The sequence below is a fragment of the Drosophila suzukii genome, chromosome 2R, assembly GCF_043229965.1.
Source record: "Drosophila suzukii chromosome 2R, CBGP_Dsuzu_IsoJpt1.0, whole genome shotgun sequence".
NCBI classification, from domain to species: domain Eukaryota; kingdom Metazoa; phylum Arthropoda; class Insecta; order Diptera; family Drosophilidae; genus Drosophila; species Drosophila suzukii.
The window spans coordinates 4570809-5058395 of NC_092081.1; the positions used below are offsets into that span (position 1 = coordinate 4570809).

At 43.9% G+C, this 487587-nt stretch overlaps 71 protein-coding genes, 1 long non-coding RNA gene and 1 other non-coding gene across 126 annotated transcripts in view; 39 read left to right on the plus strand and 34 right to left on the minus strand.

Moving 5' to 3' along the window:
- LOC108019932 (uncharacterized) overlaps positions 1-11773 on the minus strand; it is a 16238-nt gene extending 4465 nt beyond the window's left edge. Inside the window, exons 1-6 of one of the 3 annotated variants that reach the window (XM_070994953.1) lie at positions 11627-11773; positions 10512-11124; positions 8953-9088; positions 7759-8864; positions 7145-7219; positions 415-1617 (exon numbers count right to left, since the gene is read on the minus strand). In XM_070994953.1, coding sequence (XP_070851054.1) covers positions 415-1617; positions 7145-7219; positions 7759-8864; positions 8953-9088; positions 10512-10641 — 2650 coding nt within the window. In that variant the 5' untranslated portion in view covers positions 10642-11124; positions 11627-11773. Of the gene's footprint in view, positions 1-414; positions 1618-2506; positions 2851-7144; positions 7220-7758; positions 8865-8952; positions 9089-10511; positions 11138-11626 lie in introns of those variants that run through there. The other 2 variants (XM_017088043.4, XM_017088044.4) reach the window with 2 other exon arrangements.
- Positions 11774-19029: 7256 nt separating this feature from the next.
- LOC108019719 (polyadenylate-binding protein 1-B) lies at positions 19030-20848 on the plus strand. Its single transcript, XM_017087630.4, has 3 exons — positions 19030-19170; positions 19952-20013; positions 20465-20848. The coding sequence occupies exons 1-3, from the start codon at positions 19150-19152 to the stop codon at positions 20718-20720; spliced, it is 339 nt and encodes a 112-aa protein (XP_016943119.1). The 5' UTR covers positions 19030-19149; the 3' UTR covers positions 20721-20848.
- Positions 20849-21119: 271 nt separating this feature from the next.
- Positions 21120-21876, plus strand: LOC108019704 (uncharacterized). Its single transcript, XM_017087599.3, has 4 exons — positions 21120-21342; positions 21397-21485; positions 21542-21674; positions 21735-21876. The coding sequence occupies exons 1-4, from the start codon at positions 21219-21221 to the stop codon at positions 21803-21805; spliced, it is 417 nt and encodes a 138-aa protein (XP_016943088.2). The 5' UTR covers positions 21120-21218; the 3' UTR covers positions 21806-21876.
- Positions 21877-23297: 1421 nt separating this feature from the next.
- Positions 23298-24509, minus strand: LOC108019657 (cuticle protein 1). The gene is made up of 2 exons (XM_017087544.4): positions 24335-24509; positions 23298-23905 (listed from the first exon to the last, which is right to left on the minus strand). The coding sequence occupies exons 1-2, from the start codon at positions 24347-24349 to the stop codon at positions 23426-23428; spliced, it is 495 nt and encodes a 164-aa protein (XP_016943033.1). The 5' UTR covers positions 24350-24509; the 3' UTR covers positions 23298-23425.
- Positions 24510-27176: 2667 nt separating this feature from the next.
- Lnpk (zinc-ribbon metal-binding protein lunapark) lies at positions 27177-29738 on the minus strand. 2 transcript variants are annotated; one of them, XM_017087496.4, is made up of 7 exons: positions 29705-29720; positions 29597-29644; positions 29261-29490; positions 29060-29192; positions 28401-28830; positions 27817-27993; positions 27177-27511 (listed from the first exon to the last, which is right to left on the minus strand). In XM_017087496.4, the coding sequence occupies exons 2-7, from the start codon at positions 29621-29623 to the stop codon at positions 27345-27347; spliced, it is 1164 nt and encodes a 387-aa protein (XP_016942985.3). In that variant the 5' UTR covers positions 29624-29644; positions 29705-29720; the 3' UTR covers positions 27177-27344. The 2 variants fall into 2 exon arrangements, with proteins under 2 accessions (XP_016942985.3, XP_065719420.2); XM_065863348.2 differs by having other exon boundaries at positions 29597-29738.
- Positions 29739-30477: 739 nt separating this feature from the next.
- On the plus strand, positions 30478-42847 carry rgr (regular). Of its 2 annotated transcripts, XR_001767928.4 has the most exons (6): positions 30478-31244; positions 39951-40184; positions 40685-41029; positions 41082-41474; positions 41534-42613; positions 42676-42847. XR_001767928.4 is itself a non-coding variant. In XM_017087980.4 (5 exons), exons 1-5 carry the CDS (start codon positions 30612-30614, stop codon positions 42506-42508), a joined length of 2580 nt encoding a protein of 859 aa, XP_016943469.3. In that variant the 5' UTR covers positions 30478-30611; the 3' UTR covers positions 42509-42847. The 2 variants fall into 2 exon arrangements, 1 of the variants encoding a protein (XP_016943469.3); XM_017087980.4 differs by having other exon boundaries at positions 41534-42847.
- Positions 42848-43409: 562 nt separating this feature from the next.
- On the minus strand, positions 43410-45437 carry LOC108019898 (uncharacterized). Its single transcript, XM_017087982.4, has 2 exons — positions 44274-45437; positions 43410-43663 (listed from the first exon to the last, which is right to left on the minus strand). The coding sequence occupies exons 1-2, from the start codon at positions 45386-45388 to the stop codon at positions 43489-43491; spliced, it is 1290 nt and encodes a 429-aa protein (XP_016943471.3). The 5' UTR covers positions 45389-45437; the 3' UTR covers positions 43410-43488.
- Positions 45438-45944: 507 nt separating this feature from the next.
- On the plus strand, positions 45945-57531 carry Cirl (Calcium-independent receptor for alpha-latrotoxin). Of its 4 annotated transcripts, none has more exons than XM_017087740.4 (13): positions 45945-46472; positions 46597-46659; positions 47155-47425; positions 47587-47776; positions 48027-49498; positions 49558-49785; positions 49841-50051; positions 50112-50352; positions 51906-52071; positions 52127-52356; positions 52431-52528; positions 52593-54371; positions 55875-57531. In XM_017087740.4, the coding sequence occupies exons 3-13, from the start codon at positions 47371-47373 to the stop codon at positions 56353-56355; spliced, it is 5151 nt and encodes a 1716-aa protein (XP_016943229.2). In that variant the 5' UTR covers positions 45945-46472; positions 46597-46659; positions 47155-47370; the 3' UTR covers positions 56356-57531. The 4 variants fall into 4 exon arrangements, with proteins under 4 accessions (XP_016943229.2, XP_016943227.2, XP_070851055.1 ...); XM_017087738.4 differs by having other exon boundaries at positions 47155-47255; XM_070994954.1 differs by having other exon boundaries at positions 47155-47776.
- Positions 57532-58296: 765 nt separating this feature from the next.
- Vps25 (vacuolar protein sorting 25) lies at positions 58297-59061 on the plus strand. Its single transcript, XM_017087557.4, has 2 exons — positions 58297-58450; positions 58503-59061. The coding sequence occupies exons 1-2, from the start codon at positions 58401-58403 to the stop codon at positions 58975-58977; spliced, it is 525 nt and encodes a 174-aa protein (XP_016943046.3). The 5' UTR covers positions 58297-58400; the 3' UTR covers positions 58978-59061.
- A 550-nt stretch (positions 59062-59611) lies between these two features.
- On the plus strand, positions 59612-61921 carry Gle1 (nucleoporin GLE1). Its single transcript, XM_017087967.4, has 2 exons — positions 59612-59807; positions 59860-61921. The coding sequence occupies exons 1-2, from the start codon at positions 59805-59807 to the stop codon at positions 61837-61839; spliced, it is 1983 nt and encodes a 660-aa protein (XP_016943456.3). The 5' UTR covers positions 59612-59804; the 3' UTR covers positions 61840-61921.
- Positions 61922-62027: 106 nt separating this feature from the next.
- On the minus strand, positions 62028-63641 carry LOC108019890 (zinc finger CCCH domain-containing protein 15 homolog). The gene is made up of 3 exons (XM_017087968.4): positions 63458-63641; positions 62883-63317; positions 62028-62823 (listed from the first exon to the last, which is right to left on the minus strand). The coding sequence occupies exons 1-3, from the start codon at positions 63527-63529 to the stop codon at positions 62113-62115; spliced, it is 1218 nt and encodes a 405-aa protein (XP_016943457.1). The 5' UTR covers positions 63530-63641; the 3' UTR covers positions 62028-62112.
- Positions 63642-78602: 14961 nt separating this feature from the next.
- On the plus strand, positions 78603-83825 carry LOC108019573 (uncharacterized). The gene is made up of 3 exons (XR_011603751.1): positions 78603-78713; positions 78770-79287; positions 83227-83825. It is a non-coding gene; the product is annotated as an uncharacterized lncRNA (long non-coding RNA).
- A 3483-nt stretch (positions 83826-87308) lies between these two features.
- Positions 87309-103943, plus strand: ptc (protein patched). Its single transcript, XM_017087896.4, has 6 exons — positions 87309-88205; positions 98027-98580; positions 99440-101369; positions 101497-101704; positions 101769-102040; positions 102239-103943. Exons 1-6 carry the CDS (start codon positions 88077-88079, stop codon positions 103007-103009), a joined length of 3864 nt encoding a protein of 1287 aa, XP_016943385.3. The 5' UTR covers positions 87309-88076; the 3' UTR covers positions 103010-103943.
- Positions 103944-106225: 2282 nt separating this feature from the next.
- Positions 106226-125524, plus strand: Acsl (Acyl-CoA synthetase long-chain). Of its 6 annotated transcripts, XM_036813830.3 has the most exons (12): positions 106226-106400; positions 106817-106849; positions 117002-117224; positions 118906-119041; positions 120472-120534; positions 120917-121355; positions 121415-121621; positions 122503-122977; positions 123036-123208; positions 123270-123533; positions 123590-123865; positions 123931-125524. In XM_036813830.3, exons 3-12 carry the CDS (start codon positions 117202-117204, stop codon positions 124083-124085), a joined length of 2211 nt encoding a protein of 736 aa, XP_036669725.2. In that variant the 5' UTR covers positions 106226-106400; positions 106817-106849; positions 117002-117201; the 3' UTR covers positions 124086-125524. The 6 variants fall into 6 exon arrangements, with proteins under 6 accessions (XP_036669725.2, XP_036669729.2, XP_036669726.2 ...); XM_036813834.3 differs by lacking the exon at positions 117002-117224; XM_036813831.3 differs by lacking the exon at positions 106817-106849.
- UQCR-11L (Ubiquinol-cytochrome c reductase 11 kDa subunit-like) lies at positions 119613-120343 on the plus strand. The gene has a single exon (XM_017087806.4). It carries the CDS (start codon positions 119744-119746, stop codon positions 120002-120004), a length of 261 nt encoding a protein of 86 aa, XP_016943295.1. The 5' UTR covers positions 119613-119743; the 3' UTR covers positions 120005-120343.
- LOC108019801 (uncharacterized) lies at positions 121622-122326 on the minus strand. Its single transcript, XM_017087805.4, has 2 exons — positions 121977-122326; positions 121622-121923 (listed from the first exon to the last, which is right to left on the minus strand). Exons 1-2 carry the CDS (start codon positions 122309-122311, stop codon positions 121686-121688), a joined length of 573 nt encoding a protein of 190 aa, XP_016943294.2. The 5' UTR covers positions 122312-122326; the 3' UTR covers positions 121622-121685.
- A 997-nt stretch (positions 125525-126521) lies between the features above and the next one.
- On the plus strand, positions 126522-126604 carry TRNAL-CAG (transfer RNA leucine (anticodon CAG)). The gene has a single exon. It is a non-coding gene; the product is annotated as a tRNA-Leu (tRNA).
- A 9463-nt stretch (positions 126605-136067) lies between these two features.
- Positions 136068-136954, plus strand: Jon44E (Jonah 44E). The gene has a single exon (XM_017087853.4). The coding sequence runs from the start codon at positions 136100-136102 to the stop codon at positions 136913-136915; it is 816 nt and encodes a 271-aa protein (XP_016943342.3). The 5' UTR covers positions 136068-136099; the 3' UTR covers positions 136916-136954.
- A 1419-nt stretch (positions 136955-138373) lies between these two features.
- Positions 138374-140651, minus strand: LOC108019830 (phenoloxidase-activating factor 2). Its single transcript, XM_017087848.4, has 3 exons — positions 140537-140651; positions 139394-139865; positions 138374-139313 (listed from the first exon to the last, which is right to left on the minus strand). Exons 2-3 carry the CDS (start codon positions 139850-139852, stop codon positions 138438-138440), a joined length of 1335 nt encoding a protein of 444 aa, XP_016943337.3. The 5' UTR covers positions 139853-139865; positions 140537-140651; the 3' UTR covers positions 138374-138437.
- Positions 140652-141974: 1323 nt separating this feature from the next.
- LOC108019831 (phenoloxidase-activating factor 2) lies at positions 141975-144190 on the plus strand. Its single transcript, XM_017087850.4, has 2 exons — positions 141975-142501; positions 143249-144190. The coding sequence occupies exons 1-2, from the start codon at positions 142001-142003 to the stop codon at positions 144122-144124; spliced, it is 1377 nt and encodes a 458-aa protein (XP_016943339.3). The 5' UTR covers positions 141975-142000; the 3' UTR covers positions 144125-144190.
- A 449-nt stretch (positions 144191-144639) lies between these two features.
- LOC108019832 (hydroxysteroid dehydrogenase-like protein 2) lies at positions 144640-146138 on the plus strand. 2 transcript variants are annotated; one of them, XM_065863069.2, is made up of 5 exons: positions 144640-144795; positions 144850-145013; positions 145071-145284; positions 145363-145846; positions 145907-146138. In XM_065863069.2, exons 1-4 carry the CDS (start codon positions 144782-144784, stop codon positions 145829-145831), a joined length of 861 nt encoding a protein of 286 aa, XP_065719141.1. In that variant the 5' UTR covers positions 144640-144781; the 3' UTR covers positions 145832-145846; positions 145907-146138. The 2 variants fall into 2 exon arrangements, with proteins under 2 accessions (XP_065719141.1, XP_016943340.2); XM_017087851.4 differs by lacking the exon at positions 145907-146138 and having other exon boundaries at positions 145363-145878.
- Positions 146139-148743: 2605 nt separating this feature from the next.
- Positions 148744-149717, minus strand: LOC108019574 (CTD nuclear envelope phosphatase 1). Its single transcript, XM_017087410.3, has one exon. It carries the CDS (start codon positions 149715-149717, stop codon positions 148833-148835), a length of 885 nt encoding a protein of 294 aa, XP_016942899.3. The 3' UTR covers positions 148744-148832.
- A 121-nt stretch (positions 149718-149838) lies between these two features.
- On the plus strand, positions 149839-152708 carry LOC108019931 (mitochondrial sodium/calcium exchanger protein). 3 transcript variants are annotated; one of them, XM_065863643.2, is made up of 7 exons: positions 149839-150266; positions 150796-151121; positions 151181-151255; positions 151309-151794; positions 151859-152007; positions 152067-152301; positions 152355-152708. In XM_065863643.2, exons 1-7 carry the CDS (start codon positions 149839-149841, stop codon positions 152594-152596), a joined length of 1941 nt encoding a protein of 646 aa, XP_065719715.2. In that variant the 3' UTR covers positions 152597-152708. The 3 variants fall into 3 exon arrangements, with proteins under 3 accessions (XP_065719715.2, XP_016943529.2, XP_016943531.2); XM_017088040.4 differs by having other exon boundaries at positions 152362-152708; XM_017088042.4 differs by lacking the exon at positions 152355-152708 and having other exon boundaries at positions 152054-152263.
- Positions 152709-155531: 2823 nt separating this feature from the next.
- Positions 155532-158065, minus strand: LOC108019575 (mitochondrial sodium/calcium exchanger protein). Of its 6 annotated transcripts, XR_010653592.2 has the most exons (9): positions 157755-158065; positions 157484-157704; positions 157097-157422; positions 156965-157039; positions 156566-156907; positions 156401-156479; positions 156202-156341; positions 155898-156132; positions 155705-155843 (listed from the first exon to the last, which is right to left on the minus strand). XR_010653592.2 is itself a non-coding variant. In XM_017087411.4 (8 exons), exons 1-8 carry the CDS (start codon positions 157827-157829, stop codon positions 155560-155562), a joined length of 1863 nt encoding a protein of 620 aa, XP_016942900.4. In that variant the 5' UTR covers positions 157830-158064; the 3' UTR covers positions 155532-155559. The 6 variants fall into 6 exon arrangements, 3 of the variants coding, with proteins under 3 accessions (XP_016942900.4, XP_065719594.2, XP_070851056.1); XM_017087411.4 differs by having other exon boundaries at positions 155532-155843; positions 156401-156907; positions 157755-158064; XR_010653591.2 differs by having other exon boundaries at positions 155898-156106; positions 156401-156907; positions 157755-158064.
- Positions 158066-158165: 100 nt separating this feature from the next.
- On the plus strand, positions 158166-158814 carry LOC108019672 (peptidoglycan-recognition protein SC1a). The gene has a single exon (XM_017087563.4). The coding sequence runs from the start codon at positions 158214-158216 to the stop codon at positions 158769-158771; it is 558 nt and encodes a 185-aa protein (XP_016943052.3). The 5' UTR covers positions 158166-158213; the 3' UTR covers positions 158772-158814.
- A 43-nt stretch (positions 158815-158857) lies between these two features.
- On the minus strand, positions 158858-162298 carry LOC108019576 (mitochondrial sodium/calcium exchanger protein). The gene is made up of 9 exons (XM_017087412.4): positions 162175-162298; positions 162087-162118; positions 161811-162031; positions 161429-161754; positions 161283-161357; positions 160732-161217; positions 159775-159914; positions 159489-159723; positions 158858-159144 (listed from the first exon to the last, which is right to left on the minus strand). The coding sequence occupies exons 1-9, from the start codon at positions 162197-162199 to the stop codon at positions 158858-158860; spliced, it is 1827 nt and encodes a 608-aa protein (XP_016942901.1). The 5' UTR covers positions 162200-162298.
- Positions 162299-162669: 371 nt separating this feature from the next.
- PGRP-SC1b (Peptidoglycan recognition protein SC1b) lies at positions 162670-163311 on the plus strand. Its single transcript, XM_070994956.1, has one exon. The coding sequence runs from the start codon at positions 162712-162714 to the stop codon at positions 163267-163269; it is 558 nt and encodes a 185-aa protein (XP_070851057.1). The 5' UTR covers positions 162670-162711; the 3' UTR covers positions 163270-163311.
- Positions 163312-166110: 2799 nt separating this feature from the next.
- On the plus strand, positions 166111-166778 carry PGRP-SC2 (Peptidoglycan recognition protein SC2). The gene has a single exon (XM_017087556.4). It carries the CDS (start codon positions 166141-166143, stop codon positions 166696-166698), a length of 558 nt encoding a protein of 185 aa, XP_016943045.3. The 5' UTR covers positions 166111-166140; the 3' UTR covers positions 166699-166778.
- Positions 166779-167667: 889 nt separating this feature from the next.
- LOC108019882 (tetraspanning orphan receptor) lies at positions 167668-173625 on the minus strand. 2 transcript variants are annotated; one of them, XM_017087955.4, is made up of 5 exons: positions 173466-173625; positions 173050-173245; positions 169503-169680; positions 169294-169432; positions 167668-169144 (listed from the first exon to the last, which is right to left on the minus strand). In XM_017087955.4, exons 2-5 carry the CDS (start codon positions 173221-173223, stop codon positions 168349-168351), a joined length of 1287 nt encoding a protein of 428 aa, XP_016943444.2. In that variant the 5' UTR covers positions 173224-173245; positions 173466-173625; the 3' UTR covers positions 167668-168348. The 2 variants fall into 2 exon arrangements, with proteins under 2 accessions (XP_016943444.2, XP_016943442.2); XM_017087953.4 differs by having other exon boundaries at positions 169491-169680.
- Positions 169856-172428, minus strand: LOC108019881 (kelch-like protein 26). The gene has a single exon (XM_017087952.4). The coding sequence runs from the start codon at positions 171263-171265 to the stop codon at positions 169910-169912; it is 1356 nt and encodes a 451-aa protein (XP_016943441.3). The 5' UTR covers positions 171266-172428; the 3' UTR covers positions 169856-169909.
- A 1302-nt stretch (positions 173626-174927) lies between the features above and the next one.
- Positions 174928-180105, plus strand: gcl (germ cell-less). The gene is made up of 4 exons (XM_017087822.4): positions 174928-175139; positions 177723-177879; positions 177934-178881; positions 178958-180105. Exons 2-4 carry the CDS (start codon positions 177746-177748, stop codon positions 179583-179585), a joined length of 1710 nt encoding a protein of 569 aa, XP_016943311.1. The 5' UTR covers positions 174928-175139; positions 177723-177745; the 3' UTR covers positions 179586-180105.
- A 17-nt stretch (positions 180106-180122) lies between these two features.
- LOC108019812 (uncharacterized) lies at positions 180123-180563 on the minus strand. Its single transcript, XM_017087823.4, has one exon. The coding sequence runs from the start codon at positions 180558-180560 to the stop codon at positions 180123-180125; it is 438 nt and encodes a 145-aa protein (XP_016943312.3). The 5' UTR covers positions 180561-180563.
- A 42-nt stretch (positions 180564-180605) lies between these two features.
- stmA (Protein EFR3 homolog stmA) lies at positions 180606-186539 on the minus strand. 3 transcript variants are annotated; one of them, XM_017087819.4, is made up of 9 exons: positions 186073-186539; positions 184276-184480; positions 184064-184217; positions 183757-184002; positions 183519-183560; positions 183278-183408; positions 182347-183210; positions 181662-182286; positions 180606-180973 (listed from the first exon to the last, which is right to left on the minus strand). In XM_017087819.4, the coding sequence occupies exons 1-9, from the start codon at positions 186155-186157 to the stop codon at positions 180821-180823; spliced, it is 2505 nt and encodes an 834-aa protein (XP_016943308.2). In that variant the 5' UTR covers positions 186158-186539; the 3' UTR covers positions 180606-180820. The 3 variants fall into 3 exon arrangements, with proteins under 3 accessions (XP_016943308.2, XP_016943310.2, XP_016943309.2); XM_017087821.4 differs by lacking the exon at positions 186073-186539 and adding an exon at positions 184905-185062; XM_017087820.4 differs by lacking the exon at positions 183519-183560 and having other exon boundaries at positions 186073-186537.
- Positions 186540-188113: 1574 nt separating this feature from the next.
- Positions 188114-213932, plus strand: blo (bloated). Its single transcript, XM_017087905.4, has 9 exons — positions 188114-188707; positions 198095-198365; positions 205218-207075; positions 207516-208098; positions 211412-211597; positions 211662-211819; positions 212095-212544; positions 212611-212917; positions 213460-213932. The coding sequence occupies exons 2-9, from the start codon at positions 198296-198298 to the stop codon at positions 213646-213648; spliced, it is 3801 nt and encodes a 1266-aa protein (XP_016943394.3). The 5' UTR covers positions 188114-188707; positions 198095-198295; the 3' UTR covers positions 213649-213932.
- On the plus strand, positions 188719-190086 carry LOC108019862 (uncharacterized). Its single transcript, XM_065863060.2, has one exon. The coding sequence runs from the start codon at positions 189726-189728 to the stop codon at positions 189912-189914; it is 189 nt and encodes a 62-aa protein (XP_065719132.2). The 5' UTR covers positions 188719-189725; the 3' UTR covers positions 189915-190086.
- A 29473-nt stretch (positions 213933-243405) lies between the features above and the next one.
- On the plus strand, positions 243406-244623 carry LOC108019673 (uncharacterized). Its single transcript, XM_017087564.4, has one exon. It carries the CDS (start codon positions 243520-243522, stop codon positions 244585-244587), a length of 1068 nt encoding a protein of 355 aa, XP_016943053.3. The 5' UTR covers positions 243406-243519; the 3' UTR covers positions 244588-244623.
- A 6421-nt stretch (positions 244624-251044) lies between these two features.
- On the plus strand, positions 251045-313640 carry sns (sticks and stones). Of its 3 annotated transcripts, XM_036813914.3 has the most exons (22): positions 251045-251723; positions 265279-265629; positions 273336-273488; positions 276060-276233; positions 277995-278148; positions 278679-278815; positions 280754-280921; positions 280990-281121; positions 284294-284430; positions 285100-285253; positions 285834-285971; positions 286289-286453; positions 287087-287365; positions 287432-287713; positions 287785-288208; positions 288721-288887; positions 289793-289981; positions 291041-291190; positions 297562-297716; positions 299445-299556; positions 304047-304228; positions 309618-313640. In XM_036813914.3, the coding sequence occupies exons 1-22, from the start codon at positions 251579-251581 to the stop codon at positions 310242-310244; spliced, it is 4575 nt and encodes a 1524-aa protein (XP_036669809.2). In that variant the 5' UTR covers positions 251045-251578; the 3' UTR covers positions 310245-313640. The 3 variants fall into 3 exon arrangements, with proteins under 3 accessions (XP_036669809.2, XP_036669807.2, XP_036669808.2); XM_036813912.3 differs by lacking the exon at positions 291041-291190; XM_036813913.3 differs by lacking the exon at positions 289793-289981.
- LOC108019809 (uncharacterized) lies at positions 281568-283003 on the plus strand. The gene has a single exon (XM_017087818.4). It carries the CDS (start codon positions 281705-281707, stop codon positions 282812-282814), a length of 1110 nt encoding a protein of 369 aa, XP_016943307.3. The 5' UTR covers positions 281568-281704; the 3' UTR covers positions 282815-283003.
- A 4692-nt stretch (positions 313641-318332) lies between the features above and the next one.
- Positions 318333-347027, plus strand: RyR (Ryanodine receptor). Of its 14 annotated transcripts, none has more exons than XM_017087623.4 (28): positions 318334-318440; positions 320922-321088; positions 324303-324506; positions 325526-325603; positions 325668-326056; positions 326123-326647; positions 326703-326827; positions 326885-328307; positions 328364-328967; positions 329108-329207; positions 330820-331024; positions 331092-331848; positions 331919-333078; positions 333353-333505; positions 333580-333695; positions 334023-336295; positions 337255-337734; positions 338250-338387; positions 338554-338828; positions 338888-340985; positions 341694-341803; positions 342009-342354; positions 342428-342448; positions 342597-342897; positions 343170-343280; positions 343336-343755; positions 343816-344017; positions 344075-347027. In XM_017087623.4, the coding sequence occupies exons 2-28, from the start codon at positions 321035-321037 to the stop codon at positions 346752-346754; spliced, it is 15348 nt and encodes a 5115-aa protein (XP_016943112.1). In that variant the 5' UTR covers positions 318334-318440; positions 320922-321034; the 3' UTR covers positions 346755-347027. The 14 variants fall into 14 exon arrangements, with proteins under 14 accessions (XP_070851059.1, XP_016943106.1, XP_016943112.1 ...); XM_070994959.1 differs by lacking the exon at positions 329108-329207 and adding an exon at positions 329481-329580 and having other exon boundaries at positions 333311-333505; XM_070994958.1 differs by lacking the exon at positions 342428-342448 and having other exon boundaries at positions 318333-318440; positions 333311-333505; positions 338542-338828.
- LOC108019718 (F-box/LRR-repeat protein fbxl-1) lies at positions 347013-350351 on the minus strand. Its single transcript, XM_017087629.4, has 3 exons — positions 350193-350351; positions 348802-350061; positions 347013-348742 (listed from the first exon to the last, which is right to left on the minus strand). Exons 1-3 carry the CDS (start codon positions 350241-350243, stop codon positions 347984-347986), a joined length of 2070 nt encoding a protein of 689 aa, XP_016943118.3. The 5' UTR covers positions 350244-350351; the 3' UTR covers positions 347013-347983.
- A 283-nt stretch (positions 350352-350634) lies between these two features.
- On the plus strand, positions 350635-352132 carry DCTN2-p50 (dynactin subunit 2). The gene is made up of 3 exons (XM_017087512.4): positions 350635-350799; positions 350877-351798; positions 351862-352132. The coding sequence occupies exons 1-3, from the start codon at positions 350764-350766 to the stop codon at positions 352044-352046; spliced, it is 1143 nt and encodes a 380-aa protein (XP_016943001.1). The 5' UTR covers positions 350635-350763; the 3' UTR covers positions 352047-352132.
- An 825-nt stretch (positions 352133-352957) lies between these two features.
- Sec31 (secretory 31) lies at positions 352958-358125 on the plus strand. 4 transcript variants are annotated; one of them, XM_017087890.4, is made up of 12 exons: positions 352958-353104; positions 353297-353512; positions 353574-354537; positions 354597-354840; positions 354898-355010; positions 355144-355200; positions 355307-355409; positions 355545-356974; positions 357033-357140; positions 357198-357530; positions 357594-357665; positions 357725-358125. In XM_017087890.4, exons 2-12 carry the CDS (start codon positions 353316-353318, stop codon positions 357911-357913), a joined length of 3810 nt encoding a protein of 1269 aa, XP_016943379.3. In that variant the 5' UTR covers positions 352958-353104; positions 353297-353315; the 3' UTR covers positions 357914-358125. The 4 variants fall into 4 exon arrangements, with proteins under 4 accessions (XP_016943379.3, XP_016943380.3, XP_016943381.3 ...); XM_017087891.4 differs by having other exon boundaries at positions 355310-355409; XM_017087892.4 differs by lacking the exon at positions 355144-355200.
- Positions 357671-359548, minus strand: ana2 (anastral spindle 2). Its single transcript, XM_017087894.4, has 2 exons — positions 358698-359548; positions 357671-358643 (listed from the first exon to the last, which is right to left on the minus strand). The coding sequence occupies exons 1-2, from the start codon at positions 359452-359454 to the stop codon at positions 358138-358140; spliced, it is 1263 nt and encodes a 420-aa protein (XP_016943383.2). The 5' UTR covers positions 359455-359548; the 3' UTR covers positions 357671-358137.
- Positions 359549-360527: 979 nt separating this feature from the next.
- LOC118877069 (zinc finger protein 510-like) lies at positions 360528-362400 on the minus strand. Its single transcript, XM_065863218.2, has 3 exons — positions 361257-362400; positions 360713-361203; positions 360528-360654 (listed from the first exon to the last, which is right to left on the minus strand). Exons 1-3 carry the CDS (start codon positions 361612-361614, stop codon positions 360550-360552), a joined length of 954 nt encoding a protein of 317 aa, XP_065719290.2. The 5' UTR covers positions 361615-362400; the 3' UTR covers positions 360528-360549.
- Positions 362401-363743: 1343 nt separating this feature from the next.
- Positions 363744-364996, minus strand: LOC118877125 (zinc finger protein weckle-like). Its single transcript, XM_070994614.1, has 4 exons — positions 364950-364996; positions 364475-364611; positions 363931-364421; positions 363744-363872 (listed from the first exon to the last, which is right to left on the minus strand). Exons 1-4 carry the CDS (start codon positions 364994-364996, stop codon positions 363768-363770), a joined length of 780 nt encoding a protein of 259 aa, XP_070850715.1. The 3' UTR covers positions 363744-363767.
- A 3196-nt stretch (positions 364997-368192) lies between these two features.
- LOC139352504 (uncharacterized) lies at positions 368193-370107 on the minus strand. The gene is made up of 2 exons (XM_070994829.1): positions 368918-370107; positions 368193-368864 (listed from the first exon to the last, which is right to left on the minus strand). The coding sequence occupies exons 1-2, from the start codon at positions 369186-369188 to the stop codon at positions 368293-368295; spliced, it is 843 nt and encodes a 280-aa protein (XP_070850930.1). The 5' UTR covers positions 369189-370107; the 3' UTR covers positions 368193-368292.
- A 2625-nt stretch (positions 370108-372732) lies between these two features.
- LOC139352554 (uncharacterized) lies at positions 372733-375816 on the minus strand. The gene is made up of 2 exons (XM_070995118.1): positions 373459-375816; positions 372733-373405 (listed from the first exon to the last, which is right to left on the minus strand). The coding sequence occupies exons 1-2, from the start codon at positions 373727-373729 to the stop codon at positions 372834-372836; spliced, it is 843 nt and encodes a 280-aa protein (XP_070851219.1). The 5' UTR covers positions 373730-375816; the 3' UTR covers positions 372733-372833.
- A 1465-nt stretch (positions 375817-377281) lies between these two features.
- LOC118877590 (uncharacterized) lies at positions 377282-378851 on the minus strand. The gene is made up of 3 exons (XM_070994618.1): positions 378681-378851; positions 378002-378344; positions 377282-377948 (listed from the first exon to the last, which is right to left on the minus strand). The coding sequence occupies exons 1-3, from the start codon at positions 378849-378851 to the stop codon at positions 377377-377379; spliced, it is 1086 nt and encodes a 361-aa protein (XP_070850719.1). The 3' UTR covers positions 377282-377376.
- Positions 378852-382393: 3542 nt separating this feature from the next.
- On the plus strand, positions 382394-382736 carry LOC108006533 (uncharacterized). Its single transcript, XM_017070058.4, has one exon. It carries the CDS (start codon positions 382465-382467, stop codon positions 382711-382713), a length of 249 nt encoding a protein of 82 aa, XP_016925547.3. The 5' UTR covers positions 382394-382464; the 3' UTR covers positions 382714-382736.
- On the minus strand, positions 382702-383446 carry MrgBP (MRG/MORF4L binding protein). The gene is made up of 2 exons (XM_017085518.4): positions 383032-383446; positions 382702-382978 (listed from the first exon to the last, which is right to left on the minus strand). The coding sequence occupies exons 1-2, from the start codon at positions 383444-383446 to the stop codon at positions 382791-382793; spliced, it is 603 nt and encodes a 200-aa protein (XP_016941007.3). The 3' UTR covers positions 382702-382790.
- Positions 383447-383522: 76 nt separating this feature from the next.
- Ggamma1 (guanine nucleotide-binding protein subunit gamma-1) lies at positions 383523-385210 on the plus strand. 2 transcript variants are annotated; one of them, XM_017085520.4, is made up of 2 exons: positions 383523-383665; positions 384434-385210. In XM_017085520.4, the coding sequence occupies exon 2, from the start codon at positions 384454-384456 to the stop codon at positions 384664-384666; it is 213 nt and encodes a 70-aa protein (XP_016941009.1). In that variant the 5' UTR covers positions 383523-383665; positions 384434-384453; the 3' UTR covers positions 384667-385210. The 2 variants fall into 2 exon arrangements, with proteins under 2 accessions (XP_016941009.1, XP_016941010.1); XM_017085521.4 differs by having other exon boundaries at positions 383527-383665; positions 384274-385210.
- A 1729-nt stretch (positions 385211-386939) lies between these two features.
- CCT8 (chaperonin containing TCP1 subunit 8) lies at positions 386940-389110 on the minus strand. Its single transcript, XM_017084898.4, has 3 exons — positions 388950-389110; positions 387739-388769; positions 386940-387676 (listed from the first exon to the last, which is right to left on the minus strand). Exons 1-3 carry the CDS (start codon positions 389007-389009, stop codon positions 387127-387129), a joined length of 1641 nt encoding a protein of 546 aa, XP_016940387.2. The 5' UTR covers positions 389010-389110; the 3' UTR covers positions 386940-387126.
- A 382-nt stretch (positions 389111-389492) lies between these two features.
- On the plus strand, positions 389493-392863 carry LOC108017954 (WD repeat-containing protein 43). The gene is made up of 7 exons (XM_017085222.4): positions 389493-389816; positions 389879-390408; positions 390464-390949; positions 391007-391135; positions 391208-391357; positions 392440-392537; positions 392595-392863. The coding sequence occupies exons 1-7, from the start codon at positions 389511-389513 to the stop codon at positions 392765-392767; spliced, it is 1872 nt and encodes a 623-aa protein (XP_016940711.3). The 5' UTR covers positions 389493-389510; the 3' UTR covers positions 392768-392863.
- Positions 390959-392420, minus strand: LOC108017956 (uncharacterized). Its single transcript, XM_065863604.2, has one exon. It carries the CDS (start codon positions 392330-392332, stop codon positions 391421-391423), a length of 912 nt encoding a protein of 303 aa, XP_065719676.2. The 5' UTR covers positions 392333-392420; the 3' UTR covers positions 390959-391420.
- On the minus strand, positions 392850-396277 carry Pgi (glucose-6-phosphate isomerase). Its single transcript, XM_017085223.4, has 5 exons — positions 395797-396277; positions 394972-395554; positions 393973-394212; positions 393382-393910; positions 392850-393326 (listed from the first exon to the last, which is right to left on the minus strand). The coding sequence occupies exons 1-5, from the start codon at positions 395928-395930 to the stop codon at positions 393136-393138; spliced, it is 1677 nt and encodes a 558-aa protein (XP_016940712.3). The 5' UTR covers positions 395931-396277; the 3' UTR covers positions 392850-393135.
- A 5084-nt stretch (positions 396278-401361) lies between these two features.
- On the plus strand, positions 401362-404277 carry LOC108017867 (protein germ cell-less-like). 4 transcript variants are annotated; one of them, XM_065863602.2, is made up of 6 exons: positions 401362-401547; positions 401610-401743; positions 401797-402254; positions 402310-402466; positions 402514-403458; positions 403537-404276. In XM_065863602.2, exons 4-6 carry the CDS (start codon positions 402333-402335, stop codon positions 404000-404002), a joined length of 1545 nt encoding a protein of 514 aa, XP_065719674.2. In that variant the 5' UTR covers positions 401362-401547; positions 401610-401743; positions 401797-402254; positions 402310-402332; the 3' UTR covers positions 404003-404276. The 4 variants fall into 4 exon arrangements, with proteins under 4 accessions (XP_065719674.2, XP_036669932.3, XP_070851062.1 ...); XM_036814037.3 differs by lacking the exons at positions 401362-401547; positions 401610-401743; positions 401797-402254 and having other exon boundaries at positions 402332-402466; positions 402566-403458; positions 403537-404277; XM_070994961.1 differs by lacking the exons at positions 401362-401547; positions 401610-401743; positions 401797-402254 and having other exon boundaries at positions 402335-402466; positions 402524-403458; positions 403537-404277.
- Positions 404278-409191: 4914 nt separating this feature from the next.
- lin (protein lines homolog) lies at positions 409192-412877 on the plus strand. Of its 2 annotated transcripts, none has more exons than XM_017085349.4 (2): positions 409192-409649; positions 409708-412877. In XM_017085349.4, the coding sequence occupies exon 2, from the start codon at positions 409765-409767 to the stop codon at positions 412336-412338; it is 2574 nt and encodes an 857-aa protein (XP_016940838.2). In that variant the 5' UTR covers positions 409192-409649; positions 409708-409764; the 3' UTR covers positions 412339-412877. The 2 variants fall into 2 exon arrangements, with proteins under 2 accessions (XP_016940838.2, XP_016940839.2); XM_017085350.4 differs by having other exon boundaries at positions 409192-409637.
- On the minus strand, positions 412373-414708 carry LOC108018003 (uncharacterized). 2 transcript variants are annotated; one of them, XM_017085355.4, is made up of 4 exons: positions 414122-414708; positions 413985-414066; positions 413211-413423; positions 412373-413155 (listed from the first exon to the last, which is right to left on the minus strand). In XM_017085355.4, the coding sequence occupies exons 1-4, from the start codon at positions 414680-414682 to the stop codon at positions 412959-412961; spliced, it is 1053 nt and encodes a 350-aa protein (XP_016940844.3). In that variant the 5' UTR covers positions 414683-414708; the 3' UTR covers positions 412373-412958. The 2 variants fall into 2 exon arrangements, with proteins under 2 accessions (XP_016940844.3, XP_016940843.3); XM_017085354.4 differs by having other exon boundaries at positions 413985-414069.
- Positions 414709-414850: 142 nt separating this feature from the next.
- Spt (Spitting Image) lies at positions 414851-417311 on the minus strand. Its single transcript, XM_017085351.4, has 7 exons — positions 417152-417311; positions 416922-417089; positions 416536-416868; positions 416157-416478; positions 415366-416097; positions 415207-415308; positions 414851-415146 (listed from the first exon to the last, which is right to left on the minus strand). Exons 1-7 carry the CDS (start codon positions 417230-417232, stop codon positions 415097-415099), a joined length of 1788 nt encoding a protein of 595 aa, XP_016940840.3. The 5' UTR covers positions 417233-417311; the 3' UTR covers positions 414851-415096.
- An 85-nt stretch (positions 417312-417396) lies between these two features.
- Positions 417397-419905, plus strand: LOC108018002 (stromal membrane-associated protein 2). Its single transcript, XM_017085352.4, has 2 exons — positions 417397-417699; positions 417857-419905. The coding sequence occupies exons 1-2, from the start codon at positions 417582-417584 to the stop codon at positions 419275-419277; spliced, it is 1539 nt and encodes a 512-aa protein (XP_016940841.3). The 5' UTR covers positions 417397-417581; the 3' UTR covers positions 419278-419905.
- Positions 419906-420312: 407 nt separating this feature from the next.
- LOC108017820 (protein FAM8A1) lies at positions 420313-421531 on the plus strand. Its single transcript, XM_017084970.4, has one exon. The coding sequence runs from the start codon at positions 420368-420370 to the stop codon at positions 421361-421363; it is 996 nt and encodes a 331-aa protein (XP_016940459.1). The 5' UTR covers positions 420313-420367; the 3' UTR covers positions 421364-421531.
- A 304-nt stretch (positions 421532-421835) lies between these two features.
- AIMP1 (aaRS-interacting multifunctional protein 1) lies at positions 421836-423077 on the minus strand. The gene is made up of 2 exons (XM_017085515.4): positions 422904-423077; positions 421836-422846 (listed from the first exon to the last, which is right to left on the minus strand). The coding sequence occupies exons 1-2, from the start codon at positions 423060-423062 to the stop codon at positions 422040-422042; spliced, it is 966 nt and encodes a 321-aa protein (XP_016941004.3). The 5' UTR covers positions 423063-423077; the 3' UTR covers positions 421836-422039.
- Positions 423078-423151: 74 nt separating this feature from the next.
- Positions 423152-428111, plus strand: PAN2 (PAN2-PAN3 deadenylation complex catalytic subunit PAN2). The gene is made up of 16 exons (XM_017085514.4): positions 423152-423317; positions 423418-423608; positions 423662-423831; positions 423882-425028; positions 425090-425204; positions 425266-425387; positions 425441-425540; positions 425597-425656; positions 425714-426009; positions 426075-426271; positions 426335-426697; positions 426759-426957; positions 427015-427226; positions 427288-427509; positions 427568-427677; positions 427737-428111. Exons 1-16 carry the CDS (start codon positions 423263-423265, stop codon positions 427901-427903), a joined length of 3726 nt encoding a protein of 1241 aa, XP_016941003.3. The 5' UTR covers positions 423152-423262; the 3' UTR covers positions 427904-428111.
- Positions 428112-428327: 216 nt separating this feature from the next.
- On the plus strand, positions 428328-429590 carry BaraB (Baramicin B). The gene is made up of 4 exons (XM_017084964.4): positions 428328-428487; positions 428554-428766; positions 428823-429418; positions 429474-429590. Exons 1-4 carry the CDS (start codon positions 428436-428438, stop codon positions 429477-429479), a joined length of 867 nt encoding a protein of 288 aa, XP_016940453.3. The 5' UTR covers positions 428328-428435; the 3' UTR covers positions 429480-429590.
- A 487-nt stretch (positions 429591-430077) lies between these two features.
- FANCI (Fanconi anemia complementation group I) lies at positions 430078-435758 on the minus strand. Its single transcript, XM_017085770.4, has 13 exons — positions 435581-435758; positions 435057-435511; positions 434763-434998; positions 434590-434699; positions 434085-434535; positions 433943-434031; positions 433769-433881; positions 433452-433717; positions 433041-433384; positions 432643-432983; positions 432247-432578; positions 431417-432188; positions 430078-431354 (listed from the first exon to the last, which is right to left on the minus strand). Exons 1-13 carry the CDS (start codon positions 435677-435679, stop codon positions 430436-430438), a joined length of 4527 nt encoding a protein of 1508 aa, XP_016941259.3. The 5' UTR covers positions 435680-435758; the 3' UTR covers positions 430078-430435.
- A 627-nt stretch (positions 435759-436385) lies between these two features.
- Positions 436386-437117, plus strand: LOC108017897 (kunitz-type serine protease inhibitor bitisilin-1). Its single transcript, XM_017085067.4, has one exon. The coding sequence runs from the start codon at positions 436469-436471 to the stop codon at positions 436814-436816; it is 348 nt and encodes a 115-aa protein (XP_016940556.3). The 5' UTR covers positions 436386-436468; the 3' UTR covers positions 436817-437117.
- Positions 437118-442152: 5035 nt separating this feature from the next.
- Positions 442153-445184, minus strand: LOC108017770 (dymeclin). Its single transcript, XM_017084890.4, has 5 exons — positions 444956-445184; positions 443709-444888; positions 443154-443651; positions 442968-443090; positions 442153-442906 (listed from the first exon to the last, which is right to left on the minus strand). Exons 1-5 carry the CDS (start codon positions 445096-445098, stop codon positions 442757-442759), a joined length of 2094 nt encoding a protein of 697 aa, XP_016940379.1. The 5' UTR covers positions 445099-445184; the 3' UTR covers positions 442153-442756.
- Positions 445185-445719: 535 nt separating this feature from the next.
- LOC108018191 (uncharacterized) lies at positions 445720-448707 on the minus strand. Its single transcript, XM_017085701.4, has 3 exons — positions 448520-448707; positions 448321-448401; positions 445720-446567 (listed from the first exon to the last, which is right to left on the minus strand). Exons 2-3 carry the CDS (start codon positions 448369-448371, stop codon positions 446379-446381), a joined length of 240 nt encoding a protein of 79 aa, XP_016941190.1. The 5' UTR covers positions 448372-448401; positions 448520-448707; the 3' UTR covers positions 445720-446378.
- Positions 447108-448314, minus strand: LOC108018190 (zyxin). 2 transcript variants are annotated; one of them, XM_070994962.1, is made up of 2 exons: positions 448031-448314; positions 447108-448000 (listed from the first exon to the last, which is right to left on the minus strand). In XM_070994962.1, exons 1-2 carry the CDS (start codon positions 448278-448280, stop codon positions 447186-447188), a joined length of 1065 nt encoding a protein of 354 aa, XP_070851063.1. In that variant the 5' UTR covers positions 448281-448314; the 3' UTR covers positions 447108-447185. The 2 variants fall into 2 exon arrangements, with proteins under 2 accessions (XP_070851063.1, XP_016941189.1); XM_017085700.2 differs by having other exon boundaries at positions 447108-448314.
- Positions 448708-449765: 1058 nt separating the features above from the next.
- Tom7 (Translocase of outer membrane 7) lies at positions 449766-450355 on the plus strand. The gene is made up of 2 exons (XM_017085440.4): positions 449766-449991; positions 450100-450355. The coding sequence occupies exons 1-2, from the start codon at positions 449892-449894 to the stop codon at positions 450162-450164; spliced, it is 165 nt and encodes a 54-aa protein (XP_016940929.1). The 5' UTR covers positions 449766-449891; the 3' UTR covers positions 450165-450355.
- A 106-nt stretch (positions 450356-450461) lies between these two features.
- Positions 450462-459474, plus strand: babo (TGF-beta receptor type-1 babo). Of its 3 annotated transcripts, none has more exons than XM_017085437.4 (8): positions 450462-451132; positions 451202-451522; positions 453249-453366; positions 453473-453678; positions 457935-458162; positions 458225-458458; positions 458529-459052; positions 459117-459474. In XM_017085437.4, the coding sequence occupies exons 1-8, from the start codon at positions 451060-451062 to the stop codon at positions 459297-459299; spliced, it is 1887 nt and encodes a 628-aa protein (XP_016940926.3). In that variant the 5' UTR covers positions 450462-451059; the 3' UTR covers positions 459300-459474. The 3 variants fall into 3 exon arrangements, with proteins under 3 accessions (XP_016940926.3, XP_016940928.3, XP_016940927.3); XM_017085439.4 differs by lacking the exon at positions 453473-453678 and adding an exon at positions 455560-455687 and having other exon boundaries at positions 450463-451132; XM_017085438.4 differs by lacking the exon at positions 453473-453678 and adding an exon at positions 454160-454305 and having other exon boundaries at positions 450465-451132.
- A 2536-nt stretch (positions 459475-462010) lies between these two features.
- On the minus strand, positions 462011-468049 carry spab (space blanket). Of its 2 annotated transcripts, XM_017084972.4 has the most exons (6): positions 467986-468045; positions 465131-465465; positions 464153-464279; positions 462655-462883; positions 462489-462594; positions 462011-462427 (listed from the first exon to the last, which is right to left on the minus strand). In XM_017084972.4, exons 2-6 carry the CDS (start codon positions 465389-465391, stop codon positions 462413-462415), a joined length of 738 nt encoding a protein of 245 aa, XP_016940461.3. In that variant the 5' UTR covers positions 465392-465465; positions 467986-468045; the 3' UTR covers positions 462011-462412. The 2 variants fall into 2 exon arrangements, with proteins under 2 accessions (XP_016940461.3, XP_036670060.3); XM_036814165.3 differs by lacking the exons at positions 462011-462427; positions 462489-462594; positions 462655-462883 and adding an exon at positions 463574-463641 and having other exon boundaries at positions 467986-468049.
- Positions 468050-469468: 1419 nt separating this feature from the next.
- flz (transmembrane serine protease filzig) lies at positions 469469-487124 on the minus strand. Of its 3 annotated transcripts, none has more exons than XM_036814157.3 (7): positions 486224-487123; positions 472501-476619; positions 471940-472126; positions 471690-471874; positions 471134-471249; positions 470950-471069; positions 469469-470314 (listed from the first exon to the last, which is right to left on the minus strand). In XM_036814157.3, the coding sequence occupies exons 1-7, from the start codon at positions 486417-486419 to the stop codon at positions 470150-470152; spliced, it is 5088 nt and encodes a 1695-aa protein (XP_036670052.3). In that variant the 5' UTR covers positions 486420-487123; the 3' UTR covers positions 469469-470149. The 3 variants fall into 3 exon arrangements, with proteins under 3 accessions (XP_036670052.3, XP_016940714.3, XP_016940715.3); XM_017085225.4 differs by having other exon boundaries at positions 472501-476622; positions 486224-487122; XM_017085226.4 differs by lacking the exons at positions 469469-470314; positions 470950-471069; positions 471134-471249; positions 471690-471874 and having other exon boundaries at positions 472120-472321; positions 472501-476622; positions 486224-487124.
- Positions 487125-487587: the final 463 nt, after the last annotated feature.

Sequence of the window (487587 nt, forward strand, 5' to 3'; positions counted from 1 at the left end):
GATATACCCATAAGAACCCTGAAGACATGAACATAAAATCTCATTCGGCTCTTCAGGTATAGCCGACTTTTACTCGAAATTATTACATCGCTGTAGTATAAAAACGCAGCTAAGCTAGAGGCTGCCTAAACGGTGGTTTAAATATTAAATCCAAAATACGTTTACACTGCAAAAGCCCTAAAATATTGCAAATGTTCAGTGAGTTATTATTCTTCAGTTTTACTATTTCTGCCCCAGTTTTATTATTTATTAGTATATTTGAGAGAATTATGTGTGCTTCTAATGAGATTTGAATGAATACCTATATTATATAGTTTTAAAATTTTTTTATAAAAATAATCTATGGTAGTACTTATCTTTCCCAAAAAAAAAATCATATTTGAAAAACGTCTCCGAGTTTCTAGAACCACTCACCATCTTGTCCCGGTCTTCGTGTCCATTGCTGACGGTAATCGTTGCGCCGCCTAGGGTAATCCTCCTCGTAACCAGATCCCGGATAACTGAGCACCGAGTTGGACTCGCGGTGCGGCGCCCCCAGCTGGAAGTAGTTGAAGTCCTGCTGATCCTTGCGCCTCTGCGATTCAGTAAGACCCCAGTACAAAGAGGATGATGAGGAGGAGTGCTTGCTGTTTCCGCCGTAGCTGCCTCCGTAGTGTCCCCAGTTGTCCTCGCCACCAATCAGATAGGGCACGAATTTATTGGGCTTCTTGTAGGAGCTTGGAGGTCCCGGAGGGCCTGCGCCATCTCGATCGAGGTAGTTGTGAGACGGTCGGCTGGGCGGTCGGTAGGGAGAGAAGTCTGAGCCAGGTCGATAGGGTGGACGGTATTTGTCGATGCGGTCCGTTTCCGGACGTGGCGGTCTGTACGCAGAGCTGTCGTAACCGGAGCTACTCGGCAGAGTTTCCCAGCGATCTGGTCTGCCCGGGCGGTAACTTGGGGGATCGTGACGATCCACGTAGGGATGATCCCCGCCATAACTGCTGGGCGGGGTGTGACCGAAGTATCCAGAACTTGAGCCAGAACTGGAACCCGATCCATGCGAGGAGAACTCATACGAGGAAGCGGAGGAGGACGAGCTATGCGAGCTGTGCGAGCCATGGAACTCCGAGGAGAAGGGCGGTCGGTGCTCGTAGGAGCTACCCGGAGGACCCGATGGACCGCGATAGTGATCCACGGCCGTGCTGCTCGGCGGGCGATAGTGATCCCTGTCCCTGTCCCGATCCCTATCTCCAAATCCTCCTCCGCCGCCACTGGGCTTGAAGTAGACGGGCTGGCTGCTCACCGGACCCTTGGAGCAATCCTGGCAAGCACTGCGACGACAGCTGCTTGGTGCATTGCGGTCCCTCTCGTAGTAGTCGTAGTCGGGATGCCTCAGCAGGTTGGCATCCCTCCTGTCCGGACTGGAGTACAGGTCCATCTGGGCCAGCGGCATCTCAACCAGCTCGCAGTCGCCCTGGCCGTGACCCGAGGGATCCAGCCGGTAGTTGAAGCCCTCGCACATGAATCGCCGCTCCCGGCCGCATTCCCGCATGCACTCCTCCACGCGCTCGCAGGATATGGAGCGGCGCACGAAGTGGGGGGCTATCCTCTTTCCGGCCAGGACTCGCCGGAAGCAGGCTGAAAAGGAGATCAAGTGGGTGTTGCAGTGCCAGTTGCAGAAGCTGCGTCTTACGCAATTGGGGGCAGCAAAAAAAGGCGGAAAAGTATCGACCATTCAACGTTTAGAGGCAGTGAAGCGAGGACAGAACCCAAGATCGGGGCTGTGTTACTTCATGGGTGTCTGCACTTTGAAAAAATTAAGTACTTGCCTCAAAGGGCGAGAAGATTGCAGCTACCTAATAAGTCAATATAATAAAGTAATAATGAATGTATAGCTTAAAGAAATAACCATCCATTTAAGTTGCAATTCAAATACAAGTGACACCAATTACTAAAAACAATAGCAAGGCAATTATAATGAACTTAAGCGAAAAAGTTAATTTAAGCATCTCTTTTGTGTTAAAATAATCATTATGACATTTTCCAAACAAATCAACCTAACATTAGGGATAATTGAAATGAAAGCAAGAACCATTCTTTTACAGAAGAAGTTCATAAAGAATTGAATAATAATTTCTTGAGAGTTAAAACACAAAAGACATTTTACTTTTCCAACTTTCCACCAAGAACTTTAATTGTAAAATTGATTACGAAGAGCAACATGTTTTTGTCCAAGTGCATTTATGTCCAAGTCGGCTTCTGTTTTTCTTACGGGTCGAAATGTTTTTCGCTGTTGTTTTCGTTTTTGCGGCACATCCGCTGCCGTTTTGAGTAAATTATGTTCGAGTCATGTTGGGTGCCGTGTACTCCACCGAAGATTATCTCCGGGAAAATTGCCAGCCAAGACAGAGTGTTTTTCACGCAGAACGTTGGAAATTATGCAAATTACTTTAATACGCACTCCGAAATTCGGTCGAGCGCTGGGCCTGGGTCCCAAGTGGAATGACCTACAACCATGGTCCCCTACCTTTGGCATCCTCCACGACGATGATGGTGCTGCTGAGATCGGTGTGTCGCGTAGGACTAACGAACTTCGATCCGCCGTCGTAGACGCGACACAAAAGCAGAAGCAGCGGCAAAAGCCCACAGATACTCCTCATATTTTTCGGGGGATTATTATACTAAGCGGTGATTTTTATGTGATTACGTAATGGCTAAATTTGCGTTCTGGGCTAATTAATTTCTGTGCAATGTCAAGCGCTCGAAACAATGGGCCAAATGGCCATCCCGCTCGAACCCAGGACACGGAGACGCGAACACGATTTCCGGACGATTTTTTCGACGCGCGGCGCTGGCGATTCTAATCGCGAATGAACAGCGGCTGTGGTCAAGCTTGCGGTTTTATACGGCGTTAGAAAATCGCTAGCGATTTTCGAGCTTTTCGCTTCTACGCTTCTGAGCCGGGAGCTTTTCGCTCCGACGCTCAGAAAATCAGAAAATTACCAGTACTCCCACATTCAGTGGATTCTTTTTTCCGACGCCACGCGGAGAGCACTTCGTTTTGCCCAGAAGCCTTGGATCTCCGGTATAATGAGCATTTTCAGTGGGTGTTTTTTTCGGTGGAAGATGGCTATCTTCGCCGATGATTCAGATGAAAATACGAGGGTACAGATCGCTGCGAGATGCGATGCTGATGGGAGCAGCCAACCGTTAACAGACCTCGCTCAAGGATGCCGCAACTTGATACGGCGCTTATTATTTCGTTTCAATAAGAGCGGTCTTAATGAGGTACTAGGAAAGTTCAACTTAAACAGTTACCCGCCTGATCATGGGCTAATAAAGTAGAATAATGGCTGACTACCTTAGTTGTTAAATTGTTTTTAGCTCAAGGATGGAGTGTTTATGTGCCTCTGAGATTTTTAGGAATATATTAACTCTAACTATCATTATACCCGTTACTCGTAGAGTAAAAGGGTATACTAGATTCGTCTGAAAGTATGTAACAGGCAGAAGAAAGCGTTTCCGACCCCATAAAGTATATATATTCTTGATCAGGATCACTAGCCGAGTCGATCTAGCCATGTCCGTCTGTCCGTCTGTCCGCCTGTCCGTCTGTCTGTCCGGAAGAACGCTGAGATCTCGGAAACTATGGGAGCTAGGCTATTGAGATTTGGCGTGCAGATTCCTGAGCTTCTTACGCAGCGCAAGTTTGTTTCAGTACAGTGCCACGCCCACTCTAACGCCCACAATCCGCCCAAAACTGTGGCTCCTACAGTTTTGATGCTAGACTAAAAATTTTAACTGAAATGTAATGTTCTTATCAATACCTATCGATTGACCCAAAAAAAAGTTTGCCACGCCCACCCTAACGCCCATAAACCGCCCACAAACTTCAAAAAATCGTAATTATGAACGTGGATATCTCGGAAACTATCAAAGATAGATAATTGGGATTTCAGATTTAGATTCCGTAGCCTTATACGCAGCGCAAGTTTGTCACGCGAATATGCCACGCCCACTCTAACGCCCACAAACCGCGAAAACCTGTGATGCCCACAATTTTTATGCTGAATAAAAAATTTTAACTGAAATGTATTGGTCTCGTCAATACCTATCGATTGGTCCAAAAAAAATTTGCCACGCCCACTCTAACGCCCAAAACGCTTAAATCTGTATACCGCCGGTAGGTGGCGCATTTTAATCTCGCTTTGCTACTTGCATATCTCTATTTAGCTGAGTAACGGGTATCTGATAGTCGAGGTACTCGACTATAGCGTTCTTCCTTGTTTTAACTTGTTAATATCACTCTTAAACTTAGAAGAACTGCCACCATCTAACTAGATACATATAAAACCGTCTCCCCTGACTCTTATTTTTGTTTTGTTTAAAATATAGGGATTTTAAAGATGTATCTAAAAGGATACGCTCTGAAAAAAAGTATTTTTCTTTAATAAGCTTTTTTCTAACATAAACAACGCTTTTTTTTTCTCAATGTAGTAAATCAATTTTTTACAAAAAACAAATGGTTATAGTTAATCCTTTTTAAAGAGAGTTTTCTTAAACAAGAAAATAAAGTAAAAAATTAAAACACTTAACATTAAACATTTAAAATAAAAAAATATTTAAAAGAAAAATTGCTGCATTACTAAATTCCAAAGGACATTTTTCCTGTACCTTCAAGTTCCTTGCCTAAGTCTTTTGTTATTGAAAAGATGTTTCTCAACAGTGCTCAAATTCTCATGGTTCTATTGCATTTCCCAATCAAGCCTGACCACAGATATGAGTCCATCGATCATATCACCCCTTCTCAACCACCCAAAGCAGCCGACTTGAGTGCATTTCCGTTTCTGAATCAATGTCACTGCTGTCAGGCGGTGAACCACCGTGGTGGTGCTACAAACTCGAACCGCATTTGTGGGTGGTTTTTGTGCACTGACTTGGTGTTTGCATTTGCATACAATGACTGCCAGAGGAGAGTGCATGCTGAGTGCAATTCCACTCCGTTCTGTTCTATTCCGATCTTGCACAACCCCATAGAACCGCCAAAAACTGGAGATACATATAGCGAAGTTCGCTTCCGCCTCCCAGCGAACTGTGTAGCCCAATCTCCAAGTGTAAATTACGATCTGTCCCACGCCAAATATAAGCAAGCTAACTAACTAGCGAACACGCCACCTCAGAAACACAATTAATTGCGGCAACGTCATCAAGTTTGGCATTTGAACTTGGATTCTTTTGGCATTTGGTAGCATATGGTGCTCAGTAGGCTTATGTCACCGCCACCCGCTGGGTTCATGTACTCCACTCCGTCACACTTGGGAACCCCGAAAGGAAGTCGCGTCGAAATCAAAACCCAAATCGTTCTTTGATGATCTGACTCGCCAGTTTTAGAAATGACATAAATCTTCTGCACTTGACAACTCAATTTCTTCTTTAAAGCAATGAGATCATATTAACCGAAGAGACCGGAAAATTTGGAGGAATTATATTTGCATAAATAATGTAATTAACCTGATACCGGCTTCAATGCGAAGGTCATTTCAGTTGTTGAGTAAATAAATAGTTTTATAGCTTTTACTATGCATTACAAAGAATTTCTGCGCAAAAAATTAGATATGAAGTGCTTAGTCAAAAGGTTTTTTAAGTAAATAACTTCTTATTTAGTTAGTTTTAAATTATAATGTTTAATAAATAATATAATTTATTCTCATACGAAAAAGATTTCCAACATAAAAACGAGACTTCCGAATTGCACAGAATGTAGTTCTTAGCACTAGGTGGAAAATTTCTTAACCACTCACAAAAATAGGTTGGTAAAATTGACCAATATAATAGTCCCCAAACATCGAATTGTCAATTTTACCCATTGAATAGTTACTCTTACGTAATACGTAAGCGAAAGGGTTACTATAAAAAAGAGTTTGATTGAAGTTAATTAACTGTTTTGGTAGCTATCCCACCCATAAATTATAGTTATAAAATTGTTTTGTAGTAAATTTACACCTCTTAAATTGATACAGTTGTTAACTGTATACATAGATACGTCAAGTTGAGTAGGTAATTTTTAAGCTAAATAAAAAAAAAAAAAATTTCAAATTGCACTTTTTAAAAGTGGCATCCAGCTAGTGAAGAAATATGTTAAAGACTTTATAGAACATATGTTTTAAGTAAAGTATAACTTTCAGAGTTCAGCTTGGGACTGTAAGTCTACGAGTCGTAAGACCCAGTTGGGAATTATAAACATAAAAGCGTTACGATAACTATTTTTTATAGTTAATGAACTATTTACTATTGCAATAACAAAATACACACGTCACGTAAACGTAACTATGTTAATAGTGGCTTACAAAATACAAAATATATTTTTTCGATCTCAAGGTAATACTGTGGAGCCTTAAAAATGAAATAAAAACGGGAGGGGCCGGGTTGATGTAAAACATCCCATATACATCCATTTTTATTAGTAAAGTACAATTTTTATAGTTACTAAACTGTCAGTATTGTTCAATTTTACTAACTTTTTATTGTGTGTATATTCGGTTTTTGGTGTTGCGTTGGTTCTTAATATCCACCTAAGAACTTAAAAACAAAATGATCAAAGTGAACCGAATAAGCTAAATATCCCATGGGTGACCCCAATTGTACCATTTTCAATTTACTGCGCTTGCCATTTATCAAAACTTTGGCCACAGCTTTGTTTACTATACCGTTTTGTGGGTGGGTGGGTTAGTTAGTGGAGCTTTCGGCTCCGTTGTATATATTATGCGATTGTGAATAATACCGATGCTTACTGCAACCGCCCACTCACCCTCGAGACCCCCGAATCCGATGAGCATTATGCCAGGCTAATGGGTTTAGTTTTGTTACGCAAATAAAAGCCAGGGAATGTGGGTCAATCGGGGGTCTGTCATCTGTCACTTGACCAGTCTGTCGGCGTGGACCCCGAAAGCTAATGAGTTTTAGTTGTGCGCCAAGTTAATTCTAAATTTTAGTTGTTTTATTGTTGTTGCAACTCTCAAGTGACCCGTGTCATTGCCTCTTTATAAGGGTTAAAGGCACATGTGCCTGTCTATAGGGTTAGAGGGTTAGCTTCGGGAGCAGAGCGAATCCATTAATTAGTTGAAGGTAGGGGAGCGAGGAAAAGGAACACCACACATTTACTTACCCTTAAGTTCATCCATAGGATATCCCATATGGTCGCGGTCCCTATCCCGATCTCTATCACCTGGCATGGGTCGTTCTGAAATTATATAATGTTTAAATTTTCCATTTTAATTTTTGTTTAAAATAATCAGAAGATATAAATATTCTTAGCCAAACCCAAAACCCAATAAAATCCTTTAATGATAGACCGACATAAATTAATATAACATCGTCAATATGTACAACAAAATCAAAAGCAATATACATACTTATTAAGAATTTAAAAGGAAAGATAAAAATTCGAAAACAGCATGCACTGGTCTCTAAATTTGTAAAACCGATTAATATCGTTTCAAAATAATCCAAGCTATCGTCTAATTTATTAATGGCATTGTTTTGTAAGGACTCTTAACTTGTCTTGCGTTATCTACTTGGTAGGTAATGATTTCTAACTAACTTCAAAATAAAAATGTTGTAAAATTTAAAAGTTCAGGTGCTACATCAAATTCAATACAAATATAGACAAAATATTGAAAATCATTATAACATTTATATGGTGTGTTAATGGAATTTCTGTAGTATAAGATACTAACATCCAAATTCTAATTCTTTGCTAATCATCCCTTCAGTACTTACTGTTATTTCCTTGCATGAAGTCATCGGGATTAAAGTACGTGGCAATGGTCTTGTCATCGTCGTAGCTTCCATATCCGTCTCCTGGTCTCATGGCACTGCCGTTTCGCCGGATGTACTCATCTCGTGGTGGAGGAGGACCCTCGTATGGAGGCGGAGGACGTGCCGAAGGTCCGTTCATTCCGTAACCGTCGTGTGGCGACATTGCCGGTGGATCTGGTCGATTGGTGTAGTCCGGCCGAGGCTCGCGATGGGGATCATAGCTGGGGCTTGGGCGTGGTCCATAGGAGGGCGGTGTGGAGCTGTCGTAGGGACGAGGAAGATACTCCGGTCGATCATCTGTGGGGCGTGGTGGACGAGGAGGATACTCCGGGCGATCATCCGTGGGACGTGGTGGACCGGGCGGATATTCCGGACGGTCGGCAGTGGGTCGAGGTGGCCTGGCCGCATAACTGGGTCGCTCCTCCGAAGAACCACTCGATGGCCTCACCGTTGGCGGTGTATATCTCTCCGGGGACCCATAGCTGTAACCGTTTCCGTAGCCCAATCCAAAGATGGGTCTCGGCGGGCTGTGGGGCGTGGGCCTGATGCCTTCGTCCTCCGCCGGCTCTATGGGTCCATAGTGCGGTCGATAGCGCTCATCAACCTCGGGGGCATTAGCCGCATAGCCCCCGGGAATGTAGGCCTCCTCGTTGGGCGAGGGATAGTTGTTCTCGTAGAGCGTGGGGTACTTGTAGAGGGGATACAGATCGTGCGAGAAGTACAGGCGGTCGCCCACACCCGGAGGCGGGGGCAGGGAGGGTCCCAGCGGAGGTGGTGGACCCCCAGAAGTGTGGGGCGTTGGGTTCACCACCAGCACGGGCGTGTTGCCCACATCCAAAGGCCTGTTCGGCAGATCCAGTGGCGTCGGTCCAGGCGATATGGCACTGGGACCTGGCACAGGCAGTGGACCGGGGGCAATCGAGTTGTCGCTCAAGTCGAAGCAGTTAGTTTTGCGCGTGTACAGATCAAAGTCGGGATCGAAAATCACGCCCCCCGGACGCCCGCCGCCCCCGGAGCCGTACTGCTCCGATGACAACTGACAAGTGCCGTTTCCGCGTCGATGAACACTGAAAAAATTCAGCAGAAAAGTAAGAAACTTATATACATAAGATGGAAATTGGGCAATCAAGGGGTGACAGGTGGAGGAAGACTCACCCGAACGAGATGGCCTGACACTTCTCGCCCGCCTGCAGGCACTTCTCCTTGCACATCTTCAGCGAGTTGGTGTCTTCGGTGCGGAAGGTCTTCTCAAATGGCAGCATCGCCTCCAGTGCAATCCGCTCGAAGCAGTCTGTCGATGCCAGATGGTAAATGTAAGATCGAAATTGCAAAAGGTTCGACTGGTAGTTAAGTAATCCCCCCCCCCCCCCCCCCCCCCCCCCCTCACTCCTTTTAAACAATTGCGTCACCCCACTTGCACTTTCAAGGCCAACGCTGGTGCTCCACTTCGTCCACTCTACGGTAGGTTAGTTTTATTGACTCTGCAATTGTCTCTTTTCGATTGTTCGCCGGCTTTGTTCTCCATTTGGATTTGAATTTGAATTTTATTAACTTTGCGTGCTGGCGGGGCGCACTTGGGTGACCCATAGAATTTTTGTCAGTGCATGAATAATTCAAAAAGGTCAAGCCATAAACAAAACACATTGCTCTGCGGTGTCTGTGGTCTGACATGCTTGATGGATTGTCCCCCAGCCTATGGTAGTTAGATTGGCATGCTCTTTCCAAGAAATTATCTCATTTAGAATATATTAAAATATTTCCTAGGTAATGACAATTAGATTTATTTTGGGGAAGGGTTTGTTGTAGGTAGTGTAAAGCAAACTAACCCACCCCCGAATCTTTCCAGAATTGTGAGTTATTATTTTGTATCACCTAACTGATGTAATTAAGTACACTTCAGTACCAATTAATTTTTTAATATTTATTTTTCTTACTTTATAACTAAAGCCAGAATGGGTCAATAACACAGGCTAGTATCTAAAACCATTCTTTAAAAAACCATAATGTACAAATTTTCCCACTCGCACAATGCTTGTAAAAAGCTAGTTCCAAAAAGGCATTAAGCCGGTTTTTACGACCAATTGTACGAGTATGTAAGCTTAAATGGTGTTTATTATCATCTGAACTTCTAATAAATGCTTTACAAATGTTAAATTATTAACAGAAGTCTAAGGAATTAAAAACGCAAATTAACAATAATAATTTATGAATTTTACAAGTAGGTATTTAAAAACTGCTAAAAATATTTGGGGCCGTTTTCTTGTTCGCAAGGCAAATTGCCAAACTGTTGAAATTGTTTCGCTTATGTAAAAAAAACGAGGTAAAAACCCGTGGCGACTACACGTTCAATATGCAAAAATTATGATAGTCAATTTGCTATCGAAAAATAAATAAGCATTTAGGAAAATCGGATAAAAATGTTGTAATATGTCTTCATTCGACCAACTACAGACACCTAAGAATTTAAACTTCTTACCTAAAGGAAATTAAACTTTTAAAAGAATTTATCCTGAACCAAGTTTTATATAAATCTTTAAATAAGGATTTTAGGGGAATAGCAAGAATAGCAATACCATTTGCTTGATGTATGACTTCTTGTAAACGAACTATGTTTAATTTTGCGGCTATCCATAAATACGTAACGTGCAATTCGTCACTACGTAGACGACCGTCCACAGTCATAGATCACCCGTGCTTCCCAATATTTCACTTACCATTTCGTGCGGATACCAACTGGTTGTCGACGGTCAGAGCACTCGCAGAATCCCAAAGACCGATGAGGAGAAATGCTACCTGCAAGCGCATTAATCGCTTCCCGAGCGTATTATCGCTAATCGCGATCATTGGGACCGATTAATTAGAGTCCCCAGCGGCACAATCCGATATGATGATGCTTTCTTTTAGATTTGCTCTCACTTAACTCGCTTTTTTTGGCACTTCCCTTTTTGCATTATCGGCGGTTTCACTGGGGCTTCTTCTGGCCAAAAGATTTGCTCGAGGCACCGACGGGATGGACGCGAGATTTCGAACTGAGAGATAGAGATTCGCTGGAGGCGCGTAGAAACCTTCTGCTTCTTTCTTCCGCCTTTCTTTGCAGTCGCGTGTATCTTTCTTTTTCGTTTTTATTCGTTTTGTTTCTGGCTTTCGCGTTACGATTCGCTACTTTTCACATTCTTTTCACCGTTAATTATGTTGCCAAAATATGCAGATCGTTAAAAATGAGCCAAGATCGGCTTTATTTATGGGTTCGCGGGCAAGGGACGGCTTAAGATTCTGCGTTTGCGGAAGAAGCCGAATCCACATAATTATGATGGGTCTAAGCTGTAACTTCAAGTGGGAGAGGGAGGGCGAGAGTCAATAACCTGACCAACCAAGCGCTACGGAGCCTTCTTACAGGCGATGACGTCAGAGTTCACTGCGCAGGTGCCTGTGACCTTTCGACCAAAAGTTTTTGAAGTCGGCCGATAATTAAAAACTCGAATGACAAAGTGCTCATCAATGCGTAAATCCAGCATTTGTCATACCAATGCCGAAATTACCTAAAACAATAATAACTTATTTTTGCATAGTTGCCAAAAAAACAATTAAGCTAAGAATCTTGATGATTAATTAAAAGCTGACGGCAGAGAATTCTCAAAGTAGTATGAATAAAATAATTTTTGATGGTGAAAATTGTTAGATTGTATCGCCGACTTTCTTCTTTTCTTTTTGGGGCGAGGTAAATTATGCTGGGAAATGTAGCGAATATAACGGCATTTCCGTTGCGCTTTGACACTTTGCAAATTTTCACAATTTTGGCTAATGACAAGAAAGCATCCCAAACACACACCTAGTTTTAATTTACTTTTTAGTTTCTTGTTTTATATTTGATTCTGCTTTTGGGCCTGAATGTTTTTATTTATTTATTTATTTTTTGTTTTGGCCCGTCTCGTTTGGTTTGGCTTGTTTTCGCTGCCCGCGACTCGACTCCGATCCGCACTCGCTAAACAATTGAAACTGAATAAAATTCTGATTTAGTTGTGTTCGAAACTCATCGGAAGAGCAGAAAGCGGCGCAGACGCGACAGTGCTGCGACAGAGCCGCGGGCAGAGGCAGAGGCAGCGGCAGAGGCAGGTAAGCATCTCGCTCGGCAATTTGTTGTTGCCACACTCAGATAAATTGGGAGCGACTATATAATATATGTATTTTTTGAAGCTATATTAAGTTTATAACCTTCATAATCTGACATATCTCTAAAACTTTTTTAACAGATTAGGATCTAGCTTCTTCGGTTTAGGAAAATAAGTGTTAACAAAACTACTCAGCCCGACGCAAGAACAAATTTCCACCTACTTTGTTTGGAGGACCTTTTTTTCTCTGCCAAATTAAACAGATTTCGATTAATCTTTAGTTTATAAAATGATCAGATTCTTATAAAAATTATAACTTAGTTATATATGTATATATTTAAAATGGGTGTGCAAGCATTCTACATTTTATTATAATCTAATATTATTCTTAGCTATCTACATTGACACAATTTTCAAATATGTACGAAAATATTCAATATTTATTTATTTTTTATTTATTAAATATTTAATATTGCCTCCTTTAGTTTTTAAAACGTGTTCGACGTGTTCTTAGTTCAAACTCTCTAAACAGAAGGATTTTCTTTCAGTTGGTTTAGAACATAAGTCTAAGCTCAACATTCAATTTCAAGAAGTTTTGGCTAATTACTTTTAATAGCTTGAACCCTTTTTCACGAGTGTAATTTAGTTGTTGTTTATTTAGATGGTAGCTCCATGGCGTAAGGTGTTTAGGGGGAGTGGATGAGGAGCAATAGGCGCTGGAGCTTGGCTCTGCAGATCGTCATCATCATTATCATCATTAGCATTGCCCACCTGCGCCCCCTTGAGACGTGGGTGGCGAGGAGGGGAATGACGAAGAGCTACTTGGGAGTTCGTCCATTACCCCCCCATTTCCCCACAATCGCTGGCAGTGACTCTCGAAAATTGTTTAAAATGAAATTGTAACAGCAAAAGTTACTTACCTTCGGAGGAAAATTCGGATACTCTTTCGTTTTAAAATGTTAGAGATTAAAAGACTGAAATTAGCACATATAATTCTATAAAACATGATATTTATGAACTTAATTTACATTTTAAGTTGCGATATAAACAGAGTTATTTTTATATGTCATTAAAGAAACGAAATAAAAAGTAATGCCAAAAAGTTGCACATTTTGGAGCACCTACCTAAAAATATATCCACCAGCGATAAGCGTAGATAAAAACAAGGAAGAACGCTATAGTCGAGTACCTCGACTATCAGATACCCGTTACTCAGCTATATGGAGATATGCAAGCAGCAAAGCGAGATTAAAATGCGCCACCTACCGGCGGTATACAGATTTAAGCGTTATGGGCGTTAGAGTGGGCGTGGAAAATTTTTTTTTGGATCAATCGATAGGTATCGACGAGACCAATACATTTCAGTTAAAATTTTTTATCTAGCATGAAAATTGTGGGCGTCACAGGTTTTCGCGGTTTGTGGGCGTTAAAGTGGGCGTGGCAAACTTTTTTTTGGGTCAATCGATAGGTATTGATGAGAACAATACATTTCAGTTAAAATTTTTATTCTAGCATCAAAACTGTAGGAGCCACAGTTTTGGGCGGTTTGTGGGCGTTAGAGTGGGCGTGGCACTGTGCCGAAACAAACTTGCGCTGCGTAAGGAGCTCAGGAATCTGCACGCCAAATCTCAATAGCCTAGCTCCCATAGTTTCCGAGATCTCAGCGTTCATCCGGACGGACAGACAGACGGACAGACGGACAGACGGACAGACGGACAGACGGACATGGCTAGATCGACTCGGCTAGTGATCCTGATCAAGAATATATATACTTTGTGGGGTCGGAAACGCTTCCTTCTGCCTGTTACATACTTTCCGACGAATCTAGTATACCCTTTTACTCTACGAGTAACGGGTATAACTATAAAAAGGGTATACATAGGTTATAGTTGTTTTAACAATATTGCAACTGTTTCCAAAACGCTTAGACCAGTTAATATACTCTGCTTAGTACAAACATCAAAATAAAGGCACACTTGCGTGATTATTGTTTATGTGTTCTGTGTTTCTTTTGTTGCAATTAGAGACAGAACTCTTGGAAAAGAAGACGGGAATCAGTGGAGCAGTCGAATCAGAACCGCACCTGAAGCAAAGAATCCGAGAATTTTAGTTTGGCGCTTGGAGAGTTTTCTTTCCGCATTGCTGGGCGCTCTAAGCGGTGTGAAATTCAAATTTAACGGACACATACCGGCTTTGCCGCTGCCCACAAGTGCATTTGGGGCTTTAACTCAAGCGTTAATTCGAGCGAGTTTTCACAAAACGCTCGAAAAAGAGATTTTCGAAAGATGGGGAAACCGAAAGATGATGATGACCGGGCAGTGGGCGGTGGGGGGAGGTGAGACTCATAATTGGCGACACCTTTAAGTGCCGACCTTGTCATGCTCGCTGGCGTCGTCTAATTCAGGCCGGGGTTGTTCTTCATCAGCGCCTCGCCATCGACTTCACAAATCTGCGGCGCAGTCTGCGCAGGCGCATGCGCAGCAGTCGCAGTCGACGTCGACGTCAGCAGAGGCAGGAGATTCGTATTCGGAATCGGAGTGGGATTCGCCGAGGGCAAGATGAGCTCATTAGGCAGCTCATTTGCATACCAGGAACTCTCAGGAATTCTGAGTCTCAGCAAATGTTACGCCCCTAAGCAAGTCATCAGAATGGGGATTGCCCAATAGCCGAATTATACGTAAAATGAAATATTAGACACGATTTTCGGCATAAAAAGATCATTAAGTAAATCACAAATCTCTTAAGTAGTGTTCAAGATTACGCGTTTTATCTTGACAGTAAATACATTACCTTTTTTTATTTAGACTATGTGTTTAATTTTACATATTGTTTAATTTTGGTTGTCTTTTAAAGTTCATAACATTTGAGTGTCTTTTGTTTTCATGAAAATATAAACTGCTTAGATACTTTACTTTTATAATATATTTTTATTATTTATAGATAACACATGAAAAGTCTAGCTGAAAATATATTTGATTATCCTAAAATTACTTACCGCGCCCTGTAGCTCTATTTTAAGTCATAACATGTCGTATTATATATTTTCTGATACCTACTTTAAATTTCCGCTTTTTTTATTTTCAAAATTCAACTATATGTGTTATCAAATATCAAGAAAACATTTAAATAAAACATTTACTTATAAATGTCAGGTAATAGATAATTGTACGAGTACACAATAAGATCACTCACTCAACACCTGTAACTCAATACCTGATGAATGGAACAAATATAATTTAATTCTCTATTATTCAGGAAACAACAATTTCGTCCAGTTTTGCGATTACATTTTCCAAAATGTAATGAAAAATAATTCACTTAAGACTGTTATGAACAGCACACAACTTTATAAGTTGTAATTCACTCTCGTAAGATCTTTACTTTCCTAGAAATGAAAATAGAAGTAAGAATGTTTTTCGGCTTACCGTAAAGGCCATTATCGGTCGTTCTTCATTATTAATGACCGGTGGTCTCCGCCTCAAGCAGGTCAAGTCTGCTTCGCCAAACAGTTAACACCCAAATGGCCAAAATAGAAGCCCGGCACTGGCACTTCCAGGCATTGCCCAATATTTTGTGCCTCTGAATACTTGGCTTTGGGGGCTGCTCCACATATCGCTAATATCGCTTGAATGTGCAGCGTTTGGCTTGGCACTTGTCCCTCGACCCTATCGAAGTCCAAAATCGCATCGCATCAAAATTCACCCGACTTGCGGTGGCGATCGGCGCTTTTGGCGGACGCACTCCGCCTGCCAAGTGGGTGAGGCTCCGATCGATGATATGGGGCCGCGAAGTGACCACGTTTCTAGCATATCTGCGTGAAAATTTCAATTTCAGTTTCAGGTCGTGTCTAACTGGAAGATATTGGCGGCAGATACGATTCGATGTCGAACCGACCGCCGATCACAGCGGAGTGTGGTCCGCAGGAAACCCATGCCTCCGTGTCATGTAATCCGCATCGATTGGGTAAACGATTTCTGTGAGGCCGCATAAATTGTGTCCAAGCTGATTGGCAGTTGTGGGCCAGCAGGAAGACGCGCTAATAACACGTACCAAAATCATTCATCCATCTTGGTTAGTCGCACGGATATGCAAATCCAAGGGAACATGATTTAATAAAAATGTGCAGTATTTCGTTAAAGAAGAAAGTGATGGGAAGCTGAGGTCTCTTTGAGATAGTGCTTTATATTTTCAAAAGACTAAAACTTCTCTTGATATAACACCACGGAGTCAATATTAAAATTCCATTGCCTATTAAAATATTTTATTTATTTATTTAACTTTAGCTTTTATTATTTCATTGCTCCGTACATCTTGTTCAAATCTTTTCAAAGAAAACTACCACGTTATGAGCACGCAATCATTTATTTAACAACTAACTGTACCTATCCATTTACCGAGCATTCACTTAGCATCTAACTAACGTTAACGTCTTTAAGTGTTAGTTAAAACTTATTATACACTTAACAGCTTCGCAGATTAGCAGCCTTACAAAAGAATTACCAATTCAACAGAAACGAATTAAGACTTCATAAGATTCATGCACAGGCAGTAATACCAGCCTGTATGCTGGCAGATTCATATTTTTGTCTTCCAGCATTAAGATTTTCCAGCTTCTTGCTTTCTGCTTCTGATACTCCATTACTCAGATGCAAATCAGACTCTGGTGTATATCAGTCTGCATTGGAACGCGCTAGGTTGATTTATGAGGCAGATATCTCGTATCAATCTTGCTGGCTTTTATCAAAAACGATTTGTCCACTCATGTTTGACCAATAGACTGGACAGCCGGTCATGTTCCGCCGTCCTATTAGACAGCTATTTCGTTTGGTTATATGTATCTGCATAACGAGGAGCACTTGGCGTGTTTTGCATCATGTTGGTGCTGAGTGGCCATTGAGTCCCGGTGTGCGTCAGAGTCTCAATTGGAGTCTGAGTCTAACGGCCAGCTGTTCGACTCTGCCTGCCCGGAGATCCTACTACACTGAAAATAATTTATTTTATTTTATTTAGGAAATGGTTTTGAAGTCTTTTGAAGTATGATAAGAATAATATAACCATTGCAAAAATAGTATCTCATAGAACGCTACCAAATAGTTTACAATACCAAAACTTTAAACAACTATAGATTTTATATGGTACAACAAATATTCCTGTTTGGTTATAATATATGTATATTATTATAAAAACATCGTCATCAGTACGTCGTAGTTTCATACTTTTTGTGGATAAGGTCATATTTTAAATCAATTTAAAATTTTCTTTCAAACGAAGATAATGCCATCTAATTTACCTTAGTTAAAAATTAACTTAGGTTGGCAGTTCCTCCATAAACAAAGATAATCACCATCAAGATCATCTAATCCTAGATCCTATTTCTTCCTGTGTAGTTTCTGGACCCGGTCAGAGTTTTTAGTGTGGTCCACATTCACAGAAATCAAAACTCACCCAACAGGAAGTATTTGCATGTGCAGATCTCGGGACCCCGATCCCAAGCGATTCGCGAGCGCGTTCGCAGAAAGCGAAAGTAATCATCCACCGCTGCGGCCGGGTGGATTATTGTTTGGTTTTGCCCACGGGCACGCATGGCTAAAAGGGGCGCGGGGAGTTCGGGGGGGCGTGGCATGGAAGCCATGGCATATTTATCGCACAGACAAATATCCATTATGCAATTTGGCATGTCTAAAACGAGCAATTTGCCGCAAATGCAATAATATCCCGCCAAAGGGGGTGGGGTAAGCCGGTGGCTTGGTGGTTCGGCGCATCGGTGGTTCGGTGGGGCAGGATGGCAGTGGTGCGCCCTCAAACGCAGCCAAAACACACTGGCCTACATATACACATAAAACCCCAGAGAGTGGAAAAGAAAATAAAATGGTAATAGTTTAACCCACTTTGGCCACCTAACTAGTTGGTTGCTTAAGCATTTTAGGAAACAAATTAAATTGAAATAAAAATTCAATACTTTAAAATGAGTCAGGCGGCCTAATCAAAATATGGTAAAAATATATGTAAGTTCTTATAAGACCTTATTTTCAAAAAATAAAATTAATTAGAAAATCCTTTTAAGACAACAACAAAATTAAAACCAGTTAGATAAGATTATTATTATTTTATAGTGTTGGTATTTATTACATTTAAATCACTTAAGGATACCTCCCCGTTCAGCCTCAAATGGGTTAAAGAAACCCGCACATTAAAGCTCTTGACAGTTGATTTAACACACAACATGCAACAACACACATGCAACAACTAGTTGCAACAGCAGCTGGCGTGGCTAGCGTTATGTCAGGGGCATTAAAGAATGGGCAAAAAAGATACAATATCAAAATCGAATTTCTGTAAAATCGTGTGATGCATTGCCTGATTAGCGCCACCACTGTTACTGTTAAGTAATTGCCCGAAATGCGTTTTATTGCAAATTGACGGCGTACGTGTTTCTTGTTTCGTGTTTTATGTGTCGTGATGTGTTTGGGTACATCCAAAAGTTGACTCCTGTAATTCCAACGCTGGCCCATATTAATTGACACCACCGGCGACGGTTACCACAAAAATGGGGAAAAAATCCTCAAGGTCGTTCGCGGCAGATGGCTTCAAGCCGATATGGAAGGGCCAAAAATTTGGATTAGCGTGACAACTTTGTTTTTTGTCTCCGCACTCACGTTCACTTTTTGTGGCGGTCTGCAGAAGGCCGCTAAGTGATCCATTCAGTGACGATATATGTGCTACTTGGTCATTCACTTGGAATGATTTTACCCCCACTCCCCGCTGTTTTGCGATTATGATTATGAAATGAATGTAATTTGCCTCGTATTACACAAAGCCCCAGCAAGTCAAAGTTCGATCGTCTGCCTTTGTGGACAACTGAAGCATGGACCGCTCTTAACCCGCCCCTCCCCACCGTCCGATGGGTCTTAACCCCTCGTAAACAGAAGTCGACAACAGGTAATACTTACATGCTAACATGTGGCCAACAGTCGCTAGTCCAATGTTATGCTTATTGTCGCTTTGCTGTTGATGTTGCTGTTGGCGTTGCCGCCGATGTTGCTGCTGTTGTTGCTGCTGTTGCTGCCGCTGCTGCACCAGCGTCACGTCTTTCTTGTGCAGCGCAGTCGGCTCTTGGCAACAACAAAAGCGCTGTTGGCGCCGGGTATAAAACGGATGAGCCGCAGCCTGTGGTTATCAGTCACCACCTGACAGTGCTCCGGTTTTCGTATCGCCTTTCGCAGAAAAGTTCAGCCAACCAACAATGTCCGCCCTGAAAGCATTCGTAAGTGCGCCAAGGATTTCGGTTCAACAGTGTTCAGCAACAGCCAAAAAAATCATAACACCCTCTGCAAGGGTATAAAAAGGATTAACCTCAAGTGGACTATAGTGAAAAAATAAGACAGCTATTGAAAACTAAAATATTGGAAATATAAAATCACAAATTCAGCAGTAACAAAATCTACAACTTAAAATTTACGAACCGATATTTTTTCCATTTTTAATGGATTAGAAAGTTTTGGTTTCTCACAATATTTTCTAAAGAAGTCCCATCTTTTTACTAAAGTTCTTATAAGGGGGTGACATCCCAATCGCGTAAATTTTGTGTTGATGCTTACGTACATTTTTCCAGAAGAGATTTCTGGAACACCCCTGATAGTAAATCTAATACAATAATTTCAAAATATTTTGTTTATAAGTGGTTTTTACTATTTAATCTGCCAATTTCCTTTTGAACTAAATGCATAACGTCCACAATTGTTTTCAGTTTAATTTGTCCAGTATTGCCAATTTAATTTTTTCATCGGATAGATGCCGAGAAAAAGGATTTTCTTTCCGAATGGCTATAAATGGTAGTTATGTTAACCACAAATATGTTTGCAATTGTGTGGTCTCAATGTTTATATTTGATGAACACCGGGAAAATAGATCATGCAGCTTTTAAATAAATATCAGGAGCAGCTATCTAGCTTGCGCCAAATTAAGATTAATCATACTGATTATTTTCAATTTAAGCTATTTTTCACTCCTAACTCGGGCCTAAACACTTCCTTATCCCCTTTCAGATCTTCGTCGCCCTCTTCGCCGTGGCCTACTGCGCCCCCAGTCCCGGCTTCTTTGGCAAACAGTAAGTATCTCCGGCCGATCTGCATCTGCACCTGAACTGATCCATAAATAACCCGAGCGAATCGATAAAAATACCCATTTCCCGCTTTATGCCGGGCTAACGAGCGGTCGCATGGGTTTTTAAACGCTGCGACTGGGCTGTGGGTATATAAAATATGTGTCCGATTGCGATCGAATTGAGCAATCAAAACGCTTGTAGCACTTAGAGCCCCGCTCCAATCGCAGTCTTTGTATCATGCACACGGCTACCATTGAACTTAGCCGATCTTGGCTCGGTGCTTAGGAATTTCACAGGCTGCGGCTGGCATTTAATTCACTGTAATGCGCGCATAATTGTGCGAACTAATTGCCAATTCCAATTGGCTGCCAAGACGCCGAGTTCAAGCAACTTATTAGCTAATAAGCGATGGGTATATGCTGCCAATCTGACCGATTTCACTTTCGATCCACAGCGAGCACCACACCATCCACGTGCCGTACAAGGTGCACACGGTGCATCACCACCACGTCCAGAAGGTCCATGTGCCGGTGGTGAAGCACGTGCCAGTGCCCATCTACAAGGAGGTTCCCGTGCACCACGTCCACCACGAGGAGGTCCCGGTGCCAGTGCACCACGTCCACCACGAGGAGGTGCCCGTCCACCACGTCTTCGATGACCACCACGACCACCACGGCTGGAGCTCCCACCACGGACACGGCTGGCTGTAAGCCCCCAGCCGGTCTGCTTGTCTGTCATCCCACCCACTCAGCCAGTCCAATAAAAGCAGCCTGTAAATACTGTACAATGCCTAAGTTAATGACTGTAAATAAAATCACATTTCGACTGTACACAGAAATATATTTGTGTGTTTATTGTTGGGTTCGTAAGCATTCCACAAAGAGGGGATAAAAATCGTTTATGATATAAAACATTTTTATTATTATTATTATTATTTTTATTTTGCCAAATAAATATCATTTATTACGACCACTAGGAAAATGTTGGTTTGATATTGATCCAAAAATATTCATGTTCCTCAACATTTTAGATTTTTAAATTTCTTAAATGGATATTATAACTTATAAGAACTTCAAGTATTGTGTAGTTTTGTATTTAACGTCAGAACTAACACATCTGCCTCTCCAACAATATAAAACCCACACATTCGGATCGATAATATTATCCCATTAAAAAAGCAGACTTAAAACTCTATAGACAACGGCAATATGATCTACCTACAGAGCTGCTGCTGCTGCGTGGATCTGCGCATCGGTACCATTGTGATTGGAGTTCTGCATATCATAGCGGATATTCTTGGAGGTACTTTCATTGCGCTATTTGGGGAGTCTGGTAAGTGACATTTTAAGGATTTTGGATGATAGATTTAACCTGGTTATCCCCAAGGCATTCCCGATTTGGGCCATACTCTGTTCATTATATTCATGATGCTGCACATACTGAGCTGCGTATTCCTGATCATCGGCTGCTTTCGGGTGAGATTCTATCCTTTCTACTTAATTTCCCTCGATACTTATATTATTTCTTGTAGTTAAAAAGCAGCTGGATGCTCTTTTATATAATAATGACTATGATCAAAATTCTTGCCATGATTATACTGATAATATCCGACGTTATACTCGTCATTTGGTACTGGGTGTTGGTCACATATGCCCTAATGTTCTGTGAGTAGCTCTGATCCTCTGAGATTTCCAGATAACTTCAATATTCATTAAAACTTTCAGTTTTATGCCTATATTTCTGGCTGGTGTCCTACTCCTTTTACGCCGCCCTCGGGGGAGCGCTGTTTATCTAATCTCTCAGATACCAAGTATTGTATTAAATTGTACGGTGCGAGTAACAATAAAATCTTCGGCTTTTTAACAATCTATCGTCTTTTGTAATCAGATGTTCGGGACTGAAACCACAGATCTAGAGTTTACCAAGTGTTAGCAAATATTGCCAATAAAATATTTATTTGTATTATTTTTACCATAGTTTTGTGGTATCACATCCCTATTACAAAGTTCAAAGAGCAATAAAAACCATACCATTTATTATTATTAACAGAGACATTTAATATGAATTAGTTTTCTAAAAGTCAACTTGGCAATGGCTCATTTATTTTCTTACAATCGATTACCTGTCGAACACAACTTTGTTTTTTATTGATTCCAAGACTACAAATTTCAAACAAAAACAATTATTTCAAATTTACACATGCACATAAAAGTACTTTCATGAATGGCATATTTTTCCCAGGTAGTCAAGGAAAATAATTATTACCCGCCAAAAAATGGGGTAATGTATTATTATTGATTATAAACATAACGAAATTTCGATTGCACGCACATTTAAAGTGAATTGTTTTGGACTGTGATATTTCGATTGGATCATTGCTCCATTAGTTAATTCCATTGCAAGACTGTAATTTGCAGTTGCACTTGACCTTGGGTTTGCCTCCCGAAGGCGGCAATTAAGCCGAAGTTTTGCAAGAACGACTTTCACAAAGCACTCACTCGACCAGCTCCGACTGAGGTCGACTGCCAGTCCGCTCCGCTCCCTTCTGATCTGGACCGATCCGATCCGGTCCGGTCACTCCGCTCCTGGCCCACGTAATGCTGTAATTCAGGGGCGTGGCAGGGCACATTCTCGGGGCATGAGAGCGACAGTTCCTAGTTCAACACGATTAAAACTGGTCCTAGGAAATTTTTAATTAAATAATAAATAATATTATTCTCTTTAAGGATTTTCTTAAATATTTCAAAATGTAAATAAGGATTGGAATAGGTTTGTGATATTTATTTAATTAATGAGCATAGAAAATAATGTAAATAGGAATTGGAAAATGTTTGTGATATTTATTTATGCTGTATAAAATGTTACAACAAAATAGTTTTTTTATTTAAATTTACATTACATTTTTATTAAAATTATCTTGAGAAAACCTCTTTTATTTCCCTTTTACAATGCTGCAAAGCCCATTCCTTTACAGATTTATTTTTCACCATTAGGAAATGAACCTTTCTGCTAATTTTGAAATTAAAGGAATTTCTGAATTTTAAAGACAGAATTTATTTTGTCTCTTATACTGTAGCATAGCATTTTAAAATATTTTTTGAAAATTTTCCCTAATCAAATAAAATTAGATAGATCCATATCTGTAAAATAGAACATTTACTTTCCTTAACCCAGATGGAAAAGTAAAATGTTGTTTTAGATCCTTTTAAAAAACATAATTTCTATTCCCTAGCTTTCTAGCAGTTAGACTCCCTTTTAATACATTACAACCCATATAAAGTCGAATATCTTTTACCAACATTTTGCATTTATTTCGGCGCCAACAACAAAGAATTTCAGATTAATGTCCACTAATTGAGAACTGGGGAAAGGCGAAGCGTTAGAGGAAGTTGCGGGTAGCCGCAAGAGAACCGCTTTAGTTGCAGTAGGGGAAGTTGGGGCACTGGTGTGGCGAGACTCCGGCGGGGTAGAGACGCTCCGTCCAGCCGGGCAGCGGAGGAGCAGCCACAGGGGCGCCGCCGTGTCCGGCATTCACGTCGCAGTACGGGTAGTTGGGGCAGGTCTGCGGGTTGATGCCAGCCGGATACTTATCGCCACCGGCGGATGGAGCAGGAGCTGCGTTCCACGAGGGCTGTGGCTGCCACTGGGGCTGCGGCTGGGGGTTCCACTGTTGCTGCGGCTGCTGCCACTGTTGCTGCGGCTGCGCGTTCCACTGTGGCTGCGGCTGCTGCCACTGCGGCTGCGGGGCACCCCACTGTGGCTGGGGATTGTGCAGACGCGCGTTATCACAGATGGGGAAGTTGGGGCAGTCCTGGGGATTGACGCCAGCCGGATACTGGGCAGCAGGTTGGTGCTGGGGCTTGGCCACCGCCAGAGCCACAAAGGTTGCGAAAAGCTGGAAGGAAAAGGTAAACAAGTTTTTAGAATACTTATATAAACAAGGCTAATTTTCTAATTATCTATTGTGTGGGTAGTCTTAATATTATTTTATTCATTTATCCGATTGAAATGATTTATTCAAAATGTGAGCATTAATAAATGAGTAATAAACTAAAAATATATGATCAGTAAAGACTCATCTGGAGTTTATTATAATATTTCCAAAAATCAAATAGTGAATTTATATTAATTATGTAGATAGGATATTGTTTTCCTATTATATGGAAAGGAATTTAAATTTAAAGTTAAATTTGAAAATGCACAGGATAAGAAATTTCCAGAAGTTCAAAGATGTATAGACATGGCTGTTATGTACACTTTTCGATAGAAGAATCTATTTTTAGACGCTAGTCCCAATCAAAGCCTGGTTTTAAAGGGCACTTACCAGCTTGAAGAACATGTTGGCTGTGCTGAGTGGGAGGGTGGTGATAGAGTTGGTTCTGGAGTCGGGGTAAAGGTAATCCTTGGCCAAATTGGACTATGAAGTCGTAGCTCAAACTTCCAATTGGGTTCCTGGTCAGTGCTGCACTGCTGCTGCCGAGCCCGGCCATCAAGCTTATATAGCTGGTGCTGGCTAGAACCGACTCTTGGCCGGGTCTCAATCTCAGCCAGAGTCTCTCGGCCAGACTCGGTTTCACTTTCATTGCTATTGCCGCTGTGATTGTTGCTTTTGCTTTTGTTGCTGCTGCTGCTGCCGCTGCAGTGCTTTACTTTGCTTTACTTTTGCTTTTGTTTTTGTAGTTGACTGATCTCGCGCATATTTTACTTGATTGGCCCAACAGATTATTATGAGTCTTTGTTGTGGAGCGCGGACAAATAAATCGAACGGGGCCGACGGACAGGCACATAGGTGTACACTGTACACTGCACATATATACGGGTGGGTAATATGCTTAAACACCCAACTATGCAAACACACACGAGTGTGCACTTATATCGAGTTACCGACATGCCGTCATTAGCAATGAACTAAGCCCCCAACTTGCATTTCGGCCAAAAAAGAAATCTCCGGGCTGGTTTGTATATTGTGTGTTCGCGTATTTTTGACAAAGCCGCGTTGGCGTTTGGCCAATTTTCGATCCGCATTCGCCAGCCCAGCTAGCTGGGGGATCAGCAGTTCGTGAATCACTTTACTCCGATTCGGATTTGGATTTGGATTCGGATCGTGTAAGAGGCACAGGTCGCCATCGGTTCTGCCATTGGTTCCACCATCGCCTTGGCATGCCACTGCCACATGTCGCCCGGTCTGCCCGGAAGGCAGCGGTGGTCCGAGTCATTGCAAACGGGTTTCGGTGCAGCGAACTTGCACTAGATCTCAATGCACAGCATTCGAGAGGCGGCGGCGGCCCGAGGTTCACTTCTAGGTGTTAGGGCTGGGCGATATGTATCTACAGTTCTATAGTTTTTTAGCATTCGTTAACAGCACGTACTAAGGTGGTCAGTATCAACATTACAAGCAACCCAAATATATAAATACTTATCATAAGAACAATTATCAGTTACAATTTTAGTATAACGAATCTTTGGGTCCTTTCTAATATTTACAATATAAATATATACAATTTTAATGTTTGAACAATTTAAAAAGTCTTTAATATACATACTAATATTACAATTAAACTTTCGTAACTAAACAATTAAAATATAAAAGTTTGACTATAATTTAAGTACATGATTTTTAAGATTTGTCAAGGTTAAGCTTCAAATAACAATGTGGCAAACATAATATCTAACATTGTTTAATATCCTATAAGTACTATACTATACTATTTTACGCAATCCATCCCTAGTTTTAGATTTTTCCGCTGCAGTTCTATTTCCGATAACCCGTTATAGGTTGACGGCCGTTCACTCATTCGCACCACGCAGTGTCAGTGAAACTGAACTCGGGACCGCCTTACGCACCAACGACCGACGACTTCCTGGGCCGCCAGGCTGAGTTGGGAAATTCAATTACGTGGAAAAGAGCGAAAATCGCACTGCCACACAAATTATGAGCTAATCAGGCAGCGCCCAGTGCCCGCGGGTCGGCACACGACGATCGGACTCACATGGCTACATATATGAACATGTTATATTGGGGGACAGACGTGCCCAATTGTTGGCAACGGTGTAACAGATTTAGTTTAATTCTTATAATTTGTGTTTGCCGCCAGCCATTGGCAGGAATTTGCGCGGGCGCGGCACCGTCCAATCCATACAGTCTAATCCCTGCCCACCGCTCCACCGCGATCACTGCTTTACAGAGCAAAACAAGACCACGTCAGTTTTACAAACATTCAATATTCAATAGGATTATACAATGTTTACAATCAAATAATTTAAATACTATCATTACAATTCAAACAGATTCAAACACTAAACAGTTTGGGAATTTACAGTTCTGATAAGGGTTATAACTGATTTTCTTTTTATGAAAAAATTGAATAAATCTCAAAAAAGGGAAATAACATTTTGAAATTCATTTTACAAACAAGGTATAGTATACTTTATACTATTTATCCAGGGCTAAAATTTGAAATTTGTGAATGATGACCAACTATTTTACAAATTTTCAGGATTGTCTGATACAAATTTCAATATAAATCTATCAGGACTAATACATAATCTTTTAGAGATGAGTACTTAATTCTATGCTTCATATCAGAAAATCGTTTAACAGAAATTGGCTGTTCATCATGTATAAGAAATTAAGAACTTTCTGTATATAAATTATTGCCTGCCGAATTAACAGTGATTTAATGCCCAAATTTGGTGATTTTTTCGTGTGTAGGTGGGCGCTGGTGGTGCTGGTGTTGGCCGGCTAATGCGTTATGTTACGTTGCTGCACCGCCAGATTGCCAGGCAGCCAGCCAGCCGATCGATCTCGTTAGCCTTGATCAATGGCCCGGAAAAACAGAATAAAGCTAAATAAAAGCCAGCGAAATTGAAATTGTTGACCGTTCGCATAATGCAGTGCTAGTCTGGAGTCCATAGTCGCATGTGTGTGTTCTCGCGCTTGTAAGTAAGTATCGCTGCTGGCCAAGTGATATCGCCAGCGTTGTCGGGTTTGCCTTTTTTGTCACACGCCGCGGCGTGCTTTAAATTATTATGCCATTAGTTGTCGCCTTATTTTGTCTAGATTTTAATTATCAATTTCCTCCTATGCTGACAGTTGTGGGAGTGCTGCCGCCCACACCTCGGGCGACTAGGTGGCTGACCCAAAGAAAGTGCGGGCTACTCGAAGCTTAATGTTTTTCATTCAATGTATTCATTCTTCGACAATAAATTCATGATAACAAATATCGTTGAAATTTGCTTACCAATAAAAAATTAAATAAGTAAGCTAATAAGCAAATAATCCAAGAATTTTGCTTGACTGGCGCCTATAAGGTGTATATCGATGTGGTTTGTCCTCAGGAACTCGCAGTCACCTCAGTACTGTTGGCTTCCGCGGTAGTAGATCCAGTCTCGGGTGTTTCAGTCTCCATTGCCAAGTCTTCCGTTACGGTGGTGGCATCCATATCAGTTTCACTCGATGGCACATTCTGAAGCAGGGCTCTTCGTACAGATGGCTCCTTATCTGAAAATGTAATAAGTATAACATGAAGTAATGTTTTTAGTGAAAATAGTGGAAATCATTTTACAAGTACACAAGTAAGTCATTGCGCCCCATTGCAATTACATTTGTAATGCTAATGTGAAGTACGATTGGATGTGAATTTGCTACACTACTCATAAATGCAAAACCACTTATAAATTGATAGAATTCAGAAATCCTGAAATCGTACTAAACTGATATTTTTGTATAGTAATTAAGATTCTGCATATAACAAAGAATTAAATGAAATGACTTCATACTGGGGTTTCCTTAGATTATATGCATACCAGAGTCATCATCGGATGATTCACTATCTGAGCTGTCGTTCCGCTTTGCTGCTGTTTCCGATGGTGTCTCCAAGGATAGACGGGGGGCCACGGGTCGCTTCTTCCTTGCCTGGTTAAGTACATTGCAGAATGCACACCTGAAGGTAGTGTACTCGTACTCCTCCTTGGGCAGCATTCCTGTGAGATAAGACAAACACGTTAAAGAACTTTATTTCTTCATTCTGTCGAATTCCAAAGCTGGCAAGTTAGTATTGAGAACAGAATTTAGAGTAAGATTTATGTTCATATAAATGGCGAGATTTTACATGTTTTTTTTAGAGACTAATAATCTGCATCTTGGGTTTTCAAAAAAATTTTTTAAAGTTTCAGTAAAATCAATAAATAAATGTATGTATTACACATAAATGGTAAGAACAGGTTTTGATTGACTTTAAATGAGCTCTTCGTGAATTCTATAGAAGTATTTCGGTTAAAACTAGCCAAAATAGGAATGAAAACGAAAGCCTAACCGGTTTCTCAACTTCTTAATGCAATGCGATTCTCATTCGAGCTATATAACTTCTACTAGAATGATTTTAACCCACCGTTGTGGGCGTGGCACTCTTTGCAGATCATGCCAAATCGATCCTTTGGACTGTCACCCACGATGAAGTCCACAATGCGATCTAGGGCGCTCCGTGATCGATCGTCCACGATGGGAAAAGGCGATCGCCGACGCAATTCTTGAACGGCGCGCAACTGTGGTGATGCTGACGTCACCGGAGCCAGTGACTGGGTGCTGATGACGCTGCTATTTAGCGATGTATTGTTGTTGTTATTGTTGCGGTAGACACTGGTGTACGGTGCAAGCGACCGCTGCTGTTGTTGCTGTCCGCCCGTTATTGCAGTTCGGGCGGCGGCAGCTGGCTGAGGAGACCGCTCAACCAGCGAGCGGTTGGGCGTCGATCCGGTCGGAAGTCCGGTGATGCGGAGCTGCTTCTTATCGCCAAAGCGCTCCAGGAGATTCACTGCCACCTGGGGAATGCAGTATTGGATAAGCACTGATATAAGGGTTATTTACAAGATCTGAGCTATTATATGAGAATTCTTTTTTCGGAAAGTGAATAGGCCACATGTCTAGATATAAGAGTATATATACAGACTTATTAAGCCCTTAAAGATCAAAACTTATCACTCAGATTATAACTCAGATCGTGAGATTGTAAAAGACTCAAATAAATAATCTCGGTTTTTGGAACCCCACCTTATAGGTCTCTTTGTCCATGACCTGCTCCAATATCTTGCGCTTGTCCTCCTTCAGACGGGACAGCTTATCGCCATTTTTGTTGAGCTTGCGCTGGAAGTACCACGTAAACAGCCGCCGCAGAAAGATAATGCTAGAGAAGCCGGGGAAGATCAAGGTCAGCCAACAACCGGATTCAATGGGATCTGTGGCAGTACTTACACAATGGGAAAGAGGAGGAGGGGCACCAGGTACATGAAGCACTCCTGCACCGTCGGCGGGAAGTAGAAGAAGTACCAGAGTCCGAAGCCCACGATATACGCGCCTATGGTGAAGCCCACAAAGTTGGTCACGAACCGCCGCTTCCGCTCCTCGGTGTTGATCATGTACTTCTCCAACGCCTGGATCTGCGTCTGCAGCCCCTCCAAAACCGCCTCCGTAGACTTTTCCTTCTATAATTAGATTCGTGGTTTCACGACACATATTTTTGGGTCTTAGTATATTGGCACTTTTGCACTCGGCGATGGCTGCGTGGAGGCGACCATCGGATATACGCACCCGGAACTTGGACAGCACGAATCCCATAGTGTTTAGGTAGGAATTTAACTAGAAACGAACAAACTTAAACATTTACTTGGCTATTTTGCTATTAAACCGCCCGCTTGCCTAGGGAATTATTTGTCGCTCAGCGTGACCGTGGCTGTACCTTTCGAATTCACCGAGGAACCTGGAAAAAATACTTAAATACCAAAGGAAAATTTCGGGAGGTAGCGCAGACTCGAACCGCCAGGGAGAATTCTTGTTGGAAATGAACCGTATTCCCAAACCAGGGAGAGGATTGGTTTTTGAAATTTGGTTTTGAACTTAAAAACAGCTGTCAATTATAAATTCTTTCTAACAAATAAATTTAATATTTTAAAGCTTAAAAAAATATATTTCCAGTTCCTTAAGACTTTTTTAAATTCTTGTTGGAAATGAACCGTATTCCCCAACCAGGGGGAGGATTGGTTTTTGAAATTAAAGAATTTAAAAAGCCGCTGTCAACTATAAATTCTTTCTAACAAATATTTTTTTTTATTGTATAACATGGTTTCCACCAATACCTTTTTTTCCCAATGTTCATCAAAACCATTGTTTGTCATTTTAAGTGAGTTATTCTTCCATCACATTGTAACTTTTAAAGCTTTAAAATGTTTGAAAACATATTTTTAACTGTGCTTAAACTTTAAGTTCTCTGAAACTCTGAACTTAGATTTTATTAATTCAACAAACAATATTTCCGTTCGAAAGTAGCGCACAATGGTTAACTTTCTGGTTAGGGTTACCATAAATGCCATTTGGCAGACTCAGCAATCGCTCGTCTCGGTCACACTGCATTTTTGATTTGCCGGCTGTTATCGATAAGTATATTTCCCATCACTAATGCCGGCTGTTTCGATTTGGATCGCAGTTTGAATCTGAAAGCTCCCCGAATCGGTTCGGTTTGCGGCAGTTCGTCGTCGCGAGTGCGCCAACAAATAGCGAAAATTCAAAGACTTGCGTGAGAGGTAGTCCCCAGTGAGGAGTCCCAGCCATGTTGCCGCTGCAGGAGCCGCAGTCCTCGAACTGGCAGCTGGAGGACTACGCGTTCTTCCGGAAGTGCGGGGAAATCACCGCCTCGCCGGACGTCCAAAGCTTCGGCTTCAACTGCGCCTTCTGCCCGGCGATCTGCCTGCAGTTCTCCGTGTTCATGGACCACATCCGGGTGCAGCACACCCAGGACATGCGGCGGCGCTACGAGGCAGGGGAGGGGCGGAGCCAGCAGCAGACGCAAACCGATCTGGTGATAATGGAGCTCGACTGCCCGGAGATGTATCAACCGGAGGGCCAGGGGAAAGACAGCTGGGAGGCGAACATAGATATCCAGCTAATGACCCTTGTTCCGCCCACTCCCGCCCTGCACGTAGCACCACTGCCACCGCCTCCACCACCACCTGAAACACCCGAAATAGACTTGGTCTATGTGGTGGAAAACCCATTGCCACCCTCGCCGCCGCCCTCCGCGGACATTTCGGGCGACGAGTTGCCGGGGAGCTGCCTGCAGTCCTTCGACTTGGATCCCTTCGCCATTCTGCACGAGGTGGCGGCGATGACTCCGCCCACTCCCATTGCTCCACCGCCGGCTCCGGTTGCGACTCCACTGCCGCGGTACGAGACACGACGCGTGGTAAGTTAATCACCGCTGCCCATTCCTATTCCCAGCCACAGTGAACGCCCGCTACCGGAAATCGCAGCCAGTAACACAACTTACCCTTACGCTGTGTTACAGATTCGGCAGTCTTATAGCCATAGAAACTCACTTAATTTGACTAAAATTATCAGGGGTGTCATTAAAATCTCTTCCCCCGAAAAGCAAATCTCGCTGTCACAGAAACCGGTTCAAAGTTAAGTAAACGATATCAAAACCAACCAAATAGTAGGCTTTAAAAATAAAGTTCCTAAAATCAGACCAAATTTACTCCAACAACTTACTCCAACAACTTGGATCCCAAAGCCATTGATGGTTTCTATGACAAACCTGTATATATTTAATACATCTTAATCTTACCAATTATCCTGATTGAATTCAGTTGATAATTGTTCCATTTCGCTTAATCTTAAATTGAAGAATTCCCATTTCCTTTTGTATATTACTCGAATACTTACTTAGTTTTGGATTCATGATTACATGTTATCTAATAAATTAACAATAATTCACATTTCACCCAAGGCTGTTTATGCATTCTTGGTAATACTTTTCGAACTGCTTGCGCATAAGGTATAACTTTTAATGTTACCCATACCGGTCTTTCACTATATCTCTTGCCTTCCCTTTTTCATGCGATTTTGTAATGCAAAACGGCTTTCCGCCGCTGTCAGAAGGGCAGGGGCGGGTTCGCAGAGGGGCGGTGGGCGCAGCCAGTTCCGGAGGAGGTTCCCCTGGTCACTTGACCTTCAAAATAACGGCGCAATGGCACACAACACAAAATATTGAGCAAAAGTGTGTCGCGCATTTTGCGCGCTCATGCTTCTCTTTTGTTCTCGTCTTCCCCTTTTTAAGTCCCGTTTGCTGTCCGTTTTGTTTTTTTAACGTATTCTTTATTTATTTTGGAGGGGCTGGTTTGTCAGTTTGTCAGTTCGCCAGTCCGTCAGTTTGTCAGTGTGTCACTCTCCCCGATATTTTCAATGTTTTTTGTTTTTGTTTTCCAAACCGACGCAATTTTTCAGCTTTTTCTTCAGGTTTCCACTTTTGTTTTGTTCCATTTTTTGTGGACATGGAAATGTCTGGGTCGGAAAAAAAACAACCATATCTTTTGTTGTACATTCAAAGCGATTTATGTGCTAAAAAAAACATACATATAGCAATGAGGCTGAAAAACACTCGATATGTGGGACACAAACATTCGGTGTTTTGGAAAATAGCTCGTCATATTTTCTTTGTTTGCGGAGGCCTTTGCTCCGTGGACGATTTTTAAAAATAAATGGCTATTAAACGGTAATTATAATGATTATTTATGTCAGCGCGGCAGATACCGAACTTTTGGATGGTGTCGCATATCACAGGGAATACATACATTTTTCATAGGATTTTCATAGGATCAACAATTAACTCTTAAAAAAAAGAAATACATTTCACATAGAACCCACTTTTCATTTGCAATACCCATTTATTTAATTTTGTTGTGCTAAAACTATGAAAAAGTACTTTAAGTGTCAATAAGTTAAATTGTTTCCTGTGTCTTGACAGGCACTTCAGACCATTTCTACGTACTACGACGATCGCCAAAATCATTTGGGAGGTAATCAGACGTTAAAGCTTCTGAATAAAGATGGAAATCTCGCTGGTTCTCCATTATTTTGACGTGACGCGGTTTCATTGGATTTCATTTGGCCAAAAATAGGCCAGACCCGTTGACGTAATGTAAACGCCAATAAATAATATTTTCTCACACGAGCTAATTCAATGATAATTAAGGGAAAATAGTCTGAATAAATATATGTGAGTAATCTAAATGCATTTGTTGTCCGATAAAAGACGACAAATAATGGATTTTACGCAGGGCAGACGGTTAGAATGTTGGTTACTATTATCTATCAGTCGATATCCGGGGCATTGAGCTGTACTTTCGGAAATAGAAATTCAAGTGTTGATAAAAATCATTTTCTATTTGCCCGTAGGCTGCTAACACGACACTTGCAATAGAAATTATTGGTGAATTCCTGGTTTTTTTCGGTTCTGCTATTATCAGCATTGGGCAAGCTTGTCGGCCGACATGGTCTTTATCTAGACCCCAAAGAGGTAAACAAATAGGGGAATATTATCTAAGCTTCGATTTGGTAAGCATTCGTACACGACGCTAGCCACAGTGGGGCAAATGTTATGAGTTGTACGTTGAAAATAAATTATTTCGTAATTTAGCGATTTCCGATATTAAGTAATTTACGATTTTCGCAGCTACACATAAATAGGAATCTTTGCAATTGCTTCGGTTTCCTGCTCAAACCACTTGTAAACGCTGTGCCTATTATGATTTATTTCCATGCACAATGTCGATGACGCGCTGCTCTCGCCACTTTAGGTTATTTAAGATATGTCCGATCAATCGATCGATCGTGGAAGTCGTCGCCCGACCCAGACAACCCAATCAGTCCTCCTCCCGCTCGAACACTATCATTCCAACTTACCGCTCGTATCGCTATTGGGGGTAATAAAATAATTTTAGATTTTTGTCGATATTTGCCGGCTATTGAAAATGGCTTAGAGATAAGAAGGCACGCGGAACTTAACTAAGGAGGTTTTAATGTTCATTTAAACACTTGTAAATTGGAATTTTTAGAGCACCTGCCATAAAAACCTGCACAGCCCATAAATCATTGTCCAAGTAGAGCGACGAATCGAAATATACTTGTTGGACGATGATTTGGCTGGAAAGGCTACTGAATAATGGCTAGTTACTTACCATTTAACTGGCTGGAAAGGGTACTAAGTACTGGCAAGTTATTTACCATTCAAATGGTGCAATATTTTACCCTGAAAACGTTCCATACCAGTTTTGAAAACCACCTTCGCAATAAATCTAACAAATCTCTGAAAATATTACCAACGATTAATTGTTTGCTTTGGATTGTATCACTGTTAAACAGCTTGGACCCTTCTAAATCATCCCTAATCCATTAAAATCAAAGTTATGAGTGCACCGAGCAACCCTCCCATATATCATCACCCATAATCTAATCTTAAGTCGTATCAATGCATTCCGTGTATTATCTTCCCAGGCGATAATTCGCTTTCGGCACTCTGAAAATCTTCGGAAAGGTTCGATTTATGTGGACGCTAATCATGCTCAAACAACAAACGAGGACATGTTAACACCCACTGCTTCAGTTTTTATCGGCCACATCCATGCCTATTAAATAATTAACAAGTTTAACCAAACATTTCGGCAGGCGGTCGTCTGGAGAGGGGCTTTGGGGGCTTTCCACCCGAAAGTCGGCCCTGATCGATCAACTGAGGAGGTTTTATAATCAGTCTAATTAAATTAATGCAGCCTTGTGACTTGACTGACTCGGACTAAAAAGTTATTTGTTTAGAGTTGTACAGAGCCAGGCGCACTTTGTGTTTTGTCAGAAATTGATTGCACCTAATGCCCCCTTATTATCGTGGAATCTGGCTTTCGCTTTGTTTGCTTCCCGGTTCCTGTGTGTTCTCTATAGGGTTTCCTATCGGTTTATTTTTTGTGGTTTTCGGTGGGCTTCCATTAGGGCGTGGACGAGTTTTATGCTCGGCCATAAAAGCAAACGAAACCCTGCCACGGGTTGCGTGAAAAAAATACAAAGCGAAATATTCTTCATAATTTATTAGCTCACGTTCGCTTTATTACATTTGAGTCTCGTGTTCTCCCGGATTTCGCATGTCGCCGTTGGCCTGAAACCGATTTACCTTTGTTCGTTGTCATATGGCTCGCGGGGTATAATTTTATATAGCATACAAAAATGGGAACTTGGCGCAGGCCTAAGCCCGCGTGGAAAACAAGACGCTTTCCGAAAGCCGCTGTTCGATCAATTAAAGCCCTCCCTTGGGCCCCAAATCAAACAGAGCGGCATAAAAAACGGAACCGTAAACTTGCAATCAACCATGGTCGATTGTTATATGTACGTTTCTACAGGCACTGACACCATTTGAGGCCAAAGCCTTACAATGGTATTAAATGGTGTATTAATGGGCTTTTCCATGAATCTTTTATTTGCACATCAACCAGGTCCCCTTTGCCCTGAAAATTCCGAGGATTAGCCCTTGCACTATATGCACATCCGTCCCACATTCCACGTCCAATTAAGACTTTCAAAGGGGCAGGCCAGATGCGATAATTACCCTTTCGGAATGAAAATGTATCAAAATAAGAGTTCCCATTAATTCATTCGAGGCATCTCAACATCGAATCGCATCGCATCATCTTCAAAGGCATTTTTGATTGGCGCTGCCCGCATATTTTTTTTGCCTGGTGACAAATGCAATAAACAATAGCTTTTAATTGAAGAGCCCGATGACGCAGCTGCTCGCACCCAGAATTGGTCTAGACTGACATTGGTTGACCCATGGATTCCCGACTTTGATATGGACCGCACTGCAAGTGTGGCTAATCGAAGAAGTCAGTTAGTTATACATTGAGTTCTTACACATTGTATTTAAACTTGTTTATGCATAACTACAATAGCAAATCAAATAAGAACTCAGAACTATTAAAATGTAAAATTATATTAACAACAGTTAAGAAGTTTTAGGGCGTATTTCATATATCATGATGAGGTTCAGTTAGTTATTTTTCAGAGAAAGTTAGCAGAAAGATAAAGTGTTAGGGAAGACAAATTCGTTCTCTCATTATATTGTAAATTTAACGAACGATTAATCGTTACAGGCTATTGTCCGTTTTGTTTTGTTAAGTTAAGAGATTTCAGGCAATATCATGACATTTAGGAACTAGTTAAAGTTAACATGACATTGAGAAATTGGTCCTCAATCTGAAAATTTTGTATGTATTATCTATTAAAGTCAATGAAACCTTTTACTTATCCGTTTAATAACGTATAATAAATACGTACCAACTTGTTTGTTGACTTCATGAATTGTTTGTATAAGAATCTATTAAGGAGCCCTAGAAAGTTCTGTGGTCTCTCCTCAGTACATACAAATCATATTGAACTCCTACAAATCCATTATACGGTTATATATCGGTATATGGCTTCAACGCATGATCCCTTCGCTCTTTTACTTCCCCTTCCTTGGCTCGACTTTCAAGACTCTGACAGTTCTAACGAGTATCGACCCCCTTCGATTGAAGAATTTATAAATAAACATAAAGGGGGAACTGAACTAACTCAATAAGATTGCTCTGCGATCGGGTTTCAATATACATCAAGGGAAGTACACCCAGGAAAACTGTGCGCTGCTGTTGTTGTTTATTGAATTTTTATGCAATTTTGTTAACTGGATCAATTATTTCAATTGCGTGTTCGGTAAACACAAGTAGTGACGCAGTCCAGGGAGAATTCCGGTCGGAGTGCGGGGAAATGGGCGGGCAAGGCAACCACACCCCACCATTCGTGGGTGTCTAGGGCCGACTCAACTACCCAGAGGAGACTAAACCAACTTTCTATGGTCAGCAGTTCGAAGCTAGCCGAGCCTTTGTTTGCCCCACTCCGCTCGACAAATGGTTGGGTCTCTTGTTGCACCAATATTTAAAAAAGAATAAAAGGGAAAAGGAAACGGGAGAACTAGCAGGGGGATACCTTGGACCGATACGCAGTTTTGGAATAAGGTAGTATCATTTTAATAGATTATTAAAACAGTGCTTATCTTTTGGAGGTCCTACACGTTTTAAACTTTTATTTGCATAATAATATCTTTATGGATAAAAATGTATTATTACAGCGAAGTAAAAATGGGAATGCCCTCTGCATACCCTCGCCATTTAAATACCAGGGGAATAGATGAAAAATATGATATAAAACAGCTGTTTAACCATTTGCACTATTCTATATGGAGAACGCACGTGGGTGTGCAATGCAATGCAATGGAGCTCCGATATGGAACTATTTCCCGTTGCCAGGCGGACACCATCGCCAGGGATTGGCAGGGTCAGCAGGGAGCGGTGATGGTTTTAATGGGTTTACTCAGCTCACCTTTCCGCAGGGCGTCGAGTGGTTTGAGGTCCTTGCCTCGAGTGGGTGTGACCCCAGTGGGGCTCCAGTTCCAGTCGCTTGAAATGAAAATGTTTTCGCTCGCTTTGCCAGAGAGGGCGCAACTTTCATTTCGACGTTTGAAATTGCATTTTTAATTGGGGCCAAGGCTTGTCGGGCTTTTTTCCTGTATTTTCCCTTTTGCAATTTTCAGTTATTCAATTAGCCCGGTAAAGTAGTGTAAGCTTTCATGGGATTCGCAAAAGGTCAGGGCCCAGTTCATTGGATGAATGATTGGTGGTTGGTGCCCGCTGTAATGCCATCCGATATATCAGAAGCCGTTTGGCCATTAACCCTTTTTCCATTCAATAAAAGGGAACACTGAGGACACAGCTGTAGTTTTTTAAAAGAAAACGAGTTCCATTACTATGAGCCACAAGGGCTATCAAATTAAATGTGATATCACAACATAAATTACGTCAGTTTCATAATTTTCCCAATTCAAATACACCCTGATCCTTTGGACAAGTGGATCAATAAGTGCAAGCTCATTTAATAAAACATTAACTACATACAGCAAATAACTCCTAATGCGTTAGGTCCCGGTTTCACTTTATCTAGGCCCATTAGCGTTATCGACGTTTTGTGGGTGGTCCGGGGGCTAATATAAACTGGAATATATTGACGGGCTGGAATATCGACTATTGCTGTGGTCACTGACGAGTCGCCTCAATTTCAAGACAATCAGGCGACAACTTCAATTACCAAGTATAGTCAAGCAAAATACTTGACAAATTTAATCAAATTAAAAACCGAAACTTAGAATACCCTTTTAAAATGTGCTTTTCTAGCAGCCTTGTATAATTTATGTTAATGTGTTTATTTAACAAAAAAGGTAATGAACCGCTAAGATTTACATTTATACATACCCATATCAACGACTAATTACACAAAGAGACATTTCTTATTTGTTTTCGTTTAAATAATACCCTGTGGGGTATATTAAGCTTCGTTTGCCTCAACGCATTTATTTTGGGAACCGGTTAGAACTGCTAATCGTATACGGGTACTGTATGTAATGTTTGCTAAAGCTAAATATTTGCATGCGAAAACGAATTTTGTTTCGGTTTTAATTTGGGTCTCTCGAATACTTAATTAGGGCACTGGCATTCCGGGACCTTATCGACAGCATTGCTCAAGTATATGGGGGTAGGTCGAATTCCATTCTGCGAACAGCAATACACGTTAAGCACCAGCTGCAAAAAGTTTTGTTAAATCGGGCATTATAGAATTTCAGTAAATAGTCTTTCATTCATTGTTTATAAAAAATAGCTTCAATTTATATGCTCACTTTATTCTAAGAATTTTTATACTCTGGCAGAGGGTATTATGATTTCAGTCAAAAGATTGCAACGCAGTGAAGGCGACGTTTCTGACCCTATAAATTATATATATTCTTGATCAGCATCACTAGACGAGTCGATCTAGCCATGTCCGTCTGTCCGTCCGTATCTACGCAAACTGGTCTCTCAGTTTTCAAGCTATCGGGCTGAAACTCTACCAAAAGTCTTATTTGTTTAGCAGGTAGTATAAGTCAGAACCAGCCGGATCGGCAACTATATCTTATAGCTCCCATAGGAATAATCGGAAAAAAAAATTCAAAAAATTATTTCTTTGGTGTTTCTTAACATATAAACTCCAACGCTTGGAAATAAGATTTTTTAATTAGTTCTGAATTTTATAATTATTTTTATCAAAATCGGACGACTACATCATATAGCTGCCATATGAACGATCGGAAAATTGGTGGGAAAATAATATGAAACAAATTATAGCTTCGGTGTTTTTTGACATATTATCTTATGCTATTGGCAATATCATTTTTTGTATTTTTAAATTTAATAGTTATAACTGCAAGGGTATACAAACTTGGCCTTGCCGAAATTAACTTCCTTTCTTGTTTAACTTATCAGGGCAATTGAAACTATATTTTTTACGCTTCGAGAGGGTACTACGACTTCAGACAGAAGTTTGCAACGCAGTGATGCTTCATCAATATCACTCGACGAGTCGATCTATCCATGTCCGTCCGTCCGTCTGTACGCGAACTTAAAACATAGTGATTTAAAGATATATGGTATACGATTTCTGTAATACATGTATGATTTTAATTGCCTGATATGGTTTAAGCGGCAAGGGTATATAAACTTCGGCTTGCCGAAGTATATTAACTTACACCCACTAATCCGAAATACACCTGGCATAATTTTACATACTTTACTGACACCCTTGAGTTATTCAAAAACTACATTCTTGGATGATATAATATAATTTATTCTAAAATACGATATATGAGTACTATAAGGGAAGTGCTATGGAATTTGCGTGCTCCCCTTCGTAGGGGGGAAAAAACAAAATAATACAACATTTATGGGAATATGGAAGTCGGACCATATGCAAGTGCGATAAGAACAATGACGACGACACAAGGGCCAATAGCCGCTGATATTGGAGAATATAGTATCGAGAGCGGGGGAGTCGAGGAGCAGACTTTCCCTTTTTGTTTACGAGTTCTGTTTGTGTACGATTTCCAGCGCTACGATAAACCCGGGACAAGATCATGTGGCCGGGCACCGCTTATCTCGGAGATACACCGCCAATAGCAAATGTTACAAATTTATTTATTTATGCGAAATATTTATACTTCTCTTCGTAGGCTCTGCAGCGCAAGCTTCGCCAGGCGGAAAACGAGAATGCTAAAGTTGTTGGGAAGAAAGAGAGGGAGGAGAAGGTGGATATGGATTCGGAAGAGGTAGAGGTGGAGAAAGAGGAAAAGAGTGGGCAGTCGGAGAAGAACATGCTGGAACTGACGCCTCCAGCCACGCCCCCTACCCCATTGCCGGCCACCTCGCCTTCGAGCAGCACTACGAGCTGCGTGGATTTCCAAACAGTAAGTAAACAACTAACGATCCTCACACGATCAGAAACTATCAACGGGTTCTACTTCAACCCGTATTAAAGTCTGTATTCTGTAAACTCTTATTTGATTGAATTACAATTTTAAATTCGGCAGAACTCAAATGAAACACTTTCTTTAAAGCTAAGGTTTATGAAGTCAAAATTTTGAAACTCAGACCCCTGAGTGACACAAAGTGATGTCAAGTTTAATCTTCCAGTTACAGAAATATTGTTAGTACCTGACTTATCCCAGTTTATGGTTGCTTTTAAGATACAAGTTAAGAATTTATTACCTCAGCATTATGTGAAAAATTATGTAGATGCCATTATTGATGACCATACACTAAACGAATTACATTTTACATTTAAATTATCGCTGAAAAAACTTCTCACTCCCCTTTGCACTCCACGTAATGTAATGAATTGTAATTAAATTACTTATGAGCGACGACCATGATGTTCCTGTAACGCACCATATTCATTCCATTCCAGAAAACTCGACGGGAGCTGGAGCGGAATCGTGAGTTCGTTGGCTGTCTGTTGGCGGAGTACGAGCGCACGGAGAAGTTGTGGAATCCGCGCCACCCGGACTACAAGTACAATACCAAGCGGAGTGTCTACGGGGAACTGGCTGACCCGCTGGAGGCCATCTGCCACAAGCGGCTGACCGGAGCCGAGATCTTTGCTGTGCTGAAGGAGCTAAGGGGCAGATACCGCCGCGAACTGAACAAACTGAACGCCCTTGGCGGAAAGTTCAAGTCGCGGTTGTGGTACTTTGAAAAGATGCACTTTCTCAGAAGCGTCATAGAGAACAGAAAAGCCGAGAGGGAGGCCAAGGTGAGGAATAAAAAGTGATCTATTCGGAAAAATTATACCTTAATCCTTTCAGCTCTCCAATGAGAGCGCCGAGAGTGAGAAGTCCTGCGAAACGGACGCGGAGTCCTCCAGCAAGTCAACATTGTACCACGAAGTACTCAGCTTCATCCTGAATTGCTTTAAGCGGCAGGAGTGTCTGTGGAACCCGATGCACCTCGACTACACCCGCTGTTGCAAGAAGGAACTGTTTGGGGACATCTCAGCCCAGTTGCAGGAGGAACTGAACTACGAGCTGAGCGGCGAGGAGTGCTTCAACGAGATCCAGAAGCTGAGAACGCGCTACCGCAAAGAGCTGCGCATGGTGATCAAGCACAAAGGCCTGTACCTGCCCAAGCTGTGGTGTTACGATGAAATGGAGTTCCTGCAGCCCATTCTACAGGAGCAAATCTTCAATAAGATCAGCAAGGTAGTGGGTTATGAATTACGCTTGCTAGGGATATCGCATTTATTTGTTTTGCATTCCAGAAAGTCGGAGTGGTGGAGACCACTCAGAAGACCAAGTTCATAGATGCCAGCTCCATACAGTTTGACAACTCCGAGGATCAATTGCAGTTCGTGGAGATCTACCGCAACTACTCGGCTCTGTGGGATGTGGACCATCCTGACTTTCGGTCGAATGCGTATCGTGGCCAGGCCTTGGGTCAAATGTTGGATGAGATAAACACCACTTTTCACACATCCTACACCGCGGAGCAGTTGGAGAAGACCTTGTTCGAACTGCGTAAAGACTTCTCAGCCCAAAAACGAAAGATACTCACCGATTCCGGGGACTCCAGCAGTGTCTCCCTGCTGCACGCCAAGCTGTCGGAGTTCCTGGACCAAAACCTCGGACCTTTCCGATGCGATATATGCTCGGAGCTCATCAAGACCTGCGATCAGTACAAGGTGCACCGGTCCGCACACGATGGCACCCAGCCCTTCATCTGCACGCTGTGCGGGAAGGGCTTCCAGATGCCCTGCAACCTCACGGTGCACATCAGACGGCATCGGAGGGATTTCCCATACGCCTGCGAGCAGTGCGACAAGCGCTTCGCCACATCCACGGAGGTGGCCATCCACCTGCGCACTCACACCGGCGAGCGGCCCTACATCTGCGATCTGTGCGGCAAATCCTTCAAGACGTGGTCCTTCTTCGACATCCACCGGCGCAGGCACCTCAACCAGTCGACATTCCACTGCCCGATCTGTGCGAAGGGCTTCTACGAGAAGAACCGATTCACCGATCACATGAACTCCCACTGGGCGATACGCAAGCACCTGTGCACGGTGTGCGGCAAGACCTTCACCACCTACGGCAACCTCAAGAAGCACACGGAGCTGCATCTGGCGGTGAAGAAGTACAAGTGCAGCACGTGCCACAAGCGATTTGCACAATTTGCCAGTCTGCGATGGCACAAGAAGAGGGAGCACAGCTCCGAGGGGCAGACGGACGTCAAGTAGAACCTCCAACCACTCTAAGCCCTCCTCTGCACTCGACCGTGTTTACAAGGCAATCGTAAAGAGTTAGATGTGTGCCCGTGTACTTAAAGATATTGCCGTCTGAAGGTAGTACCTACCTATCATTTCGTTAATCTACCACTAAGTAATGTATTTATTTACTATTTAAGAATGTCTGATAAATGGCTACAAGTGTTGCTTCTCAAGTTCTGTAAGCAAGTTCTGTTATCGCCGTAATCAGACGATTAGCCAGCCATTTGTTCAATGCTTGCAACTGGTTTAAGAGCCGGATCCCAAAGTCGTTGAAAGTGAAACCAAAAATATACAAATGTATTTAGAGAACCTCTAGCGATTTATGTATTTATTTGTAAATTTTATTTCGAGCTTATCAACTAGAATAGAAATTTAGAATGTCGAAAGAGCTGTAACTGGTTTCAACCAGTTGGAATAAGTATTTTCCGTAATAAACTGGAATGAACGTATGAATAACTCTTTGCCGAAGTCGTAAATCTTCCATCGAATCGATATTAATTTAGATACCGCCTCTTTGGCTTATTTGCGGAACGTTTATTGACTCCAATTGAGCGGCTCCAGTCGCCGCGATGAAAGTGCAAGTGACAAATGAGACGGAGGAATCTCCCAGTGTCCAGAGTTATTTCATTTTTATCGGCCCAGTGCACACACTCAATTAGATTTCATTAAATTGTTGCAACAGAGTAAATTACGAGAACGGCGGAAAATGAAAATTAATTGCACCCAATGACTTGTGTGCGAAACAAACAAAAAGTCTCGAGCGATATGCGGTGAACTGTAACGGAGTAATTACCCGAAGACCGGGGCCGCAAACAAAATCGAAACCCAATCAACTGTCGAAGGGGGCGTCGGAGAGACAAACAGAGATTAATAGGTTTTGGCACCGAAGTGCGATTTATATAGTTCAAATTTGCCGCCCTGGGCACTCGGTTGTAGCAAATAATTAGCAATTATCTTGGATCCCGTGGCGTTCGCTTTGCCTTGGGCAGGTCCTTTAGCTCCATTTGGCTCTTGGGGCGGATGAGCATCTGCACGGACTTCAGGGATCGAAAACTGTACCAGGGCTCCCAGTAAACGCTCTGCGGGTTATCAACCTCGCCCTTGAAGTATTTTCCATTCAAATTGCTGTAAAGTTAAGTATGGAAACAAAATTATAATTATAAATCAGAAAGCTACCTATGGCCGACATATATACATTTAAAACTCAATAATTATAACTACTTAAATTTGTAAAATTCGATTCAATAAAAAAAACATTCATTTAAAACATTGACAATTCAATAACTATATATACTTAAATTTGTCAAATACGATTCAATAAAAAATACATTCTTCATCAATACAAAACACTTAAATTGTATCCAAAAACATTCAAAACTTGTTTACTATTTGTTTCCAATTCGCTGTTAATGTGGGTGGAACATTTTGGCTGTGTTTGAAGATAAAGGTAAAGGCTATCACAATTTAAATAATCATTTAAGTTAGTGACTGAACAATCTACATAGTCGATATGAAATGTTTAGGAACTAGTCATATCAATAGTCTTATCATTGTTTGTAGATCTCAGAGAATACTTAAATTTGATATGATAAATATTAGAAAGACCTACTGATGAATTTGGATGAGCTGTTGGATTATATCTTCTCGTCAAAAATATAACAATGTAGCACTTAGACATATATTTAAAAAATATTTAAATCGGTCGGTTTTATATATCAACTTGAATACGCCTTACCTTCGGGAACAGAAGTCGTACCACCAGGCTCCTTGATGGTACTCCGCACAGTTCATGTGCGTGAATGCATCGTTGTCCCGGTCGAAGGTCGAGAACTTCATCTTGTCGTGGGTGCGCAACGCATCGCTCGCGTTTCCCTGATAGTGACCCAGTAGCTTCAGCTCGTAGCCTTCCTCCGCACTGCCGATAAGGAAGTCATCGTAGTGGGCATAGCTCGTCTCGCCGCCGAATCTCCTGATGCTGATGTAAAGCTCGTGCGGCTGGGAAATGGTCAGGCGGTGCAGTTTCTCCAATCCGATAAAGAACTCGCCATTAAGTTTACCAAAACCCTTGCTATAGGCATCCCAGTTTCGGTAGAAGTTTACGGATCCGTCCAGCCGTCTCTGAATGGACATCCAGCCAGGTCCGGCGGCTGTTTGACCCTCACAGGCTACCAAAAAGGGCAGGAATCCTGGCAGGTGGATCAAGTGGATTCCGGGGTAATTACCGTAGGGAACGCAGGTCGTGGTGGCCGCCTCCCAGTCCGCCAGCAGATCGTCCTTCTTCTCCCGGAATTTTCCCTCGAAATAGACAACCTTTCTTTTGAGATGATCAATCAGTAGGGCGCTAGAAGTATTCTGCTTTCTCAGCTCCGTCAGAACATGCTGCTTCCGCTTCATTCGCGTTTCGTAGATCTTGACTTTCTGCTCCAGTTCCTTGATCTTTTCGTCTTTATCTTTGATAGTAGCAGCAAATGAGGAATTCTGAGCATTGCACACCTGAGTGAGGTTTTCAAATTTCTTCAGCAGTTCATCGTCTGTTTGGTCCTTGGTTTGCAGTTTGTTAATCTCATTTTCCTTATCCTTTATAGTGGCGGCACTTTCAGCTATTCTCCCCATATAGACGTCCAGTAGATCATCCAAATCGCCCTTACTAATCCGGATTGTTTTGTGCTGATCGATGTGCACTTCCGCCAGTTTCTCCAGAGCTGGGGCAATTGTCACATTGGCAATTTGAGTTGCATTAGTGGGTAAAACCTCTTTTAAAGGTGCTTTGGTGGTCTTTGTTTTTGAACCGACTTGAAGGGAACACGCCGAGGACAGCACTATGATCAAAATTATTAAAATATAGTCCATTCCGATTGGATCTTTCGAACCGTGCTCACTGAAATCAAAATTCAACTGAAACCGCAAGCGAAATGCATTTTCCTAAGCTGAGTGCAAATCAGGAAACAAAAGCTAATGCTAAGCCGGCTGTAGATAAGAAATTCTGAACTTGAGGCGGCTCTTGAACTTGAAGAAGCATACTTTTCGAGCTGACTCAGATTGTATTACTTTAATAAATAGTGTAGCTTACAGTAAAAAATCAATTTTCATTTTTTATTAATTAGATTAAATCCTATCTTTGGATTTATTTAATACTTAAACTTTAAATGATTATTGTATGGTTCAAAACAGGCGTATGTCACCTGAAAAATTTAAACATATATACATACGAATTTTATTTTAAGATATACACAATGATTTATAATTAAATTCCTATTTTAACTTTTTAAGAACATGATAAATATTGTTTCCAATTTGAACTGCGCGCTCTTTGTGGCAACAAGTTGGCAGTCCCACAGTGCAGTTTTTGAGCTGGCAACGCTGTTCGATTTCAACCAGACATTCAAGTATACAGAATTTTTCTAAAAGAAAGTTGATTGTGAATCGAGCTCTCAAACGAATAGGATCGGTCTGAAAATCAGAGGAATTCAATCAGTGAAAAAGTTAAATTATTACCCATTAGTAATTAGTTAAACTAATATTAATTACCGGGTAATCATCTGTGAACAGCTATAAAAGAAAAGTGCGACTTAAACCCAGATTCTTTGGGACTTTTCCATTAAGAAGAACTACGTCAGCAAATCACATTGAAAATCCTTAATTAACTAGTAAAATCAAGTGGGAAACCTACCATCTAGTGCGAAAATGTGTAGTTTCCGAGTAACACACGAAAAATCAACCATTTTCTACATGAAAAAAGCGTCTGGAGTCAGAACAAAGAAAGCCATCCAAAGTGGGGCTCCACGGGGCAAGAAAAAACTTGAAGCGCAGCTGCAGCAACTTTTCTCTACACGTACATCCACATATATAAAGTGTGCATCGGGTGTACAAAGAAAACGAGTCTTTGTTCTGCCCACAAATCGATGGCGATGCAGCAACTACTGCCACATGAAGGGTGTGTATTTTTAGGCTCCCTCCTCCCCTTTTTCTTATCTTCTGTTTGCCGTTTGCCTGCTTGTTCGTGTTTGCTCGTGTGTTCAATATGTAAACAATTATCTCATGGTTTTTTTTCCTTTCAGATAAGTTGAAGTGTTTTTAAGCCCGACTTGCCTGGGAAAACTCAATATGGAAATACGCAAGAGGTAAGTACTGCTTGACCTGAAAATGGGTCATCATTCTTAGTTCACTCAAGCAAGCCACAATACTTTTAAAACATATAGTTTAGACTTTCTTCATTATTTCATTTACTTAATAATATACCCTATTTGAACCGAAATCAAACCATAATGGATAAGTACCTCTTATAGACTTAACGAAAATAAATAAAGAAAGTCCCTTAAAAATATAAAAAATGTTATGTAAATACTGTTCAACATAATTCAATTATTAAAGCATGACCTGTAAACAGGTCATAGTATTTCACCATAAGATCGTGCATTTTATTCCTTAATTAGTGGATAGAAAATTGACCAAATTCTATTGGTAAATAAAACTTAATCATTAAAAAGATAGTTCAAATTTAAATTTTAAAAAAAATCTTGTATTTTATAAAGATTATTATTATTATGATATTTTGTTTAAGAATCTTTTTAATGTCCTTTTAGTAACCAGAGTTATATTTCTTGTCTACCCTTCAGCTTGAATACTTCGAAACAAGCCAGACACTTCCGAATGATCTTGGCCGATTAGAACCGATGAAGACCGTGCGAAGATTAGTGATCTGGGCCGGCAGGATTTGGTATTTATGACTACTATTCTACTTGCTACCAAGCATCCATCGCTAACGACCCACCAAATCCACAAATCAACCACAACATATACTAAGTATATCCCAGGCAGTGTAAAAGCGTATCATGCTACCAACCATATTGTCTATATCCTATGTGCATATATCACTAGATCCTAAGTGTCTTTGCAGGTCCACCAACAAACCAAACCAAACCAAACTACAACAATCAGCGCATCGCCACTAATTATTTCGTTCTCTTTATATGCCATATATATCCTATGTCCAAATAAACCCCAACCCTGTCCATTAGCCCATGACTTATGAACCGTTTGCCTTGCAGTTTCCAAGTACCAAACCGCCTACGCCTGCGAAGGTAAGAAACTGACCATTGAGTGCGATCCTGGAGATGTGATCAACCTGATACGGGCCAACTACGGCCGCTTCTCCATCACCATCTGCAATGACCATGGGAATGTCGAGTGGAGTGTCAACTGCATGTTTCCAAAGTCACTAAGCGTACTCAACTCAAGGTAGGATTTCAGAAATAAAATGTTTACCTTTTAAGAAAATGTCCCGGTAAATAAATTTGGCTGAAAACTGTATTCCAGTTATAACGATACATATGTACATATATAGTGTTATGTGCGTAATATAATTCCTAATTACCATACATTTCAGTATTTAACAGCTGTTATTTGACTTACTTTTATGATTGTATGACTTATATGATCCTTTTTATTTATTACATACATGCTACAATAAACATCTTTCATCTTGCAGATGTGCCCACAAGCAGAGCTGCGGCGTGCTGGCAGCCACGAGCATGTTTGGCGATCCCTGTCCCGGAACCCACAAATATCTGGAGGCGCATTACCAATGCATTAGTGCTGCCCAAACCTCGACGACGACTAACAGGCCGAGCCCGCCGCCGTGGGTCCTCAGCAATGGTCCGCCGATCTTTGGCAACGGCAGTGGCCTGATCCATCCGCCTGGAGTCGGAGGAGGTCCGCCGCCACCGCCGCGACTTCCCACGCTGCCCGGAGTGGTGGGAATCAGCGGGAATCCTGGACTGTTCAACGTGCCGCCGCAACACACGGCCGTTACCCACTCCACGCCTTCGAGCAGCACTGCAGCTGTGGGCGGCGGGCGTCTTAAGGGCGTGGCCACCTCCACGACGACCACCAAGCACCCAGCTGGTCGCCACGATGGACTGCCTCCGCCTCCGCAACTACACCACCATCACAACCACCACGGCGAAGAGGCCGCCGCACCCACCAAGCCGAGCAGTAAGCTTCCAGCTGCCGGCAATGCCACTGCTCCCTCCAACACCCGCATCCTTACGGGAGTTGGAGGATCCGGAACTGATGATGGAACCCTCTTGACCACAAAGAGCTCCCCCAATCGACCGCTTGGCACTGCGGCCAGTGGATCCGCCGTCTCTGGGAATAACAGCGTGGTTCGAACCATCAACAACATCAATTTGAATGCAGCTGGGATGTCCGGAGGCGATGATGAGTCCAAGCTGTTCTGCGGACCCACTCATGCCCGGAATCTTTTCTGGAACATGACCCGTGTGGGCGATGTTAATGTCCAACCCTGTCCTGGCGGGGCAGCCGGTATAGCCAAGTGGCGTTGTGTGCTGATGAAGCGGATGCCGGACTCTGGTTACGATGAGTACGATGATGATCCGAGCTCTACAACTCCAGCCCCTAGCGGAGGAGACTGCCTGCACAACAGCAGCAGCTGCGAGCCGCCAGTGAGCATGGCACACAAGGTAAACCAGCGCCTGCGCAACTTCGAGCCCACCTGGCATCCCATGACTCCGGATCTGACGCAGTGCCGCAGCCTCTGGCTGAACAATTTGGAAATGCGGGTCAACCAGCGGGACTCCTCCCTGATCTCCATTGCCAACGACATGTCCGAGGTCACCAGTAGCAAAACGCTTTACGGTGGTGATATGCTGGTCACCACGAAGATTATCCAAACGGTGTCCGAAAAGATGCTGCACGACAAGGAGACCTTCCCGGATCAGCGGCAGCGCGAGGCCATGATCATGGAGCTGTTGCATTGCGTGGTCAAAACTGGCTCCAACCTGTTGGACGAGTCCCAGCTGTCCTCGTGGTTGGACCTTAATCCAGAAGACCAAATGCGCGTGGCCACGTCTTTGCTAACTGGTCTAGAGTACAATGCCTTCCTGCTGGCGGATACGATTATCAGGGAGCGCAGTGTGGTGCAGAAGGTCAAGAATATATGTGAGTGTTTATACTTAAAGGTTTTACCTGTAAGTACTCATAATAATTTATTTCCTTAGTACTTTCCGTGCGAGTGCTGGAAACCAAGACCATCCAGTCCAGCGTTGTCTTCCCGGACTCGGATCAGTGGCCTTTGAGTTCCGATCGCATTGAATTGCCCCGAGCAGCGCTGATCGATAACAGTGAAGGCGGCCTGGTGCGCATCGTATTCGCAGCCTTCGATCGTCTGGAGTCTATCCTCAAACCCAGCTACGACCATTTCGACCTGAAGAGCTCTCGCAGCTACGGTAAGTCTATAAGAAACCCATTTTGTAGACTAGAATAATCTAAATCTAATCTTAGTTCGCAATACAGCTATCCTGAGCAACGACAGCGATGCCAATGCGGGGGAGATCCAGCAACGGCTTCGCATTCTGAACAGTAAGGTGATCTCGGCCAGCCTGGGCAAGGGCCGCCACATACAACTCTCCCAGCCCATAACCCTGACCCTAAAGCATCTAAAGACCGAAAATGTGACGAATCCCACCTGCGTGTTCTGGAACTATATTGACCAGTAAGATATTATACAACAAACTTATGGGAGGATTTGTACCAATTTAAGTTTCCTTTTTAGTGCCTGGTCTGCCAACGGTTGCAGCTTGGAGTCGACGAATCGCACCCACAGCGTCTGCAAATGCAACCACCTGACCAACTTTGCCATACTCATGGACGTGGTGGACGAGCACCAGCACTCGCTGTTCACCATGTTCGACGGCAACATGCGAATCTTCATCTACATCAGCATCGCCATCTGCGTGGTGTTCATTGTGATTGCCCTGCTGACGCTGAAGCTGTTCAACGGGGTCTTTGTGAAGGTAAGAAACGGCGGCTCCAACCCGCTGCCGCATCAGCGGGCGGGCAGCAGGCGCCAGCAGAACAATATTCGCGACCAGACCCATGAGTCCTTGACCCTGACCACGCCCACCAGCCAGACCAATGTGTCGACGCCCAGTCATGGGAACACAAACTTTATCCAGCACAATTCCATCCGCAACTCGCATCGCAACAATCTGAACTACAATGTTCAGCAGCAGCAGCAACAACAGCAGCAACAGGTTGTTGCAGCTGCTGCTGCTGCTGTGGTGCTGTCCAATCAGCCGCAGCGCAACATGCAACATGCCATGAACAACCTGAATCTGAATCTGAATCAGCATGGTCAGCAGACGGCGGCTGCTGCAGCTGCTGCTGCCTCGATTGCCGCTGCACTTCAGCAACATGCCGTTCAGGCCAGCAACGCCAGCAACAACCTCAATATTAGCCACAATTATCTGCAGCAGCAACACGCCCAGCAGCAGCAACATGGCCAGCAGCAGCAGCAACATCCGCACCGCAATCACAACCTGAATGTGGATGGCAATGGACTGGACAACACAAACAATATCATCATGCAGGCCAACATGGATGACTTACAATATAAGTGGTGGTGGTGGTGAAAAAATTATAAACAAACACAAATTTTAGGGTAGGCTAGGATTTCTAGACTTATGTATTTATGATCGAGAGACACATGTGATATAATGCTTAAGTAACTCAAATTGTTAATGGAACTCTCTCTGATAGGACTCAAAGATAAGACTCAAAAGCTCTGCTGGGAAGCAATGATCACTCTGGAAGTGGGGAAGGATTAGCCCATTCATCTTAGATCGTTCGTCGCATCCCAGTGGCAGCTTACACGTGAAGACTCTCCACTTATTTTAATGTATTTTAGTAATTTGTCATAGCTTAAGTTTAGAGCACTTTTTCCAAACCAATACTTGTTTTCTCCATGTGAAAGACGAGATTCTCCCTTCCGTTTTATTTGAAATCATCACTCTGGCATGTTACTTAATTATTTAATCATTTTTGAGATATCCTAACCCCTTTATGTGCATTCATTGTTTAACAAATTTAACTTAGACATCGTACAATTTAATATCTTAAAACATTTCTAATTTTCTTTTGTATTTAATTAATTAATAAAATATACAAATGTTGCTAATTTTGTCCTGTAAATATTGCATTTTGTGTTTGTTCATTTAATTCGTAGACCTATATATTTTCTATATGTTATGCTTGTTTCGTGTCTTGTTCATTGTTTTATTTTAATGCGTATAATATTATTATTTATCGTATTACTCTTAGTCTTTTGATTTTCACCACCACCCACCAAAATTATTGTAAATCAAACCCTATATTAAGTTTGACTTTCGAAATTGAAACCCATTTCTCCAAATGAGGCGTTACCTTATAACTATTTTCTTCGACTTTCTTCTTAAATCTTACGATTGAATCTTTAGGGTCCTTCTGCTGGTTCTGCTATAAAAAAACTCACCTCTAAAATTGATTTAAACTTTCATCTCTGTCTTCTCTATTTAACTTTCCAATCCAGTCCGCCCGCACCTCGATCTATACCAGCATTTACCTTTGTCTGCTGGCCATCGAGCTGCTCTTTCTTCTGGGCATTGAACAGACCGAAACAAGCATTTTCTGCGGCTTCATAACCATTTTCCTCCACTGTGCCATTTTATCTGGCACCGCCTGGTTCTGCTACGAAGGTAAGATGGCCCCATTCCGCCTTCACTTTGCAGCGCTAACCTATCGCCTCTGCAGCCTTCCACTCGTACTCCACCCTCACTTCGGATGAGCTCCTACTGGAGGTGGATCAGACGCCCAAAGTGAACTGCTATTACCTGTTGTCATACGGATTGTCGTTAAGCGTGGTGGCCATCTCGTTGGTTATCGACCCCAGCACCTATACCCAGAACGATTATTGCGTGCTGATGGAAGCAAATGCCCTGTTTTATGCCACCTTTGTGATACCAGTGCTTATCTTCTTCGTGGTAAGTTAAATTAAGGAATTTGAAAGTGAATTCGGAACTGGTATTTATCAATCCTAAACATGTACTTCTTTCAGGCTGCCATTGGCTATACATTCCTGTCTTGGATCATCATGTGCCGCAAGAGTCGCACTGGTCTGAAGACCAAGGAGCATACTCGACTGGCTAGCGTGCGGTAAGTCACCTTGAAAGTCCATACGGAACCCAAAGACTCATCTGAAACCCAACTTATCCCCCAGCTTCGACATACGGTGCTCCTTTGTATTCCTCTTGCTGCTCAGCGCCGTTTGGTGCTCTGCCTACTTCTATTTGCGAGGCGCCAAAATGGACGAGGACACGGCTGATGTTTATGGCTATAGTTTCATCTGCTTTAACACACTACTGGGACTCTATATCTTCGTGTTCCACTGCATCCAGAACGAGAAGATTCGAAGGGAGTATCGCAAGTATGTGAGACAGCACGCCTGGTTGCCAAAATGCCTGCGCTGCTCCAAGACCTCCATTTCCTCGGGCATTGTGGCGGGCAATGGACCTACGGCCGGAACCCTCTGCAGCGTGTCTACCTCAAAGAAGCCCAAGCTGCCACTGGGAGTGAGCGAAGAGGCGCATGATGATCCCCAGCAGCCACAGCAGGCGGGAGTCCCCGTCACCGAAGATGCCATAATGGGAGCCAGTTCTGATTGTGAGCTTAATGAAGCCCAGCAAAGAAGGACTCTGAAGAGTGGACTGATGACAGGCACCCTCCAGGCGCCACCGCAGACACTTGGCGGACACGTGGTCCTCGAAAGAGGAAGTACCTTGCGGTCCACCGGTCATGCTTCACCGACCAGCTCTGCCGGACCCACGCACCTCATCTTCGCCCACAAGCAGCAACAGCAGCAGCAACAACAAGGACCTCTGGGCGAGTCGTACTACCATCAGCCGGACTACTACAGCTGGAAGCAACCCCCAACTGGAGCCGGAGGATTGAAGGCCCAGCGGGAGTACTACAACAATACAGGAGCAGCTGCCTCATCGCCGCAGCAGGCACACGAGGTATTTTACTGGACTCAGAAGCCGAACAGCGGCCAGCATGGCAAAAAGAAGAGGGGTGCCGGTGGGGTTCCCGCCTCGCCGAGTGGATCACTGCACAGTCGCACAGCCGCCGCCTCCCAGGTGCTCTTCTATCCCTCGTACAAGAAGACCAAGCCGGGCCAGGCAACCGGTTATCCGCAATACGCGGAGGCGTTGGACCCACCACAAGCCACTGGCAACGCGGCTGCCTACTACCAGCAGCAGCAACAGTTGCGTCGCCAGCAGCAACATCACCAGCAACAACAGCAGCAGCAACTCTCCTCGGACGAGGAACAGGCCGAGCAACACGCTCACTTGTTGCACCTGCAACGACGAGCTGGTGGCCAGCAGCAGCTCCCCGCTCCACCGCCACACATGGCGCAGTACCAGCAGGAGTTCATGCAGCGCCAATATAGAAATAAGCATTCCAACTGTGATCTTGGCGTGGGCGATGCCTACTACAACCAGGGCAGCGTCGGCGGCGCGGATGGGCCGGTGTACGAGGAGATCCTCAGCAACCGCAACTCGGATGCGCAGCACTACGAGGTGGGTGACTTTGATGTGGACGAGGTGTACAACAATAGCGTTGGCACCGGCGTTTTCAACAGCATGCGAGCCGCAGTGGCCGCCGGCGGGAGTCGCTATGGCGGCGGAAGCCTCAGTGGCGGCAGTGTCTCGTCCAGGAGCCAACAGCAGCAGCTCCAGAAGCAGCAGCAGCAGCAACAGTCGCTGGCCCAACAAAGATCGGCTCGGCGCTGCACGGCAGACGATGATGACGACGACGAGGACGAGGAGGAAGATGAGGAGGCAACGGCCGCGGAGCAATTGCACGACAGCGTCTGTGATGAGGATGAGGAGGACGAGAGCGACTTGGAGGACGATGCTCATGGACTGCCACCCCAGAGCGATGAGCGCATGCGGCGCCTGATGGCGATGCAGGACGAGGACTTTAAGCGGCGGTTTCAGTAAGTACTCATTCGGCTCAAAAATAACATAAGACACATACTACTATGTGGGTTTCCACAATAAACACTGCATTTACTTGACTCGTCCAACGTGGCAAACAAAACGTCTACAAAATTCCGATGCGATCGTAAGGAAGAATTAAACATTTTTATTTTTATTGGTCCTCTTTAAATGATTTGATGTTCTGTTGAAATAATACCCGAGTTCTAAAAAAATAGTCACTAATTTTATAGGTTTTAAAATGACTGCTTTACTTCAGAACTGTTAACATTTTTTTAATGTATACAAATGGCTATATTGCTATAAACTTAAGCATTTTTCACTTTGAGATTAGTATAAAAGGTATTTTAGTTGAATCAAATTTTTTCTTGTGGAAAGGGATTGCAAATACTAGTGGCGCACGGAAGTTTATTATTAGCAGCTTCAGATCGAACTAAAACTGCGATCACCAGGAGAATCAGGATAATCTAAGGCGACAAGTCATTTATGTTTGGGATACATTTTTTGTACCGATTGGCTTACTCACCAGTATTTTCATCTTGATTTAGGTTTTGGAACTGAACTCGGATCCGCTTACCATACCTTCTTATACTACAATCATTTGTTATACCCTCGCAAAGGGTACTATGATTTCAGTCAGAAATTTGCGTGGCTTAGTACGGAATTTTCTTTAAATATCAGTGAAGCTAGCTGCGTTTCCATTTCTTTTACCTGCAAGGGTATATAAACTTCGGATTGCCGAAGTCAACTTTCTTTCTCATTTTTTTATTGTTCCCAAGAACAAGTGATAAGATACACAGTAAGCATTTTTACCAAGCAAAAGTTGTTTTTAGTTTAACTTTTTAAAAATAAATCAAAAAACTCTGGCTTAGGTTTTTCATAAACAGCTAATTTTTGGTAGTTACTTATAACTATGAGACAAACAACCAAAAGCTATTTGAGAATCCAATAATAAAGTTAAACTTAACGATTCACGATTTTTATTTCGTCAAAACACTTTTACGCCTAGTGTAGGCTATATGCACTTAAATCAGTGGTCAGCACACAAATAACAATGAGCTGCACATGGTATTATCTGCCGGCATTTGTCTTAAATCGAGTACATAGGTAATCGAAATAATTTTATCAATTATTTTTAATTCAAGGATTTATATAGGCGGCATCCGGGTCAAAAGTACTCAATTTTAAGAACGCATAAATTGTGTCTCACTCTGTTTACCATGGAATGTTCCAGGCTTTAAAATCGATCTAATTTAAAGCAAATTTGTTGTTTTTAAAATGAACTTGTAAATATGTGCATAGCAATATATGTTTTTTCTCTGTAATGCGAAGATGGGGGAGTGTTTATTAAGCGTTGTAAACATAATGGCTTACAACTTTTTGAAGATTGCAGATGACATGACAACCTTAAAAACGATTAGAATATTCCCTTTTACGGGTATAATAATTGTTCATGTATGCTTAACGTATGCTTTAATGCTTTTATCCAATCTTTTTTTCAGACGTCAGCTACGCAAGCATGGAGCGCCCCTTGACTACGGGGCCTTGCCGCCAGGAACGGCGCCAGGAGCAGGTCCGCACCCCGAGCACAACGGTGCGGTTTTTGGGGTTAGCGGCGGCGTTGGTGAGGGCTCCATGCGTGGCGCATTCCGGCAGCAGCAGCAGCAAATACTGACTGCCAAGTCGCCAGCCGGTCGACTGGCAGTGAATGAGTTGTTCGGCAACCATGGCATCGCCGGACCACCGCTGCCGCCGGCCAATCAGACGCCCGCGCAGAAGCGTCAGCAGCTACAGAAACTGTCACCACAGTCCACCACATCATCGTCGTCGCATACATCACACAGCAACCCCAATCCGCATCCCCACCAGCTTACCCAACCCCATCCGCATCAGCATCCCCCGCACCATCAGCAGCGCCACCTGTCGGCCATGCTCGATGAGAACAACACGGTGCGATGTTATCTGGAACCACTGGCTAAGTGAGCCGATAACGCAACTCCCCCGGAACAGTCTTAGGCAAAAATTGTAGCTTAGGATCTCTAGCTATACATAGTATTAGTCGTTAGTCGAAATATGGAGCATTGTGTGAAACAACATGCTGTCATGCTATACGTGCAGTGATTCGAGAATCCCAAAACTTTATGAATGTATATGAAATAACTGAAACCTAGACCATAGGCACATCCATCCCACACACGCGGGAAGACCCGATAAGGAGCCGTGCAAGCTAAACCAAAATACAAGGGATGTGGGATAGGGATTGGGTCCTTCGACTTGCATGCATTTTATACCAACTTGGAAATCGATATTAAATATAAATGTATGTACCATATATGTATAATGTATTGTAATACATGTCACCACATGCCATTTTTAAATACTTAAAAATAATTTAAACAACCAGAAAATCAAGTATATATATATGGATGTATATGTATAAGATTTGAGAACTGTATGTACATGATATATAGAATGCAGGCGAATTATGTTTTATGTATTTTGTAAGGGATCAATTGTTTTTGATTTTCGCTGATTATGCTCGTAAGATATATATAAACACAGACTTAAGATTTGTTTCGTGTTTCATAAACCAAAAAGAAAGCCTACGTTTCGAAATTTTGTAATTTTTTGCTATCCAACTGCCGTTTTACACCTCTGAACCAAATATTCCTTCCAACTATAAAGCAAGTGTAAAGACATCATTTCGAGGGAATTATGCCATTTTGTTGTTGCATTTTTTTACGTTGTAAGCGAACCAGAGCGAGGCATTTGAAGTGTACATTTTCATCAATATAGATGCTTTAAGCACACGTATAGGGGCATTTATTTATATTTTTTGAAGAAAGCTCGTAAAATGCTTTATTATTTATACGATATAAAGAAGAGAGATTAAATAAATCGAATGCTATGTAAATGTCTTGGAAATTGCATTGCATGCACCAAACCGAAACCGATAGAGCAGCATACGGAAATACCTATATAGCAAAGAAAGATTTCAACCAAACCTCACTTGTTAACTAGGAACTAACTGAAAACTCTTTAAACACTAGCCAGCTAAAATCCACACACTACACTGTACTATCCCTACTCCCTGAATGGCATTCTTTCTAGAATTTCACGCATGTGTACAAAAACCAAATAAAGTAAAGTGCAAAACAAGATGATTACCATATTACTATATGTCGTACATAACAAGCCAAGGAAGCTCCAGAGGCAGCCGCCCGCTCGATCCCATTTGATCCGATCAGCAAGTTAAACTTGAAGGAAAACCATAAGCACACAATCGATAAAGTTAGAAATAAGCACCCGCAGCATAACACACAGTTAGTGTATAAAACGGAATGGAAAAACCAATATGTGGAAAAGGAAAACAGAATAGAAGATATTGAATGTATAGTGTTGCGCCTCCTAGTACTTTACTTATATTAAACCAGATATATCAGATACGAGTATATATGTGAATGTATATTGATGATGCAAGCCACTGCAATCCCCTTTTCGTCGCCAACTCCTCACCAAATCGATACGAGAGATTGATAAATCTGAGATCTGAAAATTAAACCGAAACCCAGACACCCAAATCAAACTTTAAGGAAAAGCCCGATGAAAATGTTAATGTACACAATTTTTTCTATTTAAGACAAAATACAAGAAATGGATTGCATTTTACTGTAAATGGAATATGAGTGTTTTAATGGGATGTTGTGTTTGAAAACGTAGCTTCATGTTATAGTTAAACGCTTGATGATCAAGTTGGGTGTTTGACTTAATAAATTATTTGCCCGTATTGACAGAGTCAATTAAATAGATAATTATCAATATGCTCAGATTATATACGGTAAGAGGCTACCAACAGGCTAAGAACAAAACTAAAAAGTAACGAATCTTGTTTTTGAAATCCTTTTAAATACTTTTTATAAAGTGTGTTTATTTATTTACTAGGTATTTTTCAGTGGTCCCCATACGGTCACTCTGAATCATTAGTAATTTTCATTGGCAAAACAAATGTTTATTTCGTAGTAACCAAGATGACGGATTTCCAATGGCCCTGGGAATACACATTCCCCCCCTTCTTTACGTGAGTGTCAACTATAAGGTGAACCAGCATGGGATAATCCCAGGATTTATAGATTGCAGCCCCACGAAGAAACCAGACAGCAGCAGCTGAAGGTCTGGACAGATCTCTTCCTCAAATACCTCAGACACACGAATAGGTTTACGCTCAGCATTGGGGACCAGAACTCTCCGCTGTTCCACAACGAATCCCTGAAACGTCGCCTGTCGCCTGAGCTCGTCCTGGCCATTCTGTCCGAACTGGAGCGAACTGGCCATGCGAATCCGCTGGACAAGCGTCGTCAGGAGTGGCAGGTCTACTGGCACACGCTCGAAGAGTACGGCAACATGGTCTACGACTGGGTACAGGAAACCGGCCAGTCGAACTCCATCTGCACGCTCTACGAGATCGCCTCCGGGGAGAACACCGCCCAGCTGGACTTCCACGGCGTGGACGAGGCGGTGCTGCTCAGTGCCCTGCGGTTGCTCGAGGAGAAGGGCAGGTGTGAGCTCATCGAGATGGACGGCAGCCACGGCGTCAAATTCTTCTAAGTGTCCATCCTATTTGTTAACCTTGTCTTGTCCAAGCACTGCGAATTGCGTTTCCCCATATTAAAAACAATGAATTTTAATGTATTTAATACACTTTTTTTAATCAGGTCTGAGGAAAAAGGAACGGGAATTAAGGGAATTTTGTTAGTTTTAACATACGATACATTTCTTAAATACACAGAACTTACGAACGTGTTTATAATAAAGTTCTGAATTTTTTAGTGAGTAAATATTTGGCTTTTTTTGGGGTTGCCCTTAAACCTTTGACAACGAAAAAGAATCCCAAAAGAATTTGTTGGGTCCCTTCGAAAATGTTCTTGCCAAATAAATATGTTCCTTGCAATTAATTTTTGTATAACAAATTTTTATAATCATGGATAGTATCCTTGAATAAAAAAATTAATTATTTATGTTTTGGCTCTTAAATGCTTTATTATTAAATTATCTAGGACATGTTAAGCGTTAGCTTAATCACTTTAATATTTAAATTTAAAAAAACTGATTTAATCTTTTGAGTTTTAGATATTTTAAAAACAAAGTAAGACCATATTTTGTGACCCATTCACAATAACATTATGGTATTTTAAATATTTTCTGGTATTTTATAAAGCCGATGTGCAGTAAAAAGTGTTTTAGTGATGGTATTTTTTAATAGCGTCAAAAATATTATTGTTGACCCGACGCAGATACTTTGATTTTGAAGACAAAATCAAAGGAACCGAATGCTATTTTTAAACACTTCATAGAGCTTGTCAATTTCCACATAAGTGAGTCAAAAATTTCCACTGTTGCAGCGATAACCAAAACAACAACAAAAAAAAAGGAAAATGGTGAGCGTAACTTAACAAAATTTTAAGATTGTGGTTAATCGTGAACTTGCAGAGCATGGACGATATGATGCGGGCTCTGGACTGGCTGAAAGTGAAGTCGACGCTGCATAACGCGGCTTTGGCGTCCAAGTCCTGCACGGGAAGGACTTTGGGCGAGGATCGGGAACCTGTATGGGTGGAGGGCAGTAAGAGCACACCGAAGGCACCACCAATACCAGAGGAACTGCCTGCTACCAAGGAGGAGGTGCCCCTGCCGGGAAGAAACGATTCGGAACCCAGTATATCCTGCTTTCCCGATGCACAAGCCATCAACGCCAGCATTGTGAAGCGGGAGATGGCGGAGGAGGGCAAAAAATGTGTCCGTCGGCAACTGATGGCCCTCAAGGACAAACAGGATGCAATGCGTCTCTCACGCGCCGCCCAGCACAAGGAGGATGACCGTCAGCGTGACCAGTTGCAGCAGAAGGCGCTGCGGGAGCGCGAGCTAATCCAGAAGGCAGACCAGATGACCGCGGCCCAACTGGAGGCCCAGCAACGCGAGCAGTTGGTTCTGCGCCAGCAGACTGACCAGAAGCTGCACAAACTGGCCCTGGAGGGTGTGTCCCGCTGCCAAAACAGATTCAGTCAGAAGTACGAGGGCATCGCCAGAATATTGCTCTCCCTGGACAAGGAAACAGTCCAGGTGTGCGCCACACAAAACACACAGCTCAAGGAGCTGGGCCAGAAGTTTAATCAGCTCGTTAGTAACGTCAAAGTGGGCAAGTGCGAAATGCAGAGCCAGTTTCTCTGCTATATCATCAAGGCGGAGGAGTACTGCAAGAGCCTAGACGTCTTGGAGCTGGACATCATCAAACAGCTGGCCGAGTTCTCCGAGCAGATCGAGCAGCAGGTCAAAATGGAGGACGCTAAGAAACGTGAGGAGGAACGGCAGAAGCAGCTGGAGGAGGAGAAGCACCGGCTGGAAAAGGAGGAGGCGGAGGCTAGGGAAAAGCAGCAGCTGGCCGAGACTGCTAAGGCAGAAGCCGCCAAAGATACGGCTCCCCAGGAGCCGAAAGCCCAAGAAGCGCCACCAGCCGCCACAGCAATATCTACTTGCGTTCACCCAGACAGACTGAAGTTATACAACGAGATAATTTCGCTGTATCAGTCCAAGGTGGACGCAGTGAAGCCCCTGCAAACAGACGAGTCGCTGAAGCAGTACCGCACCGGCTGCCAGAGAGCCATTAACTTACCCCTCAACGCCATCTCAGCTGTCAGTCCGCAGCACCTGACCCAGAACTTTGATAAGCTTTACAGCTTCTTTGCCGGGCAGCCGATTAAAGTGATGAATGGTTCAACCATTACCATCAACGATCATCCCCTCGCCCGAGATTATTGTATGCTTCTAATGGCCAAGAAGTTTGTCAGCCAAACGGAGACCGCAATATCCAGCAATCCGCAGGCCGCTTTTCCCTTTGCCTCTGTGATAGTGACATTCTGGAAGCTGTTGCCCGATTTTGGCCAGGTCTTCCTAGCATACATGTACAAAGAGTCTCCCTTTCTGGTGCCCTATGTGATACCCCAGCAGCAAGGTCAGACTCCGGAGCAGTACCTGAAGACCATAGGCTATCGGCTATCAGACAAAAACGAGCTGGAGAAACCGGACATCTACCTTAAGCGTCAATCGGGAATTGCTCGACTCTACGCAGCGGTGATTATTACTCAAGGACGAAAGGCAGCCGGTCCGGATCAATGCTTTGAGCTGGAGGAGGGCTGGATCTGGCTAGCTCACATGGTAAATGTTAAGCCGTTGCCCGACATCAGTGCCACGTTGATAATGGAGATCCTGCAGACCCTCGGCTTCGAGCTGTGGCGCACCTACGGCAAGCAGTTCGTAAAACTGCTGATGTATATTCAAAATATTTACATGCCTCAACTGGCGGCGTATGATGAAGGCGGTCCGAAGACGCGGCTGGAGATGCTCCTGGCTAAGTTCCTGCGCGAGCGGCAGATTCCGCAGGCTATCGGAGTTTTACCGCCAGGCTTTTGGTAGTCTGACAATTTAATTAGTTCTGATTTTTTAATTTCAACGTGTGTATTTATAGGAAACAATATAATTTCTCAATCACTCAAAAGTGTTTTCAATCAAATAAGGATGATAAAGATGACTTTGCCTGTTGTTTTAGGCATGTTCACTTAGCTGCAGACAAAGACATCAGGTCATTTCCAGAAATGCAACAATTGAGAGCCACAACTTTATTGATTGAAGGTAGCTAAAAGGCAGAAATCATTTTATGAACGCGTTTCAAACAAACTACACGGAGGACTAGTCATCGTCCTCGTCCTCCAGATCCAAGTCATCCAGTTCGCCGGCCAGATCAACAAAGAGATCCTTGTTGATGGGGGCAGCATCGTTGGCGGGTGCAGACGACGAAGGGCCGTCCTCGTCGGCCGCTGCATCCTCGGCAGCGGCGGTTTTGGCTGCTTCCGTTGCCTGATCTAGAAGTCGATTGGTGGAGGCAATGGTGCCCGAGCCGTCCACCTCCTGGGCAGCCAGCGACAGAGCGGCCAGATCCAGCTCCTTGAACTCGACGGTATTGTCGTCGTCGTCGTCCTCGCGCTTGTAAATATCGAAAGCAGCGTCACCCTCCTCCATTGGTCCATCGTCGACCAGGTCGGGATTGAAGCTGAACATTTCACGACCCGAGATGCCGAACTGTTTGCCCTTGCTAAAGTCGTTCTTCTTGCGCTCCTCCTCGGCGACCAGCTTGGCCTTCTTCTCCGACAGCTTGCGTTTCTTCCAAGCCAGGAAGGACTCCAATGTGACGCGCGTCTGGTTGGGACCCAGGGCAGCGCGCTCCTTCTCGATCAGATCGACCAGCGAGATTTCCGTGGGCTTCTCTTCCTTCTTCTTGTCGCGCTTCAGCACATAACCGGCAGGCAGGGCATGCCGGTAGATGCACTTGCCACCATTGGGGCACTCCCAGAACCAGCCGTACTTGGACTTCTCCACTGCCTCCAGGAAGAACTTGCAGATCTGAAGAAGAGGGAGTGGTTAGTTTGGAATTTCGAGGAGTTATTCGGGCTTAAACGCACAATGTCCGTAGTGGGGCGCTGCTTTTCGCCGGAGCTCTTCTTCTCCACCACCTCCTTGAGCTTGGCATCGTCCCAGTTAGTCATCGGATCGTCCTCGTCGCGCATATCCACGTAGATGGAGCGCTTCTCGACCTTGTTCTCCTGAGACAGATCGTGGGAGAACTTGCATTTGTCGCCCTTGGTGCAGAGGCCCTGTTTGAAGAAGGCGCAGACCACCGACTTGGGATCGGTGCCCTTCTCCACCTTCTGGGTCTGCACCGGCTTGAAGATCGAAGCCATCTCGCGCTGCTCAGCCAGTTTCTTCTCCTTCTCCTCCTTGCGCTTGTCGCCATCCTGGCGGGGATGCTGGCCACCAGATTGCACCTGCTTCTGCACCTGCTGGATGAACTTCTGCTGCTTGTTGCCCTTCTTGTTCTTCAGTCCGAAGGTCTTGTCCTGCCGATGGAATTACACATGTTCAGGTCAGTGGATCATATTAAATTGCTCGCCGCCGGGTTTCCACATCACGAAGTCTGGGAGGGCGGGAGGTGGACGGCGGGGGCTGACCCAGCGGCTTTCCCCGATTCGCAGCCTACCTCAATGACTTTCTCCTTCTTCTTCTGCTCCGTCTTCTTGCTGGGACCTGGCGGCGCCTTTTTCGGGGGCATCTTCGGGCGGGATACGGGAATTTAACAACTCAAATCTAGGAATAAAGTCGAACCAAAGGTTTTTGCAACCACGCTGGCCCAAGAGTAGAGATGTAAGCAATGTCTAAAAATATCAATGTATCGATATTTTTCGAAGAAAATATTCTTATCGCGATACTTTCTGTCCAATTTTGTGAGCTTAGATGTTTTCAATAAAAATTAGTTTAACAATTTCATTTTTTTTTTCGAAATGTCTACTTTCATTTCCCAAAATTAAAGAAAATTTAAAATATAATAAAATATAACTAATTGTAAAACTGACAAAAACTCGACACTTAATGAGATTAATATTATAAAGATATTTAGTTACAAAACTCAAAAATATTCTAAATTGACCATTTTTTAATAAACTAATATAGGTCCCTGTTAAAAATTGGTTCACAACCCTATGTAAAAAAATTCGATGGTGGATATCTTCACTTAGCGAGAGGTGGGAAACTTCGGAATGATTTTTACCGCCAGTTTAAAATTGAACGAACTGATTTTTGAAATGTTGTCAAGGTTATATTTTTTAAACTTAATTATAGTTTTAATAATGTAATTTTAATGAGCCCCGCCTTTTAATGAATTTTTTTCTGTTTATTTATAATTTTACCCTTTCTTATTAAAAGTATGTGGGAAAATAATTTTTTATTTGCCCCTTTTCATTTGGTTTCTTTATCAAGCCTTATATCTTTTGTTTTATTATTATTTGTTTGAGACCACTTCAGCGCACATGTTCAAGTTGTCGTACATATTTCAATTATCTGCCCTAGTTCCCCTTTGCCGCCAATGCTGAAATTGTGTTCAAAGGTCTTTTACTCAAATATATACTTTTTAGCACTGAGAAAAACTTTAAATATAAAAAAATGAATTATAATTTGAACCGAAAAAATGTTTAAGCATAAGAAAAGCTGGCAAAACATTTATTATACATTATTATTATTTATAATCTTCGATTTTTTTAAATTGATTTTAAAATGATTCAAAAATTTTTTAACAAAGAAAGAAAGAAATTACTAGACAGTCATGTTTGAAAGCGTTAGTAGTAAAAAACCAGTTCGATAAAGTGGTTATGATCATTAAAAATGGTATAAATTTGATGGTACTTCTCGCAGCCACTTTATTTTTTACACTAATTTTAAATCCTGAATCTAAAAAAATTTATATTTTGTTTAACCTTAAAAAAGTTAAAATTTTGTTTCATTAAATTTCTTTTTAAAGTCTTCCCCATACTTAACATTTTCAAACTTTTTGAACTGTTGCACCAAAAACTGAAAAATAACAAAAATATAATATAATATAATATAAATAATAAAATAGTCTATATTATCTTTAGTTGCACTGTTTTGATTACCACAAATTCTCTTTCATTTATACGTTATAATGAGTGTCATACTGATTTTTTTAAAGTTGTGTATTATATCCATAAAATAAAAACTAAGAAAATAAAAAGAAGTAAAAATGGAACTATTTTTTATTGGCCTAAAATTCATATTTTTCATGATTTTTAAGATCTATCTTTCGAAAAATGAAAACCTGTCGGTTAAATCTTCGATCCTATCTCGTTTCTCTCCGTGCACCCTCATGCTCACCGTACACATACACATGCAGGAACGAGCGAGAGAGCAGCGGCGTGTATCTTCGTGGGTGGCCCTTAATTCGTCGTCATCCTCTTGGGTGGTCCATATTAGCCGGCCAGCTCTCTCCCTCCCTTCCGCTCCCGAGTGCGAGCGAGTGCGCGGATGTGCCCCCATTGATCATTTTCTCGTTTGATAGTGCGTGACGTCTCTGGTCGGCCGTCCCGCTCGCACTAATTTATGCCGCCCGAATGGTGGGGCGCCCATTTTTTGATCCTTCGTCTGCTGCTCACTCGCGCTCATTTATTCGAGCATAAAATTAGCAATTATTTGTTTTTCTTGCCGCTCCGGCGTTCCTCTGTTCTTTATTCTCTGCGCTCCTGGGCGGTCGTTGTGTGTGTGGTCCCGCTCGTGGGGCATTATTTTTATTTGCCCCTGCTTCATGCCGCGGTTCGACATTTTCGGTTTTCTAGGAATCCGGCGATCCTAGTGCGCAAAAAAGTTCGTAAACCCTGACTTTATTATTGTCGTTCCGAGGAAAGCGAAATTATATTTTTATGTCGGGTTGGGCTTTTGGGAATGCGAATGGGTTTTAGGGTTTTGAGACTATGCTTACACTCATCAGCAAATTATCATGTTTTGAAGTGCATTTAAAATGTAACCTTTAAAAAATTGTTTTTTAAATATTTTTTATTTTTATTATGTTTTGTATGTTGTCCATGCCTGACAGCATTTTATTTCGATAAATTAGTTCTTGTTAGAGTTGGACCCCTAGATTACAAAAAAGAAGTAAAATTAATTTTTTTTAAATAAATTTTTTAAAAAATATATATTTTGGATTTTAATTATGTTTTGTAAGTGTAAGTGTAAGAAAAATTAGTTCTTGGTAGAGTGGGACCCCTAGATCACAAAAAAGAAGTCAACCAATTTTTGTATGGACTCTTTAGATCTATGAGTTTGTTTAATATTTTGAGTTGCACCTAACCAATTTAGGTGATATATGTTTAAACTTACAACTAAAAGTCACCCTTTAATTAAGCCGAATAAATAAATGGGATACATTGGGTATATTGTGAGCTATAGCTCGGTTAACTTTAACATAAAAGGAAGTTAACTTCGGCAAGCCGAGGTTTGTATACACTTGCAGTTATAATTATTAAATTTAAGAATACAAAAAATTATTTTCCCAATATTTTATTATTTTCCCACCAATTTTCCGATTGTTCATATGGCAGCTATATGACATTGTCGTCCGATTTTGATAAAAATAATTTCGAAATTCAGAACTAATTAAAAAATGTTATTTCCGAGCGTAGGAGGTTATATGTTAAAAAACACTTAAGCTGTAATTTGTTTCATATTATTTTCCCACCAATTTGTCGATCGTTCCTATGGCAGCTATATGATATAGTCGTCCGATTTTGATACAATTTAATTCGAAATTCAAAACTAGTTAAAAAATGTTATTTCCGAGCTTAGGAGGTTATAATTTCCTTTCTTGTTTATGTAACAGCTGTGCGCCTGAAAATTAAAATTCAGTATTGATAAACGTAAGGGGATTGTTGTAATTTCCTTGCTAACCTTTTTTTTACGTGTTATTTTATGACCAATTTTGAAACTGAATTTTTGTAGGTCATTGTGGAAATGAAATGGTCGCATTAAATTGGTCGTCCTCCAAAGTGTCCTCCGAAGTGTGTAATTTTTTGATCAAAAATAATAAAACACCGTTTATTTTAGGTCGCCTATAGTTGTCCGATGTCTAATGTCTAATGTTGTCAACCTTTTTGCTAGGCATTTTGCCAGGTTTCTTTCAAGCCTTATTGCAGGGCTTTTGGCTTGGCTTATTACCAGGCTTTTTGTCAGGCATTTTGTTACGCTTTTTGATTCGTCTTCTTTCAGGAAGAACCGTTCTTGATTAGATTAAAGAACACCTCTTTCATTCTCAATACAAAAATTTTGATTTTATATGTTATTATATGTGTATTTATAAATTTATTGGTTTCTTCCGTGGTTATTCAAGCTGTGCTTCACTGTAATTGGCCTAAACAACTTAGAACTTGCCCGGCGGCAGCAATAAAATTATGACAAGCAACGGCAGCAGCATCGAATGTTTGCAACAATTATTGTGTTGTTGACAGCAAGATAGATAGCAATAATTTGCATCACCATCACTGGGCATGCCGAACAACCAACCGCAATTGTTTGCGGCTGTTGGGCGTGTAATTTACAGCGCCAAGATCAAAAACAAGATGCAAGTTGCAAGTTGCAGGCGTAACAAAAGGGGAGCAGCAGCAGGAACAGCAGCAACATGTTACTTTTGACAATATAACGCAACGGCGTGGCGACAAGCAACTGGGAGCATCTCAGATCGGGGATACAGACATGTATGTATGTGTGCTTATATCCCCCAGACATCGGAGGCATTCGGACTTCACGGTGGTCTCGGCATCTCCATCCCAAGCTTAGTTTCTGCTGTCAATCTTTGTCAAAAGGCAAATGCTGCTACTGTTTGCCGCAGACACAGAAACAGTCAGAGTCGTATAATTGCATATAGCGCCAGTTGAAGTTCCGGTCGGTTGGGTTTTTTTTGCCCGTTGCACGCGCTTTCTTTTTTGTGCGGCGCCGCCGACAGACTGGGCTGCACTGAAAAATATATTTCCTAGACGTTGTATTGTATGTAAAATATCTTTGTGACCCTACAATTTTGTACTAGTTTTTAGATAAAGGTCCGAATTAATTAGGTACATTTATTTTATGAACAATATGTGTAACTAATCGATTAGAAATCGGATCTTTAAAATGGATTTAACATATAGCCTAAGTCCTATCACGCATTGTAAGATTAATTATTAAAAGATTCCATTTTAATCCATAATATTTAAAAATTGTGTAGATAAATCCGAATATCTTATTGTTGTTTTTACCAACATATCATTTTAGATGTTTTTTGGCTAAATATTTACTGAGTTTTAGATCAACTTGGAGCATTGAAAACAAATATATTAAAATATGTATATTTTTGTTAGTCTTATTTCTATCTGTCGAAATATTCGTTGTAAATTAAATATTCAGCGTGAAATAAAGCTCGTTCTTGTACATATATCTAGAATTTTTTATAAGTCAGTCGTTAGTTCTATCAGTATTAAGGATTGCAATCGTATCGCATTATAACTATAAGATAGAATTTAACTAAAATGTTAATACTTTCTTGTACATAATAGGAGTTATAGTTCAAATTGAAAATTTTGAATTATGAATTAAGTATTATTATTGTTATGAATTATAGATTTTTTTTTATAAGAAAGATTATTAATTTTTTTTCGTGTTCCTGTGTACGTGTGATTGGTGAATGGCATGTTGCCACCCAAGTTGGCCAAAAGCCTGATAAAAGACCACACGCGAAGCTCTTCTTCGGAGCCATGTCCGTCGTGGTTGTGTGGTGGTTGCCGGTTTGGTTGTCGGTGGTTTCATTGGTGGATTCAGCTTGCTGCTGCTGCAACATGTTTTGCCAAAGCATCAAACGGTAGCTCTTCTTAATTACAACAACCAAAACAACAACAGTCAGCCGGCCATTAAGATAAATCGGAAACGGAAATCGCTAATGAAAAATCTCCATATTTATGGTGGCGATAAAGAGCCCCGGCAAAGCCAGAGCCCCAGAAACAGCAACAACTAAACAACTAAATTTTCGTTGTCGACTGATTGGGGATGGGGATGTGGGGATGTGGCCACCAACGAAGAAAAAACCACTTGGGCGGTCCAAGCTCGCGTGATTTGTTCGCTTTTTGTTTTTTGTGACTCGTCGTTTCGCTTTGGGCCCCGTTTCGTGTCTTTATTCGTACGGGCTGCAATTAATTCCAACGAAATTTAATTAGAATTAAAATGTTTATTTCATTGACTGGGCGCGATAAGGCAAGCGCAAAATGTCAATCAAATAAATGGGTCTGGGGAATATTAAGCAATTCGAATTCTGTCGCGGACGATTAATCATAACTCAGTTTTCTGTGTCCGTCATCAAAATTAATGATAACGAGGGAAGCTTCAAATAGTAGAGGGTATAATTCATTCTGATACTTACTATAGCTTTTATTTAAGTCTTGATTTATGTTGTTTGAAAACAAGTAACTTAGTCAGTTAAATAATTACATTTTATATTTAAGAATAAATTGGCAATATTTAATTATTTGATTAATACTATCAATTCTAATTCTATAAAAAGTTTCAATTCGAAATTCGTAAGGATACTGTATTATTATATGTGCATTGTAAATTTATTTTCATTATAATACATGATTATAATCAACAGAACAACACATTTAATATATATATTATTTTTAAGTTGTTAATAAATAATACAAATTTAACTTATTAGTTAAAATTAAAATTAAAATTATTGTAATTTTCACCTCAAATATATTCAGTTTGTTGTTCAATTGTTAATAAAATTCACTATAAATCATTCAGTTTATATAATATAGGTCACCAAAACATTTTAAATATTAAACGATGAAGTCTTATATGCAGTATACTATTACGTTAATTTATGAGGTTGCTATAAAAATAGTAAATTCGTATAATATATCCCACAGCCATTATAGAATGCCATATGCCCCATTATGCGTCTCCAGCCCATCAAATACGATCATATAAGTGGATCTGACAGGCGTGCGATACAATTGCTTTTCGTGCCCAAAATTAACTGTCCGCCCCCCTCGAAAACAGAAACTAAAAACGAATTTATATGGCCCATAGAAAATTAGCTATATTTTCCAAGTATTTTCTGTGTTTTTCTGTGTGTGCCTATGGGTGTTTTGTATTTTTTTCGGGTGGGGGCCACCAACGTTGGGGCCGCCATCAGCGATGCCATAATAAATGATTGATCGAACGCGAGCGTGTGGGTATGGCCATAGCTATCCGTATGTATATGGGGTTCGGGTGTGGGGATCGGTTGGCGGTACGTTTGATTGATGCGCTTTTCGTGGCTCCGAGTGCCCCAGACGCTTCAGATACGCACTTGGCGGCTTTATGTTGTTGCTTTTGGCATCTTTATGCTTCAACACAACTGTCAAAAGATTTGCCCAACAACAGCATTAACGGCCGGCCGAAGAGGACGTCAATGGGCTGTTTGCAACATGCTGTGATTTTTATCGCCGTCACACACGATGCGTGTGGTCCCGTCGCAGATCCCCGATCCCAGATCCAGAGACCGTATCCCGGATCCCAGATCCCATGTCCATTTCCAGTTTCTGTCTCTGATGCCTGGTCCTCGCTCGTGTTTCATGGCTGTCACACATATTGCCCGTGCCCAATGGCCATAATTAATTGCTCTCTTAACTTGAGGCGAGCACTTGGATGGGATGCAAATTTCAGACAATGATCGTAAAGCGGTTGCTCGGCACTTCAACTTAGTTTTCGGAGTCAAGAAATAATATACCACCTTTTCAATTTCGTGAAGCAAAGCAAATTCAATTTTAGTGAGAAAAAATCATTGAAAAGGACTGTCAACTTGAGTAATGCTTATATCAAAAGAAAGAGCTGCATACTTTTGGGTAAAATATTCCTGTAACATTTGGAATTTTTAAAAGAAGATATTTTGAGTATCTACTGTGGTTTAAAGAGTGACCAAAAATATAAAATTTACCATTCACCATTTAAAAAGAAGTTTACAAAAATTACTAACTTGGAGCTATCCCAATAGACTGTAGTATTGTATTGCACCATCTCTAAATACCTCGCAACTTTTCCCGAATGTCTCCAAATATCCACGTTCAGAACGCTTACCTTGCTAATTGCCAGCGTCAACAGCTATAAAATACTCGAAAGCAAAAGAACCAAAACATTTAAGTGGGGAAAAACAAGGTCACAGCAGTTAGTCGAGTCCATAAAACCAGATCCTATGCTATTTCCAAAGAAATCATTGCACTTGGAAATCGTGCTAAGGTCAAACACACATCCAACACGTGCTATTTATAGGGAAAACGGTCGGTCAACTGCCTTCACAATGATATATGAGCCGCTGCTCACTTCGCTGGTCAGTTTACATGGCTCGTTGCCATTTGCATGTCAACAATTTTCCGAATTGTTAGCCGTGACAGACTTGTGGGTAAACAGACTTCATGTGGGGTAGCGGATCGGTACGGGAATGGGGTAAAGGATCTTAAGTAGGGTCAATGAAAACGATTTATATGAGGGATTTAGCAAAGTACGGTGAAAAGGGGCTTTGCAGAATAGGCTATATAATATTAATTTCGATATTATAAGTGTGTGCAAATATATTTGCATTTCTATAGAATTTTAATCCTTGGAACCTATATTAAAATCATTTTTCATTTTGATTATGTAGCTCATACTTGAACGATTGGGATGAAAGACAAATATTAATATATATAAAGATAACGCTTTTTAGACAGTTATCATCTCCAAGGAATACAAAAATTAGAGGAATTGAAAAGAAGTACAAATATATGTTTAACAACTATCATAAATTTCCTAAGAAAAACTAACTTATATAATCTAATCTAAAACCAATATTTAACATATTCATACAACCCCCCTATGTTAGTTTTAGTTTTGTAAACTTTACCAACATCTTTAATAAATAAATAAAATAAATAAATTTTTAGAATTTGTACCTTTAATACATCATTGTGTTCTAGTCGTGTTTTCCCACATTTACTTTGAATCCATCAATAGATTTTCGGATTGAGGTTAAAACATCTACTAAAAGCCCCATGATAATGTTCAATGGCAAGACACAGATCTCTGGCCAGCTTAAGAAGATTTGCATGGGCGATTCCAATCCTAAATATCGATTACGCCTCTATAAGACTGTTCCATTCCTATCACTCACCGCAAATCGTTTGCTTCATGCACAATTGATGATTGCTCAATCAAATTGCACAGTCTACCGATGGGAAAAAATGCAAAAAAGCGGGGAGAAAATCAACAAAAGATGAAAAAACAAACTTGGCGCCCGGATTCGGTTTCGGCTGACTTCATAATTTCAGAAAATTTTAACGCAGCTCGACGAACGCCGCACGGTGGCAGTTTTGGTCCAAAGATTATGGCCAAGTGGCGGGGATGAGGTGGAGCCAAAGGGCCGGAGGCCTCACACACGGAAAGCGGCTGAAGATCAAAGCAAGCGCCAAAATGAAAATTATTACAAAGTGATGTAGCATGACTAAATACAATTTTATGTAGTCGGGGGCTGGGGCTCTCGTCTGCCTTTGAGGTCCGTTCCATCAGGAATGTGGCTATATCGTCGGAGTGGACGGAGTGGGAGGTGGATGTGGTCGCAGCTGCTGCTGCTGATGATGATGACGGTGGTGCACAGGAGCCATAAAACGGAATTATACGCATTCACACAACCGCAAAGCAGTTGAACAAACAATGATCCGAATGTCTCTCGGATCCCCGGATAATGTCTAAATTTGGTGGAACGGTGTTGGCCGTAAAAGCCATTCGGCCCTTGGCTAAGTGCCTTCTCCATTTCCATTATGACTTGAGTGTCATACGTGAGTCATCCACCGCGGCGTTGATAATTGCCAAGACAGACTAATGGCTTAGGGATTGGGCACTGGATTTTGTCGTCGGGGTGGTAAGGTGCTGCATAAATCCACTTTGATGACGTCTTATGCGGGTGGCCGTGACGAAGGCGATAACCGATGGCGAATGCTGCATTTCCTACTCACCTCTGATTGGATTAGGTGTGCAGGATTATATGACACTGTCGTGAGAAATTTCACCGGCTCATACATTTTCCATAGGTACGAGGAGATTATCAGAAAGTACATTCGATGTTTTCGAAAAACAATGAGGCGGGTGTACACTAAAATTTTAAGAAATGATCATGCGATTGTATCGGTAAGTAATAGTTTCTTGAGATCGATCTGGAATGATGGTTTAATCAACCATTATTTTATTTTTTTGCTATAGGAACAGAGATAACTTTCAATGACTGGACTATTAAAATTATACCATTTTTGTTGTAGATATTTTACAGTTTAAAACGAATCCCAGACTTCCTGCTTTTTAATCGTGCAAAACAGTACAGTGTACAAATATTGTTTCTTTAAACGAAGGCTTAGAAATGTCAGTAAATATCGAATAAACCAGCTTTCAAAAAGAGATCACAGTTTGGTTTTCCGATTAAGTTGGGCTCCCTGACCAAGAAAAAGATCTTACAATTTGTTGTATGTACCATTTTTTTTAAAGGGAATGCCGTTTAACTTTTAGTTTTTTATTAATGTATTTTTTTTACCAACTATTTTCAATTTTCACAGGCACTAGCACCTATGTATATTAAAAAGCGACATCATTCAATGTGTATGGGAAAGCTGAAGCTTATATTACCCGTAAAGTGAGTCTTAGTAACCGCGTTTCGGTTATCTTGGTCCGCGCGCTAGCTTAATCCGGCCCAGATTTGACCTGTTGCATTTTAAGCTTTACTTAGAAAGCAAATATTGGTTCTATTTCCATTTCTTGTGTAGTGGTTTAAAAGAAGTGGACCTCAGCAGTAGTGCAAGTGGCACTTTTTTCCCCCTTATGATCCGATTCCAACGAAAGCGAAACCGACATCTCCAAATGCCCGAAAAGAAGTTGAGAAACTTTACGTCTTCCCTGAACGATATGTCAGCCCGATCGCATCAAGCCAACCAGGCATGGCCATGGCTAAAGTGATCCTGTAAAATGTAAAGCGAAGTTCCCCTAAGCCGCTCAGCAGTCTCCCCGCGATGGCATCGTAAAGTGGCTGGTCTTGGCCCGAATTGAACCGTAGCCAAAGTTCATGTAACGTCAACGACTCAATACGGAGCTACTGATTTACACACATACATATGTATGCACGCTGGATGCGGATCGGGGTATGGGGATCGGAGCTATCCCAGGAGCCAGGTCCAGAAGCCAGGTCCAGGTCCAGAGTCACAGAGTCACAGAGCCGCGGAGTCGGACTCTGGCAACATGATTGCACGTATAGTGGAACAAATTCATGGCATACGCGGCAATCGCAGGCAGCACCTTGGCAATCAGCAATGCAAACATCAAGGTTGAAGGACTTCGGCCAGGAAGACTAGACCAATGATCTGCTTTTAGAATACAATTCTCATATTTGAAAATAATGATTTCTAAAAATTCAAAACCAAATTTTTATTTTTGTATCATGATTTTTATAAAAGTGATAACATATTTCTAATATCATAAGAAAGTAGGGTCTTTCGGTGATGCCAGGATCAATAAAAATGTTAACCCTGTTAAGCGATTTCCGTTGCAAATCGGCACATCTTAAGTTTTATGCTGCTGAAGTTTCTCATTTTTGGTAGGAAAGGACATAACCATATGTTACCATCAATGTCTTTAAATGAAAGCCATTTTAAAGCTTCTTCCTTATGAATACTTAAGACATTTTCAAAAAAGTTAAATCCAAAATACTAAATAAAAATTTTTTTGATATTTTGTTATTGGTCATGGGTTTCTTCAAAGTTTTAGCAAAAGGTACATATAGTTAAATTATTTTAAAATAATTCCTACAAATTCTGTAGATTTTTCCGAATTCGACTTATTGGAGTGAGTGGTTCCAATCATGGGCAATGGAGCTCTCCCAAACAGTCGCCTATGCCAACTGTGGGGCATCTTCATCTTCGGGCCTGACAGAAAGCGACTCAAAAAAGGAATTAAGTTGAAATGTTGATGGGTGTGGGGTAAATCCCTCTGGGCTGTGCGGCTGCCACTGTTCTACGCTTAATGCGATGCGCAGCAGAGCCAGAAGACCCGTTTGCCCCGGCTTCCCTGGCCAGTCTTCGTCCGTCTCCGTCCCGAATCTTCCCGAGTCTTCTCCTCACTTTTCTGCGCCGGCGATGTTGTTGCGATGAAATCAATAAATGTAAGGCGACCGCAGAGTTTTTTCCTGTGTTTTCGTTCGGGTTATTCAATGCTGGCAGCACATGTTGCGGGTATGTCTGTATATACATACGAGTATATCTGAACGATCTACACCAATCCGGATGTCTGTATGTCTGTCAATTTCGGACCCTGATCTGGGAATCTCTCCTAGCCATACCAACATAATTTGTAGGTAGGTTAATTCGTGGTGGTCCCTCAAAAAGTTTCCCTCATCGCAGCGGACGTTTCCTTTCCCCCGCCAACTATTTTAATGGGTTAAGAGAAGCGAAAGATTTGACTTGTCCTCGTTAAATTGGGCGCATAATCATATTTACTTGGGGGGCCCGTGAATCAGCTATATCTCTCGAATTGCTTTGTGTATCTTTTTTAAGCAAATATTTGCCTTGGTAATTTGCTACCCAAATTGTTTGTTTTTTCAGCAGAAATTCAGAAGCATATTTACTCTTTGAAAGCTGCTAGAATTAGCTGTGGTTTCTTTGAAGAATTTATTTATAAGTCGAAGAATTTATATAGGTTGTGAGTGAGGGATGAGCACTCAATTCACTTGGAATAAGTTGGTTTTAAAACTCGTAAAAGTAAGGACATTTACAGTTTAAAACCTGTTACCTTTATAATGAGATACAATTCAGTTTTAGGATAAATTGAAACTATTAGTTGGTAAATAAATTGGTATTAAAAGATCGTAACCATTCATGGGTAAAACATTCATGTAAAGACCATAAGCACCTGTTCATTTCAAATGTAAGAAAGACTTTTATTGTTTTTCCAGCGAAATCTTTAATCAAACATCTTACGATTATCTGCAATCAGGGAGCCCACCTTGATTACCCGAAATCACCATTGGAGTCCCCAACAAAACAAATTAATTCGTAGAAAAAGGTGTGAGAAAATTAACTTGTCTTCCGTTGCCGGCAGCAAAAAAGCAAAATAATCAATTAGTTTCGCAGAATCGCTCCAGCCAAAAGAAGAATACAAATCGCTTTTACGGAATTACGGAAACTGTTGTAAGCAGAGGGTCCGAGGTTCGACGACAGAGGACGGACCGCAGATCCGACAGCAGATCAGCCGGCGGATGAGATGAGATGAGTTTAGACAACGACAACAGGTAACAGAAGCCGTATACGCCAGATTAACGCCCGAGGCGAGATGGCTTCGACATCGACTTTGACTTTGATCTCCAGCGACTTTTGCACTTGCGCAAAAAAAGCAAATCCAGCGAGAAGAATTCCCAGCAAATCAGATTATATGTAGAAGGTACGGCTGGACCGTACGGGGCCCGAAATTGTTTTAATTATGACATTGCCCCGGGTGTAGGAAGTGTGAGCCGGGACAACAATAATAATAATAACAATAATAACAACGGACTGCCCGTTCCCAGTGGCCTTTGATGTCTTATTCCTTTGGTCCAGTGCCGACAACTTGTAACACCTGAGAAGGAGATATATCTGGACACTCGCATCGATAATCTACGGGCTGAGTCCGCTCTGATCTCTTTCTCTTCCCGACTCTCTCAGCGGGAATTCAATTTGGTTTACAACAATAAAACGTCTTATTTAGGTTCGGTTATTAATGATGAGTTATGGGTTCAGACCTCCTTCGGAGACGGGCCCATCATCATCATCATGGCTGGCAACTGAAACAACCAGTGTTCCGGGAAGGTAGAACGAATTGTGTTCTCCTCACTGATCTCGTAAATCTCGACTTTTTCTGTTGTACAACCTATTCGTAACCCAGCATTGACTGAACGAATTGAACTGATTTTTCACCAAAAACCATAGGCAAGATCCCAAAATTACATTTGGCTTTGTGATGACAGAGCTGATACTTTCTTTGTGGAAAATACATATGTAAAAGCAAGTAACTTCTGGTATACAATATTTTTTATAGCATTTCAATTGATTTTCGAAATAGATAAAAGCTATTCTTTTGCTTTTCGAAGTACAAATTATTTATCTCATTTTCATGTTAGAACCCAAAAACACTGCTTAGATACGCTCTGAAAAATAAGTACAAGGAAATACTGAAGTTAAACTGCTATAATGACTTATACATGCAAGTACCTACTCTTTTCCCAACTGTTTGACATTCCTAATGAATTTCATAAAAAGTGAAAGATTCCCGGGTAAACGTTAAAAGCAGTTTGTCACTTCTGCTGAAACATCTGTTCGCTGGAACTCCCTCCTCCGCGTCCCCGCCCCCTTTCCAGCATCTACTCCCACGCAATGCTTGGGAGTCCGTGTTTAGTTAACCTTTCGGAATGACAAACGCAGATCATTACACCGAGTGCGACAACAAACAAATAGATTCTCAAGACGAATTCCCCGGTGGGTTCCCAAACAAAGGCGTCTCGAGTCGTCGTATCTGTTGTCTCTGTGCGTTTTCGGTCTTCTGAATAGAGGAAGCGCAGCCCCGGCCACAATACATTAGGAAAACTGTCAAAGCTGAATGGGAAGTTAAGAGGTTTAACGCGCGCTCTTAACGTTTCTTCTTTTCTTTCAGCATTTCCAGTTTCTACCTACCGCAGCAGTGAAATTGTATATAGAACCCCAGAAAGTTCAGCCCGCATTTCAGAGTCGATCAAGTTATTAACTGGAGATTCCGACTCTTCTGCAGTGCGCTCTCTCTATTTTATTTGATAAATGAGCACACGCCTAGAGCGGGCTAATCGGAAACTTCCGGCACATTGAAGCTCATAAATAAAGTCCTCCATACACCCAGAAAAATGGTTTAATCAAGGGTGTCACATTTCGCTTTTCGGTATTAATTCATCGGACTTCCTTTCTATTCTACAAATATTAATACTTTATCTCGTACGCTATTGATTTTCATAGCACTTCTGAAAAATTTGTAATAATATTGGCAATGCTCACAATAGCTTTAACTTTGCCAGCAATTAATTTCAATTAATATCGTTTAATTCTTATTAGGATCTTTCCATATATTATGGAGTTTACGTATAGTTTGACCGATATTTGATTTTTTTATTTGACAGAATGGCGCTTGGACTATCTTCGTAAGGTATTTTATCAAAAGATCATTAAAAAACAGTTTTTTACGACAGAATTATTGAACTTTATTGAACAACTTTAAATACAATAAAACTACATATCCTGTACATATTTATTAAAATAATTTCATATTTTTCACTGTCATTCTATTGGTTTTATACTGTCTGATGGATTTGAAATTTGTTAGTCAACTACATATAGATATGTATGTAATATAATATGTCTGCCGTCCATTTTACGATATTTTAAACATAAAAAAGTTGACATTTTTTGACATTTTTGAATCTACAAAACTTTAATATTCTAGCGCAAAACCAGATTTTTGAGGACTTTTCAAATAAAAATGTTATTTGTTTTTCAGTTTGTCCAAAAACGTCTAAAAAGAGCTTAACATAAGAAACTGTAGTTCTACTATCTACTATCTACTATGAAAAGCCTGCTTGAATGGCAGGAAACAGCTAAAAATAGCTACATCAAAAAGTGTGGACGCATTGTCTAAATGCAATTGATTGTCAAAAACTGTAGTATCTACTAATTTTTTTTTTTAAATTTTAATCAATGTAGCCTTGAGATTTCTCAATTTTTGACATTGTCCAAAATAGTCACGTTACTTCATTGTAAAATTTTTTTTCGTCCGAATTTGTTAGTTCTTGAGTACAACAAAAATTTGCGAGTGAAAATGTAATTTTTTTGTCGTGTTCAACGTTAAAAAAGATAATATTGCCCTTACTTAATAGACCGTCAGCAAGTCGACCGGAGGAAAGGCTCCCCGTAAGCAGTTGGCCACCAAGGCTGCCCGCAAATCGGCGCCCATCCACTGGTGGAGTGAAGAAGCCCCATCGTTTTCGCCTCGGAACTGTAGCCCTTCGTGAGATCCGTCGTTACCAGAGTCGACGGAGTCGCTCGTCCGTAAGCTCCCCTTCCTGTGAGTGGTTCGTGAAATCGCCCAGGATTTCAAGACTGATTTGCGTTTTCAGTCGGCGTCCTTTGGAGCCCTTGAGGAAGCTTTTGACGCGTATCTAGTGGGTCTATTCGAAGATACTAGGGACATCCGGTTAGCGGACAAGTTTATATCTTCAAATAGAGCCACTAGAAACGCCTCAGAAGCTTCCTGAAAGTCTCCAATGGCTGGCGATTGGAAACGCAAATCAAACGTAAGTCTGTAGCTTGTGTAGTTCACAAGTTACGGGCGTACGATAGTTTTTGAACGGAGCCTCGGATTTCAAAAAGTAGTCTCATTCGACGCGTATTTTCAGTAAGTATACAACTAGTCTAATACACATTTATCCCCAACGGCTCCAACGTATCAAACTTTCTTCATTTTTGATTTACACATTAACTGCTCTTTTTTCCAAGCCAATTACAATTTTTAAAGTCTTTGCACTGGAGTATCACTTGTAACGATCGGACCATCACAGTAGATATTCATTTCTTCGTAGTAGTCTTAGTCGCCATCGCACATCCTCCTGGTGCGCTTCGTCACTGCATGGACTGCCGTTCACACTGATTTGTTAATTAAGTTGTGTTAGAACTCGAAGATGTGCTTAAAATGTTAAATGTATTATAGACAATTAAGATTGGGTATTTTCCTTGGTGCAGGGCTGGCAAAAACAAGTGGATGGAGGCAGGGGTGACGGCCCACGCCTGACCCCGACTGCGACGACCGAGAGACGTTGTTGGGCTTATCAAGGGCCGATAGAGGGCGACGTGTGCGGGCCCCGCCCCCGCCCCCAGGTCAATTAAAACGCTGGCTAAGGGCAGCGGGCAGCGGGTGGCGGTCTAACAACTCAATGCAATGTAAACAAATGATATACGGTCGCAGGGCAGCGTCATGTCAGGTCGTCCTCTATGCTCGGGGTCCATCTCCATTTCCATTTCCAGTTTCAGCTCGGTTTTCGTTTTCCGGGCCGGAGCGATTGAAACGTTTCTACCTTTTCCACAAAAGCGACAGCCGCACAGCTGGACTCGGCCGACTGGCTCTGCAGTCGCTGCAAATCAATTCGAAAGAGATTTTCATTTGATCCGAGCTCGAGTTTGAGTCGTAAAAAGCGGGCCTGTGGTTAGGCTTACATTTGACTGCCTGGTGGTCCCGGCCGATCCGATCCGCAGCGATCGTATCTGGCCAGATATGTCGGCCCAAACAAGTTGAGTTGTCAACGCAGCTCCGCAGGCCACGTGAAGTGTCGTTGAGTTATGACGGTCCTGGGTTTACTCTCAATCTGAATCTCGAACCCAATCTTGGCCCGAAGCTGGCTTAATGTTTGGTTTTTACGACTCTGCCGGGCATTTGCCTAATTGATCGTATTAAGCAGTGGGAAAAGTAGTTTGGGTAGTTGGGATTTTCGATTGCACCTGGGTGATCCGCGTCTAGGTGCACTAGCCAGATGTGTTTTTTGGAAAGACTTTCGAAAGTACACTATCGAGTTTTGGGGCTTGTGAACAGCACATTTTATAAGAAAGTGGCATTACATATAAATAAAAAGAATCAAGAAATGATGGTTTTAATTATGGTTTCCTGCCAGCCAATTGTGCCACCCACTCACGGTTGGTACAATCCAAACATGAACCCATGTCTCCCATACTCATTCCCCACAAGTTCAGCATTCAATTAGTTGGGTTCACACACACAGTACCTACTCTTATTACTTCACTTCACGGCAGTGTAAATAAAGACGGGCCGTAGGATGGGGCACCGCAGTGGGGTTAAGGGGGTTAAATGGCCAAGGGGCTTTGGGGAGTAACGAGGCATACCTTCGGGCCGTAAATAAGCAACTCAATGAGCAGCGAACGCCAGCGCACGTGCCTCATAAACCACCGGGCGAGTCACCGGTCTCCAAGCCGATCTTGTACACTGAGAAAAAGGGGTGCCAATAATTTAAATGAAATATTCACATTGCAAATGTCTTGAACTTAAAGTAAAGTAAACATTACCAGTACTTAGTGAGTTGTTTAGGCAAATTAAATGTATATTCGGTGTTTAATTGATTCTGATATGTACAAAAAATAGGATAGCTTAAAGATAATATATTATAGTTGCCGCCTTTGGGTATGTAATTAAATTAAATGTATTTCAAAAACTTTAAAACTACCATTGTTTTCTGTGTAGTTAAGTCGAACCCGAGCCGAGTGGAGTCAAGTCGAATCGAATCGAGTTGGAGACCACCCAGGTAACGATTTGTGCAGTCATTCCACGAATTCCCAGCTGAGGGGGCGTCGCGTCTGTTCTTCGTGGACTTTTGTGGCGAATTCTGCAGACGGGGAGTGCTGGGGGCATTTCACATTTCTCCAGTCCCAAGTATGCTAAGGATGGCCCACGGTACCCGCCTGTGACCATTGTCAAAGTCCAAATTATGCATGCGTCTCGGTGATACGTATGTTTAATATAACCGGACAGTTGCGGGCAAAGTCAGAAAGCTTGTAGAATTGGTTTTTGGAACAAAAAAATATAACAAATTACTTATTGAAATCTTATTGTCAGGAATAACATATCATGTTTGATTGGCTAAGTAAAAATATATTTTAATTTTACGCTTTAATCCGACGCTAACTTTAATTTTTTAATAGAAACACAATATGATTGCAAAGCTTTTGTTGATAGACTTGAGCTTTAAATGTAATATGCATCGTTGAACGGTATGGTTTAAATATTTACCATATGTTATGCATTTTTCATAACATTATTTTTACCATCCTTAAAACATTTGTAACTATTTTTAAAATTTCTTTACTTTTCAATATTTACGAAAACAACAATTTTAAATAATTCGTATTAAAATGTATTTATTAGTTATTATTTACCTAGTTAAATACTCATCTTTTGGTCTATCAAATTACTATTACCTTGGCCACCGCTGTATTTATGCAAATTCCCGCAGTGGTTGTGGCGGTGCAGGGCGATAAGGCTCAGCGCATAACGCCCACGCAGTCGCAGTGTCGTCATGGTCGCCGTAATCGCAGTTGGAGCAGCGAACGAAATTAATTTGACAGCCAACGCAAAACGCATGCTTCGTCAACATTCCTCGCCTCCACCTCGTCCACCCCTCACCCGCTCCGCCCCCTTGCTCCCCGGATATATCTCCAATCTCCGGGGATTCGACAACGACGACAGGCAGACCCACTGACGTTCCGGGCTTATCGCCTTACTCTTATATCTATCTTAAGCTTGTTGTTGGCCGGCCTCTTTTGCCCTCCGCTGTACCTCCCTCATTGTCGTTATCGTCGTTGCAGTCACATTAACACATCCGACTTCAAAAAGGGTTATGCGATGAGCTTAACTGATGTCGCTGGAGTGGGATTACGAGGGAATTAATGGGTTGGGGATTTGCAGCCGGCATTGCGAAGAAATCGGAATCGAAAAGAACATAACAATGTCAGTTTGTTCGTCTTAATTTGTGGTATCCAAACCATCTCGGTAATATAAAGCGGAACGCGGAACTAAATTATTATGAAAGGTGGCTAAGAAAATTGCATTTCCTATATCCTAAGAAAAAGGAATAGTATTTTTATATAACTAAACAGAAGATATTAATTTATCATCATAAACGGCTTGTGTTTAACTGAATGGGTTTGCCAATCAATTCGACAGCCCACATAATTAACTTCCAAAAACTCAGGGGCCACCCGTAAGGCACTTTCCCTTCCAGCTGAAATAAACTTCTGGTGGAAATGTCGCCACGCGTGGGCTCGCCAAATGATAACCAAAAACCCATCGATCCGTAACCTTACCGCAAAAAAAAGAACCAATCCCATCGAAAACAAAATCCAAAGCCGAAACAGTCGTAGATGGAGAATAAGGTTGAATGGGACGAAGTGGTTGGGACATGAACACTTCGAAAAAATGTGTTACTATCGTACTCTGCTGTTTTTCGAATTTTAGTTAATCTACCAAAAGTTATACGGAACAGTCGGTTTCAGGATTCACTGGACTGAGGGTGCTGCCGAAATGTATGCAATAATTTTTGATTGGATTTCATATTCAACCCAATAGCTAAAAATTAACTTATGATTAAAGCAGTAGAGGCATTGCTTATTGAGGTTTTAGCACTCAAAGTCCCTCAATTGCATAAGAAACATAATCTGTTACTTAGTACTATTTTATTACATTTAAAATGGCTTGACCTAAGATAATATTTATTTTTGTGACAAGAGATCATTTTATTATTATTTTAACATAACTTCTTAATTTTTTGCATAGATTTTCGCCAAGTGCACTGCGAGAAGCAGGGCTGAAAGCCTGACAGGACCACACACGAAGCTGGAAAAGCCACACACCGTCGAGGGGGCGGGGGCAGACTGCTCAGTTCCCCAGTTCCTCAGTTGATGATGTCGGTTGCCGGTCGCCAGTTGCCGTTGGTCGGGGCGGTTGATTACATGAACAAACGAACCGAACGATCCGAGCCAAGCTCCAGACCCGGTCCGGTCCCCCAGATCGCAGACCCAACCGCAAAAGCCGACGCCAAGATAACGAGTTAACCCAAACCCAAGCCCAAACCGCAGGCACCGGGACGTCGGGGCAAAAGGGGCCCAGGGAACCACACACGCCATGTCGCTGGGGATTCGGAATCGCGGGCCTACGTATTACCGGTGGCAAATAGTAATTATTACATTAAATGCACCGCAATAATGCAGCAGCGACGTCAACATTTAGCCATAAAAATTGCTTGCACTCCGCGACTGCAAATGCAGTTAAACTTTAAGTGGCGGAGCGAGAAGTGCACCTAAAACAATTTCGTGTTCTTCTGGAAGACTAATTAGCAAGTTAAATTATTGTATTATTAAATATTTACTTTACGATATCTTTATTGTTCTTATAATATCTGAACCATTATAATGATTAGGTATAGATGTATGCTTTTTACATAGAGTGCAAGATGATCGCTCTTTTCTTCAAGTCGACTGTGTGAATGGGTTATGTTGTGGCAGGGAAAAAGGGGGAACCACAGGAATACAACCAGCCGGGTAATGTTAATGGCGCTATAGGCCAATGACAAATGCAATTGCATTGCCATGGAGATCGGTCGGAGGGACGTGGGGATGGTGTATCAAGTTGAGGTCTAGGCAACGCTGCACTATAAATTAAGACATTATACGATTAAAAACAAACAGCCTGTCGTTAAAGTCGCCGGGGAGCGAAAGAGAAGGGAGAGTGGAGCGAGGAGATCAGGGTTAGAAGCCAGCCTGAGCAACGGGTTACTGAGCAAGATCAGCCGAATGAAATCATTTACATTTTAGTAAAAGTATTTAAAGAGTTAGAAAATCCAATGAATCATGAAAATTGGTAGTCAAATAAATTGATAGTAATTTAGGGCTTAAAAGGGTTGTTAAAAAAAATAAAAAATAAATTAAAATAAAAGATTATCCTAAATTCTTGTGCAACACTGCGTACTTTTTATCCCTGTTACTCATTAGGTACAAGATACATTTAATTTTTGGTCGCGAAAATATAGTGACACTTACGCCATCTGCTGGTCAATATGTAAAGCAAGCCTGAAATTGAACTGGATAAACAAACAAGAGTTGAAACTTGCGCCAATTGTTTCAATTTTAACTGTCGAAATTATAGTTTATATGTAATTTTCAATTGCCTGTTAGTCTGAGAATAAATAAAAAAAATTAAATAATTGTTGAAAGGCAGTGCTTTCAACACACAAGAAGCCCTTTAGCCCTTTTTTAGGAATTTTAAAATTTTGTAACATGGTCATGATCGATTGTAGTTTTTTTGGATTTTGCATAAAAGTTAATGATATCGAGTATGGGTCCAGCCCAGTAAAAAGCTGCTTTTGCTTCCAGGCGGGCAAAGAAGAGATCCAAACTTCAACTCCAGCCATAAAAGCAACAACAACAACAACATTGTTTTCGTCTCTCCCCCTTTTCAACCTTATCTCTCTGCCCGCGTCTCCAACTCTCCGGCTCTCCCCATCGCCATCCGCCAACTCCAAACGAAACGGCAAATGAAGCTCTCAAAGCGAACTCAGCTTCGTTGGTGGTCCATTGGCAGCTGGCCACACAGGCGCAGCTTGTGCACGAGTGTGTGTGCGCGTCGCTCTCTCCCTCTTTATCTCTCTTGGGGAATTGGAGCTGCAGGCGAATTGAGCGAAAGCAAAACAAACTGCAAGTCATTGAGAGCAAAAACTCGAGAGCCAGCCAAAGATGGCGCAATCTTGGGAGATCGGGAGAGGAATAAAGCTAAAATATGCATGTTGGAGAAAAAATGCCGCCCATGTCGCCAAAATGCGCCACACGCAGAGTGAAAGAGACAGCCTGTGAGAGAGGGGGCAGGAAGAGCGGGTGAGCTTGAAAAGAGAGCACAACACATGGATGTGGATGCAACGCTAGTTCAGGTGAGTGAGTTAGAGAGAGAGTTGTTGTTTTTGATTATAATAGCCCGCTCGGTGGTGGGTCCACATTCACATCCACGTCTCCCTCTCCGTATCTTTCTCCCCCAAGGAGTGCGAGTGAGAGGGGGCACCACCATGACGCTGCAGATGCATTCGAATTTGAATTTGAGTTTCGATGGAGTTGAAGATTCGAGCGCCAATTTTTGCGGTCGTTCTGAAGAGTTTTTTATTTGTTTATCTTGTTGTTGTTGCCTCAGTTGGAAAGGGAAAATCGTGGATGAGGGGGAAACACAAGCACCAAATGAATTTTCATTCATAAATTCAGAAGAAATAAGTTCTGATAAATAAATTTAAGAGGTCCACTGGTTTTCTTGAACCTTTTTTTTCTTTATTTAAATGCATTTTCCAATGTTCTTATTATCCATAATAGATGTAATATTTCTTAAAATTAAAATCTTTATTACCATAATAATACAAAATGTGTGGTAAATGTGCTTTCTAATATATGTTTTTGGTTTTTATGTATAAGTAAGTAATTTAAGATTGTATTTTAAAAACTGTGTTTATAAAGGGTTGATTGCAGGACACATGTATAATTTTTTCTTAGAACTAATTTGCCGGCAAAAACATCGCTTCTTGGGTGGTCCTCGCACACACACACAACGCAGTCCCTTGAGTATTTGAGATTCACGGGGCGAAGATGCTGCAAAAACAAAGGCTATGGAGAAGCAAAAACATCCTGCCGCTCATAATTTAGCATCGGCAACATGCAAAAACAGACATCATCGCATGGGGCAGCAACAACAACCATAAAGCCAACAGCACAGGCAATGTAAAGCTAACAAATTTGCCAACAGTTCGCGGCACGAACACACACACAAGCACACAGGAGCCTGCCACGCACGCGCTCCCCACAAACAAACTCACACACACTCACAGAAATGAAAGCTCCAGTGGACGCGCTGCTGACGCTGAAGGCCGACGTCGGCAGCGGAAAGGGGCGGGGCGGGGTGGGGCGACCACCCACAACGCTCGGCGGTTTCAGTTTAATGAAGGCAGCAACAAATTTATTTTTGGGTGGTCCACACTGCAATGAAAATAAACCACCGTGGCAACTACAAAAACAAAAAAAATAAACAGCAGCCAAAAGCACTTTGGGTGGTCTTTGCGAAAAATAAAAATAATGGCACGCGAATAACAACAATAGAAATTAGCGAGCAGTGAATGTTAGAGGGGAGTTAGCTCGATGGAGAAAAAAAGAAACATAAGCAAGATACTGAGGCAATGCGTTATTTTTAGCTTTAATTATTTCTTAAATAAGCTGTAAAAGACAGTGTTTTTATCCTTAAAAATTTTATAAAATATTATAAATCCCAGTTGTGGGCATTTATTTAAGTTTAAAAGTAGTCCATAAGATCCTTTAAAACTTAATGGTTTCTCTATAATAAAGATTATTATTGTTTTAAGTTTATTTTAAAAACACATGTTAGATTTGATATCTCACCTAATATTTGAATAAATATTGGTTATACATACTTAAATTTGCAATTACATAGGTATTAGTGTTAATTAAGCCAATGCAGAAAAAAATTATGAAAAATCGAATCGATACATTCGTGGAACAGTTTTTGACAAAGAATATTAAATGTTTCCAAATTAAAATAGCTATTTTTTAAGAGAACTCTTTAAACACCCCTCGGTATTTTCTGCGTGGACCTACCGTTTGATCAGCCCTCGCAAAGAGCGTACTCAAACCAAAATGGCCGCAGACGGTTCAAGAGAGGGAAAGATATTGGGAGAGGAGAACGCCGTCTGTGAATGGGTCGCCCACGCACACATGCGCAAAACGAGAGAGCGAGAGAGAGAGTGGCGTGCGCTCGGCTCGCCTAATGAAGTTGTTGGCCTGGCCTGGCTGGCGTGCCGCATCCACGAGATACAGATACATCTCTCAGACTGCGTGCGATCCTCGAACGAAACGGTTGTGAGTGCGGAGTGCGGCGACTTGTAATTTTTGTATTTTCGACTACTGGCACTCTCTGTGTGTGGTATACCAACTAGATAAATAGCACAGAACTCGTGGAAAAGCCAAGATATTGTATCTCACGGATGCGAGGCGAAGTTCATGGATTAAATGCCAGGCAACAACAAAAGCCAGCCATCCAGTGTTTAAGTGTGTGTGCGTCGCAGAGTGTAAAGTAAAGTAAAGGTAAAAGAGCGGAGGGCGAGAGAGAAAACCGAAAACGTGAGGCGTCCGTCAGTCGCTTTTCCATGTGTAATTGATGTGTGAAAATTCTGTCAAATTCCCCCAACAAAAAGTGTCCAAGATAAAACCCAAAAACCGCGTTTGAATCGTCGGAAAAAAACCCAGCAGAAGCGAAGCCAGCAATCACAACAAAACCAAACAACACAAAGAGAGCTCAGATACACAGCGTGCGAGAGCGAGAGAGAGCGAGCGGAGAGAGCGTCTCTTCTTCACAAAAAATAAAGTAAAAAATTCAGACTGCAGTGCAAAATGCAGCCAAACAAAATACGAGATCCCAATAACAATTAACCGAACCGAAAGTCCACGAACAATCCGCACACTGCCTCCCAAGTCTCAGTTCCCGGACGCAGACAAACGGCAGGTACTGCAGAAAGAACCGATTCCCGATCCCCAGCACACTCCCCACTCGAGTCCGTCCGGAATCCGGCTATAAACATAACCATAATGGACCGCGACAGCCTCCCACGCGTTCCGGACACACACGGCGATGTGGTCGATGAGAAATTATTCTCGGATCTTTACATACGCACCAGCTGGGTGGACGCCCAAGTGGCGCTCGATCAGATAGATAAGGTGAGTGCCACACTACAGTGGAAGCCCCACAAAACGAACCGAGTCTGAGTAAAGCGGAACTTCATTTCTATAGTATTCTAATGTCATATTCAGGAATTACTGTTGTAGGCGTATTTAAAAACATTAAAGATCCTTATTTTTCCCAATATTCTGAGTAGATATTTTAAAAAATGTTCATATACCAACAGAAATATTATCTGAATGCATAGGTTTTAAAGAGTATTTAAGATTTGGTAACCGTCTTTAACTTTCAGTCTGCAGAAACTATGTTAAAAGATATTTTTTACGATACAGAGTATTTGGTATGTTGACTTGAGTAGTTCCTCAATTCAAGTTCTATAAACTGAAGCTGTTGAAGTTCGACTGTAAGGCCGAAGCGCAGCGGTTTTTGTTTAATGCGGCCATTAAGTCGCCGGGACAGATTTCAATAAATTTTATTGCCAATATCTCTCGCAATAATTTTCGCATTTTTTCGTCGTCGACGTCTTCTTTGGCAGTCGTTTCGATTTCATTTCATGTCGTTTCGTTTTCTTTTGCCCGATTCTCCGGTTAATAGAGTTGTCCGATGGTGTTTGCCAGGCGCAGGCAGCCTATTAATTACAGTGATTAGCTAAAGTCTATGCCCAGTATGTGGCCAATCGGCTTATATGCTAATTTTGTCATTTCATTCTTTAAATCGAAAAAGCGTGGAGGATTTACCTCCAAATATAGGCATTTGTTTATTGAAAATATGTCTTTTAAGATATTTCACTTAATCATACCAATTTTGGTAGATATTGTAGTTTCACCCTTCATAAAAGATACATTTTAATGTGATACCCGTATTGCTAGATATTTTCCTCTGTGCACTGCCATCAATCCACAGCTATTTTCGCTGGGCCCAGATGGGTAGACACACAGCAGGACTCTCGTACTCGTACAAATACTCGATACCGCGATCGAGACCCGCCGATCCGATTCGGTCCCAGACGGACATATCCACAGACAACTTCATTACTTTGGCGCTACTGTGCGGAGTTGGCCCGACCGCAAACAGAAACAATAACAACTGCAACTGCAACTGCAGCGAGCGCCAAAAACAGCAAGGCAGAAATCGCCAGAAAGACTGGGCAAAAAGGCGGCAGCAGCAGGAGATCCAGTAGTGGAAAGCAGCCGAAAAGGCAAAAGGCAAAAGCTTTAGCAGCCGCAGCAGAAAATAATAAACAACGCCAGCAACAACTCGCCCAGAGTGCTGTTGGTGTTGGTTCGTATCTGTGTGTGGGTCCGTCCAACATGGGTGGGCGCCGAGGTCTCCGCGAGAGTCAATTCGTACGTGCTGCCGGTCTGGACTGCCACTGCCTCCTCTGCCATCCCCAAGACCCCCTTTGAAAGCCCCAACATTTCTCAGATGCTCTTTGATACGAGCTGTAGGGCGGCCTTTTCTTCACAGATTGATTAGAAGCATGCGTGACGTAATGCGCAATCTACATAATTTCAAAACAATTTGTTCATTGACTGAACAGTTTGGCTTTGGCATGGAGATACTTCAACTATTCAATATTTTAAAAACTAAGTTCATTCACAAGACTTGATATTTTAGTTAATAATAGTTTATAGCAAAACTGCCTGCCTCAATATTATGAAAGAAACAATGAAAGATACTTTGACTATTCATTTAATAGCTGAACATAATGTCTGCAAAATCAATAGAAATTAGTTCTACCATATATACCCAAAATATTGCCGGCAGAGTATCCGAATGTCGTATCTCTACGGTTTTCTAACTCAAAAAGAACAGTAAGCAATCATTATACCCCTTGTCGTTGCCGAAAGCATTTCTGTTTGCTGTTGTTATTGCCACCGATGCAAATGAAGCAGGCAGAGATCGTTTTTCGGGTTTGGTTCGGGCCATCGAATGCGGGTGGCCCAAAAAGCGGAAAAAAATCGAAGCAGGGGAAAAATTTCACTGACGCACGCGTTTTGTTTTTGTTGCCTGTGCATAGCAGTGACTTCCAAACTGTTTGCCACGGCACTGAAAGGCAAACAAAAATCTAAGAATATTATTAAAATTAAGTGTTAGATCGGTTTTAAAACATAATGTCATACATTAGCGGACTATTAAAGAAATTGTAACATCTAAAGCTTTCTATCTTGCTGCTACACCAAGTATTCTTGCCATAAAAGTATTATAAATATGCCCCTAAGTGATTACCGGGTATAGCATATCTTCAAAAAACTCTATTTTTCTGTGTGGACCACCGCCTCAAGTTTTCTCGTTGGTTCTCTGATGCTTTTTACAGCTTGATGTCTTCATCATTGTTGCAGCTTCAGATGCAGTTTCTTGGCGACCGCGTGGCGTGTCTTGCTCTGTTGTTGTTCCCCTTTTCCCCACTTTTTTCCCTCCGAGTTGGTTTTCCTCTTGTTTTTGCCCTCCCCGTGTGTGTGTGTGCATCTCAATTATTTCTCGTAAAGTCTCTCGGGGCTCTGTTGTAACGTGCTTTCGACTGTGCCCCATCCTGAACTCCTCTGGAAAGTTGTGGCAAACGATCGATCGTGATGGCGCCGACATCGTCAGCGTCTTTTGTGGTCGTCGTCGTCGTCATCATCATCGTCGATGGCGATTTATTTTAATGACTCAATGTAACGAAATATATTAAGACATTAAAATCGTCTAACGAAGCTGGCGAGGGATCGCAGTGCGTTAACTTCTCTTTTTTTGGCGACTATGCTAATTACCCAGTGCGATTATTATTATTACCTTTGTTTATTTACTTCTCTGGAAAAAAATTCATTTTTTCTGTTGCTGGGAGGTCTCCGTTGTCTTCGAGAGGATGACGTTTTCATTCATGATATGAATGCCAAATGAAGCTGAGAATTATTTACTCAACGAAGATGATCTTCTAAAGGGTACAGCGAATATATGATGAGGTTTCATTCGAACTTCAGTCGAACTTCATAATGTTATCTATTATCAGTCTAAAAAATAAGTGGCGACCAACGTGTGTTAGAAGGTGAACTTCGATTCCGTACTCTTCGGATTTAATTTGAAAATATTTACTATAATCACTTTGTTTATTTATTTAAAATATAAATATTTGGACCTAAACATATGTTAACCCAATAGTGCCAGATAGATTATAATAACGTATCTCTGGGAATTTATGGACTTTGTTTACGGAATTCCTCCATAAATCAAATGCATTTACAAAGAAAACACTTTCTTCTATTTTTACTGGCAGAGATGTGTTTGCATGTGTGCACCACAAATCATCCAATGTTTGTATCTTATAGTTTTGACTTAGAGTATCTGATAGCTGCATTTAGCTTTCCGCCCGACCTGTCCATCGATATTTATTTATTATTTACCCTAAGTCCGGCGACTGAAAATCACTCAAGCTGAAATCTCATTTATGGCAATGCCGCACTATCGATGCAGGGCATGTACTCGCGCCGACGCTCGTTGTATCTATAAGATACATATGAATTCATGAATGAAATCGCTTGTCCCTCCTCCCCCCCCCCCCCCCCCCCCCTCTGCCTACCATCCCCCACTATCTTTTCCCCGTTTGTCGTGCCAATTGTAAGGCAAACACACTGAAACGCACACACTTTGCACAGGAAGTTGAGCAACATTGGCGGCATTTTGAAGAAGTCTTCGGTGCCAGTGGGCAATAAATTTGTTTAGTCATGCCGGGAGATGTCCGGCGATCCCATGTCCGTTTCGCTTTTTTCACAACTGCTCACGAAAAGCAAACACAAACACATATATTTGTGGCATCCACACAGACAAGGGGCAAACATTTATCAAATTGACATGGCAAAAACCAAGAGGAAAACATCTTCAAAAAACAAAGACCAGTAGCACATTGGCACAAACTTTGAAATTGACAATAAGCGGGAGCATCTTAATTATTGGAGTAAAAAAGAAAAATGCAGCAAGGGATTAAGATATTGGATAAACAATTAATTAATTGTGAAACATTTTGTTCTTCAAAAACATTCCATATTTTTCGGTCACAATAAAAAGTTATCTTACTGCTATGAAAATAGAAATATACTTGCTCTATAACTAAGGTAAACAATATATTTGTAATATAGGATAGGCATTCCTTATCTCTTAGGTTGTGAGGCAATTTAACAAATATGTCGTCTCTGAAAATCAAGTTTTTTAGGACACCAGCGCTCTTCTTCCCTTTGTAAGTCAACACAGTTGGGAACCTAAATATTTAATCAAGACCCCAACCTGCGCCAGATAACATTGCCTATTGACTTTCAGACCGTAAGTCAAATATTATAATTTTCAGATCGTTATCTGTTTGATAAGATCTCGAGCGCGGTAGGTGTAAGGCAAATAAATCATTGTCACACTCGCGACCAATATTTGTTATTCGATATTTTCGAGTGGCGGGGGGAGTTCAGATAGCAATAGCCCCTCGCAAAATACTGTTCTGGGATATACAATTAAATACTTATGAAATATTTACGAACACGAAATACCAAAAAAACAAAAATGAGGACGGAAAGGAAAGATCAAAGGCATTGGACCGAAAGCAAGGGCGGGGGTGAGTCTGGATCTCAAGTGGAGAGTGGAGAGTAATCCTTGAGCAAACTCCCCCGAGGAGTGACAAAGATAGGGAGCGGAGAGATACCTGCATAAATTGCTATTCCCTTTCAGAAGGGTAGCATAGATCCATCGATGGGTTTCGCTTCCCAGAAGGCCGCATAACAATGTCGATGAAGATATCTCACGCCTACAGGCGTTTCCGGCTTAGGGTTACGTGGAGGGAATGAGACCTCGTCGGAGATAGAGAGGAAGTGCCTAACAAGTTAACTGTAATTTGACATGCTGGGCGTGTTGAAAGCAAAACAAGATAAGGTGTGTACGCCTAGAAATGGTCCACTTCTGGGAAATGCCATTTCTTGTACAAGGATGTTTCAAATACGCCTTGAGGAATTTAAAAAGCACTTAAGATCATATTAAGAAACAACAGTCTGCACTTTTTCCTTCAAAAAAGAAAATAACTTTAAAGAACTAACTTGTGTGTCGTAAGATATATATGATATTATATGATATGATACCATATATTTGAACATTTAATCGGATTCCAAGGGTCGCTCTACCCCATTCATAAACAACGCTGCAGCCTCGCTTTACATAATCCTTTGACCCATTATCCGGGGCCTGAACTCGTTCCCCCCGACCGAACCCAATGGCCCACATAACTCCCACACGGTGATCCCACAATTGACAGCTTCATCTGCCGGGGCCTCACACACTCGACGCACCAACGTGGCCGACTTGACTTGATCTGCCATCTGCAGCTGGCGCGGGGAACTGGAACTCACAAATAAGAAAAACAAAAAACTCACAAAAAGTGAGGGAAAAAATGAAAATAAACCGAGAAAAAACACGAAATGCTGTTGTACAGACGGCCACAGCTTGGGCTTCATTAGGGACGGGACGGCAACGACTTTGGCCGAGAGACGAGCCGCACATAAAACTGTTATTGTCTTCATCAGTCTGAGGTCTCGGCGAAGCAAGACATAACAACGGCCGACAGAGAGAGAGAAGAAAATCAGGAGAATTATGAAGACATTAACTCGACCACACAGCACGCGGCCCGTACCTATACCTACATATACCCGTACCCGAACCCAGGCCCAAGCCCATGCCCATGCACAGGCCCGAAAACCCGAAACCCCAGAGAGGGGCTTACTTACGATCAAGACCTAGAGCCAGACCAGAAACAAAAAAGGTATTCTGCGGAGACACAGTGACAGAGAGCGAATACCGGAAAGAAACATTCAAGCAATAATCACGGAATTCACTGAAAAAGCAGTTAACGGACAGACGGACAAGACTCCGCTGAACGGACGCGGCTCGAACTCAAACTCGAGCTCGAAACGATCCGATACGATACGATACCAAACGAAAACGATCGGGAGTGGAATGGAATGGAGTGCGTGTGTACCTGTGAATGCCGGCGGTCAGGTAGGCTGCGTTTTCGATTTTCAGACGAAATAATAAAGAAATTAAAATTGTTACGGCCTCTGCAGATCGCAGGGCAGGTGAACTTTGCTTTACTTCAGTTCAAATCGAAGTGATTACAAAACTTTCCTGACAGACTGCCGAAGGAGAGGGGGTACATAATCAGGGAGCTATGCCGGTGGTCCTCTGCTTTTTGCACCTGGCGCTTCTGGAGTTAACTGTAAACCGTCTGCCTGGCCGCTCACCTGAGCCGCTCTGTGACCTTCAAACCTTTTTTAACGATCTTTTTACGGGCATGCAAATATATCTTTTTTTTCGGGCTCGGTGCAAAAAGTAAAGAGCATAAAATGGTAATATAAAAGCGGCAGACGGTTTGCTAGTCACGTTTTGGGGGCGCCATAAATTGGCGGCACCGAGAATTTGCATTCAACGGTTTCACATTCGGTTGGGCCCCATTTTTAATTGCCTCGAAATCAATTTACTTTCTGCAGCCAACCACCTCAGCCAAGCAAATGTGTGTGGTCCTCAGTGGCGGCAAATGGTCGGGTAAATTTGTTCAGAGCGATATAACGAAGAACTCCGTATCCCTGCTAAAAATAAACATAAATCGCCCAGTGGTAACGCAGTATATCCATTTCCTTAGCTATTTGACAGCCTCCGCAGCTGTGTGAATGGCATGTGAAAATAAAAACACAGTTCCATTTAAATGCCAGGCGCGCGAGATGGGAAAAATAAAAAAACATGGGTAAAAACCATAAGATATACGCCAGATCGGATGTGGCAATCCGCGAGATTTCGTATTCAAAAACGTTATCAAGTGGCATATAACTTTTATGGTAGCTACAAGTTTTATGGCACACGCTTACGTGAGAAACATGGGAAAGCTGTGGCACTCACACACAAAGCCCACCGGATCAGAGATCCCATATCCCAATCCCATATATAGAGCAGTAATCCCTTGATCTGCCATCGAAAGATCTCAAAAGATTCCCCGCAATGATTCACGCGCTCGCTCACGTCGATCCATAAATTTGGCTCCCAATGGAATCGCCTGTCCATATGCATAATTCTATAGATGCCCTATTCATATACGATGTATCTGGGTGGTCTGCCATATTGAATTTCATTTTATGCTAAAAATGTTTTTTTTGTGGTTTTGCATTCGATTTTTATTGCGGCATAACTGGGTGCGCTCATACTTTATGGCCCAACGCACCATATACGAGCTGGGGCTCAAGTGGTTTTCAGATTTCCAAATGGCATGGAAAAGTTTTTTTTTTCATATTTAGAGTGGTTCCCGAAGCGGGCCGTGTAATTAAGTAGTCAAGCGCTGTGGGGGGCCCCCAGGAAATTCGATTTTTGTTTTTTGCCCCGCCAGTTGATGTGTCGGATCTTTTGATTGATTGATGCGTGATGCGAAGATTTCGAGACTGTTTACAGAAGAGAACAGAGAACTCTAAACAAACGATTTTTTGTCTTATTTTGAAGAAAGCTTTGACGTTAAAGATGGTTTTTAGCAGGAAATGTGGGTATTTCTTTTTTAAAACTTAGGGTTTTTAATATTTGTTTTATATAAAAGTGCCTATTTATTATTTTTGTCCAAAAAAAAAAAAAAAATAACAAAAAAAAAATTTTTTTTTTCAAATTTGAGAAATATAATTTTTAAACTTATCTGTTAGAATATTTCTCTGTGTATCTCTGATACATTTTTACCGAAATCTCCGATCTACCTGCACCTGCTGTTCCCAACTGTTGTCGTCTTTTTCGGCCACCGTCTTGCATCTCACTCGATCCCATTCGTCAGGGGACCGGGGTTCGGAGCTTGTCTTCATTTATCCGTTTCTGGGCAGCGGATTAAGGAGGCTGGAGGTTCCTCCAGTTGGCTGTGTGTGCGCATTTCTAATGAAGCTGTCGCAACAGCAGCAACAAAAGCAAGTACAAAGAACCAAAGTAACATTTTCATTTGAAAATGCAGCATAGGAAACCCCGGGCAGGATCATAAATCAATGCGTGACATTTCCTCACAGCGAACCAGAGCAGCGGGGGTGGGCAAAAACGGAGGAAAAACATGAGGAGGAAAAATGCAGGGAAAAAGAGGCACGCAAGGCAAAAACAGCATAAGATTGATGATATGTCACACAGCTCGAGCAGCTCGAGGTTTGGGAGGCTCCGAAAGAGACGGCCTGAGCGGAGCGAGAGAGACGGCTGCTGCTGACAAGCGTTGATGGCTCAATTTTGAGCCGCACAGTTTGCGAGCCACTGGAATGCCGGCCCAATCTAGATTAAGCTTATTTTTAGGCCCTGCCGCCCCAAGGGGCCAATGCAAAGGCAGAGGCAGAGGCAACAATGTTTGTGGCAAGAGATTCCTAGAATTTTGTGCATCTTTTGTTTGCGCACCTTGGACGGGGATGGGGCAAAGTGATGGAAGAATTCCACGAACAGGTCGCCGCGGGCAGTCTCAAAGTGGATGTGCCGCCAACGACTTAATTAATGGCGACAAAGTTGAGCGCGCCGCGTTTGATGTTCCATTTTCCCCGCATTTCCATTGCGGAAATGCAGCGAACTGGGCTGCATAAACAAGCAGCAGGAAGTGCAGGGATCGGAAGGGATCCTATCCTCTAGATATATGTGTGTACCCCCGATCCTAAGCAAACAAAGACATTAAGCGGCGGATTATTTACGAGTGACTCCCGCTCTATCTTAACGGTAGTCGTAAAACGCTCTGAAGACCAAACAATAAAGCCATTTCGGGGTGCTTAGCTTTTTTCTCCACTTTTTCGTTGGCCACATCCACAACCTGACTTGGCCCGGGAAAAATCTGTGAAAAGCGATAAAAGGCGGGCGCAGCGCAGAGACGCCAGAACGGGGAGCCCGACTTCGAGAAGATTCGAGTTTGGGTCTGTGTGGAATGCGTTATTTGGATGCCTTGGTTCCCGACTTTGCTGGGTGCGCCACAGTTGCTGCACAGTGGGACCGAAGGGTTTTTTGAAACCACCAGTTAAGTGTAATAAATTCTATACAAATGTAAGAAACTAAGAAACTTTTTTCTAATTTTTTAAGTTCTTAAAGTTTTGAGTCGAATCCAAATATTATAAATCCAGTTTCAGTTTATTTAGTATACTATATTTTTAACCTCGTTCCTTAGAAGTTGGTCCCACTGTTTCTCTGATTGTTGGACTAAAACTTCGATTGAGACGTTAGCGTTAGCGCGAGCCTCATTATTATTTTTTTCATGGTTCTTTTTTTGTTTTGGGAAAGGGGCTCAATTTCCGTGCAGCGCTGCAGCAGCTGGGGAATGGAGAAAAAGCACGAAACTCGAGGTTGTTGGTCAGGAAGGAGCGGAGTGGAGTCGAGTTCGAGCCAGGCCCAAAGCCTGAGCAGCGATCGATCCAATTGCCCAAGCAGGCGATTATAGGTTCGCCTTTTTTCGGCCCGCCAATGACGACAGCGGTGCCTTGTGTTGTTTTTGTGGTTCCATGGTTCTGGATCTGGGATCGGGGCTTTGGGTGGGGTCCCGAAGCAGGGACGTAGCAATGGGGGGGGGGGTATTAAATTCCTAAGAAACCGAGCATTTTGTTGATTTATAAAAAACATCTTTGAACAAATTCAAATGAGCATATTATATGTTTGATATAGTAATATCTAAATATCCGCCCTTTAAAAACTCCACACCAAGCCCATGTGCGGATGGGTTGGCGGTCTGGCTTCATTGGGAGCCGCACATATAAATTATATGGCCACACGCTGCTTCGTTATAATTTTAATGCGTTATTTATGGCAGCGGAGACAGTGGGGCAATCTAAAAAAAGCCAAATACTAAATGTCAAATTGCGTGTTCCGTTGCATTTTGCAGGGCAAGGCGCGTGGCAGCCGCACGGCGATCTATCTGCGATCAGTATTCCAGTCCCACCTCGAAACACTCGGCAGCTCCGTGCAGAAGCATGCGGGCAAGGTGCTGTTCGTGGCGATCCTGGTGCTGAGCACCTTCTGCGTCGGCCTGAAGAGCGCCCAGATCCACTCCAAGGTGCACCAGCTGTGGATCCAGGAGGGCGGCCGGCTGGAGGCGGAGATGGCCTACACGCAGAAGACGATCGGCGAGGACGAGGCGGCCACGCACCAGCTGCTCATCCAGACGACCCACGACCCGAACGCCTCGGTCCTGCACCCGCAGGCGCTGCTCGCCCACCTGGAGGTCCTGGTCAAGGCCACCGCCGTCAAGGTGCACCTCTACGACACCGAGTGGGGGCTGCGCGACATGTGCAACATGCCGAGCACGCCCTCCTTCGAGGGCATCTACTACATCGAGCAGATCCTGCGCCACCTCATCCCGTGCTCGATCATCACGCCGCTGGACTGCTTCTGGGAGGGGAGCCAGCTCTTGGGACCGGAGTCGGCAGTCGTCATACCGTAAGTGCCCAACCATCATACCTACCTAACTGCCATAACCACTTCGTCGTTAACCTTCGGGTTTTGAACTCACGTTTTCTCGATTAACTTTTTCCTATTCTAGTTTTTAGTGCTGAATGTCTTAGTTTATGTACATCTTACCTCTTTTTTGAAAATTGATTGGCTGCACTTAACCAAAGGCTAGCCTTAATATATCCCGTAGATGTTAACTACACTTAGAGTACCTTAGTTAAAAAATCATTCTGTTTTAAAATGTACCTTTTTCCAAATTGCTTGATGTTGAACTTAACCTAAGGTTAGCCTTATCATATCTCGTAGATATTAACTACACTTAGAGTACCTTAGTTTGTCATATTCTATTTAAAAATGTATCTTCTAATTTATATCATACTTTGTTTAACAATCCCATCTTAAATTGTGCTCTTCAAAAGTTAATTTAATATTACCTCATACCCGTTTCCATTTAGCAACTTAACCTTAGGTTAGTTTAACCATATCTCATTTATATAAAAACCTATTCTGTGAACCTAAATTGTACTCTAAAAAGTAGCTTAGTTTGTTAGTATCTGCTTGGAAACTTATCTTCTGAATTATATCTTATTTTCTTTGAAAATCTTATCTGGAAATTTTAATCTGCAGAAGGCCATTTAATATGAGGTTTTAATCTTCTGTTTATTTTTGCTTTCTTTGAATTTTAGTTTGAATATTCTAACCCTCCTTATATTCTATCTTTTTCACATTACCTTTATTATTATTATAATTATGTAGATTTTTTCTTTTAAATGTGATCATTGTCAATCTGATGATCTTACTTTAATCCACATCACTGATCCATAATGCTTCCCTTTCCCCCTTGCAGAGGCCTCAACCAGCGCCTCCTGTGGACCACCCTGAACCCCGCCTCGGTGATGCAGTACATGAAGCAGAAGATGTCCGAGGAGAAGATCAGCTTCGACTTCGAGACCGTGGAGCAGTACATGAAGCGGGCGGCCATTGGCAGTGGCTACATGGAGAAGCCCTGCCTGAACCCGCTGAACCCCAGCTGCCCGGACACGGCGCCAAACAAGAACAGCAGCCAGCCGCCGGACGTGGGAGCCATCCTGTCCGGCGGATGCTACGGCTACGCCGCGAAGCACATGCACTGGCCGGAGGAGCTGATCGTGGGCGGGGCGAAGAGGAACCGCAGCGGGCACCTGAGGAAGGCCCGGGCCCTGCAGTCGGTGGTGCAGCTGATGACCGAGAAGGAGATGTTCGACCAGTGGCAGGACAACTACAAGGTGCACCACCTCGGCTGGACGCAGGAAAAGGCCGCCGAGGTGCTCAACGCCTGGCAGCGCAACTTCTCCAGGGAGGTGGAGCAACTGCTCCGCAAGCAGTCGAGGATCGCCACCAACTACGACATCTATGTGTTTAGCTCGGCGGCTCTGGACGACATCCTGGCCAAGTTCTCGCATCCCAGTGCCCTTTCGATTGTGATTGGAGTGGCTGTCACCGTTCTGTACGCCTTCTGCACCCTCCTCCGCTGGCGGGATCCCGTCCGCGGGCAGAGCAGTGTGGGCGTGGCTGGAGTACTGCTCATGTGCTTCAGCACCGCCGCTGGCCTGGGTTTGTCCGCCCTTCTGGGCATCGTTTTCAACGCCGCCAGCACCCAGGTGGTTCCGTTTTTGGCCCTGGGACTGGGTGTGGACCACATCTTCATGCTGACGGCTGCCTACGCGGAGAGCAACCGGCGGGAGCAGACCAAGCTGATCCTGAAGAAGGTGGGCCCGAGCATCCTGTTCAGTGCCTGCAGCACGGCGGGATCCTTCTTTGCGGCTGCCTTTATCCCTGTTCCAGCTCTGAAGGTGTTCTGCCTGCAGGCCGCCATCGTAATGTGCTCCAATTTGGCAGCTGCTCTGCTGGTCTTCCCGGCCATGATTTCGCTGGATCTGCGCAGGCGCACCGCCGGCAGGGCGGACATCTTCTGCTGCTGCTTTCCGGTGTGGAAGGAACACTCCAAGGTTGCTCATCCGGTGCTGCCGCTGAACAACAACAATAGCGGGCGAGGGGCCAGGCATCCAAAGGGCTGCAACAACAACAGGGTGCCGCTGCCTGCCCAGAATCCTCTGCTGGAACAGAGGGCGGTCAGTCCCGGCAGCGGCCACTCCCTGGCATCTTTTTCGCTGGCCAGCTTCGCCTTCGAGCATTACACACCCTTCCTCATGCGCAGCTGGGTGAAGTTCCTGACCGTGGTGGGCTTTCTGGCGGCCCTCATCTGCAGCCTGTACGCCTCGACGCGCCTGCAGGATGGCCTGGACATCATCGACCTGGTGCCCAAGGACAGCAACGAGCACAAGTTCCTGGATGCCCAGACGCGGCTCTTCGGATTCTACAGCATGTACGCGGTCACCCAGGGGAACTTCGAGTACCCCACCCAGCAGCAGCTGCTGAGGGACTACCACGACTCCTTTGTCCGGGTGCCACATGTGATCAAGAACGACAACGGCGGACTGCCCGACTTCTGGCTGCTGCTCTTCAGCGAGTGGTTGAGCAACCTGCAGAAGATCTTCGACGAGGAGATCCGCGACGGACGGCTCACCAAGGAGTGCTGGTTCCCCAACGCCAGCAGCGACGCCATCCTGGCCTACAAACTGATCGTGCAGACTGGCCATGTGGACAATCCGGTGGACAAGGACCTGGTGCTGACCAACCGGCTGGTCAACAGCGATGGCATCATCAACCAGAAGGCCTTCTACAACTACCTGTCGGCATGGGCCACCAACGACGTCTTCGCCTTCGGAGCCTCTCAGGTGGGTCCCCTTAAAGATCTATGTAAACTTTAAGTAATTCTAAATGTTGTGTAACACTTAGGCTTTAAATTTCTTACGTAAAATCGATTCTTAACTAACGATATTTCTGGCTATTTGATTTTTACAGGGCAAACTGTATCCGGAACCGCGCCAGTATTTTCACCAACCCCACGAGTACGAGCTTAAGATCCCCAAGAGTCTGCCGCTGGTCTACGCTCAGATGCCCTTTTACCTGCACGGGTTGACGGACACCTCGCAGATCAAGACCCTGATAGGTCATATTCGCGACCTGAGCGTTAAGTTCGAGGGCTTTGGCCTCCCCAACTATCCATCGGGTGAGTCTTTAAATGGTTTCAACTAATGGCCCCAATTAACCCGTATTTCCTTACTTATCACCAGGCATTCCATTCATCTTCTGGGAGCAGTACATGACCCTGCGCTCTTCTCTGGCCATGATCATGGCCTGCGTCCTGCTGGCCGCCCTGGTGTTGGTCTCCCTGCTCCTGCTCTCCGTTTGGGCAGCTGTCCTGGTGATCCTCAGTGTCCTGGCCTCGCTGGCCCAGATCTTTGGGGCCATGACCCTGCTGGGCATCAAACTGTCGGCCATTCCAGCAGTCATACTCATCCTCAGCGTGGGCATGATGCTCTGCTCCAATGTGCTGATATCACTGGTGAGTGCGGTTCTTGAACTAACCCGAAATCTTAAAAAACCTAGTTCCATTCAAGGTGTCTAAAAGTATTCAAAAATATATTTTAAACTCAGAACTGCAATGTTCACTGCATACTTTTAGACACCTAAACATCATGTAAAAGTGATTGTGTGGCACTCCCATTCCAACATCATACTAACCCATCATTTCTATTTCCAGGGCTTCATGACATCCGTGGGCAATCGACAGCGCCGCGTGCAGCTGGGCATGCAGATGGCCCTGGGACCTCTTGTCCACGGAATGCTGACCTCCGGAGTGGCTGTGTTCATGCTCTCCACCTCGCCCTTCGAGTTCGTGATCAGGCACTTCTGCTGGCTCCTGCTGGTGGTGCTCTGCGTGGGCGCCTGCAACAGCCTGGTGGTCTTCCCCATCCTCCTGAGCATGCTGGGACCGGAGGCGGAGCTGGTGCCGCTGGAGCACCCTGACAGGATATCCACGCCCTCGCCGCAGCCCGTGCGCAGCAGCAAGAGATCGGGCAAATCGTACGTGGTGCAGGGATCACGATCCTCGCGCGGCAGCTGCCAGAAGTCACACCACCATCACCACAAGGACGTGAATGACCCGTCCCTGACCACGATCACCGAGGAGCCGCAGTCCTGGAAGTCCAGTAACTCGTCCATCCAGATGCCCAACGACTGGAGCTACCAGCCGCGGGAATCACGACCCGCCTCCTACGCGGCCCCGCCCCCCGCGTACCACAAGGCCGCCGCCCAGCAGCAGCACCAGCACCAGGGGCCTCCCACCACGCCACCGCCCCCTTTTCCGGCGACGTATCCGCCGGAGCTGCAGAGCATCGTGGTGCAGCCGGAGGTGACGGTGGAGACGACGCACTCGGACAGCAACACCACCAAGGTGACGGCCACGGCCAACATCAAGGTGGAGCTGGTGACGCCCGGCCGGGCGGTGCGCAGCTATAACTTTACGAGTTAGCACTAGCACTAGTTCCTGTAGCCATAAGTCCGTATCTGTAGGATGTAGCCTAAGCCGTAACCCTACTTGTATCTGTATAATCCATTTGTCCAGCGGGTCTGTTGAGGACCTCACTTTCTTGGGTGGTAACTTAATGTTCTGACAGTAGAAATCACTTTGGAAGCCTAAATTCACATAATACTAATTTCTTAAGATATTATAATATTTCTATTTAACATTTTGAATCTTATTCTAAAGAAGAAACTAGATTAGAGGAACATATTTGCAAAACACCAAGTTAAAGAAAGAATTTTAAAAAACCCACTTTATTAAATTGAAGACCATCCAAGAAAAGTGAAAAGCCCAGCAGACCTGGGTGTATGTATATGTGTATGCATGTTAGTTAATCTCCCGGAGTCCGGTATTTGTAGAGCTGCCTTCCCCGCCCCGCCCCTTCCCTTCAAGAACGTCCAACTCCTCCGAACCACGCCCCACCGCCCCCTCTGCCTAGCAGCTTGTATGTATGTATCCTAGCACCTAAGGAATACTTAAACTTAGAGATATTTATTGTAACACACGCCACACTCAAAACACACACTCTGTACTTACATATATGATTCAAAGCGAGATTCACCCACACAAACACACAAACTAGTAATTTGTAGCTCGTAATTTAGTTTAAATATGTACATAAAACACAAGGACTTGAACCAAAATAGTATCGCTTAAACGGAAACGAAAGAAACGAAAAAATAAATTACTATTACTTAATCAAACACAAGAGAAATCCCCTAAAAAAGGTACTTACAACCAAAATAAAACGAGAGTATAAAAAATGGAAATCGAAGCGAGGAACGATTGTAAACGCGGCATTTATCCATGTACATTTGTTGCACAAAGACTGACTGTCTTTTTTAAATAAAAATATATATTATACAGTTTTTTAAAAGCGAAATTCTTGCGTTTTTCTTTCCAAAATGTATAGGCTACGGAAATTGGTTTCATTTATGTAAACGAAATACTTACCATTTGTGTCTGGACACAAATGTTCTTTTTGCATAAACAGCTTAAGAAATTACAAGTCGAGTTTTGATGATCCAATTTTGATCACCGTATTTAAAAAATTAAATATTTTACGGTGGCGCATATCCCATTAACAATGTTGATAGGAAAATTGTAAACTTATTGATAGTGCTCGAGAACTATAATCGGAGCCGAAGCCGACGTTTAATACCCTGGCAAATTGTGTGAATAAAAAGGTAAAAAAGGTAAAATATCTAAAAATAACATCAAATTGGTGCATATTTCACCTTCACTGCGTTATAAACTTTTGACCCAAATTGTAACAACAACCTGGGGTACACGCCATTTTTTTCAAAAATGTTGCACGGTATGAATTAAATGCGTTAAACCGCACCGTACGAGAGAGCAAAGGAGTGGAGGCGCCTAGGTGAACCAGTTCATAAGCAGCACAATGCTTGCACTTTCACAAGAACAGGACCCAAAAAGGTATTTTTGTCATAATTAGTCGTTAGATAGACCCTGCAGGAGATGAAGTAGTTTACATACAAAATTTGCACTTGACCTGCTGGTCTCCTAAATCCTCAAAATGGCTCAAAATTTCGGTTTACCTTCTAAATAACATCATAAAGGGAATTTGAAATCAAATTTAAGGAAAAACAGTGAAAAGGCTGATTGGATGTAGGACCGTATGCAAAAACTCATGCAACAATTCCATAAAAACCATATTTGAGCCAAAATGAACAACTGAACAAAGAAAACAAAGCTGAGCAGGTGAACAAAAAAGACCAAGAGAGAAAAACTGAGCCAGTGGCCACACACGTTAAGGCAACTATCTCATTTGAAGTGTGATTTAATTATTGAATTTATAATAGCGGAGCCCAACAAGCAATCGGTCCTGTATCTTCCAAATCGATCGGAATCTACTAAAAGAATTCGCTAGGAATGTTTTTGACTAACGTCGGTATCCAAACTATTCAAATAGAAGGTATTATTTGCGCTTATTTGTTTAAAAATTGTTGCGACCTTCTCTTCCCTTCCTTCTTCTAATTTGTATATTATCCATGCTCGTTCTTCTCTCTTTCTACACTTTTATAAAGCTTAAAAATTCAATATTTTTGAATCAAAGCGCCGTCTGTTCTTCCTCTTCATGAAATGTTAAGATGCATCTTAACATTTCTGAAAAATTTTAAAATATGGCTTGTGTCCAGACTAAGTTCGAATGGTCTGGCAGCACGGAGACTTTTAATTTGCTAGTGGCAACGCTGTAGAATTTAATTCAAGAAATTTAAATTCCGAGAATTTTAAAATTTGGTTTCAGTCTTTACTTATTTTAGTAGTATCTACTTATAACCGTTTCTATGTAGGTAGAAAGTAATGTAATTTCGTTAAGTCCTGATGCATTTTCGACAATCTTTTCTACACGACATTTTTATAAATGCGAAAATATTTTGTACGTCAAATTGAATATTTGTTGTAAATGGATGCATTTTTTTTATTCATGTGACATTTTTTCAAGTACACTAACATTTAAAAAGTAATAATAGTAATAAAGTAATAATTATCGCTTTATTTAAACATTTTCGGAAAATGTATGAAATATTTCCCTAAAAACTGAAATACTATTAAGCTGTTAAGTTAATTGTATGAATCAGCTGATAAATAGCTGATCAAAATTCAGCAATTAAGCGCCTTAGGGAATAACCTAGTTGAAAAAGACATGTAAATGAACAAGGTTCGAATGAAATTCGGCTACCAATTAACTGATTTTTAAATCACTTGATAACTAGTTCATTTGGTTCAGTTCCAAAATCGGTTTCTTAGAAATATCGGTACTAACTGAACTATAGAAGTATCGATAGCATCGCATAACATCGAATTGGTTCCATCTCTAGCAAAAATGCAAATAGATTTCGAAAAGTAAGTCTGCAGAACCGCTAAAAAGAGGAAAAAGGGCCTAAGAACCAACAGCAAATGTTGGTGGCATGATGTGAGTTAATATGCAGCCGATGCAGTGAGAACACAAATCAATTGCAATAAAGATTGATTGAAAACGCCAGAACAACACACACAGAACGCAGTCATCATCGGCATTTGACGGCTGCGAGTGTGTGCGTGGGCAGAGAGAGGCGCAGAGAAAGAGAGCGGCGAGAGCGCTGCGGCGAAGGAGAAAGAAATTAATCTCGTGGCAAAAGCGAACGGCGAAAAGTTCAGAAACAAATTCCAATTGGGACTCAGCGAGTGAGTTTCGTTCGCGGATGGAAAAGTAAAAAGCGGCGGCAACATTATTGTTCTTTGTGCGTCTTCCGTCACTTGTGCGGGCGCCAAGCTAGCTGAAGCTAAAATCACAAAAGCACCTAAAACGCAATTTAAAGTACAACCCAGAGTGTGTGTAAGTAGAAAAGTGATTTTCGAGTGGCGTGATAAACACACCGACACACACACGTGCGCGCTGCCCTGGCCGTGTGTCTGTGTGAGTGCCAGTGAGCATTTGTGCAGTTTTGTGAAAGTTTTGCGAAAGTTTTATCAATTAAAGCGCAGACTATCTAAAGGAAAAGTCCGAAGGTTCCGAGAACAAGTATCTGTAGAGACGAGTGGGAAAACGGCGTTGACGCCAACGCAACATCTTATTTTATGCTGGTATTACGTGTGCGTTTGGGTGCGTGTGTGTGCGTGCGTTCTCATTGGCAAAACGTCATTTTACATAATCGGTGTTTTATTTCGATCCGTGATCCACTGGCTGATTCTGTATTTTGTTCTGAAAATCGTTGCATGTGCGCCCACCAAAATCCCGCCTCCGCCGTCTAGAACTGAGAATACAGCTCTCTGAGGCACACGTAGGTAAGTCTGGATTCGGTCTCTCTCGCCGGCTTCCTTTTTCCTCTTTTTTTTGGATGTCACGCCACCTTATCTATTTACCCAATAAATTCAGTTGGCCAGCAATCAACAGCCCCCTCCCTTGACCCAATTTGAAAGTCAAAGTGCTGGTGCAAGCACTGCACTTTCCTTATGCAATTGGTTGCCATTGGCAGCCCAGACTTATTTTGTTTGCCGTTTGTTTATTGATTTGTTTGGCTTTCGCCACACGATTACAGTCGGCCCTCCCAAAGTAGTCCTCATATCAAGTTCTTTATGTGGCCCGGAAAATAACACGAAATTTTAAGGGTATTCAGACTGTATTTTGTCTTTTTCTGTTCATTGAGATATTTTTAAATACGTATTTTCTTATCGAGCGTGCACTGTGGCACATAAAAGCATAATACACAATTTTAAGTTGCGCATTAAAAATCATTAAAATCAGTTCCGAAATACAAACGATAAATTTGGTTTTGATTATACTTAGTCTAGACACCAAAAGGCTTTCCAAAAGTATTTGAAAAAAATGTTTACATTTTATTCATACCTTGACCTTAATAATAAACAAATACATTTTAGTTTACAAGGGGCTTTATTTTAACGTCTGTTTAAAGTCCAGTCAAGCGGAAGAATTTAATGTAATTAAAAATTCCTCTAAAACTATAATTACTCTGAAAAGTTTAGGTTTATTTCGTTTTTTAATAGCTCTGAACTTGCAGTTCAAATAATTTGACTTGTTGAAGTTTGACTGTATTTTTCCCCCGCCTTACGGTTATTTTTAACCTGTTAATTGCATTCCTTCCCAAGTTCCCAAGGCAGTTTAAATTGTAATTAGATGCGAACAGAAGGGTCCCGTTCCATTTTAAACCTACGCACATAAACAAAATATCTCTCTTATGCTCTCTCGCTCTCTTGACGGATTTCCCCTACTTGGCTTGCACGTGTAAATTTCTTGTAACGCGTTCTGCGCAAGCTCGCTCTTACCTCTCCCCTCTCTCTCTCGCACCCTGCACATATCGCTCTCTTTGTCTCGGCTTGTTATACCAACTGAAAATCATGCGAGTTTTATCTTCGTGGGTGCCGTGTGTCATCTGTTTTCAATACCTCGAGACCAGCTGAGCGGTGGGCGGTGGGCGGCGGGATGTGGGCGGTGGGTGGTGGGTGAGCCAGTGGCTGGGTAGGTTGCACTTTTCATGCCACGCTTTTGTTTCTAGGGCGCGGCTTCCACTGTGGCCGGAAACGCGCCTCAGACAGCCGAGGTGGAAGCACTTAATAATCGGAATATCGCTCACATCGCCGCTGCCGGTAGTAGTTGTTTTCTACTAGGCAGTACATCAAACTGGGAGGAATTTAGAGGTTCAGCCGGTGCAGATAGACCTGCGATAAGCAAGCTAAGTGCCCACGTCCGAAATTAGGTACATTCCGGGTCACAAAGGTAGGAACTAAAGAAATGTATCTGTAGCTTTAGAATATTACCCCCACTGAAGCATTAAGTGTTACTTTTAATACAGTAAAATAATGAAATACTTGCTTAACTTGACCCTACTTCAAGTCAAATGTAGTTAAAATATAGTCGTCAGTGAATATTGAGACCTACAACTCTTCTGATGTTATTGGATTAAAAATCATGCTTTACATTACAAATGTAAGTAATGTCCACCCGTATGAAGATCTTAAAAATAACTTAAAGGGCTCTTATTTTTTTCCTGGTATTACAATTCTACTTTATTTATTAAAGTGTTACTTGGATCTAAATAAGTAAACTAAAGTAAAAATAGCACTTTACAAAAAAGGTCCTTGAGATATTGAGTTTATAATACAAAAGTTTTAATCTAAATTGAGACCGCAAGACGTAGACCGTAAAGGGTTTTTGAACTGAGGAAATGAACTTTTGAGATGGTATGATTAATTAATGTATTTTTAGGTACATTCAAAGGTAAAAAAAAAATATGTTCCAAAATTGAAACCATATCGTCCCTCTAAACCTACATAAGTTTATTGATTTAAAGGAGTACTACTGTATTTATTAAGGTACTTAATTAAACCCAGCTTATGGGAATTTAATAGCAGAAGAAACACCATCCGGAAGAATGTCGAGAGGGGGTGAAACGCCCATTGTTCCACCACCTGCAACGACCCCCTCCCACTCGAAAAGTGTTCACCTCGTGGGCGGGCCACGCTTGCCGGTCTCAGCTTTCATTCATGGCCAGACCGCCCAGTTTTCCGCCCGACTCTCATTTGCGGTTGCCTCATGTAAACAATTTGCTCTTTGACCTTTCACACTCTGCCCCTGGTCGCTGCCTCTGCTTTCTCTCTCGCTCGCTCGCTCTTCGCCCTGAAGTCACAGCGCAGTACAGTACACTCACACTCACAGGCGACCGGCTCTCAACAATTCTCTCTTCGCCGCATTATTTTTGTACTTTGTTTTAAGCTCACGGCGGCAAGGTTTCCCCTGAAACTCATACGATTTTCAGCTGGTATATCGAAGGAAAAACGTGCCACAGTGCTTGCCGCTTGCCACCCAACCACCCCAGAATGCCACCCTCCTTGCGCCCAGTGCCTCGTGACTTTTCCGTTGCCACACTGAACCAAAATTTTCATAACATTTTACAAAGAAAATGAATCAGTTTATAGAAAAATGGTGATTGTTTTTGGTCTTTGAATCAAAATCGCTACATATTTGGCATTATTATTTTTATTGGACAAAATCTAATGGGCAGAAAGAAATTGGATTTATAGAAGTTGGACTGTTTACCTTTTTAATATGCAATTTTAGCTAATCTCTGAAAATATTTATTAATCAATTTGGTTACTATTTAATAGTAAAATTACCGTACAATAGTAAGTTGGGTGCATTTTGTTGTTGTGAGAGATACTATTTCATTGTTGAAATTGGCAATACGAAGATTTGCAGTTTCCATTTAACCACTATATTGGACATTTTGACCCAAAAGTTTTTTATTGTGTGGTCAGTAGAGACCATAACATTAATAAATTATGAAAACATCCATTTTGTATCCAAAATGCGATATTAAATCAATCCCACTATTTACATTATATAGTAAAATTCAAAGTTTCTGTATTTTGTAATTCGATAACTTAGAAATTTGTACTGTGCAGCCGCAGTTTCTGATTCTCGTATTCCTTTTCCCAATACTCGGGCGCAGAGTCAAAAATAGTCACGCGATGTCTGGCGACTGGTGTCTGACCCACACCCCGCCCACCGTTTGCCCTCGGTCGTTAGCCACCCCTGGAATTTGGGTTGTAATGACAATCTGTAATCGGCCTGTTGCCCAACCCCTGGATTTGGCAGCTTGCCCGGCTCTTCAACAGCTTAACTTCACCGTTACATTTCGGATTGCCCGATGCAACAGCTGCAGATTGCGCTACATCTCTGCCTTTCTTAAATGTCGATCCTTTATTTTACGTAACTGCAGATTCGGTAGATAGGGGTGACTTCTAATTACCGACCTATGATGGAAGATGTAATATGATAGCATTGACCAAAAACTATTGTTAGCTATTGATGTTCTTTTATTTTATGGAAATTAAATAAGAATATTTATTTCTAGGGATCTTTTTTAGAAATGAGTGCATTTTGCTTATTTTATTGGAATAACATAAACATACTTTTTTACTTAACTTCTTTCGTTAGCTTTATTTTTGTGAAACGTTGCTTTGGTTCCCGTTTCTATTTCTGGTTCGAAAACGTTCTATGTTTGGCAAGCGGCAGGTTTGAAAACAAGTCGATACTATCTCACTTTCAGTGGCAGTGGCTTGGAAAACAGGGGGAAATGAGTGCTGGTAAATCCTATAGCCATTGTCAGCACAAGAGTAGTAAAAACCCCTCCGATCTAAGCCCCTGGATCGTATGAGCATTATTTGTGTTTGTTTTAGTCATGACTTTGGTAGATTTTCTAACCGGTTTCGCGCAGTACCGCTTCGATTAAACCGGGTTTTTGACTTTGCCTACTGCCCCCACCTCTCACGATCATGGCCAAAGTTTGTTTTCCTCTGGAAAATTTCACTCGAGCACGTGCTCTGCGCTCGATGGTCACTCTAAAGATAAGTACTCGCTTGTCTAGGTCATTTATTTTAGCGCTACGGCTGCCTTACTTTCACACACACACCAATTTACATACGTATCTCGAGCATTCATGCGAAGTGAGCGAGTGCAAAAGAGAGTTCTCCGATCTTTCTTTCTCCCTGCGGGTGAGTGGGTGTAGTTCTCTCTCCTTTCTCTCTTTCTCCGAGGCGTAATCAAATTTATTTTTATTTGTTTTCGCCTCCAAAACACACCCACACACACGGTCAGTCGGTTGTTTGTTTGGCATGTTTGTTACTCTTTCTCTGTGGCTCATTTTCATTCAATGAAATATTCAACGCCCCGTGCAAAAGTTGTTCTCACTTGCTGATGCTGCTGAGGCCACACAGGAAACTATTCTAGACTAGTTTCTTCTTAAATTTCAAGTATAAACTAAAATTATTTTGATAGGAAGAAAAATACATAAACACTTGATTTACAAAACATGGGATTTGGAATATGGATTCCAAAGCATGTGAATCCGATGCTTCAACTTCAGATTTAAACTGAAATGATTTTTTTCTTTATCAGGTATTATATGGGATTAAATCAGAGTTGAATATCGGGACCAAAATATTTTTTTTAGGCCATTTTTCACATCATTTCAGAACACGATTTTTATAATCTTGATCTTTTCCCGAATATATGTTCTTAAAAATAAAACTGAAATGATTATACTACCATTATTTTCTTTCTGTGTGGTATTGTTGTTGTCTTTATTTCAATCTCGTTTGAGCAATTTTTCTCGTTTTTATGTGTGTACTGCGACTGCAAAAAAAGTATTTTTATTTTGGACTTTGACACAGTCATACGATGATTTTGTTACCCCATTATTCGCCGGAGAACGACCGCTCGAGGGAGCGAGACAGAGAGACAGACGGAGATATAGCAGACACTCACGTAATGCCGCCTGTATGAAAATAAATGAATCAAATGTTGCACTTTAATTTAAATTTTGCATTATGCGCATTCGCGGCGGGCAGAATAATGTCGCGTTCTCACATTTTCACTTCATGCCACCGCCTGCCCCCCGCCAATGTCAAGGCAATCAGTGCCCCTACTATTTCCCATAATAACCGGCACCTTGACCAAAGTTCAAGTAACATTTATGCAAGCACTATAGTAGCGTATTCAATTGTAAACACTGTAAGCGCTGATCGAGGAGAATCTGGCAATACAGGTGTCGAAAACTAGGGCTGAGAAAGTATTTCACAAACAAAAAGGTAAGAGTTGAGTCACTCGTTCACTTTCTGCTGCGCAACTTCGCACAACAAAGTGAAATATACCAAATATTTGTATGATAAACGCAAATGAAGTCCACGTAAGTGGACACGTTTATGTCGGAGGCATTTGTGGTGACGTGTTCTTTATAAGTTTAGGATTTCTCTTTGTTGCTGTTCTATACAACTAATGTAGAACGCTTTAATTTTGGCATTGCTACGCGATTTCGTAATGTCTGAGCTTGGAGCTCGAAGCGATCTTGGACTTTGGCAGCTCATTTACTTATAGTTTTCCGTTTTGTGAAGTTGCAATGCCATCAAAAACCACAATTTGTAGGCACCAGCAAAAAAGTTGTTTCAAGTTCGAGGTTTGCTCTACTTTGTTCTCTTTATTTTCGTGGCGATTCCAGGTGTATTTTCAGATTTAATCAAGCACAACGTGCTGTTCGTTTGCACAATGCCTTTCAGCCGGTTGCAGTCTGTCGTGCAATGTACGCAAATAATAATAGCAATCAATACGAATACGGAATGAGCTTGTGTATCTTAGCACCACTGCAGTTGGGAAAAACAGTTACGAGCACCTACCGTTGTCAGTTGTAATTAATACAAGGTTTGTGCCTTTGTTTTAATAGAAGCAATTAAGTGAGTTTCCCCCTTAAATTAGAAACAGTTTTGCCTTGCGCAATCAGCTTAGGTCTGCCTGTAGAAAAATGATTTCGATTTTTTAACCATATTTCGTATTTGTATTTGCTTCGGGTTATAAGCTAATCTGTGTATAAAAAGTCAACAATTTTACTTCCGAAAGTGCTTTTTAAACGAACCATAAAGCTTATCAGTATACGAACCCATTGAACCGTAGTATCCATAATTATACTTTTCTAAACATTATTGGGTTGGCAAGAAAGTCATGTCGTTTTTTTTCAATATTTTCAAAGATGATTTATTTATATCAGGACTTATAATTAATCAATTATGTATTGGCCGTTTTGTTCGACCACTAATGACCATCTCTCGGGCAGCTGCATAATTCCGCGCTCGAAGAACTTTTGGTCTTTTCCAGCAAAGAATCGAGACAAGTGGTTTTCGACAGCCTCATCTGAATCAAAGTTTTTACCATTCAAAGAGTTTTGAAGAGAGCGAAACAAATGGTAATCTGAAGGTGCTAAGTCCGGACTATAAGGTGGATGTGGTAGCACTTCCCAATTCAGCTCCGTTAATTTTTGCCGAGTGACCAAAGATGTGTGGGGCCTAGCGTTGTCATGGTGAAAGACTATACTCTTGCGATTAGCTAGTGCCGGCTCCTTTTCTTTAATTTTTTCCGCCAAATTGGATAGCTGGCGACAGTACACATCTGAATTGATGGTTTCATTCCGTCCCAGCAGCTCAAAGTGCACTACACCCTTCCAATTCCACCAAACAGACAGCATAACTTTCCTCTGATGGATATCGGCCTTTGATGTGGCTTGGGCTGGCTCATCTTTCTTGCTCCATGATCTTTTTCGTTGGACATTATTGTAAACAACCCACTTTTCGTCGCCAGTAATGATCCGCTTCAAAAAAGGATCGTTTTTAATCCGTTGCAGCAGAGAATAGCAGATGTTGATACGCTTAGTTAGGTGAATTTCCTTTAAGTTATGCGGAACCCAAACATCGAGCTTGCTTACGTAGCCAAGTTTCTTCAAATGGTTTTCAACCGTTGTATGCGACACACTGAGCTTCTCTGACATCTCCCGCGTTGAATAGCGCCGGTTTTCATCCAGCAAAGCCTGAATTTGTTCGTCAAAAACGGCCGATGGTCGACCAGAACGTGGGGCGTCTTTAACTCCAAAATCTCCAAGCCTGAATTTGGCAAACCAGCGCTGACATTGGCGATCACTCATGGCATCTTTACCATACACTTCGCACAATTTTTCGCGAGCTTCGACCGCTTTTTTTCCTTTTCGGAAGTAAAAAAGCAAAATATGCCGAAAATGCTCACTTTGGTCCTCCATGTTTAATTTGCTATAGCTTCCACAAATGTTATCGAATAATTACCAAATTTTCGTCGATAGTACCTAAGACAATAAGCTTTAAAACGATACTAAAAAGTGTGACCCTGGTGCTCGATTAGTCGTAAATAAATTAGATTAAAAACGATTACTAAAAAAAACGACATGACTTTCTTGCCCACCCAATATAATGCGATTATAGCCAGCAAAACTGCCTTTTCGGAAATGTCATTTTAAGTTTATTAATTAATCTTTACTGAATCGTAAAATTGTTTAAAACCATTCAAATAATTTTGAGTGTGAAGTAAGCTTTATTCGATATTTTTAACAACGTTGTTAGCCTTCTGTACCTTTTAAACTTTAAAGTAACCATTGTAAGACATTACGCATACGCCGTGTGTGTGCCATCTACCCCAAAGGCTTGCAAATCAGATTCAATCAGTTTTTAGAGTAGTGCTTATTTAGGCGCAACCACCATAATTTGTTCACATGTGCGACATCGCTCTGTACTGAGCAGAGGGGCGGTGTGGGGGGCGTGTCGCGTCCAAAGTACAGATTACAGTAATCACAGGCTTAATGCGCACAATTTCCTTATTGTTTTCAACCGGACAATGATTGCTTAGTTAGAGAGAACTTTTGACATAACCTTTGTTTCCAACACGCCATTCTCTGCGTTCCTATTTCATATTCATAATACGACTCTTTTTGTACTTAGAGTTGATACTTTGACCGCGGTGTTCAAGTTCCGAATATCACATAGTGAACTGTGAAAATTATTGTACCCGACCTATAATGTAACTCTAAACGATTCGATATTATTATACCCGGTACTCATAGAGTTACCCGACCTTATAAAGTATCACTATGAACAGCAGAATAGCCCTAAAATTGAACATCTGCTAGGATAATCCGATCAAAACAATTTATTCACCGGAAGGTATTGTGATTTTCTTCAGTACTCGGTACTAAGGCCTTTAATAAGTCGATTGGTTCAGGTGAAAAATATCAATTAAGAAGATTTAACCTAAGACCATTTGTTCGTATTCTTTACCGAAATACGCGTCGATTGGTAACCATTGCAAAGTTATGCAACTTGCTCATAACGCTAATGTTTGCCCACATTTTTGAAGATTTTGTATCAGTGTAAAATTTACACTGTGAGTTAAAATTGATTTTATGGATCACCTATATTATTGCTGAATATCACAAGTTAAACAGTTTTCGCATGTTCAGTAGTACCGCTTACGTCCGCTAGGTGCCGTGCCTTATCATCGGCGATGAAAGCCGCGCTAGTCAAAATGCCCTGGAATTTTATTATATTTAAAACAGAGTAACGGGTATCTTATAGTCGGGGCAGTCGATCTAAGCGTTCCTCTTGTTTTTCATTTAATTTTCATTTCCTAACCTGCAACGGCAGCTAATCAACTTTCGCCTGTGTTTTGCGCCACTTGAACGCTTTGAACTTTGCACAGTGGGAGCGGGAACCAAATTTTGAAAGCTAAATTGAATACCATATATTTTTTTAAAATCTTTTCGGATTTCGTTTAGAGGACAATTTGCAGTTAAGAAAAGTTAAAGTCTAACTAGTTTTATTAGCAAAAAAAAGGAGAATCGAAAGTGTGGTTCGATTTACAGAAGCTTTTTACTGTATATTGGAGGTTTTGCCAAAGTAATACATATCTGACTGTATAAATTACTTTTAACCCACTGTGCTGATTGTTTCGCAAACTTTTTTATTTCGCATATATTTAAATACCGAATTGTGTTGTTTGCGCAGCCTTCGTTATGTTTTCATATTCTCTTTCTTCGCAAACAAAACACGTATTCACACCGTTTACGTCTCTTCTGCGCCGAGTTTAAACCATATGACGGCGGTACGAGGGATAACCGACCAGAAGATCTGTATTTTGGGGCCAGTTCAATGCACTCCACCGAAGCGGACTGAAATAAAGTTTCACATTTATATACCCTTTTATATCACTCGCATATCACATGAGTTGAGAGTTTTGAGAGATTGCATAAGTTGTGAACTTTGGGCGCTCTAGAGTGTTATGGTATGCTCTTCGTTGTTTATCAGTGACGGCAGATTCTAAGGAACCCATTTGATATTGGCTTTCGAAGCGGATAAACCTTGGTATAGCGGACTTTGGCCTTGCCTTCGGCATTTGTTCAAAAATACAATAAAAAACGAGAACGTATTCTTTCGTAAGTTGTGTAAATTAATGCCAACGAATTTGTATAGTTTCTATTGATGTCCCCGACCTATTCCAATGTTTATCTACCTTTACTAATGGGTGGTATAGGAAAGAGAGAGAGAGAAAGTGAATGTGTGAACTAGAGAGTCCGATTACGCAACCACTCTCTTGCTTTTTATTTCAAACTGCCAGTCTAATTTTAATTTTTCTCTATATATACTCTTTTATTTGTTGATACTATCTTTAATCAATTTTCATGTTTTTATTATCAGCATTTTGGTTTTTGGCAGATATCCAGAAAACCCAATGCATAACATAAACTTTTTTGGGCTTCAATTTCTGATTTGATTATAACATTTATGAAGGTCAGAATGTTACCTAATTTTCGCTTGCTTTGATAATTATTATCTATTTAAAGAGTGGAAATGGGAAATTACTTTGTGTACCACGATATTATATCATATCCTAAAAGTTTTGGCTTTTCTTTGTTCGGTTAAGAATTTTTGTTATTATGTCATTAAACACTTTTGGTTACGGTTTATGCAATTAAGCAAACTTCCATGCTTTCCTTGTTTTTGTATTTCCACCATTTTGTTGTCTTCTCATTTTCACTACATAAATGCATATATTCGTTTTCTTTCCGGTTGCAGGTGAAAACAACAAACAGAACAACATCTGGAGAGGGACACCTGACATCATCGTTTTATTGTAGCATCCATTGTTTGTTCGTTCTTGCCATCTATCAGAGCTTAGCTCTTTTGGAGGATATACCCTACCTCACTTGTTCCCACCACCCATCAAGATAATCCATTGAATTCAAAGATCGGACAAATAAAAATCAAGCGGCAAGATGTTCATCGAAGATGATGCGCAGTAAGTAGATATATTTGATCAAATCTGTATAATTTTATGCTTGCTTTTATTGTATTCCATGTGTTATTGCTAGCTTTTGGTTATGGTTTTTTTGGATATGGGGAAAAATATTATAGTGCAATGTATTTCATCTAGAAACACTGTCTTTCATTCAAATTTTTCCTTACAAAGAAAAAAAGTAATCTTTTAGAGTTTTTGGAATTGGGATTCTCCAAGAATAACGAGTCACATTTGCAGCTACAAATGCAGATTTCATTGCTTGAGATGTTAATTAAAACCAAGTAATTGAGCCATAAATAAATAAAATTACTAATAGGAAGTGACCAATAATATTTCCTGTAAAATACTGAAATTTTTAATCCTATCGTTCATGGAAATGGTCATACCGACTTGCGCAATCGAAGTTCAAGGCTGATGTTCGATTTGCTGATCAGGCCACCACTTATACATAATGTCTTTATCAAGTGTGTAGTCTTCAACTACATTTTGCACTATGAATTGTAAAAACTGCCACACATAAGCTGTATATATTATTCGATTTTATATATGAATAAATGTGAATCTCAGCATGACTCGTTTTCGAAGATAACTAGCTTCTAGCTTAGTTAGTTAGTAACTGGTTTTCAAATTAACCCAACCACGGGCGATAATCAATTACGGATAAGCCAAATTCCTAGTACAGTACCCTTCCGTTTTTCAAATGAAACTTGTACTATTTTAATTAATTTAGCATTGCGATAATAAGTTTATCTAGTGTTCTGGTGACAAGCGGTCAAATTTTTAATGAGAAAACAAAATTTAAAAATATTTGGCATGAGTGTTTTGTCTAAATGCAATTAAATAAAGTGATAAAAAACCGAAATAATGGCGGCACTCTTAATGGAATTGCAAAGAAAGTGAGATTTGCTGACAAAATATTGGGAGTTTTTCGGGTGTTGATAAGTACAAAAATAAACTATAGATAGCCGTGTGGAAGAAATAGCTTAGTGAGCTACTTGGTTCCAAAACAAAAAGTCAAGAATTTTAACGTAAAAGTGTAAAGCAGTACGACCCATAAATTAGGTCAACCTTTTGTGAAGTATTTCACATCATAAAGATAGCTCGATGATTAATGAAATATAGCAAATGTCCTTCATTTTTGATACGTTTTATAGGGTAATTGCCAACCAATATAGTTGGCTGTAGATTGCTCTTCGATGGTCGATAAGAAGTCAGACGTCTGGAAAGGTCCAGACGAGTTCCAGACATATGTACACTTAAGATTTAGATCATTACAATGGCGTACCACTCGGGCCCCATGAGGGTGAGGTATTACTGGCGATTCTGGCCTCGGCTCGTTACGGCTAATCAATCTCTAGCTGATAAACAGCCGAACACCCCGGAGCGCTCCACTTGCTATCGCCCGTTTGAAAAGCGTTTTCTGAGCACCGAGAATCGAACTGAGCGTGAGAGTCTACCCCTTTCCGCTTTCGGACTTTCAAGACCTGCTAACTAACAGTGGCAGCAGCAGCAGGTGGTGATATCAGTTGGTTTTCGGCTTGCGACGGCGCTACAACGAGTGGGTGGGTGCAGTGGGAGAAACCGGGGCGTATACGTGATGAGCCGTGGAAACCGATAGTTCTTCCCTACTCAAATTTGCATACCAATTGGCCACTAATTGTATTTTTTATTGCCATTTCAGAATGGACAGCTTTTGGGTGCAGAGCGCCATTGGCGCGATCAAGGCGATCGCCTTCATGTACGACATCATCACGCTGCCGGTCTACCTGGTGCTGCAAAAACCCTGGAAACGCCGACAGGACTCGCGTCGGGTGAAGGTGAGTAGTTTGGCAGGCATCCGAACTAACTTTGCTAGTGGAAAATAGTGAAAAAAGCCACTCACTTACGCGGCCAATCAGTGCGACGGCTGTAACTATCTCTAGAATCGAGTAGTTGAAATACTTTCGACTTTGCCCTGACCGTTCCAAAGTACAGATACTTGGCTACCTAGCTACAATCGCTTGCTTTAGTTTCGTATATATATTTTTGAAAACTGCACCCTTGCTTATCAGTTTGATTACGTTTTTTCACGTTAATTTCCTTACCTCGGAGCTTGTTCCAGGCAGGTGCCTCTTTTATTTCATTTCTATTTTCTATCTACGTGCATGACTTTTGATTTATTGACCAGGTCCACTTTTTCCCCTATCTATTTGTCTTTATCAGAGATTCACTTTTTATACGGCCATTAGCCCAAGCGATTTTCTTCATTTCGTTTTGCTTTATTATTTCGCGAATGTTAGGACACTCATAAAGACAACGCAGGTGGTCCTGATAAGAGAATCGTGTAGCGTAAGACAATGGGGGATTTTGTTACCTGCAGAAAAACTAGGAAGTTATCTTACGTTCTTATGCATAGTTAGCCATGATAGTATAAAAGACCTCAGCTGTCAGCCGAGGTATAACACAAATATTTCTAAACAAGAGCTAACTGTAACTGTTCTCCGGAAAATAAATTCGTCATATTCTTAAAAACTTCAAATATGCCATTCAAAAGCTGGATTTGGCTGCCTGGCGTTAAGGCCGAGAATGACGAAGAGGAGTTAGTTGATCCGCAAGCAGCCCTTAGGGAGAAATGCCAAGCTAAGGGTCATATTGATTCCCTTTACAAAAAGTATCAAGAGTGCAATGATCGTGTAAACGGGAAATCAAAAACAACAGAGACGTGCATGGAGGAATTATTCGACTTCGTTGCTGAATTGGACCATTGCGTTGCTCACAGTCTTTTCAAAAAACTGAAATAACTGAATAGTCACGGATCAAAACATTCGCTGCACAAGAATTAAATTAGCAATTGAATAAACGACCCTATAAAACTGAAGAAAATGTAGACCTCTTAGAACAAAAATATAATTATTTCCAGTTAAAACTCGTTCAGGAAATGCCCATCTGAGGGTCTCTTTATCTGATTTTCACTATCTAAATGGAGCGCCAAAAAGCTGGCCTTTTCAGTCGCCTGATAAGGTTTATGGGTTTCGGTTATGTTAACGTCAAAAGCTAAAACCGCTTGCATCATAAATTTAGTGTGTAACTTGCTATAAACTTCTTAAATAGTAAATTGCTATACATTGCTTTTAGTGAAATCCGGCTGATGGATCATAAATAACAAGGGTGATATGGTACATGTATATTAGGGACTAGCAAATCTTTATCCGATACTATGGCTAAACCAGCTTCTCATCGCATATCTCAACTCCTCCTTCCTCTACAGGCAAAGCCCATTAACCAGAAAATGTTGGTCGATGAGTCCAAGTACGCGCCGGATGACATTGAGGTTTAACTTTTGCAAATGTGTTTTTAATAATTTTATAATACTATCTGTTATGGAACATACACACATTACACAAACACACACACACACAAACACATTGGGGCACCCCCACATATACACACTACACACGCACAATAAATGTTCCAAGGACTGGTGTTCGTACCCAGAGTCTAATCCCCTGTTTGGAGACTCTTTTTGGTGTTGGTCAACGAAACATGATCTCCTGAGTTATGGCCCTCACCTCAACAAACCCTCAAAATCTCACATGTCTGTTATCTCTCTGTCGATTTTTCTATGGTGTCCCTCCCCTAATCTGGCGTTTTTTTCAAATCGCAACCTCTGGCACGACGTTAAACTAATCGCCCCGATTTTGCACATTTTCCAGGCTAAGATCGTGCGGAACGATGACAATGAGCTGACCTACCGGACTACGGATCCGCCGCGTGATGTCCACGTGAAGATGTTGCAGGAGAACATCGACACGCTGGAGAAGGTCTTCAACTATGTGGCAAAGACGTACACGTCGAAGCGCTGCCTGGGCACCCGCCAGATCCTCAGCGAGGAGGACGAGGTGCAGCCGAACGGCCGTGTCTTCAAGAAGTACAACCTGGGCGACTACAAGTGGAAGACGTTCACCGAGGCGGAGCGTACGGCGGCCAATTTCGGACGCGGTCTGCGGGAACTGGGCCAGAAGCCACGCGAGAACATTGTCATCTTTGCCGAAACGCGGGCCGAGTGGATGATCGCTGCCCACGGATGCTTCAAGCAGGCTATGCCCATTGTCACCGTCTATGCCACACTGGGCGATGATGGAGTGGCCCACTGTGAGTACACTGCCTAATCATGTTTGCGCTCCCGAAATAACATGCGAATCTGTTGCCAGGCATCACCGAAACGGAGGTCACCACGGTTATCACCTCCCACGATCTGCTGCCCAAGTTCAAGACTCTGCTGGACAAGTGCCCGCTGGTGAAGACCATTATTTACATCGAGGATCAGCTGCAAAAGACAGAGACCACTGGCTTCAAGGATGGCGTCAAGATCTTGCCCTTCAGCCAGGTGGTTAAGACCGGACAGGAAAGCAAATTCGGTAAGTGTGATTTGTTTTATTATCGATCAAACGATAAATTTGTTAGCCAATGAGCATTGGGCCATCACACCGAAAAGGTTTTAGCCTCGGCATGATCTCCATCGACAATATCCTCATGCGCCCGAGACATTGCCCTCGATGTGGAAGTGGCCTCTGATACTGTGGGGGCTTCGGGGTCATCGTTGTCCCCCACATTAGTATTTTTATCGAATTCATCATGGCCATTCTTCTCGGGTAATTCGTCATCACTATCTGGGTCTTGTTTTAGATCAGCTTGAGGCATGTGGTTGCAATAGCGCCATCTGTTTGAGAGGCCGAATATTTAAATGGATCTTAAGCACCTTACTTGTCTTACCGCATGTCAGTGCTGGAAAACTCTATGGGCTGCAACAGGATCGGCTTCGCTTGATCCACAAATTCTTTCACTGGGCTCGGACCTGGTTCTAAGTTCAGATCATCCGCTTTTGCCTCAAGTGTGACTCCCTCTGATATCTTCTCCCCATCTCCTCCTTGTTTCGAGGAATATGTTCGATATGCACGAAGGACGAGGACCCCGCAGTATACGCCAAAAAGAGTGAAAAACACAAAGCAGCTTCTCGGTTTTCCTGATGTGGCGCCTAGCAGGGCATTGCACTGTTGCACACAAGTCAATGGCGTCAGAGTGATGAACTCCTCTAGGACCTCGGCCATTCTGATTCGAGTCTTTAATTTAAAAGATAACCTACACAATTTTGAAACAATTTTTCTTCGATACCGAAATGGTTCGGTACTTATTAAAAATTTAGGTAGAGGTGACAGGACGGGGATAGCATGCTCGGCTTGATAATTATGCCTGGATAAGAATGATATGAGCAAAGCTAATTTTGTTTGCAATCCCACAGAGAACGTGCCACCCAAGGGCGACGACATTGCCATCATCATGTACACTTCCGGCTCCACTGGAACACCCAAGGGAGTACTGCTGTCTCACAAGAACTGCATTGCTACGATGAAGGGCTTCGTTGACATGGTTCCTATCTATCCGGATGATGTTCTGATCGGATTCCTACCTTTGGCCCACGTTTTTGAATTGGTTGCGGAGAGTGTGTGTCTCATGACCGGCGTTCCCATCGGCTACTCGACCCCTCTGACCCTGATCGACACTAGCAGCAAGATCCGACGCGGCTGCAAGGGCGACGCCACCGTGCTGAAGCCCACCTGCATGACTTCGGTGCCGCTGATTCTGGATCGCATCTCCAAGGGCATTAACGACAAGGTCAACTCGGGCTCGGCGTTCAGGAAATCGCTCTTCAAATTCCTTTACCAGTACAAAGTCAAGTGGGTGCAGAGGGGCTACAATACGCCGCTTATTGACAAGTAAGAAGAGTGCACTTAGCATGGTCATGAGTTGGTTACTAAATCTAATTCATTGCAGATTGGTATTCAAGAAGGTGGCAAAGTTGATGGGCGGCAAAGTGCGCATTATCATGTCCGGTGGAGCGCCTCTGTCAGCAGACACCCATGAGCAAATCAAGACCTGCCTGTGCTTGGACCTTATTCAGGGCTATGGTCTCACGGAAACCACGTCCGGAGCCACAGTTATGGATTGTAAGTGATTGCAGATAACGCTTATTTTTAAAATTGACTAACCGACTCAACCCAATTTAAGACCGTGATATGACCTATGGGCGCACTGGAGGACCGTTGACTGTTTGCGACATCCGTCTGGTCAACTGGGAAGAAGGCAACTACCGCGTCACAAACAAGCCATATCCTCAGGGCGAGGTTCTCATTGGCGGCGATTGTGTCTCCCAGGGCTATTACAAGCTACCCGGCAAGACCAACGAGGATTTCTTCGAGGAGGACGGGCAAAGGTGGTTCAAAACCGGCGACATTGGCGAAATACAAGCTGATGGCGTACTTAAGATTATAGGTAGGTTTACTAATAGAATGTACACGGATCCGTATCTGATGTTCCGCTTTCTGCAGATCGTAAGAAGGACCTGGTCAAGCTGCAGGCCGGCGAATATGTCTCCCTGGGCAAGGTTGAATCTGAATTGAAAACGTGCGGAATTATCGAGAACATTTGCGTATACGGAGATCCCACAAAGCAGTTTACAGTGGCGCTGGTCGTCCCCAACCAAAATCATCTTGAGGAACTGGCCCAGAAACATGGACTGGGAGACAAGACATTCGAGGAGCTGTGCTCATCGCCCATTATAGAGAAGGCTATACTCAAGGAAATTGCAGAACACGCGCGGAAATGTAAGCTACTGTGGAGACATTAATATATTTCCTATGTGCTGATATCGAATAAATTTATCTTGCAGGCAAGTTGCAAAAGTTCGAGGTTCCCGCCGCCATCACATTGTGCAAGGAGGTTTGGTCTCCGGACATGGGACTGGTAACGGCCGCCTTTAAACTGAAGCGCAAAGATATCCAGGACAGATATCAGCATGATATTAACCGCATGTACGCCTCATGAAAGTCAATGTACTAAACGAGGGCTATCAGATGCAGCAACGACAACAACACGGAGACAACTACATTAGTGGAGCAGCAGCAATGAAGCTAGTGTGTACTAATGGCGATTTAGTAGCACCCCACACGGCATAGGCCTGCATACCAAATCCAAAACCAACCTAGCTTAAGTCCTAAAAGATCCGAAAGCCGAGCAAAACATATGAGAAAACGATTAGTCATATTGTGCATGTAAAGACAGAAAGTTCTCAGTTACCTATTGGTTTTGTTCCCTTTCGTTTGCTAGAATTTTGAAAATTACTCGTTTCTCATCCTAATAAAGTACAGTTCGTTGAATTTTTGTTGGTACATAGCTGCAGCTGGGTTTGGTTTGGAAATGCGCTGTGCATGTGCTTAGAATGCTGTTGAACAGATTGACAATGATAAAGATAATGATAACTGATTGCCGATGATGAGAATGAATATTGTAAACTGTACAGTTTTCGGTTTTTAGAACATTTTGTGGCAAATGAATATTGCATAAAAAATACTTATTTTTATATTAAGCTTAAGTGGTTGCCTATTAATTATGTACATACGATATATACACACATCTATATAAATGCATATATGTGTATAATAAATCTAATATTTAGTGTACTCCTTTATGCTAAGTTTATTGTATGGAAATTTTGAAGTGATGAAATGTTGAAAGAAGAAAAGAAAGCGACTTGATTATGAATTAAAAGCAACAACTGCAAAGTAAAGACCGTAAGAATTTCCCTGGCATATGCTTCTTTTTGGCGCAGAAAAAAGCATCTAAACACAAATGGAACCATCCAAAAATTATTTTTAATTACACAAAGGCAAAAAGGTTACAAAGGCAAGTGTAAAATATATTTTAGCTCAATTTAGTTAAAGAAAAACCATCAAATGAATTTTATTAAATATATTATGTCAAACACGTAACGAGAAAAGTCAAAATTAAAATGCAACAAATGAAAGACTTAGTACCAAAATATATAAAAATGGAAAACGCTAGTAGGCCAACAAAAAGGCCTAAATTAACGAACTAAAAAATAAAAACATTTGTTTTAGATGTGCAAGATCTTTTTGAATAAATTGTAGTCATATTTTTAGTTAAACTATATATATTTAGAAAACGTTTAGCAATTTTTGTGGAAACGTTGCGTTTCTTTAAAATATAATTCAACTGATAAAAACATACATTTTCGATTTCTATAAAAATTACGAGGGCAGGAGTTCGTACCCGTATCTCGGATTTCGAAATTGAACACTTATCACGCTGATCAAATACATAATTTTAATAATAACGAAATGAGTTATAAATAAATAAAGATGTAAGGCAATTATTACAAATAAGTATCAATGCATTATTATATTTTGGATCGTATGAAATACTGGATAAATCAATAAATGAAACTATTTTCTAGTTTTACTTGAGCGGTAAGCGAATATATTGATTTGGAAAGGGGTTTTCGATTTAAAGTTGTCGAATAATCTACCACGTTGTCGCGCTCCTCCTTTAAGTGGGAGTACCCCCTCAAGCTGTTGAAGCTGTTGCAGGGCATCGTCTGGCCGGATCTTGCCACCCGTGGGCTTGGACTTCTACCAATTCGCAGTGCGTGCCTCCACAGGCTTGTCCTCGACAACGATCTTGGTCTGCAGACTGGAGATCTGCGTCTGGATGGCCATGTTCTTTCGCTTGATAATCTCGTTGAAGGCGGACCACTTACCCTCGATGTTGTCCTCACACAGCCAGTTGTTGGGGAACTGGAACCGCTGGCGCTCGAGGAGCTCCCTGAACACCTCCACCTGCAACTCCAGATGGGAAAAATGTTTCCTGCTGTGGAAGCTGCCACTTGGCGAGTACCTCCTTGTGCCAGGAATCGCATTTCAAAGTAACATTAGCGTGCTCCTTAGCATAATCAAAAAATATTATCTAATGTCAGAATCTGATTTCAATCAAATGCACAGACTTTCACAGAAGTTGCTCGTAGTGGCCGAATAGTTACTATCGGACAACTTATAATGCTTTTATTATGTATTTATTAAAATAAACGATTTTATTTAAATTAAGAATAATTTATAAAAACAATTATAATAATAACAACATGCCACACCATCTTTATTTTTTTAACTGTATATATAATGCTTTATTAATAAATTAATAATTTGAATTTAAATGTTCAATTTATTTATCATTATTTAAAATAATTATTTATTAATTATATTATTTAAAATAACTTTCATCGTTTCTTTTTATAATAGATTGATTTATTTTCGTCGTGACGTCATGTCATTAAACTTGAACTGCTGTTTCTGATCATTTGATTTACCCAAAACAAGAAAACTTGCCTTTTATTCTGAAAGTTCTCAACAGATGGCGTTAGAATGTAGTGTTAGAAACGTGATGGTGTTTGGAACACATCACGATCAAGTCAGGATGGCCGAGTGGTCTAAGGCGCTGCGTTCAGGTCGCAGTCTACTCTGTAGGCGTGGGTTCGAATCCCACTTCTGACAAGATTTTTTTTTCATGTATTTGCTTTTACCCCTTGACCGCAGTCCTCTTAAATTAATTATTTGCATATCTTGCCTCCTCGGTCGCCGTTAATTGCACTGTGCAAAGAGCTCGGCAGATGCGCTCAGCCGCATTAATTTGTTTGAGCCTTTGACTTGTTCGCTCGCACTTGTTTGCCAATGTAAATGACACAATTAGCACGCCTGGCTGCGTTCCACTTGCTGCAGTGTTTACTGTAGTGCCATTGCCCCACTGTGCCATGTTTATTTGCGCCCGTGTCTCTGTTTGTTTACTCCAATGACTTTGAGCATTTTTAAAGCAGTAAAACAACAAGGAATTGATAATGTCCTGTTGGGCAATGTTGGGCACTTGGGTCCTGTAAGTCAAAAATAGCTTAAAACAGCATTTTTCCCACTTTGCGGTCATTTCCTCGGAGTTCTTGTGCAGGGAAATTTTTTCTTGGGTATTCACTGAGGTAATTAAGTAAAGGTTCCATTAAATTGTTTAACATTTGGAAAAGTGCAGGATATTATAATTACAAGAGAAGTTAAAAATATATATTATATTGATATGAAACTTTGACTCGAAAAATCTAAGAACCCCCTTAGATAAATAATTGTTGGTTTTTTAATAAAACAGGCAAGAGTCAAATACTTTTAGGCACTCAGGACAGGCCCAGACACTCTGAAGTGGCCGCCAGGACCTAGTTCCTACAACATTCACTAATGCAACAAATAAATCAGAAAATTTAAGCGTTACTTATGCTGCTGGGAGAAAAAGATTATTATGAAGTATTTTGGGTCAAAGCTAAAACCTGTGCGAAAAAAGTTACTTACAGAAAACTCTTCTGAGTATATACACATCTTGGTTTGGACAATTTTTGCGGTCTCATGAAATTTACTGCACTTTTTTGCGCAAGCCACTCAAGAATAGCAGGAAACTAAATGAGAATTCCCACCACAAAAAAGCAACTCCTCAGCAAAGCGGATTCTGAATTCCGAGACTTGCTGTATGCAATGACACTAATAAAATTAATAGACCATGTCTGACTGACAGTGAGGATAGAGAATATGGAGCAGAATATTCCACACGAACCCCAAAGAATTTCATACTCATACGTCACGCTCAATGGATTTCGGATGACAGAGTATCTCTGAGGAGGGCGAGAAGATGCAGATAAAAACGTCAACAGCGAGGTCGTCTTCCAAAGAGCGAGTCGGTTTGAGTGGCTCCTAATGGGTCAACAAACACATTACTAAGCCAATGGGAGCAACAGATAAGGATAAATATATAAATGCAAACAGAACCTATATAATGTAATACCAAGTTCAAGATTTTTGATACGGATTTTTTGTTATGATTTGTTATGAAAAAAATCATATGAGACATATACAATATTAATTTTATAATGCGGATGATTGTTATTAAAATGATAATTAAAGTAAAATATTTGTAAATAATCAAATTATAAGCTTCTCGAACTCATATGTGGAGAGATCGAAAACGCTTTTAAAACCGATCCTAAGCTAAACACAGAACGAAACTGTTTCAGTTACAGCTCTCAATACATACGTATCTGTATCTGCAGCTGAAATTGCAACTGCAAATGTATCTACAAGTGGAATTGCAGCTGTGTCATTTGCGTATGCTGCGTGATTCCATGTTTTCCTCCGTTTGATGCATTTGACAAAACGAAACTTAGTCAACTGGGATTTGCATCTGGGAGGGGCTCTGACCTCTCATGCCCCAATCCCCATATCTGGAATTTGCATTTTTACTGCAAATTCGAAATCGATTGTGCTGTTCCCTCAAATGACTTGGGTTACATCTCTGTTTGGAACGAAAGCCAAACAAAGGGCCGGGCACTGACTGCGTTTTATTGGCCTGCAGCAACTGGAGAGTATATTTGTTTGGATATTTATCTAGTCAATTTTGTAATCTCAATACTTGGCCCAGCTTTCCATTTCCGCACGGGGCTTGTCGAACATGTCCGTCCGATATGGCGTCTGATTTCCGCTTTGCGCATCAGCGAACAGTCGATGATGGACTGGGACTGACAACCCGTCTATGTCAGTGGGTTGTTCCTGTGTCCTTCGAAGTGAAAGTGGGCTTTGTACAGCGTTCGCAATTGCTTTCGATGGCATTGAAAGCACCGGTTTTCTTGATTTCTTTAAATTTAAATTTAATGTGGGCGGGCTCTAGCACACATAACAAACGAATCCTTACAATGGGCATAGAAAAGATGAAGGGCGTGTTATTGGCACCAAAATAAAAATCCTAATGGTCGAAGTCGGTTTATCAGAACTCGAGATGAAGATAAAATAGGAGTAAAAACCAGTCCATATCGATGTAAAACAATATCTCGAATAAAAAATAAAGATCTACATTAATTAAATATTTTAAATACACATCTTATAAAATCAATAAAGTAAAAACCATGTCTTAAAATATATTTCTGAATTTTTTTGATTTTTTAAATATTTGTAACCATATCTGAAGTGAAAATAAAATGAATATGGCTTTCACACTTTGCAGAAAATATAAATAATAATATAAACCTAAACTGGCTAATAAGCTTTAAATAGGAAGTGCAAGTGACCTTGTACTGAGTCAAAACAGTCAATTTGTGCAAGTGGCCTTACGCTTATTTCATGACCCACACTCGAAAGTTAGGAAAAAGCCTACACAAACAACAACAAATGCTGTCATGACTTGAAATTTAAAATTACTTAAAGCTTTAAAGCTGAACCAAAAATATTTTAAAACACTTTAAGTTTTAAATTAAATTTACAAAAGGTTTTTAAATGGAGTGTTAATTGATAAAAAAATATATACGCAAGGAGTTGGAATTTAATATTTTCATTTATTTGTTTTCATATGCATCTGCGTTGATGCAAAGTAAAGTTTTTCGGGCGGGACTGATGCTTCCTCGAAAGCTAACTGCTGCGCTTAACAAGAATTCTTTACGCCATGTTGCACATTTTGCGAATGTTGGCAAGTTCAAACGGCTGTGAAAATGCACACGCTTTGCACTAGAGGAGTGGTTCATGGGGTACTCCCCTTTTTCAGCAACAACAGTCATTTGATAAGCATCACTGGCAGTATATAGCTATTTGAACGACAACAAAATCCCCCACGTGTTGCAAGCTAAAAAATTTAAAAAAATGAACAACTTTCTTTGTAAGATGGGGTATTAATAAGCCGTTATGCAGTGAATGTCGATTTAGATACAGCAGTGTATGGTCACGGATTCTAACGTATATGTGAGTTTCAGGGAACGCATGGTATTTAACGTCTAGAGTTCAGGATAGGCCATTGGTTAACAGGAAAATAAGTTTATAATAGCGCTGGAACTCGAAAAAAATGTTTTTAAAAAAATTGAAATTTCTTGAAGATATATTTATCTTTCTCTATAGATAAAAGTAGCTAGCTACGAGGATTTAGACAGGTTAGTTTTAATAGTCGTTTAAAGGAAAGTTACCTTCTTGAGAAAAAGAAATCCTAGAATATTTGTTATTTAATAATTTAGTTATTGTATTCTCGGCCTTAATTGTGTTTGTGTAGAACAAGAAAAAGGACAAGTGCATTTTGATGGGGAGGTGTTAAGACATGAACATATATATATACTAGCATGCTTAGGTAGGATAGATTTGCTTTTCTGACTAAAACAATAATACCATCTGCACGGATGCAGAAGGCCAGTATAACCATTTGGTTTTCCAGGGAAGAAATAGATTATTTTTGATTTTTATTATAAAACTAAAACGAAAAGGATTATTTTTAGAAACTCATATTTTTATTTATCAAAAATAATGGATTTTTTATCAATTTTAAAAAAAACTTATAATAATTACGGTTCCTGGTATTTATAATTCTCCCGAATTTGTTTATTTTTATCATCTTTGAAAACATCGCACGCTTCTCTCCTCCAGTTTATCTTTCACTGATTCCACTCCCCAGTTCTCTCAGGAAGTTACCGGTTAAGTTAGGACACGATGCACTGCGCAATCTCACTGAGAAGAAGGAAAGCTCTCGCTTCTGTTGAAAATTCAACTAATTTTAATCAAAACATTTCCCCCCCTCCACCATCCTTTTAAGCCAGCTTCTCCTCACCTCACAGGTGTATTGTTGTTTGCTTCCATTCGAAGATTTCCATAGACGAACAGGGCGAACATTTGATTGAATTGTTATTGTTACGAGAGTTTGGGCGTATGCCGTTTGCTGTTTGTTTAGATTTGTACCTGTCCTCTGGCCGCACTTTTCCTCTTTGGCCAGCATTGTCTTCTTTTCGGGCTTTTCCATTGCCATTTGGAAAAGTGCACATTTGGGGCTGCGGTCTGAGTCTGTGTTTGTTTGTTTTGTTCGAATAACTAGTGCAACGATTGTACGTGAGTTGATTTTTGTAGCCACGAATTTCGCCGGCGTATTTGTGTGCATCTGGAATTTTTGGTCCAGCGAATTGGTCTACTTAATGCTTGAGTAGCCATTGTTATTCCACATAAATCCAATGCGACCCTGACCTATTTTCCCCTCATTCCGTCTGTGTCTTTTTGCCTCCTTCCATTGCGAAGCTGTCGACTGATTTGAACTGACTGTTGTTTAAAACTTATTTGCATATTTTGTCCTTCACACGCAGTTACACACTCCCACGTGCTCACGTCATTCCCATGTCCTTTTTGTGTGTCATCATTTGAAAAGCAAAAGCACAGCAAAAATTATGAGCCGTTTTATAAATATCATGAATTTTATTTTAATATGTTTTTCACTTATTTAGTTATGCTAAAGATATTATTACATCATTGAAATCACAAGTTGAATGAAGAACTCCTTGGTTTTGCCGATGATATGGGTGTGCCTTATTTTAAGGTCATCAAGGAATATAACTTATTAGGTATTAAGTATCAAATGTATTTATAAAATACTAGTTTACCTGACTAAATTATTATTTGGCTCTTTAACATTAAACAACATTTTGATAGGTGTATTGATGTGACGGTTGATTTTCCAGTTCTTGCACCCTTTTGACATGCAGAAATCCCAGCTGTCATAGTGAGTTGGTTGGGTGTCACGACCGGCAAACGTCGAGCACAAACGTTTAATTGACATAATTAGCTGGCTGTCTTCTGGCACACAAATGTATGTCTGTCACAAGCTGAGCCTGTCTGTTTTGATTACTCAAGCGGCGAAAGTGGATTGTCTGGCTTTAAAACGTACTTTAAAAATATGAAAACAAATTTGAAAATGTAAAGTGTTCTCAGTTAGTATATTATTTTACATATATATATTAAAAATATAAAATATACACAGAGAAAATTCTGACATTCTCATCTGAGTTGAAAATGTTCTTAAATATAGAACGACATTTTTAAGTTGAAAATGTTATTATTTGGCTCGAATTAAGTTGAATTTGCGGTGTTTAAGTACATTGTATGTACAAATAAACTATTAGTTCAGTCCTTAATGTATACTTATCAAAAAGTTGTTAAATTAACTTAATTTAACTTTTTTCTTCTCACCACTTCGTTCTTATATTGAAACCAAAATGTACTTACACGGTTTTTAAGAACGAATGTTCTCAATTCAAGAACAATGGTCTTATATAGTTTTCTCTGTGTATTTACAATTTTCTAAATTAGTATATTTAAATAATTTTATAAGCAAGCATTTTTTATACAAATACTTTGAATTAATACTAATCTGTAGTGGTGCCAAATTGGATATTATTTTACATATTTTATATAAATATATATATAATTTTGAATAATAAGGCTGTTTGTAGTTTTCCGTTTTGCCTTTAAGCTTTAATTTTTGCTTTTCAGAGCACCTGCAGCGAAATTGGTGGAATGAAACATTCTCCAGGCATGTTGTCGACATTTTTATGGCTGCCACGTTTGCTTACTGTCCCGTTCTGCATCCTTCCCTGCCTTCCCGCCTGCCAGCCACTTGGCTGCCCAATTAAAAGTTTTAGCACATTTTCACTTGAAATTAATTGTCGGTAAACGTAATTCATGTCCGAGACACGATTGCGCTGGAGGAGCGCAGCACAGGACCCAGGACACACAACGGCAACAATGCCAGGGAACAGGACCTGCAAATGTGGCCAAATGCACCGCTACCGATAAAGAGAAGGGGGGCAGGAGATAGCCAAAAGTATTTAGAGCTTGTGCTACTTTGTAGTTGCTAGCTGTTGCATACTTATGTGCGCTAATGCCAGGACATTTCAACTAACTGCCCAATTGTGCTGCTTTCAGGCAAGGAAACTACAACTCAAGTTGCCGCGTATTGTCATCCAAGAAATTAAACCGGAAACTGGAGAAAAAGTTTATGTTTGAAAAGGAAAACTCAACCAATTTTAAAAAACAGTCTTTCCGAAAAGCGGAACACCAATAAATGAACACACACCACCCAGATAACTTGAATTTATAAGTATTTTGCGTGACCAAAAAAGTTGCTTGGGATTTTTATTTGAACTATTTAAATAAATAAGTTGGTTTTTAGATAGGTTCACGAATTTGTGGTCTGAGTCTTAGATCCTTAAATACAAATTGTAAATTGAAATAACATAAATTATTAAATTGTTTCGTAACCACTACCTCCCATTATTCAAGTAAAGTTTTAGTTCTGAGTGAAAAATCAATATGGCCATTAGGTTTTAAACAATTTTTTCTTTAATCAAACAAACTTTTTAAATACCTGTTGAAAGCATCGAAAAAAAACCAACGATATTATGTAAATTAAATAAAAAATGCTTTGACCTTTAAAGCAAGATTTAATTTGCCGAGAACAATGGAAAATATCATTAAAGTGAAACTACACAAATCATGCCCAGCCAGCGAGGTTGGGCTAAAGGGTCGATGGTTATTTGGCCAGTTTCCCGGCGAAAGCCATAAATAACAGCTCACCGCCATTTAGCAGGAACAAAATGAAATTTTTCAATTAAGTTAAAGGCCACTGTCGATAGCGAGCCAATGTCATTAGCAGGTAAAGGAGCAGCACTTTTAGCAGGAGGAGATACAGGAGGAGCAACTGCAGCAGCATTGGGAGCAGGACATAAATTAAAATCGAAGCCGGGCGATTTTATGTCCTTTTAATGGCAGTCCGTGGCAGGCAGGTGGCCATAAAATGACATAAAACTGGACGGGTAAATGTTTAAATAATGCCTGAAATTGTATTTAGGAGCTCTCTCGCTCTGGCTTCTGCAGGTGGGAATCGGGATGGTTGTGGCTCGGGTTTCTGGCCGCCGCAACTAATTGACAATTCAAAATGTTTGGGGCGGCCAATGGGAGCTGGTGTGCCGGTCATAAAGTTAATAAGCAATTTGCATAACAAATTGTCTAAAACGCTGACAACATGACGCATGGAACTGCCGAACGAGAGTCCGAGTGCCACCGAGAGTGCAGCTCTGCGATGAAGTGCATGGTGCATGCTGCATGGTGCACGGTGCATGGTGCCCGGCTAATTTTCCACGCTCCGTGTTGCGTATACGCAGCGTGGACCTCCCAGTGGGCTGCGCGGGCATGCATTTAATTGTTTCAAACCGGACATCATCCCATTTTTGGTCCGCCCAGTCCCTCCGGTCATGACACTCGTACGTTGCGGATTTTTGCAAATGTGCATGCCCGTAATTTATTCTCGGCCTGTTAATTAGCGCGACTACATTCGACGGGGTGGGAGTTGGATGGTTAATTAATCGACTTAGGGAGTACCTTTTAGGGGCAGGATTAGGCTGATCTTCAGATGATTGAATGTGCCATTATCCTCGATTTATGTCTGTAAGCCTTTGAGGGTGATTCGATAGTGATTATTTACGTTACTATATAAATAGATGAATGTAATGATCTCCAAGGACATAGACGACAAGTTATATTATATAAATTTACATACATCCTAAGAACTATTTCTTATCCCCGGTTAGGGACACACTAGTAATTCTGTTAAAAAACCTTTCCTAATTCCTTAAGTTTAATTTCATTAAGTTTAATTTCATAAGTATCATGGAAAATAGCAGGATAAAGTCAAATTCTTAATATCGTTTAAAAGTTTATTTATGTTTAATAAAGAGCGTGTTTGGCTGGGAGGCAAATACTACGAACTCCGGCGAATCTGTATTTCCCATCCTATTTCCTGGCTCCACCTTCCGGTCTCTGAACATTAGTTTGAGCTTCCCGGCTCCACATACGGCCCTTCCTGAACAGGGTATCTGAATTACATGGTTATGGGGCTTTTGGTGGACCTTCCACGGCAATTAGCCAGTGTCAATTGTTCATGCTGCGAGTGCGAGCGCGTGCGTGGGACATTAGTGGAATGCTTTTTTGTTCCACGTCGAAACAAACCTATGTGCATAACGAGCAGATATGCATATGTATATGCGGCAGGGAACTGAGCTAACTGCCATTTGCAGCTGTTTCTATTTCCGTTTACTGGCCGCAAAGCTGCAGCCTCCCCAGTCCATCCCGGCCATGCCATTTTCCCCTGGGCACTACATCATTTGTAATTTGATGGCTTGCTCGGCGGAAGAGGAGCAGGGGCAGTAAAGCAGGAGGAGGGGGATGGAAGGACAGATGGCAAGGAACTGTGCCTCAAAGTATGCAACACAATTGCGGCCAGGGCCATTATAATTGCAAACACACAGTGCAACACAATCCCTATCCCTCAAACATGCTCAGTAGCCAGCCCATCTGCCATCCGAGATACATTTGCTGTTAGCAGTTGCATTTTGCATTATGCTTTGTTATAATTAAATGATTATCAATTTGGCAAATATTTGATTGGGCCCGGCTTGCGAAAGGAGAGCTAATCAAGCGTAAATTGATCTCAGTTTGCACAGATGAATGACCAGAACGACACATCGAAGGTCTCAGGGCTCACTTCATGGCGAAGGAAATTTATTACTATGGTCAAATAATATATAATTTATACATATGTAGTATTAGATAAAGCTAATAAGTAGTTGTCGGATTCAATTCTGGGCAAAATTTGCTCACAAATAAATTTGTCTCCCAATTATAATTGTCTAATAATTAATTAGACTATTCCAATTTTGATTTTTTATTTTTTAAATTTGTATCTGACCGAAGTTTGTTTAGATTCAAATGTTAAGAATATTGATTTTCATATGTGTGTGTCTAGTTAATAATGTTTAAATTATGCCGTAGAATTCGTTGTATTTATCTATATTTTTAAACAGAGCAGTTAAAAAACATATCAAGTATAAAACTAGTTTTGACGATCCTTTGATTGTTCCCACATTTAAATAACACTGCAATTATTTGCTGCACTTACATTTAAAGACATAGAAACCCCTAAAAGCTTATATCTGTGACCAATTGGCGAATGTAAGATCGAAGCTGATAGCTTATCTAATCCTTCTAAAAATTCAAAATAACCAAAATTTATGGGTGCGAATAAAAGTCAGGTAGACTTCCGCTGAGCCCCGATAAGGCAGTCTTATAAAGGGGGTGTTTGGGTCATTGCTCGCCAGTTGTTGATTGACCAACATGAAGCTGATTGTGATCCTAGCCTGCCTGGCAGTGGCCTCCGCCAGTGTCATCCCCGCCGAGCCCTCGAAGGCGGTGGCCGTGAAGGACCTGCCCCGCGCCGGAAAGATCGAGGGTCGCATCACCAACGGCTACCCAGCCTACGAGGGCAAGGTGCCCTACATTGTGGGCCTGAGCTTCAACGACGGAGGATACTGGTGCAGTGGCTCCATCATCGGCAACACCTGGGTCCTGACCGCCGCCCACTGCACGAACAGCGCCAGCCATGTGCTCATCTACTTCGGAGCCAGCTTCCGCCACGAGGCCCAGTACACCCACTGGGTGAGCCGCAGCGACATGATCCAGCACCCCGACTGGAACGACTACCTGAACAACGACATCGCCCTGATCCGCATCCCCCACGTGGACTTCTGGAGCCTGGTCAACAAGGTGGAGCTGCCCAGCTACAACGACCGCTACAACAGCTTCTCCGGCTGGTGGGCAGTTGCCTCCGGCTGGGGTCGGACCGACAACGACAGCGGCTTGTCCAACTACCTGAACTGCGTGGACGTCCAGATCCTGGACAACAACGACTGCCGCAACTACTACGGAGGCAACTACGTCACGGACAACACCATCTGCATCAACACCGACGGCGGCAAGTCCTCCTGCAGCGGCGACTCCGGCGGTCCTCTGGTCCTGCACGAGGGCAACCGCATCGTGGGCATCGTGTCCTTCGGCAGCGGTGAGGGATGCACCGCCGGCAGGCCCGCTGGTTTCACCCGCGTCACCGGATACCTGGACTGGATCCGCGACCACACAGGCATTTCCTACTAAAAACTCCAGTTAAATAAAGCAATCAAGAGAAATTGAAAACTCCTGTTGAATTTATTGCATAAAATCTGAAAGAACTACAAAGGTTTAGTTTTTGCTGATCTCAGATATAATCTATGTGTTCTTTTATTTTTTACTACGGTAAAGGATAATGTTATGTAGTTGTATTTAAAGAAAGTACTGCCGGAAGTAATTTTGTAACATCAAGAGGGAATACTAAAGTATTGCAAGTTCTTGGAGTTAAGATCACAGATTAGAAGGCCGCAATATGAAATCAGTTCTTTCTTAATGGTACCCGATAAGAAAGCCCCTTAAGTTCAAAGCGATAGGTTGGTCTTAAGTACCGAAAGTGAAACTAAATATATGACCATGCTTAAAACGGATTGTTTACGAGCCGTGATCTTACACTTTTCATAGCAAGCCACCACCTATTCAAAATGAACATAATTTAAAGCAAAAATGTTTTTCGCTCTTAATATTTGATATTTTAAAACAATTAAGTACAAATTTGTCATTAGCTTGGTTACACAATTTTTTAAAGGTAGAAATCTTAAAGGGGATTCCCGTTAGTCGCAATTTTTGAGTCTTTAATGTTGTAATTAATTGTATTCTGAGAAAAGAAGCAATCTCTTAATGGCTATTTATCTAATGTAACCTTCTTAAACTGCAGTGGCTTAATCGCAAATTGCAATTCCTAGTTGCTAAATTGGACCAACAAAATCAATACCAATCGCGAGGGCCGTAAAAATGGCCAATAAATTACGGGGACGTAAAACAAAACAAAAACTGTTTAAACAATTTACTTGAGAAATGAGTTTTCAGCCCGGCTCTTGGCCAAGGAACCGAAGAGCTGGATGGGGAGGAGCAAAAAAGCAGGAGGAGGAACAGCAGGCAGCCCGAAAATCAATTCGCTCAGCCATTTGCCCGGCCCAGCGTGTAATTTCTCAATTTTTGGCCATGCGATGTGATGCTTCTGTTGTCTTCCCATCCCGGTGGCCTCCTGGTTAATTTGGTTCCACAGCCGCGATGCCAAAGTGGGGCACTGATGGGGGTGTAAAGTGGCGGATAGTCCACATAGCCATCTGCCATGGCCTGACTATTTATAAGCTGCCGGCATGAAGACGCTGTGCTCCTTGGCTCGCATTTCCCACCACCGCGCTCCTTTTGTTCGAGGATTGCAATAAATCGAGTGACTTGGAGGTACGTTCGAGTTAAGTGCCTGGATGGAAAACTATCCCGGCGTTTTAGTTCGAGATGGCACGGATAAATAGCGGATATATAAGATGTACGATAGCGGATAGCGTTTGTAAATGATAAGAGTTCCAAAGAATTTATAAGGGGCTACTGCTCTAAGGAGCGAAAATCTATTATTTTTCCTAAGGAGGGGAAATGCTACTTAAGACCAATCTCTGCGAAAGTGCGGTTGTTGTTCCTTCATAGTAAGGGGTACTTCCATAAAGATTACAAAATTATAAGACGTTCTTTATTTCATTTAAGTTTTAGATTTGCACAGTGGTGTTTCGGCTCATTGCGCCTGCATCGTGATGCCCAGTCCCCTGATCTTCTCATCGAGCCAGTGGCGCAGGTGGGGCACATTGGCGTACACGGCGGGAACATCCTCGACGCCGCACTCGACGCCCCAGGACACGATGCCCACCAGCTGGTAGCGATCCCTCTCGCCGGGCATGGTGCAGAAAAGAGGTGATCCGCCGTCGCCCTTGCAGGTGTCCTTGCCATCTCCGCCGGCGCAGATGAAGCTGGGCCGCAGCCGGAAGCGAGCCTCCAGGCGCGTGTTCCTCAGCCTCGCCTGGCACTCCTCGTGCTCCACCAGCGGCAGGTTGAGCCGCTTGAGCACGTTCTCCAGCTTGTCGCTGCCCGCCTCCTTGGCCCCCCAGCCCGTGGAGAAACAGTTGGACGAGAGCATCTGGTTGATCACCTCCGGCGATTCCGGCGGCGGCAGGCACAGCGGCTGGATGTGCGGAGCCAACTTGATGGGCTCGTCCAGGAGCAGCAAGGCAATGTCGTTGTACAGGGATTGCGGGTGGAATTCCGAGTGCATGATGATCTCCTTGATGCGGCTGCCCTGGTGCGGGTACGGCTCGTTGAGGCTGTTCAGATCCCAGTCCCCGGCCCTGGCCACCAGGGTGTCCACCGTATCGTTGACCAGGTTGTGTGACGAGGTCACGACCAGCCGCGGATGGATCAGGGTGCCGCCGCAGAGGAACGACTGCCGCCCGGTGAAGATGCCCACCATCCAAGGGAACTCGCCGAATATGGAGACGTCCTCCGTGTAGTTGAACTTGTCGTTGTCGGGGATCAGGCCCTGGGGATTGCTGTAGCCGCAGTTCTTGTACTTGAAGTTAGCCTGCTTCTCCACATACGGACTGTTAGATTCGTCCACCTGGAATGTTGCAAGAGGTTAATAGGGATTTGAATGCGAAACTACGCGTCTTTATCAGTGTACTTATACTGATAGCCCACCTGTTGGTCCACAGCGCAACAGCGGTATAGGGACTTGCTGCACTGAATCGTGCTGATCCTGGGATTGATCAGGCTCACCCCGGAGTCGTTGATAACATTGTCGCGACACAGCCTCCTGGGTACGCACTCCATATTCAGGCCGCAACTCTCGTTCGGCGGCGGCTCCAAGATGTGGGAGGCCTTATCTCGGATCGAGGAGGAGACGGCCCGGGACTTTGAGCTCTGCGATCTGTCCCAGCTCTCCAACTGGGCCTTTTCGCAGCAGACCCTTTGGGTGCCGCAGTAGCGGGAGCTGCGCGGACCAATACCCATGCGACCGGAGTCGTCCGAGTCCTCGCACCGCTTCACCGTGGTGCACAGCTCGTCCGTGCGGCACATCGCCGAAATCGTGTCCTGGGCCTCGGATCCCGGGCTAAGGGCCAGCAGGAGGAGCACCGCCGAGATCAGCCAGATCGTCATCGCTGTTGGGGAACTGCCAGAGCAAAGATCAGATGAAACCGAGAACAACAAAGATAAGAATAAGTTTAATCACAAACAATGCACAATGGAGGTTATCATGCCCCATTGAAATGCATTCATGTGCAAAACAAAACAGGAAAATCGCGGTCCCTTAGAATCCTCCTAAACAGACTTTAATTTTAATTAATAAAAACTTATCTTTCAAATTAATGAATTACGTTGAAATTTTATACATTATTTTCTTGGAAGGTGTCACAAACACGTTTTAGAAACCAGCTCTAAACTTATTACCTAAGTAAAGCTATTATGCACATTTATAAATTAAGGTAAACAAATATTTCAAAAGACAATAATTCTGATCGTTTCTGATCTGCAAAGTCAATAAAATGCTCGCTTAATGCTTTTACTATATACCCATTTAAAAAACCACTAGGTAAACACTTTGCTTTTATAACAATAATAATTAACTGTCACTCAATGCCTTGTATTCACAAACACTTTTTCATTAACGTCTTGAAACGGAACTGAAATTAACATTTTTTTATATGTACTTTGAAAACCAATTCCATCGTTTTTCATTGAAACTGTGTTATTATCAGCTACTGCCTTCGGGCTATATTTATAGATTACAACTAATGCACTTATGTATGCGGATATGTCGACGTATATATTTGCATTATATACCTATGTATATGGAGATTAATAAGTGTAGATGTCCCGATCTAAAGGCAATCTTACAGCTTGTGATTCACAAAGTCGACTGAACGGCTAGAGTTAGATTTAAAACATTTATAGAACTTGCTTGGGAGATTCTGAGAAGCGCAGATTAGAAGAGAATTGAACGGAGAGAAAGAGAGAGGCTTACAAAGAAAGCGAATAAGTACGGCTTTTCCCAACCCCACATGTCTTTCCTCTTATCGACTGATTTATTCACCAAACCTGTGTTAATGGGATATTTTCTGAAATGACCCTGAAGGCAAAATAAAACTCCACCTTTTATTTTTTTTTTTAATGCAAAAATGTATGTATTTTAATTATTTATTGTTATTCAATATTGATACTCATTTTCCATATACCTAAGACTCGCCTTGATATGATATAGACTCCACCTGCGAGGACTCAAAAAGTTATTAAAGTGTCTATAAGTAATATGTTATTCGGTGTACACACTTGATCCACTGAACAACAGCGCTGAAGGCCTGCGCATCCGCTATCCGTGTTGCTGATCCTTGGCACGAGCAACTCGAATCCGGGATCCTTGAGTAAGCCTTCGTTGCACAGCATTCTAGGCACGCACATCTTTCCAGCACCGCAGCTCTTCAATCCTTTTCCTGGTTCTGCGGCCTCTAATTGCGGAGGAAGGATCAGCAGAAGAAAGCAGGCTGTGATCAGCCAGCTCCATCTGATCAGTAAACGACTCATCGCGGCTTTTCGGAAAGGATGAATTCGTTTAATAATACATAGTGGGTTTTTTTTACAAAGCTATATTTGTCAATATATATGTAACCGTGATTTTGATTGAAACCGTATGTAGTACTTATACATATATTGGGAGTCGGAAAATTTAAAAGCGCCATTTTTTCCAATTTAGTCGAAAGCAAAACTACAAACAATTTTAAAATCGAAAATTTGATATGTTTAAACCGTCGTCTTTATTGAGATTCTTATTGTAATAATAATAGCCTTGCTTATATACCAGATAGTTTAGTGTTATACATATCACCGATCCAAAGACAATCTGATAGCTTGGGGTTTACAAAGTCGACTGAACGTCTAGAGTTGAATTCAAAGTATTTATGTATAGAACCGGCTTGCCAGTTTCTGAGAACTGCACATCGAAAGAGAATCCAAAAATCTAATTTAGTGAGAGCTAAATTATTGGGAGCAATTATACGACTTTTTATTAATCTCCGTAGAGCAGAGTTTCTCGATCCGAAAATACAGTCGATTGTTCCGAGGGCGCAGTCAGTCGAAAACGTGTCGCGGCTCTTGAACGTAATTCAGAAAGTGTATTGCGCATTGATCTGCTTGAAATTGTTAGGGGTGATTCGGATTTATTCTGATTTCTCGGCGATTGTGTGTTTATTTTTGTTTGGCGCAGTTGAACTGTGTGAATGCGTGCGGTTTTTTCCCATTCCAGCCGTTGCTATGAATGCGGATTTTGTGCTACTGATCAGTCTGGCACTGATTTCCCACATACCGGTGGGTCTTTCGGCCACCTGCGAGAGCAACGAGATCTGCATTAGCAAAAAACGGTGCGATGAGACGGATGACTCCGGCAGGGGAATACTGGTCAAGCGTGTACTCGAAAAAAGCTGCGGTCGCGGACTAGTTTGCTGCGATAAGGTGCAGGTGGAGAACTACGACGCGTATGAGGCCGAAATCGAGTACCGGAACCAGCGCCGGGGAAATCCCTGGGGCTCTTCGGAAAGTCCTTTGGAAGCCGCAGCGAAAGAGGAACCAACGGTGGCCAAGAAGGAGGAAGAGGGTTACAAAAGTTGTGGCGTGAAGCGGGAGTGTGTGCCCCGCCACCTCTGCACCACCGGAGTGGTCAACGAGGACGGTCGGTACATCATCAAGCCCCGGATAAATGACGACAGCAACTTCGGCTGCCGATCCGTGGAGCAGTGCTGTCCGCTAGACGATCGGGTGAGAGGTTATATTGGATACCGAAAAACCCAAAACCCCTACTTAGGCATTGCCGAATTAAATAGCTATAACTAGTGCTAACTATCTGTAATGCAAGATAGTATTGAAACATAAAGGGAGTTTACATATATATCTCTATACTATTTGTGATCTGCCTGTAGTAGAAACTAAGGTCATTTGGAGAATCAAGTCCAATTCACTAACGCTGATAATTATAGTTTTTGATTAGGTTTGAAGAAATGTGGAATTAGTGTGCACCGTTGTGTTTCATTGCTTATAAATAAAGTTAAGCCTATCTTAAAAACCGTAAAAGCAATTAATTTATTAAAACTTTTTTCGCATTTACTCCAATTGCATTTCGTAAACTTGAATCCATAAAATAATCAAGGTGGAATTTTTAAAGATTGTCTTCTTTTTGGGAACTTTATGTTCGCCGTTTATAGCGAATAAAATAATCAAGGCGGAATTTCCAAAACTTGTATGACCATATATGTAGGTTTAAAATTAAAAGACTCGATGTGATTGTGATAACTTATAAAATAAACAGTAAGGAATTTCTAAAACTTGTATGTTATGTGAAATAGTTCGAGTATATATTTGTGTAGTCTTGTTTTTTATACTTTTTCGCTGATTTCGTGGCTGTTTAACCTTATTCAACCTCATTTAAAATCTTTTATGTTGATTGTCTAAAATGTTTTTTAAATCTACTCAACATTTTAACATATCTCTTTTATTTACCCGTTTCAGATCGAGGAGGGTCACAATCCCATGCAGCGCAACGTGAAGGACTTCCAGCCCAAGGGCTGCGGCTACAGCAATACCAACGGGCTGTTCTACCAGCTGGATGGGTATAGCGGTGGGGAGTCCGTCTTCGCCGAGTTCCCCTGGATGGTGGTCCTTATGGACTTGGCCGGCAAGTACATCTGCGGCGGCGCCCTGATCCACCCGCAGCTGGTGCTGACCAGTGCCCACAACGTGGCCAATTACAGTGAAGACACGATGGTGGTTCGGGCTGGCGAGTGGGATCTCAACAGCCAGACGGAGGTGCTTCCCCACCAGATGCGCCCGATCAGCGAGCTGCATCGCCACGAAGATTTCAACAAACTGACCATTTACAACGACATTGCGTTGGTGGTGCTGGACCAACCGTTACAGCTGGCGCCGCACATCCAGCCTATCTGCCTGCCGCCGTCGGAGACGCCTCAGCTGGAGGAGGACCTGCAGAATGCCCACTGCCTGGCCACTGGATGGGGGCACAAGACCTTCACGTCCCTCAAAATGGAAAACCTTCTAAAGCGCATCGAGCTTCCGATGGTGGACCACAAATCCTGCCAGCGGCTGTTGCGCAGAACGATCCTCGGGCGTCATTATAATCTCCATGCGAGCTTCATTTGTGCCGGCGGGGAGGAGGGCAAGGACACCTGCAACTACGACGGAGGCTCTCCATTGTTTTGCACAATGCCCGGACAAAAGGATCGCTACCAGCTGGTGGGCATCGTATCCTGGGGCATCGAGTGTGGCGAGAAGGATGTGCCCGCGGCCTACACGAATGTGGCCTACCTGAGGAACTGGATCGATCGACAGGTGGTGAAGAGTGGGTTCCCATTGATTGAGATCCCTTAGGTTAGGTAGCACTAGGCTTTAAAATAAATCTCAAATAAAATTAATGTAGACAACTTCGCAGTGCTACTTAACGGCTTTTGAAATGAAAATGCATTGGGTTTCTTAAAAAATAATTTTAAGGTTACTTCATAGGAACTGTAAGATGTATTTTAAAGTTGCCAAAGCCAAAAAACATCTGTTTCAAACTATCCAAACTATGTTTTGAAGAGTGGTCAAAAGTTTGTAACAAAATCACATTACTTTCCCGCAATTATTTGAAGTTTAACCCACCGTTGGAACTCGCTAGCACAATTGTTTGTATATCGATAAGTCTTTTATATATATATCGATGTGCAATGTTAATATAGAGATGGTACCTTGACTTCAATAACAGTCACGAGGAATATTATAAAACATACAAAATAAATAAAAAATTATAAAAGTATAAACCTCAGCATTACATCAATAAATATAACTCATTTTTAAATAACAATAGCTTTCGATTAAATTAAATCCGGCTGTAACTACCGGACTTCAAACCCAGAAATTAAGAAATGAAAATGTTCCATCTCTATAATCTAGCATTGGATTGCACACAGGTAGTTGTGAGATTAGCCCAATCATAGGAATGAGCATTTGATTGAGAACCTGCAGTTGAGATCGGCAGCCACAGTCAGCATGAAGAACACCGGGTGAGTCTTGGCCATTGCGAGAGTGAGTCCCTTAACAGTGGTTTTTGCCCTTAGAAAACTAAAGGGAAAGACCCTGTTCATCACCGGCGCGTCCCGGGGAATCGGAAAGGCCATCGCCCTCAAGGCGGCCCGTGATGGAGCTAATATAGTCATAGCAGCCAAGACCGCCGAGCCCCATGCCAAGCTGCCCGGAACCATATACACGGCTGCGGAGGAGAGTAAGTGACCGTCGAATCATATCCTTGTACCCTCTTTGACCTTTGTTCTGTATTCAGTCGAGCGGGCCGGTGGTAGAGCGCTCCCCTGCATTGTTGACGTGCGCGACGAGCGGCAGGTGCAGCAGGCCGTGGAGGCGGCGGTGGCCAAGTTCGGAGGCATCGACATCGTGGTGAACAACGCCAGCGCCATCTCCATTACGGGCACCCTCGAGACGGAGATGAAGCGCTACGATCTTATGCAGAACATCAACACCCGGGGAACCTTCCTAGTGTAAGGGCTGCCTTAGCCGCAGCGACTTCTAATCTACCCAAACAAATATGTATAACCGCGACCGATCAAACTCCACAGATCAAAGACTTGCCTGCCTTATCTGCTGAAAAGCGAAAACCCTCACATTCTGAACCTTGCGCCCCCGCTGAACATGAGTGCCAAGTGGTTCGCCAACCACACCGCCTACACCATCGCCAAGTACGGGATGTCCATGTGCGTGCTGGGCATGGCGGAGGAGTTCCGCACCCAGGGAGTGGCCGTGAATGCCCTCTGGCCCCGCACCACGATCCACACGGCGGCCGTTGAGATGCTCCACGGATCGGAGGGGGCTCTGTACTCCCGGACGCCCGAGATAATGGCCGATGCGGCCTACATTATATTTTGCCGTGACTCCAGGGAGTACACTGGCAACTTCTTTGTGGACGACGAGGTGCTGATGGACGTGGGCGTCAGGGATCTCGCAAAGTACGCATGCTATCCGGAGAATATTCACCTGTTGTCTACCGATATTTTCCTAGATGAAGCTGGCCCCTCGGCCAAGCTGTAAGGCTTTTCCAAAAACGTAATTATACTTACTTGCGTCTTGATAAGATGAATATATGCATGCTTATATTTTGTTTAGTAAATAAAGGTACTTAACCTTTACCAACCCGAAGTCATGTCGACTCTGACTTTAAGAAGTCGAAGTCTCTTTTGTCCGTTTTAGCGAATAAAACTTTCTAATAGTCTTCTTTCTACTACAGGAAGTATATTAGTCGAAGCGGTCCGGATCGGACATCTTTGTCCTAGCTCTCATCGAATGATCGATAAAAATAAAAGAAACAAATTCTAGCGTTGTTTTTGATCATATAGTCTTCTATTTTCGAGTAAAGCTCTTTTTTATGATTTCAGAATTTCGAATATAATTGCACTTTAATTGGCCGACTATACTATAACAGTCTGAAAAAAATGAAATCCAAATTCTGGCCTTGTTACTTTTGATCTATCCTTTTCTTCTCTGGGGTAATATTTTTTTCTACTACAGAATTTTAAGAAAATTCTTATTTTTGTATCAGACGACTATGTCATAAAGCTGCCATAAAGACGATTGGAAAATATTGAGTAACAAATATGAACAAAATTCTTGCTTCTCTTCTACTCTGTGGTATTGCATTATTTTTAAGATATTAGAATTTCGAATATTTTACGTATATTCATATATACGTATTCTGTAATATACGAATGATTTTAACCGCATGACATGGTTTTCTGTAAAGGAATATCAACTTTAAGTGAAGAGCCAATATTACGAATTTATAGTTTTGAAGGCTTTTGATTTTGGTATTTTGCTAGGAGGGATTTAAACAAACTACTACATTTAGCATATGAACTAAAATGGAAGAAGAAAAGGGACACATTCCGTTGTATATTCACATAGAAGTCCCTGTAAGTTTGAAAAAAGTTAATTTCCTTGTTTGAAATTTAATAAAATATATGTTTGTTATCCCGATGTTAAAGTTATTTGCGTGACTAAATTTATAGCCTTATTTTGATCGACATTGAGACAATCAAACCCAAAGCCATCGAAATGCAAACCACTTACTTTTTTTGTTTTCACAAAATCTTTGCCACTGAATAGTCGGGCGTTTAAGCCACAATGAGTGGTGGAATTGGGAAAGAAAATTTATGGCGGAGCAGGTGAAAGTTCTTCTGCCATTCAGTGCAAGATTTATGTGCAGCTTAAGCCGCCGATTCTGATTGCAAAGGGGTCTACCGAGCGACTTGGGTTTTGGTTTAAGGGCTAAATGAATTCACTTACTCCCCCGCTGCCTCGCCGTATCAATTTGCATTGTTAATTGTTCTGGGGCCAAGCTGAAAAAACCTCAACGAACAATCAACTATTTCCAGTGACTCACAGTCAATTAGAATGGAGTACATATAGTTTACGACCGGGTTCTGTGGTTTGTTTATTTTGACAGAAGCTTAGTTTCATTTGCAATGCAAAAAGTTAATTACTGAGTAACTTTTTCTCGATTTGCAAGTTACCACATTTTCCGGCTAATAAGCAAATTAGGCAAGGCAAACAAGAAGACCTAAGGGACGGCAAGAATAATTAAAACCGCAGGACAACAGAGACCGGAGGCTAGGAAAAGCCGTAGCCGTTAGGTAAAATATACATAATTATTAGATGCAGTGCCACTGAAAGATAGCTGGAGCTTTGCTTTAAATCTGTATTCTTTTGACCACTTAAAGACCTGCCTGGAAAAACACTTTAAAGGCTGTGTTGGACCTACGGCAAATTCACACTAGGCGAAGCATAAAAAATGCAGATATCGGTAGCTAACTGACTCACTGACTGGCTGACTGATTGCTCATACGCACCGTTGACTGCCACTGAAACTGTGCCGTGCCTGCTCCTGCGCCCAGCTATCTGCTGGATTTCAATAACCAACGCTGCCGTAGCTACTGTTTCATGGAATTCGGCTCGTTTTGCTCGTCTGCCAGCTGAAACATTTTATGGAGCTACAAATCAAAATTTGCCGGGCACACGTTCCCATAAATCAGCCAGAGCCAGCATGAATCTCTTTGATCCCCCAAAAATGCGAAAAATAAAGTTATCATGTGACTCGCTGTGCGCACTTGACAATTTGCAGGAAAGCTGAATTATTATCTAAACATTTGGTCTGTCCTGGCTCCGAAAATGTGTGCATTAAAAGTGCAGCCTCGTGTGGCGCAATAATTAAGAATTCAATTTAAACTTTTGCAACTTTCCGCCACGACAGGCGGCAGGATGGCAGGATGGCAGAATGGCATCAGGTGGCTCAGAGTTGTGGCTTTCACTGTGGCCGTGTAAAGTCAAAAAGCCGCAACATCATTACGCTCCTGCATTTGCATGCAGCCGGTGTGCCCCGAACTTCTGCTAGCACACACGGAAATCGCAAAAAACACACCAGGGCCACCTGGCGTATGAGCAATAAAATGCATCTGCGCCGAGGTGGGCCCATATGTTGCTGCCTTGGTTGGGTCTCAAATGGCCTGGCTTGATTAAAGGATAAACAGCTTGCAATTAGCCTAGCCCACAAAGGACTAGGGACTTTAATATTAAAATATGACCATGTTTAAAACAACAATATTAGTTGGTTGCTTTTTGAACGCCAACAAAAGCAAGGATAAAAGCATATTTAATCAGCGAGTTTTTAACTAGGTAGGTATAATTAAATTAAGATTTTTTATTAATAATTTAAATTAATATTGGCGCTCTTTCCCTGAACTTATTTTACAGTTTGTATTTATAACAAAAACTTATTATTTTGTAATACTTTCTTGCGCTTTTTACCTAAACGCCAATAACTTTTCTGCAACTAAAGAAGTGGTCCTCCCAAAAAATACAGATTTTATAATAATATATAATATATATAATAATTATACGTTTTGATTATTTAGACAAAATGCCATACTTTACAGTTCCAAACATATAAATACAACGAGTCGGTTTCATTTATTAAAGCTTCATCTTTACAGACATTACTGGCCAGTTTAGATGTTTTTTAAAAAGGAGGGGTTCCGCTTCATCGGTAGGTAGATGAAACCGTGGAGCGGACCATCGTGGAGCGGACAACACGCCGGCCCAGAATCGATCGAACGTCCTTGGTGAAACGCAGGGCATCGAGGAAGGGCAGCAGTTTCAGCAGCTCCGTGTCTCCGGGGTCGTAGATGAACGTCTTGATGGGGAGAGCATTTTCCGGGAAATCGCGGTACGCATACGGCGAGTTGTCGATGATCAAGGTGCCGCTCATGTCCGGGTTGACCAGGGTCAGATCCTTGGCGATCAATGGCGCGGAGTTGCGGCAGTGCTGCCGGTAGAAGCGACGCGGCATCATGCCCCGTCCCGCGTCCAGAAGGTCCACCACCTGGGCGGCATAGACCTCCAGGCTGGCCGTGTAGATCACCACGTCGTACCACTTGGACACAAATTCCAGAAACTCGTCGACATGAGGCCGTTTAAAGACCCGGAAGGAGATCGGTTCGACACCCTCGATCGTCACGCTGAGCACATAATCGGGCTGTGCGTCTTCGGGCAACAGGTTGCATCCCACGTTGTCGTGGGTATCCGGATCGCTGTAGCAGGAGTGCACCAGAGTCTCGTCCAGGTCGAGGATTAGGGTTTTTCGGCCTACCTCGGCCAGTTTCTGGGCCATGGCCGGGGAGATGGCCACATCCTTGTAGGTGAGTGCCAGGTCCGGCCGAAAGAGCGCCCCGATCTTCCTCGCCACATGGGCCAACAGTCGTCTAATGTAGTTGCCCAGGTCGCCGGCGAACAGTATCGAGATGAGCCTCCGGCGGGCGGAGCTCGATCGCGATCTCTGGAGATTGCTGACCACGGCAGCGGCCACCTGGCCGGAGGGAGCGAGCTTGACTAGATGTGCTGACTGCGCGGGCAGCTGGCTGACCATTTTGCACAGGAGTCCTTTCTAATTTAATGCCACGGAGCAAACGCTGGTTGGGATCAGCTCTCTCTTTTACATTATATATTTGGGCTTACGTAGGATTCAATTTTCGAGATTTGCTGGTGTAATGAGCCGAATGGGAAGTGTCAATGATGGCGAGGATTGTTTTCGTGAATGTCTTGGTTGTTTCTCCAAAATCATTCGGCGAGAATCATGTCAGTTGCTTTCAAGATTTCGATTTGTCGACACACACAACACAACAATGGCCACCACAGAAACAAAGGAATATGTGCGCAATGAATTGGATGCGGAGTTTGAAAACTTTTGGGACACGGTCAGCTGCTTTGCAGCCAACACCTTTCCCTTCGAGGAACGGTGTGCCTTTGTGATGAAGGCCAAGGACTGCAACCGGAGCACCAATGTGGTGCCCTACATGAGGATCCTGGCCTGCGATCTGAATTGCGTCAATGAATTCGAGATGTTGATCTTCCTCACATTGTTTTTGGCGCTCTGTTTTGTGATACTGCTTCTACTGATCCACGTCTGCAACCACTAGTGAGTACTTCGATAGTAATAAATCTCAATAGGTTTGTATTTCATTTTAACTCATTGAAAGAACTGAGAAAATATGATTATAATCAGAAGTAGATAGAAGAATAATTGTCAGAAAGATGGGACTTTAAATTATAAAGAAAATATATATATAGACCATATAAGGTGTATTAACAATAATAATTTCAGTCTTCGTCAATATTGCGATATAATCCCATTTTTTATATCTATATACAGGAGCATTTAGATTTATATTTATTTATTTTGCTATCTTATACTTTTACATTATTACGTCAGTCACGCATCCCTTTGATATGTGCGGCATCTTCATTTTTTCTTTGTTATTTTCTTTGTAATTTTAGGCGATATATCGCTTTTTACTATCTATTTCGATTTGAAAAAATGTATAAAGATAAAAATAATATTTACCGTGGGAACTTTAAATTGAACCTTAGTGTTTTTTCTGTGTAAAAGAAGGTAGAACGAACGTCCCTCTAAGAAATTATGTATTAATATTATTTGGTGCTTTCAGCTACAGTCCGGCTTTAAAGGCCGTATCGAAGTTTATGCATATGAACGAGCACTTGGCGGGCGTGACCCTATTGGCCTTTGGAAACAGTTCCGCCGACCTGTTCTCGAACTTGGCCAGCGTTGATGAGGATGTGCCCGTGTTTGCCAATAGTATGGCCGCCGCCCTGTTTGTGTCCATGGTTTCGGGTGGGTTGATCTGCTACATGTTTCCCTTCAAGATGAATGCCTACGAGAGCGTTCGGGACATTATGTTCCTCATCCTCGGAACGACAACGCTGCAATACTTTCTGGAAACCGATATGGAGGTTTCCGAGTCGGAATTTATATGCAAGTATTTGATTTTATTCATTTAGACTAAATTAAATTATATTTACCCTTAAATATAGGTATGTTTTTTGTGTACATATTTTACATATTAGTGAATGTAGTAGACGTGTACCTAATTCGAAGGGCTTTAATAAGTAATAAGTTCCTTTATATTTTTTAAAGCCACCTCTTTAACATAGTTTTCCAGCAACAAATGCTCAAATCGATGCCCTATTGGATGGCGAACTGACCCCGTCGAAAAGAAAGCGGCTGAGCGAACTGGAGAAGCAACAGGAGATTTATACCCGTGACATGGAAGTGGAGATTTTTGAGAAGAAAAATTCGGGTCCCAACATAAACAAAATGCGGTACACCACCTTGCGAATGACCCGAAATACTCGCGTTAGCGTGGACAAGAAACAAACTCGAAATGTGCGACACAACAGGGCGCTGGGCAAGAATAGGGGAATATGTAAGGACTTCTTCTTGGCCATGAGACCCATCACATGCGAAGAGTGGCGAAAAGCCTATGTGGTCGAGCGGGCCATCATGTTAATCCAGATTCCGGGCGTGATGCTGTGCAGCATCTACATTCCTCTGGTGGACTACGAAATGGAGAAACATGGCTGGAACAAACTTTTGAATTGCATTCAAGTAATGCTTAATCCGGCGATGTCCATTATAGTCATCAAAGGTGAGACAGTTAGGCTGGATTTTCCTAGAACTATTGCTCCAACCATTTTCCCGCACTCCAACAGCCTTGATAAGCTCCAGGGGCAACTCTTTGTGGTACGTCGCTATAAGCCAGGAATACATTTACGGAGTCTACTCCCTTCCCATAACCATGCCCATAGCCGTTTTTATGTTCTTCCAATCCCGAACCGATGTGCCACCATTTTACCATTCGGTGAGACATGGGTGCGAGATATTATCGGGGTAATCGAAAGTCCTAGTTCACACTCACAGGTGTTTACTGTAATGAATCTGACTGGCTCCATGCTCATGATCTTCTTTTGCGCCACTGAAATAGACAAGGTCCTGGAGGTGATTGGTCATATATTGGAGGTTGAGGAGGACTTTATGGGCGCCACGGTGAAGGCTTGCACGGGGAGCCTCGGTCCTCTGATCGCCAACATCGCAATGGCCATGCACGGCTACCCAAAGATGGCCTACGCCTCTGCCATTGGAGGACCCTTCTTCAGTGAGTATCCCTGAGATATTGTACCAATGAGGACATCCCTTATAATTTTTAAGCTTACAGCCGTCTGCTTGTCCGCCACCACTGTGCTGCACGTGAGAAACCTAGTTGGCTTGAAGGTCACGAATGTGAGCCAACAAGGGAACTACGGCGCAAATGCTTTTATTTTTCTAAATTTGGGACTATTTCTAACGCTCCTCTGGTCCACAACGTTGGGTTTTTTCGCCCGACGGTCCGTCGGTATCTTTTGCATCGTCTTCTACTGTATCTATTTGGTATTTGCTATCTTGATTCATAGGAATGTCATACATTCGTTTTCAGCCGACATGCCACTTAAAGCAGCATTCGGAGATATTTAGGCAGTACAAAGTTATCAGTGTGAATAAAAGTACAAATTCTGGGTGTTAACTTTTATGTGTGTTCCACAATTTTTAGAAAGAAAGCTGTACTTTCGGTTCCTTTCTATTTTGCATGCTTATGGTATGGTGATTTCCCAAAGTTTTTGGTGATCACGGCAACCAACCAGTTCCCAACCGATCCAAGAGTTTGGGGAATGGTAGCCCCTTAGATCGCTGAGCACCTGATTGATATTTTGTTTAAATTACTTGTATCAGATAAATTGCTTAATGATAACTTTAAAAATGAACCAACAATTTCTAAACCGTTTCCTTCAACGGATTTCGTTGCAAAAGCTCGACTTGTACGCAATGGAGCCACAGGATTGCGTATACGCCGTGTTGCCTTCAAGCTGCTCTTCACACCTCTGCGATGACAAGGAGGCTAAGTCAAATGTGAGTCGGCGCTAATTGCAGCAAAGCCGCAGACACGAAGGCAAGACTCCTGGCAGCCGATTCATTAGCCCACAACAAGTGCACACGGCCACGCCCAACGGATTTGCAGACATGGGCGGGAAGTGACCTACAATGGCTGCAACAACTGCAGCAAGCGGAAACTGGGGCTCTCCTGGCGCTTGACATTAATTAGGCCTTGCATAATTCACTAGTACAGATGTAACTGTAACTGTTTCGGCCGGACAACCTGGCGTATACGCATTCGCAGCCCATCCACTGGCTAATTGAGTTATAATGCTAAGCGGCAATTTATGGCTAGCTGTATTAGCGGCGTCCAGAGCTGCAGACCGTCTCCAGGCATAAATCTTCCTTTTCAAGCTATTTAATATGGTGTGTACTTGGTCCATAAATAAATGTTGCCCTCGCCGGTCTGAAATATTTTCCATTTAGCCAACTGACAACTGCAGCACAAAGTTTTACTGCGGAAATAACTGGTTGCGAACTGCAACGTGAAATATGTTTGCAATCTTCTTGGCATTTTTGTTGTTTATTAAGAAATGATGAGGTTTTCTCGTTTCTTTAAGATTTTATAAATAGTTTGCGAGAAACTTTTGGTCTTCTTGGTAGAGAGAAAGAATAATTTGACCCCTGACAGAGTGGTACCATAATTTATGTTGCCAAAAACAATATGACAACTTTAAAAAATGTCTATAATTTTGTATCCATCAAGGAAAAAAGCGTGTACAGAATGATTTTCCTAAGTATAAATCATATTTTACTTGCACAGTCATATCAACTCAACATTTTATGACTGACAATAAAAGTCAGAACCGATAAGAAATCACAGCACTATAAATAAATTCATTCATGAGCGATAGTGAATGAACTTTTAAACAGAGGCCTGTCGGTCGAAATTAATCTGGAAAACAATAACAAGAACTACTGATACCAGAGAGCTTTAAGGAATCAAGAGCTCGGAAATCAAATACCTATTAAATACTAGTATATGCCATGAAAACTATTCCAATGACACATCATTCGAAATCAATTTTCCTTCTTGCATAAACCATCACTGGCAATCTGGATGCGATTCCGCACTTGTGCCTTAAATATTTGATGACTTTCACACCGAATCATGGCAAGACCAAGCCAATTGCATAGAAAAAAGGATCTCTTCTCGTTTTTGCATTCAATTCGGCACTGCAAGGCTATGTAAAAACGTGGAGGAAAATGCAAAACAATTTGGTAACAAGCAAAATGCATCAAATCTCATGGCCATGGAGCTTTCCTCCGGCCCGGGGAATCGGATTCTCGAGTGGCGAAAGGCGAAACCAAAGCGGTTGCAAAAACATGTCACATTAAGTGCACAGATAGAGGGTCTGGCGGATGCACAGATGGACAGATAGACGGGAAGTCTAAGGGAAGTTGAGTGCTTTTATTGCTGCCGGAATTCTGCGTGCCATTTGCCTCAGAAGTTGGAGCTGCAAGTTGGCTTTCGCCCACTTCTTTTTCCCTATGCTTGAGCCAGCACTTCTTGTTTATGCAATTGTACTTAAACCTAATGGTTATGTTTCAGCTGAAGTTGCCATAATAGCCGGAATCAAGTGAAATTTACATCTGCAGTCAATATTAATGTTGACTTGGGCTATTCATCGGTTCTGAATAAATTTAAAACATTTTCAAAACGCTTGAAAATAAAAAACGAGTGAAAATCCCCTGTCTAATCAGATTGCATAGTTCAATTTATAAATACTTCATGACATATGTTACAAAATAAAGAACTAATCTATTCTTATCCCAAAATCGTATCCCAAACTTAAATAAGATTAAAACCCACTCTGAAAATTCCATTTGGTTAAAGAATATGTTAAAACAACTTAAATTGTGCTCGTTTTACAACCAATGAATTCTTAAGCTGAATTGTATCCGTTAATCAGTGTCTTATATTTGCTGATCGATTACCATACTCCGTCCACAAAGTCACTCGTCTGAGCTGAAATCCTCCAGTATCGTTGTCGCACAAATCACTGGCCCTTGAACGTTGACAGGACACCAACCCCAGCCACTTTAACCCTAATTAACGAGAAGCTTTTCCCATCGTTTCCATCAGTTTTCCTTCATTATGCAATACGCTTTTTATGCAATGAAACTGGAGCGTCGGGACAGGGCAGTTTGCTAGGAGGGTACTTTGCTGCATTTCAATGGACCGCTGACAGTTATTTAACTACCCCCGACGCCTTTCGAAAGCATTTCCCTTGCGAATGTTTTAATCATGATACTTCATTAACTTAATTAGTCACTACGACGGCTGACGCAAAACGCCAAAGCACAGTTATGTGGGTGAATTCGCAATGAAATTATATTTGATTAAAGGCCCTTGGAAAGGATCAGGTTAAGGAGTTCAAACTTTATAAAGTCGTGTGGTATATATTTAAAATCATTTTTAAATCTAAGCAAAACAGTCATCAAATCATATTGGGTCAATATATTCATCTCTAGAAAATGGGTGCACCAGTTCCCACTCCATGCAAACTGCATATATAAGGAACAGCAAATAGATGAGCCACAGGAAAACTCCTGCGGATCGTCGTGCGTAAAAGTTGAAGGTTACACACCACCACAATGTGGTCACGATGGTTATTACCAGGAAAATGTAGCAGTTATCACCCAGATCACCGTACACCCACAAATGAGCACCCACCTCGCGGACTCTGTGATTGAAGATGAAGGCCAAACTCATGCTGATTAAAATCGCTGAAATGGACATGACATGGTTATCAATACAGTGGTAATAGAGATCCCCCTTACCAAAAACTGGTCCTCCAATAATGGCCGCGAAGGCCATTCGCCCGTAACCCTGCATGGCCAGTTGGGAATTGGCTATAATATCGGGGGTGGCATTCGAAATGGCCTCAAAAGTGACTGCCATGAAGGTCTCGGAAAAATTGAACACGATGCCCACAATCTCGGAGAGGACTTCCAACTCGGTGACAGCGATCCAGAGGGTCACCATGGAACTGAGAAAGGTAAGGATAATAAACAGCTAGGAAAGAAGGATAAGACCAATTCGAGTTTTATCGAACAGGCGTGGTAGAGATTTGGGACTTCTTACTTGGTGATAGAACGGCGGCACGTCCGTCCGTGAATGCAGGAAGACCGCTACGGCCAGCGGGATCGTTATGCACGGCGACCACATCGAGATGCTGATGTTGAGGGTTATGTACCAGGTGTGATAGACACTGGCCACGGCAGCTGAAGGTCACCAGGGTTTAGAGATCAGATGCATGGGCAAAAAGGTCTCGCATACCTACAGTGCACCAGGGTAATGATCACAAATGGGTTCGTCACAATCTGCGTACAGTTGAGCAGCTTGCTCCAACCATGCTTGTCCTTCTCGAAGTCCACCACGGGAATAAAGAGCAGCATTACGAATACCAGGGGGCACCTGACAATCAGGTATAGTCGATTGCACTTACCGCCCAGCTGCCAGGCCTCCCCATCAATGGGGTTGAGGGAGTGGAGGAACTCCGTGAACAGCAGGAGATTTTTGGGGTTTTCCGAATTGTGCAGATTGGTACGATTGGCTTCGTGGTCAACTTCTTCGGGTCGTTCCTTCGGTCTGGGGGTAACAAAATAGCCGGCTTTCGTCGTATCGGAGAAGTGGTTACCAGAATTCCTGGACCGTCGATACTTGGTTGTATCACTGATTTGTATGTCATTCTCAACTTCCAACGAAGTCAATGTTCGCAGCTTAGCCTGTAGTTCTTTAGTCGGCGGGGGAGTTAAGTTTCCCAAGTGGTCCACTTCTTTTCGAAGTTCTGGGGGGTAGACAAGATCAGTTACTCTTCCAAAAAAACAGAAGAAGTAATCCTTACTTTTGATGTAGAATCGCATTATAATAACATCGGCAATGTTAATAACCACATATACGACGTAAATAAAGAACAGCACTAAGGGATTGCTTATAAATCAGTGAAGCCTTTATGCGATTTGAACTATATTCTTACCGATTGCTTCACACATGGTCACTGCTCCCTCCTTGATCATAACAAATCGGAGGACCTCAACACCCAGCAGCAGAAACAAAAGATCTCGCATTGTGCAGTGTCCGTTCATTTTGAAAGGCCTTAGAAAACAAACTGTACCGCCACTCAGCAAAATGATGGCCAGGGTATTACCCACAGCTATGGTAAAGATCGGCGCATCCGCTCTCACGGGCATTAGATTAGCAATTATTTCAGGACTACAGTTGCCGAATGCTAAAAGGGTAACGCCCGCCAGGTACTCATTCATGTGCAGCTTCAGAGAGATTATCTTGAGGACTGGCGAAAAGCTGCGGATTCTCAAATAGGCGATGAAAGGCATTTCATATATGTGTATATCAAGGAACTTACTAGGCACCAATGTTGAAAGACATCAGCCATAGGAAAGCCACACAAATAAACGAAAATAGAAACATGAAAAGGACCTCTGTTGTTTTGTTATCAATGTGGATCGAGCAATACATCATCCTGAAGTAGTTGAATAAGTTTATAATGCGTTTGCAGTCACCGACTTGCTTGGCCATCTGGCAACGATACGAGTAGGGAAGTCTCATCACGGCTCTGCAGCTCATCTGTAACACCCGAAAAATAAGTGGATACAATTTAAACAAAAGCCTCTTACATTTTTGATAAAGTAGTGAAATTCGTAGTCTATTTCTGTAAAGTTATATTTAAGATTTTTTTCGTGCACACCCATTATAATGTTTTCCTTTATCCAAGTCAAAACAATTTGGGAAAAATTATTTTTACTACTGACGGATGTCGAACAACACACCTTTTGATTAAATTTGTTCTAGAAAATCAGGCTTGCCAGCCAATGTGTCGGCTGCAGCCCATTGATAAAGAAAAAAGCCAACTTTATAGAATATTAAATAAATCAAAATCAGGAGATTGTGACGGGGTTTACGCCGAGGGTCTTCCCCTAATATGAGACTAAGCATGTGCCTTTGAGGAGCGCTGTAAATCAGCCATCAACCAACCGATAAGATGGTACGGCATTTGGACCGCGGATTGCTATATAAGCTCCCCCACCAAACCACCTTCTCCATCAAGCGATCGTCAACTATTACAGCTGGTAAGCATGGTTTCCAAAGTGGCTCTCCTCCTCGCCGTCCTGGTCTGCGGCCAATACCTGGCCCAGGGCGTCTACGTCGTCTCCAAGGCGGAGTGGGGTGGTCGCGGCGCCAAGTGGACCGTGGGCCTGGGCAACTACCTGAGCTACGCCATCATCCACCACACTGCTGGCTCCTACTGCGAGACCCGTGCCCAGTGCAACGCCGTGCTGCAGGGCGTCCAGAACTACCACATGGACTCCCTGGGCTGGCCCGACATCGGCTACAACTTCCTGATCGGCGGAGACGGCAACGTCTACGAGGGTCGTGGCTGGAACAACATGGGCGCTCACGCCGCCGAGTGGAACCCCTACAGCATTGGCATCAGCTTCCTGGGAAACTACAACTGGGACACCCTGGAGCCGAACATGATCTCCGCCGCCCAGCAGCTGCTCAACGACGCGGTCAACCGTGGGCAGCTCAGCTCCGGCTACATCCTGTACGGCCATCGCCAGGTCAGCGCCACCGAGTGCCCCGGCACCCACATCTGGAACGAGATCCGGGGCTGGTCCCACTGGTCTGCCTAGGCCTTGACATGAACCCTACCAAATAAATTTTGTACAAAAAGAAGATTTGTATTTTATCTGCGTTATACACCACAGTATTTCGTATTTTAATAGGGCTGTACTTCAATGTACTGGTTGTCCTGGAAACCATGGATCCACCGAAATTCAATGGCAGTCGAGTAAATGATAAACAGTATGAATAGGCACCACAGAAACACGCCAGCGGATCGCCGGGCAACGAAGTTAAAGGTCAAGGACCACCACATGGTGGTTACGATGGTTATTACCAGGAACAAATAGATAGTTTCACCCTCATCTCCGAACAAGTGCACTTGACCATCGGAGTTAAGTTTATTCTCCACCACCAATTCGATGCCAACGTTGACAACCATGTCTGCGGGAGAAATGATCGGATACGAATCCGTACAATTAAAAAAATTATTAGCCCCGAACCTTAGAAGTGTGAAGTCTGTATTTGTGTACTGTATTTAAGAAATATTTTCTTTGTGTGCAGATTCTTTTCTTAACTTATAAAAAGAATCGCCATCGACTGAAATTTAAAAAATTCAGTACCCTTTAATTTTTGAGTGTTACAATTACCCTAAAATCATTAATGTCGACTTAAAAAAAGACTTAAGATTTCTTAAAGGTTTAAAATGTAAATAAAATATTCTCGACACAGATACACCTTTGACATCAAAGTTAGAAAATATGATCGCAGTTTTGTTGCCAACTTACTGAAAACTGAACCGCCAACAATGGCGCCAAAGGCCATCTTTCCAAAGCCGTGTTCGGCGAGATGAGCGTAGGAAATAAAGTCTGCCGTTGCAGCGGACACCGCGTTGAAGGTGAAGGCCATAAAGGATGGAGACAATTGAAAAACAATGCCGATTATCGATATAAGCACATCCATTTCCCAGGCACAAGTCCAAGTGAATATAATTACAGTGCCAATTGTAAGCACGCAATACAGCTAAAGGAATATTGGTTGCTCAAAAGGGTCTTGATAAGAAGGTATTCTTACGGGATGATAGAAAGGAGGAATGTCAGTGCGCGAGTGCAAAAATACAATTATGGCCAAGGGCGTCGTTGCCAATATAGACCACGTTGCCATTGTGAACTTGGGAATGTTATACCAATTATAGTAGTTGTCGGCTACGCTAGCTAAAATATAGAAACAAATTAGTTTTTCAGAAAAGAGTTATATTTTTAATAAACGATTAAAAAAGATTTGTGTCATGAGGTATATACAATTAATTCATCAAGAAACAAGAAGGAACGCTTTAGTCGAGCACCTACCAGATAGATCTGCTAACCGATTTCAAAATAAATATGCCTCCAGATGACGCCACCCAGCTCTACTAACCACTTAAGGGCTGATTCTATCTTTTAATACGTAACAACTTTTTGAAAATGTAAGCTAAATCAATAAATCAAACCTAAAATTGTGGGTGCCACTGTTGGCGTGGCAATTTTTCATTTATTTTTTATTTTAAGTTTAAGTTTCAAGTTGAGCTCTTAAAATACAAGGAAGACCGCTATAGTTGAGTGTTTCGATTATGAGATACCCGTTACTAAACTAAGGGGAGCGCAAAAGAGATGCAGATGTGCAAGCAGCAAAGCGACATTTTCCGAAATAGCATGGCGCCACCCAGGGGCGATTACAATATTTGGTTATAACTTCTTTATGAATGGTCTGATTTTTGCTATCTGCTACAGCTTTGGGCGTTACATACTTTTCTCCGCATACATATACCGTCTTTTCTCTACGATAAACGGATATAAAAATATAAAAAGGCTACTGATTTTAGAAGGTTATTTAAATTATGTAAAGGGACCCCTTTAGACCCTTGCATTCTTTCTTGTTTCATTGTTCCAAATATAATAAGACGTACTTTACCCTTAAAACATAATTCAATTAATTAGATGTTACAACTTTAATATTTTCTTAAGTGTTGCCTAGTTTTCTGCGTATACGTACTTTCGATCAGTGTAATGATGACGAAAGGAGTGATCACGACTTGTAAGCTGTTCAGCAACTTGCTCCACCCATGCTTGGCCTTCTGGATGTCCACAAATGGAATTACCAACTTCATCAAAAATCGAATTGGGGCCATTAAGACCATTGATATGCGTACACATGTACCACTTATGCCCCACGCATCTGAGTCGATGGGATTGAGCGATTGAAAAAACTCCCTAAATAGGAAAAGATTTTTTGGATTGGACTTGCTGTGGAGAATTGTTCGGTTGCTTTCCACATCAACTTTCTTATGTCGAATAAGTGGCTTAGGTGTTACAAAAAAACCTGCGTCAAAAGATCTTTTGCGATATACTTTTGATTCAAGGATTTGGACTTCATCGTCTTCTTCAAGACTATTCAAAAAAATAATTTTCTCAGCCAATTTACGATCGTGTTGATTGGATGATGGCGAGTGCCTCATATGTTCAACATCTTTCCGAAGTTCTTTAAAATTTAAATAAATTAATACGCGTTTGAAAAATAAAAAGGGTATTTAGTTTCATACTCACTTTTTATTGTGTACCGTTGAAGAACAACATCGACAATATTAACAATCAGGTATATTGGATAAATACATAGTAGAACTAAAGCAGTTTAAACATAAAATTCTTTATATACGTAAAATTTTTAAATATATTGACTAAATTTAACTTACTGGTACCCTTCACCCATGGCTTTTGATGAGTATCCTCAACGAAAAATCGCACCAGCTCTATGATGAGGACGAGAAAGAGAAGGTCCCGGAAAACGCTGTGACCATTCATCCTGAAAGGACGGATAAAGCACACCGCACCACCGCTCAGACATATGATAGTTAGGGCATTGGCCATGGCTATGTTGAAGGTAAGGGACTCCCGCCTGACAGGGGATAAGTTGACCAGCAGATCTGGAGTTGAATTGGCCACGCCCACGAGCATTACGCCAGCCATGTACTCGTTTATTCGCATCTTATGAGCAGCGATCTTCAGCGTCGGTGAAAAGCTGCACTGGCTGGGATTAGAAAGAACTCAGATGGTCTCATATATTTCTGAACTCACTAGTGGTTGATGCTCAGGTAGAGGATGCACAGGAAAATGCAGTAGATTACGCCAAACAGCAACATCACCGTTATTTCAGTCATTTTATTATCGATCTCGAAGGTACAATACATCATCACATAATAGTTAAAAAAGTTGGTGATATATCTGCAGTCGGTGATATGTCTGGCCATGTGGCAACGATGGGCGAAATGCAAATTCATCACGGCCAAGCAACTCACCTGAAACGCCTTCTAGTATGAAGAAACTATCACATACTTCGTTAGCCATACTCACGTTTTCCAAAAAATTAGTATAATTATGAAAACCTGATGGAAGTGTATTAGTTCAACACGAAAAGTTACTAGCTGGACATCCTACTTACTAAAGGCTTCCATATTCGCCTCCATTCTTAAAGAAATCGTGGCTAAAAAGCCGTTTGTCCTTATGAATATATTTTTTTTTAATTCAAAAGATAGCCTGACATAGATTGAACAACTAACTCGAAATATTTTTGTTAATTTCGGTTCTACATTCAATTAAACAGGATAATTCTTCAGCTATCTTAAATTCCATTAAAAAGGGTCCAAAAGTAAGCAATAATTTAAATTGTATTCAATTCATATCTAAAACTTTTATATTTAAAATGAGAATGCACTTTTTGAGTGCCTGATGTTTTTTGACGGAGCCAACCATCAGACTTGATTAGGACCTTCCGCATGGCCGATTGAATAATTCAAAATCACCAGATTGGTAAGGTGCTTCCCCCAATACGAATCTGAGCAAGTGCCATCGATTAGTGTTGTAAATCAGTTATAAGCGACCCGATAAGGCGGGATTCTCGACCGCAGTTTGCTATATAATCGCCCCCACCAGCCCACGTTCTCCATCAAGCGATCGTCAACTATTACAGCTGGTAATCATGGTTTCCAAAGTGGCTCTTCTCCTCGCCGTCCTGGTCTGCAACCAGTACCTGGTCCAGGGCGTCTACGTCGTCTCCAAGGCGGAGTGGGGTGGTCGCGGCGCCAAGTGGACCGTGGGCCTGGGCAACTACCTGAGCTACGCCATCATCCACCACACCGCCGGCTCCTACTGCGAGACCCGTGCCCAGTGCAACGCCGTGCTGCAGGGCGTCCAGAACTACCACATGGACTCCCTGGGCTGGCCCGACATCGGCTACAACTTCCTGATCGGCGGAGACGGCAACGTCTACGAGGGCCGTGGGTGGAACAACATGGGCGCCCACGCCGCCGAGTGGAACCCCTACAGCATTGGCATCAGCTTCCTGGGCAACTACAACTGGGACACCCTGGAGCCGAACATGATCTCCGCCGCCCAGCAGCTGCTCAACGACGCGGTCAACCGTGGCCAGCTCAGCTCCGGCTACATCCTGTACGGCCATCGCCAGGTCAGCGCCACCGAGTGCCCCGGCACCCACATCTGGAACGAGATCCGGGGCTGGTCCCACTGGTCTGGCTAGATTACATCCTTATAAGATAAATAAAATTGTTAGTAAAAATCATTCCAAATTCGATTCTTTGGGTGATCCGCGGAGATTGATTCGAGTACAGCCTTCTAAGTGACAGACAAGGGGAAATACAATTGGAAACTCCTGCTCCCATTATCCCTCTTCGTTTTGCAGTCGAGTCTCACGTTCAAGCTGTCAAAGAATTTATTCCCCCCATTTCACGAAAAGTTTTGAAATTTATAGAAGCTGGAGGATGTGTGACTGGCAAACTTGCAGAATATCATTAGGTCGGGTCGTTCAGACTGTTGTGCTGCACTTGGAAACTTTAGTTATTTCTTTGAGGAATACACGAATGCAACAGAAATGCTGTACCAAAATGTAAAATTAACTTTCAACACTGGACTGCGACATTAACTGCAGCCAAAGCAGCGGGAAACTTCACAATCACAATCGGTCGCTGACCAAAGCAAACTATCCGACACTTGAACCGCAGCCTCATTAACGACATCCTCGTTAACAAAGTAGTTCTGAATGAGTTTCAGTTGTTTTTGTGCTTAATAACTAGCTTAAGCTTTCAGTTTCGCGATTCACCTCCTTCCTGCCAGGAGGAAAAGAACTTGGTGGCACTCGGATGGCTGGACAAAGTGGATTGGGTGAGTGGTTCCACCCCACTCACCTTCCTGTCCAGGATCTGCTCCTGCGACTTTCAGTTTATTACAGTATTTTTACTTCCCTGATTACCAGTTAATTATCAAGATTTACGAATTCATCTGTTCTTTGAGTAGGGAAATGTACTATACAAGTGAGCTACATCCATTCATGACTGATAAGGTGGCCTTGAGATTTAAAAGTCCCCTTTATATTAATTGTTTAATGACTAATGAGTTTTACACATAAACCGAAGAAAGTTTTTTTTATTGCAGGTCTATTGGCATTCAATAATTGTTAATATAGACTGTTCCTAACACTTCTGTATACTTGGTTTTGTTATATCATTTAATGTTAGGTATAAAAACTCTTTTTTTCAGGCTCGTACTATAAAATTTCTTATTTCTTTCTTTCTTTTATTTGATTCTACGTCATCGCACACATAAATGTAGACCACTTATCTTGTGGATCGTATTTGAAATAGGGGCGATGCCACTGATCAGTAATCTAATCAACAATTTCCTTTTTTGCGCCTCTGCTTGATTATAATAATATTTTCATCGGTATCTATCATCGATCCATATCAGCCACTTAAAGTACTTAAGTCTTTTAAAACAGTTATAAATAAAAATCTAACACCATCATATCAGTTGCGATATGAGAATTCAAAAGTTTATGATTACTATTTATAAAAAATTCTGGTTTAATCTTAAATGTCTTAAATTAGGCTATACCGTTTTTATACCCGTTACTCGTAGAGTAAAAGGGTATACTAGATTCGTCGGAAAGTATGTAACAGGCGAAGGAAGCGTTTCCGAACCCATAAAGCATATATATTCTTCATCAGGATCACTATCCGAATCGATCTAGCCATGTGCGTCTGTCCGTCTGTCCGTCCGTCTGTCCGGATGAACGCTGAGATCTCGGAAACTATAAGAGCTAGGCTATTGACATTAGGCGTGCAGATTCCTGAGCTTCTTACGCAGCGCATGTTTGTTTCAGCAATGTGCCACGCCCACTTTAACGCCCACTAGCCGCCCAAGCCTGTGAAGCCCACAATTTTCATGCTAGATTAAAAATTTTAACTGAAATGTATTGGTCTCGTCAATACCTATCAATTGATCCAAAAAAAAATTTACCACGCTTACTCTAACCCACCCATTACGCTTAAATCTGTCTACCGCCGGTAGGTGGTGCATTTTAATCTCGCTTTGCTGCTTGTATATCTCCATTTCTCTTTGGTTCCTTTAGCTGAGTAACGGAGGTGGAAATATGCATCAGCAAAACGAGATTGTAAAGCGCCACCTCTTGGGGTGAAATGTATCTATGCATATGTATGTTTTTTATACACAGCCTGTATTTTATGTAGTGTTAACTAGGTATAATCATCATTATAGCAAACGAATTTTTCCTTTTGAAATTTCTATTTTGAATTTATCGAAAATGTGTGTCAGGCCAGGACTTCTTATCCCTTTCTATAAAAGCTTGAAAGCTTAGACATTTTTATAGATATCGCCTTTTCTTTTATGAAATTTCCATTTCGAATTTATTGACAATTTATCCAGGAATGTGTTATTTTATCCACAAATGTTTTATCTACCAAAATGTCCTTGTACTTCATGTTCAGTTTCCATAATTATTTCTACCATCATAAAAGCTCTAATAGAAAATCCTTAAGCTTTAAGTTATATTAGCTTATTGTCCTGATGACCGCAGAAGGGCATACTGTATTCGTTAAATGGTATGCCTTTCGAGTTTAATAACTGTATCTCCACTATATATATTCTTGATCAGTATTCCTATTACTCTTTACATTACTAGTCTTCTACTAGTCTTTGTTAGGGCTGGCTGCTTTCCACCGATAGATAATTCAAAATTTTATAAAAGGCCGATCTTGAAAAGCTTTCTAATAATAATAATGCATAATGATAACAGAATAAATTCGAATCTGGAAATTCTAGTATTGACAGATATTCGCATTGTTATGACAGGGGTTAGGCTTCACAATATATGTACATTCGCCTCTTAGACAATTTAATTTATGCCACTTGGCCTGATTAGAAACCCGATTGGTCCGCCGTCATCGCCGTATCAGGATCTGGCCACCAGATAGCCCCGTATCAGATGGAAGCACACGACCCGGCTCGCAGCCCGAGCCCGGGATCGGCTTGCAGGCGATAAGAGTCGGTATATAAGGTCCGATCGGACGTCAGGCCGCACAATCGATCCGCAACCATGGCAAACCAAGCTCTCGTCCTTCTGGCCGTGCTCTTCTGCGCCCAGGCCGTCTTCGGGGTGACCATCATCTCCAAGTCGGGGTGGGGCGGCCGTTCCGCCACGAGCAAGACCACGCTGGCCAGCTCCCTGGGCTACGCTGTGATCCACCACACCGCTGGAAACTACTGCTCCACCAAGGCCGCCTGCATCACCCAGCTGAAGAACATCCAGGCCTACCACATGGACTCCCTTGGCTGGGCCGATATCGGCTATAACTTCCTGATCGGCGGCGATGGGAACGTGTACGAGGGTCGCGGATGGAACGTGATGGGTGCTCACGCCACCAACTGGAACTCCAAGTCCATCGGCATCTCCTTCCTGGGCAACTACAACACCGACACCCTCACCTCTGCCCAGATCACCGCTGCCAAGGGTCTGCTCTCCGACGCCGTCTCCCGCGGCCAAATCGTTTCCGGATACATCCTTTACGGACATCGTCAGGTGGGCTCCACCGAGTGCCCCGGCACCAACATCTGGAACGAGATCCGCACCTGGTCCAACTGGAAGAGCGTTTAGCTCTAGAAAAAAGGCATTTATAAAAACAACAAAAAAATGATTCAAATTAAAGCTTAATACAATCGCACACAATAATATAATCTCGGGTACTTTTTCTGAGGGGGAATATTTCTCGTGATCGACTTCAATTCTTATAGGTGGCTTAGTCATCGCTCAGTGATCGGAAACTTTCAGACAGTGACTTCCCTCGAACTGAAAAATAAGAATGAAAAGAGGTGTCTTGCAGGTAGGTGTAGTTGGGATCCTTCTTTGTTCAAACTGAGGAAACGAATTACGATCCTCTAGTAGGGTTGAACTTTCGAGAGGAAATGCAAGCATGTACATACATATATTGCAAAAAGCAAACTTGTCAAAAAAATGAAAATTTTTACGTTTCATTGCTTAATATTATAATGAAACCTTATAATGAAATACATATGTACATATATGTACCCGTTGCTCTGTTAACCAACTTTGCAACGTAGATGGCGCCAGCGCATTTCCATATTATTAAGGGGAATTCCCGTCCAGCGACATTACAAAATCGGAATTTGCATTGTCTAATTTTGTTCCTTTACTTTCAAGAATGCGTACAAGGAAATCATTTTATTATCTTATGTAGTTATCAAAGGAGGAAATGACGACCAGTCTCCGAGAGACTTTTCTTGAAACTATTGTTTGCAAAAAGTCTTGTTAGTTTGAAAACTGATCCGATTAAAAGCTTAATATTGGTAAAAAACATTTATAAGGCTGCTAGATGGGGATCATAACTTTTTAAATAATGACATGTCGATACGAATTGGAAAATAAATAACCAAGTCCATAATACACCTAAAAAAAATCAGCCAGCTTGTGGGCGCCAAACAGACATGTGTTTTTAAACAAACTTGCGGTTCACTAGAATCTGCTGTTCATATGGACGAGCATGATGATCCTGATAATACACATACTTTATATATTCAGTCTGTAAAAATAAAAACAACAGCAAACTAAATATAAACTAATTTTTATTCGAATATCTCTGCATATTTAGTACACAGTATACATTTAGATATTGTACACACATAAAACTTTACTGTTGCTGATAATATCATCATAATTAATAGATTATGTCTGCCTGCGATGTTACTTCAGTACTCGGTATTCAATATGCATAGTCTTACAAGATAGCTTAAAACAAAGAACATCGTAAAGGTGTCTACAATGCCAGCGACACTCTCTGGTAACAACTACTTGGGCCTACACTATCCGAAATGCTCAGGCTAATTCGGGCCAAATAAAAACGTTCTAACAAATTGTTGCAGCTACGTTCGGGTCAGATGCGGCCGAAAAGGAATTGAAGCTTTCCTTGCCAGCATCGCAAAATGTTTTTGGTTTTAATGCTTGTTCAGTTTACTAAATGAGCAGCAACTAGAGCATCTTAATTGTACGTTAAACAACAATAATGAGCGACGGCTAAAAGCGAATACTTGTTTGCGTTTCGTTTCTCTAAAAACACTGATCAATACATTGAAGCAACCATTAAGACCGTGTATGTGTGCCTGGGAATGATAGCTGTGAGATGAAAGACCAGAAACCAGAACATCTGGGCAAGAGGAGGATGTGGGGAGGGGTGTTCACCGATGATCACAACCCACTCGCCATGAGAAGCAAACTAATCCAAACTACAACTTAGGCCTGGCTCTCGTCGCGCCCACCAAATACTTGTCCCGGGATGTTGGGTTGGCGGTGCAGCGGCGACTGCGAGGGCACCTGCACCTGGGCGTCGGCCACGTCATTGTAGGGCGGCGGAGGTGGTATTCCCCCGATTACATCAACGCCAGCGTCGATCACCTCCAGGTCGTCATCATCCTCGTCGACATTGACATTCACAGCAGCATCGCTACGTCGCATTGGTGGCGTATTGGCGTTGACATGCATAGTGTTGTTATTGTTCGGCTGATCGTTGTTGTTATCCATGTTGTCATCCGTGTTAGAGGCTGCGTTCGCGGTGGTGGCTGCTCCAAGGGCGACAAAAAGGGGAGCCACCGAGGGATTAACCTCTGCCCCTTCAGCCGTTGCGTCCTCGGCCTCCTCGTAATTGGACATGGCCACCTGGTAAGACGGCGGTGGTGCCTGCTTCAAGTACTGGGCAATAGCTTCATCGTAGTTGGGCAACAAGGTGGAATAGGAGCGCTCCTCGGCACCGAAGGTTCCACCTACACTGTGCACTCCAGTTGGCGGCTCCAAGAAGGGGAAAAGGGTGCGAACGTGTTGCTGACGGAGAGTCAAATACTTGTAGCAGCGCCAAACGATACCAATGCAATAGGCCTTGAGAAAAACGATGCAAATGAAGACGACAAGGACCACCACAACCAGCTCCTCAGGCGGCAGTTCCAGCAGCTTCTCGCGCCATGGCAAGCGATGCGACTCGGCAATGATGCTGTGGATGGCCTGCAGGTAGCACAGATATCCAGCGGCGGTGAGACTGTCATGCACAATAAAATACATTCATTAGTATATTAATCTTTAAAAGTAAATCCTTTTCAGGGATTTATAAAAGCCTCTAATGATTTAAAAAGGATATTTTAGCCAATCAAAGGTTTAGATCTGTAGAGCTGTGTCTGTAACACTCACGTGGTAATGGCGAAGTCAAACAACTGCAGGCAAAAGAATGGCAACAGGTGCGAGGGCTTTCCCTTGATGGTGCCGTAAATCATCATCAGCGTGATGGCTATCATGCAGGTGCATACCAAGCCGCCCATGTCAAAGTTCTCTGCTGGAGGACACATAAATGAAAATGCATTGCGAAAACTGCTCTCTCCACTGCTTACGGTAACGCTTACGATAGTTGAAGGAGTGGTCACGGTAGGCGTAGGGCGGTTCGACCTTGCTCAGAGGCGTGGGTAGGGCCGGTGCACTCAGATCCACGGTGTAGTCGTGGTTGCTGCCTTCCAGTTCGTCCATCATCTCGGGATTGCGCCATATGACTGCCAGAACACTCAACGCCAAGATGTTCAAAAACTGAAAGTAAAATTAAAGTTATTGAAGGTGACAAATGAAAATACAGATAGTAATTAGTTTAAAATGTATTTGTGGAAGACCAGCATATGGACATTTTTGTATGTTTCACTAGAAAAATCCTTTGAAATACCTAGCTAGCACAACTGCCAACTATTTATCGAAATAAATAGATTAATTTCCGAGTAAGTATCAAGATATATTTCACAATTTGTACAACCAACATCTAAACTCAACTAATGGGCTTAGTTCGATCCAACTTTTTGGCCTGGCAATTGAAACACACGTTGCTGGTCTCTGCCTGCTCCATAGAATGCCAGTAGTCCCGGTGCTGCATCTGCACATAGTTCAGGTATTCCACGAACGTCTCGTATGTTAAGTCCAGCGTGATCTTGCATTGCATGCGATGATGATGGCGGCACTTTCGGTCGTATATCCAGTTACGTTGCATGGGTGGCTTGACACTCGTCTTACGCAAATGCTGCATAAAGGCCTCGCGATCTGCTCCATAAAAGAGCCGCGTGGTGGTATATGCGATGCCATCATGAATGGCTTGACGCACCTCTGTCTCCGATACGATTCTTCTCACTTCCACAGCGGTGACATCAGGCTTTTGCAACTGGATGAGCAACCACGGAGGGATGAGTCCGAAACGAATTCTGGATGTAACAGCAGTTATGTTCTTTTGTCTTTGGGGCCAGTGGTGGTTTAGCCAGCGAGCAGCCGCCATGAAGACCTCCAGCTCCATATTCACGCCAATACTACTCGAACTGATTAGCATGAGCAATGATTTCAGCGGGAGGCGCAGGAACTCTTGGGAGGCTACCAGCGTAAGAAAAAACTTAGAGACGCGCATTAGAAATTCCCGGTAAGTCTCCTCCAGTTTGAGGATCTTAGCCTCAAAGTACAGCATCGCCGCGGAGTCCTCCTTAAAGCCGTTCTCCATACAATACTGGCACTGACGGACAAGTTGCGGAATGTCCAAGAAACTGGCGGCTTGTAGGACTTCCAGAAGACCGAGGCGCGGTAGGATCGGCGTGTCCTCGACCATCCAGTCGTAGATAAGGCAGAAGGAGCGAGGCGTGATCTTCTCCTCAGGGAGGTCTACGCTCAAGTCGTTGCTCATATCGCGAAACATTCGCGAAAAGCTCTGCAAGGCCATCAGGTGCACGGGATGACGACTTTTTCCGATGGTGACCTCTGAATTGGTCTGAACGCGCCGCTTTACGAGGCTTACAATCTCCTGGTACAGATTGGTCTTTTGGGCTACTGATTTACTAGTTTCCTGTTTCTTCAAAGAATCGGCTATCGAGTAGCCCAAGGAGGACATAGTACGCTCGCTGAGAGTATTGAAGACGCCAGCCTGGATGCTCAGCACGGAGGATGAAGAGCGATTGATGCCAGTTGAATTGATGTACAGGGGCTTCAGGTCATTGTCCTTTCCCGCGTCCTCTGCTTCCTCCTCTGCCGTTTCGCTTTCCTCTGCCAACTCCACTGCATAGGGACGTAGGATGGATGTTTCTTGGGAACTAGCACTAAAGCCACAACTCGAATGGTGTTCAGGATTTGTGTTGTCCGCTTTGGGCATTGCATTCGAATCTTGCAAACGCCTTCACCACTCGGACAACTTCCTCGGGAAGCGCTTTCATTGGAAATGAGCAATGTGGCGAAATGTGTGCTGCCAGAAAATATTTCAACAAGTTTTGAATAAGATTCCAAGGATCACGAGTGGGAAATTAAGAGATATCTTAACATCTAAAAGTATTTCAAGTGCGTTAAGCAGGTGTGTGAGTCCGCTCATCAAGATAAGCTGGCAAAATAGATAAGGAAGCTTCGCTTCATTTGATTTGCAACCTGTGTGCTGATAGATGACAGCTGAATTAACAATTCTCAGATTTATGGCAGCCCACTTCAGAAGGTTGTTCCAGAAGAAAGATATACACCGAAAAGCAAGAGTAAACCCCCTGAAGAGTAAATATTTTCGCATCATCTGTCCAGTACGTGTAGTTATTAAAAATAACTGAATCGCTCATGGAAATATGTATCTGGTTGCTGTTTGCACATATGGCCGCTGTTGGATATCCGATTCGGTATCTAAGTATCTCAGGTTGAAGTCTGTACTATGATGACGTCTCGACCTTAGATGCGGCAGTTCGCCAGCATTTGCCTTATTAATCATCGCTATGAAATTTAATCTGCGGTGAGCCAGTGCTTATCTGCAATAATTGGTGCACCAACAATCAATTGTCACTCTGATGAGTCAACTAAACCATTGATTTGAGGAATTGTTTTGTTTTTTTCAGGCCTCTAACGCTTTGCTTATCTGTCAAATGTAAACAAAGGAACCCTTGAGATCGACCAGATTACGGCAGATAGCTTCAGTGCTGTCCAAACCGTAATTACTGAGGCAACGCATGTGACGGAGTTTGCAGCTGCAATACGTGACCTGAGCCGTAATAAACACCAGGTATCAGAGGGAAAATGCATGATGAAAGTAGTTGCGGGCGGATTGCCGATACACACGAACATTAAGTGCACTGAGAGAAATACTGCAAGTTAATAATTTTTTAATGCACAGAATGTGTCATACACATGAAGCCGATATTGGGGTCACCTAATCTCTTCCGGGCACTGAAATATCTCGAACTTTTAGAAAAGAAAACAGCAGTTCAAGAAATAACAAAAAAAACATTATGCTAAATATATAATAATATATTAATTATTTGAAATTTATAAAGTTAGCTGGCTTTCTGGAAGACCTTTTAAAGCGATTTTGCGATTTGGTTTAAAATAAAAGTTAAGCTGAATTTTATTATATATAGTGAAGGGGCCTGATTAATTTGGGTACTATAACAAAGATTGCCTTTACCCACAATCTCTAGAAACGTAGACATTGAAGTTATTGAACATATTATTAAAGGTTATATGGTTAATGTATAGCATAGTTATTAAGTACTCAAGCATATGTACATTTACCATCAAAAATTGTTACTATAGAAATGTTTTTCCCCAGTGTGGCAATTGCTTATGCGAAGTCAGGGGCTTGTGAAAGGTTAGTTTCGGACAATGGGCGCGGGATTTGGAAACTTCCGCAGTGGCGATGGCCGATGGCCAAAACCCCCTACGATTGTGGTTCAATTTGATCAGCTGACGCAGCAGCGGCCAATCAGCCCCATTGACGTCACAGGCGGGGAAAGTGCAGAGTTGGCTCGCCTCGAATCGTAAAGTTTTGCAGTCATTGGCTGATTGATTTTTCCCCTGAGTGACACTGAGCGGGGTCAAAAGTGTTTCGCACAATTCGCCGGATTGCATGCGTGGGTGTAACTGGGTGTATACACCCACGAAAGGTCAAAGGGTCTTCGATGCACTTACCAAATGCCACAATCCGATCATCAAGGTGGCCGTGTGGACATGCAGGCCGAAGCAGCAGGTAAACTCCTTCAGGTGCCGATTTCCGGTGCTGCTGCTTCCGGTGGCCCCATTGTTGTTGTTGTTGCTGTGGAGCTGGTTGCGTTGCGGACCCATTTTGAGATGGATCCTGAACATTGCACGCCCCACGAAACAGCGACTGCGGAAAATAGGTGCGAAAGGAAAGCGATAACGATAACGAGTGCAGAAACCATCAGTAATTGTGGGTGTTTTTATTCCTCCCACGGGTGTGTGGGTGTGTGCGTGTGTGTGTGCATCTGAGTGTGTATTTGTTTTTGTGTGCCACTTTTCACGGCTGCCACTTTGACCTTTTGCACAGCCAATTCGGCAGTTGTTTTGGCCCCACTCGGTGGACGTACCTTCGGTTTGCGGGCCTATGCAACCTTTCAATTCTGATTTGTACCCGCAGTTTGGCTTTTTTTGCCTCCGAATGTATTCAATTTAATTTAACTGCTGCGCAGCAAAGAAAACTCAGGAACACTAATATCTTGCTAGTAGCAAAATACCGCGGGACGAGGTCACACTATGTATGATCGTTTTGCAACACTGATTGCGTTTATACGAGCCATGTTCGTGAAGATGGGTTACCACTAGTTCGTAAAATACATATCTCTTATGTTCTACACGTAAGAAAATTACATTTACAAAATGCTGTTTTTGGTGATGCCTTAATTCTATGTTCCCACTAATTAACTGATTTTTAAGTCCTTAAAATACAAATATGATGCAAAAGTAAAAGTCTTGATAGAATTTTTGAACAGTAATTGAGTAATGTTACTTCTGAAAGGGAACCCCACGTACAAACAACACGAAATGAAGAAGCGTCGAAGTAAACCAAAATTAACCGATTCTTCAGGAAAACCCATTCCAATGTATATTTATTACTTATATTACTCACACACAAAATCACAAAAAATTACGCAATTCCGCTGTAATCTAAATTTGTCTAGTTCCTTCGTTCAGAGTCAAGATAATTGATTACATTTTCTAAAAGTTTTGACATTTTCGATTTCAGATATACCGTTCTCCCGGAATCGTGTCCACCGAAAGGCATGTGAAATTGATAGGGGTCCGACAGTTTGGTTGTTTGCTGCGTTAGTACTTAAAGACCTAAGAGGTAATGTACTTAAATACCTAAAAAATAAAATTGTCCTTCTTTTAAAAACATTTCAGAAATATGCCTCGACAAAAAGCCTTGCGGTTGTTGAATTACTGAAATTTAAGATAATGGAGTTAGTATGGAACAGTTGATAAACAGCTGATTAAAATTCGACAATAGACTTGTAATCTTTTAAGGGTATATTTTTTATATTAAATCCATATTTTATTGATGTCTCGATTAAAGAATCGACATTTACCGTTGCTTGCATCTATAACTTTTGTAAAACTATGTTCATGTTGCTCAAAAGTTACGGCATATCCGGTTACAAGCTTTTTGTATTCAGCAAAACATAAGTGCAAAGCTGGCTTTTTTACAAATATGTCTTATTTAACAATATTTTGAAGAGATTTAGTTTATGAAAAAATAGAATTTACCGAGATTAAAATTCATTTCTTCTGTTGGATTTTTAATTCCTACATGCTTGTGCATTACTTAAAAAAAATTACAACAAAGTTTTTAAAATTTTTCGACATTTATTTTGAACCATACATGTTTGGTAACAAATTTAAAATGGCTTTTAAAAAAAAAATTTTTTTAACACCACATGATCCACATAATTATGTTACCCAAATGCATGCAAGTTGAAAAGTGGCGCCCCATTTCTACAGCATGACCGTTTTCAAAGTGTTTGGTATATTTGATTAATAACAAACAAGTACCGCGGTCACACTGTCGGAGAGCCTGAACTGAACTGCAGCAAAACAGAGATTAATTTGTCAGCGAACGGAATTGGAATGGTTTAAATCGCACGGTTATCCATACTCGCGTAGAATTTTAGAAGGTGTTTGTTTTATTTTTTGGTAACCAAGCTAGTGGACGCGGAGTGCAATTGCAGTTACATAAAATTGCAAACTGTAACTGCATATTTACAGTAAGTTTCGATTATCAGCTCCCCTTTGTGTACCTTGTTTCCTTCAGATTTGCGTCGTTCATTAGCGCTCTCTCTCGGTTCCTCCTCCCTCTCTCTTCTTCGATTTCCATTCCTCCCCCTCTCTGTTTTCCCAAATACTTCACCCCCCGAATTCACTTTTGTTTGCTATTTATAGCTTTAGATTAACTGCACTCCGCAGCCAGGAAAATGGGGAGAAAAGTGTGAAATAATTGGTAGTCCGTTTTCATATCTGTGGACTCGCTGTTATCAGGGCCAAACAGCCAATCGTAAATAGTGCGAATAAACATGCTTTTTGCACTGCCAATCAGCTGATTTGCCATCATAAACCAGTGAGTGAGCGGTCTTGGCTTATCTGATTGTTTACCAAACGAGTTACCCACTATCACACATCTACACCGAATTCTGCCGTTCCCAATTTTCTAGCTGCGGTGGCTCTGTCGTCTAAGGCGACTGGAATTCCCTACCAAATTTCGTACGCGAGTTCGAGTCTCCGCCCATGCTTGTTGGCTTCTTTCGACGATCACCCACGTTATTTAGCCGTTAACTCCTTGGGCAACATTAACTTTTTTTTCAATCTTAATATATATTTAAAAAAAAGAAATTACAAAGGGCCTACTTTAAAAATAAACTCTATAGTTTGGCGTGATATCATTCTTTCCTATATATGTACACATGTTTACAGTAGATCTTCCATGTGAATGAATAGTACTTCTGAAACTACCATCTAGCAACGGCATAATCAAACTCTCCACAACCACTAAACGGTTGTTTTAATTCGGATATTGCCTTGAGTGATCCCCCACAACATAAATATGTTTTAAAACCAATAAATTAAAAGCAAAACTTTCTATATACTAATGACTAAAGAAAAGAAACTAAAATAATATCTTTTAACAATAGTTTGGTTTATGGTATTACAGGGAAGTAAGATATTAAACTTAGTAGTTAGAAGTAGTTAGTTCTTATTGTGTGGATACACTTCGGTTATTTTTCTTTCAAAATTGTGTTCTCCACGCCATTATCTTTCATTTCTTCATAGCGACTAGTGGAAAATCGAGTTATGTATACTTTGAAGTCCGCCTGTAGTTGGTGGTCTTTTGTCCCACCCCCTTTTGTTTGTTCCTCTCTCACCTCTTATTCTCTTTGCTCTCTGGCTTCAACTGGTGACGTAATTTAAAGCGCTGCAATCGTCTTGTTTTGGTCTTATAAGAAATACACGATGAGGAACCGGTTTCGAATAGTTTACTTTTGTTTTCGGAACTGCGCCACACCAAAACAAACCCGCCATCTGCTGGTGGACCCCCAAACAACCTTTCCCCAACTGGACTCAATAATCTTTATTTCAAGATGGATCCGAGTCTGAATAGATAATTATAATGATCGGCCGAGTATTATCGAGCCTGTCTGTCTGGTCGTCCATATCAATGAGGTGACGAAAGCGTTTATTCGTTGTTAATGGGCAGCAGCAACAACATATGTATATGTATTGTAGCTTCCGTCGCGGCCTTGACACGGTTACAACAGCCCGCCCAGCTCCAGCAATTGGCGGCAAAGCATAAACAAAGCATAAAACGCGCATGGAATCGATCTCGTTTGATCTCATTCTAATTATAGAGTCCCTCCGCTTTGATACTACCAAAAAATGTTCGTGACTACACTGCGGGTCAGGTATTTAAGGCCGCGTCGAAATAGTATAGTTTATGGGCAGCACCTTTTTATTATATCGTAATTTCTATATTCACTTTTTGTATTGACCATTTCTTTCTTCTATTTCAATATTTCGAATTAATACTAATCAAATTAGCTGGGTATTATCTATATTCACTGCAATATTAGCATTCGAAAATCAGTTACGACAATTTATTCTATTGAATTTAATTTTAAACAAATCTTTTAATTGTATGTCTTATAAAATATTACACCACGTATCTAAGTACTATACATTACAACACTGTACAAACACGCATAGAATTTCTTTATTACTGAGTCATACAAATTAAAACTCATGGGTCGTTACGTTAACAATTATATGACTGCTTTGAAATCTAAAAAATGATTATCTATTGCCATCTACAAATATGCGTATCTTAAGTGTTATAGTCGAAGAGCCATCCGTTAAATTTAAAGCACAGAAATTATTTAGGCAATTAAGTCTTGTAATTACATAGTTAAACGTCAACTATTTATCTGTTGCAATCTAGCAATGCTTTTCAAGTTTTCCGAACCTCCTCGAACGGGAACTTGATTACAGCTGACTTATCACGCCTTAGATGTGTGATGTCAACACCATCATTGATGAATAGAAGCGCTTTCCCTTGGATTTAGGGCCCTAAAAGTCACCCACACGAATGTTCGCCCACCCGGGAAATGTTTCCCCACCGTTACAGCGGGTGGCGTTACAGTTTGGCGGAACGAAAGTGGGTCAACCGGTTCCATTTGGGACACTATCAACACGCAACCTGTCAGATCGATATAAAGCCCCCTATCTTTGTTGTTGACCCAAATCTGTTATGATAAACTAAATATAAACTAAATTTTGTGTACAAATTGTTTTCCTTTCAGATTGAGGAATCCTGCGCTGAGCCATGGGTCAGATCGTGGGCTCCATGCACATAAACGTAGCGGAGGTGTTCAGCAACCGGCGGAAACGGAAGCGAAGCACGGACTCCTCGCTGGGCAAGGATGAGCAGACCCAGCTAGACACCACGCAACCCAAGAAGTAAGTGGTTAAGTTTTTAGGACCAACCATTACAAAACATCTCCTCCCCCTCAGGAAAAAACTTCTTACCACCACCCAGTACATATACAAGGCGCTCTTTAAGGAGGAAAAGAACTCTGATGTGGCTGTCATGGCTCTGGATAAAGTGTGGCACCTGCACAAGGTCTACCTGAGCCAGAGCCCCTACTTCTACACAATGTTCAACGGGAGTTGGCGGGAGGCGCAACAGAACTTTATTCAGATCGCTATCCTCGACGAACGGATAACCGTGGCCAGCCTGGACGCTGTCTTTGGATCTATGTATTCCGATGAGATCGAGATTGAGTCAGCGGACGTGATCTCGGTCCTGGCCACGGCCACGCTCTTCCACTTGGACGGGATCATCGACAAGTGTGCCGAGGTGATGGTGGACAGCATCAGTCCGGAGACAGCCATCCAGTACTACGAGGCCGCCTGCCAATACGGTGTGGTTGCTGTAAAGAAGTCAACCTTCCAGTGGTTCCAGATTAACCTGCTTAGTATCTACAGTAAACAGCCGAATCTGCTGAGGCACATCTCTATCGAACTGATGAGTGCGCTGACCGCCAGCCCCGATTTGTATGTGATGCAGACAGAGTTCTCGCTTTACACATTACTGCGCACATGGATGTTTCTGTGCCTGCATCCCGACTACGACCCAGAGGACCCTGTGCAGAGGGCGGAAGCGGTGAAGGCGCAGGAGCGGTTGGTCAATGCCGGCGTGGAAACGCACACCCCCAGCGGAGATGTCGTCCAGTGGACGTACTTCACCAGCCGCATGGAGGAGCGTTCGTTCCTGGCAACACCCGAGGGGCAGCCATATATTAGGGTCTTCCAAAAGCTACGAACCCAGTACCTGACCAACCACTACATGGATCTGAAAATCATCTACAATGACAATATCATACCCAAGGAGTGGCTTTATCGGCACATCCACAACCACTGGGACGCCCTACTGCGGATCGATCACGGGCAAGAGGATTGGTGAGTGTTTTGAAAAGTTTGCCGGTACACGGAAAAGACTAATAACTAAAATCTGTATTGTGTTTCGATCTTACAGCAGTCCCCAGCAGCTGGACGACGAGCAGTTCTTTGAGAGTTGCATGCGATGTGGTCGTATGTTGCTAGAGCCTGGCTACCAGAAGTGGCGCTGGACGGGCTTCAACTACGGCATGGATCTCATACTTATAATGGACTCCCGAAGACTGAACATTCGTCGCCATCATCGGCACGAGCACGAGCGGGTGCTCAGCCTGCAGACGAAGCGCAAGTTCATGGTCCGCACCACAGTGACCTCGATAAACGCCCAGCGGCAGCCAATCTTCACTCAGACATCTGAAATCTGTTCCCTAAGCCTCGAGAAAAACGAGGAGGTACCGCTGATGGTGCTCGATCCGAAACTGGTTCACCCACTGCTAATCTCTATTAATATGCTGGTAGTGATGCCGCCAAACCAGAGCTTTAAGGAGATTGTTCCGCTCAGCGAGGAGGCGACAACGTCGCTGTCCATACCCATTTCAGAGATCGGAGCGAACAGCGAGCGACCGCTAACACCGTCCAGTGCCGATGATTCGGCAGTCTTCATTGGCGACTCGGAGCCGACAACGCCATCCTCACCGGCTCCACGGCCGAGGATAGTTTGGCCGGTCGGCGAGACGGAGGGCATATGCGGCCAATTGGCGTGCTGAGCACGATCATCGAAGCAGTCCACCATTACTAGTACCACCACTACCACCATTTTTTGTTCATTTACCCGCTACGGCCGGTACTCGTTGTAGTTCTAATTGTAAATTCGTTTTTCGCCATCGCGATTAGCTGCGGCTAATCAATCTTATCTAGAAGTTTGTACATTGAGCATGAGCATATCCGCGATCGTGTTGGTATGCGCAAATCTATATTTTTGTATATCGTTTACATCATTAGTATCTTGTAATAACGCTTAACGTCATCTACTTGTTTAGGGTAGACGCACGCTCCAGTGCCCTCGCACAATGTAGATGTTGCATGTAGTTTGTAAATTCGGAGTTTTAAGATTGATTGTTATGTTTAAGTAACAAGAACGCGGTAAAGAAACTTTGGTTTAAGCGTCTTCGAATCCTGCAAGTTCAATGCATATGCTTACTGTCCCTAACACAGTTTTACTCGCTACATGTACGCACAGTAACTTATCTTGAGAGATCATTTATTAAAAATTACAATTAATTTAAAGCGTCCTGGTGTAGGTTTTAATTGTAGTGCACGTCTAGAAGACCGTTCAAAACGCATTGCTGCCAGGACTTGATGCCATTCATCAAAATCCAAAGTGCCTGGGCTTGGTACTCTGCACCAGCAGCGGATTCCCGAAGTTTGTCCAGCACCCAGTTGACCTTTTTGCTTCGCGATCGAAACGTGTAGCTAAACCTCCGGGCAGCAGCGATGAAGGGTTTCTTCTCCTCAAGGCTCATACAATTCCATACCCGGCTGGCCATTAGAGTTACCTGTCCCAAGGGCAAGTGGCAGAGCCAAGTTCTGAAACATTTTCGGAAGTGGGCCAAAAACCGGAAGAACGGATTGCGTCCAATGCCATTGTGTTTCCCTATCGAATGCCCACTGATTGACGTCGTCTTCGAGATATTACCACAAGAAGCCGACCTTGCCCCACACTTTCTCTCTGAACGTACCATTTTGGGCAATAATTTTGAAACAAAATTTCATACGACAATCTGAAATATACTTGTATACATATATATTTGTATAACAATTAATTCAAAGTATATATCCAAGGTGGCTTAACAATTGAATTGCTTGCATTTAACAACAGAAAATTTGATTAAATTTAACTAGTTTCATACAGACACCAAACAAATTCGCATTGAGGGCTATTTATACGTGAATTGAGTACGGAATATTCGCCGGATGGGAATTCCGGTTCGAGGAATACGGTTTAGTAGTAAAAGAGTTCCGGGAAGTTCGTCTCGTAGATGGGCTTCTCGTTGCTAGCTTGCAACTGAGCGGCCTTGGTGTCGCTCTGCGTAATCTGACGTTCCACGGCCAGCGAGTTGAAGAGCTCGTTCAGGCGATTCTGGATGAGATCGTGCTGTAAATGGAAGAAAACCGTGATATTAACTTTTGTGTACGGATCAATAGTCATAGCTTTGTATTGTTAGGCCGATAACAGAATCGCGCCTAAAATTTAAGTTTTATATATCGAGCAACGTAAGGAGGTACCGGCCAAATGACATTTACCAGATAAAACTACCTGGAAAAGCCCCACTCGAAGGGCGACTGGACAGTTATTTAAAGGCGCAAGGACTACATGAAAGGGTTTGGCGTTGCTTGCCAAGAATTCTATATTGGTCTCTAGAGACTACATTAAATGGCCTACATCCGACCCTTCGAACTTTACTTTCAGCTTTGCGATGCTAATGGAAATTCTAGGTACGCTCCTTGGCGATAACCTGCGTGAAGCTGTTCATTCTGGCAGATGGTGGAAAGATACAAGCTGTGTGTAAAGGTATATATGTATTTCACATACTAAGAAATAAACAGATTATAATAAGTTGCCACTTTAGGTCACAGCATGCTCAATGGAAATACTACAAAGATGGCCGAATGGAAAAGGTCAGGAAACTGCATTTATTGTTCATTGTTTATTATTCAAGTGATGATAAAACCAAAATGACGATGATAATGTGTGTTAAAATTGAATTTTAAATTGAAAGATTAGCCTTGAAATATATCTTATGTCTTATTTATCAAACTACCTTACAGGGCACTTTACTCACCTTGGGTTCTGTGCGTCTCATCAGATCATCAAACTCGCCCTCGCGGAACGTGCGAACGATCTGCATCTGGCGCTCGCGCTGCTCCCGCTTGGCAGCCTCAGTTGGCTCAGCCAGAGCCCTCTTCATGGCATCGAAGTTGAACTCCGGTGCCAGGAGCTTCTTGCAAACGCCCGGCGAGCTGCTAACGCTGTCCACATCGCCGTTGTAGACGGTCAAATCCGCAGAGCTGTTGCGCTGAGTCAGCTGGTTGCTCACGGACTCTACCCAGGAGTGGCGGTGGCCTGGGTGATCCGTCTGGTTAAGCGCGTACGGAGCTCCAGAGTTGAGCCTCTGGGCATCCATGCCCGCATTCTGCAGGCACTCTCCCAGCGCCAACTTGTCTATGGCGAGATGGGGCAGCGCCAGATTCAAGGTCTTCCCGGACATTTTCTTGGGCTCAAGCAAAGGTGGTAGGAAGTGGGTGGCCTCCTCGCGCCGTGCATCCACAATCTTTTGAGCATACTCCAGTAGGTTGTTGATGCCACTTACCCGCGAGATGAGCACCAGCAGGCCGATGGAGATGGCGTGCAAGCTGCACTTGTGCACATTTCCCAGGGTGTCCACAGTGTTGGCCACCTGCTGGATTCTACAAGAGGAACCAATATATTTAAAACACTTTATTAGTGTCTAGCCTATGAAACCTTACCCCAGAATAAACAGAAGAAATTCCTGCACGGTCTCGTTGCAAGACATCTCGACGATGAGCAGGGCGGCGGTATTATAACTGGAGGACAAGGCGTCAACCCGATCCGATAGCGCCATTGAATCGATCAGCGCCTGCATGATGTTGGCGCCGTATTTGTGCGTGAAAATAATGTCAGAACGCGATGGCGGCTCCTGGGAGAGCGCCGGGTATGGCTTCACACTGACGTTGCTGAGAACCTGCTCATTCTGGTGCCGATCGAGCAGAGCCTGCAAAATCTGCATCACAACCATGCGAGTGGGATTATGTGGCGCCCGGGCCATCTTAAGCAGCGGCTGCAGGAAGGAGGCGGGGAAGGCCTTCTCGAAGGAGACGGTGCTGTACTGGGTTCCCACCTTAAGAAGCGACTTGAGCAGGATGTTCTGCAGCATCTGGTCGCCCTTGCTCTTCTTTGATAAGTCCGGCACCGTGTTCATGATGAAGAGCATGATCTCGATCTTTTGGTAGTCGGGATGATGGTTTGCGAACTCGCCCAGCGCGTTAATCAGCGCCTCCTGATACTGCGATTCCTCGGGTGTGATCTCGCTGGTAGTGCTCACACTTGTCCGCAGGTGGGTCAGCAGGTTGTTGATAATGTCCAGAGCGGAGGGCCCGACACTCTCGCCCGCTGCTATGGCGATAATCTTTGACAGAACGACTGCCAACGAGGTGCGTGTCTTGGGAGACGACTTGAAGTTGTTGTCCAGATGCTGCATCAGGGTCTCCACCACGGTATACGAGTACTGCGGCTGTATGGAAATCATCACGATGCGGAATGTATGAATCGCAAACGTGTTGGGCACCCACAGCTCATGGCGGTCCAGGTGGCTGTAAATCAGGAAAAGTAAACCTCTGATTAGCAACGGGTGGCCATATTTCCGGGGGTGTTACTTACGTCAGCAACGGCTTCAGTACGCTGCGAATATGCCCGAAGGAGGCACGGCCCACCAGCTCCCGGAGTACTTCCTCGGCCAAGGCCGGCGGCGTCACATTGGTGGCATCCTCAACGGGCGTTAGGTCCCCGGACTGCAGTAATAAAAAATATATTAATATCAAGATCTAATTAGGTGGTCTTGGTGACTAATCAGCGTTCACTAATATGCTTATGTAATGGAACAATTCGATTCGATCATTACCGCCAGTAAATTTTTCTTCACGAACATAACGTTTACACAAAACTGTTTGGTTATTGTTGTGTGTTGGTTGTGTTGTGGTTGGTTTGGGTTTGGTTTGCATTAACAAAATACACGAAAACGAAATGCAAAATACATCGAAATTAGTACAATAATTGGCCAATGGGACAGAGAACTGGGATGGATGGCTGCATCCATCTCCGAACGGCTGGGCAGGGCGCAAAACCGAGTAACTACCCACCTGCATGTTGAAAAGGAGCGAGGGCACAATCTTCTCCATGTGCTCTGCCGCCCAGATGTTCTCCACCAGATCGTCGGACACTGTTTTCCTGATAACGCCCTGCAAGCCCTTGATTCCCGCCAGGCGCAGACTGTCCCGCATGGTGGCCGCATCGCTGTGGCACATCGAAGAGAACTTCGAAATGAAGAAGTCGTAGCGTCGATGGTAGGACGGAGTGTCCTCGTTGATGTTGGCGAACTTCACAAACTGCAAGTATAGAGGTGTGAGTAAAGACTAGAATACTAGTAGCGTTTAAGTAGCGTCTTACCGAATTGGTGGCCATTATCTTCAGGTTGGGGTTCGAGTCCTCAAGCAGCTTCTGCACCATGCGCAGGAAGGATTCCACAAACAGATTGAGAGTGGTTTGGGCGTGACAAGCCTGAAGCAGCAGGTCCATGGCTTCCATGGCGATTTCGGCCAGCCTGGGGATCAACAAAGTGAGTTAGTCAAGAATAACTCCCTGGTCTCTGACCCACTTACTTGTAGCGCTTCCTGTTGATATCCTTGGTGGCCTTCTGGTAGAGGTACTCGCCAATCCGGTCGAGCTTGTCAGGCGAACTCAGTGAGTAGAAGGTCAGCTTCTCCATGTTGGACTTGACCAGCCCGTCCTCCGGATTTACCGGGAATATGTTGTCCACCAGGCGCTTGTAGCGCGGTCGGAGCGCCGAGCAGCATCCGCAGCAGCCTAGAAGAGCGCAGGTAAAGGCACAGCGGTTAGAGGGATTAGGCACGCAGACGTGGATGCAGCGGTAGGTGAACATGGCGCCACCGGTCCGCTGGTGAGAGTGATGGTGGTGGTAGTGTGAAAACCGACTCGGGTCGAATGGGTGCGACCACCATTTTCCGCTTAATCTTATCGCGATAATTGCCCTAGTGGACTATAGTTTTGCTGTTTGAGTGATTGGACGGCTCATCGCTCGCTGGTTGATGGTTTCCGCCACCCGGGTCGCATCACCCTTTCTGCCCCTCCTAAACGCCACCCAACTCCAAGCCACTCCATCGATTTGTCGGTGTCGTCATTCCTGGCCAATTGGCTGGTGGCGAGGTCATCTGGCTCAATGGCCCGTGGCACGCTAAGCGAATGACACCTGTGCCCGCCGACAGCTTACCAGGCATTTTGGCGTCGCGATTCTCTTCTTGCGGTCTTTATCGCGGCATTAGATAATAAAACGCTGCGATAAAAGAGCGCAGCTAGACTTTTCTTTTGTTTTCCTTTTGCGGGTGAGACACTCTCGGCTGACTTATCGATAGGCACGCGGTGTGACCATGCGAGGGATGCATGCAAATACCGTGTAGAGGGGGGTGTAAGAGCACTGTCATACTGTAAAATATTAAATTCTAATTGTGAACTTGCAATTTATGCCCACTGTGCAGTATGCACTTGGAATCTTAGTGTTAAAGATGCAGTCAACTCAAAGAAAACTGTCAAGCAGTAGCGTTTAGTGTTTATGCGTAAGTCCCAATACCCATAACTTTAATTTCTTTATATCTTTAACTAACTGTTTCTCCCGCATCCGGTTTGAATTCTTTAAGTCGATTTTTTAAAGAGAAATGTGCACTTGCGCGTTAAGGTAGAAAGTTTATTTATGTTTTTATAAATGACATACCCCGTTTTTCTTTTGCAAAGTGTTTGGCTTGATTGTTAAAATTCTGAAGACTTGAGAAATGTAAATGTATTTTGGTGGCATTTTAAAAGTTCGTCTTAATTAAGCAAAAGGCCGTTGTTTTTAGGTGCATATATATAAAACATTTAAAAATAAGATCTATTTTGACCCTATATCGGAAGTCTTTGCAACTCAAAATTTTACTCGGTTTGATCTATGAAACTTTAAAACTTACATAAAAACATAGTCCTTATTTTAAAATCTAAAATCCATTAATGCCCTGTTTTTAAATTTGTGTTTCCATACATTCAAAGATTAGACTCAAAGAAATGATTAGTTCCATAAAATTAAAACGATGCAACGGGTAATTTAGTAGTTCTGCATAATGGCGGATAAATCTGTAGCCTACCTGGGTTTTTAATTGAATGAATATGAGAATATAGTATGTTTAATTTCAGATATTGAATTTTTATGTATTTCCATCTATAGGTACTACATACATATACATGTATGTATGTACTACAACTTCTGTGCCGGAATTCGTTGAAAATATAAAAAATTAAAACTTAAAAAATATAAAATTTATGTTTTTCCTTACAGAAAAAGTTTTTACTTCTGGTGAATAACACTTATTATAGATTTCTAACCATATCTTCCGTTTAGGGATACTTACAACTAGGATCCGTGCACTTCTGCACGAAACTGTCGAAGAACTCGGGGAGTTCAGGCGGCTCAAAGCAGCAGCGAATCAGGGCCATTTTGGGATGCGAGTATCACGGATTGATCTGCCCACTCCGCTCCAGGACGTTGACCATGAACTTTGACTATTTTTAGCGCGAAACTTTGTTCCTCCGTACAGGTTGTTGTTGCTCCAGGTCAGCTGATGGCGCCACTAACGGGACGAAAGCTCGGATTCACTGGCCAGGGAGCTTTTTTATGGCCATTGCGACCAGCTTATATCACAGGGGTCTTTACTTTTTGGCCTGGCCAAATGATGCCATTCGTACATCTTTGGAATGACACTCGGTTTTGAATATTAATTCAGCAACTAATACTTATAATCCTATGTCCGCTACTACAACTTTCGAAAGTCAACAGTCTTTACAAAAAATAATTGAATAATAAAGCCTACGAACTCGAGACAAATCAAACACAAACCGCACGCAGCGAGAACAACAAACAGAATGGAAAATGTGCTTGGTGAAAATGTGTTTTTCGCACTAAAGCTCCGCGCATTTTTGGGGTTTCCTCCACAAAGCTCCCCAGAGGCCATAAAGCAAAGCTCAGGGAATAAGTCGAGCTTTTCACATCCCGCTTTTCATTCATAAAATGCGTGTTTTTGGGGGAATAAAGGAGGGGTGTCCGAAAATTCTCTGGCCTTCGCTAAGTTTACCGTTATGGGGCGCACAATTAAACACTCGAAGCAAAATGCAAAACGAACACTTGACAATTCAGGAGAATTACACTGAAACAAACGGTACATTTGATTTGATAAATAAAAATTTCGGAGTTACAAGGAGTTTGCACTCTTATCACGCACTATACGTCAAATTTTGTATGTACTGTAATTTAGTTAAATTAAATCAGGAATATTTATCAAAAAGTGATCAGTTATCTTTTTGTGTGTACTCAAAGAGCGCTTCACACGCCAGTATCGTGGGTTGACAACTTTATTAAACCGAAATGGGTTCCTTCGATTCGAAAGAGGGGTACGGGTTGGAAGGGCGGGGTGGACGTGCTTTATAGTTTCTTGACCGACGATGACGATCGATGATTTATTTGTATGTGCTGCTTATTTCTCTGACTTTTTGATTAATTACTGTGATATTCAAATATTCAAGTGTGTGGCTATAAACGCGCAAATGTATGAACTTGTGAATACAGGGGGGATTCAAAAAGCAGAACCCGCTGTCAAAAAATATCATAGGCACCTTACAAGCTTTATAATTATTTAAATTAATTTTTATGAATATTTTAAAGTAACACCTAAAGGAAACTGTCAGAATCCATTTAAGGCATCTAAGAATGCACACATAAAGGTGTTATAAGGTTATTATTTCTGTGAGACATTGGCAACACCTATGTTATGTGTTTATGAATACCTCCAGAGCTGGGAAGATTATACTCAAAGAGATTTGAATATAAGCGTTTGGCTTTGGAAAATATTAGAAACAGAAGAGGCACTATATCTAAAAGATATTTCAGTGCTTAGTTCTGGGCATATTTTACGCTTTGTTTACTTTTGTGGCCAGGGATTAGCGCCTGCTCGGTCGTATCTATAAGATGAATTAATTAGTGCTCGGCTTTAATGACCAGTGATTGATGAGTGGGAGTGGCCCGGGGGGCGGGGGTCGGGGGAAGTGCGCGGATGAGCAGCTGGCAGAGGGTCACCGAACAGAAGCCAGAAGCCAGTGGAAACTGGTTGACAGTCGGAACAGGCAGGAACATCATTTTCATATTGGCCAGCGCGTAGGAAAACATCCCAAGAATGTTTGGGCGATCTGGTTTCACTTGTTTTCGAGTGAGTACTCGAACCTTGATTTGATTCATATTCGCCAAACGAAAGACTCCAGAACACGAACTCGCTGCCGAGCGCTCTCCGCAAACACCGGCTACTAGTTGCTGCGCCACTTGTTAGCCCGCTTAAAGCTCGCTCTCTTGGGGCTCTCTGCTCGGAGCTTTGGCTGCGATCTTGGCCAAAACGCTGGACCTGGACTTCAGTCGGCTCTCAGACTTACTCGCGATCACTTGGTCCGGAGAAAAGCCCGCGATTCAGCTCAGAAAGAAACGAAACTGCGTCGCGTTCGCCTCCACCAGCAGTAATTAATTACAAATATAAAAAACAAACGAACTGGCCAGCGCCCATCTGCCACTGAGGATATATCGCTCGATCCTCCCTGCCAATACCATAAAAGTTAACAACCAACGACCATCGGCACGTCCATTCAACCGTTCAGCGAAACCCACGCAAAACGACACAAAATCTCAAACACAAATCGTGATAAATTTTCGCTAAATTGTGCAAACGTTTTCGACTAATTAAAATTTGACGTGCATACCAAAACTCCAACTTCGACAGTCTGAAAAGCGAAAAATATAAATTGCAAATAAGCAACATTTTCGCGACGACACTTGGCAAGTGAAATAATAAAAAATGAAAATATAAATAAATAAAAAGGGGAACGAAAGCCGCAAAAACGAACCCACATCAAATACAAAATATACGTAATTAGAACTGCGCAAATTACTTAGAACTGCAAAAACATTTGTTCTCCCCCACACTAACGCACGAGGAATGCTGTTTTGAGGTGAGTCGACGATCGCTTTGTACAGTAGAACCACCCTAAAACCGCAGCTAACGCCGTAGATGCTTTTGCCCTGATAACCAACTGAAACCGAATCGGATCTCCGGACCATCCATACTAAAACCCAAGCTTCTGAGAGATTCTTCCAGCGATACAGTACTCTTGAATAATTCAGCCTCGAATGGTAATCGCAGTAACGATCTGTAGTGGGCTTTACGACCCCCGAAATGTGTCCCAGTTACACACTTATGTGGGTGGGTGTGTGACTGTTCCATATCCGTATATAGAATAGATTCGGCCAACGCATTAGCGCCGATTGTGAGTCAGAGCCACAGTTGGAGTTGCTGATTGATCCGCTCAACCTTTCGCCCGATCTGGTTAATTGGAAGTCGTTTTCGGGTTCAGCAAAGAAGATCTCTCGCCGTCTACTTTCTTTCGTTAATTCTTTGCCCCCTTTTTCCGAACTACATTAACATTTACTTTAACAAATACACTTAACAACCTTCGGCGGGGCTTTTGAATGGGGATGCAAATTAATAACCAATGGCCAATTCTAATGTTAATAAAAACTAAACCGAGTCCGCAAATGCGAGCGCCTTTATTGTTTTGGGCGGAAATAGAATTGCGAAGGCCTCTCCCAACAGAAAGCAAACATTTTTCAATGATGACTGCCCCGAGTTGAGTGAAAGTTTTCGCGTTTTCGAAACGAGAATCTTTGAGATCTGCCTACTCTCAGCAATCTATATATTGGTTCTTTCGAATTAGCATTGCAAATGCAGAGTCTACATTAGCTTTGCTTTTTAATACGATTAGGAATTTTATATTTATGGGTGTTGTGTGGTTTTTCTGCAAAATATACATAAGTAATTGGCCAGCATCGGCACGTTTGTATTCAGGTTCAAAGCTATTCGTTATTCATTAGCAAATCAGAATCGAAATCCCTATCGCCAGGGAGTTAGTGCTCATTTCGAAGTAGTTTCGAGGCAGATATATTCTAACGTCTGGAGATAAACCGAAAAAAATGGATCCGAAGAAAACGTTAACCTGGTTTTTTGGACTGCCATCCGTGCGCTATTCCCAGATCGCTATCGTTATGGCGGGCGATCTGCTAGCCCTATCCAATCTGTATCCCAAGCACTCGAGGTACATTTCGAGTCCTTTTTTGCTGTGGCAGGATCTGCAAGAGGAGGAGAAAAACCCCCCGGACTAAGGCCATCTCACCAGTTCTAATACATTTATATTTTTTTATCTGCGTGGGAGACGTTTTATGGCCCCAAAGATTTGACCCAACCAACCTTGAGTTTCAATGCCAATGCCAGGCCCATGACGTCACTTGTATCTGGATGCTCGTTGCTGGTTAAATATACTTTATATTGTATGTATGCGTCGGTGTGTCTCTGTAGGTGCCTTGGTAAACACCTCGTTCTCGTTTTGTTAGCTGCAGCTCAGGACCCGAAAGCCTCGTGAGCCTCTTCAAATGCCCGGCCAAATTAACTCGACTCCTCATTAAAGTCCAAAAATTCGAAAGTTTCGACCGCCGTCGTCTGGAAATAAACGTCAATTTAAACGAAGCCTCCGATCGGGAGGGACGCACTCAGGGTGGGGGGTTGGTTGGCGGTTGAAAAAATTGAAAATTCTCAAAAAGCCGCTTTTGTTGATGTGGCCAAAAAAGGTCTACAGCCTTGCCTTGTATGCAGTCCTACGGCTTGTTTCATTTTCGTTTTTGGGAGTTGCCTTGCCTCCGTATTATCTTGTTTTCAGTTTCCAGCTCCGATATTTTCGCTCGGTTTTATTTTTTTGTTTTTTAACTGCCGTTTTTGGTGTGCATGCGTCAAGGATGATTTGTATTTGTGCATAAGGCGATGCCAGCATTTCGATTTTCTGTATTCAATTTGTATTCGATTTCGTTTGTGACCCGGCCCGGGGAGCTTCCTGCTTTGAGTCAGTGTCCGTGTCCGGCTTTTAACACGTACACCTACATAGTAATTAGTCACCCAGATCAAAGACCGCCGCCGACAGAGTTCATTCTCGGAACTAATGCAACTGTTTGCTTAACACCAACAAGAATAGCTTGGTTTTTAGATAAGTCGGGGAAACGGGCTTACTACGTTTGTTTCAATACCGACCCAGTCACCATTTGCTTAAACATTAAAGTCCCATCTGAGATAAAAATCTAATAAAGTGTGTTCTTGTAATGGTGTTAAGTATCATGTTTTCTTTTTCTGGTCAGTTTCCTTAATTCTATTAACGCGAACTTAATTCTGTCAATACCCTTTCTTGGTATTTGTATTTCAGTATTGGAAATCCATATTTACATATGTACTCTTAAGAGGGATTTATACCACTCGAAATGGTCAATGTCATCGTTTGCATCTCTTCTGCTGAAGAATTTGAGCTCGTTTTTTATGAAGAAAAGTTAAAAAGAGGAGTCATTGTGTGGATATGCAGTTACAATTTATTAGTAATCAAAACCCACAAATATAAAATGAATCGCCAACCGACTTAATGCATTCAATGACCGCATATCAAATTCCAACAGAGCTTTTGTAAGGCCTAATTTAAGGATTGTATTAAACCACACATTTGATTGCCGACTCGACGTATTCGGCTTGGTTTCTATAACCCACTCCCTGGTGACCTTACGCGATCGATTGGAAGTGCGAAGCGCTCTTCGCAGCTCGCCGCACATTCACTTTGGCATCGTGCAGCTTTAATTGCCCATGGGGGTTCAACAGCCAAACAAAAGCGGGCAAAACTCACAAAATGGCTTTAAAAATCAATGTCTGTCAATGTCTGTGGCGCAATCGGCCTGAAAGCGCCGTCGATCGCTGATTGTTTAACTGTTGACTTAAGCGGCAGTGTTAACAAATTATTTGATTTGGTCGCATTTGATTTAAGAGCCCAAACATCGCCGGCTGGCATTGGGGCTCTTCGCCGGAAGTTGGATCGCGGGAATTGAATCAAATGAAGTCGGATCGGATCGGATCGGTCGAAACGGTATATGGCATACGACACTTCATAGAGCACTGCGGAAGTACTCGGGTCTCAATTGGGTTTATTTCTGCCTCTTTCCCCGCCAATCCGCGGCATTTGACACGCTCGTTTGGCTTAATTTGGTTTTTTCGGGGCCCAGGGTTCAGAGCCTGACCTTTCTGGGGGATATCAGGTGTCGCCGGGGCAAAAAGCAGGTGCAACTCGACGCCCTGGGAAACAGGTAAACGACAAAGGCAACGGCAACTCTGGGAAGCTGGAAGACCCCTGATCCGAAATGTATTTGGGGCTCTTCTTTTTTGGGGTTCGAGAAGGCTTTCAATGAAGTCATTAAATTGATGTATTGGCCGATAGTTTCGCCCGTTTCGGTCTGTTTGGGGCGCTTTCATCTCCGAGCCAATTACGAATTTCTAAGAATCGGATCGCCCCCAAGACGTGGGCCGTTCATCATGATATCATTTGGCCAAGCGACACTGCTACATGCACATAAATTAGATGTAAAACGGGCCAGCTCAGTTTTTACTGAATCGATTATGGCCGAAATGTTAATGAGACGCGATTTGGTCTATGACGGGTCGTCATCATCATCATTGCCTTATCACGTACAGAGCGGCCCCATCTGAAGTGGACTGTGTTCGAGTGTCGTATTCAAAGCCAAGATTTGTAACGCTTTCATAACGCCATAAGTCCCGTACCCCCATCCACCCCCGAATTACCCAATGAGGGGCACAAAACATTGCCCACGAGCGTACGGAAAGGCCGTGTTGAAAGCGTACTTTGTATGCCAGTCCGACAAGTAAGCGACTTTGATTCGCGGTCAACAACATTGGGATCCAGGCAATGGAACCGAATCGAACTGCATATCAATGAACTCTGCTGGCCAGCAATCGAAGCCCCTGCGAAATCGAATCTAACGCGGATCAATTAAACGATCTGCGAACTGAAATTAGCATAAATTACGATTTCAGCTACCGCTAGCCGGGCGATCGGCATTAATTACCCCGGGAAAGTGAAACCATCCGGGGCTCTTATGCAAGGCGGAAGATGGCGCATGCACCGTTGGTTATGACATGCACTACAGACCCAAAGAAGGCAGCATTGGATTTGGCTAAAAACAGCCATCCAATCCAGCTCCCATCCCAGCCGGCATCGCGTGCAAGTTCGCCCTTTTCCCACTCAACGAGACACTCGATTTCCTTGGCTCCAGGCCGTTTTATTTTTTGGTTTTCTGCCTCTGAGATGAGCTGGCTGACCTTTGCCACCGCGCTTGATTCGTTGCCGGAAACTTTTGACGCTGCCTCCTTTATTGATTTCCCAGGGAAAGCTTCGTGTTTCGTGGATTCTCTGGCCAATAATTGCGCACAATTGTTGGCGAGTTCAGCGATAACGAGCGAAGAATTCGACAGTCGGATTTGGGAATTCGGAGTGATGAGGAGTGAGGAGTGGCGCCAGGAGTTGCCCCAAAAGTGAGAACGTTCCAAACAGGCGTGAGAGTTAAAACAATACTTTAAAATCATCGGAGCTTAATTTAAACACTTAAAAAGAAACACCCATCATTATAAAATCAGAATCAGGTCATTGTCTTTTGGATGACACCAATATTTTACAAAATCAAAAGTAAAACCTTTTTGATCAAATCTCTTTGAATACATCTACATATTTTGGTGTCTCGACACCATCTCTCCATCTGATCGCGTTTTAAGCGATTGTTGACTTATGATCGATCGATCGATCTGAACTCTCTACTGTCCAATCGCCGCGGCGCCTAATTGATTTCCGTGCAGGTTAGGAGTCGCACAGCCACCAGCTATGACATGGATAGAATCCACGGCTCCATCACCTTCGATATACTTACACTCCCAGGGCTAATTATGAGTTCGAAAAGTGAAATCTTTTGTCTTCTTTCCAGCCCTCCGGCAGTCTCAGGCCATTATTAATCATGCAAAAAATACCCAGACATGTAAGCGAAGAAATTGATTTACATTTTTGCTGGCTGGGAACAGCTTGCAATTATGCTATCGACACTTGCCACACGGCACGAAAAAGTTGCCACGTAATGCCGCACAGATTAACCTTCTAACATACATAGTGGTCCCAGTCCGAGTGTGAGATACTAGCACAAAGGGAAGCTTCCTCGGATTCGGATACAGATACAGTTTAGCTGGCTAACAAAGCGTGAAAACGACAGCGGAGCGGCAACAAAAACGATGACGGACAATGTGACCAAGTTCGGCATTGGTGGGCAGAACCAGAGACGTGGGCCAAAGGGGTTAAAGAACATTCACCCAAAAATATTTATACTTTTGGAATTCCAAAAGGTTGAGGTCACATTTCAGTATATTAAATACCGGTATCAATTTGTGATTCAATCTATAATATGTGGGCCAAAGACTTCGAATCAAATAAGAGTTGTAACATTGTGCTTACTATGAATTTTTAAATTATTTGCTTATGTAGTGGATATACTTTAAAATTTGTCAGGGCTTAATGTTAAACCCCTATATTTCTAAACTCTAACCAAAGCTCTATTATATTTCCGACCCCCTCTTCGCCGCCCATTTGCGCGATTGTGAGTGGGCGCTGGACAATCGCCAGACAATCTCCGAGCGGGGAACTTGTCATCGTCATCATCTGGCGAATGCCACACGTACATAGATGCCCGCATAGATGTCTCTAAATGGGAGTAGCAATTACTAATTTCCTTAGTAAAGCGCTCGGCTCAAGGGGAATTTAGTTGTAAGACCTGACAATACCCACAACGCCAGTCGCCAGGGTCTCAGGCCAGCCAGTCGAGATCCAGACCATGCCAAACGCACTGGTATTGGCCTGGCCCAAACTCTCGATTCGCGATTCCCCATTCTCGATTTGCGACTCCTGGCCCAAACAAAGACAGCGCCGGCGCGTTCTTTGGCTGTCCACCCGTCTCGGACGTCTGGAGCACTGGGTATTGGGCATTGGGTATTGGGTATTGGGCATGGGTATTGGGTATTGGCCAGTCGGCCCGCTGAGGCAGCAGCGGCATTCACTCACAGATGCCTCGGCATAGATATCGAAATGCAATTAAGTATTTGCCAAAGTCGAAGACGCGAACGAGCGCCACCAACAAAGCGGCGGAGCGGCGAGGCACGCATGGAAAAATGTTTCCATCGCTAGACAACGTCCAGTTGGGCCGGCTCCTCCGCTCCAGAGGGAGTAGGATCCAGAATTCAGCATTCCGGGGGCGGTGGGCAGAGGGGCGGACGGGGTGCTCTGATCTTTGCATAACATGGACTTTGAATGGCCACAGGGCTTGGCCATACTTACAAATTGGACTACACCTTCATTTTCACTTCTATGCGAAAGGCCGCGCTGGCTGGCACACTGCGGAAAAAGGGTATAGAATCGGATTAAATTTGAAAAGAATAAAAAATTAAAGTAACTTTAGTTAGAATCAAACGTTGACTTTTCTTGGAACGAAATTTTCGAAATTAAGTACTTTTGATATTCTGCTTTCTTGATTTATCTAAAGTTATAGAAGGTATTCGTACTTACTTGACAAAGATGAAATATGTTTTTGTTTCTAATTTTATCATTAGAAAAAGCGTCTTAAAAAAAATATCATTAAAATAAAGTACAATTAAATATTAACTACATCAAATAAATTGTATTTTAAACGCCTCATTACAATGGAATAAGATAGCGGAGAATTCTCAAGGAAATAAAACTTCTATTTTTTTAATAGTTTGCAATGAAAGGTTTTTACAGGAAGTATAATTATTTATGGGAACAAGAAGAATGTTTATATATGGAAACAAGAAGATACCATTAATTTTATTAAATATTACGTATGACCGTTTGGTGACGCAAAGTTGCAAACTATACTGTGCTCCTTAGTCGATGTCCAGTGTTCGAACGAAGACGTGGGGCTTGTTTTAGGCCTGCTCTGTTCTCCCAGTGGACCTGGCCGATCTTCCTTGGCTGGCTGAACCCCAGAGGTCAGACCGACTCCGCGGCGCTGAGAACACACGCAAAGTGGGCAAAAGTCGAGGCGTTTTGTTTGCTTTGCTGCGCACTTTTGGTTTCACTTGACAGGGGCGGCGGTGCTGAGGGAACCGCCAGACTTGGGTGGAGTTCGGTTTCGGATTCGGATTCTGAGTCTGGTTCTGGGGTTCTATGGTTTCCTATCATTACCGCCGTGTTAAAGTTCAAGTTCAGAACGATTATTGTTCGGGGGGGCGGAGTGCCGCGCGGGGGGCTTAAGTTGTTTACTCTGCGCGCTAATCTAATCCCATTCCCACATGTACGGGCGTAATTCGTATAATTTCGCATAATTCCGCCTGAAATTAGCTACTCCCCAGACGCATGCAAATGCGAGCTGTGAATGGAGTGGCTGGACACCCCGGCTTTTTAGTTTAATTGAAAGATGTGCGGCCAGGATGGCGAGGTGAGGTGCCCAATTGCAATTGCCGGGCTGCAGCGCCGAGGCGACTCCAAGGTCCGCCAAGCGATACAAATTTTATGTTTATTACACCTTAATAATGCGTGTTTACAAACAAATCACGTTCATGGCGCAATCAACGCTCGGCAATCGGCATCGGGAATCAGACATCGGCATCTGGCATAGCATTGCGCATAAGCGCCTGCGTTCCAGCCCATTCCCATTCTATCCCATCCGATCCCAGCCTGGACTCGAACTCGGCTCCCATCAACGTCAGGGCGCACGCATGCGCACTCAAATTATATGGTAAAGGATTTTTATTGGCAGCTCGCAGCGTTTTTCCCCTGCGAACGGACTGCATCGGTGCCCGCGATCAGACAGACGACGTGGCCATTGATGTCTAGCCGGGCGATTGTGCTCGTTAGAGCGTAAAGCCAGCTCCAGAGTCTGCTTGGGGATCGGGGAGTGGGAATGGGACTAGGACTGCGACTGCGACTGGGACTGTATCTGGGTCTGGGTCTGAGCCTGTAGGACCGCGGCCTGTAAGTAAGCCAGTAAGTGAATGAGCAGCGGCCTCGTCCTTGTCCAGGTGCCATAATAGACAGGCATTTTCCACACATTACAGGGCTCCTTGTTATACTCTGCAAGCATGATGTGGTGAAATATCTGAGGATTCAGCTTACTGACATATTAAATTAAGAAGCTTTTTTGGATGAAATTCATTTTTAAAATGATTTAGATATGATTTAAATGAATTCAGATTTGATAATGCTCTTTTTTATTAATAACTTTTTAAAATGAACTACAATTATTATTATTATTTGCTTAAAATGGCCCATTCTTCTTCAAAAATTTAAGTCATGAAAGAAGATTATGAAGAAATATAACTAGCATTTAGAAAAACAGTAATGATTTACCTATAAAATATAATCTAAATGAAAATAATGAAAGATCACAAAACAAGCAAACCACCTAAAGAGGGTATCCCATATTTCTAAAGTCCAAAGATCCCTCGAAAGTCTCTCGTTTCGCAGTCTTTGCATGTGTTCGCCTGGGTGGGTGCGTGTCCATGGAGCGGTTGTCTAAACTGGAGGTTCTTCTGGGGGACCTGGCAGTACATTTGGGTCGGGGAACGGAGCAGACTGGAGCGGCGTGGTCCGAGTGTCCTCGGGCATAATGCATTGTTTAAATAGAGTTTGCACTCTCGTATTCAAATATGAATATTATCGCGTTTGCTTAATCACAATCAATATTTCTACAGTTTTCTCCTCCCAGGCACTCTAGACTCGCCTCCACCCCGTCCCCTCAGAATTTGAATCTCGTATGCAGCCCAAGCACCCTCGTCGTGTGTCTATTTTTGTAATTGTCAGAGAAAATGAAAACACAGAAAAAACTCAATTCGATTGTGCCCACTCCCGAAACTGGGGAATCAGTCAGAGTGAGCGTGGAAGTTGGATTCAGAATCGGAATAAGAATAAGAATTAATTGGCAATTATTCTTTTGACTGCTGTCATGCTTATACTCTTTGGAGAGGCATGAACAATTTGACAAAATCAAAGGGTTCTTTATAAGAGGTGACCCCCGCATATTGAAACAAACAAATGGATCTTAGAAATATGATTATTCTAGTTTGATAACAACAATAGTGTAGGCTTAAATTCCATGGCTTAAATCAAAAGTGTTCAGCGCTTACACAAAATATCTTTCCTGTACAATTAATATTTCTTTAATTCTCTTAACTCTAGTTTAACTAATTTCTTTTTAATAATACTTTCCCTCACCAAGTCTACACTCGCATGAGTACAGTACATAAAGATTAATAATGAGCTAAAAAACCTAAACAAGGCCAACATAAGACTGAAAACTAGGCTAACTGAAGAGCTGCAAACTAAACCCATGCTGGCTAATGGCAGGAAAATAATCAAATAACACAAATAATCCAAGAAAACGAGGTTAACTCAGAGAATTATTTCTTCTTGCAGCTGAAATCCATTTAAACTGCCTAGCTTAAATGGAAAATGCGCAGAGTTCAAACAGTTCGATGAGACTGTCACACAAAGAATTTACTTAGGGTTGCGATTCTTCCGAGAGAAGACCCGCCAGGAGAGAGAAAACCAAAGACAGAGACGCAGAAAGCAGCCCCAAGACCAGCCCAAGGATACCTACCCAATCCCTGAGATAAGATGCACACTGCGGCCGCGAACGGAGGACCCCGGGTCAGCTTTAATCGGGACGTGCACGTGAAGCGGATAGGTCAGTGCGTTGTTAAGGAAAACCTCCCCCGACAATCGTAACCCCAATTCACAACCAAAGCCAAAACCAGAAATTAAAAACAAATAACCAACACGCGCAGCCGCCAAATGAGAGCGGCGAACACGAACTCACAAAGATCTCTAATGACAAACTAAGAAAAACCAGCTATAAGAAACCTCATCAATAACCAGCTAACAAAAAATTACTAACCAAGTGGCATCTGAGAAACGTACCCGTATATTTGTGTGAGTAGGCCAATTTTGGTCAATCAATGACGGACGCTAACAACCCACGCGAATGCAACTCATTAACTTGGCCAGCCAGTTCTGGCCAAAGGCTTTCCACCATCGATTGCATAACTGCCGTGTGGAGACGCTCTTCAGTTTTCTAGCTTTTCAAATTTGGCCAAGAATATGAAAAACAAACAACTGAGCTATTCACATGTGGCAAAAGAAAGAAAAACAAAAAGAAACCTCGCGCTGGTGGGCGAATAAAGCCAGAACGAATGCCAAAAGCAATAAAAATAATAATAACAAAGCCGCCCCAACAATAAAATGTAGTTTACCTTGAGAATAATCGCACACAGACTCGGGCGTAAAGTAGAGAGCTCCCATATAACTATTTTAAATAAGTTGATATTTTATAAGGCATTGCAACTCGCGGCCGAGAGATGCTCGCTCTCGCCGCTCGGGTATCATTTTGCACATCATCTCTATGAGGACGGGAGATGGGGGCTTCGAGGCAGGGGACTGTGGTCGGACCCACTGCATCTGGACGCTTTGTCTCCGCAGCTTCGACTATATTATTATTGTTATGATTATGTCTGGCAGCCGCGACAGCAACGACATGGGATTTATTTCATAGCCGGATTGTATTTATGGCCACTGTCGGGAATGAAGAAATTAAAAATTGATTATGACTAAACCGGCGCAAATGTTAATTTTTTAGACGGTCCCCCCAATTTAGAACTGCCAGTGAGTGGCATTTCCTTATGGTATGGCCGACGGCCGTTGGCCATTGGCCATTGCCCATCCATGGCTAATTAACGGCAAGTCCTTTTGGCCAGCTGCCGAGTGCGTGGATCTAAAATGGTTATGAACCAGATTTGCTCGTCGCGTAATTGCATCAAATGGCTGCCATTTCGGTTAACTCGTTTAATGGACGTAAACGAACTTAATTGCAATTTCTGAATTGGTTTAGGCAAATGCAACAAGTCGAGGTCGCGAAATGTAACGTGATTAGGTAATCTGCCGGCCAGGCACGATTCATTAGCTTTGTGATTTCTGCATGGTTACGAGGTCGCCGAAAACATAAGCTAAGAGGATTGTGATTTAAGCCAGAGGTAAAGAGGCCTGATTAAGTTTGAACAAGTCAATTAAAGTCAAGTTCCTAGCAATGACAGCTATGGTACATGGGTAGACATTGAAACAAACCTTTTTCAAACATTTCTTAAATTGCAATCTACGTATGTTGTGGAAAGTCATGACTTAATTTCTTCAAAGAACGAACCCCAATTAGCCAAGTAATACCCCAAGTAACTTATTATCTCCGCAGTCACAAACGCTTAGAGTAATTTAACCCGGAGTCGAAAATGAATTCCAGTCTCTGCCTCCGCGCTATCTTTGCATGCAAATTAAAGCAATTATGTGTAAAGCACAGATTTAATGATGATTTAATTTTGACGCAACAAAGTAGGGAGAGATAAAGCGCAGAAGACCGCAATCTGTTGGCTCGTGGAAAATTATTCGCCCGCTGGGCACAAGGCAACATTTTTTATCCGCAAGTTAACATGTGAATTTTCTGCTAAATTACAGTGCAGTCAAAAGTCAAAGTTGTTGACTGTAAAAAATCAACTAAAAGACGACTAATTTCAGCCAATTTGAGGCACCGCGCTGCTACAGGTGAGCCTCGCTGGCGCGGCTGCGAGCGTGATCAACCTTGCGGAGCGACAAATTTGGCCAAGACGAGTCGGGTCGGCAGCTGTTCTGCATTGGGCCTGGTGGATGCACTTAGCCGGCTTTTCCAAGGCGGACAGGTGACGAAAGGCAAGGGAGCAGTGCCAAATCGGGGCTCCTTTGTTCGAAATCTGGCGATCGGGCCAAGTCGACGTCCTTCTGATCTGTCTGTCTGTCTGTCTGTCGTTCGATTTCCCATATGCAGCTCGTATGTGTGTGCTGATGACATAATTTCAGATGGCTGATTAAAAAGGCGTTACGAGAACAAGTCCACCTTTAACTACCCGAAAGCGTAGGCCCCTCCCGATTGCGCAACGCAGACCTCACCCCATCCGTCCAGACATTTCCCCATTATCCGTGCTCTCTAATGAGCTCGTACACCTTTAATTAATTAATTTAATTAGGCAAAGAGCAAGTCATTATTATGGCATTTGCTACGTTTCCTACTCTCCATAATTTGTGTTCGCCACCGAGCCAGCTCCACATTTGATTTGCCTTCGAGTGCGAACTTTGTCAAAGCCCCAACTGGTTTTCTGTTTGCTCTCGTGCCATCTTTGGGTCTTCTGGGCTGGGAAGAGCACTATTAAAATGCCATTTATGCTTTTTATTAATTCATCATTTGCATATGTTTTTCTTTATTTCATTTGCCTTTTGCGTTGCCAAAGAAACTTAATTAATAGGTCTCATTTTTGGCTTGACTGCCCACAAATTTCGCACTATTTTCTCGCTGTTATGTCTTTTTTTTGTACTATTACTATTTTAGCCAAGTGACATTGGCGTAGGCAGTCGCAGTTGTCGACTGGTTGCCCGTTCGCCGGAGATTGCTTTCAGTCGCTTTTGATATTGGACTCAGTCAGGTTCTCGGCCCGCCTGTCAGTATCGTTCTGAAACTGAAGTGTTTGTGCTTTGTGACAAGTTGTACAGTGAGAGAGAGGGACGCCTCGGGCAGTCCACATCGAGAACCTGGGTAAATTCGGCTAAATGGAGTTGTCGATCATCCACTTGCCTTCGCCTACAAATCCTCGTGTGCCCAACTTCAATTGTCGCAACAGAAAATCACCTGGGATTGCAGACGATTGCGTCATTTGTTTATCGAAATGTGTATTGAAATGAGTCGCAGATTATTTTTAGAGCTCTTTAACTCTTTTTCGCCGAATGGCTCGGTTGCCTTTATTTTATTTTCGGTGATTTGTTATTTGTTTATCCGCTCTCGCCCGACCCATGGCTTTGGCTATAGCTGTTGCTGTTGACAGCCGCTTAGGGGGAGAAACAAGTTTGTCGCCTCAGTCTTTCGAGTCGCCTCCATTCTTTAGCGAAAGTTCCCATTCGTATTTGTTTTGAAAGCCGTGCGGGAATGGCCAGCGAGCAATTTTAATTGGCCACGGCCGCAGTTGCACTGGCTGAGTCCGCGCAACACGCTGATTTGCATACCTGGGCTGCCCCAAGGACGCGGCGCCGCTTTTGAAGTGATTAGGTCCTGGGCCCTGGACGCCGGCTCCGCAGCTCCACAGCCCCGATTAGCCGGGGAGCATTAAATTATTTTCATACGCAAAATAAATGCGACCTGTCCCCGGACCTGCCCAGATAAAGCCGAACGTCAGCTCGGCGATCTAGGCCCTTTAACGAAATCGAAAGTGCGCCCGGTTAATTGAAATACCCCATGGCAACCTACGCAGATCCTTAGCATGCCAGGCCTAGACATGCACTGGCGAAAATATTGCACAGCCATCTATAAGGAATTCTTCGATCTCTCAAATTTAATAGATCTTTCGTCTCTAGAAATATGCTTCTCCTCTTTTTATAAAAACATCTTAAAAGTCATGATGAGCCGCAGGATATTGTAAGTTACAATATTAAAGACATCGTGAACATAGATATTTAGAAATATTAAAAATCAAATAGTACCATAGCTATATCGTAAGCAAGTACAATAAAGCAAGTATAGAATGTTTTATAAGGGGAAGTAAGCACATTAAACTACGCATAAGTACAGTTTACCCAGCGTTTTGTGATTGAATTTTAAGTATAATAGGACTAAAATTACTTAAAAGTGCCGTATCGGCTTCAAGACGCACATCGCAGAATTGATTAGTTTAGTTTTTGAACTGCTAAAAGATTAATGGATTTTTTTGAGTGTAGACCTAGACCAGTAGCGAGAGGAGGCAGGAATGCGGGTGAGCTCCCATTTAGCCAACTTGGCTCGACCTTATCTTGTCACTGACATGGCCAGCGGGGGATAAAGCATTTTTGCCAACTAAAACGTTTTGCCGTCGACGGGGAAGGGGACGAAAGGAGGAGATGGCTCTCCGACTTTGTGGTTGTGGTTGCCTTAATGAAGCGGACTGGAGGTCGCGACTACGGCATCACCATCTTCGCCAGACAATTACCGACTGGTATCATTAAACCAAAGTAAAACCATAACTATAACCATCGACCTGCTCCTGGAAGCAATTGCGGCAAGTGAAAGTCTTGCCACAAAAGTCAAGACTTCATTATTTATATGAGCCGAATTTCGACGTATGTATATCTGTGGTGCGTGGCTCCGAAGTTGGTCAGTGTGTTCGAGGCAAAGTCACCAAGCTATCACGACAGTCAAATTATGTGCAGCTACCCAAAAACTGAAAAAAACCGGAACCGAAACCGAAACCTGCAACTGGAAGGCGCCCAGAGGCAGACCAGTTGGAAAAGTGGATCAGATGCTTTATCGCCAGCTTTTCCAAGAGCAGAAAAAGGTTATTAAAATTCGCAGCTCCTTCTGGCCCCTCGGACCAGATCGCATTACATGGAACTGCCCGGGATGGTCTTGCAAATCACAGAGCCCGCTGGAGCTGGCGTGGCCACATTAAGTGGATCAATGATTAGATTAATGAATGGCTCTCAGCGCCTGGTAATCAATCAAATGCTGCACTCGCCCCGAGATCATTGTCTTAGGGTCTTGGGAACCTGGTACTGTTTACGGTTAGCCGACATTGATGCTGTCGCTTAGTGCGAATTTATGTTTTCCTGTTGCCTCCAAAAAAGCAACGAGAAAGATACAAAACGCCGCCGGCTGGCAAATGAAACCTTGTAAGTTGGCCAAGACTAGTGAGCCATCATGATGGTGCAGCGAGCCAACTTTTCACCTTGACACATATCGCATGACAGCTGATTGCAGCTCTAGATGGAGTTGGAGATGTTGATGGCGATGAAGTCAGAGAAATACAGTCTCGCAGAGGCCCCAAGAATGTTCCCTTATCCCAATCCCCGATCCCCAGTTCAATTCTCAATTCCATTTCCAATCCCATTCCGCTAAACCAATTTGGCACACGACACGCCCAGCTCTGTCATTATTCATTGTTGTTTGAATTTCGATTAGACATCGGTGTCACTTTGCCATTTTGCAGCACGAATCAAGCGAATGTGGGAGCGGTTCTTGCCTCGTGGGTCCGCGAATGTGACAGGTTGTGCAGGTGAATGGACAACGCTCCATCGGAGGAGGGCCAGGGAGGGGGAGATGCCAGGTGGGGCAACAGAAGTCCAGTTGATCTCGGGGCAAGGTCAGCGCAGAAGAGAGATGCCTCCGATGATCTGAGATCTCGACACTGAGCGTTAAGTTTAGAAATGTGTGAGCTACACGGGAAAAAGAGAACATAGGAGTTTTTAAAAGAATTGTTAACAATTGAATGTTTTAAATTTAAATGTAAACTATGATTTTCACAGATATTTATATTTAACATAAATTTCAAAAATTTTTTTGTTACTTTTTGCTTTAAAAGTGTTTTTTACTAGCCATCCAAATTGTATAGGAGTTTACTAAGAGAGTGTCATATCTCTAAAATATAATTTTGAGATAGACGCATTTAAAGTTTTAAGGTCTCATATGTTTTTCAGCGATCAAAGATCAAACAAAAATTATAGTCATATTTTACTACTTATGTATGTCTCTTTTTTAATGATTGTGGATATAGACTCTTTTAAAAGAAGTAAATTATATTTATGTTAGCAATTAAATCGCCATTTAAATTTAATAGGAGTTAACTAAAAGATTGATATACCTCTAAAATTATTATTTTGTGATAGACGCATTTAAAGTTTTAAGGCCTCATATGTCCTTCACCAATCAAACAAAAATTATAGTTGTATTTACTACTTATGTTTCTTTTTTAGTGATTAGGGATGGGTGTTTGTAATAAATTCTTTAAGTACTGACAATTGTATGAACAAATTTAAAGTCACAGAAGACTCACCTTTCTTCCTGTGTAACTTGAACAGAGCTGGCCGGAAAAGGGGCTGACTGGCTGACTGGAGAGATCACGCATCTCGGCTAGCACATCTCGTTCTGGCCACGATGATGATGCTCGTTTCGGCACGTTTTCCTTGGCGTTTCTGTTTTGTTCTCGTGGCCCCTTTGCTGTTGTTTTCGGCGTATTAAATAATAATGATTATGAAAAAGTGAGGAAGTGGAGGAATCTTTATGAGAGATAGATCAACTGGGACCGCAGCAGCCCCGTCCTCTTCAATGGCCATTAGCGCTTACAGCGTCCGATTACAGAGCAGGCGTTCCACCAGATATCTCTGGGACTCGGGGTAGTGGGGTATCGGGGCATCGGGTCCAGGTCCATCGAGGCAAAAGCATCTCGGATCGAGCGACAGACGTGGGCCAGATCCATTGTCAGACGGCCAGTCTCGCAACTCTTGAGCCGAATTGGTCTGGACGGGACGGGCTGCCTTATTTAGCGAGCAGCAGCTAGCAGCTAGCAGCTGGCAAGTGTGAATTGGCCACAGCTGGCTGCCAGATATTACATCATCGGTCGGCTAATGTGCTAATTTGTCTTTACATGAATGCCAACTAGTTCGCGGAACAGCCTCTGCAATTGTATGTTAATCCCGGGTCTTCACTTCTCTATGTATTCCACAGGCAAGCATCCCAGTGAGTACGAGTCGTCGGGTAACCAGCCGAGTTACCACCAGCTGCCCAAGGACATCGATCCCGCGGACATCCGCAAGGAGGCTGCCCTGGTGATCGCCCAGGCGGGCAGGCACCACAGCAAAGCCGAGAACGGCGACCACATCCCCAACTTCCGGGCCAGGCAGCGGCGCCAGAGCCAGCCCAGTGACTTCAACTCCCTGCCCACGCGGCGCAAGAAGGGCAAGCCCGTGACCCGGAGCGCCAGTGACGCCTCCACCAAGAAGCCAACCAGCAAGCGGCCCTCGATCTTTGGTCTCTTCGGTCGCAAGAGCGACTCGAATGTCAGCCAGTTGGACAGGGACCCGCGATTCGAGGACGGCGGCGCCAGGCGTCTAGTGCGCAGCAAGAGTGATGTGGGCAGCAGCAAGCTAGCCAGGAAAGCCAACCAGGAAGACAGGGACAAGGACAAGAGCAGTCAGTCCAAGCAGCAGCTGAGTCCCATCATCGAGCAGGCCCAGCGGGAGGACTTCTTCGAAAGGGACTACTTCCGGGAGCGGGAGCGCCGCAAATCAGACGCCGTCACGCCGCGCGAAAAGGATGAAAGTGGTCGCGGTCTAAGCGAATTGCTAGCCCGCAGCCGCTCCCAGGCGGAGCTAGACGGACCTCGCCTCACGTCGGCAGGAGGCGGAGGAGGTCCTTCCATTTCGGCGGGCATCCGCGACAGAATCGAGACGCTGCAGGCAAAGTCCGGCGAGAATATGCACAGCTCCCAGCAGCCGGCGGAGCGTCTGCCGCTGACCAAGGGTCGAACCGTGGACGGCCTGGTCAAGCGGCTGTCCATGGAGCGCTTCTCCCCACAGCCGGTGATCAGCCAGCCGGCCTTCTCTTACATACGGCCCAACGAGGGCATCACCTATGCCCAGCTGGATCTGGGCGAGGATCAGGTGCGTCGGTCGTCGCCCCTCGATCGGGATGTGCGCACTCCCCAGAGGGAGTTCGCTCCGGCCAGACCGCCGAGGGCCAGCGATGTGCGGCCCAGTTACTCGCCCACCTCCAATGGGGCTCCTCTGGCCAACAGGCCCAGTCACTCGCACTCACCCTCGCCCTGGCAGCAGCTGAGTCCCCGCAACCTCAGCGACGAGGACGAGGGCCTGGGCTATGAGCCCAGGAAGGTCTACTACGAGGAGGAGTTCCCCCGCAGGGCAGAACCCCCGATAGTGCCAGTCCTCAGAAGCGTCAGTCCATCGCCCTACCTGGACGAGTTGGGCTACAGGCGAGCTCAGCTGGAGACGCGCATCCTCACAAGGCGCTTCGGGGAGGGAGCCACCCTGGAGCGTCAGGCGGACAGGAATAGGGAGGTGGGCAGACCCACTCCCGAACGGGAGCCAGAGCGCTTCCATTGCCCTGTGCGCCAGGAGCTGTCCAACGAGTATCCGGTGGAGAGAACCCAGGTGGACAGCGGCTCCACGCTGCCCAAAATGGAGAAGACCTCCCGCTACCGGCACACCAAGTACTACGACGACGGGCACGGGGGCGTGAAGGAGACCTATGTGCGGGAGACCCAGCGGGATGGTCAGGTGCGTGAGTCGCGGCATCGCGAGCGCATCGGGGAACGCGAGCGGGACTACAACTCGGCGGATCGGTTGGAGCAGGAGCCCAAGAGCCTGGACTCGCAGCTGACGGACCAGTACCGATCCTCGCCAGAACTGCGAGCCCAGCAGACGCAGCAGCAGCGAGAACAACGGGAGGACTACTGGCAGAGCAGCCTGAAGCGGGACAAGCTGCAGCAGCGCAGCTTTGACAAGGGGGACTCCGGAATCGAGAACGATTTCCGCAAGGAGTCCTTCAATGGAGACTTGACCACCAGGTAAGGGGAACTTTGTAATCAACACTTTAAAATCTTTTTCCTACCGGAAATCGGGTCTTAGATAAAATTCCATCTGGTCAAACTTTTGTAAAATTTATAGTTTCCTAGAATCCACACGTATGGACTACGTTTTCTTAAAGTATTTTCCTAAAGACATCATATTTTTTGTCAAAAGTTCCATTTTTTTTCTGAATGTATCCGAATATCTGATGTACCCACGCTCTTACTCATTGAATGAAATAACATTGTTATAAATAACAACAAAGATTGATTATTGTATTCCAATGTATTCCTTAAGGTATCAATCTTTCTTGTATTTAAACTAATTAATAATAATTCAGTTCGGATTGTATGTAATTTCTTAACCAATTATAAAATTAAGATATTGTAAACAATCCCTGGATATTTATTTAATAAACCATATTTCTGCTCCGGTTTAGATGGCGCAAACGCACGATCCTCGACGACATAAGGGCCTGCGAGTCCTTCCTGCGCAAGGAGCGGCGGGATAGCGCGCAGCAGCGCCAATTGCAACGGCAGGCGGTACCGTCGCGCCTGCGCCGCGAGCACAGCTACGTTTACAGGGAAAGATCCATCGACGATGGCTCGCACTTCGATCCGCATCTGGACAAGTACCCGGTGACCACCAGCACTCTGCGCCGTCGGGAGCAGCACTCTCAGTCACAGACCCAATCGCAGACCCAGAAGAGCGAGGATTCCAGCACCCTGAAGCGGAACAAGAAGCTTGGGGGCTTCGAGAAGGTCAAGCAGCTGTTCACGGGCGCCGGAGGAAGCGCCAGCAATGGGGGCAGTGGGCGCAGCAGTGGCAGCAATGTGTCCAGTGGCAAGAAGGAGCGGATGAGCAACGGGAACAGTAGCACCCTGAGTCGCCGCGACAAGGACAGGGAGCGGGAGAAGGAGAAGGAACGGGAGAGGGAGCGCTACATGGTCAGAGAGGAGGAGATGCGGTCGCGGTACCGCGAGCATCACACCTCAGCCCAGGAGACCTCACGCGAACCAAAGGTAAGAGTGCCCTAGCCAATAAAAATTATAAAAATGTAGATATACGAGTATTTTAATGGATTTATTTATCATCAAGATGAACTCAATCAGTTGACCAGTTTGGATTTCGAAATCTGAAAGTATTACCTATCGGGTCGAAGCCCATTAGGCGTTCCTTCGGCTTATCTCGCTACTTAAAGATTTTGTGTAAAACTTGATTAATAAGTACAATATAAGCCCATTTAAGTTGACCTTAGCATTATTGTAGGTCAAGACGTAGAGAGCACACACTTTTAACACTTTTTATATTGAAGATCCAAAAATGTTGTAAACAAGTCTCTTTTGGTATTAACATAAAAAAAATACGATGTTTTTTTTTGACTATTTGAACCCTTTTTTACGATACCAGATAGTAGTACTAATCATGTAGGGGTTTAGATGGTTCGATCAGTACTTTCGGATTTTAAGCTCCAAACTCGGGTTACACTCAAAAACCCTTAAAACGCACAGTAACTAAGAAGTACTGAATTGAAATATCATTATATGAAATGATGATAGGAATGCCATTTTTTGTGTATTTTATTTATTTTTCACAAAGCCAAACATATATAAATAACTAAGCTTCTAAGATTCACAATCAAGATCGAATACCTAATACTATTGTTTACCAAATTGGAATGTTAAACAATTCAAAAAACTTTTGTGATTGTGACGATTGGTTTTAAGAGTGACGCAAGCGAAGCAAACCCCCAGATATTTTTCATTCCAAATCGGAATTTCCAATAAATTACAAGTATTTGGTTGGCAACAGAATGATAGGTAAAAATCGAGGTATGCTATAAAACACATATGGGTTTTTGCTGTGCAACTGCGAGCACCTTTGGCCTAATGCCCAATTGATGGCGCCAGCCGGCGGTCATTAACCCGGGTCATAGATGGCCAAGATCACAGAGCTTTTGGGAATCCAGACCCTCGCCGGCTCATTTGGTCATGGTCGGCTATTATTAATTTCGAATTAATCAAGACTTGCGTCGATGGGTCTTACATTTTTGGGGGAGTAGCAGTAGGAGTAGGGTCCGAGTACCCGTCGATGTTTGCCCAATTGTTCTGCCCCTATTCGAACAGATCCACTTCCTGCTCTCTTGGCGAGCCGGGTGGGCGTCGGAGGCCAGCCGAAAATGGTGCCAGACCTAGAAGACAAGACGTCACGTCCACTTTGGGGCACATCTCTTCTGGGGATGCTGGGGGCCTCTAGGGGTCTTGGGGGGATCAAGCTGCCAAGACCATAAAGAAACACTCGCGACTACTCTTAAGTAATAAACGACAACTGGCCAAATAGAGTTGCAAACGGAACGAAAAGCGCTAACACGAAAAAAGCTAAACAATTCAGCGACGAGGCGTCGTATAAATTTCGAGCAAGAACAAAAGCGTCGAGGGTCGCGCATCGGGGATATATATAAATATGTGTGTAAGATATAGAAGTGGAAGACCCACGCAGCTGCTGTCATTCTGTCATTCAGGCAGCCAGTCAGTTTGTCACTCTGTCAGTCCGTTTGTCAGTGCGCTCGCAAATTAAGAAAGCTGACAGCGAAACGACAAACATCGGGGCGGGGAAATTGAATAAACTGGGCTTAGATTCGGATTCAAATTCGGTCTGTGCCCAGATTCCGATGCAAAACGGTTGGCAGCTACTGTTGCCGAGGTGTTGCTGTCCACGTTGCGCAACTTGCAACTGCAACAGTTGCTGCTGCTGCTGCTGCGTGCCGCAAGCCAATTTGCAATGCTTCAGCGGATTTCTTGGCCAAGTCTAAGAGGGCTAGAGGATGTTGCCACTTTTCGTTCTGCCGGATGTTCCAAGTGGGCGGCCAAAAACGCTTATAATCAGCCAGCTTTAAGGGAGCGTTATGGGGAGGTGGGGGATGGTGGGATGAGGGGGAATGGGCCCATCCTGCAGGAGTTTCGGGCCAAGGTGTGGCCGCTGCCTCGGACCGTTGTCAAAAATTATGCTTGCGTGATAGAGGTATTTATAAAGCCTGAGCACCGGGACTCGGCCTCTTCCCGGGACAATGCGCTGCCATTATTCATGGGGGCATGGGCACCCAATAAAAACATGCCGCCCGAAGTGTTCCGCCGAAATCTTTAAGTGCTTGCCATTCATTCCAGAGGTTCTACATGCCCAAAAACACACACGCGAAAGAGAAACCGCAGAGATTTGTGTCAATAATTCTGTTAGCTTATTTATGGGGCCCCAACTTGGTCATAAACTATATTGGGAGTCGCAGTCGCGTTCTGGGCACATATTTGAATACGTAATTATTTAGTGGGTGCGTAATACCTGGCTTATTGTTAGGTGCCACAATAAAGATCTAGTTCGGGGGTTGGGCACCTGCAGCCTCTACCCGATTTGAAATCCAATATTCGGCCCGTGAGGAGGGCGGCCTTAGCCAATCCCCCCATTCGGATGCCCAAAACCCAATACCTATTACAGTTTCAACCGCAAGTGGGCCAAAGTTGCATTGGGCCGGCCAAAACGAGCCGACTCACAGTCGCATTCACAAACGGCAAAACAAGTTTATTGGCCGGCCCCCACTCCCCCACTCGGCTACGCGCATAAAGGCCACCTGCCCCACATTCGCAACCTGTTGCGAGGCTGTGGGAGAAGCCGACCTTTGACCCGAAAGCGAAAGCAAACCGCCCACCAAGTCAAACCTGGGTTGAATGGGGAAAAATATCAATCAAATTGGTCGTGCAAATGCGGTGTCTGTGGGAGTTCTACTTTGCAATGGGAGCCTAAGGTTCTGAAGCAATTATAAGAAAATAACAAAGTTAATTTTGGTAATATAAAACCAGAAAAGATATTTGGTTGTCACCTTAGCGGGACATAAAAGTCTTTATTTTTTTATTTTTTCAAAAGTAAATCGAGGGAATTCCATTAACTGTCAAATTGCTGAAGTGTTGTCTCTTGGTAAACTTCTATCAATTGATTAATTCAAACTCCATTTACAGACATATCAGCAATTCAACAACCTCGATGCTGTTGTATGGTTGAGATCCAAAATTGTCACCTTATTATATAAAAAGTCATGGCAACGCTGTAACATTTTAATATATTAGAAAGTATATTTGTAGTATCAGCCAGAATCTATAATGGAATTATAAAGTTGTACATGTTACAAATATTAAAAACTAGTCACATCTTTTTATTACTAAAATTTTAAGCTTAATTTTTAAGCAATTTAGCAATTTAATATTCTAAGGAATACCTAAAATGGTATTGACATACACTTAAAGTGCTTACTTACTTACTTTACTATCTTTTGTTCTTTTTGTCCAGACTATCGATATCTCGATGCGACGCCGACTGTCCACGCCCAAAGCTAGTCCCCTGCTGGTGAAGCGCAGTCCAGCGGACAAGCCGCCCAAAAAGCAGCCAAAGGCGAAGGAGTCGCCGCTCGCGAAGGTCGAGAAGACGAGCTGGTTCAGATCGCTGGACCGCCGGGCCAAGAGCAGTCCCAAGGAGGTAAGAATCTAAAGATACCTATCTAAAGAAGTCCTCGTAATCTGTTCCAATATGTTCCTTTTAGCTCAATGTATCCGTCAATGGACACAGTGAGACCACTTCGAGCCTGAAGCGGACCAAACGCAACCCGACAGCTGCTCCGGCCAAGAATCTGCGCTTCTTCGGCGACACCGATCTGGATTCCAATCCGCCGACCATTTCCAAGGCCACCAGCATGCCCAGGTGGGGAATCGTTAGATAAATAGACCATTAATTTCACAGTAAATTTACGTAATTTCGCTTTATTAAATGTATTAAAATATATAAATATTATAGTAATAGATAGTTCATTTTCATTAAGTCGCATACACTACATGTGTACATAATGTTTTCTACCTTGGATCAACATTATTTTAACATTACTTACCACATTTTGAATTCTACCAATTCAATTTTTTTTATCATTATACATTTGAAGACCTTTAACTGATAAATGTATTTTTGCTTACGCTCTGCAGGAGTCGTCCGTCGCTGGGTCAGTCGAAGCACTCGCAGAGTGCTTACCACCTCGACCGCAGTCCTCCTCCGCCAGCCCGCGACTACCGCCACACGCTGGCTGGCCAGGCCCAGGTCCAGAGTCAGAGCGGCGGCAGTCGTCAGCGGGCCAGCTCCATGCAGCACCTGGACAACGGCAGCGACGAGGTGGACTTCCGGAAGAGGCGCCACTACTCGCGCTCCCGCGAGCTGCACGACATCTCGGAGAGCGGCTCTGAGCCGGAGCCAGCGGAGCGGCACAAGCGGAGCAGCACGGCGGGTCAGCGGGCCATGTCACTGGAGAGGTCGGTGGATGGACCGCGCAGCCAGCGGATCGAGGATCGTCCGCTGCTGGGACCACCAAAGCCGGCCAGGAGTGCCGAACGCCGTGGGCTGCTCAACAGTTTGGGCCAGGAAAATGTGGGCTACGGCAGGTGGGTTGCACATATATTTGTAATCTCTGACAACTAGAAGTAATTGAATCATCCATATCCTGGCAGGGATCGCTATCCGGCGGAAAGTTCCGGCACCGAGGGCGAGTCCAGTCTGCACAGCCAGCGCAGCGTGGTCTATCTGCACGCCACCACGGTGGGCGACATCCCACAGCCATACAACCTGCGCCGGCGGTCGATGTCACGCGATGACCTTCGCAAGGGCAAGCAGCAGGCCCAGGCTCCCCAGCAACCGCCGCCCCTTCAGCCCATGACCCGCACCGTCTCCAGGTCCGTCTCCATGCTGGCCCCCTGGAAGCCCAAGCACATCAGCGAGGGCTACGAGATCAACTACTCCCAGGAGCAGAACAAGCGGGTGAGTTGAGAAAATCATCATAAAGTTGAAGTTCGGCTAAGACCCAATTAAGTTGCCTTTATTCGAAACATTTTCCAAATTGCCCTAAGCTTTAAATTTGGTAAAATGATATTATATTTTCCCTTGGGGTATTAGTATTCACGACCAGAACTATATAGGAAACTAAGATTCAAAATCTCCGAAGATGTGTGAAAGCGAAAATCAAGTTTGATTATTCATTAAATGATAATTTTAGTTTTCTGCTCGATAAGACCCCATGATTTCAAACTGGTTTTTGCTGGAGAATCACTGAACAAAGGTGATCAACACAAATTAGATTTGAACAAATTTGTTGAAATAGCTAATGGGTTTTGGCCATAGCATTGAATATATCTGCCTTTTATGTAAAGCCCTGAGCTTTCGCATTAGTTAAGTCATATAAATATTGAATCAATAAAATTATTTTAAAAGTAATGAGGTGATTTAATGGGGTAATTTTTTTTGTTTACCTAATATAATTAGATATTTTCCAAAGTTACTTATGTGTTTTTAATGACCTGCAGATGTCCACACTGCCGCGGAAGCCACCACCACATAATGGAGCCACCAGTGCCAGCACCTTGAGCCGGCTGGGCCGCAAGAACGAGTCTTCCCCGTCGACGCGACGCTATCACATGGACAACCTGGAGCGCCCGCCACCCCCGCGGTCGGTGCTCTCAGCATCGAATTTACGCAGCACCAGGACGAAGTGAGAAGATGACCCTCGACGCCTCCACCCGGTGCTCCACTGTGGAGGTCCCGAACCCAACCACAACTAGTTGCTAGTTGTAATCATTAATGCGAACTCGAAACGTAATTCTAATCAATTCAAACGATGGAGGAGGAGGATTGGCATCCGATGCGATGCGATGTCCTCGCTTAGTTGCGTAGGACTCTTTAACCTTTGTTGCAATTCTCGTCATATTTTAAATGTGAAATGTATTCGTACTCCAGTAATAATTATAAATTAATAAAATATCAGACTTTAACTTAAAAATTCGTTTAACTATTTTTGATACGTTTTTGGAGGGCTTATAAGAACTGCTGTCACTTTAAGTTTTAAGAAGGTTTTTAAATATGACCAGCGTCAAATACATTTTTCGATTAAATTCTAAAAACCAATTTTCTACCAATATAAAAAACTTCATTAAAAATGGTTTTACATAGAACCCTTAATATACCTATTTTTCAATATTCAAAAAATTAAAAACTAAGCCAAATATTTCGTTTTTCAACTGTGGTATTTTCTTTTACTTACTGGTATTTTTGACCATGTAATGCCCTTTATATAAATAAAATTGTTTAATTTAAAAAATGGATTTCCTTTTTACTAATCTAAAAGCTAAATCGCTTTTGTATTTTTTTGAGAAGATTATACGGGCACTTGGACGTAGGTTTCACGCTATGTGGCGTGTTACTAAAATCTCGTAAACAACCGATTTGTTGCATGAACATATCTCCTTTTTTCTCGCACTGTATTGAATTTGCCAATTATACGAGTATAAATACTGAAAGCCTTATAATTAATGCATATCGACTTACGTTATGAACCCCACTGTATTCTACATGCTTTTTACATATTTTATACAAATTTCCAATTCAGTACATCTAAAACTGAACTTAGTCGAGTTAACCACCCAGTGACCCTGTAACTTCGAGCAGTGCTGCCCAAACTGGCAGGCAGATTGTTTAATTTAGAAGAACTGCATCTGTTGACCGATTGCCCATCCAAAACTAAACCCCAACCTTCGTCCACCTCCCACCGTTCACGCCCACCGACTGCATGCTGTGTGCAGCAGAAAAATAAATAAAAAAACATAAAAGCAGAGGGGAAAACTCGACATAAATTATTTTTCACGCAGCTAATAAATTATTCGCAGTCACTCAACACCCAGCAAAAACACATTTCCGCCGGCAAGCTCCTGCAACTTTCGGGCTGTAGTCCCTCAGCTTGACTCGCCTCGTCTCGATGCTGCGTTTTCAAGGATAATTGCGAAAAATACAGGCTTCCAGTCAACTTTCGCCGGCGGCGAAGTGTTAAGGGGCAAGTGGCTGCGGCTTGGTATTTTAAAGTTAAGCAATAAATTTATAGCTTCGCCGAGGGCGTTTGTTTTTATATGGAAATCCGCCGGCGTGCCCCCACCTAAAACTATGCAAAAATAAGCAGGAGTCGGTAATGAAAAAATTGCTTGAGAATATTTTCTTCACGGAGTAAACAAGATTTATTTGAAAAATTTCGCTTCACTTTCCGCTAAGCGAGTAATATCGTAAGCCTGGCCATTGTTATTAATCCCCGAGGCAGCCATTTAATCAGCACCTGTTCCACCTGTCGCATGCATATATCCCTATCCCCATAATGCATATGCGCTGACGCAAAGTGGACACAATGCGAGTGGATGTTTATTGTCCCCGCGAAGACAATCATCATCTGTCATCCAATGGGTGCAGTTTTGCCATAATTAATTTCCGCCCACTCACGTGCACACTCGTTAAATGGGGAAAATTGTAGGGTTTTTAATTTTACTAAGTAATCGCAATGCGTAGCCCAGTTGACAGTGCAAAGTGGAGCAGCAAATGGTGCAAGAAAAGTGATGGGGGATCACACTCCAGTAAATTACACACTGCAATGTCCCATAGAATGGGATAAAAATCGAGATAAAACGGGCAAGTCCAAGGGACTCGGTAAATTGATTAATTGAACGTTTTTTGGCACAACTATCTGGCAAAGGGAATACATCAAATCGATGGCTTGTCAAGTGCATTTCAATTAGCGGGTTTTTCTAACTCACGGCACTTAATTAAAGCCCTCGAAATTTCCAATTAATTAAATCGTTTTGAGGCAAGCAGTAACTGTCACTTAATGAGGCACGCAAATATCACATTTTAATTGGCTTCATATCGCTAGCAAATGAGATACCTAATTTATTTGCCATCCACCAGGCGGCAGATTTAGTGCAGAACTTAAATTAATTGATTTTGACGCTGATGGGTGCAGCGCAGAATTTATCAATATAATTCGGATATATTGAAAAGAAATAAATACCAAATTAGCTCCTAGCAGGATGTTTTTACATCGACCATCCATCAGATAAATATGCAAATTATGGATTATTAAACATTAAGTATTTGACTTTGCCGCCATGATTAAATACAAGCCTAACAAAAAACGCAAATTGTGGCAGCAATTATTATTTCGCATTTTTTCGAAAGAGAGAGTGAAATTACATTTAAAAATATTTATTATATTTATTATGCCCGCAGACAGAAGCAGAGGGAGGCGGTGGTTTTATGACCCTTTATATTTCAATTTATGGCTTTAAATTAATCCAGGCAAATAATGCTGACAATTATGGATTAAATGTGTCAATAATGCAAGTGTTAACAAATTGCTTTTGGCCCAGGAGTGTCCAGTGACCAGGCGTCTCCTAGGGATCCGACTGCGGAAGCTGAAAACTGGAAGCTGGAAACTGGAGCCGGGACTCAGGACCTTCACCTGCAGCCGCCTGAACGACCCTTAATTAATGCCCAAACATTTTTAGAATTAATGCCCACTTGTCAGCGTGCCATCCGAGATAAATGGTCGCCCAGAGGTCAGCGGTCGAGCAGACCGCACCGAAGCCACTGACTTGGGTTTGGCCTGGGATTTGGTTGGGACTCGGTTTGGGACCCGGCATCCGATGGATGCGGATGCATGTGTGCATACCGTGCGGTTAAGCTGCAACTGCAGTTGCAAGTCGCCTGCCTATAACAATAATTGCAGTTCGGTTGTGTTCGCATTTCAATGCAAATATTTACGTATGCATGAGCGTAAATTGGTTTTGCACAAATCGCAGACGCAAAATGCTATATTGTGTGAATAATTAATTTTTGAAAATGTAATTACTCCAATCGATATCGAGTGCGGCAGCTAGGAAGTAAGAAAGTGGGGAGCCTAAGCCATACACCCATGGGAAGTATATTTATGATGCCTTATCTGCCGATCCGCACAAACAACGGACTGGTGGCTGGAAAAACCTTTGAGAAATTTGCATATGTCGGGAGCAGGCAGTGGCCCCCCCTTAAAAAACAACCATTTATCAATTAACCAAGAGCGGGAATCGTCTGCATCGGGGCGCCAATTAATTTTCGCTTTTGGGAATCAACAAACACAGCAGCGGGGGAAAAAACCAAAAAGTTGATTAAGGACACGCCAAAGGGGGCTGGAGGGGCATCATTTAAATGCGGAAGCGATAAAAGTGGTAGCGAACGCTTATGTAATTTCCCCCTCCAGACGCAGTAGTTGCTCCAAGTTCTCCGCCTCCACGGCTAATTAATCATCGACGTTTATCCGACTTGATGCAGAACTAAACAAATCGTTTCAAATTATTAAAATCATTTATAATGCGAACGATGACGATGAGCCACGCAATCCGGCGGACTGGGCGGCAAAGGACGAAGGACGAAGGATGAAGGATGTGCCGCGTGCGTCTGGCGCCGGCCACTGAAGATGGCCACGTCCGTGGCGTGTAGCAACTGCTCCTGCCCCGGCCCCTGATCCTGCCCTTGGTCCTACTCCCGATTCTGGTTCTGTTTCTGTTTCTGCTGTTGCCGAACATAAATCAGTTGCCCATATTAACCTCCTCGCCGGCAGACAGAGATAGGGGCGCAGGAAGAGGAAGCCAGGACACTCCACTTCATGGGGATGTGCTCGTGCTCACTGCCCACCAGTCATTTTCCATAATTGGTGGTGATAAAACGCGAAGGGCCTTGGGAAAGAAAACGTTACTAGGCTACATTAATAATTTTACTCCGTTTTACAGTTCGACAACTACAATTACCATGAAAATGCAGCAGAATAAATGAGTTTGTTAGATTAACGTAATTAAAATATCTATTAAATTGGGGAACCTTAGAAATGATATTACACAAGTATAAGAAAGTATTATAAAATATTGCTTTTTACCCAATTAATTGGATTTGCTACCAAGTTTTGGTTTCTTCCTCACCGTATAATTTTTTTATGACTCTTGATAAACTATTTTCCGCTTTACATATACTGTTAGTCTCTAAAATTATAATAATAATGCAGTAATTTAATAATTTATAGAATATTTTAATACTTTAATATTTAATGATGTGCTTTTATACTTATGCCCATTCAAAGTGAAAACATTTACATAACTTTATTATATATATATTCCAAAGTTTTAATTGTATTATCTATTTATACTTTTATTAAAGTCCTTAACTTTTCTCGAGATTTTCGAAAGTCTTCAAAGTCAGTTAAGATCAGGTATGAACTTTCGACCTTTCAGGTACCATCTCTAGAGCTGGACCCACTAACTATTCACAGTTTTAGCCGCGTTCGCGTTTGCTTTCCCATTCGCATTCTCTTATGGACCGGCGTGACCAATTAAAGTCGATGTTGTGCGTTTTATTTATGTGTTCTTGTGGCGAGCGGGACGTGATGGGAGGGGGGGGGGAGAGGTCCTGCAGGAGCGCCGCACTCGGAACGCCTTCCACTTCCTCATTATTCGCACATTCGTTAGGGAGCGGGCACATATTTCTCGCAGTCAGCTTATCTCGCAGGCGCTGACAGGCGGGAATGCGGGGCAGAAGGACCTCCATCCCCCCCCCCCACACACACACACACAGACAAAGCACGGAAGGACATCGCAGCCGAAATAAATTATGTGTCCGTCGCGTCCAGCTGAAAACGTAAACAAAATTCCAAGGAAGTGGAGACGCCGGGGGGTCAGAAGTTTGCGAGCCTGGAAGGAGCTCTGTTGACCATGGTCAGGATTTTCGGGCAGGTTAACCTTGAGCCGCTGGCCAACGCGTGGTACACCCGATTTGATTATCCCGATTTGTGTTTGCCCCGGGCAGCTGCAATTGCCGCCATTAAATCCAAAAACCAAACACTCGAACAGAAGGCTAAGCAAATACGTGCCGAACATATAAATTTCAATAAATCCATTTATGCCCGCCCCGCAAACTGCGGCTGCAAAGTGTCCAGACACTCGAAACTAATTTGCGGTCGACTGGGCGAGACTGTGAGCGCTGAGCACACATAAATCCACTATATATGTGCATAGATATCGTGTCAATGGGTCACCGAGCTCACCGGGTCTGACATTCGGCGGGAAGGAAGGGCAGAGCGAGCAGCTCCTGTGAACTTTTGCAGCTCAAGTTTTTTGGCATAATCAGGGGCGGTGGTATTGGCCATGGGTGGCACGTCTGCCGGCACATGCATGCCCCGATCCGTGCCCCAATCCGAGTGCTCCAATCCGAATGCGAACCTGTTACGCCTGCGATGTGTTTCTGCTCCGCTGGGTTTTTCAATCAAATTGCTGCCCAGCCAGAGATCACAGACGCTGGGATGCCATGCGGAAGCGGGAAGTCGCTATTCGCTTAGATGATGGCTTGGCCAGGCACTTAAAAAAATATTTGAGCACCCTTATGGAAGATTTATAATCACAAAATGAACCATTCGATAGAATTTTGTGTCCAGCACAGCGGTAATAATAAAAATCCTATTCCAGCGAATCTTAATAATTAAACAATTTCCAATTTATTTTAAATGATAACCCCCTGTATTGAACTTTCAGAATTTATACATGACAGAAGTCATTGAGAATCTAATGCCCTTAAACCATAATTTGCAATTATTTTTCAATCACTCAAAAATGAAAAGTGAGTAAGTGAAACCAAGATATTAGTAATACATAAGAACCTACATCTTCCCTTCTTTTTCAACGCCTGTGCCCCTTGTTTCTCGCAGTGCAGCCTCTCCTCGAGCTCTTTGGCCAAGCAGTGCCAATGGCAGCATATTTGAAAAGTTTCTAAATCACGCCTGAAAAGCCAGATTCTGAAAGGCAGAAGGCGACTGCAAATATTTCTCCAATGAAAATGTGTGGCAGCCAGAGACAAGCACAAACATGGCTTAATAACTCATCCGTGAGGCAGTGTGTGCGTGTCCCCAATTCCCCAATAAAGCAGTCAATGGCAGCGGCAACCCCAGCCAACTATTTACCATCGTTGACCCTCCGCCCCGTATCCCCCCTGCATCTCGAGTCCCCGCACCCGCCCCGCCCCGATGGATCCCAGAGATTGCGGTGCAAAGTGTCAGTTTGAAGTTGAGCTGTTGACTCGTACTCATTAAATAAAAGATTGCATGTTTCCAGCCCTTTGTTCAGCAGCTCAGCAGCTGGGCAGAAGGACACTAGCTAATCCTGCCCCCATTCCGGAACCCTTCTCCGTCCGTGATTTTAGGCAAATATATCACATGTCACTGGGCCAGGCTCTCAGTCCGTCCTTCTCTGCAGTTCGGGAGTTTGACTCGAGTTAAGTGCTGGGCCAATGTCGTTTTCAAATAACTTTTGGTATCGAATATTCAAGCAAAAACTTTTTGACATCGTCTGCGGTGCAGGCGAAGTGGGCTAGATCCTGGTGCTGCTCCTTTTTTCGGCCTTCACTTCTGCTTCAATTAACACCGACTGGAAGTCGGAAGTGAAACTCTCGGCAGTGGCATCAAAATTAACAGAAAATAATTCATTGTTTGTGGCTTACGTATTTTCACCTTTCTCCAAACCATAATGGCCAACTACATAAACCTGTGTGTGAGCAATTTTACGAGTCCTGGTTATTGCGGTGGCTTTTGGCTGCTTTGCCATAAAAACCATTTAAGAAATGAGGGGCATACACGGTTGGTAGGGGTTTCAAAACAATAATTCTTCAGACATTAAAATGTAATTGTAATTTTATTTAATTGTTATTTTCACGGCATTAAATCGTTGGTCAAAACAATAAATATGTTTTAAAGACTTAAGCAATTTTTATTTTAGAGATTAGATACATTTTTTTAAAAGTAAATGTTGTAATGTATATTTTCCTCTTACTATTTTGTTATACAACTATTTTAAAAAAGGTTATATCTAGCTAAAACCAAAAATATACATATTACATTTAAAATTATCTGTTTCTGCAGTAAAATCCCTAGTTCAAAAATATTATTTACATTTAGGCGGTCTTGCCCAGTAGAATATCCCTGATACCCTTTCTGACAAAGGAATCTTTAGCAGATGTGGCTTCTCTTATTGACCGTGGTTGTCTAGTTAAGTATGTTTGCCCGAGTGTGGGCAAAAATATTTGTTGCAGCTTGCCGGCAGTTGTTTAAGACCCGCAAAAACTTTGTAATGTGCCACAAGATGCATGCAGCCAGATAGGAAAACACACCTTAATATTCATTTCATTTCGCCAGCACATTAGGTTCGGCTTCCGTTCTTTTGGGTCCATCCTGTTAATCATGCATGCCAGCTGCTGCAGATGCAAATGCCGTTGCCTACTTTCGGGGCATCGTTAATTTCGAGTGCTTAAATTTGTACAACGCCGGAGAAATGCCCCCGGCTGGTGTCAGTGGCTGTGGCTCCCGACACGAGTTGTGTATATTTTCACTGTGTATATTTTCACTGCCCCAACACCTCTGCCAGGATGCCGGGATGCCGGGATGCCGGATGATGGCTGTCGGCAGTGGGCCGCCTTTGCAGGTGGTGATTTTGATTTTTGGTAATCACATTGAGATACATATGTACTCCGCTTAACCCAGCCGGCGATTGTTTGGCTAGGCAGCCGCACACTCTCCCTAATTTCCATGTGTTGTCTCATTAATATTCATGGAAATCGCTCACGCCAGACTGGGCCGGAGAAAAAGCAGCCTCAGAAATTTGCATAAATTCGGTTCAGTTCCCATTCAGCCTGCTACTTTACGGGCGCAGACAGCGGAATGTCGGCTCTTGAAAAACTCCCCTTAAATGTCGCCGTAAAAAGTTGATAGTCGCTTTCAAATACATTGGCAAAAAGTGTACAGCTGCAAATTGACAACCGCAGAGATGCGGCCCACGTAATGCCAAGCGGGCCAGACGGATGGACGGCGGAAACAATAATCAATTATTGGTTGAAATCAACTCAACGGGATTATTGAGTTATAAATGATTCATAAAATATTCTGCGGCACCTGTCCCAGCGCCCCTTTCAGTACGCTTGCCACTTTGGCTTTTGCGGTTTCAACTGACAAATGCCGTAAATAAAACAAGTCCATCTGCGTGCGTTTTAAGCCCCGAAACCCCCGCCCACAAAGGGATTCAAGTCGAGCTATCGGCGCTGGGCTCGCACTAATTAAATTTTGTCACATCGCCGCAAAACTGACCATAAACAGCCGGAAATACGGTCGGGTTTTGTTGCAAAACAAGTGCTGGAATGTCAGCTGTACACCTAAAATAAATCTAAAGTGTTTCTAAAAAGTACACATATTTTTAGAAGGATTTTGTAGGTTGTTACCGAAAATGCAAGCTATAAGTTTATAAAATAATGTAAATAAAATAAATAAAAGTTTCCTTTAAATTACTTAAAATACAGAACAAAATTTAAGTTCTAGAACCCTTTTTAGCCCTTTGGCTATACCATGCAATCCTTCAATGAAATTAATATCCTTTTCAGTCTTTAATTATAATTGCAATATTTCCCAAGGTGAGGGCGCCTTAAATTTGTTGTGTACGTTTCAGAAATGTAATATTGTTTGTTCAAGTGCCGAGAATGGAATAAATGAAGGCCCTGCCATGGCAAAGATCAAATCGGAGGCAGCAATTAAAACGTCATGAGGCTGCTACTTTAAAATTTCAGATATCACTCATTACGCATACGCCCTGTGTGCGGCCGTCAGGCAAACGGCAGGAAATAATTGTCAGCTGTCGCTCGTTCGCCGCTCGCCGTCCGTCGACTCTTTCCCATTCGGGTTTCGGGTCACTGAACAGCCGGAAAATAAATAAAAGACGCAATTAAAAGGAAAGTAGGAACGGCAACCGCCACCGCCGTCGCCTCCGCCTCCGCCTCCGCCCCCCGGACTCAACTCAATTTGTTCATTTAACTGCTTTTATTTTTATTATATTTACATTTGCTTCACGCTCGCTACACGCTCAAGAGATAATTACGACAATAATAAGGACACATTGTCCCTGTTGCCTGTCAGCGCAGTTGCCCGGGCATTTCTGCACACGAGCGTACAGAAGGACCCGCGACATACAGACGGGCCAAAGAGTCAGGAGACGGCAGACATCAGACGGCAGACGGCGGAGAGAAGACAGGACACAGGACCCAGGACACATGCTGCTGCATCCTTGCATCCTTTCGCCCCTGCGCTCCTTTCCTTCTGCTGTCGGCCAGCGTGCGATGCCAAATTCGCAGCAAATTGCACAACAAATTGCTGCTGGTCAATGCTGGCGAAAGCCGCCAATTGGTGGGTGGTGCTGGGAGGTGGCCAGGAGCCGAGGTCACGCCTTAAAGCCGGTGGCAAAGGGCAGCCGGGGCAGGGAATAAAGTTATTCAAAAGGTTGCCGCTGCCTGGAGCAAGAGTGAGCGAGTAAAAAACGCGCCAAAGTTTGCCAACTATGTGAGGGGGTGGAAAAAAGCGATATAAGACGGGCAGGGGATGTCCTGAAATCTCCTGCAAGCACATTACACACTTTGTTCGTGCCACTCGGGAACCGGTGCTCGACCTTGACATTACCCAGCTAAGGGCTGACAGATAGCTGAATCAGTAAATTCAATTCCCCACCTCGGGGCCACCCTCCCAGAGCCACCCTCCCATTTGTTAACTTTTACCCCGCACACCTACTCTTTCAAGTTGCCGGCACTCCGAAATTTGACTGAAACGCATACGCCCCGTGTGCTCGAAAGACGAGGGCCAGGGAATAGTGTGAGCAAAAACTTTACAACTTTTTCGCATGTGAAATAAAGCAAATTTGTAGCATATTCTTCTTATTATTATTCCTCGCCTGCAACTGTTGCAAGCGCTCTGCATTCCGTTCCATAAATTTCATTGTCTGCCGACGAAAGTTCTTTCTGCATTGTGCATAAGTAATGGGCTCCAATATACGATATGGTATAAGGTAATATACAAATTGAAATTTGCGCAAACAAGACGTGCGACTCCGTCGGGGGACGTACATATGAGTAGATATATCACAGGACTTCCCTTTTATGACTTTACGCGGGGAGAGCGTGTGCGAGGGGAAAGTTAAGCGATTTATTGATCATCAGATTGGTTGCGCAGGATGTACGCATACAAGTTAGGGTTATTAGCTGCTTGAATTGATTTATAGTGATTTTGGAAATTGGATATTTTACATGAATAAGCATTGACTAAAGTATTTAAATAAGCCTTTTAAGCTAGAAATGTTAGAATATGCAGGGGTAGTATGATGTTTAAATTCATCGACCTGATTTACGAAAGTATCGATAGTTGTTAGTTTTGTCTATCGATAGTGGCCACCATCGTTATTGTATAATGTCGAAAAATATTTTATATCGGAAATAATAAATGACAAAAGCCAAAATCCTATTTTTTATATATTATTTTATGGAAACCTAATGCTTATATAAATTTTACTGTAATTAAAATGACACAAAGTTCAAAAAATATTGCCTGGTTTTAAGAAATACACCTAATATTTTTTCCCACAAAATATCTAAAATTGCCTGTGAAAATAAACAATTTTGCTAAGGGATACTACGATAGTTGGTTTAAACAATCGATTCTTCCAACGTTTTTAAACCATCGATACTATCGACATTCATATCGATTGTTTTATCCACCTTGTTACGAATTAATGTGAAAGGTTGTAATAGTTCAAATGGGTCACCCCAGCCACTTAAACTCCCCACTTCGGATCTATCGTTGTAGTCTCTCGTATTCCCTTTGTAGTTCTCGTATCTTTTTCATCTTTGCACGCCCCACATGACACAATTAATATGTTCAACCTCGAGTTGGGATACCTAGTGACCCGACCCCTCTTCCCGACCCCCTTCCGCACCTCCCCCACACCCATGCCGGTGTCATTACACCGTTTGCTATTTGTCGTCGCCGAGCGCTTTGTTGTTTTGTCAAAACGCGCTGTCAAAACAAATGCTCAACAATTTTTCAGCGCCCGGCGGACACAATTGTTTGCCTTCCGTCTCATAGTTGTTCTCCTCGGCTGTCCCAGTCCCCAGTTGTTGGTGCCGCTGACAGTTGACAGTTGTCAGGTTTGTATCTTTAAGGCTGAAGCTTCTTTGCCAGGGAGACGCTGTTCATCTGGGCGCGGGCTGTTCATCACCATCGATGCACTCGGGAGTCGCGGCGGCAGAAGGGCTCGATCCGCCTTGATAAATGGATAACGACAGGCGAATTGCTTTGTTCAAACAAATTACTTGATTGCCGCGTTATGAGTTATAAATGTGACTGATTTATGACAGCCCTTTCAGATGATTTTCAAGCTGCTGAGTTTATCTGGAAGTTTACTCTGTTTTCGCGTGCTTTGGCCATGGCCAAAGTGAAGTGTGCAGCGCATAATGGGTAAAGCATGCACTAACAAACTGCACAGGGAAAAAATCTTAGTAAATTTGGAATTTCCCTTTACCCGGAAAACACTTGAATTTAATAAACTAATTTATAAAAAGAAAACTTGTTTTTTAAACAAAACATCATTTACAAGGAAAACCCCTAGAAAAAATTAAATTAGTACACGTTGTATTTTACATATCCGAAATAGTCCTCTTAAAAAATATGAGCTTTTCTTTGAGTTGTATATACAATAAATCGATTTGTTGTTCTGTGGCTTATAAAAAATATAATATACTTAATAAACTAACATATACCAGGGAACGAAGAAAACTTATTTTTTTAAACACATTGTATTTTACATATTCTTTGAATTTTAGGTACCAAAAATGGATTTGTTGCTCTGTGGCTAATAAAAATATAATGACAATGTAGGTCTTCTCATAAAAACATATCACTTTATAAGATTTACATAAATATCAGGTCATAATTATGGAGATGGTTTTTAACTTAAAAGTTTTAACAGTTACGTAACCTACTTTAAGCCGCATTGAGAAGTTTTAAAGTACTATCCAGTACTTGCTTTTAGTGCTAACATTTCCAGATAAGAAATTCTTCGGAATATAAGGCAAATAATATAAATGTTTTTAGAAATAATAATAATTTTTGAGAATTTATAAAATTTGTTGGTCATATTGGTGGAACCCATGGGTAGGAATAATGTTTTTTCTTCTGTGTGCCCCCCTTTGTGCCACCCCTTGAGGGCACTCCTTTTAACAAATGCCGAGGCATGCGCGGCTTATCCCCCACCGAAACCCACGAGGCAATTAGCAGAATCATGAAGCTGTCTTGGATATCAACACAGGACTCACACACACTCACACGGCCGCTAGAAGCGCTTTTCAGCAACTGCCACCCCTTGGCCCCGAGCACCCCTTCCACGTTCCCACTTTCCACTTTCTCCTTTCTCCAGGCCACTCACACGCACAGCTTAATCGTCTGGCAGCTGGTTAGCCCATCTCGCTTTCGCCCTCGTCACCACCCCGCATATTTATGAACTTATTTGCTTTAAAATAAATATTGTCGCTGGCCTCGTTGGCCGCTTTTCCCCGCTTTTCCCCGCTTTCTCGCGTTTTCCCTTTCTGCAGCGAAGGGTCGAGGTCGGACTTAAGGGATTTGGTCTTAAAAAGGGGTTTTTCCGCTTATAAATTGATATGGAAGCGAAAAGATGCCACTGCTTTCGCAGCTATCTTGTTTTTGCGCCCGTGCATTTCCTAAGCAGCTTACTGTTTATGAGCCGATTTGCCAACACCACCGACATCCAGGGCCAGGAGCACTCCATGGTCATGTCGAATGGGGCGCTGCTCTCGAAAACAAAGGCGATGGCAGGTGAAACTGGGAATGGGAATGGGAATGGGGCGCTGGTAAATGCCTGAAATGTGTCGTCACTTGTTGTTGGCCCAAACAACTTGCGCCATGTGCAACCTGCAGCGCAAGAGCATAGAAAAGTTTCCCTCACAATGTGTGGCAGGCGGCACCTAGGAAATAGGAGCCTGGCCACCCGAAAGCCCACCCACAATTGCAGATACAAAATGCTCTTTTGTGGCAACTCCAGCAACAGCAAAATGGAAAAGTAAGCAAGTTAGCAACGAAAGTAAGTTGGAGCAAGAAACAAACTCCTCGGCGCACGTTTCATGCATTTTCACTTTGTAAAACATTTTTGATGCGTACGTGCTGCACCCGAAATTCTATTTAAAGTTTGATTAGCCGCACAAACACTACACCGCCCACATGTATACACAAATAATTAAGCAGACACACAAGTTTGTGCTGCTCATGTCGGAAGATAATTTTCCCAAGCGGCACACCTGGCGTATGAGCAATGGGGCGGTGGCAGGGGGAGTGGCAGGTGCCCGGGGCGGAGCAGGTGTAATTAATTTTAGGTTGTTTGCAATTAATTGCCACAATGCAATTATGAGCAATGCTTTCAGCCACAAACGCTTGGCTCCGTTGACCTTGTTAGCCAAATTATTCTCAGTGCACTTTCATTCACCCGAAAGTTCGGCAGACCAATTTTCCAGCACACACAAAAAAAGGATACGTTCCTTTTGAAATGTATCCAAACGAAGGAAAGTTAACTATTTTGATTTTAAAACTTTTTAATAAAACGAAATCAAAGATTACCTGAATAATATAAAATAAAAATAATATAAAATAAAGAAAACCCTTACAATGCAAATAAAAAGGAGGTTGTTAGTCCGATGATACAAATAAATCGTAGTTTAATAATGCTATTAGGTTCGAATGGGATTTTGTCGTTCTCTATCAGGAGTTAAATTTTTGCCAATATATATCACAATCAATGTTTTTAATTTTGTAAATAAGTCACGACTCTCAAATTATTGTTATTTTATAGAGTCTTGTGTAAGTTTTCCGATAAAAAAGGGCATTATAACAAACGATACTGGGACTTTAGAAAAATTTGATCTAATTTTGTTCATTTTTATAATCAAACGAATTTTAAATGAAATAGGTGCATTTTGGTTCATTCTTTTTGAAGAATCGATTATTTAATTTGGGTGAACCAACACTGCAATTAAAGTTGTTTAATATTTCGAAACACAAATCCCTATATGGGATTTTAATTAAAAGGGCGAACACCCGCAAATCGACACATTAACCATTGACCTCTGTAATATCCCCTCGAAAGGACCTCAATTTCTTTTACTGCACTGTTTACATCTCCATAGCCAAACATGTGTGTCAGTGCCCAACTGTGCCAAGAAATGTCGGCAAAATGTCAGGCTGCCCGCCCGTGGCGAGGCGACATGGAGCAAACCGAAGATGTAAGCCACAAAAATACTTGACAATTTGTTTGCAATACATTTTCCGCTTCAAACCTCTCTCAAGGCCCCGTCCTGCGCCCCCCGCCCTCTGCCCTTCGTCCTGCAGCATCAGCATTTTCTCAGCTCGATAATTTTTTATTCTGTCGAGTGAAACTATTATGGCTGCAAGACCCCATCGACAATCTGGCCAAGATAAAAGCGAGAGCGGCGAAGAGAGCAATAAGTTCATAAAACAATTGGCTCCATTGGCTCCGATTTTCATTGCCTGCCATTTTGTGTGACCTGCGATGACCGGCCAGAGGTCGAGGATGAGGTCGGGCGAGGTTGAGGTCCCCGAGTGACACATGGGGATCCGGCTGGCAGTGCCGTTGCCGGTCTGTGATTGAAACTCGCCTGCTGGTCGGCACTTGAGCCCTAATTGGTTTGTTTATATTGGCGCCCCCGGATAGATGCAATCAATTGCACACAATGACGCCAATTACACCCACTGCCTGTGGAAACCAGCCACGCCCATCGCCCATCGCCCTCCGCCCGCCGGCCCTTGTCCGTGCCCCTTTCACCCCCCAAAACACTCACATATAATTAATAATTTTTGCCTTTTATGCTGGGTAATTGCTTTGGCATTCGTAGGCAATTTACTATTTACCAAATGATAACGAGACACAGCAACAACATCAAGAACTACACTCTGGAGTGCACTCAAACAATCACCACACCACTCCGCTCCACCCACAGCCCACCGCCCACCGCCCAGCAGGACCCACAACCACCCACCTCGCATCCACACCGCATCAGAATGTACCAACATTTTCTGGCTTCAGCCTCATTGCATATTCAGTTGCCTGTGTATGTGCACTGGAAAATCTGAATACCCATTTCAAAAGTCAAGGGAAACCTGTATTTTAGAAAATAGTTATGGGGTACATTCTAGTAGACAATATTAACTTGGGTTGTGTTTTAATCTTTCATAACATATAAGAAAGTTAGGATATGAAATATTACATATTAGAGATGTTGTTTTAACTTACATACGTTTTCTAAACGACAATTATACACAACCCCTACTTTGTACGTTTACTACATAATATAGGGGTTCCGAAAATCGTTTTTATCCTATGTAGGAGGTCTATTAGATAACAAGTTGAACTTAAAGAACGGAATGTAGCTCTCATTTTTTGAATTACGTCTAAAATTTCAAAAATTCAAAAATTGTTTAATTTATGGAAGGGGCTTATAGAATTTAAGCTTTGTATCTATGCCACTTTAGGGATTAACCTTAAGGATTATTATAACACTTTAAGGAATTTCGCTACCAAGATCTTAATAAATTCTTCAATAATAATACATAATAATCTGCCAATATATTTACAATTGTGTAGTGTAAAAAGGGGTGAAAACACAGATCACTATAGATATTTTCTCGCAGTGTGCACTGAAGCTAAGCGAGATGCTGCAGCTACTTGATTTCTCAATACCTTCGTGTGTGCGAATGTGTCTGGCTGAGCGAGTGTGTGGATGTGCCGATTGCAATCCGGCATTACAACTGCAGATGCGGCAGAGACAGGTGGTAATGACTGCAGGCGGGGAAGGGGCTGATCGCGGGGGAGACGGCTTAGATGCTCGCCGTAATTAGCAGGGAATTCTGCTGGCAAAGCCAAGCTCCAATCCGGGCTGAAAGCGATGCATTAGCTCAAGTGGCGAGGCAATCACGGCAATGGGGCAGAAAGCGAGAGCACTAAATGCGAGTAATTAATAATTGCCAGCTGAACGGTGGCGAAAGCTTGATGTTTGAGCGCTCCCCAAGACGATTGCCGGCGGAGATTTGTCCACGCGCTTAAATCGGCCAAATGAGCTGTTTATGCAAATGTGTATATCAAATTAAAAGCCATAAAGCCGGGGACAGGACACCGCAGACCATTCGCTTTTTATGGCATGACTTCATTGCCCCCAAACCGACTGGCGACATAAAAAAGTACGGAACTGAATTTGATGGTCCTGCATAAATCTCTTCTAATTGGGAGGACACGGAGCTCCTCGGCCAGCCACTTCATATTTCGAGAGTTTCCCGAAGCCACTAATTGAGCCAGAGACTGAGTTTGATGAGCGCTTGGATGAATCAATGCCGAATGAATCACTGATTCCCCAGATTTCCCGGCTATACGTGGACTGGACTTCGATTGAACATGGACATGGACTGCCGCGGGCGGTGGCTGAAACGTAACAGGTTTTTATGCACTACGTGACCATACAAAGTTTTCGAAACTGTTTCTGGGTCGGGGAGTCGCATATAAAATAACAACCCACCCCGTCCAGCGATCCTGGCTGTCGGCCTATATCAAATAATTACCGGAACTTGAACGTATAACCAACAGTTTCCGTCGCCGAGGGAGGCAGGTTGGGAGGAGGTGCAGGTGAGCCTGGCCTGAAATGTCGACCGACCCACATTCGCGGAAAAGCCTGGACATGCACATGTCCGCTTATAATAATTCACATGCAATGAAAATGTCAATAATTGTTGCTCCGGCCGCCCCGCGATGAAATTTATTGAATTACATTTAAAGCCCCGTTTCCGAACCATTGCGAAAGTTTCGGTTTTTTGCCACATATGAAATATACATGTGTGGGAATACTCGGGGCGAATTATGCAAATGTCTTGGCCATTAGCATAAAGTGATTTTGATGAGGCACCAAAAGTGGACTTTATGCTTGGCTAGCTCTGGACACTGATTAGGGTTATGGTCTGCGATGGATTCGCATTCCCCCGCCCCCGGCAGCCAGTTTGTTTTCCACTTTTGGCCAAACAATTTTCACGGTCAGCCAGCTTTCCTCTTTGTCCTCGGCTCTTTCCTGGCCAACAAGCATGGTATTCAGCAACTGGCGTATAAGAGAGTGCCTCTGCAGGACAGCCGCCTCTCTTTGGGGACTCAGTTTTTCAGTTTTTCAGCGGTGTTGTGGTCTGGTCGGGCCACTGTCAACCGGGTAATCCTTCTGGAGTCCTCCTGACGTCACTGTTCCTTGGTCGAAAGGGGCTAACATGACAAACTAGTTACGTGCATAAATTATTTGCGGGTTCTCCACCTGCCCCGTAGCCGGGCTACGTGTGTGCGTGACCCACTCCCTGTGATGGATGAATATTTTCTGTTGGAAGTGGCAGTCATCGGATGATGATGATGTTATGCATAAATATTACCAGGGGGTTGGGCGGTGTACTAAAAATGCAATAAGTTAATGATATCAACACGGACCAGGACCAGGACCAGGACCAGGACCAGGACCCCCTCTTCACCACCATCACCCCGGAAAACCTAATCCCGGCTAAGTGTTCGAGGGCGGGGACGCAGACTAATGAACGTTGCTGAAGAAATTATGCAGCACTAAGAGCTCGCAGGACACGATGGCTACACACAAGGACCCCAACTCGACACGAGTGTCCTGCACATCCTTGTAACAACTCGGTCTGTTTTTGACAATAATTGTTTGCACTTGTTCAATGCTTTTTTATATACCACACACATTTCTCCGGACATTTTTTGCGTTTGCCGCTCTGGCCAAACAAGATTTATATGCATCACAGGCAGCCGGACAAAAACAATTTCAATTTTCAATATGCGGCAAAAAATAGCCTCGGTTTTGTTGAAATTAAATGAGATGACCTCACAGCTGGGCGATAAAAAAGGGAATCGATCATTTCCCCCCTGTACAATTAGGCCCTGACTAATTTGCGCTTTGCTGATGTTGTGCAAATTGTACTATTGCCGCCGAATGCAGCACGTGACATCCATACATCACGGCTGACATGCAAGTCCGTGGCAATAGGCGGACGACACACGCTAATTGCATTTCGATGGACTCCGCCGTCTGCCGGCGGTTCGATCCGAAGTCCAGATAATGGACTAAAATGGGCGAATAATTAACTACGGCGAATGCGGAAACGACCCCGGCAGAGGGAATGCGAATGGATCTGGGACAGGAACAGGGACAGGGTCTGCGACACGGCAAATGGCAAATGTCACATCTGTTTTCGGAACTGGGACGGGACACAGGTGGAACCTGTCAAGGCCGCACGCAAAATTCTATTCCACTACACTACGCACAAATGAATGGGCCTCTGATACTTATATCTGCTTAAACGATTTACTGACAGAAAAAATATAATAAAATGTGTTAGAGCTAGCATTTTAGCCATTGTAAGTGCTGTAGAGTATACTCTTTGCCATTACACTTGTGGCATTTACATAAAAAATCATGTAGATTACACTTCTAAGCGTAAAACCATTATAATAAAATATTTTTAATTAAATACCAAACATCTAAATGCCTATAGATGGCTGTTTTAGCTCTTCTAAATTAATTTTATTGATTTGGTTTCTATTAGATGTATATATTATAATTCCAATTTGGTTTTTTTATCTCCCCTACTGTATTCAAGTTTTCGTACTCCTATATCTCTGTGTACGCGTCGTGTACGAGTTAGGAAAACGCAACTTGACAGGTGACATATGACGCAGATAGGAAGTGCGGCACGCCACCCAATCACCCATCCAGCCGCAAGGTGAGACAGGATCCAGGATCCAGGACACGGGACCCAAGACCCAGTTCCCAGGAGCCCCGGAGGAAGGCGCGTTCGGGGACATCAATTTGTATGCATCCCAACTCCGTCAATACGGCGAAAGCAACAAAGAAAGGCTAAGACAAGCCGAAGGGGAACGATAAATGTGCAAGACACGCTGAAAAAATAAAGAAAGGGCCCAGAACTTGAATGCAAATTGCCGGCAGTTTCGCCTGCAATTTGTAGCACTCTAGCCGAACGCCAAACTGGAGACTTTTTGGGCCACTTTGGGCCATGTAGACACAGACTACGAGAGTTGGGCTGAAAGCAACATAGCTTCTAAGCCAAACTGCAAAAGGCAAGCCATGATATGAACAAAAACGTATTTAATCATCGCCAGTACTTCTCTGTGCGGGTGCGACAAGGCTTTGAGCAGGACCCCAGAATAATCCAGGGGCAGAAGCAGAAAGCCCGGACAATGCGGCGTATGTGCAATATTTATGGCTGAACAATGCCGGGCCAAGTGGCAGGTGGCAACGAGCTACCTGTGTGGGTTCTTCTAATTACCACACTGAATTCAAGCGAGCGAGCTGGTGAGCTGCAGAAAATAAATTACAGTTTATGGCAGCTGGGAGACCACAAAGAAAAAGCAGCAAGAGTCAACAAATTAAGTCCGCAGAACGGAATCGGAATCGGAATAGGAATCGGAATTGTCTGGGATACGCTCTGCCATATAGGATAGAAATAAATTTCACCGCAGAATAAACAAATAAATATTTACAGGATTGGCAGGGCGAGCAAATAAGCTGGAAAATCCCTGCAGAAACTTGAATTTAATAATAAACCGACTGATTGGCTTTCCCTCACTATCGCATTGAATGTCCTTCACTGAAAATAGTGTGTGGCGTGTGCGTGTGAGTGTTCTGGAAAATGCTCGCAAATTATTCGTGTAGAAAAGTGGCAACATATTTGGAAAGTTTTCCAATCAATGCCAGGGCTATTAATAATTTATTGGCTTCTTTAAACTCTCGCACATTTGCTTGGTGAGGTGTGGGGTGTGCCTGTTTTAGTGTTTGGCCATAACGTCGATCAGAACTTTGGTAATTTCAATATAAATTAGGTTTATGTATTTGGCTAAAGTGCGGGGAGCGGAGAGAGGTACGAATAAAAAGTGAATGAGTAAAATCAATGAATTTTAGATACTCCCCAGGATGCAGAGGCAGGGAGATAAATGGTTGTCTTGATAATGTATATTCTCAAGCGAAGTAAGCTGAGCAGATACATGTTTATAAAGCTTCGCGAATCTCATTATATTCGTAGCTTTCAATTGATGTGCCTGAAATAATCTAAATAAAAACTAAACAATTGTTAGGCTGAGCAATTGAATGATTTTTAAAATTTGTTAAGTAAGGTTATTTGGTTCTGACGACGAATAACAAAAGCCAATAAATCTGCTGACGGATGAAACAGGACCGGGAATATTCGATATATTATGTATGCCTGCTATAGAGCTGAAAATATCAGCAAAGTCAGTGGGAGTGCCACAGGCAGCTGTATTGCAGTTATTCAATTAAAAAAACCCGCCAACAACTTCGACGGGAAAAAGAGACGTAAACAAAAAATGCAAATTCTATTAGGACACAAGCCCCCAAGGCCGAAAAGGGGGTTTTTGCTGGCCGGGCTTTACGTTGAGTGAAGCAGCCGGACGTTGTGTGTTTTAGATCAACGGACATGCCAGCATAGTTTGTACGCTTCCTCCCCGTTTTTTGTCAAATTTGTAGGCTTAACTTTGTTGGTAAATTAAAGTTTGGTTCATAAAAAACTAGTCCGATGGCAGGGTAGCAGTGAATTGTATAAAGCTGCCTTTCACAGCACATAGATTTACTACATACAGCACTTGGTATAATCTTGCGAAATATTGAAATCATCTTAAATTTAGTAATATTCGTATAGCACTAACATGACTTAACATAATTTCCAAATTAATGGCAATTTAATTCTCTGAGTTCTACACTGCAGTATAATTCATATCTTACCTGCGATTCGGTACTGGCTATATGATTAACCTCCTGTAATGTATTCAGTTTGCTAGGTGCAGTTTATTATTCTGCAATCTGTTCTGCAAATATGCTCGATCTTGCGTAATAACTCCAAATTATTGCACCCTGTGTTTCAGACTTTGCGTTCGCTCCAGTTCGTTTGGAGTGGAGAGTGTAACAAGCAGATATGTCTATGAGATTCTATATATATTTAGGAGACTGTCTTAAATTGGGAAAGGGAACGGAACTCGGTTGTCAACGTGGTGCGGCTCTATCTGCTGGACTCCCATCTTTGCTTGTTGCCGGTTCTAGTCCAGCGATTATGCTGCTTAAGATTTTAATGCAGCGTCTTTGCTGAGGAGGAAAAGAGGCGGGACCACGCCCCCGCCCTGCATATGTGCATCCACTTGGAGTCGGAGGATACTTCGCCCCGATATCATGGCTCCTGCCCCATCAGCCCTCTGCACTGTTGCCAATTGTTGCCATTTCCCGTATCCAATACATTGAAGCGTCCGTTTCCAACGTTTGCCGGAAGTTTGCTCCGCTTGGCTGGGATTACATTTTCCTGCTACTTGCGCCGTCTTCTGCCTTCTGTTTTGTCCAGATACTGTACACAGATATATACACAGAAACACAGAAAAAGGGGCTTCAGTCCTCCTCCGGCCAGTGTTATGTAAATGCATTTTCATGTTCTTGCCTTGGCTTATCCTTAAAGTCTATAAATACATCGTATTGGGCGGCAGAATGAGGAATATCTTTTATTTCGTTTTGTTGCGAGGAATCAATTCCGAAAATTTCTGTTCTAGCTGTGTGAGTTTGCATACTGAGCAAGTGCTAATAAAAATATACAAATTTGTACATAAAATTTGTTCAATTTTATGGCCCAAAAATAAGACGGGCAATTTCGCAGACAACATGGGGATGAATTGCCTTTCAATGCCTGCAAATCGGCCATTAAAGCCGGTTCATTAAAATGCTGCACCCCACCCCGCGGCGGCAGATGAAATTATTTTTAATGCGTTTGCAAATGCACTCAAACGCAGGCCAGCCAGCCAGCCAGCCATCCGCACACATCGCCCACCCACGGACACAATCATAAATTGTTAATTAATGCGTGAACAGTTTTCCCAGCTAAGCGGCCACGCCCCCGCCCCCTTCACCGGCATCCATATTCATGCCCGGCCGCCCCCGTTTCAGCCATAAGCTGCTGCAAAGTAAGCGTCAACTGCGGATTGAACCGCTCGTCGGGGGAGCGGGAAAGTGCCAGGAGTGGCAGGAGTGGAAATGGAAGTGGAAATGGACATGGACGTGGAAGGTCAAATTGACGTCATTCAGGACTCTGGGGGGGGGACCACCGTTTGCGGGCGGCATTAGGGGATTGAGCGCCTGAGACGCAAATGGAAGGCAAACACTTAAAGCCGCAAAAGGACAGGCGGGCTGGGTTCCGGACGGGTTGGGCGGGAAGGGGGTTCGGTTGGATGGGTGCTCGTGCTCTGATGTATGCCAAAGTTTTCCACGTTGAAAATCCTCATTTAGCAGTGCTGCAGGAAGGAAAGTGGAAAAAAGAACTCCGTTTTGCAAACACATTTTAACCTAATTTACAGTTAAACATTAAATATGTAAAGCACGTCAGTTTCTGTGTGAACGCGTTTTTCTCCCCCCCCCCCCCCCTGGTTTTCCTTTGCCCCCCTCCCAGGAAACCCAGTCCCTGTGTGTCTCTGTCGTTCTGGTAAAAGGGTTTGCCGCTGGCTCCTGGCCATTTCTCTCCTTTCTCCTTGCTGTGTGTGAAAAAGTTACCTTATTAAATTGCCAATCGAACCATGTAACTGTAAATTTGCATTGTGATGGTAACAGAGAGCACATATGAGCCTCATATGTAAAAGAGTGGGGCAAATGTTGCTTAGGCAGCACAGCCACATATTCCGAAACCCATTACCCATACGCACTGTTGCACACACAGGCAGGCGAAGGGGCGTGGCAGGCGGCAGGGAGTGGGTCGTAATCGAAATTACATATGCAAAAAGTTAACAATCACGTTCGAGCCTAATCAATTATTTCCCTCGCAACTCGGGCTGAAGTTTTCCACCCCACAGGCTGCTCAGCCACGCCCAGATGCATATGTGCGGGATACGTACGTACTATATACAATATTTATGATCTGTTTTGTCTCCCAGCTGGTCGTATGGGCCCACTTAGGCCCCACTCTGCCGGCAATTAGCAGGAATCATCTGCCAGGGCCCCGAAATCGTGCAGAATTGAATTAACCCAAAGTCCGGTCAAAGGAGCAGGCCTGGGTGGAGTGTAACTGAAGGTGCTTTCACTTTACTTCCCTCTTAAGTCCTAGCTGAACTTGAAGGAAACTGAGAACAGAACAGGAATAAAGTTCCTCAACATAACAACTTTTAAAGTAATATTATTAGTCTCTAGTTTAAGTCCACATAGTATTTTGAAATGTTTATTTTAGGATTTAGGGCAATGCTATTAGTTGTTATCCTCGTTATCCCAAATCCTCGTGTGAACTTTATTATAATATGAACATATTTTATAAATAAATACTTCCTGTTTCTTATCAGGGTTTAACAGAAACCGAGTTCTTCAACTTCCTTCAACATTTTTATTACTTCTAAGCATTTAAAAATAATAACACCTGAAAAACCTTTAATAAAGAAATATTTCCTAACACTAAGTTTTATTTTTTTGGCCCTTAGGCCCATTTATCCTGGTCAGCTTCCAGCCAGATGTGTAAGTGTGCCCGATATCGACCTTAAATAATAAAAGTGCCAATGTGGAAGGCCAATGATGTGAAGTAAGTGAGGCAGCTTTATTGAATTTCATGGTTTTGCTTGCCTCGCTTGCCTGCCCCAAAGATGCACATAAATATGAAACACGACCGAGGTGGGGGCTTCGAGGTGGTCACCTCTGCGTCCTGAACAAGATTTACGCGTATTTGCGTAGTGGGAGTTCGATTTACGCCCGAATGATGAAGTGGTGCCCCATCCACCTGGCCGAGAACCACCCAGTGCCTACGGAGAAACCACCACCCACATCCCCACCTGCCAACTGTCGTAAGTACCCCTAACTTGCAGACGACTTACCCCCTTCCGCCGTCAACTTAGCCACTCAAGTGCAACTTTAAAAGTTTCCAAAAAATAACACAAAGGAAATGTATCGCTTCTGAGTTTGGCATGCCATCTAACCACCCCAGCCCATTCCAAAACCCCCCCTCCCACCTGGTGGGCGGGGTGGGCGTGTTCAAGGCTGAGGCGTCACCGTCGTGCGTAGCACATTTTCCGCATCAATGCGCGTTTATTTTACTGCTAAAGCCTTTACGAATGAATGAATGAGTGCTTCGAAAAAAGGCAGTAACTGCCGGCTCCTCGCCCGCCTTTCCCCGAACACTCTAAACTTTCAAGTAGCTTACGCCTCCGGCTGCCTTTTTCCTTTTTTCGTTATTTTGAGATGTTTTTGTTTTAGTTGAAAAGGAAATGGGGGACAGAGGAATAAAAAGGCAAGATGCACATTTCCTCGATGGGAAAATCCCTTTCGGAAAAAAGGACGGGGAAGCGAAGATAATATTGAGAAGCAAATGTTTTCTGCCGAGTCTGGCCTGAACATATTTATTGATTTCCGGTTCCAGTTCCCGCTTTTGTCATTTTTCATCCATCGGTTTGAACGGGTAATTAAAAATAGGGCTCAAGGCTGGAGTCATTTACTTTGCAAAGTTAAAGTGCGAAACTGTCAGTCTGCATTGTTACAATTAAATTATTTAGGCGGCACTTAAGCCGTTTTCCAAGAAGCAACTTGACTCAGAAGTACCAGGGAAGAAAAAGTTGGGAATTAAGCAAAGGATTATGGTGCTATAGAGCTGGTTCCGGCTGATATCCAATAGCCTTTAAGTAATCTTAGATGATTTGAAAGACTCTTATATGGCTAATCAGAGCCCTTTATATTGAGCTTTACACGTGCTGTCTTATATTACAGAGTAACAAAGGAAAGCTTTGGTCTCTGAAATAATGGTGTTTCAGCTTTATTTATGATTTCATTATCGAAAACATTTATGTTTGGCTTCTGAAATTTAAGGACCTTAAACCAGTCATTGAATCCGGATGCTTCGCTCACTCATTACAAAATCTTGGGAATTAAACAAAGGATTATGGTCCTATAGAGCTGGTTCCGGCTGATATCCAATAGTCTTTAAGTAATCTTAGATGATTTCAAAGAGGTTTATATGGTTAATCGGAGCCCATTAAATTTAGCTCAACACGTGCTGTCTTATATTACAGAGTAACAAAGAAAAGCTGAAGTCTCTAAAATAATGGTGTTTCAGCTGTATTTATGATTTCATTATCGAACACATTTATGTTTGGCTTCTGAAATTTAAGGACCTTAAACCAGGCATTGAATCCGGATGCTTCGCTCACTCATTACAAAATCTTGGCTACATCTTGAACATTTCCAGATAATATTTCAGGAATTAGCTTACAAATCGAATTAAATAAGCGACTGAGCAGCGGCAAAAACACAAGCAACCAACAACACGACCTACTTGTGCGTTTTTCAACTTGACTGCACTGCAGCAACAAAAACACGAACAACATTCACAGCAGCAGCAACAACAACAACAACAGCAACAACAACAACAACAACACCAACAAGAGCACTTGCAAGAACAATAAATTTATGGCTTTTAAAAATGTTTAACTCAAACTTCCCACCCCGACGACCGAAATGTTAGCCATGTTTGCGGTGGTTGCTTTTGCTTCTGTGTCACAGATTTATGGCCGCCAAAAGCGGGGGAAATGGCCAGGGAAAACTTCACAGTGGCAGCGGCAAATAAACTTTACGATTTCTAGGTAGTCAAATTGAATAAATGTTAAGACAATTGCCGACTGTACCTGCGTGCCCGCGGCAAGAGTTGACTGCGGTCCATTCCGCAGATCCGTATCCAAAGGATTGCCTTCTCACCTGACGCCTGGCCACGCCCACGCCCTTCGCCTCCGGTTTGCGGCACCAACAATCAAACATGAGACCCAACTCCAAACTTCCGGCTGAAACAATCCCCCCCCCCCCCTTCCTTGGCTTTTGTGCGCCATCAAATGTCGGTGCGAATTTCATTAAAATAAACTTTTTCTACAAAACTCTCGCGCACTCAGCGAGTACATTTTCATTTTATTTGCCAGGGCAAACGACACCGAGAAAAAAATCGAAATCACGGCCCGCCACTTTTGGCCCTACCCAAACCCTGAAACCCTGAACCCCAACCCCAACCCCTACCCAAACCCCATCTCCAAAACCCCTCCTCCATCCAATTGGCTTGGTTTTTATGGTCGTCGGCGCTTTTTACGGCTACCAGGACCAGTGGCATTTGGCTCATTTCACTCCTGAGCGAGATCTCTCTAATTTGAATACCTGGCTGAGGAGCAGAATCTGTTCGGTAATTTCTGGCGGAGCTACGCCGCCAGTTTGGCCGATAACATTTGCATCGCTCTTTATTGCTTTTAAATGTCTGCCGGCCGCCCCGCGAAGCCTTTCGCCATAAAAACTAGACACGGGGCAGCAGGGGCATTGAAATTTTGATATACGAATTGTTTTTACTGCCGCAGGCATCGGCAAACTTTTGGCCCAGATTCCGCCCACTCAAGGCCCGCGGCAAAAACCCCCCAATTACTTATCAGCGAGTGTAGTTATCCTCTGGAGGGTCGGGGAGGGGAGGGGAGGGGAGTGGAGTGCACCTGACCCGCCGGCGGATGATGAACTGGCGGCGGACAGGAGGTCGGGCGGGAACGGGTGCTGAGTGCGAGTGCCAAGAGCTAAGTGCCGCTTCCGGTGGTCGCTGGTCCACAAAAAAGCTGCAGGTCCGAGCCATAAATTTGCAGGCAAAAAGCTGAAAGACTTACGGTGCAGCCCCCATTACCGAACCTCCGGCTGAAAGTTACTCCGAGTGCAGTGAGAGAAAAGCAGTGTTTTGGGATTAGGAGTTCCCGAAAATAAATCTGTATATCGACAAATATAAATAAATAAATGCTATTGATCTGTATTTGCTTTGTTTCCATTTCGAAACATACGTAAAACCTAGAGAATTCCTCCAAAATGTGTAATGAAAGTAATTATTATTTTTTTTCCTTTTGATTATATTCACTTCTTTGGATTATGGCATTAATTCAAGTTTTCTGAATTTCAAATGTTATTATATTAATCATATAGTTATCCTAGGAACTATCGGTTTCTTAAATAAACCTATTAGCTGTCTTTCTGCTTCTGATTTTATTTTCAATTTATTTGCCTTTAATCCTGATGACTCTTTAAGGCCATGATTTTTCTCCGAGTGCAGCCTAGTCCCCGCCTCCTACAAAGCGCCACACCATCGTCGCCTGGGCCCAGTTATTGTTGCAATTAATAAGGACGTCGCCAGCAGCAAAAAGCGACCGGCGTCTGCCGTGCGTTGCCACTTGGATGGCGAATGGCGGGGTGGAATGGTGGATGGGTGGTGGCCACTCATCAGCGGATGCAGGAGGCTGACCCCTGGACACCCAGAGCACCCAAAGCCCCTTCCTCCATGCCAGCGCAGAGGAATATTTACTGCCGAAGGAGAGGCGCGTGGAGCAGGATGAGCAACTGCAGCAGCCGAGTAAAATGTCCTTTGCACATTACATTTGCATTGCAGTTACAAGCATTTCGCATTTATCGCAGCAGCGGCGGCAGCAACAACCAGCCGGAGATGTGGAGACGGAGACGAAGATGCAGGATCCCCGGATCCGGGGAGATGGAGGCGGAGTCTAACAATGGACGGGCAGAAATCTCGTCGCCAGCGTCGCTAACAACTCGTAGCATTGCAGCTGCCAGATGTGGTAAGAATAGAGATGTGACGTGGAGTGGGTGGTTGCAGGTTGGGTGGTTGCTGGCTGGGTGGTTCTTGGCTGGGTGGTGCTGAGGCAGGGGCAGGTCGAGAGCAACATTTATTGTTTGCAAAGCTTTGTTTATTATTTTACGTGCATTTCTCTTGCCAGCTTCAGATCCAGCTTCAGCCCCGGCAAGGACTCTTTATGATTCACTCGGTCGCTCCTTTTGGTCGAGGACATTTTGTAAATAGCAATGCAGTGGCCTGGCCGCCTGACTTGGCCCGGCCCAGGATTCGCCCCCCTCCATGCTCCGTTCATCCTCCTCCTCCTCGAGTCGCGGCAGCGATTTTATTCACTCGCCGCTGTTTATGTGACCCGGATCATCCAGGCTCCCGGGCTGGTGCACCTCGTCTTGGTCTTGGTCGTGGTCTTGGTCTTGGTTTCGGTCCTGCTCCTCGATGCGGTTGCTTTATGTTTTTAATGCCGTGCGCCAAAAGTCCTTTTGTTTGTACACTTGTACTTTATGTACCGAGCGAAATTTATGCGCCGCTAAGTGGATTCGTGGATTCTTGGATCCGCGGATCCGTGTACCACTTCATCCCGCTCCCTGGCATCTTGGCTCTCCCGTTTCCGGTTCCTGCATTGTTGCCTGCCAAACAGGAAATGCAATCCGCGCCGTCCATAAAACTTGTCCAAAATCTGGCGAGCTCGCCCCACTGCCCCCCAAACCCTCGGCCCCAGTAAGAGAGGGCATTACAATTATCCTGCGCGTGGCCGAGTCCTTGACTGCCTCCTTATCCGTCCATTTATTGCGCCATCGAAGTAGAAAAGAAATTTGCGTTTGCACGAAATGAAAGTTGGCCCTCGCCAATGAACATAAAGTCGCGGCAAGTGCAAATCCTCAATTAACACAGGAACAAGTCGAAACAACACGAGTCCCGGCCAAAGGACGAAAAGGTGATTTCTGCTGCTAATTGGAAATTGAGGGGAGCGGCCGACCGGATGAGACAGACACTGACCCGCCCGAGAAGACCCAAGAAACGTCACAAATGTTTGTTCTTTTGCAGGAAATTAAGGCGAAATGTAACAATCGAATTAGGCCGGGTTGGGGGCAAAAGGATAGGCCGGGACCACGACCCGATACAAACCGATTCGCCACGTTTCGTTGGCTCTGGCATGTTGGCATTTTGGCATTTAAAGGCCCGAAACAAGCGTTTGACCTTCAGTGTCGGGGCCCGAGCTTCAAATTGATTTTTCATATTCATTGGCATCGGCTCAGGACGACGGGGAGATGGGGATGTGGAGATTGGGCCCAGGAAGAGGACCAGCAATTCTCATAAATTAAACATGCTCCACATAAACTAAAGTGAAAAATGCGAGGGTAGCGCAAAAAAAGGAGGGGAAACCGAGCATTTAACTGTATATTTGAAATATTTTAAATATAAATTTCAATATTTAACTGCGCCCGCCGACAGGAAACGGTTGCCGGACAGCACGGCAGCGAGTGCGGATACGGAATATGGGAGCGGAAAAGGGACCCGGACTCCGGGCAGGGACGCGAGCCAGGAGAGCGGAAATGATCCATCGACCCTCGTGCTGTCGTCCCAAAACGGCTCTGGCCCAAAAAAAAGGTTTCCTCTGCCGCAGTTCGGTCCAGACCACAAAAACGTTGAAAATATTTGTGTTTCCACTTATTTGCATTAATGCCACGAACCGATTTACTGTCTGTCCATCTGTGGGAGGCCGGTTTGTGGGCTCGACCCCCCGTCCCCCAAAAAAACACACAGAATACAACCACCGCATGCCGAACATGGGGTCGGGCCAATAAATAAGTGTGACTTTCGTTGGCATCCCGTCTCCTTTCATCTAAACTTCTATCTACCATTTGGATCGTGTTTTTAGATTTTATAAAAAAAAGTGGAGCCACACCCTTTTCGAAAATCAAAACGTTGGCTATGCATGTGGCCCCCTCAAACTGAACCAAAATTAAGTGTGAACAAACGCAGAATGGCGAATTCGAGACCGTTGAAGACCAGTAATTGGCCCGGCATCCTGGACTCCAAGCACGCGCTGAGAAAGTACTTAGCTCCGCCGCCCAAAATGGCACCTTTGAAGGCCGAGATGCAGGACAGACATCCCACCTTGGCGCCTCCAAGCTTCCTGGGAGCCGAGGCCCTGCAGCGACCCTGGATGAACGCAGCCTGGCAGCTGGCCAGTGATCCCTCCGATCTCTCGGACGTCCACTTCCCCAAGAAGATTAAAGGGTTGAAGGAAAGGGAACGGAAGAGGTTGGAGCGCAAGGTGTGGGCCAGGCCGGCGAGGATTGATGTCGCTCAGCGGGCTGAGAGATTGGGCGCGAGAAACCTGGAGAGGCCTGAACGACAGGAGAAGATTGAGCTTCCCCCGAAGTCCGTCAACCGGGCTAAAACCAAGCGGATGAAGGTGAAGGCGCCGACTCAGCCCCTCCGGAAGCGACCAACCAAAAGGATCACCCACCTTCACTCCCCGCGACTCAAGGACATCCTGATCGTGGACGCCAAGAGGTCGCCTGGAATGGAGCGTCCTGCCCACCTGTCCGGCGGAGCGGAGCAGCCCCACATAAGCTCCGCACCTGGCAGGGAAAGAGATGGACAGCGTCCGCGGCTCAGGATGAGCGGTAGGTCGAAGAAGACCTACCACGTGCCCTTGTGCAGTCGCCCCACCGAGATCATGGGCGTGGGCCTTCCCTACTCCCGCCAGGTGCGGATGCGGCAGCAGAAGCTCTGCCAGCAGCCGGAGTACCACGACCAGTACATGCGGATGCTGTGCCAGCAGCAGCGCCACCAGCAGATGTGCCAGCAGGAGCAGCTGCAGCAGGACTACGCCCGGCAGCAGTCCGACATGGCCCAGCACCCCTACTCCTCCATCCTTCAGGAGGCCTTGTCCGAGGAGCAGCGACAGGCTCACGTATACTCCGTGCCCTCCAAGTCGCCTTTGAGGCGTCTGAGGGACGGGAAGCGGCTGTGCGGCAACTTTTACTACGATTAGAACAGTCTGACCAATAAACAAGTTCCAGAAGCCCAACTACAATGGGACATTTTAGGGGGCTTTAAATTAATTAAATTCAGACTACCTTGGGGCATCGATTTCCATGAAATATTTGTATGCTAATTACAATTTGACACCATACTACTGTCGTCGAATCCAAACCCACTTATCAATTCCCCGTCACATCTATGTCTTCATTTAAGACCCCAGCCTGAGGCAATGCCATCTATTTACAACATCTCGACACATTCTATTAGAACTATATTTTATTAATAATGATTACAGTTTAGGCAGCAGAATACTTAAAATTCTCCCAAACTAGTTTAGTGATTCCCAAATTTTCTTGTAATTAAAGCTTGAATATCGAATGCGTTGGTTAGTTTTGCTGGCTCATAACTTGCCTGAGTTAAGAAAGACCTCATAAGTTTAGTTTTAGTATTCTTGCAAGCATTGAAATCGTTGGTATAGAAGGGCAGTAGTTTGTTTCAATTTAAAACATCCCAATTAAATTTGCCGAACAGTATTAAATAACTCATTGCTTGCAGTAAAAGTTAAAATTCTGGAACTCTTACTTATTGATTTTAACAAATCACTTTTAGGTTTATATTTCCATCTCATAACTCTATATCAAGTTCAAGTTGCATATCTCAAGGCGAAATACTTGATTTTGTATCCTGCACGCACTTCCAAACTCACCTGTTTAGTTATCACCCCCTGCCGCTTTCCATGACCGCTTGCCCTTCATTGACCCGAGAACTTTCCGGTATTTAATATACTCGCAAGTACTTGGGATGGGGTGATGGAGGCTGATGGGTGGGGGGATGGTTGGGTGGATGGAGGTGGTGGCCTCTGCACGCAGATACAATTAAAATCGAAACGAGGCAACAATGCAAACTGGCGAACAAACAGGCAAACACAAGCCAAACAGCGAAACACAGCAATGGAAACGAGCAAATAATGAAGTGGATAAAGTTTGCTGAAACACTGAGTTTTCGAACCGAGTCCCAAATACGAAATTGAACCAGACCGAACGGGAGCAGTGTGAACAGGGGAGGATGTGGACGTGGATGTGGACGTGGATGTGGATGTGGATGCGGATGCGGAGGGAACCTATTTTGTGTATAATTCAAGGTATCAGGGCATCGAAAGAGGGTCGCAGAGGGGTGAAGGCGTGGCAAAACAACATGGGAAAACTTTTGTAATTACAATAAAATTTTCACAAATAACTTGCAATTGTTTGCGTTGGCCCAAGTCGGGAGGAGTTAGGTGAAGTTGGGGAGTGGGTCCTTGAGTCGCAGCGAATGTGTTAATTTTGTTGTGTATACCAGTTAGAAGCCCGCCCACAATCTACGATATGCAAAAGTGCCAAAAGAAAATGAAAAGAAAACACCGCAAAAATGTCTCCTTCTCAAGGATGTTTTTTCCCCGCCCGCCTCGAAATAAATTAAAATATAATTAAAAAGAGAGCAAACAAAAAGTGAACTGTGAAACGTGGACCGGAATCGAAATCCATCCGCCTGAGAGCTCCTCAGAACCGGAGATTGCGTGCCCGGCCAATCCAGAATTGTATATGAACATTGTTTGCAAATTAATCTTCGAAAATGTCTGAGCTATGCGGACGGGAATGGGACTCCGGAGTTGGCTAAGTATTTGGCTCGGCTCTTCCTTGTTCTATCTTATTTATGGCCAACGAGTGGATAGCTCATTTTTCAAACAAATATTTATGCTTCACTTGTACGGTATGCGTGCGAAAATATTTGCTTTTCATTTTTATAAAAGTGCCCAGTGAGAGGGCGAGTGCGTTTAGTCGGTATGTGTAGGGCATTAAATTAAAGAATAAATACGGAATGCATTCTGCAGTTAATCCAGTTACTGACAGGGAAATTGAGTTGTGGAAATGCAAAGCTTACGAGCCGGCAGACAGGTACGGCAAAGAGAATCCACAGCAGTGGGCAAATATTGGCAGCAACAATGAGGAAAATCTAGTTAAACCAACCGGTCTCACAAGGAATCCCCCGCCCCAAACCGATGGCAAACAACGTAGGCTGAGGGCTCTCAAAGAAAATGGAGGGGCCCATCGAGGCGGGGGAGGCAAATGAAACTGAAGATTACGAATGTCTGTGTTCGGGGCCCCATCTCCGAAAATAAGAATAACGCAATACACAAGCAGGAAAAACAACTGAAGTGCGGTGGGTAGGGGCACACACAGAGAAAATCCCATAAAAATCTGTTTATCATTTCCTAGTTCATTAAAATGTCATGCTATTAATGGAATTTTTATTATTCCTTAACACATTAAAATACCTCGTTTTCAGCTGAAAACTAAATATGAAACTGCCTAAGAGATTTAAGAATCAATCGAACGCTCAATTTGGTTTGTGTGGTTCTTAAACGGGTCTCTGATAATACCAAAACTAATACTGGTATTTATGTTTAGTATTTAGTATCTTTGCCCAAGTAAAGCCAGCTTTTCTCAGTGTGGAAAAGGGAAATGCTTCCGGAACAGGGGAAAGTGAGGTGTACATGCAGACCTCGATTCACGATTGATGTGGCGGATCCTGCCAGCAAACGGGAAAGCGAGGAGCCGAGGGTATTCGAGCCTTGATGGATGGATGGAGGCTTAGCTTAGAAGCGATGTAGCTTAAGCCCGACGCTCCCAATTGAGGCTTTCGAGGGAGGGGGCGGGGCAGGACAGGGCGGGAGCTGGGGCATATTCAATGCCTTGGGTACATAACTCTCGTTGTCGTTTATTGATTTGTTTTGCCCCCAGCCAGCAGCCCCAAGCGGGTGATACATAGCCCAAAAGGAGAACCGCCGAAGGTGCCGACTAGCTGGGACTCCCCCCCCCCCCCCCCCCATCCGTTGCATCTGGCGAATGCGGAAGAACAAGAAGATTCGAGGACACAGAATGACGTGCGGAAAGATGAGGCGAACGAATTCATCGACGTTTTGCTTGGGTCATTCCTTTTCCTCTGTCTCTACTCTCTTTTTCCTTGTTTCAAGGACATCTACTAAACACTTTCTTTGCTTTCGGTTTTGCTTCAGTAAAGCTGAGTAAAGTCCAATGATGGAACTATCAGACCAGTTTTCAGAAAAATTTAACAAAACTTCTTCGGTACTCGAATTTTATTAACTTTATTAAATTAAATATACTTTTTTCTTTATAATCATAATTTAAAGGGGAGAGGTTTTACAAACATGGTTTTGCCCAGTGGCGTATCCAGGATTTGCATGACAAGCGGTTTTCCAAACAAAATTCTTGAATCATATACATAGGGGGTGAGGAATTGTCATTGGGGGTCAGAGCTGGCCGGGGTAACCCCAAAACCCCCATGAAGAGCATTGAAATTTTTCGTACTTCCTAACGGTTTATTCGCCTCTTTTGCTTCAAATCTGCTCTGTGTGAACACACTGCACCACTTACTTCAAAATCACTATTTTAGGATGTTCAAACTCTGCACTGGGCACACTACTGAAATAGCATAGAAACACCAGAAAACCACTTTGTGAATGTATTGTATGGTTTTTTTTGTCTTGAGAATTTTGGTTCTTTTTTCTGAAAGCTTCTCCTGCGGTTCTTTTGATAATAAAGACTGGTACTTAGATGGAAAAACATGTTCGAAAGGAAATGCAAGTACCACGGTCTTATTGATAAGAATCAAGAAGTAAGCAAAGCAATTGAGGTGCATTTCGAGTCGTGCTGGAGCATATCGGAGATCCTTTCTAGGTAAGGATTTCCTAGAAGCATATTGATTATAAATATTTCTTTCTCTGGAATTGGCCTCCGGTTTCTGAATAATTTTTGCATACGAACAGTAAAGTTAATATTAATTGCATGTGTTTTGTACTATTAGTTGAAATGACATCGCTACCATTTATCAGAACATTTTCAATTTCATTTTTGTTGTCTTTTTTTATTCTTTGCGCGATGTCTTGACAAACCTTCAGTACAGGAGGTTGGCAGGGAGATTTAATTTTCTGGTATGAGATCTCGGAAACTATAAAAGCTAGAAAGTTGCGATTTGGCATGTAGATTCTTGAACTAACTGACTAACGCCCATACGCCCACGCTAAAAGCTGAATAGCGCCCACAGATTTTGTAAAAGTGTAAATGCAATTTTGTTTTGATTATCAAACTTATTTTATCTTCATGCCAAAAATTGTCCAAATCGAACCACCCATTAAAAAGTTATAAGCTCATAAAGAAATCGTTTCTAGGTGGCGCTGTTGCTGAGTGTGTAATATTTTAAACAGTCACTTTGCTGCTTGCATATCTCCACTTATTTCACACTCCCCGTAGCTGAGTAACGAGTATCTGATAGTTAAGGCCGACGACTATACCGAGTTCTCTTGTTTTTTATTTTTAATTATATGATGTTTAAAAGGACTTAAGTCGTCACAATTTGAGGCCACCTTCAGGAGCAGCGATTCTTAAAGCTGGAGTCTGATTGGAATCAAAAGGTAGAGTAAGTATTGAGGAAGGCAATTACCATCTGGGCTTTTCATGTTCAATTGACAGAGTTTCTCCTCCGAATCCTGGATGTTGTTTCCTCTTATAACAAGCAAACACCCATCTCCCTTACTTGTTTTGACCAGAAATCCCCCTTCAATTTTATTTCTGGGATGTTTTTAACACGTTTATGCTTTTTAGATTGCCCTGCTGTGATTTAAGAAACTCCATTGCGTTTCCTTAACAGTAAAAATATTGTTATCAAGATTGTTTCCCTTAAGACATCTATCTCGACTGCTTAAGGGATTAGCGCGCACTTTGGGAATTAAAGAGGCAGGGAAAGTGGGCAGGATTATTGAATTGCTCAATGGGACTCCGCGAATTCTCACAAATATTTCGCCGGAATAGATTTAATTTGGGTTTTATTGTGGGCCCCTATTCGTGCATAATGAGCTGTTACCCCACTTTTCAGACCTAGACCCGTCATACATATAATTCTGCAATTTTGAACAAGAAATTCCTTGAAATTCGCATCTTATGTCTTGCCAAATAGCATTAACCGGGAAAATTGCAAGGGAAGCGATCCCAGGGGACTTTCAGCATTGCGTGTAACAAGTGTTTGGAGGCTCGCATTCCACTCATATGGGTAACTGCGGGTATATAAGGTGATTCCCGTGCAAATGATATGAAAATTGCTGTCGTAAAGGGCAGGGGCGTGGCAGGGGCGTGTGCACGCGAAGGAAACGCAGATTAAAACTGCGAGTGGGTATGACGAAACACATTTGCCCAGACATATTTCGCAATTAAGGAATAACCCCCGAAGACCAAACTCAGAAACCACTCAAATGGCAAACAAAACAAAACAAACAGCCGTGAAAACACTCGAACTTCGAACATTTTTAGAGGAGTGCATCGAACTTCTACGGAAAACCAGCTTATACGCTCTGTGTATAACAGTTTCGCTGTCATCTTATAACGAAGCCTGGTTCTTTGACTTATACAAATTGGCGTTGTGCCAGCCCTTTACCATTTCAGCTGAAAGCATACATTAACTTATACTTATACAAGAACTGATAGCTACTGTAGAGAAACGACTTATATTCTATGGAATTTGGTCTTAACTTATATTTGTACCAAAAACATCATTGAAGTGAAGCCCGCTCGATGACTTATACAGCTGGCTTATAAACTGTCGCATACGGTCTATGGAATTAACCAATATTTAGTTACTTAAATAAGACTTAAGTTATTAAGTTCGAAAAGTAATGAGGTTTTCAAATTATATTTTGTTAAAAAGATATATTTTTGCTTTATTATTTTGGTGCTAATATAAGTTCACACTTATACTATCTTTTCATAGTCATATACAAAATACAATATAAAACCTTTATCGTCTCCCTTAAAAATACTTTGTATCAATAGTTAAATTTAAAAAACCAACTAAACATTATTAGCTTTATTGTTATCTATGATACCCTCATCAAAATAAAATTGCTTTGAGCTTGTTAGAACTTATATTATATTTGCTTATACGAATACGCATACGCATACTTCTACTCTTTGGTGGTGTTAGAAGAGGTCTCGCAGCGCACTGAAAACGCGATTAGAAGACCGAATGTATCTCGTGGGCACACGAACCAGTTGAATGGTAACCCTCCTCGACTTCTACGTTGTAAATCCGTCTTCTGCGCTCTTCGGATACTGGTGCTTATACATCCACCCCCGGAACAGATGGAGTGCCCCAGTATAAGCGAATGGGCATAACCGGCTTGGATTCGCACGGCAGCAACAACACCACGCACCGTTCGGAGGCAGCAACAAACAACGTGCTCGAGCGGAGTGTTTACAGACCGCTCTGGCGGATGCTCTCTTATATGAGCACCTATATCTGGACATGTGTATCTCTCTCTCTGCACGACGCTCGCTCGCCTCCTGCTGCACGCTGCCGATGTGGATGAGATGTACTTCACAGATACTCGTTCTGTGGCGCTCGGCGCGAAGCGAGCTTCGAGGTTTTAGTTCGGTTTTAGCTCTGATTCCGTGAGGACGCTCGCCAGGCGCACCGCTCCGCGTTCCGTTCCGTTATTCGACCGCCTCGCACGGAGCCTACCGCTCACCCACACCCCTGCACAGGCAAGGGAAACACTCACACACACACAGCACTCCTCGTGGCGCGATAACAACGCCAAATTATCGAGTCTGCGCCAACATCCAGCGGATGGCAAGTGCGAATCTTAAAGTGGCCAAGCGGCAGTCCTAGAAGTAGAACCCCCGCCCCCGCCCTCGGTTTATTTGCCCCCTGCTCCGGCGGTCATGTGAACAGCCGCCACAATGCGGCGCTAACCCAATCCCGTTTCCGATTTCGATCCCGGTTCAAAAACAAAAAGTGCTCCGAGTGGTGACCCCAAGCAAATGTGTCGCAGTGACAGCTGGTGTGGCAGCAACGGCAACTGCTGCACTTCATAGTGCAACATCGGGTTTTTCCCCAGCTCCCAGAACAGTCCGCTAATAGCCAACAAAGCGAGCATAACGGCCAGAAAGATGGCTTTGCAGCAGAATCATCACACTCATCAGAGGCATCAGAATCATCAGCAGCACCAACAACACATCAAGTGGCAGCAACATGCAACAAAGCGACGACGCTGCCGTCAACTGTGGATTAAACATCTTCAGCTCCTGGGCCTGGGTGAGTTGACAACTTGACCGGGACCGAGGATAATGGACAATGGACAATGGCTATTGGCAGTGCAACAGCTGTGGTTCATTAGCAGGCTTTGCATGTTGCAGGCCGTATTTGTATCCTTTTAATGGATCTTGCGGTCTGGTCGAGGGGGAAACCGGGGCGATGCCATCTTGGGGCGTGGCAGAGCTCCTGTGGCTGGCTGATGGCTTGGGTGGGGGGGGTCCAGAATAGTAAACTAATTAATAATTACACATTATGCAAGCCAAGAAGCACCGGACACACGTACCACAACAGCGCTCCACTTCCGCTGCAATCAGACGCATTATCGACGAACAGGTTGAGGAGCTGGGAATAAATGGGTGTGGAGTTGGAAAATGGGAGTTGCAAACTGGGAGCTCTGGGCTCTGAGCTGGCAACCGGTACTTGTGTGTCATGCACTTGCGGTCTTATCTGGCTTCCGCCCCTCAATCCCCGAGCAGCTTTGGGCCCCCGCCCCCCCATGCCAAACAAAAAACAGACAACCAAACAATCGAATATAATTTACAAAATATTGTGTCGACGCCCACAGTTTGGCTTTGGGTTTTTGGTTCGCTTGGGGAGCAGGTTTGCTGCCTTTTCTCATGACATTTGTGGGCGTGTGTGGAGCTTGAAGTCGGAATGGAAGCGGATTTACAGAGAACGCCCATCATTAAAAGCCTAATAAACTGGGGATAGCAAAGGGAAGACCCAGACCAATTAGTTGCAGAGCACCTGGCCAGGCCGAGCCACGCCCCCTGGGAAACGAGGGAAAAATCAGTCACGAACGGGAGTCGGAATCGAAATCAAAATCAGAATCAGAATCAGAATCAGATTCAGAGTCGGAAGTCGGAAGTCTATCTAGATGTAGGCTTCTGGGCAGATATGACTACGTACAGCGCTGTGTGGCAAAAGGAAAAGCATGTATTTGTCAGCACAAAATAATCAAGGATCATAATATGTCAACAAACAGACAGGCCAGGCTGAGGCGACCAAAAAAACAAGCACAAGGACACACGAACGCAGGAAAGTTGCGTCTGTCTGTCAGCTGTGCATGTGTGAGTGGCGGATGGGGGTGTGTGGGTGAGTCCGTGTCCGTGTGGGGACACAGAACAGCACAGAAATGTATGCCACCAGAGCAGAGCAACTGAAGCAGAAGCAGCAGGAGCTGGAAAAGTGTAGGACAAACACGCCGTAATAGATATACGGCGAGCATGTGTTGGTGCAGCTAGAAAAGCGGGAAAACCGGGGAAAAGCTGGGGTGGAAAAAGGGTCTGGGAGTGCGGAAAAGTCGTCGCGACTTGTCGTTTTTGTCTCTGACAGTTGGCAAATGTAGTGAAGTGCATTGACAATAGCACGACCCAAGTACAGCTTGACCAGAGCGCCATCAATGGTGGCTGTGGGTGGAGCAGGCGCAGGAGCAGGCGGAGGAGGCGGTGGCCGCCACTTGAGGGGCTGCGCTTCCTTCTGCTTGTGCTCCTGCTCAAAGGCCAGAGTGTTAAGCACACTGGGCACGGGTTCGAGCACATAGATTATCTCGGCTGCTATCTCCAGGAAGCATCGCCACTGCAGCTGACTTGTGTGCGGCTGTCATTTTCGAGCTGGTTCAAAGTTAATTGCGCTGCCCTCTCCAAAAAAAAGGCGAATCTCTGCCGAGATTGCGGACGCAAGTGTGGGCAGCTGGGCGAAAGAAACTGGAAAACGCCCATGTTTGGCCCAGACTCGGCTACTCGGCTACTTGGCTTAACGAGCCACGGGCCACCACAGTCCGAAGTCCGCAGATTTTTCGCCCCAGCAGCACCTTGAGTCCGCTAACCAGTTCAATATTGACTCAGGTCGCCCACACGCCCCTAAAAAACCACCGACTGAAGCCAGGGTCCCAGCGTGGGCTAAGATAACTTACGTAATTGTAAATCAAAAGCGGTCTCCCCCTCCCTCGTTTCCAGATAATCCCAGCGCAGCAAAAAATATCATCGAAATTGGTCTACAATCTTAAACGAAATTGAAAGTGTTGGGGGACAAAAATATCAGAGCTTATATCTGGTCATTAATTTAGAGCTAGAAGTAGACTTGAGGTTTGCGGACATGTCAACAATGACTGAGATTGCGTTTACTTTGATTTCCCCATGTTACCCGTTTACTTAGAATTGTTTATTTCATGTATGTGCTATTACCAATATGGCTGAAATATGTCAATGGTCTGGATATTTGAAACTGTTTTGTTTTTGAGATTGCATTTACTTTGATTTCTCTATGTTAACCATTTACTAAGAACTATTTATTTCATATACCTATCAGTACTAATATAGCTTAACATATGTTTATGATATTGACATTTGAAATTGTTTTATTTTTTTAGAAACTATTAAACCGAATTTAGAGATATTATTGTTATAGGATATTTAAAAACATATTTTAATAACAGTTTATAATTTAAAGGAAAGCACTAAATATTGCAATAGTATTATAAAGTATCACTATTATTTCTGTGAGCATAAGCTTTATTTCATGCATTTCAAATGAAAAACAGTATTTTTATTTTTATCTTTGCCAGGCTTATCCCAGATATAAGCGGGATTAGTGAAATGGCAAAACAGTAGTTTTTAAAAAGCGAGAAATTCGATACTATTTTCCTTCTGCTCGGTGTGTGTTTGTCCTCGGCCGGATAAATTTATCCCAGACCGAAATAGACATTGCATTGGCCATGTTCAGACCGCTTGTTGACAGAAAGATGAGACTAAATTAAAGCGCACACACATGTGAGGGAGTGCAGGCATAAATCGACAGCATGTGGCAAGGTAAAAGGTTGGAGTGCGGGAGCTGTGGATGTCAAATGAAAACAATCGCAGAAGGCCTGCCTCTTGAAGTCGCCACCGAGAGCGAACTCCCGCTGCGCCGCAAATCGTGGCATGTGGTAATTGCCCCGGGTCTCGGATACATGTGTAGGGATATCTATCTGTAATGGCTCTACCTAGCCGCGATTTATGGGCCTTCAACGCATGTGAAGATGCGAAGATGCGACCCCTTGCCATGGTTCACCGAATTTCGATGGAGTTTCGGCTAAGCGAAAATTGGATTTTGTACATAGGTTTAAAGAACAGGGACGAGCGCCAGCGCGCTTTTCTGGTTTTGGCAGATTGAGAATGAATTTCAATTAGTAGGATACCCATATATGTGCGCACAAAGGGGGGTTGGGAAGCTGCGGCAGGATATTAGCAATGTGCAGCCTGGCGTGCTTCCTACGCAGAATATTCCCACCGAAGGATGCGGCGGATGGATGGCATAGATGATTGCTCCACCCGGCGAACCACTCCGCTCCCATCGCCTCTACAGTCGATGACTGACTTTGATGGGTTTGCTCGATATTGATGCGAATTGATTTGGTTAGTCAGCTGTCGGACAGCCGGATGGCCACCGCCTCCACTCCTCCACTCACCCTCTCCTCTGCCCCACAAACAGACAGTTGAATGAATAAATAAAAACGGCAAATCAAGCAAGATGCCAAATGAGGCTCGTCATAGACAGGAAAATGAGGTTGCAGACTGGGTCCTCCAAATGGAATACATTTAATGGCCCTCAGCTAGCTCGACTCTGGGCTCTAGGCACTCGGCTCTCGGCTCGGTGGAGTAATTGAAAAACCATCTGAAGGTGAGCCCAGGGCGCCAGACACTAGATGGCTTCATCATCCAGCCGAACCGCTCGCTGCTAATTTAAATTTATGAATTTTTGGAAAACATCTCAATGCGGGCGCTTTTCAGGCGGCGCAGGCGGCTTCCTTCCACGCACTTTCACTTTTCTTGAGTATTTAATCAAGTGTGAATAATTGCATCATTCTGCTCAAAGGGAGTCGATATCCTTTGTGTTTGTGCGCCGGCAGATACGAGCCCCCAGCCAAGTTGGGTGTGTGAGTGTGGGTGGAAGGACCTGATATCGATATGTGGGCCAAGAAACCACACACCCGCACATACAACACACACTGCCAAGGAACCACTTTCCCTCAGACGGCAGTGAAATCAAATTCAAAAAAGGCCGGCAGAGTTTTCACTTTATTGTGGTGGCAACTCGCATATTTCAACCTGCTGCTGAAATTGCGAATTGAAAAATGAATATTTTATCAGCTGGGGCGATTGTTTATGGATACACCTCTGTGGCCTTCAGTCTTTCGCCTAATTGAGGTGGCAGCTGCTGCGCAACTGGAAGTGCAACATCCACGGCCTCCAAGTTCAGCATCTGCCTAATTTCGCTCATTTTCGAGACGCGTGTCTAACCGGTTGCCATTAGCTCGTGACGTCTTTAAGTCCAGATCCAGCAGCTCGAATCGACAGCTGCAAGTGCCACAAGCTGCAGTCCCATCAGAAGTTATGGCTTTCGGGCAACATTCCCACCGCCGCAGGCTGCAAGCCTCTGAATGTACTGCTATGAATGTTTTAGATTCATATAATACCTTTAACCAATAGTTTCGCCCTATAATATACGTTTAAACAGCTTAAAAAGATAGAACAAGATGTTATTTTTATTAGTAAAGGGCAGACCAATATTGAAAACACTAGTTTCTGTTCGGTGTCAAATAGATAGCTCAATATATAGCTATCTATTTGACATCGAACAGAAACTAGTGTTTTTAATATTGGCAGAATTAATACCGAAACATATAGCACATCAAATCAAAGAACTTTTCAATAATATATGTTTTATATTAAATTTGATTACCCATTTTATTCTCCTGAAAATACTAGACCAAAGGATCTTCAATCTTAAATTTAAATAAAGCTGGATACTCATTTTAAGAATGTTATGATATCTCACGAATCAAAAGATAAAGGCCGTATGGGCCTGATCTGATTTTCCTCGGAAGGCTCCACGGTATCGTGCAATCCAAATAATTAGTTTCTGTTTTGTTATAAATACATAGCTATTATAATGTGGTTTAATTAATACCGAAAACATACAATGTAACAAATCAAAACAAAGATGAGTACTTTGTAATATATTCATTTTGACAACCTATCTCATTCTTTTGAAAATTCTAGAACAGCCTTAAATTTAAATCAGGCTGGATTCTCATTTCATGAATGCTATGATATCTCACGAATCAAGTGATTAAGGCCATGTGGGCCTGATCTGATTTTCCACGGCCGGCTCCCCGACTTCATCTGCAGCGTGTGAACTTCTGGTGGTCGTCCATGTCCAATGCACGCTTCAGTAATCCTCCCAGAGTCACCTTTGCACACACCTCTGGTTCGGTTCGGTTTGGCCTGGTGTGGATGCGAGATGGGCGTCCAGTTGGCCGGTTGACGTGTGGTTCCGCTCCGGCGACTTTTCCTTCTCTGTCTCTCTTTGGCGCGCCGGGAAATCTGTGACGCGGCATTTGGCCGCTGCTGGGAAAACTTTAACTTTAACTTTAACTTTAACGACTTCACTTGGTTTAATTGCGACAGGGGAAAATTCGTTTTCCTTTGCAACAATTTCGCTGGGAAGCGCAGGGTTCTCCTGCGCTCCTCCGCCTCCTTGGAAATATCGGGTTTCATGCGCAGACATGCTTCATTGGACCCCGAAGCCCCTGATCACCGGGGCTTTGTCATTCGATTGCGCAAACATTATTCCACGAGCAAGAAAGCATTTGCATTCCTCATCCCCTCGGCCGGTAATTCGAGTGTTTTGCCTAACCCCAGCATACCAGCAGCCCCAGAAGGCAGAGGCATTGTTGTGCCAACAGGGCGGCTGTGTTGCTGTCTTGGCCAAACAATGCCCAACGCCAGTGCGAATGCAAATGGAGGTGCATGTGCCGATGCGATTGCGAATAGCAGTGAGAGCAGGAGCAGGAGCAGGAGTGCGAGTGCGACACACGCGTCCGCAGTTCAAACGGCAATTAAGCCAAACAATAAGCCGGCAAACACTCGGCTGCCAATGTGGATGAAGATCCCGATCCAGGCAGCCACTGGCAGTCCGTGTCTCAGCTTCTAATTTGCCCGCTCATGTCTGCCCAGCCGAAGTCCTCCGCCGCTTCACCCTGCACCACTTAGCCACTCATCGCATCCCACCATTCAATACCATCCCATACAATACCATCCCAACCCCGTGCACCGCAGAACAAAGGAGGAGTATTCCACCCGAAATCGGGAAGTGCAAATTCCCTTCGACTGCCTCTATATACCCAAAGTATGTCTGCAAAGGTGGAGACTGCATACCCAGATATTCTGACCCTAAGATAACTGAACTGATATAAATTTAATACAACAAAAAACATATGTGAGTAAATAGATTAGTCATATTGTTTTTAACTAAAATAACAAACCACGTTTATTTTAGTCTTTTTTGTTAGCTTAAACAAACTGCAACATTTCGTATTGTATTGATTATTTTGTTATTGGTATTTTAAAGGTTGACATGCTTTCACTAAAAAGTTAATTAGCTGTTTTTCTGCGTGTTTAAGTTGTTGACGTTTTCTAGTTATTTGGTAAAAACTGGGAAAATAATTGGTATTTTATTTTGCTTTGTGTCCAAAATTTATCCATAAAATGCTTACTCAAATTTAAAGGAAAGACTTTTTGCTGGTAAATCAAAACCTTTTTTTCAGGCAATGGCAATCCTTACATGCTCTGCTTGAACTAAAGTCGAAATATCCGAGTCGAACTGCATTTTAAAGTTGAATTGCGCCGACTTTGCATTTATTTCTGCCCATAACTTCTGGGACTTGTCTGCAGAGGGGCTGCGATGGCTCTCCAGGAATAGTTTTGCCCTCGGTAATGAAGCAACTGTCGCATACTCGATTCTCAGGCTCCGACTTCAAAAATATCAAAGGGGGAAAAAATGTGCAGAGGGGGGAGAGGGGCTTACCATAGTTGAAGAAAATATATGAATATTCGAGAATGAAATTTGCTTCCGAGAATGCTGCCGAGTTCGGAGCAGGTTGGGGGTACGGGGACATTCTTCTTGAGTGGCCATTGGCTCCCGGAGATAACATTCGAGGGGCGTGGTGGCGGGGTGGTGGCACCACTGTCGCACCACGCACCACTTTCACTCGGTCCGGAAATTTGCTGCATCAGCGTATAGGAATTTTTGGTTTATGTCCGCACAGGCACACACACGGACAGCACTCTCCAGGAGCAGGATATTCCGTAGGTTTGACCCACCTCAAGGCTGGAAAGAGCCACACCACACCACACACACCGCCTTGTATTAGCCATGTGAGTTTATTTGGGCAACGGATATTTCGGTCTGGCCGAAATGTGTTGCTGTGTCTGTTCGGGGCTTTCAAATATGAAATTTATTCAAGTCACTCTGGTTTAATGTTTGGAAATGGACAGCAAATAACTTTGCAAGCGTTTACAATGGCAACTGGGGAATTGTCTCGGCCAGGTCCCTAATTCGCCTCAGTTTCATAACGATGCTGGCCATGATGATGATGGTCATTTCCCTGGCAAAATGTTCCCAATTACCACCCCCCAACACGCACGCATTATTGGAAAAGGAATCCTTTTTCGGTTCGCCTTCTATTTTCACTTCAATTTCGATTCTTACCGAAATGATTTTTTAAAGATAATATTACGAAAAACCCATCAAAGTAAAGGAAAATCCCGAAAGCCTCCGCCCCCAGCCAGCACTTCCAATTATCCGTTTTCCAATATCTAACCCACTTGGGTCCGCCGCCCAGGAGACATTGGCGCATAAATTGATTGGATGATGTCGCTTTTTATGTCGTTTGTGCCCCCGCAACCCCCCGAAAAGGAGAAAAACCTACCCACCGACAGCGTGGTTGCTATTGGCTTCTTGTGATTTTGCGAATTCCATAAGTTGATGCGATGCGTAGCATGTGTTATAAATAAATCAAGCGTACTGGGTGGCAATCTCTTAGAGTCTGCCATTTTTCCTCTGGTGTGTGTTTTTTATGCTGGCTCTCGAGTTGTCGTTTAATTCAAATGGTGCTTGGAACTGATTGGGAAACTCCACGTTCCCTGGATACCAGCCACTTAGGGGCAAGGATGTGCTGCGCAGCCAGTGAAGTGCAGCGGTATGTGCTTTGCATCCATGTCGCAATTGCTGGGAGGTCAACCCGAAAACAATGGGTTAAAAGTTCCCACCGGCGGCGAACCGCAAGTCAAGAGGGCGAAAGACTTGGAGCCGAGATCCCCCCGCTCCGTCGCTTAATTGGGGCTACTCACCTACGCAACAGCAATTGCGTGTGTTTGGGCCTGGGAATCGGCCAACAATTAGGGCCCAGAGCAACGACCAACAACTGAGCCGGCAACAGGTTACCCCTGCCCCTCCTCCGATCCGATCCTAATGCTGACCAACCACTTGACGCTGCAACAGAACCACCACCAACACTCACCACACTTCACTCGTCAACAACTTTTGCAGCTTCGCAGTTCTCACAGCATTTCAATTGCAGCAGTGGCCAAAAATCCAAGCAAAAGTTCGCACTTGTCATGGCGCAATTTCCCCACCAACAACCACCCACCACCCACCGCCCACCACCAAAAAAGTAATCAACCAATTCGCTGGGAAAACCCCAGTGTTGAATACTTTCTGGCTGTCGGTCAGATGTCAGGAGTGGCAGGGAAACAGAATGAATGGGTTACAAATATGGGTTAGTTGCTATATATTTCATCATTTGTCCCGTTTGGGTTTAGTATATTCAGGGTTTTTTACCGCTGGCCGCTGTTGGTTTTACGGCTCTGGGAAATATATTTATTGCATCTGCCTAATGTACAGAACATTAGATTGGTGCTTACGCAATATATTCAAAGTTTTTATCAGCAAACATGTATTTTTGAACGATAATTTCATGACGTTCGTATGGTTTTATTTAGAAGTATTTCGATTTATAGTTGTAATGTATTTTTACTGCTCTTAAATTTGATTTCAATCATTTTCATTGGGCGCTTACGAAACCCTTAACACTCTGCAGACCAATTTGAGCATCTTAATTTCCAACTTTTGGTTACTTTTATGTTTGGATCCTTTTGTTATAAAGTTTTCCCTTTCCCAATTAAAATAATATTGATAACCAGTGCTGGTTACCGAAATCTAGAAGACATTTTCTACGCTTCGCCAATCCCAGTTGCCACAAAATCCATGCCGCAAGGACCGGTTAAATTATTTTCCAACTTAATTACAGTTTTACAGTCACTCTGCAATTTAATGCGCTTCTATAAATGCGAATTTGTTGCACTATTAACAAGAATTTACTCTCTACGCAAGCTGCAAATTATCTAGTACTTGTTTTTTTCTGCGCTGCGGGTCCGCGAACTTGGTCCTGCGGCAGGCCTGGAGGTCCTGGAGGTCCTGGGAGTCCTTGGGTCGGCAGGTGGCGCGAGTGGAGTAGAGTTGCCATGCCGACCAGCAGGTGGCGCCAGGGCCTCTTACTCGGTTTTAATAACGCTCGCCTTGATGAAGTTAATAATGTTGCTGGGTGATTACCATTTACGGCGCTTGTTGTTGCCCCTGCCGCCGTTGCCGTGGCTGCCACTCCTGCCACTCCTGCTCCTCCAGGACCTGCCGCATTGTTAATGGAGATGTAGTTGGAGCTGGAGTTTGGGGCCGGGGAGCGGCCTCCCGCGGTGCGGCAAAGTGTTGCCAGTAATTGCAATTTGTTGCCCCTGCCGCAGCAATCTAAGTTGGATTCTCATTAGAATCGCCGGACAGATCTGCGCTCCGCTGCCCAAAGTGTCTGCCCAGACCTTCAGCGCTCCCTAATCGAAGTCCTGTCAATCGAAGACAGGAACACACAGAACCGCAATAAAGCGGAGCGCTTGCGACTTGCAAATTCAATTAGTTAATCCCCAAATGGTGGATGTCGGCGATAAGGAGGCTAAGGAGGAGCACGTAGCCACTGCAGGATGACTTGGCATGTGGCATGCGTCATGCTCTGTGCACCATGCCCCATGCAGCATTCACCACCCGACTATTGTTATATCGTATTTGAGCAAACGCTGCCAACTGCAGCACCCCGAAAATCGTTATAAAACATTCGCCTCCGACTTTGACAGCTTGTATTCCCTGCCATGCAAATGCCAGGCACGTTGCTGACAAGGGGGCGTGGCAGCCAGCCAGGCCCGGAGCCCAAGCCAAAAAGGATGCGCCGGCGAAAGGTGCCACGGATGTTCGATTGATGGTGGCAGCTCCCAGCTCCCAGCTACCGTTTTCTAGTTTCCAGCTCCGAGCTGGAGTCGCCGGAGCGGATGTGCTACGACAATATGCTGAAGCAGCGCTAATTTTTTCTTATTTTTCTGGCAGCTTACGTGCGGCCACGCCCACCGAAAAAGTAGGAGGCTCCCTGAGTACACCAAGAAAAAGCCATGACGCAATATACCTTTATTATTGTTATTTTAGCACATCAAGTCAAAAGTTAAATGGCCTTACACAAGAGTAGGGAAGTAGGCATTGTTAAGAAAATGTTTAAATAGGTAATGTTTGATTTGATACAACATATGTCCTTTATTTAGTTACATAATATTGTACATAATATTTATGGAAAGTCCTCAAACATGTACATAGTAATAAGAAATATTCTGTATGTCTAGTATTTGTTCTTTTAGTTGCTTTGGAATTGTTGGTATTCTAGAATGCCCTTAAACATTTTAAAAGAACTAGTATAGAGTTATACTGGGCGGGACTATGACATAGACTACTGGGCTATCAGTTCTGAAGAAACAATGAACCATACTAAATAGTCGAAAACATAAAATATCTAATGCCAAATTTAACTGTACAGTTCTAAGCTATCGGGTTTTTATATATGATGCCAAAAAAAGGAATGTTATTGCTATGCTATCCAAGCAGAGTAAATGATCTGCAGGACTACTCTTGTGAAATGTAAAATATAGATTTAAATGGAACATAAAGAATTCCTAGATTTTCCTCCGTGCACCATAACCATAAAGCAAAGTTAAAGCTGCGTGTGTGTGAGCGGAAATAATAATCGTCAAATTAATACGCGTCGGGAATTTCGCAAGGCCCCAAAACGCTGCTTGGCAACCCTGGAGGCCTTCGACCGACCCGACAAATCCCGAATACGTGCGAGCATTTAAAGCAAAAACAAATAAAACTTAAGTGCTGCATGTGTGAAAGTGTTCCTTCGGAGGTTGGGGGTTCTGGGAATCGGAGGCGGCCCACTCAGGTGTCCCGCCAGCCCATGGTTAATCCGATCCCCGGCTGCTTAATCAGCTCCGGCTGCTTGGCCAAGATAACAGAGTGAAACGAATCTGGAAATCTGGGGCAGCAGGAGGACGGAAGACTTGGGCCACGGACACACATACATCACTCTGCCCGAAAAGCGGTCGGGGCCATCAAATTTCAGTCATAACAATAACACTGATAGTCCCCCGCTCGTAAAATAAGACCCGGCCAACCCTTTTTTGGGGATCTGGCCGGGATTTGTTGCTGTCCTCATGTGTCTCTCTGGCCGGGGATGTGGATGTGGATGCGTTGTTGTTTCAGCCCCAGCTTGGAAAACAATCAAGAGAACGCGACACTAAAAACCACGCACGTTTTGGCCCTCATCCCCGGGCGGAGACACAGAAATTCGACAATGGCACTTGACGTTCCTGGGAGTCGAAGGGTGGACGAGGAGGGGTCATATTCGGTGGAGGGCAGGTCAAAAGGCGACGCCTAAAGCATTTAAATCCTTTTCGCACTTTCGGCTGTCAGTCTTCCTCTTGCTCCAGCAACGCCAGCTTGTTGCATGTGAATTTCCATTTCGACTATTTCCGGGGACCACACTGCGTATGACGTATGGAATGAAGAGGATTTCGGCGAGAATGGCACTGGGGATGGGGCGTCACGCTTAATTTTTGGCCTCGTCGTTTTTAGTGGGGCATAAGGCCGTAAAATAGGAATTTGCTTTATTAAAATTTTTCGCTTGAAAAATATGAGACAACGCCGAGCGATGAAAACAGCGAGAATTCGCACACAGCCAGGCGGGGGAGCCAAGGACTTTCGCCTCCAGAACGAGGTAAAAATGTACTCAACTATGAACTTTCCAAGCCCCACATGTGTGTGTGTGTATGTGGTGTGTGCGTGCGGGGAAATAGGCAAAAATTTGCGACAGGCCGAAGGTTACGTTGATCCTTGTCTGCTGGGGCTGCTCCTGGCACACTGGCATCCTGGCAAGGGTTCGGTTTTTGGGAGCTAGCTCTCGTCTGGGTCTGACAGATGCCCCCTCCTGTAACAACGAAATTTATATAAATTGCCCGTAATGCTGCTGGCTGTTCGACAACGACAACAACAACAACATCGACCCAGGGGCGGGGGATGGGTAAATTGTTGTTGATTCCCGGCTTGTTCCTTCCACATTCCTTGCCAAACAAATTATGTACGAAAAGGGAAAATAATGAAATCGTAAAGAGTTTGGCAACGAATGAGTTCCTAACCCGGCTGCTCTGTGATATTTTTCTTATTTAAAATTCATTTCTGTCCTACAGTGCCATCCCACCCCCACCCCATCGCATCCCATTTTAACCAGCCCCATCCCCCTGCAGACATGATGCGTATGCAAATTGCTGGCCATATTAATCATTGCCAGTTGGTAGCGCCAGAGCTAAGTTTTATTTTATTTCCACTTTTTCCCTCAGCGAGAAAGTGCCGGCGGGGAAAGGGAGAGTGGCGTGCCCAGATTTAAAACTGCATTTCGTTGCTTATAAATAAACAGAGCCCGGGCGGGCACAAGAAATAGTCTCTGCTGGAAAATTTATGAAAGCGCGAATAAAATGCTCGTTTCACGGGACGCCAGTGGGCGGGGTGGAAAAGCTTTTTTGGGGGGTTTTAGGACACTAAAAACAAGTGCAGCTGCAACTGCCTCGACTGACGACCGTCGCGTTAAATGCTTTTGTTGATTTTAGATGCGCGACTGCCTCGGGAAAAGCCATGCCACCGCCCCCGCTCCCCTTTTTCCACCGCCAACTCGCACAATTTAATAGTTTCGGCGGCAAGAAATGAACTCCACAACTGCAGCAGTCTGCAATGTGTCTTGGCAAACAGACACGGACAGGGGACCACGGACAGCGGACAACGGACAGAGGACGACGGACTGAGGACCACGGACTGCGGACTACGGACTACGGATACGGACCACACCCACAATTGGCTTTTGTGGCACGGCAAACGCGCTTTTTCGTTTTGGGTCCGGGAAATGTGTTTGTTTTTCATTAAAAAAGAACCGAACGCAGGGGCTCTGGCCAAGTTTTTGCCCAGTTCTTTTTTAAGGCAGCTGGAAACGGTCAAAGTTCGGCGCGGAGCCCGGGGCTCCGGCGGGAAGAGCTTTGCGGAATGTCCTGTTTTATTGCGGTCGGGATTCGCTTTGACTGGGCTTTGGACTTGGGGCTCCGGACTCAGGACTCCGGGCCATGGGCCATGAGCTCTGGGATCGCGGACTTTGAGTAAACACATATTTCATAATTCATCATACGGCGCTGTCATTGAAAGTCACGTTTTTAATAGGGGACCCAGCGGACGCACAGACCGGAGACAACAAATGGCCGCGAGGACAATTAATTAAGTGCATTGCTAATGAATCACCCTCCCTCTTTTTGCTCCCTTTCAGCTGTCATCGTCATCCTGGCCAGCGCCCCCGCCCCCAGCCACGCCCAGCAGCAGAAGTTCCGGACCACGCCGCACGACCTGCAGGTCCTGGAAGGAGCCGAGGCCATGATGCGCTGCGAGGTGGCCAACGTGGCCGGCGCCGTCCAGTGGACCAAGGACGGGTTCGCGCTGGGCTTCTCGGCGGTGATCCCCGGCTACCCGCGCTACTCCGTGCTGGGCGACCGCAAGCAGGGCATCTACAACCTGCGCATCTCGAACGCCTCGATCAACGACGACGCCGACTACCAGTGCCAGGTGGGTCCGGCGCGGCTCAACAGTGCGATCCGGGCCAACGCCAAGCTGACCGTCATATGTGAGTAGCCAGTCCATATAATATAACTAATAGCGAACTTCCAAAACTCGAACTATCAGCTGGGATCAGAAAGATACGGGTTCTGGTGACTTAGAGTTACTTAAACTAGTTCGACTTACAGTCTTGGAGTTAGGAAAGCTTAGCTGAGTGATTAAAGTCCTAAGAAAAGTTTTTTGCCTATTGTATGTAGGGATATCTATTCATATTTTAAGCAGTTGCTTTTTTTTTTGGATCAAGTTATCTACTTTTCTATTATGTTTTCCAATTGATGAGCACCTAATCAACTAATTTTTCCAAGTATCTTAAATCCGTAATTGATAAAAAAAACTGCTTCTTACTTATACGGAGTATAATAACTATCTGTAACTGACCAATTTTTAATGTATTGTAAAATATTTACAATAGCGAAGACAGTCAACAAATCAATAAGCAATAAGCAGAAATTCAGATGGATGTTTATCATCGTACCAATTGTAATTTGACTTGAACTTACTTTGACATCTTCTAACAATACAGCTCAAACAATATCCAACTGTTTTGCTATTCAGAGTCACAGAGTTTCGGATTCCATAGATCCTTACCAAGACCTACACCCTGAAACCCCTTCGAAAACCCTCTGTATGCTTTATCTTCGGCCCACCCACTCAATTGAATTCCCCCCTCGTCGGGTTCGCCTTTTTCTGGGGGCTGCAATTAATTTAAGTAATAAATACAAATGAATTTGTCACCGGGGGCGCCACACAAGTACGTACACACATTTGCACACACAGTGGCACACATTCCTGCTGTTTCCTGCTCATTGCACCTACGGAATTCTACTAGTGAAATTTAAATGCGGGCCCCCTCCCCCTCGCCCAGCACCTGTCCCACTCCCACATCTGCCGTCCCTGTCGCTGCCAACATTTATTGTCAGCAATTTGCAAAACAATAGCAGCAACAGCATCGCCGGGCTGAGCTGAATTTAGCGCAGTTTATTGCTCCAAGGAGCCAGAGTGGGCGGAAAAGGAAAACCTGGGGGTGGAGTTGGAAAACGGGGCTGTATCTCCACTGCAGGCAAAGCGATGTGAAATGAATTCCTTTTTGTTTCAGCCTCGTTTTCGGCTGCTGCATTGTCGTCTAGCAATCACTTTGAATGCTCTGCCGCTGCTTTTGCTGTAATTGTAATCACTCAAGGAATTGCGCTACATTTGATGACAGCGATTTTCATTTGGCCCGCTTCGCTTGGTCCTTCTCAGGAATTTTTCCCAGACATCAAGAGGCTCCATGGCTACCACTCACTATATGTGTAGCATACATTCCGGGGCCCAAGGCCCAAGGCCCACGCACACACGCGCACACGCCTAATGACGTTTGTTTAGTTAATTACGCGCCATGAGCTGTGACAATGGCAAGTGTGTGTGTGAGGCCATGGGGGGTGCAGAAGGAGAAAAAAAAGGGCCTTCTAGACTTGAGGATACCCAGAACATGTCTTAAGTCCCTCGCTTGGGTGCACTCATAAGAACATCATGTTATAACCTTCTCAGGACTAGTCCCAATGATCCTATGAATTAGGTATATATTTTTCAAGTTATTGAAGCTTTATCTTTTTGTGGTATTTAAATGCGAAAGAAATCCCCTTATTATAACTTTATCTTATCAGTTTTTCAAGACTTAGTGAATATAATAATATTTTATCATAATATTTGCAATGTTTTATTTTGAGCCCAATTAAGTTTTACCCACTTTAGCCACTTAAGGTCCCAATATACCCTTGGTTTGTTTGAGTACCCTGCATAAAAAATAAAATAAAATAAGGAAAAAACCAAGCCAAGCTCGGGATGCTGGGGCAGTAGAAGTTGGGTTGAGCTTGTTAGTGCCTGCGAGTTGTTGTTGGAGTGGCGAAAGGTCGGTCGTCACATGACATGTTTGTCATAATTGTGGATACTTGTGTGAGTGCTGCCCGAAACCCCCTTTTACCCCCTCCCTCCCCCCTAACCCCACCCATGGTTTTGTAATGGAATCTTCGTCTTGGCTTTCACAAATGACATGTGTCTGTGCCCCAGTCCAAGGTATTTGGGCATACCAGGCGTGGGTGGGTGTTGGTGGGAGGCACGTGCGACATTATTGCTGCAATTAGCCGAAGGGAAATGTGGACAAATGCCTAATAATTCAATTAAGTTCGAATTACATTTATTTGATTTATTCCAAAGAGCGACTGTCTGCTATTTATCTGCTGTTTGTCTACCTAGTATTTTATGCAGGGTATACTCATGGGAGTAAGCAGTCGATCAAGAATAATGTCCAAAATGTTTAACCAATTTACTTAGTTAATAATTTGTATAATTTTATTTAAATTACACATTTGACTGGGCCAGTGGCGGATCCAGAATTTGGTTGTGATAGGGTATAGACAAAAAATTGGTTGAATTAAAATATGTTACATATACTTTTTTACCCAAATGAGGGAGGTCTAACCTCCATATACCCCCACGTATCCGCGGTTTGGTCCAGGGTCATGGTTTACCAGAAAATACTTCATAAAAATATTCTCTAGCCTAACCAAATTTAAAATGTTGGGCAGCAAAAAGTTGGCCACGTTTGCTGCAGAATTTATAAACAGTCGTTAAACCATAGCAGGTATATAATATTTCAATTCATGAATATTTTGTTTGAAATTTAAAGTTTTCCTAGCGAAAACCGCTTTGTGCCACACTTAAATTTACCAACTATATTTAGAGAACAAAAAGAAAAAAACTCTTAAAATATAAATATATGTACTTGTTTAAGCGTTATCGTGAATGACAAATACTAGGGAAAACTATAGTTGCATATCGGTCTATGTAATCTCCACTTGGAAGATATGATTTAATTAAAACTTTGTGCAGATAGTCTATTAAAAATTAATAGCACTCACCTTTTGTCCTGCTCAAATTAAATTTGCAGACTCCGTTACAAAGTTTCTGCAGCAATTTGGGTGTAACACTGGCCGTGCTTATGTTAAAGTTCCAAAAATTATTCCGCACTCCCACCGGCACATACCTGTACCTCCATATATATAGGTATGCATATATAGTACGGGTAAAAATAAACGTGAGGGCGCAATTAGATTATAAGTTTGGCAAAAGCAAAGAACTTTTGCACACAAAAGTCCACGTGCAAATTTATGGAAATTCCCAGAAAATTTTCGCATGCCATTAATTTGGAATACAAAAAAGTAGGACCAAAAAATAATAATGGAGCCAAAAACACATATGCCGCAAGGCAACTGCACCGTGTCCATGTCGGGGTCCGAATCCAAGAGCCAAAACTTTTTGCCGGGCGGCGGACAATGGCAAACGGCAATGGGAATGGCCGGGCAGGCGGAGAGCACTTGCAGCAGCCACCTTGGAGCGTTTATAAATTTTTGACTACAATGCAGCCAGAATTTAAGTTGGACTTCCTTCCTGGCCAATAGACGCACTTCATTGATTTTCAAATGTCCGCACATTTCTCACCAGCACATCCACTCCGCCCTACCGCCCACCGCCTTTGTAATTGAAGTGCAAATGAGGAAAGTTTTCATCTGCCGGCATTCCGGGGAAATATCGCCCGACATTTGTTATGTGAGGCTGACCTTAAAGTCAGCCCCGAGCGCCTTGGGTCGCACTCCGGGTGTGACTGGGCTGATGGCTCAACTTACATCACTTCCACTCAGCCAGCTCCCCTGGCCCAAAACGAAAAAATGGCCAATTCTTGCCTTCGCCTTGGATTGAGTTTGGGCTGCAGTGGGTGGGCGTATGGCTGGCCTCGGCTTTGGCTGGTGGAAAAGGGCTGGGAAAGTATTCCGGCGCATAAAACTTTTATGAGGCGTACTATTAGTGGGTTAGCCGGGGTGTCGCTGCCCGAGGGGCGACTGCGGAGGGGGCAAGGGGCAAGCCGAGTGGTCCAGTGTTCATGGCAAATTGCACTTTGTGTACTCGCTTGCCAGGAATCCGGCAACTGGAGCCGGTTGGAGCTCAAGCTCTGCCGCTGCCAGAGCCGTTATTGCAGCCATTGTTGCATAAATTATTTGATGCCAGCCAACAGTGCACTCAAAGAAGCTGCACCACCCACCCACCGGGATTCCCCCACATCCCACCACTGTCATGTGGGGGCGCGGCTTATGCATAAAATTTAATCAACATTTAACCTTAACCAAGGGAGCTCAGCTGGCCGAATTTTCACCTGATGGGGCACGAGTACAAACTGAACCCACTCGCTAAGCTGCAACTTAATAATAGCTGATTGCTATCTATGTTTTCCCATACGAAACACTTTGTAATATATTCATATTACTATGATAGTTGTTTACAAATTTACAAGGTCTTTCTAGGTTTTTCAAAAGCACATAAATATAATTTTATTTATGTAAGTACCTATTTTACCCATTACTTTTGAATTCCAAATAATTGTATTATACAACTACATCTTTATATACGAAACAAAATATTATCGATTCTCTTCGGTTTTCTTATATAAATATTTTATTAATTGACAAGTTATGCTCTCCTTGTGAACTTCTTATCCAGGATACCATGTCTTGGTATTTTATTTGCACAGTTTCATTAGCAAACCTTAAATACAATAGTGTTCTTTATATTTAAATGGGAATGAACTATAGATATAATTTAATCTAAATATCAACGACTTCACTGCTTGTGTAAACAACATTTCATGGCAAGTCTGTCTTGTTGAGAGAATCTATGCTATTGGAATCAAATGACTATTAAATAAGATCGAGTGAAAGGGAAATCAAACCCGAAGTCTACGATTTCCGTTGTTCTGCATTTACACCGACATTTTTGTTGCCTAGCAGCTTTTGTCAGACTGCCCTTCGACCACTGAGCCCTCTTATTGTTCCCCTTGAAAGGGCTCCACCTGCTCGTTCGTCAATAATCAAATACAATATGCATTCCAATCAACAATGCACATAGCCCACGTTCCAATCCGCACGCACCTACATACAAGAGGTATAGATATAGATATAGAAATGTCTGCGCAGGATGGCAGGCCACGCTTCGGCATAAATCGAGTTGCATTTGCCAGGACTTGGCGCTAGAAAAATCATAAAATGTGCATATATTTCGCATTTTAACCATGCAGCACGCGCAGTACCACGCCCCCTCCCAGTGCGCCCCCGAAAAGCCCTGCCACGGTGTGCCAAATATTATGAATTTTCAATGCACGTACCGCCCCCTCAAAGCCCCGAAAGTCCACGGACAATCTGTACAGCCAGCGGTGCCACGGCGACACCAATTTCGGCTCACAAAGCCTTTAGTCAAGGTTGATGCTGGATGCTGGATGCTGGATCCTGGCTGCAGGATGATCTAGGGATGCCATTGGCGTTTCCTCAGGCAAAAGGGTTGCGCGCTGAATAACAAGCAAAGCATCGGTGGCCTTGTAAAAATAAAGGGAGATTTTCTAGTCAGTTTTTGGTATAACATGTTACAGGCAAATAGTAAGTTAATTTAAGAATAAAGTGGAACCATTTCAAAACAATTCTAGTTGATATGAGGGAGTTCCTTCCCCAACTGAACTTCATATCCATACCAAATCATAGAATTAATTGAAGAATTCGAATAGTTTTCCACCCAAAACAGATAAGTATTCTCCCATTTCAAATTGTACCTTTCCAATAGTAGTGACCTTATTATATCTTTTGTTTCTTCATACATAAATTAATGGCGAAAGAAAAGGCCATCCTAAAATTCAATACTTATAGAACCGTTCTGTTTTGCCTGAAGATGAATTCAGTAATTCAATCAATTACCGAATATTCATTGGAAAACAAATCTTAAATTTTTCTTCGACGACCTAAATAACCACAAGGGCACTTCTTTAGACGAGAAACAAGTATATATTAAAGTCATCGCACCTCTGGGTGTGTCTGTTAATAAACCGGAAAATCATCGGCTTTCACGGTACAGTGCCGCCATTGAAAAGAGGAATATTGTGGGGTGAAAGGGAATACCTAAGCTCCTGAATTGGAAATTACATTCATGTATTTGATTTGTTGCATAATAATGTGCGCAGCTGGCGGCGATGCTAAACTAAATCTAATCAAAGGGAAAGGGACACCGTCCTTGCGGTGTTGATTTCATTTGTGCCGCAACAAAAGCAATTACCTTTACGCAGAATGATGTCGCAGACAAGGAACCTCTTCTGCACCTCCCACCTAAGCCCCCTTCTGAGCCCCAACCCCTCCCTGCAGCCGAGGGAGTCCTTGTGCGACATTAAGCATTCATTTTCCATGCAACAACTTCTGGAGCAGTTCGCGGAGCAGACGGCAACATATGTTGCATGTCAAATGCAGGACTCCCTAAGCCAACTCCTTTGCGGGGATGGTCGGGAGTGTAGGCTCCACTCCAGCTCCTGCTCCAGATCCTGCTCCTTTTCCCGCTTAGTGCGATGGCAATGGCAGCCAAACTCCTTCAGGTGGCATTAAAATAATGCACACGTGCACTTAACTTTATCCACGTTCCTCGTTGTTTGTTTCGCTGCACGCTCGTACTTTCGTCGGTTCGCTTGTTTGTTTCTGCGTCTCCAACTGCTGCACTCATGCACCACCCAGTTGCACAACCCACCCACTCGGCACCACCCGGCGTCACTCAGCTATTGTTTCGCCGGTGGCTCGTGTATATTTCAACAGTTTGCCAAGGCATGCCGGCTCAGTTATGCCATGTTCCCCAGGCCCGCCCCAATCCCGTCGCATCCTCGTCCTCTTGAGCGCAAATATTGAAACTCATATTTGAGCACATTAACGAGGGAACTGCCTGCACGGAGAAAAACAAAGTGGGACTTGTTAAGGTTTTTAAAAGACAAGTCGAGGCATAGATTCATGGCTTTCAAGTAGGGAAGTTTGAGTTGTATTTGGTTGAAAAAGGTTTCAGTCGCACATCGGATTAAATAAAATCACACTCATTTTATACATTATTTACTTATTACTACTATTTACATTACCTGATTTTAAATAATGATTTAAAAGTTTTTTAAAAAAATGTTAGTCATATCATCCGCACAAAAAAAGTCAAGGGTAAATTTCACCAATACGGATAGTTACGTAGCTGTAAAAAATGGTTAACAACTATTAAAAATAGTGACGCTATGGTTACAATTTAATAGTCAAACTACCATACAATGGTAAATTGTGTGTTCTGTTCTTGGGAGAGTAACTATTTCGTTGGTAAATTGACGATCGGTTGGGACCATTTAACTATTACCTTGGTAAATTTTACATAAAAGTGATTTGGATAACCAAAGCATGAAAACATGAAGAATCCGAAATTTTAATTTTGAAAATGTTTTAAGAGGAACAGCAAGGCTTATAATTTTCTTAGAGTGCATCAGGGGATGGAGCTGGTGAAGTGGGTGGTTAACAAGGACGGAATGCTGCGTTCTTGGCGCATTCTTCCTGGCCTCCGCTTCCCAATTCCAGCTGCTGTTTCTGTTTCTGTTTCTGCATCGGCGGCCATTCAACCTGGGCCTTCAACAACAATGTCGTCTGTCGTCGCATACACACAATGCATTAGGCAGTGCCACGCCCTCGCCCTCGCCCTGGCCGCCCACAGAACACCCTGTAATGCCATTGTGGCCCATAATGAGCAAAGCTTCCCTGGCAGCCATTAGCTTTTGTTTCGACCCGCGGCCACCGCCCCGCGAACCTCCTTTGTGGCCCACCCCTAATCGCTGCATCTGCTCCTCTCTTCCAGCTCCGCCGGCCTCGATCGAGATCAAAGGTTACAGCCACAACTCCAAGGTGGAGGTGCGCGAGAACCAGGACCTGCAGCTCAAGTGCATCGTGGCCAATGCTAAGCCCGCGGCTCAAATCGTCTGGTATCGTGGCAATGTGGAATACAAACCAGGTTAGTAGCAGTAGTCATTATCTTTTATGTCCATCCATGCCCCATCAACCGCGTAAGTTGGCTTTTATCACGCACCTGTCACTAAGAGTAAAAAACATATATTTAAAATCATATGGGAAACGGTTTATCTATATTGAAAATATGTTTTATGGTTAGCTCAGGAATAAATATAAATATAAATTAATGTTGACGTTAAAGTTAAGTAAAGAATACTAAATAAACAACAATAAGATATATGAAAGAAATGCAGAAAGTAATAAAAGGGGCTAATAATATTTTATAACAAAACCTTTTTTCACATTCCAAGAGAAGAACTGACTCGAGATATCCCAGCGATATTAAACTGCCTAAAACAACATAGGTTGTACGAACATAACAATATACATTTCCTCTTCGAAGGCATTATGCAGAATACAAAAAGTGTAAATGGGTTTTGGCCAGGCCCTTTTTAGCCGGGATAAGTGCGGATGCGGATGAGCCGGGACCGTGAAGGTGGCAAATGGGATGGGGATGGGGATTGGGGATGCGGATGGGGATGAGAACGATGGCCCTGCAGATGGAGATGGGCAAAGTGACGCCTGTCAACCGTTTGGCCATCGCACATGTGATGTGATGGAACGGGGGCGGCAGGATCAGGATGCGAGGGTCTGACAGGATGCGGGGGCGACAGGGAAATGGACGTCGACTTTCGGCCTGATGACGGTGCTTAAATAATAATTTTATACTCCAACAAAGCGCCGACTGTCGATGTTCAGCCCTTATCTGCTGTGTGGTTCGCTGTCCTGTCCAGAGTCCAGAGTGCCGGTCCCCGGTCCCTGGTCCCCGGTCCCTCTGTTTGTGCCTTGTCATTTAGCCGCTGCTGGGCAGTCAGCAAATTGGAAAACAGAGCTGCTGGAAAATATGGAAAAATGCAAATGTCAATGGGTAAACGGGCTAAGCGGATAGGGGGCCGATCCCATCACACGGCGCTTAGCCGCCTTCACGACTTTTAATTTTCATAATGATTATGGCCCCGACAACCGTACATGTGGGTGGGCAAGGGCGTTGGGCCGTCGCCCCTTTGCCCCCTTAAGGGTGGCGGACTTTACGGCCCCTTCCCGCCATTTGGCCAGTAACGAACGAAATCATTTTAGCACAACTGGCGCGTTAAAAATGCTTAAAATGTGAAACGCACGGCGACAGCCACGATGATGATGGAAATTTTTCGGGTAAACATATAAAAAACAAGAAACAAAAAGAGCAAAGCAACACAAGCCCGGAAGAGGGAAGAAAATTCGCAAAGCGGCGTTAAAATGTAGGAAAATCCGCAAGGAAATGTGGACAGCGGAAGGAAGCTGCATGATGAATTATGTTTATGACGCAATATGTTGCGGCAGGGACTCCGGCCGGACCCCATGCCCATAACCATTCCCGTGGAACACTTCCCTCGGTCCAGGGTTTACGAGAATGGCCAGTTCTGGTCTGGGTCTGGGTTTTGTATCATTTGCAAGCTGTCAGGGGCGTGTGTGTGTTTGTGTGGTGGGGACGCGTAAATGGCGGTTAATGTGGGCAGGCGGCCATCTTGGTGATTACCCCCGAGTAAAATGGTGGTTGGGTGGTGCTGGTGGTGCTCCACCACGATAGTTGCCTGGCTGGGGCACATTTTTTAGGCCACACTTTCGGCGCAGATGAGGCTCGTTCAAAATTTATAACTGAAAATGATGTCACAAAACGCTCTTGCTGGTGTGCGATTGATGGCAGTTGAGAAATACTTATTTCCCAAGGCAATAAACTTTAGCACTTTCTTGCCAAATGCAGTAAACTCAGATCGATTGGGGCAGTATTCCGAATGGAAATGTTTGTTATTAGGTCAAAGACATCACTATAGACGAGTACTCCTTAGATGTGCATTTTAAAATGTTGCTAAGCTTACCTTAAAGTCTAAGGTATTACTCAAAATGCATTCAACGATTATGTTCATATTAGATTTTATCGAATCTAAAACAATTGTCAGTAAAATCAAACCTATTACGCATCATTGAAATTCATTTTTAAGACAAGAAACAAAGCTATAGTATAGTCGAATTTCTCAATTGTAAGATACCTGTTACTCTCCTAACCAAGTTTGAAACAAATTTACCTTCGATTGAAGGAGAAGAACCATAAATGTTTACATTTTCATCTGCTTTTAATTTTTTCATTTTACACTTTACATTTCGATCTACTGGCCGTGATGTATCTGACCATGTTTATGCTTTATATAGGTAGTCCCCTTGGTTAATCATAACTTCTTAGCTAATGTTCCGATTTCAACATTTTTGGCGTGCCGATAGGTATTGAAAAAGAATATACTCGTAACATGAAAAATACTCCGAAACTGCATTGAAAATGTGGGCTCCACAAACTTGTGCGGATAGACTGGACCTGGCACTGTGATAAAATAAACTTGCGCTGCGCAGGAAGCTCTAGAATTTGCATGCTTAATTCCAACTTTGTAGCTTTTATAGACAGACACACCGACCTTTACTCTACGATTAATGTCCTGCCAATCCAAACACCTGTTAAATAATGGATATCCCCGTTTCCTTGCAGAAAAACGCGAGGACAACGTGGAGGAGTCAACGGCCAAGCGGTTCACGACCACCTCGAGCCTCAAACTGAAGCCGGGCCCCGACGACGACTACACGGAGTACACGTGCCAGGCGAAGCACAAGGCCCTCTCGCCGGACATGCCCATGCGGGCCACCGTTCAACTGTCCGTGTTGTGTGAGTAGCTTCTCAGCCTTTCCAGTCGCCTTCAGTTGGAGTGGGAGTGGTCCGAAAAGGACCCCGGAATCCAAGAATCGGGAGGTCGTGTGGGTGACCTCATTAGCCGGCTCAATTTGCTATACAATTGAACGTGCGTGCTGGGGCGGATTTGTGTGTAGGTGGGGGAGTCCCCGAAGGGGAACATCCTGCTACATTTGAAGCACTGGGAAAATTATCTTTTATAGTACAAAGTCCGATCTTTTAGCTTTATTTTTCAATTAGCTAAAATCAACTAGCATATAACTATAACGACTTTAGTAATTGAAAAAAATTCCAAACATACCTAAAACAAAAAAGCATATATCTAAAACTGATTGCTACTTTTATTGTATCTCAAAATCTTTATTTGAATACAATGCTTAGAATGGACGGCGCAGCATCCACCGCATATTTCTCCCAGTGCAGGCAATGAATTTTTTGCAGCATTCTCCATCGGCCTGGCCCGATGCGGATGCCATTTGCCATCACGGCCGCTAATTGCGCGATTCGGGCGCGTATTAATTAGTTTTTAAATTCTAATGTGCCGCGCAGCTGCCACTGCCGATGTGGATGTGAATCGGAACGCGACTGCGAATTGCGCTGCTGCACGGAGGCGAGAGCCATTACGAATGCCAAAAGTCCTCTTATTGATTGTTGCCATCGGCAGTGGTGGCTCTGGTGGCTCCGGTGGTGCCAGTGGTTGCCTCCGGGCACCTGTCCCAGCCCCGGGCCACTGGCTATGGCAGCTCCACCTGCACACGCACATTCAAATTAATTATGTTTGTTATTTATGCATAGGCAGCTGGCAAATGGTGGCCCCAACTGCCACAGTTCGTTGGCCATTTCCAGAGCTCGTCGCGATGTAATTGGCAAAAAACGAAAAAAACGGCGAAAAATCGAGTTGCGCTATCTGCGAACTCAGGCCGGCAAAGGGTGCATATCCCCTTTCATTTGGCCTTCCTGTGGGGGCTTAATTATGGCGCTATTATTGCTTCCTCACTGCCTCAACTCGGACCGGTCGTACCATATTTCAAGTGATTTTAATTTAATTTTCCGTTGCACGCCTGCCGGGGATGTGCGTGTGTGCGTGGGGGCGCCACATGTGTGTATATGGCTGTATTTATATTTAAAGTGTGTGTGCTTGGCAGCTTTTATGCCTCACCTGATTGCTGCTGTTGATTCAATACGGTTGACCGCTTGTCAAATTGTGATAAAGAAAATATATTACAGACCCAAAGCAGGCGGATAAAAGTTAATGTTTTTCCGAAGTTTTCCCCGTGGAATATGGAATACGATAGGCGGCGGCCGGTTTCGCCCATTTTCTAGTTGTTACCAATTATTTTCCGGCCGCTGATAATTTCCAAATGTATTTAACACGTACTGTCACAGCTTTTTCCACCGCTCTGCGGTATTTTACACTATTATTAATCGCCCAGTGCGACGCCCACAACAAGCGAAATTACCGACGCCCCGGGTCGGGGGTCAAAAAAAGGAGAAATCGGAAAATAATGCATATGACCGCATAAACGATTTGCATGCAAACACTTCAATTAAAAACTGTACGAATTTCAGCTGCAGTCGCGCACATATGCGCTCCCCGCACTTTACTATAGTGTATATTGAATTTATTTGCGGACAGCAGTCGCAATTAAATATGCGAACTGTAAACACAGCAAACTACCGGCATTCAGTGGAGTTTTTCAAACCGGGCTTTTCCCGCGCTCTGTTCTAATCCCGCAGATCCCCCAGGACCGCCCTATATCGAGGGCTATTCGCCGGGCGAAACCTTGCGCCGCGGCCAAACCGTGGAGCTCATGTGCCGGAGTCGCGGCGGCAATCCACCTGCCCAGCTCATCTGGTACAAGAACGGCTCCCAGATACGCATGGCCTACAGGTGAGCCACATTTGCTTAATTTCTAAATATTAAATAACCGTAAACTAATATGATTAACTCTGTCTGTGAATGCTTAAAGCCTATTATAATTAATTCTTTAAATTAGAAGCGATTGCACCGATTTAAGCACTGAATCCATGTCCAAAAAATACATTTTTCATTGACTAAAAATACTAATCTCGAAAACTTATCAGAATTTTAATGCGAAATATTGAAAGTATTCATTGTAAATTACATTAAAAATTTTTCACTTAAGATTAATACATATATTTGTATATAATTCTTTAAGGTAAATAGACAATTTTTCATTTTTAAAATTAGATTCAAAGATAGGAGAAGAGTATAAAGTAGCATGATATGTTAGGAGCTCTTTTATTTTCTTTATCAAAGAAAGAATAATCTTGAAAACGTTTTTATATATTTAAGGTTATAAAAGATTTACAAGCTACGCAATATGTTAAAAACATTGCTATTTTGTTTTTAAAAAAGACATATATTGTAAATTTTAAATATATGCGATATATTTACAGGACCTCTGGGCGATTGTCCGAGAACATCTACACCTTCACCGCGGAGGCGGGCGACAACAAGGCGCGATTCCGCTGCGAGGCGAGCAACGTGATGTCGCAGAATCCGCTGAAGGCGGAAGTGGAGCTGGCTGTGCTGTGTAAGTCGAGGTCCAATGGATCCTTGGTGGCTCCGCCTCCAATTTGCGCCGTCTAATTGCGCGTTCTTCATATTTATATATGCCGAGTATATCCCCGGACGAGTAGCATATCAGATTAAATGGGTGTCTAGATTACAAGCCAGGATGCGGGATAGGGAATCGGAGAGCTGGCACTCTGCGATGTGGGGTCTGGATTGTGTCAACAGCCTGGCTTGGCTGCGACATCTTCCAAATTCCACAGAGCCAGCAGCACTTGGCAGGCGGCTCATACGGCTCACACACAGATTGGAGTCGAGTCCCCTGAAATAAGCCTGGCAACTCGCTCGGCTGGCTGTTGCTTTCTTTTGCAATTAAGCTTAAGTTTGCACTTTGAAAGCCTCTCCAGTCTCCGTCCCACTTGGCTTTGTCAAATCAAGCAATGCAAATTCTTTTCAAGTGCCAAATAGCGCAGAGCCCCGTCCCCCAGTGCCCCGACCTCTGAACCCAGCCGTTGCAGCTTGTTAGAGTTACAACAATTGCAATCAGGCACACAAAGCCGACGGGCGGAACGACGCGGTGCCAAAGTCGTTAGCGACACTTGGACGGACGGAGGAGACCAGCAAACATTTGCATGCCACATCCTCCAGCCCGCCACCCCGCTACTTACTTGCTCATGTGTCTCACATGCAAATGGATGAGGCGGCCGCTCAACGCGGCGTATGCGCGATATTTAAATTTCAAGTGCGCGGCAGTCCGCTGAAATTGGCATCTTTTACCTGAAGCGGGCTTTAAGTGCGCGGAGGGTTACTCCCGCCCTCAGCGGGGCAAAACTCGTTTAGCTGGCAGCTTCCAGTTTATGCGCATACCAATCAAAGCGCCATACAGGTCAGGCCTGCCCACTCGGCCCCATCTTGCCCCAATAAGTATGCCACATTGAGTGGCCAGCACAAACGAATATGCCAACAGTCACACACTAACACGGCACTTGGAGAAATTGTGTTGTGGATTAGAAAGTTGCAGGCTTTTATTTTCTGTATATCAAGGTATCTAGTTCTGATTGATTATTACTTACATTCAATTGGTTGTAAAATCAGATGTCTTTAGTTTACAAAGAATTATAGATTTCAATTCCTAGAGATCTGTAAAATATTTTTGAATTTCTAATAACATGTTCAGTTAGTTTTCAAAGAAATTCCTAGAATTTTTGGATTACCTTTGTGCTAGTTTTGTCATGTGTACCAAATAGATAGCAGATGTGGCCTCAGCTGGCGGGCCGGGCTCTTAGCACACGCATTATTTATGTATAACGAATGTGGAACAACAAAACTGAAGACGTAGCAGGAATACATTCAGCATCAGCATTCTTTTGCCCCTCACGAGTGTGCCAGGGAGTGTGCCAGGGTGTGTGCCCGGAATGAAGATGTATGGCTAAGACGGACCGACGAAAGATGCGAGAAGTTAAGAATTCATAATGTTTATTTATATGCGAAACATATCGAGTCGAAAGTTTCGTATTCCCCGCGCGGCATTCCCATTCCCAATCCCACGCCCACGCCCTTGTCCTTGCCCCTTCCAAAGTGGAAGCCCAAGACAACGCCGCGTATGCGTAATGTATGCACTTATCCATCAAGGCAGCGGCAGCTGCAGCTGCTCCTGCTACTCCGCTTCGATGGCATTAGGTAATAGCTCCGCAGACGGACGTACTGTCAGTCACTCAGTCATCATTTGCATGGAGGCGGCATCAGGAGCCGACACTCCTCCCCGAGGCTATTAGGGAAACGGGAAACGGGAGACGGGAAGCCAGGGGCGTTGGGTTTCAAACTGGCGGATAGGAGATTCTCGTGTGTGCCTGCCTCGAGCATGCCGCAAGTGAGCTCGCCGCAAACCTATTACATATTAATGCCTCCTTCATTATGCGTCCCCCGGTAACTGGAATCAACCTGCTCGTCTCCTCCCCAGTTGCACCCACCCACGTCACCGTGATGGGACCCACCGAGGCGCGCGTCGGCGATATTGTGCCGCTGACATGCACCACGGCGCCATCGAATCCGCCCGCCGAGATCAAGTGGATGGTGGGCGGGCGGCAGGTGCGCAACGCCACCTCAAAGACGATTGTCAGTCCCGAGGGTAAGTGCCGGGGCCGGTGTGACATAGTCCCCCGACTAATCCATTTCCATCTCTGTCCGTCATCGCAGGCGGTTGGACGACCACCTCGAACATCACCGCCACCGTGGAGCCCAACAAGCGCTCGCTGGTCGTCATCTGTCACGGACTCAACATGCAGCTGACCGAGAACGTCGTCTCCACCCACACGATCAATGTCCTGTGTAAGTATTCCCAGACTATCCTTTTGGCAGAAACAATATGACAAATGCGCCAAGCAGGGGAGATATTTATGAATTTAGGAAAGAAATTCACAAAAGGTTTATGCTGATTTGATTAACCCACTCTAGTATGCATCCTATGCTTAACACGTTTTATTACACAGAGAGGAAAAATTGATAAGATATGATGATAATTTGATGAAATTCAGTATCAACTCTATCTAGGTATGATGCTTTTCACACTGATATAGTGCCATCTTCGTATTTTCTCTCTTTTTCTCATTTCGGAGAGCTTTGAACAATGCTGTAACGCTCTTACCCAGAGTACTTTTAGGTGCTAGCTCTCCCTTTACGCTCCTTTCTCTCTATCTTTTCGATTTGAAAGAGTTTTTAGGAACATAAAAATTATGATATCAAATTTGTAATCTAGGATCAAAACATTCCTGTTTGGAGAAATACCTTTCAAAAGTTGACTGGCTCTTATTTCATTTTTACTTTCCTAACATTTCGGTTGATAGTTTCAAGTGAAAAATTCTCGATTGAACTGCTAGTTTTATTTCTTGATATTCGATTTTCCGCATTTGCAATGGCGGAGTTTCCGATCTGCATAACCCCGTCGCAGCGCGAGTTGGCCCGTATGACGGAGGAGGAGCGCCTGACCGCTCTGCTGCAGGTAAAGGAGCGCAAGAAGGCGGTCAAGGCCAAGCCGAAGAAGATCCTGGGCGGTCCTCTGATGGTGAACCGCATGAAGATGTGGCGCCAGCACCGAGAGCGGGTCAAGGAGGCGATCAGCACGGTGGACGCGGAGGCACCCAACTTCCAGGCAGCCCGCATCACCGGAGTGAACAACCTGCGGGACGAGGCGCAGGTGTTCATGAAGCGCACCAAGGCCAACATCCAGTTGCTTGTGGAGATCTCCCGCACCATGCGCACCCACGGAGCCATCAACCCCTTCCGCTACGAGGTGGTGCACGCCGTCTCCAGCGTTCCGCTGGCCCTGCTCAGCCTGGAGCAACTGGAGCGGGACAACCGCGACTTCGGCCGACGCATCATGGAGGTGCACAGCGAGGTGGACTCCGGTCTGTCGGACAAGCGGCTGCTAGAGGGCAGGAACGCGGCTCAGGTGGCTCCGCTGGAGCTGCCTCCCCAGGCAATGGCCAAGTACGAGGCCTTCAACATCCCGCTGCCCGAGTCGGATGCCGAGTTGCGCCGCCTCTTCCGACCGCGCATCTACTTTGACATATACCTGAAGGACGCCCGACCCCTGGGCAGGATTGTGATCCAGCTGTACACGGAGGCAGCCCCCCTCGTGGTGCTGCAGCTGATCAAGTCCTGCATGTGCAACCAGCACTCCAAGTTCCTCGTCAAGCGACTGTTCCCCAACCTCTGGCTGGAAACGGACTTGCTGCTGGCGGCGGACTCGCTGCTGCACCAGCCTTTGGAATACGACGCCAAAGTCATTGACCACGGAGCCTCCAGCTACGTATTATCCTTCAGCAAGGCTTACGTCAAAGGATTCACCCAGCACCTCTCGTTTGCCATCTCGTTCAAGCCGCTTACCGTGGTCAATGGATCCCGAGTGGGATTCGGCCGGATTGTGAAGGGCAGCAAGATATGCGAGTGCATCCAGAGTTACGGCACCAAGAACGGAAAGCTCAGCCGGGGTCTGCTGTTCACCAGCTGCGGATTACTTTAAATTCTTTTCATGTGCATCGAATCCTTCCTGTGTGTGTAAATCGTAGTCGGTTTTTCGGAAAGGCTGGGGATCATATTTTTCGTGGAAAACGCAATATACTGTAAATCTGGAAATAGTTATGTGAAGTTAGATGATACAAATCTTAAATGACTGATTACAAATTTATTAAACTCCAATTACTCAACGTCATTTTAAGTTTTGTGGTTGAGTTAAATTGCTGTTCTAGCCAAACTAGCAAACTTATAGGTGACCGTAGTATACTCTTCTTCAAACCCAATTTCCCACTGATTCGTGAGGTAACAGACGGTTAAGACTTGGTTTATAAAATTATTATCACATTGACAAAACTAATATGTCTATGAACAATTTTACTTCATGCTAACTTTTTCTGACAGATAACAAACAATAACCTTCAACTGACATTCAGAATTAGGCCCAAGAAATACCCTTGAATGAACGTTTTTAGATTGCAAATCAATGAAATCAATGTGTATTCTAGATCAAACCACATGAAATTGATTTTGTTTTTCATGGCTGGCTGGAAAAGTTGGAGATGTTTGTGTCATCTTTCCTATGCCCATACTGTTTGAGTGACCCCGGTGAAGGTCCAATTGGATGTACGCATCCGGGATCTTGACAGCACCCCCTTTTGCCGCCGCAGAGTGACACTTCTCCGCCGAGCGACAACTGCAAGTGCCGTAAACTCCATTATCCGATGTTCGGTGTCACTCTTCATTTGACTCAATTATAAGCGAAGGCAGTGACAAAAAACACGCAGGAAAAAAAAGCTCGTGCAGGGATGAGGGATTCCTGGCGAGGATAAAGGACTGACAGCCAAAGTCAGTCGATAACAGGTGGATTGGGGTTGGTTCGGGTTGGCTTATTAATAATTGCGATTCCTAGTTTCGGATCATCCAGCCAGAGCACACTCATGGTGGAGCAGCCCACCCCTCCGGCCCTCTTCTGGGCTGGATGTCCTTTGTGAGCGCTCTCCTGCAGCGCTAATTAATTTTTCTGACCAACATCACAGGAAAGGGCGGCGGGAGGGGGCGGCGAGGGATTTACATTTATTACCCATACCATGAGCACTGGAAATGACTAACGGACCCCCAAGGTAATGAGCCACCCACCCGGCATCAGCCCACCAATCAAGGACGAGGCGATGGTATGTGCATGGTCATGCCTTGAGGATGCGGACGCCCTGCGGATATTTTTACTTTATGCGCGGCAAATTAAATAATTTTAATTTTTATTGTTCGGCCGCTCTTGGCAGCTCTCACGGAGGACACAGCGGTTGGTCCTGCCCGTGGTCCTAGTCCCTTGCTGTTTTTGTTGTAGGCCATAATTTGCTGGCTCGTGGCTAAGTTTTTGGGGCCACAATTCGCTGGCCCATTTCCCCTGCTTGGCTCCTTTGTTTGTCTTTTTTCGAAACGTTTTTCTTATCCTCCGAATGCCTCTGCCGCTGCCTCTTCCCCACAGATCCGCCCGCGCCGCCATTAATTTCTGGCTATATGGAGGGACAAATTATCCCAGCTGGCTCGGTGCAAAAACTGCTTTGCGTTTCATCAGGCGGCAATCCGTTGGCGACGCTAACATGGTACAAAAACGACAAAAGGGTGAGTGCTGAAATTTCCCTTCTTTTTTTGCCGTCCTTTGTTTGCATTTTCCGCAGAAAACTCACACACACAGAGACACACACACACACACTGAACAAAGAGCGAGCGAGAGGGAGCACACTATCAACGGCAGGCAGCAAACATCCGCAAAACAATAATGGCGCTTTTGTTGACCATTTCCGTTTCCGCTTTATGGGCTTAAAGTGCTAATGAGCCACTGCAGCCGTGCGCTTCTGATGCCAGAACGATTTCGGTTTTCACACCTTCCACCTACCAATAATCGAGAGCAAAACTATCGTTAGAACTTTGAACAAAAGGTGGTAAATACGGTGGAAAAATAAAACAAGACACCCACAACCGCAGCTCATCAGCCCACACACTTATCCGTCGGGCTGATGCTGATGGTTGCGATGGGGCGGTGGGTTGTAGTAGGGCAGGTGCACCTGCAGTTTCAGGTGCGGCTTCCTGTTTTACCGTTTCCCATTTGTTGCGGTGTCAGAGTTTTCATCTCCGCCCCTCGGGGGACTCATCTGGGCGCCGTGTTTGCTCGCCAGCTCGCTCGCTCAGATTAGACGACGTTTTATCAGCGAAATTAAAATGCATCCGCCAGCTGTGCTCTTTGGAGATGTATTCCGACCAAAAAAAAATAAGCGCTTTCTCCCCCTGCAGATAAACTCGGTCATACGGGCGGCGGACAAATCGGTGTCGGCCGAGATCACCATTCTGGCCAACGTGTCCGACAACCAGGCCCAGTACCGGTGCGAGGCCTCCAACAGCGCCACTGAAATCCCGCTCTTCCAGTCCACCACGCTCAGCGTCCACTGTAAGTACACTCAAGATATATCATTCTAAGTTGGGTTTATCACCACATCATTAATTTTTTTAAAGGGGATGCTTTTTTACTTTTAGAATATAGATTCAAATAGCAACTATTTTTTAAAATTGTTTACCACCTACCATTTTTTAAACGATGTCCCATTACTTAACTAAACGTTTTCAATAATTCGAAGTTATTTAGGAAAACAAACTTTTGCAGATTTTCTTTAATGATTTTTTTGTTTAAGATCTCAGGAAAATTTAATTAATTTAGTGGGGGGGTTCAATTTAATTGTGGTTTATCTGCTGTTTAAAGCAAACAGATAAAGGGTCCGAAAAATTTACAATATTTTTTCATAGCTCTATTAGCAGAGGCGATCCAACATTTATGACCAGTATCAAATTTGCCATCAAATTGCTAGGGGAAAAAATAAAAAGGGACTCCCAAATTAAATATATATTCGAAATGATTTGAAATACTCAATATTATGTTGCCAGTGCAGTGCTGTGCTTAAAATACTTGGGCAGGGGGACTTACCGGCTCCTGCGTCCTTTCTTAATATCCACTGGTGTGTGTGCTCTTTCAGTTGCCCCGGAGACGGTCAAAATACGCATTGAACCGGAAGAACTGCGACCTGGCATGGAGGCAGCCATCATCTGCGACTCCAGCTCCAGCAATCCGCCGGCAAAGCTGTCCTGGTGGAAGGACGGCATCCCCATCGAAGGTACGTACGGAATGGCTTGGCCTGCTTGGCTCTTTGGGCCTGGCCAAGCGATTTGGCAATTGGAAGTTTGCCCATCGCAATTCGCCATTCGCCATGGACTTGCCGGCGCCGCCATTGCACTTTGTTGGTGCGAGGCGTTTCCACGACAACATCCGGTTCGCTTGCCAGTCACTAAAATTACGCCCATTTCTTCTCTGCCCCCATTCCCACTCCCCTTGCCATCCCTTGCCATTGCCCCGCCCGATCCTGATCCGAATCCTGTGTCCCTGTCCGCCCACCGGAACCGCCGGCATTCCATTCCCTTTCCCGACCCACAGGCATTAATAACACGTCCAAGCCGGGTCTCTGGGGCGGCACGGTCTCCACGCTGGAGTTCAGGGTGAACGTCACACAGGAAATGAACGGCCAGGTCTACACCTGCCAGAGCGCCAACCAAGCTCTCCAGCGGAGCGTCCACGAGGCGGTCAGCCTGGATGTCCTGTGTAAGTACGTCCCGCCTAATTGCTCAATTAGACGGGCTCTGCAATCGCCAGTCGAATCTATAAGTTACGTTGTGGGGCTATCCACTCTGCGCTTGCTTTAAGCACAAACTAAAAATTCTGATTTCAAGAACGTTTTATTCTTAAACCAAATTTCTTAACTTGAGAGCGTTATCAAAACAAACAATAATTTTAATAAATTTATGTATGAAATGTATATGAATGTGGGCTGTATTGTGTGGCTGTATGTCAGAATATATTATACTTTTAATGGAAATCAAACTTTTATTATTTCTACAATTCAAGTCTGATTTATTCGTAAGTCAATTGTGAGTTATACGCAAACGAAGTACGAAATTTTTCTTAAAACGAGCAATAATTGTTGATTTATTAAATTCATTGTGTTGTCGAATTTCATAAACTAACAATACAGGAACAATAGAATTTATTAAGACAAAATACTTTAAACATTAGTTACTTCCCAAACCCACTACTCTTAAAGTTCATTGAATCAGTTTCGAAGAGTTTGTTAACCCTAAAACATTAAGAAGTATTGAAAAGTGAGATTAAAGTAACCCAAAGAGATTGCTCCGTCAGCTATAATAGATTTGTATGGCCTTTACCTTTAACCCCCAGATCGACCTAAGTTCGTGCCGCCGCCCTCGTCCACGGCGGTGGGCGTGGAGGGCGAATCGCTGCAGGTGTCGCTCCAAACGCAGGCCAATCCCACGCCGGTGGCCTACAAGTGGACCAAGGATGGGGCCACCATTCCGCAGGACGGCGAGCATCGCATCTTTGCGGACGGTGGAAGCCTGAACTTCACCCGCCTGCACCGGGACGATGCGGGGATCTACTCCTGCAGCGCCTCCAACTCGCAGGGAAAGGCCACCCTCAACATCACCGTGGTGGTGGAATGTGAGTACCACTCCTGCCACTCTGTGAGATTTCCCTAATCGGACTAATTCGGATTCCGCCCCACAGACGGAACCACCATCAAGTCGGTGTCGGAGAACATCATTGTCAATCCCGGCGAGGACGCAATGCTGTCCTGCAGCGTGGAGGGCAAACCGCTGAGCGACGAGCATGTGAAGTGGGAGCGGGTGGGCTACGACATGACCGTGAAGACATCGACGACCTTTGCGAACGGCACCTCCTACCTGCACATCAAGGATGCGCAGCGCGCGGATGTGGGCAACTTCCGGTGCGTGGCCGACAATCGTGTGGCCAATCCGACTAACCGCGACATCCTGCTGATTGTCAAGTGTAAGTGGTCTTACATATTTCATTTTCTTATTATTTCTACCTTCACGTAACCCGACCTGCGCCTCCTCCAGTTGCTCCTGAGATTGCCAAAGCACCCACGCTCCTGCGAGCTGCCAGCGGGACAGGAGAGCGGGGTCGGCTGCCCTGCCGGGCACAAGGGTCGCCCAAGCCGCAGTTCATCTGGCGCCAGGAAAAGAAGGACCTTCCCATCAACCGAACGTACAAGTACGAAGTGGAGGAGCGCAAGATTGACTCGCTGACCTACGAGTCCACGCTAATCGTGGACAAAGTGGCGCCGGCGGACTACGGGGCCTACGAGTGCGTGGCCAGGAACGACCTGGGCGAGGCGGTGGAGACGGTGCGCCTGGAAATCACCTCGCCGCCCGACCCACCCCTCAGCCTCAATATCCTGAACGTCACCCACGACACGGTCACCGTGGCCTGGATACCGGGCTTCGATGGTGGCCTCAAGGCCTCATATCGCGTGCGCTATAGGTGAGTGATATTGGATGTTTTGGCATATGGAAATCATGCACGGAGAACAATTTTATAGGGGCCTTAGAATCTCTTCCGAAAAGTATTATTTTAATACTACCCAGGGAAATTAGTTGATGAAGTTCAGAATCAATACTATCTAGAAAGGCGAGTATTACTTTGATATGTCCGAAACCTTTATTTTTGAACTCTTTATCGATTTCGGAGAGTTTTTAATCATTGCTATCTTGCTCTTTTAGCAGTATAGTATTCATATAGAATATTTTCTCAATTTCGATTGTAGAGAATTTTCTTATGGAGGAGATCCAAGAACTGCCATTTCTCAATATTAAATTTAAATTTTTTTAATGCTAAGAAGATAGTTGAAACATTTAGGTTAATTAGGTATATCAGTATTTTTAAAATAACAGAGTAAATAAACCTTAGTCATTACACATCATACACATTTTCCTGTGTGCAACTGTCACGGCTCCTGGCACTAATGGAATTGCACTCTGCCTCCTCACTTGCAGGATGGTCGACCGCGAGCAGTACAAATACATCGATGGGCTGCCCAACAGCCACAAGCTGACCATCGGCGGGCTGCGCATGAATACGCTCTATCTGTTCTCGGTGATGTCCTACAACGAGCTGGGCCAGAGCTCCTACCTGCCGGATTTGGCACGGGCCGAGACCAAAGGTAAGTCCTCAGCACAGCATTCAAATTGGCCGCGAGTGGAGCACTCGGTCAGCGATGCTGACATTGATTTATGCGAGTCCGCCATTTGGCTTTTATGGCCACTGGAGCACGGGTTCGATTCGGCGGAATCGGAAGAACCGTACCATCGCATGGGTAACTAAAAGGGAGCAGGAGGAGGTGGTGGTGCCGGGCCAGTTGTCCGGCAACGAGTCGGCAGATTTGTGGAATTAATTAGCTAGCCAGTATGATAAGCAGCTATCAGCCTAATTAGAAGCACGCATGGAATGAGTCAACCGAAATAATTGATGAAGTGAAATTAGTCCAGACGAGGATTTTATTACTGCCGCCGGACTGGTTGAGTTGCATACAAAGTTACAAATAAATCAGAGATTTTAAATCAGTTTTGGTTTACGACATTAGTATTTGACTAACTAACATGCCTTTATACTCCAAATTAAAACATATAATTTAAAAGGGGAATACAAACCATCACGATAGATTTTCAAAGGTCAAGGTACAAGTTATACCACACATAATACAAATTCTAAGTAGTATCAAGAATCAGAATTTCCTGAAATCAGTATTGAACCAGGAACACATCCCATTAAAATGTTAGAACACCTTTATGTAGCCATTCACCCTTTCAACTGCGACCTGTACCACCACCGACTTAGCAATTCAAATGGGCGCTACTATAGATTATGAAGCGTAAGAAATGGCCGTGGGGGCATACGAAGCCGCCAGGATCCGATTTGTTGTCTCACCCAATGATCTCGTCCCGACCCTGCTGCTCTTAATTGGAATTGCATTACGACCATCAACAACGTCAACGACACCGACGACGCGACCACCGCAAACGGCCGCAATCCCCACAATGTCCATCTATCCATCCATTCCACCGGCAGAAGCCCCGCCCCCCTCGCATCCGGCCTCGTCGCTGGGAGGCGGACCGCCGACCACCAGCCAGACGCCGCTGGGCGGCACATCGGGCATGCTCCTGGTGGGCGTGGGCGCCGGCATCGTCGTCGTCCTGCTCAACGTGTTTGTCATCGGCTGCTGTCTGCACAAACGGAACGAGAAGCGCCTCAAGCGAGGTGAGGGGATCCGTTTCCACCGCGAATCCTGCGGCTGCTGCTGCTGCTGCTGCCACACGGGGAGAAATGATATAGGGTCAATCCTGAACTTCATTTTTTATCAAAGATGGATTGTTAGATAGCTGCAGCTAAAGAGATCTTTACATATTTACACCATACTTATATATCTAGCCCAGCTTAAAGTTATAGCTTACGGATAAGTACATAATAACTGATCTTAGATCCACAGTAGCTTACAATTATTAGGGATTCTGAAAGACACATTGGAGTGACTAGCATGTTACATATTTTCAGTTAACATTACATTTTGATTAATTTGGTTTTTCAAACCTTAAAATGTTACCAGTAAGATTATACTTTTTCCCAGGGTCATGATCTCAGTGTGCTGGCATTGTTGCAATCGACCAAGATGGGGCCTAATGGCGAGGCATAGTTGGGTCTGAAAGGCATGGGAGCTGGAGTCCATGTCCGTGGGCATTTGAATTTCTAATTCCCACGGCTCGGCCCGCAGTCGCCTCCGTTATTTTCTTTTAATTTGTGGGCGTTGTCAGCGCACGTGCCCGGTGGTCAGCAATTGTGGATAGAACCGGAAAGGAAACGGCTATGGGAATGGGAGTGGGAATGGGAATGGACATCGCGATGGGAATCGCTGTGGAATGGCGATGGCGTCGCTAATTTCATTTGCCATCACATGTTCCGGCTTCGCTTCGCAGCCTCTACGTGATTTGCGTCACTCGCTGGTCGCTAGTCGGTCTCTTTATTTGATTTCGCTGCGTGTGCTCGCCATGCCAACCGAATTTGACCCTCGACCCCGTCTCCGGGTCGGAATCCATAGCCGAATCCACGAGTCCGAAGCTGGGAGCTCGGAGCTGGTAAATTGGGTGCTGGGAACTGGGAACTGGGGCAGCGCGTTCATTGCTATGCTCTGCGCCATTTTATATTTTTATTCCTCACGATATTATTCCTTTTTATTACAATTTCTCATTTCATTTCGCATTTATTTATTGTTTTATTTCTGCAACCATATTTTTTACTTTTTCCATGGCTCGTTTTGTCAAGGACTTGAACTGATGCCAGCCGAGTTAACCGAGGACTCCAGCAACACACCGAATCTGGTCATAATTGGCATCTCCCTGGCGGCATTTGGCTTTCTCCTGGTCAACGCGTCGCTGGTTGCCTGGTTCTTTGTGCATCAGCGCCGCAAGAAAGGTTATTATTATTTATTATTATTTATTTTTATTATGACTATTATGTGGGCGGTTTATACTCGGTTCTGATGTACTGGCTTATTTGCTCTGCCTGTTGTCTTGGGACTAGCCTTTTGATTGGGGTTATTCCTGTGCGGGGCTGACAGTCCAAGTTTCGAACACCGAATTCCGGATTCCGAATCCCGAATGCCACTAGACAATTGCATCGCCATGTTGCACTGGCAGCTGGCACCACTTCCGTGACACCGCCGGATGCGGAAGCGAGCGCGTTGTGCAGCTTCCGGTGCCCACTAAGGACGCAAGAAGGCAGGCCGGCCCCCTTTATGAAGCTCACTAAACAATTTCCTGCATACGCAGGCTCCCAGGACGGGGATCCACTCCACCCGGATCACTTTCCCGCCTTGGCTTCTTGTAATTTCCGCCAGCAACCAATGCCAAGCGTGGCCGGGATGGAGCAGGCAGGGCCAGAAGTCTCCGGCTCGGAGTATAATGATGACAGAAAATAATGAGGCATCCTGGGCACCCGGCAGCCAAGTGCTGCTGTTTATCGAACAAGAGACCCGGACAGCCAGCAAGACAAATGTGCATCGTTTTCTTAGCTGAATGCACAATCTTCCGGAAATCAGATTGCTTTCTCGGCTCCACGGGCGACGGGACTCAGGTTCAGAGGTCGGGGAGCACGTGTCGACAAGTGTCGGACATGTTTGCCGAGGGTTGTTTATTAAAACGAAATTATTTTTCACCCCTAGAGTGGAGCCAACTTTAAAATGGAAACTCTGACGGCGCCATCAGCAATTGTTACCATTCGCCGGGACAGCTTTTCCTTGCCATTCTATCCAACTGGCAAATTTGAGACGTGGCGTATACGCAATGTGCCAGCACCGAATCTCTTTTACGTGCCGCCAGTCGACATGCAACACGCAGCGTCGTTGCTGGCTAACCAAATTATTTCCATTGAGCAGGAGTGAATGAGTAGGGCAGCAACTGATGCTGCATCGCGATGCAATAAGCCTGAACAAAATTCTCGAAATTTATGCAAGTGCAGAAGTCCGTTTGTGTAACTAGATACTCGAAATTCCGAAAAACTCAGCATTTTTTGATTTATTAAAAACAAAAAAAGAGTGTTTAGGCTATTTTAAAACCAATTTCTCATAGCTAGCTGGATAATTTTGCTATTATTTAAGTTCCAAAAATGCATAACTTATCTATGCTCATAACTCCACATTTTATTTCGTTTTGGAAACCAGACTTTCAGAGTTTTGTTTAAGCAGGGTGTTTGGCACCATATAAGAACAACACAGTGTCATATTTGCAGCTCTCTTATATGTGCTCAGTCGTTCAGTTTGCGTAAACATTTGAGTTATGAGTTGATTAACATCTCGGGCTCTTTCACTGAAAACTTTTGATTCATTAGGCGAGCAAAAAGGGGGGCGACTCGCCCCGAAACTAAACTAAACTGACTTAATCGGGGGAACAAAATGTGGGCCAGTTATTTTTTGACATTTTCAAACGGGAAGCACGAGTAGCATGAACTACAGCCGCAGGACATAAATAAGAAATTTCCCTAAGAATCCCAGGCCGGGCCAGACTCCATTATTTCTGTCTTTCGTTGCCAGTGCGGCACAGTTGAACAAATGGCGAGTGCCGGGATATGAATGCAATCCCGCTCCACACAAAAGAAAATTCATATTTCAGTCTTGTTGCAAACAAACACAGCAACGAAAACGAAAAGCGGAGGAAAACCCTCCTGGAAGGAACAACATTTTTATGACAATGTCGGGGGAGTGGGGAGTTCCCGTTCCCCGTTCCCCGTCCCACTCCCGATCCCGATTCCGTACCGCCAGCCCCTTATCCCTGTCAAAAGCCGATAACTGACAATGCCCAAAAGGATTTTTACTTTTCCCGTTTTCAGTGTTCACAATTTTTCCATCCATTTCGCCTTTTTTCCCCATTTTTTGTGAAGTTGTCAGAGAAACTGGTGCGTTGGCCAGCCGGCGGAGGCGGAGATGGAGGTGGAGATGGAGGTGGGGGCTTGGGAGTGGGAGTTGGAGGACCCTGTCGGGGGATATCTCTCTGCATATTTCAATGTTTTCGCTGGCGAAACTTGACTTGTGTTTTTGTTGCAGCCCTCGGATATGCATTTTTAATGTGCATTTGTGCCTTTGTGTCAAAATGCCGCATGGCGCACAGAAAGGAAATCCATCCCGCCGCCCAGCTATCTCATCCCATCTCATCCTGAACCCAAACCCAAGTCCGAGTCCGAACGAAAAACCTACTCTTCGGCAAACCAAAAGCCCAACCGCACTAGAGGCCGCCTAAGAAGCCTTTCGCTGTAGTTGTCGCTGTCCGATAAACTATGCCAAAAGTCTGCGGTTGGCAGCTGGTTCAGTGGTTCAGCTCCGTCGCCGACTGCTGGTCGTCCCCAGTCCGGAGTCCGGAGTCCGGAGTCCTCCATCCGAGGACCTCCGTCCATTCCATTGCCGGTCATCGACCACAGCAGCCATGAACAAGGGAGCGGCAGTGACCATCGCATCGCCGCAGCCACAGTCAATGCCCAGTGCCACATATTTCATTCTCGTATGAGCTGGGCCTGAGCCGGAATATCCCGAATAGCGCCATCTCTAATGTTTATTGCCTTTCGCCTGGCCCCTTACACTGAGGGCAAAAGTTTGGCCTAGAATGGGGGATCTGATTTTAAAATGAGTAAATAATAACTAAATCAGAACTCCCGGATTTTCATTATATTTTAGATATTATTAGTTTTTAATGATCTTACCTATCCTTTAAGATCTCTGATCAACACTCCCTATACCTTTTCCCTTATAATTTACCCTCCTGTTTGCCTTAAACAACCGAAAGGTCTTTCCAAGTGCACTTTCCATGGCCCACTTAAAAGCCAAAGAGGAGTTGCATCAAACAATTGGTCCGGGGCATTCGTGAGTGGTTAACAAAGTTAGGGGCATGGGCCCAGGCCCACATGGCAATAGATTTCGCGGCACAAAAAAGAGCCAACTTTTCCAACAGCCCAAATAGGAAATAGAGAGCACCCATCAACACGAAGGGTGTATTATCTCTGGGCCAGGAGTGAAACTTTAGAGCGAGTGCAGGGCCCAAAAGTGAAATGGCCCGCAACCCGTTCTTGGGGATATAGTTGAGTGCGACACTTTTACGACTTGGCGGGGCGAAACTTTTATGCCAACGTTGCCACCAGCGATAAGACCACCCAGCCGGGCAGTCCATAGGCCCCTCGACCACTACCAACATGGCCCAATCCCGCTGGCCGCCCCACTGGCGAGCACTTGACTTTGACACTCTTTAAACAATTGACGGGGACCAGGGGATTGGGACTGGGAACGGGAGTGGGAATGGGGCTTCTGGCGTGCGTGAGAGAGCTGCGACATCGAATCTGAGCAGATAAGCGCACAGGCTGTCGTGGTCAGGGAAATCGGGAAAATCTGGCCAAATCGAGGAGGTCCGGGCGCCACAGGGCTGGCTCAGCAATGTCGAAAAGTTTGCTGCTTAGGCAACTGGCCGTGACAGGCCGGGGAAGAGGGGATCCATTGGCGGCGGGGAACGGGAGTTCATAAATTCGCCGGACCCAGAAACAAAGCGCTTATGGGAATGCCTCGGCAGCCGGTACATTCAAATGGCACAAAGCGGGAAATCCACAGCGGCATACCGCAAGTCCGGCCAGCGAATAATTGAGAGCTGTCGCCAGGACAGGCTTACCAGAAAAGACCTTCAAAGCAGACGTCGCCGTCATTAACGTGCCCAGATGACCACAGAATCTGTCTAAGCCGCGCCCCACATACGTATATATATGTAGATACGCATATAGAAAGAGATCCGGCCGGGCTTTTCGTGGCATAAGTGCAAAATTTGTAATCTCCGTGCGGCGTGGCGGAGCCGCAAAGTGCAGTGGCAAAAAGAAAAACAACGGGCGGAATGCGAGAGCGGATTATTTCCCGTCTGTTTGGGTCAGCAGAACGTCGGAGGGCGATAAGCCCGCCCGCCGACCATTAATACCCTGCCAAGGGGTCGCACATTCTGCCAGCTGTCTGTCTGGACCACGAGTTTTCCGGTAAATCGCGCTTAGGCTGTGTGGTGTTTTGGGGCTCGGGGGCATAAACCAAAAAGCAGTACATCAAAAACCAACTAAGGCTTTTAAATATCATGAAATATTCATGCTGAGCACTGACTAATCTATGCATTTCCAAGAAGCATATGCATACACTGAGGTTAAAAAGGGAAATCTCCTTGTGTTTACATGCATTTTAAAAATATTAAATGTTTCACCGTGGAATATTATAGTTCCTAATAACATAAAACATATTTATTTTAATCTTACCCCTATAAAAGCTAGAAATCCTTCGATCGAAAATTACGAAAAATTAGTCACATAATAACGCAGGGTAATCCCCCTTCAAACACTCTTTTTACAACCCAATCTAAACTTTTGTTTGGTAAATACATTTATGAGGGCCCTGCTCTCTATCCGAATAAACACACTCGTGTAGGCAGCGGTCATGTTTTTAATTGCCTTAATTGATTAAAGCCAGGTCTATTATTTTAAATGTCCCTGCCCCGGAACGCCCTTCTGCCTGCCACTCGTTTGTCGTCATAAATAAAACAACTGACAAATGCCGAAAAATGTTTTTAACTCACTAAGCCATAAAATCAGTGAGCTTTCGCAGGATACACACACGTATTGCTATATGTACAGAGAGATATATAGGGCCCTGTCATCGGCAGGCCGGGAACAGATATCTGAGCCGTTCAGGACTGCGGCCCAGCATTTAAATGCATTTTCAATTTTTAATTTTTTCCCTATGAGTGCCCACACAAAAGTGCATAGATTCCGAATTGCGTGTGCATATGTTTAATGAATTAAAACACAACGAATGTTGGTCAATCATAAAAAATGCAAATTGAAGCATCGGCAGCACAAACAAACAACAGGAGTACACACGAAATGGAGACAGAACAAAGCAATTTGCTCTCGAATATTCGGCTGCAATTTGTTAAATATTCATTATACTCGTACACCGACATCGACAACAGGGCAACTGGACACAAACGTGTATAAAGTAATTTTGATAACTCCCCAACATTCAATGTTCTTTGTGCAAATTAACAGAAAACGGCAATTTTATCGACTAATAGTCCCCGCATGTCACGTAACCGGAGGACGTGCCGCCCAGGCCCCCATATATCCTCTTACACAGCCTGGGAAATGTATTATTAAGAAAGCGTAGGACCATTATATCTTTGCATAGCTTGAGGTCGACGATGATGGCAATGATGGCGATAGCAGCTGAGTGGCAGGGTAATGTCCATTTACCATTACCATTTACCTATCGCCATCGCATCGTATCAGGGGGTACCTGGGAGAAAGGGGGTCACATGGAACCACACGTGTCTATGGCTTTTTGCCTTTCTGCTGACTCCGCTCAGCCCGTAATCGTTATAAATTCTGTGGCAGCCTGGAAAAAACGCCGAGGAACAACAGAAGCCTAAAGTGTACACGATAGAATGGCAATACGATCTAAAAAATGCCATGTAGACTAATTTAAAACATAACTTTTTATTTTTTATGGTTTGATTGTGTTGTTTTATTTGGAAAGGGAGAGCAAACTTCGAGTTCAATCACTCGGTCATATGTGTCAATATTTTATTCAGTTTGCACAGGATTAAAGGTAGAAAAAGACCCAATTTCCCCGTACAGCAGCAGCAACAGCCAGGAACATTGCATATCTTTAAAATATAACCTATAATGTTTACCATTATTATATACTTTCCATATACCATCGCCTCGCAACTGGAACGTGCTACAATAATGGACTCCACTTTGCGGCAAACACGTGTTAACTTTTGCGGAAAATGTGTCATAAATCATTTAATTGCATTTCACCTTTGCCCGGCTGTCAACTCATTTGTATTTCCCGATGTGCCTTACTTTTGCGACCCGGCATCGAAATGCACATCAACGAATGCTGCGACAAATGTGAATAATTAACGCAATGCCTGCGACCCGTGTAAACACCCCGCCCATTATCCACCCACGCCCCCAAATATCCACTCCTGTTTCTGGCACTTTGACAATCTTGGCTATTTGCATTTGATTTGCATTGCCCGAACCTGCAACTACAACACAATTGGCCACCTCATATCCACCTTCTGGCGCACTGCATCAACGCCCGCAAAAAACCCATGCCCCATATCCCGTGCCCCAATCCCCGCCTGGCACCGCTGCGAATCATCAATTTTCGGGATGTCACTGCCAATTACACCTTTTCAATATTTGTGCGCATACCTGGCCGTTCCTCGTGGCGTCGGAATTCCTTTTTTCCGTCCCGATCCGTTGGAATACAGTGGCGGAAACTACAAATCAACCGGCAAAAACGGCAACCATCGAGATGTACGCGCCCAGTTCGTATAATGACACCGTAACCGGCGAGACGCTGTCCAGCGTTTCGGAGAAGAGCGAGTCCTACTCCAATGAGGGCAGCAGCCAGCCGGAATATATTGTGAGTACACACGGACCTACCTGAAGCGACTATTTTTTGCCTTTCCTATTTTTGCTCCAACTTTTTGCCATTTTTGTCCATTTTTTTGGATGAGCATGAATATGCAATTTGTGAATGGGCACAAAAACGAACAGAACTGGGGAAAGGGTGGAAAGGAAAGAGCCAGCAGTGGAAAATCGTCTGGCATTTTAGGCATTTTCCATTGCTAAATAGATGTCCTGAAGCGCAGGGGCGTCACTTGGCATTTCCACCGACGGAGAATGGTGCGATTTCCCCGAAGTCATTCAATTTAAATATTGCTTTCTACTCGGTGGGCTTTTATCAATCACACCTATTTTGAATGCACTTCTATACTTCTGATGATATAGGTAGGGTCTAAAAAAAAGGATAGTTTACTTAGATATAGGGGAATGATAGATAGAATTCAAGAAGAGCCATAAAATTGTTATATATTGTTTTTTAAATTTATTTATTTATTTATTTATATAATGCTAACAAGTAATTATAAACTAAATGCTAACAATGGGCATGAGCTATAGCAAGTTGGTTTTTACATGTTATTCATTTTTATAAGTAGAATCAAATTAAAATAAATTTCAGTTTTGTTACTACTCTAGTGAACCTATAATACCATATTTACTATCGTAAATATTCAACATTTTAAACAATTTATAATAGAAACCCAAAGTTAAAGGTCTTAAACCTCAAAACCAAACACTTTTTAAAGAATATTTGATGGTTGTAGTTCCCCTTTAAAAAAAGCCACCTAATCTAATTGTTTAAAGATTCTAAGCCTTTAAAAGAATGCTAGAAAATGACTCGGAAGCCGGAAAATAGCTTCAGGTGGATTCCAAAGATGAAACAAATATTCCGGAGATGGCTTAAATATAACTACAAAGCAGTTAATAAGCCACAAAACAAATTTAAGGCATGATAGGGCTTGGTTCGGTTCAAGGAAGTCTGACTAACTCTTATTATTGAGGGGGGTCTTCCCTTGGCCTGGGGCCCTGGGTTTTCAATTATTGCAAATGCTCGAAACGAGAGCTTCCCGAGTGAAAGGCAGGAAGTGCCAGACCAGGCCCAGACCAGACCAGACCAACTCAGACCAGACCCGACCAAGATTAAGCCCAAGAACAGGTCCAGACCAGCGGAGCGGAAACGGAAGCGGCATGCCGACGTCGTCGCTAAGACGTCGTGATTAATTACGCGACGCTGATGATGATAATGATGAGCCGGCGAGTGGGCCAAAGCGGAGAATAAAACAGGCTGCGAGTCTGGCTCTTGAGTCCGCGGGTCTGAGACCGGGAAGCGCTTCAAACAAATCGTTTCAAATTATTAAAATCATTTATTATCGCCGTAATCTTGCAGCGGCGGAAAACCGCAGCAACTGCCTAACCCGCAGAAGCTGGAGTAAAAGTATGTAAAGTGCGTAAACTGCGACCGCGCGTGTTATAAATCAGTCCCCGATCCGATCCGGGTGTCCTTGGGCCTCGTCCTTGTCGTCCCAGTTGTCCTGGATGTCCTCGCTGTCCGTGTGTCGCCGCTGTCATTGTGGCTGTCAATTACGCGCCAACGACTTTCAACGCCTTTGCCAAAGTATGCCAAAAAGCAAAGTGTGGAGTAATTACGGGGCATTACTCAAATGGGAATGGGAATATAAATTGATATATACCCGGCCGTGTCGCATCTGCCGCTCTTAACTCGGCTCCTATCCCTCTTTATTCGCAGGACGAGGCGCGCAAAAAGGCGGCGTCCACGTATCTCGTTGAGGGCTCGGATATGCCGCCGCCCAGATATCAAAAGGATGGCACCCTGCCAGTCATATATCCAAATAATATTGGTAAGTTGATGCAACAAAAACCTCTTGACACTTGAGTGAAGTAAAAACTATCAGGAACCCATTTTCCTGTGAGCCTACGTGCATATTTTAATGGCTTTCCCAAAGTCTCTTGTATAGGGAACTCTATTTTATACTTTAACAAACAAAGTAAACACGAACTATTGGCATAAACAACCTCAGGAGCAACTAAGAATTTAAAAGTTCAATCTGTTGTCTTGAAAAGTTCTGAACTCTTTTGCACATGAAATGAACATTTAAAAAAATATACATATATTTATTTAAAGATCTATTCAAAATCAAATACTTTTACTTTTGATCCACTTCAACCTTTTGTTTATAGAATAATACCATTTTATAACGATTTATTTTTCTCGGTACCAAACGAAAAAGCCAGAAATACGTTTTAGATAATTAACTTTCGGGCAAAACAAAGTTGGGACTTCGCACGCGCTGTCAGGACGTCAGCAAACCGACCAGATACCCCTTAACCCTCTATCGCCCGACTGCCCTGCGTTGCACTCGTTTTGGTTTGATTTTTATGCCATGATTGCAGTGCAATCAAAGCAAATGTTGAAAAAGGGAAAAGAAATCGCAAAGGGGAGTGGACTGGAGGAGGAAATAAATTTACAGAGGGCGAAATCGAAGCTTTTGGGGCAAACGGAGGGAAGTGTGCGAACTGAAAATTCAATTCGAGCACAACATCTCCATCTTAATTGTAATTGAGGAGCAAAGTTTTTGTCAGTCTTGATTTTCAATTGACGTACGTAGGGATGTGTGAGGGCAGACCGTATACTCTATGTGCACATAGCTTAAGGCGGAATCGAAATCACGTGCGGCCTGCGCTAATTTAGGAAAAAACCCAAGCCTCGAATTGTGGAATTTAAGGAAAGCAGAAATGGAAATGGAAGAATAATAGCCGGGGAAAGGACCCAGTCTGGTTTTGAGACCCAGACAAAGGACACCGTGGCAGTCTATCAAAGCATCGAAGCTGTAAGAACAACAGCAGTTCTACAAAAACAATCCGTCCAGTCGGAACAAAAGCAGAAAATGCATTTTAAATGCAAAAGCGTAGGAATAATAAAAATACATTAGCTGCAGAACTTATCCCCAGAGGGAAAAGTGCCCGAGACTCTGGCATAAAAAATACAATTACCTTGTGTCAACGGCATGAAAATTTGGAAAGCTCTATTCCCCTCTCCGTGCAATAAATAAGGTTGTGGTGGAGAATTTTCCCGATGAAATAGATAAACTAGAGATGGGCTCGTGATTATAATTATTATTCAATACTATTTCACGATATGAATATTCTCTTACTCATGACTACTTTTCAATATAGCTTGTCTATTATTATAGCATGATTCACCTTATATATTTAATTTAACGTCAGATTTACTTTATGTAAATATCTTCCATGTGTTAGATAGTACTAAAAACTATATTAGAAAGTGGTTAGCGGTATAAAGCGGTATAATTAAAATTCCCAATGTCTGAGCTCAAGGATACCTTATCCCTTATCAGATTCTTTTTGACTCACACACATCACGTGCTCATCTCGAAGATAATTCGAAGACAAGGTCTTTCCACCCACTTTGCCACCCAGAGGACCTCCTGCCTCCCACTTTTCCACCTCGAGGTTTCTGCGGCGACACGCATAATTACGTATGTATGTACATCTGGGGTGTTCGTGAGTACCGCCATTTTCTTTATGCCCGAAACAACAACAAGAGCGCAGTGGAACGAGCTGAAAAGAAAACACGCCGAGGGAGAAGAACAACAAAGACAAAAGCAGCGAAGAAAGGCAGAAAAGAAAGCAAGAAGGGAAGAAAGAACGGGCGCGAGAAGGAAGAGTCGCAGAGGGAAGTGCAAAAGAATCCCCCACGTGGCACAAAAAATTAAAATGCTTGCCGGAAGCTGAATCTCAAACAAGCGAGCCCAAGGCTGTTGTTCCAAGCGGGCGGAAAAGCGGGTGGTGCACCCATCTGCCACCACCCACCACCCACCGGGAAAAGCTGGGTGGCGGCATGCACATGAGCTTAACGGGCGGGGCAAGCGGAAATTGTTTTTGTTAGTTGGCGTCACATTTTTTATCAGAGTTTTTTGTTGAATTTAAATTGGTAGCGAGTGATGGGTGGAAGTCAGAGAAATTGCTAAAAAAAAAGACGGAAAAGTAAATGCATGACAACCTGAGGGGTTTCCATTTTACAACCCCACCAACAGTTGCAATTTCATTTACCATTTATGCATTTACACGGGGAAAGCGGCAAAGCCGCGCTTTTAATGAGACTCTTTCCACACGCTGCCATGTTAATGAGCAGACCAAAAGCAACAAGTCCGGGGCTGTGACCCAGTTTCTGACCTTGAACGAGTGCAGAGGGCCTTAGGCACCCCGAAACCTCTTTAAACCCCTTTGGTTTAAGTATATTCCCCGAATAAAGCTCTCGGCTGGGCCCCTATATTTCAGCTTTCACGTGAAGCATTTCTTATCTCGACTCCGGTGGGGCCCAACATTATTAATATCAAATGAACTGGGAACTGGGAAACTGAGGCAGCCAGAGCTCCTGACCCGGTCAACAATTATCAAGCTGCCACAGACCGAAATTGGAACAAACACACTGTTCATTGTTCGGCTTTTCTTTTCGACACAACAATACGGCGCTGATCGAAAAATCAATAATTCATGAGTGACTGTCTTTTTGGGGACGCAGCCCACATATGCGGAAGTAAACAAGCCGCAAGATGAACAAGGCCCAAACTCAGGTCTGCCACAAGGTTTCCTTCGATTTGTCGTTGTCAGGCAGCCGCAGGCTCGCAGCTCTGCCTGGAAAATTATCCTTGCGAGGGCTGAGGAACCCATCCCACCCACAGCGATTCTGCGATGTCACAGTCTATTTTACAAAATTACAAATTTGTTACGTTTGCGGCTTTCACGCCTCTGCAGCTGACAGTCGCTCGCTTTTCACGTAACGTGGCAGTATGTCGGCCAATTTGTCACGCCCCAAGCAGGTGGCCTTATGGCCAACTGAAGACTCCATTGACATTTGCATATTTATTGGACGGCTTATCAGCAATGTCGCAAGCATTGCAATTAATGGCCATCGTTTTCTTTTCCTTTCCGAACGTTTGCACATGAAATCGGCCAGAACCAAGCAGCAAATTGTTGCATGTGTTGGTTATATACCTGTGTAAGGGTGTGTTCCCGTTTTCAAAAATCGTTCAAAAGGGGAAATCCTTAAGATTTTTGTTGTAATATTATGTTGCTTTTTTATAAATTGCTAAACTTTAAGTAATTTTCATAATTAATGAGGAGATTTAGAAGATTTAAAACCCACTTAATGTCCGTCCAATAGGGGGCCCCAAAATTATTGTACTCTAATTTTCTAAGTAAGTCAGTAAGAACTTTGATTGTAAATTAGATAGTTTATAATGAAAAATGAATAATTAAGTTACTTTATTGAGTCCTAAAACATTCAGAAACCATTTAATGTCCGTCCACCCGGGGGCGCCACAACTTACGTACTTACTTACTTACTTCCTTGACAACTTACTTACTTACTTACTTGCTTACTTACTTACTAACCTACTTACGCACTTACTTTATTTCTTACTTACTAATTTACTTACCTACTTACTTACTTACTCGCTTATTTAGCTACTTTCTTATTTTCATAACTTACTAGTCATAAGACGTTCAGAAACCATTTAAAGTTCGTTCACCCGGGGCGCCAAAAAAATGTACTTTAAATTCTTATGATAAATGCTTGGAAAAAGACTTTTGGGGGAAATCAGTAAAAAATTTGTTTGTAAAATTGAATTGTTCTTAATGAATAATTTACATTTAAGTTACTTTTATAACTATTTAGCCATAAGACATTCATAACCCTTTAAGTGTCCATCCACCCGAGGGCGCCAAAAATAACTGAACTCTAATTTCCTATGATTTCCAATATGCTTGGAAAAAGGAATATAATATTTTTTTAGTTCTCTCCGGGGTTTCTAGCTCTTTCTAGAACTTTTTCCATTTTTCTGAAAGGGCAAGCAAGCACACTTTAAAAAAGCTACAGACTCCAATACCGAAATAAGAACAGGGCTGACAGTGTGCACACAAATGTGCATGTTTTTCGAATATTAAACCCGTCGTTGGCAGTTCAGAAATGAAAATTGAATGCGTTTTGCATTTCTCCACTGCGGCTGGCCGGCCAAACGGCGTGCTCCGCTTATGGTCGCAATCAAGGCTTAAGCCATAGCAACAGCCATATATGTATGTATGTGAGGGAAAAAATATAGGAAAATAATCAGTAGAGCGCAGCACGTACCCCACAAAAAAGAGAAGCAATCGGGGCATTGGTAAGCCATTAAAATCAACCCAGAGCTGGCTAAAGTGGGCTTATTGGCCACAAAAAAACAGCCTCAATGCATATAAACCGGGCTCACTTTGACTTAAGCACATATTAACTGGATACTGTTTTTCCCTCTCCCCGTTTTTTTTGCAGTGAACGCCTGTACACTGCCGCACCCGAGGCACAACAATGGCAGCGCCGCCATCCACATGACCCGGGATGATCAGATGCTAATCAGCAAGGGCGTCTATATTCCGTCCCCGTCGCCGGCGCCGCCGCCAGATGGCTCCTACTACAACATGAACAGCGACAGATACTTGTCCTATCCGCCAATGGTAAGTCAGATCGATGAACCCGGGGAATCGCAGGCGGGGATTTGGCCGAGACCCAAGCTTAACGAACGGCAGATGCAGGCTTAATTGCCCGCATCTGCAGTTACCTTCTTTGATCCGCTGCCATCTGGCACCGCCCCCTCCGGCGCCTGGATTATTGCGCTCAATTAACCAAAGTTTTACGAAGGACCCTTGGCACTTTGCATCCCGCCGTGCGAGGGTCCATAAATCCATGTATCGATCTGGGCAAGGAGCATAGAGTGCATCTTCCCCCTGCCGGCATTTAACGCGCTTCGACTTTTATAATCCGCAACACTGTAGAGACAAATGACAAACTTAAAAGCATTATAAGTAAGCCCCTCGAAGCAGACTGCACTGCGTCGCTGCACTGCGCGCAGGGTAAACAATTTTTTCCCCGGGCAACAATTTAATATCACGCATACGCCGCGTACGGCAGCTGGCTGCGTGGCTTTTACGACGGAGGAACGCCCACAGATGCGACAAAGTTTTTGGTCCGCGTCACTCATAAAGCGGTGGGAATGCCAGTGCCGGGGTAAAGTTGTCCCTGCCCCTGTCTCCCGCCACCCTGCCCCCCATTTTGGAGCGGATTCCACCTCCGAAAAGCACCGCAGCCAGTCAAGGACAGGCGATGTCCGCTCCATTCCAAGGCGGATGCCACACATTCGGCGCTTGTCGCATTGCCTGCCAATATAAATTCCGCAAATTTAACAATAAACATGGGGAAATCAATTTTGGGAATTTATGTTTCCGACGCTCCTTTCAGGGAATCAACGTCCCCTCGGACTTGATGACTCCTGGCACTAAAGGGGTGCCAGGACGACACCCTAAGACGACATCCGACGTGGGATGACAGTCAGCCCGTTTATGTGTCGTCTCAACTTGGCTGACGCCCGATAATTGTATAAATTAGATGGGGAAAAGCGAACGGAAAAGTGCAGCAGCAGCAGCAGCAGGATGGCAGTAATATCCAGGGGATATTACGCAGCACCAGCTGGCTGCACAGCTAATATAATAATATTTATGCTTAGCAGTTGACCATGTTTATGGGCTTTATACGATTTGTTAAGTTATTCAATTGTGTCCCTCTCCCAGGGAGTACACAGTTAAATGATGTGGTGGATGTGGGCAGAGTGGCCGTATCAAGTGTCCAGTATCCACTGCCCAGTAGTCCAGCATCCCCACATCCCAGCAGCCAGTGCTCCGTCATCGTTCTTTGCCATCGCCCGACATGGGACTAAACCTTTTGTTTGCGGTTTTTAGTCAACGAGGGAGAAAAATTCAATTTCGGTTTAGTTGGTCAACAATGACATCCCATATGTATGTCCACATATATGTGTATAAACCACTTCACTTCACTCCATGGCCCATGGAGCAGCCACTCCTTCCGCTTTGTGTGCGGGGGCCTTTTGCCGTTTCACATAAGAAATGCTTTGTGTGGAAGCCAAATTGAATTATTTGATAAACATCATTAGAAAAATTACAAAATATACAGAGCAGGGCGGCGGCCAGTGGCAGTTCGGTCCCTTCGCCGGGCTGTGCGGCTTCCCGAAAACATTTGGCCAGCTCTAAATTACTTTTCGAAGAGCATCTGTCTCCGTTTCGACTTCAGTCAGCTCCAGCGCCACGTATCCGAGCAGACAGTAAATGAATAAGGACAATTTATAACAGTAAATCAAATTAAATTTCAATTGGAAAACTTGACAAAAAGAGAGCTCGCAGGGCGGAATAAAACAAAACAAAATGGCCATCTAACAAAGTTAGGGCATCGCATCGTTTTGCACATTAGTCCCCGAGGAGGGGCGCGCATGAGGCCCAGCTGCCCATCGAATTCCTCCGTCCGGGCCACCATAATTGCCCATCACAACTGAATCGGACCAGTCCGAACTATATGTGGACTCGATTCAGCTTGACCAGTTTATCACAAAGCGCTGAAAAGTGATTGAGCAGCTCCTTAATCAATTTATGTTATGCTGTGCAGTTGCCATTTATGGGATTTGATTTAATTCAGCAGCTGCAGCACTATTAAGTTCGCCTGAGCATTTTATTTATTTAAGCGAGATTAAAATATTTCAATACATTTAGCTGGCAAAAAGACTATTTCAATTACAAGTATAGAGTTCCATTTCATTTAATTTTGATCATTACCTATATACATATTTTCCTTTAAAAGGGAAATGTTTTATATACATGTAGTAACCTTAAAGTATTTTACTTGCACTTAGACACATATTTACACCTTTTAAATCATTTTAAGCTATTAATTTGCCTTGGGTGTAATAGAGCAAACTTCTGATGCGTTTATCATTTTAATGAATAGGAAAAGTTTACTTTTTTGATTGATTTATTTGTCAAAATCTTTTAAGGTCATCTTTTGAAAGTTATTCCGATTGAATTTTATTCGTGAAGAGGTGGTCAGATGCTAATAGTTGAGCTTTATTTTTATAACAATGAATATATATTGGATTTCAAATATTTTTAAAACAGAACATCAGTATTGTTAACTTGAATCTAGGTAAACAAAACATAATATAATGTGCAAATGGACTTATCGAGTCGATTCGGTTTAAAGATTTAAGTAGGCTCAATTTTCCTATTTTATTTATTTTCTAAACAAAGACTTCAACTGCGTGTACTTTCATTAACATTTTTATAATAGCATATCCCATGTTTTGATATGGCTGTTTGGCTAGACATTGTTTTTTCCGTTTTCCGACTGCTACAGCTAGCTGATTGATTTGCCCTTTCGGAGCAACAGGATGTCCCTGGGTCGGCGCCTCAAGGTCTTCAGCCGTATCCACATCCGTTCATTGGCACGCAAAGTGGCCCGAAGTAAATGCAATTTAAAACAAGTTGTGGCCACACCCAGGCAAAGCCGGATCGAGAATGGCAGCCCACCCACTCATCCATCCGTTGCGGTGTTTTTGTCCAACCAGCTTGTAACTATTTAAGCGGCAATTTGTATTTTATTGCCAACTTTGGTTGGCTTCCAAGGCCAGAGAACGGCAAGTCCACACCCCCCATGCCCACCCACGTCAGCCCCAAAATGCTCGAGTTTCATTTGGCTGGCGTTGATAAGTTAAATGCTGACTGCCGGACGCAGTTGGAATCCCTATGTGGACTACGTGCATATGTGGCTCCGGAGCAGCCGGAGGGCAGGGACTTGACTCCAGCCGGACAACTTAACTACGGTTCACTTTGTTAACTTGAGTTCTGCACAGTTTTAAATTCAATTAGTTTTCGTGCGGGCGAACCCGGGATCTGGATCTGGATCTGGCCCATTGTCTGGCTGCCACTGAGCTGTCAGCTGCAAAAGGAGCGGGAAAGCAGGAATGGGGGAAAGCTGGAAAGCCGGGGAAGGGAGGAGTATCCGTCAGATACTTTACGCACTGTGGCTGTCATCAAAGCGGGATACGCGAGTGTTTTGTTTTAAAATTCAGGGGGCGGGCGCAAAGTGCGCAGCTGAAGCCGATTAAATAAATAAGGGGATCCACTCCTAGTGGGCCATAATTTAATTTTCGCTCCCTCTGCCGCTCGAGAGGCTCCTTGGACTCATAGACTTGGCGCCGCTCCGTTGGCCTTAATGTGGAAAGTTTCTTTTTTATGGCCAGTGTGGAGATGCCAATTGGTTATTCTATTTACCCGGAATGAAGTTCCAACTCCGGCAGTAACAACAATAATGAGCTGCGGCCGAGAATTAGCGAGCGCGGCACACAAAAGCCTTTAAGTGTCCCAAAGTTTTCGCACAGGGCAACCTAAAACCCTTTACCCCCGTCCCGTACTGAGCCCCCAAATCGCGTTGGCTTAGCTCTGGAGCTCTACGGACCCCAAGTTTTCGTTGAAGACAATTTAACTTTGTAAACTGATACAAAATGTCCGCCCTGGTCTACTTGAGACCTCTTCCCGATCCCGATCCCGCTCCCGATCCAAGTCCCCGCCACTGCCTTGTTAATCAGTGTTGAGTGTTGTGTCCCTAATGTGTTGCTGGATGTCCTTGCGCCATGTTAATCCCCGAGAGTTTTCAATTCCGCAATCGTACGTACTCGATGCCCCTTAATATTCCAATTAGGTGCACGGGCCAAGTTTGCAGCACGTACAACTTTCAAGTCGCAAACTTGGCCCGCACAGCTGGACTTCTGGCATGCGGAACAGGAGCGGCTTCCTCAACTGGCACAAAGTGTCATGTCAATTGAACTGGAGGAATCCGAATCCACTCGCAGACAGTTGGCTTTCTGCTTTTTTCCGTTGCCCAGTCGCCCAGTTGAGAAGTTGTCAGGAAGTTGTATTGTACACGAGCGCTGGCAGAAAGCGCTGTCATAATTACGGCATCGTTAGTGCCAATCTTCGCTTTAATGCCGTCTTTTCAGGGAAAAGTAGCCAAAGGATTCGCGGCGTGGATGGAGACCAGGAGTCCAGGAGTCCACGAGTGCAGGAGTCCAGGTCCAGGGTATTTGAGCCTCGGCTTAGAGCGGACTTTTGTTTGCGCCCCTCATTGTTTCATATCTCGGGCGACAGTTTAATGGGAAAACTTTTGCCGCTGAGCCAACAGAGCAGTTCTATCCCGCCGAAGAGCTGCGATGAAGCCGCTTAGCTAAGCCTACGCACACTTAATCCACACTGGCAAAAAAGTCCTTGGGAAATGCCGAAAATGCCTTGAAAATAATATCATATTGGCTGATGAGATAAGGGTTATCCCATATCGAATTTCCAATCCCTAAAAAGTCTGAGCTTTACTTATAAGTGCAGATGTGTTGAAAAGCTAAAAGTGTCGATTTAGGGGTGATACAGTCAAACAGCCTCGTGCGTAAAACTGCAACAAAAAACTTTGATTTATGTTTAACATACAGGTCACCAAAAATAAATAGAAAAACATAATTAAAATCAGTTGAAAAGTTTACAACAGGGACTTAAAAAATATATTGTGAGAAAATCACAAATTAATCAAAGGGTTTCATTAAAAAGTTCTCATTCGATTTTATTCCGGTGTGCTTCTGAAATCTTTAACAACAAATTTGTTTTCTTTGTACTTTGGTAAAAGTTTGTTTGTTTCTGCAACAATCTGACACCAGAACTCAAATCTCATATCAGACTTCAGAAATAGATATTCCTAGCTATTCATATTTATTCTCGCTATTAATGTTGATGATTCCATAATTGTGCATGTACAATATATAAAGCTTTACTGTACCTAAGTCATCAAATTAATATGGTAGGATAAACATGTCCTTCTCTACGAAAATTACATCTACATATATTATCCTTTTTCCTTTTACTTATTGGAGAGAGTAATAGCCGTTTAAAATTAATATTTATTGGGAGCCTTTCCATGTATGTATCCTGTTCTTACAAATGTGTACCCTTAATTTACTTTCAGGAATACCCAGCAGCCCTGGACTTCACCGCCCAGCCGATGTCCATGGCGCACCTGCAGCCCATGACGGTGACCTCGCTGGCCACCAACGGAGGCGCCACGCTCATGGGCAACGGATCGGTGGCAGCTGTGGCCGGTGGATCGGGCACCTTGCGGCGGGGGATCCTGCGCGGGGTGGTGGGCGTGCCGCAGCCCGACGTCACCCACCACACGTCGACGGTGGGCGGAAGCCCCATGCAGATGATGCACGACCTGCACCCGGTGAACCTGAGCGCCTCGACGCTCACCACCAGCACCACCCTGAACGGCAGTCTGCCGACGGCCACCGCCACGCTGCCCCGCCAGCCGCATGGCATCCTGAAGGATCCCAACCGGAACAAGCAGCACCAGCAGCAGCAGCAGCTGCTCAACGCCAGCCTGGTGGGCGTGGGTGTTCCGGTGTCGTCCGCCATGGGCAGCCTGCAGATCCTCAACCTGCCGCCGGCGGGCGGCGGACTGGGCAACAACCTGCTGATGACCACCAGCGGCGCCTTCGACCCCACGACGATGGGCATGAGCAGCTTCGGCGGAGTCGGCCAGCCCGGCGGCATCCCGGTGGCCTACACCGATGCGGACGGGCACCTCGTATAGCTGTAGGCGGGGACTGGGGCCATCAGCAGCGGCAGCAGCACCACCAGCTGCAGCACCACCGTGCGGATCCTCTCCGGCAGTGAGCCCCGGTTCTGAGCGACCTCGTCGCCCAACACCTATCCCTATTCCTATCCGGCGCACTCGTATCTGTAGCCAACCTACTCGCAAGGATGTAGCTAGTTTAGGAGCTTTCTCTTCGGCATCTGGGTTCCTCCGGTGTCCCCTGTCCGGCAGCCACATCCACTCGCCATTACCTTATTCAAATCAGCCAGCGAATTAGTTTATGTAAATTTCCACCCAGTTCTTACGGCTTCCCCGTCAATGTGGGTGTTTATTTAGATAAGGATTCTGGGGAGGCCAACTCACTGGGGGAGTGAGCATAATTTCGCAGAGAGTTTTACTAATTAGCCGGCAGCAGGAGGAGCAGAAGGAGCAAAAGGCGCAGAAGGAGCAGGAAGCGGGCGAAAATAATTTGAAAATCTCCTTGGGTGGAGAACGCGAAACGGTCCAGAGCCGTTTGACAGCTCCCAGGGGCGTGCTTCGGCTCAAGTCGACTGGGCACGTGATTGCCCTGGACGGCGCCGGCGGCCATGGTCGTCGAAAGTTGAAGGTTGACAGCCGCTAGCTGCTCGGCGACCCCCTCCCAGATCCGAGTGCTAGATTCGCCACCTCCCCTTTAATGGGCAGCTGGAAAATCTGGGAATGGGACTACATCCGGCCGAAACCACAGTGGAGCCTACTTAGCTCAAACCACTCGACACACAAACATTTTACGCAAGGAAACGTTTAATGAGGAAAAGTGTGTTTTTAAAAACTTGTTATTTCTTGAAAATTGAGAAAGGTTAACATTTTGATAATGAATTACATTTTCTCCGAGTTAAGAAACAGAAGTTTGAGTTAGGAAGGCTCCTTTAAAGAGGGGCGTTCAGAAATCCACCTTAAAGACTTTAAAGGAGAAGCGATAGATGGAGTGTTTTTATAGAACCTTTCATACAATTTTTAAAGAATGCCAACTACTAGAAATCAAGGCTACGCCAATCTTTCGCCTTGGAATTTAAGTTTACCAGCGCCCTGAGCTGCTTAACTCAATCTCCTCCTTGCAAATGCGCATATCACAGATATGGAGGGGAGGCGGCCACGCCCCCCTATCCCATTATATGCAGACGCAGCCTGTATCTCCATCTATCTATCCAACAGACATTCGAGTGGCGCTGCCGCCCATAAACAGTTTTCATTTGCCACTCGTCGCAGCTCAGCGAGCGTGACATGCCAATCCTGGCCTGCGTTGCCATTAGCTCTTCCAGTTCGAGGCCAGAAGAATCCCGGAATCCCAAGGACCTCTCAGCTCCGTAAGCGCCCACCCACTCCTCCATAGCCATATCCACATCCGTATCTTTGACTTTGTAGCCAAGTTCTTGAGATCCTCGAGCGCCGTGCATAATTGCCAGCAGCATTGTGTGGATTTTAATATTCATTTGGCTGTAATTGTTGGATCCGGGTCTGGATCGGGGGAGTGCACTATTGCAGCAGCTAGTCCCCAGTGGATTATCGCAAATGAATAAATGCCCTGATTTCGGGCACAGATGGCTGAGGATTGGGGGATTGGAGGATTCGGGCACTCAAGGACTCCTCGACTCCACGACTCCAGGACTCCAGGAGGTGGGGCGCTGAGCAAACACAGAGTGTGTAATTAAAAGTGAAATTATCTTTGAAATTAACGCACGCGTAGACAAAGACAAAGGCGTTGGCAAGGAGGAGGGCGAGGGAAATGAAGAAAAATGCGCGGAAAACTGAGGATGAAATTAAGAATGAAAGAAGATGAGGCAGCTCTGTGTGCCGGCACACATGGGTGTATTTTTCCGCTGTGGGATTTTCCGCTATTGAATAATGGCGATGGCAGTGGCCAGATAAAAGTTAAATGAGCGGGAAAATAGGGAATTATAGTGGATAGCCGGGCGAAACCTGTTGTGTTTCCCCGGGAAAGATGGCCAAAGGACAGGGGCTGCAGTGGAACCCCCTACACCAGACATGTGAACGTATAGCTTGTACTCAACTCTACGAGTAGTGCTGCCAAATTGCATTAATAATTAGCGTTTAACTGGATCCGTAGCCCTAAGTAGCTAAGCCAAAACAATTTCGAACCACTACTCAATCAGCAAGCCAAATCCTATCAAATTGTACAATACCACAGAGCGGAAGCCGAAAAGCAAGGATTAACAATTACCGATTAGCGATAAATAATTAACGATTAAAAGGACAAATGCAGGTATATCGATACACACACGGAGAGTCATTGCAATTCATAGATGTAAACGTAGCGTACAATTTCGCATCTCGTAACTCTTAGGTCCTGTCCCCACATACCCCTCTAAAGGTTCGGAGCTCGGCAGGGAGTTCCCCACATAAGCATAGGAATAACCAACTCGCTGTTTTCTTAGGGATAACTATTTGATTGCACTCGAACCCAGTACTCCACGAGGGAAAGGTGTCCCCAACCGCATCTGCATCTGCATCCGCATCACAAATCTTGTATGTCTTCCCCAGCTTGTCCTGACGATTGTTGATTGCCCCTTGTTTGATACACAAATACGTATTTATAATTACACGTACACATTAGTTTAAAGTTTAACCTAACTTGTCGGGGGAAATAAATAAGACTTATTGTAGATAATTATGTTTAAAACAATTAACAAACACGAAATCAAGTTGTTCGATTTGTATTTTTGCCAAAGAGATATTTGTTAAACAAAGATAACTTGCAGCTAGACCATGTGTGTGCTTGTTTCACTCTCGCTGTGTTTGATTGTTGTTCGATTGAATTATAGTCTCTGTGTATATGATTTCGGAAATCCCCTCATTCGACGTTAACGTAGCATAATTGAGCAGCAGCTGAAGGCGATGACACACAAGACTTGAATACCGAACCTAGGTTAATGTTAAATGTTAATGGAACTCGAATCGAAAGCGAAACTTAATGCAGCTAAGTGTGCGTGTGTACAAAGCGAATTATTTACCAGTGGATGTGAATGTTTTTATGACACTTATTGAGTTATGTATTTTATGTAGTCTGTATGCGTATATCGATAACTATAATTACCGAAAGCATTGTACAGTAGTCGAGGGGAAAAACAATAATTAACACGGCGTAAGTTCATTCGAAGAAAACCGAAAATAAATTAAACGCATAGTTCATAACTCAAAGCATAAGCCGCCACTCAGAAAACTGTATAAAACGAAAACGAAAAGAAACAAATTCTTTGAAAAAAACAAAAAAAAACAATTTATTGACAAACTATGAAAATTAATGCATATGAAACCTACTGCATTTTTAAAAAAAGATCTGTTAACAAATGAATAATAAACCATAAAAGGATGAATACCAAAAACGAAATGCATTTCCATGGCGGAACAAAGGGCGAACCGATTACGGCACAAAGGACAATTTAATGGCAAAACTTTCGAATCAATTTTCAGCGGCAGGACTCAAACAAAGGACGACGGCTTTCCGGCCCCACAGAAGAGACACTTTTCCCGGCGAGCCAAAGTTTTCCGAGGGCAGGACGACTATCCGTCTTGCCGGGTGTGGTGCAAAAAATTGAATTCCTTGTAAAACTTACGAGCTGGCATTAATTTTAACAGCATCTCAGGGGGCGGCGGGCGGTGTTTGGTGGGTGGTGGCCCTGGATGCCTCAAATTACGTATACGGCCCATTGAACGCTCTGCCGGGCACGGACATGTGTGCGTACACTCCGGGGCGGGCCATTATTCTCCCCTGACTGACTTTATGACGCTCATTCGATGGGCACAAATCGCAGCTCGTTTTTCATTTAAATGGAAGTTAATTAGTTCCGCCAAAAAACAAAGCGAAAGAATATATATATGGATGTACGTACACCGAGGAACAACAATGGGAGCGGCGCAAATAGAGGGCAAATAAAGTTTCGCCCCGCACTGGGCGTGGCCAAAAGCATTCCTTGCTGCAATTGATTGATTTATTCCCGTTCCCATTTCCTTTCCCGTTCCCCATCCCGCCCACCTTTTCATCCTGCGCCACTTCTTGCTTTGGCTTCGACATCCACTTCGGCTTCATCAGTTGTTGCCGCAAATTGATTCAACAAACGGCAAACAAGTGAAGCCTGGCCATGATGGGCCTTCAATTAATGGCCGGATGGGGCAAGTAAGTACGGGCGGAGCTGCCAGGACGAAACTTTCTCGCACCGTAACTCGGCGACTGTCAGCCGGCGGAGCACTCGATTTTCCCTAACGAGCTGAGGGAAAGGATGGATCTAAAATAATAAAAGAATCCCGAATATAGCTGGACAACATACACACACCGCCACAGGGGAGAACTGAAGGTTAAACTTTTATTTGATTTCGAATTTGAAACTGACAGCGCCCCACCAAAAAAACATATCTATTCGCTGGGTTCTCGGTGGGTCTTACTTCAACATCGTCGATAAAGCGGTTCTAAAATATTTCGAACACTTTTTAGAGAACAAAAATGTATAAATACGTGTAAAGCAGCGTAATAAGTGAGGAATTGGTGAATTCTAAAGGTAGCTTGCTCTTACAGTTTCATAGGAAGTATTAATTACAGATCAAAACAAGAAATCCTATATCTCTTACTAAGGAACTCATTTTCAGGAATACTAAGGAAGCCTTTTTCATGTTTATTTATGATTTTAAGTATTTTTTGAGCCCTGTTAGATTAAATATTTATTTTAAAAAAATAAACTAAATCATTTCGCAGAGCTTATAAGCCTAATATATTTTAATTGGCAAAGAAATCACTATATCGAAGTACATAGGATCAATCTGGAAGTAGGGTATCGCTGTTTCGATTTTGAATTGTAACTCTGCCGCTGGTAGACTTCATTGTAATGCAGGTGACAACGCCGCCCCCTCCCGCCACTCATTCCACATCCTGGCCTTTTTGTCTACCGCTTTTTTGGCGGCCACCGGAGCCGTCAAAAGGAACAAACCTCAGTGGCGACAGCGTGGAAATGCACGTCACAAGTACTCGCACAGTTCATCTGGCCGAGTAAATGGAAAAGTTTTGTTTGGTAAACTTTTTGGGCAGAAAAGAAAGCGCTAAGGCGGGCTGAGTGCTGCAAGTGCGGAGTCGGGCCCGAGGTACAAAGTCACTAAGGAAACAATGACGACCGAAAAGTTTCTCGTTGGCATAATCATTGTCATGGCCATTGACGCAAGGATTTGCAAATTATCAGGGACGAAACTTGACCGGGCCGTGTGCAACATGAGCCTCTCGAGGAATTCCATCATTAAATTTAGCATCTTAGCATTTTCCAGGAGGCGGGATGGGATGGGAACCAGCGGGGACATCTGTGGGGACCACAATAATGGGCATAGATAGCAATTATGCCTTTGGCGAAATTGCCGGCTGACAATCAAAGAGGCCGCACGCATAGGCAAACCGTTCTCAGAGCCACCGCAATGCCTTCTCCCTGGGAACCGCAGACCCTCCTCGGTAATGAATTGTGGCCAACCGACCCAAAACACAAACAGATAGAGAAAGAGCCGATTATAAGTTTGGGTTCTCCTTCTTTTCCGCCTGCCTGCACAATAATGTGGATCCTTAGCTCTCGGCTCCCAGGAGGAGGAGGAGGTCCTGGCACGCATATGCAGCCCGGAATCAACAACATCCCCTCGGCTGCAACGACAGTGAGTTCAGGCGACCAGAAGGACCCGATTTCTTTGCGGGCTCATTGTTTTGCGCAGAATTAATTTCGAAGCAATGGAGTTTATCGCTGCCCTGCAGCCCCACAGTGCAGCCTCACACTTGGCTAATTTGTGTGGGAAAATAATGCCCACATGAACAGCCCTCCACATGCACAGTAAAGTATAATCGACATTTATGGCCCATTTTGAATTATAAGATTCCTCAGTATTTCCGTTTTGATTAAAAAAAGGTTATTTTATCTCAGTTTAAATCGCTACAAATAGTTTTAACAAAAAAAGTTGTTTGAGTAAATGCATAAAAACAAAAAAAAAATATTTTGTAAAATTATACAAATTTATGTGTATTTTTTTTCAATTATCATGTTTCTTTTCACTTGAATGCTCATTATTTCAGTGTAAATGAAAATGCATGTTTATTAAATAGAATATTTTTCATAACTTTCATAAATTATTTTCCCATTCAATTTGCACAAATGATGTATGACCTTAGGCCCGAAAATTCCATTTGCTAATAAAATGTGTGTAGGTATAAAGTATGTGCTGCTTTTCCAAACTTAATTCAAACTTAATAAGCTTTAATTCATGAGAAAAACGGAAAAATGCCTGTGCATGAGAGGATAAATTATCAGAAAGGTCTGCTTTGCTAACCAACTCTGACAAATTTATTTTCGATTAAATTTTTGTGCACATATTTTTAAAGTGGGTGTCAATGTGTCACCGGCGACTATAAAAAGTTTCTGATTTTATTTTCCTGTGTAGTGCATGTTGGCCTTGTTGGCAAAACGCTCGTAGGGAATCGCAATGAAAAGCGCAATAATTCAAATTACGCATACGCCGCATTGTTCGTATGGGAAAACCCTCGACGGGCCCATCCCCCGATGCAGTGCTTCCTTTGGCCCATTCACAGCCCGTCTAAATAGAAAATATCTCAAGTTGTTCCGCCTGAACGCATCGCATCCAAGCCAATGGCGCTGACTCAGTTGGCAAGAAGAAGCCCATGAAAAGCGCCAACGAATGCGACTGCAAAATATGATTTCATTCATTAACAGCCTGACAAGTTCAAGTTGAATGAGTAGATATATTTGGCCGCCTGTCGGTGGCCACATATGATTTATTTTTACCACGTCTATTACAGCATCATAATGAGCAAACGTCGCGGCGTCTTGGCAGGCACTCAAAAAATAAAAAAACAAGTGAAACATACCTACATACAAAGAGGCGTTGGCAATTATACAAGAAATATCGAAAACCTTTTAAGATTCGCGCACGGAATGTTTTTATTTGTTTTCCCCGTGTGCCCCAGACTCATGTTCGCGGCATTTCCCCGAGCCAAATTGCCAAACAGCTGATTTAAATAGCCAGGCCCAAAGAGCAGCAATCAGAGCGAGAAAGGAAAGGATGTCGGCCAAACAAGCAACAAGCGGCGAGGCGAGGCGAAATATGTAGGCGAGCACGGCCAGCCGGCGAGAGTCGCCTCGGGCTAGAATCGCCGCACAGTGTCCTCAAAGAGGAATAGCCATCTAATCTGCATCCCCAACTACTTAACTATTAAGCACTTTTGTTGTGAAGGTGTATTTTTTAACTACCCTAATGAGATTGAAAAGGTCTAGTACTAATAACAAAGTACATTTTAAAAATAAAAAACCCATTTTAAAAATAATGGTTAGGTTAAAAAATTATAAAATTTGTTCGTAAATTTATTGTGGGCACAATATTAATTAGATATTTTCTATAACTATCAGCTAATCAATTATGAACAATTAGAACACAGGACATTACACACCAATTTAATAAGTGTATTAATTAAAATTTATACGGTGTGTCTTTTAATTTCGAAACCATAATAACAATATTTTTAGTGAATGGATATTACATTATAAGGCCAATAAATGAACGCTACACAAATGTTTAAAAAATCTGTTGATTAAATTATTCAAAAAGTTAGGTGGAAAATAATATAAGAAAATATCTTAATTTCGCTTTAAATCTTCGGAACCTGGCAATTTGACCAAATGAAATTATATGTTATTATAATATTTAAAATATGATATATGTCGAATATGCAAAATCAACGAATTTCTGACCAATCGAAAATTGATTTCGACCAGCCGCTTAAAATATGATTTGACATATAATCCGATGTCTAGTTATTATTATTATATTATCTCAAAATAACATGTTTGTAACCATTGCTAGCGTTATATAAACAAAAATAAATAGTTTATGATGTTATTTCTTAAATGTATTTACTAACTTATTTACTTATAACAAAGATACTATGCGTTTTCTGCCTTACAAAATAGGTCTCCCAAAGGAAAACCCGTTTCCTCGATATCTAACCACTGTGCCGGCTGCTGCGTATTGCGTGCCGCAGTGCTTTTGGTGCTCGCCGAGCGGCAATTCTCGCTGCTCGCCGCCCATCGCTCATCATTCTGCACTCGTAGTCGCCGCCGACGGGGCTCGTCGTCAGTCTAGAGAGTAATATCGACACGAAAAGTAAGTTCGCCGTGCTTCTGCTGGCCCACCAGCATCGAGTATAGAATCTATATGTGCGGCGGACCCGTGAAATGGGTGGAAAACGTGGAAAATCCATGGCGGACTCGCCATTTCCACGCGCCTCCGTCGAGCACGTGGCGGAGTTGGGCTCCAGGGCGAAAATCGCAGTGGTGTGCGCGTTGCATAAGATTTGCAATTATAATTCCAACGATTCGAATAAGTAAAATATGAAAATTTGATGAAAAATTCGGAAAGTGCTCTAGTTTTGTGCGCTGCCCAGGCCTTTGCGTGTGATATTTTTGGACATGTGTGCGCCTTCGGCAACGGCTCCGCGTCTTCGGGTCTTCTTCGGGTGGCGGTGGAGACCAAAAATAAACACACGACACCGCTGAAAGCCAACGAATTGCCAGAGGTTTTCAAAAACTAAGATCTTCCGTTCGGTTCAGTTCAGTTCGACAAAAAGAAAAACACCTTTCTAATGAAGAATCCCCTGTGGTGTGCCGGGTGTACTACATACTACATATACCCACAGCAGTACCAAAGATATGTGCGTTTTTGTGCGGGTGCTGCCGGTTCAACAAAATGGCGGGGGCGGATGCGATGGCGGAGGTCGGCATTGCGTGCCATCGGACCCTTGGATTACCGATGGCCGCCTATCCATATCCCGAATCTCTCGCCTCGCAGACAGTCCGCCGCCAGTGAAATCAGTGAAAAATGGGAAAAGTCCTTGCCCAAGGATAAACGCATCCCACGCACCAGCGAGCAATTAATTAGGAGTCGTCGTCGGGACTCTCGGGAAATCGCTGTATTCGAATGGCAACATGTTGCACATAAATCCACGAATACACCGACTAAATATAAGTGCGACCACTAAATATATAGCGTGTGTTTGCCAGTTTGTCGAGCACGCCATGTCGACAAAGTAACGTTGGCACTTGCCCAGAAACATACTAGACACCCAATGAAAATCCCACGCCAAGAGGCGGAAATTAGGAATAGATTTGATTAGCCCAATCCGAAACACTTAATTATTTTGATTGCCGGTGAAAACGATAGATATATGTTTCACACGGCACAGTTTTTGATACACAATGTAGTCGATCTTAATTTGTTCGCATGAGTATTGAGCCGTAAGGTTTCCTTCATTGAGATCATCTGTCTTCTACTTAACATCTTCTAAACATAAGTTTACAAAGCTTGAAGAATTTTGTTCGGATTTCTGAGCAAACTTTTTGAAAATATTCTGTTAAGATGTATACATACTTATACATGTTAGTTTGTATACAGGTAAAATATTAGTATTTCAAGCCAAAAATTCAAATTCTTTTTAAGGGAGTCGAAAAAACTTTTTAAAAGAATATAATTTCTCCTTTAACGTTTTAGTTTGAATATTTTTGAGAACTTTACAAGATGTTAGACAACTTTAGTTTATTTTTGTTATGTTTAAAACAAAATTACCTTCTTAGAAATCTTAATATCCATACTTTTGTTAAACATCTTTTAAAAAGGCTTCCCAGTTGATCGTTTTCTAGCGAATGTTTTTTAGCGAAAACATTATAAATTCAACTGTGAAGCTTTTACAGAACAAGAAATCTTAATAATTGTAGAAGATTTTCTTAGTTATGGTAGTCTAGACCTGATTTATGATTTATTAGACTTCTTAGTTACCTTATTATTTTAGAAAATGAAATTACTAATTGTAAATGTGATTTACAAACATCGAAATATTGAGAGATCTAATAATGCCAATTAGTAAGGGTGTGCCCTCAAATGATCATGTAACCTGGGCTGCCATTTCTAGTTTTTTTTCAGGACAGATCTTAAATTGTTTTTAAAGATATAGCCAAAAAAGTTCAGTTGAAGTTTAATTTTTGAAAGTCGTGTCCCTGTATAAGCTTTCTGTGCTTTTTTAAAAAATTAGTTTTTCCTTGATTCGATTTTATTTCACGTCTGTCCTTTTTTTAAAGGCAGCACTGCATGTAACATTACTTTGAACCCTTTGATGAGGATTCTTATTTAGTTCGACAATTCGTTTCATTTATTTGGCCTCTTGCCCGGTAGTAATATATATATATATGCCACATATCTACACAAATTCCTGAATAATTACAAGTGTAAAAAACAAGCGAAAAGTCGCGGCGAATTTGGCAAGTGACACACGAAATGCAGAGAGCAAAGCAAGGGCGAAAATAACCGCAGAGCCGAGTGAATCAGCTGTTCGCACAGCGAGAGCAAAACAAAAAGCCGAACGAGAGAGGAGAGAGAAAGTGCTTTCTCCACTCTCCGTTGGTCCGTGTGTGGGTGCCTGTGTTCGTGTCGGCTAAGAGCGAGCGGAAGGGGGATTCCCAAAATATAAACAAAAAATTCGTGCCACTCGATTTCTGTCCGCCCATTAAGAAACCCTCGCCGAGAATCATTCCCACCCGCGACAAGTGTAAACAAGCCCATGCTAACCGTAAACACATTCCCAATCTTTCGAAGGAAATAAACCGATTCGGGTGACCGAGGAAATCCCAGAACAATTGAAATCCAAGCGCTGCTGCGATATAAATTCCGATTTGGAGGCGCTGCGGTCGTTGCGTTAACCAAACGAAATGGCTGAGGCGGAGGGAGGCTCCGAGCAGGATGATGTTTCATTCCTGAGAACGGTAAGTACTAGAAGCATCATAACTGTCATATTCGAAACAATGCCCTGATGGTAGCATAGTCAGAAAAATCGAGTAGTATGCAAAAAAAAAACAGTGAAACTATACCCTAGTTTTTCCATTTTTTATATCCCTAATAGGAAAAATAAAACTGTATTTAAAATAAATTTAAATACAGTTAGGCAGGTTTTTGAAAAATAATACTGTATACTCTACGTGTAAAGCAAACATAAGAACTTACCACACAGAAAGAATGTTTTTAGAACATTGTTCTTGAATTGAAAACATTCGTTCTTGAAAACATTACATTTACATTTTGGGGTCTATGTTCTCTATATCAGAACAAAATGGAGAGAATAGAAAAGTTAAATTGAGTTTACTTAACACCTTTTTGGTAGGTATATATCACTGACTGGACTAGTAGTTTAGTTGTAGAGATAAGGAAAATAAATACCGCCAATTCAGCTTGATACAAGCACACAAAAGATTTTTAACTTAAATTTTCTACTTTTAAGAACATTTTCAAATCAGATGCGTACGCCAAGAAATATTTACTAGGATTAATATAGATTCAATACAAAATTTCGTATTTAAATGCCGTTGTTCTATTCGATTTTGAACTACTTTACGAGTTTAATAAGAAACATTTTGAGATTGAACTAAAAAAGTATAGGTACAAATGAATTCCAGAGCGAATTAAACAGTTTGGCAATTTTAAAAGTACAGAGCGATTTAAAATATGAGTGTGCCCTGCATCCACTGACAACGCCAGATCATCTAAAATCAATTACGTCCACTCAATAAAATCCATGGGGATTTTTCACAATTGGTGTCATAAAATATCCGGCAATCCATAAAAGATGTCCTGCTCCGTTTCCCCTGTATATGTAATGCATATTTATAGGCGCCCCTAACTTTTGTTTATGGCATACAATAAATACAAAGCTCGAGTCACAAATTCAATCACGGCCACCAGGGGCTTTAGCTTTTCGTCTGATTCCACTTTACATAGCCGGCTGGTTTGGGAGGAGGAGGGGGGATTCCTCGATGAACACATCGTCAGCTGACAAATGCCGCCATATATCAATGCCCACAGCTGGTGCGCCAAATGACAGCCATTATGGGGTATAAGTAAATAGTGTTGCTTCCTTTTCCTCACGCCCACATGCCACACCTCCTGGCCCAAGGGCCCCACCCGTACTGGGGGTCAGCGAGGTCAGCGGCAACGACACCTTGCCGCAATAAATAAATACGTTTGAGGGCAAAAGTTGAGTTTACCCATCGCACCCACACGGGCATCCGTGGCCGCCTGTATCACTTTGTGAGCCCGCAGGCCCTTTTTCCCACTCACCACAGCAGAAATTCAATAAATATAGAAGACCCGGCAGAGACACAGGACCCCAGGTCCCCGGGGAAGTCCCTTTGCCGCCCTTGAACTGATGTCAAATTACGCTTATTTGCCCCCACTCCTGGAAAAACCCTGGAAACTTTACAGTTGACAGGCGGGTGAACCGAAAAGTGCAAGTTTGCAAAACATTTATCGAAATGAAGTCAAATGCAAATCGAGTCATTGAGCAGTGCAGTTTTCGGATGCCAAAAACCGGAATGCGGTCGGGCTTAAATTTTAAATAGATGGGTCCAGAGACAATGATGCTGCTGCGTCAGGACTCGGCACTTCATTCGCATTTAAATTATGCAAATTGCTCGATTCGAAATCCATTACCGTTCATTTAACTTGGACTACACACAACATCACCGGCCCAAAATCACATCGCACTGGCCGGGGGGACAGGGGAAGATGCAGGGGAAGGGGGTGTGGACACCCAACCGCCACACACCACCCACCACCCACCGGCCGTTCATTTGCACATTTAGTGCCTTGTAACAATTCCCTCAATTTGCGTGTGCATCGCCCTGCTTGATGCTCCCGGGCCACAAGGATGCAGATGGGTCTGGGGAGTCGAATGTGTCGGCAAATGCCAATTGGTATTGCGGTGGCTTGCCGGTCGGAATTGTTGCCAAAGTCTCATTAAAATTGCAGCACAACTTTGGGCCTCTTAACGACTTAATTGTTGCCCAAACTCTTCTCCAATTCCTTAACTCACTGCTAAGCTCGTTGCACATGAAGAAATTAGATAAACGATCAATGAACTATTCATTTTTCCTGGATATCGATCTCGAGTTTTTGCCAAACGATCTGATTAACTTTAGAGCTGTAAATTCAACTTGTATTTCACAACTAACGTTGGTAAAGTTTTTCAAGTTTATCATTTAAGCATAGGGAAAAAAAAAATTCGTATCTTCTGGATCTCGATCTCGAGATATTCCCAAACAATTTGCTTACCCCGAGTCAAATATCGTATTTGTTAATTTGTCAAGTGCCTCGACTATAAATATACTTCTTACATTTTATCTTCTTTAAATTTTTACATTTTAACGTCAATAACGATGTTCTTGATAGATAAGGACGGATTACTTATTTATTTAAATTTTAAATCTGTGAAAATGTGGCGCCATAGTTTTGGGCGGATTTTGGGCACATGCGCAAGAATCTCTAGAATCTACATGCTTAGTCCCAACTTTCTAGTTGTATAGTTATCTAGATTTATATACGGACTTTTTTAAGTTGGTGGGCGTAGAGTAAGCAATATTTTTTTGGGTCAACTGATAGGTATTGACGAGAGAAATTCTAGCCTTATTATACCGCTAAAACTGCCACAAGGCACTCTACTCTACAAGTTCAGAATTTATCGCAATAAAAGAGATACATTAACACCATAAATATCTAAATCGAAAAGGATTTATCTGGTTTTTGAATCTGATGGTAGTTTTTAAAATCTAAAATATTCAAAAACTCTTACTGCTGAAATAATATTATATCGCCAATTAAATGCTTGCAAGGAACAAACGGAAGAGAACACATATTATTTTCAAATATAAATTGTATATCCCATACTTTACTTTTTTCTTATAAACCGGGATTAGTAAGTAGGGCTTTAAATACCTTCGTTGTCTAAATAAAAAATACCAAATACCAAAGCGTACTTGTTTTTCTAACTAAAATACAAACTTTTAGAGATATTTACCATACCCACAGGATCATTAAATTTATTTCTTTTTTAATTAATAACATTTTTACCATATAAATTATAAAAATATTAAATCAAAATACTTATTGACCCCATCTAATGCCATACTATTCCGGGTGCCATTGTAGGAGGACATGGTCACGCTCTCCTGCACGGCGACGGGGGAGCGTGTCTGCTTGGCCGCCGAAGGATTTGGTAACCGGCACTGTTTCCTCGAGAACATTGCCGACAAGAACGTACCGCCGGATCTGTCGCAGTGTGTGTTCGTCATTGAGCAGGCGCTGTCGGTGCGAGCTTTGCAGGAGTTGGTGACGGCGGCCGGATCCGAGACTGTAAGTATAGCCATTCGAATCCGGCCCACACGGATATATGTCTCTCTCATTTCGAACCAAGGGCATCCCGAGCATTCATACCGTTCAGTAATCTGTCCGCCCCTTTTATGTTGTGATCCATGTCGCTTCGATGTCCCATGAGCATTACGATGATATTATATTATTCCCCCAGTTACTTAGGTCTCTGCATGCTCTCTGTTCTCTGCTCTTCCCGTTTCTCTTCTCTTCTACACATTTGTAACCTTTCAATTTTTCGTTATCTTTCAAAATTGTTCTAAATACCCACAAAACAGGATAGTCGACTTGTAAGTATAACGTTCAATTCTTCTTCTTTACTCGTATCGCGCTTCTCTTCTTTCTCTTGTACTCTCTATTTGTCTCACTCTGTCTGTGTAAAGTAGCGCTTGTTCTTTCTCGCTCTGCTATCGCTTTCTTTATCACATGTCCGCGGGAGTAACTCCCTAAAACAGAGCTTTTAGCTCAGTAACTTCCCCAAACAGGGATTCGAATGGCGTAAAGCCAGGCCTAAAGCGTGGTTATTAAAGCTCTTAACTCAGCAGTGATTAAAATCGAATGCACGGGGTCTAGGGTCAAGGGTATTCCTTTCCTGTACAGAGAAGAAATCATAACTGGATAAAATTATTTGAAAATTTGTAAAAATATCATACCAACAACAAAATATTCTAAACTGTTTTATATAAATATATATGTATAGTGCTCAATTTCCATATTTCATCTTTGAAAAGATAGGGGCTTACATTTGGTTTTCCAAATTATAATGATATTAATTCAGAAATTTTACTATTTCCACATACATTTTCCCAAGTTTCTTCTCTGTTTGGCTGTACTCTGTAGATCTAACCACCAGCAACCACAAACATTTTGCATCCTAATTTCGTAAATACGTAACTTTTCCCACTGTTATGCAGTAGTTAGTAGATTGTAGTCTCACCAACCCCTTTAGCTAGCTGTCGGCAGACAGAGCTAACAGTTTCTAATGGTTTCCCGACAATTCCTAGGGCAAAGGCACCGGATCGGGACATAGGACATTGCTCTACGGCAATGCCATTTTGCTCCGACATCACAACAGTGATATGGTGAGTGTTTGATCGCTTCAACTTGCTCGTTAAGACAAAACCTAATGAATCTTAATTATTTCAGTACTTGGCATGTCTGTCGACATCCTCGTCGAACGACAAGCTGTCCTTCGACGTGGGTCTGCAGGAGCACAGCCAGGGAGAGGCTTGTTGGTGGACGGTTCATCCGGCGAGTAAGCAACGTTCAGAGGGCGAGAAGGTGCGCGTCGGAGACGACCTGATCCTGGTCTCGGTGGCCACCGAGAGGTATCTGCACACCACCAAGGAGAACGAACAGTCGATTGTGAACGCCAGCTTCCATGTGACCCACTGGTCCGTGCAGCCCTACGGCACGGGCATTTCCAGGATGAAGTACGTGGGCTACGTCTTTGGCGGCGATGTGCTGCGCTTCTTCCACGGCGGCGACGAGTGCCTGACCATACCCAGCACCTGGGGTCGTGAGGCGGGTCAAAAGTGAGTACATTACCTTGAAATTCCCACCTTACGTTGCCTTAATCCCATGTCAATCCTTCCTTGCAGTATTGTTATTTACGAGGGCGGCGTGGTCATGGCCCAGGCGAGATCCCTGTGGCGCCTGGAACTCGCACGCACCAAGTGGACCGGTGGCTTCATCAACTGGTACCATCCAATGCGCATCCGGCACATTACCACCGGACGCTACTTGGGCGTCAACGACAGCAACGAACTGATTCTGGTGAAGAAGGAGGAGGCTTCGATTGCCACGACGACTTTCTGCCTGCGGCAGGAAAAGGACGACGAGAAGAAGGTGCTGGAGGACAAGGACCTGGAAGTGATCGGCTCGCCGATCATCAAGTACGGCGACACCACCGTCATCGTCCAGCACTGCGAGACGAGTTTGTGGCTCAGCTACAAGAGCTACGAGACGAAGAAGAAGGGCGTGGGCAAGGTGGAGGAGAAGCAGGCCATCCTGCACGAGGAGGGCAAGATGGACGATTGCCTCGACTTCTCGCGCTCCCAGGAGGAGGAGTCCAAGACGGCGCGTGTCATCCGCAAGTGCAGCAGCCTCTTCACGCAATTTATCACGTACGTTCCTCTAAGCTCTTCTCTAGTATCTTATCTAATCCCATTTGTGTTTTAGGGCCTTGGAAACCCTACAGTCCAATCGCCGACACTCCATTTTCTTCCAGAAGGTCAACCTCAACGAGATGGTCATGTGCCTGGAGGATTTGATCAATTACTTCTCGCAACCCGAAGACGATATGGGTAAGGCTAAATTATTATTCATTATCAGAACCACTAAAGTCCTAATGTAACCCCCAGAACACGAGGAAAAACAGAACCGCTTCCGTGCACTGCGCAACCGACAGGATCTATTCCAGGAGGAGGGCGTGCTTAACCTGATTCTGGAGGCCATCGACAAGATCAACATAATCACCTCGCAGGGCTTCCTCGCCAGCTTCCTGGCCGGCGACGAGACCGGTCAGAGCTGGGACCTCATCTCCACCTATTTGTACCAACTGCTGGCTGCCATCATTAAGGGCAACCACACGAATTGCGCCCAGTTCGCGAACAGCAACCGCTTAAACTGGCTTTTTTCGCGTCTGGGTTCCCAGGCCTCCAGCGAGGGTTCCGGCATGTTGGACGTACTCCACTGCGTGCTCATCGATTCGCCCGAGGCCCTGAACATGATGCGGGATGAGCACATCAAGGTGATCATCTCGCTGCTGGAGAAGCACGGCCGCGACCCAAAAGTCCTGGACGTTCTCTGTTCCCTGTGCGTGGGTAACGGAGTGGCGGTGCGTTCCTCGCAGAACAACATCTGCGACTTCCTGCTGCCGGGCAAGAATCTGCTGCTGCAGACGCTCCTGGTGGACCATGTGGCCAGCATCCGACCGAACATCTTCGTAGGCCGCGTGGACGGCTCCTCCATGTACCAGAAGTGGTACTTTGAGGTGACCATGGACCACATCGAACAGACGACGCATATGATGCCCCACCTGCGCATCGGCTGGGCCAACACCTCCGGCTATGTCCCTTATCCGGGTGGCGGAAAGAAGTGGGGTGGCAACGGAGTTGGCGATGACCTGTACTCCTTCGGATTTGATGGCGCCTATTTATGGACCGGAGGTCGCAGGACCGCAGTCTTGGATGCGCTGCCCGAGGAGCCCTTCATCCGCAAGGGCGATGTCATTGGAGTGGCGATCGATCTCTCAGTGCCCATCATCACGTTCACCTTTAACGGAGTGAAGGTGCGGGGTAGCTTCCGGGACTTTAACCTGGACGGAATGTTTTTCCCCGTAATGAGCTGCTCCTCGAAACTAAGCTGTCGCTTCCTTTTCGGAGGAGATCATGGTCGTTTGAAGTTTGCCCCGCCCATGGGCTTTTCTGCCTTGGTGCAGTGCCTCATGCCGCAGCAGATCCTCAGTCTGGATCCCTGTTTCTATTTCGGTAATCTCAGCAAGAACGTGTTGGCCGGACCATGGCTTATCGAGGACGACAATGCCTTTGTTCCAAAGCCCGTTGATACGACGGGTGTCTCACTGCCCAGTTCTGTGGACCAAATCAAGGAGAAGCTGGCAGAGAATATCCACGAGATGTGGGCTCTAAACAAGATCGAGGCGGGCTGGTCATGGGGCGAGCACCGCGATGACTATCACCGCATCCATCCCTGCCTCACCCATTTCGAGAAGCTGCCGGCGGCGGAAAAGCGATACGACAATCAACTGGCTGTACAAACGCTCAAGTAAGTGGATCGTCTATTAAGTAATGGATCTTTTACTCACCTTATCCATTCTGTAGGACAATCATTTCGCTGGGCTACTACATAACCATGGACAAACCACCAGCCCGCATCCGCCCGGTGCGCCTGCCCAACGAGATCTTCATGCAGGGCAACGGGTATAAGCCGGCGCCTCTAGATCTGAGCGCTGTGACGCTCACGCCCAAGTTGGAGGAGCTGGTTGACCAGTTGGCCGAGAACACGCACAACCTGTGGGCTCGGGAGCGCATTCAGCAGGGATGGACCTATGGCCTGAACGAGGACAGCGAAAACCATCGAAGCCCGCACTTGGTGCCCTACGCCAAGGTAGACGAGGCCATCAAGAAGGCCAACAGGGACACGGCCTCGGAGACGGTGCGAACCCTCCTGGTCTACGGATACGTGCTGGATCCACCCACGGGCGAGGGAACCGAGGCACTCCTGGCCGAGGCGCAGCGTCTCAAGTTCGCCGGATTCCGGACTTACAGGGTGGAGCGCAACTACGCCGTGACTTCGGGCAAGTGGTATTTCGAGTTCGAGGTCCTCACCTCCGGACCCATGCGAGTGGGCTGGGCCCGGGCCGATTGCTATCCGGGAGCGATGCTGGGCAGCGAGGACACCAGCTGGGCCTTCGACGGACACAATGTGAGTATATGGAGGGCAGGGGGTCCATGCCGAGGGCCATCCATTCGGTGTAGTGGCTAGGGAGGGACGAGGGAAGAGGGACTGTGGTAACGCCTTAATGCAAGATCGACTCAAACAAACCCACAACCCCGTGATTATAGGTGACCAAAATGCACGCCGGATCCATCGAGCACTTCGGAGTGCGGTATGAGGCTGGCGATGTCATTGGTTGTTTCATCGATGTCAAGGAGCTAACGATCAGTAAGGACCTAGACGCCCTAGCAGCGTGCATCAACGTTGATTTATTTATTTTGATCGAACGCATTTTGTTTAACTCAACTTTTCAACTTAATCAAAGATTTCGTTCTCTTTTGATTTGTTAATTTAGCGACACTCTCTCATATACGATCATTAACAAGCAACCAACAGAGTAAAGAGTCACTGAACATTCGTATAGGGCGATTCTGATTCTGATACTGATACTGATCGATCTAAACGCGACTAAATCTTGTCACTTGCAATTCAACTTTTTAGGAAGAGAAAGTCTACGGTGGCGTCAGTGAATCCTTCGGTAAACAGTGCGGACCAGGGGACATAGTCGGCGTCTTTCTAGACCTGGCCGACCACACAATTAGTAAGAATTGCTCGCCTCCTTGTTGTAATGTGAATTCCTATAAGCACCCCCTCAAGGAATGTCAACACCTCCGTGCTTTTGATATCTACTAAATGTGAACCAGAGCCACCGGAGAACCGAGTGCCGCAGGTCCGGCGATGCGAAGGCCATGTGGTACCCACGCATTCACCTATTTATAGATACCCTGCAAAGCGAACCCCAGTAATAAATGCAGACCCGTTCATAATTCACTTTCTTACGGTTTTGGAATTGATAAATCGTTTTGTTACTGATGATATTTAAAGAACCTTTTTTCGTGATCCAAAATTGAAACTAAAGTTAGGAAAATGTACAGACTATAACAATTTTATTATTTTTCAGTCAATTTAAATGTATTTTCACTCAGTTATCTTTTGAACCACTTGGAATTTATTAATAATTTTAATAAATATATTGAATACTATAAAGTAAGTTTTTGTCAGATCCAACTGTAATAACCGTTCTTGAATTTAAACTGTGAAATTCGGTCTGATAATTCAGCAATCGAAACCAGAAGTTCAGCCATTCCAGACCCCAGACTCGACGGACTTCGGACCGAGCCCACTCATAGAATCGTCCGACCAAAGCATAAGTCCATCAATGCCAGCTTCTAGTAGACTCTCACTTTCGAATCACATTATCCAACTCCCAAGCTCTAATGTCCAACTATTGTTACTTTGAACACGAACACCCCAAACGCCTAACAAGGAGCGTGGCGCCTGATTAGCGACCTGGGTGCCTGAGGAGCAGGTGACACATCAGCTCATCCCCAAGCTTTTTACTCTCTCGTAACTGCCTGTAATTACTAACGACACGTACTTATCCAATATCAATTAAACCCAATTGTACAATACTTAGCATGAGAGCTAACACAAAGTACTTAATAGCTTGCTTGACTTTATAATCCTAGCTTTGCCAACTAAAACGAAACCCAATCAGTTAAACACTACTATAGTCCAGACATAATAACAATATAATGCAAGTATGCTGCAAGGCGAACTCAAATGCCAATTAATACGCACGCATTTCCTAGAGGAATTTCAATTGCCTAATGGATTCCGGACGAACGAAACAAATCGGATACGGATACGGTTCTAAGGCCCAGGCCCGTTCGGAATTCATTGAGAGCTGCTTGGTTCTTGGTTTCAATATACTCATCATTAGCAACCGCCCGGATACCCCAAGCCCCGACCCCATTAACTGTAATCAATCGTTGTGCAGGCTTCTCGCTGAACGGAGAACTCCTGATGGACGCCCTGGGCGGGGAGACGACCTTTGCCGACGTCACCGCCGAGGGGGTGGGCTTCGTGCCTGCCTGCACCCTGGGAGTGGGCCAGAAGGCGCGCCTAATCTACGGCCAGGACGTGGACTCGCTCAAGTTCTTCACCACCTGTGGCCTGCAAGAGGGCTACGAGCCCTTCTGCGTGTGAGTACAATATATATGGAGATAATTTTATTAAATTCCCTCACTTAATTACCTTGCTGCCCTGCAGGAACATGCGTCGTCCGGTGACCCACTGGTACACCAAGGACCAGCCCATTTTCGAGAACACCGAGGAGATGCCCGACTGCCGCATCGACGTCACCCGAATCCCCGGCGGCGCCGACACCCCGCCGCACCTGAAGATCTCGCATAACACCTTCGAAACGATGGAGAAGGCCAACTGGGAGTTCCTGCGGCTATCCCTGCCCGTCACCTGCATGGGCGAGTTCATCGGAGAGCAGGAGAAGGCGCGCCGCTGGGACGAGATCAAGAACCGGCAGTACCGGCTGATGCGCGAGGCGGAGGCCGCTGCCCAGATGCAGGTGCAGACCCAGGCCGCCCACATGGACCACATGCTCAAGGGCGGCTTCAACATGAACGACATCAAGGGTCTGACCCGGAATTTCGATGAGCACGCGGATGCCGAGGCGGATCACATGATGCGAGGGCCACATCGCCCGCCGCGGAAGGGATCCCTCACCCGCAACATCACTTTCGAGTCGGACATGTCTGCCGCCCTGGACGAAATGCAGCGATCCAGTTCCGTGCTGGACATGAACGGACTGGGCGAGGAGCTGGACGACAAGAAGAAGCGTGGCCGCAGTCCCTTCAAGTTCTTCTCGAAGAAGTCGCGTGATCAGAGTCGCGAGAAGATGGGCGCCCGCACGCAGGACACTTCCCTGGAGCGCCGTAATACGGTGGCCCATGGCCGAAACGTGGTCAACCAGCAGATGACCACGCGAGCTCCCACGCTGCGGCTGAATAATGTAGGTCTAGTTCTTAGTCGTGAGAAACCCCTTGATCGCTTTATTTTTATCCCATCCTCATCCTTTCCAGGCCGAAATACCGCCCAGCCCGGTGGCCCAGGGACCCAAGCAGTTGAGTTCCTCCAATCTGGGTCAACAGCCGGTGGAGACTTCCGGCGACGAGATGTTCGACGCCGAGTGCCTCAAGCTAATCAACGAGTACTTCTACGGAGTGCGAATCTTCCCTGGCCAGGACCCCACCCACGTGTACGTCGGATGGGTGACCACACAGTACCACCTGCACAGCCGTGAGTTCAACAAGAACAAGGTGCGCCGTGGATCGGTCTACATCGAGGACGACTACGAGATGGCCATCGAGCGGATCGACCGCCAGAGTTGCTACGTGGTGCGGGCGGACGAGCTCTTCAACGAGGTGACCCAGGACGCCTCCGGCAAGGGAGCCTCGCAGGGCATGTTCGTCGGCTGCTTCGTGGACACAGCCACCGGCATCATTCGCTTCACTTGCGAGGGCAAGGACACCTCGCACCGCTGGATGATGGAGCCGGACACCAAGCTTTTCCCGGCCATTTTCGTGGAGGCCACCAGCAAGGAGATCCTGCAGATCGAGCTGGGTCGCACCCCCACCACTTTGCCCCTCTCGGCGGCGGTTCTGCCCACCAGTGACAAGCACATCAATCCGCAGTCGCCACCACGCCTGAAGGTTCAGTGCCTGCGTCCGCATCAGTGGGCCAGGGTTCCGAACACCTCGCTTCAGGTGCACGCCCTGAAACTGTCGGATGTGAGGGGATGGTCCATGCTGTGCGAGGATCCCGTGTCCATGCTCGCCCTGCACATCCCGGAGGAAGATCGCTGCATCGATATCCTGGAGCTCATCGAGATGGACAAGTTGTTGTCCTTCCATGCCCACAGTCTAACCCTTTACGCGGCTCTCTGTTACCAGTCCAATTACAGGGCTGCCCACGCTCTCTGCCAGCATGTGGACCAGAAGCAGCTGCTCTACGCCATCCGGTCGGAGTACATGAGTGGACCACTGCGCCAGGGCTTCTACGACCTTCTGATCGCGCTGCATCTGGAGTCACACGCCACCACAATGGAGGTGTGCAAGAACGAGTACATCACTCCTCTGGGAGCCGAGCTGAAGGAGCTGTACGCCGACGAGGAGATGCAGCACTCGCTGCGGTCCCTGGTCACGGAGTCAGTGCGTCCGCAGCTGCGGATGACGGAGATCACGTGAGTTGACCCCTTTGGCTGGCTTTTCGCTCTACCCACAATGCACAGGTTTCCCCAATCACTGCGCGGGCTGGGGACATTGGCATTCTGACTATCCGTTCGAATATTCGTTTGTTCACACCTCATTCTATTTCGAATCTCCCGGTCCTGCATCTGATCCAACACTACACCTGATCCATCGATCCATCGAACCTCCTGCACCGACACAACAACAACAACTACACCCGTCCAGACCCCCTGTGATTGCAACATCTAGTATGCCAAGTGTTTCCAGCGAACCGATCCCCGACATCGACCAATTGTACTCCCCGAAGTTCCCCCTAGAAGTAGTCAGGCAGTTTGTAATGGAGGCGCTGAAGGATGCCGTCGAGATCAATCAGGTCCACAACCGCGATCCCATCGGTTGGACAAACGAGAACCTCTTCCTGTGAGTATCCATCGCCCTCTGCCAGGCCCTTAGATAGTCCTATAGTGATAGCCCCATTCCCGTTTGCCTTGTAGCCCTCTAATCAAACTCACAGACCGCCTGCTCTTGGTCGGCGTCCTGACCGACGAGGATGTGCAGCGGTTGTTGGTCATGATCGACCCGGAGACCTGGGATCCAGCTTTTGAGAGGGGTAAGTAATGGATATCCTTATGTTTGGATCGACCGACAAAGTATAGTCAACCAGATTGATTTTAATCAACTACTTCATTAAGATATTAGTAAGTTTTGCTTGTTTTTTTTAAATGTTTATCTTGGTGATCATTTGATTTCAAGATCAATTTTTATTTCTAAGTTATAATCTTTTAATTCAATGTGCAGATATATATTATACCAGTTAGATTTTAAATTTAAAGTACCTTGGAAATATATTGATGTAGATTACTTTGTTGACCATATTTTACGGCCCAACCCCTGAAACCGAACCCATTCTAATCCAAAAATTCTAATTCGCCCACAGAGGGCAAGGACGAGCACCGCAAGGGCTTGCTGACCATGAAGATGGCCGAGGGCGCCAAGCTGCAGATGTGCTACCTGCTGCACCACCTGTACGACACCCAGCTGCGCCACCGAGTGGAGAGCATCATCGCGTTCTCGCACGACTTCGTGGGCGATTTGCAGACCGATCAGTTGCGACGTTATATCGAGATCAAGCAGTCCGATTTGCCCAGTGCTGTTGCGGCCAAAAAGACTAAAGAGTTCCGCTGTCCGCCGCGGGAGCAGATGAACCAGATTCTCTGCTTCAAGAACCTCGAGGCCGATGACCAGGACAACTGCACCTGTGGCCTTGAGTTGCGCGGACGCCTGGGCGACTTCCACGACTGCCTCATGCAGAAGGTGTCGCTCAACGCTCTCCAAGAGCCGGATGGCGTCGAGGGCGCAGCGATCGAGGAGATCAAAACGGGACCCATCACGAAGATCTACAACTTCATCAACACCGTCAAGGAGCTGGAGGAGGGGCCCAAGGAGGTGGAGGAGCCGGAGAAGAAGACGCCCGAGGAGGTGTTCCGAAAGGTCCTGATCAAGACGATTGTCAGCTGGGCCGAGGAATCACAGATCGAGAATCCCAAGCTGGTGCGTGAGATGTTCAGCCTGCTGTTACGTCAGTACGATACAGTGGGCGAACTGGTCCGCGCCTTGGAAAAGACCTACGTGATCAACACCCGGGCCCGCGATGACGTCGCCGAAATGTGGGTGGGCCTCAGCCAGATACGCGCCCTGCTGCCCGTCCAGATGAGTCAGGAGGAGGAGGAGCTGATGCGCAAGCGCCTGTGGAAGCTGGTTAACAACGCCACCTTCTTCCAGCACCCAGACCTTATACGCATCCTGCGCGTCCACGAGAACGTGATGGCCGTGATGATGAACACCCTGGGACGGCGGGCGCAGGCCCAGAGCGATGCGCCCACGCAAACGGAGGTCGCCGAAGGAGCTCCGTCCAAGGAGAAGGACACCTCGCACGAGATGGTGGTGGCCTGCTGCCGATTCCTTTGTTACTTCTGCCGCACTGGCCGGCAAAACCAGAAGGCCATGTTTGATCACTTCGACTTCCTGCTGGACAACGCCAACATCCTGCTGGCACGGCCCAGCCTGCGAGGATCCACGCCCCTGGATGTGGCATACTCGAGTCTGATGGAGAACACAGAATTGGCTCTGGCCCTGAGGGAACACTACTTGGAGAAGATCGCCGTCTACCTGTCTAGGTGCGGCCTGCAGAGCAACTCGGAGCTCGTGGAAAAGGGCTATCCGGATCTGGGTTGGGATCCCGTGGAGGGAGAACGCTACCTGGACTTCCTGCGCTATTGCGTTTGGGTCAACGGCGAGAGCGTCGAGGAGAATGCGAACCTTGTCATTCGACTTCTTATCCGTCGTCCGGAATGCTTAGGACCGGCTCTAAGAGGAGAAGGAGAAGGTCTGTTCCGCGCCATCGTCGAGGCCAATCGCATGTCGGAGCGCATCTCGGACCGCTGCAAGATGCAGGACGAGGCCGAGGGCACCATTGCCGGACTGAACTTCACGCACCCGTTGCCGGAAGGCGAGGAAGACGAGGACTATATCGACACCGGAGCCGCCATCCTAAACTTCTATTGCACCCTGGTGGACCTGCTGGGCCGCTGTGCCCCGGACGCCTCGGTCATCGAGCAGGGCAAAAATGAGTCCCTGAGGGCTAGAGCTATTCTGAGATCTCTGGTGCCACTGGAGGATTTGCAGGGGGTGCTCAGCCTGAAGTTCACCCTCTCGCAGACGGCGCCCGGCGAGGAGAAGCCCAAGTCGGACATGCCGTCTGGCCTGCTGCCCAACAACAAGCAGAGCATCGTGCTTTTCCTGGAGCGCGTCTACGGCATCGAGGCCCAGGACCTCTTCTACCGCCTGCTGGAGGACGCCTTCCTGCCCGATCTGCGCACCGCCACCATTCTGGACAAGAGCGACGGATCCGAGAGCGACATGGCTCTGGCCATGAACCGCTACATCGGCAACTCCATCCTGCCGCTGCTCATCAAGCACTCCAAGTTCTACAACGAGGCCGAGAACTACGCGAGCCTCTTGGACGCCACTCTGCACACGGTCTATCGGCTGTCCAAGAACCGTATGCTGACCAAGGGGCAGCGCGAGGCCGTCTCCGACTTCCTGGTGGCCCTCACATCCCAAATGCAACCTGCCATGCTGCTCAAGCTGCTGCGCAAGTTGACTGTGGATGTGTCCAAGCTGTCCGAGTACACCACCGTGGCCCTCCGGGTGAGCATTTTTTATTAGTTTCATAATTTTCATTTTTTACACGCGTTTAAAGGTTATATTCAATATAATTGTATTCTTCGAACAGTATGCATCAGGTTTAAAGTAGAAACAGTCTTAAATCCGATCACAAATAGAGTCGATCTGTCCGTCTGACCGTAGGAGATATTGGAAACTATAAGAGCTAGAGAGTTAAGACTTAACATACAGACTCTAATGATTTTTTAAATGCGTTTAAATGCGCAACGAAATGATAATATTACAAAACATAATATCTCAAATAAAAGCTAATTAAATTAAATTATTTTGCTTACGGTAACGTTAAAAGCCGACTTTTTCAAAAGGGTGCCATTTTGGCTTAAGGAACGTTTTTGAAAATATCCGTAATCATTTTTCAAAATATATTTAAATTTTTTGGGCTAGGTTCATTTATGTGATTTTTTTGTTTCGTTATTTGTATATTTGCAAAGTCACACTAACTTATCATATCAGTTATTAAGCTAGATATTTACATTTATTTGAGTTTTAATTATGACAAATCATTAATTTTACTGATCGCTTTAGTCAAAGAGTTAGGGGTTTCATCATGTAATTTCGTTTTTGTTACGCAAGTATTAATTAAATCGTGTAATTCACAATTAATAAAGTGCTTCATTTACTGGAATAATAAATTAATGTATTAAAAATTACACTGCTCTTTGTTTATATTTTTTTAGTTTAACTTAATCTTGCTTAAATATTTTTTAACCTAATTTTTAAAATGTTAAAAACAATTTCTAACAAGTTGTTTACTTATTTATTAATATGCTTTGGTAATGTATAACATTATTACACATTTACTCTTAACTGAGAAGTCAATAACAATTTAATTATGAATCTGTTATCTTAATAGCACATACCTCAACACAAGCGAATACAACCTATAATACCAAACTAATCCAGTTTTCCTTAACCTCCCTTAGCTTCTCACCCTGCACTTCGATCGCTGCGCCAAATATTACGGCTCAACTCAAGGCCAGGGCTCCTATGGAGCCTCATCGGATGAGGAGAAGCGCCTGACGATGCTGCTGTTCTCGAACATTTTTGACTCGCTCAGCAATATGGACTATGACCCGGAACTGTTCGGTAAAGCACTGCCCTGTCTGATCGCCATCGGATGCGCCCTGCCCCCGGACTACAGTCTGTCCAAGAACACGGACGAGGATTACTATGGCCGCCAGATGGGCGCGCCCGACCAGCCGCAGTATATGCCCAATCCCATCGACACCAACAACGTGCACCTGGATAATGACCTGAACTCGCTGGTGCAGAAGTTCAGCGAGCACTACCACGATGCGTGGGCCAGTCGGCGTCTGGAAGGAAGCTGGACCTACGGGGAAATCCGATCCGATAACGATCGCAAGCACCCACGTTTGAAGCCCTACAACATGCTCAGTGAATACGTACGTAGGAGAGATTGTCATCCGTAAATGCATCTTAATCAAATCCATTTGTCATTAACTATTTATTCTATTTTTGATTTCTAGCTTTAACTAATCAGTATAACGATTTAAAGAACATTTTTATTGGTTTTGTTTTATCATACCTTATCTAACAATTGCTAATTGATAACAACTTTTCAGGTTAATTTAGTGTCACAGAGATCTATGTATTGAATTCGGCTTAGAAAATTTGGGTAATACAATTATGTTCAATATTAAAGATATTGGATATTTTTTATAATCCTTACGATTTTGCTCATTTTAAATATGAGTATAAATTTCTGTGACACTAAAGTAAAAATGATTTCTACATTTACTTCTATTCATTTACATTATGTGTGCTAATATCTTTATTTAGTATTAATAAATTAATTCATCAGCTAACACGAACTTGTTCGATCGACATCGAAAGTACTACTGGACAACTGAAACTTCTCTGATCAGAAACCATCTTACCAATTAAATCTCATTGACAGGAACGCGAGCGCTACCGGGATCCAGTGCGGGAGTGCCTGAAGGGTCTGCTGGCCATCGGATGGACCGTGGAGCACTCCGAGGTGGAGGTGCCACTCAACCATCGCGGATCGACGCGTCGTCAGTCGAAGCCCCAGATTGTATGTAGCACCCAAAAGCCTCTGACTAATCCTCGATATGAGAGCCCTCTAACCCATTTTCCAAATTATATATCTGTTTTCGAATTGGCCTTTCTGTCTTTATGCCACGCCCTCGCCCACGCCCACGCCCTCTGCCGCCCCTTAATACCGATAGCACGAATTCCAGAACGAGGGCAGCCCCTTCAACTACAATCCGCACCCGGTGGACATGAGCAACCTGACCCTGAGCAGGGAGATGCAGAACATGGCCGAGCGCCTGGCGGAGAACTCCCACGACATCTGGGCCAAGAAGAAGAACGAGGAGCTAAACGGCTGCGGCGGGGTTATCCACCCACAACTGGTGCCCTACGACCTTCTGACCGACAAGGAGAAAAAGAAGGACCGCGAGCGGTCGCAGGAGTTCCTCAAGTACATGCAGTACCAGGGCTACAAGCTGCACAAGTGAGTAATGGAGTAAGACTAAAGTGGTCCTGATTGCATCATGATCCTTCTGATTGTAGGCCTTCCAAGGGAGGAGCCGTGGAGGAAGGAGGTGCCACCCAGGCAGCCGTTGAGCTGCGCTTCTCCTACTCCCTGTTGGAGAAGCTCATTCAGTATCTGGACCGAGCAACCATCAACATGAAGCTGCTGAAGCCATCGACCACGTTCAGCCGCCGCTCATCATTCAAGACGGCCACGCGGGACATCAAGTTCTTCTCGAAGGTGGTGCTGCCACTAATGGAGAAGTACTTCTCAACGCATCGCAACTACTTCATTGCCATTGCCACGGCCACGAACAACATTGGAGCGGCTTCGCTGAAGGAGAAGGAAATGGTGGCATCGATCTTCTGCAAGCTGGCCGCCCTGCTGCGCAACCGGCTGAGTGCCTTTGGACCGGATGTCCGCATCACGGTGCGGTGCCTCCAGGTGCTGGTCAAGGGCATCGATGCCCGCACCCTGACCAAGAACTGTCCCGAGTTCATTCGCACCTCCATGCTGACCTTCTTCAACCAGACATCCGATGACTTGGGAAACACGATCCTCAACCTGCAGGACGGCAAGTACAGTCACCTCAGGGGAACTCACCTGAAGACCTCCACATCGTTGGGCTATGTCAACCAGGTGGTTCTGCCCGTGCTAACGGCCATGTTTGATCACCTGGCGGCCTGCGACTATGGCAGCGATTTGCTGCTCGACGAAATTCAGGTGGCCTCCTACAAGATCCTGGCCGCCCTGTATCACCTGGGTACCGATGGCACCCTCACGCACGATAGGAAGTATCTGAAGACCGAGATTGAGAGGCACAGACCTGCCTTGGGATCCTGCCTGGGCGCCTACAGTTCCTGTTTCCCGGTGGCCTACTTGGAGCCCCACCTCAACAAGCACAACCAGTACTCGCTGCTCAACCGCATTGCGGATCACTCATTGGAGGCGCAGGACATCATGGTCAAGATGGAGAGCTGTATGCCGAATCTGGAAACCATTCTCGCCGAAGTGGACCAGTTCGTGGAGTCGGACAAGACGTACAACGATGCGCCGCACATTATCGATGTGATCCTGCCGCTGCTGTGCGCCTATCTGCCATTTTGGTGGTCCCAGGGTCCCGATAACGTGAGTCCCACCAGCGGCAACCACGTGACCATGGTCACCGCCGATCACATGAATCCCCTGCTTCGCAACGTGCTCAAGATGATCAAGAAGAATATTGGCAACGACAACGCGCCGTGGATGACCCGCATTGCTGCCTACACGCAGCAGATCATCATCAACACGTCGGAGGAGTTGCTCAAGGATCCCTTCCTGCCACTGGCGGAGCGGGTGAAGAAGCGCACGGAGAACATGCTGCACAAGGAGGACAGCATGCGGGGATTCATTAAGTCGGCCACGGACGACACCTCGCAGGTTGAAACGCAGCTGCAGGAGGACTGGAACCTTTTGGTTCGGGACATATACTCGTTCTATCCGCTGCTCATCAAGTATGTGGATCTGCAGCGCAACCACTGGCTGAAGGACAACATCCCGGAAGCCGAGGAGCTGTACAACCATGTGGCGGAGATCTTCAACATCTGGTCCAAGAGCCAGTACTTCCTCAAGGAGGAGCAGAACTTCATCTCAGCCAATGAGATCGATAACATGGCCCTGATCATGCCAACGGCCACTAGGAGGTCGGCCATCTCGGAAGGTGCTCCCGCTGTAGGTGGCAAGGTCAAGAAGAAGAAGAAGAACAGGGACAAGAAGCGCGACAAGGACAAGGAGGTGCAGGCCAGTTTGATGGTGGCCTGCCTCAAGCGTCTCCTGCCCGTAGGATTGAACCTGTTCGCGGGCAGGGAGCAGGAGCTGGTGCAGCACTGCAAGGATCGGTATCTGAAGAAGATGCCCGAGTACGATGTGATTGAGTTTGCCCGCAACCAGTTGACCCTGCCCGACAAACTAGACCCCTCAGACGAGATGTCCTGGCAGCACTACCTCTACTCGAAGCTGGGCAAGAGCGAGGAGCCGGTGGACGAGCAGGCGCTGGAGAAGGCCAATGTGAATTCCAACGAGAAGGGCAAGGACAAGACCCAGGAAACGGTGGACCGCATCGTGGCTATGGCCAAGGTTCTGTTTGGCCTGCATATGGTAAGTGTCGGCTCGACTCCACCCTGGCGGAGGCTTCCCAATCTCTATCTAGATCTGTCAAATTATAAAATTTTTAAATGCACAACTCCGATGCCATCAGTTCGAGTAACTCATCTCTATTGAAACTGTTCGAGCCTCTCTATGCTACCAGTGCAACTCTAATCTTTCAACTTTAATCTGTTAATCACTCGATCTTTCTTTTCCTCTCGAACCATCAACAACATGATCAACACCAACATCGACATGCACCCACATCGCCAACTCTCCATCCACCCCGACAACTGTTGACCGAAATGCTGACCGTTCCGTGAACGAAACATTTACAGATCGACCATCCACAACAGCAGAGCAAGAATGTCTACAGGAGCGTTGTGTCGATCCAAAGGAAGCGTGCCGTAATCGCATGCTTCCGGCAGACATCGCTACATTCTCTACCCAGGTTATTACCGATTGCAGATTGCAGAATGCCGATTGATTAGCTCTGTGGGATCTAACTAACCGTACTAGCGTTCTATGAGTTCTTTATCTGTCCTAATACCCATCTTCTCATCTTCAATGGCATCAGTCTAACCCGATCCTGAATCCCCACTAATAGCTAATGCACTAATGTGAGCGCCGTGTTCTAAACGCCATTTGTATTATTGTATATTTTTATGGACTTGCCGCACGCTTGCTTGCCACTTGCAAATCCGATTCCGAATCCCCTAGGCAGCCAGCTCCAAGAACAGATCCAAACGCTGGAGTTCAAAGATCTCGGTGGCGCGTCGCCAGGCAGTCATTTCAAGCCTACGCGCCAAGCATCTTTATCGCATGAGCAGGTGGTACTCGTACTCGTAGTCGCATCGATTGGTTCATCGCCTCCTAAGTTTTTTAATTACCCCACCGAGGATCAGCATCAAATCTTATATCCCTCTTGAGTTCCTTTCTAATTTGATTAACCAAAGGCATGCCTATCTGTTCGTTTCGAATGTTAAGGACTGTCTCTGTTTTGCATAACTAACTTATAAACCACATCCCATCCAGACATCGGGCCTGCAACATCTTTGCCCGCTCCTACTACGAGCAATGGCTGCAGGAGGAGAACGTGGGCCAGGAGGTGATGGTCGAGGATCTGACCCAGTCGTTCGAGGACTCTGAGAAGTCCAAGAAGGAGGGTGAGGAGACTGACAACAAGCCGGATCCGCTCACCCAACTGGTGACCACTTTCTGTCGCGGCGCCATGACGGAACGCAGCGGTGCCCTCCAGGAGGATCTGCTCTACATGTCCTACGCCCAGATCGCGGCCAAGTCCACGGGCAAGGAGGAGGAGGAGGGCGGCGACGAGGAGGGCGGGGAGGGAGGCGAAGAGGGCGAAGGCACCAGCATCCATGTAAGTCGATCCCAACTAGCTTAGACCCACTAACAACAGCTAATACCCCAAAAACCCAACATGTCTGACTCAGTGTCGGATGAGGCAACTAATGGTAACTATTCACTCAGCTGAGACCAATAATAAATTGCTTTGTTTTGAACCCTTGCAGGGATCTCTATAATTTAATCCCTGAACCCAGCTTTAAAACCCTTACCCCATCTAGCATTGTCCTGGCTAACCATTTTCTAATACATCCACAGGAACAAGAGATGGAGAAGCAGAAACTACTCTTCCATCAGGCACGTCTCTCCAATCGTGGCGTTGCCGAAATGGTGCTGTTGCACATTTCCGCCTCCAAAGGTATACCTTCGGAGATGGTAATGACGACACTCAATCTCGGCATCGCCATTCTGCGCGGAGGCAACATCGACATCCAAATGGGCATGCTGAACCACTTGAAGGAGAAGAAGGACGTCGGGTTCTTCACCTCGATTGCTGGACTGATGAACTCCTGCAGTGTACTGGACCTAGACGCCTTCGAGCGCAACACCAAAGCAGAGGGTAAGTCCATTCGCCCCGTGATCCCGCCAGCCGATCTCCTCCAGCTTTCAGTTAACTTTGGTTCGCACTCTTCTAAGTTCGATTACTCTATTGATTTGTGTCTACTTCCTTCCGACTGATTTCCCCACCACCCAACACCACCATGCCTCGCATGCCTTTACCGCCAACCAACCACAACCCAACAATCCCGTGTACGTGATTCCCGCTATCGTTGTACCAATCCACCCAAATTTGCCACACGAACAAAGAGTATATTCCGAGTGCGGGTGCAGGTCTTGGTGTAGGTTCCGAGGGCGCCGCGGGCGAGAAGAACATGCACGACGCGGAGTTCACCTGTGCTCTGTTCCGGTTCATCCAGCTGACTTGTGAGGGCCACAATTTGGGTGAGTTCACAGTTGGATGTTGAGTCAACACAATCCTCAACCCGATCCCTTACAGAATGGCAAAACTATTTGAGGACCCAGGCCGGTAACACCACCACCGTAAACGTGGTTATCTGCACAGTGGACTACTTGCTGCGTCTACAGGAGTCCATCATGGACTTTTACTGGCACTATTCGAGCAAGGAGATCATCGATCCCGCCGGCAAGGCCAACTTCTTCAAGGCCATCGAAGTGGCTAGCCAAGTGTTCAACACCCTCACCGAGGTCATCCAGGGTCCCTGTACCCTCAATCAGCAGGCCTTGGCCCACTCGAGGTTGTGGGATGCAGTTGGTGGCTTCCTCTTCCTGTTCTCCCACATGCAGGACAAGCTATCCAAGCACTCCAGCCAGGTGGACCTGCTCAAGGAACTGCTGAATCTGCAGAAGGACATGATCACCATGATGCTGTCCATGCTGGAAGGAAACGTTGTTAACGGTAAGAGAAGCTGACCAACAACTCTGGTTGTCTAACCCATATCGATATACCGTTTACCAGGCACCATTGGCAAACAGATGGTGGACACGCTGGTGGAGTCCGCCGGCAATGTGGAGCTGATCCTCAAGTACTTCGACATGTTCCTGAAACTGGCAGATCTCATCGAGTCGCCCAGTTTCCACGAGGTGGATATGAAGAACGAGGGTTGGGTGACGCCCAAAGACTTTAGGGAGAAGATGGAACAGTCCAAGAACTACACACCGTAAGTATCGCTAGGGGATTACCTCTCACAGGGAGATTATAAAGCTGACTTTTACAGGGAAGAAATGGATTTCCTTTTGGCGTGCTGCGAGCGCAACCACGAGGGCAAGATCGACTACCGGGCCTTCGTGGAGCACTTCCACGAACCATCAAAGGAGATCGGTTTCAACCTGGCTGTGCTGCTGACCAACCTCAGCGAACACATGCCAAACGAACCGCGCCTGGCGCGCTTCCTGGAGACCGCCGGCTCGGTGCTCAACTACTTCGAGCCCTTCCTGGGCCGCATCGAGATCCTAGGCAGCTCCAAGCGCATCGAGCGAGTGTACTTCGAGATCAAGGACTCAAACATCGAGCAGTGGGAAAAGCCGCAGATCCGCGAGTCCAAGCGTGCCTTCTTCTATTCCATCGTCACCGAGGGTGGTGACAAGGAGAAACTGGAGGCCTTCGTCAACTTCTGCGAGGATGCCATCTTTGAGATGACCCACGCCTCGGGTCTAATGGCCACCGATGACGGTGGTGGCAATGTGAAACGGGATACAGCCTATAGTTCCTACATGAGCGAGGAGGAGGAGGAGCGAGCTGCTCGAGACCCCATCCGGCGCACCATCACCGCTGTCAAGGAAGGACTCAAGTTTGGAGTCCACATGCTCAGCCCGGCGAACATTAAGCACCAGATCGGCGTGATGCAGACCAAATCCATCCCTGAACTCATTGTCGGCTTTTTCAAGATCATCTTTTATATTTTCTATTACACCGGATACGCGCACTTCTGCGTGGTGCGTTACATATTCGGCATCCTGCTGAACCTGATGCGAGGACCTGCCCCGGAGCAGGAGGAGGAACCGGTGGTGGAGGAGGAGACGTTTGGCAGAGCACTGCCACCACTGCCCCTGGAAGAGCCTCCGGGCACGGTGCAAGCCTTTGGCCTGGATATCAACAAGGAGGAAAACGGCATGTACAAGGTGGTGGTGCACGAGTCTCCGGCCAATTCCTCGATGGAGGAGGGTGGAGAATCGAGCCCCGAGGATGGCGCTGCCGCCAGCGGAGAACTGGTCGAGGGTGAACCCCACCAGGAGCCCATCTCCATTGTGGATCTTCTGGGCGGAGAGGCGGCAAAGAAGGCGGCTCAGGAGCGACAGGAGGCGCAAAAGGCACAGGAGGCGGCCATGGCCTCCATCGAGGCGGAGGCCAAGAAGTCATCGTCCGCGCCCCAGGAGACGCCCGCCGTCCACCAAATTGACTTCTCGCAGTACACCCATCGCGCCGTCAGCTTCCTGGCCAGGAATTTCTACAACCTCAAGTACGTGGCCCTGGTGCTGGCCTTCAGCATCAACTTTATGCTGCTCTTCTACAAAGTCACCTCTTTCACCGAGGAATCGGACAGCTCCGCCGAGGAGGAGCTCATTCTGGGCTCCGGCTCGGGAGGAGGTGCGGACATCACGGGCTCTGGCTTTGGCGGATCAGGGGACGGGGGATCGGGCGATGGCGAAATGGAGGACGAAATACCGGAACTGGTGCACGTGGACGAGGACTTCTTCTACATGGAGCATGTGCTGCGCATTGCGGCATGTCTGCACTCACTCGTCTCCCTTGCCATGCTGATTGCCTACTACCATCTCAAGGTGCCACTGGCCATCTTCAAGCGGGAGAAGGAGATCGCCCGCCGGCTGGAGTTCGAGGGATTGTTCATTGCGGAGCAGCCGGAGGATGACGACTTCAAGTCGCACTGGGACAAGCTGGTGATCTCGGCCAAGAGTTTCCCGGTCAACTACTGGGACAAGTTCGTAAAGAAGAAGGTGCGCCAGAAGTACAGCGAGACCTACGACTTCGACTCCATATCCAATCTGCTGGGCATGGAAAAGAGCACCTTCGCGGCGCAGGAGAGCGAGGAAACGGGCATCTTCAAGTACATCATGAACATCGACTGGCGCTACCAGGTGTGGAAGGCGGGCGTCACCTTCACGGACAACGCCTTCCTCTACTCCCTGTGGTACTTCAGCTTCTCGGTGATGGGCAACTTCAATAACTTCTTCTTTGCCGCCCATCTGCTCGATGTAGCCGTGGGATTCAAGACCCTGCGCACCATCCTGCAGTCCGTAACCCACAACGGCAAGCAACTGGTGCTCACCGTGATGCTGCTGACCATCATCGTGTACATCTATACGGTGATTGCGTTCAACTTCTTCAGGAAGTTCTACATTCAGGAAGAGGACGAGGAGGTGGACAAGAAGTGCCACGATATGCTCACCTGCTTCGTGTTCCACCTGTACAAGGGTGTGAGAGCAGGCGGTGGCATTGGCGACGAGATCGGAGATCCGGACGGAGACGACTACGAGGTCTACCGCATCATTTTCGACATAACTTTCTTCTTCTTCGTGATCATTATCCTGCTGGCCATCATCCAGGGTTTGATCATCGACGCCTTCGGCGAGCTGCGTGACCAGCTGGAGTCGGTGAAGGACAACATGGAGTCCAACTGCTTCATCTGCGGAATGGGCAAGGACTTCTTTGACATAGTTCCACACGGCTTCGACACGCACGTTCAGAAGGAGCACAACCTCGCCAACTACATGTTCTTCCTGATGCATTTGATTAACAAGCCGGACACCGAGTACACCGGCCAGGAGACGTACGTGTGGAACATGTACCAGCAGCGCAGTTGGGACTTCTTCCCCGTGGGAGACTGCTTCCGCAAGCAGTACGAGGATGAGCTATCCGGCGGAGGCGGCGGCGGTTAAGAACCAGTCCGCACACCTTTGCTTTCTGGGCACAATCACACTGGCACTGGACGGTCCAATACTCTCGGGATCCACTTTTGTATCGGTACTTTGACAACATCTGGAATTTTTACCTAGTCAACTTTAGCAATGTATTTTAAGCAATATCCTACACAATCGTTTTTATGTACGTAGGAGGACGACCTGTTTCCAAAATATTGATGACGATTCTAGCACGTATAACAACAAATGTTCTTAACTCATTTTAAAATAAATCTATTCATTTTGAACGAACGTTGTATGTGGCGTCGACATTTTATTAGTTCCCGTTTAGATGGACAAAAAGAAGTAAAACTCTATTGCACTAACATCAATTTGTATTTAGTAAATGTTGAATTATATGCTTAACTTGCAACATGTCACAAGGACCATAGCTGGTTAGTCGAAGTATTTACAAAAAGAGAGCAAAAGGTTGTCAATCAGTTGAGTTTTATCCAAAAATGGAAAAACAGTCAATTGCTTAGTTTCTATTTTATGTAAAGATCGTATGCAACGACACATATTTTTCAAATGTAAATTTGACTAAGTTCCGATTTGTCTAGACATTCATTCAATTATTTAATTGCTTTAATGTATTGTTGTACAAAACATTTTCATTTGTGTTTTTATATACAAAATTAACGATTCAAATTCTTTTATGCTACCAACGATTTTATCGTTTAAAGCTACCAAGGAGTGACAATTATGTGAAACGTGTTAACTTACAATAACAATAATTTATTTCCTCTTTTCTTAGCCTAAACCAAATTAACGAATTTTTTAACAATTATAAAATTAACTCAGATTTAACAGTCAACAATAACAAAAACAATTTAAATTAAGGCAACTGATCACAAAATTTACAATCGTGTGTTCTTTTTATACAAGTCGTACCTTACTAAAAATCACAGTTGAATGTGGACAAACATTACGTATGAAATTTAATATAATTACAATCGAGACTTGTAATTTTGCTAATCTAAATGTGTGCAGTTAGTGTAAATTTGAGTGTATATGCAAATACATCTATCTTTGCTGTATATATGTATGTATATTTGTCTAAAGCTTTCACAACTATATCCCAGCTGCTGGGGGCCGTTCGATAAAAATAAATTTGTGTGCGCTGCTCTGACGGCTGGGGCGACTGACTAGCGGAAGTTGTACAGTTGAAAGTAGTACAACATCAGGACAATGAAAATTGCGGCGAAATATCAGTAATCGAGTCGCTTCTTCAGTCGGAAAAAGTCAGCGTTGTCGATACTTGTCAGGTTGTCCATGTTGAGGTTGCGCAACGTCTTCACGCCGGACAGCCGCTCCTCTAAGTCCGTGTACATGCTGCGGCAGCGGTAAATCGACAGCGTCTGCAAACAGTTGCAATTGTTGATGATGGCGTCCAGCGTGTGCTCCGTCAGCTGACTGCAGCCACTTATGTGCAAAGCTTTCAGGCGTGGCAACTTGGCAGTAACCACCTGGATTGTCTTGTCCGTAATATTGTAGCAGTCGGATAGGTCGAGCTCCTCAATAGATGGACAACTACTGGCCATTGCCTCCATGCCAAGCAGCGAGATTTGCTGACAGTTGGACAGCATCAGCCTCCTTAGCTCAATATGCTTCAGGCCGTACTTCAGGGATACATCGCTGATCTTGTTGCAGCCTCGCAGGTTTAATGACCTCAATCCTCGCAACTGTTGTATGTTGTGACCCTCGAAGTCATCCTCGCGTATCAGGTTCATTTCATAGGCGGCTAGCATGGCCTGCTTCCGCCTGGCGTCCCGCACAATTTCATCTTCGGCCTTGCTCCTGAGCGATATCTTGATGGACTGCAGGGATCCCGCCAGGCTATCGCGTTCCGCCAGTGTGTTGCTATACGGCGGATAGAAGTTGTCCATTGACGACACCTGAGAGCCCGACTGCTTGCGACTGAGCTCCAACTTGGATATGTTTATGCCCGTGAGAGCTGCATCTGTTAGCTAAACAAAAATATTAAGTTTGAGTAAAGATTTCAATTTATCGTAATTTTCCGCCTTACCCCACTGCAATGCTCCAGGGAGAGTTCGCGCAGCCAACGCAGCTGGCCAATAACTGACTGTATAGCATCATCGGTGGCTCCATTAACACAGTGATTCAGGTGCAGGGATCGCAGGCAGCGTAGATTACTAGCAATGGCCTTAATGCACTCCTCGCAGATTTGCAAATAGGATACGTTTAGCTCCTGCATCACTGTGTTCTCCTCGCTGGCCACACCCTCAATAATGCCGCTGCTTGTGAGGCTGTCGCAGTTGGATATGTCCAGGCTTTTCAGACGCTTAAGTTTGGCCAGGTGAACAGCGCCAGCGTTTGTGATGCTCAGGCAGCCGTTTACTTTTAAGTGTTCCAGTTGCGGATTACTTTGGACCAAGGCTGCCAAATTCTCATCGTTCACACACATCGTGGCCGACAAATCTAGAACTGTCAACTGAGGCTGGGTGGCCAGAAAGTTCCGGATTGTGGTACAGTTAAGCTGCCTGCATCCGGCCAAATAGAGGCGCTGCAGCTGGAGATTAAGGTCGCAGAGGGCCAACAAAGCCTGGCCAATCAGCGTGTGGCTAAAGTTCAAAACGCGCAGGGTGCGACGCTGCAGGTTGAGGATGGTCAGGATGAACTTGAAGGTCAGTACCGATTCGCTGGGCAGAACGTGATCCGAGGAGCTGTTGGCCGGGTAAAATCTGCGATGGATAGCGTTGTGAAAGGCAATGTGGCACCCGGACATGTTGATCGTCTCCAGACTGGGCATGAACGATGTGAGACGCATGAGAATAGCGTCGGTAAGGTACTGGTTCTCGCACAAGGTCAGCTCCTTGATTCCGGCCAAATTGCTGGCCAGGTCGTTTAGGTCGGGGCAGGAATTGTTGTACGAGTCCAAAAAGGAGCCGGACATGAAAAGCGGCAGGCAGCGCTTCAGCGACAGCGAGTGGAGATGGGGGAGCACGCCCAGCATTCCATAGAACTGCTTATCATTCAGGTCCACATTGTCTAGAGCCAGGGAGTGGGCGGTCCTGCCCATGAAGCGCATGAGCTCCTTAACCTGGCCAAGCGTCACGTCCTCAAACATGAAGTGCTGGAAACGGCGCTCGCAGCGCATGAGGTCAGCCCCTGGACTGAATAGATCCGACAGCACCACCTTGGAGAAGCATACGCGCGTGCGCACGTTGAACTCTGCCTGATCCAGGGCGGCGTGCCATCTCTGGCAGGTGGATCCTGCCGCCTGCAGATCCGAGTAGCCCAAATAGCTGAAAATCTTCAAAACAATCTGAGGGCGGAAGAGGAAAAAACAAAATCAGCTGACTGACCTAACAGGTATATGGATGTGTAGATATAGATACGCTCGCAATGATGGATTGGTCACGGGACCGCGACGGTCCGTTAACATTTTATACTCACCTCCAGCGGTAGGTCGTCGTACCTGTGCGATCCATAGTCAGAGCAAGACATTATTCTAGTGTTCTCGATGCGAAATTAGCGATTTTAGTCCAACCAACTAGCAGCTCCCACCGCCCACTACCCCAAAACTATAGTGTTGACTAACTAAGTACCTGCGTTAGGTACAGTATGACCGTCCGCGCTCGTTGTCTTGGACAGTATATAAAATACTAGGTGAAATGTGCGTACCTTTACATAGCATTTAAAATCTGTAACGGTGTAAGTAACAACAAAAAATGTCTTATTCATTACCCCGTACTGAGGAAAACATAAGCAAACTGACATATTTATCTTGACCTATGATACTCAAACCGTTGCAATGTAGAACCAACCTGTTTTAATTATAAAATACCCCAACTTAAAATACCACCCTCCACAATAAATCAACTACGGTATTTGTCTGTGGCCACCATAAGGTCCTATTTTTAATGACATCAGATTGCTGGTTGCAAAAAGGTTTTTTGCAAACTAAAAACAATAGCTATTTCGTCGCTCAAGGATCCCAGACACCACCGTCGACGTGCCCACAATAATGGCCGATCCCAAGTTCCAGAACCTGCCGGGAATAGTGAGTCAGAACTCCAAGCCTTAGGAGTGACGTCCGAGCTTTCGTGTTTGCCAACTTGCTTACTTTCCTTCTTTTAGGCTTATGACCAGCCGGATGTGTTCGAAACTCCCGACGACCCGGAGCCCGATACATCCGACTACTACGAGGAGGAGCCGGAGAACGAGGCCATCGAGCGGCTGCACATCTCGCCCAGCATCGCCCACAAGCGCTTTAGCGGAGCAACTCTCGAGGGGAGTGTGGATTTCACTGATCGCATCGGGCGCAGGGTATGTCGTGGGTACGATGCGCGTGGTTCCGGCGACTATGAGCTGGTGGGCCAGGGCGAGAAGGAGACGCCCGTGCAGAAGTGCCAGCGGCTGCAGATTGAGATGAATGAACTGCTGAACGAGGTGGCCGCCCTGCAGGTGGACCGCAAGGTCGCCGACGAGGAGAAGCAGTCGTACGACGCGGTGGCCACTGTCATTAGCACGGCCCGAAAAGTACTGGAGTCGCTGAAGCTGGAACAAGTGCTGGGCAAGGAGCAGGCGCCAGGCAGCAAGCAAGTGAAGGCACTCATCAGTCAGGTGGAGGAGTTCAAGCAGTCAGGCGTTCTCACGGCCATACCAACGCCCGGCACCGATCTGGCGGCCACAGCCCGCGTGGCCAGCTTGGAGCAGCGCCTGTCGCAGCTGGAAAAGGTGGTGGGCGCCCAGCCGGATAAGCTAAGTCGCCTAACTGCCGCAACCAACACCACCAATGTGCTGGAGGCCGTTCGTCATCTCAGCACCAAGGCGGCGCTGCTGCAGCCGGATAAACTGGACACCATAGAGCAGCGCTTGACATCGCTGGCCGGCAAGATGGACGCCATCGCCGAAAAGTCCAGTGGCAGTGCCCAGGACGCGAAGCGGGATCAGAAGATCACGGAACTGTACGACATTGCCAAGCGCACGGAACCCGTGGTGGAAATACTGCCACACGTCATTGAACGTATGCAAGCTCTCGAGGCACTTCATAAATATGGTAAACAATTTGTACTTGCTCCACTTATCTTTTGTTTAACTTGTAACCCTCCATCCTCTTTAGCGAACAATTTCGCCAAAATCATCGCTGAGATCGAACAAAAGCAGGGAACCATCACCACCAGCCTGGTGAACAATAAGGAACTACTGCATTCCGTGCAGGAGACGTTCGCCCAGAATCTAGAGACCATCAACAGCAAGGTAGCCAAGGTGGAGCAGCGGGTCGCAGCTATTTCATCCGCTAAATAAATAAAAATAATAATAATAATTGCACTGCAAGCGTATTACACATAGCTAATATTTATGAAAACTATAATAAAGCGATCTACATTCGATACTTTTTTAAAATGTGACAACGGATTGAACAGAAAATTTCGATAGTGGTCGAATTTAAAATGTAAGTATTTTCAAAAAAGAGTATAAGGATACAAATTTCCCAAAAGACGTTATTGCTTTGTGAAGTAGAAGAGATTATGATCAAAAACAACGAAGCTAGACTTTCGTTCATAATTTTACCCGACCCTTCCTATGTGTTCTGTGTAAATTTGTGTTATTCATAACTTTTAAAATAATATTGCGATTGGTATTGTCACGTACATATATACATACATACATACATAGGAATTTGTTAACCCACTTGGTGGACTGCTGTCAACAGCACACACTGGGTCAGAAAGGCAATTTTTGGACAAAAATCTATAATTTCTTCCCCAGTATAGTTATATACATAAATGCATTGTTTGCGAAACTTTCTTAAAAAATTTAACTCAGATACCCGTTACCCAGTTAAGAGATATAGCTTTTCAAACAGAGAAACTTATTGAAAATTGGCGTTTTATTTGCAGAATTAAAAAAATTCTAGCAAAAAAAATTATTTTTTTGGCCAAATCCTGATACACATGTTTTTTTAATTACCGAACAATATACCTAATTAAAGTTTGTAAAAGCACGGCCCATACGTGGAATTTTTCACGCTGTTTTTCGACTAATTTTTTTATACTAAATTCGTTGGACAGTTTTAATAACTTTCTTCAAGAAAGTTCCTGTAACACTTCTATCCAATTCCACATAAAAATTGAACAATTGAACAGTTTAGGGAAACACTCAGAATTCAAATTTGTTTCCGTTATATTGATGGTATATTGGGACTAGCCGTTTTTAGTATTTTTCCGTGCCGAGTGGTTTATTGCGTGGCCCAGAACGCGGTCACACCACTGTTCTTAAAAATATTAAAGTTTCCAGTTAAATTTAAGCACCTAAAGTCTCGTTGCAGCGCAAACGAGTATAAATTCCACTCACAATTGTGTGTAAGTTGCGTAAATGGCATAATTAAACGAAATTATAGGCCGACGGGGTGAACTGGGGCCCATTCGCAATGGGGAAGCCAATGAGAAAAAGTGATGACGGGGCTTACTCCAATTGGACGTGACACAATTTCGTTCTGATGTTGCAGCAGTGATAATACTTACATACGTTAATTGTTTTAATTACATCTGCAGCACGAAGGGACTGTGCAAGATGAAAATCAAGGAACTGCAGAAGACGGTGAACATCGCCTGGTCGCCGGCGCAGCAGCAGCAGATTCTCCTGGCTGCCGGCACCGCCGCCCAGCAGTTCGACTCCAATGCAAATTCCACCTTGGAGTTGTATTCCCCGAACTTCAGCGACGCCACCTACGATCTGGAGCTAAAGGCTAGCGTGGCCAGCCAGTACAAGTGGGTTTGCAGGGGAACCGCTCTCAAGAGTTCCTTACTAAAACGGCTTTTCCTCCGGCAGGTTCCAAAAACTCATCTGGAGCCCTGTGGGATCACATCCCAGTGGCCTGATTGTGGGCGGCTGCGAGGCGGGGCAGATCAACATATACTCAGCTGACAAGCTGCTCGCCGGCAAAGAGGAGCCGCTCCTCAAGCGTCAGGATAAGCACACGGGCGCCGTCAGTGGACTGGACTTCAATCCGTTTCAGAACAACCTGCTGGCCTCGTGCGCCTCCGAGTCGGAAATCCTAATATGGGACCTCAACAACCCGGAAACGAGCATGAGCCCCGGCGCCAAGACACAACCGCTGGAGGACGTGAAGAACGTGGCCTGGAACCGGCAGGTGCAGCACATCCTGGCCTCCGTGTTCAGCACGCGCTGCGTGATCTGGGATCTGCGCAAGAGCCAACAGATCATCAAGCTCTCCGACTCACAGTCTCGTGTTCGGTGGCACGCCATCGAGTGGCATCCGGAGGCGGCCACGCAAGTCTGGCTGGCCTCCGAGGACGACCAGGCGCCGGTTGTGCAGCTGTGGGATCTTCGATATGCCACGGCTCCAGCGAAAACGTACCAGATTCACGAGCGTGGAGTACTGGGAATGTCGTGGTGCCTGCAAGACAACGATCTGATGGTTTCGTGTGGCAAGGACAACCGAATCTATTGCTGGAACCCCAACACAAAGATTCCAGAGGGAGAAATTCTCTCTGAGGTAGCGACCACGGCCTCCTGGTATTCTGACGTGCAGTTCTGCCCACGGAATCCTGCTCTGATTGCCAGCGCCAGTTTGGAGGGAGCTGTTTCCATTTACTCCCTGCATGGAGGCACTCACCACCTTGTGCAGACCGCCAACAAGATTGCCGACTCGTTTCCGGGAATGGATCAGTTCGCCCAGGAACCAATTCCGCAGCAGGCAACACAAGTGGTCTACCATGACCTGACCCATGCACCCAAGTGGATGAAGCGACCCTGTGGCGTTGCCTTTGGGGTGAGTTCATATTATATTTTCTTTTAAACTTACTAATGAACCATCTTTGCACTCTTTAGTTTGGTGGCAAGCTGGTCAGCTTTGATGGCACCTCGAAGACGGTTAAGGTTCAACAGCTGACCACCGAATCTGCTTTGGTGGAGCGAGCCAATGCTTTGGAGCGCTCTCTTGTCGATGCCAACTACTCGGAATACTGCCGGCAGAGGGCCGACGAGACCGCTGATCAGCACGGACGCTACGTCTGGTACTTCATCAAGGCGAACTTTGAGCTTAACCCTAAGGAGGAAATGCTCAATCTTTTAGGTACTTTATCTCAAAGCCAGATCACTAAAAACACTAAAGTTTCCTCCTTTTTTAAAGGCTACAACAAAGACGACACCGACAGCAAGTTCAGCAAGTTTATCAAGGAAACTGAGGGAAACTCGCAATCGGATGTGGATACGCTCACAACCCGCATCTCGACTCTTACCCATGTAAGTGCTACTTCGAGCATGTCTTATCAGTTCCTAAAAGCAGCATTGCGTACACTATCAATCCCCACGTATGTTCATCTTGCCCTGTATATTTCTATCCGATAACATACTTTATGCTATGCCATTGCTGCAGAGCGACTCTTCGGAGGTTGAGTGCGATCAGAGTACAAATTATAGCACCGATAATTCGGTAAGAGCTAAGATTAAAAACTCGCGATCGAAGCAAACATTAAAGCAGCTTTGTAAAGTTATTTAAAGGATGTAGTCTAACGTATGTATTTATTTTTTACACTCAGCAGACGCAAGACAACAAGTTTGATGGAAATTCAATCGAACCACAAAATCACAACGACTTTGTCACACCTCCGAGGCCGCAGTTCAAGGTTCCCAGCGGAGATCGTGAGTAAAACTAGTTGCTTTACATTTTCACTTACGTTGATTACTTTTTATCTATACCAGATATAAAGGTTTTCCTGTCTGATAACAACAATGTTATCTTTTGCATTTAATTAATCGGTTTTCTGTACTTTGCAGACTCGGATAGCTTGATTGCAGAGGCCATACTAACAGGCAATGTGGAAGCTGCCGTGGAACTCTGCCTGGAGGCGCAACGCATTCCGGAAGCTTTGATCATCGCCTCGACGGCTGGCATTGAGACGCTGACCCGCACTCAATCGCGCTACCTGCTGCAGCAGAAGAACGAGCTGTCGCACGTCATCTCCGCCTTGGTATCCCGTGACTGGCTGGACTTTGTCAACCGATGCACTGTGGACTCGTGGAGGGAGGCCCTGGTGGCCGCCTTGAAACACAGCGAGCGCAAGGTAGTGGACATCTGCGAGCGCCTTGGTGACCGCCTTTTGAGTGAGTGCGCCTCTAGCGTCGAGTTTACGCGCAATGCCATGCTCTGCTACATTTGCGCCGGCAGCATCGACAAGCTGGTGACCGCCTGGTACCAGTTGAAACGTCTGGAGCAACAGAACCCCGGTTACAAGCCCAACACCACGGAGCTACAAGACCTGGCCGAGGTGGTGATGCTAATGTGCAAGTCCCTGGAGCAGCAGGGAATATCCGTGGATCTAGCAGGCCGCTTTGCTGGCTTTTTGACTGAGTACGGCGGTCTTCTGGCCTCCCAGGGGGCTCTGACTGCAGCCTTGCAGTACATAACCACCTTAGGTGGTGGAGCTGCCAATGAGAACGATATTCTGCAGAACCTGCGAGATCGCATCAACAACGCTGTCAATCTGGACTATTCCCAGCCACAGGCACCGGTTGCTGCTGCTCCAGTTGGCTACCAGCAACAGCGAGGTCGGGGATCGTTCTCACAGCCGCAGCCTGCGGTTCCGTTGCCCTACGGCCAGCCGTCTAATCAGTTTGGGCAGCCAGGCTGGAATGCGCATGCGCCTGTGCCTCCATTACAGACCGCCTATCCAGGAGCTCAGCAGGCTCAACCGCCGCCGCAGATCTTTAATCCGCAGCCAATTAAGCCTGAGCCTTTGTCCCAACCACCGCGCCCACTCAGCAACGCCAGTTCCACAGGTGGTCCTCCCCCGGCAGGAGGAGCAGCTTCCTCTAGCGGATCGGGACTTTCTGGGCGCTCAAAATACGTACTGGATCCATCTGTGGCAGCTCCTACCAGTTCCTATGGCATGCCCTACAACCCAGTACCTGCCCCCGTTCCATCGGCCGTTCCCTTCAGCGGCGGTGGAGTACCTGGGCCTGCACCCCAACCCGCGAGTGTGCCAACCTATAATAGCAACGCATTCAACACGAATCCAATTGCGTCTGCCCAATCCTATAATCCATCGCCATTTATGGGGACCCAACAGAATCAATTCCTGCCCGGTGTTAATCCAATTGAAACCTTGCCACCACAAGCTGCGCCACCGGTCATCCAGAATGTGCAACGCAATCCCACGCCTCCCCCGGGCTGGAACGATCCTCCTGCACTGAAATCATCGCGTGTGGTAAGTGATTGCTTCGAGAATCTTAAAAAGTGGTATCTTAACTGTGTCTATTGTTCAGCCCAAGCCAAAGCCAGTGGTTGAACCAAGTGCTGCCATCTTCCATCCCCTATTTCCAGTCGATCCCAATCAAAATCAAAACGGCTATGTGGACCCCGCTCAATATCAGGTGAAATACAATCTATGTTTCTTTCAAATGTCTTTACTGAACGGGTATTTCTTTCAGAATGCGCCACCGACTGGAAGTGTGCCTAATTCATACTACAATCCGGCTGCCTTTAACAACAATCCCCAGCAGCAGCAGCAATCGTATCTCCAGCCTCAGCAGCAGCAACTCAACTTGCAGCCTTCGGGCATTCCGAACCAAGGAGGTCCGCAGCAGCAGAACTGGCAGGGACAGCAGCAGACCCTTGGCTACACCGAGCAGCCAGCTCCCATCCAGCAGCAGCGCCAACCGGAACCTCCCAAGGAGAAGCCGCCACTTCCCGAGGAGTATATCTACTTGCAGACGGTGCTGGAGGAGCTGAAGAACCGATGCCTAGGCGCAACGAATGATCCGGTAAGTAAAGGAACAAATGCTTTTTTAAGATCTTTACTCACTAAAATTTGTATCGGTTATTAGCGCACAAAACGCAAGTTTGTTGATGTTGTAAAGAGACTGGAAAATCTCTACGACTGCCTACGCGATGGCAAGGTAAGTACGATTGTTAGATCTAATTTTATTATCGCTAATGGTACATTCTTTTTCTCCAGCTTACTCCCACAACGGTGCAATATCTGAATCAAATAATACAGTACATTCAAATATCAGACTACGCCAATGCTCTGGAAATCCACACCCGGATTGCCTTCGGAACGGACTTTGCGCAGTGTGCGGGCTTTATGCAGGGACTGAAGGTCCTTCTGCAATCCGCGTCCGAGCTGCATTTGGTTCTGCGCTAGAGCGTCGATTACCGCTACGAGACAAGCTCACTAACGTATATACTTTTGTGTCTTCAAATATGGATGTCTATTGTGTTTTGTAAACGAAGTGTGGTTTCCTTTGTTAGTGTAGGCTGGGATTTTTGCAGATGAGTGTCAGCGTTATTCCGTGTATTGAAATATATTTCCACTTAAATCGCAAATAGACATATGCATAAATAACAAAACGAAAATGGCCTTTGCTTTCACAGCAGCTTCGGCTGGTTCCTGATGTTCTCCAGGTCCAGCTGCATGCGCGGCGAAGAGGCAGACGCCACCATCGGAGATTGGGGGCGCACGTGTTCCATTTGCTCCTCTGGCAGCAGGCGATATTTCTTGAGGTACTTGTACGAAGCATTTGAAATGTCGTTGGGACTCTGTGAGTGAGCGAGATTGTCGATCTGGCGCAGCGGTTCGGGATTAGGTGACTTCGGCGATGCGCCCAGGCGCATATCCTTCATCAGTTCGTCGACGGGTTGGCGCAAGTACTTCAAGGCCAGCTCGTTCATCACCAAGCTTTTCTCGGTGTTTGGCTTGGCCAGTTGGGGAATCCGTTTGCCCTGCGGCGTATTGATCCGGTAGGCCGTAGATTGAGCCATTGGCGAATTGGGTCGAGGAGATTGGAATTGGGGGATCACGCGAGCTTGGTGCGAAGGCAGTGGTTCCTCCTCCTCGGCTATGTAATCCTGTATGATCGGAGATATTCGTCTGCCTGATAAGGATGATGAGTTTATTGGGGTTTAAGGTAAATTTAAGATTTACCCACCATTGTTGGCAGTCAAGATATCACACTGGCTGGCAGTTGTCCTGCTGGCTACGGAAATGGCTTCGGGTTTCGCCCGCTGCTGTTGCTCCAGGAGCAGCTCGCAGAGATTCCTCAGCTGCTGTTGTTCCTGCCGCATGGACTCCAAAAGGGACACCAGTGCCGCCAGATCACTCTTTTTGGCCAGGTTGCTGACATCTATGTCGGAATAAACCACCGGGGGCAGCGAGTTCCGCGGGGGCGATGGATTAAAGGACTCGGTCTGTGTGCCAGCACAAATCGTCAGGACATCAGAGTTGGCTGAGCCTGACAAGCGGCGGGATTGATAGACCTGCTGCTTGGGCTCGGCACTATACGCCGCCGAATTACTGGACATGTGATTGGCACTCAGTGGTGCATCGTTTGTGTAGTTGCGATCTCTGGGCATTATGATGTACTCCTTTGGGGAGCACGGGCTATTGTTATTGCTTGGCGCAGTTCTGGGTCCCAGTTCTGTGGCCAGGATGGGCGAGAAGTTGACCCGGGGCAGCATCTGCTTCTTCCAGGACGCGAAAGTGGGTGGAGCTCGAGGAGATGGCTCCAGTTGCGGCTGCTGCTGCTGCTGCATCTGAGTCTGTTGATCCTGTGGCGGCTGGCCAAACAATATGGACACCTCCGGCACAGTGGGCCGAACGATTTCGTTGTTGTGGCCCATGGGCATCGCTGCACATGGTCTCGGCGCTGACCTGGGCAGCATATCCTCCGTTTCGGGCACAAACATTTGAAAAAGGTACTTGTCTAGTTGCTGACTAAATTAAATTCGGGCGGGATAATCTGTCCAATTGGAGCTGGGCGTACTAGAGGTGGGACTAGAGCTGACGTAAAACGCAGAAACATCGATAGCATGGCCAGTACACGCTGTGAGAACTGGCCGTAGTCACCCTGTGTGGTTAACAGTCGCTTAACAGTTGCTTAACAGCAGCCATTTTTTTACATGCGCATTTCGGGGATTTACACACCTTGAAAATTTTACGTGCGCTTTTTGGGGATTTACGTTGAAATGTAAAATGAAATGCAAAAAGTAGAAAACGCCCTCGGTGGCCAGATTTGTCCCTACTACTTCTTCTACTACTCTTATACTACTCAACTTTCGTCATTCAATATTTCAATTCAAAAAGGTATCCCACATAAACATAGTGCCCCTACTCGATGTTTTCGATAGTGATAATCCAAACCATCGATATTTTCGATAGTATCAATCGAATTATTATTTAATTTTTTATTTTGTATTTTAAGCCTATTTGCTTTCAATTTTTTTAATTGCGAGGTATGAATACAGCTGCGACAAAAACCATACAATGTATAGGTTAAAAATTTAAAAGATTTTGATTATAATAATCCATTTTTCACTTTTCATAAATTTTTCGTTTTTTCTGGAACCACGCTTCTGCAACTAGTGATGTTAAATAAACGCGATACATCGATGGTGGAAAAAAATCGAGGTATCGCGCAGCCCAGCCACTATCGATACTATCGATATTACTATCGATGTTTTTACAGCTCTATCTCTCGGGGAATCGGTCGGATTAACTGCAAAATATGCCTGTTTTGGAGCACATTAAAGCCATGGCCGAGACACCGACTCCAGTTGGGAACACCACGGCGGCAGCGGACGCAGATGCAGATGCACCGCCCCAGGCTGTCCCACATAAAGCAAAATTATTAAACCTAAAGGTCTTAAAGTAGATAAAGCAATAATTTTTTTAAAATCAAATTCAAAATTAGCCACCTATCCAAATGGCAAGATTGTCGATAAGGCACATTATGTCTGCAATCCAAAACAAAAGTAGATAATGAATATATTATATATATATGTTTATTGGAACAAGTCAGGGAAGGACTCGTCCATTATGAGACCCATTATATCGGCAACGGTCTCCGGCTCCGCGATCGGCTCTGCGTCTTGGCGGTTTATAAAGGCCTGTATAAGGAAATGGAAAGTTATAACCAAATAATATACAATATATATATCCACTTACCATTCTTTTTCTATGAAACAAGCTGGACTTGTGCAGTCTTAAATTGCGCTTCTCGACGAAAGTGCAGCCACACTCGCAGGCATATTTTTTTTCCTTTGAAATTGGCGGATGTCGATGGTCCCTGTAGCTCCTGATTGAGCAAAACAACTTCGGACACTTTTTGCAATCAAAGGTCCACCGGAAGTGCCTTATTACGTGGTTCCTTAGCTTCGTTTTGTTTTGAGCCTTAGCTCCACAGATTGGACACAAAAATTTTGCCTTCGAATTAAAAAACTTATCGATCCTCTCCTTTTCCTGGACGTGGTCGTCCAACTTCTCATGCTCCACTAGGGCTTTGTGGCTGTGGAGCATGACGCCGCACTCCAAGCAGTTATGAACCCTCTCTAGCCTGTCCCGGTAGACCTTGCGGATCTCATCCACGTTTAGTCTCCATGTCTTGGCTTGTGGGAACCATGAGACCTCGCCTGCCTTTAGGTCCTCGGTGTTTCGTACTGAAAAATAAGGAAGATTGTACATACTCATGGAGTAATAGGAATGAGCTTACTGTGGCTCAGAGGCTGCAACGGCGACGAGTGGGCGAGGGTCTCGGGTGAGCCATGGAGAGTTGTTTCGGTGGAGCCACTGGCCTCCAGCTCCTCGAAGGGAGAGTGAAGATGGAAAGTAGTTTGGCTGGAGCCACTGGCCTCCAGCTCCTCGAATGATGAGTGAGGATGGAGTGGTGACTGGCTGGAGCCACTGGCCTCCAGCTCCTCGAATGATGAGTGAGGATGGAGTGGTGACTGGCTGGAGCCACTGGCCTCCAGCTCCTCGAATGAGTTCGATTGCTCGAAGCCCACGTCGTCGAAACTTAGTTTCCGTCCTTTTTTTTCGGGTGTCTTAGGCTGGAATGCAATCAAATACATATGTAAAATTAAATATATAAGAAAAGACTCTATAAAATATTCTATATCCCAGAGTTAAAGAAAATACGATCAAAATCAAAGCACAATTTATTAAAAATAATTATTTTATTAATTCTCAGACCGTTTCTTTGACAGCTATATGATGTAGTCGTCCGGTTTTGATACAATGTAAATCGAAATCCAGAACTAATTAAAAATTGTATTTCCAGGCGTAGGAGGTTATATTATGCTGATCAAGAATATATATACTTTATGAGGTGCAAACTTCTGACTTAAATCATAATACCCTCTGCAAGGGTATACAAATGTGGCCCTACCTCTTCTTCTTCCCTCCGTCTCTTGGGGACACGGCCAGAATTTGCATCTCCGGCTGGCTCGGACAATTCCTTCAGAGACTTCAACACGTCCAAAATGGAGGTGTTGAGAAAGAGCGCGTCCGATCCCTTGATCTCTAGCACAACATCTTTATTGTGGTACTTCAAATCCATGTTAGAAAAATAGAACTCTGTATAATAGAACAAATTGTTTCCAGCAAATTTCCAATTATTTTTGCACACTGGTTTTATTATTTTCTATCGGTATCGGGTTTTCAAGCTTATCATTGGCGACTCACCATCAACTGATTAGCTTGATTCGCAAAAGTCAATGGAAAAAACAAAGTATTTAAAAGAATTCATTATTTTTGAAGAATAGAATAGAAATGCCGTTGTTCACTTAATCTGCAAATTCAAAGTCGATTTCCGATAGGTACTTTAGCAAAATAAACAGTAGTTTTCTATCATCCTTCCCAACACTGGCATGGACTTGGATGAAGCTACGATCTCCTAGAATCTGGTAATGTTGATGTTCCAGATATTGATGCAATGCAGGTATTACATGCCGTTAAATTTTTTAATCATTTACAGCTGCCTAATGGGCGCCGGATAGAAGAGGTGTCGGCGGCTACACTATCTTGGGCTAATGAAAAGATTAGCAAAGGATCCGTCTCTCTACTGGGAAGCCTGAACGCCAGGTGGGTCTACTGGTTGGTAGAACAACTTGCAACTTCCTGGCCTCCAATTTGTCAGGATCCCACAAAGATAGGTGAGTGATATTGTGTTGGTGTAAACAGTACTATATCGAAATGTGAACCTAAGAAATAATATATTACTTAAATAAAAAATGTTCTATAAAAAGTCTTATAATACTGAAGACATATGTCATACATACATATTATCGCATATGAATTTATCGTAACGGGTTGTTAATCTATAAATACGATAGTTTTCACTATACCATACTATAAAAACTTTTTAACAAAAAATGTTGTACTCATTTTTATATCCATTTTTTCTTATTGCAAATTGAAGTATATTTCGTAATATAAGAGATATAAAAGTATAAGTTGTGTAACTCTTTTACAAAAACCTATTATCAGTGGGAATTCCCATTTTATAACGTCGGGTAAGATAAGAATTATAGTTTTTTAGTTTATTGGTGCTCATATAATAGAATGCCCACTGTACCAGTCGGATTAAATGCAAAATATGCCAAATATGTTTTGGAGCACATTAAAGCCATGGTGGGGAAACATCAATGTTGGCTGACATCGATGTTTTCGATGTTTTTGTTTAAAAAAAAAAAAAATGTATTACACGAGTGTTTCTATTTGATTTAAGCTTTAATTTAACTTTAAATAAAGTCCGAAATTAAAAAAAATACTTACTTACATTTTATACGACTTTGTTTCGCACCGCGCAGTAGAGATGGAAAAACATCGATGATTCCCTGCCAAACATCGATGTTAGCGATGTTTCGAAAACATCGATGACATCGATGTTAGCATCGATGTTTCTCCACCTCTACTCGGGGAATCGGTCGGATTAAATGCAAAATATGCCTGTTTTGGAGCACATTAAAGCCATGGCCGAGACACCGACTCCAGTTGGGAACACCACGGCGGCAGCGGACGCAGATGCAGATGCTCCGGCCCAGGCTGTCCCACATAAAGCTAAATTATTAAACCTAAAGTTCTTAAAGTAGATAAAGCAATAATTTTTTTAAAATCAAATTCAAAATTAGCCCCTTATCCAAATGGCAAGATTGTCGATAAGGCCCATTATGTCGGCAATCCAAAACAAAAGTAGATAATGAATATTAATATATATAACTGTTTATTCAAAAAGGTCAGGGAAGGACTCGTCCGCTATGAGACTCATTAAGTCGCCAACGGTCTCCGGCTCCGCGATCGGCTCTGCGCCTTGGGGGTATATAAAAGCCTGTATAAGGAAATGGAAAGTTATAACCAAATAATATACAATATATATATCCACTTACCATTCTTTTCTTATGAATCGAGCTGGACTTGTGCAGTCTTAAGTTGCGCTGCTCGACGAAAGTGCAGCCACACTCGCAGGCATATTTTATTTCGTTTGTAATTGGCGGATGTCGATGGTCCCTGTAGTTCCTGATAGAGCAAAACAACTTGGTACACTCTTTGCAACCAAAGGTCCAATGGAAGTGCCTGATGACGTGGTTCCTCAGCTTCGTTTTGTTTTGAGCCTTAGCACCACAGATTGGACACAAAGATTTTGCCTTCGAATTAAAAAACTTATCGATCCTCTCCTTTTCCTGGACGTGGTCGTCCAACTTCTCGTGTTCTACTAGGGCTTTGTGGCTGTGGAGCATGACGCCGCACTCCAAGCAGTCATGCACCCTCTCTAGTTTGTCCCGGTAGAGCATGCGTATCTCATCCACGTTTAGACCCCATGTCTTGGCTTGTGGGAACCATGAGACCTCGCCTGCCCTTAGGTCCTCGATGTTGCGTACTGAAAAATAAGGAAGATTGTACATACTCATGGAGTAATAGGAATGAGCTTACTGTGGCTCAGAGGCTGCAACGGCGACGAGTGGGCGAGGGTCTCGGGTGAGCCATGGAGAGTTGTTGAGCTGGAGCCACTGGCCTCCAGCTCCTCGAATGAGTTAGATTTCCGTCCTTTTTTTTCCGGGTGTCTTAGGCTGGAATGCAAACAAATACATATGTAAAATTAAATATATAAGAAAAGACTCTATAAAATATTCTATATCCCAGAGTTAAAGAAAATACGATCAAAATCAAAGCACAATTTTTTAAAAATAATTATTTCATTAATTCTCAGACCGTTTCTTTGACAGCTATATGATGTAGTCCTCCGGTTTTGATACAATTTAAATCGAAATCCAGAACTAATTAAAAATTGTATTTCCAGGCGTAGGAGGTTATATTATGCTGATCAAGAATATAAATACTTTATGGGGTGCAAACTTCTGACTGAAATCATAATACCCTCTGCAAGGGTATACAAATGTGGCCCTACCTCTTCTTCTTCCCTCCGTCTCTTGGGGACACGGCCAGAATTTGCATCTCCGGCTGGCTCGGACAATTCCTTCAGAGACTTCAAAACGTCCAAAATGGAGGTGTTGTGAAAGAGCGCGTCCGATCCCTTGATCGCGAGCACAACATCTTTGTTATGGTATTTAAAATCCATATTAGAAAAATAGAACTTTGTTAGAACAATAGAACAAATTGTTTCCAACTCGCAAATTTCCAATTAGTTTTGCACACTGGTTTTATTATTTTCTATTGGTATCGGGTTTTCAAGCTTATCATTGGCGATTCACCATCAACTGATTAGCTTGATTCGTAAAAGTCAATGGAAAAAACAAAGTATTTAAAAGAATTCATTATTTTTGAAGAATAGAATAGAAATGCCATTGTTCACTTAATCTGCAAATTCAAAGTCGATTTCCGATAGGTACTTTAGCAAAATAAACAGTAGTTTTCTATCATCCTTCCCAACACTGGCATGGCTTTATTTTTGCTTACAATTTTGCAAGCGGGACGAGATGGACTTGGATGAAGCTTACGAGCTCCTAGAATCTGGTAATGTTGATGTTCCAGATATTGATGCAATGCAGGTATTACATGCCGTTAAATTTTTTAATCATTTACAGCTGCCTAATGGGCGCCGGATAGAAGAGGTGTCGGCGGCTACACTATCTTGGGCTAATGAAAAGATTAGCAAAGGATCCGTCTCTCTACTGGGAAGCCTGAACGCCAGGTGGGATTGGACGAAACCCTTCAGCCTCCTGGTCGACGAGCTATGGCTACCGAAGGTAAGTTTTTATTTGCTTTAAGATAGTAGTGTAGTTATACCCGTTACTCGGAGGAAAGGGTATATTGGATTCGTCGGAAAGTATGTAACAGGCAGAAGGAAGCGCCCATAACGCCCATAATGTCTTCCGCCCACATATATGTTATAACCATATATATATATATCTCCATCTCCCTTAGGTCCCTTTAGCTGAGTGACGGGTATCTGATAGTCGAGGCACTCGACTATAGCGTTCTTCTCGTATATTATTTTATTCTCTTGATTTGAATCAACCATTTTCTCAGATTCCAGAGACTGAAATAAATTACAGGGCATCCACCTACGCCATGCAGACCTTCGATGGGTCTCACTTTCAAATAGTATTTATTGAAGTTGTCCTTCAAAATACGGGCGAACGTATTAATAATGTGTTAAATTTAATTATTAACTTTTTAAAAGATAAAAATGTTAGTCATCTCTTGCTGGCGGTTATTTCTGACAACAATCCAATTAATGCTAAAAGGGTAGATTCTCAAGTCCCAAGACTTTGGGATTATAATCATTTAAAAGCAATTACAAATGTTTCATTTACAGAAGTCTTATTAAAAGACTTGTATACAAAACCACTCTTCAAAAATAGTTTCAAAGACGTTTTAAAAAAATTTTTTGATTTGAATGAGACTACCACGCTGTCTTATTTTAGAGACACTTTAAAAACAGAAATTTTTAATCTTCAGATAGCCACCTCTAGATTTTTAAACGTCTCGCCAGGGCCAGAAGTTCTATTCCAGGCCCGCTATTTGAAAAACGATACCCTCGAGTCAGTAGGCCAGAGGTGGAGGATTGGCCTTAAATCAGCTTTGGAGGACCTTAAAATAACGAGAAATCAACTCGAGTCCCAAGGTGCGGAATTTTACCCACGGATCTGGGCGTTGACATATTAAAGGGAGTTAACGATGAAACTGGACCAACTAGGAAAGACCAGAGCAAGCAAACGGATGGATGATTTATATAGTATATTAAAGTATTAGTATATTATATAGTTTAATATGTATTTCATATAATACTCATTGTATTTTAGTTTTTGAAATGAAACTAACATTTTACCTTCTCTAAATGTAAATGTGTTACAAAGTCGATTAGGCCTCTTGGGGATACGACTATAAAAAAAACGCGCCTACACCTCTACCTCCAAGGTGGTGTGGAAAAGAGCACCTTTGTTTCCATTCTTTTCAGGATCAATGTATGATAGAGGTGCCAGGATCCGTCAGTTATAGGTAACCCCGGGTTTCCTATAACTGATAACAGGTGATTAAAAGTGTTAGTTATAGGTTTCTGGGGTGTACTATCGACGCAGATCCATATCACTAGGGGGCCCGGACGACTAGAAGAGTAAATTTCATTCAGTCGACGTCTACTGGTTGGTAGAACAACTTGCAACTTCCTGGCCTCCAATTTGCCAAGATCCCACAAAGATAGGTGAGTGATATTGTGTTGGTGTAAACAGTACTGTATCGAAATGTGAACCTAAGAAATAATATATTACAAATAAAAAATGTTCTATAAAAAGTCTTATAATACTGAAGACATATGTCATACATACATATTATCGCTTATGAATTTATCGTAACGGGTTGTTAATCTATAAATACGATAGTTTTCACTATACCATACTATAAAAACTTTTTTTAAAAAAATGTTGTACTCATTTTTATATCCATTTTTTCTTATTGCAAATTGAAGTATATTTCGTAATATAAGAGATATAAAAGTATAAGTTGTGTAATTCTTTTACAAAAACCTATTATCAGTGGGAATTCCCATTTTATAACGTCGGGTAAGATAAGAATTATAGTTTTTTAGTTTATTGGTGCTCATATAATAGAATGCCCACTGTACCAGTCGGATTAAATGCAAAATATGCCAAAAATGTTTTGGAGCACATTAAAGCCATGGTGGGGAAACATCAATGTTGGCTGACATCGATGTTTTCTATGTTTTTGTTTAAAAAAAAAAAAATTAATTACACGAGTGTTTCTATTTGATTTAAGCTTTATTTTAACTTTAAATAAAGTCCGAAATTAAAAAAAATAGTTTAGTTTAGTACTTACATTTTATACGACTTTGTTTCGCACCGCGCAGTAGAGATGGAAAAACATCGATGATTCCCTGCCAAACATCGATGTTAGCGATGTTTCGAAAACATCGATGACATCGATGTTAGCATCGATGTTAGCATCGATGTTTCTCCACCTCTACTCGGGGAATCGGTCGGATTAAATGCAAAATATGCCTGTTTTGGAGCACATTAAAGCCATGGCCGAGACACCGACTCCAGTTGGGAACACCACGGCGGCAGCGGACGCAGATGCAGATGCTCCGGCCCAGGCTGTCCCACATAAAGCTAAATTATTAAACCTAAAGGTCTTAAAGTAGATAAAGCAATAATTTTTTTAAAATCAAATTCAAAATTAGCCCCTTATCCAAATGGCAAGATTGTCGATAAGGCCCATTATGTCGGCAATCCAAAACAAAAGTAGATAATGAATATATTATATATATATGTTTATTGGAACAAGTCAGGGAAGGACTCGTCCATTATGAGACCCATTATATCGGCAACGGTCTCCGGCTCCGCGATCGGCTCTGCGTCTTGGGGGTTTATAAAGGCCTGTATAAGGAAATGGAAAGTTATAACCAAATAATATACAATATATACACTCGCAGGCAAATTTTTCTTCCTTTGAAACTGGCGGATGTCGATGGCCCCTGTAGCTCCTGATTGAGCAAAACAACTTCGGACACTTTTTGCAATCAAAGGTCCACCGGAAGTGCTGATCACGTGGTTCCTCAGCTTCGTTTTGTTTTGAGCCTTAGCTCCACAGATTGGACACAAAGATTTTGCCTTCGAATTAAAAAACTTATCCATCCTCTCCTTTTCCTGGACGTGGTCGTCCAACTTCTCAGTCTCCACTAGGGCTTTGTGGCTGTGGAGCATGACGCCGCACTCCAAGCAGTCATGCACCCTCTCTAGTTTGTCCCGGTAGACCTTGCGGATCTCATCCACGTTTAGTTCCCATGTCTTGGCTTGTGGGAACCATGAGACCTCGCCTGCCTTTAGGTCCTCGGTGTTTCGTACTGAAAAATAAGGAAGATTGTACATACTCATGGAGTAATAGGAATGAGCTTACTGTGGCTCAGAGGCTGCAACGGCGACGAGTGGGCGAGGGTCTCGGGTGAGCCATGGAGAGTTGTTTCGGTGGAGCCACTGGCCTCCAGCTCCTCGAAGGGAGAGTGAAGATGGAAAGTAGTTTCGCTGGAGCCACTGGCCTCCAGCTCCTCGAAGGGAGAGTGAAGATGGAAAGTAGTTTCACTGGAGCCACTGGCCTCCAGCTCCTCAAATGAGTTAGATTTCCGTCCTTTTTTTCCGGGTGTCTTAGGCTGGAATGCAATCAAATACATATGTAAAATTAAATATATAAGAAAAGACTCTATAAAATATTCTATATCCCAGAGTTAAAGAAAATACGATCAGAATCAAAGCACAATTTTTTAAAAATAATTATTTCATTAATTCTCAGACCGTTTCTTTGACAGTCGTCCGGTTTTGATACAATTTAAATCGAAATCCAGAACTAATTAAAAATTGTATTTCCAGGCGTAGGAGGTTATATTATGCTGATCAAGAATATATATACTTTATGGGGTGCAAAGTTCTGACTGAAATCATAATACCCTCTGCAAGGGTATACAAATGTGGCCCTACCTCTTCTTCTTCCCTCCGTCTCTTGGGGACACGGCCAGAATTTGCATCTCCGGCTGGCTCGGACAATTCCTTCAGAGACTTCAAAACGTCCAAAATGGAGGTGTTGTGAAAGAGCGCGTCCGATCCCTTGATCGCGAGCACAACATCTTTGTTATGGTATTTAAAATCCATATTAGAAAAATAGAACTTTGTTAGAACAATAGAACAAATTGTTTCCAACTCGCAAATTTCCAATTAGTTTTGCACACTGGTTTTATTATTTTCTATTGGTATCGGGTTTTCAAGCTTATCATTGGCGATTCACCATCAACTGATTAGCTTGATTCGTAAAAGTCAATGGAAAAAACAAAGTATTTAAAAGAATTCATTATTTTTGAAGAATAGAATAGAAATGCCATTGTTCACTTAATCTGCAAATTCAAAGTCGATTTCCGATAGGTACTTTAGCAAAATAAACAGTAGTTTTCTATCATCCTTCCCAACACTGGCATGGCTTTATTTTTGCTTACAATTTTGCAAGCGGGACGAGATGGACTTGGATGAAGCTTACGAGCTCCTAGAATCTGGTAATGTTGATGTTCCAGATATTGATGCAATGCAGGTATTACATGCCGTTAAATTTAATCATTTACAGCTGCCTAATGGGCGCCGGATAGAAGAGGTGTCGGCGGCTACACTATCTTGGGCTAATGAAAAGATTAGCAAAGGATCCGTCTCTCTACTGGGAAGCCTGAACGCCAGGTGGGATTGGACGAAACCCTTCAGCCTCCTGGTCGACGAGCTATGGCTACCGAAGGTAAGTTTTTATTTGCTTTAAGATAGTAGTGTAGTTATACCCGTTACTCGGAGGAAAGGGTATATTGGATTCGTCGGAAAGTATGTAACAGGCAGAAGGAAGCGCCCATAACGCCCATAATGTCTTCCGCCCACATATATGTTATAACCATATATATATATATCTCCATCTCCCTTAGGTCCCTTTAGCTGAGTGACGGGTATCTGATAGTCGAGGCACTCGACTATAGCGTTCTTCTCGTATATTATTTTATTCTCTTGATTTGAATCAACCATTTTCTCAGATTCCAGAGACTGAAATAAATTACAGGGCATCCACCTACGCCATGCAGACCTTCGATGGGTCTCACTTTCAAATAGTATTTATTGAAGTTGTCCTTCAAAATACGGGCGAACGTATTAATAATGTGTTAAATTTAATTATTAACTTTTTAAAAGATAAAAATGTTAGTCATCTCTTGCTGGCGGTTATTTCTGACAACAATCCAATTAATGCTAAAAGGGTAGATTCTCAAGTCCCAAGACTTTGGGATTATAATCATTTAAAAGCAATTACAAATGTTTCATTTACAGAAGTCTTATTAAAAGACTTGTATACAAAACCACTCTTCAAAAATAGTTTCAAAGACGTTTTAAAAAAATTTTTTGATTTGAATGAGACTACCACGCTGTCTTATTTTAGAGACACTTTAAAAACAGAAATTTTTAATCTTCAGATAGCCACCTCTAGATTTTTAAACGTCTCGCCAGGGCCAGAAGTTCTATTCCAGGCCCGCTATTTGAAAAACGATACCCTCGAGTCAGTAGGCCAGAGGTGGAGGATTGGCCTTAAATCAGCTTTGGAGGACCTTAAAATAACGAGAAATCAACTCGAGTCCCAAGGTGCGGAATTTTACCCACGGATCTGGGCGTTGACATATTAAAGGGAGTTAACGATGAAACTGGACCAACTAGGAAAGACCAGAGCAAGCAAACGGATGGATGATTTATATAGTATATTAAAGTATTAGTATATTATATAGTTTAATATGTATTTCATATAATACTCATTGTATTTTAGTTTTTGAAATGAAACTAACATTTTACCTTCTCTAAATGTAAATGTGTTACAAAGTCGATTAGGCCTCTTGGGGATACGACTATAAAAAAAACGCGCCTACACCTCTACCTCCAAGGTGGTGTGGAAAAGAGCACCTTTGTTTCCATTCTTTTCAGGATCAATGTATGATAGAGGTGCCAGGATCCGTCAGTTATAGGTAACCCCGGGTTTCCTATAACTGATAACAGGTGATTAAAAGTGTTAGTTATAGGTTTCTGGGGTGTACTATCGACGCAGATCCATATCACTAGGGGGCCCGGACGACTAGAAGAGTAAATTTCATTCAGTCGACGTCTACTGGTTGGTAGAACAACTTGCAACTTCCTGGCCTCCAATTTGCCAAGATCCCACAAAGATAGGTGAGTGATATTGTGTTGGTGTAAACAGTACTGTATCGAAATGTGAACCTAAGAAATAATATATTACAAATAAAAAATGTTCTATTAAAAGTCTTATAATACTGAAGACATATGTCATACATACATATTATCGCTTATGAATTTATCGTAACGGGTTGTTAATCTATAAATACGATAGTTTTCACTATACCATACTATAAAAACTTTTTTAAAAAAAATGTTGTACTCATTTTTATATCCATTTTTTCTTATTGCAAATTGAAGTATATTTCGTAATATAAGAGATATAAAAGTATAAGTTGTGTAATTCTTTTACAAAAACCTATTATCAGTGGGAATTCCCATTTTATAACGTCGGGTAAGATAAGAATTATAGTTTTTTAGTTTATTGGTGCTCATATAATAGAATGCCCACTGTACCAGTCGGATTAAATGCAAAATATGCCAAAAATGTTTTGGAGCACATTAAAGCCATGGTGGGGAAACATCAATGTTGGCTGACATCGATGTTTTCTATGTTTTTGTTAAAAAAAAAAAAAAATTAATTACACGAGTGTTTCTATTTGATTTAAGCTTTATTTTAACTTTAAATAAAGTCCGAAATTAAAAAAAATAGTTTAGTTTAGTACTTACATTTTATACGACTTTGTTTCGCACCGCGCAGTAGAGATGGAAAAACATCGATGATTCCCTGCCAAACATCGATGTTAGCGATGTTTCGAAAACATCGATGACATCGATGTTAGCATCGATGTTAGCATCGATGTTTCTCCACCTCTACTCGGGGAATCGGTCGGATTAAATGCAAAATATGCCTGTTTTGGAGCACATTAAAGCCATGGCCGAGACACCGACTCCAGTTGGGAACACCACGGCGGCAGCGGACGCAGATGCAGATGCTCCGGCCCAGGCTGTCCCACATAAAGCTAAATTATTAAACCTAAAGGTCTTAAAGTAGATAAAGCAATAATTTTTTTAAAATCAAATTCAAAATTAGCCCCTTATCCAAATGGCAAGATTGTCGATAAGGCCCATTATGTCGGCAATCCAAAACAAAAGTAGATAATGAATATATTATATATATATGTTTATTGGAACAAGTCAGGGAAGGACTCGTCCATTATGAGACCCATTATATCGGCAACGGTCTCCGGCTCCGCGATCGGCTCTGCGTCTTGGGGGTTTATAAAGGCCTGTATAAGGAAATGGAAAGTTATAACCAAATAATATACAATATATACACTCGCAGGCAAATTTTTCTTCCTTTGAAACTGGCGGATGTCGATGGCCCCTGTAGCTCCTGATTGAGCAAAACAACTTCGGACACTTTTTGCAATCAAAGGTCCACCGGAAGTGCTGATCACGTGGTTCCTCAGCTTCGTTTTGTTTTGAGCCTTAGCTCCACAGATTGGACACAAAGATTTTGCCTTCGAATTAAAAAACTTATCCATCCTCTCCTTTTCCTGGACGTGGTCGTCCAACTTCTCAGTCTCCACTAGGGCTTTGTGGCTGTGGAGCATGACGCCGCACTCCAAGCAGTCATGCACCCTCTCTAGTTTGTCCCGGTAGACCTTGCGGATCTCATCCACGTTTAGTTCCCATGTCTTGGCTTGTGGGAACCATGAGACCTCGCCTGCCTTTAGGTCCTCGGTGTTTCGTACTGAAAAATAAGGAAGATTGTACATACTCATGGAGTAATAGGAATGAGCTTACTGTGGCTCAGAGGCTGCAACGGCGACGAGTGGGCGAGGGTCTCGGGTGAGCCATGGAGAGTTGTTTCGGTGGAGCCACTGGCCTCCAGCTCCTCGAAGGGAGAGTGAAGATGGAAAGTAGTTTCGCTGGAGCCACTGGCCTCCAGCTCCTCGAAGGGAGAGTGAAGATGGAAAGTAGTTTCACTGGAGCCACTGGCCTCCAGCTCCTCAAATGAGTTAGATTTCCGTCCTTTTTTTCCGGGTGTCTTAGGCTGGAATGCAATCAAATACATATGTAAAATTAAATATATAAGAAAAGACTCTATAAAATATTCTATATCCCAGAGTTAAAGAAAATACGATCAGAATCAAAGCACAATTTTTTAAAAATAATTATTTCATTAATTCTCAGACCGTTTCTTTGACAGTCGTCCGGTTTTGATACAATTTAAATCGAAATCCAGAACTAATTAAAAATTGTATTTCCAGGCGTAGGAGGTTATATTATGCTGATCAAGAATATATATACTTTATGGGGTGCAAACTTCTGACTGAAATCATAATACCCTCTGCAAGGGTATACAAATGTGGCCCTACCTCTTCTTCTTCCCTCCGTCTCTTGGGGACACGGCCAGAATTTGCATCTCCGGCTGGCTCGGACAATTCCTTCAGAGACTTCAAAACGTCCAAAATGGAGGTGTTGTGAAAGAGCGCGTCCGATCCCTTGATCGCGAGCACAACATCTTTGTTATGGTATTTAAAATCCATATTAGAAAAATAGAACTTTGTTAGAACAATAGAACAAATTGTTTCCAACTCGCAAATTTCCAATTAGTTTTGCACACTGGTTTTATTATTTTCTATTGGTATCGGGTTTTCAAGCTTATCATTGGCGATTCACCATCAACTGATTAGCTTGATTCGTAAAAGTCAATGGAAAAAACAAAGTATTTAAAAGAATTCATTATTTTTGAAGAATAGAATAGAAATGCCATTGTTCACTTAATCTGCAAATTCAAAGTCGATTTCCGATAGGTACTTTAGCAAAATAAACAGTAGTTTTCTATCATCCTTCCCAACACTGGCATGGCTTTATTTTTGCTTACAATTTTGCAAGCGGGACGAGATGGACTTGGATGAAGCTTACGAGCTCCTAGAATCTGGTAATGTTGATGTTCCAGATATTGATGCAATGCAGGTATTACATGCCGTTAAATTTTTTAATCATTTACAGCTGCCTAATGGGCGCCGGATAGAAGAGGTGTCGGCGGCTACACTATCTTGGGCTAATGAAAAGATTAGCAAAGGATCCGTCTCTCTACTGGGAAGCCTGAACGCCAGGTGGGATTGGACGAAACCCTTCAGCCTCCTGGTCGACGAGCTATGGCTACCGAAGGTAAGTTTTTATTTGCTTTAAGATAGTAGTGTAGTTATACCCGTTACTCGGAGGAAAGGGTATATTGGATTCGTCGGAAAGTATGTAACAGGCAGAAGGAAGCGCCCATAACGCCCATAATGTCTTCCGCCCACATATATGTTATAACCATATATATATATATCTCCATCTCCCTTAGGTCCCTTTAGCTGAGTGACGGGTATCTGATAGTCGAGGCACTCGACTATAGCGTTCTTCTCGTATATTATTTTATTCTCTTGATTTGAATCAACCATTTTCTCAGATTCCAGAGACTGAAATAAATTACAGGGCATCCACCTACGCCATGCAGACCTTCGATGGGTCTCACTTTCAAATAGTATTTATTGAAGTTGTCCTTCAAAATACGGGCGAACGTATTAATAATGTGTTAAATTTAATTATTAACTTTTTAAAAGATAAAAATGTTAGTCATCTCTTGCTGGCGGTTATTTCTGACAACAATCCAATTAATGCTAAAAGGGTAGATTCTCAAGTCCCAAGACTTTGGGATTATAATCATTTAAAAGCAATTACAAATGTTTCATTTACAGAAGTCTTATTAAAAGACTTGTATACAAAACCACTCTTCAAAAATAGTTTCAAAGACGTTTTAAAAAAATTTTTTGATTTGAATGAGACTACCACGCTGTCTTATTTTAGAGACACTTTAAAAACAGAAATTTTTAATCTTCAGATAGCCACCTCTAGATTTTTAAACGTCTCGCCAGGGCCAGAAGTTCTATTCCAGGCCCGCTATTTGAAAAACGATACCCTCGAGTCAGTAGGCCAGAGGTGGAGGATTGGCCTTAAATCAGCTTTGGAGGACCTTAAAATAACGAGAAATCAACTCGAGTCCCAAGGTGCGGAATTTTACCCACGGATCTGGGCGTTGACATATTAAAGGGAGTTAACGATGAAACTGGACCAACTAGGAAAGACCAGAGCAAGCAAACGGATGGATGATTTATATAGTATATTAAAGTATTAGTATATTATATAGTTTAATATGTATTTCATATAATACTCATTGTATTTTAGTTTTTGAAATGAAACTAACATTTTACCTTCTCTAAATGTAAATGTGTTACAAAGTCGATTAGGCCTCTTGGGGATACGACTATAAAAAAAACGCGCCTACACCTCTACCTCCAAGGTGGTGTGGAAAAGAGCACCTTTGTTTCCATTCTTTTCAGGATCAATGTATGATAGAGGTGCCAGGATCCGTCAGTTATAGGTAACCCCGGGTTTCCTATAACTGATAACAGGTGATTAAAAGTGTTAGTTATAGGTTTCTGGGGTGTACTATCGACGCAGATCCATATCACTAGGGGGCCCGGACGACTAGAAGAGTAAATTTCATTCAGTCGACGTCTACTGGTTGGTAGAACAACTTGCAACTTCCTGGCCTCCAATTTGCCAAGATCCCACAAAGATAGGTGAGTGATATTGTGTTGGTGTAAACAGTACTGTATCGAAATGTGAACCTAAGAAATAATATATTACAAATAAAAAATGTTCTATTAAAAGTCTTATAATACTGAAGACATATGTCATACATACATATTATCGCTTATGAATTTATCGTAACGGGTTGTTAATCTATAAATACGATAGTTTTCACTATACCATACTATAAAAACTTTTTTAAAAAAAATGTTGTACTCATTTTTATATCCATTTTTTCTTATTGCAAATTGAAGTATATTTCGTAATATAAGAGATATAAAAGTATAAGTTGTGTAATTCTTTTACAAAAACCTATTATCAGTGGGAATTCCCATTTTATAACGTCGGGTAAGATAAGAATTATAGTTTTTTAGTTTATTGGTGCTCATATAATAGAATGCCCACTGTACCAGTCGGATTAAATGCAAAATATGCCAAAAATGTTTTGGAGCACATTAAAGCCATGGTGGGGAAACATCAATGTTGGCTGACATCGATGTTTTCTATGTTTTTGTTAAAAAAAAAAAAAATTAATTACACGAGTGTTTCTATTTGATTTAAGCTTTATTTTAACTTTAAATAAAGTCCGAAATTAAAAAAAATAGTTTAGTTTAGTACTTACATTTTATACGACTTTGTTTCGCACCGCGCAGTAGAGATGGAAAAACATCGATGATTCCCTGCCAAACATCGATGTTAGCGATGTTTCGAAAACATCGATGACATCGATGTTAGCATCGATGTTAGCATCGATGTTTCTCCACCTCTACTCGGGGAATCGGTCGGATTAAATGCAAAATATGCCTGTTTTGGAGCACATTAAAGCCATGGCCGAGACACCGACTCCAGTTGGGAACACCACGGCGGCAGCGGACGCAGATGCAGATGCTCCGGCCCAGGCTGTCCCACATAAAGCTAAATTATTAAACCTAAAGGTCTTAAAGTAGATAAAGCAATAATTTTTTTTAAATCAAATTCAAAATTAGCCCCTTATCCAAATGGCAAGATTGTCGATAAGGCCCATTATGTCGGCAATCCAAAACAAAAGTAGATAATGAATATATTATATATATATGTTTATTGGAACAAGTCAGGGAAGGACTCGTCCATTATGAGACCCATTATATCGGCAACGGTCTCCGGCTCCGCGATCGGCTCTGCGTCTTGGGGGTTTATAAAGGCCTGTATAAGGAAATGGAAAGTTATAACCAAATAATATACAATATATACACTCGCAGGCAAATTTTTCTTCCTTTGAAACTGGCGGATGTCGATGGCCCCTGTAGCTCCTGATTGAGCAAAACAACTTCTGACACTTTTTGCAATCAAAGGTCCACCGGAAGTGCTGATCACGTGGTTCCTCAGCTTCGTTTTGTTTTGAGCCTTAGCTCCACAGATTGGACACATAGATTTTACCTTGGAATTAAAAAAATTTTCGATTCGCTCCTTTTCCTGGACGTGGTCGTCCAACTTCTCATGCTCGGCTAGGGCTTTGTGGCTGTGGAGGATGACGCCGCACTCCAAGCAGTCATGAACCCTCTCTAGCCTGTCCCGGTAGACCTTGCGGATCTCATCCACGTTTAGTCTCCATGTCTTGGCTTGTGGGAGCCATGAGACCTCGCCTGCCTTTAGGTCCTCGGTGTTTCGTACTGAAAAATAAGGAAGATTGTACATACTCATGGAGTAATAGGAATGAGCTTACTGTGGCTCAGAGGCTGCAAGGGCGACGAGTGGGCGAGGGTCTCTGTCTCGGGTGAGCCATGGAGAGTTGACTTGCTGGAGCCACTGGCCTCCAGCTCCTCAAAGGGTGAGTGAGGATGGAGAGTTGTTTGGCTGGAGCCACTGGCCTCCAGCTCCTCGAATGATGAGTGAGGATGGAGTGGTGACTGGCTGGAGCCACTGGCCTCCAGCTCCTCGAATGATGAGTGAGGATGGAGTGGTGACTGGCTGGAGCCATTGGCCTCCAGCTCCTCGAATGAGTTCGATTGCTCAAAGCCCACGTCGTCGAAACTTAGTTTCCGTCCTTTTTTTTCGGGTGTCTTAGGCTGGAATGCAATCAAATACATATGTAAAATTAAATATATAAGAAAAGACTATAAAATATTCTATATCCCAGACTTAAAGAAAATACGATCAAAATCAAAGCACAATTTTTTAAAAATAATTATTTCATTTATTCTCAGACCGTTTCTTTGACAGCTATATGATGTAGTCCTCCGGTTTTGATACAATTTAAATCGAAATCCAGAACTAATTAAAAATTGTATTTCCAGGCGTAGGAGGTTATATTATGCTGATCAAGAATATAAATACTTTATGGGGTGCAAACTTCTGACTGAAATCATAATACCCTCTGCAAGGGTATACAAATGTGGCCCTACCTCTTCTTCTTCCCTCCGTCTCTTGGGGACACGGCCAGAATTTGCATCTCCGGCTGGCTCGGACAATTCCTTCAGAGACTTCAAAACGTCCAAAATGGAGGTGTTGTGAAAGAGCGCGTCCGATCCCTTGATCGCGAGCACAACATCTTTGTTATGGTATTTAAAATCCATATTAGAAAAATATAACTTTGTTAGAACAATAGAACAAATTGTTTCCAACTCGCAAATTTCCAATTAGTTTTGCACACTGGTTTTATTATTTTCTATCGGTATCGGGTTTTCAAGCTTATCATTGGCGACTCACCATCAACTGATTAGCTTGATTCGTAAAAGTCAATGGAAAAAAAAAAATATTTAAAAGAATTCATTATTTTTGAAGAATAGAATAGAAATGCCATTGTTCACTTAATCTGCAAATTCAAAGTCGATTTCCGATAGGTACTTTAGCAAAATAAACAGTAGTTTTCTATCATCCTTCCCAACACTGGCATGGCTTTATTTTTGCTTACAATTTTGCAAGCGGGACGAGATGGACTTGGATGAAGCTTACGAGCTCCTAGAATCTGGTAATGTTGATGTTCCAGATATTGATGCAATGCAGGTATTACATGCCGTTAAATTTTTTAATCATTTACAGCTGCCTAATGGGCGCCGGATAGAAGAGGTGTCGGCGGCTACACTATCTTGGGCTAATGAAAAGATTAGCAAAGGATCCGTCTCTCTACTGGGAAGCCTGAACGCCAGGTGGGATTGGACGAAACCCTTCAGCCTCCTGGTCGACGAGCTATGGCTACCGAAGGTAAGTTTTTATTTGCTTTAAGATAGTAGTGTAGTTATACCCGTTACTCGGAGGAAAGGGTATATTGGATTCGTCGGAAAGTATGTAACAGGCAGAAGGAAGCGCCCATAACGCCCATAATGTCTTCCGCCCACATATATGTTATAACCATATATATATATATCTCCATCTCCCTTAGGTCCCTTTAGCTGAGTGACGGGTATCTGATAGTCGAGGCACTCGACTATAGCGTTCTTCTCGTATATTATTTTATTCTCTTGATTTGAATCAACCATTTTCTCAGATTCCAGAGACTGAAATAAATTACAGGGCATCCACCTACGCCATGCAGACCTTCGATGGGTCTCACTTTCAAATAGTATTTATTGAAGTTGTCCTTCAAAATACGGGCGAACGTATTAATAATGTGTTAAATTTAATTATTAACTTTTTAAAAGATAAAAATGTTAGTCATCTCTTGCTGGCGGTTATTTCTGACAACAATCCAATTAATGCTAAAAGGGTAGATTCTCAAGTCCCAAGACTTTGGGATTATAATCATTTAAAAGCAATTACAAATGTTTCATTTACAGAAGTCTTATTAAAAGACTTGTATACAAAACCACTCTTCAAAAATAGTTTCAAAGACGTTTTAAAAAAATTTTTTGATTTGAATGAGACTACCACGCTGTCTTATTTTAGAGACACTTTAAAAACAGAAATTTTTAATCTTCAGATAGCCACCTCTAGATTTTTAAACGTCTCGCCAGGGCCAGAAGTTCTATTCCAGGCCCGCTATTTGAAAAACGATACCCTCGAGTCAGTAGGCCAGAGGTGGAGGATTGGCCTTAAATCAGCTTTGGAGGACCTTAAAATAACGAGAAATCAACTCGAGTCCCAAGGTGCGGAATTTTACCCACGGATCTGGGCGTTGACATATTAAAGGGAGTTAACGATGAAACTGGACCAACTAGGAAAGACCAGAGCACGCAAACGGATGGATGATTTATATAGTATATTAAAGTATTAGTATATTATATAGTTTAATATAGTTTAATATGTATTTCATATAATACTCATTGTATTTTAGTTTTTGAAATGAAACTAACATTTTACCTTCTCTAAATGTAAATGTGTTACAAAGTCGATTAGGCCTCTTGGGGATACGACTATAAAAAAAACGCGCCTACACCTCTACCTCCAAGGTGGTGTGGAAAAGAGCACCTTTGTTTCCATTCTTTTCAGGATCAATGTATGATAGAGGTGCCAGGATCCGTCAGTTATAGGTAACCCCGGGTTTCCTATAACTGATAACAGGTGATTAAAAGTGTTAGTTATAGGTTTCTGGGGTGTACTATCGACGCAGATCCATATCACTAGGGACCCGGACGACTAGAAGAGTAAATTTCATTCAGTCGACGTCTACTGGTTGGTAGAACAACTTGCAACTTCCTGGCCTCCAATTTGCCAAGATCCCACAAAGATAGGTGAGTGATATTGTGTTGGTGTAAACAGTACTGTATCGAAATGTGAACCTAAGAAATAATATATTACTTAAATAAAAAATGTTCTATAAAAAGTCTTATAATACTGAAGACATATGTCATACATACATATTATCGCATATGAATTTATCGTAACGGGTTGTTAATCTATAAATACGATTGTTTTCACTATACCATACTATAAAAACTTTTTTAAAAAAAATGTTGTACTCATTTTTATATCCATTTTTTCTTATTGCAAATTGAAGTATATTTCGTAATATAAGAGATATAAAAGTATAAGTTGTGTAATTCTTTTACAAAAACCTATTATCAGTGGGAATTCCCATTTTATAACGTCGGGTAAGATAAGAATTATAGTTTTTTAGTTTATTGGTGCTCATATAATAGAATGCCCACTGTACCAGTACAGTGTGCTTTGTAAGTGTGTTTACGGGTCTATAATTTAAGCAGAACATTTTGTGGTTAACAGTCGCTTAACAGCAGCCATTGTGTGTCTAGAGCTGTAAAACATCGATAGTGCCCCTACTCGATGTTTTCGATAGAGACAGTCAAAACCATCGATATTTTCGATAGTATCAATCCAATCATTATTTAATTTTTTATTTTGTATTTTAAGCCTATTTGCTTTCAATATTTTTAATTGCGATGTATGAATACAGCTGCGACAAAAACCATACAATTTATTAAACTATTAAAAACAGATAAAAACAAATAGGTTAAAAATTTAAAAGATTTTGATTATATTAATTACTTATATTTTTTTTTATTCATAAGTTAGAAAACTTAAAAATTCTCGTATGCTTTTAAAAGTCGTTATAAGCCATTATCGTTTGCCTTCTGATGCTAAAATCGAGTACATTAAAACTATTAATGAAAAACCAAGCACATTTCATAAACATGTTTATTTTTATTGATTATAATTATAAGCGAAAACATGATTATAAATTAAAGTTAAGAACCAGTTAAGATAATAATGATTATAATAAAATTAACAAAAGAGAGATCATCCGTTCCTCGGGAATTACATGATATTGATATAGTTGATTATAAATTAAACAATGTTAAGACCTACTTGAGATTATAATGAATATAATGAGATTAACAAAAGAGAGATCATCCGTTCCTCGGGAATTGTTGTTGATTACGAATTAAACAAAGAAAACGTTTGATAAAAAATAAAATAACAAGTTTAGATGATCCATTCTTTGGAAAACTGCTCTTATTGACTTTGTACCACAAAAAATTTAGTCCAGCAGCCACTGATTTTTGTTAAGCATAAGGAGCGTGTTTAAATGCTTTGGCTTCAAAGAAGAAGAAGAACCACGCTTCTGCAACTAGTGATGTTAAATAAACGCGATACATCGATGGTGGAAAAAAAAAATCGAGGTATCGCGCAGCCCAGCCACTATCGATATTACTATCGATGTTTTTACAGCTCTATGTGTGTCATAGAGAAAACTGAATTTACGGAAACCTCTCGGGGAATCGGTCGGATTAAATGCAAAATATGCCTGTTTTGGAGCACATTAAAGCCATGGCCGAGACACCGACTCCAGTTGGGAACACCACGGCGCCGGCGGACGCAGATGCAGATGCTCCGCCCCAGGCTGTCCGGGAACTGACGCAGACCGACCATTTAAACAGACGCCTCCTAAAGTCGCTCCTGGACAACATGCAGGCCACCGAAGGCGTAGCGCAGGACAGCGAGAGCGGCTCCAACGAGGAGGAGAACGAATTCGAAGAATAAATGATTTATTAGAGTACAGTAAAGCTAGTGAACTAAAACGGGTAAAATAACAATCGTCCATTTCGAGTGGGGAGCACCTAGATGCGACGGCGCTTGTTGCTTTGCATCGGCGGCGGAGTTGTCGAGGGACTGATGGACTCATTGGACATGGATCCACGGGTTCGCTTGGCCGGACGTTTGGGCAGCTCTTGAGGCTTGGAGACGGCCTTCTTGTCGGAATCCTTGGCAGGATTCGCCGGCACTGGCGCTTTGGTAGCAGGTAGAGCTGAAAAACAGGAAAATTAAAGAGGAGAACTGTGATGACATTTAGAAATCTACCTTTGCCATTGCTCTCTGGGACTGGGGCACTATTGGACGCCAACGGCGCCTCTGCAGCCTCCTCCCCGGCATTCCCCTCCACGGCCTTTTTGGTCTGTAGCGTTCCGTAATCCTGCTCCGGCAGGCTGAACTCGCGCTCCTCGTTAGGGAAGGGCAGCGACTCGAGATCGTCCAGTTCCTTCAGCTTGTACATGGTGCCCAGGTGGCGCCAGATCAGCTCGCTGGGCATCTCGCGGTTCAGGGACTTGGACAGCCGCTGGGCGATGCAGGACATGTAGAAGTGCTTGTTGATCCCGACCGGGCGCAGGCCCTCCATGGCATGGAACAGCTGCAGCTCCTCCTCGGCGGACCACTCGTGGTCGATGAGGGTGGTGGTGGGCAAAGGAGCCACCGATCCGATGTCCTTGGCCATCATTTTGCAGAGAGCATGGGGTTAAAAGTCGGCCAAACACCGCACCGAATGTTTTTCTGCAGCCAGGCAGATATTAGCGATGGCACTCGAGCGCACTCACGCGGTCAACTATCGCAGCGAGGTCCATCGCTAGTTTGGGTGTGTATCCACTTTTTATTCGTCAACTTTTGCTCGATTTTGGCCCGTAGCGTTCGAGAATAAAAAATACATTAAGCGGAGCTGGTAATTAACTAATATTGTGCAAATCTAGTTGTGTGTTGTGTGTGCATCCGTCGAAGACTTCACTTTCCCTCTTTTAATCCCTATGTCTACCACACTGCGCAATATGTCTCCGTGTGTTTGCGTGTGCTATCCTCCTCTGTTCCCCTAAAGAAAATTTAATTATGGGTGTTTCCAAACGGTTGCCGAGTGTTTTCTGTATATAACGTGGTTTCCACACCAGCAGTGACAAGTGGCTATGAGCGCCCACCGCCCACGCCCACTTTTCGCAGTGAATAACCTTGCACTTGTCCGTGTCAAGGTTTCCAGTTAGCCTGGAAAATTAATCAGCAATGCGATCGATTGAACTGGCTCACACGTGCCCCAGAAGATACGTATGTGCGGGGAGTGACTCACCACCACCAGCTATCCTAACTTTCCGCCTCGTACTAAACACTAAACTAAACCCCCTTACCAACTATGTAAATCTATCCTAGAATCTGGAATAAACACCGTATACATATAGAATTTAGCCTTGTGTCGCTGTCGCCTGTTCAATGTTGTACTCGTGTGGGAAAGCGTTTGAAAGAACAGATATCTTAACTACATATAACCAAACTTGTTATTTGCAGCCAGCCATTAAGATCCATCCAACCCAGAATACCCAGAACATACGATAAGATAGGCCTAAGCCCAGCCATAAGGCGAAGCCACACAAGCACAAGCACACACCCACCATCCTGTAATTGCTTTTCCCAGTATCCGTAACACTGAGAACCTTTTCAACCATAGGCCTATCCGAGACAGCCATCATGGACGTAATGTCATCATCCCTGCAGCAGCAGCGCGTCGTGGTGGAGCAGCTGCGTCGCGAGGCGGCCATCGACCGCCAGACGATCTCGGAGTCGTGCGCCAAGATGATGAAGTACATCACGGAGCACGAGCAGGAGGACTACCTGCTGACCGGGTTCACCAGCCAGAAGGTGAATCCGTTCCGCGAGAAGTCGTCGTGCACCGTCCTCTAAGGAGAACGTGTCTCAGGTCCGCCGGTGCCAAGGAGTCGAGGAGTCGTGGATTGGCGGCGGACGTTTAGTTTATTTTTAGTTTAGCAAGATGGATTAAGACGCGAATGTGTGTGGAGTACTTTACCAGTTCCAGTCAACGCCACCTGGATCAATATATCTGTGTGTAAAAGCCACAACAACTACGATTGTCTAAGCAATATAGTTACAAGTTTGAATTCCAATTGCAAGGAATATATATATTATATAAATCGATATATCAATGTGTACCATTCACGTTAACAAGTATTGTCCGAAATCAGAAACAGACACCCAAATTCAAATCTAAATCGAAGCATTTGTTCCAAAGATATCAGAGTTGTTTCCTACCCGATTAGTAGCGCTGTTAATGTACACGAATATCCCAACTATAACGACAATTAATGCGCTGACTATAGCATCTACTACTCTACCTAAACCGAAACTCTTATATATACAAAACTATCAGCGTAATCCGTAAACATACAAATTTATCAATAAACGTAAACTCAACCGAAACGGAAATACATATATTTTGCCTTCTTATTTCGAGAATAATCTGTTATATTTATTGAAAATTGCGATGATAACAGGACGAGATCGAGATAAAAAAGAAGGAGTACAAGTTTTAGTGAAAATGTATGTATTTTGAAGCTTATTAACCACCAGCGGGTGGATCGCAACCACTAACAGCAAATATACGCAAATATCTTATTGAATTACTTTAAAAGCTTTAACACGAAGCAGAAATGCTACCCACAACAACAAGCTAGTTGAACTTATCGCAATATTTAGTGCGTTTATTATCCAGTTTTTCTTAGTCAAATATATTACGAACGTTGCAGTAACGCAGCAAGAGCATATAATACCAAAGAAATCGAAAGATATATTCAATATTTATCTCTAGCGTAGTTTCTCCATTTTAATTCACTATGGCGTAACAAGCCAATATCCAATTAAAAAAACAGTTGCATAGAACCGATAATTTATTTCAGTCCATTATTCTTGCTATGTGAACCACTCCACCACACAGGTATCCGAAGAATCCGAGAATTGTCAGTTTCTCTAGTTTAACGAAAATGACGATAAGAATGTGTGATTTTTCCCCTCTTATAAGAAAGACACCCCACACAGTCCTACACTCACCCAAACCACTCGAATACCCACACGAATATATTCACATCATGAGTTGAGCGCAATTAATTAAAATGTTATTGGCATGAGAGAAAAGTAACAACCACAAGCAAGTTATTTTTGTACAAACTAACATGGTATAGGGCATACTTGTACGGTATTGGAATGAAAAGTAATGATTATCCTGTTCGGAAAGCACGATGAAATCATCACACACAGTCGTACTTACATGTTGCATTCAAAAATTAAGAATTCTATCGAGACAGACTGTCGGGTTCCCAAACCGGAAACGACATTTTAGTGACGATGGAAAGTATAATTTCATTGATCGGTTCTTCCAATGTTGCATTTAACTAGAATTTTAAATTGGCGGTGATTTTAGTTCGTAAAGTTGCAAAATTTAGACAGAGTGCAGAATCACACATTTTTGCAGAGCAGTTTTCTTTTTCAAACATTTTTAAAAGGTTTTGAACCACAGTTTGCTGTCGTGAGCAAACAGCAAAATGTTTTCCAAAATCGACCATCGAAGTTACTTTGGAGGCACCACAAATCGAAACTGCAGTTGGTTTGGGAGCCCATGTTCCTGCTTAAACATTCCGCAAAGAACAGTTTTCGATTTAACGGACACTTCACATGGAGACTTTTTAGTTGTGATTATCAGAAATTTGCCTGGGGACAACCGGACCATCCAATGGAGCACGGATGGGTCGGTCCTGTCCCCAGAGGTGCAATTTTTTTATAACTTAATATATAGGGGGTACTCCGGAAGGAACGAAGAACATCACAAGCACACGTACTCTTAATCATGGTCATCGAACACACTTTAACACGTTTTATTCACTTCAATTGAAAAGCGACAACGAGATCGCATTTTATTCGAAAGTTAATACAAATCTTTTGCGACGCAAACGGGGACGAGTCCTCACAAATATTATTGAAATGTATCTGCGAATAAGCATTTGAAATATGTATTGTACTCAACAAAATGAATAATCGTTTGCTTAAATTTCAAAAATAAAAGACGATAACTAACTTAGAATTGTTATCTAGCGGTGGCACCGGGTTCGGTGCGAAAAAAAATGGTTTGTTTTATTTCAAATCCCCCTGACAGAAATACGGGTTGGTTCAGTTTTCGTAAGTTAAGTTTATTAATACAAGAAACTGGGTGCATGGTTGTGTATGTGGGTGAGTGTGAGAGTGGTTAATGAAATTTATAATTTCCATGGGACTCGTTTATGAAAATACAATGCACTCTTTGTGGGAGCAGGAGAAACTAGTTATAGTAGGCAGTACGAATCACAGAGGAACCGCTTAACTCTCGTCATCGCTGCCGGCAGCCTGTCGCGGCTTGGGACCTCCGGCGCGCTTGGCCATGATGATCTGGTCCACCTTCAAGATGGTTGTGGCCGCGCCCACTGCGTACTTCAGACCCCAGAACTTGGACTGGTACAGATCGAAGAGCTTCGCCTTAGTCGTGTCGATGGTGCTGGCCTTCTCCGCCTCAATGTCGAAGCCGATTGTCTTGCCGGACTCTGAGTTGTGTGCCAAGTACAGCTGGTTGACGATATCTGTGCCATTGATGCCGGAGTTCTCGGCTAGAGCCTTGGGGAATACTTCCAGGGCGTTGGCGAACTTGCGCACGGCGTACTGGTCCAGTCCCGGCAGAGTATCTGCATAAGCCGACAGCTGGGTGGCCAACTCGATCTCGGTGGCACCAGCTCCGGGAAGATAGCGGCCATCCCGGGTCAGGCACTTGAAGTTGTTAACAGCGTCGTCTAAGGCGCGCTCAATGTCATCCATAAAGTTATCGGTGGCTCCACGAATAACCACGGTGGCAATGCGAGAGTCCTTGCCCTCGTTCCTGAAACGGATAAAGAACAAATTATAGCGGATTCGACTTACTCAATCCTTTGATCAACCCACCTGAAGGCAACAATTGTGGTGTCACCCAGCTCCTCGATGCAGACCTTGTCGCAGTAGCCCAACTCCTCTTGACTGGGAGTAGTGATGCGCGGCAGGACGGTGGCATTCACGGAGCGGCTCAGGCGACGCAGATCGAACTTGGAGTTCAGACGCACGGCCATCAGGCCGTATTTGTTCAGGAAGTGCAGGGCCATGTCGCCGACCTTGCCGCCGGCCACAACCACCTTCACACCGGTGTCGGCAATAGCCTTGATCTGGCTCTCCAGCAGGCTCTCTTCGCCGGAAGAGAAGCTCAGAAGCTCGTCAGCCGACTTGATCAGCACGGTGCCCTTGGTCTCCGTCTGGATGATGTCGACGGGGCAGGAGAAAATCACGATCTTGGCCTTCTCGGCATAGGTTACGTCGCCCTCAACAAACCGCTTGAAGACCATGCCGCGGACCACCTCAGACTTGGTCAGTCCGCTGCCCAGGATCTTGCAGATGCGAATGTTGTCCACGTTGAAGGTGCCCTCATCCGGCAGGATGGAGACGCAGGCCTTGCTCACCAGATCATTGAGGAAGTCCTCCTGACCGTATTGCTTCGACATGATCGAAGTGCGAAGTACATCCTTGACCTTCTCCACGTTGCGGTAGTCCTCGATCTTGTGGCTCACCAAGGTGGGCAGGATCTCCAGGGCCTTCTCCAAAGCCTTCTCATAGCCGTCGGAGATCTCGGCGGTGGTGATGCCCAAACGCAGCAGCTCCTCCGCGGACTCCAGCAGAGCTCCGGCCAGCACCACCACAAAGTTGGTGCCATCGCCCACCTCAGCGTCCTGCATCTGACTGGCCATGACGATCAGCTTGGCGGCCGGATGCTCCACATCCAGCTCCCGCATGATGGTGCCGGCGTCGCTGGTCACGAACTGCTTCTCGATGTGGTTGATGATCATCTTGTTCATGCCATTTGGCCCGTAGGCGGAGCGCATGGTCTGAGCGAACTCCTTGCAGGCGCTGATGTTGCGGTACACCGCCTCCTCAAGCCCGGTGTACATCTAAGGATACCCGGAAAGCCATCAAATTAATAATTTTTCCTTCATATGTGCGGCTGCGTTTCATGAGGATGACTAATCACGCGCCTCACCGAGACGGCATGTTTTCTTTCTTTCGTTTTTCTCAATGAAACCGCCGCCCGACGAACCTTATGCGGTGCGATTCCCCCTTGTTGCACTCACCCGGGCGCCATCCTTGAGCATCTGCGACACTCCGGGAGCCTTGGGAACGGATAAAGCCATTTTTGTACACAGATTTCAATTTCACACGGAGTCAGTCGGTAAATTCCAGCTAGAGTTATAACCTCAAAGTGGCCGCGAACATTCTGGATGGGATAGAGATGGGACTGGTCTATCGATTATTATAAACCGTGACTAGGTATTTGTACAAATATATATTTTTAAATTTACAGAATTGGATTAGGTAATACATACATTTTAGATTTAGCATTTATATTACACGAGACAGATAAGAATAAATCCAATGGTATCCAAAGTATAAAGTCACATATTTCGAAAAACATAACCTTTCAGTTAAATTAAAAGCATCTTAAAAAAATTATATTTCTACTTACGGGTTAGGATATTTTAAATATTATTTAATCGATATTTTTATACAGGGTATAAAAACGTTGGTAGATAATTACTTTTTAGTCGTGACTCGTGCGTGACTCACGGAAAACCGTGCGTGTGCTGGGGATAACACTGGCCCCGCGCGCATCTCTAATTCAAAACAAAAAAACCATGTCGCTGGGCAAGAAGCACGTGTTGGGGTTTTCGCCCAATGGTGGCCAACTATTTGCCTCGGTGGACGAGCAGGGCGTCCTGCGGATATGGGACACGGAGACGAACACGCTGAAGCAGGAGTTTACGCCCAATCTGCAGGTGTCCGGGCCATGCACAGCGCTCACGTGGGTCTCGGTGTCTAGTTCCCGGCCCAAGAAGTCGCGGAAGAGCCTTCAGGGATACGATGCAGCCGGTGGACGGCTTCACATTGCGCTGGGAACGCTGAAGGGAGCAGTGGTCATGTACTCTATGGCCGAGGGAAGTGTGAGTAAAAGATACTTTTTCGGAAATAAAGAAACCAAAATGAACTCCATCCATGCTTGTAGATTGCTCGCACGCTTAGTGGCGATAGCCATGATGGACCAGTCACCTCGATCGTCTACGATAACGCTGGCCAGCTTTACACAGTGGGCGCGGATTGCAGGGTGCTCGTTTGGTCCTTGTCGGAGCAGCAATCCATCGCCGAATGGCAGGTGGGACCGGAAAAGCCGCAGAACATAGCCTATCTGCAGAAAAGTCGCGCCCTGGCCGTCGGCTCACGCCAGCTGAAGGTGTACGATATAGAGACGAAAGAGCTGGTCGAGACCTTCACAGGCCACTCGGGCGAGATAAACGCCATCAGCAGCGTTGCCTGTAAGGATGGCACTGAATTCGTTCTGACCACCGCCAGGATGGAGCGCGTTATCTGCTTCTGGAAGATCGACAAGAAGGGCAAGAACAAGGCTTCTGCGTGCACGCTACTTATGGAGGACTTGGCCTACTGTCTGACCAGCGAAGTGCGCAACGACGGCCAGCTGCGAGTGGCCAGTGTTACCCGCAATGGCAATATACACATTTATCTGCTGAACGCTGACAGGTAAGAATAGTGGCTACAGGGCGTTAGCAGTATTTACAAACCCTTGCTTTCACAGTCTGTCGGCCGAGAAGTTCGTAAAGCCCAAGGTGTCCCTGCAAGTTGTGTCCGATGGAGCTGATACGGTGGAACCCATTGTTGCAATAGCGGCTCATTTTGTGACCGATTCAAATCGCTCACACGAAATCCTCTTTGGCTACGGCAGTCTCCAGCAGCTGCAGTTCGAACGCTTTACACCCAACTATGGCGAGAAACTGAACGTTATCGTACGCGCCGATCCAAAAAAGCTCTATGCGAATAAGAAGGGAAAGGAGCAGCTCGGTTACCAGGCTGCCACCAAGGTCCAGAAGCCCATAGTTAGCCAAAAAACAGTGGAGTACAACAGCGCACTACCCATCTCCCAAAAGAAGGTTCAGAACGAAGTGCCCATGGAGGCTCGCCTGCAACACCTGAAGATCCATGGAACCAAACTGAGCGGCGGCAAGTTGCTGACACAGAGCAAGACGCAGCTGCTAATGCAGGCGTTACACAGCAAGGACCAGGCGTAAGGGCGTTTTCCAATAATAGCAATTGACGTTTACTAACAGGAGTTTGTTTTCAGGATGATACAAGCCGTTCTGAACACGAGGGATACAGAGGCGATACAGCTGACGCTAGACCGGCTGCCACTCGAATACGTGAGTCCCCTGGTGAACGAACTATCCATCCTGCTGCAAGGACAGCACTCCAAGTGAGTCTCTTAAAAAAAAGTAATAATAGATAGTTCCAGAACTTTTGTTAACATGTCGCCTTTTAAATCCAGAGTCAGATCCGCTCTGCGCTGGCTGCGCGTGTTGGCTTCCACCCACACGAGTGTTCTGATGTCCGACGACAAGGAGGCGCTGCGCGAGAAACTGAGCATTTGTCTCGGGGTGGCGGAGCAGCGAATGAATTGCCTGTCGGAAGCTTTACAGTAAGTACAGTTTGGGGAACTTCAAGGACAACAAAATAAGAGTTTTTAATGGTGAATGGTGAGTCAACCATCGGACTTCTTGGCATGCTTAGACTTGATATTATGCTTAGGCTTCTCAATGGTGCCGTGACGGCACTCGGAGATGGCAGCGAAGAAAGTCAACTTGGTGTGTAGGATGGTGTCTATGAAGAAGCGCTGGAAGGAGAATGAGTTAAGGCAGCGTTCGCCCAAACCGTAGTATAGCGTGTTGTAGCCCTCAAATCGGTAGGTGATCATCACCGGATAGTGCCGCAGTAGAACCTTGGACACGGTTATGATGAACCGCACCTTGGCAACGGCCAGAGGATTGGGACAACGGTGAGTTGGCCTGGAGAAATGGGCATCCACAAATAGGATTGTCCCTTTAATTGGAACCTCGTGGCGAATGGGATTGCTGATTACGACACACTTGGTGTCGGGCGACAGCTCCCAGCGGCTGACGAAATCCCTAATGTCGGCGATGGCGTTGGAGTACTCGAAATCCCCGATGGTCAGCATCTTGCGCGTCAAGCCACTGGACCCAGAGTCCAGCGAAACGCCGAGGAATCCTGTGTAATGATTTGTAATTGAGGTATCGTCCTCTCCGTTGGCCACGGCGGCGTCGGTGTACCCAGAGGAGACCAAGCTGACCGATGACAGTTTCCCCTTTTTCGGGAATTTGTAACAAAAGAGACCGCGGGGATCCGACTTGATTATGGCCAGTGCTTCGCAGATAGTTCCTTCGACCAGGTCGACGATGCACTGCATATCAGCGTCATCGCAGATCGGTTTGTTGCACAGGTTGATAAAACTTGCGATGCTGGGTATATTGGCAATGGGCAGGGCACTTCCTGGTCCGATGGCTGGGGCGTTTAGGTTTTGATTTGATGTTTTAATGTAATGGGAACTCGTGGAGTGGTCATTATAGCTGACACCATCGGTGCACAATAGGTCCATTTCGGGAAGCTGTACACAACACAATTTTGCAATGAGATCGGTGTATTTTGTATATGTATATTTTCTATTAGCTTTATAAAGTCAAATTTAAAATGCCTTCTTTTCAGAATAACGGGGCGAGTAAATCTGATAATCAGCCAGATGAAGCGCAATGCGGACAACCATTTGAACGATGGAAACGCCTTAGTATTGGACGAGTACCCAGGTGAGCCACCAAAAGATTCTTGTGCAAGATTCGAAGAACAAATCCAACTGTTTGCAGACGAGCCAATTGATGCTCCCGAAGATACGCTGTTAGCTGAAAACAACTGGAGCGACCTGGAGGACCAGCAAGGCAGCTCGAAGAGTATTTCGGACGATGAGCTGGTGGCAGACGACGATCTGGCGACCGACGATCTTAACGCAGACACAGACTCCGATGAACCAATGGATTAGTCAGCCTCCCCCTAGATTAAGTTTAAATGCAATTCCTTGGTCGTCGTCAGCTAAACATTAAACAATTGTTTTCCAAACACAGTTTTCTACACCGAATTCATCAATTTTTATTTGTGGTTTTAAACTACGTGCAACAACGAATAGGGTGAGCCATCTGTTGGTCTAATTCCGACATGAGATTTTATCGATACACAAGCAAACAAACAATTCCAATTCATAAATACAGTTGAATAATGTGCCAATAACAGGGGGTTTGTAGCTCGAGTATACATAAGCAGCGGCTACTCAATAACGGCTCAGAAACTACTAACAATTAGAGCATTTGTGTCAACATTTCATTTTAATTTGCAACAAATAGCCAGACATGATTACTTCCAATTGGCTTTGATGAAGTTAATTAAACCGTTCGTGGAACTGTCGTGCGTAGAGACCTCGTTGCAGTGATCCAGCTCCGGCTCGATGGCCTTGGCCAGCTGCTTGCCCAGCTCAACACCCCACTGGTCGAACGAGTTGATGTCCCAAATGATGCCCTGCACGAAGATCTTGTGCTCGTAGAGCGCTAAAAAATCAATTGATATCAATAAGTGCTCGTGAGCTTGACTAGTCAGACGTACCAATTAATGCGCCCAGGGTGAAAGGTGAGACCTTCTTCACTACAATAGAGTTTGTCGGCCGGTTGCCAACGAACACCTTGTGGGGCAGCAAGTTATCTAGCTCGTTGCCGCACAGTCCAGCCTTGGTGAGCTCAGCCCGAGCCTCGTCAACCGTCTTTCCGGCCATGAGTGCCTCCGTCTGGGCAAGGAAATTAGACAGCAGAATCTTGTGGTGTTTGCCACCGGCAATGGGATTGTGCGTTTGGGCGGGGGCAATGAAGTCGCAGGGGATCAGGCGGGTGCCCTGGTGGATGAGTTGGTAGAAGGCGTGCTGGCCGTTGGTGCCTGGTTCGCCCCACACGATCGGACCTGTGCTGTAGTTGACGGCCTTGCCCGCCTTGCTGACGAACTTTCCGTTGCTCTCCATATCACCCTGCTGGAAATAGGCGGCAAAACGGTGCAAGTACTGATCGTAGGGCAGCAGGGCGTGTGTTTCCGCCTTGAAGAAGTTGGAGTACCAAACTCCGAGTAGGGCCAGGACCACAGGAGCCTAACAAGCAAACAGAATGGTTAACAACAAGAGCATTAGAAACACACTACATTAGATCTTACATTTTTCTCGAACGGCGTCGACCTAAAATGGTTATCCATGTAATGGGCTCCATCCAGGAGCTGCTCGAAGTTCTCGAAGCCAATGGACAGGCAGATGGAGAGTCCAATGGCCGACCACAGGGAGTAACGTCCTCCAACCCAATCCCAGAAACCGAACATGTTGGCGCTGTCAATGCCGAATTCGGTGACCTTTTCCTTGTTGGTCGAAAGGGCAACAAAATGCTTGGCTACGGACTCAGGCTGGAAAGAAAAATATAAATATTAATATAGGTCAGACAAAGGCTAATTTTGGTTGGGGATTTAAGTATGATTCGATCACAGAAAAGTCAATATGAATACAAATTACTGTTGGTAATTGTTAAATGTTTCAAAATATTCTAAAATGAGTCAAATCATTGTGGCGTCTGCCAATAACTTAATTTGAACAGTATTTGATATATTTTTGAAAATAAGGTTGATCAATAACCGAGGTTTATACATATATGGATCAAAGGAATGAGAAATTAATTTAATTTCGGATATAAAACAAAAAATAAGAAATAATCTATTATGACTAATAACAAGTCTCTTTTGAGACCGAATTCTGTGAGTCAGTTAGATGCTTTGAATTATTCTGTAAAAATGTTTCACATTCACAATTTTATCAAAGTAATATTAAAAAAAAAGTTTTTTCCTATCATAAAAAAAAAATTTGAAAAAAAACTTTGTGCCACTAGTCGGTTTTTATCTACTGATGATAATGGTAATTGAATAAGTATAGTAATCTCAATATGTAAAATTTCCAAACTATTCTAATTTAAATAATACTATTGTGTAACAAAGCTTGGTAAATAATATTTTAAAAGAGGACATGTGATTTAAAATGTTAAACATATCATACCAATAGAAAAACCTTGAAACATTACATCACATCATATAATTTTTCGTTTTAGTTGAATTATCTTCAACCAAAACATTATCAGTTATTAGATTAAATGCTTGTCCATTCGGGCGACTTACCTCCTTGGAATGCTCGAGGAGCCAGGTCTTGGCGGAGGTGGCGTTCGTGATGGTCTCCTGGGTGGTGAAAGTCTTTGAGGCGACGATGAAGAGGGTAGTCTCGTAGTTGACCTTCTTGAGCACCTCGGCTAGGTGGGTGCCGTCAATGTTGGAGACAAAGTGGGAGTGGAGGCCCTTGCCGTACGGCTTCAATGCCTCGGTGACCATCAGCGGTCCCAGGTCGGAGCCACCGATACCGATGTTCACCACGTCGGTGATCTGTTTGCCGGTGCAGCCGCGCCAAACGCCCGAGATGACCATGTTGGTGAACTCCTTCATGTGGGTAAGCTCCGCACGGACGTCGGGCATCACATCCTTGTCGTCCACTACGACGGGGTCCGTGCCGCGGTTGCGAAGGGCCGTGTGCAGGACGGCGCGGTTCTCGGTGATGTTGATGTGTTGGCCGGAGAACATGGCGTCCCGGGCGGCGTCCACGCGGCGCACCTTGGCCAGGGCGAGGAGCAAGTCCCACACCTCGTCGTTGATACGGTTCTTCGAGTAGTCCAGCAGTATCTCCCCATCGTTCTGGGTGTGCAGGCGAAGGCTGATAAACAAACGAAAATCATTTGACCTCAGAGCAAGTACGAGGCGGAGGTCGTTGCTGTGACCTTATGCAAGGACAAATCGAGTAGCGACGACACTCGAGAGCCGATGGTGAAAGTGAGAGTGGGCGAAACTCGATGAATAAACGATGGGGGATACACAAACGAGTGTACATACATATGTCTACATACGTAACTCTACGTAACTCGGCTTCGAAATCCCTAGATTTCTTTAAAAACCCACCTGTATTTGGAGAACCTCTTCGGGTCCTTCACGAACAGGTCTTTGATGTTCAGGTCCTTGCCCTGCTTATCGTAGTATTCCTGCAGCTTCTGGAAGGTTGGCTCCTGGTTCAGTGGAGGAAGTGCGCCGGCCATCTTACTTTAGTTTTCCCAATGGTAGGAACAAAAATGAAGGAACAGGAGGTGGATGCGGAGTAGAAGGAGGTAGTAGGTGGACTCGTTAGATTGCGGGTGGATTTCGAAGTGTATGGAAAAGAGCGAACTGGTGAACTGCTTTGGCCACTCGCGACACTTCACTTATAAGCGCGGACTCTGCTGCTTAGTCGTCCGGTAGATGGTTTTATCTGGCTCCGGCAAATCTCCAGAACACCGCGCCACAACTTCGCCGTGTTTGCTATTGATAGGTACTGAGCGGCTGCCGATTTTCCAACGTCCTTTCTGGAATTCGCGAGCACCTTTCAATGTCAAATGAAAAACAAGCGAGTGTTGCCACGTCGGCCGCGTTCTTGTTTTGCGTGGCCGATCGAATCGGAGTTGCTGCCAATTTACTGTGTGGGCCGAGTTGATTTGACCTAAGGGCTCCCTGCTCCTAGATGTTCTCCACAGATCGAACAAAGGACATTAAATAGAATTTTAAAAACAAAATTACCGCCGGTAGCACCATACTTTTCCGCTGATGTGGCAACGCCCTGTGATAAGGGTTGTCAGGTGCCAACAACTATCGTATACCCAACAACAACAATATTTATTGTTATATTAACAATTCACACAGGTTTCAGTTCTGATAAGCGACCGGATTCCGCAGCAATTACTTTTTTCCATAAGAAGTTAATGTGCTAGAGCGTGTTTTTACTAAATTGTATTGGTACTCAGTGTTTTTCAGCTTTTATGGATATTTTGATTTGGTGAAATATCGATAAAATTTCGATGATGCCACCTCGACACCTAAAATATTTAAGCGCTCTTTTTAAAATTACCGTTGGAGGGAAAACATTTTGATAGGATGGATTATGCTGAATTTATAAAATTTAAAATAAATAATAATAAGCAAGTGGATTGTGTCCCAAGTTTCATAAAAAGTTATCAACCGATTCTTAAATTATCCGTTTTTTAATTAGATGCTTAAATCTTCAGTGTAGTTCACAGCGTCACTTTTGTTCCAAGTCTCCCATTTCACTGATTAAGAGAAAATAGCCGCGAATTTTGTTAATAAAACTTAATAGATTTCAAAAGAAGCCTAACATAAAAAATCTTTAATGTAGGTTAAACTTTTAAAACATCGCACTATCCCCCACAATTATGGCGCTCATTATTTTTGACTTTTCGATATGATGCTTATACCCGTTACTTGTAGGGTATTATTTGTTGTGCAGCTACCCGGATAGAAAGCATTATTTTAATATTTTGAGGGGAATTTAAAAACCAAAAAAACTTAAGTTTAGAATATATTTATTCTTATTATATTATACTTTGTTTTCTCATTGTTATACCGTTGCAGAGGGTATATTGATTTCAGTCAGAAGTTTTCAACGCAGTGAAGGAGACGTTTCCGACCCCATAAAGTATATATATTCTTGATCAGCATGACTAGACGAGTCGATCTAGCCATGTCCGTCTGTGCGTCCGTTTCTACGCAAACTAGTCTCTCAGTATTAAAGCTATCGGGCTGAAACTTTCTTAAAAGTCTTATATATTTTGCAGGTAGTATATAAGTCGGAGCCAGCCGGATCGGACTACTTTATCTTATAGCTCCCATAGAAATAACCGGAAAAAAAATTTAAAAAAATTATATCTTTGGTGTTTTTTAACATATAACCTCCTAAGCTCTGAAATAACATTTTTTAATTAGTTTTGAGTTTCAAATTAAATTTTATCAAAATCGGACGACTATATCATATAGCTGCCATAGGAACGATCGGAAAATTGGTGGGAAAATAATATGAAACAAATTATAGCTTCTGTGTTTTTGAACATATAACCTCCTAAGCTTGGAAACAAAATTTTTTATTTAGTTTTGAATTTCGAATTTAATTTAATCAAAATCGGACGATTATATCATATTGCTGCCATAGGAACGATCGGAAAATTGGTGACATAATTTGAAAATTTTCTGACATATTATCTTATACTATTGGGAATATAATTTTTTGTATTTATAAATTTAATAATTATAACTGCAAGGGTATACAAGCTTCGGCTTGCCGAAGCTAACTTCCTTTCTTGTTTAGAGGTGAAGTTAAAAATTATATTATTTAACTTTACATATTCTTCTTCGAAGTTTATATGGACCTTAGTTAAGTGTAGTATATTTCTTCCAATCAAAATATTATTAGGGTATTCAATTGCGTTGCAATCGTTTGAAAAGTGTAAAAGTGTAAGCAGTTCCAACAACAATTTCCATACAAAATAGTTTTCAAGGCCTACAACACCCCAGCCTATGTATACAAATCTGTTGTACTTGTGTAGAAATAGGGGGTTAATAATGGGTAAGAATTTTATCTAAAATACTAAATATATACTGAAAAGTTGGGTTTTAATGACAGAAAATATCATAGCCTTCTTTTCACAAAAATTTAAAAGTTGGCGTTATTTTGTACGTCAATTTCCTGCAACGATATTTTAAAATAGAGGGCGTTCACAATTCTCGTCTGGCAAACTTACAAAGTTTACACTTTTGCAACGCAATTGAATACCCTATATATTTTGTTAAAAAATCATGTATCAAATGTTTTAATTTTCCCGGTTTGCCAGTTATAGGTTTGGCGTTTATTTCTCGTACAGTACCCAAAATTACTTTTCCTATCATTGTAAATATTACTTTGGGGCTTCATGCCACGGATGAGTACTTAACATATCTGGCCTTATTTGACTATTACTAGATCCTGTATCCACGAGACATTAACACTTTTGTTTATTTATTTGTATGCAAATTGTGGAATTCTTTGATCGACCGAGGCTTCTAATAGAAAATTTTCGTTTGTGTCCATCGCTTCGACTCGCTTGTATTGACCAGAATCAGACATACGTTTTCTTTCCTGATTCTGAATTTCGAAAGACCTATAATTGGTTGAATTGGCTTGTTGTTGAATTTTTCTTGACGAAGTGGCGAAGCGCGCAAGAGAGCGTGCGAAGACAACTACTATATAGCCGCAGAATTGAAAATCTGTCATTATGGTCCGATCGTAACGAGTGATACACCAATCGAAAGGTTTCGCAAAAACTAAGTAGATTGCATACCAAGACGTTCGAAATATAGATTTGTTTGAAAGAAAAGCGGTGAAAATGTAAAAGTAAAAATTTAGAAAATTGGAGCTGCTGGATACGGTGGGGATAAAAGCCCCCGGCTGTTTAGCCAGTTGTATTCTTCCTGAGAATACGCGAATGATACCTCATTTGTTGAAATCAATTGTCCCGTTCAAAAGTAATTCAAAAAACAAGATTTTCTTCTTCTTCCCAAAATGAAAATGTTTGTCCCTTTGTTTGTGGGTTTGTATGCATCCCATCTTAGTTTTAGGGTTTTGGAAATCCTATGGGTGTATAAAGTAGCTTGAAATAGAAAACGTTTGTTCTACTTTTGGAAAAACCAGCTAGTTTAGCGGAAAAAAAAGCCAGATTTAAAATGATTATAGTATCTAAACAACTAGTGCTACAGAAACGGGCTATATAGCTCTGAAAAGATAATTTAATTTGCTAAATACTCTTCATATAGTAAAATTGTCTGAGTATAATAGATTAAGAGTTATGACAAAAAGTTATTTTTTAAAGCCACTTTTTAACTATTTTCTCAAAATTGAGTCAAACGATTTCTTTTTAATTTTCAAATCATTTAGCCCTTGAGATTACTCAACTTTTGTTCTATATTACTTTTTGCCCTTAAAATTAACGTTTGGAAGATATTAAGCGATAAAAAGTGCAACTCGTTTCAGCTCCGTATACGAAATATTTCATACTTATTGGAATAAACAAGAAAAAAAAAACAATTTGATGAAAAAATTCGTATTCGATTTTTTCAAACGGAAAATGTGTTATGGTTTTAGGGTCCTTTACTTGCATTAAGCTAGTCGAAATAGGAAACTTGATCTATTTGTTCTACCACTTTGGAATAACCCGATAGTTCGGCGGGAAATATAAGAAACGACAGATTTCTCTTAGAATCTGAAACTATACAACCCTTGAGATTCCTATACTTAACTTTCCTCGAGGGTGCCGACTGGTAATGACGCTACAGTGCCTAATTTAAGGTGGCGTTCAGCTAAGATTAGGGGTCGAATCTGTGTGTTTGGTTTTTCAATAGCCAAGCCATATGGGGACGACTCCTAGTCATGGTATTGGGGTACTTAAACTCTTGTGCAAAAAAAAACTTCTGATATCAAACAAAAACACCTCTTAGCGAGATAAAAAGTAGTGGCGAACGCGCCTTTAACAAAAATTTCTGATATCCAGAATTGTTGACGAAAAATGATATTACATTCGATAAAATAAATAAACTATATTAAATTTATGTATTTGGCACGCTACAACAGAAAAATTACGTGTAGGTAAATAAATATTGGCGCGTTTGCCACTACTTTTTACCTCGTTAAGAGGTGTTTTTGTTTGATTAATTATACTACCATCTAAGTGTAATTAATTACAAATAATGGATAATTTTAGTTCTAAGTCATCGACAAATTTTCGTAAATTTTCATAATATTTTGATTTGTTATACTCTCCGATTATTAGGTCCTTCAGATCTGTCCAGCCCCGTGGTGTTGATCGCATGAGCAAATGTTGAGCGTTTCCAATGATGAGGTTCTCAAGGGTTCCACAAATAATGCTGAGCTGGACTGGGCTATTGGTTGTTCGACTCTTTTGATGAAAAGGGTGATCCGAAAGGACATGTTCACGAGATTTTTTTGCGGGTTGGATTTGTTACGTACATAAAATGATTCACATAGAGAAACAACGACGAATCTTTATTCAGGGGGAGGGGTGCATGTGACTAACCAGACTCATACTGGTAAAGGCAGAAGAAAGTGCAATTCGGCAATTCTCGGGTGTCGCGTGGCCAGAACAACGGCCACTATCGACCTATTGGTAACCATACTCCGGTAGCTGGCAATGGGCAACAGCCGGCCGTTGACTCCCAAGATAGCAGATATCAAGAAACAGTAATTCTAGGTGGGAACACCTAGTTTAGCCGATCCATACCCGCAGCCAATTAAAAGCTCTAGTCTGGTATAAAGGACCTTAGACAAATAGAGAAAGGAAGAGAATCCATTTGGGTGTTTTGCTGACGGAAGCCAGCAGCTTCGAACCAGCGCCGCTATTGTCATCAAGGAGTGGAGTAGGTCAAGAACAATGACATAACTTTCGACGGACAACCTTGACAATAGGGGATCGTATTGCGCGGCCCGCGACAATCCATTGGCACACGAAAGTGTGAAGGGGAGGGAATTTGGCCAAAACACAGCCCGATCGTATTGCGATCAAGCGACAGCTAAGCTTGTTGGGCAGTGTGGACTGATGACTAACGAACTTTATGACTAATATTATTTTCCAGGCACTTTTAATATTTATTCTCGTTATGTTGGAGAGGAGAGAGGCTTACCAAGATTCCACGACCCGAATACGACGTAGCTTATGCCGGCAAATGGTGCCAGAATATCGGACGCCCCTCCCTCGGCCCAAGTCCCTGTCAGGACTCGGGCACTAATATGCCCACGTAACAGATTTTTTTTTCAGACCGCATCGACTGTGCCAATTATATGTGGTTAGTTTAACTAATTATTTTATTTAATTTAATTTTAAATTTGTTTTATTTTATTTTATTAGAAGTTTTCCTTCTATGTTATTGTTTGGACAGAGTTTTATTATACGTTCTATTTTCGTTGACGTCGACTTTGGAACTGAACTTAAATTTAAAACTTATAAAGAGGAACAGCATAATTTCACTTCAGTATTGGAAAGTAAGTGTTTTGTAATTTGTTTTGACTTTTTGCTAATATCTATTTTTATTTAGATGGAGAATGAAAGTATGATGGCCCTAAAAAAGATCGTAACATAAATATGTGATAAAATAATATGAAAGAAATGTTTCCTGATCTCAGATCTCTAATATTATATTCAAAATAAAAAACTTAATATACGAATAAATAGGAGATATACAAGGGATTGTAAAGCGCCACCTACTCGCGATATCAGTATATGGTAATGTGGACGGCAGACAGATTTAAGCAACAAACGTTAAAGAAGTCTCAGACTTTTCATTTAAATTAAAAGGTCCTGTTTTTTTGAATCGGATATACATATGTACGCATATCAATTTTATTTTAGGCAACGCCTTCTTTATTTTAGTTTTTCCCTTAAAAACAAAAGCCAATGACAAGAATAGAAAGTTGGCTTTTATGTAAACGTCAGTTTCCTAAAACGACTTTAAAAAAAGGAGCGTTCACAACTCTAGTCCGTCAACTTGGCAAGGTTAAAAAGTGTATACGTTTGCTGATTTTTTTTGTACAAATAGTTGTCTTTTCAGACTGAGGAATCCTGCGCTGAGCCATGGGTCAGATCGTAAGCTCCATGCATATGAACGCAGCGGAGGTTTTAAGCAATCGGCGGAAACGGAAGCGAAGCACGGACTCCTCGCTGGTCAAGGATGAGCAGACCCAGCTGGACACCACGCAACCCAAGATGTAAGTGGTTAATTTTTTTAGGACCAACCATTACGTATCCTCCCCAGGAGGAAAAAGCTTCTTACCAACACACATTACATATACAAGACACTCTTTAAGGAGGAAAAAAACTCTGATGTGGCTGTCAAGGCTCTGGATAAAGTGTGGCACCTGCACAAGGTCTACCTGAGCCAGAGTCCCTACTTCTACAGAATGTTCAACGGGAGTTGGCAGGAGGCGCAACCGAACTTTATTGAGATCACGATCCTAGACAAACAGATAACCGTTGCCAGCCTGGACGCCGTCTTTGGATCTATGTACTCCGATGAGATCCAGATTATGTTAGCGGACGTGATCTCGGTGCTGGCCACGGCCAAGCTCTTCCACTTGGACGGGATCATCGACAAGTGTGCCGCGGTGATGGTGGACGACATCAGCCCGGAGACGGCCATCCACTACTACGATCTCGCCTTCCAATACGGTGTGGGTGCTTTAAAGAAGTCCACCTTCGAGTGGTTTCAGATTAACCTGCCAGGCATCTACAGTAAGCAGCCGAGTCTGTTGCGGCACATCTCTATCGACCTGATGAGTGCGCTGACCGCCAGCCCCGATTTGTATTTGATGCCGACGGAGTTCGCGCTATACAAATTACTGCGCACCTGGATGTTCCTGTGCCTGCATCCCGACTACGATCCAGAGGACCGCGTGCAGCGGGCGGATGCGGTGGGGGCGCAGGAGCTCTTGGTCAATGCCGGCGTGGAAACGCACAGCGGAGATGTCATCCAGTGGGCATACTTCACCAGGGGCACGAAGGAGCGCTCGTTCCTGGCAACACCCGAGGGGCAGCCGTATATTAAGGTCTTCCAAAAGCTTCGAACCCAGTACCTGACCATTCAATACATAAACCTTAAAATCATCTTCAATGACAACATCATACCCAAGGAGTGGCTTTACAGGCACATCCACAACCATTGGGACGCCCTACTGCGGATCGATCACGGGCAAGAGGATTCGTGAGTATTTTCAAGAGTTTGCTTGTGCAAGGAAAAGATTTTCATAATTAAAATCTGTATTGTGATCCGCACCCACAGCATTCCCCAGCAGCTGAACGACGAGCAATTCTTTGAGAGTTGCATGCGATGTGGACGTATGTTGCTTGAGCCTGGCTTTCACATGTGGCGATGGTCGGGCTTCAACTACGGCATGGAGCTTATACTGCTAATGGACTACAACACCCGCAGTCTGAACATTCGTCGTAATCATCAAGGCCTCGACCGGGTGCTCAGCCTGCACCCGAAGCGCAAGATAATGGTGCGCACCACAGTGACCTCGGTTAACCCCCGGCGACAGCCAGTCTTCACTCAGACGTCTGGGATCTGTTCCATAAGCCTCCAGAAGGATGAGGATGTACCGCTGATGGTGCTTGACCCGAAGCTGGTACACCCATTGCTTATTTCTGTTAATATGCTGGTGGCGATGCCGCCGAATCCATTCCTTAAGGATATTGTGCCGCTCAGCGAGGAGGCGACATCGTCGTTGTCAATACCCAATTTATAGATCGAAGCGAACAGCGGAAGTCTCCATTGGCGACTCAGAGCCCCTCAGTGCCATCCTCGTTGGCTCCGCGACCAAGGATCGTTAGCTGAGCACGATCATCGAAGGAGTCGACCATTACCAGTACAACCATTACCACCATTTTTTGTTCATTTACTCGCTGCGGCCGGCTTCGTTGTTCTAATCGTAAATCCGGTTTTTTATCAATCTTATCAAGACGTTTGTACTTGTATTTAACAAAAACATATACGGGATCGTGTTTGTATACGCAAATATATATTTTTGTATATCGTTTACATCATTAGTATTTTGTAATAATTTTTATTGTTATCTTGTTAAGGGTAGACGAACCTACATACGTACATATGCAGGTACTGCATTTAGTTCGCATATTCGGAGTTTTATGATTGTAGCGTTTAAGTAAAAAGAAACGGGGCAAAGAAACTATGATTTAAGCGTCTTCGAATCCTGGAAGTTCAATGTCTTACACAGCCTTACTTGCTAGATGTACGCCCAGCATAGTTGTGACTGTAAGCCATAGCATTGTTATACCCTTGCAGAGGGTATTATGATTTCTGTCAGAAGTTTGCAACGCAGTGAAGGAGACGTTTCCGACTCCATAAAGTATATATATTCTTGATCAGCATCAATAGACGAGTCGATCTAGCCATGTCCGTCTGTCCGTATAACCGCTGAGATCTCGGAAACTTTAGGAGCTACAATACTGGGATTAGGCATGCAGATTCCTGAGATTCCTGCGCAGCGCCCACACACCGCCCAAAACTGTGGCTCCTACAGTTTTGATGCTAGAATAGAAATTTTAACTGAAATGTAACAACAAATGTAACAATACATATCGATTGACCCAAAAAAAAGTTTGCCACGCCCACTTTAACGCCCACAAACCGCCAAAAAACTTCAAAAAATCGTAAATATGAACGTGGATATCTCAGAAACTATCAAAGATAGAGAAATGCGATCTCAGATTTAATTTCCGTAGCCTTGTACGCAGCGCAAATTTGTTTCGCGAATATGCCACGCCCACTCTAACGCCCACAAGCCGCCCAAGCCGCCCAAGCCTGTGGCGCCTACAAATTTCATGCTAGATAAAAAATGTTAACTAAAATGTATTGGTCTCGTCAATACCTATCGACTGATTCAAAAAAAAGTTTGCCACGCCCACTTTAACGCGCATAACGCTTAAATCTGTCTACCGCCCACATAACCATATATTCAGGGTATACCCTAACCCAGTCGTAAGTTGCGGAACGTGTTTTAAAAAAAACATAGTTCTGGGTCGTACCAAATGTGCGTGCTGGGTGCATTCTATTGCGGTGCCTTCTAGAAGTGTTTCAGAATAATGCATCCAGAAGCATGCCCAAACACCCGTTTCGGGAACGTATTCCGAAAGAAATAGTTCTGGGTCGTATCTTTTTTACGCAAAACAGCACGCATGCAATTTTAACTACACTCAAAAAAAAAATCACCATAAATATTAGAAAATCGCCCGTGATTTCAAAACGCCATTGAATTAAGAAATATTTTCTTGATTATAGAAAAAATTTCGCCATAATTTTTTTTTTTTTTTGTAATGAAGAAGAGGAAGAATCCCATTTTTTCCTTCAATTAATGGCGAGTTTTTCTTGATTTTTTTTCTTGAAATAATGGTAAATTCTTACTTAAATTTAGGAAAGAAATACCCATATTTTAAGAGAAAGTGACTTTTTTTTATACATTTTGATGGTGGTCTAGCTGGTAAAGACGTCCGGTCAATAAACAATCGAACAAAAGTACCTGGTTCGAGCCCACGCCACGGCAAGTGTACCCTTTGTTTATTTATTATTTTTTTTTTTTTTAATTTATGTAATTTTTATTCTTATTAGTTTCACTTTTCTATTTACCAAGTTGTTTAAACGGTTGTTAAAAAGGTTTAGATTAGAATAAACGTTATTTGTATGCTTAAAGCTGGACCAAAAGCACCTTAGCCCTCTTTAGTCATTGTATGACAAGAAGCACGCGTGGCCGAATGGTTAAGACGTCTGGCTATGGTGTGTGACCACTTGCGGGTTCGAGTTCACGCCGGGGTTGTCTGAGGTAAGGATTTTTCCATTTGTGATATTTATTTATATGTTTATTAAAAGTATTTATATAAAATAAATCTTTAATAAATTCAGGTAAATATAAAAATTTTCAGACTGTAGTATTCCCATGTAATAATTGCCATTAAAATTAGAAACGGTTTTATCCATTTAAAATTCAACATTGGTATACAAAACCAACCAAATTCCTCAAATGTAAGGTGTAAAATGATGTAATCTCTTACATCATAAATATTTTTTTTCTTATTTTAATAAATTTTTCCTTAATTTTAAGGTTTTTTACCATACATTTAAGAAAAATTTGTCATTATTTCCAGAAATGGCAAACCATAAATTCAAGAAAATTATTTATTTAAAATAAAGGTGAGTCGCCGTTGGATGAAAATCATAGGCGATTTTCTTGATTTAAAGGCGAATTTCTTGATTTAAGGGCGATTTTTTTTTTGGGTGTAGCAACTGTGCGTGCTGGGGGCAGTCTTTTGGGTGCCATCTGGGTGTATTTCAATATAGTTCGTCCAGGTGCATTTTAGTGGGAATGTAAAAAAACCAAACTCAAACCCGAAGGTTGCCGATGCCCATTTTTTTACAATCCTCTTTTTTCGGAACTGTTCTCTTGACTAACAAATAATAAAAACAAAAGGGAACATGCAAGGAAGCGAGCGGTTTTTCTTGTCTCTTGCATTTCTCGTCAGTTTCATTTTTAGTTCTGAAAAGTGAAGTTCGTGCCACGTGTTTTGAAAAAGTTTGTTGCTTTCTGCCACCAATTTTACATCAATATTTTCACAGGTAAGTAAAGTGTAGATAATTTAGTTCAATATGAACACAATAAAATAACACAGTACATGTAAATTAAATTCGTCGTTAATAGATGAATTAAAAAAATTTATTTTTTATTTTTAAAACTTGGGTGATAAACCTTTATTCTTAAATGCAATTAATACAAGACACTTTTTAAAAATTGTGAACCGATCGCGGTCTCGGACTGAATCTTAATTCTAAAAAATTATCCAATGAACCTCGGCCAGAAGCTTTCCTTTTCTTAAGCTTCCAGAACTTTAATTTTTGTTTAAAATAAAAGCTTATGCTGAAACTGTCGCATCTCGTTGTGAAATGAAATTATGCTGACCGATGCAATTTGATTGAAAATCGGAACGCAATTCGTTCTGAACTTAGAACGCAATACTGTGGGCTTTGAACGGAAAAGTTTGGGCTTCAAACGGAAGCTTGTGTTTACTTTACGATTGGTTTATTTATCTTAGCAGGACGGTCAAGCGCGGCCCTCGAAGTGAATGGCAAAGGCAAAGGCAGAATCTTAAACAAAGGCAAAGGCAATGTCGCTGAAGGCAAGGGTAACATAGCTGAGATTGAATTCAAAAATTTGTTTATAAATTCCATAAGTGGAACCGTTTCACGGGTTGGATAACTTGTACACTGAACATTCAAACTAAAAACATATTAAACAAATAAAATAATAACTATTTGTGTGTAAATTGTACATACAAAATAAACATATTGTATATTTGTAATGTATATACACATATTTCAAAATACATCATATTCAATTTGCTTTATATTTTTCAGAATCGCAAAAAATGAATGGGCACACCAAGGACTGAACTGCGTAAATGACAAAAGTACATAAACAAGAAGGAAGCACCAAAGCACCGTACAAAAGGGGAGTTACTCCGATTAAAAATTAGTTGCGTTCTTGAATATTGAAATGAAAATAAATATGAAATTGAAATCCAGTTTTATGTATTCCTGGGGAAAACTTCCAGATATTTGTTTTTTGAATGCTTCTAGGTGCATTCCTGGGTACATGTTACAGGAGCATTAAAAAAGAATACACCCAGAATGTGTTTAGTATGTTGCTTCCAGGTGCATTAAAAAAGAATACACCCAGAAGGTGTTTAGTATGTTGCTTCCAGGTGCATTAAAAAAGAGTACACCCAGAATGTGTTTAGTTTGTTACTTCCAGGTGCATTCCACATATATGCTTCCAGAAGCATGCAACGGGTGCATTCTTTTTTGTCCCGCACCCGTGTAAAAAGAATGGACAGACTCATCACTTCCGGAACACCTTTTTGATGCCATTTTATAATGAAAGAACGCATGCTGGAATGCTGTCATTTACGACTGGGAAACTGTTGAATTGCTGAGTTGTTGAAATTTGGTCAGCTGTTAATCAGCTGTTCCATACAATATAAAATATGCAAATAAAGGATATCTGATAGGATGCTGCTGTTAGCAGTTCTAACAGTTTAGTTTTTTGGCTTATTCTCGGCATTTTTCTTAATTTTAAACATAATCTTTGGTAAACACAGACTGGCACTTTGACAATCTAACAAACAGTTGACATCTTAAAATTTAAAATTCAACAGGGAACTTTTAGGGTCGTTCCGTTTATTGCTGAAACTAGGGAATACCCTGATTGAGATCACGGGTAGAAGGCGCATTTCAATCTCGCTTTGCTGCTTGCATATCTCCGTTTCCCTTTGGTCCCATAACCTGAGTAAAGGGTATCTGATAGTCAAGGTACTCGACTATAGCGTTCTTCCTTGTTTTTTCTTATTTCTTTTGTGATTTTTAACATATAACCTTCTACGCTTGAAAATAACATTTTTTAATTTGTTCTGAATTTCGAATTTAATTTTATCAATACTCGATAGGTTAACTGAGTTGGCATTTAATTTTTTTTCATATTTTCAACCAGCGCACCTGAATGACAGTATGACCGTGCTATACGTATTGCTGATGAACTCTGAAAACTTCGGAAACAGACACAAATAATACGATTTTTCGACCACTAGCTGTTTTTCGAACTGAATACTGATTCTAAGTTTGGTTTAGTTATTTGCAAGTAAAATCCTTTCAACTTTTGTTGCGCTTAGACTTTGACCAAGAAAAAGAACAAATGTTGTAGACCAATGTTGGTTCTTAAAATATTATTCACGTTTTTGAACTTGGACGTAAAATTACTCTGACGAAAAATGAATAAGCACGTAGCAAAGGTTCTAACCTGGTGGTGAACTATGATATAAATTTACCGCTAACGCCAGTACTAACAACAATTAGGCAACTCTCCGAGAGTAGGGTTACCAGGTGGCTGAAATTCGCTAAAAGATGGCGACGCGCACTTAATTTTTGTTTTTTCCCACATAATAAAGTGTAATGAAACCAAAATAAAAGCAGCGCCAGTAAAACAATCAGAGGCTGTTTAAAAGGGAAAAAAGAAGTACCCACCTAAACGCTTTGCCAGGGCCCAAAACGAAGCGCGAGTGGAGTGAAACTAATACAAACATTGACATGTCGCTGGCCCGAAGAGAGCAACAAGTGTGTGAAAATCGAATTGTGGCCGTTTAAAATGTTTGGAGGAGCAGTCGGTGCGTCTGGTGGCTGCTAGAAGGCCATCACCCGCTCCAGGAAAAAAGACTATCATAGGAACGCCCAAAAATCTACCCAAGAAGCCAGGCAGCAGCGTCTGCACACGTAACCTTGTGTGCGCGTAGCACGGAAGCTGTTTGTCGGAATCGGTATAGGTACATATATAGGTATGTGGCTGAGAGCCGCCGCTTAGATTCGCTGCTCAACCGGACATTTCGCTTGCAGTTCAGTTGGTCCCGGTCGCGGGTTATTCCCAGTACGTCGGGTACGTCACCGAGGAGAATGGACACCACATCCGCAGCCGGATCTGGAGTCGGATCGGGCGACGTCTGTCCCTGCTCCACGGTCGCCGCCTCCACCGCCTCCAATGAGCAGCCTCAGACCAAGCGCCAAAAGATCGAGCAGCAGATCAAGGTGGGTTCCAAAGCGATGCCGCCTCAACCGCCGGACATTCTGGATCTGGACGCCAACAGCAACAGCCACCTGTGCTCCTCGCTCTCTTCGTCCTCCACGCACTCGCTGTCCACGCCCAGCAGCGCCAACAACTCGCCCACCACTACGCCAAGCAGCTCCCGAGCGGCGTCCTACGCCCAGTTGCTGCACAATATCTTGCCACAAAACGGGGACACAGAGCCACACAGCCAACCGCAATCCGCCCAGGATGAGGTAGACCGGGCGGCCAAATTGCCTGACCTGCTGTCCCTCAGCACGACTAACAGCAATAGCAGCCACCTGAGCAGCAGGAGTAACTGCATTCCCACGACAGCAGCGACATCCATTGACGACATGCTGGAGTTCGAGCAGTCCCTGACCCGCCAGTGCCTGTGCGGGGTCTCTGAGCGAACGCTGCGTAAGCCATTCCAGTCCCATTACTCACAGGACACCAACGGCCAAAAGCGGATAGCCTACCTGCGCGAGTGGCCCACCAATAAGCTGCTGCAGTTCCTGTCCAACCTGCAGCTTCTGTTCGACATCTACCTGAAGCAGAATGCCAAGGGCTTTATCTGCACGCGGATAATGGACGTCTGCGACGCGCTAATTCGCAATGACCACAAGCTCATCGACGAGATCATCGTACTGGCTGGCTACGACAACTCCTACGTGCAATTCCTGGCGGGACGTGTGCTAGCCGCATTCCTGGTGATTGCCAAACAGGAGCTCAACGACGAGTGGCTGCAGAAGATCGTCGACCAGCTGTTTAACTTTGAGCAGCTCGACCAGGCGGCCGTGCAGAAGATCCACTTCAGCCTGGACATTATAAAGCGCATCGTCGAGTGGAAGGACATGGAGATCCACCCGCTGGACGACGACTGGATGGCGGCGGCGAATAGTGCCAGCGCTGCCTCATCAGTTGTGCCTCTTTCGACGGAGGCTTCTGTAAGCTACATGCACTTTCCCGTGCAGGAGCAGCCGCTGGCCACCAACTACTTTGCGCTTCAGTTTCGCGAGGATACAGAGGGGGATCGGGAGGCGGAGCGGGAATCGCCGGACAATCGCGACCGCCACCGGCGGCACTTCGGCGAGGAGATGAACGTCGCCTACGAACCGCATCCCGCTCCCCAGTCCACAACCATGCCGAGCGGCTGCCATGTGGTCACGCTTACAGACTCGGAGAGCTTTGACACGACGCACCTAAAGTGCATCACCATCCAAAAACTGGAGCACAAGTGGCCTACGCTGGTGAAAAACATGTCAGAACTGATGGCGCCGACGCACCAGGATGCGGCCGAGCACTGTGTGCTCAACTTTCTTCAGCTGTGGGAGAACATCATTTCGGTGAAGGCCAACCTGTCTATCGACGAGACGCGGCCCTATTACGCCCAACTGGACAAGTTCGAGCTGCTGCTCAGCCACAGTCTGTCGTGCACCGTGTACAAGCAGATGTTGTGCCTCTTCAATGAGGCCTTGTGCTATGGCTCCACGCTGGCGCTGCAGGACATGCTGCCCGAGGAGACGTGCAAACTAGCGCACCAGATCGTCTGCCACGTACGTGGCTTCCGCATCTTGGAGTCGTTGCCGCGTCGCCAGCCAGACAACATGGTTAGCCTGATCGGCTACAATGGCAGGCCACTAGTCTATGCCAATGGAACTGTAAGCCTGGCCCATGCGGCTCGATCTGGAGATGGCATACAGGACGGCGGGGAGGGCGAGGCTTCGCTGGACCTAATAGAGATGGACAAAACGCTGCTTCAAAAGATGGTTCTGTTGGTGCTGAAGTCAATAGCGGTAACGGTAAAGGAGATTCGCAGCGATTCTTCCGACTCCTCCATCGACTCCAGCGACTATGATGCCTTCCAAGACATGATGCTCATAGAGCGATCGATCCGCGATGTGCTGAGCAAGCTGGAGACGTTCATCAAGCAGACGCTAGAGTTCCATCCGGAGTGTCACTTTAGCAAAATCCTGATCCACCTTTTTGACGACCAGGACGACCATCTGATCGAGGCCATGGTCTGCACGCTGGACGTCACGTCGGGCATCTCGTTTCGCAACAATGCTTTTCCAGAGCTGGTGGCCATGCTGAATCCGGTGTACACATTCCTGGAGTTCCTCAAGATGACGTCGAACAGCTCGGACCTGCTGCTGGACCTGCTGGTGAGCAACGAGACCTGCTTTCTGCTCTACCTGCTGCGCCTGCTCAAGTACATCCGCATGAACTGGACGATGTTCGTGCACAGTTGTCACACCTTTGGCATGGGAAGCGCCATGCTGGACGAGGCGATGGGCGTGCTGATCCGTCTGCGCTTGCAAATATCCCGCCTGGTGTCGCGTCAGCTGTATCCCTACGACATTTCGCCGGTGCTGCGACTGCTAGAGAGCTGCGAGAGCCTCTACGAGGGCAACGAACTGAGCTGAGTGCGGCGCAGGGCCGAACTTCCAACCACATGCAATTAAAATACGTAATTTATTTTAATATTTAATGGAATAGGAGAAACTAGCGCAAAATTCAATGAAGACGGAAGCCTTGTAGAATACGTGTATTAGCCGTAGGGACCGCTCGACCATATCTCCGCACCCCGATCCAGTAACGCGTTAGCAGCAGTAGTTAAGTTCTTGCACCCTTTCATCCGCTTCGCAGGTCTTTTAACCTAGATACATAACTGTATGTAATTGTCATTGTAATGAGCATCACAAGTTCGTAGTTAGTTCGTAGTTAATGGTAACATCATAGGTACTGAATTCCAAACTAAACACTACGCTAGACTAAGATTTTTTTAATCTTGCCCTAAGTAGAATAATGTACAATAGGATGGCAAACGTTGGCTCACTCCCCGCAAAAGGTGGGCGTAAATTCGGTGTCTTCGAGAAGAATATTCTTTGTACGTTTTTTAAAACACTTGAATAATATAACTTAATTAAATGATTAAAAGAAACGCATTAAGAAGAACTACAAAGCGTGCTATTTAAAATGTTTGTGTTAAAAACTGTAGCCTCTTTGCAGTTTCGATGGGTTTTGGCTTGATAGTACTTTGACTTTAATGGCGATTGATCATTCGGACGCGGCGTTTTGGGTCAATGCTTCCACCGGGCATGGCACCTAAATCTGGAATCTGACCAGTGAGGCTTATCACCGAGCCGCGTCTTGCCAATTCGGGTGGATATGGACCTGACACGTGAACCGTTTGATAGTTAATGCTGATCGGGACCGATGATCGTCGGTTTAGGCGTGGCTCTAAAGAAGGAAATAGTTGGTCTTTTGAGACGTGGCACATTTAGTTTGATTTTACCAAAGCGAGTGTCTCCTGAACCAGGCGTAAATGGGTGCGGGTGACTTGGCCTGCTGGCCAAAGGTGAAATGACCCTGTGATGGTACTCCTGAACCTTCGGAGCAGTTTTTGTGAACCCTCCCTCCTCGTTTTGTGTGTACTTGTAGCGATCCACCGACACGGAACGCTCCTCGCCGAGGACATGCTTGCGCCGGAAGATCGGGGACTCCTCAACTTTGACATGCATATGGGGAAATGGAGATCAGTCAGTTTCAGGCGAGAGATCGCAAAGGTTTGCAGAAAATCCCGTTCGAACAGAAGAAATGAAACGCAATCTAACAGGCTACGTAAATTGATCACAGGAAAGCACATAGTAATTGATTTATTTTACGTTTACACACATATAGGACAGCAATATATATTCGAGTATGTACAACCTTACATTCAGTACAGTTTCACAGAGAAGTGAAGAGGAGGTAAACAGTGGAGGTCGTTCAAAAACATAGATATTAAACGCATTATCGAACCCGAAAGAGTGCGGTAGTAGGATAGAGACGTATAGAGATAAAAGGGCAGACTATAGGTACACAATATACAATACATTTTCCGAAAAAGTCAGAAAACTAGCTCCCAAGAGTGGACAGTGCTTTACAGTACAGAAAATTGGCTAACTCAGTACATAGTAGTAGATACATTTAGATTTTAAGATAACAATTCACTTGATCCCTCGTTAACACGGTGTAAAAGCACCTGGCCCGGCGAGTTAAAATTTTGGCAAAGTTTTTGGTGAAATACCTTTTGAAGCCCGTCGATCTTGCTTGTGGATTTGAGCATAGGATTGCAGAGAGCAGCGGCGCAGGCGCTTGTCCCCTTTGTTCTGCTGCCGAAGAAGGATTATTCAGGGGCAGAATGGATGAATTTGAAAGTCTTACCGATTTGTAGTGCTGATTGATATCAGAGGCGGCCTTCAGCAGCAGATAGATGAATACCAGGGCGAACAGATAGATAATGGGCTCCGCCGTATTGCTTTTCTTGGTCGCATCCTTTTTCTTGTTACCCTCCAGGGATGTGGCTAATCGAGGTTGCTTGCTGACCCCATTTCCAGTGGCATTTTTGGTTCGCTTGGTAGCCTTGCCTTGAGATCTTCTCGACACTGGGTGAGCTGATGGACTTCGACCCGATTTCCTGCCGAAAACATCCATCTGCTGGCAAGATGTGTCTGGAGCCTGCTCCTCATCCATGACTTCTGGCTGGGAGTCACTGGTTGGGCGATGGTTCAAATCAAGGGCAGCCACGCCCGGCTTGAAGTAGTACTTGTAGTTCTGCTGCAACCCGGCCACCATGATATACATAGTGCAGAGGACCACGAGGATGCCTAGCGGCACCACATGGTGGTTGTTCGTATCCTTGTCTTTGCTCACAACACTTTTGGGAGTTCGCGGTGCCTTGATCTCTTTAGGCGGAGTAGATTTATCCCCGGTTGGCGATTTCATTGCCCAGTGTTTACTGTTTGCCAAGCAATGACTGTGTGTATCTGTTGATTGCACGTCCTGTTTGCGTTTGTAGCGGAAAATCGATAGGGATTACCATCACAGCCTCACATATTGGCTTTCCTTGTATCCTTTAAAGGTCAAACAAACACAGGCGATGCGCTGACAATGTGTTCTGGCTTCTATGTATTTTATTGAATTTATTGGTCTACTTTTACAACAGTCGAAACTGTTTCGGATACAACACTCTCCGTCAACACGAAACCATACATGTTTGTGCGTATGTATGTCTAACCTGACCTATGACATTCGAGTGCCTATGTACGTTACGTTTGAATTCTTAACTTGCGAATCTTAAATGGTATGAACTTAAATATTAAACGAATTATTAAGTTATGTACAAATAGTTAAAATGCTTCAGCATTCAAAGTACCCATTAGACATTCCAGTGAGTTGCTCTAGTATATCTAAAATAAAGGTAATTAATGAAAAACTTGATAATTAAAACATGAACAATTTGCTGATACCTGTGATTTCCAGATCTGTAGACTGATTGCTGATCGAGGTGTACAGTTTTCTGCTTTCAGCTATATTTTGGCGCTTGAACATAACAGTTCGTAAACTTTCTCCTACAAATGGCATTAGAAATATAAATTAGTTTTATAAATTGATTGCAATCCACTTACTTCTCAGAACATTTCCATTAGGTTTGGCTTTTTCCGATTTAATATCCAAGGTATTTATGGTAAGCTTGTTGTTCTTAATTCTGTTTACTCTAGTCCTACGCTCTGTGTCGTAGAGAATACTGCCGCCTCGGCGTGTTGTAAGGCCAGAGAACTGGGTTAAATCTTCATTGTCGCCTTTTTTGTCGCTCGTCTCATCCACTAAAAGGTTTACGAAAGTATTGGGATGCTTATCTTCTTGCTGGCCAAGGCTCAGGCAGCCGTGCAGCTTGCGCAAGATCGTGCGTAGGATCTTGAAGCGCTTGAGAATTCGCTGCGGCTCCACCTGGGATGCGCACATCAAAATGGCCTTGCACTCGCGCAATATCCGGATGAACTGCTGGTAGTACTCCTCTCCCACTTGCTCCTTCGTGTCGGCCAGCACCTTTCGGTTGACCTCCAGTTGAAAATGCTCGACTAACAACAAGGAAATTTGGGCCAAGTCCTCCAAACGCTGCTTATCGAACAGCTTCTCGGTGGTACTAATTCCTACGGTCAGTATCTCCAAACAGCATCCAAGAAGGGCGCGGCTGTCGATGATCTCCTGGAGCGCCGCCTTGAACTTGGCCACCTCCTCGTTGAAGTGCTGCTCCAAGATGTCCGAGAGCAGTTCGGAGCCATGGGCCTGCAGAGACGGAATCAAACTGGTGTCCAGAGACTCAAAGGAGGCCAGACAGCTGCGCATCATGGTTTTCACTGACGAAGGCATAAATATGGAGTTAAATGTGATCTAGTATGTTATTAAGTGGCTATACTTTTCAAGTTCGGGGCAAAGGAAATGGCAAATATGCCTATCTGAGTGGCCCGATCTATGTTTACATCAAAGTCGGCTATAAACTCGTCAGCCATGGCATCATCTTCCGAGCTGTTCCTCAGCACGGTTCTTATTTTGTCCACCGAAAACTTCTCAAAGTCCAGGAAGCAGGTGAATACCAGACGCAGTAGTGCATCGTTAATGAAGTCCTCCAATTGGTAAAGCGCCTGCTCCAAAGTCATGGCTCTCAGCTTGAGTATGGACTTGTAGGACGCACTGGGCACCTTGCACTCTTCTTGGAAGGCATTGCACTCACGGATTACCTGGGGAAGCGGATGGATAGTGGGCCTCTACTCAATTTATATATTTAGTTTACGTACCTTCTGGCACAAGGCACTAAGAGCTCGTTTGTCCTGCGACAAAGCTACGTTAGCGAATCCCAGGGACTGACCCAAAATCAAATCTATGTTGGCGCGCAACTTTTGACTGAGGGATAGGACTTCCTGTGGCGATTTCGGAAAATCCGAGGGGTCAGTGTTTTCCTCATTGTGGGAGGTGAACAGACCCAAAGTGTCCAGGGTTGAATCTACCAGATTTAGGAATGAACGTTCCGGAGCAACTGCATCGCCGTTCGAGCTTTCGCTGTGGATACGCAACAGGCGTTTAAGACACCACCGAATGCGCTCCAAGAAGTACAAGTTCTGATGGCTGGCCTGGTTTAATTAATAGGATATTATATTATGTGTACTCTTGGCAAATTACCCACCGAAAAGGAAGAGCTGCACGTCAGTTTCATGGTGTTTTCCACCTGGCGAATGCAAGTAAGTATCTGGCTGAGGCAGAGGCATACCAGCTCCGAGGACTCGGTCTGCTTTTGGGAGCACAAGGAGCTGTGAACCAAGGTGGCATATTCCAATAGCATGGCACACAGGTCCTGCAAGAGAAAGCAACAAGTGAGAATCCTCTTCGACGGTTAATTACCCAATTTTCTCGTACATTTAACCAATTTGCATCTTCTTCATTATTCCTGTGCAAAATAAGAATACAGGCCTCTATTTTCTTCCTTAAAACTTCCATAATCAGTAGGTAATACGAGTTAAAATAGTTCTCTCGAAAAAGTAAACAACTTTTTTAAAAAGGTGGCTTGAGTTCTGTGTGAATGGCAAGACACAGCCTTGCTCATGTTCACTTCGCGTTAGTACCAATCCCTTTGGTATTTTTCCATCGTCGCACTACGGTCCGGTGCGAATGCATTACTTTTTCGGTAGCAAAAACTTATAGAAAATTGTCAATTCGCTGGTAGTTGTATATCCATGTGAAGCAGAGATAAGCTCCAAACTCTTCCCGTCGCCCACGCCACGTCGCACACTCGCGCACCGCCAGAAATATTAAAAGCAGGCCCAAGAGACCGAACGAATTACGGAAAATGAGCTCCTCGAATGCGGGACAGCGCACCAAGCTGATACAGGAGAAATGCCAAACCCTCCTCACGCAGATGCTCCGCGACGAGGATAACAAATACTGCGTGGACTGCGATGCCAAGGGTAGGTAGATCAGGTCTGCAGATCTCCACTCCCGGGTGTGAGATACGCCTCTCGGTGACGCACGATTGTGCATATACACACCACACAAGTAGATGCACTGCAAAAAATGCTATTGTCTTGTGGATGGCTGATAGAAACCTCTCCTAAACACTTGTAGGTCCCCGCTGGGCCTCCTGGAACCTGGGCATGTTCCTCTGCATCCGCTGCGCCGGCATCCATCGCAATCTCGGCGTGCACATATCGCGCGTCAAGTCCGTTAACCTGGACACCTGGACCCCCGAGCAGGTGATCTCCCTGCAGCAGATGGGTAATTCGCGGGCACGCGCCGTCTACGAGGCGCAGCTGCCGGACGGTTTCCGTCGCCCGCAGACGGACACAGCGCTGGAGAACTTCATCCGGGCCAAGTACGAGCACAAGAAGTACCTGGCCCGCGAGTGGGTTCCGCCCTCGCCGCCCAAAGTGGACTGGGCCAAGGAGATCGACGAAGAGCTGGAGCGCCAGAAGCGGAAGAAGAAGTCCAGCCAAGCCCAGGCCACCTTGGGCCTCGGTGGAGTGGCCAGTGGCGGTGGAGACAAGCGTCTGTCCGGAGCCACTGGTTCGGCCCTGAAAAACGCCCCCTTGCCCGCACCGTTGCCCAAGCCCAAGCCCAATCAGGTCGGCGGCTGCAGCCCTAAAACGACGCAGCGCGTCCAGCTAAACAGCAGCGGCGCCAGCAGTGCCGGCGAAAGCGACCTTTTGGGCCTGTCCTCGCCCACCAAGCCCATTGCCGCCACCAGTGCCAGCCAAGACCTGCATAACGAAAGTTTCACCAGCTTTCTCAGTGCCGAATCGATTGCCGGACAGCCGGACAAGCCGAACGGCAGCAACGGTGACGTCGCCAACTTGATAGGCTCGAAGCCCAATTCGCTGGCACAGGAGGAGCAGGACTTCTTCAACCAGGGCTCCCTGGGCGCCTCCGGCAGCGAGAAGGACCAATCCGGTAAGATGTCCAAGGACAGCATCCTGGCTTTGTATGGCAACGCGCCGGCTGCCCACAATCCTCAGATGAACTTCGGCGGTTTCACGGGCATGGCCCCGGGCGGCTATATGCATCAGCAGCAGCAACAGCAGATCCCCCACCAGTTCATGACGCCTCCGAACTCGGTGAGCATGTACAATTCGCCAGTGATGGCTGCGCCGAATGCGTTCAGCAACGCACCAATTAGCAGTGCCACCGCCATGAGCATGGGTGGCTCCCATGCCTTCGCTGGGGGCCAATTTCCCAGCACTGGTGGCAGTCCTTATGCTGCCGGAGGTCAGGGAGTTACGACGAATCTTATGCAGACGAACCAGAGCATTCTCAGTGGGATGCCGCTGTTTGGAGCGGTGCAACAACAGCAGCATCAGCAACAGCAACAACATCACCCACAGCTTGGCGGCCTATCCATGAACCTTATGCAGCCCCTGCCCAGTGGTCTGAACATGGGCCAGCCACAGGGATCGGTCGGATTTAACACCGCCGGCCCCACCACCTCCTCAGTCCCATCAAATCTGAACCAACAATTTGGAAACCTTAATATCGGTAATGTCTGGCAATAAATACAACGTGTATTTATGTAGTTGTATTCCTTTAATTAATTTTAAGACACGAGTGTTCGTCTCAGTGTTGCAACATGTATGTGAGGCGATGATGCTTGTTTATATGCATTCGATTTGTACAACAACTTGCCAATTTAGTTAGTTGTCCTGAGAGGATTCGGAGCAAACTATACGTATTTATAGAAGAATTCACTGTCAAGCAAGCCCTTGTATTAAACGATGTTCATGTCCACCAAGATTCGCGTCTGCTCGTTCAAATCTATTCCAATTAAACCATAATACATACTACACGTGTAACACCCAACTAATTAAAATTGAACTACGAAACTTAATGCACTTCCCAATCAAATGTACATGTTATTTTGAACATTAGCTAGGTATTTGATACGCATGCATAAACAAATCGTCCACGCCAGGGTGTGAATGTAAAGTATAGAGATCTGGCAATGTACTTTTTAAATGCTTGATATCCCTAAGAACATATTCACGCCAGTTTGTCAATGTGAGTCTTAAATATCACGGCTGGGTAGTCGACGGATTTATTGTATTCGATTTTTAAGTTGCTATGTCTAAGGAATAAATCAAACCACTTCGAACTGTGTAATAATAAAATATTCAGACAATTGTATGTTATTCAATTATTTCATTTTAAAGTTTATATACGGGTTTGTATGTTTTATTCATTCAATTCATTTTTTTTGTTGCTCTTGCAAAAAAGTTTAGTTTTTTTAATACTGTTATTTATATCACTTTATTTCTATCCGTTTGTTAAACAAGCAATTGTTTTTTTTTACTTTAAAACTTGTATTTTTAAATTATTAAATTGATAGCTGCATTCAAGTTTCATAATCTTTTATATAAAATAAATATCTAATATTTCTCTGTATATTTACTTATCAATAATTTGGAAGGCTGAAATAAATTTGAACTTTTCTTTTTTTCGCGCCTCGATTGGCGTTCACAGGAAACGGCCATTATGCCATTCACCGCGTATCGCTGGACACACTCTCGCCTGGAATACACGTCAACTTGGAAAATAAATAAATCAAAGCCAAATAAAAATATTCACCTATTGAGACTGGACAAAACAATGGGCGATAAAGTGGAGGAGACGGAGCAGAAGCTCCTGGGAAAGTCCACCAAGGAGGCCTACTTTGCCAGCCTCGCAGAATGGGCAAAACAGGCCACTATTGCCCAAAATGCGATGATAATGTTTCCGTACTACCTGATGGCCAACTATCCGATGTTCCAGGGACAGGTAGCTTCCGCTGGCCTCCAATCAGCCGCCTTTGGACAGCCACTTCCGACGGCTCCTTCTCCACCACCGGTTCAGGGAGCCGGAGCGCCTGCTGCACCACCGAGAGCTCCTGTAGCTGCTCCTCCGCCGGCACAAAACTTCAATCGTTTCCGAGTCCTGGACGAGGCTGCGCAACAGGAAACCATACAGCGATTGGGCGGCTACGAGTACGTGGTGGCACCCTTCTGGAAGCGCGCCGTGGCAGAGACAATCGACGTGTTCATTCTGTTCGTCTTAAAAATCATCATTACATTCGGGGTGGTCAACATTTTCGACATGGACTTTGATAAGGACGTTATACGCCGCACACTGGACGACGATGACCTCTTCGTGAACTTCTTCGATATCTCGCTGGACTTTATATCAATGTCCACCGACCTGCTGATTATCGAACTTCTGACGAAGCTCACAGTCTGCTGCTACGAGGCGCTTTGGACTTTCCTGTACAATGGTGCCACGCCAGGCAAGTCACTGATGAAGATCCGCATCCACTATGTGGAGGCGGTGATGCCGCTGCAGGCGCCCGCTCTTCCGCAGTTCGTGCTCCAGCCCCAGCGGGAGCCGATGAGGGCACTGCTCTATCCGGCCCAGACGCCTACGTTGATACGCTCTTTCGCCCGTGCCCTGGCCAAGAACCTGTTGATGACCCTGCTGTTCCCGATCTGCGTTGTGATGATCTTTTTCAAGAACAACCGCACAGGCTATGACATAATGACAAAGACTATTGTGGTGGAGTCCGATGCCAACGCCGTATTCCGCACCCAAGTGCCACCGCAGCGTAACCGCTGAGCTCGGGTTTTACCCAGCCAAAGTGTCTAGGAAGTGTGCAATCTTTCCTACGCATGCTTATATAAATAGACGTTATTGTTAAACCTAAATTTAAAGCTGTCCTGTGAAATAAAATTAAATCTCATACACGACTGCCATAGAGGCCAGCGTGAATCATCTGTGACCTGATTCACAAAAATAGGGATTGTTTTACAATCAACAATCTTTATAACACAAATTGTCAATGGGTTGTGTTCGGTTGGCTTACTCCAAGTTAAAGATATTTCATTAACAGCAAGATTTGTGTTTTAAACGGACAAGATTTCTGCAACCCATCTTTATGTTTTAAAGACTCGGTTTAGAAGAAAGAATATCCCAAAAACTTGAAGTACTTTGAAATACTAAAAAACTGTTTATGTACAATGTACATATTTGCACATTGTTTTTCTCAAAAATTTTGTTTAAGATTTGAATTTAATCAAAATTAAAGAGGTTTAGAACTATGTTACACTTTTTATTTAAGATCCGAACCGTTTGAAACATAAAATTCGAATGATTTATAGATTAAATAGGGAGAGTACCGTAGTCGAATTATAGTATTGATTCAAGCAGAACCCTAGTTTGAAGCAAAGCTTTTGCAGGAGGTGATGTTTCGTTTATTTGCTCACTTCAAAAAGTTTTTGTTTCGCTTATTGGTTCACTTAACATTCACGTTCTTCAGGGTTTGGGCCACGACGTTGCCCTTGCCGGGAACATGTAGAGCGGCTCCCTTGTAGCAGGCCACTAAGTCGTCGTTGGTCTTCAGATCCGGGGCGCAAGCCTCGAAGATCTTCTTCTTGGGGTTGAGCTGGGCGTCCGGCTGGCGTGGGTAGCCCTCACAGTGGACAAGATCGCCGGGAACGGCTCCGGAGGGCGGACTTAGCACTTCCACTTTGTCTGGCGTTGAGGCGCACATGACCATCGCCTCCGAGGTGACGCCGCGCATCTTGGCCGGCTTCAGGTTGCACATGACCACCACCAGACGGTTCTGCATCTCTTCCAGTGGCACGAACTTTACCAGGCCGGAAACCACAGTGCGTGGGACCGCCTCGCCACAGTCGATCTTCTCCAGATACAGGCTGTCGGCGTCGGGGTGGCGACCCACCTCCACAATTTTGCCCACGCGCAGATCCAGGCGGCCCACGTCAACGGGAGCTTCTGGAGCGGCGGCGGCGGGCTTTTCGGCGGCCGGTTTCTTCTCCTTGATCTTCTTTTCCTTGGGCTCCTTGGTGGGCTTGGGAGCCTCAGCAGCGGGAGCAGATGCAACCTCTGCGGGTGGAGCTACTGGCGTCGCACTGGTGCAGAATCCTCGAGATCCAGGCACCGGAATCTGTTTCTTGCCATTTCGCAGCTCCAGCTGCACCAGTTGGGCCAGGGCGGCCTCCACTTCCTTGGCCAGTGCGGCGTTCTCCTTGATCAGCTCCTGCTTCTGGCGCTCCACAAGTTGTTGCTGGATGCCGGAAATCTGGTGGGCAGGAGGTTATCGAAAGGATCGCACAGGCTGCTGGGCTGGAATACTTGCCTCGGCTTCAATGGAGTTGATCAGCGCTTCGGCGCGCTCGTTGTTGCTGGCAATCTGCTGAAGGTCGGCCATGGTTCTTCGGTTTTTCGCGAATTTTTTGCAATTCTGGCCGTAATTTTTACATGCGGATCCCACAGTCGTGGCAGTTCTACGCAGCATTGCCGTGCTTCTTCTTACTCCCAACAGTCGCGTCGTGTAGCATTGGACAGGTTGTGTATTGCTCGGAAAGCGATGGTATTTACGTCACACACCTGTGAGGGTCACACTATTCAATGCAACGCAAAAACGGCTGGCAGTTTTGAGCGAAATTTGTCCAAAAATAAACAATAAACACTCGGGAGGCCATCACCGTGCCGCAGATGGATTACGTTTATTGTGGAACCGAGCCAATCGGCGCCTCGGAAGACATACTAAGTGGGTCAGGGGGTCGCTTTTGGGTCAGCGCTCTGCCACACGCACACACACGCAAGCCAGCTAAGCTTTCTCCTTTGTTTTCTGTTTACTTTTTGCAAAGGTGTTTACGACGCGGGATCCGCTCGAGGAAACGGCCACTTCTCGCCCAGCTTCAATGGCTTCAACATCGGCAGCACGGACCCCGACTACGTGGAGCTGGTTCCCGTGCTCGCTGACGGCGGAGAGCACTTTGGGGTCTCCAGCGTGGCGTTCGACGATTACGAGGAGCTGCTCTGGATGGGCAACCAGGGAGTAAGTCCCCATGCTCGCCACTCAGGCCTGCTAATCAATCCACTTTTCCGCAGGGCCATGTCACCTCGTACTACACCAGCTCCATGCAGAAGTACACCTCCTTCCAGGTGCACGCCAGCGATATTGTGCGCCAGATCACCACCCTGGACTCCGGAGTGTTGGTGCTCACGCAGACCTCGCTGCGCCACCAGATCCGCAGGGGTCTGCCCAAGTTCACCTATAAGTATGTCAAATTCTGACCCAAAATTGGCCCGACCTCATAGCTTCTTGTAGATCCAACAATATGAAGGAAATGGTGACCATGCTGCAGCTATCTCCTCACCGCCTGGTCATGGCAGGACTGCAGGAGGAGCTCATTGACTTTGACATGCGCACACTTAAGGAAACCCGGCTGGAGCATGTGGGCGCCGCTGGCTGCACTGTGCTTCGCAAGAATTCGCGATTCCTCTTCGCGGGCGACCAGCTGGGAACTGTCACACTGCGCGACCTAAACAGCCTGAGTGTTCAGCACACGATCAAGACACACACCAATGTTCTATCGGATTTCAGTGTCCAAGGCAACCTGCTGATCTCCTGCGGCTACAGCGGTCGGCAAAATAACATAGCGATCGACCGCTTCCTCATGGTTTACGATCTGCGTATGCTGCGCCTTATCTCGCCCATTCAAGTGGCGATTGATCCGCAGATGTTGAAGTTCCTACCATCGCTTACGTCCCGACTGGCAGTTGTGTCCAGTTACGGGCAAATCCAGCTGGTCGACACCGTGGAGCTCAGCGAGCCGCGTGTCTCCATGTATCAGATCAACACCAATGGCAGCCAGTGCCTCAGCTTCGACATCAGCTCCTCCTCGCAGGCCATGGCATTTGGCGACCAGTCGGGACATATAAATATGATTGCCGCTGTGCAGACGCCACAGCCACAGTTTAATCCCTTTTCGCGAAACACAGAGTTTGCGGACGTGGTGCCTCAGCTGCCGATGGTCTCCATCACGGACACCAACTTTCCGCTTTCGTCGGTCATGCTTCCCCACTTGACGACGGGCACGCAATGGTTCTCGGACTGGCCGGAGGAACTGCTGCGATACCGGTACCACAGACCAAAGACCATCGAACCCGAGGTGCTAACCAACATGAAAATGCAGGGACCCATTGGGTATTCGCCAAACCCGCGCACCGCTCGTCGGAATCAAATTCCGTACGTGATTGAGCAGGGAAGCGTTTGCAGTTCGAATGGAAATGGAACTGCAACGGTTACCAAGGCGGAGAACGGTGTCAAAATCATTCCAAGAAGGTATCGCAAGGTCGAGCTGAAGTACACTAAGCTGGGCACCCAGGACTTTGATTTTGAGCAGCATAATCAGACGTGTTTCGCTGGACTGGAGGCCACATTGCCCAATTCCTACTGCAACGCTATGCTGCAGGTTCGAAATCATTGTTTAGTGGCTTACTCTTTTTTTAATCTATCCTATCCTATTCCGCCAGATACTGTATTTCACAGAAGCGCTTCGTGTGAAACTTATTGAACATTCCTGCACCAAGGAGTTTTGTTTGTCCTGCGAACTGGGTTTCCTTTTCAACATGTTGGATAAGAGTACAGGTTAGCTTGACATTTAAATCTACCTGGCCAAAAGTATAATATTTTTCTTCGCTTCTGTCAGCCTCATCACCATGCCAAGCCAGCAATTTCCTGCGCTCTTTTCGCACTGTGCCTGAGGCTTCAGCATTGGGCCTAATTCTCACGGACCGCTCATCAAACGTCAATCTAATATCACTCATACAGGCAAGTAGTATCATCGCCTTTTAGCAACATATTTAATATATGCACACCCTCAGAACTGGAACCGATTCATTCTGCATCAAATGCATTACGAAATCTTCGATTCCAGCAAGAACACATCCAGCTCTAGCGGATCTGTGCAAACATCAACAAATGGTAACAACAACCAGACATTTTGTTAAAACTCTATATTAAACTATGTACATTTTTAGCTGAAAACACAAGCCCCTCTGAAACAAGTGGTTCTTCGGAGTTATATGAGTCCATGAGTGGTAAGTACAAAATCCGAAATTAAAAGCCATAGCTTACTTCCACTCACATATTACCAGACGAGAACTCTAAAGAGGACGATAGGGAACGCAGCAAGATCAACGCAGAAACGGAAATAAGTAAAATCTTTGGGACCAAGCAAATTTGTGTAAATCGCTGCATCAAATGCCAGGTCGAAAAATCGAAGGAAAACATATTACTCGCCTGCAATATGTCGTACCCCACCCACGTTAAAGATAGTGAGCAGTATTTCAACTTTGGCACCATTTTAAAGCGTTCTCTCAGCTCGGAGAAAAGTATTCAAGCTTTCTGCGAAAACTGTAAGAAGTTTTCGCCAACAAACCAGAGCGTGAAGGTCAGAGTCAGAGTCTACATTGAAACAAAACTGAATGTAATGAATATAACTATCTTTATTTTCAGGTCACTACCCTTCCCCAAATGCTGGCCATTAACTGTGGCCTAAATAACGATAAAGACATAACCTTCCTGAAGCGCCAACTCAACCGCTGCAACGAAAAGCCATCTGCCGATGCAGCCGCTTCCCTAAGCACTAGTAAACCTTGTCGCTATGGGGCCCACTGTTCCCGAAGCGACTGTCATTTCATGCATCCGGATCGGTTAGTTACCGTCGTCGGAGTGAGGACAGCCATCTCATGTATATGATCTTATTAACTTTGCAGAAAATCTCCTTCGCACACTAATCAAGCAAATAACGTCAATAGTTCTCCCAATGGACGCCAGAAGTCATGGTTTCCATTGACTTTTACCATGGGTATCAACGAGCAAGGCGAGCTGCAGGTACAAACTCAATCAGATGGAGGCGCTGGAAAATCGGACCAAGAGGAGGAGGCTGAAAAGCCACCAACAAAAAGTGAGGACAACCATCGTACGTACGCCCTACATGCTGTGGTCTGCCAAGTCGACGATGGCACCCAAAAGAACTTAGTGTCGCTGATTAATGTGCAGCGGCAATATCACACCATGAAATTGGCGGAATCCCCTGAGGACCCCCAGAACCAATGGTATATTTTCAATGATTTCAGGTGAGTTCGTCTTTTATGTTAAAGATCTACACCGAATGATATTGTTTTTGTTGTTAATTAGCATTTCTCCCGTGTCGCCACAAGAATCTGTATGGTTTACATTGGATTGGAAAGTGCCCTGTGTACTGTTTTACAGGAACGTGGAGGATGACTCTGAATCCGCTAGTACTACGAGCTCTACCGTGACCGAAAGTGACGAAACCGTTCCATCGGAGAGCAGCAGTGACTCGCCCACAAACCTATCCAATCCCTTTCTAGAGGTGCTTCCCTAAATGCTGTATTTTACCGCACAAAATGCTAATCTTGTACATCACCAGGACATGGCAAGCCCCATACCAGGCAACGTGAATACAGACGCCACACTCAAGCCGCTGCAAACGGATGAAATGCCTCAGTCAGGAGACCTTGTCGCTATGGATGCTGAATTCGTAACCCTCAATCCGGAAGAGAATGAGATACGTCCAGATGGAAAGACGGCGACTATCAAGCCGTGTCACATGAGTGTGGCCCGTATTTCATGTATTCGAGGGTAATTTAATCTTACACTCGAATTAGACTCTCTTAAAACATGGATAAAAATAATTTTCCAGACAAGGCGCGAATGAGGGAACTCCATTCATGGATGATTACATCTCAACTCAGGAGAAGGTGGTGGACTACCTAACCCAGTTCTCTGGGATCAAACCGGGCGACTTGGACGCTAACTTCAGCAAAAAGCGATTGACTGCCCTTAAGTACTCATATCAGAAATTGAAATACCTCGTAGATGTGGGTGTTATCTTTGTGGGGCATGGTCTGAAGAATGATTTTAGGTGGGAAGAACTGCATTTTAACAGACAAGCAAGTCTCTATACACTCTTGACGTTTCAGGGTCATTAACATCTATGTGCCGTCAGAGCAAATAATAGACACGGTGCACCTGTTCCATCTGCCCCACCATCGAATGGTGTCCTTGAGGTTTCTGGCTTGGCATTTCTTGGGTTTGTATTTGCTTTTCTTGCTGTGATTCAATTCTCTGACTGCACCTGCAACTACGTAGGCACAAAGATACAATCCGAGACTCACGACTCCATCGAGGATGCACGGACCACTCTGCAGCTCTACAAGCACTATTTAAAACTGCAGGCAGAGAAGAAGTTTGCCAACGCCCTCAAAAACCTATACGAGCGCGGAAAGCTACTGCAATGGAAGGTGCCGGAGGACTGAATCGTTGCCGAACCCGTTGCCAATTCGACGAAATGCAGAGCCAATGTAATCGTCAGTACAAACGCTACACCGATCTGAAAACCCCGGCATTTCCCATTTTATTATGTTCTAATGAGTTTCTTTCTGCTAGGGAGCTTCCTGGTATTTCATTTTGTAATTGTCTATATTCATAACAAATTCAAATAAAAAGCAAAAATTGTACATCTTATCAGTAATCTTTCATTGGCTGTTATTGTGCTAGCCGTCAAAATTAAAAGATCGTTAATTTGTTTACAAAATGCACAATCAGGTTGTAGACCAAAGCGGGAATGCGTTCACCGATCGGCCAATCGTGGGGGTCAATCTGTTCGATTGGTTCTGAAATTCCCATTCGTGCTCCCTTATCAACACATACGTTTGGGAATTTTTCAGAGGCTGTCGCTAATTTGATGGGTACCTGATCTTGGACTACTGCGCAGCTACTTATAAATACCACGAGCAAGTCAAGCCAGTTAGTTAGAGCTCAGCATTCCGTCAGAGAACACAGGTCGCAATGCATTTTTTTGGACTACTCGTGCCGATCGTTTGCGGTCTTTTGTTCGTCGGTGAGCAACCCCTTCCCATGGCCGCACCCAACGGCGATTAATGGACGTGTTTTATTACTCCCGTAGCTGCCGATCCCCAACAGACATACGACGGTCGTAATGGGCCTCATGTTTTCGGAACACCTGGCAACCAGGTCTATATTCGAGGCCAAAACGATGGAGTTTACAATGTGCCAGGAGTAGGTGGACAGTTCCAGCACACATCGTCGCCAGGACAACATGTCTATACGGATGAACAGGGAAACACCTATGTGCACCAAAGAAAGGCGGGAGGACCAGGTAGAACGGATCTTTGTCCAGTTCTTTAGATAAATATTAACTATTTTCGCTTAAAGCAACTCATACTATTAGGGGACCAGGTCTTGCTGTCGGTCAGCCAGTCTATCCCGTTGGCCAGGATTCACGGTATGGACCTGTGGCTCGAGCCCCTCGCGTATCTCGTAGCCCTCAGTTCCATGTGGAGCGTCCTGGTCGCACCGTGGATGTGGGTGCCGGAGGATTTGTGGTTCAAAGAAGTGCCCGAAGTCCTCAGTTCCATGTGGAGCGTCCTGGTCGCACTGTAGATGTGGGTGCCGGAGGATTTGTGGTGCAAAGGAGCCGCCGTAGTCCCCAGTTTCACGTGGAGCGTCCTGGTCGCACTGTGGATGTGGGTGCCGGAGGATTTGTGGTTCAACGAAGTGCCCGCAGTCCCCAGTTTCATGTGGAGCGACCTGGTCGAACGGTAGACGTTGGACCTGGAGGATTTGTGGTTCAAAGGAGCAGCCGCAGCATCAACGATGCTCGCGTGCAAGGCGAGAATTTTGTAGCTCGTGACGATCAGGCCGGCATTTGGGATGATAGTGTTTCGGTGTGGAAGCGTCCGGACGGACGAACAGTCTCCGTCGGCAGCGATGGTAGCGTTACAATTTCTGGTCATGGAGCTACCCAGAATGTAAGTATAAGATAGCTATTTTTAGTTTCGTTTACAAATATCCATTTATTTTCAGTACTAAAGATGGGATGCCTCAATATTTTTCCAAGGATTGATTAGAGATCTAAAGTACTAATTATTTAATGTTTAGTTAAATGTTCAGTTAAATAAAAAATATACTAATTAAAATATACTTTTTTATATTTTTACTTAAATCAGCATTTAAATTTTTAAAAATACATTAAAATAACTCTGAAAAGTTTTTGATTCTGCACTGAGGTCGAGCGTGTTCAGGGGCTCGACAGAAATCTGTTCTAACTAAATTTTTTTGAAACAGCAAATATCGGTGTGAACCCGTTTCAAAATCAATTAGACGAATAAAATATGACCAAATAGTAGGCTTTGATAAAATGTTCCTTAGTTCAGAGATTACTTTCTCTGAAACACATACAAACAAAACTATATCTGTAGATTTTATGACACCGACGAATTTTTTGAGTTATTTTTTAAAGCAAACATGCCTTAGGTCTACGGAGATATCACATTTTGTTCAGATTTTGTACAGCTAAGCCTACACCTTTTGAAAAGTGCAATTTTGTTGACCCGCGTTATTACAGCTTCTCGTTTTCGTTCCCAGAAGATTGCATCTTCATGCATATATTAAAAGCGACATTTCCCCCTTCATTTCTTATTACATCTTTTATTTATTGACTTTTTAAATTTTTGTTGTTTATTATAGTAATAAATTATATATTTAAAATGATGTAAAGATGAAAGTACACAATTTATCATCCACAGATAGATAGGGAGAAAGGGAGTAGTGTAGTTAACAGAAAGACAGGCTTAAAGGCTTTAAACAAATGAACATAAAATATTAATGGCATTAAAAATACTGTTACAATACATTTCGAATCGAATTAAAATTAGATATAAATTCGTTCATATTCGGGGGTACGCAGACATCTCTTTGGATGAAATTTCTGTAGAATTTTTACACACATTAATACAGATTCAGGCCAAACAAATTTCTGTACCATATTATTTCTTCATAGATCGAGGGATACCTAGTCGACGACTAGGATTCGATTTTTTCTTTTCAACGGGTTCTTCCGGTTTAGGAAGTTCTTCTGTTGGTTCCGCTGCTTTCTTTTTCAAAGCATTCGATTTCTTTTTTGTATTTACTTCATCTGATGGCCAAACATCGGATTTTTGGTTGGCTTTGCTTGCATCTTCTGTCCGAGCCCAGGATTTTCGAGTGGCTCTACTCGACTCTAACGCCTGAGAAGGCTTTTGTTGTTGGTCTTTTGAATCTTTCTTACTCCACCTCAATTTTGAAGTCGTTTCAGGATGCTCTTCCTCTTGATCGTCGTATTGGATATTTCCCTCTGGATTTTCGTCAGCTTTGCGTCCTCTTTTCCTTTTCGGTTGAGAGGTCTCTGTTTCGCTGCTAAGAGCACGCCTCCGGCGCTGGCCTGATTTCTCCACTACAACGGGTTCTACATTCTCCTCTTCGGACTCTTCAGGATATGTCGTGGATTGAACGTCACTGTCCTTATCTTCATCCTCATCTTGATCTGGATCCTGATCCTCGGCATTGCTGTCTTCTATGGAAATATTGCGACCATCCGATATACTGCGCTCTATGGCCGCTCTCAGATCTGTCGACTTAATATCAAAGTCGCGCATGGTCCCCAAGTGGAGGTAATCTGTTAGCCTGTTCTGGCTTTTAAGCTTCTTTGACAGAAGAATAATGTGTTTGTTGAAGTCCTCGATTACCATTATCACCTTGGGAATAAGACGGGTCTCTCTCAGAACTTTAGCACGTTCTGCCAGAACTTTTCGCTTTTTAATATGCTGCTGCGCTTCCTCATCAAGCGTATTAGCTTCTATGTACGTAATAAGCTCATAGACATTTGCCGGAAGTTGCTTGCCCACATCTCGTAATAGCAGTTCAAATCTGTTAAGGAAAGACAACTTAGTTTAATTCTTAAGAAAAAAACGATTGGATAAACAACTTACTTAGTGCTACGAATATTTTCAATGCCGGCATCTGATGTGTAGCTTGATATATAGTGCTTGGTCAGGTTTTTCATGACAGTGTAGTGCTGGATTAGCAGTTTCATAAGTCCGTCCATAGAAGATCCCAATGGAATGCAAACGTTGGTGAGCACCAGCAAAGTGCGAGATATGTGGATTATTTGTGTGCAAATACTACGATCCATAGCGTCCAAATTACCCCGCCAATATATTTGATCGATTTCGGGAACTACTTGGCATTTGAAGCTTAGATTGTTGGCCTTGGTCACAAAATAATCCACATCTGTGAGCTGCTTTTGGACAGCGGTGTAAAGGTGCTGCAAGCAACTCTCGGCAGTCACCGCACTTATCGACTTTAGAGTTAGCTCAACGGAATCTGATGGTGCGGCTTCATTTTGGACGCCAAGTACCAGACCCAACTGCCTGGCAACATTGTCGAAAAAGGGACCCAAGTGGGTCTTTTGCCGCTGAATGAAAAGCATTCTGTGCACCAAGCCCATTTCGCTATTAAGAATCTCGTTTTTGCTGCAAAAGCTTAAGAGCCAAGTGTAAGAATCAGTGGCGGCACGATCTCCGTAGTCAATATGATCCAACAGAATTTCAAGTGACTCCAAAAGTCCAACAGGTATTTTGGCAATAAATTCGTCTTTACAAATTGAATCATCGCTGCCATATTCCGTCATATACTCGTCCAAAACATCCTGAACAATGTAAACCACTTCCTTGTTTCGGTTTCCCTTAATAGATGCCATATCTGAAAGTTTCACCACAATAGCACATAATTTAGATCATCATTGGATTTCTTGTCTTACCAAAAGACTTGACAAAATCTTGAAACTTCTTCGAATAAGTTTCATGTGCTGTCCGTAAGCATTCCACAAAACACTGAGTGGCTAGGGCTGCGCTCTGAATGTCAAAGTCCCGCCACAACTCGGGCAGTTGCTGAATGCAGCGCTCATAAATAACCTTGGTAATGTCCGTCAACTGCTTGAAGGTACGTTTGCTGTAGGCTAGTTGCTTGTAGTCGGGCTCTAGGCGAATAGATTCCACTCTGATGGCCGTAACCGATAAAACATAACGAACAAGAGGCTCGTTGGAACGGAAGGGGACAGTTTTTTCAGGGGCAGCAAAGGCAACTATATCACTGAAAATATTTAAAAAAAAAAACAATTAAAAAGGTAGATAGAACAAATATCAAGTCAACTCACTCAAGGAGCAGATGCAGCAGTTTATCTAGAATGGCAAGATCCCAAATATTTTCAGGTTGGGTGCACATGGTCTTTACTGGGACACCATTCAATGTCAGATTGCAGGCGGATGTGCTATTATTCTTGGCCGATTGCTTCAATTGCTTATGAGCTTTTTTAGAAGCGTCACCCAAAGCCTTAAGACTATCCATCAGCTTACAATGCTGATTGAACAGCGGTAAAATCTGAGAAACAGCACCGTTTTGTGGTTTTGATCTTAGCAATAAGTGACAAATTATCCCTTCAATAATGTTAAGTTGTTGCAATGCCAGGGCGCATTTTAGATGTGTTGCTGGGGGCGCCTAAAAATAATGTATTCATATATTATCTATAATTCAAAAAGGGTTATCTTCACTTACTATGTCTTCCAATGGCAATCTGTTTGCTACCATACGGTCCACGCAAAAACCCAGGAGCCGATTCATCTCACGAGTGTCGTAGCCCGAAGGAGCTCGCTCGAAAACAGCCAAGCAGTTGGCTACGAACTGAATCAACTTGCCCAAGTTATCTTTAAGCTGAATCTCCATATGTTGATCATCGCTGGAGCTAACCAACTGATCGTAGCGAATGCGAAACACTGTGTCTAAATCATCACCAGCATCTTCTGCGGACGGGGTGTCGAAAAAGCTGCGAAAGTGCCAATCAATAACTTGCAGCACATGGGGCACTAGTTTTGCATTAAGCTCGACGGCTCTCTGAAGATCTTTATAAGATACATTTCATGAATTAATCGTGAGTTCTGAGATGAACTAAAATATTGCACAACTTACTCTCATAGAGGGTGCTTCGTATATCAAATTGTTGCTGCAAGCAGTTTCGCAGCATTCCAATAATTTCCAATGTAAGCATGTCGAAATTTCGTTGGGGATTACTCCGACTTCCCAGTGTGTTCTGGGTCATCATGGAATATCCAGAAATGCTGTGTTGCGTGCAGAAACTAGTGGCACTTGAGGTCTGGCGTATGGCATTGCTATTGTTAAGCTGTTTGAGGATCATACAGAAACCGTAAATAGCCATTCGTCGTTTTTGAATACCACTAAAAGAGCAAAAATTAGTGATATAGGGGGAAGAATGTAGTAATACTCACCTAGAGCTCATTGCCTTGCAAAGCACGTCAATCAGCGCATCGCGAACCCGATTGGAAATTTTTAACAAAGGAAGAATGAAGTTCATCATGCGCATGGATTGCTCACCAGACAACTAGAGTAGTTACAAAGATTAAATATTATTAAAAGTTGTAAAATCCCACTTGTAAACTTGCCCATTGCATGTGCTCCATAACAGTTTGAATGGTCTTAATGCACTCGGAGACTGTGTACGTGTCAGCTACACTTAAAAGAGTAAGGCATTCTAAAAAAAACCTCTTTTAATTAAGAATTATCAAGGTTGATTAGTTTAGCTACCTGAGAATTGATTCTGATCCTGGTATACTATCATCCACTCGGAAATAAGTTTTATAATGCCCTGACCGAAAATAAATCGTTTGCGTATAAACTTAGTGAGGAACGTTATGGCCAGTGTGTGCATCTTGGGCGAATTGGATTTCAGAAGGTAAAACACGAGGTGAACAAGCCCAGGCGTTATCACATCCTTCCCATCCTTGTTCTGGTCTATGAGCACCATGAACACCTGCTGCAAATCGACTTGTTTGCGCTGCAATGTATCACGGTACCACACGGAGTAGTCTGCCAATGTACGCTCTTCCTCGTTGTTCTTGATCACATTACGCAGAAAGGGTAACAAAATGGAATGGGAGATCCTTGCCGACTCTGGGTCACGATTAATGCTAGTCATCGATATGATGGCGCTGAGCATAAACGGAGTTAGGATCACATCGGGCATATGCAGGAAGTTCTGTAATTTGAGTTATGGAGCGACCAAAAATGTACATACTTTTAAAGAGCTTACCCTCAGCATTATGGCCAAGTGCTTTTCAGTGAGCTTGTACATGGTGCAGTAGTTCAAATGATGCAGGATAGTCTCCTCCGCCTCCCTTAGTTCCTTGTCCGAAAACGAGTCTAAAGAGCAGGGAATGCACAGAATACATATGGTTCAAGACTAACAGTCAAAATTAAGCTTACCAATGCTATCCAAGTTTGTGGAGTTGCTGCACATGTCGGAGAACAGACGTTTGTAATAGTTACGATAAAAGTACTTCTCCAGGGCCAGCAATGGAATAATCAACTGTGATGCAGTGCTACACATGGAGAAGAGCTGGAAGCACAGTGCTGGCAGCTCCATAGGCGACAGCTCCTGCAGGGCGCCAGAGAATTTGTTGAGGACTGTCAAGATTTCTCCACTGCTGAGGTTTATGGACCTAAGAAGAAATCACTGGTTAGGTGGAGAAGGCGAAACAATTGCAGGTTGTCACCCACTTGAACATGTCTGCAATCGGAGTAAGGATCGTGGCTGGCCATTGCATGGTCGCTATACTCCTCACGGTGGTGTTCCTAAACTCAGTTCCGTCCATGGAGACGCCGTGCAGAAGAAACCGAGGCCTGACCAAGAGCAGAGATAGTGCATCTGGCAGCAGATCCTTCCAGCCGACGCACTTGGCGTCTCCTTGCCGCATCCCGTCCATGCAGTGCTCCACGATCCAGGCCAGCTGGTCGGAGGGGAAGGTGACCAGGTCCTGGGATAGACGTGTGATCAGATCGAAGGTCTGCTTATAGCTCAGTTCCATGCTGCTTAGTCCGTCCATAAAGCTGCGAACGCAGTCGAATCGCTTCGCCACGGAATCCTTGCTATCCGGATTGAAGCCCAGGAGGAGGTAATTCCAAAAGGTTATCCCTTCGCTGCGGGTCATCGTGCTCTTGAGAGTGTTCTTTAACTATCAAAAATAAACATAAATCAGCGAAAGTATGTACGGAGTTTTGCCTTGAACTTCAGGGACTCTTACCTCCTCTACTGGAGTGTTCTGAATCAGCAATTCTAGTTCACTTTGACGCCCCTTCTCCCCCAGGCTTCGCATCCACGTCAGAATCGAGTCGCGTGCCATTCTTAACTCTTTTTTGGCAAATAAATAACAATTTAAACTAAGTGGCGCCAATTTCACCACTTACTCCAAATTAGAGATGGCAAATACACGACGGAACTATCGATAGCACTACAGATAGGCATCGATAGCTAATAACTGTGCGCGACTTTCAAAGTGATGATAATAACTAAATATTAATGAATTAGAGTCAGAATGAGAAACATCTAAAAGGCAAAACTAAACTAACTAGTACGTACTTGAATCTTTAGTTCTTCAAATTTTACATAAATTTGGAAACACATATTTTAAGTCAGGTAAATAAAGAGGTTCCGTTTCGGTATAATTAGATCAACTAATTAACATTAAAGATGTGTTGTGTGTACTTATTGTGCAAGATATCATTTGAAAAATGGCTATATTCTTATTTTTATACGAATATTTTAAGTCTCAAGTTCACCCATAGAACCATTGGTACACCATGTAATGTTTTAATCTCTTGAGGAGTATGCATCTCAAGTATACGAAATATTTCAAACACCTTTCAATATCGTCTAGCATTGCTCAGTTTCAGGCCGAAGCAGCTCTAGTGAAGAGTGACTTAAGAGCGTTGAAGTCGAACTGAAAGCTCTGCTGGCTTGCTTTATGTGGCTCTTAGATGGGAGTATCCATCCGTTTCCCTTCACCATCACCCCCTTTGGACTACGATCTGGCGTATAAAACCAAAAGCTAGGCTGCAGCGCCACCAGTTGCGTGAAGCCAATCGCCAAGTGATCAAGTGAAAATAAGAAGTACCAAATTTAAATACGAAAAATGCGCGGACAATTGAAAACCCTGGGAGTGGGATGTGCGGTACTGGCAGCGGTGCTCCTTCTTCTGGCCGGGAGCAGCGAGGCGAGGCCCATGGACCTGTACGACGACGTGAGCGACTTCTTCGACGCCATCTCGCTGGACGATGTGGCCAACACCGGGCGCAACACTCATCCGGAGCAGTTCTGCCTGATGCCGGCGCGCAAGGGAGTCTGCCGGGCTCTGATCCCCCGATGGCGCTACGATCCGGAGCAGAAAAAGTGCGTGGAGTTCAAATTTGGCGGCTGCGACGGCAACGAGAACAACTTCTCCAGCTACAAGGACTGCATGTCCACCTGTGAGGGCATGTAAGGACCTCCGAATCCAGATCCGGATGGGGATCGGCCTTTCACGGCGGACGTGTTGCCAAAGGCGCCTGCTTTTCCTTCGAGCTCTGAAAAATAGCGAAACAAAGGCAGAATACTCTACTTTAAAACTCACGCACATCACAATCCATGCGATTAACCGTCTCTTCTACCTAATATTTATGTAGTTTCTGTCATTGATCCATTTATGTTGTATTTTTTGGGTGTTCGACGCCCGCCACCCATCTAGAGCTTAAGTTATTGTGATAAAATATTTTTATGGAATAAAACATTTTATAGAAAATAAATTTGGAGTCTTTTTTACTGATGTGAGGAATGGCAAAGTGGGAGGTTTTTCTTACATAGAAAAATTAAAGTAGGTATGGAACCACTTCGGAATATTACTTATTTGGTTTTCATAAACCAAGTTTCACTCCACAGAACATATAAGTTTCACATAACGTGATTCTCTTTAAGCAAAGTATTCACCACCAAGTATTCACGTACATTGTTCTTGAATTGAGAGCCATCGTTTTTAAAAACCGCGTAAGTACATTTTGTTATCACTGTTTTCAATACTAGACCGAAATGGTGATAAACGAAAAGTTAAATTGAGTTTATTTTACAACTTTATGATAAGTATGCGCTACTGACTGGACTAATAGTTTATTTGTTGAGACATACAATGTACATAAATAACGCAAGTTCAATTTTATTTGAGCAAAATGAAAATATTTGCAACTTCCAAAATATCGTTACGTTTTTGAGAACATTTTCAACTCAGATGAGAAAGTCAGAGTTTTCTCTGTGTAGTACAGTTCGTAGTATAAACATTTCAATTAACATTCTAAGTGTTACAGAATATATATTAAATGATTTTTTAATAAGAATTTTTGCGATGGAATCTGCGCCGCCATTCTGAAAAGCGCAGATGTAAAATAAAACTGACAAAAAGAACAACTAATTTAAAAAGAAAAGGCAGGAAGCTGCATAAAGGGACAGACTTCTTGAAAATGTATTAAAGTTGAATTCAAATACAATTTTTTCTGGCTATATCATACAACAATAGAACAGTCTAGAAAAGGCTATATGTGTATGGCAGCCTTGTTTTGAATGCTAGTTTAGAATGCAAGCCAATGCTATAACCGTAGTTTCTAGATAATTCTCGCTGTTTCAAATGTTTGTTGATAACCAAACAATCTCTTAAAAACAGAGCTAAAGATAGATAACTGGTTGTCTGAATATTTATAAACATAGTAGTAAACTACTGATTGGGTTACCTAAGCCAAAACCCGCGAAAACAATTTTCAACGGCCTCAAAAGTGTGAGAGATTGCTTGGCGCAATTGCCAGAGGCCAATATCAGCTTAACTTTCATAGATTTCACTTGGAAATGGTCCAAAGCGGAGCTCAAGCTCTCAATGCAAAACTGGCCCATTCATGCGATCGGTGATCAATCGATCGATCGATCGCAGAGCCAAGCAATAGCAAACAAGATCACAAGCTGCAAAGGTCAAATACGGGTGGATGAGTGGACCACGTAGTTGGGTCTAGGCAAACCACTACGTCAGCGGTAGAAAAACGCACGGATGGGGTACGGTACGTCATTCGGACGTGGACAGATGGACAAACAACCGGTGAGACACTGATTCCAACACCGAATCCGAACCAAAGTCAAAGCAAGTAAACATAAACAATTGAAAGGTGCGAATTCATATTTATACTAAGCTATTGGCAATAAGCCAGACGAAGTAAAGAAAGAAATAACCCAATATCTGATTCAGCCAATATGCATAATTTGAATTCGAAGACGGAGTCGTCGAAGCGAAACGCCGCCGAGGGCAAAAGCCCGACTTGGGTTCGGACTAGGGTCTCGATCTGGGACTGGGCAATTTTCCAAGATTATTAATGTGCGGGCCTGCACCCGTTCGTATAAATAGTTAATGGGCTCGTTTGCGAACAACAAAATCGTTGGATCAATGACCTGAAGCCGCTTGCCAAAACAAAATGCGAAAATGCGGGCCCAACCGGGGAGTTACAACATCCCCAACGGCAAATGGACCGGCTGCTGCTCCAGCTCCATCAGTGTTTTTGATACCCTTCCACAGAGAGACTCTGGACATTGGTCAATCCCAATTCATTCGACTGCTCCAGGGAACTAAATCATTTCAATCCGAGAAAACAAATAAATTCTTGTTTTATTTTTAGAAACTGGATGTCAACATTCCATTTATTGATTACATGTGGCATCTTTTTTTAATGAAACAGTTTAGAAAAGTATAACTTTAATAGATTCCTGTTGCAGAAAGCAAAAATTTGGCTTTGCACTTACAAGTTGTAATAGAAAGCCGATTGCAACTCACAAATGTATTTATATATATTTACTACATTGTGAACACTAGCTTTATAACTTTTTCGAACTCAGAGTGACTCCTTTGTAAACCAAACCATAAAATTCTGTAAAGGAATCAAAGTTCCCATTTTATGTTAACGTTATTATATACATAAATCTATAAAAGTCTCCGATTGAAGAGTGTTTTGCAGTGCCCTTCCGTGTTTCTCTTAAAAACTGTCTCTCACCCTACCCCAATCAATGTTATAATTTATTAAGTTGGATTTACTAATTCACAATGAAATTGGCTCAACAATTCTACAATATCGAAGGGAAGTGAGGGGAGCGGCATTGGAGCTTCAATCAAGTTTGCGCATGCGCAACTTTTCTTTTCGCAATGCCGACAGGCGGGTTCCGAACTCGGCTAAGCTTCTGGCATATTCTCGCCATTGGCCAATCGGCAATATACCATACAACAATACAAATGGCTAACAAAATGCTGCTGAGGAGTCAATAAACCTTTTTAACCTGCATATCCATAGCAGCAGCAACAACAACCATTGCAACAAAGGCAGCCAGCATGGAAAAATAATGGCAAAATAGGAGCTAAAGAAATTTGAAAAATTTTCGCCGTTTGTTGTGGCTAAAAATAATTAAAATGCAGCACGCCATGAAAACCTCACAATAACAAATTTTCCGCCTTTTCAGCGGCAATAAAACAAATGCAATTTTAAATCGCAATTGTTTGCTTACCGAACTTATGCATGTATTTATTTAAGACACGTACGCTGAGCTGACATAAGTGCAGCGGCATCACGAGTCGGGCGACCACAGGTCCCAACAACAAACCCTCGGCGGATGGAGCTACCCATCCTCCAAAACATGCCCCTTTACCGCCAGCCGCCCAAGTCGATGAACCTTAGTGTAAGCAGCCAGTAAAAGTCGGTTCTTTGTTTTTTCCCGCTGCTTTTTGAGCCGGCGAAGCTGGTGGTGGGAAAAATACATAGTAGTAGTAATAAACAAGACAAGCCCAGCATTGTTGGTGCAGCTGATAGTGCAAATATGCATAAAAGCGCAAACAACGAAGCTACCATGCATAATGGAAATGATAAACGAAAAGCAGGGAGCTCAAGTCTCGCCTTGTTTACGTGGCGTATACGTAACGACAGAAGTGCAATTTAGGAGCTTCCGTTTTTACTTGTAATCGGGAAAACGAGTGCCTCGACTATCAGATACCCGTTAATCAGTTAAGAAACTTTAAAAAAATACAAATTTTTCGTTTCATCTGCCTTACATCTTTACGTTCTACGTTTTTCACTTTTGTCTAACTTATTTGGCTGTAACGTCACTAGTCGGTTTCTTCCAAGAAACTGACGAAAAATGATTACGTATTAACTTATACTCCGATTTAAAAAATTTACGGCGTGCTGGAAGGTATTTACAATAGGAATATAATAAAGTGTGTTTTATATTGTAATCTTTGAAAACGTAGGTGGCTTGTGGGCGTTCCGTTGGGCGTGGAACCCTGCTGAAATACACTTCCGATGCTTAATAATCTTTAGAATCACATATGTACTTAATCTCAACTTTCTAGCTTTTAAGGTTTACGAGACGCTCATACGGACGTTTTTGTGGGTGTTAGCGTGTGGGTGGAAAGAATCTCCAGAATCCACACGCTTAATACCAACTTTGTAGCTTTTATAGAATTCGAGAAAACAGCGTTCTTACGGACAGAGGGACATGTACCAATTCGGCTATTGATCGTGATCTAGAATTTGTATTCTTTATAGGGTCGGAAGCGCTTTTTTCTGCCTTTTACCTATTTTTCATCATATTTTTGCATATTTCCTAAGAGTAAAGGGTATACAAATAATAATAAAAGACTGTTTTTATTTATATTGTTATTGAAAAAAAAATTTTCAATTTATTTTAAAAAATCTTCAAAAGTATTGGCGTCAGACTACAGACTTTAGCTCTAGCTATTATAGTTTACAATATCTCAGCGTGCCTTCGAACGGGCAAACAGACAGACATGGCTAGATCTACTCAGCTAGTGATCCTGATCAAGAATATATTTAATTTGTGGGGTCGGAAACGCTATCATCTTTAAATCCCGGTGAATATAATATATTCTAAGCTCTCTAACGCGTACATAGCGCAAAAGATATGAGGATAAATATTAGTAAATGCGGCACTTAAAAAACGAGAAAACGGTGATCGGAGGGTTGATATGGAACGTTCCATATATTCTTTTACTCTACAAGCAACTGGGTATAATATTTGTGCATGCGTGATACTACGATGGAGAAAAACGTATCTTTGGATTAATTTTGATACAAATTTTGAAAAGTACATACATTGTTTAAAACAAATTTTACAATTTGAGTTTTTTTTTATCTTTTAATCAATCTATTTTATTTTATATTCCGTGTGATTTAAAAAATATTTATTAATTGTTAAAAGAAAGAAGTGTTATTTCTGAATTGTCAAAGCATAAATATTTTTTGGCAGTTTTTAGTTAAAAAATCAAAATCAAAGCAAAAATATAATTGTATATGTATTTTAAAAATTTTATCCTGTCCCTGGTTTCATAATCGTGGAGTTTTTTTGCATTAAGCAACTTTACCTCAATAAATTTTGTTCTAGATTTCAAACGTTTACAACAACTCTCAACAACTGTACTGAAATACACGGGCTATAAGTTGTTAGTAAGATATTTTAAACTGACAAATGCGTATAAAGTTTTCGACCAAAAAACTCGATACTAGAAATTTTGTATGTAGAATTAATATTTTGTTTTAAAAAATAACATAAATAAATCAAAGCAATGTTCCGATGAAAAATTCCATAGAGCATCTTATCACTCTTTCGTTTTGATAAAACCAAAATACGTAATAAAAAGTTGGGCTCTTCATAGATAACACAAAGCAGTGACACAATTCGCATGCTCAACACTTATCTTGTACAGTGGAAAAATACAATTCCACAGGCCAGAAGAAAGCAAAAAACTGATGAACTTTAGTTAATATATAATTTATCGACTTTTCCAATTGCTAAATACAATAATATATAATTATCATAGACTAAAATGTAAATATACTTTTGCATATATATTCCGATTCTTTAATATGTATATATACGTTTTATTGGATTTGCATCTTTCCGTTGATTAGAGCAATCAATCTATAGGCGTACGAGCTTAACTTTCCTTTAAATATGCTCTCTGTTGTTGGCGTAGCAAAATATGATCATGTTTTAAGGATTATGCTATGTTTTAACTTGTACAATTTCCGATTGGATTGCTTGTTAACATACTCAATAGTATTAGCGTAACTAGATCTAAGTATTATCGTTAGTTCTCTCGTTTGCTATGTTTCAATTATCGTCAACTTTCGAGATGCATATGCCTCTTATTTAGCGCAACATTTCGCTTGCTTTGTTTTCGTTTTTGATATAACATTTCGACATTTTGGCTTGAATCAGAGGATGGTGCGTGGTATATGGCTTAAAGATCGGGTAATCCTGCACAGAACACAAATGCAGAAGCACTGAAACATGGTGAAAACCAAAGCGGAGCCGGGTGTGTGCGTGTGAGGAAGGGAGCGAGTAGTAAATATTAGCAGGCAATGTCCGTGGCGACGCTCTTGATACTCTCGGAGCTGAAGTGCACGCAACCGTACTTGCAGACCAGCATCCACACATATGGAATGAAGAACTCCTCAGGAGCGTCCTCCTCGACGTACTTAAACTTAAGATCCGGGAATTTCTGTAAGGAAGAGACGGGATACATAAATATATTGACTATTAGAGAGACTTTCAAAACTTACTCTCAGCCGGTCGCTCGACCACTGACTGGCACCCTTGGAAATAACCTCGAGTACCTCGTTAACGCCAAGCTCACCTCGCTGCTCCTGCACACGCTGCAGACGCGAGGAAAAGAAACCAACAACCTGTCAAAGAGGAAAAACATAAGGTTCACAGAACAACATAGTTAAATAATGCTCCAAACTCACCATGTCGATGTTTTGAATGACATCCTGGAAGGCGTGATGACTGCGGAAGCCCTCGAAGACGCTTCGCTTGTACAGAAGCGTATACACCAAGTTGGGACAGTAAACCAGCTGGTTTGTGAGGCAGGAGTTTAAAATTTCCAAAACCATGCGCAACACCTCCTCCAGCACGCTCAGATCCTGTAGCATGTCCTCCGGTGTCGTCGACACGTTGACAAATACTGCGCTGTCGGCTGGCTCTTTGAGTTGCGCATCCAGACGCGTGTGCTTCCGGGCCAGCGTTTCAAACAGCGAGACCAGCCGCTGTGCGACGTACGGATGCAGTGCGCGGAAGTGGCCGGACATGTTGGCCAGCGCCGCCAGGCAATTGGTGTGCAAGTACTTGTCGCGCATCTTCAGCATGTTGTACTGTATGGTGCGGATGACGATCAGAATGAGGATGCCGCCAAGCGATATCTCCGATATGGTGCGCTCCGTGTACCATGTGATGTTTTTCAACATCTGATAGAAGGAATATGGGTTAGTTAGGTTACTTTAAAGTGGATGCAGTGGTCTTACAATAGTGTGCACGTTCTTGTTGAAGCCCTCGTCCTCACTCAAGATCAGCAGGACGATCAGCGACATGTAGATGTGATGTGAGTTGCTGTCAGGAGCATTGTACAGTGTCTGGAGAATGGGTATCACCAGCTGCTCTAGATCCTGTTGCTGCATGACGAACCGGTAGAAGCGCTCGTTTCGATGAAGCAAAAGGTAGAGCAGCAACGTGGCTTGGTCGATGGTGACGATGAGGCACAAAGTCTCATACACCGCCGAGAAGTCAATTTGGAAGGAGACAGCACCCTGCTTCGGCGAATCCTTGGAGTCGGCGCAACCAAAAAGGCTTGTCCGGTACGCGTTGTCTTGCGCCGTGCAGTGGTTCGTCAAGATCAGGATCAGCAGAAGACTCTGGTTGGCCAGCGGATAGTGCGTGCGAAATCGCTCCAACAGCTCGCCGCCACCGGCTGCTTGGCCCGACTTTAGCACGTCTGGTTGCTTACGGAACGTAAAGATGGAGAGCAGCGACTCGGCGATGCCAAAGACGAAGGATCCGGCTGAGCTGGAGCCGAACATGGTGTTCGGCACCTCCACCATCCGCGCCACAAAGTGCAGCAGTGCCGACATTAGCACGTTGGCGTGCTGGCACTTGAAGACCGTGCGGAACACGATCGACTTGTCCGTAGGCTGCTGTGCGAAAAGGTGCACCGACAGCAGGGTGATAAGCATATTCACGGCCTCCAGGTGCAGGTGGTAGGTGAACTCCTTCACGGGGATCACAACGATAAGATTGACCAGCGCATCGATGAAGGTCTCAAACTTAGATCCGTCCACAATCACCGGCACCGCCGCCGACTGTTCGGTTGCCTCCATGGCAATGGTGGCGCTTTCCGCAGGCGTCTGCTGCTGCTGCTCTAAGGCCGCCTGCAGCAGCTCGGCGCTGGGCATCGCCTCAAAGTGCTGCAGCAGCTGGAACTCGGAGCCCGTCTCGTTGATGTACTTGACCAGGCTACGGATGATGAAGAGCGCGTTGAAGGTCTGCCACACGTGCATGTTACTCTCCTGGTCGGACAGCGACAGCAGCTCGCTGGTCTTCTCCAGGAACACGGTCACCAGGGAGCCGAAGTTGCCCGTCTTAAGGTTGTTGCCGATGAAGGACTGGCACAACGCCTCCAGTCGGCTGTCCAAGTTCAGCTGGTCCTGGCTAAAAGACCCCAAGCCCATTCCCGCGATTAGCACTGCTGACGTTGCCGCACCACTCCTCCGCTCACCTGCTTTCCGGTAGCACTATGTTGTAGTTGAGCAGTCCGTTCCAGAAGGCCTCGTCATCGTGGGCGATGTGCTGGCGGCCCACGAAGCGCTGGAGCCAGGAGTTGGACCCCAGGTCGGCCGTCCTGCTGACGTTGATGCCCATTCCGCAGTCCGAAAGATTGCTGTTGGCCGGCCAATGGTTATATTGGTGGCACGTCACTTGATCATTGGGCGGGGTGAGGGGGTGAATGCTAGTGTGACCCTCGCGCGGCGTTGTGGAAATCTGCAATATGGGGCTGTGCTGCCACTCAGTTTTTTTGAGTCGATGGCGCGAAATTTAAAATACTTCTGACAGCACTTGAATCCATTAAAAAGTGTTTGACCTGCAACAAGCTGCATGTATAAATAGTAATAATAAACCTTTTGCTTTTGGTACTTAGATTGCAATAACAGTATCATCAAACTCTTTAAAAAACTTAAGACATTTTTCGAATTTCTTTACATTTTTGTATGATTCGGTTCAAGTATTATCGGATATCTTTGATATATCTATCTTTGATAACTATATATCATCCATCATGATAATTTTACGCCATTTGTTTTTATATTACAATCATCCTTCAGGAAGTCGACCAATTTCCAACACTAAAAATTTTACAAAATCCATGATTAATTTATTTATTTCGAACTTCGAATAGAATCTGACTAGCAGATGTAGGATTGGTTATTCAATATTGGTTATATCAGAATATTTAAAATGACAAACAGAAATAAAAATCATAAGTTTCGAATTGAATAGAATGCATTTATTTGAATACGGAACTACAACTAGTTTGTTTCTTGGATACTGACGCAGCCTGCTCGGCGATCTGCTATCCAACGAAGTCATTATTGTGTCTATCCCTTCTTACTTAGTCGTTTCTCTGGTTTGCACACAACTTGTAACTAAATATACGTATATGATAGACTTGTTTACACATAAAATATATAAAACAAAAAGGGCAACAAAAGAGTGTAGGAAAATTTGGGATTTCCGTAAATTTAGCGAATCTCTATCTCCTTCATTCAGTTTGTATGCTGATTGGCTACGTTCATACACGATTTATCACAAATTTATTCCTTTTAGTTGGCGCTGCATGGTGTGCATGTGTAAACAAGAAAATATCCATCTATCTATATATGCCCAGATAGATCCCTATCGTCCTGCATCGGTTCCGCTCAATTTAACGAAAATATTTCAAATCAAGCCTCCATGTCCGAGTTCCGGTTGAGTCTGTGGTGAGTGGATGACTTAACTTAGGTAAATATACACGATGATGACGGGTGATGAACTAATCGAATGTGTGATCTCGGGACATGGCGCTGTGGCTCCTCATCGCTCCTCCTGCCGCTGGTGTTGGCATTGCTCCAATCTTCGTTTCACTCCTTGGCTAGATCCCCATCCTAGAGCTTGCGCAGGCCCTGGTGCTTCTGCTTCTTGGCCAGCAGCTGCTTAAGGCTGAACGAGGACAGCGCGATGCCGAAGACCGCCAGCATGGTGGCCGAGCGGGTCACCACACGGTTGGGCGACGCCGAGCTGGTGGTGTAGCCATGGCTGCAGTGTGTCGTAGCTTGTGCGGACAACGGCGGCGCCTGCGGAAGATAAGATAGGAGAACCGATATAGTTGTCGGGTATTTATAGCTAGGCAAACAAACAATAAACTTGGCCCACTGCCTGATGCCCCCCGCCCACATAGACAAACTGCGCAGCAGAAACATTCTACGCAGGCCGTCGGCAACCCGGTTCAAGTGCTCCGGCCACGCGAAAGCGATTACCCCACATGTTCCCACGTTCATTGAACTGATTACAGAGGGTCGATGTAATGCTTTGTTGATAAATCCACCTGCTATAATTTTCGTTGTATTACATTCCTGGTGACGTCTATTTGCCCTATCAGTTGTATGCAGATTGGCATCCAATCCCGGCTTGAAATGGATCGCCGCATGACGCAGTTTCCGCGACCTCCTTTCCAAAGTTCACATCTACTGATTGGATGGCCTCTCTTCGCTCTTCAGCGCTATCTCTGTCCACTTGAACATGCTCTAGACGCGTGCCGCGTATTAATAATCCTCAACTTGCGTTGCCAAAAAAAAAATAACCAGCTGAATTGTTTATAAATAAACGAACTTGAATTCTTGTCCGGTGCTTGCATGCATAATTCCATATGCAAATTTATTTTAAATACTCAAGTTGGGTAAAAAGCCAGCTGATTATGGTCGAGGTGACGAGAGCTTCGCATCCTTGGTGATTTCCAGGTGCTCGATCAAGTGTCTCACAGCCTGCGTGCGAATTCCTCTGCCGTTGGTTCCTCTGGCCTGCTGCTTGGGTCGTCTTACTCCGCTACGAGCAGAGGGCTTTGGCTCCGCGGAATGGCGCTTGATGGCGTCGAGGAAGGGCATGGCGGGATTCAGCTCGGGAATGCTGATAATTATGTTGACAGCTGGCGGCGATTGTGTCGGTGTCTGTGGCTGAGTCGATGCTTTCTTGGGCGGAGTACTGAAGGGATCTCCCTTGGGTTTAATACTATTAGACGTCTTTATACTGGCGGGCACTAGGGGTATCTCCATTTTGCCTTGCCAGCTAGGCCCAGCAGAAGTCTTGACTGGAGCAGCCACTTCCTGCTTAACTTTAAAACTATGAGTTTGTGTGGTTTTTAGCTTGGGAGGAGTCCTAAGTTTGAATGGGAGGGGTTCTTCCCGATTGGCTATCACAGCTTTTGCTGGTTCTTTGTGTTCGGGAATGTTTTCCTGTAGGAAGCTCAAATCCGGAAGGCCCAGTGTAGGACAGGGCTTTACTTCTGCATCCTCTGGAGACCGAGGATCCGGCATGGAGCTGAGATTCATAATTGATACAGGGGGCGCTCCAACGGATTCGGTTGCTGTGGCCGGAGTCAGTTGCTGCAGCAATTCCAGTATAAAATTGTCGTCATCATCTGGAGAATTCTCTGAGCCTAGAACAGCTTCCATCGTAGGCAGATTGTTAGACTCCAGAGGAGGTGGAGGCAGATTGGTAGGCTCGAGAGGAGGTGGCGGCAGACTGACGGATTCAAGAGGAGCTGGAGCCTCCATTTCCAGCTCCTCATCCGAGGAGACCTCGTCGTTGTGAGGCCACAAGCAGCTCCTGGACTCACACTTCAAGAGCTGCTCCTCGAGACTTATGTAGAAGTAGCGTAGCTTGTGACTCCTGCCCAGACCTTGGCACTCCAGGCACGCGTCTCCCGGCTGCAGTTGCTCCATTGCGTGCGGGGATTGTGGTTGGGGGTTCGCCTGGCCGGAACACTCAGTGGTTGCCCCCAAATGGCGCATGTTGTCCCCTGTTTTTCTGGTTTAATGTGCGAGTGCTCACCTGACCGAAGGTTAAACGGAAAGCGTACAGGCCGAGATTGGTTGTTTTCATGGTCCGTTGCAGTTCCAATCCGATCGGGACCTGCGAATGGAGAGCACGGTATCCGGTTATTCGAGCTTACATAACCCGAATTGATTTTTCCCTGGTGCTGCTCGCTGCTTGCAAGCGACAGCACAGAAAGCTGTTTCTTATCACTTACGTTTCGGGTGCTAATGAAAACTGAGTGTCCGTCTGCGCTCTCTGATTATCCGCGATTGCAGGTGCAGCCGATTAAACCAGCAACGTTGCTACAATTTGGCGAGCAAATGAAAATCAAGAAAATAAAACGATTTAGAACACATGTGAGCGGAGCGAGAGCGAAAGGGATGCAGGATTAGAGGTGGGGCTGTAAGTGGCTACGATACTATCGCTTTATGGAGCACTTTTGTGCTTCGATAGTCAGTCAGGGTATTCAATTGTTAAACTTAGTTTTTACCAGTTGTCAGATAAATAAATGTAGATTTTTTAACGTAACTAAAGTTATACAGTTTACAAAGTAAACTTCGGTTCAAGGAATGAAAGTTCAGAAAGTTCGTTTAAAATTTAAAATGATTCACATTTCGCTTTGGCTGGAAATCGATTGTTCATAAATACATTTTTGCATTGAGGCCTGACAAGTCTAAAAAAGTCTATTTCCTTTTCTTATTTCTTACACTTATAATCCTTTTTTCCGACCGCAACGTTAAATAAACCGAAAAAGAAAAACACAACAGTTAGATTCAAACATCCAATGTGTATTAAACCGTATTTACTTTGGAGAGCTTATGTACTTTACTTTATCAAGCCCTTATTTACTATGGATATTCTGGATAAGCTATCTTGTGAACTGTCAAGTGCATTTTAAGTTTTGATTCAGACATATAACAGTTTTACCTACGTGGGTATTTATTTAAATCATGATTGGTATCAGTACTTGGCTAGGGAAATCTTCGATTGATTCTTTCTTAATTTGGTCAATGTATTAAAGAGAGCAATAATCAAAGAGCCGTACCAACACCTCGACCCCGACATTAAATGCTGTGCTCCCTTCTTCCTCGTGTAAGTCCTTAACTAACAATAAAATGAGACATCGCTCATGTGTATATGTCTCAATTATATATAACATTGACTTTATTACTGCCGTTTGGTAGTGTATTCGGTAGGTTTTCATGTAACAAGTATAAATTTAGAAAAACCCTTTTAGCGAACCTCATTCAAAAAATTGCGCAACTGCTGTGTGCAGTGTGCCCGTCTTAGAAATATATAACAAAATACCGATGGGCTGCCAGCGATGCCACCCCAACGGAGAGCAGTGATTATTACAAACTGACTTTGGAATTTCCCAAATTTTGCCTTTGTTTCAGGCCCAGCAATCTGCGACGGATCTGTCCTTGGAAAATATAGAAAAGGTTATCATTTAATTTCAATTTTTTCCTGTCAGCTGTTTCGCTCGCTTCAAACCGGAGTTTACCAACACTATCGTTTTTGTGGGTTTCGTTGTTGGACTTCATTTCATAATTCGCTAAACAGACTAAGTAAATTATCCGCACGAAATGGAACTTTCCGAGGGAGTCAAGGAGCGCCTGGGAGTTGTTGTTGGCGCCGTGCAGACGGGATTCCACTGGGGATTTGTTCCCCTTGTCCTGTATTTGGGTGAGTTTTGGTTCATGTTTTCTGCCCATCCGCACGCGGCTGGGAAGAAGAAGCAGCCGCGGAATGTTGTTACCCGACATTGATTTTGTCCAATTTGTATTTACACAGGCTTTATGAAGGGAGCTGAGCCCGGCATGCCGCCGTTGAACGTCTTCAGCCTGTTGTGGCAATAGAAAATGGCCAGCCGACCGAAACATGACCATTTTCCCATCGCGTTCCCCGCATTTTGATTCTGATTGGATTCCTGGGCACTTGCGCAGTACCTGCAGTTATTGGAAATAAATTTATGTTACAAAAAATTCAACTTGTGCCATGTATCCTTGAAACAAGCGATTTTCCAACATAAACCACAATCTAGATCCTATACCGTCAATAATTATTATTTGGGTATTTTAGCGCAGTTCGCCGGCGAGTGGGTGGATTTTGTGGCTAGCCTAACTTGGCCATACTGGCGCAGGTGCGGTCACACTGTTTGCAAATCCACACACACCAGCGCGGGTTTTTCGCTGCACTAAATTGTATATTTAACGCAAAATAGCAGCAATTAATACAAACAAACGGTTGCACCAGACACCCGAAAGTGCCGGACATCTCACGGAACCGAAAACAGTGCCAATTCCACCGCGCCACTGCCCCAAATCACGTGATGAAAATCCGCCTGAAAAGTCGCCCTCGTCCGTGAAATGTAAGGCAGAGCAGTTTTTCCAACCAACTTTGGGCGGAGTGAGGAGTTCGAGTTTCGCAGTGCGAGCCCCCTTCATCGAATTTCGCAAATCGCGTTACAATCGGCTAACTATATACCCGGCGATGCCCCAGCAAAATGTGAGACTCCGCGGGCGCGTGTCCTACGCCATAAATGCGCAATTCGGGGCCAATTAGTGGCTGTCTGAGGTGTCCTTTGGCCGCTCCTCCTGCTCCTGCGGCTCGTCCTCGCACGAAACAACCTCATTTGCGGGCCACAGACTTTGAACTTGCGACGCGCGTGTGCGTGCGATCGTGGAAAACAAAAGAAAAGCCCCCTGGCCGCACAAACAATAACAATAGCTCGGATCGCATACACTATCACCGATGCGAATACCAAACATGTTATCTGTGCCGCGGCTAATCTTCCTGGGCGCTCTGCTCGGCGCCTCCGTTTGCTGTGAGTTTCCCAGGGGCTCCGACAGTCCGAATCAGGTGCGAAACTAACCTAAAATCTCCCTCTGTACAGCCTCCCCCATTGAATTTGTGATGGACACCAGTCTAAATGGCTCCCGAGCGGATCCTGCGACTGCTTCCCACCCTGGCAAGTGGCCCCCGACGACCAAAGCGCCGGCGATGAAGGCGCCGAACGGAACAGCTGGCCAGTCTTATCAATCGCCATCGTCGTCGCTGGCCGCTGATAACAGGAGCCACGACAACAACAGCAACAACGGTAGCGCCGCGACCATGCCGCTGCCGCAAGACGGCGACGGATCCGGAGCAGTTGCCACGGCTGTTGCCCCCCAGCTGCCCATCTACGTAGCTCAGCCGAGCTCCAAGAAACCAGAAAGTAAGTTTCAACGGAGAGCACACTGAAAGATAAAGTACCCACAATACATGTTTAGGAAATTATCTGATAAACAAGAAGTTTTTGACTCATTCTGTTTTCACAATCGAATGAATTACTCGAACTCGATTGGTTAACATTAGGCTTGCATTTATTTATAGCTCAAACTTTAAATAGAACTACAAATACTGTAGTTAGTTTGTACATCATAGAGAAAGGCTACATTTTAAAAAGGGAATGGTTCCACCCAGGAGGACACTTTAATCAAAAACTATGCACATTATTTTAATTTAAAGTAAACACAACTAAACTTGTTGTTTAATTGACATAGTTTAGATTGAACTTGATTTAGACAAATCTAGATTTATTGAACAACCTTTTAAACGTGTAGCATTAAATATTTCGAAAGTTTCGAATTTGTAGGATTTCTTAAATTCTTTTAAAATATTATAAATTGACTAGAACAGGAATATAAATTAAGGAAGGACTCCAAATTTCGTTGTAATAATTTTTTAACTTTTTACAATTTAATATTATTGTGGTCTTTTCTCCGAGTGTATATCGCGTGACTGTAACACCTCAAAGACTCTGAATGCTTCTAAGAGGCCGTCTTCTTCTGCGCCTCCGCTTGTGGCTCCGATTCCGTTCCCATCTCGTGACGTCAGCTCGGTGTGGTGTCAATGAGCTGAGCCAGACAGCTCTCATGGCCCACTCCAACGCTGCCTGGCAGCAGACACCCCCACGTCTGGATGCATTTGCTTGCTGCACTCGGGCACTTGCAACTGCAGTCGGTGAAAAAAAAAACAAAAAGCAGGCCTAAGCACTGGGTTTTCGCAGTCGGGGGACGGAAAAACTGGTCGCATTGTCTGGCCCTCCACTTTGCACTTGTCTTCTCCGCGTCTGCTTTGTTAATGCTAAATGGTTTTGTTTTTGTTTCATCACGCTCTCGGCGGTGCCGGTGAATGTGGATGTCTGTCTGGGCGAGCGTGTGCCCGGCCAGGTGCCTCGGGGGCATGGTTATGGCAAATCCCAACTTATAGTCACTGCCGAAGGAGATGACAATCTGCGAGCGGTTGATTTATGGATCTCTGCGTTCTCTAATTAGTTAATTTCTGCCAGCACCTAATTGATTGATTTGCTTCAATCGGTGTCTGGGCGTTTTCTTAATCTGAGAATTCCGGCTGTTAGTTAACAGAGCTTAGGGATGAGCTTTGCTTTTGTAATTTACTTGTTTAGATAATAAATTTATGAATACCGTGGAAATGAGCTTGCTTACACATGACTCCATTTAATTACTGGGATCTATGCATTAAAACTTTTCAACCTGCTGGATTATCAATACCCCGATTTTTTTAAACCATTATTTATTTGAACATGCATGAGCATCGGCTTTACATACCGTGCGAGTGAGATATTTTTCTTCATGCTTGTATATATATTTTTAAGTCTTTTTAATGTCGTCAGCATTTTCCTTTCGAGGATAGACTTTTTAAACCTTTATTTATATGAACATGCATATGAGCTTCGGTTATTCAAGCTTCAATAGTACAAATATCACCTTATTGACGTGATCATATTTGGTGTAAAGGGTTTGTTTTTTAAATTAAAATCTTTTGATTTTGGCAATGGTAATTTGTGCCTTTTTTTGTGTACTCGAATAATTTAATTTTCCAAGCATCATAACAAAAACATTATTGAATAATGCATTTCTGCCTCCCTTAACCTTTAGAAAAGATCAAGTGCCACTGCGACATCTGCAAGGACTCCAACAACATTTGCGAGACGGACGGCTATTGCTTCACGTCGGTGGAGAAGAACGTCGATGGCACCATCGAATTCAGCTACAGGTGAGTTTCGTGCGCCTGATGAGCAGGCCTTCGATTAGGTTAGCACTTGTCCCCCAGAGCAGCCAGTGTGAACATAATTATCTGATCCGTATGACCTGCGATGCAGATGTCTGCACAAGTCGCAAATCTTTCCGCCGGGCCGCTCCATCTGGTGCAACGATGGCTTGCACGGCGGTCCCACGGTCCGTCCGGTGGGCCGGAGTGGCGCCCACGCCTGCTGCAAGGACAGAGACTTCTGCAACCGCTATCTGCGGCCGAAGACGAAGGACCAGCCGTCGAGCCCCTTGGATGGTCGGCATGTCGCTGTCGAAGGTTCGTGCGCTTCTGCACGTGATTCGCCCCTAAGCCCTTTCCTCTCTGACTGCTCCCTCTTCTTTCTGTTCTCTCGCACGCCGTTCAAGAACAAGTTGCCCAAGTTTTGACCGATCCCCCACTTATGCAATGTTGAGTTGAAGTTTTTGAAATGATCATAACCCGAAATGCAGAGCACTACTAATGATGACCTTCTGAAAACCAGAGCGGCGTTATACACATTGTTTTAAATATAATTATAATACTTTTATTGCTACTAACCAGACTGAAACTTCAATTAGCAACAAGCCGCAGGCATCAACAACTACAGCAGAAGCAGCAGCAAACCAGCAACCAATGCCAAGCAATACTAATTTCGTTTAATTGTTATTTTTTCTCTATATCCCGATCGCTCCTTCGCTCCCTTCGGCCTCCACTCGCATATATCGCATATATAAAAATCCGTTTACATAATTGTGTACCGTGCTGTACGGTGACGTAGGTGCATTACTGTGAAATACAATATGCAGCGGAGTAAACCCCTTGAATGCCTCACTAGTAACGAAAAGTACAACTCGTTTAGGATTGAGTGCTGTAGAACTGATTTCTGCAATAAGAATGAACTTATGAAGAGGATATTTGAAAAAGGTACAGCCACATTCAAGTAACAACAACCACACAACCAACAACAATACAATTTCTCTCTTTAGTTTGCACACTTTCTAATTCACTTTGCCTAATTTAGCACTGCATCAATTTAATTAAAGTAATAACTATCAATAATCTGTAATAATATTTTGGTTTAGCTTAGTCAGTTTTTCTTTCAGGTGTGCACAACGCCTAAGTCTTGTCTCTTAAGTTTATTATTTACCTTAACTATTTGCACCTCTTCCGCTTTTTGGGCTCCCACCTCTCTTTTTTCTTTACCTTTTCACTGATTTCTTTTCTCCTTGCTTTTCCCTGTGGCACAAACACACACTATAAATCTTATACGGAATCCAGCTTACACCTTATCTTAATAAATTACACGTATCTCTATGCATGCCAAAGTATCTTTGCAAATTCGAATCGTGTTAGTAGTTTGTAGATATGTGACTTTTCACTCAAGGGGTGAATTTGTATTTTGTCCTGGGAGCATTAGCTTTTCACTATTCTGCTCTCTTTTTTCTAAAGAATCTGTGGTTTCCAAGGACATGTCTCAATTTACGAAGTTTGTCCAGGACTATTTCGGTTTCTGTTTTAACATCAGACTTCTGATATGTGTAAATCCTCCTTTATAAGTTATGATATTCCCCAAAATGATTTTTCTTCGCTGTGTTCCTTGGCCTATTGTTTTGGAACGTACAGTCCAGTTCCGATTCTCACTTCAGTATGTTTTGCTTGACATTTAGAAAATATTCTTGAAGTCGCAATTTAAAACACTGCCACTGGAAAATTGTTTAAATTGTACTTCAATGAAAAATAATTCGTGAAAAGTGAAGCATGGAACTGGTCTGAACAACTAGTCTAGTAAGCCCCACCTCTCCCACATTTGGCAGTGGTTTCCCCCCATAATTCCCTGGTATTTTGATGGCCGACAGACTCTGCTTACTGCCTTTGCACCCGAAAACACAGTTGAATCCACCTGCTGCAGCTGAAAAATCCACCCCAACCCCTATCCTGGCTGAGCTACCACCAAAAATAAATAAACAAGAGCTGCTGCTAAATTTTAGCTTGTAAGTGGTAACAAAAGCTGCTTCGTAACTGCACACCGCAACAAATACAACGAAAACAACTAGAACAACAAGTGCTAATCTCCTACTACCCGAAAACCTAGAACCTAATTTAGATGTAGACTAAAAAAGAACAGCTAACGCAACTTAGTAGATAAAAACAAACCCCAACTAAATATTATGTATGTAGATGCATAACAGACCAGTTGCCACCTGAAGATCCGACCTCGTGCAAATTAAATTCGGAGGCAGCCTCTTCACAGTGCTGTGCCGAAGATTATTGCAATACGCGTGAGAATTACAGTGGTGTCCTACCAGGTGAGACCAGCAATGCACCGCCCACAACAACACCGCCACCCCCACCACCAACACCACCACCACCCAACAATCCAACCACCAGCCATCGAAGCAGCCACGCCCATGCCATTGCACCACCTCATTTGCGAAGTTTTTTTGGTATACTCAAATTTGTAACACATTGAATTCACACAAGAAATACATACATACACGCGTAAGAATACCTGGCTAACACACACACCTCGCACACCCACGCTTTCAGCGAACACACCATCCCACCCCAGTCTTCGTCCTTGTTCGTCCTTTGAGGGAAGAATAGGTATTGTAAACGTCGGACCCTGTTCCCAATTCGTTCTATTCAAGCAAATACTTTGATAGCCTTTTCAACTCCGCAATGATTATGATCTTTTGATTTTGAATTAATTTTGACCATAAATATTAATGAATAATCATTATTAGTAAGCGGTATCCCGAAAAAATAAATAAATAACTAAATGCCATATATCTAAATTTTCTTAATTGATAAAGAGATTTCTTGGGATTCTGAAAGACAACGTTTTTTTAAAGAAATTTTAGAAAGCAATGATTAGTAAAAGTTTTATATTCGAATTCACGACTGGGGGATTTTGGATAGGGACGCGATTGGGAACAGGGTTTTATTTCGCTCCAATGTGTTGTTTCGTTGGCATGTCGTCCTTGTTTATACGTTGACTTTCCTTGCCACATCTCATGTAAATTGTACGCACCACATTGTTACCTTGTCTGTGGCCTCGTCTGCTGGCCAACCGCCCCCCAAACCCACAACCCCCCCCTCCCCACTCCCCACCTGCTATTCAGGCCGCCACCTTTGCACCTGTCAACTGAGTTGGTGCCGCACCGTTCTGCGGGTTTGTCTGCTGACCTGACCTTTTGCGTCATCATCGTATTGACTTGTTAAAAACGCATTTAAGAAGGAAGTAAGCAAGGCATTTACCAGCAACAACAAACCCGTCTCAAGGGCCGTCGGCGGGAGGAGTGGGAGTTTCAAGAAGCCCTTGCAGACGGTGGCCTTGTTTGTCCCCCCTTCCGCCCAATCCCCTGAATGTCTGTGCCGGTGTGCGTGTGTATCTGTGTGTCTGCCCTTTTTCATTCATGTGCAATGCCGCTTTCAGAGCTGCAGTTGCAACTGCAAGTCGCAGTCAACGGTCTCTCATTTCATTCATTAATGGCCGCATTTTTTGCCCCGCAGTCTGCCGCTTTTTCAAACTTATTACCCTAGCAGAAGTTCCATTAGCCCACTCAATATGCCAAAGCAATTAAATTTTACACTTTTACATACTAATAAGCTATATAAAGTTATTTATTCAAATCTACTTACAATGCTAGTTATATTATAATAAATGATATGAGGGTTTTTGGTGTCCCGTTTCAAAAACTGATAATAATCCGTTAATACTAAAATATTTATTTTTTTATTTCAAGCAAAGCTTTTAGTTTTGATAATAACGGATTATTATACGCTTTAGCTACATGACATCAAAAACATTCAAATCATTTATTAAAGTACAAAGTAGGTTATTTTACTCAAAATGTGACAATTTTTCAATCCAAATTAAATCGATTATTACCAACAGAAACTTAAGTCTGTTTATAACCTCGAGTTTTGGCTTAAACTGAAGATGTAACTTCTAATAGAGTATTCCAGCGGCAGTGCGGCTTACTTGTCCATATTGTTTTTCGCAGTTGTTCGCTCATTTCCATTGCACTTTTGTGTTTGTTCAGTGGGAGGTTGGTATGTCTGTATGAGTTAGTTCGTCTGCGAAATATCTCGTTTGGGACTGGGCTTGGATTTGGTTCGTTTTGTTTTATTGTAAACAGCCAAAAATTTAGTTTTTGTTTGTTAAGTTTGCTCCATTATTTAGTAGTTTTGAAGTAGATCCTAGGCTCGTTGCCGTATGGTATGTGCAAAGGTTTGTAAATAACTCAAATTATTCATGTGCAGGTCAGTGCTGTTTTTGTAAATAAATTACTATATTTAAGTATTACTAACAGCTAACAGTGTTTGGAATGAGCTTTTGGGTTTGGATTTGTTTCGTTTCGTTTTTGCACCCTGATTTCTTACTGTTATCACGCACATTTACTTGTTAACGGCTTCCTGCATGCCACTCTCAACTGATTGACTAACATTCTGCATTCTATTTGTATTTATTTTCCATTAATTCGATCACATTTACATGAAGAACCCTTTGTCTGCCCTTAATAATGAAAGTGTCTGTGGATTCTGTACAGATTACGTGCCACATCGTCTGACCAGCTGGGAGTTTGTGGCCATCATCCTAGGGGCCACCCTAATCATTTGCTTCACTGGCACAAGTACTTGGTACTACTGCCAACGTCGCAAGCGCTTGGCCAGCGGCAGGCCGTTTGCCAAGGAGGACTCCGTGTACGATCCCATACTAAATGGTAATACGACCATCCACGACATCATTGAGATGACCACCTCCGGTTCGGGTTCGGGTGAGTTCCATGGGGTGAGTTCCCAACTTCAATTTGGCCTAATTTCGTTTCCTCTCTTTTAGCTGGTCTGCCCCTGCTGGTGCAGCGTTCTATTGCCCGCCAGGTGCAGCTGTGTCATGTCATTGGAAAGGGGCGCTTCGGCGAAGTCTGGCGTGGACGCTGGCGCGGAGAGAACGTGGCGGTAAAGATCTTCTCTAGTCGCGAAGAGTGCTCCTGGTTCCGCGAGGCGGAAATCTATCAGACGGTAATGCTTCGGCACGAGAATATTTTGGGCTTCATAGCTGCGGACAACAAGGGTGAGCCCATCTGCACTTTCTCTGAGAGATTCCTTAAATGCTTACCTTTTTTAATTATTTTTTCGTACAGACAACGGAACTTGGACGCAGTTGTGGCTGGTAACCGACTATCATGAGAACGGATCGCTCTTTGACTATCTAACCACGCACACGGTGGACACCAACACCATGCTTAACATGTCGCTGAGTATTGCCACTGGGCTGGCTCATCTGCACATGGACATTGTGGGAACCCGCGGCAAGCCCGCCATTGCCCATCGCGATCTCAAATCCAAGAACATACTGGTCAAATCAAACCTGAGCTGTGCTATTGGGGATTTGGGCCTGGCCGTGCGCCACGTGGAAAAGAACGACTCGGTGGACATACCCTCCACTCATCGCGTGGGTACCAAGCGCTATATGGCACCAGAGGTGCTGGACGAGAGCATGAACGACCAGCACTTCGACTCGTACAAGCGGGCGGATGTTTACGCCTTTGGCCTGATCCTTTGGGAGATTGCACGTCGATGCAACATGGGCATGATCTACGACGAGTACCAACTGCCGTACTACGATGCCGTGCAGCCAGATCCCAGCATTGAGGAGATGAAGAAGGTAACTTTTTGATTTAAAAGAAGGAGAGAATCGATTTGACTAACTTTTTATAATTTCCCTTGAGGTGGTTTGCATTGAAAAGAGCCGTCCTAACATTCCAAACCGCTGGCACGCCTCCGACGTGCTCCACAATATGGCCAAGGTGATGAAGGAGTGCTGGTATCCCAATCCAGTGGCCCGCCTGACGGCGCTGCGCATCAAAAAGACACTTGCTAGCATCAGTGTGGAGGACAAGGTCAAGAACTGATTGTGGCTCTAGTTTGAGGAGTAGCCCCCGTGGCCCGTCCCGTGGGATCGGGGGGAGACATACATTAGTAACCTGTAACCTGGCCCCGTGTTACCTTAAATGTCCTGGCAGCGCCTGCCAAGCAGTTCCAGAAACCCGTTAAGAAATGAAATACAAAGAAAATTGTAAATATTAAGCGCTAACTCATCCTTAACGTTTTCAATACTTTGCTTTGTTTCCGAACGAGCTCGTTATTAGTTTTGTGTTTACACCAGCCCAAACTATTGTACATAACCTTCGTTGACATTTTCGCTGAGATTTGCTTGTTTCCGGGCAGCGTGAGCAAAGCGGCGCGCCAAAGGGAACTGCCGCACTGCCATTCGAGCTACCAATTAGGGCCTAGTTATAGACCGACAAAAAAACACGTTATATACACAATACATATTTTTTATAAATCGTGTTCGCGAAAGAGAATCCAGCAAACAAAATGATAAATACAAAACGATAAATACAGTAAGACTTTGTCAAGACTGAGCAGCAGTGGAAAGCAGTGAGAACCAGATGCAAATCGCGGGCAGTTTTTTGCCTGCAACATAGAAAGTATACAAAACACCCACAACCAGATCATTAGCAGAGAAGATTATTAACAATTTTAGGCATAAAGTTGACAAACTCAGGAAACCGTAACGTAAAAGTAAAATTTAAAGAATCAAACAACTTGGTGCGCCGCCTGCTCACGTACAGCTTGCCATGCCCACGTCGCTATTGCTGCTGCTGTGCCTCCCTAGCTTTATATATACCAAGCCCTTCTCCCCAAGTATAAACCCATATTGCTGGAAGAGCTTCTTTTTAAGTTTTAACTATTTTAAATTGTCTACACCAAAACTCTCGACCCTGGCAATCAACCAAATCTTGTTGCATGTTCATCTTTTTGTTATTTCATCTAACCATACGTCGCATTTCAAGCTGTCCCTTTATTGATTCTGCTCATTTTAACCAAAGCTTGTTCTTCCTATTTTATTGTAGCCATAAAAATAAAGCAAAGTAAACAAAACTATAAAATAACAAAACAAAATATATGGTATATTTATATATGAACTGTATACTATACTTGCTTCGATTGTAAATTCTAAGGAACTAATTGTTTCGTGAACAAACCTAAACCACTAGTTTAAGTCTGTGCGCACACCGTTCGGTGTGCTTATTCCGGGTAATACAATACGTTTAACATCATATATTAATTAATTTCGTACATCAAATGCCATAAAGCTGAATGAGTCCATTATCAATGTATACCTGTACACACAATCCATTACCAGAATGCAATAGTAGTTTCAACACAACCCATGTTTCCTTAAACCATCAACACACGCCAGCTGAGAGATTAAAGTAAACATTAATTAACATTTTAATCATTTCGATGTAAGTTACAAGTAAGAGCTTGTACGAGCAGTGCATGCAAGATTGTAATTAGGGTTATGATTATATAGTACCTACATATTGTTATTTTTTCGGTCTGCGAAATTTACTTTCCTATTTTAATTTAAGCTTACTAAAGTTAATCATTTCCTGTACGAACACAAACGATTTCATTGGGAAACAAATTTAAACAAAATGTTTTTAGCTGTATTCGCGTATGTATATTAGTTTTTGAAACTATTCCTGTAATTGTAAAATCTGTATATAGTCTGTGTGTGCAAGTCAAACAAAGAGCGATTGATTCATGTTTGACTGTTCCAAACTAAGTTTAAGCCGAAAGTTGTTTTTAAGAAAAACCCCCAAAACAACCTCCGATGTGGGGCACTTCCTAAAACCCACAACCTTAGTCCCTGATCCAAACCAAAAACAACTTTAAAAACAACTGAGTTTAAGATTCAATTAAAACCGAAGAACACAAAATACACAAAAGACTTTATCAATGCGCAAAAACATAAAAAAATTAATTTTACATAAAAGAAATCCTATTTTGCTGGCAAAACATTATTTTGGTTCCAAATTTCAAAGATTTCAAGAACTAAAACGATGCACTTTGTGCGACTTATGTTAGGCTCAAGTAAGCGAAAAGTGTCTCAGCCATAATGTTAAGAGCGAAAGCATTTGTAATGTGTATTAATCGTAATGGATTGGATCATGAGAGATATATAGAAAGGAAAAGAGATGGAGAAAGAGAGAGCAGGAATGATTTACTTGGGTGTAATGTTAAAAAAAAAGCGTTGAAAGTGTAAACAGAGTCTAACTTTTAGCTTTAAGCTGCGTTTTTACTGGCACTTTAAATAAAATACAAAAATAAAACCAACCGAAAATATTTGTAAAAGAATTTGCCTTGTTTATAATTATTTCATTAGTAACCTGGCGTATGCTTAATTAGTCTATTAAATAGTTATTTTGTGGGGTCTGAAGTATATTCAATTTAATTTATGTGTATATTTTGGGCTATTCATCCTTAATAATGTTCTTGGGCCTTTGGCTGTTGTGTTCCAAGTGTTTGCAATCGCACAACGTGCGGAAAAAATGGGTGCATGCATATTATATTTCATTATAACTGCCTTGGGCGTCGAGTGGTGGGAAAAATGTACATTCCTGCTGTTCTGAATATGTTTTGTATAAGCAAAAATATTAATTATTTCCAGGTTGCTATGGGTAAGGACAATGTTGAGCCTTGAATTTTTGGTCTTACCTTTCGTATCTTATCTCTTAGTAAGGACTTGTGAACAAGTAAAGATAAGATGAAATGCAGATCTTTGCTCATTTATTTATTGTATTCGATTTACATTTAGACGTGAAACGATTTAATTGTTGCTTGAATATGGTAAAATTGCATTGGAATACTCTTCTTTCTGTTAATAACATTGAATGCCTCAGTCAGTATATTTGGATAGTCTCTACTAAAAACACATTTAGATATCTAAGATCGTTTGAGTAATAATAAATATTCATATGCATATTATATAAATCCAATTGCCCTATGCTACAGCAATTTGATCTCGATATGTATTCGTTTAACAATTGGATATGTTGCAATATTTTAATAAATCCTAGGAATAGCTGCATTTCAATCAGTTATCAGGTTCATTTTCGGTTTGGCTGTTTTCATTTTCGATATCCTGAGCTCTGCTACCGAAGGACTGTGATCTTTAATTGCGGCGATGCTGGAAAAATGATGATAATAATACAATAGAATTGTTTTAGTGATATTATAGGGATAGTTACCTCTGCTCCCACCATATCCACACAGTCGAAGGCATCGCGAAAATAGCCACAGCTCAGCTTAATGGCTGCCCGATGGTGCAATCGCTGCTGCTGGCAGCACATGCCACTAAAAATGCAATTCAATTTTTAGACCTTCTTTAAGTATTCTGGATTCACGTGGACTTACTTGATCACCTGGCAGTCGCTGCTGCTGCTGCACTCACTGCCCAGCGGCTGCCTCTGCTTCAGCCCGAATATGTCCTCCAGCAGCGAGGTGGCCCCTCCCGACTCCGCGTCCGACTCGCACCGCCAGACGCCCTCCTGGGCGACCAGCATGCACACCGTACCCTGTGGACAGTCCGCATGTCGCTGGCACAAATCCCGCTGTCGTCCGAACACATAAACGCATTTGCCTTCTGAAAAAGATTTCGTTTACCCAACAAAAGTAGGTACGATTATTATGGGCGGGTCGACTGGTATGGTAATGACAATCTTTAAAGGATTCTAAGCAATAATGCTTAAGAAACGTTTGAACTGTTTTCAAATTATGTACTGCGCTGGCTACTACGATATTTTTCCCCACAAAAACCATATTTTTCATTCGCGTTTGGGGGGTCAAATGTCTTTTCAGACCATAAGTAGGTTTGCTTATAATCATTAAAAAACTACGTTCCCTATACGATTTGTAAATTTTTTTTAGATTTTTATTAAAACAAAATTTTAAAATATACAAGAGAGCTCACTATAGTCAAGTGTCTCGACTATAAGATTCCTTCAAATCACATATACCTTCGAAGAGAAGCGAAAAACATCGATGCCGACATTTTTACAATCTACACCTTTCACTTTCATTTACTGGCATTGACCGTGTTCTTTAAGATACAGGCGTAAAGTCATAACTTATTAACTAATGCTCCGATTTTTACAATTTTTGGCGCGCCGGTAGGTATTAACAAGCAAAATGAAAATAAAGTATTTTAAATTAATTTTTAAAAATGTGGATGCCACCAACTGACAGATTGTGGGCGCGACATCTTGCTGAAATAAACTTGCGCTGCGCAAGAATCTCTAGAATCTACATGATTAAGACGAACTGTCTAGCTTTTGTAGTTTCCGATCTCTCAGCGTTCATACGGACGTGCGGGCAGAAGGTCAGACGACTTGGTTAGTAACCCTCATAAAGAATAAATAGACTTTATAGGTTTGGAAACGCTTCCCTACCCCTTTTACATACTTTTCGACGAATACAATATACCCTTTTACTCTACGAGTAACGCCTATAAACATTTAAAGAAATAATATAAAACATATTTAGTGGATTTTAGCACTAATCAAATCTTCGTTATTTTGAGATCCTTTATATTTTATTTTAAGTTTACGGTTTCATTATTTGCTGCTTGCATATCTTCGCTTCTACGCACGGTCTTTAGCTAATAACAGGTATCTGATAGTCGAGGCACTGCACTGCAGAGTTTTCTCTGGTTTCTTTTATTTCCTTCCATATATACGGGTAATATGTCTCCCCTTCAACTAATGTATTTCGATACTCAATGAAAACTATTAGTTGGTACAAACGCTTTTCTGGGCTTTACGGGAAACTAAAATATCACGTAGCTCTTAAAGTATAGTATTCAGTGCAAAAGTGTAGGATGTTGCGCAGCGGCAACGCAATTAGTCCAACTTACCTCCGTATGTGTTGACGCAGACCCCGGAGGGACAGCAGTCCTCGTTGAGGAGACAGGCGCGGTCGGCGCAGGGCGTGTCCTCAATCAGCGGCTCCACAATTCCGTAAACTTCTGTCTGTTGGCGCATCTGTGGGGATGGTCGAATGCGGTGGCAATTAGAGCGGCATTTGTTCACTATACGCGGCGTATGCGTTATATTTCCCCACCAATGCAGTGCAGCGGTGGGTTATCAATAACGCTGACACTTGTCGTGCGGTAATTAATTTCTGTTTTGCTGTGAACTCTGAACTTTTCCCTTGATTGAGACCCGTTAACCAAGTGGCCAATAAAAGCATACCGGCTCCAATTTCAATTTGCTGCAAAACACTGCGCCAAATGCCTTCGGCTATTTGTGGCCTGCCAACATGGCGTATACGAATCAAAATGTGCACGAGCCAACCGACTTTTCGACAGTGATGTTGAGTTAAGCAGGAAGTTATGCCTTAGGCATGGAGTATTGTTAAATTTGTTTGCATTCAAGGCTACTCAGTCATTAAAAAACCAGTTTTGAGCGTCAGCATAGTACAATTTAAAATTTGTATAAATGTGTGTAAAAAGGAATACTTTAAATTTCTACGAAATTGTCTAAACCAATTTCCTCGGCAAGAGAGATAAAATATTTTACGTTTTCACTAATGCAATTTTATATAAATTTCACTTTGTTCTGAACACAGCCTGCAAACATTTTATAAGTTCTATTCTATAAGCGTTTGGTGAGCTTTTTAAAAAATAATTCAATTAAATCTTTTAATCATTTTTTAAATTTCTGTGAAATTAGCGTATATTACTTTACTAATAAATCCATATTAGTATTGCATTCCGAAATGGAATAAAATCTTTGTTTTCTGCAGGTATGTGGTATCAATCCTCGTCAGCGGTTTACCCCCTGCACCATAGTTCCGCCCTGCAATTACTTGCAATTACACCCACCACACTCACCTGTTGTGGCGGAGGAAGCGGTTGGTGCTGCTCCTGCTCGGCGGCGGCATACGGGCCAAGGTAATCGTTGAGGCCCTGATCCCCGGCGACGGGAAACGGGGCTCTGCGGTGCATCAGGTTGCGCGAGTCGCGTCCATAGAGGGCGCGCTGCCAGGCCTTTCCGGAGGAGAACGAGGAGGAGGACGTGGCGAGCGAGGGGTCCAGCTGATGGGCCAGGCCCAGGAGCAGCAGCAGGGCTGCCCACCTCGGAATGTTGCTCATGGCGGCCAAGTTAGTAGTACATCATTGCCCGTAGAATGCCCGTTCCTGATGCCTCTTGCCTGCTGCCCGGCGAACTGTGAAAACGAAAACCGGGTATCGCTTAATTAAAACGTATGCCTGGTCGGGAGTCTATTGCTGCCCTGCGGGATGAGCAAATTTCCGTGTACATTCGCTCGAATGAAATCGCTGCCTCCTAGCCCGCAGTCTCATTCATGGTTCCGTTACCGGTTCCCGGCCATATCCCTGTCAGGCGGCTCATTAAAATTGTCGGCTTGCTTTTAGTGTTATTACCGGCTGTGCCTTAATTTATGTATTTCCAGACTGCGTGCCTCGTAGCCCCATTTTTATTGCCGGATGAAAGCCGTAAGGGGCACGGGTCATACATCAAATTTGGCTTATTATCTACTTCATTCACGTAAGCCAGATTTAACAATGTACCTCACACCAAATTAAGCCAACTTAGCAAGGAAATTATTTGCAACTAAATTGCGTTTTAAGTTTAACATTTCCCCAAAAACCTTTTAAAGTGGAATTATGTTCTCAAAAAAGAGCCTTCGAATTTTAGCCTGCCTAGGGGAATACAAAAACTCAAAGTGAAATTTTCCTTTCATTTTAAAAATGTATGTTGAGTGTATTCAGCTTCGTGATGGCTTCCCCTGAGAAAGGTAATTAAAACAATTTATGTAAAAGCTTCTAGCAAATTAATTTGAAGTTTCAGTTTGGTCCCTTTGTTTTCCCTTCAATTTATCCTAATATGTTTGAGTAGTAAGCCTGACTAGGCTTTAGCCGAAATTGAACAGAAGGTTCAATATAATTGCCTACTTATTGGGGTGGCAATCTATCTTATTGTCCAGCTGCATTGCTTCCGAAGTAGCTATCCTTAATGGCCGACAATGAATTTCAGGCTTTGACCTTCTATAAATGGTCGATTGGCAACAGTTGTTGGCGCTCCTCCATAAATAAGTAAATGAGCGAAAGGCTGTTGACACACCAAAGGCCAAGGAAAACATTTCCCGGCTGTCACAGGAAGTCTTCCGGCGTGGGAGTGCAATTTCATTAATGATCCTGCTTTTGAAGGTGGCACAGGCAAATGGAGTAGCCTAAGAACAAGTCCTTTCCTCGGCTCTCTTTTAGCAATTTGTTAATTACTTTTTCTTTTTTTTACTTTCACCGGACGGAGCCCGTCAAGGTTCTCATCCTTTAAGTTCGCGGGACTGTTGCCTGGCATTTCGCCCCTTTTCATTCGAGGACAGTAATTACAATTAACCATCCATAGCCGTTTATCAAATCTCCACTAATTGCGTTTTTACCCGAAAAGGGGCCCGCTTTTCGTTGCCAGGTATGAAAATTAAAACTGATCCACGTGTTCCTTGATTTTTAATTTACCAAATTGTCGTTGACGCATCTGAGATTGGGTCCTTATCAGGTCGAAAGTCTCAAACTGCTATTTCCAGCGAAGGCAAAACTTCGCCCTCCGTCCATTCGATCCGCTGAATGTGGCTAATTGCTTTGGGGCCACTCCAAAGTTTTGCAATTTGTTAGTTTTTCTGTTATATTTTACACAATTGACCAAACTTTGCCAATGATTGGTAGAAAGTTTACAAGCGCTTAAGCGATGAGTTGATTAAAGTTCCCTAATTGAGCATCAACTTGGGCCGGAAGTTGACCTTTCCCAAGAAATATGCTTGGTGCGAACTTTGGCAACTAAAAACTAGCTTCACACTAGGATTGAAATGAATATCTTCGACATTAAGCTTTTGAAACAAAACACGTTTATGCAATTATGATAACAGAAAGGCAGTTTGATGAATTAAATACTACTACTAATACCAATTACCCTTATCATAATAAAGCTTATGGACAATCAAAAAATATTTGAATCTAAACCGAAAATTGTAGTTAGATTTCTAAAATAAATTCAATAAGAACATTATCAACATTGAAATTAATGTAAATTCTTAAAGAATGTACAAGATTTATTGTTGGGCGAAAATAAGGTTGAATAAATATATTCGACACATGACACATTTGCCTCTCAGTTTTCGTTGTGTTTTTGGTATAAATTTCACTGCAAAAAACATATAGAAATTTAATACATTTCCTAAGATGTCTCCAATTCCTCCATATTCAACCAAGGGTAATTGCAAGCAGTAAAGCTAAAATGAAGTGAATGGCTACCTAATTTTCCATAGTATCATCTTAAGCCTGACTAGATAAAGAGCTTGAAATTGGTTGTAAAGTAACCCCTTCCAAAATGGCTTATAATTACTCGGCACTTTGACGCCAATGATATTCCTTTTATGCCGTATCCTGTTTCCAAAACTAAGCCAAAACTCTAGGGGGAAATTCGACCAAAGAACGGGTTCGAAAATACCGCCCTCGCTTGAAATTAGACCGTCGTACGACAGAGTGTTCATTTCGACACGCCCCCAGATGCACTTAAAGTGCAGCTGCCTCGCCCTTTAGTTTCAGCCAGGACAGATTCGCTGATGCCAGATACGATACACGTGTCAGGTTGCACTTTCACTTTCACTTTCGCCGCACGCTCCGTTTGGATTGGGATGGGAGTGGGTGCTCTGTGGCACGCAACATACCTGCTGGCTGCTCGTCCTGTCGGCTACTGACTCTCTGACTTGGCTCAAACAACACCTGTCGGCTAGCTGCCGCCACGGAGCTTTTGGCCCCCAAAGCTTTCGGTTGGAGTTTTATGAATTAAGTGTGTTTGTGGCGCACCGAAAGCTCCTAGGAATCAATTTTAATGAAGAATACCCCTATATGTATGCGTATCAAGTCGGTTAGGATTTGTGGCCATGACGTCACTGTGATTTGTGGCAGCAGTGCAAATTTAATGAGGCCCCCCTGTTACCAAGAACGGATCCCTGACTTCGAGTGCCTGTCCTGCAGGCAAATCTGTTAAATGGAAAACACGAAATTCGGAAATCAAATCGAGATGAAAAGAGCCTGGCCTCTAGGACATTCCTTGCATCAGGATAATGAGGATTGTGTGCTCATGCCACTCACCGCGCCTTTGCACAGAGGGCCCTTCGTGCGGAACATTCAATATGCAAATTATTTTAGCCACTTAGGGTGTAGGGAAGGAAATTGTGATGCACCCGTAACTTGTATAATACATCGATGTTTGCTCTGTAAATGGAAAATATTGCTGCAGGGTCTGAGCCGCATTAAATGTAATTCCCTGCATTCAATAAGGATGCTTTACATTCATCATAAGGTACCAATCTATCCTTTAAGTTTAGGAATTTATGTTGGAGTAGTAGCATTTATCTTTAAAAAGGGGCAGACGTACACTCATCCTCTGAATGAATTCATACACCAGTTCTAAGTGTGCTTGAAAAGGGTAAAAATGTGTTTCAGTATGTTTTCTTAATGTATTGTATGGAAACAACTTTTTATGAAATCTTATATGAATACAACATATTAGAGTATTCAATAATTCTCGTGACTTCACAATTTCCAAAGATAGGAGAACTCAAGAACTCCAAGAAAATATCTATGGCGACCTTCTTATAGCTGAAGGATTGTTCTCAGTATGAAATTGTGTAACTAGCTCTACTTTATCTACCAAATTGATAAAATTTTGTAAGCTGGGAAAACCATAACATTTTTCCAGGGAATGATTTAAAGCCTTTATAGCTTGGTGTAAAACACCAGAGCTGCAAAGCGCCGGCAAGTGATTGCGGCTAAGAGTGTTAACCTTGTTTTCACTTTACTAGGGGAAGCTGGCGCAGAACTTCCTTGGCGCAACCACATTGAATATTCCAAATGCTGGAAAAGGGGGCTGAGTGCAGTGGCAATTTTGAGAAAAAGTAAAGTGAGCTCCGTGGGGCGGAAATTGCATCAACGCTCCTGCGTCAGTTTATATCTGGAATTACATTGCTTTTGTTTGATTTTTGTGGAACTGAGCGGAGGGGAGCGTCATAAAATGTGCAAAGTTTAATGCTGAAATACTGGCAAAAAAGTTTCTTCTGCAGCACCCTTTAAAAAGTAAAAATATGCTGCTGTAAAAAACTTACTTTGAATGCAAAATGCTGAAATGAATGATAAATCCCTTCAATCTTTTCTTCTAATAATTATGTCGTTTATTTCGATCTCTTTTCGATTTGTTCGTTTACTTAACAATTAACATAAAACGTAATTAGATAAAAAAATTAATAATATAAATCGATAAATTAGTAAATTCAATTGAACTAAAAACATTTGCTCTCGCTTTCATTTGAACATAACAACAATTTGCCTATGAAAATAACAATTTTTTAGTTGAATCAAACGCACAAATCGCTTCGTTTCGTCGCATAAATAAATAAATAGTCAAATAAATAGGCTTAGAACTAGAATAAATATGTCTTAAGCATACGGCTCTCAATTAGCGTAATTCTCATTCAGACTCTACAAGTGTTAGGCACGCGTACTAAAAACGGAACCTGCAGCCTGCTTAAACAAAATATCCAACCCTTGGAATCTGCGAATCCCCAGCGTATTTCGTTTGAAGTTGCTGCAGTTGATTTTCAATTAAGCTAATGGAGTGATGGTTGCATGGAGGGGTTTCGGGGAAAGGGGACGAAAAATGCGACGTCGCCAAAAAGTTGAGTCAACTTTTATAACGCTCATGTCCACGACTCTTAAAACTCTACATTCTATTTACACTTGTTGCTCCTTCCCCAGCAGCTAGTCGGAGTTCATCTCGGCCATCTCGGGAAATGGAGTCCTCGGAGGCCTGGAGGCTTTGGGGGCACCACCTTATTTCACGCCCGTTATGCTGCGCAGCCACGGCTTGTAGAAGGTGGTGCGCATATAGACACCCGGCAGATACGGCGCCGCACACTTGATGCCGTGGGAAACGGTTCCGGCCAACTCGTAGCGCCCGTCGGGTCGCTGCAGAACCAGCGGACCGCCACTGTCACCCTACCGGAAAAATGAGAACAATTAGAGTCAAGTGTGATTGGAAAAATATATGGTAATTCTGCCAGTTGTCTACTATTTATATCTGATTTACATAATACAAGCATACTGTTTTAATGATTGTAATGATTTCATATTTCTTGTAGTTTAAGACATCAAGACCTACAATGCTATGCTCGTTTAAAACAAAGTCAACATTTAAAGTTTTTATAAGTATTAAATTGAATCTGAAAATATGGTATTATTTTAATTTGAATGATTTATAGTGAACTGGAGGTCATGGATGGTTGTATTTAATTCTATAACACAACAATTAATCAATTTAAAATTTAAAAACTGCCAAACAATAAAGACATAGCTTAAAAATATTTTAATTCTCTCGAAAAATGTTAAACTTTAAGAATATTAATAGAAATTTTGTTCTCTCCAAACATTTTAAGCTTAAAGGTCTTTAAAAAAAGTTTTTCGAATCTCCAATAATTTTTCGATATGGCATGGATATTTTAAGGTCCGCATGTTAAACTTAATGTTTGTATTAAACTCAACACTTCTCAATTCTAGTTTAACATGCACACGTAAAAACGTCCCTAGGATATGCAGGGATCCCAGATATCCCAAAATATTATTCTGGAACCCACCTCGCAAGAGTCCTTTTGGCCATTGGCATAGCCGGCGCACAGGAAGGAGGTGAGAATCTTCTTGTTGTGGCCAGCAGTGTGGAACATCTCCTGGCAAACGCTGTTCTCGATAATGGGCACCTAATTTAAATCAGCCCGGGGTTAGTTAGATCTTCAAAGAGGACTGTGATGGGTGGGTGCTTACCTGCACCTCCTGCAGAACGGAGGGCACTCCTCCGCCGTACTTGAGGCGACCCCAGCCGGTCACGGTGGCCATGCGTCCAGTGAAGTCCGCCACATCATTGGGCATGCAAATGGGCACTGCAGAGGAGTAAAGGGAAATTTGCAAATTATTTATAGTTAACTTTAATGAGGGGTCTAGACTATGTTATCATTATAAAGAGATTGAAATATATTATTCGGGGTGCAACGCAAATAACAAGGGTTTTATAATTCCTTTTAAATGTTCCTTCAGGTGTCTAAAAGTATGCAACACCATTTTTTTAAGCTCAAAAGTACCATTGTTTCATTCAGAAGGACGACTTCCCCGTATTTACCACGTACTTTTAGACACCTAAAATGGCATTTAAAAGTGATTATAGGACCCATTGATTTGTGTGGCTCCCCAGTAAAACCCTTGAAAAGTTTTCTTTAATCTTTCGATAATTTTGTCTTTATCAAAAGAATGTTGCATTACTTCGGTCCTTGCTTGGGCGCCACTAGATCTAAACTTTATACATTCTCCTTAGATCGGTACTTACCTATATGGGTATCGAACTGCACTGGAGTGTCCAGTTCCAGCAGGGCCAGATCGTTTTCGAACGTGGCCGGATCGTATTGCCGGTGGACGATGACACGCTTCACATTCTTCGTCACAGAGCGCTTGCTCTCCAGGTCGCCGGAGATGTCGAATTCGCCCATGACGGCCACCAGTGAGGCCAGGAAACTGGAGGAAAATCAGAAATCCCCGATTAAAGACCCACCAAACCGGGATTACAGACGCAATCTTACCCGGGCTGACAATGGGCGGCGGTGATGACGTAGCGGCTGGTGATGAGGACGCCGCCGCACTTGTTCTTGGTGAACAGGCCCAGCCAGGTGGACTCCCGGACGAGGACCTGCCAGGGGAAGGCGCCGAAGGTGGAGCCCTTGCCGCCGACGATGCGGCCGGACTTGACATGGGGCCGCACACCGCACTCTGTTGATGGGGAGTGAAATGCGAGGTTAGGAGTGGGGAGTGTTCGAGAAGTCGAGTCTGAGAGTTGGGGGAAGCATAGAACTGATGGGACACGGGAGTGGGGGGGAGGGGTTACTAGAACTAGGAGGGGTATTCTTTATGGGGAACTGTTGGTTTAGGCGGATTTCTGGTTCCGTCGCTTGTGCTTGCGACGCGCTATATTTATGGATCAGTCGGGAATGCGATGGGGGATCAGGGTGGAGGAAGCGTGGGGTTAAATGCGTGAGCGTGAGGTTAGGAACAGGTGAGGGGCAGGTGAGAGAACAAGAAATAGAGAGAGAAAGACAGTTGTTTCGGGTCCATGCTAGTCCATGCAACATTCAGTCCACACTTACGAATCTTCCGGCCGTTGGCTCCGCCGTAGGAACTCAGGGTGGCGCCTTGGTCGACCTCGTTGTCGCTGGGGTTCGGGTTGACGTCCTCTTCGTCCTCCTCGTCCACGATCTCATCGGCCGCCGGTCTGGCCGAGCTCACGGTGGTGGTCTTCACGGTGCTGCTCACGCGACGGGTTGGCTTCTTGGTCGCCGGCTTCCGGGTGGTGGTGGTTACCTTGGCGGCGACGGTGGTGCGACGGGTTACGGGCTTGCGGGTGGTGCTGCTGACGGCGGACGTCTTCTTGTTGGGAGCCTTGGTCGTGACCCGAGTCACGGGTTTCTTGGTGGTGACCTTCGGTCTGGTGGTGGTGGCTACCCTAACGGGCTTGCGCGTGGTTGCTACTCTCACGGGCTTGGCTGCTCCTCCTGCTCCGGCCTGGTAGGTGGCCGCGGTCTTGTTGCTTCCCGGTTCCTCGATCATATCGGCCAAGGCATCGAAATTACCCTGCAGCGAGGCTACCAACTTGTGGACCAGCGTGTGCATCTTGTCCTTCAGCACCACATCCTCCACAAAGGAGGGGGTGGAAAGGTCCAGGTCGCTGGTCACAGCGCTGGAGGCGGCAGACATGTTGAGATTGGGATTCCTCACCGGCGGGAAGTTGACGAAGTCATTTGGCGACGTGTAGGTCTCCTCCATCACATTCTGGCCGACCTTCTCGCCCGGAACCGAGAAGGCGGGATACGAGGGCGTGGGTCCAAAGTATCCGGGGAACGCCGGCTTGTCGTCGGAGGGCACTGCATAGATGGCCTCTGTGGTGGATTGGGTGAAGGCCACGTGCACGGGACTGCTGCCAAAGTATCCGGGATCCTCGAAGTCGTTGGCACTAATGCCCTGTGATCCTGGTCTTCCGGTCACATAGGAGTTGGTGGCCAGTTTGTTGCTATCGTCACTCAAGGAGCTGTAGGTCACCAGGTTAATGGCGGTGGGCTTGGGTGTGATGAGCACCGTCGGTCTGGGAGGCTTAGGTGTTCCATTGATCTGCACAAAGCCGGGCTTCTTGTGTCCATAGACACCACTGCTGGTTGGCCTTTGGGCGTAGATGGGCGTCGAGGCTGTGGCCACCAGCGGGGGTTGGTAGTTGCCCGGCGTAGAGCCCACAATGTTCTCCGCCGTGCTCTGGATGAAGGCGTCCAACTTGTCGTCCGCCATGAACAGAGGAGGTACGTTATCGTAGTGATAGTCGACGGTGGCTGGAGGACGTGGAGTACTGGGTCCGGTCACATAGCTGGTGGAAATGGGCTTGGACGTCGATGGCTTCCTTCCAGGCGAGCTGGCCACATGCTCCTCATCAAAGACAAGCGATGGCATCGGCGCCAGCTGTTCATAGCCGGCGGATGGAGCGGATGGCTGGTCGAACTGGCTGAGTGGGGCATCTGGCTTGTCGTAGTTGAGAGCCGGAGCAGCTGGCGCAGGAGCTGCGGCAGTGGTCTGTTCGTATCCTGGACTAGCTGGCCTGGGGTAGCCACTCTGGTCGTGTTCCTTGTGATGATTGGCCGCTGGCTTCTTGATCTGAATGTGCGTGATGGGCGACTCTGGCGACTCATTGTCGTATCCAGTGGACACGGGTTTCCTGGTGCTATGTTCGCTGATCTTCTCCTGGTTGTAAGCACCAGCACTTGGCTGTGGCTGCGGCTTCCTCTTGATGTTCTCCACGCTAATGGGTCTCTTTATGGCAGGTCGTTTGGTGCTGGGCTTGGGTCGAGGCCTGGGGCTGGCGGTCACCAGAACGGGTCGCTCCGAGGATGCATCTTCCTGCACAGCGTCGTACTGAGGTCTTTGAGCTGCCGGAGGAGCAGATGTTGGTGGGGATACATAGCCGGAGGTGGTCTCCGATTGCTGGTAGACGTTGGAGGTGTCGTCGTACTGCTCCTGGACCTTGGTGGTGTGGGAGGACACGGACACTTCGGCGGGAACTTGGGCCTGGTAGTCACCATTTCCAGACTGCGGGTTGTAGTGCTGCATGGTCACCATTCCAATGTACGAGGCCACAGGGCGATTCTGCTTGTTGGCATTGGTGGTGGGTCGCACGTACGTTGGCACTGGCTGCGGCTGCTCTGTTTGAACGGTGGAGAGCTTCTGGTATGCGGCATCGGTGCTGGCCTCGAAGGAGTCACTGTTCACCTGGCCATAACCAGCGGCCGTGGCCGGCAGATTCTCCTCCTCCTCCATGTAAGACATATCCACAGGGTAAGCAATGCCCGTGGGCATCTTGTTGAACTCGGAGGTCTGCGGAGCAACTGAAGCCTCTGCATCATGGTAGCCATTGGCGGGCATCGTGTGATCCTCAAGCACGGCGGAGACATCTTCACCGTAACCAGGACGCGCGGTGGGCATCTCAGCGGACTGGCTGACAGTTGCCGAGGCCTCCTGCTCGTCGGAAACCTTGTCGTAGGAGGACTCGTAGCCAAGTGTGGTGGTATAACCATATTCCTGCGACTGTGACTCCTGCTCCTGGACCTTATCCGCCTCGTTCTCCTGGTAGAAAGTTGGGGGCTGGGTGGCTGGCTCCGTGTGAACTTGCCCAGCACCGGGGTATCCATATGAAGGTGTCTGCTGGCTCACCACATTGTAACTGGGACCGTGGCTGGTATTATTCAGCTGCAGGATGATGGATTCGATGGAGTCCACATGGGTTGTGATCGAGGAAACGGTGGTGGGACTGTTCGGTCCGCTCGTTGGACGTTTGGCACTAGTACTGGATGTGATGTAGCTCTGCTCCGGCGGCTGTTGTGGCTGTTGTTCCTGCTGCTTTGGTGGTTCCGCATATACAGGCTGTGGTCCATAGCCCGTGGAGAACTGCAGATCCTCCACGAGATCGGCATCTGCTCCGGGGTGAGTGATATCACTGTGCGTGAACTCTCCGCCATCCAGGATCAAATGGTTGTGGTTGTGCTGGTGGATGTTGGACGACTGGGCAGGTTTTGGACTTGGCTGGGGTTTCACCACCGGCTGGGGCTGTGGCTTCTGCTGGATGGGTCGCTTCATGGTCTCCGCCAACTGGGGAACGGGATTCGGCTTGGGTTTCTGCGTGGGCTTTGGAGTGGGTTTCTGGGTGGCTTTCTGCGTGGGCTTCGGAGTGGGCTTCTGCGTGGGCTTCTGAGTGGGCTTAGGTTTGGGTTTTTGAGTGGCTGCTGGCGTCGAGGAAACCTCCTCGAAGGAGTTGGACTCGGAGCTCGTTTGTTCCTGCAAGCCGCTGGCAATCTTTGTGGGCACCTCGGTGGTGAAGACGATGTGATGGTCATCGGCGTGCTCCGGTGGCAAAGTACTGAGCACCTGCATCACGAAGTCATCATTCTGGGGAGGCGACGAGGGTGAGTTGATGGTCACGGAGTGCTTGTGGACATGGAAGCTCGGTGGCTGGATGGGTTGTTTGGTGATCTTCTGAGTAGTCTGCTCGCTGGAGACGTCCACCTGCTGAGAGGGCTCCTGTTCGAACTCCACACTGGCGGAGGAAGGCTGCGACTGGGTGGCCTCGGTGGATGCACTGCTGCTGGAGTACCCAGACTCATCCCTAACCGGTGGCTCCGTTTCTGGCTCTGGCTCCGGCTCAGCCCCATAAGCACCGCTGGGTGGACTGATGCTGCTGCTGCCCAACTGCTGGTAGACTTTGTCCAGGTTCTGCTGATCGTAGATGTTCTGCGAAGGCTGCGGGTTCTCCTGATCGTAGATGTTCTGCGAAGGCTGAGGGTTCTGCTGATCGTAAATGTTCTGCGAAGGCTGCGGGGCCACCTGCTCCTCGCTCAGGGATTGCTGCTGCTGAGATTGCTCGCCGTAACTCTCGAACGAGGACTGGGCCGCCGCCTGCTGGATCTTCGTCTGCTGCTGGTGCTGCTGGAAGTAGGCGTTCTGGGCCTCGTTGATCAGCGTGCTGGCCAGCTCGTGGGTGGGCGGGATCTGGCAGCAGGCGCCGAACAGGAAGCCGTCCATGCAGGCTCCCACCACCTCTCCGCCCCTCTGGGCGCACTCGTGGTTGAACATGCAGATGGTGGGTCCATTGGCCCGCGGATCAGAGCTGGGCAGCGTTTTAGTGGCTCGGCAGTGCTTCGGGGTGATGCGATAGCCTCCAAACAGCTTGCGACCTCCTGTAAACGAGTTGAAAAAATATAAACAAATTAGCAAATAAAGTTACATTAAAAAACAACTTTTGAAGGACCGAAAGTTACAGAAACTTTTCGTTTAAATATTTTATTTTAAGATATTAGATTAATTTGAAGGAGATTTCTTTCTTAAAGCATAATCCCACCATCAAAAGTAACATTTTTACCCGCTTAAATATTCTTAAAAGCTGGCACAATAATTTTCCCCACTTTAAGATTCGTTTTCAATTCGCCCAGATTTTTGAGCAGATTTCCCTGCCAATAATCTGAAAGCCAACTGTCAAATTCCCCGTGGCCAGAGCTTAATTAACATGTCATTCCGGCATCTCTTTTTGGCTCAACTGTAGTTGATTGGATTATACCTGGAGGGGGTAGTGAAAATGTGGGAAATTCCTTAAATGAAAGTGACAACGTCGAACGAAAGCATCAATGCCGCACAAATGCCCATCTATATAATTGCTCTTTTGAGTGCTAATTGTGGCAAACAGCCTTGGGCACACATCAACAGCAGTCGCTACACAAGCATAAACTGCAAGGTATATAAACCCAATTAACAGCGGCCATATTTTGCCTATTCTGTGGGCCGTCAGCCCAGCGAAGACCACTCGAAAACCGCCAAGTGAAAGTGGCCCTGGCTGCCAGCCCAACTGCTAACTCGCAAAGCAGCCACTCTTGCCGTGTCAAAGTTCATCTGCGGCCCAGGTGTGGGCAATGCACTTGAGAGTTTTTCCACCTCATTTGCCAAATTACGACAGAAACCGCAGGTATGCTGAGAAAAACGGAGAAAGGTTAGGCTTTTCATACCCTTTCGGGGGCCTTTCCCCATTTAATAAATTTGATAATTAGACTGAGCCTAACTCAAATTGTGATATTTTGAAATTTTGCTTTTTGTTTCATTTAATCGAATGCTAATAACGTAATTTTACATATAATACAAGGTATAAGGAAAGAATAAAGTTTTTAAAATTCCTGAACGCCAAAAACGAAACATAATGTATTTACTATCGAAGAGTAATTAATTACAATGAAACTTTTTTAAGAGTTCATAATATAAACTTTATTCTGCTCAGGGGTCTAATAAACTCTGCTCTTTTTTTACAACCGTAAAATCCGCTTAAAATTTAATGGTTATTTAATACGCCCATGAATTTCTTATTGCAGATTGGGAAGTAATTTGTTAGATCTATGAATATTGTTAAAGTGTAATTACTACTATTATTATCATTTTATTTAATTCGTAGCTACAGCTGATACAAGCCAACCCTATAAAGTTCCCAACTCAGTTGAGCTCGGAATGCGTCAGAGGATGCGTTTAAAATTCTCGAAAAAGAACCCACTCCTGACACTTGGAACGAAATTGATTTTTGGCAGCAATTAAACCAGAAGTGGGAAAGCGGTGGCCGCCAAGTTCTGACGGGTTTGTGCTGACGAATTAACACCTCGCGGACGGAAAGAGGGACGCTCCACTTGCGGCCGGTGCCGGTGGCCCCAATCCGCATCGGGGACTGTGTCAATGTTTGGTCGTGAAATTGGAGCATTGGCGCCCAGTGCAAACATGGCCGGCGATCTAGATTCGGAGGCTTAGTGGCAATTAGTTCGCTGCTAATTAAATGGAAATCGGAAGGTAACGAAACCGAAATTGCAGGGAACGGTCCGAAATGGAGGCAATCATGACTCAAGTCGCTGGAGAGTCAGTATGCCGGACACGTAGCGCCAGTGAAAGTAAAGCAAAGTACTGCCGCGGAGTCAAGTGTATTAGGCAAAAGTAATGGAAAAGTAGTGCAAAAGCCTCCATTAGAATCGCAGTCAAAATATCTTCGTACATACATAATTGAGTAAAAGTGATAGTGTTTCTCCATCCTCTTTTCTCTATTTTCGTTCGGCCCATTCATCTCTCAGAGCGATTTCGTTTTTTTCTTCCGTCTACTAATAAAATAACAATAATGTTTTTTGCAGCTTTATTATTTGCAGACATTTCGCGTTTTTACGATTAGACACTTAAGTGCTCTTAAGTATTCTTCCGCAAATCGTTAAACACGGAGCGAAAGAGAGTCGGCGAAGAGACGTGAGAAAAGGCCGCAGGCGTCGGAGTTGCGCCAAAACAAAAGCTCTCGTTTCCGAAGAAAGAGCCGTCTAACAGAACCGCTGGCTCTAACAGAGACCTATGGGTAAGTTAGTAATACCACCAGCTAACAGAGCTCCCAGACCCCCATACCTTGGTATACTCCCATCTCGAGTTGCGGAGTCAATGAATTAATTACCGACCTGGGGCTGTCTTAATGAAGTTTGGCAGGCAGCACGACCAAGCAGCGATAATTATGCAGTTTAACATAATTTATTTGATCTAGCCGGAGCAAATTGAATGGAGTACTACGTGATTATGCGATTTGAAAGTTACACTAAAACGATGTGTTTTAAAAACAGGCGTAGGTGAGGACAGTGGACCATCTTTAGCTTGACTTTTATTATAAAGAAACAACCTATGATTTATGTTGCCTAATATTAAATATTAAAACTTTCCGATCTTATCGTTTATGAAAAATGACGTAACTTATTACCATATTTCAATTTCATGAAAACTATATTTATATCCCTTTTTTTTTTAATCATTCCGTTTTAGGTTGAAGTTTTTAATTTAACATTGGTTAGTTACGCCCCACTGTTAAACGAAACGAGTTGAACATTTAATGGGTAGATTAGACCCTTGCCTAGGCAACACTTTCGGATGACACGAATCAAATATGCTAAGAATGCTGGGGCACGCCCCGAACCGAGAAGGCTCGGCACCTGTCATATGCCACATAGAGATATGTGCGTTCCAGAGCCCCCTGGCAGATTACCGATTACGATCCACCAATCCTCTGACCCTAATGGGTGGATCGAGAAATTCGAGTCAATGCGCGCTGCACCGTCATAATCGCAGGCGTTGCATGCAAAATAGGTTACAGCATCACACCTGAGGAACAGCCGGCTAAGCCGAGAAATACCTACTCATAGTATATATATACACGGCCACCTGAACGCCGAACGAAAGTGTGTCAAACGCCTGAATAATTTCGCGCCGCTTTAAAGATTTTTCGGTGTTTATCATAAGGGGGGAACAAGATCGGGGATCGGAAAAAATACGAACAGAGGAAGCAGCTGCAAAATGAGATAACAAGTTTGTATTCCCCACCAAAAGTCGGTGGCAATGCCATTAATCATCCGAGAAAATTGGCCCCATAGCCGAATTCTGTTGCATGCCCCGAACTTGGATGGCAGTGTGTCACTGGGCCCTTGGGGCAGTGGGATCTTTATATGGCCATAGAGCTTTAAATAAGTATTCGGCCTTTTGGCCAACGGAACAGTTATCGGCTGTGCTGCGGTCCGTGCAGTGAAATTTATGCGCACAGCCATGGAATGGAAATTAATAAAATCATGAGTATGATGCTGGCCAAGATCGGGAGAAGAGAGCTGCTCTGCCCGCTCTGAGATTTCGTAGAACTTGTTTTCAGGCCCGATTCTCCGACCGTTCGACGTGCCGGAGTCCGAAGAATGTAAACAAACGAGGCGCTTTAACGGTAAATGGAAAATTATTATCGATCAATTAGCCCAAGACTGCAAAAAGCTCAGGCTAAAAAAACTTTCTTGCCGCAACATGCAACTCCACGTGTATCGGGCCCAAAGATCACAGTGGGCTCGGGGATCTTGGCTCACGGCCAGTTTTTGCATTTAACGAATCTTGCTCTAATTGCGTTGTGAAAGTGTTAAATATTCTTGGACTACATTGGCACAAGTTATTAAACGATCACTGGCAATACCAGTCAAGTGAAATCGAAGAACCGAACAGTTTGATTGGCCAGACATAAAAATAAGGTATAAATTTCAACTGGTTGTCAAGTGGAGTAGGTTTATTCTTTAAGTTTTAACATTGGAAGAGGCTTTAAAAAACGTGATATCAGCTTTAAATTATTAGTTATTTTGATATATTATAAGTTTTATATATATAATCTATTGGAAACAAATTAAAACTTTTAAGAAAATGATAAGAAATGTCAAATAAATATTTAATTACAAAATCTTAAAAGTATCTTAAGTCATTTCCCCTGGTTCACTAAATTAGAGAAACTCTTACTATCGACAGGAAAATTCCCAAACGATTTATTGCCTCAGAAAGGCCGCATCTAATGACCAGCGGACGATGGCGACGAAGAGGAAAAAATAACCAATGTCACTTTTCACGGAATTAGCATAAAAAATCTTTTCATTCATCCCAAGTTAATTTCACTTTTCCTAGACAAAAGCGGAGAAAAACTGTTTACATTTCATGAATCGCTTGATTTGGGCTACTAATTATGACTTTGCCTGGTGGAAGCGAGAGTGCCGAGTGCAGTTTACTGAAGGTTTGCGCTATCTTTTCGCTTTGTTTTATGTGGCTGTTTTTTGTTTTATTTTTATTAATTTTAATGGGCTTTACGTGCGACTGTGCGTCGGTAGAAATATCTTTCTCAAGCGCTCGGTTTCGCGATGTCATCACGCAAGAAGATTTCCCGCTTTGCGTGAGAGAAATGGAAAGTTTCTTTCCGAGTCTTGACCTTTCTCGGCTTAAAGAGCGTATTTGGTTATCCGATTCCGATGCCGAAGCTAAGTCGCTGGGCCCGGCACGCATCCCACTCCATATGGCTGCCGATCCGCAACCGAACATAGCATACCCATTAATCGCATTGTAATTGAATTGTTGGGGCCTGGGTTTGGCATGGTATCAGCATCAGCATAAACATAACCCGCTCCATGCTCTACTACGCGCTCTGCGAATTGGACTGTGGCGTGCGCTATATAACTAGGACCGGCTATAACCGATTTGCACGCGAACTCCCGAGCTTGGGAGCCACCTTGAATTACATAAAATTGGATTTGAAAGTCGCACTGATCGCGGCGCGTCTACAATTTCCATCGATTTGCTCCGATCTGATGCTGATCTGCTCGAGTGTCGCTGTGGCGAATCGGGCACAGCATCCGATCGTGGGTACCAGTACCAGTACCATTACCAGTACCAGTGTCTTCCCATTCCCAGTGGCCACTCCATGGCTCCTCCTCCATGGTTCCCCGTCCCTCGCAGCGGCGTAAATTGTAACAGTGACCCAAATAAAATTGCGGCGACGGGCGACCGAAAAGACCGGTAAGCTAACAGTGAATGCGCCTGAGCCAGGCTGTCTGTCTCCGCTCACAGTCACTGGCCACTGGCACTAGTGTGGTGGCCACAGGTGTAGGTACGAATTTTACGCATGCAATTCTAATGGAAACCGTAATTTCCCACTGGCCAAACCAGAAACATTTAAGACAGTCCACATCGGAGATGAGCAGGTAGCAACATAAAGAATTGTATCTAACATAAATACAAGGTTAAGTGCTGAAAAATAATAGAATCATTATAATTATGCAAAAAAGCTTTCCAAAATTTTATTTACATTTTGAAATATTAAAAAAATATAATATTAAAAAGATATAAATTGTATTTTAATAAGAAAAGAATGTAATAGCAAATATTTTTGCAATAAAATCATTAAATACAAATGACTAGACATTCAATTTCTAACAATATTGCAGTTCTTATGATTTGCGGTTGGCTTAAACTGAGCATTTTGTTTGCCTAGCCAAGCGGTCAAATGTGGTCAGCCTAGCAGCCACAAGACCATAAATACAAATTGCTTTATATCTTACTTCTGTAAGCACTGCAATACATTTAATTTTTGGTGTCATAACCTAGGCATCCCTCACGTGGGCAACTCCGATGGCTGGCTTTTCTGCCCGTAATAAGAAAGGTAATCACACGGTGTCAACCTCGAGTCCAGCTCTACTCACCTGGAACAGGTTCTAGAGCTCCACCAGCGTTTTGCAAGAGAAGAGGCTCTTTTTCTGGGTGGTAACCCGGCTCGCATCGTTTTGGCCACCGCTTAGAGGCGGTTCCATTTGCCACTGTTACATGTGTGCACGATTTTGTACTGTTTTCATTACCATTATTATTGTTTCGGTGGTCACTTTTGCCAGGTCATGATGCTCCGGGTTTCTGATTGTGCGGCCATACAATGGCTGCCCGGGAAGCATTCAATTTGGTGAAAATTGTGCACAATGGAAAATTTATTGAACGCTTTTCGGGTGACAAAAGGTTGGCGGTGAGGATAAATCAAAATGCAAGCGTTTTGCCAACCAATTGGTTGAAAAACCATATCAAATGCAATGAGCTGTTGCAAGAAAACGGTGTGAATGAGCAGTGAAAGTTGCCTGGCCGCAATAAATGACATCATTTTTGGCAATAACCCCGATTCCCATTCCGATCCCCATCGATATTCAGCAGCACTGAGCTTACAAAGTCTGCGGAAACTGCCGCAGAATCCCAAAACTCTTTTATGGATGCACGAAGATCGGGCCAGGCTTTAATGCGTTTTGTTGGTTTCCTTGCGAAAACCGAGGCAGCAAAGAATGTGTGCTGTCATGGAGCGGAAGCCAGCGCGGAGCGGAGAATTTCACTTTCACCGCCAAACATGTCAAAACAAATTCGAAGTTTGCTTCGCCGAGTATTTCCTGTTAGACGGGCGCATCCCATAACTCGGCTCTTTCGGTTCGAGCCAGTGTTGACAGCCCGATAATTTGTAACTGCTCGGCATCGATTCCAATGCCACTTGAAACAATGCCGATGCGCTTGAAAGATAAGCCAGCCGACTACAAATGCGTGTGAGTACCGCGGCAGTCACTCCAATTGAGTGGCTACTGTTTGGACTGCCTACAGTCGAACCCCTGTAATACGAACCCATTATTTGTAGCACCCAAAAAACAATCAAAACTAACTAATACATATATATTGACTGGATTCATTTAATCAGATTTCATTTATTGAAATATTTTTGAAAAAGAGCCCATAACAACTCTTTTATATTTCCAATTCTTAGTCAAACCTTTCTCTTTCTGACTTTATAAGTAAATTCAAATATGCTTTAACTGACTGATATTATTTGATAACGTCATGACAGCCTTAAAGTATATATTTATAAAATGTTATGGCCTTATAACTCCTGTTTTTACTGACTTATATTAATAATATATATATTTAAAAAATGTTGCTAGGACCCTAATTTATACAAAAATTAAGCAAGTGTCATAGGGCCTTTAATGCTTAAATCAATTAATCAATCCCTTCAAGTAAATCCTACATGTGAGAAATAGTTCCAAGTACTAAATACCATTAGTTCAATGTCTTCACACAAAACTCATGTAATATTCGTTCAAGTTTCAAATTGAATTTAGCGACGATCTACTGTAGTTTCACTCGGGTGCTCGGTGGTAGGAAGTGCAATCCATTCTCGACCGAGGTGAAATGCTCTCCCGGCACTCGATGTTCATGATCTGTCACAGTTTTAATGCGATTGCGTTAAGTTTATGAAGTGTAAAATGGCTGTGGGAAAATCGTTTGGGCCCTCTTTGCTGGCCCAGAAGAAAGTCAAATGTCGCTTTCACATTAATTGCATGTGGCGGGGGGCCGAAAACGAAAAATATATATGTGGGGTTACGGAATCCGTAATTTGCATAAGCCGAGAATCTTAGCCCGATTGTGTGTGCGTATAACGGAACGGCAATTAGCCAAACGAGAAGAAAAGAAAAGAGTTATGAATTGATTTTTAAGTACTCTTTAGTCGGCTGGCAGCCAGTCGGCCGAGAGCGATTGAGATGCCGAGATCTATGTGGAGCAACAATTGACCAAGTCGATGATCGGGCAGCGGTAAAAACGTGATCTTGAAATTACATCGCTGTCGAACGCCGGGGCCTCAGCTCCAAGTCAGTTTCCTTCCCGCGGGCCGAGTCTCGGTCTCAAATTACCGCAAAGTCAACTGCAGGCAGCGTCGACAAGTGCAGCGGCGGTCTTGGCCATGGCTAAAACCACGACTGACAGCCCCAAGAAAGCCGCAAACTGGCACACGCTGCCATCAGAGTGTGTGTGGTTGTTGTTGGGCCGAGTTGCGGCTACTGGCCAAGACATTTTCATTTCGCACGCGTTTTTCCTGAACTGAACTGAACTGCTTTCCTGGTTTTCTTTCTGTTCAAACAACGCTTGAATAGAAATTGAAAATTGTTTTACGTGTTTTATACTAATGATCAGGTGTGTATGTGCCCGATGATTGGCATTTGCTGACTTCCACCTCGCTGACGCAGCACAGTTCTGCGACTGCTGGCGAGCGGAAGTATTGATTTTCTCCTCTTGGACTCTGTTTCCCAGGTTTTCCCAAACCTTTGGGAAATGCTGAGGCGGGCAGAAGAACAAAGGGAATCGTTGGGAAAACGCCTCGAGGAAAAGCCATGGTTTCCAAAGAAGTCATAATAATTGTGGGACTTTTGGTCGTCGCAATGAAGGTTTGCAAATTAAATAAATGCTAAGCCTTACACACTTCTGATTTAATCAAAAAGTCATCCAATAAAACCTATCTTTCTGTGGCTTAACCTTGCACATCTCATTTTCAAGGGTACGACAAACTTCGATGACTCGTGTTATTTATTTAGAAAATGTGTTTACAAAAGGACTTGCGAGGGCTGCAGGTGGATCTTGCAGCGAAAGCTGCACAAATAAGATTCACTTTACAAGAGGTCTGAACCTGAAGAAGAGTATTGATTGCACAGGTATATGCTTTCAGCTTCATAATGGTACCCCCCGTGGCCATAATATCTTAACAACATACTTATGACTGTTTTCACCAATTTGATGAGGCTGAAGAAATGAAAATGGTGTGTGAAATCTCACATATCAAAGAAGTCTTATTCTTTTTAGTGCTAGATATGGCACTGGCGATTATCACGAATAGTTTGTTTTTCCCAATGTTGATTGAGTCTGGCTTTTTATTGAGTTTGCACCTCTAGTCTTTTGTTGGCCGGCACTTGGGCTCAATCTGAATTGAATGGGCTCAAGCTGGTGCCGATTCGAACTAATAACCAGGTAGTCTAGAAATTGTTTCACTTTTTAAATCAGCCAAATGACCTCGACAATTAACGGCAATGGGATGCTGAGCTGCGGGCCGAAAGCCAGCACAAGCCACTCGTAGTACCATCGTAAAATCGTACAAACTGTCACAAGGAAAGTCGACGGCTGTGTCTAACATCTCGAGGTCTTTTGTGGCCGTAATGTAGCATAAAACGAACCAAATAATTGCCAAGTGCGTGGAGTGTGGAAAGTCATTCGAAGAGCACCAGCCACAGCGCGGTTTTCTGTGCCAAAGTTTTTCTGATTCATTTATTGACACAAAGGCATAGTTTGTGTTATTTATTTCTATTTTTGCATTGCGCATTGTCAACTTGGCCAGGCCAAGACGGTGAGTGAAAGCCCCCGGCGGAGGGGATGGGTATGGGTATGGGTTTGGGCATGGGGATGGCTAAGTGAGCCAAAGTGAGGCAGCAAAAGCCACTGACACGATTCGATTTGCAGCGAGAGACATGAGCTTGCAATTTGGCAAATTGATTTTCTTTGCCACAATTCTACATTTTATTGTGTGCTAAACTTTCTTATTGCGCGGCCTTTCATCAATTTATAGGGGGAAGTCAATGGGCTAAATGGTCTGTCACTTACCGCCATTCGTTTCAATTGATCTAAATCCACTTGTTGTCGGCACAAATGATGCGACTATTATTATTAAACTTGTTAAAGCGATGGAAAGTAGTTGTGGTTTTGTTGTTCTCGTCGCTGTCGTTGTAGTTGCTGTTCTCGTTGTTGTTGTGCAGCGGGACAACGTTGCCGTTGAGGCCGGCGTAACCCACTTAAACATGTTTGCTGCTGGCCGGACACTTGCGGGGAGTTCTTGGCCTAGACCGTCTGGCAGCGTTATATTTTTGGAGAGCTTGTTTCGAAATCGCCACCGAAAATCGGGCAGGTATGCAAGTGCGAAAACAATTTCTGAGTAGAGGAGCGCGCGATAAACAAAAGACTTAGGCGACGAACGCGAAGTAAGTTGTAACTGTGGATGCGATTCCGATTCCGATTTCAATTCCCATTCGATTTAATTGCGCCGACCGCACTTTCTTTGGTCAGCCGCGAATTTACAGTTGCTCGCACCAAAACACTAACACACTGCACCACATATAGTATCTGGCAATCGAATATCTTATTGCTTGTATCTTGTATCTTGTATCTTGGATCAGCGACCATGCGTCCGGTCGACTGAACGCTCCGCGTGTGTCTGACTGTCTGATTGCGACTTGGCCCGAGCAGCGGCCAAGATAACGGACCTTCGCCACTTTTGTGGGGAAAACTTTCACTTTAACGCGGGAGAGCGCGTTCGCGAGAGCCGTGAGTGGTGAGCGGTGAGCGGTACGTGAGAGTATTTCTATTAGGCGTCGCTTAAATGGTAAACATTTCTAATTCGGCGTCTGCTCGGCTTCTTCTTCAGCGCTGTGCTGCTGCTTGTGCCACCGATCGCCGATTCCTGTTTTCGCCGCCTGCTTTCTTTCGCCCAGTCGCCTCTCTTTCTCTCGGCGTCCGTACGCGTGCGCGCTTCAAGCCCAACTGAATCGGTTTACAGCGCGGCCTTGCGGTTAAGAGCGCTGCGCGATCCCGGCTTAACATTGCGTCCGCTGTTATCGGGATGATGCCTTTCGCCTGCAGCGGTCCAGGCGACCCCTAGATTGGCCCACAACTTGTCCATCTAATTTATCTCATCTTCGGCTAAAGCATATTTAAACAACGTCTTTAAGCAAAAATATATAATTTTGCTTTTAAACATAAGTTTTTAAGTGATACTTAAAAAAATAACATTCTATTCTAACAGATACGTGTTGTACCTATACTTATAAAACCAATGTTCAATGCTTTCAATGTTTTATGCCTTAAAAGCAATTTGGTGTACCAAATGTGCTGAATAAAAGAAAAATATTAGCCTAAATTAATCAAGAATCCTTTTTTGGCTCTAAACTTGTGTATGTGTTGTAACTAAATAT

Coding starts and splice junctions, on each gene's coding strand:
- LOC108019719 (XM_017087630.4), top strand. CDS start 19,150: ATGTCCGCCCTGAAAGCATTC. Junction 19,171..19,951: donor TGTCCGCCCTGAAAGCATTC/GTAAGTGCGCCA, acceptor ATCCCCTTTCAG/ATCTTCGTCGCCCTCTTCGC. Junction 20,014..20,464: donor CCCGGCTTCTTTGGCAAACA/GTAAGTATCTCC, acceptor TTCGATCCACAG/CGAGCACCACACCATCCACG.
- LOC108019704 (XM_017087599.3), top strand. CDS start 21,219: ATGATCTACCTACAGAGCTGCTGCTGCTGCGTGGATCTGCGCATCGGT. Junction 21,486..21,541: donor TGATCATCGGCTGCTTTCGG/GTGAGATTCTAT, acceptor TATTTCTTGTAG/TTAAAAAGCAGCTGGATGCT. Junction 21,675..21,734: donor CACATATGCCCTAATGTTCT/GTGAGTAGCTCT, acceptor TAAAACTTTCAG/TTTTATGCCTATATTTCTGG.
- Lnpk (XM_065863348.2), bottom strand. CDS start 29,623: ATGGGATTCGTGCTGTCCAAGTTCCGG. Junction 29,193..29,260: donor CTCCTCCTCTTTCCCATTGT/GTAAGTACTGCC, acceptor CGGCTTCTCTAG/CATTATCTTTCTGCGGCGGC. Junction 27,994..28,400: donor AGAGTGCCACGCCCACAACG/GTGGGTTAAAAT, acceptor CTTATCTCACAG/GAATGCTGCCCAAGGAGGAG.
- rgr (XM_017087980.4), top strand. CDS start 30,612: ATGTTGCCGCTGCAGGAGCCGCAGTCCTCGAACTGGCAGCTGGAGGAC. Junction 41,030..41,081: donor AAGCCGAGAGGGAGGCCAAG/GTGAGGAATAAA, acceptor TAATCCTTTCAG/CTCTCCAATGAGAGCGCCGA. Junction 41,475..41,533: donor TCTTCAATAAGATCAGCAAG/GTAGTGGGTTAT, acceptor TTTGCATTCCAG/AAAGTCGGAGTGGTGGAGAC.
- LOC108019898 (XM_017087982.4), bottom strand. CDS start 45,388: ATGGACTATATTTTAATAATTTTGATCATAGTGCTGTCCTCGGCGTGT. Junction 43,664..44,273: donor TACGACTTCTGTTCCCGAAG/GTAAGGCGTATT, acceptor TTAACTTTACAG/CAATTTGAATGGAAAATACT.
- Cirl (XM_017087740.4), top strand. CDS start 47,371: ATGCTACCAACCATATTGTCTATATCCTATGTGCATATATCACTAGAT. Junction 49,786..49,840: donor GAAGAGCTCTCGCAGCTACG/GTAAGTCTATAA, acceptor ATCTAATCTTAG/TTCGCAATACAGCTATCCTG. Junction 50,353..51,905: donor TCAACGGGGTCTTTGTGAAG/GTAAGAAACGGC, acceptor TTTCCAATCCAG/TCCGCCCGCACCTCGATCTA.
- Vps25 (XM_017087557.4), top strand. CDS start 58,401: ATGACGGATTTCCAATGGCCCTGGGAATACACATTCCCCCCCTTCTTT. Junction 58,451..58,502: donor ACATTCCCCCCCTTCTTTAC/GTGAGTGTCAAC, acceptor CAGGATTTATAG/ATTGCAGCCCCACGAAGAAA.
- LOC108019890 (XM_017087968.4), bottom strand. CDS start 63,529: ATGCCCCCGAAAAAGGCGCCGCCAGGTCCCAGCAAGAAGACGGAGCAG. Junction 63,318..63,457: donor AGAAGGAGAAAGTCATTGAG/GTAGGCTGCGAA, acceptor TTCCATCGGCAG/GACAAGACCTTCGGACTGAA. Junction 62,824..62,882: donor AGCGCCCCACTACGGACATT/GTGCGTTTAAGC, acceptor CCTCTTCTTCAG/ATCTGCAAGTTCTTCCTGGA.
- ptc (XM_017087896.4), top strand. CDS start 88,077: ATGGACCGCGACAGCCTCCCACGCGTTCCGGACACACACGGCGATGTG. Junction 88,206..98,026: donor CGCTCGATCAGATAGATAAG/GTGAGTGCCACA, acceptor TGCATTTTGCAG/GGCAAGGCGCGTGGCAGCCG. Junction 102,041..102,238: donor CCAATGTGCTGATATCACTG/GTGAGTGCGGTT, acceptor TTCTATTTCCAG/GGCTTCATGACATCCGTGGG.
- Acsl (XM_036813830.3), top strand. CDS start 117,202: ATGTTCATCGAAGATGATGCGCA. Junction 121,356..121,414: donor CGATGATGGAGTGGCCCACT/GTGAGTACACTG, acceptor ATCTGTTGCCAG/GCATCACCGAAACGGAGGTC. Junction 123,534..123,589: donor TGGCGTACTTAAGATTATAG/GTAGGTTTACTA, acceptor CGCTTTCTGCAG/ATCGTAAGAAGGACCTGGTC.
- UQCR-11L (XM_017087806.4), top strand. CDS start 119,744: ATGCCATTCAAAAGCTGGATTTGGCTGCCTGGCGTTAAGGCCGAGAAT.
- LOC108019801 (XM_017087805.4), bottom strand. CDS start 122,311: ATGGCCGAGGTCCTAGAGGAGTTCATCACTCTGACGCCATTGACTTGT. Junction 121,924..121,976: donor TTTTCCAGCACTGACATGCG/GTAAGACAAGTA, acceptor CCTCTCAAACAG/ATGGCGCTATTGCAACCACA.
- Jon44E (XM_017087853.4), top strand. CDS start 136,100: ATGAAGCTGATTGTGATCCTAGCCTGCCTGGCAGTGGCCTCCGCCAGT.
- LOC108019830 (XM_017087848.4), bottom strand. CDS start 139,852: ATGACGATCTGGCTGATCTCGGCGGTGCTCCTCCTGCTGGCCCTTAGC. Junction 139,314..139,393: donor GTTGCGCTGTGGACCAACAG/GTGGGCTATCAG, acceptor GCAACATTCCAG/GTGGACGAATCTAACAGTCC.
- LOC108019831 (XM_017087850.4), top strand. CDS start 142,001: ATGAATGCGGATTTTGTGCTACTGATCAGTCTGGCACTGATTTCCCAC. Junction 142,502..143,248: donor GCTGTCCGCTAGACGATCGG/GTGAGAGGTTAT, acceptor TACCCGTTTCAG/ATCGAGGAGGGTCACAATCC.
- LOC108019832 (XM_065863069.2), top strand. Junction 145,014..145,070: donor ATACACGGCTGCGGAGGAGA/GTAAGTGACCGT, acceptor TTCTGTATTCAG/TCGAGCGGGCCGGTGGTAGA. Junction 145,285..145,362: donor ACCCGGGGAACCTTCCTAGT/GTAAGGGCTGCC, acceptor CAAACTCCACAG/ATCAAAGACTTGCCTGCCTT.
- LOC108019574 (XM_017087410.3), bottom strand. CDS start 149,717: ATGGTCAGCCAGCTGCCCGCGCAGTCAGCACATCTAGTCAAGCTCGCT.
- LOC108019931 (XM_017088040.4), top strand. CDS start 149,839: ATGAGCCGAATGGGAAGTGTCAATGATGGCGAGGATTGTTTTCGTGAA. Junction 151,795..151,858: donor GTCCATTATAGTCATCAAAG/GTGAGACAGTTA, acceptor GCACTCCAACAG/CCTTGATAAGCTCCAGGGGC. Junction 152,302..152,361: donor CATTGGAGGACCCTTCTTCA/GTGAGTATCCCT, acceptor TTAAGCTTACAG/CCGTCTGCTTGTCCGCCACC.
- LOC108019575 (XM_017087411.4), bottom strand. CDS start 157,829: ATGGGTGTGCACGAAAAAAATCTTAAATATAACTTTACAGAAATAGAC. Junction 156,908..156,964: donor AATGCGATTCTACATCAAAA/GTAAGGATTACT, acceptor TCTACCCCCCAG/AACTTCGAAAAGAAGTGGAC. Junction 156,133..156,201: donor TGCCGCCGTTCTATCACCAA/GTAAGAAGTCCC, acceptor CTTCTTTCCTAG/CTGTTTATTATCCTTACCTT.
- LOC108019672 (XM_017087563.4), top strand. CDS start 158,214: ATGGTTTCCAAAGTGGCTCTCCTCCTCGCCGTCCTGGTCTGCGGCCAA.
- LOC108019576 (XM_017087412.4), bottom strand. CDS start 162,199: ATGGAGGCGAATATGGAAGCCTTTA. Junction 161,218..161,282: donor TCAACGGTACACAATAAAAA/GTGAGTATGAAA, acceptor TAAATTTTAAAG/AACTTCGGAAAGATGTTGAA. Junction 159,724..159,774: donor TTCCTCCTTTCTATCATCCC/GTAAGAATACCT, acceptor ATATTCCTTTAG/CTGTATTGCGTGCTTACAAT.
- PGRP-SC1b (XM_070994956.1), top strand. CDS start 162,712: ATGGTTTCCAAAGTGGCTCTTCTCCTCGCCGTCCTGGTCTGCAACCAG.
- PGRP-SC2 (XM_017087556.4), top strand. CDS start 166,141: ATGGCAAACCAAGCTCTCGTCCTTCTGGCCGTGCTCTTCTGCGCCCAG.
- LOC108019881 (XM_017087952.4), bottom strand. CDS start 171,265: ATGCCCAAAGCGGACAACACAAATCCTGAACACCATTCGAGTTGTGGC.
- LOC108019882 (XM_017087953.4), bottom strand. CDS start 173,223: ATGTTCAGGATCCATCTCAAAATGGGTCCGCAACGCAACCAGCTCCAC. Junction 169,681..173,049: donor TGATCGGATTGTGGCATTTG/GTAAGTGCATCG, acceptor TTTTACTTTCAG/TTTTTGAACATCTTGGCGTT. Junction 169,433..169,490: donor CAACTATCGTAAGCGTTACC/GTAAGCAGTGGA, acceptor GTCCTCCAGCAG/AGAACTTTGACATGGGCGGC.
- gcl (XM_017087822.4), top strand. CDS start 177,746: ATGGGTCAGATCGTGGGCTCCATGCACATAAACGTAGCGGAGGTGTTC. Junction 177,880..177,933: donor GACACCACGCAACCCAAGAA/GTAAGTGGTTAA, acceptor CCTCCCCCTCAG/GAAAAAACTTCTTACCACCA. Junction 178,882..178,957: donor GATCACGGGCAAGAGGATTG/GTGAGTGTTTTG, acceptor TCGATCTTACAG/CAGTCCCCAGCAGCTGGACG.
- LOC108019812 (XM_017087823.4), bottom strand. CDS start 180,560: ATGGTACGTTCAGAGAGAAAGTGTGGGGCAAGGTCGGCTTCTTGTGGT.
- stmA (XM_017087819.4), bottom strand. CDS start 186,157: ATGGCCCTGATTCGCTGCTGCTTTGAGCCGCCTGAACTCCCCGAGTTC. Junction 184,003..184,063: donor AGATAATGGCCACCAATTCG/GTAAGACGCTAC, acceptor CTATACTTGCAG/TTTGTGAAGTTCGCCAACAT. Junction 183,409..183,518: donor TGAAGAAAAATTTACTGGCG/GTAATGATCGAA, acceptor TTATTACTGCAG/TCCGGGGACCTAACGCCCGT.
- LOC108019862 (XM_065863060.2), top strand. CDS start 189,726: ATGGATCCGAAGAAAACGTTAACCTGGTTTTTTGGACTGCCATCCGTG.
- blo (XM_017087905.4), top strand. CDS start 198,296: ATGCACACTGCGGCCGCGAACGGAGGACCCCGGGTCAGCTTTAATCGG. Junction 198,366..205,217: donor CGTGCACGTGAAGCGGATAG/GTCAGTGCGTTG, acceptor TGTATTCCACAG/GCAAGCATCCCAGTGAGTAC. Junction 212,918..213,459: donor CCCAGGAGCAGAACAAGCGG/GTGAGTTGAGAA, acceptor AATGACCTGCAG/ATGTCCACACTGCCGCGGAA.
- LOC108019673 (XM_017087564.4), top strand. CDS start 243,520: ATGTGGCCCCCTCAAACTGAACCAAAATTAAGTGTGAACAAACGCAGA.
- sns (XM_036813914.3), top strand. CDS start 251,579: ATGGCTTTGCAGCAGAATCATCACACTCATCAGAGGCATCAGAATCAT. Junction 276,234..277,994: donor CGTTCAACTGTCCGTGTTGT/GTGAGTAGCTTC, acceptor CTAATCCCGCAG/ATCCCCCAGGACCGCCCTAT. Junction 285,254..285,833: donor CACCACGCTCAGCGTCCACT/GTAAGTACACTC, acceptor GTGCTCTTTCAG/TTGCCCCGGAGACGGTCAAA.
- LOC108019809 (XM_017087818.4), top strand. CDS start 281,705: ATGGCGGAGTTTCCGATCTGCATAACCCCGTCGCAGCGCGAGTTGGCC.
- RyR (XM_017087615.4), top strand. CDS start 321,035: ATGGCTGAGGCGGAGGGAGGCTCCGAGCAGGATGATGTTTCATTCCTG. Junction 325,604..325,667: donor GACATCACAACAGTGATATG/GTGAGTGTTTGA, acceptor TAATTATTTCAG/TACTTGGCATGTCTGTCGAC. Junction 326,057..326,122: donor GGTCGTGAGGCGGGTCAAAA/GTGAGTACATTA, acceptor CCTTCCTTGCAG/TATTGTTATTTACGAGGGCG.
- LOC108019718 (XM_017087629.4), bottom strand. CDS start 350,243: ATGTCTTGCTCTGACTATGGATCGCACAGGTACGACGACCTACCGCTG. Junction 350,062..350,192: donor ACGACGACCTACCGCTGGAG/GTGAGTATAAAA, acceptor TTCCGCCCTCAG/ATTGTTTTGAAGATTTTCAG. Junction 348,743..348,801: donor CCCTGGAGCATTGCAGTGGG/GTAAGGCGGAAA, acceptor ATTTTTGTTTAG/CTAACAGATGCAGCTCTCAC.
- DCTN2-p50 (XM_017087512.4), top strand. CDS start 350,764: ATGGCCGATCCCAAGTTCCAGAACCTGCCGGGAATA. Junction 350,800..350,876: donor TCCAGAACCTGCCGGGAATA/GTGAGTCAGAAC, acceptor TCCTTCTTTTAG/GCTTATGACCAGCCGGATGT. Junction 351,799..351,861: donor CGAGGCACTTCATAAATATG/GTAAACAATTTG, acceptor CATCCTCTTTAG/CGAACAATTTCGCCAAAATC.
- Sec31 (XM_017087890.4), top strand. CDS start 353,316: ATGAAAATCAAGGAACTGCAGAAGACGGTGAACATCGCCTGGTCGCCG. Junction 354,841..354,897: donor GGAAATGCTCAATCTTTTAG/GTACTTTATCTC, acceptor CCTTTTTTAAAG/GCTACAACAAAGACGACACC. Junction 357,666..357,724: donor ACTGCCTACGCGATGGCAAG/GTAAGTACGATT, acceptor CTTTTTCTCCAG/CTTACTCCCACAACGGTGCA.
- ana2 (XM_017087894.4), bottom strand. CDS start 359,454: ATGTTTGTGCCCGAAACGGAGGATATGCTGCCCAGGTCAGCGCCGAGA. Junction 358,644..358,697: donor TATCTTGACTGCCAACAATG/GTGGGTAAATCT, acceptor CATCCTTATCAG/GCAGACGAATATCTCCGATC.
- LOC118877069 (XM_065863218.2), bottom strand. CDS start 361,614: ATGTATTTGATTGCATTCCAGCCTAAGACACCCGAAAAAAAAGGACGG. Junction 361,204..361,256: donor GTTGCAGCCTCTGAGCCACA/GTAAGCTCATTC, acceptor CTTATTTTTCAG/TACGAAACACCGAGGACCTA. Junction 360,655..360,712: donor TGTTTCATAGAAAAAGAATG/GTAAGTGGATAT, acceptor TTCCTTATACAG/GCCTTTATAAACCGCCAAGA.
- LOC118877125 (XM_070994614.1), bottom strand. CDS start 364,996: ATGCAAATTCTGGCCGTGTCCCCAAGAGACGGAGGGAAGAAGAAGAG. Junction 364,422..364,474: donor GTTGCAGCCTCTGAGCCACA/GTAAGCTCATTC, acceptor CTTATTTTTCAG/TACGCAACATCGAGGACCTA. Junction 363,873..363,930: donor CGATTCATAAGAAAAGAATG/GTAAGTGGATAT, acceptor TTCCTTATACAG/GCTTTTATATACCCCCAAGG.
- LOC139352504 (XM_070994829.1), bottom strand. CDS start 369,188: ATGTATTTGATTGCATTCCAGCCTAAGACACCCGGAAAAAAAGGACGG. Junction 368,865..368,917: donor GTTGCAGCCTCTGAGCCACA/GTAAGCTCATTC, acceptor CTTATTTTTCAG/TACGAAACACCGAGGACCTA.
- LOC139352554 (XM_070995118.1), bottom strand. CDS start 373,729: ATGTATTTGATTGCATTCCAGCCTAAGACACCCGGAAAAAAAGGACGG. Junction 373,406..373,458: donor GTTGCAGCCTCTGAGCCACA/GTAAGCTCATTC, acceptor CTTATTTTTCAG/TACGAAACACCGAGGACCTA.
- LOC118877590 (XM_070994618.1), bottom strand. CDS start 378,851: ATGGATTTTAAATACCATAACAAAGATGTTGTGCTCGCGATCAAGGGA. Junction 378,345..378,680: donor GACGGAGGGAAGAAGAAGAG/GTAGGGCCACAT, acceptor ATTGCATTCCAG/CCTAAGACACCCGAAAAAAA. Junction 377,949..378,001: donor CTTGCAGCCTCTGAGCCACA/GTAAGCTCATTC, acceptor CTTATTTTTCAG/TACGAAACACCGAGGACCTA.
- LOC108006533 (XM_017070058.4), top strand. CDS start 382,465: ATGCAAAATATGCCTGTTTTGGAGCACATTAAAGCCATGGCCGAGACA.
- MrgBP (XM_017085518.4), bottom strand. CDS start 383,446: ATGATGGCCAAGGACATCGGATCGGTGGCTCCTTTGCCCACCACCACC. Junction 382,979..383,031: donor CCCAGAGAGCAATGGCAAAG/GTAGATTTCTAA, acceptor CCTGTTTTTCAG/CTCTACCTGCTACCAAAGCG.
- Ggamma1 (XM_017085520.4), top strand. CDS start 384,454: ATGGACGTAATGTCATCATCCCTGCAGCAGCAGCGCGTCGTGGTGGAG.
- CCT8 (XM_017084898.4), bottom strand. CDS start 389,009: ATGGCTTTATCCGTTCCCAAGGCTCCCGGAGTGTCGCAGATGCTCAAG. Junction 388,770..388,949: donor TGCTCAAGGATGGCGCCCGG/GTGAGTGCAACA, acceptor GGGTATCCTTAG/ATGTACACCGGGCTTGAGGA. Junction 387,677..387,738: donor ACCACAATTGTTGCCTTCAG/GTGGGTTGATCA, acceptor TATCCGTTTCAG/GAACGAGGGCAAGGACTCTC.
- LOC108017954 (XM_017085222.4), top strand. CDS start 389,511: ATGTCGCTGGGCAAGAAGCACGTGTTGGGGTTTTCGCCCAATGGTGGC. Junction 390,950..391,006: donor TTACACAGCAAGGACCAGGC/GTAAGGGCGTTT, acceptor GTTTGTTTTCAG/GATGATACAAGCCGTTCTGA. Junction 391,358..392,439: donor TGCCTGTCGGAAGCTTTACA/GTAAGTACAGTT, acceptor CCTTCTTTTCAG/AATAACGGGGCGAGTAAATC.
- LOC108017956 (XM_065863604.2), bottom strand. CDS start 392,332: ATGGACCTATTGTGCACCGATGGTGTCAGCTATAATGACCACTCCACG.
- Pgi (XM_017085223.4), bottom strand. CDS start 395,930: ATGGCCGGCGCACTTCCTCCACTGAACCAGGAGCCAACCTTCCAGAAG. Junction 395,555..395,796: donor AAGAGGTTCTCCAAATACAG/GTGGGTTTTTAA, acceptor TTTGTTTATCAG/CCTTCGCCTGCACACCCAGA. Junction 393,327..393,381: donor CACCCTGGGCGCATTAATTG/GTACGTCTGACT, acceptor TTGATTTTTTAG/CGCTCTACGAGCACAAGATC.
- LOC108017867 (XM_065863602.2), top strand. CDS start 402,333: ATGGGTCAGATCGTAAGCTCCATGCATATGAACGCAGCGGAGGTTTTA. Junction 402,467..402,513: donor GACACCACGCAACCCAAGAT/GTAAGTGGTTAA, acceptor TATCCTCCCCAG/GAGGAAAAAGCTTCTTACCA. Junction 403,459..403,536: donor GATCACGGGCAAGAGGATTC/GTGAGTATTTTC, acceptor CCGCACCCACAG/CATTCCCCAGCAGCTGAACG.
- lin (XM_017085349.4), top strand. CDS start 409,765: ATGGACACCACATCCGCAGCCGGATCTGGAGTCGGATCGGGCGACGTC.
- LOC108018003 (XM_017085354.4), bottom strand. CDS start 414,682: ATGAAATCGCCAACCGGGGATAAATCTACTCCGCCTAAAGAGATCAAG. Junction 414,070..414,121: donor TCAATCAGCACTACAAATCG/GTAAGACTTTCA, acceptor CTTCTTCGGCAG/CAGAACAAAGGGGACAAGCG. Junction 413,156..413,210: donor TTCAGGAGACACTCGCTTTG/GTAAAATCAAAC, acceptor TTCCTTCTTTAG/AGCCACGCCTAAACCGACGA.
- Spt (XM_017085351.4), bottom strand. CDS start 417,232: ATGGAAGTTTTAAGGAAGAAAATAGAGGCCTGTATTCTTATTTTGCAC. Junction 416,098..416,156: donor CTTTGCCCCGAACTTGAAAA/GTATAGCCACTT, acceptor TGCCTTCGTCAG/TGAAAACCATGATGCGCAGC. Junction 415,309..415,365: donor TAATGGAAATGTTCTGAGAA/GTAAGTGGATTG, acceptor TGCCATTTGTAG/GAGAAAGTTTACGAACTGTT.
- LOC108018002 (XM_017085352.4), top strand. CDS start 417,582: ATGAGCTCCTCGAATGCGGGACAGCGCACCAAGCTGATACAGGAGAAA. Junction 417,700..417,856: donor CGTGGACTGCGATGCCAAGG/GTAGGTAGATCA, acceptor AAACACTTGTAG/GTCCCCGCTGGGCCTCCTGG.
- LOC108017820 (XM_017084970.4), top strand. CDS start 420,368: ATGGGCGATAAAGTGGAGGAGACGGAGCAGAAGCTCCTGGGAAAGTCC.
- AIMP1 (XM_017085515.4), bottom strand. CDS start 423,062: ATGCTGCGTAGAACTGCCACGACTGTGGGATCCGCATGTAAAAATTAC. Junction 422,847..422,903: donor TCAACTCCATTGAAGCCGAG/GCAAGTATTCCA, acceptor CCTGCCCACCAG/ATTTCCGGCATCCAGCAACA.
- PAN2 (XM_017085514.4), top strand. CDS start 423,263: ATGGATTACGTTTATTGTGGAACCGAGCCAATCGGCGCCTCGGAAGAC. Junction 423,609..423,661: donor TCTGGATGGGCAACCAGGGA/GTAAGTCCCCAT, acceptor ACTTTTCCGCAG/GGCCATGTCACCTCGTACTA. Junction 425,029..425,089: donor ACTGCAACGCTATGCTGCAG/GTTCGAAATCAT, acceptor CTATTCCGCCAG/ATACTGTATTTCACAGAAGC.
- BaraB (XM_017084964.4), top strand. CDS start 428,436: ATGCATTTTTTTGGACTACTCGTGCCGATCGTTTGCGGTCTTTTGTTC. Junction 428,488..428,553: donor TTGCGGTCTTTTGTTCGTCG/GTGAGCAACCCC, acceptor TTACTCCCGTAG/CTGCCGATCCCCAACAGACA. Junction 428,767..428,822: donor AAGAAAGGCGGGAGGACCAG/GTAGAACGGATC, acceptor TTTCGCTTAAAG/CAACTCATACTATTAGGGGA.
- FANCI (XM_017085770.4), bottom strand. CDS start 435,679: ATGGCACGCGACTCGATTCTGACGTGGATGCGAAGCCTGGGGGAGAAG. Junction 433,718..433,768: donor TGCAAGGCAATGAGCTCTAG/GTGAGTATTACT, acceptor TTGCTCTTTTAG/TGGTATTCAAAAACGACGAA. Junction 431,355..431,416: donor GAAAATATTCGTAGCACTAA/GTAAGTTGTTTA, acceptor TTTCCTTAACAG/ATTTGAACTGCTATTACGAG.
- LOC108017897 (XM_017085067.4), top strand. CDS start 436,469: ATGCGCGGACAATTGAAAACCCTGGGAGTGGGATGTGCGGTACTGGCA.
- LOC108017770 (XM_017084890.4), bottom strand. CDS start 445,098: ATGGGCATCAACGTCAGCAGGACGGCCGACCTGGGGTCCAACTCCTGG. Junction 444,889..444,955: donor ATAGTGCTACCGGAAAGCAG/GTGAGCGGAGGA, acceptor GGGGTCTTTTAG/CCAGGACCAGCTGAACTTGG. Junction 443,091..443,153: donor TCATTCAAAACATCGACATG/GTGAGTTTGGAG, acceptor CCTCTTTGACAG/GTTGTTGGTTTCTTTTCCTC.
- LOC108018190 (XM_017085700.2), bottom strand. CDS start 448,280: ATGCGCCATTTGGGGGCAACCACTGAGTGTTCCGGCCAGGCGAACCCC.
- LOC108018191 (XM_017085701.4), bottom strand. CDS start 448,371: ATGAAAACAACCAATCTCGGCCTGTACGCTTTCCGTTTAACCTTCGGT. Junction 446,568..448,320: donor TCCGTTTAACCTTCGGTCAG/GTGAGCACTCGC, acceptor TATCTTCCGCAG/GCGCCGCCGTTGTCCGCACA.
- Tom7 (XM_017085440.4), top strand. CDS start 449,892: ATGGAACTTTCCGAGGGAGTCAAGGAGCGCCTGGGAGTTGTTGTTGGC. Junction 449,992..450,099: donor TCCCCTTGTCCTGTATTTGG/GTGAGTTTTGGT, acceptor GTATTTACACAG/GCTTTATGAAGGGAGCTGAG.
- babo (XM_017085437.4), top strand. CDS start 451,060: ATGCGAATACCAAACATGTTATCTGTGCCGCGGCTAATCTTCCTGGGC. Junction 451,133..451,201: donor GCTCGGCGCCTCCGTTTGCT/GTGAGTTTCCCA, acceptor CCCTCTGTACAG/CCTCCCCCATTGAATTTGTG. Junction 459,053..459,116: donor GCATTGAGGAGATGAAGAAG/GTAACTTTTTGA, acceptor ATTTCCCTTGAG/GTGGTTTGCATTGAAAAGAG.
- spab (XM_017084972.4), bottom strand. CDS start 465,391: ATGAGCAACATTCCGAGGTGGGCAGCCCTGCTGCTGCTCCTGGGCCTG. Junction 464,280..465,130: donor CGCTTCCTCCGCCACAACAG/GTGAGTGTGGTG, acceptor CCATCCCCACAG/ATGCGCCAACAGACAGAAGT. Junction 462,884..464,152: donor CTGCGTCAACACATACGGAG/GTAAGTTGGACT, acceptor AATCTTTTTCAG/AAGGCAAATGCGTTTATGTG.
- flz (XM_017085225.4), bottom strand. CDS start 486,419: ATGTTTAAGTGGGTTACGCCGGCCTCAACGGCAACGTTGTCCCGCTGC. Junction 472,127..472,500: donor AGCCAACGGCCGGAAGATTC/GTAAGTGTGGAC, acceptor CCCCATCAACAG/AGTGCGGTGTGCGGCCCCAT. Junction 471,875..471,939: donor GCCGCCCATTGTCAGCCCGG/GTAAGATTGCGT, acceptor ATTTTCCTCCAG/TTTCCTGGCCTCACTGGTGG.